Source organism: Phasianus colchicus, chromosome 16, assembly GCF_987193195.1.
Source record: "Phasianus colchicus chromosome 16, bPhaCol1.hap1.1, whole genome shotgun sequence".
Classification (NCBI taxonomy): Eukaryota; Metazoa; Chordata; class Aves; order Galliformes; family Phasianidae; genus Phasianus; species Phasianus colchicus.
The window spans coordinates 1130405-1694137 of record NC_143451.1 but is presented as its reverse complement, the minus strand read 5'-3'; the positions used below and the strand labels follow the sequence as shown (position 1 = coordinate 1694137).

The following is a 563733-nucleotide window of genomic DNA, read 5'->3' as shown; positions in this document are numbered from 1 at the left end:
CCTGAAACTTTCTGCATTTGGATATCATTCTTTAAAGTCACAATGTTTGTGAAACAGAACTAGTATCTGTAAACTAGCTTTTAATTTTCTTCTTATTAAGTTTCTTCATTTTCCATCAGTATGATGAAAAGGGCTTTTTATTCCTCCTGCTGCAATATAAAACTCAGAGGAGACCAGAAACCAGACAAATGCAGCCCTCTGTGGCCAGGACTGTCAGAAACATCAGATGATGTTCTCCAAACTCCCTCTGAACACCAACCAGATTTGCAGCCTGATCCTGAACTTTAACAAAATAAAATTCCTCTGTACCAAGGAGCACTTGGGAAAGTCACCAAATGGCCAAGGGGAGGGGAGGGGAGGAAAGAAAGAGGCCATTTTCTCACAGCTGTATTTCATAGGTAGCTTTTCAAATCATAATTTGAAAAACAACCACACTGGTCTGGCTGTGTCTCATATGCCTGAGAGTGACTTTCAGAAGATGTCATCTCGTTGCAGAGAGCCGCCTGCAAGCAGTGCTCCTGGGCACAGGAATGGTGTTCCTCTATATGTCACCCTGAAATAATGCAACAGCTCAGCCCACAGCACAGCAGAACCACCAGTACACACAGAGACAGTGCTCCCAGCAGGGGAGCTCCCAGGCACCACAGGGTGGGAGCTGAGCTGCAGGTAGGAGAGCTGGGTCCCCCGAGCACCTCCCGCAACAATTTTCCACAGAGCCCCTTGGTGCTGGACCAGCATGGGGACCACACGTTTCCCACTCCCTCTGCTGAGTGCTGGGCAGATACTTAAAGAGGAAAGGCATCATGCTCTTCACTTCTGCTGTTTCATTATGGCAAACCAGTATCAGGACCTGCCACATTCAGGCGGAGCAGAGGATGGACCATGACACATACCTGGGTTGCAGGACAAGAACTCTTGGGCCACTGCTTGTGAGTTGGGACTGTTGTCCCTGTGAAGAGATCCTATCAAAGGAACGCCTCTGGTCTACAACTGTGTCTGAGAATGTGACAGCAATGACATCCTGCATCAAAAAAAAGGTGGGTGGAAGGACTTGTCCAGAGTTTTGAATCAGATACACTAAAGTTCTCCCTTGTGGTGTGCTCCATTGGAAAGAAAAAAAAAAAAAAAAAAAAAAAAGACAACCAAAAAAACCCCTCTGGACTCTCAAACACACAGGTTTTATTAAACAAAAAAAAAAAAAAAAAAAAAAAACCCTCTGGATTCTCAAACACACAGGCTTATCTCCACCCTTCCCCCCCCCAAAATAAATAAATAAATAAATAAATAAATAAAACAACCCACCCACTAATTAATCAAGAAATGGACCTTTTCAAGCAAACTCAAAGTCAAACTACCAGTGACTGAATGCACAGCCCTTTGCAGAACCTATTTCAAGACTTGGCTGCCAGTCAGGGATGTTCTGAGCTGCAGCCAGTTGTGCCTTTCCATGTAGCACCCTGGGCAGCCCTGAGCCCAGCTGCCTCCTCCCCACTCCTCCTGGCAGTTTCTTGATCTCTGTGCCCAAGCTGTTCCTGCTGCTGGGCTGTGCTCCCTGTTTGCTCCCTGCCTGTCTCTCATATCTTCCCTCTGAATGGAGAGCACACTTGATCCAGTTTCTGCCTTAAAGAATATAAACAGATGTAGAGAGAGAAAAAACAGAAAAATAAAGGATACTGTTCATCACAAAGGGCATCTCTTTCACTGCACTGCAGTCCAGTCTTACTTGTGGCATGAGATGGGGGTGACTTCTAACACAGGGGCACAGCTATTTGCCCAGCAGGTGCAGCACCTCCTCCCAAGCTGCGCAGCCCAGCTTGTGTGGCTGGCTCCTCACCAGCGCGGAACAGAGCTCCTAAGGCCATCTCCAAAGGGACTGTTCTGTACCACACAGATGCTGCTGTAACAGAGCTCCTCTCATCTTTCCCAACAACCTCAGCCAAAAATGCTTTGCCTCTACCACACCAAGTCCCAGCCACAGCTGTGTGCAGAAATCAGCTCCAAGAGGTGAGCAGAAGTTTCTCATCATGATGCAAAAATGTGAGACCGTGGGAGGGAGCCCTGCTACCTGCAGACCTGAGTTTTTGAAGGGAGGGACAGGAGCATGACCTGCCCTTCTCACTGTCATGGCCAGAAAAATTGGAGTTCAGATAAACTTCAGGTGATGAAATCTATAACACAACAGAAGGAGTTTCTATCTGACCTTCAGCTCTCCTTGTTGAGATACATCATTGTGTTTTCACAGCTTGAGCAGTCTCAGTTTACTGGATTTGAGACATGTAATGTTTTTGCCCAAACTCCATTTCCTTCCCTCCAAAGCAGTAAGATCTGCTGATGACTCAGCCTTCAATAAAACACACAGCAAGGACCATTAAAATGATGCGCAATGCAGGGATAGAACTCCTAGAATATATTTTGGGGCTCCAGTCCTCATTGCCCTTTATTTACCCTCGAAACCAACATGAAATTGGGTGCAAAGTAAATCTACCAGAAAACTGAGCGCTTCTAAAGGAAACTTGTCTCCAGCAATGGGGGAATATCTGCATGTGATGAGCTGTGATGGATGGGGTGAGGAGGCTGCAGGGAATGCACCCCGCAGCCCAACAGACACTGCTCCCAAATCACCTCCTGCCCAAACACAGATATCACCAGCTTCAAGGAAATCAGTTCCTGAGAAGCGTGGGTGGATCACAGAGAAGGAAGCCGGGGGGATTTCTTTAGCTTTGCATTCAGAAATTTCAAAAAGAGAGCATTTCAGGCAAAGGCTGATATTCTCAATGAAATGGAAAGGCTGTGGCTCTTCCCTGCCAGTGTTAGGGAGCTGCCTCCAGGGTCTGCTCAGCTGCGATCCAGAGGTTTCCTGCATCTTGATGCTGAATGAATGGCTTTCAAGAGTTTTACACTTTTATAGCAGAGCATGAGCAGTGGGGTGGAGAAGTAACCAAGAGGGAAGTAAATAGCATTCTCCTTCCTGTAGCATTATCTTTTCCCCCTCCAGCAGAGGGGGAAACTGAGACTCAGCATCCTCTATTAATCCACCAGATCAAAGCCTCTCCTGAAATGCATTTAAAATCAGATTCTAAATTGCTCAAAATGACCATTTTCACTGAATTCAGTGAAGTTTCAGACGTTAACCTCTGTATTTATTTATTTTTAACCTGCTGCTTTTGTAAGAGACACACCCAGGCACCCCAAGACATCTGACGACTGAAGGCTGTTCGTGCCCAAGCACAGGAATGAAGTGAAGGGAAATAATGCTCTCATTTCACAAAAATGGGCTGTAACAAGAAATACATACGTGGCCTGTCTGAGCTTATGCAGTACCAGGGGTTTTCTCCAGACATGGTCAACGAGAAACTTCAAAGAAATTTCCTTTTTTAAAGCTGTGCACTAAAAAGCATATGACAAAAAAGATCCAGAAAAAAAGAATCTCCTCTTTAAAATTTCAGTGCAACACAAAGCAGTGAGCTTGAGGGTTGGCTTAGATGTGCTTTCAGGCAGCAACACACCTGTGTCACACCAAGTGAGCTGAGGATAGTTGCCATGAAATGTATTTGTGGCACAAGCTTCCCTTTCCTGGCAGTAACCCCGTGGAATACCAGCGATACATCTCGATTATACAAAAGAAAAAACACCAATTTTAGAAAGCAATACAGAGGGATGCTCTGTTGCGATACATAGTAGAGAAGCAGTTTTGCAGTTCAGCACCTGTTGTCCAGCTTGGCAACTCATTTCTGTGCCTTCAGCAGAAAAAAATCCCAGCTGCAGAGCACTGCTGGGGCAGTACATGAACCTGCTCCCTGGGCTGGGCAGGAGCAGAACCACATCCCAGTCCCATTCCTAGCCATGAGGTCAGACTCTCCTTTATACAGGCTGAGGTTCGGCCCAAAGATTGGCAGAACAGGAGCTCCCAGTGCCAAGAGAGATGAGAGGGCTAGGGATGGGCTAAAAGAGCTTTCCAGAGCAATTATTCCCCTTCCCTACAGAGCCACAGAGTCACTCTGCTGTAAAGGCTCTTTATGATTCCCATCCAGCTCTGGCAATACGATCTGATCCTTTCCTAATATTGTGCTGCTTCCATGGACTAACAAAAATCCACAGACAGAACAGCTGTGTGGCTTTGGGTTTTTTGTCTTCGTCTTGATTATGGGACATGGCTTATTTTCTAACCATTGGTTACTCTCATTATATTTCCTGGGATTCGAGACACACTCCATTCTGACAAGTTCTCACAGACTCATAGAACCACAGTTTCCTTTGCAACAAAACTCCAGGAAATCTGGATGTTTCATAAGAGAGGAAGACTTATCAGTTTTCAGTCTAGCTCCATTCACAGAATTACTGCTGGACCATCTCAGCGTGTAATTTCTAAAGGCAGAGCTGCATCCTTCTCTTGTCAGACTGTCACAGAGCTGCTTAGAGCTGCTGCTGGGCAATGGGGGACAGACTTAGAAACAGAAGAGCCTGGGCAGCTCAGAGAGGGACTGCTGTTCCCCCTTCTGTCAGGATGTAAATGTTATCTATGTGTGCTTATACGTACAGACAGTCCACAACAGGGGGCAATATTTCTCACGTAGCACACCAATAAGAAGGAAGGCCAGCAGAGCTCCTGAGTGCAGGTTCCTGATCTCTCCAGAAAAGATATGACAAAGGAAGACGTTTTTGGTGCTGTGGATGAGGCATTTAAGAAGATTCTTAGCTGCATTTGTTTAAAAAAGAAAAAAGAAAAAGAAAAACCCAATATCATCATTACATCTCGGGATAGGTGCAAGCTGAGCATATATAAATAAAAGCACTTAGAAATGCAGCCCATTTGAAACATAAGCATATTCAAGCTGACACAGTCACACCAGCTGATACCTTTAACATTTCAAGGAGAGCAGAGAACCTGAATGCACATTTTAGGTGACTGCAACATTTTCTTTGCAGCAGCCATAGACAAAGCTCGTGTTTGGAGCACAAACTCCTCTGCATACATTCATGTATTTACAAGACAGCCACTGGTGATGGCCAAGACAACCTTTGTGCTGAAAGCTAAGAAAACATTTCCTTAGCCCACAAAGACACCACACACATTAAATGGCTGCACCTTGCTTATCATCCAAAGGAATAAAGCAGTTGTTTGACTAGCTCGACCAGAACCATGGTGAGTGATATAAGAGAAAAACAAGAGCCTGTTCTCTACTCCACGACCATTTTGTTTTATTCCTTTATGTGCAGCAGCACAGACACCTCCCTGCAGCCACCACGCTGTCTGCACCATGGCAGTGCACTGAGGCCCCATGGACACAGCGCTGCTCCATGCACAGCAATCTGGCCCTCCTGCACTCAGATGATCTCAGAAAAGAGCTCTAAGCTGCTGAGCAGAAATGCTCAGTGTTAGCAAGGATCTCCAGCAAACGCAGTTTCAAGGCAATAAATTCTCAAGCCGGAAACAAAAAGCCATAAACCCTTTGTCTGATCAGATCTAATTTAACAGAACTGGTGCTTTGCCGGAGCAAAAGTCAAGAATAGACTTTTAAAAGTTGAGTGGTTTGACCAGCATGAGAAGTGTCTGTTCTGCTGGAGCCTCATCGTGTACTGCACACAGATGCATCTGAAAGTCTATGGCAGCTTTTCCTTGTGAAATGAGGACTTGAAGGTGTACAAACCCAACCCATGTGCCCAGTAAGACAGAACATCTTGATCTGAATGTGTATCAGTCAAATGCTGCCAACTGCACGAGATCTTAGTTTGTGCTTCTCTGCAGCATTTATTCATTACTCATGTGATATATAAGTGTGTTGAGAAAACAAGTTGACTGTATTGTAAATCTTGCCTGCATAGTTGCTCTCTTGTCCTGGCTGTAAGTGAGCACTCACCACCTCCCCTTACAGCACACCTTAAGACAGGCAATGATGTGTGCAGTGCTAAAAATGTGCTCCTACCTTCAAAACTGGTATAATTTGGCTGTGTACTTTGGTGTGGTCACCAACATCATGGCCTTTTGCCACCTCTACCCATCCTGAGAGCACTTTTCTTTTGTGCCATGAATGTAAATTCTACCAGATTACTTTTCTCCCTAACGTTTTGGAAATTCTTCCTACCCCATGTGTCCACGTCCTTCCCATCATCCTCCTCTTGCTTCGTGGTGATTTCAAGATTCTTTCCTTCTTTCCCCTTTTCCTCTTCTCCTCTCCACCCACATTTGGCACTCAGCCCCACCAAGCAGTCCTGTGCACCGTGAGGAGCAACGTGTGACACTCGCAGCAGTCGTAGAGAAACTGTCTCACAGCAGCCACACAAATCTCACCATCTCCTTGATGCTGCCAACCAATGAGAGCTCCAGGATTTGTATCCTGCCCTGAGAAAAAGCAGGCCAAGTATTAGGCAAACTAATCACACTGCAGGGATTTGTGTAATGACAAACACCTCTCTGCCCATGGGTCACAAACGGTGTGAAACAGTCACACAGCACCAGCTGGGGCAAATCCATCCAGCATCTCCTTCTCTTCAGCCATGTAGATTACCAGGGCATTCCACACCCAGAAGAGGCCCCACAGCAGCTCATCTGGTGATGGAACCACTTGGAGTCTCCTTTGGTGCTGCTGGAAAGGTGCTGTGTCCAGCTGAGCCACGTGCAGGAGGACCAGTGCACAGCACAGCCCTGTGTCTATCAGAGCCTCAATGTGCTCCTGCTGTGCAAACGTCAGCAACACGGGCTTACTGATCACTGTCATCTCCTGTTCCTACTGCTGATCTCTTAGTGAAATACTGTGTTTAAACTGCACTTACACAAGCACAGGTCTGTGCTGGTAGCAGCCACAGAAGCACTCTATTGAGGTTCTGCATAACCTGCAAGACAACAGTGTTGGAGAAATGCTGTTTGACAGCTTCTTCTCACTCCTGCAGAAAGCACAGCACCTTCCTGGCTGTCTGATGGTGAAGGAGAGAACAGAGGGCAGAAATTGCCTTTACGTCACTGAGACACAGCAGTAGTTCTGAAATGAGGGCGGCAAGCTGTGGTTTGGCCTTTGTTGGTGGTGAGTGGCCATCCACACAGGGCTGGAATGTGCTTTCTCTGCTGTCAAGTGCTGCTGAAAGCACTGCTGCAGCAGAGGGAATCTGGACATGCAGCATCGCACAGGCTCTCTTTGTACATCCTGTCATAAGCTGGAAGACAAATACGGAAAACAAGTTAAAAATTAGGAAATTTTTGTTGTGCAGGAGTTGGGAAAGCACATCAGTGCAGGAGCTCTGCCCAGCACCTACCCCAGCTCCCAGGGCAGGGGGTGCTGAGGGCGCTGCTGAGTGGGTGCCCGACTGGCAGAGGGGCTTTTCCCCTTCATAAAAGCACATCTTCAGAGCACATCTTCCAAGTTATCTTCCAGAAGGAAGTAAAGCACAGGGAGCTGTAGTTTAGTCGAGCTGCAACACAAAGTCCTCTTACAAGTTCCTTGAGAATTCCGTGTTCTGTTCTTTGCATTTTCAGGGCAGCCAATATAACAAAATGTTTCCCCAGGACAGGAATCGGGCTCACTTGCTAACGCTCCGCCGGTGACAGCTTGGGGTACCACGCTCCCTGCTCTGCCCGCAGAAGGCGGACGGGGGAGGCCGCTTTCTCCAGGCGCCAGCAGCGCTGGGAGAGGAGCACGGAAAGGAACAATGACAACATTTGCATTTGCGGAAAAACTGCGCTCATTGCTCCATTGTGAGCGGGCCGAAGCCTCCATCACATGAGTCCTTGTGATCCATCATCCTCCGGCGGCCCACCTCTCCGTGCCGGGCCGTCCCCGCGTCTCACCGACGGAAGCGGGGCGAGGGGTGCTGCCTCAGGGACGGCCAGCGCCTCGACTCCAGAATCGGAACTTGGGGGAGGAGGAGGAGAAGCGTGGAACTGTTCCGCTGCTGCTTTCCTGTCCCACCGCGGGGCTGCCGGACCGCCGGGCCCTCTCCCGGGCTCTGTGCAGGAGCGAACGCAGCACGGAGCGCTCCGGCCGTTCCTCTGCCGAACGCGGAGCTCCGCCCGAGAGCCGGGCGCGGGTGCTCGAGGCGGACCCGGGGAACGTCCCCGGCCTAGCGCGGATCTCAGAACCGCGCCGAAGCCCCGCGGCCGCCGGAGGTTTTCCACCCGCACCGCTCGGAGCACGCGGGGCCGCCGCACGCCCGTGCCCCGCACTCACATCACCGCACGGCAGCGCAGAGTCGCGGCCGCGGTACGGTGCCCGTGGAGGTGTATACGTGCCGCGCTGCACACCGAGCTCCGTACGCGGCTGTGTCTGTGTGCGTGCGTGTGTGTGTGTAGGCGCACGACGGCCGTCTGCATAACCTCCGCTGGACGCAGCTCAGCTGGGACACCCCTGCGCCGTGCGGCCGCGCCGGGGCGGGGCGGTGGGAGGGGGCGGGCGGTCGGAGCGCGGCGGGACGGGCAGCGCAGCGCAGCGCGGCGCAGCACAGAGTCGCGCAGAGCACCGCGCACAGCACCGCTCCATGAGCCGCCGCCGGCGCGGGGGGGGAGCCGGCGCTGCGCTCTCTGACCGCCGCGCCGGGATGTGAGTGGCGGCGGCTGAGACACGGCTGCGGCACCGGCGGTGAGTGGGAGAGCGAGCGGGCCGGCGGGAGGGGGCTGCCCCGGTCCCAGGCAGGTGCGCGGGAGGTGGGAGACACGGAGCTGCGGCCCCGCTCCGCCCCGCCCTGCCCTGTGCTGGCGGAACAAGAGCGGACAGCGGCTGGGGCCGGGAGTCAAGGAAGGGGATTAGAGGGGATATAGGGCGAGGGGGGAGGAGGGGTCTGGGAAAGGAAGACGACGAGGGGAGTTCGGAGACGGGGGAAAGAAGAGCGGGGAGAACGGGGGAAGGAGAGGAAGGGAGAGAAAGCTGAGAGAGAAACGAGCGGAGGGACAAAAGAGCGGGGCCGGAGCGGGATGTACAGGACGGCGGGAGGAGGTGCCGCGGGGCAGGGCGGGGGGGCTGCAGGGCTGTCCGCGTGGGAGGGAGCGGAGCTCCGTGCGGGGCGGTGGGCCCCGGGGGGGGACCCTCGCGCTGACACCACCGCCTCGGTCGGGTCCGGAGGCGCGGGGGGGGGGCGGAGGGGCGGCCCGGGGCGGAGCGGTGCCGCTCGGGGCGGCCGCGCCGCGGCTGTATCTCAATGCGGAGCCCTCGGTGTACTCCCGCCCCCCTCAGCCGAGCGGCGATGGGATTTAGTACTTATGTGAACCCTTTGTTTACGCCCGAGCTAATGGTTATCCCGCGGTAACGGGATTTCCTCCACCGGAGCTGCGCGCCGGGGTTGGTTACGGGCGGAGCGCTGAGCGCTTCTCAGCGGCGGAGCGCAGTGCGGAGGTGCTGAGGTGTTCTCGTCGTGAAGAAACCCGTCCGTGTGAGGCTGTGACGTGAAGAGAAACAGTTGTTTGAGAACGAGCGGAGCAAAGGGAAGCATTGATCGCTTGCAATCGATCGCGCTCAGCAGCGCAGCGCGTCGGGGCTGACAGCCGCGGGCAGTGCGAGCACCGCGGGCGGCGGAGTCCGAGCGAGCGGAGCAGCGCCGGCTGAGGGCGTGTTACGGAGTACGTCTCGTTCTGTGCGTTTCGGAGCGGGCCGTGCTCTGTGCAGCCGCGAGCGGTGCGTGCGTTCCTCTGACACGGGGCGCGTCTCAATCAGTGCTGTAGTTTTGCATCCGCGGAGCAATAGCAGCGTTAATTGTTATTCCAGAAATGAATCTCCCGGCAGTCTCGTCCGGGCTGGGCTGCTGCCGCTCCGCTGTCTGCTTCCGAGTCCACTCCTCACCTGGGCAGAAGGTGCTGGCAGAGACCCCGCATTGTGATCGGGGGGTAGCAGGGGCTGGGGGCTCCTCCTGAGCTCGGTTACAGATTGATTTCCTCTTCGGTGGTTGGATGCATCCTCTTGCATTGCTTTGTTAACTTTAGGTCTGTAAAAAGAGGATCGGGTAACACAGCAAACCATAAATACCGTCACCTTGCATCTCTGCACTGTTATAATGTTATTCTTTACACACAAATATTCACTAGCAGCATACAGCATAGTTTTGACTGGATGGGAGATGTTTGCAGTCTGTAGCCAGAAGGCATTAGCAATGGAAAGCCTCACTGATTTTTAAACATGACAACTTCAGGAGGAGAGCGGTGAGGTTTTCTGTTCCTGCTGAGCTGCCCACAGCCGTGCTTTGTGCCGTGCACGGCCCCGTCCGTGTCACTCGTGTCATGGTTTGTGCACTGCCCCTACACCGCAGCATGGGGGCTGTGCCGGCTGCAGAGCGCAGTGCCCGCTGTGCTGGGAGCCGATCCGGGACCTCTGGCTGTGGCCCGGCTCTGCAGCTGTCCTGGTGTTTGTTTGCTGGTTGTTTCTGAAATGTCTGAGGCTTCTCGATTCATGTCATGTGCTTGTGGTTGCTCTCAGACTCAGGTATGTTTGCTTAACTGGTTGTAATGAAATATAATTTTGGAGGGGGATCTGAGGTAAAAAAGAGACTCGAGGTGATTCCTGCTGTGCCAGCAGTTCCCCCCTGTGCTGCAGGGAGCGTCACACCTCTGGGCACCACGCTGCGATGTCCCTGTCGTGCTCTGCTCCCACTGCAGCTTCGGTGGTGGCAGAGCGATGTGTCAGCGCACTGCCAGGCTGTGCAGCTCTGCTGAGAGCTGATCTGGACATAAAGAGGAAGGAACACCGTTGTGCAGCCATCGATGTGTGCAGCTGCTGAGATGAGGAGCCGGTTTTGCTATGAAGCCTCAAGGCACACAGGCACACCACCCACAGCACAGGCTGGAGGAAGCCTCTGTTTTAATAACAAACCCACACTGATATCCTTTGCTTTTTCAAAACAGCTTTTCTGGCAAAAAGGCTCTCTAGTTTTCCCTCATGTTTACACCGTCTGTGGCTTCAGCTGAAGCTGTGATACTCCTGTGCCAGACTTTTACGTCGTGCTGCACTGTTCTCCCCTGCCCACACAGCGCTGTGGGTGTGCTGCCAGTTCCAGTGCTGGAAGAATTCTGGCTGACATCCCCGTGGAGCTGCTGACGGTGTTGGTTCTGACCCAGTCAGTCCACAGTACACTGCTGTGAGTGTGGCTGTACTGATGGCAGTGGGGAGAGGTTCCTCCTATGGAGCTCTGCTTGCAGGCTTTGGTGGAAAAAGGCTCTGCAGGTCAGCACGGGTTGCTGACATGTGATGGGAATGTGATTCCACACCAGGAATACTATCAGCTGTCCCAGTGAGCTTTTGTTTGATGCTGCAGCCCTGTCAGTGCCTTCTGAGAGAACTATTGCTCATTTCCATCAGTTCTCCTGGAAGTAATTTCACAAATCAAAGTAACTTAGGAAAAGTTCTCTTGAGTTGAACATCTCTGCCTTTCTGAGGATGTCTTTCGTCTGAATTCTAAATATATTTTGACGCAGATTCATTCCCCTTTTCCGGAAGAGACTATTCCTTCTTGTAGGGGGAAATACTTAACATCACTAATCCTCCTTTCCCAAACACTTCCACATAGGAAGAGGAAAGAAGTGATGGGCTGACAATATGACTGCTTACCCATGCAGCACCATCACCATGGAAACAGACTGTCCTAGAATAGCTCCATCACATGAGGGTTACATGACATGAATAAAGTAACCAGAAAACTGGAAAATGTCTTAGAACTGGCAATACTTGCTCTTAATTCATTACCCCCCAGGTCTTTGGAGAGCAGTGGATAAACAAAGCCAGTATTAAAATCAATGTAGTGCATGTATGTCATCACATGCATGTGAGAGGGTAGTGGAAAACAAATGTGATTCTCATTTAAAGGGCTTTTTGTTGCTTCCAGTTCGGGATACATTATTTTAGAAGGAGTTTTGAATAATTTTCCATGTGAGCTCCTGCTTCTTGAAATTGGTACCAGTGGTTTTCAGCAGTGCCCTCATGGATCCCCTTGGATTTCCTCTGTGCATCAGCAGGCACTGACGGTTCTGCACTTCTCAGGAGATTCTGGATGTTCTAACAAGTGAATGCAGCAGTTGAAAGAAGAACTGCCTGTGCACAGAAGGGATTGCAAAATTACCTTTGGAATGTTTCCTTCTAGTTAATTATGAACACAGAGGGCAAAGATTTATTGAGCATGACCATTTTCAGTAGAAAAATGAATCTATTTCACTGATGATTGATTTTCTCTTGGTAAAGTCAGTGCTTTTTAATGTGTTGTGACAGTCATTGGGAAACACAGATCAGACACAAAGAAGTAAGTTTTCTACCGATTCACCATAAAGAAAACTAAAGCTAGATAGCAAAAAAATTGTTATTCACCATCGGCATGTCGTCCCATCATTAGAACGTGTTAGCCCTCCCAGCAGTGCGAGGACCCTTTCACTCCTGTGGGCAGGCAGCTCAGTCATTACTTTCTTCTCATTTGTCCAGCCCACATCATGTTATGTGTCATGAATCCCACTGCAGAGATGAAGTTTTGTAGTAAGCTCTTTTTTCTGTTGTGTGGATGAAGAGCATGAAGCCTTTATGCATTTATATTAGCCTGTCAAGCCCGCAATCTTGGTGCCTCTGATAGGAAACAGAATTTCTGTCATTTGTCTCAAGACAGAGACCTACAATGGATTCATAACTCAGTGAAAGGAGAATGAATGAATGTGTTTAAAGGTTGAGGTCCTCAGGATTTAACTTCAGTCATTAAAGGAGTAAAACACGCAGGAGATTACACGCATCATTCTCATCTGTAATAGTCTCTGTGCTGTTTCATGCAGTGCATGAATGGTGAATGGTTTTTGCATTGGTTAGGACTGATCATGTCCAATATAACAACGTTGCACCATTAATGAGAGTTGAAAATGGTTTAAAGTGAACTTTTTAATGTTTCCCTTAGACGCGCTTCTGATTTATAAAATGTCATTAGGCAGTCACTTAGGACTTGGTGTAATTTGCTTCTCTACTTTTTGCTCTGTGTCATAAGGATGCTGTGTGAGTAACATTAGTGCCTGCTTACGTGGTGCTTTTCTCCCACACGCAGAGGCCTTTCTCTGAGCATGTTAAGCTGGGCACACAGCTCACATCACTGAGTGTAACCCACCTGAAACCCACGGCACCACGCAAGCAAAAGTCAACAGAAAGGTTTCCTATCTGGTACGTGTTGTGTTTACTGTCTGTGGGGCAGACTGTTCATTTAAAGGGTACATTTTAACAATGCCTTGCTTTGCTTGGTAAAAGCAAATGCTGTTACATACATCTTTTAAAACCACCTAATCCGTGTTCTTCCTGAAAGTAATAATTTGGCCTGATTTGTTGGAATCTGTCCAGCCCAATGGTCCCGATGGCAAGTGGGGTTGCTGTGGTCCTGGAGAGTTTACAGTTGTTCACTCTGTAGCCTGGGGAGAGCGATGCTCTGGTTCTTGTTGTTTGTTTCATTTGAATGGCTAAAGCCATTTGCTGAGAAGCACAAAGAGTCATTCATTTTTGATTAGTTGATTGATGACACTGCATGTGTGCACCATTGTTGCAGAGCATGGGGGGTTTCTCTAGCCAACCATTCCCATTTGCAATTGCAACCCAATACCTGGGCTTTGAAGGGAATGAATATTATAACTGCCTATTGACTGAGGAGGAAAAGAACATTTTCCTTTAGAAAAAAATAAAGTTTTTGCTCTCTCTACATTCTGATAAAAAGGGGCAAGCCTGTGAAATGGTCTGATTCTGCCAGTCCAGTGCAATTCACACATTCTTGAATCTGAACAATAAAATACTGTAGATAATATATTACTTCACAACATGATAAATAATTTCTGCTGGCTGTGTTTTAGGATATTTGCAAGGACAGTGCTTGGGAATGTTTTTGATCAGTGCAAACTCAGAAATGAATCAGTTTGCTGTCTGTGTTCAGCAGGCAAGTTTCTTTGAGGGGGGGAGCAAAGGGGCATAGGGGTATGCTAATCCAGATGAAAATCCCACGCAGAAAAAAAAAGTAAATGTGAGCTACTGAAACAGGCTGTACTTCCAATTGCTGTCAAGTCCTTCAGAGTGACCTGTGGCTAAACACCCAAATGTTTATTGTCTCAGACAGAAAAATGAAAACCTACCCAGCCATTGGTTTCTTCGTCCTCTTCGTCATCAGCTATGGCTCTTCTGAAAACTCCAGCACGCCGAGAGGGTGCGGACTGGATCTCCTGCCCCAGTATGTGTACCTCTGTGACCTGGATGCCATCTGGGGAATAGTTGTGGAGGCGGTTGCGGGAGCAGGTGTGCTGACAACGTTACTGCTGATGCTGATTTTGCTGGTGAGGCTGCCCTTCATCAAGGAAAAAGAGAAGAAGAGCCCCCTGGGGATGCACTTCCTCTTTCTGTTTGGGACACTCGGACTATTTGGACTGACATTTGCTTTCATCATTCAGGAAGATGAAATGGTGTGCTCTACCCGAAGATTTCTGTGGGGAGTTATCTTTGCTTTGTGCTTCTCGTGCTTGCTAGCTCAGGCTTGGAGACTTCGCAGACTAGTTCGGCATGGGAAGAGTCCATCTGGCTGGCATCTGGCTGGTGTGGCCATCTGCCTGATGCTTGTTCAGGTCATCATTGCAACGGAGTGGTTAATACTGACAGTTGTCAGAGATAACAAGATGTCTTGCAGCTACGAACCAATGGATTTTGCTATGGCTTTGATTTATGTTATGTTCCTGATGGTATTTGCCATGGGGTTTTCTCTTTTCACTCTCTGTGGAAAGTTTAAGAAGTGGAAGAAAAATGGAGTATGCCTGATTATAACGCTGTTTTTTTCCATTCTGATTTGGGTAGCCTGGATGACTATGTACCTCTTTGGTAATGCTGAACTAAAGAAAAGAGACCAATGGAGTGATCCCACTCTTGCTATTGCACTGGTGTCCAGTGGTTGGGTGTTTGTTATTTTTCATGCTATCCCAGAGGTCCACTGTACCATCCTTCCATCACAGCAGGAGAACACTCCCAATTATTTTGACACTTCACAGCCAAGGATGCGTGAAACTGCTTTTGAGGAAGATATACAGCTTCCTCGGAGCTACATGGAAAACAAAGCCTTTTCTATGGATGAACATAATGCAGGTAAGAATTTACTATTCAGAACTTTATTTCTGTAGTAGCAAGGAAAGTATCTGTGTGAGACATTTTTCAGGTGTCGAAAACAAGGCTTACTACAAAACCCATAGTTTACACCTTACATACAGCTTACTTTCAATGTATTAATTAGGAAGTCACTTTAGTGGGAGAAAAACATGAAAAAATGTAATACAGAAAACAGATGTTTGGTTAAAATGTTGGAATTTTTTTTTTTTTTTTGCATTTGATTTTTTTTTCCTCAATTTCAAATGTAACCAGACAACACCAAAAGCAGAAGAAAAACACAGTGGAAAAAATAACTTCTATTTTAAAACAGTACAACATTTTTTGTCTTTCTTAGTTAATAACATTTTATATGAAATATGCTCCTAAAAAAAAAAAAAAAAAAAACAAGAAGAAATAAATTGAGTTCTCCATGCTACAAAGGCTCGGTCTCTTCAGCAATAGAATAATTACTATTAATCATACTACCATTAAAGTAGGACTCAGTGTCCTCTGTGACACTGGAAAAAAAGATGCAAGGTGGCATATAGACATGTTCAAAGAGAGTCTTTGTTCTGAAGACTTTAACATGCTAACAGAATATGCACAGACAGGTTTCACAGTAATGGCTGCTTTCCTTGTCACAACCATTGGGTGACACAGAACAGTGTGTGATGACACGTAAAGAAGATTTGCCATGAAAATGTTGGAGCGAGTACCGAAAAAGCCAGCAAACTGGTCGCTCAGGAGATCCAAAGCATTGCTGAAAGTTAAACACATATCAGAAAATATCCAGGGCTGCTTATCTGAGCAGTGATGGAAATCACCTGATGGTGTTGAGGAGGGTAGGCTGTGTTCTGCTGATGCCTCACAGCTGGAGAAAGGATTTGGATACTACTCAAACTGCTTTAGTATCCAAGCCAATAGTTGCCACACTGCTATGGCAGTCCACAAAAAAAGGCTTTGGTTATATTGTCTGGGTACTTTACCTCTTTATTTATGTCCACCTATCTTTATTTTCTTTGGGTCTTGATGTTTCCTCCGGATGTAGAACAGGCATGAAGGAAAAGAGCACTCGTGTGACAGCGCTGGGTCAGGAAGGTGTTGTCCCTCCACATGTTTTAGCAGCAACTTCAGAGGTCTCCGCGTTGGATGGAAGCTTTGAACAGAAAGGAGTTAAGGTCTTGTGAGGACACAACAAGGCAGTGGTAAAACAAAACATGGATAAAAGAGTAGCTGTTCATTACCAGCGTTCCAAAGGAACTTCACTGTAGACTATAAATGCACTTCTAATTTATTTTACTGCTCTCCATCCCCCATTAAATTAATGTCATAGTAATGTAAGTGCAGTGACTACAGTGGAGTTGTTTCTGACTAAGACAGATTTAAAGAAAAGAATCAGATCTTTCACCCTCCGTTATTTTCATTCATGCCTACACTTAAAAAAGAACTGGAAGCTCCATTTAGATCTGATTGGTCAGTGATCAGGTTTTGTAGTGACATGGGTAGACGTCTGACAGCTATAAAATCAGTATAGTATCTATTACAGTGTAACTGTTCTGTTCTAATCTGAATATAAAACAATTCCTTATCTGATTCCCTTGTTAATATTTATCATAATAATGAATGCCATTCCTCTCCTCACGGCGTGTGGAGGAAAAGATTGGATTTTAATAAATCAAAGGAGATTCATTATTCCTTTGCAGTGGTTCTCTACGTTGCGTACAGAACTATGACAACAGGGTTTGGAGACATAACTTACAGTAGAGCATTAAATAGAAGTAAAAATACTCAAGTCACATATTATGTTATTCATTTAATTAAACTCAACTGAAGAATGTGTAATTAAGAGTTCAGAAATTAAAGGAAGAGTACTTTCTTCAATTATGCATAATAACAGTGTTTCAGATTATAAGATCTACTAGCTGGAAAGTTTTGGAAGAGACGTGATTTATGGTTGGACTTAAAGGTCTTTTCTGACCTAGATGATTCTAGAGTTCTGTAACCAGAAATCAGCTCTATGTTCCCAGAATTTGTTTAAGCTTTACTGAGAAAACATGCTTGGTTGAATGTATTTTCCATTAATTCACACTGTATAAAGCAATTTTCTTTTTTTTTTTTTTTCCTTTTTCAAAAGATTTTATCATTTTCAGAATCAGAATAACCTTTACATTACAGGTTCAAATAAGCATGTATTCTCATAGTTTTTCTCATAGCCATGTAGCCCCAAGTCATACTTACCAACAAGATTTGTTCTGTTCCAGGAATACCATTAAGTATTAGTAAGGCAAAATGGTTATACATTCAGTTACTTAACCGTCATTTAAACAACATACTAATTTTAACATTCATATAATAGACATGTCAAAGTGCTTAGAAGACTAACTCTCATTCCTGTGTCTTGTAAAAATATTAGTAAAGTACTTAGAATCCCTGAAAAAGGGCAACTTGAGTGAGCTCCCAGAGAACTGGAAGTGCAGTGCACAGTAATGGGGCAGCTTCAGCAAAGCAAATACGGTTTGCTTTCTGCATGAAAAACCTGGGCGTGAAATGTAGAGTTCTGCAGCTGTCATGAAACACAAGCCTAAGAAGCTCTGCTGCTCACTGAATTTCATTTAACTGTTAGTACTAAAGTCATCCTATGAGCCACCTACAAACAAGCTAACAATTAAAAACACATAGGAGACTGTGACCTGGCATTTGTTCAAACCTCCTTGGCATTTTTTTTTAACCTATTCATCCTCTACATGACTAGATGCATTTAATAGTACCAGGAAAAGTACAAGAGAAATAGTAAAACCATTAGAAAAAAAAAATCCCCAAATGAGTATTCTGCCCACACACTTTGTCTCTGATTCTCACATTAGCAGAATTTTAGACTTCTGGCAATAATAGGGAAGGAAAATTCAGCAATCCGGCTTTGAAGGTACTGTCTCAGGATAGGGCTGAAATTACCATGCAAATTATATACTAGAATGTGTAAATATTTTACTGATAGCATGCATTACAAGGAGATCTTTTTTCTTCATGTAATACTAAATACTAGAGCAATCATTTGTGTCTAAGGCACAGAAAGAAGCTAAACTGCAAAGAAGGAATTCTACTGACCCTGAGATGATTAAATATAAAATAAAGATACAGAACTGTGGGAGAACAGCAGATGAAAGCCTCTATTCTAGTGTTCTGGGGAAAAAAAAAAAAAAAAAGATGTATGTAATTCTGTATATATAAGAATTTTAAATATAGAGTAAGTGAGGATCTGTATATATGTGAAGTCATTAGCTAAGCACTTGCAGGGCTAGATTTTTAAATACGTGTGCTAAGTCAGTACAGTTCATCATCTCTGCGTACTACTCGCAGACAGAAGAGAGCAGTGAACACAGGACTGTGCATAGCAGCAGGCTCCATTTAAATCCTGATGCACACACTGCAAAGATATTAAATCCTGACTTCCTTAAGGTTTATGCTGAAATTCCTCTAAACTTAGTTCCTCTGTTTTCAGCGGGAGAGCATAGAATTGTAATTTGAATTAAATCTAAGTGGAATTCTTGCCCCAGGTGCCCAATCCAGCACCTATTTGCCAGCTGACAGATGGGCACTGCCCTCTGGAACCGCTCACGCAGTGCGTATAAATGAGCTCTGTTCCCCGGCCACATCTGAATTCAGAGAAGCCATTCTTTACCCTTGAAGTAAAAAAAAAAGGAGTACGTGTGTGCCAATATCCAGCCTGGTTTAGACAGAAAGCAGCACATCTCTAACTCTGCATCTCTTTCAGAATATACATCCCGAATCCAAACTTGTGCTAAAAGACATGGAGAAGCTGATGTAGTTCTGCATTCGGAAGGACAGTCAGTGCCTTCTCTTTTGCTTCAGTCAGTGGCCACGTTTAAGCTATTCGAAAGCAGTATTTACTTCATATTTCTAGTTTCTCAGGGTAAATATAATCTGAAACATCTGGAAAGTCCTTACGTGCTAGTCATGCTGAAGTAATGCTCAGGGGGACTGCGAGCATGCTTGCTGGCTCAAGCAGTGCTTTGGATCTCTGTCCTCCCAGTTTGATTGAAAGCAAAGTGTAATAGCATTTCACTTAACCCCACTGTATCCAGACTGATGCGAAGAGCACAAGGCAAAAAACATTGTTCAAGATGCATCACAGGTGCACTGACTGAGGATATTTAACTCCTGGTGAAATGAAACTAAGCAAATTTCAAGAATTTTTCCTCCGTTGCATCGCAAGCAGTTATGTTTGTGTAAAACATTATTTTTTCTGAGATCCATCCCCATCTCTGTAAGAAAAACTGTTGTTCAGAGTCAATACAGAAACTGATACGGCAGCATAAAAGTTAAAACCAGTGGCACAGTTCCCAGTGACTGCACTGGAAGCACAATATTTTATGACTTCAAAGGAGATGCACAGCATTACTCGTGTTCCTAAGAGCAGTCTCTCTTTTTAAACGCAGCGCTAAGGACGGCAGGATTTCGCAACGGCAGTTTGGGAAGCCGACCTAGTGCTCCTTTTAGAAGCAATGTTTATCAGCCAACTGAGATGGCAGTTGTGCTAAATGGTGGGACTGTAAGTATCAAAATGTGATGACGTATCGATATATGCAATTGCTACTAATTGAAAAGCCTTCTGCATTTAGCTTGTTCAGAGCAGGGGGAAAGCTATAAATGCAAATTTGGGCAGCAAGTGTGCATGTAATGCTTCCCTCCCCCTCTACAAAAGATGTCATTTGAAAGTATTTTGCATTTCGTTAATTGTCCCTTCACATTTTGCATTGTAGCTTGGGAGGGCTGAGTCCTTTGGTAACTCTACCTATTCATTGACCCCTCTGAATTACATTTGTTAACTATTAAGTGACATAATTTCTAACCTAATCTTTTTTCAAGACAATCACATAAATGTTTGCAAGCCAGTACTTTGCTTTAAATAAGAATCGTAGCAGACAGTGATAGGCTCTCACCTAGTTTCCATATTCTTGCAAATGTACATAATTCTTTGTAAGATACAGACGTAAAGATCTCTGAGAAATAAGAGCAGTGTAGAATATTTTAATGATAACAACTCTGATCTTTCTCTCTGAGACAATAGTTTGGCATGCCATTATTCCATAGACTTGTCTTAGTGAGCTGATGCCAAACAGGCCTCCTAAATATTTCCAGCATTACATGTAATTTGCACTTAAGAAGTGGCATATGGTAGGCATAATGTTGAAAAAGAATTTTCATCCCCATATTTTTTCATGCTATCTATGTGCTTGTAAAAATCTATCCATGAACACTCTACACATGAGTTGGGTTTTTTTTTTTTTAATTTTGAATCATGAGCTGATTCCATAACTCAGCTTCTACATTTAAAGCCAAATAATGCAATCTTAATGCAGGTCTCTTTGTTTGTTTGTAAGAAAATACCATTTTGTTTGGATTTAGTGAACAAGGCAGACTAGATACAAGGATTCTGTCATGTGGGTAATACAGTGGGAACACATCAACTTGAATAAAAACGGGCTTGTGCTTTGCTGTCAGTCATGAATAGCATCCTTTTGATGCTTGGTTTCATCCATGCCTGTGTTTTCTGATACCAGAATATGCAGCTCAGGGAAAAGCAGTTCAAGGATGATGAGAAACTAAAGGATTTGTTTGGTCTTGTTTTGAGGTGGATACAAAACTTACTGGAGAGCACTGGAGAGTAATATGAGAAAGAAACGTGTGTATAGTCATGGTTTTTACAGAGAGGTAAACATGCCATGTGGGTTGAACATGAGTTTCATTGTAGTGCTTTGCTCTGGAAATACTGTACATGTAGCATGGTAACACTGATTGCTGAACAGACCAGACCTCCCAGTTATGGGTTTATTATCCTTATTTGCAGATACCAACAGCTCCGCCAAGTTACACTGGACGACACCTCTGGTGAAAGGCTGTAGGCAGTAGAGAATAAGAATCCTTGTTGCAGATTTATTCCCTGGCAGTGTGTCTTTGAGGGAGGAATTGATACCAGTACCAGAACAAAGCAACAGAACATCCAGGAGCTTGCGAAATCCCACAGAGGATTTTGTGTAAATGTGAACACCGCGGAATGGATAAACTAACTGCAAAAAGAAAATTATAAGTCTGAAGCTAAATCTGAATTAAAATAGAGGTAGGCACACTTCAAAATGGAAGAGGGGGATATTGTATTCTGAAATGTAAGATATTCCCTTGTCTGTAACCAGTAACCAGTGTGCAAGGCAAGCCTAATTCTTTTTGTTGGATGCCAGCTGCTTGCAAACTACTCTCCTCTCACCTAAAATTAATTCACGTTGCCACAAGAGATTGCCACCACAGTGTGAAGACGTGCAGGATTTCTTTCCATCTTGCTCCTTTTCCTTTCATTTCAAATGTCATGAAAAGTATATTGTTTGCCTCATGATCCAGCTGTACTGGAACATCATGCGTTACCGCTCTGTGCCAACGCCGTTACCATCACGCTGTAGGTTGACACTCTTCTCTTTAAAAAGCTCATGTATAAGAAGCAGTTCTGGAGAGATGCAGGGTCTGTATGTGCTTTACGTGAGCGCAGGAGCTTCTTGAGGCAGAGGAGCGCAGGTCCAGCATAGGCAGCTCTTCTGCAGCCTGGAATTGGATTCCCTCCTGTTCCTCAACCTGGGTGTGAGCAGAGTTGTGCGTTCTCACTTCTCCTACAGAAGAAGCCATTAAAGGAATCTGTGGAGGGATATGCTTTGCAAAGACTTAGCTGGCGAGAGAACGTGACTCGTGTTTGCCACGAGTGCGCTGTGATAGCAGACAAAGGGTGATGTCCATCGGTGCTGGTGGGCCGAGGTCTGTCCATAATGGTGGGCTGGAGTCTGTCTGTGTTGGTAGGCCAAGGTCGGCACCCAGGGGGTCAGTGGCAGCTGCAGAGCACCGACTGCCTGTCGGAGGAACGCGGTGCGTGTAGGGCTGAGGCTGCTGCTTCCAATCCCTGTTTGTATGGGTAGTCTCATTGACTGCAGTTGTTTGTGCATTTAACTGTGGTTGTGCATTTTAGTGCCTAGCTGTTAGAATCTCCCTTCTGGAGGTGGTTTGTTGTTGTTTTTGTTTTTTTAAGGTGGTTTCTTCCTTAGTTCTCCCCCTCTGCCTCCGCTTTTTCAAGTTAAAATATGGCAGACTTTCTCAAAGCTTTTTATCTTTGTTTTCTCCGGGTTATTTAAAAGGTTCACATTGCCCATTGTTTGTGCCATGATTTTCATTATGTTTAAGCAGTCATTCCTTTATTTAACATTTAATACATATCGGACATTGAAAACATCACCGTATCCTCACCATTTGGCCAACGTTAATCTTAGCTTTCCTGAATTCTAAAAGCAAATTGTTTTTACTTGAGGGCATAGGAAACATTTAACAAATAAACTTTGCATATGATATAATAAAAAAACTATATTTTCAAACTAAAAAAATAGAATATACAAATAACCGAACAGCTTAGTAGCTTCACAGAAAGAAGTTACTTGCTGTCTACTGCAGAAGAAAGACAAGTATTCTATTTTTCGAGAGTCTTCCTGATTCTGCACTTACCTCCATTTCTGCTGAACTAGGAACCTAGTCCTGCAGACTGTACTCCCACAAGTAGTCCCTTTGATACCAGTAAGTCTACATACAGGTACAGAAGCTGCAAGACTAGTCCCTAAGTGTTGCACAGATATACATGTGCGTGTGTGTGTATATATATATATGAAGGAATATATGTTGCCATTCTTGCCATGATCATCTTATAAGGTTTTACTTCACAGCTCTTCTCTTCCAGAAGCAATGTTTTTCTGTCATGCATGAGTAAAGGAACGTGTTAGCTCCATGTTGGATATTCCCCCCCTGCCTTTCCCTCCTCAAGGCAAAGGAAGCATGTGCTTGTTTAGGGATTGCTTATTTATTTTGTAAGTAACTAGATGGCCTAAGTAACCAAGTAGGGTAGGGGTGGATATTGCATGCTATCCAGTGACTTAGAAATACATTTGCTTTGTTAAAAGCAGAGCTTTAATTAAATAAGATAGCATTCATAATATTTACCCTGAAAATGCATCACTTTGAACAATATAAAACCTGTTTTCATCACTTGCTTGCTGAGTTTTGCTTTAAAAATCAAATTTAAAAAATCACAAAACTCTACTGTAAAAACATATAAGATGACCATGGCATAAGTGGTAGGACAGTTTTCTTTTAAAAAGTTTATCATGCTACAACCGAGATTTAGGAACTACAATACAACTGTTACAGACCTTGGACAAAACTTTACAACATGTAGTTCTCTTAATAAATGTTTTTTTCTAGATGTGACTGAATTGATAAATAGACTTCCCAATCCTGTTCCTAATGAAGCTGATTAGAATTTAAGACCTTATGTAAGGATAGGGCCAGATCCTAAAGGCTGCTACTGGCATGACTACTGTAGCTGGTTAGTCACTTGGGCTCTTCACGGGATTACTAAGTGGCAGGATTGGTCTGAATTTGTGGTGGTGAGGGTGTGGCAATAGATTAGGAAGGTCTTTATTTTCCAACTTTGTACAATTAGTAATAAGCAACTTTTTTTTTGTAAGTTTGTGATGTTAAATGCCCAAATAAAAATGTGATCGAAGAAAGGCACCTTTATGTTAGCTTATACTTCTGTTACAGTCAACAATTTGTTTACTTTTGCCTTTTATGAGTTATCTAGAATGTAGAGCATCTGTGAACAACATAATAAATAAGTGTAAGCACAAGCCTTTCGCAGTTCAGTTAATTAGGATTTTATAGTATAAAAGCTACTGCGTTGTCCCTTGATGGCTATGTTATCATGGTGTACAGAAAAGTGAAACTGTAAAACATCTGAAAAAATTGTTACCAGAACAAGATTTTTAATAACTGGCTTCTGCAAGAAAAGAGTTCAGAGCCATAATTTTACAGGTCCTGTCCTGCTTTCAAAGGAGCTGAAGGCATCTGACACTGACCAGAAAATATGTAGCACCTTCAAAACAGCACTCTCAGTACACACACTTGTTTCTATAAACATGGTACATGAAATATAGAACTAGTTGTATCTGTTTTTAGTATAAACACGGGCATCTTGGTTGGCTTTGGAGCTTGATGCCTTGGGCCTCACCAAAGGCAGTGCAAAAGGGAGCATTGTAGCTTTTATAATAAAACGATTGGACTATTCTACCAACTTACAGGATTACAAAGCCGGTGCTTTTTATTAATTGATGAGAGCTAAAGCTCATTTTTGATAGATAATATATATTTATTAAATGTATTAATGTGTGTTTTATAACATACCCTTTTTTCCGCTGATTGTTGCATACACTGGTATCTTATTAAGTACATCTTTAAAGGATTTTCAAGACAATCAATGCGTACCATGATGTCTGTACATACGTATACAAAACTACAAAGGTTGTAAAGCATGGGCAAATGTTTTATTTTCAAAATGCTGTTCTTAACGAGAATAAAGGCTTTACTATTTACTTACAATGCTTGTGTTAACTTGGTGTTAAAACCCACATTGAATTTTTCTGCAGAAGCAAACTTCTGGTGCTACAGACAGCTTTATCCTGCAGTGACACTGTGGGTGCGATTCTGCAATGTGAGCTAAGTTGAACTGAAGGAAGCTGGCTCCTCTACTTTTGGTCACATTCCCACACTTGCTCCTGGCTCTGGCACCCACCAAAACCCTTTGTGAGCCACTCAAGGAGCTGTGCAGACAAACTATTAACACTACCACTGATTTTTATTCTTCCAGTTGGCTCAGCAGTTTCCTGAGCTGGCTCAATTGCTAATGCCTGTGAAAAGGAGGGGACAGGACCACACAGCTGCTGTCCGACTAGTTTTCTCTCCAGGTCTTCCTGATCTGGTGAAAAGCATCAGCATCCAAAAGAAGAAAAAAAATGCGGGGTGGGTACTGGTATAACACTGAATCAGAATCATAGAATTGCTCACATTGGAAAAGACCTTCAATATCATCAAGTCCAACCACAACCTAACCACATACCCTATCTCTAGCAACCCTCCATTAAGTCATGTCCCTGAGCACAAAGCTGGTGTAAGTCACGGAAGAAATTGATGTTGGATCACAACAGAGCTAGGTGGTATCCACATTTACCATTATTACCCTCCAGTCAGCTAGACCATTGTTACATGGAAAAAGCAGCACAACTGCTAATATCTTCTCTAACTGTGACATTACAAAGGCCTAAATGGGACTACGCTTGGCCAACCTGAATTTAAGAAACCATGGGGTCGCAAGGGAACCCAATCCGATTTTTATTTGCTTGCTTATTTTGTAAGTAGACATATGTGAGATCACTGAAAATGCTATCACTGTGATCTGAATTTTACACTTTCTCAGCACATATGCTGAGTGATAACAAAAGGTCCTCTGACTTTTCCCCTGCAGAAATGCAGAGCAACCCTAGCTTCCCTTGCCTTCACAGTGTTTCTGAAAATGAGACCATTATGAACAGAGCATGAATTTGCAAAAAGTGTCGCAGCCCTGCAGAAGTCGAAACTACTCGTTTATGCTAACTGAAGATGCAATTTATTTTATCCATAGTTTTTTGCCTATCAGAAGAGTTTTTTATGTAACCATTCAGGAACAGAAATGTGGACACAAACATTTTAGCTAAATTTGCAAATCCCATCTGCTTGAACAAAACTGTGGTCACTTGCATTGGGACAGAATTTCACCTTGGCTCCTGATGTAACGTCTCTTTGATTTATAACACCTCACGTGTCAAAGGAAAACTGTCATGCTAGCCTTTCTAAATCAGTACTACACAAGTTAGTTCATGAGCTCCGTGTTTTGTGAGCTTGGTGAAAAAACCATAATTGAAATGCTGAATCATTTTGTGTATGTTCTGAGGCTTTCAGTTTGCTTCCCACTTTAATAAAACATTAAATACTCAGCTTTCCAAAACATACACATAAATCAGAATGTAGACATCCATGCTTCCACGGCAGATGCTCTTCTACTCAACACAAAAAAATCCCCCATCCAGGCAAAAAGGTGTAATTTTTTTCCGTGTATGGCATTTTTTGTTCTAACAAAGCTTCAGCACTCAGGTACTTGCACACAGTTCTCAGTGCTGTCTGTGGGAATGGGGCATGTGTAGCTGAGGGCAGAGCGTGTCAGTAAGAAGTCACTGGGTTGTTAAGAATGAAAGCAGCTCTTTGAGTTTCTTGCTTTGAAGAATTTTCAATTAAAAGTCAGTGATGAGTCATACAATTCACCTAGTGCATAAATATATTCTTGTCATTAAGAACAACAAGCAAGGTCAGTAATGAATAGTTTTTCTATGTCTCAGTGGAAAGAAGAATGTTATCCATGTGATTGCAAAGGGTCTGCCAAATGGGAAAAATGAGTCAAACAAAGAGCACAGGGTTGCTTGCTGGAGTAAACAGTTCTAAATGAACAAAAGCTCTACATAAAAGTGAAATGTCCCAACTCCTAATGAAAGCTGTTTTCAAAGCTCTGTATTCGTTCAGAATGCTGTAATACAGATTAACATAATGTTTGCCTTCTCTTGCTAAAAGAGTTTGGTTTCTCAGTATACTGTGATTCCAGCTGTCATATTGTATTCTTAATATTTTAATATTTTACAGATATTTTAGATTACAAATTTTAAATTATAAAGATAAAAATCTATTTACTTACAAGATGGATCGTCTATACTGAATGCTTTTCACATCAAGCACATTTGTTGAGAAGATTCATAAATAGTTACGTTGAAGCCAAAGAAAGACATACAAGCCAAAAAAATCCTGACTTTCACATACAGTTTCAGGACTGCTTAGTTACCTTTCTGAGGTATGAAGCTGTAAACCAGCAAACAAAAACTTTGGTACATTTCCAGAATATTGGGCTGCAGCACTCCAGTGGGCTCATTTAAGGTGCTCAAAGTGCTGCCAACATGGAAGATCTTTGCTAGTAGAAAACATAAAGGAAAAGTGATATATGATGATGAAGAAGCACAGTCAATGCCTAGGAAACCCCAGATATGACCACGGTGGCCAGATATCTGATTATTTCATATTTCTTGATGTAATGAGGCTGTCCTTTATAAATATTTCATAAAAAATGCAAAAAGTTCCAAAAGCCCAGGGCTCACACACGCTGTCCAACATTAGGACAAGCCTGTCTTTTAGGTAGCCTCTAGGTTTTAGTAAAGAGCTTCCGTGTCTTATCATAACCTGTGTTACTTAAGCATAACAATTTTGAATCACATCATGCTAACCAGGAAGCACAGGTTGTCACCATGAATCTGGATTTCAGAGAGTTATTTAAATAGCTTTTGACATATACTTGCTTCCTATGCTGACAGAAAAGTAAGATGTCCTTAGGATTCAGATAGGCTGGAAGGATGGGGAACAAAGTCTGCCTGCCTAAGTCTTTTCACTAGAAATTTCCATTGGAAATATTCTTCAGGCTGTGACACCGCAAACTAAACTAACTTGCTTTAGTATTTTTAAAGGCCTAAGGAAGATGATTCGTTGGGAGGTTAGCATAGCTCCCACGGAGTTTATAACTATTTACATGAGCTGATAATCCAACGCATTTTTTCAGGCAACACCTATCTAAAAGCAGTGAGTAGTGTACATGCTGATATGAAGAACAAGCTTACCACCATTGCTACTTATATGCTGAATTTTAACCTCTGAAGTCTTATGAGTCCTGCCATTCTTTCAACAGGAGCAAGAGAAAGACCCATTTCCATTTTCAGTGGCCTTAAAAATGTTAAAGCTGAACAGCACTGTTCCCATTTTATCCCTCTCCCTCCTTATGCTAACAGATTACCACCGTTGCACAAATGCAGTTCTGCTGCAGCGGAGGCCCATCCCTTTTAGAGAGATTTCCTACATGCTGGGGAAAGGCATATGGACATGACTGGGCAGAACGAGCTGCCTGAGGATGCCAGGTACGCTGGGGTGATTGCAACAACACACTGCTGCCAGTCTGGGCAGTGCCAAGAGAACCATTTTGACAGGAGGTTGGACTGAGCTCTCAGAAAAAGGACAAACCCCTTAACTCCCAAGTTGTTCATGTAACAGAGTGCGTAAAAAAATTCTACAGGAAATGCCTAATCATGAATTATACATTCATAGGAAGTGTAATGTGAGATCTAAATAGAAGTGAAACATAAGGTATTATCACAGTATTTTATTTTGTTCTAAAACATCAGCGTCTGCTTCAAGAGCTAAGGCACAGAGCAGCTGAGGCCCTTAGGCATTATGGCCATGTAAGTTTATAAAAAACAAAAACCTGAACAAGGAAAAGGAGAGAACTTTTCAGGTGCTTTTCTGCAATCACTTTTCAGGATGTGGAATGAACAGTCCACATGTCCATTCTGTAACACAGATAATCACCCCCACATCTTATAGTGGTATTTAGAACAGTCTCATAGATTGTTTAAGATTTACTGGTAGTGCTCATTATTTAAAACTGACAAATAGCGTAGGGATCTCACCTATTTCTGATATATGGTTTCTATCTGTAAAGGACATGTGTTTTCTACTGCCAGAGTAGATAAGGTTGTTATCACCAGTGCACTCACATTACTGATTTTAACAATTCCTATTTCAAACTGCATGTCCTAAATCATAGGATGCTACAACAGTTAACACTAGTGGAGACTGCAGTTAATTTCTTCGCAAGTGAGGTGAGGGTCTCTGAGCAGAGCTGTTAACTGGGCCATATTTTTGACTTGCAGCTCCCACTACAATAATTTGTTTGTCTGCCACATCCTTGGAAATGCAGCTTGTTCTACATAGTTTATGGTACAGATGTTGCAGTGTAGAAGGCACAGGTGATGGCTAAAAGAAGCACAGAGTTTGAATGCATTTACAGTTTCAGTCAACTCCTGGGAGTGGAATATTCAATAATCTGCAGAACTCCAACTATACATTAAAGGATTGCCTGCCTAGGACTTTGTCCTTTTCACATATACATTAAGTACAAACATCCTTACCATCTATTTTAGATAACAGGCAATTTTCCCTCATCTTAATGCACAAATAAACCAGAATTCTGTAAAATCTGCTTGTTTCAACTAGCAGTGAACAGCCTATGGCATACTTTATGCACATACGACTGTAAAATACAACTGGTTTGTGACAGAAGCTTATGAAAGGTTTATACATCCAGACTCTTTGTTTAAATCATAAGAACGATGAGAATTACATTTAGTAATTTAAATGGTTGAAAACAGTAATGAAAAAAGACTCAAACAATTAGAAGATGAAAATCCATTAAAGAAAATATATTGGAATAACTTATTAGCAAGGGCTTAGAGTAAAAAATATATATATAGAAAGCAGTTTCACCCTCGCCTCCCAGCGAAATGCCAAAGAAGCCTGAACATGAAACTGGAGCTGCCAGCAATCTTTCTGAAATAAGACCTGAGTTTCAAAGAGACAGCTCTTTATGAAAAATGTGTGTAATTTTAGCCTCTTACTATTGGAAGTCAACATGCAGGCAACTGTTAGTGAAATCTTTCACTTCAGGAAATGTTCAGTCACTCGTAATAGGGAAGTAAAGAAAAGACATTAAAAAAAACAACAACAACAAACAACAATAACAAAAAGAAGCAAAACAAAACTGAAACATTGTGCCCACAGACATGCCCACTTCCCATGAATCTGAAATGCAACTCCCAGATCACTCATGTAACGATGCTTTTGTAAAAGGGACATAAAACAGAGACAGGACAAACCCAATTCTCCAAAGCACCCACAGAGGCTGTGAATCACTTACTGTTGCCACAAGGACATTAGCTGTAGCCCCACACACTGCAGCTGAGGGCAGGTGGTGTCTGGCAGCCCCTGCTTTGGGCCCAGGGCTTCGTTGGCGCTCAGGGCCTCCCTGAAGTGCCAGCCATACATGGCCACACTGGCTGCATTCAATGCCTGGAGAACAAACTACTTCAGGGAATTTGTTTATCCACTTACGTTCAGACTAGGGAAGCATGAGATCCCCAGCTAGCAATAGGCAGCAATGGATATGAGAAAAAGGACTGGAAGATCTCTAGTAGTATTTATGTAATGCACCACACTTCCTAATATTTTGACCAAAGTTGAAGCATTCATTTCAAAATGTCCCGATGACATTTTTACAATTCAAGGTTTACAAAGAGGAAAGCACTGACTGACATCTATTAAACTGCATGAACAGCTGAGATGACCACCTGAGTCTGGGAGAGCACAAAGCATGCAGAACTCCTGTGCTGGGGACTGCATTGCATTGCCTACACCTGCCCAGCCATCAAGCAGGGAGAGGCAGCCACAGAAATACACCCAGTCAAGGAGGAAGATCCTGGACTGAGAAAAAAGTCCAGAAAGAAGGCAACCAGCACATCTTCAGCAAGAGCTGATCATTGCAGCTCTTCCAGGTCTCTTCCAGATAAGTAGCTGAGATGCAAAAAACAGACAGAAGTTGGCTGGAACCGGGTCCCCCAGAAAGCATGTGGGGAATTACGGGCAGAAGGCACTTCGGGCAGAGCTGGCAGCTTCATCAGCACTGCACTGACAACCCCCCTTATATCTGACATGTTTACTGATTGGAAAACAGGTAAGTTCTGTAAAGCCATCGAATGTAAACATTCACATAAACTAAAAGAAACAACAAGGTACAAACAAACAAACAAAAAACCAAGAGACAGTTATGTTGAAAAAGATGTCCAATACCTAAGGGAAGTTAGGGACAAGTAACTTGTGTGTTCTGCAGTTTGTCCTTCACTAATCTGTAAGTGAAGTAGTCCATTTTAAGACTGCACTAATGGCTCATAGTCTTTCTTTTCCTGCCTCCCTGTTTTATTCTTCTCAACTAAATTAGTCTCAAGTCTACTTTTGCTGCAGAAATATTTGGAGGTTTTACTTCTTATTTGCTAGCAGCCTTTTCTTTGGGGTTTTAACACATCTCATAGTTAGCACAGAGGTATAAATTTGTTTTCATATGCCTGAATTAAAAAAACAACAGAGTTTTCAATACAAATGTTCTCGTTTTTTCTCTATTATCTTGTAAAGGTTAAAAGAAAAAATATTGCAAAGCCCATGAAGAATTTCTCTCCTCCTTAAAAACAGAAAAACAAACAAAATGTATTTCTATAATCACAGAACAATCAGCAAATAGCAACTATCTTCTTTTCCACTACCAATCATTATTAAAAATTGCTCAGTGATGGGTAAAAGTACAACTTTGGTGCTGGAAGATTTGTTTGGCCTTTGTTGGCTGGTAACTGCTGCATCTGTGTAAGCACAATTCAGAAGATTGCATAGTTTGTAGCTTATCTAAATTGCCATCTTTATTTTTTTTTTCTCAAGCACTCCCAGTGCAGTTTCAGAAATTAAAGTGACTGTCATCTTTGTAACTTTTCAAAGATGCCTGAGTTCAGGGTGTGGACCAAAAAGGCAGAATCTACATCATGAGCCTTATGACTTTTATCACTACATTCTCAGCTGTTCGTGCCAAGATTAAACTTTCAGAAACATCTCAAGCATCTCGAATTAGACTTGGTGAAAAACACCACATACTCAGCCACAGGCACTGCTTTGTTCTTGGATCTCCTTCCACTTTTAAAAAAGAAATTTCAATGTCTTTTGCGCCACTGATAACTTATAGATCTACTTTAAAACAGAAAGCAACTACACGCCTGGTTCCACTGAAAATCATTCTGAATATAGCACTTTTGTTTGGGAAAGAAACAATGGAATGCCTGTAAATACAGTGATATTTATTTTTTTTTAGGAGTAAAATTGTTTTAATTGCATAGTGACAGCAAGAAACCTTTCAATTCTTATATCACAGTTGGAACCAAAATCATCAGAAGACAAACCTGCAACATTTCAAATATTAACAAATATTTTCATATACCTTAAAAGTGTGGAACCATGGAATATGGGGAAGTCTCTGCTTACAAGAACTTCATAATGAGATCAATTAAAGAATTAGAGGTATAATTAAAGGAAGGCTGATTAAATCACACAAAAAATAAATAAATGAAAAAATTGGTATGTACCATGCTTAAACATGACTACACTTCAACCTCCCTTGATCAAAGTGAAAAAAAGTAAGGAAGAAGTAACCCGAGAGGTAGAAACAATGAATTTCTTACATTTTACTGAGCTGAATTTTCAAAAGCAAACTACAGAGGTGCTGTTTTTAAGAGATCCATTATCTACTCAGACTTTGTCTTCTGCTAATCCAACATTACTACTTATGGTGCATTTAGATACACATACTTTTAAAGCCTAGTGTAATACGCGCCACTCGGGAGCAAAAAGTTTACTCCTTCTGGTATTTTGTTTGGGAAACTGCTCACTCTGCAAACATGCATGCAATTGTACCTTCATTTACAGACTCATTAGTAAGTATCTGTTGGAGTCCATGACTATATTCACATGCTTGTTTATGTAATGAGTTTCAAAAAGTTTCATCAGGCAGAACTTTTCTTTATGGGCACTGAATTTAATGTTTTTCCCTTCCTCCATTCTGTTTCGTTGTAATATCGTTATTTATTGTGATACAATTGTGATACAGCCATCCTTCTCAAGAATGCAGACAAGACTTCCCCCTCTAGCTTAACTTGGTAAACCTACTCAGTTTTCAAATCCTTCTTCATAATTCAGATGGAGACATATCACAGCTGCAGGACTGACCACATTTCCTTATTTCTTGACAGTATGCATCTGTTCGTGCTTTAGCACAACACATGCTCCTAAAATAAGCAGCCTATCCTCTCCTTTATCTATCTGCAGCCTCACTCATGTTTTCAAGGATTTTTCAGTGAAATAACACCTATGTTCTCAGTTCATCCAGCATGTTGCTGGTCCCATCCACCCAAGGCAAAAGATTCTTTCTTTTAAAGAACTATTCTTAAAAGCTCCCACCACAGGTGAGTAATAACATCTACTGCCAAAGGAGAAATATAGCTTGAAAATCAAATGGCGTGTAAAGGAATATTCCATCCTGTGTCTTGAAATCAACCCTCTCCATCTGAAGATCACTTTATTTCTCAGTCTGGTTTAATTATGTTTTCCACACGCAGTGTTCATTCACTGTAACTTGCAAAGCTAAGGCTATGGTGGCCTCTAAGAACAGGTAGCTAACAGTCACCAAGAAAAAAAAAAAAAGAGAAGCCTCAAGCTCATTTGCTATTCATTCATAACTTCCAGAGGTTGTTTTTTATTAGTAGTGCAAGGGCTGCTCTGAAAGTAATGCCTCCTATTTCATCACACTGGTCCATGATGTCAGAGGCAAATGGTGGTGGGATGGCAGCAGAGGCTGAACCTTCCCATCAATACTCCATTAAAATTTGTTGTTGTGTGACAGATGGCAGCAGAGGGGCACTCTGACAGAGCTGTGTCGGACATGGAAGTGCAGATGAAGCAAAAGGGTGTCACTGAATTCCTCCATGCGGAAAAAATGGCACTCACTGACATTCACTGATGCTTGCTGAATATTTATGGAGACCAAACAGTGGGTGGGTGAGGCACAGTGAGGTGTGGGTGCTGCATTTATGCAGTGGTGACAGCAACAGTGGTTCACCTCCATTGGTGCAGATCTGGATGAGCCCAGCATGCAGCTCTTGTTCACTGCTGGTGAAAATGCACAGCTAGTGGTGGTGACTGCATTCAAAAATGGTGTTTTGTAGCCAAGAATGTGCTCTTTTTATCTGTTGCCATTTCCAAGGAAATAAGTAGGAGGCATTACTTTTGGAGTGACCTACGTATTCTATGTTGAAGGTAGTAATTTTTAAAATTTCTGTAAATATTCTAGAACCAATTTATCCCATCAACTATGCTAAACCAGTGGATCTATACAGGGAAGAATTCTAATTCTCTCTACAAGTCTGAGGCTGTGCACCACTAAACTGAGTCCTGAGTGTTACGCATTTCATTTCTACTTTTTCAGTCTGTAAGTAGAAACTGATAAAAGTAATTTACACTTGATATATAGATCATTTTATGGAATGCAGTTTTACAGCAATGGAGCAGTGTAGCAAACAATGCTATGTCCTTAGATAAGGCTGAAAGAAATATAACTTTTTTTTTGCACTCAAAAAGAAATTTATCAGTCATATGCATTAAAAGAGATTTGCAGGACACTATTTGTTTCCCCAACTTTTTTTCTTCAGTACTTTTCATGCAAAGTTTTCACATGCTATATCCCAGAATACTTTTTAAAACTGGTAATACATAGTACATAAGATACAATGAAAGGAGAGTGAAAATTTGCAAAGTGAGAAAAAAAGAAATACTTTTAAATGTGTTTTGAAGCAGGGAGAGAGTCAGTGGTTTACATGAAGTTACTTTATACCCTGGCCCAGCACACCAAGCAGACATACCAGTTAGGGTATGGTTTCACATGACCCTGTAGGCACAGCACAGATTAGCTGATCTAAAAAGTGAGCTGCCATCTCAAGTGGGAGGCTTTGCTCCCCTCCTTACTGGGACACCAGTTCCCTTGTACTGGATATAAGGGCTGCGTCATACCGGGCTTATCCAGCAGAAAACAAACGTGGAGGGCCACAGCACAGAACTTGGGCAGATCGGCCAGCTGGAGCAGCTCACTACAAAACCCTCAGCACAAGAGCCAAGGAAAGGAGAGGTCGGTAGAAAGCTCAGCCAAGGAAGCACAAGGACTACCATTTGATGGGCAAGATGTTGGGCACCTCAGCTGCCCAGTGCAGATCACAATTTGGCCCCTACTTAAAAACAAACAAACAGAAATACTCAAAAACTGTTTTGTTCTGCCTATGTTCTTCTAAAAATTAAGACTTGACAATTTGTTTCAATTATGATGGATGTGTTTACACACATTCTGAAAAGAGGAAAGTTAGTTAAGAATGCCTTTGAACTTGTTAATTACAATACAGCCACATTTCTAACTTCCCTTTGGCATCCTTTTTCAGCATCACACTGCTTTCAGCACCAATATAATAAACATTTACCCAAAACATACCCATGAAATAAGGTATAGGTAGCATTGTGCTGCGAGCTGCACCACAGCAGAATGTGACTGCTAGCTTGCATTTTGGCTGATATTTTCACAGAGAGGTATGCTGATCCTTCTAGTAGTGTCAATAGAATCGCATTACTGCTTGAGTCAGCATTTTCTAAAAGCTATCTGGCAGCTCACCATTCATCCCCTACAGTTACATTCAACACTATTTACAGCGTCTAATAAACAGGGTTCGAGTCATCTACAAATTTAAGAGAGATTTCATTGTTATTCTTGACGTAGCTAACTCTGTAACACAATGATCTATCAGTTTTAAAATGTTTTTCTTTCGATCTTAATGGTTTATTTGTGACATCTGAGCTTTCAGTAATAACAAACGCTTTGTCCTGCTTGATGCAAGGAGCTCAGTGGTTTAATTAGAGGGGAGATTTCACAGTAACTCAGTTAAAACAAATGCGTAGAAAGATGAGCTTAAGAAGCAGTTGTGTTACGCTATTAATTACTGCATAAGCGCTCATATTCCCCTTCAGTGCAGAGTCAGTTGGGTGAGACCGCAACATGGACAAAGGCAGTGGAAACCAACTTTGTTGACTTTATAGTAAAATGAGGTTTAAGAACATTAATAAACAGCAGAGTAGTAATAGCAGAAATACGAGCAGCTGGAGCACTAACATAATTAATTATGGCATCACAGCTGAGATTGATAATGAAAACCCTTGGACAGTAACTTCTTACAGTGGTACAGCTGTTTCCAAACAGCCATCTGTCTGTGCCCCAAGGCTATTTTATGTAATGGATACTCTTATATTAATTTAGTAGGGCTCAGTCAAATAATTACAGAAACAAGTTGATAATATTGAAAGCTAATGTGATATAAGCAATATAAACTTGCTCTGGTTGAAGAAAAAAATTGAAAAGGAACAATTTTACAGCATACTTTGAAGTGATGGAACAGCTTTGTCCTACCATCCTAAAATAATTAATTTGATAACAGGAAATCTCTATGAGGATTATTAAAAGGAAGTTGTTTTTTCATTGGGAAGCAACTGGTAAAGAAGGCAAAAGAACTCTTACATGATCCTCCAAAACAATGTAAGCGTAGTTTACAGAAAAATTTCTTCAGAGATGGGAGTTTCCGGTATGAATTTAACAGCTGAATGGCACAGTCGTTCCCTCCCCCCCCCTTCCCCGGTCCTGATTTTTCTTGCTCACATCATTTTCAGAATGGTTTCATTTTGTTGGAAGCATACTTCAAATTTCAACTTCTAAAACTTTCTATGCATGAAGACTGTAAGCTGTAATCATACAGACATCTGATATCATTTACACCCTTTCTCAAAGCATTGTGTTGGAAATACACTGTGGAAAGGCGTTTTCCGAGTTTGTTTCCCAAAACTAAGTGAGAGACTTATTTAACTGTAAATCTGACTGGTACCACAGACAAAGGAACATTTGAAAAAGTCACTGATGTAAATGCAAATAAACTGAAAGGAGAGAATCAAAGTACGAATTCAAACTGGAATTATTTAAAATGAATGAGTGAGCCTGCTAGATCAACCTCTATCATCACCTTTAGTAATGCAATTTCTGAACAATTAGCACAGACAGAATTAGACATGGATTACAGAGAAGAAAATGTGGCTTTTACTTTTTATATCCACTGTTTTCTGATCTTCAGAACATTTATTTATGCTTAATTTTTTGTTATTGTTGTTTTTTTGTAACCTAAACTTTTAGTGGACCACAGTAAAGGGGCCATACAATCCCACAAAGACTTGAAGAAAAACTTGATCACTGCAAAAACTGACTTTACACATAGTCAGATCTGCTAGAAGACAAGAAAATACTCAATGTTCTAAACATTTCATAGTGAACTGAGGTTTTGAACAGAAAGTGCTGTGTATAGCACATGCAGATACAGAAAAGTGTGCCAGCTTGTAACACCTTACGTTATCATAGGCTGCTCTGAAAGTAATGCCTTCTACTTATTTCCATGGAAAAAAATAACAAGAGCAAAATAACACTATCTGATAGAGCAATGTCATGGTTTTGTGATTTTTGGTTTTCGGTATTCCACATCATAACATCATGTGGGGCACTGGGAGTTTAACTGTTAATGCTCAAGCTCTGGGTACCTGCCTGGAAGAGAAGAAGAACTACGTTCCCCAGGGGACTTTGCGGTCACAGACAGTCTCGAGATACAACTCCTGGCGAGGTCACCTGATGCGCTCTGGACTGCGCATCTCACCTCAGCGTTGTGGTGAGGCCTATCCACCTTTTGGACATTCTCTCTCTCATTATATTTGATTTATTAGCTTCAATTTTAATTATAGTGTATTATAGTGTGTTATCTTGCATTCCAATACTATATTTAGTAAATTAGTTTGTTTCTACTCAGATCATTGGCGCTGTTTTTAATTATTTTGGGGTCCCCTGTTCCCTTTTTTCCGGAGGCGTGGATCTGCAGATCCCTCCGCCCCACTGGTCACGGAACTGGGCCGAACCAGCCCGTAAACCATTGACGAGCAAATTCTTGGCTACAAAATAAATTTTTTTCAATGCTCTAGCTGTGCATTTTCAACAGCAAAGAACAAGAGCTGCATGCAATTCATAACATTCTGCACCAGCAGAAGTGCCCCACTGTCACTGTCATCACTGCTGAAATGCAGCACCTACCCCTCCTCTGTGCCAGCACTCACTGTTTGTCCCCATAAACATTCACAAGTGTTAATGAATGTCAATGGGTGCCATTTTTTCCACATGGAGAAATTCATTGGCACACCTTTGCTTCATCTGCACTTCCACATCAGATGCTGTTCTGCTGGAGTGCCCCTCTACTGCCATCTGTCACAGAGCAACAAAATGTAATGGAGGGTTGGTAGGAAGGCTCAGCCTCTACTGCCATTCCACTAACATCTGCCTCTGACACTGTGGGCCAGTGTAATGAAATAGGAGGCCTTACTTTCAGAGCAGTCCTCGTATATTGCTATAATAGCAAGGCACCTGAGGAGGCTGTGATACATCAAGGTTTTGAAAACAATGTCTTTTGAAAAAATGATTATTTATGACAACTTTGATTTTAACTTTCCATTTTTTCTTTTTGCATGTTTTCTTGCATGCACATTCTCTTGGCTAACAATTTAAAAAATGCTCCTGGTGAGGCTTCTGCCAGCTGACATAATGCCTTCCCAGCTGAAACACAATGTGATTTCATTGCAGTCCTTGCTGCTTGTGTGGGTATGAGGCACCACTTTTGGGGCTGCCAGTCAGTACTGTCTCTGTTAGGTATGGGCCTGCCTTTCCATGTACCTTAATACCCGCTCAAAGGAATCTGATCCTACTTCATTGGCAGCAGCACTGGTATCAATGCAGGCCAGTCATTCCCATGCTAAGAACTATGAACGCTGGAAGCTAATGTTGGATGGATATCATCCTCTGTGCACAGAACACCAACTTGTTCTGCAATCAGAATTGGATGAGTAGGTTTCTCCACTGCACACTTTCCAGTGGATGGAGTTTTCAGTACACATGCTCCAAATCATTCAATATCACAACAAAAGCAGACTTCAACAGACACATTTTATTAAGCAGCATTACGTAGCTGAAACTAGCCTCCAGCTCATGTTTTCCCTGGAGATCATGAAGAACAGCTGCCTGGCAGAAAAAGTACCACCAAGAGGGAACTGCTCTCCTTGCTCTTGCAAGTTTGCAAACCACAGAACTATCTGTCCTGTAGCCACCACCACTGTCCCCATCTGTCATTACAGGGAGAGCAGCAGGACTGGAGAGAGACCTCCCTCTGTGTGAGGCTCTGTGGAGTGCAGGTGAGCCAGGAGGTTACCCAGCCCCTGGGTGATAGCTGCAGGACCGGAATGTAACTGCACAGCTGTTATGTGAGAGTGGTTTCAAATATTGCTCCACACAACAGAGGAGAAACTGTGTTACAAAAGCACTGTGTATTAAGATATTTACTGGAAAGATTTGTGCTATAACTACTCAACCTTCTGTCCATTAGAAATATAGTCCAATTATCCAGTTTTGATAGAATTCCTCTTTCACCTTTAGGCAAAAACACTCTATAGAAGATTTCAAACAGAGGGAAATGTCTGGGACTTTTGTGCCAGCCTTTTACTCTGATCTACTTGGGACTGGACAGATAGACTGGATGCACAACCAAATTGAAAGAATAATTGTAGTGCATTAGGCTAATGACCTAACTGCTCTTAATCCCATCGGCATTTACAGAGCATGAACTATTTAATGATTAACTACTTAATAAAGAAGTTTTGTCATATCATTTATTAAAAAGCAAGATGATTTTGGAATGAGCAATAGCCACAAAAGAGTTGATGACTAAAGTCACTGAAGAATTGCAAGGCTCTCTTCATGAACAATAAGCGCTGGTAGCTACAGCTGTAACATTAATGAGTACTCTTTATGTACAGACATTCTTACTGTAGTTTCTAAAACAAAGCCTGCTGTGAGAATGTCAAGCACTCAACTCCAGAATACCCTACCTCATGTCTGCTCAAGAATACACTAACTCACCTAAGTAAGAAGAGTTAGGTTGCATACAAAATAATGAGAGAAACACCACTTCGAATGAAGCCACAGCACAATAAATTCAGTGTCTCAGTTTACACTCTGAACATCTAGAAATTGGACACATGGCTTAAGAAGGTTAACTAATAAAGCACGGGCAAGGCATATAGATACAGCTAAGTGAAACAGCTCCAAACAGTGACTATAAATACTCAGTGCTTGAGTGAAAAGCTCCCTAGTTCATTTGAGAGCACTGAGACCAGTAGTGTCCTAAAACAATGAAGCTGCCTAATCCAATTTGTGCATCAGCAATTTTAAATCACTTGAAACCTAGAGCTGGAGATTTTTCTGGATAGTTGGTATCTAACTGACCAGCACTCACTATTTTAAAAACTTTCACAGAAACCTGATTCTAAACTCCCTTAACCCTGAAGGGATTCAAAGATAAACCTCCTTTCCCAGCAAAGTTTCATGAAAACCAGGCTCAGAATGAGGGCACTGATGGATGCCTTCTTGCACACCAAGCTTCAGAAATCTAACATAATTTGCCCCCCAGCCATTAGCTCCTGCTGATCACCTGCAGTTTAGCATTTCCTCAGCTGTGAACAGGAACCAGCTATGATAAGAACACCATCTCACGTTCTGCTCCATTTAACTAAGCTATGGGCTGCTGGGAAGGGATTGTCCTCCTCTGTCCCCAGTTCTCTTTCTGTTTTGGTAGATACAGCAATCATGTGGCAACATTACAGAAAAATAACCTGCCCCATAGATAACCTCTGCTGATCCAAACCCATGGTGCAGTTACACAGTCACTGAAATTGTTTCCAGAGATGGACCGTGACGAGACCTTTTGGCAACCATTAGTTTGATCCAACTGTGTGTAACTACATCCTGAATACTTTACATAGTTGTGGGCAAAGACTGGCAGCAGGGTCATCAGAACAATCACAATAGTGATTGATAAAGAAGATGTTTCCCTCTCATCAGCTGATGAGCAGTATAGCTGAATGAACTCCTATCACCTCTGTCTATTGACAGGCAGTTCACATCCCTATGTGGAAATCATCTGAGTCCAGGCAACAGAGGCTGATAAAGAGCTATTGAATCCTCCTGTGTTAGTAGACAAATAGCAGGCAGAGAGTGATCACAATCATACCAATGTGCCTGAATAACGAAAGAATAATTTTGTCCCTGTCAGAAAGGCCTGGTTCAAAATCAGACAAAAAAGGTTCTTAAAGCAACATGGCCTCATTTTCTTTGGCAATTATGAAGGCTGCTCTGAAAATAATGCCTCCTACTTCATTATGTTGACCCACAACATCAGGGGCAGATGTTGCAGGGATAGCAGTAGAGGTTGAACCTTCCCACCAATACCCCATTACATTTTGTTGCCCCGTGACAGATGGCAGCAGAAGGGCACTCTGGCAAAATGGTATCTGACATGGAAGTGTGTATGAAGGAAAGGTGTGCCACTGAATTCCTCCATGTGGAAAAATAGCACATTCGCTGATGCTTATGAATGTTGATGGAGATGCAGCAATGAGTGTTGGCACAGCGAAGGGTGCACAAATTCTGCAGTTCAGAAAAAATGTACTACAACCTGTCTGGTAAAAATCAGCATTTCAGTGTTCTGCAGCTGGTAGAAGTCTGATACTAGGAAATACTGTGCCACCACATTATCATAATTCTGTAAAGTTACTGATCTTTGGCCCTGTATTGTACTTTTCATTGCCACTTTCAGCTATACTAGTAACTAATAGTGATTGTGAAGAAACAGCCAGGAACTTACACCAGGCACTGCCTTTTCTTGTCACTCATGATTAGCGTTCCACTGTGTGTCTTATTTCTTAACGCAACTTAAAGTATAAAAATTAAATATTTAATGTAAAAAAAAATCATTACAATAAGCAATTTAATTCACCTACCTTTGGCTTCCTGCCTAGCCCAGAATTCTTCTACTCTTTGAAAAATGATTTTTTCATCTCTCAACTGCTTTTGCCACTGACGCAGCTCTTGTACTTCCTTGTCACAACGGACCTGGAAAAGGAAAACAGAAAATGCAACTAACATTATACATTCATGTTACCCAAGGTCACAAGCCTTTGTTTTTTATGCTGGGCTGTGGCTGTGCAAATATGTGGCATCCATCCTTTTTGCAAAGCTTGATATAAAGCATGATCCCAGAGGTTTACAGCATTCAAGTTACACAGAACTAAAACCCACACAATTGACAACAACACCCTCCCCCTCTCCCCCCCGAAAACATAAATATGCCAATTAAGGGATCATTTTGATTACCGGGGACTCCTGAGAATGTGACTGCAGTGAGATGCCAATTCTTCAAGTTAATTAAAATTTAAAGCATTATACTGTAGGGTATTAGTGCCTTTAGAAAACCACAATGCTATGAAACCAACCCATTGATCAACACAATAGAATAGAAGAGGCACATGAAGGGTCATACAGCAGGAAATTTATTCCAGCAAACTGATTCACACCTGCTACCAGCTGCAATCCTAGCCACACCATTTTCACAAATAGAAGAGGCATTAATCTCTTATTTAAAGTAATTGGAATGCATTACATGATGTCTATTCTTTGGCAATCACTCCTATGAAAAGCCTAATTCTACTTCCATGAGAATGACAACAGTCACAGGCTTTATCTCCATTTAAGTTGAATTCCTCCATTATTGCTTTTGTACTGGTATAGATCCTACTAACATAAGAAATAATTCAGCTTACGCCACTCCTGAATTTGCTCTAATCCACACTTGATTAAATAGCAGTATGTTGCCTATCATCCACCTGGGCACTCACACAATTACGACCTCCAGCACTAGAGCAAAAATCCAGAATAGATGCCGTCACTCTGACAATAGCAGGTAGTGGTCACTGTAGTATTTGCTCATTGATAAGTGATTATTCTCTTAGAGTCATGTTCAGGTAATAATAGCATTATTTTAAATGGAGTTTTTTTCTAAATGATACAGATACAAAATGCCATTCGCTTTAGGACTTAATGTCCTAGTTATTCAGGCTGAAATTAAACAGCATTGGAGAAACAAGCAGCCATATGCACGGCTTCTCCTGGATATGCTTTACTTTCAGGAAGCTGACCGCTTAGCTGTCCAGAGAATTTATGTTTACTTTATTCTTGGATGATACGGTAATGAGCCTGCTCTGTGATTTAAACTCTGTTACTCTACTACATTACATTCCAGTTTTCACATGCTTTTCTGAGATGTACAGAAAGCAAAACAGCTTTCCACTTGTTTATATATATATATATAAATATTATATATATATAATTTTTTTTCTTTTTAGCAGAAGTATTCTTCCCACACAGAATTTCTCCTCTCTGGTGCAACAAAAAATGCAACAGACAGCAGCTGCACTCAAGCAGCAGTTTTCAGTCCACAATGGAGAAGAGAAATTGGCATATTTCAGAGCACTGACAGAGCAGAAATACAATGCAAGGTACAGGGGGGAGAAAACTTCTTAGGCCTCTTAAAATATCCCACTGTACTACTACAGTTCTGTATTATCTCCTATAAAGAATATACAAAGTTCTTACAAGGTGAATATAAATTTTTTTAAAAACAAACACAAAACGAAACATTAATTTATTATTACTAGTGACTTCTTTCCACAGAAATATATTTTAAAAATTCTATCTTATCTTCTATGAAATCCTTGACATACTATTTCAAAAAATAAAATATAATCCCAAACAGAGGATAGTAAGCTTTTATAGAATCCCTAATTCTCTATTTCAATGAGTCAATTTATTTACACAGAAAAGGGTTAAGGGAATGTTTATGGAACATAAAAAACAACAGCAGAAAAGAGACAGGAAGACACAGAAATGAGTACCCCTACTTCTAAATATGAAACTGTTGGGGAAAAAAAATCCAACAAAGTGTCCTTTTATAAGTTCAGGCATTTAGAACCTGTATTTTGGTCCACAACAATACCACAGTGCTCTCTGTATACTGAAAATGAAGATAATGACTCTAAGCTGTTAAAAGATAGGAGGTAAGCACAGTAGATTCTGTACACTCTCAACAAAATAGCAAGTACGGTGAAATACGCAGCAAAATACAGGGGTCTGAGATAAAGAAAGGCATTGTCAGACAGAGTTAGATACTTCAAGGTCATGTGAAATCCAAGCAGGAACTCCCAGGACAAAGAGATTTTTTAGAAATGGGAAAGAAAAAGGAGCTTAAATATGTCATCTTCAGTAAAACAGGTGGTAGGAACTGAACAGAATGCTATCCTCATGTTGTAAATATTCTTTAGGAACTCTAATTCAGCATATTTATGATAATTTCACAGAATGTAGCCTTTCTGTAATCAGAGTGCAATTCTATGCTTAAATAGCCACCACTCAGCAGCCAAAACTCCAGGTAAGTAATCAGTGGTTCAAGTATTGTTCAACTGATGTCTTTCCTGTAGATCAGCAGCCCAACTATGAAATGAAAACAAGCATAACATTTCTCTTTAAAAACTCAAATCACACGGACAGAATCTACACTTGCTGTAAAGAACAGCGAATATTCAGGTGACCTTCTAGATCTGAGCCTTCACCAGTAGCCACACTTTACTGGAAAGGAACAAACTATGGCAGCAAAAGCACAAGAACACTCTGTAAGATACAGAGATAAACCTGCTTCCATGCTGAATTAACTTTTGCTTGACCAATATGTTTACATAACACAGCTTAAGCTATAGTTTAAGCTTTATAATACTTCAGGATTTACAAAGACAAATACACAGTGTTCAATGCTAGGTAAGAATGTGTCAGAACAGTGGAAGGATGTTTTCGCTGGAAACATTAGAGGAAATTCTATTAATGAAGAAATCTGTCAGTCTAGATTATACAAATTATAAAGAATAAAAAGACCCCACAAGATAAGTAGCACTAAGCACATATTCTGCAGTAGAGGGGTGAAATTTACCTTCTTGAAATGGAGAAGTGCCTGGAAAATTGATACCTACCAGTCAAGGGTTTTGATCAGACACTGGAATACTGCCTTGGCCCATGACAGATAAATAGAATGTCAATAAAAGAGAATCTGATAAGTATAGATAAAGATATTTGATGAAATAGCTGTCAAAAGCTTTATTCCAGCTGCTTGCCTCAAGACGACCTCTCAAGATGACATCTTCTTTCTCGACCTCCTCAGAGAACCAAGCCAGACTGCTTTTGTGTCTCATTTATATGTCTCATATTTAAGCAACAGATGAGATTATCATTACTCCTTTGAAGTATACTGATTACTGAATATTCCTTTATTTGGTCCTGGAATGAAAAGACTTTTTATGACAGGAGTGGGAAACTGAAGGTTTGAATTACAGTTTCTTTAGAGCAAGCCTTTATATCTGTAAACCAATCACAAGATCTCCAGAGAAACAATGGAGGTGATGGCAACAAATGCCTCTTTGCTCAAAAACCCTGAACCTCCCTGCAAGGCAAGCTCTGCACCCAGAAATAACCTTCCCTTTCCCACTAGGCTGCACTTACAACAACTAACATCACTTCCTGTGGTTTTCTTCTGCGAAGGTCCTAATCTAACATTCCACTATCTTGTCAGTTGTTTTCCTGACTTTTAACCACAAAACTGTTATAAAAGCAACTGGATTGTTGTTTGCATTTCAGTGTGTGGCCTGGTGCTTTTGTATTTAACACTGCTTTGTAGTACAGAATTTGTCTTGATTGAATTTGAAACAAATGTCTTCGTATGAAAGACTATAGCAAAGGCTTTGTGAAGAGGAATCATTAAGTATTATTACCAAAACAAGGATTATTTTGAAATCTGCTCTAGATAAGGATGAATGTAGTGTTCCAAGTTATCTTTTTATTACCAGAAAGCGCTATATCTACATGATTTTTTCCTTCATATAGAAAAATCCTTATTGACTGTCAACTTGTTTTTGCTGATTCCTGTGCACATGCAGACAGCCAGATGTGCAGAAATAAGTGAAATATATGAGAAGATGAGATGCTTAGCCAGCTATGCAATTAATAAAGTCTACTGTCCAGATTAACATGGCTAATGAAGCATCTCAAACACAGTGAGTTCATACAGGATATCAGAGAAAATAACCAGCTCTGGTTTCTCATATTTTATATGAGATATTTATAAATAATAATAATAATATAAACTTAGAAAGTTCATATCAGGGTTATTTATATTAAAGCAAATTATCCGAATTCTCTAATTTTTCAGAATCTATCACTACTGCATTGAATTCTCATTTAAACTTAGTGTTTTCTTAACTTATAAGCTCAAAGATAACATACAACCCTGCAGAGTAACTTGCTACTAATTATTTTGATTTTATATTCTCACTTTAAGTTTTAATTTTTAAAAGCCCAAGTTTTTTCATCTCTAATAAGCTAAAGTATATAACTGTTAATTTTATGGTCTGAATTATTTACATAGAACCATATCATAGAACACTTGATTTTCACTGTCTCTTACTTTTTAATGCTACAGTTCCTCTCCCATTTCTAGGAATCAGTTTCAAATGATAAATGCTATGCTGAAAATTTTAAAATTAACAAAATGAGAAGGGATTGTGCCCTTCAGAACCTCTGGTAGAAGCACAAGGTATCTGAGCAACCATGCAGGGCTCAGCTAACTATTATTGGATGTATGCCTTTGTAATACTCCACTGCAAGGATGCCTGCAGTGATATTGTCAGTGCTAATTAATGTTAGAGTCAACGCCATCTCTGTTTAGAAAAACAAAAATAAAGAAAAACAAACAAACACAAAGTGTCAAAAATCAGTCAAGAAGATCATCTCAGGATATTTCACCATTTTGGTCTGCATCGCACTTTATGGTAGGAAATCTTAAATATTCATGATTGTTAAAATAGGACAGCAAAAATTAACAGAGATCGTTTTATTCTGATTGTGATTTGGAGAACACCAGATGAATAGACAGATCACAATGAGACTATCGCTATAGCAGAAGCTATTTACGATGTTGTTATGATAAAGGTACTTTTGTCACATGGATTCCAAGTCCATTTCTTCTAAAATCATGAAGGTTTTAGATCCTTAGAAAGAAAGGCCTGCCAGAACCTCTTAACGATTTTCAAAATAATTTATATTTTATCCTAGGCTTAGCACTACTGTTACACTCCAAAATAACAGCAATAACCAATTTTCTTCATAAGGTACTCAAGGGCCTTGCTTTTCCCCCTTACACTGGAGATTGCATTAACACTGTTTTACTAGTAAGGTTTGCAACATGTGAAGAACAGCCCCCATTCCTCTCTGGTCTCATTCCTTGTCTCAGTGTTACCATCTTTGTTTCTATACACTTCTATTTCCGAACAGACCTCACTGATCCTCCTCGTGCACCTCTACGCTCACTCACATATAACTCTAAATGACACAAAATAATATTTTAGCAACTAGTCAAAGACCAACGGAAAAAAGAAAATTGTTCAGTATTTTGAAATTTGAATCACTGTGGATTTCATGAGAAAAACAGCAAGATTACATCAGCGTAAATGCCTGTGAAAAGATTGTAGTCACTAGGCATAAGGCAGAGCAACATCCAAAGCCAATGAACCATGAGGGTCTCAACAGCTATTTATAGAATCCTCTACTTAAAATTTATGTAAGGATTTTCCCTAAGGCCTTCACAGTCCTACAGATTCAACATCAAGCAAAGTAATTATAGATTATTCTTACCCGATAACCTCTCCAGAATGCCTGAATTATTATGCTTGCTTCTTCTTCTGATAGAAAGAAAGACAGAGGCAATGGTTGCCTGGGACTAAATTTAAAAAAAAAAAAAAAAAAAAAAAAAATTGTAAAAGACTGGCCTTCAAAAGCACATTACTTTATTCTTTAGCAATATGTTTTATAAAAAAGGTTGCTCAGGAGCCTGAAACATGCAATTTCTTATTGCTCTAAGATAACAGCTGCAATTATTTCTCCTTTAAAATATAATCTATGTATGCTACAATGACTTCTTCCTTAAAATAATGCATGCAAAGCACAATGATCTTTCTTACTCTTCCTATGTGAATTCTGAATTGCTACCATTACAGTTGGGTTTGGGCTTGTGGTGGGATGCGAGCAGGAGATGGTGGAGACATCATTTGTAAAGCAAAGGAGGTTTTAGCATGCATGTAACAGCAAACAAATTTATGACAAATGTTTATAACCTAATTATTAAAATTGTACAACTTCAATATATTTCAGTAACTACAGCTACATTATGATTTCACTTAAGTGGAAGGTACTGAAAATGAAAAAAATGATAATTATTTCATGTATTGCATTTCTGATGGCTGAGAAATACTCTAAGCAATAACTACATTTCAGACATCACTAAAAAACCCTCAAATCATGATATTAAGTCTTGCTTTGCAAAAGTCATTTTTTATGAAAGTTGATTTATGTATCACACACATTGATTTAAAAAATATCAATCTGGATGGAGAAGACAACATTAATTTATATGGCTTTCTTTTGTACTAAATGTAATAGAGTCTCTACAGGCTTCAGTGTTGCAACTCATGAAAATACCATTAGTTAGGAATGGACTTGGCAGTGTTAGAATGGCACTAAGAGCCACTGTCCCTGCATGGGACACAGCATGGCTTTGACTCAGAGGACCACAACATAAGTAGTTTGGATGAAGCAATCATTTGGATTTAAGTACAAATTGTGTTTTTGTCTGTATCAGGTTTAAACTCTGCTTTAACAATACTAGAAACAGTGTACTACAAAGACTGTAAGTAACCAATCTATCCAGTCCTACACTTACTGGCTAGAACACCACTTCTGCCATTTCTTTTGGAAACATATTTTTAAATACATTAAATACATTAGTTCAGGATAGAAGGTCTGACAGCTTACAATTTCCTTCCATTTAATTTCATTTCTTTTAGTCTCTGCCGTGGTAAGCTTCCTGTGCTCTCCGAGGCCTTTCTCTTAGGGTTTATCTTCACTGAAGGAATATTTCCACGTAGAGCACAACCTCGTGCTGCACTGACTGCGCCATTAGGGCTGGCACACGCAGCTGCACTGCTCTCATCATCTCATTACTTGGCTCTTGGTCACATTTATTTCCATGGGAAAGAAAACCTCAGACTATTTGGAAGAATGGAAATAAGGCAAAAATGAAGAGAATTCTCTCCACTAAGTGAAACAGTGCTAGCTCTATGAGCATTAATTAGCATTTCTGCTGCTCAAGGGAAACTGCATGTGCAGGAGAAGCAAAGCTTCCTGAGTTAACTGCTTCTCATAATTAAACTCAAAAACACAAAGTTGGACTCTTCTGCTTTGGCTGACAGGCTCTCATTCACTGTTCTATTTTTGATCTTTTTGGAAACCAAATCTTACAGTACAAAATGCACAGAAAGACCTGCATTACAGAGACCCATTTCACAGCAGTCATATCAAAGACACTGAAGTTTCTTAAGAACAAGTACATCTCCAAGGAACAGACTGAGATTCTCTCTGGCCTGCAAGGCCAACTACAGCATTCCATTGCTTTCATTTATAAATTACAAAAATGTCTCATTTATAATCCAACACTATAGTTAAGAAACCAATATAAATTCAAGCAAGAAGTACGGGACTTCATTTTCAGTGTGACAGCCAGTGGCAAATATCAATCACTTCAGAAATATCAATCACTTTAGCAGGGCAGCTTCAGAGAACAAAAGTCGTGCCAGGTCCACTTTTGTCTAAGCGAATATACACAGTTGACTTCGGGTCAAATAAAAATAGAGTCTGTACAGAGGTAATCACCCATCAGCACCGAGCTGGGAAAAGAGGGAATATGTCAAATGTGGCAGAAGACAGGTGTATGACTCCAAGAAGATTAAAACCGACAGCAAAATGCACAGTAGCTATCTTCTGCTTATTTAGTCTTTGATTACAATTTAAATATCTATTTTGATATATATAAGTGATATACTGCATAAAGGCGTACCTGTAAAAGAGTATCAATAAAACGACTATCCAAAGTACTAGATGTTATCAAACATGAATAAAGAAGACACTGACCAAAGGACAGTTACACTTCAGGAAACACATTTCTTGCTTTGTGCACAGTCGAGCTTTACAGATCCTGACCATGTGAGATACTTTTTAATTACACCACATCACACAGGTGGAATTTAGCTCCCAGAAGGTCTAAAACAGACTTCATTAAACAGATGCATGAGGTACTGGGAGAGGTTCTCACTGATGCTGTGTGTCTTGTTTCCTCCTGGAGAGAAGCTGGGCTTCCCAGCAAGCTCTCAGAAAGGGCAGGGAAGAACCTCCATCGACAGCAAAACAGCCAAGCTGACATGGAGGCTCACAGTCCCACCAAAAGGCTCTGCAAACAGACAGTACTGTTATGCAGTTCATGTCTGGAAGCCCCAGCTGTTGTTAAGCTCCTATCTGTCCTACAGATAGATCCAATTCCTTCCTTGAAAAGTAAACGTAAGAAAGGAATTAAGGGAGGGGAATTTTCACTATGCATAATTTAGGATTTGGTAATTGTGCCCATGCAGGATGGAGTGCAGGTAAATGCAGTAGCCAGGGGTTTTTCTCTCTTTAGAAAGCTGTTCTCTTGTAATGAAGTAACCTCCCAAAGAGGCACCAGGTCCCTCTTCTGGAGGCTTGCAAGTTTCAAGATAACAGCCACTACACACCAAACAGCCTGAGCCACTCCACCTTCCATCCAACTGTGGTGGCTATTGTTCTTGAGTATTGGTATCATGTATGTACACAGGCAATGACAGAGTCCACGGCAGAATTCCTAATCTAAAGGACAAAATAACAGAAAAAGAATTGGAAGAAATACATAAGACACCAAAGTAAATGAATGTGGTGATTTCCTTAACTTCTAAAAAAGGATTCTGATCAAACCTTAGGTCGGGGAAGTACTCAAAAAAATCAGATGCTGGCCATCTTTTATATTTCCAGTACTTCTTATTCCCACCCAGAGAATGTAGAAATATTACAGCAGTACCTGCCTTCATAGTATGCTTCTTCCATTCCAAAGGTATTGTTTCATCTCAAAAATAAATAAATAAATAAATAAATAAATAAATAAATAACCAGAAGCTCTTTTTACAGATACTGTTAATATATTAAGATTATTTACACTAAACAAAACAGAACCAAAAACCCCCACCAAAACAACAAAGAACAAGAAGAAAATTGCAGATAAAAAAGGGACACCAAGGTACCAATTTATCTGAGCTGGTATTTAAAACTAATTAGGTACGTTAATCACATGTTACACTGTCACTGCATGAGCCTCACAAGTTTGCAGGGGAAGATTCCCACAGACAATTGACAAAAATACTCCTGTAACACTTCCACAGGGCAGGCTGGGTATGAATGGAGACCTCCCTGTGAAGCATTATCAGTAACAATGCGTCATGATAAAACACGAAAACATGCAGTAATCTAAATACACTGTAATAAGAGAAAAGCACTGGAACAAAAAAATCCTTACAGTATATAAGAAAGCATTTTTGTGCATTATATAGAGGGTACATTTTTGAAGAACTGCGAATGTGGGCAATGGCAAATTTAACCTCCTGAAGTAAGGATGTGCAAATGAGCTGATATTTTGAAGAGTGACTCTTGCTGAATGTCTGACCTCCTATTACCTTCTGTAACTAATGGCTCCTGGATACTATCAGTAGCTAAATTAAGAATAAATGAGTGAATGAGTGAATGAGTGAATGAATGAATGAATGAATGAATGAATGAATGAATGAATGAATTTAGACCCCTAATGCCCACCTCCATTCTCTGAATCTTACACAGATTCATCAGATCACACTTTGGTATTCTGAATAATCTCAAGTATAGGCTATAGGTCATGAACAAGGCAAACATTTCACTTTTAAATCACCTGCTCCATTTCTGCCTCTCAATTTTAACAAACACTAACAAGTAGTAAATTTTTGTCCTGATTAATTGGTTTTGATGATATACAATGATGAACAGATCTAATGTAAAGCACATGAATGTAGGCTAGATATGCAACCCTCTCTCCACCTCCATATCCAGAGCGCTGGGAAACCCAACAGTTTAGAGCTGCAGCTTCTTTCACTTTCAAAGCTTTTAGGAAAAAATACCTTCTACATACAATTTAATTTGGGTTGTTGCTTCTTCCTACGCAAAGGCCTCAGAATGGGGACAATACTGTGCATGTATTACCTATAATTGAAGTAGAAAAATATTGCAGAATATGAAAAAGGAACAGCAGCAAAAATAGTCTCCAGCGACTGCTCTAGTAGCACCATTATGAAGATGCCACAAACCACCAGTATGTTCTCGATTTTTCATTGCCACTTGGACAATCTTTACATAAATTAAGGCAAGTTATGACACTGCATCAGGATTTGTAGCCCTGAAACCTCAACCTCATAAAGCACCATTACACAACATAAATATTTAATACATAAAGTTTGTGAAGTTCTGACAGTGCAATTTTCCAATACACAATCATCTTTTAAGTCAAAATTTTATCCTTCATTAACTTGAATTCTGCCACATTACTGAAATGTCAGTTCTTTACTTGGATCCACGCAGAATAAAATCCTTACAGACATATTTGTTTGACTTCCCTGTTAATATAATTAAAGGTGCTGCTCATCACATCAAAAAGTGTAAGGTTCAAATTATTAAGGAAAATTAAAGAGAAAACATAATGCAAATTAAATGTATACCAAATAGGGCTAATTTGGAGACAGACAAGTGAAATAAAACAGTCTGCAGAAAGCAAAGCCTGTAGAAAACGGGCACATTAAGGAAAGAAAGAAATCAGTCACCCATGCAAAATTACCCCTACTGGCCATCTGAGAACTGACAATGAAGTCAACTGTAAAGGCAGCTGAGACCAGCAGGCTTTTCTAATTAGAGTACTGGGGTGGGTAAAGGGGAAAAAAAATGCAAAATCAATGTGTATATAAGTACAAACAGATATCTGGCAGAAAGCCACTACTTCAGATTTAGTAATCGTTTGTAGATATACATATGATGTGTCCACTTCATTAAAGCAATGATAAATGATTTGCTCTATAGATGCACATTTGTTTTCATACACACAGACATTAAATGAGGAAATGTATCCTTCAGAACTGAACATCCAGTAAACACCTCTATACAGAAAATTAGGAAATGCAGATAAAACAACCCTTGTGAACAAATGTTTATAAAAGACATCTTCAGATCCTGAATTCCCTGTAATGTACGTATGCAAAGATTAATTCTCAACAGCCAGAAAAATATACAGTTATTCCTAACCATGCACCATTATCTTTCAGTAAGTGTAAGGGTTGAAGTAAACTTGAAAAATAGTGTCATGTTATTAAATTCAGTTAACATCAGACTTCTATAATACCAAATTATATTGTGCAATGGAATGTTTTGGTTTTTTTTAATTATTATTGTTTTCTATCTATTTCTTTCATTAATAGGCTTAAGACATTCCCATGGCATTCCCATAGTGCTCAGAATAAAGATGCAGCCTATCTATGCTAGAAAAGCAAAGTTTAAGTGGGAGTAAGGCATAAACACAGATCAAGCTCTTGACTTGCCCATGATTCAGTGCATACAGTTTGGTTACATGTGGTTGAACATCTGGAAAATACTGACAAAAGACAACAGTGTTGCTTACTAGCACATTTAAAGAAGGAGCGCAAAAAACCTAGGCTTTAATTACATTAATTTCGTTTGAATATACCAGTGGTGTTGAAAGTAGGATAGGGATATATTCCAGTAAGTTTCCAAAACCTTTTGTTAGTTGCCTGTTAAAATGCCAGTCTTCTGTCCTCTTAATGGTACAGCTATCCTTCAAGGCAACATAAATGTCTTGCGATCTCCTGGGAGTGAAACGTAGATTAACAGTCAGTGTGGAGGCTGCTCCTTCTATTGCTTATGAAATCTACTTCAATAATCAAGGATGCCCAAGGGATATAATATGTAGGTGGCTCCAAAGTAATCTCCTATTTATTCCTTGCAAACTACAACAGATATGAACAGCACAATAACGCCATTTAATAGGGCAAATTCTCAGCTACAAAATATTATTTTTCAACACAGACACCACCACTAGCTGCGCAGTTTCACCAGTGATGAACAAGAGCCTTCCTAGGTGGGAAGGTTCAACCTACTGCCATAGCACCAACAACTGCCTCTGACATCATGGGCCAAACTAATGAAGTAGGAGGCATTAGTTTTGGAGCAGCCTTCACATGTTGTCAGTGCTACTAATACTATACTGAGCACAGTGTAGACAAGGGCTTTTATGTACTGATATCATAGAAATTGCTGTAAATACTAAAGCTGGAAACAAACCTGAAGTAATTTTACAAGTTTACAACAACCAACTTTTGAGGCAACAATGTTTGAATTTAAAATTCTGGAAGCTGACTTCAGGTCTCCTAAAGGGAAATTCAGCTGCAAGACTCACTTAGAAACACACTGTATGGGAAGTGAGGCTCATAAGACCATGACTTTGACTATTCTTAAAAAAAAAAAAGCTGCAAAGAAGAATTGGAGGCACTGGAGAAGAGCCAAAAAAGTCATAGTGAAGTACAGAATATATTAGAAAAAAATGATAACAATTACAGATAAAAACAGAAATGACAATAAAATACAGAGATTCAATCACATTTTAAATGTTGTGTCCAGCAAGATATAATAATAAATTATTTATAACCTATCCAGAAGGGCATAATAATGAATTCTTATTTAATATTTTAATCTTTCATTTCAAAATAGTAATGCTTACTTCATAAGCAATATTTGTTAAGAAATCTGTAATTGCAAGGTGTGTTCACATAGAATTGCTTTTCAATAAATTATTTGTAAGGCCTGATTGCTCAGAGGACTGAAGACCAAGTGTGCATAAATTGAAAAAGGACTTTGACACGTCAGTGTCCTTGTGGAGCTGTCACTGTTATTTAGGAGCACAAGTCCTAGCAGAAGCTATGAGTCATTCAGGCTGTGATTCCACAGTGTATTCTCTTGTTGGCAAAGCTGACTTAAGCAGTTCCTGCCACCACCTCTACATCTTACCGGCTCATTTGCTCTCTTCACCTTGGCCTGAGCCCTTCATTTTAATCTTTCATTTGTGCCAATGCAAAGTGAACCAGTTTGGAGAAATGGAGAAACATTTTAAAGAGCTATACAAAATCCTCATATTTGGCAGAGATATTTTTAACTTGAATGAGGTTCCTGGTCAGAATACCAAGCATCCTATCAAACAAGGTGCTATCATGTTGACTAGAAGCAGGTTGGGATGAAAAACAGGAGAGGGCAAGGAACAGTGTAGATTAGCTTTACTTTTAGGAGAAATGTTTGTAAAACTGTGAACTTTATTTTATGTACAGATATCCATCTCAACCATTCAGTGGTATCAAAATTGCCTTACTGTCCAAAGGATCTTAGTATGCTAAAGAAATTAGTATGACAACCTCAATGCATTTCATAATAAGCTTTCCAACCCCAAAATCACTGCCTCAGTTAGGAATTTGTTGGCAAGACCACCTAGTGATCTAGAGAATGAAAATGTTAGAAGCGTTCCACCAGGCTCAAACAACAGCAACTAGGCAGTATGAAACAGTAATAGGTACCTGAAGCTAACACAGTTGAGATGAAATGGGTCACCTCCCAACGTCTCTCTTAGTGCAGAAGCTTCCTATGCAGCTTTAATAACATGACTGTCCTTAAGATAGCCAGAGTTAACTGTCTGTGCCTCACTCACCAACTTGCTTCCCAAGACCAGAATATACCAAGGAGCTTTCCTCTTGCTGGGTCAGTGACTCAAGGTTCTAAGTCTCTCCAAAGGATTCTGTTTCATATGACAGGAGTTCAAGAAAGCTCAACTGCCACTTACATAGCATAAAGACTCAAACATGTTTACAATGACATTCATCTCTAAGTTTTCACCATTGACCAATCTAGTCTCCAATTAAATATTTAACAGAAAGCTTTCTCCCAGATCTGACCTCCCCCAATTCTCTCACCCTGGGCTGTACTTTTTTTCTTTTTTCATACCATGGCTACACTGTAGAGCAAACTGCAATCTCAAGAGCAGTAACAAATGGTTCAAAACTGCTAGATAGGTGGGTTCTGAGGGAATAATGAGGAACCTGGGGTTGAGACTGCTGAAACAAGTGCTCATTACTCAAATGCAAAGTCATACATAAGGGCATGAATGCATACTAATGCCAAAGATTATTACAAATGTTTTTAAAACAGCTGCTTACAGTTAGAGGAAAAACTTCTAGACCGTATTTCCTCAAAGATTTCCACTGTAGGAAGCAGCATTAAAGACACTGTTTTGTTCCTGATTACAGTGATACTCATAATAGTACCAGGTTATTTGAACGTCCTGCTCTGTTTAACAATTAATGTTTAAGAAATCTAAACCAACTAAACTGTGAACAACCCTAATGCAAAAAAATATTGTAAACAATGCATTACCGAGTTAGAAAGAATCATATAGTTCTTTACTGCACAAAGTAGAGGGCATTTAGAATGGAAAAAATATAATGCACTGAAACCATATTACATTTTTGTAAGAACTGGAGGAAAAGAATAAAAAGAGAAGAGGTTTCTCTGAGTACTGCAATAACTTACTGGTCCTTTAGCCAGTCGTGAACAAAAGGGATGGAAAAGAACTCTGTAAATGACTCATCTTTCCTCCTTGGATTGTGGCTGATTAAAACAAACAAACAAAAAAAACAACAACAAAAAAAAAGAGAGAGAAAAAGAAAGCAATTAATATTAATTTAAAGTGCAGCTATTCCATTTGGAAATTAATGTCTTTGAGCTACTGGACATATATTAACAGTAAAAGCCATGATTAACTTACTTGTATAACCACTCCGTTAGGAAATCACAGGCAATAAATTTGGTCCTTCTTCTCTAAAGATAGAAGATAGTTTCAAATTATTTATCATCTTTGGATAAGTCACATGTTTTTACTAGTGGAGAGGAACAGATGCTAAACTTACTGTTTTTATTAAATACAATATATGGGATGTTACTCTGGCTCCTTAAATATTGCTACTGCCAACAGTCAGTCGCTCAGCCAAAATTTTAGACCTTTTGTGAAATGCCAAAATGTCAAGTTATAATGTCAAGCCAAGTCAAAAAATGAGTTAGAAAATTTTACATACATTATCTTGATACTCACTGTAGTATAGCTGAAAGAAATGTCTCTGAAGGGTAATCTTCTTTAGTGGCAATCTCATTGCAAAGAAATTAACAGAACTCATACATGAAAATATGTTGTAAACCTATTGCCATTTTGTTCAAAGCTCTATTGTCATACTTAAATTACTTCATTGCTTCCAAGGATTTGAAAGAACATTGATGGAACATTATTTCCTCTTGCATAGAAGAAACTTGAAGGTATTGGGCATACGTAAGACACACACATGACAGCGCATTGCATGGCTGCTCACATAAAATCTCCTGTTGGGTAGTCCAGATGCAGCCTTTAACTGCAGACTCAGTTGAACAGGACCTGTTCAAATGGACTGCACTACATACTACAAAATATCTTTTTTGATCGTAATACCAAGCAAGAATTTTGATCAGTTTAGAATTAAGGCCTGTCTTTTCCTAGAGGTTCCCTCTCTGCATTCCATCCTTGCAAATAAAGTGTACAAATGACTACAGGTGCTTATTCTTCTTTTCAGAAACCAGGTATGGTTCCATGACATGGAAAATATAATCTAGACTGTTGCTCAGAATTAACTAGTCTGTTCAGGATCCCTCTTACACAAGATGTGTAACAGACATACACAGCCAGAGAGTGAAGGATAAAAGATATTTAGCCACTGCCGAAGAGAGACAATCAGTACTTTATTAAACTAGCAGCCTTTTGGAAGAAAGAAGGCCTATTCCCATGCAGAAGGTAACACTTACCATGTCAGATGGGAGATTAAAACTGAAATCATTACTCTTCAAGAAAGCAATTCATACTGGTCAAACATTTTAGTGAAAACTGTTAGATGTCATGAAAAAGGTTGGAGCCTTGAATAACTGTAAGAAATGATGGAAGTACCACCACTTGCTAAGAAAAGCAGAATAACTATTCAATTGAAGATCTAATGCGTGAAAGATTTCTTTATTCTATACTACCTTCATCATCTGTGTTTCTTCCCATACTGCATGATACGATGCAAAAAAAAAAAAAAAAGAAAAAGACAGGGGCATGTGAACAGCAAGGCAGAAAAGAAGCGGTGTCATTCTCTCAAGGTTTGGGATCTAGCATTGTTCCATCAATGTTCTTTCAAATCCTTGGAAGCAATGAAGAAATTTAAGTATGACAATAGAGCTTTGAACAAAATGGCAACACAGAGGATCACTTTGTGTCACAGCCACATGTGAAGTGGATGAGGAAGGTTCTTTGAGGTCCTGACTGCACAGTGAAGGATGCAGGGTGGTCATGTAACCAGGGAATGACAACACTGAAGTTCACAGGTAGACAGCACAGCATCCCTAGACAACACCCCCATAAAGCACCTACTTTTCTAAGTAAATCTTACCATAGGTAGACATACAGTTAGTCTTCCACAGAAAAGAAAGAAAACTGCTTTAAAGATAAGTGGGAGAACAGAATGAGGAGATTGCAGAACATCTTTCAGTCCTGAACTTCACATCTCTTTTCAGGTTTCTCAACAGAAGTTTTGGGGTTCATGGATAACTCCATTACAATGCTTGGCTGTGTAGAACATATATGTCTCTCCAAGGAATTTTCTCACTTGGACAATGCCAAAAACTGCTGCTAGAAGCCAAACACCTAAGTTTTGAGACGCCAACACCCTTTATTAGGGAGACTTAGCAGCTTATTTTACACAATGACTTTTACTTGAACAGAATGTGAAAACAGTATTTGATTGTCCTTATGTAGATATTCCCAAGCCTAGTACAAAACTGGATCATTATTCAGTGAATTGTTTCTGAAGCCAAATTCCATACTTTGTCAAGAAAATGAAATTTAATCTAGCATTAGTAATTTAATCTGTTTTAAGTTCCTTTGCAATGGAAAGAAAAACGATCAGAATAATGTTGTCAAAACAGTTATCAGTGAATCAAATTCATCTTAGCCTATCCTTGTCAGATTCAAAGCTTATCAGAGAAGAATTCAGTCTAAGTCCTTTCTTTTCACTTTTTTTTTCTCTTTTTTTTTTCATTTTTTTTCTGCCACAAAACAGCTCACTCTGCTAGTCAATTAAATCTTTAGTTGCACAGCAGTCAACATTTACAGAAGGGAAAGAATGACATAAATTGACCTGTCTTTGACACATTCCTCCTATGCCACATGAATCAAGATAAACACAGGAAATATCTGCACAATGAGCATTGTTAACCTGCAAAGTCTTTATTAACTATTTATGATCATAGAATTCATATTCCTTTCTTCAGTGTGCTTGGTAATAATCATGCAAAAATATCGGTGATGGGGAGATTCCAGAGTTATCAGATGATCTTCTTCTATTCGCTTTCCCTGATTTAACATACTTTAAAATATAATATATTCCACACAGTCTGCTACAGCAATTTCTTTCTGCAATTGCCAACAAGAAAGAAAAATCACAGTTATGAAAATAAAAATGTTCAAACCTTGTTCAGTCTTAATTCTGAAAAATGAATGCATTACTCAAGTTTCATGAAAGAAAAGATTTAATAAAATACCTTTCCCCAGAGAAATTTGAAAGCAGACAGGATAAAGTGCAGGACAAATGACAGTAGGAAAAAAAAAATCAGCAAGGGAATGCACTGGACAATCTAATAGGTCTCTTTCATCTCTCATTTAAAAATGAAGCTCCTGCAGACTGCTCCCAGTTCATTTGAAGCCTGCAGACATATCTGGCAGCTTTTCTAGGGTTTTGCTTTTCAGATTTCTCATGTGCACTCACTATATAATGCAAAGAAGCCTATTACAAATCAAATGTTTAAGTTGTTCTATCACTTTCCAAATAAGATCTTGCAGACTGCTTTCTTACACAGATGACTACTGTCCTATTCCGCACTTCCCTTCTGATTCTATAATTCTTCCCTTCCAGACAGGTGTCTTTTCTGATCTCTTCCTTGAGTTCCTCTGTTGTTCCTGTAACCCAAACTCCCTTATGCCATTTTCTTCAATCCCTTTAACATATGAAGACCTTTAGTCCTCTCATCAACAATCCACTCTTTGCTCTCCCCCACCATTCCCTCTCTTCCCCCAGGCTCACACAGCAGTGCCTGCCATCATTTCAACTTTTCCTCTCTTTTTTGCACTGCTTCTTCCATTTATCTTCCTCTGGTTTATTCTATTGGAGCTGCCCTTTGTAAAGGGGTTTTAATGACTCATGTCTAGCCAGAATTCAAATCCCATATTCTGTTCTCATCCTTTACAATTTCAGTTACCTTAATCACAATTAATCATGTTGCTCTCCTGTTCTCTCATGAATTCCATGACTCTTTTTACTCTTTGTTCTCTTCCTATTTTTGAAGCTACTTCCGCTGTGTTTATCACAGGAACCTTTCTCCCTGCTCTCAGCTTCCTCTGGGCTTTCTAAGGGTTGTTTTTTTTATCCTAAAGATCTGTACCAGCCATTGCACTAGCCACTTTAATACAAGATGTGGCATGCTTTTTTCCTTCAAATTCATACAGAACAACATATTTCTCACAAAACAACAGTCCAATTAGAAATTACATATTTGAGTCAGAAAAGAGAACAATGTTCCAAGTATAAACACCTGGTTAGTAATGGAAAAGAACACAAATATTCGTTTATATGGCAAGGATTGAGAGCTATTGTTTTACTAGTTATTGTTCAAAAGAAGAAGGAAATGATGCCACAGTGGAAAATGATCATCTGGCATAAGCTTGCTTTCCTAAATTTCCTTCCTCAACATCAGGACTTCTTCCTATAACCACAAAAAACACTGTGCTAATTTTTATGATGTTTCTAGATATTAGAAAATAATTGCTTAAACTTGGCATTTGACTTTTTTTAAAGTTTTCTATAAAGCAACATACAGAAGCATACAAAAATCTATTCTGAGGACAGATACATTCCAAAATATATACCACAGAACCTCTGCAAAATATCTCAGATTAAAAAAGGAAGAGTAATTTTAGATTTGAGCTGAGTTTAAAACTAAAGTATTTCTAAGAATACTTTTGTATTAAGTGCTGCTCTATTGCCTTCCAAAATATGTAATACCTATTTAGGACTGTATTTTAAGGCAGCTTCAAAACATGCTTTTTTTGTTAGACAATATCTACTTCCTTTAAACAAAATCTGAATCAATAGAAATTTCATTAAAGTGTAATGAATAATATATATGTTCAATTCGTTCTTGGTCAGATAATGTAAAGATGATGGCAGGAATAATGTATAGAGATATCAAGCCACAATGACACGTCCACTGACCACTTTCTTATTTCACCTGTATTAATCAAAAATTATAAATGCCCACAAACATATCTATAAACCCAATCATCTCACAGACAGACATAAGTCTTTTAGACAAAGCAAAAAATGGAAACAACTCACTGTTATTAAAGGTACAAATTTGGATATGAAATACAAGTTTGGAGTGTCCAGTCAAGCATAGTAGGTGAATTTTTGGTAAGTGAATTAGTGAATTTTGGGCTCTGCTAAGCACATCTAGGGCAATGGCAAACACTACATATGTAATTTTTACAAGTTGTTCCATGATGGCTGTTATCACATCTACACGTACCTATCACAGGAAGTCAATGTCAGTAGTTGGAGTGCAGGTATGTCAAGACCTCAGATGATTAACCCACTAGTATCTCAAAATCATTCTCACTTAGCTTTCATTTTAATTTAGAATTAAATTAAGAGGAGGTAAGTCTTAGCATGAAAACTGTTGATGACAGGCAAAAAGTAGGGAAGAAATTAAAAAATTACTCCCACAGCTGGAGAAAACAGCAGAAACGATGCAAACCCAACAACCCTGAGTTCCTAATCTATTGCTGGGGGTCAGGGAGTTAGGTTGATACAGCAAGCTTTCTTTTGCACTGGTTCTAATGTATTCTTAAGTATCCCCTATGTACAGTGTGGACTGCCTCTCTAGGTAGATTTACACACAGACAGAAGACATACATAAATATACAAAGAAGACAAATATTTTTAAAGGTACATTTTTCATAAGCTCATCAATGCTAAATACCCTGCTTTCCACTTAAATGGAATTAATTTATACAGAATTTTTAAAATCTAAAATAGAAATTATACCTATCTTAGGATGTCAGACCAGCAAAAATAACTGAGTAATAAAATGAACTGTATTAAGTAAAGTCTCTGAAATGAGTGATGCACAGTAATCCGAAAGGAAGTTTGTTTCTTTGAAATACAACACAACTTTGGCTAGATGCAACTGAATATTTAAGGAGAATTGGGTGTGAATAGACATTGGCATAATGATGAAGTGTGTGTGGTATGCAATCTATTCTGGATTACCAGACAAAAAACCATTCCAAGCAAACTAGATCCAAAACAACTCACAATATATTATTTCATACTACTGTCATTGATTTTCATGTAAACAAGCACAACATAAAGAAACAAAACCAGTGAAATAAAAGGCCGTAACTTCCTGACAGTGATCTGAACTGCAAACTAAGAACTAACCTCAAAGCACTTTTCCTTCTTTGCTTGATGCAGAAGTTCAATCATTCCGGGTAAGAGTACTGGAAATATGTAGTACTCTAAATATTCTTGAGGAGAACCTGCACAAAACAGTACAGCTTTCACTTGTAGACAAGCACTTAAATTTCAAAAACAGTAGATAACATAAGTGAAGTAGAAGCTGTTTAATCAATAGCACTGCAGCTTGAATCACATACATCTCTAAACTTTGATACAGCCATAGGTCTGTCTCCCATTTCTTCATACAAGATTACATAAACTTGAGTAAATTTCAAATCAAAGGTGCATCAACACTGCACAATGCATGTGCCTCAAAGATGTCAGACTAGAGTAAAACTCAGACACCAGAAGCAGTTCAGCACGAGGAAATGAGGAGCAATGTGGACTGATTAACTCTGACAGGAAGAACAGCAAATGTGCCTGCACTGCACTCAGGGCTCTTACAGCCAGATCTCTTGGTGTCTGCATTCATGCTCTTAACAATCTGCTGTAATAGAGTTGGTAATAAAACTGACTTTCTAGGCAGAGGGGAAAAAAAGGTTGTATTTTAGTGGTGCTGTGATTTCTCTCCTAACTACTTCCTACACAGATCTGTCTGAATCTGAACATTAATCCATACACCTTGAAAGGCTTGTCTGGATTGGCATCTCTTGTTTATGTTTCCACTGACAGTACATTGAGCTCTACTTGCCCTATTTCCTGTGTGCTCATGCTCTGAATTCTACGCAAAAGAAGGCAGCTACTGTCAGTGTTACAAAAAACAAAAAACAAAACAACAAAACACCACCACAAAAAACAACCCAGTGTTTCCATTGTCTTCGTTCTAAATAAAGCCTAATGGCTGTACACTTCCCAAGACATTCACACTTTCTCCTTCTCAGCTTTTCCCCATATCCCCATCTCCTTTGACAAGACCTTTCACCACCAACTTATAAACTAGTTAAGGTGAAGGAGCCTTCTGTCTCCATTAATGGGGACACCATACATATAGAAACTCAAGCTCACTGGGCCTGTGGGAACAAGGAGCACGACCCCATATGTAGCTGTAAGAGCCCTACTCTTGCAATGGTGAACAAACCAGAAGCTGTCAAGATCTCAGAGAAGCAGGGATGTCTTATTGACTGAAGTGCTGCCCTCAATTTAAAGCCAGACTACCTGCTATGCAGGTATGTATTCTGGTGTTAGTGTGTTTCATAGAATCGTGGAATCACCAAGGTTGAAAAAGACCTAAAAGATCATCCAGTCCAACTGTTCACCTATTACCAATAGCTCCCACTAAACCATGTCCCTCAACACAACATCCAGTCTTTCCTTGAACACCCCCAGGGTCGGTGACTCTACCACCTGCCTGGGCAGCCCATTCCAGTGCCTGACCACCCTTTCTGAAAAGTAATACTTCCTAATGTCCAGCTTGAATCTCCCCTGCCGTAGCTTGAAACCATTCCCTCTGGTCCTATCACTAATGACACGAGAGAAGAGGCTTGAGAGCTATTTCCACTCCAATTTGTAATCACTTGAGTAAAACAATATTTTGAAAGCAGTTTTAATTATCTGCCTAGTCTGTAGATCCTAATTTTGCATTATTAATTTAGAAACAGAAATACTAGTCCTTTCTGTTCTAACTGGTCAAATAATTCAGAAGATAGTAGAATACCATAACAGCTAGACACTACTAATAATTCCCAATGCATGTATATTCAAGCTCCCTTCACCTGACGAAGAAGCCAAGCTGGCTCCTGCACACAGACCAAGGCAAGGGTAAGTTCCACTTAAGAAAAGGTGGTGTAAGTGTTACCACTTCAGCTGTTAGGTGCCTTTTTTTTTTTTTTTTTTTTTTTTTTTTTTTTTTTTTTTTTTTTTTTTTTAATGCTTTTGAACTGTTAGCACTTTAACTAACCTCATCCCCTTCTATGACCAGGTGACCTAGCTGGTAGATGAGGGAAAAGCTGTCGTTGTAGTCTACTTGAACTTCAGCAAAGCTTTGGCACTGTCTCCCACAGTATTCTCCTGCAGAAGGTACAGCCCGTGGCTTGGCAGGTACGATCTTTGCTGGGTAAAAAACTAGCAGAAGGACTCAGCCCAAAGAATGCAGGTGGATGGAGTTACATCCAGCTGGCAATGGGTCACGAGTGGTGTTCCCAGGGGTTGGTATTCAGGCCTCTCCTGTTTAATATCATTATTGATGATCTGGATGACGGCACTGAGTTTATCCTCATTAAGTTTGCAGATGACACCAATCTGGGGGAAGTTTGATCTGCCTGAGAGTATGAAGGCTCTACAGAGGGATCTAGACAGGCTGCATCAATGGGCTAAGGCCAAGCATATGAGAATCAACAAGATCAAGCACAGTGTCCTGAAAAACAGTCACAACAACCCTATGCAATGTGTGGGGCACAGTGGCTGGAAATCTGTGCAGCAGAAAAGGATCTGAGGGTGCTGGTCAACAGCCAGCTGAACATGAGACAGCAGTGTGCCCACGTGGCTGAGGTTAGCAGCATCCTGGCTTGTATCAGACATAGCGTTGCCAGCAGGACTGGGATCATCCCTCTGTACTCAGCACTGGTAATGCCGCACCTCAAATGCTGTGTTCAGCTCTGAGCCCCTCACTACAAGAAAGACATCAAGGCTCTGGAGTGCATCCAAAGAAGGGCAATGGAGCTGTGAGGTGTCTGGAGCACAACTGGGATTGTTCAGCTGGGAGAAGAGAAGTTTCAGGGGAGACCTTATTGCTCTCTACAACTCCCTGAAAGGAGGTTGTGGTGAGGTGGAAGTTGGACTCTTCCCTCAGTAACAGTGATAGGACAAGAGGGAATGGCCTCAAGTTTCACTGGAGCAGGTTCAGGTTCAATTAGGAAACATTTCTTCTCTAAAAGAGTGGCCAGGCACCGGCACAGGCTGCCTGGAGAGGTGGTGGAGTTACCATCCTTGGAGGGGTTCAAGAACTGTGGAGATGTGGTACTCACAAACACAGTTTAGTGGGCAATATTGGTGGTAGGTAGATGGTGGGATTTGATGGTCTCAGACGTCTTTTCCAATTTTAATGATTCTGTGATGAACTGCAGCCAGTGACAAACTCCTGCCAAACTAAAGAAAAATATTCACAGGAGGGTACAAGGTAATATAACCCTACTTACATGTTTTTGGATCAGGTGCTTCTGGAAGGAGGGCTGCCTCAGGTATGGGAAGCAACTGTTGGACAACTGCATCAGCTGCAGGGGATGGGTAAAACTGTTCTGTACATAATGGCTGCAACATTTCTGCTTCCAAACTCACCTGTTTAAGATAAATGGAACCTATATAAATATCCCAATCAAACTGAAAGAAATGTAGAAACTAATTCAGCAGGTACACTGCTGTAAGGTCAGTCAGTTAAAAAAAAATTAAATTCTGATTTTCTAAAACAAATATTAAATTAGCTCCATATTTTCTGCACACTTAAAAAAAAAAAACAATTTCACTTTAAATTTTTTGCAGTTCCCACTGAATGAAAACATTCAAAGCTTGGAGACAGCATGTGATTGTTTTTAAAAGAAGGTGGTAAGATATCATAATTCTAAAAATATTTTAGCCATTCTAAAAAACAGTAATTTTTTGAAAATTAAAATTGGCACTGTTTTCTGAATAAGTATTCTTCCACTCAGAAGCTTACATATTCTGTCTTGCTCAGAAGTTCTGAAAGAAACAAAGCACAAGTAGATAAGTTCAGAACAGGTGCAAATGCCAATCTGAATTTTCTTCATATAGGAACAATTCCAGTTACCACAAAAAAAAAAAGCAGTCCACAATTATGTATTTAGAAGTACAAGAACTGTTACAGTGAGACAGGAGAGTACCTTCAGCAGATTGTGAACTACATCTGTTAGAGAAATCCAGATACCTTCCATTACATATGCAAGAATGCACTGCCACCATATTTGGTATGAAAACATGCTGTGAAAAAGACGTCATCTCAACAGTTTCCCTTTGAAATTCAGCTGGATTTATGAGTTGCCAAAGAGCAAGCAGTGGGCCCAGGCCATCACACATACAATATCCTGCAAGTCAGTGACTGCAGTATCATATGCAATGACTGCAGTGATATTTGCAAGATACATAAAATGATACTTCAGGAAATTTTAAGAAGTACACATCAACATAAAAAGGCACACTATTACATTCTGGCATTAAGTGCTCAGATATGTCAATATATAACACCTAGACTCATGAATGTTCTAAGCAGAGTACACAATTCAAATTCAATAATGTCCTGTGATGAAGCTAGTTTTACTTAAGGAAACATGATATATTATGTAAAGGCCTAAACTTACCACATGTCAGACAATTTGAACCAGAAGGCCTTGAAGAAAGTAACCTAAATACAGCATACTAAGAAGATGCCTAGTTTAAATGAAAGTTAACTCTGTGATTATTAAAATAATTAATTTTGCTGCTTATAGAACTGCTGGGGAAAAAGAGTTAAAAGGGTTTGTTCTTGTGTACTGCTTCTGTCTGCCAAACTAGTTTTCCTAGACTGAATTTACTTGGTCAAAACTAGACGCTGGGCAGCTGTGATCGAGTTTAATTCCTCTGACTTCAATTGTCACATCTAAGTGAACTACCACATATGTGAAACTGAGCCGTAACTCCTTGGCAGTGCTTGCTCCCTCTGTTTCACACATCAGTGCTGGGTCTGCCTGCACCAGCAGCAGCAGGAGATCCCTGCCCACTTCTGCCTCCCCCCTGCAAAGCTGACAGCTGAAGGCAGCAGGCCATGCACACAAAACACAGCTGCCATCTAATTTTAGGACAGCACTCCCCAAGTTGCTTTCGACAAAAGCCGTGATTTGGAAGATTGCATTTGTTGATTCACAAAAGTTGTTTACAAAATGTAGTTCTGTTTACATTTTATGAATGAGTCTACTCTGCGGGTACCTCATTTTCCTATTCTGTTACTTAAAACATGATGCCTTATGAAGATTTTGTACTTGACTATACTCACAGATTTCTGTGCTGATTCAGGGATGTCTGGAAATGGATGCTGTTCTGCTTCATACTCTTAGAGTAAACAGAAGTACAACAATTACATGAAAGATTTTAAAGCCACTTTTATTCTAACCAAGCATTACTTTCTGAAAGTCTGTACTCCAGTTTGAAACAACAAAGTCAGTATACAACAACTATTAGTTTAATACAGGACCTGATGTGCAACATTTTGAAGTTTCTTGTCCTGATTTTAAGTCAAGTTCAAGGTTTTCAGCTATAAAATAACCCCTCATTGGAAAAAAGATTTTTGACCAAAAAATAATAATCTAAAATATTTTAATGCAGATGCTCACACGTTATCAATCATTGGCTTCACCAGTATACAGCAAGGCTTTTCAACTTCCCCTGTATTCCCCTATAAGCAGTCAAGTCCCCAGGACAATGCTAAGAGCTATCTTTTCCACTTCCAAAAACACCAATGCAGGAGAAATACATGACCCACTGAAATTAAAGCAATTCAAGGTAAGAAAAATAACCAAGAACGGCAATGAATCCGATAAGGACACCAAACCCTCCTGGGTCACATAACACAAAGGGCCCTGACAGACAGCACTCAAGGTCAGTGCTCCTCAGTTATGGGATCACAGAACCATAGCATGGCCTGGGTTGCAAAGGAGCACAATGCTCACCCAGTCCCAACCCCCTGCTGTGTGCAGGATCACCAACCAGCAGCCCAGGCTGCCCAGAGCCACATCCAGCCTGGCCTTGAATGCCTGCAGGGATGGGGCATCCACAGCCTCCTTGGGTAACCTGTTCCAGTGCCTCACCACCCTCTGAGTGAAAAACTTCCTCCTAATATCCAACCTAAACCTCCCCTGTCTCAGTTTAAACCACGATCTACCACATCTTTTCTCTGCTATGGGCTGCACTGATCACTGCTCTGTTATGGGCTGCGCCACACCGCCCATCTGCTACGGATGCACCGCATCGCCCCGTGCACTGCAGTGCCTCAGCCGTCACGTTGCACCAAACAACTTCTTTCCACATTAGAAACTGCCGTTTGTACACGAATATATACATATAACACATAATACCTTAAGGCATTACAGAGCAGTACACCAAAAACACCGCGGTGCGGGACACGGCTCCCAGCGCTGGTGAACGAGCCGCCACCCCCCAGAGCCCAGCGCCGCACCGAGCGCCGAACGGCGCCGAGCTCCCAGGGCCCCGCCCACCGCCGTGCCGCACGCAGCGCGGGGCGCCCCGCGGCGGCTCACCGCCCCACAGCCGCGCCGCGACCGCCGCCCCGCGCCCACACCGCGCTTCCCGCCCCGCGTGCGGCAGCACGGCAGAATCACACCGACGGCCGACAGGAACGCTCGTGCCCCCACCCTGCGGCAGCGGGGCCGCGGGAAGGCCGCTTCTCCCGCGGCGCCGGGGGGGCCCACCTGCGCACAGCCGTTCCCACAGGCCCGGCCGCGGCCCGCCCGCCGCCATATCGCGCCGCGTCGCCACGGCAACCGGGGCCCGGGGCGGGGCGGCGGTCGCGGGGCCGTTCTGCTTCCGGGGCGGCGCGCTGTGCTGCACGTGGGCCGCGGCAGGTAAGGGGCGGCCGCCGCTGCGTGTGGGTTCGTGCGTACGGCCCGTTCGCGCTGCCCGTGAGGGAAGCGGAGAGCTCGGGCTGAATCCCGCTCCTATCGTCCCGCCCGGCGCGGGGCCTCATCCGTACCTCCGGCAGGAGGCGAGGTTTCCGGCGGCCCCGCGGAGGGTGGCTGCGCGGCCAGAAAGACCAGGGGTGGGGGAAGCGCCTTTCCTTCTGCGGGGCCTTACGGGAGCGCCCTGTGTGCATTCGTTGTCGGTTAAAAGATGAGAACCGAAGCAGGCACGAGGGTTTCCTTAGCAAAAGGGTGCCCTGCGGGCCGCTGCTGTCACCCCCTCGTAGGACCCAGAGGGGCGGCGGGGCCGTTCCGTACCGGGACTGACGTGCCTTGTAAGGATCCTGGGGTGTTACGTGGAAGATGAGGGGATACAAAGCTGGGGTGCCTAAGTGTGGCCTCTTATTTACGTGGAAATCTGCCTAAACTGTACTGTGTATACGTTATATCCAGAATCCAAAGCGGGGCTGCTAAGATGATCAGAAGGTCGGAGCACCTCTCCTGAAGAAAGGTTGAGGGAACTGGGCTTGTTTAGCTCGGAGAAGGGAAGGCTCTGGGAAGACCCCATCATGGCCTTCCAGTACTTGAAGGGAGCATATAAACAGGATGGGGAACATCTGTTTACATGGAAGGATGGTGATAGGACCAGGGGGAATGGTTTAAACTGAGACAGGGGAGGTTTAGGTTGGATATTAGGAGGAAGTTTTTCACACAGAGGGTGGTGAGGCACTGGAACAGGTTACCCAAGGAGGCTGTGGATGCCCCATCCCTGCAGGCATTCAAAGCCAGGCTGGATGTGGCTCTGGGCAGCCTGGGCTGCTGGTTGGTGACCTGCACACAGCAGGGGGTTGGACCTGGATGAGCATTGTGCTCCTTTGCAACCCAGGCCGTTCTGTGATTCTGTATATGTCTTGCTAGGAAGGAGTTTTGAAGGATAGATGTTTTTGTGACAGTAAGAGCTCTTAAGCTGCTAAAAAGAAAGAATAAGGCAACTTCTTCACTGCTCCAGTAACTGCACTTCAGTGCAGTGTATGCTTCTGGTTCCTCCATCTCTGAAAATCTGTGGTCTCTGATGCTGTTTTTCCCAGTTTTGCAATCGGAGATGTGGACAGGTTTCAGAGGAAGGGAACACCAGATAGGCCAGAATTTGCAATGTTGTCTTGAAGCTGCACAGTAAAATCTTTATTTCCTTTTTTAAAGTTTATTTATTTTCATTTTTTTTAGAATGACAGTCAATAAAAAGCGAAAACAGGTTCATGAAGAAACTGCACAGAAAAAGAAAAAAGTGAGAAGCAGTGGGAGCCAGACTGTCATTAAAACTGAGAAAAGAATTCAGGCTGTTACTGAAGTAGAGGATGATGACTGGTTTGAGACAAAAACAAAGGTAAGGAAGAAGGAAAATGTCAAAGAAGATGAATGTTCAGACCAATTAAATCTGAAGAAGAAGAAAAAAAAGAAGAGGAAGGTTCGCTTTGAATTACCAAAAGAAGCATGTTCAGAAGACTTTTTGTATGTACAAGGTCATCAGGATTTAGAACAAGAATCAGAGGTAAAATGTTCTAAAGGTAAAGTGTTCAAAAAGAAGAGAAAAAAAGACCGATATCATGCCTCTTTATCACTGGAGAGTGAACAAAATAGTGACATGGGGCTTTCAAATCATTATTCAGATGATATGCAGGAAAATAAATTTGCATTTGCAAAAAGCGGAAGAAATAACACTTTGAATTTGAAATTGGATGGTGAAGTAGCTAAGAAAAAAAAGAAGAAAGACACCTTTTCTTTAGCATTAGGAGACATCCAGGACAGTGAATATAAACAGTCTCAAAAAGATTGCAGAGAAACAAATGTGCATCCTTCAGAAGGAAGATCTATTACTGGTGACAGACATGGAACAGATACTATCCATAACGATGGGAAGGGTTGTATGAGAAGAAAGAAGAGGAAGAAAAAGAAATCTGACTCCTTTTTGCCACTAGCAGGTAATCAGAACATCTCTACAGTTTGTTATAGTTCCATTGCATTAAGTGGCTTTGGAGAAAGTCACAGGAAAGAAATTAGATTGACAGATAAGGAGGAAAAGGACGCTACTGAGAACCCAGAAAGTGTCAGAGAGATGAAGAAGAAGAAGAAGAAAAAAAGCAAAGATGTTTCCTCCTTAAAGTGTAAAGATCATCAGTGCTACAGACAGAGAGTTCTTGATGAGCATCTCCCTACATTGCAAGAAGTTGAGTCTGAGGAGGAAGAGCTGTCTGGGAGAAAAATCTCAAAGAAAAGCAAGAATAATAATGAAGCAACCAAGAAGAAAAAGAAAAGGAAGATTAAAAAAGATAAGGAAACAACTTTTGAAAAAGACCGTGCACCTAAAAGCCAAAAAATAACACCCCTAGAAAGCAACAAAAACAACAAAGAGAGAAAAATGAAGCCAGCTGAATGTGTCACAAGGGACACTGCAGGTGATAGGATGTTATGCAATTCTAATCATATGCTCTGTGACAAAAAAAGGAAAACAGTACCAGAGGATTCTGCTGAAGAGTCAAGATCAAATGCAAGTATCAAAAAGAAAAGGATGAAAATAGAAGATGGGGGAGATAAGATGTTGGTAAGTTGTTAAGAAGGTGCCCTCCTGCTTTGGAGCTGAAGGCTTCTTAAGCCATCCTACCCTGTTTTGTAGTCTCTTCTGCATGTTCAGACCGTTAAGTTGCACTTACTTAAGTCAGTAAGGGGACTCCTCTGGGTTTTAAGAAACAGACACAAAATCAGAGCGTCCATTGATTTTTAGCATGTTGTGTTTGTGAAATGCAGGAAAGTATGTTTTTTAATGCCTGATTCCGTAGTCATTTAGTGTTTCAACTGTGAAAATATAAAATGCCTAAATTACCTAGCAGCAAGTATGGGAGCAGAAAGAATGCTAGTGTGTATAGTTACCTATGTTCTTCTTTCACTTGTTCCTATCAAAGTCATAACTATGATACAACACAGCATTTTAATACTATGTCATTTAATTAGTTCAGGTAGATAACATTCTGACTCAATTTTTTTTTTTCCCCAAGATGGAAAACTGCTGGAACTGTGTAGTGCTAGAAAATGGGAGATTTTTTATCCAGTCATTGCATAAATTGTGATAGAAAATCAGGGAACAACCCAGTCAAAAACTGGAACCCAAATTCCTAATATGAGGTGGGTGGAAAGGTATACAAAATGAAAAACAAGATTCGAGAGCACCACACATCTTTGGAAGATGTGTAACTTTTAACTTGAGGTAAATGGAACTGCTAAAGGAAATCTCATTCAAGAGTCAGAGTACTGCCATTTCTGTGGTGAGGCAAACGTGGAGAGAACCTGATGAAATAACAGGGGAAACAGATCTGCTAAGTGTATGTAAAAGAGAAAAGATTTCTCTTACGGGGATTTCTTCAAAACTTTTGAAGAATAAGACTATTGCAATGTTTTCTCCTTTTGACCTTTCAAAGGGTATAGTCTCTTTGAGACTGTTGGACATTATTTAGATTCCTGCAGCTGCTCGTGCAAGTGGAGGCAAGGTGAGCCTTATGATGATAAGTAAACTTGTATATTAGTGGTAACTGGATATGGAAAACATAGCAAACCCTTTGTGATCTACTAAGGAGAGCGGGGTAGGGTGATGCACGTTTTGGTTCTCTTCCCTGTATTCAGCTCTGTACAGCAGTAAAAAGGCATTTCAGAGAAGTTTTCAGGATTTAGAACTCTGGGTAATTGGGACATCTAGTTACTGCTAGGCTCAAAGACTGCTGGAATAAATGGCCAATCATGTCAGCCTCGCATTTAATTGTGTCTCAGTCTTTAACCATTTTCTGGGCTGTACTGCATCACATGCTGCTGCATGCCTTGAAGAATCCTCTGTTAGGTTTCTGCAGCAAAGAGAGTAGTGATTGTTGTGGAATCATACCTGCTTAATATCAAAGATTTGTGTTTTCCCATTGGATGCTGTTACAGCCAACTAAAGCTGCACAGGGAAGGCTGAGATAATCCAGAGGGAGAAAGAGGATGGTTATTACTGAATGTGTCTGTTGATATAAAACATGCACAACTAACTCCAGCATTGCTATATGCTGACATAGAGGCATTTCTGGGGAAAGTCAGCATGAGTTGATTATGCTCCCAGTGAACTCTTGTGCTGCTGGCACTTCTCAGGCCACTGTATGCTGAACCTCTATCTTTGTGATGCAGGCTGTTTTCAGTTCCTTTGTTAAAATACAAAAATAGAGCAGACAGTTCCTGAAAGTATTTTGCCAATAAATATTCCTTCTTGTTGTTCCCTCCTTTGGAAGATGTCCATCAGAGTACCAGCAGCTTGTACAAGCACCATGGGCTGCAAGTCTCTGTATGCGGGGGAGAGGAACTTGCCAGTGATGGGCATCCCCAGCTCAGCCTTCTGCCACGTGGATGAATGCCTGCACTGGTGTTTGTGGGGTCTGGGATCTTATGTTCTGTGTTTTTCTTGACATTAGAAGGAGATAACGCTGCAAGTGAACAAATTCTGGTCTATGTAGTGGCAGGCATTGTGCTTAGGTGGTCATTCTTGCTTGCAGAGACATCACCACCACACATATGGGATTTTCCTCCTTGTAAGAAAGCACTCAGCTACAGAGCGGAAGTGCTACCACAGCACCTTGTGTGGCTTGTGCTTAAGAGACGTCATAACTATTAAGGAGCCCAAGGAGAGTCAGATAACAAATAGAGCAGATGCACATCCAGTGTCAGAGGACTTGATGTACCTCTTTGAAGTTGTCTCTGTGTGTGAATGCGCTCCCCTTCCTGCAGCGTGGGGGACATGAGGCCAGCATACCCCTGGACGGGTTTGTTACTGCCTTTCAGTGACCTTCAGCAGCTCAAAAACATGCTGCACATTGGCCCAGATGGAGGTGGACTGCTCCTCCCTGCCTGTCTGCCTCTGATCCTCCCAGCTAAAAGAGAACCCAGTGCAGCTGTTTGCAAAGTCCTGTCACAGCAGCTTTCCTGCTTGTTTTAAGAGATCTGAATAGACAGTACCAGGCCATCTAGAACAAAGTTGTTTTTTTGGCTTTTTTTTTTCTTTTTTCAGTTAAGAGAATAAGCTCCTCTTATTGCTGACAGCATTCTCATTTTTGATAGTCAGTGTAGTTGTGTGTGAAAGCAGCGCACAAAAGCTAGCTTTGGAAAATTAAGTAAATCATTTGTGGCTTTAGATAATACTGTAAACCTTCAAAAATTAACAGCTGCTTCTGCTTGCAGAAGTATGTTACAGATCTTTTCTGTGTCTTAATGTTCTGTGGCTATTTCATGCTTGGATTACTGTTAGCTGTATCAATAGATCTTCCCCCTGGCCATATTTTCCAGGTGGTCTAAAGCTTATGGCTTAGATTTACCACTGTCCTGGACTTAAAACTTAACCCTATTACAGTGGGCGCCCCAAAATCTTAGCACACATTTGGGAAAGAAAGCCTGGGGGCAGTGATCTAGAAACTGCAGTCAGTGGGAGCAGGCGTTGCTGAAGGGCTGCACTTTGTGGGCTGCTTGTTGGCCCCTGCCGGCCTGCCGGTCCCTTCCTGCCACAGCTGCTCTGTCAGCGTGAGTTCCCTGTTCCTCACTCTCACATGTGGAACTAATGTGCCGATGCTGCCATGATAGGGGCAGCTTATGTATGCATCATGCCTCTCCTCTTTCCAGACTGGAAGCTTTTTGGGGACTGTCATTGCTTCTGGATTTGTACAAGACCTGGCACAAAGCAGATGGCTCTTGAGTTTTTTTTGTTTGGTTGGTTTTTGTTTTGGTGCTGGTAGTGAGGTCAGCATGCTTCAGGGCTGCCATGTACGTTCAGATTGGCCATTATGTTACCACTGGTTTAACTTCTTAATTTTATTTTTAACTGTACTATTTTTGCCTTTTATTTCAATTACAAATTTCAACTTCTACAATAGCTTTTGATTTGAAGTGCTCCTGCCTGCAAATATTAGTGTATGTATGTGCTATTGATACTGGCAGGTCCATTTTAATGTGTGAATCAAAAAGTCCCTTATCTTTATTGCTATATATGTGCATATTTATTAAAAGTACTTGTTTAAATTTCTGTTTGTAAGGTTTTTTTGGAGCGGAGGGAGAAAATCCCTCCAAAGAAAGGTAGAGGAATTTCCAGCTTTGATCTGACTGTTTCTTTTGATCCTCAATAGTACTGCTCATTGCTTAGTGATTTCTCTGCTTACTCCTGTGTAAATTAATTAAGAAGAATGGATTATAATATTCATATGAGTTTTTCCCTGTTTTACAGGAAGATGTGGATGATGTGACTGTTGTGCAGGAAAAAAAAGGAAACTGTGATGAAATTAATATAGACAAGGTATGCTTTATCTCAGTTAAGCACGATTTAAAGCAAGTAAGCTTTAAGGTAGTAGGGTGTACATAGGATTTGTAACAAAAAGAATGCCTTCTGCTGGTCTATGCCAATCTTTTCTTAAGTAGACCTTTGCTTATGATTTACTTTTGCTCTCATGGGTAAAGTAAAAATATACAGCTTCACTCAATATCAGAAGCTTCTAAGTAGCCTATTCAGTTAAATAAAGGCTCTTTTGCCTCTCATTGCTGCTGGCAGTTTCAGCATAGCTCTTACCTGCAGTTAGAAGTTTAAACATATATGATACTACAGAATGTTCAATGAAATTAGCACTAGAAAATGCAGAGCTCTTAAGTGGAGTGTGTAAGAAGATCACATGCAACTTTCTTAATTATCCTTGCAAAATACTGAAGACGAATAATCTTCTTAATCTTCCCTCATCTTCTTACTGTGAATTAAATTAAGTGTTGTTTAACACAGAGGACAGTGGCTTGTGTTGCTTTTCTCTGTATGCTAGGCGAGGCGGCAGGCTCTGCAAGAAGAGATTGATAGAGAATCTGGAAAAACTAACATTTTCAGTCCCAAAGAGAACATGGTACGTATGAATTCAGACTTTGATCTGATGGAAATACTATGTCCCGGAGCCACTTCCTGGGGAAAAAGAAAAGCACTGAAAACAGCATTTTTTTTCTGTTCATGGCTCATGTTTTTGGCTTGGCACAACCATTCTCCTTCTGATTGTAAATTGAAAGTCATGCTATGGAACGAATTATAATACTGAGAGAATCTGGGAGCTGACCAGTGAATTCTTAACGTCATTTGGAATTGCTTAGAGGTCTGATTCCCATCATGAGTACTGAAAAGCAGTGTTTTCCTTAGTTTCTCTGGAGATTTTGCTACAAAGAATTGTTACAAAGCCATTTTCTACTTACTGTGAAATATAAGTGATCCTAGGCCATGGTCATAGATGTCATTGAATTTTATCTGAATTGCTATCTAGAAGAATTTGCAGACATTCCGAAATGGAGATGCATGTGAAAAGGTGAGAGGGATGGTAACTGACAGTACAAGTCTGCAGTATCTACAGCCAATAGCCTCCTAACTTATACATCATTTTTCCACCTCTTTGAAAGACTGTTCTTTATTTTTTTGCTTTTGCATCCTACTCAGCCTGCCTTCTGGCAGGTTTACCTCTCAGATAACTAGTGCAGCAGTGTTCAGCAGGAATAATAAGAGTCAGAAAGAGAGGAAACTTTGCTAAAAATGTGGGATTCTTTAGTTGTTTGCAGAAGTGTTGCTCAGGACTAGAAAGGCCATTAATGCCTTTCTAGGATCTTAACAAATCCCAGAAATAAATCATGTAAATTTTATGGAGTAGGAGCAAGACTGCAGTGCGTCCTGAACTGCACCTGATAGTCTCCGAAGGGAAAATGACTTCTTTGGCAGGGGATCCCAGTTCTTTGGTGTTCATCTGTCATTGTTTATTAATACATAAAAGAATAAAAGCTATGAAAAGTAATTGATGGGCTTCAAAAGGAGAGAGCTAGAAATACTGCAGCAAAAGCTGTGTCCAGTGCTTGCCAGCAGTTCACTTAAAAAAAAAAAAAAAAAAAAAAAAACAGGTTTGACAAGCCATAATTATTTCTGCATCAGTGCAGATATCCGTCTCCTGTTCCAAAGGGAAGACTTATTTTTTATATGTCTGCATTTGTGTCACAGAGCAGGGCTTATACAGCAGCTTATCCTTGTTTTTAAAAAAAGTATTATGGATAACTTTCTTCTAATATCAGTATTCTGGCCTGTGATACTGGAGGATACTCCAGCTCTGCATTTTTATAACACCGGCTACAGCTTGCCTTCAATACTGCATAGCATGCTGTGTGTCATGTTGGCTGTCTGGTGAAGAACGACTGTTTCATGTAAGTTACAACTGTTTAGTTGGAAGGATTTCAGACTCACATAAACATACTGCTAAATTCACATTTTTTTCCTGGGATGAAACCAGATCAGTTTAATCATGTTTAACTAATGATCAAACATTCTTCCATTTAATATCACTCCAATTATAAAGAAAAATATGGGAGTAGCAGTTCTGACAGAAGTAGTTAGAAATGACCACATAGCTTCTACTGTTGCTCAAGAGTCAAAAAAGATCCTTAGGTAACGAAGTATGTTCATAACTAAGCCAAAAGGTCATGAACTTCTTAAATCATACCCTCTGTCTTGGGTTATTTGCAAACACAAATGGTTGAATTTTGATTCTACTTGGATGTTATCTACAGTCTCAGAAAGGAACCAATATCAAAAACAAAAAAAACTTGGAGTAATTTGTTCAAAGAATACAGTGAATGACAGAGTTATGGGGTGGCAAAATGCAAGGGAGGTTCTAAGGGCATTACATTTAGTCCTGTTGGTTAAGTGTATGCCCTAGAATTTTTGTACCCTTGCAGTCAAGTTGGTAAGTAGTGGGATGAGAATGCCCTTGGTACTGAAATTACATGAGCCAGATGGAATACTGTCTCTAACACTAATACAACAAAATATTTGGGAAACAAAAGCTACCTAATCAAGGCAGTAGAAAAATTAAAAATTGCTGTAAGAGCTAACAGAGTGAGAGAATTGTCTTAGAGTAAGAGAAATATCTGTGCAGGGTCTGGTGCTCTGACTAGAGAGCAGGAAAGTCAAGATTTGTGAATACAGATGAAAAGAAGAATCTGAAAGTGCATTAAATGCTGTCTCCAGGCTAAGTGAATTCCTCTGCTAATGATGCTGCACTTGCATTGTGTTATGGCAGTCTAATTACACACTGCAAGAGGTGCTGCATGTGAATGACTGCTTCCAGCAGCCTGCCCTGTCAGGTGGCGGTGGCTGGTGATACACAGCTGGAAGTTGTCAGTCGTGTTGGTATTTTAGTGTTCATCTCATTGTGTGTGTTTCACAGGATACAAAGATTGGCCAGTGGAGTACAGCTGCTTTTCAAAGTTCTGAGCGAGGAATGAAATTTCTTCGACTGATGGGTGGTTTCAAAAAGGGCTCTGCACCTATGGAAGATCTCTCAGTGACTACAAGCAAATCGAACATGGCTCTGAACAGAGAAGGGGAGGAGAAGTTACAGCAGGCTCTGAAGATGGAATTCGATAAAGCAATGGACTTGAAGCAACACAGAAGAATTGGTCTTGGATTTCAACCTGCTGCCAACAAGAAAGTGTACATAGACAAATACGCATCTAGATCTGTAAAATTTGAAGATTAAAACTGAAGTAATAGAATGAAAACAGGGAAATTTATTTTTGCTTTCCACTTATTTTTACATGAAATAAAATATGAATTGTTCAATAAATTGTACTTATGAGGCATTTTTAGTACAAGTTATCAGCTTCTAGTTTACATGCGGTTGTGTCCTCACTTGGACACAAATGGAGCTACGAACAGTAGGTTCTCAAACCTTTCCAGCATTTTCCACAGTCAAGAGAAAGTTTCCCTTAAAGATTGAAGAGATGTGGACAGTGTCTGCAAGAAGGTAAAAAATTGGTAATTTTTTAAAAAATAGATCTTTATTTTTAGCTGCATCTTTGTGATTCAAAAGGATTTTAATATTCTGTAAAGTCTTCATGTTTTTACACTCAATAAGCAGTACAAACTGATGGCGTTTTACTTGGAAGAAATATTACTGGGTTGCCTACAAATGATGAGGAGAGACTTAACGATGAAAGTGGTTTCTTGACTATTGGCATCCTCATAATAAAGGTTCTCTTGAATGTCCTGTTTCAGCTCTAGCAGTTTGATTTCAAGAAGCAGCTGTTACCTGTAAATGAAGGTAAATACTTTTAGGAAACCTATTCACAATTATAAAAAGGAAGGTGATTTTAATATTGCATTTATGGGTTTATTATAAATGAAATTTTTAATCTTCAGACTTTCACGCAAACTGCACTTTCATTTTCTGAATACAAACTATTAAGAGTTATTGTTTATGTTGTGTTCAGAATTGAAAGGTCCAGAGCAGTGTCCTGTGGGAAGTTACAAAAAGACAGTTGAAGAAATGTCCCATATTCCATCACTGTCTGCTTGTTGTGGGATACGGTGTTCTGTAAATTTTCATGTCATCCTGATTCTTGAGCATGACAAGATGAGCATCTCTTGTGTCTGGGACTGCTGTAGCAATGGTGGCCTCCTTGCAAGGAACCCACCATGCTCAACACACGTTACTGTCTCTGCTTACATCTCATTGTTTTTGTTTTACCTATCCTTTCTGATAAGATGGTGCAAACTAATCTAAATTTTTTGTTCTTTTAAGGCAACCTTTCTTTGCACAGTAGCCTTTTCTATTGGACTGCTGTGCCTGAAAGCAGCTGACTCCTGGCAGAAAATACTCCTGCAGAACAGTTTGGTTTCGGTGTATTTCGGGCAAGTCCTAAGGGGAAATGAAAAATCATGCAGAGACTGCAGCAGAAGCCATACCTGGGGAAGGAGATACTGAACCACTTTCCTACAGGGCCTGGACTTGGCTTTGAGAGACCACTGCATTTAAAGACTGGCTTCAGTGCCTTGCTGGGCTGCTGCTGTGGCTTTGCTTCAAGTAGCACAGGTTCAGAATCAGAAAACATTCTGATTAAAGACAGATGCTGAATTCAGGCCTTCAACTACTTGACAAAAAATGCATTAAAATAATGGAATAGGTGGGAAATTGTTAACTGATGGCTTCCTTTAAGAAGGGAAGGACAGAACAGCATGTACAGATGCTGCAGAGCCATTACTGGTTATGTAGTGACTAGCCTTGCATTGCCACTGATGAAGAGGCTGAAGGGGATAATAGTTCTACACTTACATTTGGATGTGGATAGTTTCCCCCTCTAGATGTATATGATGTATAACACTTGCTGAACTGTAGCTCTGTGCAGGGCTTGACACCTTGCCCTTGCTAATGTTGTGTCGCAGTTGGAAAAACAAGACAGACATCTGGGACAAAAACTTCATTCAAGCAGTCAAATTTGCTCTAGCCTGTGTATTTACTATATACAGAAGCCAGAAAGGTGTATAGTAAGCGGGATGCTTAAACTATTTTTCCTCTAACATGGAAGTAAGCCAAAAGCAGGTTATTAGAGCAGTGGGGCGAGCTTCAAGGCTGGATGTTTAAGGTTTGCTCCTGGAACTAATTAGAGCTTTCTGGATATCACTGAGCTGTTCTTGCTCTAATAAAAGCATCGGTAAAACACTTGAAAACCTCTCTCATGGCAGTCTTACATCAATAAATAAAATGAAGTTATACTGTGCACAAAAGATGACAGGCAAAAATGGGTTTTTCTGTGGGGAAAAGTAATGGTCGGTTGTGCTGTTACTAAGCCTGCTGTAAGTTTCCATTTTACAGAATCTGGAACAGCTCCACGCTGGGTTTTGGTTTTGTAGCAGTACATTTACCTCTGCAGGACAATTTCTGCCATACCGCAGCTGCTCTCTGTGACCTACTTGGCTGGTTAAACAGCTCAGTTCAATCCCACTTACCCAGTTTCCAAGTCTAACAGAAAGAATCATCCATGTGCTGCTGAGAGTTGTTTAGTGCAGTTGCAGCAAAAAGGGAAACTAAATCATAGAATGACATAACATACGTGCAGTACTGCCATCTTACTGTATGCATAGGCTATACAGAATTATCTAAAGAAAGTATAATTAAATTGGGTACCGAAGGTTGGAAATGAATGGTTCTAGCAAAACCAATTACATGTTTAGCTGCTATTAAACACTAGACAGTCATTTGCTCACTTCCCCCAACTCCCAGTTGAATGGGGGAGAGAATCACAAGAAAAAAAAAAAAAACAACCCACAAAGTAGAATTTGAGGGTTGAAATAAAACTATTTATCAAAAAAGGAAAACAAGTTACACATATATATATAATACATATATATGGACAAAAGAAGCAATGCACAAAGCAGTAGCTCACCACCCGCTGACCGATGCCCAGCCAGTCCCCAAGCAGCAGCTACCCACCCTGACCAACTCCCTGTTTTCAAGCTTCTTCTGCATGATGCCATGTGGTACAGAATATCCCTTTGGCCAGTCAAGGGCAGCTGTCCTGGTTCTGTTCCCTCCCAGCTCCTTGTGCCCCTCCGGCCCCCTCGGAGCAAGAGAAGCCAAGAAACTGAGACATCCTTGGCTCTGTACAGCAATGCTCAGCACACAACCATCCGTGTGTTAACAACAGTCTCTCCTAAAGCGAAAACACAGCCTCATACCAGACAGTGTGAAGGAAAAATTAGCTCTATCCCTGCTGAAACTAGGACATCTGCCTTAACAAAGAGAACATTTCTGTGCAAATACATCTTAATATATGACTTCAGTCATTAAAATACCACTCACAGAAGTACCAATAGATGATGCAAGGTCACATCGTGGTTGCTTAGCACAGGACAGAAATGGACAGAATGAAATCTGCTAGGTATAAGAGTTAAATATACAGCATGACTAGGTAATAAACTTGTATACACAAAGGAACTCCTCCAGAACAAACAGGTGAGCTGCACACTGCTTTATTCAGTGATATAGCATACTAGAGAACATGGAATGCTGTGCATACATTTCCATTTTCCTCTGCAGACAGCATTTAATAATACAAAACACTACTGAACTGAAGTGATATTATAAACACAGCTGAGAAAATGTACATTAGAAATTAGAACAGTAACACTTGGTCCATTTTTCTCTTACTGGAAATGACCAAACGTTGGCAGCATTCCAAAGCAGAAGAACAATTTAGTGGGATTACTACTCTGAAATACTGCTTTCTACACAGGAGAAACGCTGCTCTACAGGCAGGATGAAGTCTGGGGGCTGTGAATTGATCTGTGTAGAGTATCAGATTTTATTCCTTTGTCACTAAAAATGACAACAAATTTTATTTGGAAAGGCTGAAATAACTTTTACTGAATCTAACCTGGATTTAAAATACAGTGGCAGAACTGGAAACAAAAAATTCAGATTAAATTATTGCACTCAGAACAGTTTTACCTGTACCCAAGTAAATCTGTCACACTAAGTAAAATTCAAACACAGTGAACTCCAGTCAAAGACCAGAAGAATCAGCAATTTGTGGCCTTGGCTACATGCTCACTTTTACATAAGAGGCGTTCATCAGGTTCTGGACTGCAGAGGAAGGCGAAGGGCCAAGTCTGTGAAGTGACTCATGTCAGGTTGCTTGCTTCGCCTCTTGATGTATTCTAGAGTTTTTACCTGGGTGCAAAAAGAAAGGCATTTTGAGATGTTTAGTCTTTGTCTTTTCTCATTCCAGAGGCCATAGTTTTGCTAAAGGAAGGCATTTTAACAGATGCACCTCTGATTTCCCCTACGTTCTATTAGATACACAACCACTTGCTTCTCTGACTCCAGAACTGGTGACCACAGACATTTTTCTTAAGCAATGCTCTCAAGTACTCACATTCCAATGTGTCAACAATTCCTCCGCTACATAAAATTGCTGTTCTTCTTTAAAAGCTTACATTTTCTATACTGAAAAGTGCAGAACCCCACATTTCCAGATCCTTTAATGTGTGAAATACTTTTAAAAATGTGAGAGACAGAGCAGATTGGTACAAATAAGTGAAGCTGCTTATTTATTAAGAAGCATTTTAAAAAATAAGGGTTTTTTTTGGTTTTTTTTTTTTTTTCAACTTAGTTCAAAGCTCAGATAAAACAAGACAGACGCTTGTAAGGAGATCAGGTTCATCTAGGTCAAGAAAGGGGGATGCTCTGAAAGTACTGCCTCCTATTTCATTGGATTGGCCCACAATGTCAGTTGGTGGGATGGCAGTAGAGGTTGAACCTTCCCACCAATATCCCATTACCTTTTGTAGTCTTACAGAACAGTGTCTGACATGCAAGTGCAAATGAAGCATAGGGGTGGAACTGAATTCCTCTATGTGAATAAAATGGCACCCACTGACATTCAACAGTGTTTGCTGAAAGTCTGTGGAGACCAAACAGAGGATGTTGATACAGTGAGGGATGGGTGCTTTGTTTCAGCATTGGCAACAGCAGCATGAAAGACAGTCATGTTCTGGACAGCCATGCACAGCTCTCGCACCACAAAATGAAGAGACTCTGGATCAGCTCATCAACACAAATCAGTTGGTCACAACCGGAGTACAACTGTGTACAGAGCTGTGTACAAACCTGATTTCTATGACAAGGTGACCCACTTAATGGATGAAGGGAAGGCTGTCAAAGTGGTCTACCTGGACTTCAGTAAAGCCTTTGACACTGTCCCCCACAGCATCCTCGTGGTGAAGCTGGCTGGGCACCTCAACACAGAAAGGACATTGAGGTACTCAAGCAGGTCCAAAGAAGGGCAACAAGGCTTGTGAAAGGCTTGGAGAATATGGCCTATGAGGAGAGACTGAAGGAACTGGGGCTGCTTAGTCTGTGGAAGAGGAGGCTGAGGGGAGACCTTACTGCTCTCTTCCAATACCTGAAAGGTGACAACAACGAGAGCAGGATTGATCTCTTCTCACTGGTGACAGGACAAGGTGAAATGGTCTTAAGTTGCACCAGGGTAAGTTTAGGTTGGACATCAAGAAAAACTTCTTTACAGAAAGGGTTGTTAATCACTGGAACAGGCTCCCCCAGGGAGGTGGTTGAGTCACCATCCCTGGATGTGTTGAAAAATCGTTTGGATATTGTGCTCAGGGACATGATTTAGGGGTGGGTTGTTAGGGTGGTATGGTTACATTGTGGTTGGACTCGATCTTTAAGGTCTTTTCCAACCTAAGAACCTATGATTCTGTAAGAGGTGAATACTGGCCTCAGTGCATTGGAAACAACGGTATAAGTGTTAAAATCTCGCAGTCTGCACCAGGTGGTTCCCACAAATGCTCATTAAGTAACAGAAAGAACACCATATGCAATTTTGTCAGGATCTATTGAACTAATACATGGTGAAGGTGAGAGTTTCCTGGATTGAATCATTACTGGTGATGAGATTTGTGTCACCACTATATGCCAGAGTCAAAGGGCAGTCCATGGAGTGGTAACATGTGAATTCCCCATCAAGGAAAAAGTCCATGACAAAACCCTAAGCAAGATGAGTGATGTGCACTGTCTTCTGGGATGGAAAAGGGGTGGGATTTCCTGAAACCTGCGCAAACCCTCAGCTCTGACCACTGCACTGTGATGCTGACTGAACTGAAAGCTCAACCCTTCTACAGTCAGGCCAGAGCAGAAGTTGCTGGACCTGCTGCTCACCAATGCGGAGGAAATAATTAATGGTGTTAAGGTTGGAGGCAGCCTGGGTTGCAGTGAACACGCTCTGGTCAAGTTTGTGATCTCGAGAAATGTGGGCCTGGTGAAGAGTGGCATCAGGACCCTGAACTTTGGGAGAGCAAACTTTAAGCTGTTCAATGGACTGTTGGCCGAGATCCCCTGGGATGCTTTCTTTAAGAACAAAAATGCTGAGGAGAGCTGGTTACTCTTCAAGGACGCCTTCCTGAGAGCGCAAGAACTCTCTGTCCCACTGAACAAGAAAGCAGGCAGAGGAGGCAGGAAGCCGGCGTGGCTCAGCAAGGACCTGCTGAGGGAGCTGAGGGCGAAGAAAGGTGCGTACAAACTCTGGAAACAAGGACGTACCACCTGGGAAGAACACAGGGATGTTGTCCGGATTTGCAGATGTGGGATCAGGAAAGCCAAGGCGCAGGTGGAACTGAACTTGGCGAGGGACGTGAAAAACAACAGGAAGACTTTCTATAGGTACATTAGCCAGAAGAGACAGGCCAAAGCGAGTGTAGCTCCTTTGGTAAACGTAAAAGGAGAACTGTTTTCAACGGACGGAGAGAAGGCCGAGGTACTGAATGAGTTCTTTGCCTCGGTCTTCACTGGCGGCCAGGACTCCAGTACTCCTTCCGTCCCTGAGCCCTGCATCCCTACACCTCTGGGTGGGGACTGGGGTGGTAAATCCCCCCCCGCTGTGAGGACAGAGCAGGTCCGAGACCGCCTCATGAGACTGAATGTGTACAAGTCTATGGGGCCGGATGGCGTGCATCCCAGGGTTCTGAAGGAGTTGGCTGAGGTGGTTGCCGAGCCGCTCTCCATCATATTTGAGAAGTTGTGGCTGTCAGGTGAGGTCCTGGATGACTGGAGGAAGGGTCACGTCACTCCCATTTACAAGAAAGGGAGCAAGGAGGACCCTGGGAACTACAGGTCGGTGAGTCTCACCTCTGTGCCTGGGAAGATCATGGAACAGATCATCCTGGATGACATGCTTGATCACATGAGGAAAAGGCGTGTGATCCGTGACAGCCAGCATGGCTTCACCAGAGGAAGGTCATGCTTGACCAATCTGGTGGCCTTTTATGATGGAGTGACGGCATCGGTGGACAAGGGAAAGGCGACCGATGTCATTTACCTGGACTTGAGCAAAGCCTTTGACATGGTCCCCCACCACATCCTTCTCTCCAAAATGGAGGGATGTGGATTTGATGGGTGGACCACTCGATGGATAAGAAACTGGTTGAAAGGCTGCAGACAGAGGGTGGTCATCAATGGCTCCATGTCCAGGTGGAGGCCGGTAACGTGCGGCGTCCCCCAGGGGTCTGTCTTGGGACCGGTGCTCTTTAACATCTTTATCAATGACATCGATGGCGGAATTGAGTGCACCCTCAGCAAGTTTGTTGACGACACCAAGCTGAGTGGTGTGGTTGACACGGTGGAAGGACGGGATGCCATTCAGAGGGACCTCGAGAGGCTAGAAAGGTGGGCCCACGTGAACCTGATGAGGTTCAACACGGCAAAGTGCAGAGTTTTGCACTTGGGCCGGAGGAATCCCAGGCATCCCTACAGACTGGAAGGAGAGGTCCTTGAGAGCAGCCCCGTGGAGAAGGACCTGGGGGTCCTGATAGATGAAAAACTGAACATGAGCCAGCAGTGTGCCCTTGCGGCTCGGAAGGCAAATGGGATCCTGGGCTCCATCAAGAGAGGTGGCCAGCAGGGACAGAGAGGTGATTGTTCCCCTCTACTCTGCTCTTGTGAGGCCCCATCTGGAATACTGCATCCAGGTCTGGAGCCCCCAGTACAAGAAAGACAGGGAGCTGTTGGAGAGGGTCCAGAGGAGCCACAAAGATGATCAGGGGACTGGAGCACCTCCCCTACGAGGACAGGCTGAAAGAGCTGGGCTTGTTCAGCCTGGAGAAAAGAAGGCTGCAGGGTGACCTCACTGCAGCCTTTCAGTACCTAAAGGGAGCCTACAAACAGGAGGGAAATCAACTCTTGGAAAGGGTGAGTGACAGTAGGACAAGGGGAAATGGTTTTAAGCTGAGGGAAGGGAGATTTAGGTTGGACGTCAGGGGGAAATTCTTTACAGAGAGAGTGGTGAGGTACTGGAACAGGCTGCCCAGAGAGGTTGTGGATGCCCTGTCCCTGGAGGTGTTCAAGGCCAGATTGGATGGGGCCCTGGGCAGCCTGGTCTAGCATTAGGTGGGATGGTTGGTGGCCCTGCATGTGGCAGGGAGGTTGGAGATTCATGATCCTTGAGGTCCCTTCCAACCCTGGCAATTCTGTGATTCTGAGAAGACAGCCCTTCTCTTGCCACAGGGTAATGCCACGTTCCACACTGGTTTGAAGACCGTGCAGCACATTGCTAACCTTGGCAGAACTCTCCAATTAGATCCCACCATATAGTCTGTATTCAGGACCTTCCAACTTCCATCTGTTCAGGCAGCTGAAAGGTGGACTGTGTGGGCAATATTTTCCTAGCAACAACACTGTCATAACAGCAGTGAAACACTGGGTCACCTCTGCTGGTGCAGATTTCATCAGTGATGAAAATGTATTGCTAACAGTGGTGACTATTTAAAAAAAAAAAATAGTTTTTTGTGGCTGGGAATTGGCTCTATCAAACAGCATTATTGTGCTTTTTCTATCTGTTGTTGTTTCCATGGAAATAAAATAGGAGGTGTTACTTTCAGATCAATCTACATAGTATTGCCTTTTCCCAAAAAAGGAGCTAAAGAACATCAAAACAGATTTCTCTGCAGTGTGTACTCCTTACCATTGTCTTGGTGTCAGCAAAGCCATGTTTCTGAGCAAGATTCCAGAGATTTACTGAAAGCTGATTTAGTTTGTTGTTTCGTAGATCACCATGAGCTAAAATAGTGTTGAAGAAATAGAGTGCCAACTGGCTTTGTCGCTTCAGAGTCTATAATGAGAAAAGAATTTCTGTGTTATCATACAGATAATTGTTTTGAAATATACAGCAATAACTACAGATGCAGGAACATGGGCACAGTTTCCACATCCCATTCCAAATAAAACAAAAAATGATAATTATGAATCAACCCACACATGGAGCACCGTGTCCAGTTCTGAGCTCCCTGTTCAAAAAGGCAGATCTTCTAGAAAGAGTCCAGAGGAGGGCAACAAAGATGATAAAGGGGCCTGGAGCATCTCCCGCAGAGGGAAAGGCTGAGAGACCTGATCCTGTTTAGCCTAGAGAGAAGACTGAGAGGGGATCTGATCAATGTTTATAAATATCTAGGGTGTAGGAGGCAATTAGGCAAGGCCAGGGTCTTTCCAGTGGTGCATTATGGTAGAGTAAGGAGCAGCAGTGTGTAGTGATAGAGTAAGGAGCAATGGCCAAAAACTGGAACACAGGAAGTTTCACACAAATATGTGGATGAACTTTACAGTGAGTGTGACTTCCATTTTTTTTTTACCTGCTTTTCTTCTAGTGAAACACACTTGTACCATGTTTGTAGTTAATTTTCTTAAAATTTTTAAGAGGGAGCTCGAGGAGAACCACTGCTTTGCTGTAACCTACCACGAGGAACACCACTGCCTTCCACACTCTGCAGGGGAGCTCTCCAGCACTGACACTTCTGCACTGCAGACAGATCGTTGTTGGATGCATCTTACACATAGCACCTCTTTATACTGCTTTGCTGCTGCTGTCCTTTGGTTTTGGCTGAAGAAAGACCACTGACAAAACCAAAGCTGCATCTTATGCATAACAGCAAGGCAGTAACTAGCACTATCAACTCAGCATCTTGCTTACTGAACTGGATACTCACTTTAGCCCTCTCAGTTCAATATATGTTAGGGGTAGCTAACATACTGCATTCAGATGCAAACCTACAGAGGGAATGAGGCAAAAATCGGGATAAGTGGAGTGATCAGTGCAAGTTGTGCTCTCCTGACACCACCACTGCAGCCACACAGCCTCTGCCCTTTCCCTAAGCGACTAAAAGTAAATTAATTTCACTTCTCACTGCCAGCAGAAGCGAGGTCAGATGCTATTAAACAAGGAAACAGAACACACTGCCATCAGTCCCCCAGATATTTCTGTAAAAGCAGAAAGCCATGCCATTAAAGAATTGGCAGACTAGAAAAGAGGACACAGCATGCTCCAAATGAGAAATGTAGGACTGGTTACTACTGTGTATCAGCCACGCAGCAGTAAATGCAGAGAAAATCTGATGCATTGCACACACATGGAATGCCCAGAGATGCTACAGGGCCCAGGAAATGTTCTGTAAACACTAAACTGATTACATGGAGCTATCAGGAAGACAGCTCTTTCTTCCTCTAACAGTTACCTACTTCAGAACCTTTCATCCCAGCAGCTCCAAAATTGGTTTATTAGCTGAAACTGCAGCCATTATTTGAAAGTGTTGAACCATACTCCCTACCAGGCAGAGGAACACAATCAATCTAGCCCAGGAACATTAACACAAAGAACAGAAATGCCAGTGAACAGAAAAGTAGTTGTCAATGCTTAAATGTTACTATAGTATTTCTCTTGCAGGATTACCATCCTTCAGGGAAAAAGATACTGCCTGTTAGTCAGTGTTACATACAGCCTTCCTCCTGTCACATCACCATCTATGCTGTACTGGCAAAACAGGGTGTTCAACTACATGTTTGTTTTCCCCACTGACTATCTAATGCTTGTGCATCTTCCACTGAACACCTCCCACCTTCGAGGAGGTCTCTGGAGGCACTCTCATAAGCAGCAGCCCAGAAATTGTTGGGCAGAAAACAGATGCAGCAGCACTCAGAACTGGATATAAGTAGCAAGGCTTTCCAGGCAGTAAGAATGCCAGCAGACAATCCATTCTTTAAAGCAGGGATGACATTTTGACTAACTGGAAACATAAGTACTTAAAAAAAATGACCTTGAAACAGTAAAAAGCTGGAAGTAGGAGACATGCTAACTCCCATCATGCTGGGATAGGCACAGTCATCTCAGACAGCATTTTGGCACCCAGTTCCCAGTTACACAGTGCAACAGGGAGAGAGGGGCAGGCACAAGTGTGCAGTAAATCCATGTCTAAAAACTAACCAGCAGGGTCAGACAAGGGTCCTGGTGACAGCAGGCGTGTTTGTGCAACATGGCACCGCTCTGCCGCCCAGGGGAGTGATGCATGGCAGCATGCTGCCAACCTGCTGGCAGCTGTGGCTGTGCTGCATGCCGACCTGCAATGCGCGTGCAGAGGCTGCACACACAGAGGAGCCATCAGCTGCTTGGCAGCTGCAGAGCCACAGGACTGACAATCCCCACACCAAGAACCGCCTTCAGGAGCTGCATTTTCCATAACCTGTGGAATAATGCTGATCACCACAAAATGAAAAAAGAAAACACAACAAATCATCACTCAATGATGTGACCTCAGGCTCCCCAAAGTGCAGAGCAATGTCCAAGTTTCATGCAGCTTAGCAGCAGAAAATGCAACATTTCTCAAAACAGACCACGTAATTGTTTTCGTGACCTTGTGGCTAGTGGTTCACTCACTCACTCCCGCCTTAAAGACTTTCTCCAGACACCTATGGCATAAGGATACCTCCAGCTTTCTGAGAAAAGTTGTGGCTCACTTCGGCCCACTGCCACCTGTGCAGGCTGCCCAGCACAGCTCCGTCCCACACAAAGCCCAGGCACCCACAGTGCTCAGCATGGCCACAGCGCTGCCTCAGGGCACTGTATGTGTCAGCCCAGCCATGTCTCTGTGCTGACAGGGCACTTCTTTGCATTACCTGCATGAGCAAGCCAGAAATTAATTCCAGCATCTCTGTGATGCTGTAGGTTGCAGCCCTATTATCCAAATTCAGATGTGCCTGCACAGAGCCATGCCAGGCACCTCTCTTCTCCTTTAAAAGGTCTCAAGAGAACCCTTTGTGAGCTTTTAACATATGTAGTTTACAGGGAAAGATCAGGAGCTGTGCCTGGCAAGCCAGGTTCTCAGCTCCCTCATTAGACTGCTATCCTAAAGTGAAATAAGTGAAGCACCTAGCACAAGCAGCATCTTGTGATGACAAAATGGAGGAGCTATTCAGGAAAAGAGAGCAGCAGCACCCAAGCTGCAGCTAGGAGCTCTCACAGGACACAAGAGGACAGACACCCTGTTTCATCACTTTTCCAGCACGCTGGAAAGCATTTGGTTTTGGACGCAGTCTTTCAGAAAAAGTCCCTGAGCAACCAGTGGAGGATGCACACAGAGCACAGGTGGCAGCTGCTCAGGGAGCAGTGAGCACCTTTGAGTCAGGGCAGAACGTTTCAACATTCTCCTCTCAGCTCCATACAGTCACTAGGGCATGTTCATCTCTGTTTCAAATTCATTAAGTTAATCCAGCAAAGATGTGCTCCACGTGGAGCCTGTGCTCACAGAAAGCTGGGCCATTCTTACCAAAGCTACGCTCAGCAATCCTGATGGTTTCTACAGGCATGCAGAGGCAATGTTTCCAATCAAACTATTTCTAACCTTTAAACTCCACCAGCAAGCCAGACACAATGCTGTAATAAAAGTGTTGACTTGGAAGTGCAGGCTCTCCAGCACCAAGACCAGCAAGTGGAACTGATGTGCTCCAGGTTCATCCATCATTCCTGTTAAGTCATCAACAACAAAGCTGCAAACTTGTCAAAACAGCACCTCCACCACCACAACATCCTCTGGACAGTGGGTAAACTCCCTTGTCTCCTTCTTCCAAAAAGAGGACTGAAATGTTTAACCACTCTTAGAAAATCTTGGCCAAGGACACAGAATCCTTCAGGAACACCAAGAACTTTTCAATCTAAAACACATCCACGCACACAGACACCCTGCTCAGCTCTACTTGTTGTTTGTTCTGTACTGAAGTGTTAACAAGGTTCATATTATAGATGAACAAATTGGCTGTGCTGAAAGAAGCCTCGAGAGGGTACCCAGAAATTGCTTTCTCCTGATGCATTACTATAAAAATTCCAGTGTCTCTCACACGGCATGTCCTAACACAGCACTGACACAGCAAAAACCATCTGCTTATGATGTTTTGCTTCAAAAGCAGTGTTTGAATGAAACATGCCCCATCTGGACACTGAGCAGCCAGATTATCTCCATTTTTAAGAAACCCGGAGCTCAAAATTAATCCTCCACCCACATGACACCGACAGAGGACTCACTGACACGTGCTCTTATGACCAGAAGCAGCTCAAACTTCACTGAACTGTCCCGAAGTGAGAACTGTACTTCAGCACTGTAACACAGATGAAGGATTCTTTAATAATGCAGAAGGACCATGCTGAGTTAACAGAAGCAGCGTTGCTCCCTTCCAAACCACCATTTTGGTGAAAGCCTTTTATTGTGAGAAACTACTATTTTCCTATGTAGCTTTTAAAGGGAATGAACCAATTAAAACTTAGTATCAGAGGTCTGTTTGTTTAAATGTGCGGCCAAACCGATGAATAATAAAAGGTCACTGACACCAAGGCAATGAAAACGCCACAGAGATCTCATTCTAGGTCCTATGTCAGTACCAACAGAGGTCTCTGACAATACTGTCACCTTTATTTCCTCAGCAACAACAGCTTCCTCTGAAAAACACAATGTTTTTTTGTCAAAATCTCTCAAGGACTTTTATATGACAAAGCAAATTAGATGCTCTGTAAGTAAGGATGGACACAGGAATAAATCCAAGACCACAGTGACAAAGGCAGGGCAGGAATTACAGCCATGCTGCTTAGCTTTAAATCCAGTTTTCTACACAACAGATACATCAGAGAAATAATAACCTCTCAAATTAAGCTTGAAAGATGAAAAAAGCCTTTCAGAAACTACATACCAAGCCATACAAACATCCTCACCCACATACTCCATACTGGATTCCGACATAGGAAAATCCTCATACACGACCCACTGCCCAGAAAACTATTAAAATCTGCCAAAGTCTGCTTAGACACCACTAAGCAAAGTGTCTTTTTCTTTCCTGTAGCAGCTCTAAAAAAGAATTGCCATTCACAGTGGTCATGAATACAATGACGTAAAAACATTTCCAAAGGATTTATTCATCTTACATCTCTATGGTTGCTTAACAAGGGTAAACAATATAGCAAAAGCAGTGAAAAGGCTATTCTTGTAGCAGAGGTCTCCAAACTGGCACGTCGTGCATTACATATTCTGTAAACACCACAAGCTACTTGGAAACATGGTATTTTAAAAGTTCCATCAGATGATTATCTCCTGCCTTCCCAGCTCAGTCTACAAGCCCACAAGACTGCAATCAATATTCAAAAGCTCAGGAGGAGGAACGTGGAAGCTGCTGAGGGGCTCAACCTCAGAAAGAGTTCAGTTACCAGAATAGTGATTTCACCAATCCTGAAAAACATGGGTCACCTGCCCTCCACACACAAACTGTTATGCTGTGTTTCATCTCCCAGACGTTACAAGTCCAATCAAGAAATCCAATGAAATGCAAAGAGTTTTCTTTACCTTATATTGAACAAATAAAACAAATATTTAGAGGTTAGAGACAAAACATGTTTCCCCTCTCCCTGCACCTCTCTTTCTGTGGCCTGGGATCCAAAACTTGTACAAATTTAAGGAGATTTCCACTGCACTTACTATTAAGTATGAATTCCCATTTTGCTTATCACAGAATGGGACATTTCAGGAAACTGTAACTTAGCTGGCAAGAAAATATGGTTTATTTACAGAGAGAGAAAGGTGACAGCCAGGAGGATACAAGAAAGATGGACAAGGAGCAGATTTTTTACCACAAAGGAGTGAGCGTGGCACAATCTCCAGCATGCTAAGGACAATGATTGCATCATGAAGCTCAGCTCATTACAAAGACCTTTTCTTTATAAAGGTAAAAATATACGTTACACCACGTGGAGTGTCATGTTTCCATAACCCAGACTACATCAACATTCAGATTAGATAATTCAAAACTCTTAACCTTCATTAGGTCTTTCTACCACAAGTCTGCATACATGATCAATTAACTTATTTAAAGAATAAAACTAAGTAAAACAAGAAAACTGATTCCCTCTCATTGTAAAGCTCACAGAACTTCCTAGAAGATCAAATCTGTCCAAGAAGGCAGTCCATTTACTCAATTCCAAAGTAATTTTGCATTTGCATTAAATCCAGATAAAGTATGGACATACCTCTTCCTTTCCAAGGGTTTTGAGATGATCCAGAATCTGTGCTATTACTGTTTCACACAGTTTACTGATTTCAGCGAGGAACTTGGAGTCTCCACCATACAGGGTATCATTGGAATCCACTGCAGAGATGAAGTGAAGATTAGGCCTATTTCAAGAGTTATTAGTTTGTTTGCTACTGAAAAACACAGCAATTTATAGAAGACCAGATCTAGAAGTTATAAAATGACTTTCCTTCATTAAGCAAATGAAATAATCTTGTTAAATTGGTTGCCTACTACATCCTCTTCATTCTAAGAATCCAACTCTTGAAAAGAATCTCCTAGACTAAAACCACTCCCATATTCCTGGATGCAGCCAGGTCCAAAAATACCTGCTAGATTCAAACACTAGGGAAGAAAATAGTATCAGTGTTCACATTTTCCTTGTTAGAAAAGCTTGGTCATCATTTTCAATGGCAGCGGGACTTGGCCAAAGTTTGTATTTCACTTGGTGCAAAGATTTTCAATGGAAAAATGCATTTTAAAAATAAATTATGTTTTTTTCCAAAGTAAAATCTTATTTGCTGGAAAGAAATCCAGAAAGCACATTTTTAATTTCTGAGACTTTGTTGTTTCTTTTGAAGTTTCCAGACCTTAAACAACTGATACTTTTAATTTTGGCCTCATTTATTTATACTGCTCAAAGACAAAGGTTATAAGAAATTTGTAAACTTAACTATACTCTGCATAAGCAGAGATCACATAAGCAAAAGTTTATCCTTTGTTCTCATGTAAACTTCATTTTAAGAAATTAAGATGTACCTGCCTAGAAAAGAACCATTATCCAACTGCATGGAGAAATCACTAATTCATACTCCAAGTCTCTCTCTGTTGAAATATAATTAAATATCTTATATTGGGTTTACACAGTTATTTTGGACATATAAAAATATAATGAAAGCAAAAGCAGGTAAACCACATTTCCATGAGAAATCTGAACAGGAAGTTTACTGCAGAGCAGTTATTCAACTGAGACCCGTTTCTATACTGCTGACTACAAGAGAGATTCTTGTCGGGTTGGTAACTCTGACAGACTGCTGCAGAATGGATCCCAGCCTGCCTCTGCCTGAAAGCCCTGTGCAACTAAAAGAATTCTGAACTATTGTGGTCTTTCAGTGACTAATCTTGCTTGTATTCTTTGAAAGAATTGATTGTCACCATATCTCAATTTGGGGACTTCTCTATGAAAACCTTCAACACTAGAGCCATCAAAATATCATGCTACTACAGAAAGACTACAGACACTTAATAAAAAAAGATATCAGCTATTCTGAAAAATTTTTTATAAGCTATCACAATTGCCAAAGCTGGAAACTTGCCTTCAAAGCAGCAAATGTATTATTTAAATAATGAAAACCAGGCTTTATATTCTTAGAATTGGTGTTAATGAGTGTGAATGAAACATCAGTGATAAGTATAAATCAGGTTGATACTTCAGACACAAAAAAACCCATAAATGTAAAATTCTAATATCAGACTCATGTCTATTGACTAGATATCTGCTGGGCGGTCACCTCCTGTGATCATTTTAATCCACAATATGTGGACCTGGATAGGAAAATTGGGTAACACTGATCTTCATTAACTAGGTATAGCAATACTGCAAATTTCACGATGGAACAGACAAACATATTACCTTTATCTACATGGTAGATATATGTTTCTTGAGTCATTGCAGACAACAGATGTAAAACATTAGTGTAAATCCTGATTTTGTCATCGCTGTTATCCTCCCAGGTATAATCCTGGATCACATTTAGTAATCCTCGCACAAGAAACAACACTCCTTGTTCTGGATGGTCCTATAGAAAAGAAAATAATCAGCCAAAAAAATGCCCAAACCCCCAAACCAAACCCCCAACCAATCCCAAAACAGAATGAAGATTATTATGAGTCATTTGGTGGTTTAAAGTCACAGTGTTAACTCTATGTAAGGAAAAACCACAATACAAACAAAACTGGCAACTCCTCCCGAGTGTGCTTTCAGAAAATCCTTTTAAAAATCTCTTCCTCATTTTGGGAACTCATAGTCCAATTGCGAGGAGCTGGACTCAACGATCCTTATGGGTCTCTTCCAACTTGAGTTATTCTGTGATTGTGTTCTAGTTTCATTCTAAAATGCTCATTTTCCTGTAATAATAAACATTATCTAGGCAGCCTCCACACAGATACACTCTGAAAGGCTTTGTTTTATACTCATGGGGGAGTGATGCAGAATTGTCAGCTTCTTAACACCCAGGGCCCTAAAATCACCTACCGGGTACAATTTTTTTAATTTAAATAATGTCAATAAGAAACAAATTACTCATATAATTATGAGTTTTATAAGAACATTTACACTGGGAAGTCAAAGTCACAATCAAGAAATTTTTAATAGGAAATTACAAAGACGTGTTCTACATAAGCCATGATTTTTTTGCAAGCATTTTTAATACTGCACCCAGCTTATTTCACTTTGCAGCTGGTGCAATGACACCAACATTTGTATGACAAGTTTCAGACATCTTGGAACCCTTCCTTCTAATTGTCTGCACTTTAAAGCAAATAGAAAAAGAAATGATGGAAGCTAGTTACTGAATCCTATAATGTCATTGCAAGTTCTTCCTTACTGGATCTGAGAGGTTGGATTTTCCTCCTCTAATCACCTGAGCCATTTTTCTGAGGAGCATACGGTTCTGACACAGCTTTCCTCAGCATCTTCTGTAATCAGTGGAGTACAACCACAGTGGCAATGAGCCTTTCCCCTCTAATAGGTTAGCACCTCCATGAAATGCACGGTTGAGGAGACCCCCCTTGCCATTGGAAAAAGGAGAATATGCTGTTCTATATACAAGGACTGAACCAGTGTCACTATGCTGATTCACCATGCACTTGGTCAGGAAAAAGGAGAACAAAAGAGGAAAGAACTAGAATCAGCAGATAGAAAAATGAATATATACAAGAACACAATGAAAGTTCACATTAAACCAAACATACACTACACACACACACACACAAAAAGCAACTTACTGGAACAACCAATAACGTGGAAAAGAAGTTACAGAGGAATTCCAAGAGGAAGGCATCAGAAGGTCGCATCTTTCCATCTACACTGATCATTTTTGGCACTTCAGGAACAAGGCTCACTGCAGCTTTGAAAAAAGCATCAGCTACAAAACAAAAACAGAGGCTCTGTATTATCAGTCCAACCGATAAGGCAGCCAAGTCTGTGATCTGATGGTTGCTTGGGGTTTGTTGCAAACAGACTATAAACGGTGATTGCATGCTTATCTGCAACAAAACTCAAGACTCAGAAGGCAAAAATCTGTGTTAATTCTGACGATGCTGTTTTTTAAAACAATACTACACTGCTGGAGACATCTGAAATTATCACTCTTCAGGGCATCGCTGTTTCAAATGCAAGCACAGTAAAAAAATACAAATAACGTAAAAAAAAACCTCACACAATTCAAAATTAAGGTAAAGAAGGTTAAGGTAAAGAAGGGCTTATGACATAAGTACAGGGAACCAGAAAGCTAAGGGGATGGCATGCATTAGATCACGCTAACTCACACACTAATCCATCTACAAAAGGCTGTTAAAATTCTAAGGAAATACAGCCAACTTCATCTGAGTATTTACTCACCATCGTTAAAATATGAACACAGTATTTGAATTATTGCTATTTACAGGCAGCTATTAAGAGATTTTTCATAGTGCTTGGCTATGTCTCTAACCCTACAAAAAACAACACTGGAATGCCTACTCAGCTTATGATTAAGTTAATATTCACAAATTAAAAACACATGTAGGTGCTCTTCTAGGCTATGAGTTCATTGCAGAAAAAATTCTGACAGCAATATTCTTTTGCACCTTCTTGGCTACATTTCAAAATATCCAAAAGCATCCAAGTTCCATTCAAGTTGTTCAGCCATATAATTTAAAGAATACTTCAAAGTTAATACTATATTCATCTTTTATTTTACAAGAACACAGACTGAGGCCATGAAATCAAAGTTTAGCAAAGAGGGTTCCTGGCAAAAGACAAGGGGTGTTAGGTGGGAACAGAGATAACCACTGACAAGCATGCACAGTCATTTCCAGGAGTGCAGCTCACACTGGAAAATCCATTTGAGCACGAGACTCCAAGCAAATTTGCTAAATATAGTACTATCTGATATCTATTTAAGCTCTTGAGGAATACCAGTGAAACATTTGCTTTGGAAAAACTAATTCTTCTGACTCTTATTTCTTTTCAGTATATGAGTGCTTGAGTGCTTCTGAAGTTGTCAGTACTTGGAACACAGACTCCTTCAGTCAAACCTCATATTTCCTGTTATCTTGCACATTTAATTTGAGGTGAAGGAATGTTTTCTGCTTATTTCAAACAACATATTAGTTTACATAGCCAACCCAGAGGAAGGTAAGTGATCTTCCTCTGAGCTTTACTAAAGGAAGAAAAGTAACAGCAGACGTTCATGCTAGCACAAGTAAATGAGTTGGTATCACTTTCACAGTTGTCTGTACAGGGGAAAAAAAAAAAAGTCGTGCCCCACATCACTGTATAATCAAAACAAGCTAACAGACAAATGAAGAGCCGTGTCAGAAAACAGTCTGCATACCAAAGTACACATGTCTGTGCAGAGTGCACTCTTGCCTTCTGAAGTTCATTCATAAGAGAACACGACACAGTGCAGCATGGTAAACAAAAAAAGTGACAGAACAAAGAAGCAGTTGCTTTTTCTATCAATGAGAAGGATGTTTTACTTAGGTACATCCAGAAGTGCTGGCAAACGAGAAGATCATCACTGAGTACACCTCATCTTTTCTAATTACTAAATGGTTCTTACTCAGGAACTAAAGCACATTCATCCCTTGTAAGAAGCAAAAATAAAGTGAATTCACATCAGTGCAAAGCTTTTATAAAAGATTTTGCAGAAAAGTAACTCTCCTGCAAACATTACCACACCATTCTTTTGTAGAGAGGTGCCACAGTGTGCAGCACATGCTCCAAGTTTGGAGTAGAAGTTCACTTCCAAGGCTGTCACAGAAGTACTGGCTATTTTATTACCAAGTATGAAACAACCATTGGTATTTAATTCTGAATTTCACTGATTATGATTTTATGCAAGAGTGCTTTCTCTACATCTTTTAAAGGTCCATTTATAAAGCTACTACTCTAGACATATTTCAAGTTAAAACCATGCACCAACTTTTCCTGGTATCCAAAAGGTGTAAGGAGCCATAATTACCTAAAAGCTATAAAGATGTTTTGTTCTTGATTAAAAAGAAAACAGGAAGAAGATGAAGTCCTCCTCTGATGAAGCATGCTGTTTCCTCAACTGCCAAAAGCACAACACTGCTTCTAAAGTGAACCACTGGAGTTGGTTATGTGGAGAGCAGCCTGCTCATCACAACGAATTATCCTGGTAAAAGTCTTCCCAAGCTGCTGTTAATCTTGTGCACTGCACATAACAAACATCATGCTTTGCCAAATTTATCCTTTCACAGCAGCTCCTTCTCTCGGATTGTCCGTAACTCCACACATCTTTCCCTTGAGCATACATGCTGACCTTCAGGCCAGGAAAACTAACAGTCTCACCCAAGTCCAAAACATCCAATAATATTCTGCTACAGAAAAATTTTTTAAAAAGTGAAATTACTGTTCAGTGTTTTGTTATGTTCACGGTGGCACCTACGCACATATTTAATTATCTTCTGTGTTCTTGTATTTCCATATATTTCCATGTACCAATCTTTACAGGCAAAAATTTAACTTACATTATATTTGCTGCATGAGTAGCAAGACAATTCATTAAACAATACTAATTAAAGATTTCAGGCAGGGAAAAAAAAATAGGGAGAAACAAAACTAGTAGAGATGGGAAAACAATTAAGCTCCTGAAGCATTCCTTTAAGGAGCAGAAGGGAATAGGTCTGAGATGCCTACACAAACTATTTTTAGTCACAGATACAGAAACAGACAGCCAACTCCATCCAAAGGTCAAAACCAGGGACCATGTGCAGCCTTTTGCATTCCACATCACCGTCACATCCTACACCATCATTAAGCCCATCCCAGTATTTTCAAAGGTTTTGCTTCCACATCTGACAGACGTTGGGAATTTAATGAAGCCTTGTACTCTAGTGCAAAAACTAACAGCAAGTAGGTGCAGTATTTAACTGTTGCTGGCTTTAAGTAAATTAGTGCATTGCTGTTTTAATAACTAAGGTCTGCAAACATTTAGAACTCTTTTCTCTTTACAACAGCAGTGAGGTCACAGTGAGAAATCTGCCACATCGTGGAAGTGTGTTTTGCCCCTGAGCTATTGATTTCCTGAACATTCGCAGTCCTAAAGCTCTCTAAACATCACTCTCTACAAACTACAAAGATTTTGAAATAACAAAGACAAAATAAGAAAACAAACATACTGTGGTTTGGTGAACTGCAATGTATTACATTGTCATATTATTAATTAACCACACAAAAATGTAATTACATGGCTAGCACGTTGCTACTGCAAGGCCTTGACACTTCTAGACAAAGGCACATTGAGGTCTAAGTAGAAGGCAAAATACAAACAGAGATCATACATTATGACAAAGAATGATGGACGAAAGATTTTTTTTTTATCCCTAAGCTGTACTTAGTAAACACACAAAAGCACATTAAAAAAATCATAACTAGGGATATAGAGGGGCAGGCTGAAATTTTAAGTAATCTTTGAAGACAAAGGAAAAATACTATCAGCAACCTTTAAAGAGAAGCCCATTAGTTAAAGATCAAACCAAACAAAGCAACATGACTCAAGAGTCACTATAAACTTTGCAGAGAGAAGTAATTCTTCAAATCTCTTTAGTTTTCCAAAAAAAAAAACCTGCCAATCTCCATTCAGTGATCCAACCAATACAAATCCTTAGATTTTTTACATAGTTTTTAACAATATATTTCATATAAAAGGCTCAAAAATAAACAAACAAAAAGCCAACCTAAGCTAACAAAAGCTAAGAAGCAAAGTCCTCCTGAGGATGCAAAACCTATACAAGTATGGAATGGATGGGGAAAAGAGGATGAATAAGACAAGTTCTCATAGAGAAGTCAAACGACCACCGCGTTCCTTAAGGCTTTGCAGAAAGAAGTGTCCCTCCAATGAGCAGGGCTGAACAGTGAAGAGGTGACAATGTTACAGAGTGCTCTGGAGCATGGCTACAAGGAGCTGCAGGTGGAGCTCATGATTCTGAGCAATAAAACAGCAGACAAAATCTAGTATTAGTAAAGCCTGTAGGGAAAGAAACAGGAGAACAGCACTTGCTGTAGCTACAGGAAGATAAGCTCTAAATAAGCTATTTACACTCATGTAAAATTCTGGAGTCATTATGGTTGCTTTCCTGAAAAACACACTCTAAACAGCTGCCAAGAAGGCAAGTAATCCTTAGGCCATTAATGGAAAAACTGAAGTGTCATTGTGTCATTTATGTATGATGTCCTTCTCTACCCAGAACATAACCCTGACCTCCTGATTCCTTCTCTTTATCCTTTCAGATTAAAAAGGTGCTGAGATATGAGTTTATTTCCTCATCAAACAGACCATACTGACACAGATTCTTTAGGAACTTATCAACTCTAACAGATAGAAGAAAAAGCCTGAAGATGACTGAAATTTTCACAATACCACAGCAGGTAAGCTGCATACACATTTCAAGGCAACACAAAATGTTGAGAGTTTTTGTTAATAATTATAAAATACTATTGAGAAAACACGATGAAGCATAATTAGAACATGATTAAAAATTACTTAATAAATATTGCATGCTACACTTTTCCAAAGCATGGCTGAAGCCTAGCAGAATCAGAGAACATTCTCTGAAGTAGAACAAGAATTCATTTTGCAATCTGTCTGTTAAATCTAAAAACTAGAGCAATGGATATTTAGAGTATGTTAAGCACTGTATGCTTCAGAATTAAAATCTGCATTTGCTAAGCCCATTGACCGGCACCAGTTGATTGTGAGAACAGACTCTCCACGTTCGATAAATTTCTGTTTGACAACATTAAGTTTGAAATAAGCCATGAAGAATCAATTTAATTACGTTACTCACTCAGCATATTACTTGTGAAGTGTGGTAAGGGTTTCACAGCCTTTGAAATAAAAGCACTGCTCAAAAAACATTACCAGCAAGCTGCATCATCCATATCCACCTGCTGAATGCTGTGACCAACAGCTGAAATCAAGCTGTCTTCTCTTTGACAGGCAAAAGCAGCAATTCCACAGGGAGGAAATACATGCAATTAAAATAATACCCATGTCTCAAAACCCAGAAGAGTGACACAATGAAGCATGCAGTTAATCTCAATTTAGTCAAGCACTCTCTATGACAGAAAGCATGACTGATGAGAATTCATAATGCCAGGTTGGCAGCCCCTCCAAAGCACTGGTGTGTGACTTAGTTAAAGGAAAAAAGCACAGGGGGCCCTTAATCGGTTCTCCAGAGATACAAGCAACAAATCTAGGACAAAAATCATTGAAAATGGTCTATTAATTTTATTTAAAACACTCTTTGGGAGCTGCACACAAAGGAGATGGTATTCATATTTAATACATTATGAACAGCACACCTGGACAGACATCCACCTGACTGAAGACTCACTGTACTAGACAGACCTCAAAATGAAGTTCAGTACAATCTAAGAACATACCAGAAAGCTAATTCTGTTTCCTTGCTCCTGCTATACAGTTCTTTCACACATTTGTTCTAGGTTATCAGTGCAGGAAGAGCAGGCATACAAGAAGCAGAACCACTTGGAAGGCTCAGTGAAGAGATGCCGATTTATTTTTTCCTCTTTGAAGGTGAAGAAGATCAGAAATTCCATGGGGGAAAAAACAACAAAAATCTTTTGCCAATGCTGATTTAAGGAGCTGCCACAGAATCTGTATCTTCTGTAACAATATTTCTGCCTATGGGCCATATGAAAGTAACTGAATTGAAGCCCATGTTGTCACCAGGATTCTGTAACATTTTCATATGCACTTAATGTACAGAAATATTACATACTAGGGCTGTATTAAGAAAAATTCCTTGCATTTCTGCAGTTAAGAATTTTTTTTTTTTAAGTAAAAAAATAGTAATAAAAAAAATAGTAATTTCTTTCCAGCTGTAATGTCAACCTAAGACTGTGCCTTCCTCCCTTTAGTTGTGATATTAGAGAACTGGAGAACTGATCCAAAATGAAAATAAGGCTATTTTTCTCCGCCAGATTAGTTTTTAATTTCAATCCTTTCCCCACATTCCCCGAAGAACACATTAAGTTTAAAAAACCAATCTCTATGTACTTTTTGAGCCTCTCTCTCCAAACCGTGCAATGATTTTCCCATTTTAGATTCTTTCCTGTCCTCTGCCAAAGCTCTGAATACTAACAGCTGCTTACTAGCTCCATTTGTTTTTATTATTAGCCTTTACACACACTTACAAATTCACATTTCTGTTCCAATTATGCCATATTAAAGAAAATGTATTGCAAGAAAAATGACAATTACAATTCTAGTACTTAAGTACTTAGGTTGAGTTCAATCAAGCACCAGTGACCTGGACAACAACATGGCATCCCAGCAGGCAACTCGGTGACCCACGAGAGGGAAATGGAAGAATCAGACACCAGCACTGGGAGTGCTACTATGGCCCCTCTGTACCAAGAATGAGGCACACAGACCCCTGCAGTTGGAACCAGGTCAGCTGTGGCTCTCCAATTGTTGGTAATTGATCAGTGTGAGCCTCAGTATAGCCAGTGTTGTTTACTGTTATGACTTGCACATCCTCTCTATTAAAAAGACCAGTCTTTTTTAATTCCCCTTATCTAGCTCTGCTTATCTAGCAGGCAATTTTACTCTTCTTTTTTGGCGTTAGATATATTGACAGTTTAGAGAAATCATCCTATTACCAACAGAAATTCCAATTACCAACCCTACCCTAACCCTATCAAATCCAATTTAATAACATATTTAAGTGAAAACTCAACCCACTAGAAGAGCTAAACTCACTGTAAGGTTTTTAAAGTTAAATAGAAATCCAAGAATACAAACTGCAAAACGCAACAGCTGGAACCTTGAAAGGAAAACTACATGCACAAACACATGTCCCTCTACTACATGAGCCATCAGATCAGGTGCTGTACCTTTCAGTTTTGTATTTAAGATTATGAACAGGAGGGAAATCAAGTTTTCAGACGGCTAGATAGTGATAGGACAAGGGGGAATGGTTTTAAACTAAATGAGGGGAGATTTAGTTTGGATGTCAGGAGAAGTTTTTCAGTGAGAGTGGTGCAGTGCTGGCACCGCTGCCCAGAGAGGCTGAGGATGCCCCGTCCCTGGAGGTGCCAGGCTGGATGGGCGCTGTGTGACCTGATCTAGTCCTGGCCTTGTGGTTGGCAGCGCTGCCTGCAGCTCAGGGGTGAAATCTGATGATCCTTGAGGTCCCTTCCAACCCAAGCCATTCTGTAATTCTGTGATTTCACATCCTGGTCTAATACTATCATTAGCTGCACACTCTTAAGTCTTCATGCTGCGCTGATTTTAATAGATAGGTGCATATTTGGAATCAGTTAACTGACTGGATTTGAATTTGTTTTTATGAATTAATCATTACTCCTTACACATATGAAACACATTCAGTTGAGACAGACTAAACTGCATTAAAAGCAACTTTCAAGAATGCTTTATCTGACTACAACAGAGCAGAATACGCAAAGACAGATCACAGAAGTGTCCACAGACTGGTGCCACTGTTGCCTGTTTAACAAATGCTAAATTACTCATGCAAATGAGATGTCTCTGAATAAAAATTATGCTCAAAAGAACTTTGCTGAGGAAGAAAACAAGAGCTTAATTGTAAAACCTTGCTAAATGAATCGAGTTACTGAACCACCACCAATTCTGCTCATGGGTCTAAAATTCAGAAGAGTTAATAACGTATGAACTTTAGAGATTGACTTCATAATACTTTGCACACACCTGCTGCCTTAAAGATTTCAGAACAGAGATGCTTGTTCATTGTTTAGTGAGAGCACTGTGTTCTCACTCTCACAGCTGTGCACATTTATCACCTCTTCACATTGAAAAGGAAGGACAGCTGCTGGTGGCCATGAGCCTGTCAGACAAGACTTGGATCCCAAAAATAGTGGAAAAAGCAGTTTAGAAATTGAAGAATTATTAAATCACAGAGCTGGTCTCAGCAGCAGCAGAGCAGAGTCCTCGAGGACTTTATATGACAGAAAAACTGTTCTGGGTTTGTTTCCAGCAAGAGATGCACTGCAACACAGCGATGACAACAAAAATTGGTGCAAATGATAGGGTAAGCTGCTCCATTAAACTAAGCTCTACAGAAAGAAGAAAAAGTCTATTTTTGGTTAACTCAGTTATGTACAAAGAAACTGCAAAAATAGTATTTTCACAACAACCAATTTTGCAGATCTTTTATTTGCACAGCATTCTTGAACATAACAGGCAGCTTTGCCCTAAATCCCTCTCCTTTGTTCCATGGGCAGTATCACATTCAAAACAAAGAAATACAACCATCATCCTGTACTAAAAAGTCCTAATCAGCATCCTAAGTCAGCTTTTTGTGCAGCTGGAATTTACTGGTAAATGCAGAGCTTGGAGAACATCAAACTGAAAGGAAATCCAAGTAAGTGAATGAAAAGATAGATTTCCCTTTCATTCCTCCAGCATGGCAGAAGTCAGGCTGGGTAATGAATCCCAGCTCTGTCTCCCTGTAAACAAGAATTTATTCCCTACAGCAGTATTAAAAGGCTATCACAGATGTTTCTACTGCAGAACCCATATCCAATTCTGATTCATCTCCTTACTTGAAAACCTATCCTTTCCAATATTCTGCAATCATCTGACTGCTGGCAAGTTAAACTTACTTGGAATTGTTCTCCCCTTACTTCCTGTAGATAAAGCCTTTCCAAAGGTCTAACCTATGACTTCTGTGGCAGAGTGCACACACAAAAAAAACCCAGCTACAATTTCAATTTTACTGTGGCAAACAAAAACCTTTTGTAACTCAAAGCAACCACAGCTCAGTCACCCAGTTGGTCTATGCTGCTTTTCTTCAAAAGAATGCATGATTGACCTTTGCTTCAATAGCCAAAAATATTCCCTAGAGGCTGACCAGCATGATCTTATCCCGCTCACTGTAGTACAGTAAGGCAGGGTGAGTAAAGCTCACTGCCAGGTGAGCCATCACACATAGGCTATAACTGGGACAACCTGCTACTGAATGCCAACAGTAAAATGCAAACTCTAAATGCCAAAATTGCACTTAGGGAAAAATCTCCTGTAGCTTCTAGAAAATATACATATTTTTATTTTCACGCACACAGTTCTACTTGAATTTTAAATATTCATTGAGGGAGCCCTAACAACAAAACATGGTAGCAGTAAGAAAAGAATGAATCAAGTACAGAATGCACAAGCACAATATGGCTGTAATTGTTATAGATTAAAACCATCAGACAAAAACATTTATATTGGTCTCAGAAGAAAGTGGAGATTAACCAAAGAATTAACAGACAAAAGAAAGGATGTTGCCAACTAATCCCATTTACTACTTTCACTTTTATACTGAAAATATGTATATGAAATGCATTTACCATTTGAGAGTTGACATTCAGAGTTAGTATGAGAACTGCAAAATAAAGTAGAATGACAGCATTTCAAAAAGGAAAGATACTGCAGACAGTTAGAGGTAGGAGACTTTCAGAAGAGGTAACTGTCTTCATTTGTGGCATGAATGTGAACAAGATCACAGTTAAATGGTGACATAGATGTACTGCTCACATATACTTGCTGGTGTGGTTACAAGTTTTTTTTTCTACAAATCACCTTTTGTCAGTACTTCAAATTACTTAAGACTGAACTAACAGGATGAAAAACTGTACTCAGGCTCCATTTCAATTACTAATTCAGATTTAAGAAAATATGTTTAATTTTTTACATTATCCAAATAGTGTCACATACTCTTAGGTAAGCAAAGCACAAGAGATAAACAAGTTCCTGAAGTCACTGGCTTAAGTTTTAAATCTTTTCCAGCTCTTTTCTAGACTTTGTCAGCCTCTATGCTGTTAACTGCAAAAGAAGAAAGTAGTTAATCTGTTATGTTAAAGCATATTTGTGATTGGAGTACTCGGACAGTCATGCAGAAAAACATTCCGTAGTTTTCCTAATTTCAGAGTTATTTCATTTAGGACCAGCCCACCTCATATCCACAGGTATGTAGATAGAATCAGTTGTCTTAGTTATTTACCACACAGGATTAATGACGGAACTAAAAACTTGCTTCAGTATGATATGCTTCCATTGTTACAGTGTGTAAAACAGACTGTTAATTACATCTGCTATATACCTGTACGACTTCTAATCTCAATGAAGTTATTATTCAAAGCTAGAAATACTAGAAACACTTCTGAAATAGGAGAACTTGTAAGTAAACAAACTCCTCCCTTACCTTGTGAAAGGCACTGATTTGCCAGAGCAACCTGTCCAGAGTGCAGATACAAATTAAGACGTGTAAAGATACTGCTCAGAGATGGAATTGTGATGAAGCAGAAGGCAACACAAGCCTAAAGCAAAGTAAAAAAAAAAAAAAAAAAAACACTGAAGAAAATTCTTAACTCAGAGTTACAGCAATCATTTCTGATTTCATATGTGATTAGGAATGTAAATCTGTCAATAGGTTTAAGGAAAGATTTTGAATAAGAATTAGGTATTATGTGAAGTCCAAAATCAGCAACTTTGAATCTCTCATTATTATTTCAACAATTATAACAATATTTATTACTAATTCTTATAATTACCAATATCTACATTCAAACTGTGACTCTAACTCAAATAGCTCTTTTCAAGTAATCAGGTTTTGGTCTTGAGCTACAAGCTGATTTTTTTCATTAGCATGTTGTGCTTTTATTAGATGTAAGGTGCTCAGGGGCAAGCCATGTATCAAACTGCTTATAGCAATGATACTGTGCACGACTGGGAGGAATGAGGTCTAGCATAGCATGCTAGCATAGCATTTAGACCAACTGGAGCAGCCCAGATGTCTAGATGGAATGAGTGATATCCAGCCATACACAAGCTGCCACCTTAGCTACTTCTCTGTCCAGGACCCCAAGTGCAGGTCCAATAATGAAAACTCATTCATTAGTAACAACATTCTCCTTCACAGCACATAAAGAAGCAGCTGATCTTTGTTGCTATGTTTCAGGTAGAAGACTGAAACGCAAAGAACCTGAAGAGTTTGTGAGTATTTAAAAACTCTTCGACAACCCTTGTCGAGACTTGGAAACACTAAAGGCAAAGGGAGCTCTTTATTTGAAATTCAAGCACTGTCTTCACAGACTCATAGAATGATTTGGGTTGGAAGAGACCTTTAAGGATCATCTAGCTCCAATGTTCTTCTGAAGCAGAGATCAGGTTACTCAAAGTTCCTCCCAAACTGAATGTGGAGACTTCCAAGGGTGGAGCATCCACAGCTTCTCTGGACATGGTGAGACATGCCAGTGCCTCACCATTCACAGTAGAGATTTTCTTTCTTACCTCTAATCTAAATTTACCCTCTTTTACTTTAAAACCATTACCCATTGGTAAAAAGTCTCTCTCCATCTTTCTTATAAGGCCCCTTTAAACACTGAAAGGCTCTATGAGATGGAAATTTGAACTTATTATTTTTCCTGTCTCCCATTCGCTGTGACTGAGTTATTAAATTAAATACTTCATTTCAAATACAATATGAAAAGCCAAATTTTCTAGAATGAACATGAGCACTTCATCTGGGGATAGAGACAGTGTCATCCTTTCTTGACACAAAGCTGTCAGTTGTTGCTTTGGATCTGTATTTTCTTAAATAGCAGCATTTGGTTTTAGAGATTAAGGATCAATGGCACCAAGAGATAATGAGATTACAAACAGAATAAAAAAAATAATGCACTGCTTTTGCAAAAACTGTAAACTTTGATGGCAGCAGATAATACTACCTGCTTAGAAAGCAGGCTCAAAACATATTAGACTTTTACCTACCCTGACAAACGCAGCAGTCTTTCTGGAATGATTTCCTCTCATCACCTTTCTTGTCTCCATCGCCAGTTGGTTCACAGACTACACACGCACACACAGACACGCACACACAGACACGCACACACAGACACGCACACACAGACACGCACACACAGACACGCACACACAGACACGCACACACAGACACGCACACACAGACACGCACACACAGACACGCACACACAGACACGCACACACAGACACGCACACACAGACACGCACACACAAAAAGCAAAACATTAAGAAACATACAGCTTTCTTAGGTCATTTGCAAATAACAAACTACATGCTTTACTGCATGCTGTTAGAGAAGAGAAACTCTCGAAAAGAAACCAGATATGTTGTGCCTTCACCGTATTATTTAGTTTTTACTCTCTGCCCACTGAGAGAATTCTAATGGCTGTTCGTTTAAGTAAATATGATTCTGAAGGTCTGTCAATGTAGGGCTTTCAATTAATTCAAGTTAATGGAAACTATTCCTTGTTTCCCAGCTAAAGCAGTGGCATCACCTCTTTTCTAAGCTAGAAATCACATACAAAGTAGGATTTAAAAGGAGATATGATGTACTATATCACACAGAGGATTCGGTTGCAGCAAATGCTAATCTGTCATGTCACTGTATACAGAAAAGCAATTAAACTTCCCAATTACAGCAGGATTCTGTCCATGTCTGCAGATCAGACTCAGTCTAACCACTGCTATGTAGAGGATTATAGAAGAGAGAACCCAAATTCCAAATACATAGAAGTACCATTTATGGTACTCTGGCCTTGAAATCTCTCCCAACGTAACTATGTTGCCACGATATCTATCGTGCATCAGGACTTCAGAGTCAAGCAAGAATTTCAGAAAGTTTGGGGTGATAAAAATGAAAGATCAGATCAAAGTCTACTTTTAAAACACCTGATGCAAGGTCTTTATCATTTTGATACTGACCAGTAATCTGGGTAGGGAATGGGAAAACTGCAAGTATATCCGCATCTATTAATATAATGTAGATAAACTATAGCTTACATGAATTAGCTGGACTAAAACAGGCTCCAGATTGCAAAACATAGACCGAGCTTCAACATAGAAACTCAGTTGCTGCTCAAAGTCACGACCGAATGAAACCTAGAAAGGACACACACAAAAAAAAACATTTTACTGTTGTACAAACATTTAACTGCTTTCCAGTAATTAAACTTCAGAAAAACTTGAATGTTTTGCTCATTTTTGTTGTTGTTCGTAAATATGCCACTATTTTCCAAACCAAATATTTATTCAAGAAAACAAAGTTTCCTAGATTTGTGAGAAGTGCTTTCAAAACTAGCAGCACACCTGATACTACGGAACTGGGAGACACAGGCTTGGTTAAAAAAAACAAACAAAACAAATTCAGAAATACATCTGTACTCAGGTTCCTAATTCCCATTTACACAGTGGGCCTTCAAGAAAAGTTATTTTTCTAACTAGGTATAGCAGGAACAAAGTAATGTGGTAAAAGCCTGTAGACTTGTATGCTGGCAGGAAATAAGTCAAAAACAATTCCTATTTAGAATGCTCTATTTCTGACCCTCCAGATTTTAAAACCAAGCATTGTCGGCTGGAGTGTCTGAGCTGTCAATCAAAAGCACAGCGAGAGAAAGTCTCCAGGCAGTCTATATTTACGGATACAACTATTCTTTTTTTTTTTTCCTGAGAGTCATGGCTGCATTATATCTTATTTCTCAAGTCACACGTAAAATAAGTTTTTAGAGAACTGAAGGAAAATTACATTTATTTCACACAATGAAAGATCAAAGGAACCACACCAGAAAACAAAGGATTGCTTCTAATGTTACAGACCCAACTGCCTTGCTTGTGTTTATGCAACTGCTCACTCTGTCCTACCCTTAAAAAAACTAAATATCTTAATGTTCAGTTTAAAAATTGGGACTAATAATTTGCTACTCTGGGACTTTTTTTTTTTTTTTTACCTCTCCCAACCAGAGCTAGGAAGACACATCAAGTATTCTTCCGTGAGTAAAATCTTCCTTAGGGAAATTATATGTAGGTTGCTGCAAAAGTACTGCTTCCTATTTACTCCAATACAAACTACAGCAGATACAAAGAACACAATAACACCATTTGATAGAGCAAATTCTCATCTACAAAACACTCTTTTTCCAACACAGTCACCACCACCAGCTCTGCATTTTCACCAGCAGTGAACAAGAGCTGCATGCCAGCTGCAGCCACAAACCTGCACTAGCAGAGGTGAACTGTTGTCACCACTATGAAATGCACTGCTTGTTGTTCCAGCACCCACTGTTTGGTCTCCGTCAATGTTCACAAGCGTCCACGAATGTCAGTGGGTGCCATTTTTACTGCATGGAGGAATTCAGTGACACATCTTTGCTCCATATGCACTCTCACGTCAGACTGTCCCTCTGCTGCTGTCTGTTACACAGCAATCAAATGTAATGGGGTGTAAGCAGGAAGGTTCAACCTCTGCTGCCATCCCACCAACATTTGCCTCTGACATTTTGGGCCAACATGATGAAACAGGAGCCAATAGTTTTGAAGCAGCCCTTGTATATTATTCTGCCTGAAAACCTTAATAAAAATACTTTAAACATCACATTATACAGCTAATATTAAAGCTGAAAAGTAAGTAACAACCTGGAGATACAGTCATAGAATTAAAATAAAGAATAACAAACAGGGACAAAGCCTGCCAGCTATGACTACGTGAAAGAAAAGCCAAGCACTGAAGACACCTGTGTAGAGAATACCAAGAGAAGAGCTTACAAACACCTCTGTAAAAAAAACAAACAGATGAAAAAAACCAACATCACAAACACAGGGGATGAGATCCAAATTAAATCTATTTGCTAAAAGGGAGAGAGGGTCTAAAAATTAATTTAATGACAACAACTGGAGTTTTTGTGAGGCTACTAATGATAGAATTTGTCTTATTCCTAATAATAAAATGATCCCATTTAGGGATGGGAAGGGGAATTTTATTTGCATAGATGTGATTTCTGTGATCGTCTCTTTAAAGCTGCAGTATAAAAGGCTAATTACTACTAAACTTATAAATACTCAACAGGCAGAAAACAGCAGAAAAATATGATTAAATACACATGTACAGTTTAACCATACCACACCATGCCAGCTTCAACACTGTGTTATATTTCTTTCAACACCTGCATACTCAATAAAATACACTGGTTGAGGTTTTCAGCAGCCTTAAGCAAGTCATGTACCATCTCTAATTCTGCTACATCAGCACCTGTTTCTCATGAAAATCCCAGCTATAAGGTACAACCCATCAGTTGCACACAAGTGCCGCTCACCATTTTTATGAATCCATTTATCAAAGCTGCTAACAATCTTTTCTCATCTTCAAGCGTCAGAGCACTGTAACAGAAGATTTACATGGTAAATTCTTGAATATTGCTAAACAACTTCTTTATCTGTAGGAGTTCAAATGACACATACTAACTTTATGTCTACATAAAATATTTACTGCATGCTAAGACCACTAACCTAATAATTTCAGTTATAAAACAAAGGAAATAATTTCAATATGAATGTCAAGAAGTCAACCATGCACTGAATTCCAAATTTTATAGAAATATAAAAATTGCTAAGAGTCTCTTTAGATTTTACAGAACCTTAGATTTAGTACGAAGACAAGAAAGCTCAGTGTTCTCAACTGGAGCAAGTAAGAAAATGGCTTAAGTCTTGTGTAACAACCTGAGAACTTAAAAGGGAATTGATTATAGAGAAGTAAACCCATTTTTTAGAAGAAAAATCATCCTATTTATGGGGGAAAAGCTTTTCAAATACATTATTATATACCATTCAGTGTGTATTTATTTAAAAGACAACATTACCTTCTTGTCTTTTTTTGAAAAATCCTGCTACACTATTTAAAAATTGTCATTAACATCTTGTTACTAAAATATCAGAAAGGCAGCACTGTAAGAACTAGACTGATACGTAAAATTTTATTTTCAAGATTGTCATTGATATCAATTCTATTTCAAATAAGATTTGAAATAAATTCACATATCTGAAAATCCAGCAAGTCAAATCTAACTTGCACTGAAAACAGATAAACAAACTGTTAAGTAACAATTAACTACTACAATTTAATCCCTGTATTATGTACTCAGCTCCAACTTTGACCTTTATTTATCAATTACCATTTCCCAATAGCTCAGACACCAGATGGGAAGAGGACAGTAGTTTTATTATACAAATTCTGTAAAAGCAGAAAGAAAACCTCAGCATGATTATCTTATTAGGGTTTTGCCAATCAAAAGAGACAACTCTGAGAGGATCACAAGAGTTGTAATGGGATCACCAGGTCAATTATAGGTTTCCAGTTCAATACCAAATCAAACTGCTACCAGTCTGAAGGCTGTCATCCTCCAACAACTGTTACTGTTGGAGGTGAACCCTACAAGTGGCCTGGGACTTTTCTGAACCAGGATGTGGAAAAAAAAAGTCAGAGGTTACTTCAAAATAGTTAGAAATATGATGCTTTGCTGATATTCCTAGGGATCTTCCAGGAGTCCTTTCAAAGATTTCACAGCCCTTGGTTATGACTGAAAGTGGCCAAAATAAAAGGATAAATTGAGGATGGCAATCTGTGTTTTAATGGCCACATATTCATTTAAAGCTCATAAATAGTTTATTATTCACTATAACTCAAAGCTGACATTGGTTTAATTGCCAAAAATATATTTAATCGTATTTTAAGTGCCTTCCTTAGACAAATCTACAAAATTGTTGCTGCTTTCCTTTTAAAATTTTCTTTCTCTCACTATAGAGAAAAAAAGCACGAATTAAAGAACAGTATGTGCTACCACTTCATTGTACGGCTTTTCCCTCACCACTAACTGGATTCATGTCTTAATCCATCATGAAACACTCTCAGATGAGCAAGATTGTACACCAAGCAGTCAAACTTCGTGTAAGCAGTTATTAGTAGGAGTAAAGTTAATCTTACTTCACAGAGTCATGCATCGTCTTGCAGATATGCAGAAGAGCATTGAGTATAACAGGGTCCTTCGTAGATTCCTGCTGATGCCTATAAAATGTTTTAGAAAAAGCAGTGAAAAATCCTGCATTGTCAAAATGCAAAACAGTGAATAGAGCAACATATTTAATGAGTAATCCCTACCACCAGGGCTGTAAGACAATAAGAATATACAAGAGTTACAAAATAGTATAAAAAAAACCAAAAAACAACAAAACACTACTTTGAATGTGCTAAGATGCCCTTCTATGAAAAAATAGAAACTCGTTCCAGTTTCTCTTAGTGGATTCGGATTATCATCATTTAGCATCTGCTTGCAATTCTGTAATCTAAAGCAAAAAGGTGATCAAGAAGGTGGTGTTTCCAAGAACCTATTAATTGAAAAGAACCATGTGACTTCTATAATATCTGAGCATGAAACCTCATCTCACAAATGCATTTTCAACTGGGAAAATATCTTTTTCTTTAATATATGATGAGCTTGTAACAAGGAACTCTCTTTTCCTCTTTTATACCAAAGTAACAGTTCTGTATGATGATATCAGATGGAATTAAAAAACCTTTCATAAACTAATTAAAGCAACATAAGTTGAAAGAACGCTCATGGAACAAGTCATCTGTTGATCAATAGTAAGTAGCATCAATGTGATTACTTCAATTTCAGCTTTCATTGTGAACAGTTAAGCAGTAAATCAATAGATTAACAAAACTGACAATTCCCCTCCCCCCTCGCCCCACCAGCCTGGATTTATCTTCACAAGATAAGAGGACTAAACAGTGACTCAGTCCATCTTCCCTAACAATCCCACAGAACATTGCCCAGATTCTCCAGAGTGAATTTGATCTGAATATTCTTTACTTACTTAATAAAAGATTCCATAATGCACTTGCAAACCTCCACTCTCACACTTTCCTTCTGGAACATATCCAGAAATGGCAAGAATTTCTCCTGAAAGTACAAATACACGAACAACTAAAATTAGGTATTTTGACAAACACATTATAAAAGAAATATTTTGGGTAAGTTTTATTATCAGGGTTGTTGGTTTTCTTTTCCCCAAAAAATAATTTTCATCTTTTTTTTTTTTTTTTGAGAACAGTATTTTAGTTTGGAAGACTACCAATGAAAGAAGGAAACAGATGGCTGAAATGTATTACCATTACCAATTGTAGAGATTCAGAATAAAATACAAAACATAGAACAGTCTGAATCAAATGTAGCAAATTATTAAAAAGCAATCATACAATTGAAACAGCTTAAAATCACAGCAAATTGAGACATCTATGGGAACAATTGTTAGGGCATAAAAGAACTAAAAAAGGCCACATGCCCACTTTTCATTGTGGATATGTCCAGGGCAACTTACCCAGGTCTAAGACATTCAAATTTTCTTCAAAGACAAGGGCTTAGGTTGTTCAGATGCTGAGATACTTTTTTTCTGCAGCATCTCAATAATACAGTGAGGGTAAATTTGTCAGATGTACCTGAGCATTCTATGAACAAGACTTGACTTCAAAGCCATAGAGTCAGTCTTGAATTTTACTCTGAAGAGCTGGTTTCACTAATTTGACATCTGCTGCCTTTCCTTTTTCCACCTCTTACCCAGACTCTGACTTCTCTAATTTTCTTTGTGATTTGATCCCAAACTTAAATTCTATGATAGAACATGTTAAAGGATAACACAGGAACAGCTAACTCTCAGCAATTACACCCAAAGATACAAATAAATGATATTTTCTTTTTCACTGATTGTCTCCTATAGTGTAACAACAAAATTTACAGAATTTAAGTGAGTAAGCAAGAAAAAGTACAGGAAAGTGAAATTAGAATAATGACTATTTAAGTAGTAAGCAGTAGACAACTCCCAAGATGTTTTTGCACTTATTTACTTGATAAAAAGTCTTCTCAGAATGTGAATTTCCAAACAATCTAAACATGCAACTTGGCTAAACCGTCTCGTGTAAATTGTGGAACACAGTTCCTCCTAAAAAAGATAGGAAACATGGTATTACTTACCACTGAAAAAAGCAGAGAGAAATCACTGATGTAGGTAATAACTTTCTGAATAATTGACTGCAACTTTAAAAAAAAAAAAAGGAAAAAGATTGTAATGTAAGTTAAGAGTATTCACAACAGAGAGCATTCTCTGGTCATTCAGAGGAAACTGGGTTGGAAGCCTCTTCGATGTTCATTCATGCTATTTCTTTTCCCCTAAGCAGGATCAAATACTGCAGTGCTATTCCTAACAGATGTTTTAGATGTTTTTCCAACATGCTCTTCAGAACTCACATGAAAGGAGGATAATCAGCCTACCCAGGCTTTATTTATTTGTTCATTACTTTCTATACTTAGGCAGATTTTTGATTTATAATCTCCTGCTCACTAGACTAAAACAAAAAGTACATGTTAGATCTTCTCTTGTATGCACTTTTTCTACTATTACTTGGAAGTAATCACAAAACCCTTCTAGACCCACTCCAACTAATTTGTTTCTCACCTGACATACAGTCTCAAGAACTGGACATTAAAACCCACTGAAGCTCTTGTGATTTTAACTAGACATAGATTTATTATTATTTATGTTAACTTCTGTTTACACAATGTTCCATGCCTCACTAGAATACCACCGTTGACTCAGGAGTTAATTATTCCTACTTCTAAATACATTAATCTCTATTTTAGCTTTATTTTCTGGACTGAAAGATAGACCAAACCACAGCATTACATTGTTCCAAAAGGATTCCAAAATAACAACCAGCCTTTAAAAATTATTTTGTTGCAGGAGATATCAATGTTTAAGAATCAGTTCAATCTAAGAAAATGCACAGATTTTGCAGATTCGTAAAATTAAGTTCTATACCTGTGGGTAAGCATCTTCAAATGCTCGATCAGGAGTCATATGCTTGATAACATCGGCCAAAACTGTATTAACTTCTCGCTTCTGTATAGTGAATAAAAGAGGTTACATAAGAAAGTAATGAAACCAGAATAGAAATCAAATGACTGAAAACCGGTTGGATAATTTATTTCCATTTGCCAAAGCATCAGCCCTCTACACAGCTCTAGCTAAGCAAAGAACTTTAGCCTATATTCCAGTAAATCCTCATTTAAATCAGCGCAATAAAAAGTAAGAAATATCACACAGGGTTTTGGGGAAGGGGTGGTGGAGGCCTCCTTGTGCCGTGCCGTATCTTTTGTCCCTATTCATCTTTCATGAAAGGAAATACATTTTTTCATACACTAAAGAATTTTAAATATTAAACACACATGGCTTTTCTATTTTTAATATTCAGCAGCTGATACAGGCACTGTACGAGAAGACCTTCAAAGGAAATAAATTAGCACGTACCGTAAAGTGTCTGCATGTATACTCCACCCACACTTCAGCACAGTTGATGTAATCCTACAAATACATGTGTCCAATGATTACCAGTATTTACAGGAGGTTAAGAGAAACATACATGAAAAAATTACGCTCAAAATAATAACTGCAGAGGTGTGACTCATACAGACCTAAAGATCTGGAGATAATGACTTCAAAACTGCACAACTTATGTAGGCAAGAAGAGGTCAGAGGGATTATATAAAGATACTATCAGGTATTGAACTCTTGGCAACAGCAGGCATCTAGAAAAAGTAAACCATGCTATGCAAAATATACAGCCTGCTGAACAACAGCTGCAATTTTGCCCTAAACAAAGGATCAATATGGAACTGAACTGTCAATAACTCACCTGTGGGTTCTTCAGCTTCGTTATAACCTTCCAGGCTTCATTTAATATTTGAAGGTGATCATTTTCAGGAGGATCAGCCAATGCCAGGTTTAACCCCAAGGAGCGAAAGAGAAGATGCTAAAAAGTAATGAGAAATTTAAATTAAAAGTAGAAGACCTCTCTGTCCAACGCTCTTCTAGAACATGTAGAAAGATTGTTTAGATCTCCTTTTATTTCAGTAATGTGCAACTTACGTAGGCAACTAGTATAAACAGAGCATGGATAGAACGCAAAAGAAAAGATGCAAGTAGAGCATAAATAACTCAGCCAGACAGCAAAAAAGAAGCGTTATATCACATCCAAATGTTACCTTCGGGAATCCAGATTCATCACACTCTTTAATCATGCCAATGAAGTCCATAGACCTTGCAGCAATAAACTCTGCTCTGAAGGCTGACATTATTGAATTTAATAGCAGAGCACTACAATGAACATAAGATAAATCAATACAGTTCAACAGCAACTAGAAGTTCTTGTTATATTAATATAAACTGACAACTAAAACCAATCCAGCATCTTTTGTAAATTTTGAAAAAGCTAGGGGTGAGCAAAAAAAGCCTTAGAAATTTAACTTTTATTCTTTAGGACTAATTGCACATTAGCAAAAGAAGAAAATATTAAGTTATCAGACAAGGACAAAGTAGCCTGTAGAATACTTGGTCCACATAGTTCTTTTTGAAACCATCATTTGACCAAAAACTTACCAGGAAAAAAATATCAAGTAAATAGTATTTGGAAACACACTTCTTTTTAATTACAGAAGTATTCTTTGGAAAGGCAAAGCTCTATCCAAGTTTTTTCCTCACTGAATTAAAAAGATATATATATGAATATAAGAAAGTCAGATTTCTAGTAGCTGCACTGTTAGGATTAAAAAACAATAACAGAACACCTAGTTATTATAATACTATTGCCAATGACATGCTTAGACACTTATAATCAACTGCTTTGTTCCAAGTTTGTATTACTACTGAGACAAAATTGCTGTGGGGGAGTCAACTCATTACTTTAAAATCTACTTTATTGATATTATTATGCAAATATAAGAAACAAAAATCTAGTATTGCTCAAAAGGGAAACTCAGCCACAAGTTAGCACCAAAGCTGCTGCACTATCCAAGCAATACTGTGTCCTCACCACTCCAAAGTAGGCAGTCTGAATACAAGACAATTTACCTTGATAGAGTGCTTAAAATAGCCCAGCATCCCCTGTTCCTGACTGAGCATTAGTGGTCCCACTGCAATTTAACTGGAATTTGCATTTTTTCATTAGACAAGTACTTCCAGTTCACCAGATACATGCTTTGCAATGCAGAGAAGCAGGCTGACATTTTTCACTTAGATGGCTGCAACATGATGATGAAACATACTGATATTACTGAAAGATTTATAAACTGGTGTGACTTGCTTTGTGACACTGTGACAGCCATGAGAAGACAAAGCTATGTGACTCCACTTAAAAAGAAATTTATCACTGTTTTTAGACAATCTAAATTGGATAATTCAATTTCAAAATAAATAAAAAGAAACAAAGATGAGGTACCTAACCCATCTTTACAATGGGATGCTAAAAAGCATTTTAAAAATAAGTTCCACAACACTCGCATAAAATAATACAGAAGAGCATGTGAATTATTTCACCTCTATTAAACAATCTTGAGATCATTTTTTAAAAATCACATTCTTCCCCTATTCCTTAGCTCAGTCACAGTATGCTAATGCAGGAAGTTTCTCATCTTTAAGTGATTAACATATTTTCGTTCTTCAGCCAGAATGAATTGCAGAATTAGATGGCATAAGGCACATCAAAAGCCAAAGTAACTGAAAACTTTCACAGAACTCGGCAGTAAAATGAACTGAGATTAACTCATGAGCAGGCTAAATCACATTCACAAAGCTCAGAAAGAAAGCACATCCAAAACTTTCAGACCACCTTCCTGAATTATTCACTTAACACAATTAGTCTGCACAAGGCGACATTTGGAATACTAATTTTAGTTTTGGAAAAAAAAAAAAAAAGCAGTCACCTAGATATTCTTCCAAAGACACTGGCTGCTTTACAACTTCCCTTGGAAAACACATGTATAGGCTAACGCCTAGGGGAGGGCACAGGTAAGGAAGGGAAGAAAAGCAGAGGAAAAATGAAGCACAACTAGGGATCAGACAAGGCTGATGCTTCTTAAACTTTGCCTTAGGGGACACAATGCAGCAACCAGATTAATCAGTTAAACTTTTGCTTTACAGCTAATATAAAACCTGGCAGAATTCATCTCTGGAAAATAGATGTTAACAATTACAATCAGTCATGCAATGCATCCAAATAGTGCTTTCAAAATGGAGAGGGAGAATTTCATTACAGGCACTTGGGGTACTCATTACAGACTCATGCCTTTTGAACTGCACAATACTTACTTGTTTCCCAATTTTTTGCACCTCTCCATCGTCTCAGTAAGCAGAATCTGTAAGAATTACTCACTAAAATTAGTAAGATTCTGTAAATAAATTCAACTTTAATTACTGTACTAAAACCTACTAAGAACTGCTTTAATTACCTCCCCAACAAATTCCAATAATCCCATCTTATCCTGCATTTACAGCACAAGAAAACAGCAATGTAGTGTAACATAAAAAAACACAATGGGTATGGTGACATTTGAATCAAAAACACTATTTCATGGAAGTCAAACTCAGGCTCTTTATACTGGCTTGTACATTCATGTACAAATTGACATTTTAAAAATTTTAGTTTAAAAAAAAAAAGAAAAGAATGGTAAGGTATTTAAATATTCAATGCCATTGGATTACATACATTTTTTCCCCCTCAGCTGCATAACTTTTGTATCTTCAGAAAGCAACTACTTCAAAATATCACTCACAACAATGCTATGTGACGCCTGGGGCAGCGTGGCTGGAAAACTGTGTGACAGAAAAGGATCTGAGCATGCTGGTCAGCAGCTGGCTGAACATGAGCCAACAGCACGCCCAAGTCACCAACAGAAAACAGAAATAGGACAGGGAAGAGATCGTTCCCCTGCAGTTGGCCCTGTTGAGGCTACATCTCAAGTACTGTGTTCAGTTTTGGGTTCACTACAAGACATTGACCTGGACAGGCTGGAGAGCTGGGCAGAGAGAACCTCCTAAAGTTCAAAAAGAGTAAGCGTGGAGTTCTACATTCTACACCTGTGAAAGGAAAACCAAGTGGAGTCAAGAGGATGGGGTTAGCCTCATTTCAGTGGTGTCCAGTGCCAATACAAGGGGTAAAGGGCACAAACTGCAACATGGGAAGTTCCATAGGAACATGAGAAAAAAATTCTTTACTTGGACAATGACAGCAGTAGAATAGGCTGCCCTGAGAGGCTGTGAAATGTGTTTCTCAGAGGATATTCAAAACCCACCTGAAGATTTGCCTTAGTAACCTACTCTAGGGAACCTACCTCAGCAGGAGGTTGGACTACATGATCTCCAGAAGTTCCTTCTAACCTCTGCAATTCTACAATTCTGACTGAGGCACTGAAGCTTGTCCAAACAAGGGCAACAAAGCTGGCAATGGGTCTGGAGCACAAGTCTTATGAAGAACAGCTGAGGGAACTAGGATCATTCAGTTTGAAGAAGGCTCAGGGGAGACCTTATCACTGTTCACAGCTACCTGAAAGGAAGCTGCAGTGAGGTGGGGGTCAGCCTCTTCTCCCAGGTAACAGCGATAGAACAAGATGTAATGGGCATCCCCTGGTGCAACTTGAGGCCAAGTAGGATATTAGGAAACATTTCTTCTCTAAAAGATTGGTCAAGTACTGGAAAAAGCTGCCCAGGGAAGTGGTGGAGTGACCATCCCTAGAAGCACTCAAGAAACATGCAGATGCTGCACTTAGGGACATAGTTTACTGGGCACAGCAATGATGGGCTGACAGTTGGACTAGACAATCTTACAGGCCTTTTCCTGTGACTTTCACTGTCCTGAATGTACCTCTTTTTAAAAAGATTCATTAGCAGTGCTTTCAAATGTCCGTATTTGCTTTAGGTTTGTTTTTTGAAAATCCTTCCATGTGATGTCTCTTAGCATGATTTGTACTAGATGAGAGCAGAACTTAATCAGCAATTACACATACAGCCATTTAACACAAAGAACACAGAAAAGGGGAGCTGCTTTCAATGCTTTTTGTAATTCTAAGAAATTCTGTATTAACATTCCAAAAGCAAGATCTCAGACCTGATCACTGTATTAGACAATAAAAAATTGAGCAGCCAAGCTGAAGTTGCTGTTGATATTTTAGCTTTATCATTTATAATTCAATGTGCTTTGCCATAGATTTTTTCAATTTAAGAGAAAGCATTTATGTTGCCAAAGCTTCAGTTTCATATTTAGCACTTATACTTTTGTATTGAGCACCCTTCTCCAGGAATTTTAAACAAGAAAATACATGGTGTTACTACATGAGATGCTTTCAGCACTCTTAAGATTTACAAAGCACTGCTTTACTCTCAGCACTATACAGTTAAACAGTGGGGAAAAAACATAGGTGTAGGTCTATTTTCAGCAAATTAACTTTTCATTTCAACATCTCCATTGGTACAGAGCATTACCACACTTACCTCAGGAGCATGGTATGCAATACACTGTAAAATCCAGTCTATAGCAGGAGAGTAGAGAGTTAAATACAAAGGAATTTCTACACATTGTACTACCAATTGATTCTGAACTGTATCCCCATGAATCTGTTGAAATAGAACACAAAAATGCACCGCAGTGAAGAAGTACTTAACTGAAACAATGACAAACTTCGTCCGTTAACTAGAAACTGAGAAACAAGAGCATACAATTGGATACACAGAAGAGTTTCCTAACAAGGATTTAGACTGGATAATAGGAAGAACTTCTTCACCAAGGGTGGTCAAGCATTGGAACAGGCTGCCCTAGAAAGTCCCCTATCCTCTGAGGTATTTAAGGGAGTGAATGTGAGCACAGTACTATGGGACGTGGTTTAGTGATAGGACTACATCTGGGTACAGGAACATTCCTAAGTCTAGATTTAAGAACTTGAAATGTTCTCAAAAACTATTTATATAGTTCTTAGGCAAACTACAATATACTTATGTGATTTGGCAAATAAAAAAAAATATTATTTACTCACTTGTTTAAATGTTAGAAGAAAGTCAAAGAAATTTTTGTTGAGGCTTTCTTTGAGCTGTGGTGCTACTTCCATTCCAACCTGTAGTAAAAGAAAAGGACTTCATTTGTATCTATCACCTATGCTCCTCATTCAACTGTAAAACAAAAAAAAATGTATTTTCCAGAGGAATATACCTAGTTGCACCCATCAAAACTTGCTAATATAATTGTGCTCACTGACAATTACTCAAGGCAGCTACACTGAGTTCAAACATGGTTCTCAAACATCAGATCCACAGGACTATAAATGGTAAGGAAATCAATGTCTATCCCAGTACCTGCAGTACAGCAGCCTGTATTTGTAGGCAGAAAGGCTACAGCAAAAATCATTTTTAAAAGCCAGCCAAAAGTTTAGAAATTGCTTAAAAAACATGCACAATGATTTCTGAGGATGGAATGAAGCAAGGATCCCAGATGAAAATATTAATAAAGATAGATACAGGAATAACACTGATAAATAGTAGAAAGTTACTGTTACACAAGTCCTGTGTAGCGAGGCTGGAACTTGCAAAGGGAACTAAGCTATTTACACCAATTTTCAATACAAATAAAAATTGCAAAAAAAAAAAAAAAGGAAACAACATAAGAGAATTTTTTTTTTTTATTTGTTTGAAGGAAAAGACAGGCTGCTGACCATATCAGATAAAAATAACAGTTAATTTCCACCCCCACCCCCAATTAGTGGCAGAGCTAGCTGTATTAAGTCTCTGACACAGAAGTGCTATGTGGTAGCCTACCCTGCAAAGGTATGCTCTTGCATAGACTGCAACCAGTGGATCTCCAATTCCTCTAATCACAGATGTTAATCGTGGGAGACACTCTGAAATCCCCCTGTTAGATTTTTCAGGAATGAAAATGAGATTTAAAGTTAAAAAAAATCTTTAAAGTTAAAGAATTATACCACCTACTGGTAGCCTTGTAGACTGACAAACAAGCATGACTTACATGTTCACCTTTGGTAGGAGTTCCTATTAATACATTATTTCAGAAGAAAATTTAACATTAGTAACATATACTCTGTATTTGAACTGCAGCATTTGCCATTAGGAGCAGTCCAAAAATCCAGGTTTGTGTACTTGGATTGTAGAAACACAAGTGCAAGCAAAAACCTTCTCTGCTTTGGAGAAACAGCAGAGCTCTAGCAGTACTGTAATTCAGTGTGGACAAAAAGCAACTCAAGTACTGCCAGAACTCCTTGAATATCTCATTTTCCCACAGGTTCTTTTTGACTGAGCTGTACAAGTGCCGGGAGATGAGGCCCATCAATTCCAGCACAAGAAGTGCCTTATAGTGGTAATGAAGCTGTCCCTGCAGTAGCAATTTGGCTAATCATTCTCATTTTAAAATTTAACTGAGAAGGACAATTACATGTGAAAGAACATTTTCAGCTCAGCAATTGACACTGTTTGGCAACATATGAAACTTAAGCCAAGACTATTGTTGCTCCCAAGTTGTTTTTCCAGCTCTGTCTCTATTAAGCTAACATCAGTATTTTCCTTTCAGTTTTCCTTCTTTTTTGCCTCTTTCGTAGTACCAACAATCTTTCTTCTCCATCATGTAAAGTCACTGTTCTGTGGTGAGATTTTTTTTATTTGTAAACTCTTGGATGTCATAATTATAGATATATTCCAAACTCACAAGCATTGCTGCATTCCAATTTGTACCACAGTCCACCTTGCATTTATTCCATGGCATTCTCACCACAAACATCAAAAACTCAGCACTGCTTCTTCAAAGACTTATTAACACCCTATCCACTGCTAATGATGGAATGTGCACACTTAACCCCATAAAGTAGCTTGTAAGCTCAACCATTCCCTTTCTTCCCACACTTAGCATATACTCTTACGTTTTAGATAGGAATTTATTGCACTTCAGTATTGCTGCTTCCACGTAACTAGAAAGAAGCCAAGTTAAGGAACAAAACTAATGTATAAGCCATTTAAAAATAAACTTCAACATTATATACCAAACACGCTTCAAGATGTTTTGCAATTAACTTCACTATGCTTTATTATTCTTTACAATTTGTCTGTAAGATTTTCATTTATCCTCAAGCTCTTCTCTATAACTGCCATGCTATTCACAGCCAATAATTCAGCTTTCAGTTGAGTATCAGGTATGACTTAAATTTTAAGATGTGCAGCTCAAAACAAAGAAAACAGCCAGTATAAACACAGATTACTGTGGGTTTTATTGCAGTAAATATGTTCATGTTTGGAAAAGTCTGCCGAAAAACCTGCAGATGTGTTCTGACAGCCTCATTTGACAAGGATACAATCTAGGAATGAGTTCTCTGATTGAAGCAATCTTGAAAAACCAGTTTAAGCAAGTCTCTTTAGCAGTATCATTAACAGTCTCTGGAGAAAAATTATCTGGGGAAAAGAAACAACAACCCAGAAATAGTTACATTCTTCCTGGAAGCAAGTTGCTTTTCATTCCAGATTTAAAATTGTATTCTTTCAACAAGAAGTTAAGCACAGCATAATAAACTATTATGTTTGATTCTCCACTATTTCTTACAGTAGTAAGAACTGAGTAGGTGTGCAGCTAGAAAAGGCAACTAGAGCTTCCAACTTGTGTTACATAACATTTCAATCCAAGCTGAAGTCAAGCACTCAAAACTAATCTTAGCTCCAGTGTTTGAGAAAATCTAACCCCTGCCTCCCCAATAACCATTATTTCTTATTCTGCTTTTATATAAAGCATGCATACACATATAGATGGTAAATTATGTTCTAGCATTCAAATTCTTGACTTTTAAAGTCTAATTTTTTAAAATTTTTAAAAATGATCTTGGAAGGAGGAGCAGGAAATATCAGACACAGACACAACACTTGTTCTTGCACGCTAAACATCCAACACTGCAGTGCAGTCTTTGCACGAGCTCTGGGGCTACACATATATCAGCTGCCAGCAGGAAAAAGCTGCCACCCTGACGTGGAACAGATGGGTTACAGGGATAGTGCACTGGTCAGCTGGGCACACAATTGCATGCCTCTTCTTTCTCTAAGTTACTTGAATCAGAAGACAAAACAGGCTTCTGGGATCCCCCAGATCCCAGATGGTTGGGAAGGACAAGTCCACAGAGAATAAGGTTAAACAAGCAGCTTCTGCAGCAAATATCTGCTTATGAACTCCTTGTGAAACATTTTTAGAACACCAGTGCTGTCTTATCCATGCCCTCAGAAAGAGGGAAGATCTTGTTCCACATGAAAGTGCCCCACTTCCTAGGCTAGAGAAGCCACAGGATAGATGCAGGTTATACTGCAGTATAGCAAGCAGTTCTTCCTGAGCTAAGATCAAAGGAGCTCTTGATCAATGTGGAGGCTAGAGAGGCTGGGCCGGAAACCCCCTGGGGTTCACAAAGGCATGCATGGCAAGTAGGAAGATGTTCCTTCTCCCCATGCTTTTAGAGCTGCTCCAGGAGCTCCCACCTGCGGTTCTCCCAGCATCACTGCAGCACGAGCTCACCCCTCCAGAAGAAGGTTATTGTGCTCAGGGATTGAGCTGTGATACAGGAACTGTCTGCTTTTACTAATGTTTATAAGGACAGTTTCTCACTTCTGCAACAAGCAGAAATATTTTAAGTACTTTATGCAAGTTCATTAAGTATCAGCTGTTTTCAGGCTGCTGGCTCAAACCTTATGGATCTAACTCCAACCCAGTATTACCACTGCAGTGCCCACTACATAAGAAAAATGTTTTATATGTCATGTACAGATACTAAATACACTGTATCATAATTGCTAAATATACACTTTTACACTCAGGTTGGAACTTCAACTAAAAAAAATGAGAAGGGCCAGATTTCAGAAGACCACACTGGTTTAGTAAAGCAAACACCCACCTGCTCCTTCTTCCAAAATTCTTCCTTAATGAAAGCAGAACTATTAACAAAAACATCTATTTACTGAAAACTAAGCCTCTCAGTTTTGTCTGTTAAATTTATAAAATTAAACTATTAGAAAGCAGTACTTTAAGATGACGGCACATGCTATTAGCTTTTTTCTGTTTTTTTTTTTTTATTATTATTTTTTATTTTTTTAAGCTTTTTTCTATTAGAAAAAAAAAAAATCTTCCCTCATGTAATTTGGCAATTCATATTTTACTCTCCCTGTGCTTAGAAATGATCCTTTGTGAACTCAAGTCTCTGGAAGACCCAGTTTACATTTAACAAGACCAAAACCACAGGCACATTTTATTACACTTCAGATGTGTTCTTCACAGCTAAAAGGTGAACTTGCAAAAACACTGTGAATGGTTGAAGTTACAAGCAATGGATGCTTTACTTTATTTAGAACTAAAATTTACTAGATCCAAAGCAGAACTGGTTTTGTAAGAGATAAAGGCAGGGGTCCTGGTTAACTTTTCTCAAATCGGTTTAGATATGATTTATTCCACAGAACATTCAGAAGAAAAACAAAACAAAGCTACCTGATAAAGAGACACGATTGTCCATGCACATTGACAGAATCCTTTCATACACTAGTTTACCTGGTTAAAACAAGCAAACAAAAAAACCCCAATAAACATTTTTAACAAACTGTAGCACACAAAGTGTTAACGTACGCTGAAATCACCCATAAGAAACCTTATAGAATGCTAACATAATGCTGCCCTCTAGTGAGACTGAAGCAACAGTAGTCAGCATTTAGCATTTTGCACACTGTAAAACATTTATGTGTCTCCATAAAGTGCAGAAGATGCATCCAGGTCAGGTCTCTCCCAGGCCAGAAAGGACAGCTAGTGTGCTGCCTTTGATGGGTCAGGATATTATGTTATCTTCAGCAACTTCACTGAAAGCAGGAAAGAGCAAAGAGGAAGCAAGACCTGACAAAACAATTGCTCTATATAGTAGCATATCCTGGCAGATATCAGTGCCCTTGAACTTCAACCGCTACAAGACTCTTCCATAACACAGTAGAAAAACAATAGAATAACATTAAGTAGATGACAGTTTCATATGAAGGGTCATTTAAAAATAAGAAAACTAAAATAACTCAGTAACATTTAGATCACTTCATGGTCCCTGCTCAGCTAAAGAAGAATTATCAGACTTCAAGTACAAAAAATGAAATATTTAGACTCAGGAAGCTGCCAGAAATGAGATATTTTCTTAATAACTACAGCATTTTAAATGCTGAAATTCAGAGATCATGGGTTTTCCCCAAGGTTTTGTTGTGGACATTCACTATCACATAAAACACAGAACTACTCCAAAATAAAATATTTTTATATTAAAGTCTTCACTGATACGAGTTTTTGAACAACTATAAAATACATTTATATCAGTGGTTTCAAATGTGTATGTTGGAAAAATATTTACTGTTGAAAGAGAATCATTACAGCGCTTTTAGGGTAATTTACTTTTAAACAAAACAAAACAAACAAACCACCACCACCCAACACAAAACCACTGTACTTACCGAAAGTATCAAGTATATCTGTAATTAAGACAAATTTACTTGGATAAAACTGGATTACTGTTGTGTCTGAAAGAAGCTTTGAACACTAGAAAGGGAAAAGAAAAATAGATGACAATTCAAATTCATGCTTTTGTTCCACTCAGATTGGAACAAATCAATACCTACAGATGCAAGGAACCAACAATAACAGTTTCCCAGCAAAAAGAAGAAACTTTAAAATAACCAACCACGGTACTCTATTTTTCAGATTATTCTTCACTTTCAACAGTGTTAGTCACAGAGCTGTTTTTCCTTTACACAGGGTAATCCATAATGCAGAACTTCAGCTGACTCTGCAGACCTGTGCATTTATTCAGACAAGTTCTATTCCAGAAGCAGCATAAAAAGACTCCTTTCTAAAAAGGGATGTTTTCTAATTTCTCAACCTCAACTTAAGCCCCACACATGAAACACAAAACCTGATAATAAACTAAGCAAAAATGTTAAAAATTTAGCAAATGAGCTTTTAAACAAATCTTTGCAGTTCACATGACCAGTTCAAACCTTTTGGAAACAGACCAACTGGTTCATATCAGTCAAAAGCTTTGGCAGAGGTCTATTCAGAATGAATCAGCTTCCACCTGAAGAGGCATATGACTGTGGGACAGTCCCACCTCATCCCAGCATCAGCCAGATGTGGCCTCTGCTCTCTGTGTAAGACTGAGCAGCACAGGAGTCTCTGTGACCTCCATCCCTTCAGCAGTCTCAGTGGAATAAGTAAAAAAACTGCAAGTTTTTTTATATTCCAGAAATTCACATAGCAGTCTGACATCCCACGATCATAACATTCAAACAAGCTTTGATGAAGGGTGTGCTTTGTCTCTTTAATATCAGGAAAGAACAACCGCGCACCAGAAGGACAGGCAAGTGTGCATTCACATCTCACACCCAAAGCAGAAAGGGCCCTACTGCACGGGCAGCAGGGCACCTCCAGAGAAAGGCAATTCAGTTGCTGTTCAGTACCTCCAAATACCAAACGCTTACCACTGCCACTAGAGCCCACACTCACAATCAACTTATTTCAGGTTACTCTGAGTAAGTAGCTTAGCTTATCTTGTCTAAGGCACTTGAGGAATTCACATGCAGCTACGGGGCTATAAATTCAGGTCCTGCCTTAATAACCAGAACTCTTCCTGCACTCAAGCTCCTTAAAGCTCTCACAGAGAACGAAGGCCGTGTTCACCCCCCATCTAAATAAAAGAACATATAAATTAGTTTTGAAATCAAGATAATCGTAACATTCAAATTAAATCATTTTTTCCTACCCAGTATCCACTTCTGAAAACAGTAACAAAAAAGGTCAAACTTGCTCATTCTGTGGTAAGAACGAGCGCGTTATACTAATAGTTATAGGCTATATATATTTATATAATCACAGCCTGATGTCAAGGAAGCTACTTAGTTCATTAAGAGGATACAAGACTTAAAGTTATGCTCTTTACTAGGAAGAATCAGCAAAACAGTTAGATTTCTACCCCATCCTGTTTCCTAAACATAGAATTACTTTGTTTTTTTAGACTCCTTTATGATAGGATTTTGATGTTCACATTAATTAACCCAATACCCATCTCATTCTTACCAGTCTTTCCATTAATTATGTGCATCTGCTGTACAAAATTCCAACACAAAGTGAATAATATACAGACACCACCAAGATAAGCATACTCAATTTTGATATTACTTTCCTAAAATGAAGGACTGAACCCCATCTTAGAAACCACCTTACCTGAAAAACATTAGCGACACCATTTGTAAAAGAATACTAAAAATATTAATGCACAAATTATTAATATATGCCTTGGAGTCCTTTTTTCCCCCTCCTCCAAAGACTCCATGCTGCCTTCCAATAAAAACATTCGCACACTTCACAAAGCTGTGACTTCTCCAGAATAATTTGCTGATCTCGTATTATTACAATAGAACGAGTCACTTTAAGTCATGCATCATTTTCTGATCTCCCCTAATCTGTTTTTCATTTCCTTTATTGTCTTTACCACAATTTAAGCTAAAGTTACTGCTGTTTTCACGAGAGTATCCAGCATGAAAAATAACATCCTGACTTAACATAAATCCACCTGATGACTATTAGCATTACATCACTTTTGCAGCTTTTAAGAAGATGTCATTATCTCCTCTGATGCACTCTGCCTGTGGCTTTTTTTTTTTTTTTTTTTAAGGCCATGCCAAACAAGAGAACATTTAATTATCTCATTCCCCTCTGAGCCCCTCTAAAAAGCTCATCACCTCAAATGAACCACACAGAAAGATGGCAGACAAGTTAAAAAGAAATGACATTTTTAACAACTGAACAATAGTTTGCAATGGTCCTAAATCAGGTCATTCTATTCCCTTAGTAAGTTTGGATGGAGAAAAACACTGATGCTTCAAAAAGCTATTACTGCACTGGGAGAGGGAGGAAGAAAATAAGAAAGAAAAATTCCATGCCTTAGGAAAGTATTAATGACACATTATTTACTCTTATCTTTTACCAGATACATTTTCACATCCTTTTTTTGTCCACTCTTTTTAATGGAAATCCCATCCCACATACCTTAATCAAAATCCTCAAACACATCACTTTATGCCCTTAAGATTTATGTCCACAGAGATTAAGAGCTAATAATAAGCAAACAGGTGGCAAGCTGCAATTACTACTTCTGAATAATTTCTTACACATACAAATACAGTACTAAGGTAACTCCATCCCAGCATGATTGTATTAATGATATCCTATCCTTTATCTTTCCCTAGCTGTTACATGTTTAGCCCTTAAGACCTAAGCTATCAGATCCATGCCTGGTATGAGAAGGACTGATAAGACAACATAAACATGATGAGATCAGCATCTTAGAGTGTTATTGCAGTAAAATGATTGAAGAAAAAAAGTATTAAACCAGTACAGTACAAGAGTACGTGGGTTAGTTTTTCCTATGCTTTCATTCCAAAAAACCTGAGAAAAGGCAGATTTCAGGTATGCCAAGTTGCTGAAGCATACATTCCATTTATGTTCCATTTATACTAGCAAACTGAGCACAAATGTTTATTCTCTTCCTACCTCTGGGAATAACCGTTAACATAACTTATGGCAACATGAACCATCTTACAGGTAGAGACAGAGAAGTAAACCTCCATCTTTCCAGCCAGCTCTAATTTTAACACTGGAATACCTGTCATCTTGAGAAATGTTAGGATTGCAAGATAAAGTTCCACAGCTACAAGACCTTAAGGTATAGCTACACTGCATAGCGTGAAGCACAATCAAATACCATCCAGTAATTCAGAAAACTCAAGGTTCTCTTTCAGAATATTATGAAACTGACTGCTTTAATTTATTCAGGAGTAACAGAAGAAAGTTTGAATTTAACCACCCCTTTACCAGGCAGCATAAACAAACTTGTCTTGACAGTAATCCTGTTTGGTTTGACACTCTGAACAAAGTAATTGCCATTCTAAAAGCTTTCTCTGAACAATCTATTTTCCAGAACACTGGAACCAAAATTCCAGTAAGCAGACTGTGGTCTCTTCCATCTTGTACAGTATTAGAACAACATGAAACAGTTTCCCTTAGTTAATATATAGTCTGAAACACACTAACAGTTTTGAAAAAGAGAAATAGCAGCAGTTGGTTCAGTACTATTTGAGACAAACTGTAAATACTCAAATTTTTGACAGAAGATATCAAGAAATGCACGCTCCTTTCATAAGTGGTTTTGAAATGAAAACCTAAAAGTCATCCTACTTTTTTTTTTTTTTTTTTACCCTGCAGTCATTCATTGCCATACTACATCAGGCCATAAAAACGTGTGTGAACTTGTGTACAAACAAATGCATGTGTACTGGAAGCTTCTTTAGAAGTAGGTATACCACTTCTGACTGATCATCAAGCAGCATCTAAAGATTATAGAATTCACGTAAGAGTTTCCTCCTTGTAGTATTTCAATAAACCCCAGAGATTTCACTATAACAAGTTATTTTAAACTGTTGTCAGAAATCATAAAATTCCAAAAGAAATGAGTTTCAGTGAGGAATATAATAAAGTAATAGAAAACTAACAGAAACTCTATTTTTCTCTTGAAAGAAATCAGACAAGTCACACCACCAAACCCACCAGAACTGTACAGAAGAAAACCACTTAAAACTGACCTGAATGACTATTTTCAGAGCTTTTACTTTCTGATCAGAGGACCAAGCATCCTTCAAAGACTGGTTGAGTTCTTCAATTCGATTCATATAATCCTGCTGAGTCAAGTTCAACAACTCTTTCTGTGACCCCTGACAAGAAAACACAAGACTTAGTGAGAGAGAGAGAGAGAAGGGGAAAAGCAGAGTCAGATCACTGAGGGGAGAAAGAAAAAAATCACTTATTCTCCCTTAACTTTGCACCATCTATACCTCAGGCATTTACACGAGGATGCATCACATGGTTTTCAAGACCCATGCTGGTACTCAAACATAGTCTGCAAGATCAGAAATCAGACTATTTCAGCAGTACACTATTATATATATAATTGCTATCTTAACACTATACAGATTCGTACTAGGACCTATGTAGCAGCAGCATAAGAGACAAACGAAACATGTTTTGCCAGTAAGGTCCTAAGAAGTTTCTTGACAGCAAGAAAGTTGTATTGTAGCAATTATAAAAAAAGCAAAACCAAAGAAAAATAAGCCTAAATCTCAAGTACTTGACAGTCTTCTTTTAAACTTTACAATCTTACTTTTTCAACTACAGAGCAAACATCAAGACAGAGATCATCATCAAACTTACAGACCTTATAAAAAGCTTGCATATCAGAAATGAGCTAGTAACGCACTGGAAGGCAAAATAATTATTTAAGTTTTAGGAAACGGGTGGTTATAAATGCATTCAGAAGACCAGAAGTAGTTTCTGGAACAGTTGTTAGTAGAAATGGCAGTGACATTAAAACTGCTTTTAGAATTAATTCTGACCAATATACCAAGCTGCACTACAAAACAGATTTCATAATCTAAATGTCTAGGAACAATCATCAGTAAAAAAGAACAATTATAGATGAAGAGGAAAAAAACATAATTAATGCAGCTACAGTTTCACACAATGGTACACATTACTTTCTGATAAGGGATACTGTATTTTTCTACTCAAAGAATCCATTGTGTGACCATCAGAATTGTGCTTGCTAAGGCAAATGGCAAACTGAAGCTTGTTAGGAGGCTTCAAAACAACATTATCCAAAGCCACAGTAGAAGTAACCTAGAGATTCAGGTTTTAGGAAACTAATGTTTCATCCATACTCAGTAAAATACTGCACTTTGAGAATAATTTGAATATTCATTGTTTCAGTAAAGCATGCAAACATAACTTTAATTACAGTCAGGTAAACAGCACACAGCCTCTGCAATGGGAGTAGACCAAATTATCTGACATCATGGCTGTAAAGCTCCATGAACTCTAAAGCAATTGCAAGCCATAAGCAGTATTAAGGTGAAGAAACACTGATAGATTAAATTAATTTCTGGATCACAAACTCTGTAATGATATAAGAATATGATCTGTCCTCAATCTTCTAAAGACTGAAGTTACTGGAGTAGTCCCATGAAAATTAGATTTATCTAAAAACAGGTTATGCTTATGGTTATGCTCACCTGCAGAATTACGATAATCTTATTTAAAAAAAAAAAATCTATGAAGTCTTAATTACAAGCTTATTTCACTTTTAGAATGATGTAATTGAACCAGAAACTTTCCCACCTCTTCCAGATCATCCAGTTCTTCTAACCTCGTCCTCACTTTTTCAGAAACCGCTGAGCCACTAGTTGTAGCTTTTCCTATAAAAGATGATATGTTTGAGCTTAACACTTAAACACTTGGACTTCAAAAGGGAAACAAATCTGAAGGAGCCTGACAAACTCAGACAACTTCAGTGACAGAACACAGGTGGTTTCATCCATTTGGTAGTTATTACTGAAAGCAAACATTTGATCCAACCTCTGTTTTGAATATACAACTTTTGTTGGTAAGGACAGAACCATAGGATAATTTATGTTAGAAAATTTATGTTAGAAAAATCAACTTCACTCCTGATTTTGAAGTTATAGCAGGTTATAACAGACTATCCAACCAATTTAACAATATTTAAGATGGAGATTTCACGCCCTCTTTGGACACGTTGCTCCAGTTTGACCATTCTCAATCCAAAGTATTTCATTTTTTTGCAGAAGCTTAAATGCTGCATGCGTACTCATGCATAAGAATCCTGATTTAATATGCAATCAGCAATGACTACTTAGCCCAGATTTGCTTCAGAAGAAAACATGATAAAAAATTTAAGATTTGGTTCCTTTTTCAACACTTAGCTGAAATTATTTCCCTTTCATGTAAAGAGAGTAACTGAATAAACTCCTATGGGATTTGTTTGCTTTCCCTTCCAGCAAGTAGAAGAGTTGATAAACAATATCTCAAAACATTATTATTAATTTTAAATACAAGAAAGTTTTAAGCTACAACGAGGGGTAGTGAATTACATTTTTTTCCATAACACATAATCATGTGTGAGATGTAGATTGTGTTTTTGCAGTAGAAGTTTCCAGTATTTTCTGTATGCACTGTAGGCCTTTACTGAACTTCTAACCCTCTTGTAAAACAGTTGTTTTTCTTCCACTAAGAAAGTTGCTGAACAGAGTAAAAAGTTAAGACTGAGGGTGTTCTGACTTGGGTAGAATTGAGATAGGCACAAGATAAAGGTAAATATGCAGGGTGGGGAGAGCCTAGCACAGGATAGAATGAATGTGCTCACACCTGAAATTCACTGCCCTCCTATCTCCATAGGAAAGTACAAAACATACCAAAAAACAACAGATTGGTAACAGACCTTATATGGAAATGTATCATAGCAACAGCGCTGGGGAGATTGCAAACTGCGACGCTCAACCAATGAGCAAGTGCCAGGAGAGCATTACCTGCGTTGGATTTAGGGCACAGAATGGAATGGATTTCGCTGACCGGTGCACAATTCCTCCCTTGCCAATAGGGGGCGTAGGCACGTTATTGCAATAACGAATAAAAACTTTGCTATCTCTAAGATCTTTACCTAACCTAAAATTTTAGACTCTGAGTGTTTCTCACACATGAATTCATTAGCTTACAGGAATAAGAGACAAGGTGGATGTTTTGTCTTCAGAAATTATTTTAAGTAAAAATCCAGCTGAAGTCTTACTGACAGAAAAACAGCATACAACCAAGCATATGTTAGGGCAAGATTACATTTCAACTATTCTTGATCACAAGTCCATCACTCGCACCCTACTTCAAGGAAAACTGTTAGATACAAAGAAACTGTTTACCTTTTTCAGATCCCATGTACAGATTCTGTGAAGAAGCAGAAAACACAAATTTTCAGAGAACACATACTCACCAGCATTCCAAGAATGCACAAGATAATACAATGCTAATGAAGACTCTAACAAGTTAGAAGTGGACCTGAAGCTACAAGTTATTTCTATTATTAGAAAACAATAAAATGATGGCTCAACAGACTTTTGGTCTCAGTTCCTAAACAATCAGAAGTGACAGAAAGGTGTACCACAGCTCACAACATTAAAACATGCAATATTTACTCAGGAAATTGTTACAAAACAGTGGCATCTACAATCCATTATAGGATAATAATAAACAGATAAATAATAAACAAAATTGGAGGAGCTTCCACTTACAATAGAGAGCTTCTCAGTTGTTGTGTATTTAGCAAGGATTTCACCGCGTTTGTTTGACCATTGTTCAAAGTCACTTCCTAGTGCTGAACTGTCATCTTTATCCCGTTTCTTTCGTACACCATCCTATGAAGACAGCATGAGAGCATATGTTAAATACATTTTAATAAATCTGAAAAAAAAAAAAGAAGGCTGATAAAGGTCAATTTAATGCTTCAAGTGCTTACTGATCTTTCCACAGTTACAATATTAAAAATATATGTCAACACCAACCACAAATGGAAATACTTCATTCTATTAGTATAGTATATTCTCTAAGCTTAACATTAAGCTTCTAATTGGTGAGACAAATATTTTATTCATGGCTGGCTTTGTTGTTTGGTTCTCTTTATTTAGTTAGGTGTCCTACAGTATTACCATAGAAGCAGGAGTAGTCAAAGGATCTGCAGCTGCTGCAAATAGTGACAAGGGATCGGTACCATCCAACACACTGCTCAATGGGTCCATCATAGAACTAGAAGAAGAAGAAGAGGTAGAAGAAGTACTTCCTTTTCGGCTCATTTTCTTGGTCTTGGATTCGGTAACCTGGAAAAGTTCAAAACCTGTTAAAAAAAAAAAAGTCTTCCCCCATCTTCTTTAATGAAGCACTTTAGACTACATTAACTAAAATAGTGCAAAGAAAGCAAGGTTTCATCTACCACAAAGTCTTTAGCAACTACTGCATGTAAGTAGAAGCACACTTCTGAATCCAGAGGCATTTCCACTACATCTTTTCTTTCAATTCTGAGTCTACAAAACTCTAAGAACACTCATTCTAAATTTATTTCTAGTACCTCTATTTTATTTCTTTCCTCTCTTTCAACTTCTCCCTTGCTATTTCCTGTCTATTGGTTTTGAATGGGACAGGGTTAATTTTTTGCCTGATAGCTGCTGATAGCTGTAATGTGTTTTGGATTTAGGATGAGAAAAATGTTGATAACACACCAATGTTTAAGATGGTGCAGAGCCAGGCTTATACTGAGTCAAGGATTTGCCAGCTTCATGCACTGCCCTGACAGCAAGGAGTTAGGGTGCACAAGAAGCTGGAAGAGGACAGAACCAGGGCAGCTGACCCAAAATGGCCAGAGGGACGTCCCAGACTATGTGGTATCAGGCTGAACAACAAAAACTGAGCATACTGCTATCATCTCATTGAAACTGGATTTCTCTTTTTGTATACCCATACTTTAAAAAACTTTTCATACATTTAAGTTTAAATGTTTTAAAGCATACAACTGACTGGAAGGTAAACCAAAACAAATCTTATGTCAAGCCATGATACAGGTTATCTGTGATGCAATTATTTGATTTTCAACTTATTCATTATTCAGCACTTAATGGAATCAAGAAAACCCATGAGTCGAAATGCTCTATCTATCAGGAAAAGATCATTTTTGAAGTCAGTAATACCAGCAAATTTCTGTAAAGGATGAACAGATTAAACCTTGACACCTCTAAAACAACAGGTCACAAACACAGAAGGCCACTTCAGTAGCACCGCCACCAATTCCAAAGCCTTTTAATTTTAAGAGAAGGAACACAATCAGTTTTATTACACGTTCATTTTCCGAACACAGAAAAAGAAACTCACTGTAATGGGTTTTAGTGGATGGTAGTCACCAAAATCCAAGGGCACAGATTCTAGTTTGCAGACGTCAGATTCTGAAACATAATTTCTTGATCTTGCATGCCTAAAAAGCAAGATTAAAAAGTAAGTATGTACGCATATAAATAATCACTTATGAACAGAGAAGTATATATTTATATAGATGCATTTACATTTACAAAAAGAAATATCTAGTGGAAAAGAAGTCAGAATGTATACTAAAAATTTTCTTTTTTACGTAAACTGAAAACATTTTACTTGCAAGCATTCAGTTGCATTCTGCAGTTGGGTTCTCTTTTCAATGAGTGCAGAAAGAACAGTTTAACAGAGCAAAAGTAATGAGACAGGCAGATGGAGATAATTAAACACATTTCTTAAACTGAGTGAAGGGAAATGGTAGGTGTGAAAACACAAGGGAAGAAATCTAAGTGATCATGCTCAGATATAATGATGGACTACACAGATTAACTTGCATTGCTACAAAGTCCTTCCCTGGGAAATCTGTCTCCATCTGTTCATTGTACTCATAAGAAAAATTGAAAAAGCAGAATGATGAGGGGAAAAAAAAAATACAAGTACTTATATACTTATGTGGCAGATAAGCTTTATATCTCCTATGAAAATAAAGTATGCCATCAAGTGGGAAAAAAACATAACAATATCAATATTTTGATCTGAATTTAAGAAAGTGTCGTGAAAACTATGGTCTCTTCTAATAAAGAAAACAACTTGACTCCTGAAAATAACATAAATAAAAGTATTTGAGTAAAACCACGTTGCCACTAGGAACTAACAATACACACCATTTTATCAACCACAGCTTAAGGACACTGCTCTTTTGTAAAACAGAACCTCCACCCTACATTTTTAATTGCTGAAACAGAAATATATACATAAGCATGCTTTTAAAGTGTGTTTGACAAAGTAGGAAGGCAGAAAAGGGAGAACGCCATATTTCTATTGCTCTGTCACAGCTCTGCCAGTATTTCCATACCTCTTCCTTATATATTTGTCCCAATCAGTGGTAGAGAAGTAAACTGCTCACAGCTCACACATGGCATACCATTCCCAGAGAGTACCAATTGTATTCTCATAGTCACGTAAGGTATCAGTGGACAAGCACACATGGCAATGAAGAAAAGCTGTTTGCCCTACAATAGCCCTATACAAAGTACATTTAAAATATTATAAAGTGCTTAGCACAACTCGCACCATAACCAGCACAGGGATCAGAGGAGCCTGCTTTGAGCTTTCCAATCTCAGTGAACAGCTTCACAGCAAACTTCCACAAGAAAAGAAAAAGAAAAAACACCATGAGCCACACCAAGCTAGGTTTCATTTCTGGTGCACTCAACAAGATGCACCTCAGGCTCCAGGCAGATTCCCCAGCAGCTCTGAGCCTTTTTCCACACACAAGGATCACTGCATGTGGCATCAGTCTTGAGCACCAGCCAGACTGCCAGCCCCCCTCCTGTCCAGTAAGAACCTCTCCCTTCCCCCCCAGCACTGACATTCTCTAGGCACACAGCCCATCACAGGCTCGGGTTTACAGCCATACTTAATCTGTTTGGTTTCTACAGGGTCACCAACTACACAGGATCCAACCCCAGCAAATAGTAGCAGTGCTGACAGTCACTTGATGCCTTACAGACATGCTTTTTCTTACCTATGGCAAAACAAGTTTTAAGTTACCTGCAGCACAAAGTATTTTATATATACACACACACACAAGGGAACACCTAATCAGCCCACTAATTACCACTAGCTCCTGCATTTTCCTCAATTCGACACTGTCCTCAGCTGATGGCTTAATTACTACTGTAACTTGGCTGCAGCAGGTCTTTCAAAACAAAACAACAGCTCGCTGGGAAAGCAGAACAGTTTTGGAGGAGAAAAAAATAACTACAAACACCTTCCCTCACTACCAGAGAGAGCTCACGTGTCCCAGCCCGGCCACAGGCCCGCCCTGCTGGGGGCCAACAGTGACGCCCCCGGGCGCTGCTGTACCTCACCCGCTCCTTCCGAGAGAGCGGCACCAGCCACAGCGCCATCATCAAATCAAGCAAAAAGCGAACCATCCTCATCTAATTTCCTTGCTAACTTCGGGAAAATAAAAACCCACAAAGCCGCAGACGACGGCGGCAGGGACGCCCCGCCGGATTTTCTCTTCCTGAGGGCGAGGCGGACGCCGCTCCCCACCGCCCATCCGCGTAAAGGGAGCGTCTTCCGCATCAGCACTGCAGCCCCTGAGCTGCGGGCACACTGACGCTGAAGACCGACCCTCACGACTCAGTGGAGACCCAGGATCCGAGACGCGGCCGCAACCCCGCCCTCCCCCAACACCCCTCGAGGGGACGGCGGTCCCGGAGCCTCACCACGGGAAGGCCGCCATCTTGCCCCAGTCACGTGCCGCCTGTTGTCACGTGCCGGCTGTCACGTGTCGCCGCCAGGCCGCCACTTCCGCCGCTACTTCCGCACCGCGTGGGGCTCGGCGCTTCCGGGGTATCGCGGCGGGGCACTGATACGGGGGTGCGGCCGTGGGGCGTGGTTCCCGGCCCGCAGTGTGCATTGATACAGGCTGCTTTAGTGATACCGACCGGTAGATTAATTTCAGGACCGATACGTTATGTTTGCAAAGGAAATCAGTGAATGCTAGTTCTAAAACTTGCCGGTTATGTTTTTCTTAATGTGCAAACAGCCTTGTGTTTCTCAACTGTCCTGCTTCGCAGAAGCCCTGGGGAGTCACGATAGACCTTTATCTTTGCATCCACACAAGGATTTTTTTCCTGGATTTCACATGGTTTATAGTGCACCAAGACAGAAAGTTGCTCATTATGGCATAACAAGCAATGGAAATTTGCCAAAAGGGAGAAAAACAGCTCAAGGTTGGAGGAAAAGTTGCTATGATGAAGCTGAAGGAGAAATAAAGCAGAGGAAACAGGGCATACAATTGCTTTGGATGCAGTCTCTGCATGTCCAGAAGGATACGAGCTTATACTGAGCTCTTGGAAAAGAGTGAATATGCATGGCAATAGATACATATCTATGTCTTAACTTTAAGTGTAGAATCTGAACTGCGAGAGCACGTCCTTGATTTATCAAGTTGCCTGGTACATATCGTGAGGAAATAAGGAATGTTGGTTTTCTAACACCACGTTGAAGGTAGAGAGTTTTCTTCCCCTATTTTGTATGACAACATCACGAGGTTGTTCATCTTGGAGGAGCAGTTAGTTCTTTTTAGAGACAGCTTGTTCGTTGTGCAGCGTGTTCAAGCAAAAAACAAGGTGGGTAAAAATGGAAGTTCAAAAATAAATGTACTCTTACAATGATGGTGGCATGCAAAATAAAGTCAGATAATATTAAGGATGTATAAATAATTACGAGCAAAAGCAAATCTGGCACTTTACAAGAGAAAGGCCTCATGAAGCAAAACAAGGATAAGAACTAGGTTGGATGGTCGCGGCCAGAGCTGTCAGTGGCTCTGTGTCCAAGTGAAGGCTGGTCACAAGTAGTGTCTGCCATGGGTCCCTCTTGGGTCCGGTGCTCTTCAACATCTTAATTGTTGACTGTGGCCAAGTTACTTGGTGGGGTAGAACCACTGCAATGATGGTTTGGGGTGGGGGATGGCGGCAGGGCTGCAGGACAGACTGGGCTGTGCCACTGGTTGGACATGGCTGGATGAAGTGAACCCCAGAGGCTCCTCCTTACATCCACCAGTCTGTGATTCTGTCATTCTGGGACTGAATATGTCCAAAGGTCCATCCACGAGTCAGAGGCCTGCCCTGGCCCATCAGTTGTTGTGAAATCCTACAGGGCTGGGCAGAGACAGAGGAGCTGCAGTGCCTCCATCTGCTATAGACCATCAGTGCTGTGCTTGGGCTGAGGGAGCCCAAAGCAATTCACAGCATTGCATTGATGTATAGCTTCTTAAAAGTTTGTTCTTCTGTTCCCCATTTCATACTTCTGCTATATCAGCAGAGTATCAACTGTGTCACTTTCATCGTGTTTTCCTTTCTTTCAATCCCTATTTTCTGCTTGCAGGAGGCCCGCCATTGCAACTGTGAATAAAATCTGCTTTATCAGAGATACCATCCTGATAAATTGTTTGGATATTTCCAACACTCTGTAGCAGAGAAAAGAGAAAAGAGGATTTGTGTGCTGTGCTGTTTCTGCAGGATCAGGAGCTACACAGTGCTGCAGGAGACCTGAGCTTTCAAAACAGGTGTATATTTTCTACATTATCCAATTACTAGAATCTTGTAGCTTTAATTAGGAAGGCAAATCTGAAGCAACCAATAGTAGCCACAATCACTTTGTCTTAAGTGGTTTTCTGTGCCAAACTATTTTACCCTTGTCTTTGGTGACACTGCTATCAATGCAAAGTAGTTGCTGTACTCCTGCTTTTCAGCAGCTGCAAAGAGACCAAGGGCCCAGTTCTATAGGCAGCGCTGCACAGACTCACTCTTGGCCTGCAGCCCACTGGCTGCAGTCTGACTGAGGTGAGACCGTGTGCGTCTGTATGCACTGCATTCTGCATTCAGATGTCGTAGTCCTGCTGTCATGGCTCTTGAAATGAAAGACTTGGAAATGTAATGATAGAGCCTGGGCTACATCCTCAACCAAGACGTGCTCTTTTGTCCTGTGTATACACACACTGCTGCTCTCCTGCGGGCTGTCATGGTTTTATGGTTTTTGTTATAGGTATTCCACACCATAACATCATGTAGTGCACTGGGATTTAAAGAGTTAACGCTCCAGTTCCATGGATTGCCGATAGTTCCAGGTACCTGTCTCAGAAGAGAAACTACAGAATGAACTACAGCACCCAGAAGACTTTGCTGTTCCATTTCCATGCTCCAGTGGGGGCGAAAGATAAGATTGACTGGGATTCATGAGATGGACTCTCTTTTTTGCCTTCCCTGTCTCTTTTTCTGCTTGTTTCTGCAGTGTGTGCTTCCCAGCCATCCCGCCTACAGCATTACAGTAAGGCCTTTGCTTTTTGGATGATCTCATTTATTTGACTTCTTAGCTTCAATTCCAATTATAGTGTATTGAATTGTGTTATCTTGCATACTTATCTTGCTATCATATTAGTTTTTTCTCCCAAAGCTCGTTGCCTCTGTTTTGTATTTAGGCCCACCTCCCTGCCTTTTTCCCTTCCTATCTTCTGCCTTTCCAGAGGTGTGGGTCCATGGGTCCCACAGCCCCATTAATCACAGAACTAGGCCAAACCGGGCCAGAACTATGGCATAAGCACAGTTTAGAGACCCTCCGCCTCATTTTCTTCCATGGGATTCCTGATGGATTTCTCAGAAACTGTGGGAAATAAAAAAAATGGAGAGAAGTGAGGTGACCGGTTCTCTAGACAGGAAGGGAAATCCCTATCATCTTTCCCAAGTTGTGCCTTCTCCATGGTGGTGACCTAGCAGGGTTCCAGGTGACGGGCCAGTGTCACAATGCGATGCACTGCATCACAAGGATATCATCCTTGGGGCAGCGCCGGCTCTTCCGTACAGGGCCTGGGTGCTGCTGGAGCACTGCTCAGGGACTCTGTCCTTCTGTGGCCAGGAGTCAGGTCAGGGGCAGCAAGGCTGCACTGAACGACCCTCGCTAACACGTGGAGGAGCAGGGATACCTCACAGAGAGTTGTTGGTTGAGGAGCCAGGGAGACCATCCTTTGTTCTGAGCTGAGGGCCATCAGCAAGCAACATGGAGGGCTGCTGGACTATGACCATCAGCTCAGAGCTGGTCTCCACATTCCCAGTGCTCCTGCAACTCTCTGCCAAAGGTAAGGCTTTCAGGAATGCCTTCCCAAAGTATCACACAGGGCTGGAAGCTGTAAAAAGCCATGTTGCAGGGCTGCCCTGGGTTCTCTCGCTGAAGGGGCAAATGAGGTGCAGACTCATTCACTGGTGCAGAACAAAAGGCATTTATTCTTGGTACTTACCACCTTTTATACCCGCAGGACACAACAGTTTTCCTGTGCAACCAAGTCTGGTTACATGTAAGGATAATGCGCCTTGTAGGCTTATATGTCTGGCTCAAGTTACTGTTGAGCTTTACCACTCATTAGCAATACAACAACCTTCTTTATCCCACAAAACTGCAGCTCCTGCTGGATGTGGCTGGGGAACCAGGTCCCAATAGAAGAGCTGCCCAGAGGCCCTGTGTTCCTTTAGACATGGCTCAAACCCCCGTGATAGGGTAGTCCAAGGCCAGGTTCCCCTGGGAGCTGGTGTTTCTTGAGGATGTGGCTCAGGGACAGTCCCATGTCCCATTGGCTTCCCATGTTCCCATTTCCCCTTGAGGCTCTGAGCAAGGGCTGAAATCAGGGCAAAGTCCAGCTCCATAGCCATGGTGGTGCTTTTCTGAGGTGTTTGCATATGCCTGCCCCTGTCATTCTCTGAGTGGGGAGCTGGCCTGTGAAGTGAAGAGGCTGGCCTGACACATCTTTTCCTTCCTTTACAGAGGTTGTGGTGATCTGGAATGCTGTGTCTTCTTATATCCTGGAACAGCTGAAGCTGGGCAAGGTGAGCTGGTGTCCTAGTGCCCCTTGTCCTGGAGGTGTTCAGTACTGCTGAGAGTAGTGGCCCCACAGAGCAATCCCTCCCAGGGTACCATGACAGCACAGCGAGCCCAGCCCAGGTGCCCAGAGCAGCTTCTTGGCCAGTTGGGAGAGAAACCCAAATCCAGAGCTGCTCTCTGAGCAGATGTTCAGCACAGCCCAGGGCTTTGCTCTGCCTTCTGATCAGAATGGGGAGAGGTAATGGAGAAATGGGGGATTTTTCCAGGTCTGTGCCAAGGATAATCCTTGGGAATCAGTCCCAGGCTTAACCTCAGTGCCATAAATCCCCAGGCTTTTCTCTAGCCAAGGGATGATGGCAAATACTGTGTGGAGGTGATTGTAAAACAGAGATCACAGCTCTTTTCCAGAGCTTTCCAGAGAGCCCCATCTTGCCCCACTGCCCCTCAGGAGTGGAAAGGGCAGAGAGTAGTGTCCCCATGCTCCGACATTCATCACTTTTGCTGCCTCTACAGTACACGCTCGTCAGCCTTTCAGTCTCTTCCCTGTGCAGGGAGTCCTGGTTGCGGGACTAGGGGCCTTTGCTGTGGTCCAAGAGCGGTTCCACCATGAAGAAGGTACTGTTACAGTTCGAAGACCTGTCTTTCACCTGGACATCGATGCACAGTGGCTGCAGCACTTCCAGTCTCCCACTGAGATCATCCCTGGTGAGACGGCGGCAGCCACCTTCCCCTTATGGCCCCACATCTGGCAGGGTGTGTTCTCCCTGCTCCTGGGAAAAGGCTGGGAGAAGCAGAACTGACTGCCAAGGTCATGGTACAGCTTGAGTTCCTCCAAAAGAACCTGTGCCCCAAGAGCTGTTTCTTTAAAGGACCTTTTCTATGGGATTTGGTTATGAATGTTGCATGGAAATGTTGCTTGCTGTGGCAGTGAGGATGTTCCTTTTCCTTACAGACGATGTCAGGATGGAGCCACTGAACTACTGGCGGCTATCGCAAGCCACCAGCATCCCGCTGTGTGTGGTGCAGAGCTGTGTGAAAGAGACCATCCTCTTATACTGTCTCCTCCTGAGCACCAAAGTGCACGTCCCATTCGCCTTCAAGGGCATCGGCATCCTGACATGTGAAGATAACCTCCTTTGCATGAGGTTCTATCACAGCTGTGTTACGATGCTGGAGGGGACTGCAAGCATGCTTGCATTGATTCTCAGTGTAAGTTGAGGGGGTTTTGAGGGCTGCCTTCATGTGTCTGGGAATCCTATGGAAGAGTGTGCCATAAAGTCACTGCCGCCGGCCTGGATGTGGCAGGCCACTCACATGCCTTTCCCCATGCTCACCCCCACTGCTTTCTATAATAGCAAAGAGGTGTCCTGGATCCTTGCCCCTGCAGAAAGCCTGTCAGAAAGTGTTCTTGCACAGACTCAGTATTTTGCTGTGCAGCTCCTTCAGAGCAGAACAAAGATCTGATGTTCATGGAAGAGGCTTTGGTGGAGGGTTTTGAAGAGACGCTTTCTTTTGGCATAGGAGACAGTTTTTCTTCCTGTCAATGAGGCTTGTGAGAAAACTGCCTTGGAAAGCCTCCAGCAGGTCTTTGTTCCTTTGCAGAGAATTTGGCCAGAACATCCCATGGACCTCAGCCGAGAGACCACCACTTACGGGATCCAGATGTTTCCAAGGTGAGTGCATTTCATCTGCAGCTCTTAGCTGACCGGGTGGGAGGCTTCCTTTCCACCTCCTCCTTTGGAACGTGCGCTGTTGGGTCTCCATGCTCAGCATCCGACTGGGAAGAAGTCCTGGAAAGAGTGGCTCCTGGTTCACTAATGCTGCCTTCTGGCTGCATGTGTCTCCACCTAGAGTGACAGGGAATCATGGTTGTTTCTCATGCCCAACCTGTTCTAATTTCCATCACAGAGAACTGACTGCACATGGAGAGGAATTTGGGCTCCGTGTGCTGCTTTGGCATAGAGAGAAGGAGAAGGGGTGCCATGCTCTGCATAACACGTAGATAGTTACTGCTGACAAGTTGCACAGGGCAGGAGGTCATCCATCTTCAAGGCTGTATCACTCTTTGTTTCTAGGTTTCAGCTGACTATGAAAAAGAGCAGAGCAGAGGCCACCTCCAGCACGAGAGTTGCAGGAGAGCGCAGGATCAGCAGAGGTGAGGGAATGGATCCCTGCTGTACAGTGGTGGGCTCCGCCTGGTGCTGGGTGACAGGAGCCAGCTTCAAATACGTGCCTGCGGGGCTGCTCTGAAGAGCTCTCTCCTTTCCTAGGTGCAGTGGCCTCTGCTGGCAGGCTGTTGCAGAGAAGGGAGACGTTTCCCCCCTCCATGCTGCCAAGCTGGGAGCCAGGCACATGGCAGAAAGAGACAGCAAAGAAGCCTTCTGCCAGGTGAGGCCCCTGGGGGAAAAGAGGGAGGAGAGGCATACGCTCCAGTAGGAGTTGCCTCCCCTTAGGGCTAGTGGGACTCAGAAAGGCTGCCGACACACGTGTGTGCCCTGGGGAGGCCATTCTCTCAAGGGATGGCAAGCACCCAGCGTGCTTACCCGAGGCAGACACTCCAGCTTCCTTTTCTACCTGGGTCCCGAATCGCCAGGGGAGCTGAATGTAGATCCCTATGGATTGCATTAGCTCAGGAGTTGCTCCACGTTGCAACGGAGCGCATCTTTCTGGCTGTGGGAACACAGGGTGAGACCAAGCTGCCCTGGGCTCCCGCAGACTCTTGGTGTCTGTTTGCAGCGTGCTGCCGCTGTGTCCAGGCAGCTCCCTCTGGAAGAAGACGTCGGGCCGCTGGGAAGCAGCTCCTCCAGCCCAGCCCAGCACAGCACTCCCTGCAATGGAAGGCTCTAAGAGAGTGCTGCAGGTACCATCTCTGCCTTGCTGTAGGAACTGTGCTGCTTGAGACTGTACAAAGCACTGTGTGCACAGTGATCTCGAGCAGCGCCCTTGGTGTATCTTCTGTTTTGCATTTCTGTCAGCTCCTTCAGCTTATTTCCAGGAAGCAGAGGGTGGCTGCACACCTTCTCAGTCTTTTCTTGCCTCCTGGCCTGCCACAGCACACTGATTTTTGACCAGGTGCTGCATGACAGGAGCACGGCATTCTGGATCCCTGACAGCAGAGGCCTTGGGTCTCCACAGGCTGCTCTGCTGTGTTTGCCACAAGTTGTGGATCCTGGCCTGACTTCTGGGCCCCTGGTCTTTCTGGGCCAAAGCAGTGCCAACTGGCCAGCAGAGGCGAGGGGCAGGAGTGCAGAGTTGAAGGAAGGCCCCTGGGCCTGAGGCGGATCTTGTGTGCTACTGTGTCTCTATGGCCTTGCAGGAACTCTGGGAAGTGTCTGCGCCGTGGGACAAAGTGGAGCACTTGTGGCCTATGTACCATAAGGAGGTACTGCAAACACAGGCAGAAAGGACAGCATGGGACAGCTGGAGCACAGGGAAGGACCAGCAGCCACCCCAGGTACTGACAGGAATCAACACCACTGACAACAGGGCTAAGTCTCCTGCTTGCCAGGACCTGCTGCAGGGCCGCTGCCAGAGGGGCTCCGGGAAACAGCCTCCGCGCTCCCAGGGCCGGCTTTGCTGACACTGTCTCCTCCTTGGCAGTGGTTCAACGAGGCACGCGCTTGGGCTCCACGTCCTCCAGCACAGCCCAAGCGACAGCAGGCAAGGCGTAGGTGGAGGAAGGCTGAGGGCCCAATACCATCAAATGAAATGGGAACAGCTTCCAAGCTGGTACTCCAGGCCGGGTAAGTGTGCGCGGGCTCTTTTCACCACCTGAGGCACATGGGCAACTGTGACCCTGCAGCTCGGGGGCAGCCATGGCCCAGGCCAGAAACTGTTTGTGGGGTGAAAGGGTGGGGACACGCAGCAGCACATGGGTGTGGGGCGGGGTGATGGGAGAGGCAGAGGAGGTTCAGCAGAGCCTGAGGGATGACTTTCTCCTCCTGTTGCAGCCTTCTTTCCCCAAGAGCAGCTCAAGTGCTGAGAAGGCTGGAGCCGCACCTACATCAGCAGGAGGCTTTTGCCAGCATGGCAGAAAGGAACAGGCAAAAGCAAGCACAGAAGCGGCAGCACCCCTGGTAAGCTCCATGAGAAGCAGATCCTGACAGCCCCGCCTGAGCCCAGCCTGCAGTACTTCTTTATGCTCAGTTTGTAAGACTGCTTACACTGTTCTTTTCCCCTCTTTAGCTGTCAGTGCTGGTACCGTTTCAGAGGGAAAGATGCTGAGAACAATGGTGGCAGCGGTGGAGCTCCCGGCAAGGGGGCTGGGAAGCTGTCCAGCTTTCCACCTCTGTAAAGCAAACAAAGGTGACATAGGCGCCATATAACAAGATATCAAGGGGAGAGGAACCAAGTCACCCCTCCCAGCAACATCCTGGAAAAAAGCGTGAGCTGAAGAACACAGCCTGCTCCAGTTCAAACTCTGGCGCGGGGGAGAGAAGGAAGAGGGCGAGGAAAAACAGCACAGACTCAGACTGCAAACACATTCCTGGAAGCACCGCTGAGTTGGGGAGAGAGGAAGGAGTGGATGTAGGCTCCCCCCACTCCAGGCACTCACGTGCTCACGTTCTGGTTCAGGCTGTGACCTAGGAATTCCACTGTACACCTCCGAATGGAAAATAAAATCTATTGGTGTTTCTCTCAGACAGGCTGCTGGTATCATGTCAATTGCCATCAACAAATGTGAAGAAGCTGGAGCTCTGCTATGAGAGAGGAATTTGGGCTGCAAGGAGAGCTCTTTCCAAGGCCCAGTATGCCTGTGCTCTCTAAGCATGGCTTCCCATGATGACAACCATCTCTGCCGTTTGTGCATGTTTCCGCGCAGAAGTCTGTATCTCCCCTTGCATCCCCACATCTCCCTCCCAGCAGCAGGAGCTCTGTAGCAGAGCTGCAGAGGAGCTCCATGAGGACAAGGAGCAGGTAGGGGCATAGGAAATATGAGGGCATCTGAAAGGCCTCTCTTTAACCCAGAGGGCTCGAGGGTATTCATGCCTGCAGCCAGGGACTGTAATGCCAGGAGTTCTGCAAAGGTGTGGGTATGCTTGTGACTGTAGCCAGGGAGTATCATACTGCCTGCTACATTGATGTCTGGGAGGAGAGAACTTACCTTCTTCCTCTGAAACAGAGGAAATCCTGCCAGTTGTACTAACAAAAAGCCAAATACAAGTCCATGGGGCCAGAAGGATTGCACCCTGAAGTGCTGAGAGAGTTGGCAGATCTGGTTGCCAAGCCACTTGCCATCATTCTTTGGCAGTCCTGGCTAACTGGGAATGTCCTGGTTTGGAGACTGGTAAATGCCCATCTTCAAAAAGGGACGGAAAGATGATCCTGGTATCTATAGACCTATCGATCTCACTTTGGTGCCAGAGAAGGTGAGTTAGGGAATGAAGGGTAAACATGGGCCAGCAGTAAAGGAAGCCAAGACAAAAGAGTGTAGCAATCAGGATGAGATAATAAGCTGAAGAATACAAGATGTAAGGGGCCCATTGTTTGGTTTTGCTAACTCAAATGGAATTTGCACATAGCATCACTTAATTTAACCTTTTGCTAACTCAAGAGGAAATTTATTGCTTAGTTTAGGAATTTATTGCTTAGTTTAACCTTTTGCTAGCCCAAACGCATTCTCAAAAGGGAGCCTTCTCAAGCCAGCAGAAAGGGGCTCCTAAGAAAGCAATAGAAAGGGAAGGTAAGCAGAATAAGAAATTGCTGAGGCATGCAGGGCAGGAGAAGAGCTCAAAACTGGAACAAAGGTCGGGAGGACATGGTGAGGAAGACATCTGACTTCATCCCTGAACGACCACCAGATGGGGAGGAAGACGTCAAGCCTTCATCCAATGGAAGCTACTGCACAAGGACTGGGGAGGGGGACAGTATGTAAATGAATTCCTGGAAAAGTAATGAATATGTCAATGGGTCTTGGGTAATACTGCTGAATATGTATGGCTTGGCTTATAAAAGTATCGAGATCCCACTCTCTAGTGTGCAAGCTAGGAGTAGCAATTCCCCTTGCACCCAGCGTGTGGCGCAGTGCTGAAATAAAGCCGTACCTGCTCTTGTAACCTTACATGGGCTAGAGAGTTGATTCCGCAAATCAAAGGTCATGGAACAGATAATCTTGAGACCCATCATGGATCAATTAAAGGTCAACCAGGAGATCAGAACCAGTCAGCATGGGTTTATGAGTGGCAGATCCTGTTTGACAAACCTGATTTCATTCTATGACAAGGTGACCCACTTAATGGATGAAGGGAAGGCTGTCAAAGTGGTCTACCTGGACTTCAGTAAAGCCTTTGACACTGTACCCCACAGCATCCTCGTGGTGAAGCTGGCTGCCCACAGTTTTGATGGGCATACATTCTGCTGCGTGAAACACTGGCTGGATTGCCAGGCCCAAAGAGTTGTGGTCAGTGGAATTAAATCCAGTTGGCGGCCAGTCATGGCCAGTGGTGTCCCCCAGGGCTCAGCACTGGAGCTGCTTCTATTCAAGATCTTGATTAATGATCTTGATAAGGGGATTGAATACACCCTCAGTAAGTTTTTGGATAGCACCAAGTTGGGAGGGAGTGTTGATCTGGGGGAGGGGAGAAAGGCAATAGAGGGACCTGGCCAGACTGGATGGGTGGGCCAAGGCAAACTGTGAGTTTCAATGGGGCCAAGTGTCAGGTCCTGCATTCTGATCACAACAACCCCAGGCAACCCTATGTGCTTGGAGAGGAATGGCTGGAAAGCTGACTGATGGAAAGGGACTTTGGTGTACTGATGGACAGTTAGTTGAATATGAGCCAGCAGTGCACCCAGGTGGCCAAGAAGGCCAATGGCATCCTGCCTTGTATCAGGAATGGTGTGGTGAGCAGGACTAGGAAAGTCATCCTGCCCCTGTACTCAGAACTGGTCAGGCCTCACCTTGAGTACTGTGTTCAGTTTTGGGCACCTCAAAGGACATGGAGGTCCTTTGGGACCTGCTGGAGCAGGTCCAAAGAAGGGCAACAAGACTGTGAAGGGCTTGGAGAATATGCCCTATGAGGAGAGACTGAAGGAACTGGGGCTGTTTGGTCTGGGGTAAAGGAGGCTGAGGGAGACCTTACTGCTCTCTTCCAGTACCTGAAAGGCAACAACAGCAAGAGTAGGGTTGGTCTATTCTCACTGGTGACAGGACAAGGGGAAATGGCCTCGAGTTGTGCCAGGGTAAGTTTAGGTTGGATGTCAGGAAAAAGTTTACAGAAAGGGTGGTTAAGCACTGGAACAGGCTCCCCAAGGAGGTGTTTGAGTCACTATCTCTGAATGTGTTTAAAAACTGTTTGGATGTGGTGCTCAGAGACATGATTTAGTGGTGGGTTGTTAGAGTTAGGATAGTATGGTTAGGTTGTGGTTGGACTTGATAATCTTTAAGGTCTTTTCCAACCTGAGCAGTTCTGTGATTCTATGATTCTATTTTGAAATTCCTTCACTGAAACAGAAAGCATGGCCACACATTCTTTGCTCTTCAGAGCTGTGTTTATCCAGGGTATCAAAATGCACACAATTATTTGCCATAAGTTGAGTCAGCACAGCTCAGCGCTGATGTCCCCAGGCCTTGCTCTCAGTTGAGGCATCATTAATAGCGCTGATGTTTTGCCTTTTGCTGAGTGAAGGGTGTGCATCCGGGGCTGCTCTCTGTAGAATAGCCACAGCCTTTACATTGCGGGGAGGGAGTTGGCCGCAATGTGAGCTGTGCTAGGCCAGCACCGAGAAGAAGAGCACCGAGACATCTTGGAAACAACAGGATGGCTACACCAGATAACACACGAATCAACAAACGTCAACTGATAAGATTGTGAACCTGGAGTACCCAGCCAATGGGGAAACAGGGCAGGAGGATGGATAAAGGGAAAAACAGGGTATAAAGACTGTCATCTTGTGTCCATAGTGTGGGAATCAAATGTTGTTTCTGCATTAGAATTGGATAATATTTTATTTCATGAACTCTGTTGTCATAGTTCCTTTTGGGAGTCCTTCTACTTAACTTGGGGAAGAACTCTGATAGTTTACATCGCTTATCTTCTAGACAAACCCTCCCAGGAATGCACGCTCTGTATATAGGTGTATATATGTATATTTTGTCACACACATTGCAAGAAGATCCTGCACGAGATCAAACCAGAGAACAAAGCATGGTATGCCGAGGAAGCCCTGAAGAGACATCTGAAAGCCTGGCATCATCCCCCCTCCCCCCCCCCCGGTGCTCTTTGTTTAACGAAGACTTCGGAGACAATCACCATATCAATACAAGAAGAGCACCGAGACATCTTGGAAACAACAGGATGGCTACACCAGATAACACACGAATCAACAAACGTCAACTGATAAGATTGTGAACCTGGAGTACCCAGCCAATGGGGAAACAGGGCAGGGGGATGGATAAAGGGAAAAACAGGGTATAAAGATTGTCATCTTGTGTCCATAGGTGCGCTCCTGCTTGCGGGACGCCCGCCATTGCAATCGCGAATAAAATCTGCTTTTATCAGAGATACCGTCCTGGCAAAAATTATTTGGATGTTTCCAACAATTTGGGGGCTCGTCCGGGATTATTATCGCCTCTTTGGAGGTCTCCCTACTGCCCTGGACAGGATAGGTCACCCCGCTGATTTCAGCGGTCCTGTCTGGGTGGTGAGGTGACTCCTTGGGACGGCCGATAAGAAACCGAGACTGTTACATACAGGACGGGCTCTGTGAGAGCCAAGGGGCAGGTAGGCACGGGTATTGACCCCTGGGGACCCGGTAACTTCGTGCAGGGACCAAGGTAAGGGAGTTTGATTCTTACCTTGGGGGTCGGTGGAGACTCGAGTGAGTGTGTGTGACTGAGACGCACTTTTAGTGCGAAGCGAGTTCTGAGTCCCGATTTGCGGTTCTGTTGTCCCGCGAGGGGCACGGCCAGAGACGGACGAAGCGGCTGTGTTGGTAAAAGGAAGAGTCTCGGGAGGGAGCTGTTGGTGTGCGGTACCCTGGACACTTGACGAAGTGCCAGCAGTACACCCCTATTAATCCGAGAATCGGAGCGAGGTGCTCCGGAGGGATTGGCCCTAAATCCTAGAATCGGAGTGTGGTAACCTGTGGGCTGGGTAGTTCACAGTAGCATTCCGGAGGGATGGGGAATAGGAGCTCCCAAGGACAGGGGAAAAAGGTTTCCAAAGTCGTGCCTAAAGATAGCCCCTTGGGAAAAATGTTTCAGAATTGGAAAATGATCCCAAGACCAGGAACATGGATAAGAAAAAAAAAAAAAGTTAAATATTGTATACAAACATGGCCTAGAGAGCCAATACAGGGAAAATCAATATTCTGGCCAGAATATGGATCTGACGAAGATTTGGTGTGTCAGATTCTGAATTCATATGTAAAGAATAAAACCCCCTTTTCAAAGGAGGAATCAGACTACGCTGCTTGCTGGATTCAAGAAGCCAGTCTGTTACTAGTAAGGAAAGGTCCGGACCAGGGAGGGGAGGAACTAGAAAAGAGAACTAATCAATGGGATCCTTTAAAGAATCTACCTCCCCCATATAACCCCAATGTAGCACCAGGGGCAATAGTTGTAGGCTCAGAAGGAGAAAATGGGGAAGCAAATGGGGTTACTCTACAGGAAGGAAGGCATGCTGGGCTCAGGAAAGAATTAGAACAATGTAAAAGAGAGACTGAAAATTTCCCCTTCCCTAAAACTAACCATACTAATGCCCTCATGTATCCTTTACGGGAGGTTCCACTGGGACAAGGGGAAATAGGCTATGTAAATTCCCCACTCACTAGCAGAGAAGTAAGGAATTTTTAAGAAGGAAAAGAAATTCTTAACTGAGGATCTTATAGGAGTAGCAGAGCAATTAGATCAATTTCTGGAGCCAAATTTCTACTCATGGATGGAAATGATGTCTATTATTGGGTATGTTGTTTACTGGAAAGGAAAGAGGTATGATTGGGTGGGCACCTATGCAAGTGTGGAAAATGAATACAGAGGGCAGGTTGGGCCCTGGAAGGAGGCGGAGAGAGGAAGGATCCTGAGGATAAATTGTACTTATTATTGTCATTGTCTTTGTGATTGTTAAATGTTTATGTTGTGAAAGTGTTGTGTTGTGCTGTGCTATGCTGTGCTGTGCTATGCTATGTCATATACGAGGCTGTTGTGGAACAAAGGGTGTCTAAAGTGATACTGGGAAGACCCCCTGGGTTGTATTTTTGCTCACTGGAGAAACACTGCTGGTGAGCCAGGGGGAATATTGAATAAGAAATCAGGAACATAAATGGAGTAATGGGACCAATTTTATAAGTGAGTGCCCTAATCACAAGACCAAGTGCTGGGTGTTTGTGGAAGTTGAAGAACTGTATTGTTTGGTTTGTGGATTTGGAAGGCAGTGGGAGAAACTGTCTTGATGATATATGGAAGTGCAATTGTTAATGGTGCAATTGGTAATGGTATATGGATGTGCAATTGAGGGTGTACAAATAGTGGAATTGTGGAAAAGCAAACAAACAAACAAACAAAAAAAACAACGGCAAAAAGGTTAAGGAAAAACAGTGAGTTTGAGATATTAGAGTTTGGGTCGTTGAGAACACATCCCCCGCACTACTCCCCCCCACCGCGGCTTGTAAGAACACCTCGGAGTGAGAGAGAGAGCTGGGGGCCGGAGCCTCCCGCTGTAACTGCAGGGTGTGTGACTTGTGAATGGGGATGGGACGGGACATTGAATGTGAGAATAGCCGTCATCTGCAGAGATCTCGGGAAACCCGATATCCCAGCGTAAGCACTGTAAGCCTGGGGAGGGGACGATGTGAAACAGAAATTACTAACATTATATTTCAGTAATGATGAAAGTATGAAAAGTGGAAAGGGTTTGGAAAACACAGGCTGAGGAAGGCAAAGTTGAGCAAGGTGTAACAGGGATGTCCTTACCTAGAAGAAGAGGTAAGGGGGAGCCTGGAAGGGCTCGGGGAGAGTTCCACCCCCACTGGACCGAAAGCAGCTGGGGAAGCAGGGTAAAGGGTTTATTTTCTGATACGGGTGCCTCTTACTCTGTGCTACATCAAGAATTATTACCCGTAGATGATTTTTGTAATAGTTGTAGGAACTCTGGCAAGAGAAGTTTACTTTTTGGGGACCAATTAAATACAAGTTAGGAGAACAAGTAGGAATATATAAACTCTTGTACATGCCAGGTTCTCCAAAACCGTTACTCGGGCATGATGTATTAGAACAGTTGAATGTAGAGATTAAATTCAGTAGAGAAAATTGGAGCTAAGTGTCAAGCAAGACCAATTGACGGAAAATTTTAAGTCTGGCTTTAACACAAACTGGGAAAAGCAATGTTGTACCCCCAGAAGTTAGATAAATCCTAAATCAGGTATACACAGGATTGCAGGCATTGGGAATGCCTGGCAGAGCCAAAAATGCAGCCCTATAAAAGTTAAGTTAAAGACGGGAGCCAGCCCAACCAGGGTAAAGCAGTGCTCTTTAAGGATACAAGACTGTAGGAGGATAAAAGAAATAATAAATAACTTTTTGAATTTTGGATTATTAATTGGATAGAAACCTAAATAGAACACCCTGATCTTGCAAATGAAAAATTGGATGGCAAGAACTATAGTTTGGTACAAGATTTGAGGGCAATTGTTAGAAATGTTGAATATATACAGCCCATGGTGTATATCTTTATTAACCAAGTTAAGGAATAAGTAGGTGGGGTTTACCGTTCTGGATTTGAAGTACACCTTTTTTTTTTTTCTGCCTGGTTTTGCCAAAGAAAGTCTAAAATTATTTGCCTTTGAATAGGAAAACTCCAATAAGGGAAGAAGAAAAAAATAATAATAATAATTAAAACAAAATAATAGTAAATAAATAAGGGGAAAAAAAAAAAAAAAAAAAAACTCAGCTAACCCGGACAGTGTTACACAGGGTTGTGAGAACAGCCCAGTGATTTTTGAGAACTGGTCAACTTGTGAGCCTGAGATTTGGGTTCCTCCATCTCACAGTGGAACTTTACTGCAGTATATGGATACTACAGTAACCAAGGAGGACTGTGTACAGTGGACTGTGAGTTTGCTGAATTTCTTGATTTAAATGGCTATCAAGTTTCTCAACAGAAAGCACAACTGATCAAAGAGAAGGAAGCAGTTTGCTGAACACCCAGAACACCAACGCAGAGCTACCTCCAAGCCAGCAGTGTGCACTGCATGGAGGCTGTTTGTGCCAGTTGGTCGGACCTACAGGAGGAACCACTGGACGGCGATGGGGATTCCTGGATTCACTGACGGAAGCAGCTTTGTGAGACAAGGAAACTGTAAGGCAGGATATGCCATAACTGCTACTGACAAGGTAAATGAAGCCAAACCATTACCTGTGGGGACTTCTGCTCAGAAGGCTGAAAGAACTGCCTTGACAAGAACCTTAAATATATGGACAGATGCTAAATATGCTTTTGGGGTGGTACCCACTCATGGTACCATCTGGAAAGAGCGAGGTTTTCTTACACACATGGAAAACAAATTCAGCATGATGTAAATCTACCAAAGAGCAGCATGGCTGTTATACATTGTAAAGGACATCAGAAGAGTGACACTGTACAGGAAACTGGGAATATGATGGTGGATCAGGTGGCAAAACAGGCAGCTGAAGGAAAAGAAATTGGTGAGCTGGCTTTAATTCCAGACGGTAAACTTAAAATATCTGAACCTTAATCAGAACCTATAAGATATTGTAGGGAGGATAGGAATTTGGTGATTTAGAAGGGAAGAGAGCAAGCTGACAGGTGGGTGCATACCCAGATGGACACATTGTTGTGCCCTTTATTACTTTACAGAAATTTGTTCTAAGAGAACATAATAAAACATATGGGGGTACAGACATCAGAAAGTAACTGTACAATCCTAGTACCAGGAACAGGGTACAAGTGGGGCTTGTTGGGAGAGGGAATCTTTTAGGACAACAATTGCAAATTGATTTTTTTCAGAACTGCCTGGAAAAAGGAGGGTTTTGGTATATGCTAGTTCTAACAAATACCCTTTTCAGGGTGGCCAGAAGCATTCCCTTGCAGGACCAATCAAGCCAAAGAAATAACCACGGTATTGCTGCAGGAGATTATACCAAGGTTTGGGTGTCCTGCAACAATACCCTTCAACCAGGGAACTCACTTTATTGCAGAGATTGTCCAACAGATCAGTAAGCATTGGGAATAAATTGGCAATTGCACATATCACACAGACCACAGGCGAGTGGTCAAGTGAAAAAGATGAACTATCTAATTAAATCACAGGTTGTAAAACTGGGCCAGGAAGCTGGACTGTCCTAGCCAAAGTTGTTGCCTTTGGCTCTCCTTAGGAGCAGAATGAAACCTAGAGCCAAAGTGGGGTTAAGTCTTTCAAAATATTGTACAAAAGGCCTTATGTTGTACAAACAGGACCTCTACCCAGGTAGGGATGAAATACTGAGCATGTGGTAAGTTTACAAGAACAGCTTCAGGAAATAGAGAAACTGGTTCTAGGAACTAGAGGCCAAGGCCTTGACGGCTTGATACATAATATTTTAACAAGAGATTATATGTATATAGCAGATGTCTTTCACATTCGCCCCTGGAATCAAGGTGGATAAGTCTGTTCCAGGTGCTGCTAACATCCCGCACAGCAGTAAAAATTAAAGAACAAGCATTGTGTATACATCATACTAGAGTTAAGAAGGTCCGTCAAATACAATGGGAACTGAAGTCAGCTGGACCCTTAAAATTGTGAATCCAAAGACAGTAATATGGGCTCTTATAATTGTTAGAAATGTTAATTTGATTAAGTGCAGCATTTGATATAAATGCTTTTATATCTCTTGTGAAAAACATCATTGCAAAGTATACTTATATCAGTAATTGTTTGGTATGATTTGCGGAATCAAACTCTCTAACCCACGTAAGGTTATAAGAGCAGGTACGTCTTTATTTCAGCGCTGCGCCACACGCCGGGTGCAAGGGGGATCGCTCCTCCTAGCTTGCACACCGGAAAGTGAGATCCCGTTACATTTATAAGTCAATCCATACATATTCAGGAGTGTTACCCAAGACTCACTAACATATTCATCACCTTTCCGGGAGTTCATTTACATACTGTCCCCCTCCCCAGTGCATGCGCAGCAGCATCCATTGGATGAAGGCCCGACGTCTTCCTCCCCCTCTGGTGGTCGTTCCGGGATGAAGTCAGACGTCTTCCTCACCATGTCCTTCCGACCTTTGTCCCAGTTTTGGGCTCTTCTCCTGTCCTGCATACCTCAGCAATCTCTAATTCTGCCTATCCTTGCCTCCCCCTCACGTTCTCAGGGCCCTTTTCTGCTGACTAGAGACGGCTGTCTGTTGGGAGCGTATTTTGGGCTAGCAAAGGTTAAGCCATAAGTTCCCCTTGAGATAACAAGAGGTTAAACTAAGAAACGAATTCCCTAAGCTGAGCAATAAATTCCTCCTGAGTTAGCAAGAAGGGTTAAATTACGTGATGCTAATTTCTTTGAGTTAGTAAAGCCAAGCGATGTTACAGACCCCCCTTTCAACTTTCCCACTTTACTGTCTCAATTCCCCCCTTTTTCTTGAACCTAGCAAATTCTTTTGCTAAATTGCTCCATTTGGTAAAAGGGAAGTTTTGAAATAACTCCCACTTTCCACTTTCTGCCTTAGCTTGTGCTTTTTCCATTCCTCATAACTATCCCCAGAAGTTTTACATATCCATCACGCACATCTCATCGCAACACACATAAAAATGAGCAAGATGATTATAATAATACAAGCCACAAAGAGTTGCTTTAGCCATGTAAAGTTAGGTAACCAGCTGGTAAGTTTTTCCCACAATTCTGTGAATCCTAATGAGGTGTCATCCATCGTTACCTGATGAAGTAATTTAGTGTGCTCCCATATTGCCTGTAGATCAGTTTCTATCCTTCGAGTATAAGCACAACAACTCTGATTAATTATCACACAAACCCCTCCCTCTTTGGCTGTTAGGAGATCCAATGCCATTCTATTTTGTTCCAATCAATTTGGAGGCAGTGCTTTTTGTGCCTGCCCATCCCCACATAACCACCAGTATCCATAAGGTCATGGATTAGACGTACCCTCTTGGTGGGTAAAAGATGTTCCCATTCCCACAATCCCAACTACATCCTATACCTGTTAAATTTTACCACCCGACTTTCATACTAATTTCGCTATCATTTTCCTTATCCACGAAGACAGATTTAGAGGAATTAATAATCAACAGATCAAACTTGGGGCCCTTTTGTAATTTATCCTCTATTCCATACTTACATTCCTTGTGTTCCACCCAATTTGGAATTGTCCAATTTAGTGCTACTACCCCATAGACTTGCACCCCCCTGCTCTGGGGAGGGCCGTACATATCCAACAATTTGTTAGGTTAAAATTTTGGGCCACTGCCCGAGTAGCTATTACCTTCCCAGGCTAAAGCAAATCTTATAAGGTTAATTACAATGCATAGTTTATACATTTTTCTTAATTGTTAGTCGGAGGGGTCCTTTCTCCTCGCAGTCCACTGTGGTCGGACCGTCTTCTTCAGGCGCTTCCTCGGGCATGCCATGCCTTGTTCTCTGGTTTGATCTTGTGCAGGATCTTCTTGTAACGTGTATGACAAAATATACATATATACACCTATGTACAGAGCCCACATACCAAACAATTACTGCAATGATGTTTTCCACAAGAGATATATAAGCATTTACATCAAATGCTGCACTTAATCAAATTAACATTTCTAACAATTATAAGAGCCCATATTACTGTCTTTGGATTCACAATTTTAAGGGTCCAGCTGGCTTCAGTTCCCATTGTACTTGAGGGATCAAGCTGTCAAGGCCTTGGGCTCTAGTTCCTAGAACCAGTTTCTCTATTTCCTGAAGCTTTTCTTGTAGATTACTCAGTATTTCACTCCCTACCTGGGTAGAGATAAGGCCTTTTGTACAGTATTTTGAAGGACTTAACCCCTCTTTGGCTCTAGGTTTCCTAAGGAGAGCCAAAGGCAACAACTGTGGCCAGGATAGTCCAGCTTCCTGGGCCAGTTTTACAACCTGTGATTTAATTCCAATGTATTCCCAATGCTTACTGACCTATTGGACCATCTCTGCAATAAAGTGAGTTCCCTGGTTGAAGGGTATTGCTGCAGGACATCCAAACCTTGGTATAATCTCCTGCAGCAATACCTTGGTTATTTCTTTGGCTTTATTGGTCCTGCAAGGGAATGCTTCTGGCCACCCTGAAAAGGGTATTTGTTAGAACTAGCATATACTGAAACCCTCCTTTTTCCTGACAGTTCTGAAAAAATCAATTTACAATTGTTGTTCTAAAAGATTCCCTTTCCCAACAAGCCCCACTTGTACCCTGTTCCTGGTACTAGGATTGTACAGTTACTTTCTGATGTCTGTACCCCCATATGTTTTATTATGTTCCCTTAGAACCAATTTCTATAAAATAATAAAGGGCACAATAATGTGTCCATCTGGGTATGCACCCACCTGTCAGTTTGCTCTCTTCCCTTTTAAATCAATAAATTCCTATCCTGTCTATAATACCTTATAGGTTCTGATTAAGGTTCAGATATTTTAAGTTTACCGTCTGGAATTAAAGCCAGTTCACCAATTTCTTTTCCTTCAGCTGCCTGTTTTGCCACCTGATCCACCATCATACTCCCGGTTGCCTGTACAGTGTCACTCTTCTGATGTCCTTTACAATGTATAACAGCCACGCCGCTCTTTGGGAGATTTTCATCATACTGAATTTGTTTTCCATGTGTGTGTAAGAAAACCTCGCTCTTTCCAGATGGTACCATGAGTGGATACCACCCCAAAAACATATTTAGTTCTTGTCAAGGCAGTTATTTCAGCCTTCTGAGCAGAAGTAATGGTTTTGCTTCAATTACCTTGTCAGTAGCAGTTACTGCATGTCCTGCTTACAGTTTCACAAAGCTGCTTCCGTCCTCAGCGTCGTCCAGCGGTTCCTCCTGTAGGTCTGACCAACTGGCACAAACAGTCTCCATGCAGTGCACACTGCTGGCTTGGAGGTAGCTCTGCATTGGTGTTCTGGGTGTTCAGCAAACTGCTTCCTTCTCTTTGATCAGTTCTGCTTTCTGTTGAGAAACTTGATAGCCATTTAAGTCAAGAAATTCAGCAAACTCAGTCCACTGTACACAGTCCTCCTTTGTTACTGCAGTATCCACATACTGTAGACTTTCTTTGGCAAAACCAGGCAGAAAAAGGTGTACTTCAAATCCAGAACGGTAAACCCCACCTACTTATTCCTTAACTTGGTTCAACATTTCTATTAATTGCCCTCAAATCTTGTACCAAACTATAACTCTTGCCATCCAATTTTTCATTTGCAAGGTCAGGGTGTTCTATTTGGATTTCTATCCAATTAATAATCCAAAATTCATAAAGTTATCTATTATTTCTTTTATCCTCCTACAGTCTTGTATCCTCAAAGGGCACTGCTTTACCCTGGTTGGGCTGGCTCCCGTCTTTAACTTAACTTTTATTGGGCTGCATTTTGGCTCTGCCAGGCATTTCTGATGCCTGCAATCCTGTGTATACCTGATTTAGGATTTACCTAACTTCTATGGGTACAACATTGCTTTTCCCAGTTTGTGTTAAAGCCAAACTTAAAATTTTCCATTAATTGGTCTTGCTTGATACTTAGCTCCAATTTTCTCTACTGAATTTAATCTCTTTACCTCTTTATTCTGCTTCCCTAGCTGTAATTTAACCAGTGGATCTGCTAGGGTAAACTTCCCAAATTCCCATCCTTCATTTTTACAACCAGAGGCGGTTCCCTCTTTCTCAGTAATTCACACATTACTTTCATTGCAGTGGGGCAGAGCCCTCCCCGGGCTCTTCCAGCCCCCCCACCCCCCTATCTCTGAGTGGATCCCTGGGTCCTACGCCCTACTCTAGTGCTGCGACAGTAACAGCTGCTGTTACTCCCAATTTCCTTACTATCTCTGTTTCTCAATCAGTTTTTGTTTGTTTGTTTTTCCTTCATATCTCTCATCTCTACATCCCTGTCACACCCTGCTCATCCTTGCCTTCCTCAGCCTGTGTCCTTCCCAAACTTTTCACTTTCCAAACTCGCATCATTACATAAACTACTAACATCATATTTCAGTTTTACCTCCTCCTCTCCAGAGGCTTCCAGTGCTAACACTGGGATTTCGGGTTTCCCAGACCTCTACAGAGGCTATTCTCACTTCCCCCTTCACAAGTACAGCAGTCTCCGTCCCGGCTCTCTCTCTCACACCAAGTACTGCTCGCGGGGGAACGGTGCAGGGGTTGCTCTCACGCCAGCAAGGATTAACTCACTTTCTCTGTAACCCTTTTTCCTTTGTTCCACTCTTAGTACCCTCATTTACACTTGCAGTTACACTCAATTCTATACCATTAACAATTACACTTTCTTATATCATCAAAACAGTTTGTCTCATTCCCTTTGAAATGCACAAATCTAACCATATAGTTCTTCAGTTTCCATAAATACCCTTAATACCATATAACTTTCCCTTAACAATCTGTGTCATTTGGTTATAAACACCTCACCACAGAAACAGCACTGATTGACCCACCTCCCTCACACATCTCCTTGCAAACGGAACACAATATTACATAAATGAGTTGATATTCATTCCCCATTCATACACTAGAGGATCTTGTGGTGCCCGAGTTCAACATCCCATTTAGGGGCCACTTTTCCCATCATCCAATTTATACATTAACCATCATTGATTACAATATTTTATCAGAGTTTTCTTACTTAGAGTGCCCCCAGGTCCCCCTGCAGTATCTCGCCATTGTGCCAGAATACATCCGAGGGGTGTTCTTTTAGGTATTTCCTTTCTCTGTGACCCTCCCATCATGTTGTCTCACTGGTTTGTTATTGCCCTAAGGTTTCCACAAGTAACTCTCAATACTCTAAAATTTCCCCACGCCAGTCCGTGATGCTCGGTCCACCACTCACGGTGGCACTCTGGACACAAATGACGCCACCAACCCCGATATATTTCTTCACACACTAGACAACATATAATATAAATGGGGCAACACTCGTTTTCAGGGTGGAATGCACACCTTTCCTCAGGCCCCTCTTCCCAATTTATAAAGTATAAATTCCCATCACCATCACAATCCATAAACAGAAAACCCGTACGGACGGACAAACAACAGAAAAAGACAACTTTCGCTTCGTCCGTCTCCGGCCGTTTCCCTCGCGGGAGCACGGAACCGCGGATCGGGGACTCCGCTCTCGCTCCGTAGCTTAGCTACGTCTCAATCACACCACACTCATCCCGACACTTAGGTTTGCTAGCTCAGGTACCACCTTAGTTCATATGTTTAAAGGATATCCCAAAATATCAATGACAGTTATTCAAATACACAGTACTGGACATTTACAGCAGATGACAACAACTGCGCAGATTACTATTCCTACCACCGCGGCTACAATAATGTAGGTTATCATCTGACAGGTATCAGCACTATACCTCGCTAACCCCGGGTGGGACTCTAACCCACAATCTCTAGAATTAGCGTGAGTTCCAGATTGTTATGAACTCGTGATTACTAATGCCCAATCATTAGTCTAGCTTCCAAGTGCTAGCCAGAGGTGGGACTCGAACCCACAATCCCTGGAATCAGATATAGTGCTTTACGATACCTGCCCCTCTGGTAATTACCTTCCCGTCCCGTACCTCTGGACTAGTCCATCCTCAGGGTAAAACCCTCCCGCGTGGGGCGTCCCCGCACGTCTTACGGAGTCCCCTGCTCCTGCGTACGCCTTACGGAGCCTTCCCTTTAAACATACCTGGTCCGCTGCCAGATGGTCCTTGTCTATCCCCGCAGTGATCAGATGAGAAGGGGGAGTCCTTCCAAGAATTCTCAGGGCGCGCCAAAGGCGTCCCCCTCCTCAACTGGTCCTGCAGCCGAACAGAGATTGTCCCATCTGGGGTGCCAAATTGATTTGCGGAATCAAACTCTCTAACCCACGTAAGGTTATAAGAGCAGGTACGTCTTTATTTCAGCGCTGCGCCACACGCCGGGTGCAAGGGGGATCGCTCCTCCTAGCTTGCACACCGGAAAGTGAGATCCCGTTACATTTATAAGTCAATCCATACATATTCAGGAGTGTTACCCAAGACTCACTAACATATTCATCACCTTTCCGGGAGTTCATTTACATACTGTCCCCCTCCCCAGTGCATGCGCAGCAGCATCCATTGGATGAAGGCCCGACGTCTTCCTCCCCCTCTGGTGGTCGTTCCGGGATGAAGTCAGACGTCTTCCTCACCATGTCCTTCCGACCTTTGTCCCAGTTTTGGGCTCTTCTCCCGTCCTGCATACCTCAGCAATCTCTAATTCTGCCTATCCTTGCCTCCCCCTCACGTTCTCAGGGCCCTTTTCTGCTGACTAGAGACGGCTGTCTGTTGGGAGCGTATTTTGGGCTAGCAAAGGTTAAGCCATAAGTTCCCCTTGAGATAACAAGAGGTTAAACTAAGAAACGAATTCCCTAAGCTGAGCAATAAATTCCTCCTGAGTTAGCAAGAAGGGTTAAATTACGTGATGCTAATTTCTTTGAGTTAGTAAAGCCAAGCGATGTTACAGACCCCCCTTTCATCTTTCCCACTTTACTGTCTCAGGTATGTGGGCAAGCTAAGGATTTAAACTTTTCACTTTTTGTTGTCCTGATGATTTTAAGGCGAGAAATCAAATTGTTGCAGGGTTTGAGTCACTGTCCTGATGGGTGATGATCAACAAGAATGTAGATTGGATTAACTACATTTGTTATAACTAGTGGAGATTTACAAATTATACAAAAGAGTGCAATAAAGGGAATTGCAGAACAGTTAGATGCCATAAGTAGGATGGCCTGGAAAAATAGGATCTCCTAAGATAAAGAAAGTGGAGAAGAGGGAGATGTCTATAAAAGTGAAACTTAAAAAAAAAAAAAAAATTTTGCAGAAATCAACAGTGTATGAAAAAAAAAAAGGGGGGGAATTGTGGGAATCAAATGTTGTTTCTGCATTAGAATTGGATAATATTTTATTTCATGAACTCTGTTGTCATAGTTCCTTTTGGGAGTCCTTCTACTTAACTTGGGGAAGAACTCTGATAGTTTACATCGCTTATCTTCTAGACAAACCCTCCCAGGAATGCACGCTCTGTATATAGGTGTATATATGTATATTTTGTCACACACATTGCAAGAAGATCCTGCACGAGATCAAACCAGAGAACAAAGCATGGTATGCCGAGGAAGCCCTGAAGAGACATCTGAAGGCCTGGCATCATCCCCCCCCCGGTGCTCTTTGTTTAACGAAGACTTCGGAGACAATCACCATATCAATACAAGAAGAGCACCGAGACATCTTGGAAACAACAGGATGGCTACACCAGATAACACACGAATCAACAAACGTCAACTGATAAGATTGTGAACCTGGAGTACCCAGCCAATGGGGAAACAGGGCAGGGGGATGGATAAAGGGAAAAACAGGGTATAAAGATTGTCATCTTGTGTCCATAGGTGCGCTCCTGCTTGCGGGACGCCCGCCATTGCAATCGCGAATAAAATCTGCTTTTATCAGAGATACCGTCCTGGCAAAAATTATTTGGATGTTTCCAACACTAACCCAGAAGGGTAACCCTTCACTCTTAAGCCTAACCAAAATGGGTAACCCATAACCCTTACCCAAAAGGTTAACTCTTAACCTTTAGCCCTATCTACAAAGTTTAACCCTTTACCCTAACTCAGAAGTGTGTCCCTTGTCTCTTAACACTAACTCAAAAGAATTACCCTTAACCTCACGCTAATTGCTAATGCTTAACTCTATTGCAAAACAATAACCCTTATTCTTCACAAAAATTTGCAACCCTTACTGCTAACCCATGCATGTGACCCTTAACCCTATCCAAAAAGGCTTACTCTTTTCCCTAACTCAAAAGGGTAACCCTTAATCCTAGCCCAAACCCAAATAGGCTAACTCTTAATGCTAGCAGGAACTTGAGCCCTTAGCAATTACCCTCAAGGGTAACCCCTAACCCTCATCCAAGAGTGTAACTATTATCCTGAGTAAGGAAAGGACAAGATAAGGATTAACTCTTGTTTAGGAATGTAGGTAAGCAGGATGTGTGGTCAGATAAGAAAAGGGCATCTGGAAACTCTGTTGACACAAGGAATGGGTCAGGATCGGATTACTTCTGTCAGAGACAATGGGTCTTCTCCCACGCAAAGGAGACCCCCACTGCTCATGGCCGGACCATATGTTGATACGTCAGGAATGTAATGAATACGCACGTGAATTCCACTGATTGTGTATTCATTCGGCCTATATCTGTACAAGCTTCTTCCTTACGGTGTGCAAGTTTGGAGGAGCTATCCCCCTTGCACCCAGCTTGGTGCCAAATGCTGAATAAAACATACCTGCTTTATAACCTAACTCTGGGTTATAGAGTTTGATTCCACGAGTCAATCCCTTTACCCTAACCAGAATAGAAAATCAATAACCTTTAACCCAAACCAAATGTGGTAACTCTCAACCCTAAACCCTAACCCAAAAGGGTAAACCTTAACCCTTAACATCAACCAAAAAGGGTTACCCTTAACACTAACCTGGAAGGGTAACCCCTAGCCATAACCCAGAAGGGTTATGCCTTCTTAAGCCTTATCCAAAAGGGCAATCTTTAACAGTAACCAGAATGGGTAAGCCAAAACACAGCCTCATACCAGACTGTATGGTATGTGTCTGTGAAGAAACAAACCAACTCTGTTCCTGTGGCCAGTATCTAACACAGTTCTCTTTATGCCTGCTCCATAGCAGGAAAACACACGTTCAGCTTCTGAGCATCAATTTGCAATGTTCAGACACAGAAGGACAAGGAGCAGTGAAGCAGGCAGTGACCAGCCAATTTCTTGTGGCCCAGGCCACACTGATCATGAAGGCACAGGGTGCCCAGCACAGACAGAGTTCTACCTGAGGCTGCAAAACAGGTGCATGATTCCCATGGACGTCACTCCTGGGTGCCATCTCCTTGTGGAAAAGCTTGTAGGCTTGGCACTCTGGCAGCAAATGCTTTTAGGTAAGGTCTTCTGTATGGATGGAATTGTGCAGGAAGAGAGGTTTTTCTGAAACAAAAAGGCCTTTATACAGTGATCTCTGGTTACTGCTCATGCTGTTTGCTGTGAAAAAGCATGGATGTGTGTCAAGAACCAGTATCAGCCCATCACTACCAGTGATAGTAAACCTACTGTCATTTGTACCCTTTGTTATTCCAAATAACTTTTGTGCAATAACAAAGGATGGAGCTCACCCGCAAGGCCAGGAGGCATCATGTTTCCTTTGAGACATCTCTTGTTCCTTAAAAAATGGGAAGCTCTCTTTAGAAGGAAAACAAAGAATAGACATCTGCTCCCCAAGCTCCCTGGGAATGTGTGTTCTCCCTCCCAGCCTCTTAAGGTGGCCATCACGAAGAGGGAATTGGTGTTCCAGGAGTGTCTACTGTGCTAAAAGCATCCAGACAAACTCAGGGCTAAAGAGGAATCCAAGGCCAAGCACCAGACCTGGGCCAAGTAAAGGCAGCCAATCTTTGTGATGTGTTGCTCTTGTTTCATAGTCGCCTTTGTATTTTCCTTGGATGGCTGCAGTGGTACTTGCTACTTTGGTCAATGGTGTCATTAATGGAATACAAACTGTCACGATTCCTGCTGTTCTTCCTGTTCCTGACTTGTTACAGGCATCGCAGCTCACCATGAGCCATCCGCACACGAGCACCTGGACAGCAGGCAGAAGGGAGCTCCAGACCACATGGAACAGACACACATGGGAGTTTGTCCAGCAGACACATCACGAGGGTTTCCAAGAAGGGCTGAGGTCTGCGCTGGGAGCAGAACAACCCCATTCACCTGGCCAGGTTGCGCCCTGGGCAACAGAGCAGCTTCCACGTGAGCCATGGAATCTCCTCGTTCTGGAAAAGGGGCAGAACCTGTAGAGATTCCAGACATGAGATGAGAAGATGGGGCTAGGAACATAATGCAGTATCCCTCTGCGGAGAAGTTGAGGGAGCCATAACTCTGGTATCTGTCAAAGGAGAGGCACAAAAAGAACCCCTAAAAACCCAAATATCTATCTACCTATAAGTACTACATCCATAAGACGTGGAAAGGAGCCTTGTCAAAGACCCTGGCAGTGCTGAGAGATAAGAGCAAATGCCAACAGTGAGCCAGTGTGTAAGGTGAGACTCCATAGCAACTGCCTCGGGGCAGGCTGTTGCCTGCTCTCCGGAAGGCATCAACAATTACCCTGTGCAGTTTCTCGGTACCGTTGCATTTGCTGCAGCCTCACGGCACAGCTTCATTGTACCGCCAGCCTCTGCTGCCATGTTGGTTCTCCTGGATGTGCTCAGTGCTGGAAGGCCCTTCCTTCCAAGTGCTGGAGGCCTCCTTCCCTGCCTCCCTGTGTGCCCTCATTCAGGGCATAGCTCTGAAGAGGAGCTCAAGGACGCCTCTTCACGTACCAAGCCTCCCCAGCATTCCCTGCTCTGCTGGGAGCTTGGGTGACCGTCCAGTTAGACAAGCAAGCTGAGGCTGGGCCCAAGGAGGCCCTCCCTGGCGTGCGGCTCTCCGACTGCTTCCCTTGCACCAAGTGCTGGCCCCAGCCCTATGCTAGAACCCAATGGCAATGGTCACAGCAGCAGCTTTAGAATAGGATGTTTTTATTGGTGTCAAAGTTGGAATTTTCAATGAACCTGAGCCCTCAGCACCGGTAACAGGGGCACTGGATGGCTCAGGAGAATCCTAAGGGCTGCAGGAATCTAGAGAAGAGATGTCATCACTGGAAGAGCTGTTGGAACATGTGGGCTGAAGGGAGGGGTCTGTTCTGATTCTGCTGCACAGCTGGGCAAATTCTGCTTCAAAAGCCCAGGAGAATGGGGTGGAGGAGTAATTTCTTAGGTCGAGTGCATCCTCCTTTCCAGCCTCCCCCAGCTCCGCTCCGCCTTTGCCTCCGCTCTGATCGCTCTCCCAGTCGGTGTCAGGATGAGCTTGTCCTGCAGCTGCCCGTTCTCTCTTGCGTGCCCTGTGGGAATGAGTTTCAGAAAGCACTGCTCACTGATAGGAAGCGAGGGGATGCTTGAAAGGCCTTGCAACATAAATCCTGGCAGTGTACTGCCAGCAGCTGATCTGGCCATCAGGATCCTGTCACCACAAACACTTCGTAGCCAAATGCAGCGATACAGTGCCTTGGGGAAAAGTCAACTCACCGATATTTTTTCCACATCCACAGCATAGGAACACAGGCCAGCGTCAGCACGGACAGCAGCACGGCTGGGACCAAAGCAATCACTGGGATGTGGTATTTTTGCAGCTCCTTGCCAACAGCAGCCTTCGTCATTTTCCCAGCATCCACCCCTGGAAGAACCCAGACAGTGCCGCAGGTTACTGTCATCTGCAATGCAGATGATCTCCCAGTGCGCTCCATGGAACCGAGAGATTTCCTTTTTCATCAGCGGGTACCTCCGTCTCTGGTGTATAAGCACCAGAGGACAAGAAGAGTTGCTTCCACTTCCCGTTGGGTAGGGAGAGGCTGCACCGGCACTGCCCATCCATTCCTCTGGGCTGAGGGCCGGGGCTCTGCCCTGGGGGCTGGGCTTTGTCCGTGGGGAGCGCTGCAGAGCAGAAACCCTCACACTTTCCCCAGCACGCATGTCCTGAGCTCTCCCCCAGGACATCCCCCAGGCTGAAGGTCGGCCTCCAGCCAGCACAAGGCACAGCTGGACCCAGCCCAGTGGAGAAACACTCCTGCAGGCTCCTTCCACGCAGGGCTCATCGCCCTCGGGCTCCTTTGTAGCATGTGCTCTGCAGTAACACGCTCAGGTTTGGCTGCTGGCCTGGTGTGCAAGGGCAGGCAGGAAGAGCCTGGTGGCACACAGTGATTCCGGTTGGTGACACCGGATGACCACGGGACTGAAATTACCTGGCAAACCAGCTGCTTCTTCTGCCTGAGGTTTTCGGTCAGAGACTGGCTGTGTGTCACTGCTGCCCTTCTGCAGCGGCTCCTTCTGCACAGTCTCCTGGTCAGTCGCTTTAGTCCCGCCACGCTCAGCCTTCCCTATTTTCATCACGGGTTTCCTTAGGACAGGGGATGACCACCAGGTGTAATGCCCTCTTCTAGATGTATCCTTTCCTCTTTTTGGACCTGAACAGAACGCATGAAGTTACATCTCCTGTGCCGAGGACACGGCAAGGCCCTCCCTGGGGGCACTTCTGCAGCCCAGGACCCATGAAAAGTTTCCCTACGCAACGGCATCACTGTGGAGCACAGTGCAGCATACCAGGGGATGGTGCAAGGGAAGGGCAGACACGCGCAGGACTCCGCTCTCACACCTGCCGAGAGACCTGGCCGACATTTGGCCTGTGGGCTGGCAGCTCTCAAAGGAACTAAAAAGCCATGGCATACCCGTGTGATCTGCCAGAGTTTCGGTCCTGGGACTCGGAGGGGAAGCTGGATGACCTTCACTTCCAGTCACACCTGCAAGCAAGCACAGGACAGAGCGACTCTACTTAGACGTTCTGCCCGTCAGAATGACAGAGCATGCAGCTAAAACAGGAGATGCCTTCATGACGCTGTTCTCTCCCTTCCACACAGGAGCAGCCTGGAAACAGATCCTGGGTGCCCACGTGGGGAACCACGATTGTACAAATCTAACACTGTGTGGAGCTACCCAGAGGCACATCCTCCTGGAGCTCACGCCAGCTCTAAACTCAACTGCACCATGGCTGCCAGCTCTGCAGAAGGCACTGGGAGCAGCTGAGGGCTGAAGTGGCCGGCAAAGACAGCTTTGCAAGGCACGGCACTTCACGTACATCACTCAGCCTGACCCACAACCTCCCTTCCCTTATGCAAAGGAACTATGAAGTCACAATTAATATACGCACCAGGGAATGCCTTATCCAGATCCTTCTCTATTTCCTGGAGGGCAGAGGAATGTTGTTCTGTTCTCAATTCCTCCTTCCATTTCTCAGGACCTGAACAGAAAGTTCTAAGATAAATTTCAGGCAAACCAAGTTCTGATCTGAGTGCTCTTTTTGGTGAAGTCAGTGAAGGCAGACTATCCACCTCTGGGATGCCAGTGGGACGCCAGTCGAGGATCTGGCAATGCCCTCTGTGGAGGCACGTCTACAACCAAAGAACCACGGGAACATTCCTTCATACACTGCAATGGACACAACTGCATAATGGCATCACTGAGGGACAGGTGGGAAGGGCAGGGGACTACTCCACAACCCTCTTCTCTCTCTTCAAGGCAGGAGCACCTTGAAAACAGTTGCTGGGTGCCTGCAGTGGCGCCGTGCTATTAAAAGATAACCATGTGTGGAACTGCACAGGGAAAGGGATGGAGATGGAAAGGGGAAGACCTAAAGTCCCTTTCCTTCCAGTGACTGAACTGTGGGATTGCCCTGAGTCTCTTGGAACAGATTAAGCTGAGACTTCGACAAGCCACTGCCTACGGACACAGCTGTCATCAAGGGCAGATGAGAAACGTTCCCATTGCACGTGGCCACCTCTCTCTTCCTTAGTAACCTACAGTGACTACAAGGGGCACTACAAGGTAGTGACACGCGAGCCAGATGCAGGACAAAAGGTCCCAAGTTGCAGAGGGGCCAGGTGACCTGCTGGCTGGCATTCAGCAGCTTTCAAAATGCTTTCTCCAGGCCATGGGCAAGAGCCCTCAGAGGCCTCACGGAACAATATTCAGCCCCCCTTGAGGCTTTCTTACGGGGAGACCTCTGAGTCAGAGAGACAAAGGCAGCACCGGGAGCACGCAGCACCCAAGAATCAGTGGACACCATGCATTTCAACCAGCATTTTCACGCTGGCCAGTGAAGAGTGATAGCTTGCTGAGCTATCTCCACCAAGTATGAACAGATATCAAGGAAATGAAGACAGGGGACTTGCCTCTGGAGTCCACCCCAGGCTCAGGGACCAGATTCCACTCTGCCATTAGATCTTGAGGGCCTGCAGGGACAAGTGAGATCAGACACAAGTGAGCAGAGCAGAGCTTCCTCTGCATGTCGGGCCCTTCTTTTTCCTCAGTGAGCTGCAGGGTGGGGTGGCGGGTCAGGGAACGACATGGCCCAGATAAGAAGGTCTGGCTTCTCTCAGCTGAAGAGAGGCAGTGGTAGCCTTCCCACTGAAATGTGGCAGCTCTCCCAGTAAGAAAATACTCATGACTGATCTGTGCAAGACCTCCAAGCTACAAGCAGGTTAGGAAGACCTTGAGAGGACCTGAAATAAAATTGTATGCTAGTGGGGCACAGATTTTTCTGCCTTCACGAAAACAGGCACTCAGAACCTACTTCTGGGTTGATCCCGAGGCACAAAATCTCCATTCAGACTACCAGCAGAATAGGTCGGTTCACCACCAACGTCAGCATCTAGAATCAAGAAGAAGTGATTAGAGAAGTTCCCATTGCTGGGGATGTTGTGGTCTTCTTCTCCCTTAGAAACTGGAGCTGGGTCAGGTAGTGGGGCGGGAGAAAGACTCAGGTCACGATTTCACGGTTGCAGAGCGGCCGGGAGGACCTCTTGGCTGCCACCTGGCAGCTTGCCTAATGCGCTCTCCATGCCACGTGCAACAACCCTTACGGACCGCATGGAAGAAGCAGCAGCCCCTCGGGACTTGCTTACTGGGATGCCTCTGGTGTACACAAAGGAAGGTCACGCCGAAGCACCGGAGGAAAACACACCTGTGTCTTCCTCTGGGCTGTGGCTCGGGGCTCTGTGTTGGGAACTGGGATTCGTCTATGGGGAGCACCACGAGGCTGGAGCAGAAATGCTCAGGCTTTTCCCAGCACACATCTTCAGAGCCCTCCCCCAGGACATCACCCAGGATGAAGGCTGTGCTCCAGCCAGCAAGCGGCAGAGCCATGGCCCGGCACGGCTGGAGCCAGCCCTGGGGAACAGCGCTGCCACGGGCTCTTGCTTGGCTCCTGCGGTGCTGCCCGTCACCCTCTGCGTAACGTCCACCATGGAAGGTAGCCCCAGGGAGGGGTGGTGTAGGGCCGTGGCGACGGCCCAACTTCAGTTTTGGCCCCGTCTCTGCCCACTCACCTGCTGCCTGTGCTCGAAGCGGAGCAGCACAAACCTCGCAGGAACGCAGGGCCATCAGTAGGAGGAGCACGACAAGGCGGGCAGGGGCCGTGGCCCCCCACACTCGTGCCATGCTGCCACCACCACCGCTGCAGCCACAGCAAGTGATGCAGGTGGGGCAGGCACGGAGCTATGCCTGTGTCATGGGACAGCATCACAGCTGGGCCTTGTGACATCACAGCTCTGCGCATTGTGACCTCACGGCCCCGTGAAGCCGGGTGGAGGCTCCCCGCCCCTCTCCTGATGCGCTGCACCAGGGCTGCTGGGGCCGGTGCTTACATCATAGAAACACGGAATCATGGAACGGCTGGGGTAGGAAGGGACGTCAAAGAGCTTTTACCTCCAACCCCGCTGCCGTGGGCAGGGATACCACCCGCTGAGTCAGCCTGCCCAGAGCTCCCTCTAGCCTGGCCTTGAACGCGTCCAGGGACAGGGCACCCACAACTTTGCTTGGCAAACTTTTATAGTGCCTCGACAACCCCGAGAGGGAATGCTTTCCAGCTCGGAGTGCCCATGACACCTCGGGCCACCGAGGACGAGATGTGATATTGAAACGTGGTCTGGATCCAGGACGCTATTGCACAGGTTACCCACGCATGTGAAACATGCTGCAGTTCAGCAAACCAAGCGGATAAAGCCTCTCTGGTACAAAGGATGAATGCTGAAATACAAACACAGGGAGGCAGACCCTCCCACAAACCTGCCAAGTCTAGTGTCATGTGCTTCCATTTTTGTCAATAGATCTGCAGTTTCACCTATTTTCTTTCAGTTTTCCAGTACCTTGCCTAAGGACATCCCCTTGCCTACACCAGGCGTTTTTCCCATTGTTAGTGTGCTTCCATACCTGAACTTAGTAGTGGCAATGTAAGACTCGCCGGTTTGCACCTCCCGTCCGCAAAGTCCCAGTGAGCTCACCCACTGCTGGCAGCCGGACGTCTGGTGGCGAGAGGGTCTGACGGCCATCACCTACGGGGTCCCACCTGGGTCTCTGGAAACTGCGGCAGCAGCTGCCCTCCTGCCACCTTGCGTAGGAGGAATCACGCTGCTGCCACCTCCAACATAGTCTGGTTCAAGCCCCGACTTCTGCTTTCCGTAGATCAGATTGACTGTCCTTCATCCTCATTTATTTGCAGGTCTTGAGATTTACAGCTCAAGCTGAGCGTCTCCTCGGAGGAACCTCGTTACTTTCAATCCCGTAGTTTTTACGTGTTGCCATGACCCCGTCCGCACACATTTCCAACTCTAATTGTCCTTTCTGACCAATCTAATTTTCTGGGCCCGGCTTCTCTCCCTCCTTCGTTCATCCATTCATCCAGTTCTAGGCGGTGCTTCTTGGGCGGCATCTAGCAATGAGGGGAAAGCTACATTTCTGCACAGCCTAATGCCTCATTTACTTTAGTCAGTAGTGCTACATCTCTTCCTTCAGTATCTGCGCAGGATTGCCCTGTCCCAGGTGCAGAATCCCGTGGTTGCTTGCTGTTTATCTTGCTCCACAGCTTCTGCTCTGAGCAGTTTTTCTTGTATTCCCACAGTTCCTCTTGTTAAATTTCCTATGTTTGGTGATTGCCCTCTAGTTTGACCAGATCTCTGTGCAAGGCCTCTACTCTTGGGGCTGCGTGAGCCACGCAGGTTGTGACCGTTGCTGCTGCACGTGCTGTTCCCGGCAGCCTGAGGGAAGCCCTGACAATGTGTGATCTCCTGAAGGAAAATCCCGGAGCTGACAGCTCATGCCAGCTCCCAGAAGAGTGACCACCCTCTCTCTCAGTGAAGAACCTTTTCCTAAGATCCATTCTGAATTTCCCCCATTGATGCTTCATGCAGTTCCCTCAGGTCCCATCGCTGGTCACCAGAGAGAAGCGATCAGTGTCTTCTTCCCTATTTCCCTTTGTGAGGAAGCTGTAGACCACCCTGAGATTAGCTCTTGATATCACAGAATCACAGAATTGCAGGGCTTGGAAGGGACCTCAAGAGATCATTGAGTCCAACCCCCCTGCTAAAGCAGGTTCCCTACAGTAGGTCGCACAGGTAGGCATCCAGGCACATCTTGGATATCTCCATAGAAGGAGACTCCAGAACCTGTCTGGGCAACCTGTTCCAGTTCTCTGTCACCCTTACCGTAAAAAGTTCTTCCACACGCTTGTATGGAACTTCCTATGTTCAAGTTTTGGGCCTCCGCTCCTCGTCCTACTGCGACACACCACCGAGAAGAGCCTGGCCTCATCCACTTGCCTCCCAGCTCCCTTTAGGTATTAATCAACATGAAGCAGACGTCCCCTCCCCAGCCTTCTTTTGCCCAGGCTGAACAGACCCAGCTTGGTCAGCCTTTCCTCATCAGGGATGTGCTCCAGGTCCTTCATCATCTTTGTGGCCCTCTGCCAGACTCCTTCTAGGAGATCCCTGCCTTTTTTGATCTGGGGAGCCCAGAACTGGACACGGTATTCTAGATGTGGCCTCAGCTGTGCAGAGCAGAGCAGAGCAGAGCAGAGGGAGCGGATCACCTCCCTTGGCCTGCTGGTCACGCTCTTTTTGATGTGCCCCAGGATACCATTGGCCTTCTTGGCCCAAGGGCACGCTGCTGGCTCAGGGCCAGCCTGCTGTCCACCAGAACCCCCAGGTCCTTCTCTGCAGATATCCTGTTCTCTAAGCAGAACAAACCAAGTGACCTCACACGTATTGCCCTCTAGACTTCCACCATCTTTGATGCCCTCCTCTGGGCACTCCCTCCCCCAACTTTTCAGTCTTTGCTATATTGTGGCACCCAAAACTGCACACGGGAGTTGAGCTGAGGCCGCCCAGCACAGGGCAGAGCAAGATAATTTCTTCTCTTGATCAGCCAGCAGTGCCGTGCCTTTTGCCCAACAGGATGCAGTCGGCCTGTATTACCGCCTGCTTGACCAGGGCGTGCAGTTGACCCACGTTCAACCTGTCACCAACCAGAAGCCCCAGGTCCCTTTCCACAGAGCTCTTCCGCAGCCCCTCTTCCCCCAGTCCGTACATATAGCCGGCGTTGTCCTGCCCCAGCTGCAGAATCCTTCCCGGCTCCGGCCTTCCTGTGAGCACGGGGAAGGCACAGGAGGCGGCTGCTGCAGGTGCCGCAGGCCGCAACCCTGCGTCTGCTCAGCTGTGGGGAGCCGACCCCAAAGTGCGCTCTCTCAGGCAGTCTCTCAGCACTCCAGCTGCACTCACTGCCCTCACTGTCCAGCTGGACAGCACTGCTGTCGCCTGCTCTCCGGAAGGCATCAACAATTACCCTGTGCAGTTTCTCTGTACAGTTGCATTTGCTGCAGCCTCACGGTACAGCTTCATTGTACCGCCAGCCTCTGCTGCCATGTTGGTTCTCCTGGATGTGCTCAGTGCTGGAAGGCCCTTCCTTCCATGTGCTGGAGGCCTCCTTCCCTGCCTCCCTGTGTGCCCTCATTCAGGGCATAGCTCTGAAGAGGAGCTCAAGGACGCCTCTTCACGTACCAAGCCTCCCCAGCATTCCCTGCTCTGCTGGGAGCTTGGGTGACCGTCCAGTTAGACAAGCAAGCTGAGGCTGGGCCCAAGCTTGGGTCCCTGGCGTGCGGCTCTCCGACTGCTTCCCTTGCACCAAGTGCTGGCCCCAGCCCTATGCTAGAACCCAATGGCAATGGTCACAGCAGCAGCTTTAGAATAGGATGTTTTTATTGGTGTCAAAGTTGGAATTTTCAATGAACCTGAGCCCTCAGCACCGGTAACAGGGGCACTGGATGGCTCAGGAGAATCCTAAGGGCTGCAGGAATCTAGAGAAGAGATGTCATCACTGGAAGAGCTGTTGGAACATGTGGGCTGAAGGGAGGGGTCGGTTCTGATTCTGCTGCACAGCTGGGCAAATTCTGCCTCAAAGGCCCAGGAGAATGGGGTGGAGGAGTAATTTCTTAGGTCGAGTGCATCCTCCTTTCCAGCCTCCCCCAGCTCCGCTCCGCCTTTGCCTCCGCTCTGATCGCTCTCCCAGTCGGTGTCAGGATGAGCTTGTCCTGCAGCTGCCCGTTCTCTCTTGCGTGCCCTGTGGGAATGAGTTTCAGAAAGCACTGCTCACTGAGAGGAAGTGAGGGGACGCTTGAAAGGCCTTGCAACATAAATCCTGGCAGTGTACTGCCAGCAGCTGATCTGGCCATCAGGATCCTGTCACCACAAACACTTCGTAGCCAAATGCAGCGATACAGTGCCTTGGGGAAAAGTCAACTCACCGATATTTTTTCCACATCCACAGCATAGGAACACAGGCCAGCGTCAGCACGGTCAGCAGCACGGCTGGGACCAAAGCAATCACTGGGATGTGGTATTTTTGCAGCTCCTTGCCAACAGCAGCCTTCGTCATTTTCCCAGCATCCACCCCTGGAAGAACCCAGACAGTGCCGCAGGTTACTGTCATCTGCAATGCAGATGATCTCCCAGTGCGCTCCATGGAACCGAGAGATTTCCTTTTTCATCAGCGGGTACCTCCGTCTCTGGTGTATAAGCACCAGAGGACAAGAAGGGTTGCTTCCACTTCCCGTTGGGTAGGGAGAGGCTGCACCGGCACTGCCCATCCATTCCTCTGGGCTGAGGGCCGGGGCTCTGCCCTGGGGGCTGGGCTTTGTCCGTGGGGAGCGCTGCAGAGCAGAAACCCTCACACTTTCCCCAGCACGCATGTCCTGAGCTCTCCCCCAGGACATCCCCCAGGCTGAAGGTCGGCCTCCAGCCAGCACAAGGCACAGCTGGACCCAGCCCAGTGGAGAAACACTCCTGCAGGCTCCTTCCACGCAGGGCTCATCGCCCTCGGGCTCCTTTGTAGCATGTGCTCTGCAGTAACACGCTCAGGTTTGGCTGCTGGCCTGGTGTGCAAGGGCAGGCAGGAAGAGCCTGGTGGCACACAGTGATTCCGGTTGGTGACACCGGATGACCACGGGACTGAAATTACCTGGCAAACCAGCTGCTTCTTCTGCCTGAGGTTTTCGGTCAGAGACTGGCTGTGTGTCACTGCTGCCCTTCTGCAGCGGCTCCTTCTGCACAGTCTCCTGGTCAGTCGCTTTAGTCCCGCCACGCTCAGCCTTCCCTATTTTCATCACGGGTTTCCTTAGGACAGGGGATGACCACCAGGTGTAATGCCCTCTTCTAGATGTATCCTTTCCTCTTTTTGGACCTGAACAGAACGCATGAAGTTACATCTCCTGTGCCGAGGACACGGCAAGGCCCTCCCTGGGGGCACTTCTGCAGCCCAGGACCCATGAAAAGTTTCCCTACGCAACGGCATCACTGTGGAGCACAGTGCAGCATACCAGGGGATGGTGCAAGGGAAGGGCAGACACGCGCAGGACTCCGCTCTCACACCTGCCGAGAGACCTGGCCGACATTTGGCCTGTGGGCTGGCAGCTCTCAAAGGAACTAAAAAGCCATGGCATACCCGTGTGATCTGCCAGAGTTTCGGTCCTGGGACTCGGAGGGGAAGCTGGATGACCTTCACTTCCAGTCACACCTGCAAGCAAGCACAGGACAGAGCGACTCTACTTAGACGTTCTGCCCGTCAGAATGACAGAGCATGCAGCTAAAACAGGAGATGCCTTCATGACGCTGTTCTCTCCCTTCCACACAGGAGCAGCCTGGAAACAGATCCTGGGTGCCCACGTGGGGAACCACGATTGTACAAATCTAACACTGTGTGGAGCTACCCAGAGGCACATCCTCCTGGAGCTCACGCCAGCTCTAAACTCAACTGCACCATGGCTGCCAGCTCTGCAGAAGGCACTGGGAGCAGCTGAGGGCTGAAGTGGCCGGCAAAGACAGCTTTGCAAGGCACGGCACTTCACGTACATCACTCAGCCTGACCCACAACCTCCCTTCCCTTATGCAAAGGAACTATGAAGTCACAATTAATATACGCACCAGGGAATGCCTTATCCAGATCCTTCTCTATTTCCTGGAGGGCAGAGGAATGTTGTTCTGTTCTCAATTCCTCCTTCCATTTCTCAGGACCTGAACAGAAAGTTCTAAGATAAATTTCAGGCAAACCAAGTTCTGATCTGAGTGCTCTTTTTGGTGAAGTCAGTGAAGGCAGACTATCCACCTCTGGGATGCCAGTGGGACGCCAGTCGAGGATCTGGCAATGCCCTCTGTGGAGGCACGTCTACAACCAAAGAACCACGGGAACATTCCTTCATACACTGCAATGGACACAACTGCATAATGGCATCACTGAGGGACAGGTGGGAAGGGCAGGGGACTACTCCACAACCCTCTCCTCTCTCTTCAAGGCAGGAGCACCTTGAAAACAGTTGCTGGGTGCCTGCAGTGGCGCCGTGCTATTAAAAGATAACCATGTGTGGAACTGCACAGGGAAAGGGATGGAGATGGAAAGGGGAAGACCTAAAGTCCCTTTCCTTCCAGTGACTGAACTGTGGGATTGCCCTGAGTCTCTTGGAACAGATTAAGCTGAGACTTCGACAAGCCACTGCCTACGGACACAGCTGTCATCAAGGGCAGATGAGAAACGTTCCCATTGCACGTGGCCACCTCTCTCTTCCTTAGTAACCTACAGTGACTACAAGGGGCACTACAAGGTAGTGACACGCGAGCCAGATGCAGGACAAAAGGTCCCAAGTTGCAGAGGGGCCAGGTGACCTGCTGGCTGGCATTCAGCAGCTTTCAAAATGCTTTCTCCAGGCCATGGGCAAGAGCCCTCAGAGGCCTCACGGAACAATATTCAGCCCCCCTTGAGGCTTTCTTACGGGGAGACCTCTGAGTCAGAGAGACAAAGGCAGCACCGGGAGCACGCAGCACCCAAGAATCAGTGGACACCATGCATTTCAACCAGCATTTTCACGCTGGCCAGTGAAGAGTGATAGCTTGCTGAGCTATCTCCACCAAGTATGAACAGATATCAAGGAAATGAAGACAGGGGACTTGCCTCTGGAGTCCACCCCAGGCTCAGGGACCAGATTCCACTCTGCCATTAGATCTTGAGGGCCTGCAGGGACAAGTGAGATCAGACACAAGTGAGCAGAGCAGAGCTTCCTCTGCATGTCGGGCCCTTCTTTTTCCTCAGTGAGCTGCAGGGTGGGGTGGCGGGTCAGGGAACGACATGGCCCAGATAAGAAGGTCTGGCTTCTCTCAGCTGAAGAGAGGCAGTGGTAGCCTTCCCACTGAAATGTGGCAGCTCTCCCAGTAAGAAAATACTCATGACTGATCTGTGCAAGACCTCCAAGCTACAAGCAGGTTAGGAAGACCTTGAGAGGACCTGAAATAAAATTGTATGCTAGTGGGGCACAGATTTTTCTGCCTTCACGAAAACAGGCACTCAGAACCTACTTCTGGGTTGATCCCGAGGCACAAAATCTCCATTCAGACTACCAGCAGAATAGGTCGGTTCACCACCAACGTCAGCATCTAGAATCAAGAAGAAGTGATTAGAGAAGTTCCCATTGCTGGGGATGTTGTGGTCTTCTTCTCCCTTAGAAACTGGAGCTGGGTCAGGTAGTGGGGCGGGAGAAAGACTCAGGTCACGATTTCACGGTTGCAGAGCGGCCGGGAGGACCTCTTGGCTGCCACCTGGCAGCTTGCCTAATGCGCTCTCCATGCCACGTGCAACAACCCTTACGGACCGCATGGAAGAAGCAGCAGCCCCTCGGGACTTGCTTACTGGGATGCCTCTGGTGTACACAAAGGAAGGTCACGCCGAAGCACCGGAGGAAAACACACCTGTGTCTTCCTCTGGGCTGTGGCTCGGGGCTCTGTGTTGGGAACTGGGATTCGTCTATGGGGAGCACCACGAGGCTGGAGCAGAAATGCTCAGGCTTTTCCCAGCACACATCTTCAGAGCCCTCCCCCAGGACATCACCCAGGATGAAGGCTGTGCTCCAGCCAGCAAGCGGCAGAGCCATGGCCCGGCACGGCTGGAGCCAGCCCTGGGGAACAGCGCTGCCACGGGCTCTTGCTTGGCTCCTGCGGTGCTGCCCGTCACCCTCTGCGTAACGTCCACCATGGAAGGTAGCCCCAGGGAGGGGTGGTGTAGGGCCGTGGCGACGGCCCAACTTCAGTTTTGGCCCCGTCTCTGCCCACTCACCTGCTGCCTGTGCTCGAAGCGGAGCAGCACAAACCTCGCAGGAACGCAGGGCCATCAGTAGGAGGAGCACGACAAGGCGGGCAGGGGCCGTGGCCCCCCACACTCGTGCCATGCTGCCACCACCACCGCTGCAGCCACAGCAAGTGATGCAGGTGGGGCAGGCACGGAGCTATGCCTGTGTCATGGGACAGCATCACAGCTGGGCCTTGTGACATCACAGCTCTGCGCATTGTGACCTCACGGCCCCGTGAAGCCGGGTGGAGGCTCCCCGCCCCTCTCCTGATGCGCTGCACCAGGGCTGCTGGGGCCGGTGCTTACATCATAGAAACACGGAATCATGGAACGGCTGGGGTAGGAAGGGACGTCAAAGAGCTTTTACCTCCAACCCCGCTGCCGTGGGCAGGGATACCACCCGCTGAGTCAGCCTGCCCAGAGCTCCCTCTAGCCTGGCCTTGAACGCGTCCAGGGACAGGGCACCCACAACTTTGCTTGGCAAACTTTTATAGTGCCTCGACAACCCCGAGAGGGAATGCTTTCCAGCTCGGAGTGCCCATGACACCTCGGGCCACCGAGGACGAGATGTGATATTGAAACGTGGTCTGGATCCAGGACGCTATTGCACAGGTTACCCACGCATGTGAAACATGCTGCAGTTCAGCAAACCAAGCGGATAAAGCCTCTCTGGTACAAAGGATGAATGCTGAAATACAAACACAGGGAGGCAGACCCTCCCACAAACCTGCCAAGTCTAGTGTCATGTGCTTCCATTTTTGTCAATAGATCTGCAGTTTCACCTATTTTCTTTCAGTTTTCCAGTACCTTGCCTAAGGACATCCCCTTGCCTACACCAGGCGTTTTTCCCATTGTTAGTGTGCTTCCATACCTGAACTTAGTAGTGGCAATGTAAGACTCGCCGGTTTGCACCTCCCGTCCGCAAAGTCCCAGTGAGCTCACCCACTGCTGGCAGCCGGACGTCTGGTGGCGAGAGGGTCTGACGGCCATCACCTACGGGGTCCCACCTGGGTCTCTGGAAACTGCGGCAGCAGCTGCCCTCCTGCCACCTTGCGTAGGAGGAATCACGCTGCTGCCACCTCCAACGTAGTCTGGTTCAAGCCCCGACTTCTGCTTTCCGTAGATCAGATTGACTGTCCTTCATCCTCATTTATTTGCAGGTCTTGAGATTTACAGCTCAAGCTGAGCGTCTCCTCGGAGGAACCTCGTTACTTTCAATCCCGTAGTTTTTACGTGTTGCCATGACCCCGTCCGCACACATTTCCAACTCTAATTGTCCTTTCTGACCAATCTAATTTTCTGGGCCCGGCTTCTCTCCCTCCTTCGTTCATCCATTCATCCAGTTCTAGGTGGTGCTTCTTGGGCGGCATCTAGCAATGAGGGGAAAGCTACATTTCTGCACAGCCTAATGCCTCATTTACTTTAGTCAGTAGTGCTACATCTCTTCCTTCAGTATCTGCGCAGGATTGCCCTGTCCCAGGTGCAGAATCCCGTGGTTGCTTGCTGTTTATCTTGCTCCACAGCTTCTGCTCTGAGCAGTTTTTCTTGTATTCCCACAGTTCCTCTTGTTAAATTTCCTATGTTTGGTGATTGCCCTCTAGTTTGACCAGATCTCTGTGCAAGGCCTCTACTCTTGGGGCTGCGTGAGCCACGCAGGTTGTGACCGTTGCTGCTGCACGTGCTGTTCCCGGCAGCCTGAGGGAAGCCCTGACAATGTGTGATCTCCTGAAGGAAAATCCCGGAGCTGACAGCTCATGCCAGCTCCCAGAAGAGTGACCACCCTCTCTCTCAGTGAAGAACCTTTTCCTAAGATCCATTCTGAATTTCCCCCATTGATGCTTCATGCAGTTCCCTCAGGTCCCATCGCTGGTCACCAGAGAGAAGCGATCAGTGTCTTCTTCCCTATTTCCCTTTGTGAGGAAGCTGTAGACCACCCTGAGATTAGCTCTTGATATCACAGAATCACAGAATTGCAGGGCTTGGAAGGGACCTCAAGAGATCATTGAGTCCAACCCCCCTGCTAAAGCAGGTTCCCTACAGTAGGTCGCACAGGTAGGCATCCAGGCACATCTTGGATATCTCCATAGAAGGAGACTCCAGAACCTGTCTGGGCAACCTGTTCCAGTTCTCTGTCACCCTTACCGTAAAAAGTTCTTCCACACGCTTGTATGGAACTTCCTATGTTCAAGTTTTGGGCCTCCGCTCCTCGTCCTACTGCGACACACCACCGAGAAGAGCCTGGCCTCATCCACTTGCCTCCCAGCTCCCTTTAGGTATTAATCAACATGAAGCAGACGTCCCCTCCCCAGCCTTCTTTTGCCCAGGCTGAACAGACCCAGCTTGGTCAGCCTTTCCTCATCAGGGATGTGCTCCAGGTCCTTCATCATCTTTGTGGCCCTCTGCCAGACTCCTTCTAGGAGATCCCTGCCTTTTTTGATCTGGGGAGCCCAGAACTGGACACGGTATTCTAGATGTGGCCTCAGCTGTGCAGAGCAGAGCAGAGCAGAGCAGAGGGAGCGGATCACCTCCCTTGGCCTGCTGGTCACGCTCTTTTTGATGTGCCCCAGGATACCATTGGCCTTCTTGGCCCAAGGGCACGCTGCTGGCTCAGGGCCAGCCTGCTGTCCACCAGAACCCCCAGGTCCTTCTCTGCAGATATCCTGTTCTCTAAGCAGAACAAACCAAGTGACCTCACACGTATTGCCCTCTAGACTTCCACCATCTTTGATGCCCTCCTCTGGGCACTCCCTCCCCCAACTTTTCAGTCTTTGCTATATTGTGGCACCCAAAACTGCACACGGGAGTTGAGCTGAGGCCGCCCAGCACAGGGCAGAGCAAGATAATTTCTTCTCTTGATCAGCCAGCAGTGCCGTGCCTTTTGCCCAACAGGATGCAGTCGGCCTGTATTACCGCCTGCTTGACCAGGGCGTGCAGTTGACCCACGTTCAACCTGTCACCAACCAGAAGCCCCAGGTCCCTTTCCACAGAGCTCTTCCGATGCCCCTCTTCCCCCAGTCCGTACATATAGCCGGCGTTGTCCTGCCCCAGCTGCAGAATCCTTCCCGGCTCCGGCCTTCCTGTGAGCACGGGGAAGGCACAGGAGGCGGCTGCTGCAGGTGCCGCAGGCCGCAACCCTGCGTCTGCTCAGCTGTGGGGAGCCGACCCCAAAGTGCGCTCTCTCAGGCAGTCTCTCAGCACTCCAGCTGCACTCACTGCCCTCACTGTCCAGCTGGACAGCACTGCTGTCGCCTGCTCTCCGGAAGGCATCAACAATTACCCTGTGCAGTTGCTCGGTACCGTTGCATTTGCTGCAGCCTCACGGTACAGCTTCATTGTACCGCCAGCCTCTGCTGCCATGTTGGTTCTCCTGGATGTGCTCAGTGCTGGAAGGCCCTTCCTTCCATGTGCTGGAGGCCTCCTTCCCTGCCTCCCTGTGTGCCCTCATTCAGGGCATAGCTCTGAAGAGGAGCTCAAGGACGCCTCTTCACGTACCAAGCCTCCCCAGCATTCCCTGCTCTGCTGGGAGCTTGGGTGACCGTCCAGTTAGACAAGCAAGCTGAGGCTGGGCCCAAGCTTGGGTCCCTGGCGTGCGGCTCTCCGACTGCTTCCCTTGCACCAAGTGCTGGCCCCAGCCCTATGCTAGAACCCAATGGCAATGGTCACAGCAGCAGCTTTAGAATAGGATGTTTTTATTGGTGTCAAAGTTGGAATTTTCAATGAACCTGAGCCCTCAGCACCGGTAACAGGGGCACTGGATGGCTCAGGAGAATCCTAAGGGCTGCAGGAATCTAGAGAAGAGATGTCATCACTGGAAGAGCTGTTGGAACATGTGGGCTGAAGGGAGGGGTCTGTTCTGATTCTGCTGCACAGCTGGGCAAATTCTGCTTCAAAAGCCCAGGAGAATGGGGTGGAGGAGTAATTTCTTAGGTCGAGTGCATCCTCCTTTCCAGCCTCCCCCAGCTCCGCTCCGCCTTTGCCTCCGCTCTGATCGCTCTCCCAGTCGGTGTCAGGATGAGCTTGTCCTGCAGCTGCCCGTTCTCTCTTGCGTGCCCTGTGGGAATGAGTTTCAGAAAGCACTGCTCACTGATAGGAAGCGAGGGGATGCTTGAAAGGCCTTGCAACATAAATCCTGGCAGTGTACTGCCAGCAGCTGATCTGGCCATCAGGATCCTGTCACCACAAACACTTCGTAGCCAAATGCAGCGATACAGTGCCTTGGGGAAAAGTCAACTCACCGATATTTTTTCCACATCCACAGCATAGGAACACAGGCCAGCGTCAGCACGGACAGCAGCACGGCTGGGACCAAAGCAATCACTGGGATGTGGTATTTTTGCAGCTCCTTGCCAACAGCAGCCTTCGTCATTTTCCCAGCATCCACCCCTGGAAGAACCCAGACAGTGCCGCAGGTTACTGTCATCTGCAATGCAGATGATCTCCCAGTGCGCTCCATGGAACCGAGAGATTTCCTTTTTCATCAGCGGGTACCTCCGTCTCTGGTGTATAAGCACCAGAGGACAAGAAGGGTTGCTTCCACTTCCCGTTGGGTAGGGAGAGGCTGCACCGGCACTGCCCATCCATTCCTCTGGGCTGAGGGCCGGGGCTCTGCCCTGGGGGCTGGGCTTTGTCCGTGGGGAGCGCTGCAGAGCAGAAACCCTCACACTTTCCCCAGCACGCATGTCCTGAGCTCTCCCCCAGGACATCCCCCAGGCTGAAGGTCGGCCTCCAGCCAGCACAAGGCACAGCTGGACCCAGCCCAGTGGAGAAACACTCCTGCAGGCTCCTTCCACGCAGGGCTCATCGCCCTCGGGCTCCTTTGTAGCATGTGCTCTGCAGTAACACGCTCAGGTTTGGCTGCTGGCCTGGTGTGCAAGGGCAGGCAGGAAGAGCCTGGTGGCACACAGTGATTCCGGTTGGTGACACTGGATGACCACGGGACTGAAATTACCTGGCAAACCAGCTGCTTCTTCTACCTGAGGTTTTCGGTCAGAGACTGGCTGTGTGTCACTGCTGCCCTTCTGCAGCGGCTCCTTCTGCACAGTCTCCTGGTCAGTCGCTTTAGTCCTGCCATGCTCAGCCTTCCCTATTTTCATCACGGGTTTTCATCACATTTCCAACTCTAATTTTCCTTTCTGACCAATCTAATTTTCTGGGCCTGGCTTCTCTCCCTCCTTCGTTCATCCATTCATCCAGTTCTAGGTGGTGCTTCTTGGGCGGCATCTAGCAATGAGGGGAAAGCTACATTTCTGCACAGCCTAATGCCTCATTTACTTTAGTCAGAAGTGCTGCATCTCTTTCTTCAGTATATTTTAATAATACGTTGCAACACAGCCCGTCTTTCTAGCTGTGGGATGAGAGGGTGAGAGCGAGCTGCCCTGGGCTCCCACAGTCTCCTCTTGATGTCTGTTTGCAGCGTGCTGCCGCTCTGTCCAGGCAGCTCCTGCATTACGGAGACAGCGGATCCCTGCGAAGCAGCTCATGCAGCCCAGCGCAGCCCAGTCCGGCACTCCCTGCAACGGAAGGCTCTGAGAGAGCGCTGCAGGTAGCGATCCCGGCTGTGCCGCGCTGCAGAGAGCGCGGACAGGATCTGCGCAAATCCTGCGTGCGGATCGATACCTGCAGAGCCTTCGGGGAGCCTTTCTTTTCCCATTTCTGCCGGCTCCCTCAGCACCCCGACAGGGACCGAGGCCGATCCCGATCGCAGCTCTGTCTCTGCGGTCCCGCAGATATTCCGGAACGCGTGGCGCTACGGGACGAATCGGACTGTTCGGGGTCCGCCTTCCAGAAGGAAACGGGGCGGGCAGGGCTGCGCGGAAAGCCTGGAGGGCAGCGAGGACTCGCATCCGCCTCAGGTACCGGCAGGGACCGACCGACACCGAGGAGAACGGCCGGGGCGCGAGGTCGGCAGAGCTCACGGGGTGGGAGAACGACGGGCGCCAAGCGGCAGGGCAGCGACCGGGAGGAAAGGCTGGCAACAGCCCCCGAGGGAGAAGAGCGGCGGGCAACCGTGGGCTGGCAAGGCTGCGTCCTGATTACCGGACCTGCTGCGGGGCCGTTGCCAGAGGGGCTCCAGGAAACAGCCCCCGCGCTCCCGGCCGACTTTGCTGACGCTGTCTCCTCCTTGGCAGCGGTTCGACGAGACACGCACTTGGGTTCCACGTCTTCCAGCGCAGCCCAAGCGACAGCGGGTGGAGAGGAGGTGGAGGAAGACCGACGGTTTTCTGTCGGCAGAGGTGACGGGAGCAGCGGCCAAGCCAGTTCTCCGGGCCGAGTAAGTGTGCGTGGGCTCCGCCCGCAGACTCCGCAGCTCGGCTACGGCCGCAGCCCGGGCCGAGGGGACGCGCGGCACCAGGGGTTGGGGGAAAGAGGCGGAGAGGGCCTCGGCGGAGCCGCGGGGATCGATCCCTTTCTCCTCCCGTCGCAGCCCCTCTTCCCCGCGAGCAGTTCAGGTTTTGAGAAGACCGGTGCCGCCCTTAAGCCGGCAGAAGGCTTTCGCCGGCGCTGCCGCCAGAAACGGGTGGGGAGTAAGAGCAGGAGCGGCGGCCACCCCCGGAAGCTCCGCGGGCAGCGGATCTTCACTGTTATCAATTGAATAATGGACAAAACGTCAAGAAGCCAATAATTGAATTTATTGATTATAACGAGCAAAGAACAAAGAGGCAATGCAGCTCTGGGCGACAGAGGACTCTACGTTCCACCAACTGCCGCAAGGTTTGGATCGGCACGCGGTCCTTTTGTGTCCTATTGTGGTGTACTCTGCACATGATCCCGTTGTTACTAGGGGGTCTTATTCTGCCTCCTGGCGGCCGCGCGGACCGAAGCAAGCAGTTTTCCTCTGTATCCCCCCCCCCGACGCCTTCTGGTGATTTCCATCCATGGCACGTCACTCGCACTGGCGAATCCCATTGGCCGCTGTGCACTCGCTAACCCCCAATCATACCCGTGCAAGTTCCCTGCCTGCGCGAGGAAACATGAAAGCAAACAAGCCACTCGGCAGGGAAGTGGGGGAACAAACACAAGGGGAGGGAGCAAAGATCGACCATGTTGCTTTGCCCATCAGCCCTGGACAAACATTCCTCCTCTTTGACACTCACGGCCCGAGTCTCGCCCGCAGCGCTCGGCCGTCGCGGTCCGTATGCTGCTCCCGTCGCGCGGTGGTGCTGCCCGGCGGGGAAGGTGCTGGGAACGGCGGCGGCGGAGCTGTCGGCAAGGGAGCCGAGAAGCAGCCCGACAGCGGAAAGCCTCTGAATGGGGAGTGAAGAGCCGTGGCGCCGCTCCCGAGCAGAATGCTGGTGTCGTGTCATTCGTCATCTGTAACCGTGAGGAAGCCGGAGCTCTGAGAGGAATCGGGGCTGCAACGAGAGCATTTCCCAAGTCCCGGGGTGCCTGCGCTGTCCCGAGTGCGGTTCCTGCGATGATCTCTGCCTCTGGGTGCAGTCACACAGCTACCTCCAGCAACAGGAGCTCCATGGGAACGGGAGGGCACCTGGAAGGCCTCACCTTTCCTCAAATGGCCCGGGAGTGCATGTGTCTGCAGCAGGGACCTTAGGTGGGCATGTTTGTAATTGAAGCCAGGGAGTTTTGTACCACATCTTACACTGACAACCCCAAGATTAGTGTTCTTCCTCTGAAAAAGGAAATTACATTGGTTTTACTGACAGCATCAAGACCACATTAAATTTCACTGGAACAGCTGTACTGTGAAAAAACATTTTCCTTGATACAGGGGCATGGCTGGAGGGGAGGGGGAGTTCCAAAGTGTGTGGGGGGGGGGCATGCAGGGACAGTACCCACAGTGGGAGGCAGATGGCTCAAACTGGGTGGGCACAGCTGCATTGGGGGACGCAGATGGCCTTCACTGGGAGGAAACTGAATATAGGGGGACTGGATTACTCAAATTGGAGGGCACAGCTGAAATCGGGGTGTAGGTGGTCTAAAACTGGAAAGCAGAGCTTGATATGGCGGGGGAGGGGGGTAGATGACCAAAACTGGGGGGCAGATGGGGCTCAACACTCAAGCTGGATTCAACACTCAAGTTGGAGGGGATCCACAGGGATCACAGAATGGCAGGGGCTGGAAGGAAGCTCTGGAGATCCCTGCAAGAGAAGGTTCCCTACAACAGGTCGCACAGCTAAGCATCCAGCAGGGCTGGGAATATCTGCACAGAAGGAGATTCCCCCACCTCTCTGGGCAACTTGTTTCTGTGCTCTGTCACTCTGACAGGAAAGTTATTCCTCATGTTTGTACGGAACTTCCTATGTTCCAGTTTTCCCTGTTGCCCCTTGTTCTATTGCTGCACACCAGTGAAGAGAGCCTGCCCCCCTCCCCCAGCAGTGCAGCACTGTGAGGCTCTGGGAGCCCTGCCACAAGTGCAGGAGTTAATGTGATTTACTGTGAATTTAGGAATCAGTAAGAGTGTTAAGAACAAATAATTAAAAAAATCCCAATCCCCCTTTTTAAATGGGGAGAGGCTAGAAAAAGAAATATTAGACTCCATTCATGACATTTAATTTAGCAGCAAACCAAAAAGCCCAAACATAATGGTTATGCCAGAGAAATGACTAATATTATTCGGAAAATAAGGACACTACAGAACCTAAAAAAATAAGTTGGAGCTATTCCACCAGCCACCAAATTCTTACGTAGATTAAATAGGATGGAGACCTATGCTATTCTAAATCAAAAATCTATATATGAAGCCTGCTTGCATTACTTTTTTTCTCATCTTGAAAAGATTGAATTTGGCCAGTAACTGTGGGAACGTAAGGAAAAACTGTTCAGAGCAGCAGCTCTGGAGTCGGGGGGCTGCACAGAGCAGCAGCTGCAGAGCAAGATAAGCGGCATGAGAACCAAGGACACCTTCAGAAGAAGAAAGAACATCTCACGGCTCTGATTGGCTAAGCACCTGTGTGAACGGTTGAGGAGTGTTTTGCAGAATGCTCTGTTAACATGTATAAATAAAGTAGTGCTTAACAATAAAGCAGACAAATGCCACTTCAAGGGTATTAGAGGAATTTCCAATCATGAGCTTCGCTTTTGCAATATGTATGAGCTAATTATTTCATGTATAAATAGCCACGATATACTTAATAAAGTTGAGACCTGTTGATCATGATAGCATGAGACTTGTCTCCCGTGGTCTTTCCTCCGACAAATGGTGACCCCGACGTCCGGACATCACGCTAAGAGAGAGGGACTACGTTGGGTTCAGGTCCCGCAGCTCGACGGACGGCGACAGAGAAAAAAATTTTGTGGAACTCCGCGCCCCGAGCGACCACAGCGGTGGGACTCAGCCGATACGTGCTGCCGAAGCTTGGAGGTCTGCAACGGTACCGACGTGAGTATGGACAGGCAAGCAGCATATGAATTATTTACCGTCTTCTTGAGGAAGCGGCAGTTTAAGGGAACAGATTTAGATAAGGATCTCCCTGTATTGTTAAGCCATGCAGTTTCTGATGGGTTTTTTACGAACCCCCATTCAGTACACACTTTGGAAGAGTGGAGACGTTATGGGGATAAATTGTGGGAATTAGTTTTAGATGAGGATAAGCCAGCAAAAAAGATGACTAAGTTATGGAAAGCGGTTCATAATGAGTTGTTGATGTCCCAGGCCGAGAAGAGGGCGGCACAGGGTGCTCAAGCGGCGCAGCAGCAAAACCTTGATCATGGGCTCAGCCATTACACCCCCCCTCCTCCTTCCTCTACGGTGCTAACTATACCGCCACCCGTATCTAAGCCCTCAGCGCCCCCATGCGAGTCCCCGGACACTAGCAGCTCTGCATCTGCCGCAGGGGAGGAACCTCGGCGTATCCCCCCTCAAGTCTCTGTGCAGGCGCCACGGAACTCCGAACTTGTGCCAGGGGCCGAGTCAGATCTGGCAGAGGCTATAGTTCGGGGAAGGCGGGAGATGTGGTCCATGTTAGCCAAACAGGGAACGGAGGAGGGCGATGCCGACCTCTTACAGGCGGCAACGGAGCAGCTGGCGTTCCCGGTGGTATATACGCCCTCACCACAAGGGGGGATGAACGCTACAATCCATAATTTGGATTGGAAAATGCTCTCTCAGTTGCGCGCCACAGTAGGGTCTTATGGGGTGACTAGTGAGCCAGTTAAACAAATGCTAGACTACATCTTTAGTGCAAATACTCTCCTGCCTGCAGATATTAAGGCAGTAGCTAGGCTAATATATACCCCCATCAGCTGCTCTTGTTTAACGCCCACTGGCAGCATGAGGCTACAATATCCACCACAGTGCAAAGGGGTCCTGGGGATCCGCTAGCAGGGGTCACAGTTGATCACCTGTTGGGTCTTGGTCAATGGGTACGGGCGGAGGCACAGGCACTTGCTAGCCCTGATATTTGTCGGGAAAGTATGGATACAGCCAGGAGAGCCATGAATAAGATAAAAGCCCCTGGAGGTACACCTATGTATATGGGCATAAAACAAGGACGGGATGAGCCGTTAGGTGACTTTGTGGACAAGATTATGGAGGCCATAAAAAGGGCTAATGTGCCCGAGCACATGCAGGGAGCTCTGCTTAGACAATGTGTATTGCAGAATGGTAATTCTTCAACCCGATCCCTTGTTAACACTATGCCTGGGAATTGGACGCTTCCAGACCTGTTAGAGAAGGCTGCTTCTATCCCGACGGGATCGCAAGCCCTGTTAGTCAATGCTTTGCAGTCATTAGGGGAAGGGCTGAGAGAGCAGGCAAGGGTTTTTCAGAGTCAGTCACAATCAGCACACTCACACGTGTTAGCAGCCCTTGCGCCCCTCCAAGCGGCAGCCACGGCAGTCCCTCGCTCCTCCGACAGTTCCCGCCTGAAGTGCTTTCGCTGTGGAAGTACGGGACACGTTCGTCGTGAGTGCCGAGCGACTGGGATTTGGTGTGGCAAGTGTCAGTCCAACACGCATAACGCCACAGCCTGCCGTCGGAAGTCGGGAAACGGGAGGAGCAGCGCGAGCAGCGGCCGCGCCCGGACACAAATGGCCGCTGCAGCATCGACAACCCCCACCAACAGCAGCTCCAACCAGCCACCAGAGGGAGCCTTGGTTTGGACCTGGCAGCCTCAGTAGATGTTACTATCCTGCCAAGCCAGCCTCATCGAGTGCCCACTGGGGTATTTGGTCCTGTCGTCATCCAGGGCCGAGAAACAGGAGGACTTTCGTTAGGAAGATCATCTGCAAGCATGATGGGGTTATTCGTATTACCTGGGGTGATTGATGCTGATTTCCAAGGAGAAATCGTGATAATGGTATATACTCTATACCCTCCGATAAAGATACAGAAAGGTCAACGATTGGCTCAACTCGTCCCGCTACCACAGTTATCAAAAGGACTAACGCCGGTGAGCTGTCTGCCAAGGGACCAAGGAAGCTTCGGTTCCACTGGAGGACTGACCCTACTCACCATCGATCTTGCATCCCGTCCCAGAAAGTTGTGTAAAATATCCTACAAGGATCATAACGTTACTTTGATGGGACTGCTAGACACAGGTGCGGATACATCGATCATTACTCCCGGAGAGTGGCCGTCTAACTGGCCACTTCAGTCTTCAACGACTACTGTAACTGGGGTCGGGGGAATGACATTGGCTAACCGAACCCCCACCCTTACAGTAGAAATAGATGGCAGAAGAGCCACAGCAGTGTTCTCTAATGCACCGCTCCCGCCCACGGTTCCCTGTCTGATTGGCAAGGACATATTGGCCCAGCTCGGCCTTGTTCTTACTAACAAGCACCCTTTAGTGTGACGGCCATTGCTTGGACTTTCCCGCTACCTCTTACATGGACCACCGAGAATCCGGTTGTGGTGACTTTAATTGGATGAGTCTATACCGTGCCAGTCCAGGCAAATCAGGCGCCAATTATTCATACCCAATAACTGTTAATGCCAGCCATCCTGTATACCAAAACGCAACGGCATGGTGTAATCACACAAACCCAAAGGGATCTCTATCATCCAACACTCCTATCTCACTGCCTCATGGGATATTTCTTATTTGTGGGAACAGGGCTTGGTCCGGAATTCCCTTCCCAATTTGAAAAGAAAAAGGGGGTATGGTTGTGCATACTCCCATTGCAGCTCACGGAACCCACAAAAAGAACGGTGTCAGGATGTGAAACTGAAACCAGGCTTGAAACGACCATGAACTCATAGTGATTGGGATTATGTGCTTCTTATTATTTTGGTTTTGCTTTGTAACTTGTTGTATTGCAAATAACAGAGTAGTAACCGTTGTTTCCAATCATGAGCTTCGCTTTTGCAATATGTATGAGCTAATTATTTCATGTATAAATAGCCACAATATACTTAATAAAGTTGAGACCTGTTGATCATGATAGCATGAGACTTGTCTCCCGTGGTCTTTTCTCTGACAAGTAACTGCCAAAGATTATTAATGAGAAAATCAAACAAAATGAAGCAAGCAACAAAGAGAGGGAACAGATTTAGTTTTGAGAAGCTATCTATAAAACCTATCCCCACTAATTTTACTTGTGACAAAACTGTCCTATTACAGCTGTAAGCACCAACCTAGGATTGTGCGTGTGTCACACCAATAGGCAGTGAATGGGTGATAATCACACATTTTACAACTCCCACCTGTGCAGTTTGTTTAACACAAACAAGGCAGATGCAAGCACAGCTTCTTCCACTGCCTGACACTTTTCAGAACAGTGATGTGCCCTAGGAGTGATGACCAGGTGAAGGAGCAGGCTGTTAATTCTCCAGTACTGCACACTTTAACCCATAGGAGGCTTATGAACAAGGAGTCACAGTAGCAGATAACAACATGCCCAGAAACAGCTACAGACCTTGCATGCACCCTACCTACTTTAATCTTGGTAACTTCTCAATTTAGGAGTTAACACATTAAGAATCAATGCTCAGCAAGGGCTGAAAAAAAAAAAAAAAAAAAAAAACACGAACCAAACAAGCCAAAAAAAACCCCAACAACACACATGCACACCTTTAAGACTGCAGCAGAGACAGCATCTGTGTGTCAGACACAGGCTTGGCAGGTGGGTGGGAGTTATTCAGCAGCTTCTTGCATTTTGGAGTGACAGACAGAAGGAAAAAAACAGCCCTACAACACAACTATCCATGAGTCCTCGGCCTCTGTAATAACAAGTGGGCTGTCTCCAGCCACATTGACCAACATCAGCCCCCACCAAACGTGCCAGCTGGCCACTGTGCCTGAACTCCAGCAGGTTCTCCCCAGATGACGTCAGCATTGTCAGTTTTCATCCATATGCAAAAAGCTTTAAGTTTCAAAAGAAACACTGATGGAGGTAAGAAAGCATATCTTTAATAACCAAGTGATAAGGAAGACTGGACAAGAGAAAAAGCCCTCTTAAATTTCCACTTCTGTAACAGTTTTGAGAGAAGAGGAAAATGGAAACACTATTGAGAGACCCGAACAAATCATTCCTGTTAAATCAGGGAAGGAACAAGCAGTGTTCTTCAGGACAGGCTTTTCCCATGAGCAACCCACAAGCATCTGCATTACAAATGGAACACTGACGCTAGGCAGTTGTGCAGGAAGAGTGCTCCAGCCCCCCTCAGAAAGCAGGCTGTATCTACACTCTTTGGCCTGGTTTGCTTTAAAGTCACGGTGATATCAAGAACTGCCACAACAAACTGACAACAGAAAATCCACTGACATTCATTTTCAATACGGAACAAAATGAATGTTGTGAATGTTTTGGTAGAAAAAGCCAAGCTCATATCCCCTTATCCAATATGGCACAGCAGAGAGCTCCTCATAAGAAATTTCCAAGCAGTTTTTAAATCCAAATTTTGAGATCTAAGAAAAAATAAAAACAAAGATCTCACAACTTTGCTCCCAAGGATGATGCTTTTGAAAAGACCCCAACGAAAACCTATTTGCAATAAATTATTGGGAAGGATTCTGTTAAGTGGCTGCATGCAGCATTTGCTGCAAGCTGATAACTGCTGCATACACAGCTGATGTACACACACTTTTCCTGAAATCATCTGCAACGCCTGCACTGTACCTCTGTTCTAGAGCAGTCCTGTCTATTACACTGAATCCTCTCTTAGAATTCAAGTACTTTGATCATAGCAATTGTCCCAATGCTCTTTCAAGACTTATCATATTCTTTCAGAGATACACACAGGAAAAAAACATAATCAGGATTTTGAGCTCACGTTGTTGTTCATGTAGAAATATAGATTTGAGTTCTGCAGCCCCAAGTTGTCAGATCACTTCCCTAAAAACCCTCTCCAGACAACTGTCTTGTTCAGGTCTGTCACTTCTGATGACGCCTCCTGACAGAGCTCATCCTGCGCTGCCTTCTGATTTCTGTAGCCATCAGATAGGACAGAAGGTTCAGTGTACGGCAGGCTGGCAGCCTTTATAGATGCATGCATGTAAGCACACTTTGGTGCTAGCTAAAGACTGAACAAAGCTGCTGAAGGATGGCAGCAAACGTCACCAGAGGTGTAGCACTTGGAAATCCACAGCAGCATCAGCTCCACCTGCAGCAAGCATTGCAATTCTTCCGTGTGGATTTTAAAAGCAAGATTCCAAAACAAAACCCACTTTTCCTTAAAACATCCTTTCCAAATTCTCAGGCAGTATTTTTAATAGGCTTCTATTGTGTCCATTTTCCCTTCCTACCACATTTTCTACACTGTTTGCATATAATGCCCGTGGAGTTCAGCTTCCATCGCACCATCACTCTTGTTCTTGTATTACTTGCTTCAAGTTCTTTTCCATGGTTTCTGGTTTTACGGCTGTTGAGTTCTGTTCTTCAGACATATTTGATGGGTTTTGTTGCATGTCTTCTTTGTTGCTCTTCACCACCTCCTGTAGATTGTATTTTCTGAATAGAACATAGTCTCTCACCACACTCAAGCAACAAACATTCTTTATTATTTCCACCACAACTGTATGCTGTGGATTATTGAGATCAACCTTGTTTTCTGGATTAAGACTGCCCACAATTCCTGTAAAACAAAATATAATTTTAAAAAAGTTGGGTAAACAGTTTCAAAGCATCAGCCTACTCTCCTGAAGGGGATACAGGTCAGAGAAGATAACATCCCTCTACTTGTGACCAATCATTAGTTACTGCAATTGTGTAAACCAGCAGAACAGACTAGGATTCTTAAGAAATACTACCAGGAGGACTGCAGTAACTAAGAGTTATCCCATTTAACTAGCAAGAAACAAGACGCAAAGTATGCAACTTGCTGCAGAGCTGTTTTGCAAGTCCCACATTAAATGCAAATAGCAGTGTGTATATTTCAGTATTGCATTCAGAGAAAACAACTTGACATAGTCATTTCAAAGCACGTATAACTGACAGGCCAAACTGAATTCACTACCGCATGCTGTTCTGCTTTGTCATCTCTTGAGACATCAACATTGATGTCAAGCTCTTTTCAGAGCCTTAGGGACATTTTTGTAACTCAATGTACAGGTGTTAAGCAACAAATATGCCTCCTTGTTTACAGCACTTTTCTTCAAATAGCCTAGCCTATGTTATGAATGCAGCTGTGTGCTGCTTGCATACTTGGATTCAGCTCTGTATGTGATCTATACGTACCTGCCAGCTCCTTAATTACTTCTTCTCTATTCATATGACTGTTATTACGAGCTTTGTAAACGATCTGGAAAGTACTCCTATTGGGGGCTTTAAACCAAGGCTCAAAAAACGTTTCTGTGTATTTTTTCATATCTTCCAGAAAAGCCTTGCAAGTTCCAGAAATGGGCAGCATGCGCAGAATGACTCTGGTTTTCTTCTTTTTAGTGGTATGAATGTCCTTTAATATGTGGTGCACCAGGTTCTCAGGTTCTACAAGGAAACAGCTAGGTGTGAGAATCAACTTGGAGGCATCTTCTCCCTTGTTCCCCCCCAAAAGTATAAGCTGGGGGATAGAATTATTACAGACAGAAGAGACCTCTAAGATCATCTCACCCAACAGTCCACCTACCACCAAAATTTACCCACCAACCATATCCCTCATTGCCACATCTCCCCTGTTCTTGAACGCCTGCAGGGATGGCGACTCAACCACATTGCTGGGCAGCCCATTCCAGTGCCTGACTACTCCTTTGGAGAAGAAGTTGTTCCTAAACCTCGACCTGAATGTTCCCTGTTGTCCCATTGCTGTTAGCTGGGCGCAGAGGTCGACCCCCCACCCCCACAACCTCCTTTCAGGAGTTGTAGAGCGCAGTAACGTCTCCTCTTCTTGAGGATCTGCTTGAGACTGAGCCATCCCATTCCCTCAGCTGCTCCCTATGAGACTAGTGCTCCAGACCCCTCACTGGTCCCACTGCCCTTTTCTGAATGCCAGGGCCTCGACGTCTTTCTCGCAGCGAGGAGCCCAACACCGAACGCAGCTCTCGAGGCGCGGCCTCCCCAGGGCTGACAGCAGAGGAACGGTCACCTCCCCGTCCCACTGGCTGCGCTACTGCCGATGCGGCCCAGGACGCCGCCGGCCTTCCTGGCTGCCCGGGCCGCTCTAGGAGAAGCCCAGGCTCTCCGCGGCGCGTGAGCACGGCGCGGCACGGCGCACCCACCGATGCCGCGGGTGCGGATGAAGACGACGTTGTTGGCGCCGCTCTCCACCGACTGGAAACGCCGCAGCTGCCGCTCGGTGCAGGCGCGGATCTGTCCGACCTCCTTCCTCAGCGCCGCCTCCGCGTCGTCCTCCTCCTCGTCCTCCTCCCGCTCGCTCCCCGACAGCCGCTCCGCGGGCTCCGAGAGCTGCGGGCACACGGTTCGCCCCGCGCGGTGAGCGCCGAGCGGAGCTGCCGGGCGGCACGGCGGGCCCGGCCCGAGCCCCGCTCAGCGCCAGCGGCGCGGAGACCGCGTGGCCGCCCTCCCCCCGGCCCCGCCCCGGGACGCACGCACCTGCTCGGGGCCGTACAGCAGGTCCCCGTACTCGCCCAGCAGGCTGTAGGCCTCCCCCACGCACTTGCGCTCGTTCATGTTGCAGGTGATGAGGATGCCGCGCATGCCGGCCTCCAGCTGCCGCCCGCCGCCGCGGGGCCGCTTGGCGCGAGCCGCGAAATGCCCCTTCAGCCGCCGCTTCCGCGCTGCCGCCTCCGGCGCGGCCATGGAGAGCCCCGCCGCCGCGCGTCGCGATGGCGTCACGCGGCCCGCCCCCCGCGATGGCGTCACACGGCCCGCGCCCCCCGGCGGCCAATGCGGCGGCGCTGCGCTCCGCTCGGCGCGGCTTCTGCGTGCGCTCCCTGCGGCTCCTTGCGCTGGCTGCGCGGCGCTCGCTTTCATCGCCACAGCCCGCTTTGTCTGCTCGGTGGCGGCTCGGTGGACGCCTCCGCGATTTGCTTGGTGCGTGCGAGGACTTTTCATTGTTTGATGCTACTTGAGCAAAGTTGAGAGCAAAGACGAAGAGATGCTCGTCGTTGCCGGGCGGTCTGTGGGAGCTACCGGCTTAGCAAAAGCAAGAAGGAAGGCAACAAGAGGTGCCATTTGTGTCTTACTAATGGTTCCTTACTCGTGTCTTACTTGGTTCCCGGAAAGCCTTCAGGGCTCACTTAACCCTACAGCAATTGCCATATATTAGTGGCATTATTGGCCACAAATCGTGGCCCAGAATCTCAGCACATTGGGTCGAAACGGCCCTCGCAGCCCCACCCCGCCCCCAGCTCCGGCTGCCCTGGCCGTGGCTCTGGGCCCCCAGGGATGGGCACCCGCAGCTCCGGGCAGCGGTGCCAGCGCCTCACCGCCCTCTGAGGGAAGGGTTTCTTTCTAACGTCTCACCTAAATTTCCCCTCTTTTAGTTTCAATCCATTTCAGTCCAGCAAAGTTTTGTTGCTGTTAAGCGGGTATTCTTTTTTAGCCGCACCAGGAAGCACTGGGGAGAATTTCGCCATAAGAGCTTTTAAGATGACATGTTTACGAGTTCCTTATGTTTTCACAGATAGTACATAATTCCGTCACGAGATAATTAGCAGATACGCGTCTATCTCAAGTACTGACTTAGGAAGGTTTCAGTCCTCTGCTCCACGATCTCTGCTGCCGCCCAGTGTCCCTTCAGCTCCATGACAGCCCAGTCCGCAGCCGGTTGCTTCATCCAATGTTCTTTCTCGCTCGCCTTCTAGATGAACTCTCTTCATTTACGCATGTTCAGTAGGAGAACGCCTATTACAAGCAATTTACACGTACCAAAATCGTAACGTTTGCCTACTTAACCGTTATTGTCTGCACATCTGTTAGTTCTGGGATAGAGGTAAGCTCAGCATCCTGTCTTTCAGTGATCTACTGGGAAATAGGAAGATAAGGAGGATAGGGGGAGTTTCTTGACACACCTGTTGCATTCTAAGCTTCCCCCAGAATGGAGCAATTTGGCCTTGTGTGAAGGCCCTCTCTTTGATGCTTGATAAGCCTGCATGTGCCTTTTCATTATTGTGTTTCTTTTGCTGAAGATCCCTGGCTAAAGCAGAATAGCCTTACAAAATGCTTTCTAGTCTATAACATTATGTCCGTAACTATTCACATCTAAAAACTATTACAGTTTTGTGAGCAAGAATTAATGGTTAGCATCTCCTTTGAGTCTGCTTGTCACCGACAGACGTGAGCTGCACCCCGGGGGGTAACATGGCAAACATGCAGATCCTGCCTGCAGAAAAGCGGCAGAGTCACCTTTTCTGATCAGCATGTGGAGCTGCTTGGCTTCAAAGATATGGATGGCTGCTAGCAATCTCTCTTCTGGCCTTGGACCTGCAGGTTGAGGGTGGAGATGCAGCAGGAGGAACTCTGACAGCCAAACCCTTAGAAATAAATCTTGGTGCCCCAATTTAAGGTTAGCATGTCCCCAGCTCCCTGGCAAATACGACCCTTTCATCGTGGGCTGATGGCAAAAAGAGCATAATAATGCCATGGCCATGTGGCAGAGCACTTACAGAATGCTGTGCCAGCTGTAGCACCCCAGGAGTCGACAGACACAGCTGCACTGCTGTGGTTATGGTCTGTTGTTCCTTGTGCTGCCCGAGACAGAATGTAACAAGCTGGAGTTGTCTGCAGCAAGCAAGGTCCTAAGGCTCTGCTTTTCTGGGGCAGGGGTGGGAGCAGGGAACTGGAAGGAACAGGAGAGATTTTCACCTTCACCTCACTTTCTGCTTCCACTCTGAACTCTGCAGAAACCTGTCAGCTCTTCTCTCCAGATGGGACCTGGCTGCCCCTTGTGTGAGTCCAAAGTACGCAGAACAGACACAGCAGGCAGTCACTGGGCTCAGCAGCAGTGCTAGAAGAGCTGTGCAACCGAAGCCTTGGATTTGTGCTAGCAGCCAAAGTTGGGGCGCATTTTAGCAGTTGGAGGGCTGAGAGACTGAGAGGTGAGGTAACAGCCTCTGCACGAGCTGGCTGGCTCCCCAGCCAGCCTTGCTGCTGCTGGACAGGACACTTTCTGGTACTGGAACAAGACTGGTGTGCCTCTTTCTGTCTGTATTCCCTGTTCTCCTTGCCTCTCCACACCTTTCATCTCACTGGGTTTTTCTCCTGTGTCTTTCATAAACAGATTGAATGTTACACATCAGAAATTGTCCCTTTGCTTCACTGAATCACTGAAATCATGTGGGTTTACAGCTGGATGATTATTAATTTAGCAAGGAGCTATCAGTGTTTATATTATTTTGTAAATAAATGTCAACAATGCATGAAAATGATGATTGTTGAGTTTTCTGCCCTCCTGCTAAGCCGACTGTAGAGAAACACAGCTCTGCATTTTGAATCTCAGGGCCTTTTAAACTTTCCCCATCTCAGACAGAGGTGGATTTGGCTGACTGCACAACAAAGCAGTGTTTAAAACAGCAGTACTAAAACATTTTCAGGGCTTTCCTATATGCATTTTACTCTTGGGAAGCAGCATAACCCTAGTGCTGATAGGGTAAACTGCAGATGCCTTTGAAGCTAGTAACGCTGCAATCAGCCAGTAACTCACGCAGGATTGTTGGTTTTCTATGCACCATTTTAGTCCACACTGCTACTAAAGTGTTCTCAGTCAGTAGCAGTCCTTTCATTCCCAGCAGCCACAGTTCAGGTGCTTTCAGTGTCTCTGCTACGTAACAGCAGTGCAGTCTAGTAGGTGGGTAGGAGCTGTGGGGAGGGAAAGGCTGTGACTCATGGGCATAGTGCCCTGCTGGCCGGCCTGAGCGCGGCAAGTGGGGTGCACGGTGGGGATCTCAGCTGTGTGATGGTCTGTGGAGGGCAGGGACCCACAGCAGCAGAACCAGAGCTGTCCTCACCCGGTATTCCAGATACCAGTTATTGTTATTCCAGCGCATTCCACTGCTTTTAGTAAATGCCATTTTGAAACTATATGGCTAACACCAGGTTTGTATCTGCAGCATTTCTTGGAGGCTGCTTGAGCTGCTGCTGCCATGCGGTGTCTACTGAAGGCCCTGAGCGTCGTGTCCCTGCATGCTTCCCTGAGAAGATCTCGCCAGCTTTGCAGCCAGAGCTCCCCAGCTCAAGCCTCATTTAGTTACGAACTCATGAAACAGCAGTACAGACCAGAGGTGCCAGAGTACTTCAACTTTGCAAGCGATGTGCTGGACAGATGGACCGAAGTAGAAAAGGTAACAGCTACTTGTCTGCACTGCTTCTGAAGAGCTGAGAGCTGCCAGACACATCCATCCAGCATGCCGCTGCGGTTGTGCTCTGGTTGTAGTATCGTGACCATCTCGTGTAGTTTGAACCTCTCAGGCCACATACTGCCCTGTTTGTGAGCCCAAGTGATTTGTTCTTTTAATCAGTAACACTGGTGACACTGACCCTGAGTAAATCTGTGCCTTAAAGGACGAGACCAACTGGAGCACTCTGAGCCTTGTGCCGGTTCCCCTTCCAGCTGTGACATGCATCCCACCCGTGTGTGCAAGGCAAAGCACTCAGTCCCCACACATCTGACTGCTTGCCGGCAAAATGAGTAACACGGTGTACTGCTGATCCTCCCCGTTCTTTTCCAGTCGTGAAATCTTTGCATCAGCAGCTGTCAATCCACAAAACCAAAACATTCTGAGTGCCCAAACAGGCACAAGTTCTAAGCAAGGATGGGGAATAAAAAAATAAAAAACCAAAAGAAGTGAAGTGTAGGTATATCACCTATCTTACTATATTGTTCTAGTCTCTGTGGATGTGGTCCACAGGTTCTTCATGATGAGGGGCTGAATACGGTGGTGTCCACCTGGCAGCAGGAACAGAGCAGAGGCATCTCCTGCCCGACACAAGGCAAGCATTTGCTCCATTTGCAGGCAGAATGGATTTTGGCAGGCTGCGAACAAAGAAAGGAATGAACACCTGAAGAGTTTTGCCCTCTGAAGTACACAGCTAAACTCTTCTCCCTGGAAATGAACCTTAGTGTTATTCTGCCACCAAACAGATAACAAGATACCATATTCTTGCTGCTCCCATGAGGTTTTCTTTGCTCAGGAAGTGACTTACACAATGTCACTGCTAAGGGCATCAGTCTCCTTAAGAGCACATTGTGTACATACATTTCACTTTTCACACATCTGTCAGTTATGAGAGGTTTTGATTAGAGATCACACTGTGCTTTTGAACCTCAGATCTAATTTTCAGAAGTAACAAATAGGCCCAATTCAAGAATAAGTTGGAAATGAGCTTGGAGAGTTTGTGAAACTGAGGCACAGCTCAGCTGCACCTGTGTCCATTGGCAGCTTTGTTTGTGGCCAGGAACAGAAGGCTGGACAGCCTCTGCAGAGGGAAACAGCATGAGCTCAGGAAAGGAATGCAAATTTAATTTCTAACATGATATTCGTAGGCAGCTTTTCCTGAAGGTGAACTCATTTGGAGCCAGTGGCAAATTTCAGCTTCATCCCCAGATTCCTCCAGCACTGAATTAGTGCCAAACGTTTTGTTTCCTCAGACTTAATTAAGGTAAAGGTGGTACATTCCTTAAGCAAAGCGTTTGCACTGTACCCTGTCATTCTCTAGGAGGGAAAAAAGCCTAAAACCCCCGCATTGTGGTGGGTAGATGGTGATGGAGAAGAGGTGAAGTGGAGCTTTGAGGAGCTGGGAGTGCTGTCCAGGAAAGCAGCCAATGTACTCTCTGGTGCCTGCAGTCTGCAATGTGGGGACAGAGTTCTTCTGCTTCTGCCAAGGATCCCAGAGTGGTGGCTGCTGAATGTGGCTTGCATGAGAACAGGTTGGTGAGAGCATACAAATGGCATATGGGGATGGAAATCATGACTTAAACCAATCCTTGCTACTTAATGCACGCAGAACTAGAAATATGCTGTTGAGGATGAACTAGTAAAACAGGAACACACTTCATGCCAAATGTGGCATTTCTGGGTAGTTCTGCACGTGCCCTAGGTGTTAAGGAAACACTATGAGCCCACTCTCCTTTGACATTCTCCTTTCTCCAGCACTTGTGGTGCATCCCAAATGCACCTTCTTGCAGCCTTGCAATGAAGCTGGCTCACATTTAGCCAGGTATTTCACATGGCCCCTGAGAGATCTGTTACCTGCTCGGTTTGCCAATGTTTTCAACCCAGAATGTCATAGTGCCCCACAAACACTAGGGGGGTACAGTAAAGAAATTAAGTCCAGAAGGATGGCACGGTCCTTGGGAGATGTCTTCAGACAGAAAGTTCTTCCCTTGATTTCTTTTAGTGTCTCATGTCCAGCCAGGTACCTCCTAACTTGTGCCCATCCTCACACAGAACTCAATCCACCAAGGAAGTCAGTATGTTTACAAATGTAGGGCCAAATTCTGCTTTCAGTACAGCATTTTCCCACTCAAAACCAGCAAGTAAGCTGAAGTCTTAGTAGAACAAGAATTATTAAGCAACATATAGGCTATTTTTTCCATTCCACTTGGTCCTGTTTAGGAACTGTCCTGATTCCTGGCACACAGCAGCTGACAGCAAAGGATGTTCTCTATCGCCTACAGAAATCCAAGGCAAAGGGCATAATCACTGATGACTCTATGGCATCAACTGTAGAGTCAGTGGAGGCTGACTGCCAGTCTCTGAAGTTCAAGTTGCTGGTGTCAGAGGGCCACCGAGAGGGATGGCTGAGCTTCAAGGATCTCCTGAAGTGAGTAACCACCACTGTGACAGTGTCTCAGCAAAGATAAGAGTGTTTCTGTTTGCTTTGGATGGGAAATGCTGCAGGTGCCAGTGTGTTCTCATCCTTCTGGGCCTGCGCAGTGGAAAAATATAAATGGTTTTGGCACTTCTGATTGCTGCAGAGGTTATTCTGAACATCTTCAGGAACGTGTAAGTCACACAAATCATTTAATTCCTCACTTTGTTCATTTTAAAGAAATGCTCCATCTGATCACCAGTGCGCAACCACAAAGTCTGAACACCCCATGGCCATCTATTTTACTAGTGGGACGACGGGAGCTCCAAAAATGACGGAACATTCCCACTGCAGCTATGGCGTTGGCCTCACAGTGAGTGGAAGGTATGCCCACTGCTTTGTCAGACAGACTGGTCGTGTGGCAGAAGGAAGAGAAATGCAAGGTTTAACAAGAAGCGTTTGTTTTGCTGCTCTAAAAACAACCCTTCTGTGAGACCCAACCAAGGTTGGTTTGGTTGTTTTCCCCAGGAAACAAGGCACATTTTGAGTCCAGCTGTCCTAGAGTGCATGGAATGTAGCAGTCAAATAGACATATTAACTTCTTTTTAACATTTTCTTTAACTTTTGATAACTCTTTTGCGGCGTGTCCAACAAGTTAACAGTTAGCAGATTGTCCACCAAATGAACATCAGCATAAGTTTATAAAGTCCGTATCCAAAATGGGAGAATGTGGGTCTAACAGGCTTCTGGGTTCATGTGTACCTGGGTTCAACAGAGTTCCCAGAGGAATGAAATGCTGATAATTCAGAATCTCTAAATTTATAAAGCAATATTGTTTATAAAATTGATAGGGCAGTGCACTTCACCCTAACTGGGAGAGAATAACAAACCATATGCAGTGAACCAAAACCATCCTTGTCGCTAACAGTGAGTTCAAGCAATCTCATATTCATGCACCACCACGTCCTGAGGTGAGTTCTGCTGCTCTGTCACTACAACTTCCCCTAGAAACGTGCAGCATTGGTCCATCCTGCACCCTGCCATTGCCAGGACCTGGTCATGCTCAGTCATTCGGGTCTATTTAAATGCTACTTAGCCAGGACAAACAGTGCTGGATTCGCTTTGCTGACACATCTCATGATGTTTTACTACTTGCTTTATTTCTGCTAAGTATGGATTGTGGGCTGTGCTTCCTTCTGCTATCAGGTACTGGCTGAACCTGACCTCTTCAGATATATACTGGAATACCTCAGACACGGGCTGGGCCAAGGCAGCATGGAGCATTTTTTCAGCATGGAGTCAAGGGGCATGTGTATTTGTACATAAGATGCCACAGTTCAGCCCGCCTGCTGTCTTTGAGGTACGTGGGGGAGCACATAACAGCTGTTTGCTGTTAGTCCTAGAAGTGAAACACAAAGATTGGGCTGGGATCTGCAGAGCTAATCTAAAGAGTTATTAAAATGAGTGACTTTAATTGACAAGTGAGAATGCTGGTTGCCTGCACCAATGCTGGTTGCCTGCACCATGTAACTCAGTGGTAAGGGGTGAGGAGGCAGCAAGGCTGAATTCCTTTAACAAATACCATCAACATGGTATTGTCTTCCATTCTCCACACACAGCTTCTTACCCTTTGTAAAAGAGTACTGCCTCTTCACCCCTTCTGATGGTAGGAGCTGTTAGGTAACGCCGGGCTGTGTTGGAGAACGCTTTCAATTTTAGTCGTGTAGGACATCTAAAAATGAAGGTTTAAGATCTCACTTTTTTTCTCCTTAAACTGCAATTACAAAGCAACTCCACTAGGAGGACTTCAGACCTTCCCGGAGTGCAAAGCTCTAGTGTCATGAATCCATTGTAAGATGATGCAGATTCTGTTTTGAAGAAAAAAAACCTAAATAAATGTAACTGCTGTGCTAACTGCTTTTAGGACACTAATATTTTGTTTGTTTCATAAGTCTGATGCAGGCAGATATAATTACATCTACATTATAATGTAGATGAGACCTCACAGGCTTCAATATATTGACAACATCAGTTTTTACTATTCTGAACTCCTTAGAGCCTGTCAAGATATCCCATAACTGTCTTCTGCTCAGCCCCAACTGCCTACCGAATGCTCGTGCAGCACCGGCCGCCCAGGTAAGCCGAGGCAGTGTCCCCAGCAGTGTCTTCCATCAAGGCAGTGTGCCAAGTGCTCCATTCTCTGATTTTATTCCACATTCACAGAGGTAGAGCAGGAACTCAGACTGTGTGTTTCTCAACATCTTAAGTCTCACTTATTGTGAATAAAGTCAGAACAAATACTTGAGGTACCACCTTAGACTTTGTAAGTAACAGTGGAAAGTAGCTTAGCTCAGGCAGTAACAAGATAATCATGGTATCGTACTGAACACTCAGAAATACTTTTACTGTCACATTCTCCTTCCCTCTGTTCCTCTCCTATGTCTCACCAGTAGTGTACTCCCCATGAAGTGTGTGTTGGTACGCTCAGTGACGCATATGAAAGACATCTCGGCCTCACTGGGTTCTCACTGGCAGGGTTGAACTTCATTATTCCTCCTTGGTCCAGGCTCCAGTTCAGACTCTAGGGCTAGAAACATCGCATTATTAGATTTTCCAAATAATACAGAAGTAAAACAAAAAGCTTTTTTTTCTTTCTTTTTTCTGCTATTTTCAGACTTGTTGTTGTTCAGCTCTGCACAGTTCAAATGGAACGGCAATTTGTATAGAAAGGTCCCCCACAATGCAGGAATACTGCAGCAAATGGGACATAGCAGACATAACTGCCAGTCATTTGCTTTCTCTTTCCCAGCTGCACATTCAACAGCCTGCAGCACTGCGCGAGCGCCGGGGAGCCGATCAACCCCGAGGTGATGGCCGAGTGGAAAGCATGGACGGGGCTGGATATCCATGAAGGCTACGGGCAGACAGAAACTGTATGTTGAGCTTGACAGGTGAAAAGCATACGCTTTGCAGGTACAGCAATAAATTCTACTCGGTTTGCCAAGAAAAAGTCAATAAAAAGATTGTACAAAAGGTTGTACTAGGTTTACATACTCCTCCTCACTTCACCACATTCCAGCGACACAAACTCATCACCACTATTACAACTGTTGTGACTTTTAGGGAGAAATCAATTCCAATATGCAACAATGAAAACACAGTTTTTTCAACTCATAGGACAAGCGTAATGGCTCCCCAAAAAATCCAAGGCCTGCTCTTCATGTGAGATGCACTCTTCACGACCTCCTTCCAAATTCTGCTTTGAACTGTATCTTTGGAATGCTCACACTGTTTGCAGCTCTGGGCAAGATTTCCAGAGAGTCATTTATTTCACTGGATGTATGATTATAGTGAAGGGATCATTATTTCCTACAGAGGTTCGCTATGTTAGCTGAATCTCTAAACCTAAGCTAAAGACTGAATATACACGTCACTGTTTGACTGAGAAAAATATTACAGGTGCTGGTCTGTGGAAATTTTAAAGGAATGGAAATTAAACCTGGTTCTATGGGAAAGCCATCTCCAGGGTATGATGTCAAGGTATGGCACCTCATGTAGCACTGCCATCTCTCAGATCATCATTTGCCATCAAAGAGGTTTGAGAGCTTTAGCATGGCACTGCGCTATGCAACATCATTCCACAAGGAATGGAAGTGTGAAACAAGTAGGTTACTGCCCCAAACGCAGTGTGCAAGTGAACAGTCACACCTCCCCCTTGCACCAGCCTCAGTGGGATGACATAGATGACAGCCCACTATTGGATGGGAAGGCAATGATGAAGTCATTTTTACTTTGTTTACTGAGTAAACAAAGAGAGCAAACATTTCCTTGGGGATGACAGAACTGATGAAGTAGATACTAGCAATATTTGCAATATTGTTTGAGATTTTTAGTACCTTTCTAAGCTTTTTAGCAGCTTCCTCTGTTTTGATGTTCATTACTTAACCTCTTTGGGGTCTTACTAACTTCATTACATGTTTTCATAGTACTTGGAATTGCTCAGATAAAAAAACTGTGCGAGGTACAGTGGATTTGCAGTAAGCTGATGCTGTAATTTCAGGGTCAGACTTACCTCCAGTGCTCCAAATAATTTTCCAATAGATATTTCAATGGAATATTTTAAATGAGTATCCAGATTCTATAATATTAACATAATGCTTTTCAGTTTGGCTCAGAGATAATAAAGCTGTGTTTTGCTTATTTTTAGATTATAGATGAAAACGGTAATATTCTGCCTCCTGGAAAAGAAGGAGAGATTGCCATCAAAGTAAAACCTACAAGACCACTTTTCCTCTTTACTTGCTATACTGTAAGAACACTTCTCCAGCTAAAGCAGATGCCATGTTAAGCCTCTGCCAAGGAATTCGTGCCTCGTTTCATTTACATAAACTGTTTAGATGTCTGAAAATCCCTGGGAAGGAAAGAATTTCCATTTCTTTTCATGCAGCTGCTTAGTCTACTTTCACAAATTGTTAGCTGGTCAATTATAGTGCCTCGCCTAACAAGCTGAATCCACTTTCTTTTGATTATTTCCTTAATAAAAAGGGAAATCTCTAACAGCTTCCTCCCCAAGTCCCCAGATACCCTTTGGTCAGAGGGCTAGGAACCCCATCTGAGAAGTGGGGGATACTGTTCAAGTCTCTTCAGTGCAGAACTGGGCTCCATCTAGTGTTTGAGCATAGCATTTTTTGTTTCCATTTTGGTTCAAATGTTCAGTCCCAGAATCCAAAAAACAAATGCATAGTGCTCTCAGTTCTTACAACATAATACATTTTATGGATGCTATCAGCCTATTATCATGGAATCATTAAGGTTGGAAGAGACCACTGAGGCCACCTAGTCCAGACATCAACTTGTCTTGCTTTATGGGCTGATAACAGTGAATTAATAATCTGTTGTCGTTTATTACAATTGGTTATTATTAATGTCCCACTGAATATTCCTGTTGAACACGAATCTACTAGAATGCAATTTATTTTATTTTTCAAGTAGCTTTTATGCAAAACACAATTTAATATTTCCTAGGATGATCCAGAGAAAACAAAGGCAACAGTCCGTGGGGATTTCTATGTTACTGGAGACAGGGGGCTCATGGATGAAGATGGATATTTCTGGTTTGTTGGAAGAGCTGATGATGTCATTAATTCTGCTGGGTAATTCAACACTGATTAACAATACCTCTGCCAGCACAAATAATAGAGCTGACTCAGATAAGATGTGTTTATGTGTTTCGAGTACAAATAAAGAACCTTTACCTCCATTTTAAAGATACCGCATCGGACCGTTCGAAGTAGAAAGTGCTCTAATAGAGCATCCTGCAGTGGTGGAATCGGCAGTTGTCAGCAGTCCAGACCCCATCAGGGGAGAGGTAAACAAGCAAAGCACATGTTAGGTAAAAAGGAGCTTTATGCATACCGCGGCTGAGGAAGACCAACTTCCAATGGAAATCTTTGAACTAAATAAAATCAAATTGGCATTTCTACTCTATCAGATATGGCTAAACCAGAAAAACAGACCACGACAATTACCCCACATCCAACATAACCAGAGCACAATTTGAAGCTTTTCTTCTGCATTCCAGTATTTCCCCTTTTGACTATCTCCATATTCCAGACAAACACATAACACTGCCATAGCTGTTTGCATCCCTTGTATTTGTTATTCTGCAGTTTGTACACAAATGTTTGGTACATGTAAGTTTAACCAGTCTTTCAAATCTGACTGTTGTGTGATGTTTCATCATTACTTCACCCTCCGTTCCCTTATTGTATTCAAGGTAGTGAAAGCCTTTGTTGTTTTAACGCCCAGCTACATCTCACATGATCCAGAAAAAATGATGAAAGAGCTACAAGACCACGTTAAGAAAGCTACTGCTCCATACAAGTATCCTCGGAAAGTAAGTCATCAGTTACCCAAATACTATAAGTAATTGTCATGACTATAAGAAAGCATGTATCACAGAATTGCCAGGGTTGGAAGGGACCTCAAGGATCATGAATCAACTATTATGTCACTTGTAGGTTATGTCCCCAAGGGGAAGTCACATTTGAAATAAGTTATTTTGTGTTGTAATTTCCTCCCTTTCCCATTAGATGGAGTTTGTTCGAGAGCTGCCAAAAACCATCAGTGGAAAGATCCGAAGAAATGAACTACGCCAGAAGGAGTGGAGGAGATATTAGAATGCTTTGGGTTTTGGATTGTGTTATGTTTTAACATAGCATGTGGGTTCTGGTGGCTTTTTGCTTTGTTTGAACAAAATAAGATAATGCTGATTTACACAGTGATGTGAAGACACATAATGTCTCTCTTAGTTGACATTTTCACTAAGTCTCACCTGACCCCCAGCACTCAGCTGCCCTGGTGCCACATGGAGAGCACGAAAACAGGCAGGCTGATACGAACGACACAAAAGTTGTCTTATCAAGAGGACAGTAGATGATGTGTTAAATAAACTTAATGAACCATCACTAGCATTTTATCTTTATTATTATTTAAATGAGAAAAATCACAAGAGTTTACTACAACACTTGCTTCAAGAATCACTTCCGAGCAGCATGATAACTTACAAATACATACTTAAAAGTTACAGTTAAAAATCTCTACAAGTACATATAGGAAAAATAGTATAAAAGCAAAATATACATCATTAAAATGTTTGAGGACTCAATTAGCAAAGAATTTAAGACACGTGATGATGAAGTAGGAGTTTAAGATGTCTAACAACAGCTGCTCACACCTTAACTGCAGCACAATGATTTGTTCTGTCTCACTCCAGTCATGTTAACGTGGGCATGTCTGTATGCTTAAACAATTGCAATTTTCATCCGCATTAGCCAACCAGCATTATCTTCATCCTCTGCTGAGAACACGTATCTGACATCATTGGGCTGCCCCAGTTTCATTATCTAACTGAGCTTCAGATTCAAACCACCAAATTAAGAAGCTTCAAGTTCTCATAGATGGTCTGAGGAACAAAGATTTGTTGGAATAATTTCCTGAAGTGTTGGGGCACGTTCCAAGAGAGGTCAAAGCATCTACATTCATGGCGATATCACGAGATTTCTCTTTTAGAAATGCGTTTTCCCACTTGAAGTATCCACAACTTCGCTTACTACCTTCACGCCTGTCAACAGGACAAGAGAAAAAAGCCTTGCCATGATTTGGACCTGCATTTGACACATAGAGCCTTTTAGCCCTTCGACCACAGTTACACAGAGGAGGGGTTAGTTTTTCATTTTTCACAGCTGTTACAGACTGATTCAGATTGACTGCGGAGCTCAGAATGGTGCGAGATGCTTTGGACAAATTCAAATTTCTCAGAGGCAAGGCATGATCTGAAGACGCAGTTTTCTCTTGATAGACAGCAAAAGGCTGTTTTTTTGCTGGTGGGAGTGCTGTTGGACTAGTTGGCTTTCTTTTGGGAACCTCAGAAGGAATAGAATAATTTCTCATTAATACTGATTGAGATGAAATAGCATTTACTTTTGCAGATGGCATCTTAAAAGCAGAAAGATTTGAAGTCTGCCTTTGTACTGTTCCTACATTATAGATTGTAGTATCAGGACTTTTGTAAATGATAGATCTGGGGTGTTCAATGGGTACCAGAGTTTTCCCCAAACTTTGATCACCTGAACTGATTGCAGCCGATTGCTTTGGAATTGTTTCTTCTTCAGACACAGTTAAGAAGTCTGTACTTGAGTCCTCCTTAGATTGAACGCAGTCTGAATTTGGTTCAGATTGAGATTTAGGTATTAGAGCTACATCTTCCCAGTCAGTCAGCAGAGACAAACAATCAGAATGAGTGCCTGTATCCTCACTGGAGGTATTAACTGAGGAGATGGTGGTGGAGATGAGTTCTAGTCCTGACCCACACACTGGAGAGCTGTACCTTGCTGTGTTCATGAGATGCCCACTGTTCAATCCTTGCTGAATGCCTGGTGATAAATTACTGTGAGATTGCTGTGCACATCCAAGAAGAGGAAATCTCTCAGCAGATACTGTGGAAGAGCTTTGGACTTCCTCATGGCAACCAGATCGTGAGCTGCTGCCAGATACAACACGCATGTCTGCAGAGCAATCACTGCAAGTGGCCTGTTCTGCAGATTGTACATGAGAATTTACCATAATTCCAGCAGTACCGTTGTGGTTTCTCTCTGCCAGAGAGCTTGCTTTGCAAGGTCTATTTCCGGATGTTTCAAGGCTGCTGCTACTTCCTGGCAGAGTCTTGTCAGCAGAGTTGGTATTCAGCGTTCTGGAAATTAAGTTCTTCCTAGGACAGGACTAGGGAGTCCATTAACAAAAAGAGATTTTGGAAAGTAAATACCCAGAAGCTTTAGGAATCACTGCACAAAACTAACAAGTGTGTCAGCCTAAGGGTGTTCAGTTCATACTCAAGATTCACCCTTCACCTGTATTTCAGGCTACAAGACTAGTAGAGAAAAGATATGAAATAGTAACCAACCTTATCCAAAGATTTAGTAATCTTCAGCACACACCCATCACAAATCAGCCTCCAAGCAAGGCAAGCAGTATTCCGAGAATCATCCAACCCTTCAAAAGTATGGTTATATATTAACATCTTCCTTTTAATCTATTACTGCTGACAGTTCTTAGTAGAGGACAAGTAAAATTTATGTACACTAGGAAAAGTAACATTTACACACACTTAAGAACTCATATAGCTGAATATATATCCACAACTGTTAAAATCCTTCCTGTTTTGTATTAACCATGTCAAAAATTAAAAAAATAAATATTATGTTTGTATTCTTTCATGCTCATAAGCTACTTATGAGCTATCAGGTAAGATCAAGTTTCCTTTCATGTCTGAGCAACTCAGAACTTGATCTTGTGGAACACACACACACAGAAGAGCTCTGGGAGGGAATTCTAAAATTAAGCGTGAGAATAGAAATGACAAACTCTGACCTTTCAAGCACTTCTACTTGGATGGTTTGTTTGACCAGAACATTGTATATCAGAGAGAGGGGTTCATCATATCACACTTACCAGAATGTTCCCGTCCTACAAAAGCCAGTCCCAAATCCTGCAAAGCACGACTCAGCCCTTTAGGTTTTCTGTTGTAGAAGGCCTAAGGAGAAACATGCATTTGGTTAAGATGCAGCAGTTCACAGTGGAGTGAAAAACACTTCCAAAATATCACCTAATGAATAACAAATCTCCCACTGCCATTGTGCAAGTCAGACATCTCCATGTTACCACTGTGATAAATGAATATAAAAAAGCATGTGCATTACCTATAGCAGACTAGAATAGAAAGAACAATGATTCCTTCCTCTTCCAATCTTAAACTAATCCACTCTACCTTCGCTCAGCAATCATCCAGTTGCACTTCATGCCTTACATCAATAAAGGCCTTAACAGAAAGAACAGCCTTGAAGAATACAATTATAATATATCTTGAGATGCTTAAACTGTTGTATATATATATTTTTTAACACTTATGCCTTTGCAATATGCATATGCCAAGTATATTAAATAAGGAAAGGTATGACTCCCTGGTTCTCCCCTTGATCACGTTATTTGACTTTAAAGATCTAAATCTGCTGCCTGAGCTCCAGCACTGGAGACAGGCAAACTCCTGGATTGCTCCTTTGAATATTTCCTTGGCTGCACAGGACTCCTGTTTGTGTGTAGACTATGGAAAACCAACCAAGAAAAAACTCACCACCATAAAAACAATCTTTCATTTCTTTAGTAGACATCCATTTTCAGTGTTACTAGCACTGCTCTGATCAGTACTAGTACTGTTCTGGTCAGAATGCAGTTCCCACACTAGGTCCTGATGTAGCTGCTGAGCAGACAAGGACCACTATTTTCTAGGTAGCAATGGAAGGCAGTAAGAGCAGTGTAGGAAAAACAGGGAAGTCCAGGCAGCAAGCAGAGCAACAGATGTCAGGCAAAGAATGGCTCAAAAATTCTCCAATGGTTATCAGTAATTTGTCTAACAACATGTGGCTTTCCTAGCATTATGATTTCTATTAAAATTCACAGTCGTAGGGCATGCAGTTTGTTATTTGTGCAATAACACAGAATGAAAACAGTTGGTAACTAATCACTGGAACACGGTGCTGCCTGGTAGGTGTGATACAGTCAGCTTCTGAAGTTATAACACACACCCATGTTCCAGCTTACTGCTTTTCTCACCCTGTACGTTGCTTTGAGATCAATCCAGGAATTGAAGATGTCAGGTTTCCGTAACTGTTTCCTCTTACATTCGTAGTGCAAGCACACGCCCAGGTCCCAGTCTGCACAGGAAAGACAAGAGCAAGCAAAGAATTAACATTTCTTTAATCCTAACGTCTGCCAATTGGGCATTATTCTCACCTGAACGAGCCAGAGGTTACCAAACAAGCAAACAAACTGACAGCTGGGCAAGAAGGCGCACAGCCACCTACAAATCAGCGGCAGCCCTGCGATGGGGCAGTGAGCACTGCTGCCTTACAGCCATCGGTGCAGGGCAGTCCCACAACGGGCACAGATAACAGTCCCACCAAGGGCTCCTCTTTAATGTGCGCCGCTTTGTGCAACAAGCAAAAGGGAACGTTGCCTACCTGTCCAGGTAACAAAAGCACACAGCTGTGTCTCAGGAATGGCATTACTTGGGATTTCTGAGACAATCAGAAATTTCTTCTCCTTCTGTATCTCCTGAAGCCACTTCAAGAATTGTGACAAGCAGATGTGCAGAGGGACTCCTTCGTCAACTTGTTTCTTTGGGCAGCAGACAGAGAAATACCCGCGTCAGTACGCACTGCAAGCGGCTGGAGGCCCGGCTGCCTTCGGCCCTTTCAAGGAGCACCGAACGGTGTAAAGTCACAGCGGGATACCTGCGTGACGCCGGTCAGCGCCGTGCAGAACTCGGAGAGCACGGGCTGCTCCTGCGGCTGCACGAAGGTGTGGAACTCGGCCTCGATCCGCCCCGTGGCGGCGTTCAGCAGCACGGCCGGGAACTCAACTGGGACGGAGCACAGCGAGCGGCGGGAGGGCGGGGGGAAAACACCGCGCCCGAGTCAAGTGCGGCACGCGGGCAGCCCGCAAACGCACCGACAGACATCGCACCCCACGCACAAACGCACCCCGCACCCAGCCGGGCGCTCCCGGCGCAGCGCTCACTGATCTCGGGGCGGCGCTGCCGCGCGTCCCGCCAGCAGGTGGACTCGAAGTCGAGGACGAGCAGGAAGCCGAATCCGGATCGCCGCTCCGTCGCCCCGCCGCTCCGGCCGCTCCGCGCCATCCCCAGCAACCTGCGGGACGGGGCAGCCTCAGCGCCGGCCGAGAGGACACCGCCCCGCCCCGGAGGAACGCGGCCCGCCCCGGCCCCGGCGGGACGTGCCGCGGCCCGCACCTGGCCAGCCGCTTCGTCGCCATCTCCGCGCTTCAAACCGCCCGCGGTTCCGCCCCGCTCCCCGCTCCCCGCCCGCGGCTGCGCGCTCCCCGCGCTCTCCGCGCAGGCGCCGTCGGCTCGGCTCGGCTCCTCGGCGCGGCCATGGCGGGGCGGATCGGCCGCGTGAACGGCTGCAAGCGGACCGCGGGAGGGGACGCGGAGGGGCTGCCGGCGGGCGGCAAGAAGAGCAGGGCGGCGAAGGTGAGCCGTGACGGAGCGCGGCCCGCAGCCTGCGGCACGGCGCGGCTCCTGGCGTCAGCGGCCCCGGGACGGGCGGGGCTCCGCGTGCGGGGTGCCGGCATCGGAGAGCGCCGGCTGGTGGGTCGGAGGGGCCTCGCAGCCCCCGGCGCGCCCTGCCGCCTTCCGGCTGCCCCCAGCTCCGGCTGCCCCGGCCGTGGCTCTGAGCCCCAGGGATGGGCGCCCACGGCTCCGGGCAGCGGTGCCAGCGCCTCACCGCCCTCTGAGGGAAGGGTTTCCCCCACAGCTCACCCACACCCGCCTCTTTTAGCTTAGACTCTTTTCTCCTTGTCCTCTCCCTGTCTGCTGGTGTAAAAGGTCGGTCTGCCTCCTGTTCATCAGCTCCCTTTAAGTCCTGGAAGGCAATGAGGTCTCCCTGCAGCCTTCTCCTGTCCATGCTGCACAGCCCCGGCTCCTCAGCACGTCTCCATAGCAGAGGTGCTCCAACCTCCGAGCATCTTCATTGCCTCCCCTGCCCCGCTCCAACAGCTCCCACCCTTCCCGTGCTGGGCCCCAGGCCTGGACGCAGCACTGCAGCTGGGGGCTCCGAGGGCAGAGCAGAGGGGGACAATCCCCTCCCTGCCCGCTGCCCCCCTCTGCTGACGCAGCGCGGGATGCAGTCGGCCTTCGGGGCTGCGAGCGCACACTGCTGCCTCACGTCCAGCTCTTGGTCCACCAGAACGCCCACGTCCCTCTCCGCAGGGCTGCTCTCTGTGAGCTCTTCTCCCAGCCTGCACACAGCTGGCATTGCCCCGACCCAAGTACAACACCCCGCACTGGGCCTTGCTCAACCTCAGCAGGTTCTCGTGTGCCGCTTCTCCAGCCCGCCCAGGTCCCTCTGGGTGCTCTGTCCAACACAGAGATAAGGATGTGGTGCAGGACCATGTTGAAGGCCTTGCACGACTCCAGGCAATCATCAGTTGTTCTTCCTTTGTCCACCAGTCCACCACTTACCGCATTACGGAAGGCCACCACATGGGTCAGGCATGATCTGCCCTTGGTGATGTCCTTTTGTTATGTAGTAAAATACTATCCTGGAAGATCCTTACAGGTTAAGTCAGTTCCACGACCAAGCAGTCACTGGAGTTCTCCTAGTAGTGTATATGCTTGCCAATCAGCTTGGGAGAGCTGGTGAATTTGGGATCATGGCTTAAAGAACTGCTGTGCTAATTTGTATGGTTTTGCCCTGTCTCTGACCCTCTCTACCTGCAGCTCCTTTGGATGCTGTGAAACACTTCTTGCAGCAGGGTCAGTAAATGCTCCAACAGAGGATGCAGTTACACAAAGCACATGGGTTCTGGCAGAGCCTGTGTGAGACAGCTGCATGCAGCTCATATAAATGGAGACATCTGCATGTGGTGGTCTTTGCAGGACATCTCTGAAGTATCTGGGTTACTGAGATGCTGATGCTAATGTTGAAATGTGGGCTCAAAAGGGACTTTAATGAATGGAAGAGTTATTTTACATGCTGTTGCTTGTGCCCAAACACTACACTGTTTTACTGTATAATTCAGCTCCTGCTCCACAAACGTGTGTGGTCACACAAAACCTTTCTTCACAGGCGTTTTCCTTCTTACAGGAGAAGTCATCTCGCTTGTCTGCAGCCTTGCTTGGTGAGGACTGTGAGATCAGCCCGGAGCAGCTGTACGAGCTGCTACAGTACGCGGCCCTGGGGAAACACCACAATGCAGCCCAGCCCAGGTACAGCACCTCTGTGCTCGGGAGGCAGCCCTGTGCTGTGCCTCTGAAGGCACGCAGGCAGTGTGTGCTCTGGAACTCTTGCAAGGCCACACTGACAGCCTGCATTACATAGATGCGGTTCTTGTTAGGCTTGGTTGCAGACCAGAATTCCAGAATTCTGACAGTAATTGTGACATTCCATACTTTTGTTTCATGCAATCACAGAAACAAAATTTGTGGAGCAGCAGCTTCACACGCCAAGAAATGTGGTGTTAAACTGGTAGCACTATACTTTTTTGTGCCAGCTGTATTTGAAGTGTTTTCTCTGGAGTGTTTTGGGAAAGCCTATTTAGTCACTTTGCCCTTTTTCATCTTCTCAGTAACTCTTCTGTTTCCTGCTGAAAGACTGAGGGGGTATATAGCCTTGGTTGGCTCAAGTATGGTGACATGCAGCGTGTCTTGCAGCAAAGCTACATGCAAAAAACACTTCAGGTTTTCAGTACTGAATAGAAAATGGTTTTGTGAATTTTTCATTTTGATGAAGTAATCTTAGTTTGATTGACCAGATTGCATCATTACAGCGGGAGGTACTGGTTTGTGTTTATATTCTGGTGCATATAAATGAAGTATGGTAAGACCTGAACCAACACCTGAGACAGGAGTGGAGTTCAGTTACAACTCATTCTTTCTCTGTCTCTTGTGCTGTGTCCAGAAATGTGTGGCTGGCTGAGACAAGCAACACGAGCCTCTTCTCATTAAAGTCACTTGACGCTTTGCCATTGATGGACTTAAAAGCTGGTCTGGCTCCAAGTTTGTTTCTAAGAGTGCATGATGATTGTGTTGCTTTGAGTTTTATTTATTCAGTTATTTATTTGTTTTATTGCAGCTGGTGCCATATTTATCACCAGAGCCATCTGGCTGGGGTTGTGGTTATTGTTCTGCATGAAATGAGTCAGCTCCATTTCTACAAATTCTATTTACAGTTCAAACACCTCCGAAAAGTGTTCCGGCATGTAAGTCCCTGCACTGTTGTTGTCTACTAAAATTCTTCCAGTGCTGAAGCCTTGTCCCAGTGACTGCTTGCCACAAAGAGATTGTGGCCTTGCCAGCAGGAAATGGCCACCTTCGATTGCTCACCAAGCAAATGAGAGCATCTCTGTAGGCTCTGACAGCTCAAGCTGAGGCCACGGCTGCAGTGTGAGAAACAGATTTTCAAGACTTAGATCTCTGCAGCCTTACCAGGTGAAATGTCTGTGCTGTGTTTCAGTCCTCAATGCTTCTGACTCCTTCAGGCTGCCTGGGAGATTAAAAATACCTCTGCTGAATATTTGAAATATTCTCTTGGATGTGAGTGAGGAGATCTTAATAGAGTCATGCTGTTCCCTTCCCACTGATTGAAAAATCTGTGTGTGCTCTATGTCAAGTTTCTCCCATTTATTTCAAGATTATTAAGAGTCATTTTAATTTTCTGAGCTGCAAGCAAGTCTAGGAAGGAGAAAAGGGAAGGAGGGAATGAAGGAGGGAGGGAAGGAAGGAAGGGGGAAGGAAAGAGGGAGGGAAGGAAAGAAGGGGGAAGGAAAGAGGGAGGGAAGGAAGGAAAGAAAGGAGGAGTGAGGGAAGGAAGGAGTGCTTTGGTTCACACTTCTAGCATAGTTTCCCAAACTGCAGCAAATGCAAAATCATGGAAAGTATGGAACTGCTTTAGGTCCTTATCAGTGTAGGACTGGGATTTGTGTTCTTAACCACATCAATGAAGGCAAAGCTTTCTCCTTGTAATGTACAATTCTATATTGTTTGTCATTAGAACAGATTTTTTTAAATTTTCCTCAGAAAACACCAAATATACTTCCTTTCTATACTTCCTTCTCTAAATTGGAGTGGACTGGCGATAAAGAGACATCTTATATACTTGACATTTCTGCTGTGTTTCCAAGTTTCTAACACATCTCTTTTCAGAGATTCACATTACCATCCCCTTCAGCTAACTTCCTAGCCAGTCTGTGTGGCGAAGGAGTGAGCCTGAATCCTCAAGGCACTGCACAAGGTACCTCACTTGGCTTTGCGTTCTCTCTTTCGGTCACAGCGATTCATTTTCAGGAGTAATTTAATATCTTTGCACCCTGTGCAATCCTAGCATGCTGCTAAAGTAATCTTGTTTACAAAAGAAAAAGTTAATGGTTTATGCCAAGAGACTAGTTACAGTGACTACTTAAGGATCTCTCTTGGGTTCATTATAACAAGTAAATGCAAAAAGCAGATTTTCTTTTGACAAGTTTAATACAAAATTCTGATGCTTCTTTACCCCTTTTGTGATTATTTTATTGTAAAATATATCTGTAATTTTTTAGTTATACTGAGCTGCAAATGAAGGAAAAGAACAGGTGTGTTGATACTGATACCCTGTTTTTACATTCTTTATAGAGTTAATTGCAATCCAACAGGCATGTACAAAATCTGCAAGACTACCATGAGAACTTCACTGACATTGTTAGAAGTGTAACACAAAGAATCTTGAATTCAAGTCCTAAGTGGGAGAATGAGCAGCTGTTACTTGCACTGTAATGAGAGCCCTGTAGCACCTTGTCTGTAAGCCTGATGCACTGTCACAGAGCTGAGACGTCAGGTATAGTTTTCTTTAAGTGCAGTCTGCAGAGGATCACCTACAAAATAGTTAAAGTTTATACAGTTGTGGATCGTGATGTCAGTTCAGTGCTTGCTTCTAGAGCCGCACTTACAGCACATTTTCTGTGAATAATACTTTGGGGAAAGAAATTTGTAGAGAAAGGAGAAAGAAAAGAGAGCTGCTTTTTATGGCTTACATGAGATAACAAATGACTGTACTGTCATGCTTTAGAGGAAGGTGTCCTCTCTGTTCTGCAGAGAGGAATGTGAGATAGCTTTGTAGTACAGTTGGCTCACAAGCTGCTAGCAGTGTCAGTAACTGTGCTGGGAGTGGATTTAAGTGTCCTGATAAACTTGTATGCCAGCGTGTATTAAGTGTCCTGATATATGTACAGTTTGTTCCATGCGTTTTCTTTTGAAATGGCGTAGCCTTTGAATGTGCCTATTTGTGCAGACTGCAAATAAGGAGTGCTATCTGATCCTGACAGATGACTGTACATTCCAGGCTTGATTTCCACTGGCATTGAATGTATTCCTAAAAGCTCAGGCTTGCAATGTGATCCCATCATCCGGAAATACGGCAAAGAAAAACGAGGCCTCACGAGCTATACTCTAACTTCAGAAGAGCTGAAAAAGAATGATTATCCTATGAGAGGTTGGTTTTCTGAGGTTTTGGTTAGTATGATTTTTTTTTTAATTTTGAAAATGAATGAGATGTTTGGTGATATAAGTTGCACGATAACTATTAGAAGAAAGAGGTCCGTGTCTTACTTACACGTATCTTTTCATTTTAGATTCCCCTGGATGTAAGGGTTATATGTACACAGAGTGTGATCTTCAGAGGACAGACAGCAGCCCCCTCTTCGGTCTGGATTGTGAAATGGTAACAGTAAATGCGTGATCCTACAAAGCATAGTCAAGCAGCCAACCTCTTATTGGCTGTTCCAAAACAAACCAAGCACCCTGTGCATTTATTAAACCACTTCTGACGTATCTGCTTCCAGTCCATTCTTTGATGGTACCAATGCTACTGCAGCCATGGGAAGGACTCAGTGGTTCTGGAGACATCAGCAAAGTTATCTTTGTCCTGAGCAGTGCAGTAGAGAGCTTAGTTCTGTGCTGGCTTTTACGGTAGCATCTGGATCTGCTAGGCTTATTGACAATGCTGTAGTCATTCCTGAGGTTTTTGTTTACAGTTCCTTCCCTTGGCCCTCCCCAGGGCTTGGGAGTGCAAAGATGTCTCTGTGCCACATCTTTTCTGTAGCCATCACAGTTCTGCGGCAGCATCTTTGAGTGACTAATGATGCGGTCTGGGGTCTGCTTTTAAATTACATTATCTCCTTAAGTGAAGACACTGTCAGTGGCAGCTCTGCACTGCTGAGTACAAACTGATTCTGTGAATTCAGCACTTCCCTGTAGAGTGTTGTTTGTGTTTGTATTAAGCTTGGCTGTATGTTTGATGTGTTTAGGGCAGGCATTTACCACATGAAATGAAGCATGGTATGGTATGAAAGCTGCAAGTGGTAGATCTCTGAGTAAAGTGACTTGTAGTGATGCTGCCTGTAGCCAAAGCTAAGGAATCCAAATGGCAGCATTGAGCTGATCCAGTGCCTGCCTCTGCTTTGTCCTAACAGTGCCTGACTGCAAGAGGGAATGAAGTCACTCGTGTCTCTTTGGTGGATGCAGAGGGGCAGTGCCTTCTGGATGAGCTAGTCAAACCAGAAAGTGTGATAGTGAACTACTGCACCAGGTGACTTCCATTAAAGTTTCTTATCTCATCATCTTTTAAGACCTGCAGCCCTTTCAGATCAAGCCTTCTACACAGAACCTGTCAGAACTCTTTGGTGTGCATGCTCTCACTGTTGTGTCTTGCATTTCACTCAGTGTTAAGAATACAGTTTGTGCTACATGGTTAGAAAAACCAGCGTTGTGTATACGCTGCTACATAGCGTCTGCTTGTCTAGCTAGGGATTGTCATTCTGCAGTGCTGTAGGAAAAGTTCTTTAATAAGTAAATGATCACAGTACAGGCTACTTTTCAGGGCTGGATATTAAAAAGGACACAGGGTGAGTAAGGTACAGGATTTGTAAATCAGCTTTCTGTGCTCCATAGCTAAGTTTGCATATCTGTAGAAAGAGAATAGCATAGGTCATCAGCTTGCTCTCAGCTCTAGGGCTGGGCTCGTTATGACAGCAGCAGGCCAAACTCAAACCATGTCTTCTCCAAGTCTTGGCTTGGATTTACCCAGGAGGTGAGCTGCCTGTTCCCTCAGGTTATTTGAAGCACCTCCTTCCATAACAGCCTCACAGAATTTTGTTACCTGTGTTATCTGATGCTGAGAACTGCATTGCTTAATAAGTCATGCTTGAGAGAGGACAAACATTTGAAACAGATTTGGTGGCACAGCAGCTTATATCTGTGCAGTGCATCCTCTTGTGGATTCCTCTTGGAATATGCCTGCAGAGAAAGCAGTAAATAGCATTCTGTCATAAGTTATGCTGGATTCATATTTTGCATGCCCTGCTTGTAATGTTCTCCAGTAAATGCTGTTGCTAATGCATTGGTTCTACTTCATCTCATTTTTGTTTTGAAGATACTCAGGAGTCACAAGGAAAATGCTTCTTCCAGTGAAAACAAGATTGCCAGACATACAAACCAGACTGAAAAAGATACTTCCCCATGATGCGGTGTTGGTGGGTCATTCTCTAAATGCTGATCTTCGGGCTTTGCAAGTGAGTGTTTATTCCAACTCTGTGATACTCATTTCAGACGTAAAAGGTCCAAAGAGTTCTTTTTATTAGTGGACACTTGTTAATTGCTTTTCATTATGGGTAGCCATATGTTTGTAAGCACTTGAAAGAGAGAGACTCCTCTTACATATATAAAACTTGCAATCTGCTCTTCTGAACCCAAAAGGAAGGGAGGAATCTGAGTAGACAGGGATATGTGTGCAAAAGAAGCATTACTGCTGCATTTGGGTGTTTCTGACATCTCTGTCATGGGAAGAACTAAAGTCCTTCCTATATTTAATTAAACCAATGTAAAATCCTGAGTCATAATTCATCTTTGTAATCCAATTTTGATCTTCCCAGCAGAATGTTAGAAAAGAGATTTGGGCCTGTTTCATTATTACCACGTGTTTTGTTGTTATGGACCAATTATTTATCAGTGAGAAACTGGCAACTGAAATGGGAAGGCACAGATAACAGTGGAGTTATTGCCCAATTCTCTGACTGCTGTTCTTAAATTAAACTGTGATATTTCCTTTCTTCCAGATGATCCATCCCAGTGTTATTGATACTTCATTACTTTTTGCCAGAAATGAAGGCCGAAGATTTAAGCTAAAATTTCTAGCCAAAGCTGTTTTGGGGTAAGATTATGGCAGCATTGTCATGGGAAGTATTAGAACTGTTGTGGGCCATAGGGTCCTGCTTTTCCACCAGTAGCAACAGAATACTTTTTTCCACTAAAACTCAAAGGAACAAGCAAATGAACATAGTAATGAAGAATTTACTGTTTCCTTGAAACATTGAGCAGCACAACAAATTGGCCTGGTTTTGAGCAAAGATGCTTGGCACAACCAACTTCTTGTTTGTATGTGAACCACAAAACCAGCTTTACTGCAGCTGTACAATGTATGAAATTGTAGAGCAGCAGATGCGCTCTGGCTCACACAAATGAGATTTGTTGCAGCTATCAAGAAAGAAATGCTAATTTAGGTAAGTATGATGTACTGACTTAATCATATCCCTTCCTATGCCAGCTATCATAGCATGTCTTAGCAGTGCAGTGCTCAGAACTCAGCTCCAAACTTCCCAGATCTGGAGGTTGCCTCTCTGCCTGTGTGCAAATTGTGAGTTCAGTCATTGATCAAGGGAGAAAATGAAGAATGATCATAGAATTATTATGCTGCACTGCTTCTTTCAAACCTTGTGAACAGTGTTTTGCTCAACATTCCAAAAAGGTTTTTTGCAGTAACTTTGGGGAATATTTAGCAAAAATGGTGCTGCACAGAATTGGAATTGTTTTTAGAGAGGAAAGCTATTTTGCTGAAAAGGATCCTTTTCTAAAGAAAAAACAAGATGTTAGTAAGTATGGAAAAGTAGGTAACCTGCCTAATTTTGATGCCCTAGGAAGGAGATCCAGTGCGAACAGAGGCTTGGTCATGATCCTGCAGAAGATGCTAGAGCTGCATTGGAATTGGCTCAATTCTTTATTAAGAAGGGACCAGCGAAGGTATCTATGTCTCATGTCCTGAATGGCAGAACATGCAAATTGTTGTGCTTATGATGAATAAACACTCTTGCCCATTCTTTTACTGAGGAAATGAAGCTGTGATATAAGCCTTGGTTGTGGTAGCTTACTTCCAGCCTGTATCTTGGTATCTCAGTAACTTGGAACATCACCAGTGTCTCAGTACTCAGACACTGCAGTGAGTCAGCATTGCTGCTGACCTCTTACAGGGGCATTGGGAAGAGAAAGATTCTGACGCTCACAGCCTGTGTGATAGCCTCTCTTTTTCTCAGTGAAACAAGTGAAATAAGTGAGGGACCTTCTATGTTTTGGCAGCAATTCAAGATGGTTTTATGAGTCTTAAATCTTCTTCTTGCATTGCTGGTTTCTGAGAACACTTTTTGGATGTGCTTGCTGGATGGTGCTCAAATACTGTTTGCTTGAAAATGACAACAGAAAATAATAAGGCAAAAAATGAATGCCTGTGTTTCTCCACTGCTGTGGAATGTGGCCAGGTGACTCACAGAGCAAGCACATGGTTGGTGGTTAGTTACAATGAACAGAGATGAAAGCCAACTGCTCATCTTCTTTCCACAAGGTAGCAGAACTAAACTTGGAAATGCTGCTGGCAGCTGAAAGGCAGACTGAAGTCTCACCAAACAAATCTGTGATGCAGCCACAGCAATGTGGGGTCCAGAGGCAGCTGAATGATCCTCCACGCTTATCCAAACCATGGTAACAAGATTCTCAGAGATGCATATTTTTCCTTTGATTGAATCCTCAGTGAAATCAAAGACTTGCCCTGTTTTTGGAAGGCTTCCAGTATCTTCAGAGGGAGACACTGATTTGTAGAGTAGCACTAAAATATTTTTGGAAGGTACATCTTAAATTTCATGGAGCATTTTCAGGGCTTCTTTCTGAGGACGAAAACATTCTTTACAATACCTTTAACGAACTGTATCATTTTTCAATGGCGGGCACTTCTTGAAAGCTTTTAACTCACCACATTGACAACTACTGTAATATGCAGATTTTTTTTTTTTCTCTCTCTGCTAGTTTTCTGGCCTGCTTGCAGGGGATGGGCCAGGAGCCCCTCCTTTTGGGCAGACAGGAACTGGACTCTTCTGGCCTTTGTCAGAGTGACCTCAGCACTTCCAACAAACAGGTGAATGGACACAGAGTGGGTTGGGCTGAGCAAGCGTCCAAGCTGTTAAAAGTTCTTCTTGTCCTGAGGCAGTAGGTGGGTCATGTTTTAAAAAGCTGACTGACAGTACTTTCAGCAATGGTGTTAATACCAGGTTAGCTGAATCCATTTTAACATTCAAAAATAAGCTTTGATCCTCTGTCACCATCTCATGACTCACTAGAGAATAATTTCTGCTGGAGGTCTTTCTTAGACAATGATGAGAATTAGAGCTGGGAATTAAGTTCAGGAGCTCTGTTTCTGGTTTGCTGCAATACAATTACCTCTTTGAACTTTATACTCTTTTTCCTTCCAGATTCTTCAGAGAGCCTTGGAAGACATTCCCCTCTCCACATTCAGTATAATTCAGTTCAGTTTGGATCCAGAGTATGTTGCATCTCACTGTCTTGCTGGATATTGCGAAAAGGTAGTCATTTTTTTTGAGTGAGAACAGTCTTCTCTGCTGAGCTTGGGAAGACCCATGATGTATCTGGTGGCACCTGGTAGTTAGTTTCATTGCTTTGTGAAGTTCCTTCTCTAATCCATGTTCTTACAGGTGAGAAACAAGCTGACTGACATGCTGACAATTTACGCAGGTCCTTTTGAAGAAGACTTTTGCCTGAAGTCTGTGAAAAAAGAATTTGGAAGGTGTGGGCCAATTCAGTCTCTCACGGTGGTGACTGAAACGTACAGGGTGAGGAGCTCTGGCAGCATTCAGTTTGCTGACAGACAGTGAAGTCAAGTCATCTCTTGGAAAGATATAGATTAGAACCACTTAAATACGAGTTATTCCAGTGTTTCTGGGGGGTGAGGTGTGAGGGGGGCAGTTCTTAGCACATGTGAAAGCTGCTCCACACTGTGACAGGAATGAACACAGCTGATATGGTGTAACATTGCTGTCCACGCTACAGGGCTTTAACCGTGTGTTGATGCTGAGATGATTTTTGTCCCTCTCAATAGAGCTGATATGCCAAGGTCTGTAATGGCAGAAGAAGGTTGTTTTTAATAGCTGAGCTAATTGAAGGTTGTTTTTAATAGTTGCGGTATCCAGAGTGTTACCTGTATCACCTTTATGTGCCATTTAAAACTGAAAAGAACCCCGAGACCTGAATTGTAAAGGGAGGGCTAATATCTGCTATTCATAAACCTGAAGTATCCTGTCCTTTTGTTTCAAGCCATATGTTTGTATCCAGTACAACGTGCTGGAAGCTGCCCAGCTTGCTGTGGAAAGCCTAAATGGAGCTGAGGTAGCAGGATCGTGCATTAAGGTAAGCAAAGTAAATAGCAAAAGCCTAAATTACATTTAGTGCAGGAATATGGCCCAAGATGATTCTTTTAATATCTACATAGTGCATAGAGTGTGGGTGGATCTCGGCTGGCTGTGCTGCCACCAGCTCCCAAGACAACTTATGTTTTGGTCTCCTATCCTTTCTGTTGGACAGCAGAAGGAGGTTAGGGAGCACCCTGACCTGGCAACTCCATCTTTAAAATGAAGAGCTGAGTTGCTGGGTGTTGAAATGCCGAATAAGCAGAATGGGTTCTTATTCATCTAGTGTTCTTGCGTTGCAAACATGATCTTTTCCTTTTTCATGATTAATTAAGCTAGCCTTCATTTGTTACATTTTTCAAGGAAAGGAAAATAGCTAACAAAGTTTTGATAATGAGACAAAATCATTTAAAACAGCAGCTTCAACAGAGTTGCCTTGGCTGATGTGTTGCATTTGTTTCTATTGGACTTGCTTCAGGTTCAGAGACCCATCACTGCGGCAACACTGGACTGTGATGTTCTGATAAAGGAACTGGAACTGGATATAGAAAACGAAGGTGTGATTTATGTGGCGGGAATAAAGAAATCATTAACAGAGACAGATTTGCAAGAAGAATTCAGCCCGTTGAAAGACCTGGAAACTCTTTTCCTGCCGAAGGATCTCCAGAGTGGAAAGCACAGCACCTGCTGTTTCCTCAGTAAGTAGCTTTGCAGTGCAGCCTGCTTATTTCCTTCATGCAAGCTTGTTCAGCAGCCCTTGGAAATATGATGGAAACTCACACGTGCTCCAAGTGCCACTATTTAAAATAGTCCAATGAAAGCATGCCTGGATACTCTGCAGCTTCACACCTACTAGTGATCATTTCTAAGAAGTCAGGAGAACAAGTGGATGAGTGTTGTTGTATTTATCTGACATTTCAGTAGTCTGACACTTGCCTGAAGCAAGATAGGATCTGTTCACTGCAGTGATTTCAGTTTCTCATCTTCCTCCTGCTCCACCTTTAGCCTTGCCCTGCAGGTGCCAAAGAGCAGGGAACAAAACCCGTTAAATCACAATCCCTTTCTCTTTGTTTTTCAGAATTCCAGAAATCGCAAAGTGCGGCAGATGCCCTGGAAGCTATAAATGGCTGGGCTGTGAGGGGCAGCACGCTCAGAAGTAGGCACGCTCTTGCTTCAGGTCACCTCTGGAGATGGATTTGGCAAATGAATAACAGCAGTGAAAAGCAAGGAGAAAACAGTTTAAGTGAGAAGATGGCACCACTGTCTGACTCTGTGAGTTTAAAGCTATGCTGGCTTGTTACTGTTTGCTAGTAAGAAGGTGAATAATATTGAACCACGTACTGCCCTGAGAACCAGGATGCCATATGTCCATGCACAGGGCAATGAGTGATGTTACATAGCAGCTGGAACCTACCACCTGAGAGCTAAGTAAGCAGTGCACAGGTGTAGGAAATGGTACAGAAGTCAGAGAGAGAAGTGGATTGTTGTGTAGTGTTGCAGGCAAGAACACTACTGACTGCTTGTAGGTCTGCTTGTAGCTGTTCCTTTTGCTGGAGGAAGGTGTAGTGCCATCTGAGTAGAGCATGCAGCTCTTCCTGCAGCTGAGCCAGTGCACTTCCAACTGCCAGCTGTAACAATCACTGTTGTCCTCACCTGCTCAGTGCCTGATGCTGCCTCAGCTAAGCCTCCTCATAAAACATTTTTAAATGTGATCATTATATATCTGCAGAAGAATGGGGTATTGTAATACTTGTATTCTGTTGTGCAGGAGCAGGATGTAAAGAAAAAGGTGAAGAAGTTAGACCACCATATAAAAAAGCTTTATAGAAGTCTGCAGGATAACACCTTGTGCATTGTTCTCTTTCCTGGAATGAACAGGTAACCTACTGCCTCATGCTTTTATCTTCATTAAAAAGGAAACAAAAGTCTGACAAAAGGCCTGAAGAAGCTGTTGTATTGTCTGACTTTCATATAAGGCCAATAAAACTGATCAGTAAGTTCTTCCCATAAGCCATGCTCCAGATAAGCAGGGCTGAAATCCAGACTTAATTAATTGCACAGGTATTTTGGTTGGATGAAATCCCTATTGGACATTCTGTCACTGTTTTGAAGCTGATACAGTTTTGCAATTGTCTTGACAGCAAAGCTGTGTGTCAATCAGGCAGAGGTTCCACAGCAGCCAGATTTTTGGTTGTTGGGTTTTTGGGTGTTTGATTGTTTTCCAACCACCTAACAAACCACTACAGCCCAGGCACAATCTAACAGTTATCTCATAGTAGCCAGACCAGAAAATGTAAACCTTTCCCCGACAGGGCCATAGTGACTGACTGTATCTCTGCTCGGTCACACATCTGCCTCTGCTTTTCTGCAGTTCCCTTTAACAAAAGCAGTACTGGTCTGTGGAGACAGGAGCTGCACTGACAGAGAAGCAGGGGGACAGGGCAGCACTTCTCTCCCCTTGGGCAGCCAGCCCTGGCCACTCTTACCTACAGAGCTTCCTGAGGAGTAGCAGCGTGATGCTGTGTGGACCACTGTCCCTGGAAGGGTGAAGCATCCTGAGCCAAGAGTCTGTGCTCAGTGCCCATGACAGACCATTTCAGTATGCACACATGCTGCTCTTGGCATGATTTGCTGCAATTGTCCAGTTTCTAGTAGCAGCTTAACAAGTTAGTTGCAAAATACATAGTTTTTAAGAGAAGATCATTTAGCTGGTTGCCCATCACATCAACAAATAATTGCATGCAAAGTGAGACAGCAGCAATTTCTACCTCATTAGAGTGGTGCTGATTGCACGTATGAATTCTCACACAAGCTTGTTATCAAATCCTGCCTTCATGTAACAGCCATGTTTAGGACTGTTGGGAAGAAGGGAGTGCCATCCCAAGCCTGGGAGAGTTTTCTTGCCAAGTGAGGTTCCCAAATTACTGTTTCCCAGGGGACTGATAAACTTCTTGTTCAAAAAGAATGACAAAAATTGTTGGGCGGAAAATAATACATGCAGTTTTCCAGTCTGCTTAACTGGGGGGTTTCAGGCTTCTCCCTGCTAGAGCAGCTAGTTTGCATGCATCAAGGCTGCCATGAGCAGAAATAACATCTCTTGTTTATGTTGCAGCATTCACGGATCACAGTCTGGCCTTGGTCTGATGGGAATAAAAGATGAGGGAGGGAGCAGTGCTTGTTAAGCTGCCAAATTTTTAATCAAAGTCTTTTGTAAAGATATTCATAGTTACTTTAAATATTGATGTCTTTGTAAAGAGCCCTTGCTGTAGGAACAATGGGCTTTCACGCTGTATCTTTTATAAATTCTAAAAATAAAAGCTATTCAAAACATCTTAAAAGCACAAAGCCTTTTCCGTTAATACTTCTGGCTGTGGCATTTTTCCCTGGCACTGAATTAGGCAAACACTTTGGAAGAGCTGAGGGCAGCGCAGGGGAAGTTTTCTGTAAAACCCCATCGCTGTGATGGAGTTCAGTGAGTTGTTTCAGCGTGGGGCAGTGATGTACTGCAGGGCTCCTTCACTGCAGCCGTACCTGCAGCAACCACGCTCTCTGCTCCATGGAACGTGCTGTGCCAGCTCCCAAAACAGTTACGGCCTCATTTCTGGAAAAGCCCTGTACTTCATGGAAAGGAGGAATTAGTGATTCATACCTCTTGGACAATCTCTTTTCTCCCACACCCCTTAGGAAACTAAAAATTGCAACTTGGCTGCAGTGGGAAGGGCAAGGGCTGTTTGTTTGGGCCATCTCAGCACACAGCTTTAGAAACTTAACTCGCCGTGTTTTTGGTGGGGAGCTGTAAGTGCAGAGTTGCTGCAGGAGCCAGCCCTGACCAGCAATAGTGTGAGATGAGGTACAGCCTGATGGTGTCAGCTCTGAGCTCTGCACACCTGGAACCGAAGGCTGCTTTACCACCCCTTATCAACAGACTGAACTACAACAATGCCCAAAAAAAGCTTTGGGCATTAGGGGCAAAAAAAGAAACAGGGGAAATGCTTGTTACCAAGTTTAAAAGTGAGACCAAGGGTTTCTTATTATGAATTGAAATATGCTGAGATAACGTTGAAATAGTTAGTCCTGAAAATGATGAAATGCAGTCGATAGAACATCACCCCCTCCTACTTCCCTGCCCAGATCCCCATGCCCACCTCCCAGGCTGAGCTGATAGAGCAGGAACTGCTGCAGGGAGCAGCAAAGAGCAATGGCAGGGAAAGGGCACTGCAGCTCAGGCCATGGCAGTGGCAGGCAGTGTGCACAATGGTGCTCGCTTCAGGTTTTTTCATACCTACAATTTAAAGCCTCTAAAATTCCTCAAATGAAATCACTTATTAAGCAAGATGAATGCAGCCATTTATTTCTTTTATTTTAGAAAGGTACTGTATCCACGCCCAGTGAGCTCGGCGGCCCTTTTCAAACTGGGATAACCATGCTGAGCCCCTTGTCATTGCAGCTACAAAAATGGACGGCAGTCTGATCCTCCATGCAGTGCTGCTGGAGGGAATGGCGACTGCCACGGCCGCACTCATCCCTCCACACAGCCCCTCTTCTGTAAGACTGCTCACATCCAGCACCTCGTACAAACCTTGTGCACTGCAAATCTGAGCAAATAAACCAGGCCATTTTAATTCCAATGCACTTAAGAACAGGGTAGGCGCCTCCCTGCACAGGGTTAGTAAGCAGCCAGGATTTCTGCTTGGGAAACTATGGATAACAAATAAAAGTAGCAAGAGTCCTAGTTATAGTCATGAAAAAATAATTAATTTTTCCCCTTTTAATTGAAAATGTAAAAAGGACTTCAGGTTTAAATAAAACATTTTGTACAAAGCTTCACAAAAAAGTGAACACCAAAGTGTCATTGTATAAACACGACAAATGACTCATTTGTTCATAACGCACAGAACAACGTGCAAGTGCCCTCTCCCAGGGACTGGGTTTCTCTGGCCGTCCCCTCCCTCAGACCTTACTGGAGTAAGGAGACCCAGAAGCTCTGAACATTTACAAAGCTACAGTACTCAGGATACAGAGTGACTACAGGCAATACTTTTTTGGTGGTGATGGGGTTTCAGGGCTTTTTTTTCCTGTTTTTTCTTAGTGGGTGTGTCAATGCTTCAATATACAGAAGTAAACAATCTCACAGGTGAATGAATGGCAACTTGGATTAGAAAAAGCACCAAAATATTTAATATACATCTGGCACAAACTCCACAAGATGTCAGTAATGGACAAACTGATGCTTTGCTTATAAGTAAAGAGAAACCTTAATGCTTTTCTTCCAAAAGGGACCGAACATTGCACTCAGTGTTGCTATCAAGTAACAACAACCTTCTCATCACAACCTGTGCACCGTGCCTCAGATTGCACACTGTGTGGGACGCTGTTTCCATTCTGTTCCAGATGATAGCGGTGAGCAAACAACACAAGAGAAGTATTTGTAAAACAACAAAGCAGATGAGACTCAGTATAGATGCATCACCTCAAACTTTTCCCACTTTTTCTCCAGGTCACAGTTTCACACTTGGCCACATTCCTCGAAAAGACATCCAGCATGAAACAGAATTTACTGCAGCCTTTTCAAGCATTACAACTCCACAGCACTCGTGACAGTGCCAGCTGGAGGAGGAAGCGTGGTTCTGCTCCACGACAATACATTCATCATTTCCTGTGGCGAGAAAATTGGATCAGGCGTGGTGTCTGCTGCTAAGTCCAAAAAGCAAGGATTACTCCAGATACAGAGAATGGTAGATTTGATCCCAAGTACCCTTGAGGGCCTGGTAGCTAGCTGTGTTCACATACAGTTCAGTGGAAGCTGCACAAAGGTGTGCTGCTTTCACTGTTTCCTTACAATTTTTCACTTCTCTGGGAGCGTACACTACCAAAACACATTCCTTCCATACAGGGCGATGTGGCCACACCAGGGCTGAGCTCCACAACAAGCATCTGTGCTGCAAGCTGCAGTTCTCCAGGCTGGCTCTGTCAGTGCTTCCTCCCCCTCCACGCAGCTGCAGCAATGCGGGCTCACTTTGTGCCCCAGGTCAGCTGGGATGGAGCCCAAAAGTGCCGGGTGAGAACCCCATGCTGCAGTCACATCCATCTCTCTTGGAACTCCAGCTAATGGACAACTCGCAGCATGAAGCCTTCCCACCACTCCCGGTGGCCCATTTCCTTTCTGAGGGACCACTTAAACTTACTGATAAGAAAGAATGCGTATTTTTAAGATAACTAAGCTTGACTTAAGAGCCACTCCCGTGGCACAGGCACAGCTCCGTCGGCAACATCCAAGCATGCTGCCCCAGCTGCAGCCAACCCACAGCCCAAGGAGAATCTGCAAGTAAGAAGCAAGAGCATTGCAGACAAATGTGTTTATTCTGCATGTAAAATGCATGTCATCTAGAAAGAGATTTTATCTTCAGGATGCAATTATGCAAAGGTAGAAGCTTTCTAAGAACAGAAAAGAAGGAGAACCTCCCAGCGTCTCCAGCATGCGTGAGCACTCTCAGCTCTGCTTTAAGCGCAAGGCGTTCATCCTGAGCAGACACCGAGTGCAGGGAGGAAGCAGCAGCTGTGCAGCCCTCACACTTTTGCAGCCTTCACTTTTTGTTGCCACAACTCAAGATGGAACAAAGCACAGAATATGTAAGAAATACACTCATAGCACTGCATCAGGTGGGTTCCTGATGCTTTTCAAGAGCAAATGAAAGAGCCAGATGGTTCCTTCTTGGGGAGCAGCTGCTCCATCTCCCATTATTGTGGCCTGATCTGGAAAGAGAAGGTGTGATGCTGAAAGGCCCTGAGCCAGATGGGAGCAGCTCCACTCACTGCTGCGCTCCAGAACTCACTCCCTGCAGGACTCACACATCCCTTACCAGCTTGGTTTTGCTCCCTTCCAAAGGGCTGACTGCATGCAGACTAAAAGCAGGATACCAAAAATATGGTAAATAGGTAACACTTAACATGGGTCAATTAAAAAGTGTACATTACTTATCCAGGCATCATAGCCTGGGAGAGGATGGTCAACTTGAACTACTCAAGTCCAACAAGAGGTAGAGATACCTATGTACTTCATGGTGAAGGAGTTACGGCCTTCTATCTTACAATCTCATGTATTTCACTTCAACTGAGGATATAAACTAAAGATACAATCTTTGATAATCCAGAGAAAAAAATTTAACACCAGTGTCTCTACACACAACAGAAATAAGCACACTTATCTTTTACTACTTGTTTGAAAAAAAACAAAAGCCTTCAAAATTTGTGTTTTGCTGTATATTGAAACACTGAAGAATTTTCAGTTTCAGGCTAAGCATCTTCTTTTTCAAAATGAAAGGGAAAGTTCACGTGCACACATTTCAAGCAGAGGGAGCTCAAAGAATCAGGCGCAGGACTGATCAAAGATTCCTGCCACAAGGGCCACGTTGCAGAACACAGGGCTGCAAGACCCGGACCTTCACAATGCCTGTTCTCTTACAGCGAATAGGAATGGCGCAGCCTCAGCCAGCACGCTGTGTCAGACCCGAGGCAGCCAGTAACCACACGGTGTTTAACTCTACTTGTTTGTTTGGGGTTATTTTTTGGAAACAAGGCTTAGAACCATAAGGAAGATGCTCATGTCAGCAGTCGGTGCACAGAAGCAGCAGGTGAGACACGACCTGTGCTCTGTGGGGCCTTGGGGCTCTGATGGCCACAGCAGCAGTTGGGACAAACCCATAGCCCACAGCAGCCCGTGGCCCAGCAGATCCCATACCACCTGCCACATTCATCTCTTTTCCCTCGGGTTCTCTCCATACCATTGCACAGTACTACAGAGCTCTAATTCTCCACACAGAATAGCACCAGCAGCAAATAAACACACCGTTCCACATTCAGTTTCCATTAAATTACTCATCAAGTTTGATGGCCAACTCTGGGTGGAATCTTTCAAATCTGCACTTGAATCAACCCATCGATAGTCTTCAACCCAAAATCACACGCCCAGGAGGAACTGGCATCACTGAGCCAAGCTGTCAAGGCACTGCAGTAACACTGCACAGTGCCCAGTGCACAAATTGCACTTCTTTGTGTCTAAGTGAAGGCAATAAAATGCCACAGAGTGTGGATATCAGATCATGTTCCCAGTAAATTCCTACAATGATCTGTATAGTTATCTATAGTTATCCCAAGTTGCAGCAGACTCACTTCACGCATCAAGATTTCTAATGCATACTCTAAGAAAAAAAACTAAATAGACCCAATGGTTTTGAGCACTTTTTCTGCATCACTGCTCGATCCAGTCCCGTGGCCATTAAAGACAGATTATATGGAGAGTGAAAGCATTGCACCTCTTCCACAACTATTCACAGTTTAACCACTAGGCAAGCACATTTTCAGAGGCTCCAATATTGCTGCAGACTTTGCAGAAGTGCATCTGAAGCAGCACTCCAGTGGCACAGAAGGGCAGGGCTGCTGGGGGTAGGAGCACCAAGCACCAGCACTGCTACGGAAGAGCTGACCCATAACCACAGCTTCAGGAGTTTAAAGCAGGCACAGGTCTGGCTTGCATCCTGTAACTGCCCTGTAAGCACCAAGCCCAGACTGAAACCAACAGCACTCTGCCAGGCCCACCTGTGGGCAGTTCTCCTTGTGCGCTCAAAGCACAGGACAGAATTCACTGACAGCTGCATGCCCTGCCTCCCAGAGAAAATATTGTTCCTTTCTGTATACTCAACACCTGTCAAAAGAAAGAAGCCGTGTTGTGTCTGATGCACTGAAATGGCTAAGCCTTGATGTGCTACAAATTTATTTCCTTACTGCAATCCATGTTCCACACCACCAGATAAATGTGTTCCACAGAGCTCTCTAATCCCCCCCTTTTGGAGTTGCTGCAGTTCATTGTGCAGACAGGCAGCAGTCACTGCTCCAACTCTGTGTGCAGAGTTGCACCCTGCACTGGGTGAACACAGCTTTCATGCACCAAACACTTTAGAACTACCTTTAGGAACAAATGAACCGATGAACAGAGCACCGAGTAGCTGAAAGAATGTCCCAAACTTCATATAGCCTTCATTTACTATCAGCTCAGGCCTCCATCTGGAGCTTTTGCCAGTGAAGCAGCCTCTGCTGGAGAGCTCTTTTCTCTTGCTTAAAGAAGAGCACCAGCAGAAATCTCATTGATTCCACACTAACAGCACAAATGCCTACTTTGCTCACCAAACCAAAATACGGTTTTGCTGCCAAAATGTGCTAGTGCTGTTAGGGCAGCATGGAGGATAAGAGCAGCAGGGCACCCTTGGGGCAGACTTGCCTGTAACACGCTGAGCTGGGGCCCCTCCTGCTCAGGGACAGGCTTAGCTAGGCCTCCATTTGTTCCCAACTGCTTCACTCTCCCAAGAAGAGCTTGCCAAAGCAGCACAGACCAAACCCTCCTGTTATTAGGAGGAAGAGATGCCATCAGCTATTTTGGGCTTGTTTTTAAGCATTTTTAGACAGCCATAGATTGTAACTAATGTACGAGCTCTGCACAGCCTGCATGGCAGCTTGGGGCATCAGCAGAGCCCAGCACAGAGGTCAGGCAAACACTCCGCTAGCTCAGCAGCAGACATGCACTGCACACCACCCCAGACCCAACAACAAGCTCACCACTGGAAGTTTGGCTTCCCTTAGCTTTATACACTGTCACAAAACCCATGAGATGCTAGAGATGACCCGTCCAGCTTTGAGGGCTTTTGTTGCTTTCAATTTTTCACTGAAGCCATTTTATGATCCTGAAGTACAGCTCTGAAAATAAAAGATGTGTGATGTACGTGTATTGGCTTCATGAGCTTGACACTGGGCTTCATGGGAAGCCTTGGCAATTATCCCTTTTTACCAAAATGTGTAAAAAAGTTGACGTATTACAATTAAAAAAGGTAACATCAATAACCAAAAAAAGCTTCAACCAGTGTTAATAAAATTCCCTTTAAGTCACAACAATTTCAACAGGCAAATAGTCCCAATACAGGCATTGTAAAATAATAAATTTACTCCTATCCAAATATTATCAAATCAGTCTAAAAATGACTCGTCTACACTGTTGTCATTAAGAACACATTACGAATTCACTTTGTCATCAGATGCCGATATTGTTGCTCCAGAAAGTGTGGAGTATTAACTGCAATTTAGCAATTAAGCATAGCTTTAAAAAAAATTGGTTCCTCACATAGAAGTACTGTGCTTGCCAGACAAGTAAGATAATGCTTCAGGTATAAATCAAACAAATTAAAGCAGAATTATACCGCAGTTTTCCTTGAAGACTTAGGTTTTGTGTTGCTTCTGTCAATGTTTAAGAAACTTAAGAAGCAGAACCTTTGGTTCTTTTAGTCAAGTAAAAATATTCTCCTGTATCCACAAAAAATAAACTTCCAAAGAAAATGGAAGTCCACCAAGAAGTCCACTTTCAATAAAACTGAGGTAGCACTGCTCTTTTATTACGTGTTGTGTCAGAGATTTCTATATAAATCCTCATCTACCACTCAGTTGACTGACAGGTACAGTAACTTTATAAAAACAGTCCCAACATTTAGTTTGAAACTGAAAACAAAAAGGAATGATTTGGACTCGGTCACGAGGAGTTAACTTCAAGTGGTAATAAGCCGTATTACAAAAAGCTGTTGCTTATGTTGTTGGATTTGTTGTTGTTTTTTAAGAGCCTTATTAGGAGGGGATTAATGCATTTCAAGTTAACACTGCTATATTCTTGGTATAAAACCTTAAAATTATTATAGCCTAAATTTTCAACAATGTAAACAGCACTACACACAGTACAGACCTGCCCTGACAGACATAGTATGAAAAACTTTATCTGGCACTGTATAATTTAGCAATGTTAATTTAACCTAACTAAAAAGATCTACATTGTGCAAGAAATATCAGACTTACTTATACTAATCTGAAGTCTTAACAAAAATGCTTAACTTGTAGCCAGGGTCAAATATTTCAGGGTAAGAGTAAAAGGAATAACCGAAGTTAAGAAAGTGCCTAAAACATGATACAGCATTTTAGAGCCCTTTCGAATACAAGGCAGAAAAAGGTGTAAAGTAGAAAAAAAATCTGGAGCCTTGGTAACCTCCAGAAACATCCAGAGTTTACATCTCATGAAGGGCAACGGGTTGCTTTCATCACTGCCGCTTAAATGCTGTTAAGTCTGTTCTTCTGTACACAGACCCTCTGTGTCCGAAGATGTAATACATTTGGTTTCCTCCTCCTTTTTCCTCCGCTCCATTTCCCACTCCACAAAGGTATCGAAGAGACTCGGCCAGGCCTCGTCTTCACTGTAGTTGCTAAGGTCTGGTCCGATCACCTGAGTAAAATTTAGAAACATGTTCCATGTGTCCCGGGAGATTCCCTTGATTCCTGAGGGGTTCTCAACTAGGAAGTGCAACCACTGGTCCAAAATGGGGGGTTTGTTTTGGGTGAAGACTAATTTCCAAAGGGCAATGGCTATTTCCCGATGCAGCGACCTCTGTCCCTCCTCAGAATCCAGGCCGAACTGAAAGGTGAAGCGGTAGAGATCCTTGAATTTATCTTCCTGCTTGGCTTCGTGTAAGAGACTGGGGAACCGTGCACAAATGCCATCGATGCTGTCTGCGTTTATTGCTTTACAGCCTTCAAAAAACTCCTTCCTATTAAGCGAGAAAAGAAAAATTAGTATGAACACTTCTCATGCACCGAGCACTTCCCTCAGTAGGTCAGAGGGAGTGATCTCAGCAGCAGGTGGATGCCCCGAGCTCTGGCTAAGATGTTGCCCCAGGTCCCTCCTGGCTGGGGAACCCACCCACAGCACACATGCCAGCCCAGCTGGGACACTGCAAGACCTGAAGAGCTCTGCAGTATGGCCTTCCCAATATGTGGTACTTCCACAGCCCGAGCCTTTCTCCAACACGGAGCAAACCACATCAGCCACAGCAGAAGTGCTGAACACACTGGAAAATACCACAGCTGCTCCTCAACACCACATACAGAGCAGCTTCATACTGCCTGTGCCTGAGGGCCCGTGCTCTGGACAAGCTGCTCTCAAGGAGGAGTCACTTATAGGCCTTCCTTCAATTTGTGGCCGCTCTTCCAGACTGAAAGGCAGAGTGGTGCCAGCTGCGATGGTCAGCGAGGGCACGAGCAGCAGAGTGCCCCACACCACATGGCACAGGCTACAGTGCAACATACAGACACTGCTCAAAGCAGGGCTCCAGGCAGCACACCAACGACTTGTCACGAGGACAGCGATTTGTTTTATGATCAGGAGCAAGTGTTGCAGTATAGCAACCAGCTGGTATCAACCACAAACACAGACTGTCATGTGGGATTGGGTGGAGGGAAGACAGAAGAGCACAGAGCTCAGGAGATCAGAAGACTGCCTTGCCTTCTTTGGCCAAAGCCACCTGTCTGTGCCGCTATCATGGAACACGCTGCTGAGCAGAGGTAATCTCTCACCACCGGAACTGCATCTCTCCCAGAAAATCAAATCGTTATTGAAATGATTGCGCAGAATCAGAGTTCAGTCCAGTGAAACTGGTTGTGCAGAATCAGACACCGACAACTCCTTTCCCATACTACACAGCCCTGCTCCTTCAGCCCCTGGAAAATCTACGTTTGCATTCAGCACGCTCCCACACCCACAAGGCCGCTATCACTGTTCAGTGCACAGCAGAAGCTTGGCTGAAGGCTCAGAACACCAAAATAATTTTAAATGTTATTAGCTGAGTAAAAATAGTTAAAATTACTCAAATCAATCTCAACTGACCATAAACTCCAATAAAAGCTCTTTGCTTGCTCTTACCTGGACACTGGTAGAGAACTCAGTGTGTGTGCGCGGAGGATGTTTTGGTTTGGGGATTTTTGGTGGTGGGACTGGGTGGGTTTCTGGTGAGTTTCAGCCATTCTGTCATTTCCTGCAGCACTGGAAATGCTACGGGCTCACTAACTGAAGCCTTGTCAGGACAGGCAGAGCCTGCAACACCAGTCACTACAGAAGCACCTCTCTAAGCTTTAACAAGACTAGTCTTGGAGAAAGACATGGGTAACATCAGTCGGGCACGAACAGTTCTTAGCAACGAGCCTGCTTTACAATCTTTCACAGAACAATAACAATGACAGAGTTGGCAGCAATTACTAAGGACTCTCACATTATTTTAAAGCAAAAGTTATTTGTTTTGTCAAATCTTAACCTTAAGGCAGTGCTGATACAGAAAAACTGGTTTTGCTAGTCAAGAACCAACTGATGTCTACAGAATGTCTCCATGTTGTTCATCATTAGTAGCGTGATGTCCAGAAACATTTTCAGTTCCGAGACCTACTGTGAGGGAGCAAAAGGAGAGGACAATGCAAAGCTTACCTTCTGCAGCCACAGGAATGAACTGCACCGAAGCACAACTGTTAGAAAAAATACCTACATGTAGTTAATGAGGCTGTCTCTCTGATACACATGATAGGATACAGCTTAACATGAAAATAATTAAAATTCTGCAGGAACTAACCTTGTAAATTTGCACATAGTAGCAGCCTGGAATTTCCAAGCCAGAACTAGCACTTTAAATTCAGTGGGATCAACACAGAGGTCATTGCAAAATCGTTCCATTCCTTCCTCCAGTATGGCATCTTCCCGTTCATCCTTGTATCTCCTAAATAACTCTCCAATCCTTTGAAGGGACGATTCTTCCGAGCTGGAGACGGAGTCTTTCTTTGTATCCCCAGAAAACGCTGAAGGTGGACCGGACTCCAGAGCAGCATCCGCTTTCTTTGTCCCGTTCACAAGTACATCTCCCGAGGACTTCCCACACGCCGAAGCGTGCTCATCTTTGTGGACAGTACTCCTCTTGCCATGTGACTTGCTGCCCGCTTCCCTTTCCCCGTTTTTGCTGCCGAGGGTAGATGAAGGATTCTTGCACTTGGTGACGCACTGGCCCATGGTGCAGGGAGCCTGGCTTCATTCAGAGCAGCCTCCTCGCCGTGCCACAGCCCCGCGGCCGCCCCTCACCACATGGCACCATGCCGCTGGCGGCCGTCTGCCAACCTGGAAAACAGTTTCAGAGTGAAAGAGCTGCTTCTCCACAAAGAACATTGCAAGCATTACACGTGGGATAACATTCACCGGAAGGAGACAGGCTTCGGGATACTTCCGTTTCGCCTGCTGAAAAGGAATAGTGTGCAGAAAGTCAGTGTGTGCTGGAAACTTTGGGCAATTCCAGGCTACTTCACCTCACTCAGTTGCTGCTGTATATTAACAGGTCCTAATAAAGGAAATTCCTAAAATTCTTATGGCAACATAGGTTACAAAGAGGTTGATTCATGCGCAGACTTCATCATGACAGACTACTCTAACCCAGAAATATTTTAAAGGAAATGTTTTTGTTTTTGTTTTTTAAAAAGTACGCCCACATTTTAATTACAGAGCACAAAACAGTGAAACAGAGCACTGGGTGGGGGATAAGGGAGGGACAGCAACAAGGTAACCTGACCCAGACCAGGGACATGCACACGCAGAAGTAGAGTAATCCCAGTTCAGTTGGTAAAATAAAAGTTAAAACGCCAAAACAATTTCCTTATACTTCATTTTCATAAACCCAATGCTAAAGCGTTGCGTATTTGGAAGAGACTTTTCACCCCCAGAGAAGGGATCTTAAATGATGCCATTAAAAGCAATCAGACTGCCTGGCACTGCCCTGCCAGCTGACTGTTTCTTAGAGCATCACCAGAAAGCAGTTGCTCACCATAATCCTCCTTCTGTGTTGGAGCCTCAGACACAAATGGGGTTTGCTTCATAGCTTTGATTCCAGCTTCCAACTTGCAGAACAAGTATGAAAAGAGATAAGAAGTCTCTTTTCACATGAAGAAAGCAAACAGATATCATGCCATCCTCCAGTGCTCTTTCTCAGGTAGAGCTCTACAGCAAGGGAACCTCCTGTTCTAAGCTGGGAGCCACACCAGAGCAGCAGCACACACTGCAGTTGTGAACACACGTCCTGCCCCGCCACTGTGCCTGCGTGGGGCAAACAGTGTGGCTGCAGCTCTGTGGGCAGGCAGCACTTGGGAGTCCATCCTCACTGCCAAAACAACCTTTAACAATTCTTCAATTCATCACTTACAGTTGGTGTTATTTGTTATTATTATTATTACAGCAACAGGAGGAACAAACTCCTAAAATTGCTTTGAAGATGAACTCCATAACATGATTTTATATGCAAGGGAAATGCAATCTAACATATTCAAGAATAATTTCTTCTTCAGTTGTATCTCAAATGATTCACTAAGATACGCATCTCCACATAAATCATCTGTAGGAATTTTGTGGGTCCTCAGCAGCTCACAGCTATGAATTGCAGAGCTGCCACAAACCCGAGGAATGCTGCCTTCTCCAGTCTGCACCAGTCCTTTTCCCAGGATATTACCAGGCAGTGTAATTTGCTGCTCCACAGCAGAACTCCACATGAACTCCCGGATATCAGCCTTCCTTCTGTTCTTTAAATTCATCAGAATTCAAATGCCAAGTCCAATTCTTACTCTCTTTAATAGAGGATGGAGGAAGGGTTTGGTTGCAGAGTAAGGAGCTGCACTGATCTCCATGCTCAGTGAGTATAAGGAAAGCGTTCCCAGATCGGTGACCAGAGCTACTCATTCAACTGGAGAGCAAAGCAAATGTCACACCTAGGTCATGTCAATAACAGAGAAGGAAGAAAAGGATGCATGGGAATATTTCTCCTAGTTGGAATGGAAACTTCAAGTGTCCTGTGTAACTGACCCAAAGGTTACGCTGAGCTGGCAGCAAAGCACCAGTTCCCAAAAGAATCAGTACTTAATAGCAAAATTACTGTAACGTGGTTATACAACTTAACAGTGAGACAAAAGAGACAACGCTGATCACCAGTTTTGCTATTCTAGTAAAACACCAAAACTCAGGAATAACAATTGGACACACTGGGTGCTACAGGATATGGTACTCCCAGAGCAGTCTGATTACTCAGACAAGTACTGAGTAACAACCTACAGTAAATATGAATCACCAAGATGCCCATCTTCCACACAACAGGAACTGCCTAGCAAGGCATCTCTATCTCTTTCTAGAGGAGAGAAAGCAGCTGGAAATGCAGGAAGACTGCAGCCAGTTAAAGGAAAGCCACCTTCTAAGAACAAAGGATGTGTAGACCCATATTACCCAGAACATAACACAGGAAGACTACATCAGATAGGAAGGACCATGTTAATGGTTTGGTTTGTTTTTCTTTTTTCAAATCCTATAAAGCAGTTCATTTTTATCTCATGTTTTCAAGTGACCAGATCCCACATAAACCAAGAGTTGTAGGAAGTAAACAACAGAGTGATTGGGTAATAACTCTGGCACACAGATCACCACGCTCAATTGAAAGCACCTGAACTGTAGTGAGGAAGTGAATAGAACATGCAAAGGAGGTATCTAAGACACCCACTATTTTCCTCTAATGACTAACACTGCAGCAATAGAAATTATTGGTTACATCCAGAGAATAATAAAATACAGCCATGTGTTACTCTGTTTAATAAAGTGTTGCATCACGAGGTATTTACAGTAAGTTTTAAAAAGGAGGAAATATCATGACATAGGAAAAGAATAAAAGTTTAAGAAGTCCTCGTAAACAAGCTTAAGACACCACAGACCAAAAGGTACACAGCTCCCCCAGGAGCTTCCCCCTTCCCCAAAAGCAGTTCTTTAGCTAAGGCAAAAACAATGGCTCCAACTTCACCAAGCCTCATCCCAGCCTCAGCTTCTTGCAAACAGAGGCCACCAGCACAGTACGGAATTTCACTGTGCATTATTAATCCTTTGTGGGCAGGGAGGCATGACTTCTAAAATAGCAGATCACGGGGAACAGCATCACGGGTGCCCCCTCATTTTCCAGTTCTGAACAGGCACACAATGCTCTCCACAGGGGAGGCACGAGAGGATCATTGCAAGCGCTGAACCAGAAGCAATTGCTGTTCCAACAGCTGACACTGCAGCCATGACCTTGTAAGCAGACTTCTACTTACATCGTTCTGGCTATGCAGGCAGTCATTCCATTTCACAGCCGCCTGCAGGCCCTCTGGGATCCACATGGAACACTATAAAAAAAAAGAGCCACAACAAAACTTTACACTTTGAAGAGACAATGAAAACCATAAAATGCACTAAACTGTGCAGTAGCACTTAATCTTCTGTAGTCCAAACTCATTTGTTAAAAGAGACTTTTTATAAAACTGGTTCACTTTTTCACTTACTGAGTAGTATTAACACCACTAACTATGCATTATTATAGAAAGCACAGACCAGGTACTGAATACAATGGACAAATTCAAATATTTGTTAAAAGTAAACACAGACTTCTGGCTAATTTAATGCTTTCAACAGGGGAGAGTTAATTCCTCATCTCACGTCCTCAGGGCAAAACTAACATGCTGTTGTCATGGCTGTCAAGCAAGGTCCCCAGAGACTGGAAAAAGGGAACCATCACTCTCATTTTTAAGCAAGGGAGGAAGGAGGACCTGGGGAACTACAGGCTGGTGAGCATCACCTCTGTGCCTGGGAAGACCGTGGAGCAGATCCCCCTGGGAGAGATGCTAAGGCACATAAGGGTTGAGCGGGGCATGTGAGACAGCCAGCATGGCTTCACCGAGAGAGGATCGTGCCCGACCCATCTGCTGGCCTTCTGTGGTGGAGCGATGGCAGCAGCGGCCAAAGGAAGGGCGCCTGGCGTCGTCTGCCTGGATTCACGCGGGGCCTTCGAGGTGGTCCCGCACCACATCCTTGTGTGTGTGTTGGACAGAGATGATCTGAAGGGCGCTGCTCAGCGGATGAGGAACTGGTCGGCGCTCACAGCCAGAGCGCTGTGCTCAGCAGCTCTGTGTGCGGGTGGAGGCTGACAAGCAGCGTCCCCCAGGGGGCCCTCTTGGCACCGGTGCTCTTCAACCAACGCCGCGGAGGATGGCATCGAGCGCACCTCAGCAGTTTGCTGATGGCACAACAGCAGGGAGGGACGGCACCCAGAGGGACCTGGGCGGGCTGGAGAAGCGGCACACGAGAACCTGCTGAGGTTGAGCAAGGCCCAGTGCGGGGTGTTGTACTTGGGTCGGGGCAATGCCAGCTGTGTGCAGGCTGGGAGAAGAGCTCACAGAGAGCAGCCCTGCGGAGAGGGACGTGGAGGTTGGAACTGGGTGATCTTTGAGGCCCCTTCCAGCTTAAGTCATTCCATGCTACCACTATCAATGCATGTTAGCTGAGCCAATGTTTAATCTGTGAATACCAGACAGTTGCTCCCTAGTAAAGCATAATCTGGGTCTAGAAATTAATTCTTTTTTTCCTTCTCTAGCACATTCTTTTCCATGTTTGTTTTTCCATGTTTGTTTTCCCATGTTCAGTCAAGTTGACTCAGCCTCATTTCTTTTCAATTCCCACCTCTACCAGTATAACTAAGAAGCTCTTTTGAGATAAGGACAGACAAAGGCACATCTGCTTTGTATAGCAAGTGCTGCACCTGCAGCTCCTTGTCAACACCTCTGTTCAGACCTGATCTAGAAAAAAACAAACAAGAAGGCTGTGGCAGCTCCTTTGCTTAACCATGCAAACACTAAAATATCTCATTGTCACTGTTAGGGTAATTAAGGAGCAGGCAGGAGATCAAAAGCTGCTTTCCTGCACGGTTACTTTTTACATGAGACCTGGTTGTAAGGAATCTAGTTGGAAAATTAGCTTGTTCCATTGTTTTCTCAGTAGAAAGTAGAGGATGGATGTAGAAAGATAATCATAAAACACGTTCTTACTGCATATGCCATTCTCCAGATAAAGTGAGTTTTCCTCAAACAGAAGTCCCTTACACAGATGGTGCTGAGCAAACAAGAAAACAACCTACATTAGATCAGGGCTATTCTAAAAAATCTAAGTCCAGGGAAGCAGGCATCCGAAACACTTTGAGAAGGCCAGGAACTGTCAGGCACTACTTCTGACTGTCATACACACCCACAGAGCAAAATGCATCTTCACCGAAACATTTTTAGACAATTTCTGAAGCTGATATCCCAAAAAGCCTGCTCCCTACAGACACGCATCCTCTGCCTCCAAAGCTCACCTTACATACCATAGGTCCAGCCCTCCCAAAAGGTTCTTCAGACTGTGTTGTCAACATGTCAGCCTGCACAGACCCCCATTCCTCTGCCACCACTCCTCCTAGTGCAGTGCAGGCACCAATCTAGGGTTCTATTGGACCACAGCTTCCCAGAATTCCACAAAATTCAACAGCTCCCACCTCTCTGTTCATTTCTTTTGCCTGCCCCCGCAGCTAAGTAATTGTTCTTATATTCACTTGGGGAGCAAAGGGGAGGCAGAACAGGGAAACCTGCAGCCTTGCTCCCCAAGGAGCTTGTGGAAATAGTGGAGAGGCAATATCTTGCACTCTCCATTCAAAAAAAAAAAAAAAAGCATTGGCATGGCAACTTCATGCAACAAACAAACTGCTCCCCAAACAGATCAGGACTGCTTCAGAAGCCTACGATCCACCAAACCTCAGTTTCTAGCGGACTACAGCACACACTGGAAGCCAGCATGCATTCCAAGTTGAAAGCAAGACCCCAGCTCTCTGGGGCAAGGCTTTTAACTCAGACTTTGGGGCACACTGAAGAGGCACAGCTGGACACCACAATGCAAAGCACCTCCCTGGTGATGCCAGGAGCTTCAAACTGCAGCTGCTCTGAGCAGACTCCAATGCTCATTAGCGATCCCAGATGGCAGTCCCTGGGGAAAATAAGGGAGCAAGAGGAGCGCATCTCAGGATTGCTGGGACCCTGATTTACTCCCCTGTTTTTTGCATCTGTGTCTGGCTGCCCACTGTGACTTGGGTTCTCTGGAACACTGCAGACATGCTGTAGGTTCTTGCCAGCTCAGAGCACAGCTCGCACAATCCTAAACAAGTGCCATGCTAGCAGGGGGCTGCAGCACAGCTCCACATCTCTACTGCAGGTATGCATTCATGCAAAATTACTTCTTCATTACTTAGATGCAGTGTAAAAGCAAGAAAGCTCTGCTGTAATTGGTTAACAGTGAATTGCAAGTTTGTCGGGCTTCCTGCTTGAACATTTTTCAGTGAACATGAGTCAGCTCATGACCAATGAAATGAAGAATGGGAACTCTGTTGACCTGTTTCACGTCAGGATAACAAAACATTCTGGTTAGCCTTACTTTTTGGAATCAAACTGCAAACTGCAAGGAACCCAAGCAACCAGGACACAGTTTGTCTCAACAAAATGCATCTGCCTCAGAGTAGAAGCAAGGCATGCAGGTGGGCAGTGCAGGACCAGATAGGTTGACTGACACCTGGCAGCAGGTCAAGGGCAGCCAAGGGCCAGCTCTGAGTGCCAGGAACCGGAGGGGTCACAGTGCCTCAGAGGGCTGTGGTTGACGCACCAGGGGGCTGGGATGCCATCCAGAGAGAACCAGACAGGCTGAGCAGCAGGCCCATGTGAACCTCATGAGATTCAACAAAGCTAAGTGCAGGGTCTGCACCTAGGTCAAGGCAACATCCACTACCAACACAAGCTGGGGGATGACAGGATGGAGCATAGCCCTGTTGAAAAGGACCTGGGTGTACTGATGGATGGCAGCAGGAAATGAACCAGCAGCGTGCCCTCACAGACCAGAAAGCCAACCGTATCCTGGGCTGCATCCAAAGCAGCATGATCAGCAGGTCAAGGGAGGTGCTCCTGCCCCTCTGCTTTGCACCGTGAGGTGTCACCTGGAACACTGCATTCAGATAAGGAGAGTTCTCAGTACAGGAGAGACATGGAGCTGTTGAAGAAGTCCAGAGGAGGCCCACAAAAGTGCTCCACGGAATGAAACACCTCAACTACGGGGACAGGCTGAAACAGTTGGAGCTGTGCAGATGGAGAAGAGAAGGCTCTGAGGAGATCTGAGAGCGGCCTTCAGTGCCTAAAGGGGAGCAACAGGAGAAAAGGGACAGACTCTTCAGCAGGGTCTGTGGTGACAGAGCAAGGGGAAATGGCTTCGAACTTAAACAGGGAGGTTTAGGTTGGACACCAAGAAGTCTTTTACAGTGAAGGTGGTGAGGCCCTGGCACAGACTGCCCAGAGATGTGGTGGATGCTTCATTGCTGGAGACATCCAAGGCCAGGTTGGGTGGGCTCTGAGCACCTGATGGAGATGTGCGTGTCCCTGTTCATTGCAGGCAGGTGGATCGGATGGCCTTTAAAGGTCCCTTCCAACTCAAAGGATTCTATGATATCACACAGCCACAGAATGTCCTGAGCTGGAGGGCATCACAGGATCACTGAGCCCAGGCCCCAGCCCCACACAGCACCACTCAAGTGCTATGGCTGAAAGTGGCATCCCATGATCTCCAGCACCCAGGGGGGGTGCCCACCCCCCCGGGGCAAAGCCTTTCCCTGAGCGCCCTGACTTCTGCTCACAAAAAGCACATTGTTTAAACAGCTTTTTCAGCACACACGCATCATGCCTGAATCCCTCCCTCTATTTTGCATTCTCTAACCACACAATACCTTACATACTCATTGTTTTGCATTGTTTTTTTACACTCAGCCCCATCAAGAAGCTTTAAATCTTTTCCCAATATGTGCTTCATCCTAATTTATTAGGTGGCTAGAAAGATTTGTTAGGATGATTGTATTTTCACAGGACAAACCCAAGTCTGGTTAGCTAACTAATGTGCCTTCTGGTGGTTCTGTAATATAAATAAGTTAATGAACTAATTGACAGAGCAGAAGTGCTTGCTTTGAGAAGTTTGTTTAAGCTACGAGTGAAACAACAGAGGGGAAATACGACAGTCAGAGGATGCAGCCATTCTAGATGACACCATCAATTTCAGTAAAGCTGAACCCAGAACCAGGCTGGATTCCAAGCCATTTTTTATCCAGTACACACTTCAACACTCAGACCCTGGGTGTGTTTGAATCCACCAGTTTCATGAAACAAAGACTCAGTCACCATGCAGCTCATCTCCATCTCGTTACAGCTGTCAGCCTTTCCCCTCTCCGCTTCACATGCAAGATGTATAATCAATTCCTTCATCACTTTTCCAGGGTTCACTGTAACTTTTGCACAGCATGACAGATCTCCAGCACTTCAGTATATGCTATTCACAATAAAAGCAGTGCATGCCAGGGGCAGAGCTACTCTATGCTGAGACACAACCGCTTCGCACCACTTCAGCAAGCATGCCGATCAGAGAACCTGCAGAAACCATGATTCTCAGATGTCTGACACAGACACACTGGGCTCTGAGCATCTGACAACTGCTGTGCTGCAAACACGTACCTTAATTTGTCTCAGGCATCACCATAAACTACAGAAATCTGCAACTATCCCACAGCCAAACCAGAGTGACTCAGAAAAACAACCTCAGTCTACAGACTGAGCCAGGTGTGTGTGGATTTTGCTGTGCTCTGAGTTCGACTGGTAGATTTCACCCAGAAGCAATGGAGGTACTTCCATTGCTTCTGTACAGCAGAACAGGATTAAAGTGGATTGTCAGTGATTTCTGTACTAATTAGTTATGCTTAAAACTGATGTAACAAGTGCATAACTCCATATTTCTCACTGCTCCCAGCAATTCAGAAAGCTACGCTAATCCTGCAAAACCAGAAAGCCCTCATAGCAGCTCTGGTTAGTGGTGTACCACCTCCAGCACAGCACAGATCAGCCAACAGCACCACGCAGGTGCCCAACAGCACCCAGCAGCCTGGGGCAGGAGCCAGACTGCCTCCTGACATCACCTGTGGTATCAGATGATCACAAGAGGCTCTGCCACCCATCTCGGTGAAGTCTGCCAGCCGACCGAATCACTCGCTTCATGAAGGTGTGCAGGAACTGCAGGAGTAGCCGGCCATGTAAATACGGGAATAAACACCAAGTTATGTACAAGGCATTGTACAAAGCGGAAAGGCTTAAAAGCAAACAGAAACTTGAAAGTATTTTAAGAGCATGTACTTGGATTTTTAAGACTCTGACTGCCATTTTTAAAGCAGAAGATACACAAAGTCACCTGCAGAGACCTCAGCTCTCTCTAACAAGTTCCCCATCACAGCTCACAGCACCAGTTCTTTACGCAGTGTGCAGATGCTAACTGCAGCAAGAGCATCTAAGCAAACCCTCTGAGCCCTCTGACTTACCAGTTATAACACAGAGCATCAGCTCCCCTTTGCCAGCCTGGTGGCAGCTTCAACCAACATGCTTTGTACATGAATTTTCACCTATCCTTGATTTCACTCACTCGCTGTTTATTTCAGAAACCTGGTAAGGTGTGTGGGTGTCTGTCCTTGTATCTCACAATAAATAGAGTCCCTAACTCCAGGTACAGGCAGCCATGCTGGAAGCAGTATGCGTTGTGTATCAGATCCTTAGCATTTCTGGACCACCCATTTGAGTGCTAATGCAGAGTATTTGAGGATCTCCATATAGATCCATTTATAATGAAAATATTGAATAGCCAGCGTGTGACCAAGTTCTGGGACATCTAGATTTACAGGCCTGTTACTAAGCTACATGCCCCCCATATCCATTTGGTGCTAGGATGATTTGTCTCCCTCTTATTTTTCCAAACAAAAGGCAAACACTGACAGCAGTGGGTGTTTCAAAACTGCAAAAAGGAGAACTCGTATTACACTAAGAAAAAATTCAGAGTAAGAACTGACAATTTGCCACAGTCTGCTACTACGTGGATGCAGAAATAAGGGCGGTATTTTTCAGGAGAACAAAAATCCTTTGAGTTTATTTTTTTGTGTTTTTGTTTTTTTTAAGAACGCAGTTACTAAAAAGGAGAAGTGAGACAACAAATAACTATGACTGTCACACTGTCTTCAGCAGCCTGGCTTTCTGGGAATAAAGAACTGCAACAGAAGGTCAGTATTAGCAGTCTCACATTTTGCTAAGTAAGTTTTGTTTTTCACAAAGCAGATGTCCCAGACAGAACCGCATTTCTAACTTTCCTTCCAAGACACCAGAACATCACCACAGCTCACTCTCTTTAGCACTCCTGTCTTTGTTTGCCTACAGTATCCCAGCTTCTACAGAAGAGCTCTTTAATGCATACAACTAAGCAGCTCCCGACCCACCGACCTCCTGCTTCCACTTCAATACACATCAGTTTGCAGGAGCACTGTCCTCCAGGACAGATAAAATGCAGACCTACCGACTCCAAAAGGGTTAGTTCTCAAGATAACTGCTAGGCAAGCAGCCGTGATTGACCTTCCCCCCAGTATTTCTTCTGGTTACAACAGAGAGCAGAACACAGAACCGTCACAGCCAAGCTCCTGGTGACATCTGGATGTCATCAGAAAAGGTGAAGATGAGGTGGAAGCAAACAACACGAGCACATCTCCAAGCTTGGGGTCTTCCTCTCGCTCTCAGGAAGGCTACAGCCCAGGTCAACAATTACCTGACTCAAACTGCAGTTAACAAGTGATGTAGGAGAGGCTGGGTGTCTCAAACAACAGGTCTGAGACATCCCATGGTATCATAACAATAACAATACTGACACAGGCAGTCCACCAGAGTCATATAGGGTTTATAGAGGGTAAATTGCAGGTGGCATATCACCAGAAAGCAACATTTGCTAATGCAAGTTGCCACAAAATTACCATCGTTTCCAGTCTAGTTACTATGTCATTACTACTGACAAAGTTAGAGTCAGGGATACAATCATTCCATCACCAAGGCAGATAACCTGCAAACACTAGAGCCAATTAACCTAGTATTTCTAGAAGGAGGGAGGGGGAAGAGAAAAGGAATTATGAGATGTCCAGTAACGAGAAGACAAAGCCTACCAAAAAGAAGCAGGTAAGGAAAGGAAGACAGTGAGATAACCAGTGAGACAAGACACAGACCCCAGGGAGAAAGAGCTGGAGTGGAGGAGCCCAGCCAGGGGATAAGGGTCTGCTCTTATCTCACGCCTAGCAAGTCCCTGGAGCATTACAGATTGAGCTTCCAGTCTCCCAAAATACTGGCTAGAAATCTTCAGCTCCTCTTTTATTTTTAAGGATGAGCACAATAGAAAGTAATATTTTTCTACCACATACCTTTAACAGTTCCTTCTTACTCCAACAAGCTTTCCTGTTACCTTCATTTCTACAGACCAGTGTGCCTGATGGGACAAAGACACTGGTCCTGCATCTTACAACTTTTCAGCCAAAGCCCCAAACATTTTTGCAGTGCCCCAAGGCTCTACATCAGCATGGGGCAGTTCTGAGCAATACTGGGGTACACACCACAGACTCACAGGCATACATCCAAACACATCATTTTCTGGTATGAGTAAATGTAAGTTTACAAGGTCTGAAGGTTTAGAATAGTCATGGCCATCCCCTGTTCTTCCACTGCTATTTCTCCCTACTTTACTTTGCCCTGCCCCAGTACACATCCACACAATATATAGGATTTTCTCCCCGATCTTTAAGTAGAAGCAAAGAAATCAGTGTGATGGAGCCTCACCCTCATCCACATGCAAATCCATCACAACAAACCCCTCGTCTTAGAAGTCAGTCAAACGGTCTGGTGGCTTCTCTTCCTCAGTACATACCTCTTTAACTAATTTTAACTAATGATTTCAAAAGAGCTGTTCTGGGTTTTGCCTCAAAAATCAGCCTTTCAATTCATCTGATCATCCTCTCCTATAGTGTTATCCATGCAAATTAAAAGATGTAATTATGAACAAATCTCCAAGATCAATTAGAACAAGTGAAGCAAAATTGTCTATGAATATGGCAATGGGCAACTCCAAAACAAAGTAAGAGAGCAGGCAGGGAAGGCACCTAACTCAGCAGACAATGGATCATACCACAGGTTATCAGTCTCAAGAGGAAAGCAGTTTCAAAGCATCACAATGAGCTGCATACTCTTCCATTAATAGTTTTGCCAAATTACTTAAGGATTATACTAATTTGTGCCTGCATAGAACTTGAATTTAGAAAACGATTAGAATTTCAGAAATCCTTTCAAGAGAAGATGCTTGCAGCAAATTTTTAATGCCAGTTCTGCTAACATGAACTAATTCCACACAGATCACAAGTTCTCCTTTTCCTGCTGATATGCAGAAAGTCTTTGCTTCAGGCTGTGCGTCGCCTTTCATGTAAAGGGCTGTAAGGCCTTCCCACAAACCATTAGCACGTGTGCAGGGGAGGCGAAAGATTTAAGACAAACCCTGGAATTGACAAGAAGGCAAAACCAGACCTCTCCACTCTTGCACAGAATCGTTTCTCCTTCAGAGGAGCTCCTCAGAGCAGGAAAACACACACCAGAGTTCAGATACACTCAAGGAACAGCAGCCCTCGAACATTCCCTCTTTCCATTGCTAGCCCAACAAAAACACTAAGATCTCAGTTACACTTCAACTGTTTAACAAAGAGGCTCCTGGGCCAACAATCAGAGTGTGCTTACAAGAGATGCCTTTTGACTAATGGCTCCCCCAAGAAGGAAAGAACACACAAGGTCTGCTGCCCAACACAGAGGCCTGACAGACATTTCAGGTACCACTGGCCAGTTTTGTGCTTTGGGTCTACAGCTCAGCCCTTCTTCTGAGTGCTTCAGCTGCCTTCCCTTCTAATTATACTACGGATGGTATAATTTAAAGAAAACTTACAGCTGTGAATTAATGCTGTGTGTGAATACTCGGGCTCCAGTCAATGAAACATTTTGAAGGGCGGCACATCGGCAGCATTAACTATTTAAAAGATCAGAAACAAACGGCTCTTTCCAGCACTGGCAGGAACGGTTCGAGCTCCCCAGCAGCGCTGCCCCACAGCGCGGACCGCCCAGCCGCAGGCCCGGGAGCCGCCGGGGCAGCGCTGCAGGCTCGGCCCGGTGAGGAGCTCAGAGCGGCACCGAAGGCCGAACGGAAAGAAGAACCGCTCTGCAAAGGCGGTGCGTCCGGACAGCACAGAACCGCCCGCCTTCCAGGCCAAGCGCCGCACGCCTCCCTGGCGCCCCGCTTTACCCCCGCGACCGCCGCCGCTCGCCTCCAGCGCTGGGCCCGGACCGCGGGAACCTCCCGAGCGAGGCGGCCGCGCTGCCCGGCCGGGGGCCGCTACCGAGGGCGGCTCGGACGGAACGCGGCAGCCCCCGCCGGCGGCTCGGCCCCGCCCGGCCCCGCTCGAGCCCGCGGCTTCAACCGAGGCTCCGAGGCTCCCCACGGACCGCCCTGCGCGGCAGCTCCGGGCGAGGCTGCGGCTCCCAGCCGGGCCCGGCGGCGAACACCGCCCGCGGAACCGAGAGACGCCTCGCCGTCAGGGGGCGGCGGCGACGGCCGAGGGGCCGCCGAGGGGCAGAGCGCGGGTCCCGCCCCGCCCCGTCCTGTCCCCGCGGGGCAGAGCCGCGCCGCGGGTCACTCACCGCCGCGATCCCGGCCAGCCTGCGGAGCTCCGCATCACTTCCGGGGGCGAGCGGTCAGCTGGCGCCGTGACGTCACACGGCGCGCCCGGCGCCGCGCGCACGGTGAGGGCTGGGGCGCCGCCGACCGCGTCCGGCGCGGCGGGAGAGGACAGGAGAGGGAAGCCGAGCCGCGGCGCGAGGGCAGAGAGCGCGGCCTGGAGGAGCTTCTGCCAGAAGGTAAAGCGGGCGCTGAGGGCGGGCGAGCCGGCGCAGGGGTGAGGCAGAGGGAAGGAGTGGCGGGAGGGCGGGGGCGGGGGCTGGGTCCGCCCAGTGCGGGGCAAGGCCGTCCCGGCCGCCAGGGGGCAGAGCGGCGCCCGCGCCTGCAGCGCCCCCACGCGGTCCGGCGGCTCGGGTAGGGCGGGGCCCGGCACCTTGTGGCGGCTGCGGCGCCGGCGGTGCTCGGAGCCCGGCTGGGGAGGCTCGGGGCCTCTCGGTCCGGCTGGGGCGGGGCGGAGCGGGGCTGAGCTGGGCTGGGCGGTCTCCCCGCTTCCTCCCGGCCCGCGGCGCTCCGCCGTCCCCCTGTGTCGGCGCTGGCGGTGCCGGATGCCGGGCCCCGCCGCGCCCCGCCCCTCGCCGCGCGCTCCCCGCAGCACGACGCGCCGCGTTCCTCCGGAGCGGCCGAGGAGCCGCAGCAGCGCGGACCGCGGCCGGGAATCAGCTGCCGCACCGCGGTGCTGCGCCGCGCGGGAGGCGCTCCGAGCGGAGCCCCGGGCCGCCCGCTGTGCGCACGGCGCTGCTCGGCCCCGAGCGGGGCGATGGAGGAGCGCGTCCGTGAGCCGCGGATGGGCTTTGCGGCTCCGCCTCCGGGTGTTTGTGAGCATCGTGCGGGGTGAGCGAGGCCCGCGGGGAGCCGAGCTGTGCACTCTCTGCTGCGTGTGTTGCACTGCGTTAAAACCTCTTCCCTTTGTGACTAACAGAGCTAAATGTGAGAAGGCATTTCTAAGTCTCTGAAATGATGAGCTGCACGATGCTAGGGGCGAGCTCACCGTGCCGCAGAGTTCACCTGAATTCTGCTGGCTTTGTAACAGCTAATTAAGGGATATTTAAAGAAGCTTTTTTCCTGTTTCCTTTCCCCACTGCCTCTCCACAGCTGTGGTCAGCATTGGTATTCCTTCTGAGGCTGGCAGAGCGCGCTCTGCCCCTCATGCAAACCAGGTAATGTCTCAACAGCCTCAGTCAGAGGGAATGAAAGCTGTCATCAAAAAGGATGAGTTAAGGGTTTCCACTTTTGTTTATTCAAATAAAGAGAATGTCATAGAATCCTCATTTTATGCAATTTCACTTGTTTGAAGTTGCCCTCACTCTTACTACTTAATTCCATTCTCGTTGTGTTCTGTTTCCTTTTTCTCACCAAAAGGCAACACCAGCAGGCAGCCCCTTTCTCAGAGGGAGCTGAAAGGACAGCCAGGTGCAGGCAGTGCTCCCAGTGCAGCTGATGGGCAGCACAGGCACAGAGACTTCAGCTGTGTGTTATTTGGTGTTTCAAACCACTTCAGCCTGCCAGCAGCAAGGTACTGGCGTTACAAATTATACAGTCACTTGAAAGCCTCCTTGCTTTCTTTCTGGTGTCAGATGACATGTCAAATAATCAGATGATGAGAAATACTTGGAATCAAATTGGTCTTCAGTGGAATTTTATTGAAATGTGCAGGTTTGTATTGCTTGTGGAAATGAGGATGTAGTGTGGAACACTGTGATCTTCCAGCTTAGTTCATTTTTCACCATGTGACACCGGAATATTTTAGCTGTGATGGAAGTTTTACTATTATTTGGTTTTGTCTGAATCTATAAAAGAAAAAGGTGTGAATGTTCCACTAAGAGCGAAAAGCAGTGGAAATCAAACACAGTTTTTTGCCAGGTACAGACTGCAGGCACGTTGCTGTCACAGATCACCACGTCTCTGATTTAAGTAAGAGAGAACAAGAATTACTTTTATGGAAGGTGAATTCTGGAATTCAGTGTTGCTGGAAGGCAGCTCAGTGTGCAGCAGTCACAGAGCCTGGGCCCTCCTCTCCCTGACCCACCACAGTGTGCCAGAGAAACGTGCCTGAAGGGCAAGTATGGATTGCTGACCTCTTGTTGCTGTGGGTAGGTGTGAAACGAGCGTTATTGCTGTGTTAGCAGCAGGAGATGAGTTGCTTAGCTGAGTGCTATCATTTGGCTATGCACAGGTTTTTGCATCTCTTAAAATAAATGTTAGCTGAGGGGTGCATTTAAAAATATGAGATATAGATTCTTGAGCAGGCTGAAGGTGATCATATTTTATACCATAATGTTCATGCATTATGCTTTTGAATTATGTCACTTCATTCCACAGTCAGCCCAGCAATGTAGCAGAGCAACCTTGCCAGTAGTGACCTAGGTGTCAGGCAGAGGTGTACTGCCGCCAGGTAAAACATTTCACACCTGAGAAGTTCAAACTTTCCTTATTAGGAGATTCCATGCAGCATTCTGTTCCCTGCCTTCTCCTTTGGGCAGGTATGCTTTCAGCATCATCATTAAGCATCTGTGTTCCTAATGCACCCCTTAGTTAGCTTAGCTAGATCTTAGTAAAGATCTGTTGTTTTGAAATATCCATTTTTTCCCCTATGAGATTTCACCCTTTGTTCCCTAAAGCCCTCCTTGCGCTTGCTGCTTGCAGATTTGATGTTTAAAGTGCGTAGCTAATGACTGACTTGTAAGGATGACATGAAAAAGACATACAGTACGTAGTACGGCGGAGGAGCCGTGCAGTAGGAAAGGGCTGCCCACACTGTGAATTCACTGCTCGCCAACAAGTGTCCATGCCGCTTGGCCCCCATCCTGCCTCTGACACTGCACTGCTGGTGTCACCTCACAGTGCAGCTGACAGATTCCCTTCCTTGTTTTTGTATGCACTTTTATTTAAACTATGCAAACTTGCAAATAGCAAAAGAAGATAGGTGTTTTACTGGTTATTCAGGCCATTGAGCTTTTGCACTGACCATCCAAAAAGCAAAGGCATGTGTTTGTTTCTTGAAATAGAAGCTTGCTTTTACCTTTTGGTAGAGTCTAAAGGACTACTTGTTTTAGTGAACACAACAAAAAAAATTGCACTTCCATCGTGCAGTAACTCCTGATAAGCTCAAGGCACCTTTGCAGCTTTGGGAACAATGGGACACTTGGAGCGCTTGACCTGCCTGTTGATAATGGGTTTGCAGGTAGATGAAAAGAAGGACGCAGCCCCACTGGTCAGGGCTGTGCCTCAGCATCCAGCAGTCACTTCCTGGGGGGGCTTGCTGACTCACCAGCCCTGAAGCAGCCTGCACCCTGCCCCCCTGCTTGTCACACCGCAGACCCACCTTCAACCTCTCCTTGTTTGCTCTGTTGCAGTAAACACCTGAGATTTGCTCAGCAAATGATATAGCTCTGTACACCATGACAAAAGCACCTGTGGGTAACATCTCTGGGCTGCATTTCACAGTGGCACCAGTGGTGATCACCGTGAGATGCACATTAGTGGGAAAGTGCTGTAACATCCACTTTGCGTTCCAGAGCTGTGAAATATAATTATGATGTAATTGCCAAGGATGTAAGCAGCGTGATGAGTAATTAAGAGGACATGAAATCCTTCCTTACCCTCCTTTCTGTCCCACTCAGAGTCATTCTGCACACCCACAAAACTAATACAAGTAGTGTCACCTGCAGAATTGCACTAATACGTGACTTTCTTCCTTACGCTTCTGTCAGTGTTTGTTACAGTGTTTGTAACAAAAAAAATGGATCCCTTCTTCACATTTTAGGTTGAAAGTAATTTTGCTCTCTCTGTGGAATCACTCCCTGATGCATTCTGAGATCAGAGTCTGACCCGTGCTTTGAATTTTGTCCTGTCTGCTCTTGGCCCTGGAGGAGGAGGCACGGAGCTCCTCACACCATCAGGGATCTGTGCAGGAGCTGTGGAAATCATTAACTAAAGGCAGCTGTGGGAGGAGGTGGTTGCTTAGGGCATGTGGAAGTCTGCTTGCCATGTTTATCACCCTGCATGTGCAGGAAGGAGAGCAGTGCTGCAGCAGGGGCTGTGCGGCCCTGTGTCCCTTCCAGCACCAAGACATTGCAGAACAGAGATGTATATTCCAGGGGGAGAAGAGGAAGCAGACAGTGGCAGAAAAGAATGCTGCTCCTAAACTTCCAGACAAAATCTTAACAAACAGATTCTTTGTGATTCTTTTTAAGATCCAGAAGTATAAATTGTGATTACAGCTCTGAGATACAGGTCCTGAGCTATGGCTGCAGGAACTTGATGTAATTGGAATATCTATTCAAAATTTAGTTTCCCCTGAAATTATTCCTCTTATTTTTCTTTATGGATTATGTGAAAACCTAAATGGAAGCTCTCCAGAGCACACTCCCATTTATTAGCACTGGGGAGCTGCAAGTGTGAGCAGCTCCCAGAGAACACCTGGGAACTGAAGCAGAGGGTGAGGCTGTGGTGTGGGACTCAGGCTGTGGGGCAGCCCTGTAACTGAGCTGCTGCTGTTTGGAAAAGAACACAGCAGGAAGCAATGATTTCTAAGATACAAATGCATGTGTGGTTTTGTGTATGATTGATTTTATTTCTTTCCCCGAATTGGAGCTGTAGAGTGAATAAAGTGAAGCATTTGTTCCGAAGTGATTGATGAGCTGGGGCTGCCTGTCTGTTCTATTTTAGGTTCTTGCTCCCTGGAAATAACCTACATATTTACTAGAAATAATTTCTGCTGGCTAAGAGAAATCATTTTGTATGTGGAGGAAAATATATGGTTAGGTAAATATTTTAAAATATGGAAATACAAATGTTCTCTTAATAATCAGACAAAGAATTTCATGTCTGTATTTAAGATCCTCAGCAGAGTTTATGAAACAAGGAGCTTTCAGGTGATGGTGATGCTTATAGCAGAACAGGCTGGGAGTGAAGTATTGGGAAGTTTTAGCCAAAAGCACGGAGCACCGAATTGTGTCTTTGGGTCAGCAGCTGTGTCTCTACATTTGGTAATGGCAGGTGCCGTGGTGGGATCATCTCTCAGAGCTGCACGGCCTCATCCTGAACACTCTTTGCTTTCCCCAGTAACAGGAATTACCACAGACTACAGGGAGGTGAAACATCCAAGCTGCCCAACCTCTTGCAGTAATGTGGGGGCATGTGTTAGGAATCAGATTCTGCAGTACACCAAGGTGATAGAAGGCCTTCTCTTCCCAGAGGACAGCGGTCACCCTGCTCCTAACTGCTGTGGTCTGATGTCAGGGTACATCCAACAACTGGAGCTCCAGGTTGGCAAGTAGGTCTCGAGATAGCCCAGTCAGTACTGTGCTCAGCATTCACTCCTCATTGCACTCACGCACTTACTGTGCAGCGCTGCTGCATTGTCCTTCAGGGACAGTAAAATACCTTTGACAATCCCTAAAGTCATCATTTTGGTGAATCCAATGCAGGTGCAGGATCTGTCTTTGGGGAAGGAGCAGTGCTGCAGCTCCTGCAGTGGGTTTGTCTTGGGGATGTTCATGGTCTGGGCTGGAGTAGTGGCACTGCTTACACGACAAAATACTCATTTACACAGAACGAGAATGGGATTTCATTCTTCATTTCTGACACAGATTCTTGGCACACCTGGAGTGTGTGTTCAGTAGGTAGCCAGCTCTCCAAAAACTGGGGCTTCTGGGACTTTCCTAAACTCATTGTCGGTCTGCCTCCTGCGGTGCTCAGATAACATTGCTTTCATCACCTCTTCATCACATCAGACTCTGGCTGAATCATTGCTACGCGCTGCAGTAGCACAGTGAATGAGCTGCTTTGCATCTGGCACCGATGCTGGCGTTCAGCAGTGCTGTAGTGCTGTCTTCATGTGCTTGACTCACAGATCTGAAGGCACTGGCACAGACAGGGTCAGTGTTGTTACAACACAACAGGGACACCTCAGAGTTTCGGTGACTCGCCCAATGCCTGTTGCAAAATAGCAGTGAAAGAAAACGTGGCCGTTCCTGAGCCGGTGTTTGATTCAGCAAAGCGCTGCAGCGAGCGCTTAACTTCAAGCAGGAGCTCAGGCTGCCTGCACTGGGGCAGATGTAAGTCTCAGTGCCAATATTTTGCTGGACTGGGTCTTCAGGTTTCAACAGCTAATTTATTTTTACAGCTATTTCAGTTCTTTCTTTGGGTGGTGGAAATACTCTTAAGCCAATTGAATTGTGTAGAAAAACAGAACACGTGGTGGTTTTTGACATACACTGGGGCTTTTGTGGTGTTGGTTTGTTTCAGATGACAGCAGTCACACGACAGGAAGTGCTGGGCCTTTACCGCAGGGTATTTCGGATAGCCAAGAAATGGCAGTCGGCATCGGGACAGGCAGAAGAAACTGCTGCAGAGAGGGAGTACATTATAAAAGAAGCCAAAACATTGTTCCGAAAAAACAAAGAAGTGAGTGTCATTGCAGATTTCAATTTCTGGCTCCTTTCGTTGTGCTATGCACGCTCCTTGTGGCTGGATGCCAAGGTGTGGATATAAGAAATGGTTTCCCAAATTTCCTTCACCATAAATGCTGGTACAAACACATTCCAAGGTGCATTTGAGTTACAGTTTATTATTTCAGGGGTGAAATTTAGTAAGAAAACTCAAACCCTCTGAGATCTCCATTAACTCTTGAGGAAGGCCAAGCACGTCACCCGATGAGCACTGCCTGTGCTGCATGCTGTGCTGTTTGGTAAGTTGATCCAACCACTGCCAATAAGGACTCAGCCATCTCCAAAGGAAACAGAGCCCCCAGAAATGAAGAATTATGGTTGAAGGATGAGTGTTCAACAAGAAATGGACAGAAGAGTACTTTTTTGCCAAGGCAGCTAATATGGCACTGCTTGATTTGCAAGGAAATTGTCTGATTTGAAAGACTACTGTTTGAAAAGTCATTACGTGCAAACACATGCTGCAAATTCAGTGCATGCCAAGGAATGTTTTGTAAAGACAAAAAGCAGAACTGAAAAAAATGTCTTCTCAACATTTTTTTTCTAAAGTTACACCTTAGATGGACTCTAATATAAAAGCTTGTTATGCAGTAGCAAATCTGATAGCAAAAACATCACACCCACTGACTGGTGAGTTTATTGAGCAATGGGTGGAAAGTGTGGCAGATGCAATTTGTCCTGATTAAAATCCAGTTTTCTAACATTGGTTTGTCTCACCAGACTTTAGCCAGGTGAAGTGAAGAAACAGGAACATCTATCAAAAGAAATTTGGAGGGTAGAGCTGCTAATTTCAAATTCTAAGCTTTAGCGATAGATGAAGGTGCTGATGCTACAGCTATGGTTCAACTTGTTGTTTTCATTTGAGGCACTGATAACAAATACAATGTCACTGAAGAAATGGCTGCTTTGGTGTCACTAAAAGACACAACTCAATCTCTTGATTTGTATGAAGCTGTACATACTTCATCGAAGTGATTTTCTTTAACCTTTGTCAACATATCTGGTACAGCTACTGATGAAACCTGGCAATGTTTGGTAAAAAAAAAAAAAAAAAAGGAAAAAGAGGGACTTAGAAAATTGATAACTTATAGCAGGACTCTGAAAGCTGTGCCTTCTATTGGAGCTAGCTCTGATTGTTGGTGGGATGGCAGCAGAGGTTGAACCTTCCCACCAATACTCTATTGCTTTTTATTGCTGTGTGACAGATCTGACAGAATGGGGTAGTCTGACAGAATGGTGTCTGACATGGAAGTGTGGATGAAGGACAGTGGTTTCACTGAACTCCTCCACCTGGAAAAATGGTACCCACTGACATTTATCAATGCTTGTGAACAGTGATAGAGATTTTTCTTTACCAAATAGTGTTACTTTGTTCTTTGTAGCTGTTTTGTTTCCTTGAAAATAATTAGGAGGTCACAGTGCCCTCTGCTGCCATCTGTCACATGGTAACAAAATGAAATAGGAGGCATTACTTCTGGAGCAGGCATTGTAGTGCAATTCAGGACTAAATTCAGCTGATGTAAAAATTACAGTTAAGTGCAGATGAACACCATGTTTCTGACTTCAGTGTGAGTTTCAGGAACAGAATGGCACTCATGTGTCACCCTTCTCTTTCCCTTTCTGCCTTGTAGCATGATGAAAGCTTGAGTGTGGCTTTTCATGGAGGTAGTGGTAGTTTATGCATGTATTGTCTTTTTTACAGAGAAAACACCAAATTTGAATAAAGCCCTCTTGTACTCTCACAGTCCTGATAGCCTCTGGATACTGCTACTGAGTGCCACTGAGCTCAGAAGTACAGATGTGAAAAACTCTATCATCGTATCCTTGGAACTGCAAAGAGGAAAGGAAGGAAAAAAGAAGGCTTGAGTTTTGAAATGCTGATTTTTGTATTTGTACAAAATATTTATTTTTAACTCTCTGTTAACTTAGGTGACGGATCCGAAGCTGATTAAGCAGTACACAGAAGAATGTGAGGCAAGAATAGAAATTGGACTTCACTATAACATCCCCTACCCAAGACCTGTGAGTATGTCTGTTCACCACAGGTGCACTTCATTAGCTTCCACCTGACACTCAACTCATAAACCCATACTACTGTCATCAAGCCACACATCCCACCTGTGTTCAGGTGCTCTGCTAAATCAGAGCCAGGTAAGCCAGGTGCATGCAGACACTCTCTCTCACCTTGCTGTAAGTCAGCTCGTTTCCTCTCTAGGAGTTGTTGTTGTGGAGAGGAGTTCTGGGGACTGTCACTGTGTGAGCAGCTTCACTGCTCAATGGATTGCAGAGAAAGATGGTAACAGAACTATATCCATTTGTTCATCTTTTCACGTAACCAAGAGACTAGAACAGAATAAAACTATTTAATTACATGATATGTGTCATAGACCTAATCACTTTCATGGCCTGTGCTGCTTGTAATATTCTCTTTGGCATAGATCAGGTCTTAGAAAACACCTTCCTGCCTTGCTGCTTCTTCTCACCTGTCCCTAGAGAAAAACCTGCCTAAGATTAGTGAAGATGCAGCAATGTCATCTGTTGCACCAGGCAATATAATTTCCTCAGTGTCCAGCTATTCCTGTCCACCTTACTACACACTGCCTCCCACGCTGCCCTACTAAAGGCACTGCCTTTGTTCTGCTGCTGATTAGTTTACATGTTCACATCAAGAGTTTACTTACCAAGGTGGTTGTGGTCCAAATTAATTTGCATCTTATTGGATGCTTGCCTAAAGTATCTTCACTTTTAGCATGTCTTGCACATACAGCTTGCTCTTTTTCTCCACTGTGCAGAATAACAGTGAGTATCTGGCAAGCTGTGATCCTAGAAAGGAGCATCAGAACATATGCTTTGCATCCACTTCAAACCCTTAAGGGATAGTCCTGTATCAGTGCTCTGATACAAACTAAGCCATCAGTACCTTTATTACTATTTGCACTTAAAGCACTGTCTTAAAGGGTGAAGCTCCAGCAGCAATAGCATATACTGCTGACAGTGACCTTTCTTCCATCACTTGGGGGCGTACAGCTGTGTGACTCCCATTGTATAAGGACTCTCAGGCAGAGGAGAAGCTGTTACCTGTTGCCCCTTCAGTTTCTGGAACCAATGACACTGTCTGTGCATTTTTGTATGGCATATATGATGATGACAGTAAGAAGGCAGTCTTTCAAGACACAGATGTGGCTTGCTGACTAGGTATGAGGAAAGCATACTGCTTTCAGACTTCTGCTCAGGAACTTAACAGGTTTTCTGTGTCTTGCTGTTCTGGAATACTGCTTGCAGACATATTTCAGCAATGTTATTGTCACAATCTAATTTCAAATTGCAAACCAGAATTAACAAAACCTCAAATATATAGGATTTTCTTAAACCCAATGTTTAAGGACAGAGTCATACCATTGAATACTCCTCAGAAAGTTCTTTGCCAGAAATCTAATAACCTGACTTCAGACAAAGTCAGGTTTCCAAAGAGTGAAGGAATTATTGAAAATTCAATGAAATGTCTGTGTATATGCTTTTTTTTTCTTTCTTTCTTTCTTTTTTTTGTTTTCTTTCTTTTTTTGTAACATCTCCTTCTGCACCTGACTGGTAGGATTTTCTTTTCCAGATCCATCTGCCTCCCATGGGTCTTACCCAGAAACAAGGCCGTACATTTCGACACCAGGAAAAGTTGAGGAAGATTTCTAAGCCAATATACCTGAAATCCCATGATGAAATTTCATAACCCATCATTTCAGCTGTGATGTGTTGGGATTGTAGTGCAGGTGGTTTGTGTGTACAGCTGTGAATGAAGCTGTTCTAGTCACTTGCTCCCACATCACCTGAGGCCTCACCAGAAAGCCATGGATATGATGCACACGATGGCCAGAGCTGGGCTGGTATTTGCTACAGTTCAGCCACTGACTGATCAATAAAAGTGGCACTTGGCAAGGAGTGAGGTGTGATACTTCAACATCAGGACAAATTACAACAGTTTATCAAATCCTCTTAATCCATAGCAGGATTATTCTGTTGTTTGAGGATTATATATGCTCAGTTATGATTCAGGGCAAGGGTCAGCAAAAAGAAATGTGCTGGTTTCATAGTACCTTTATGGTGCAGTGTATTTTCTAAAGAGACAGTAGCAAAGGGATGACAGGGATGAAAGGGATTTCTTTTTTTGCAGACTGCTCAGCAATAGCCAGAGCCTTTGTGTCAGCTCCTTTCCCCCACCCTTTGGAGAGGAGGTGGATGTGAAATTCCATGTTTGGAATTCTGATACGGAACAAAAAGCAAAACACTCTGTGTTGCGTTGCTCTTGTTCTCATGTAAGAACTGACTGCTTCCCCTCAGGGTATTGCCACTGGTGAAGCTTAAGCTAGTTGTGGAATCTCTGCATTTTCATATGGTGAGCCTGCCAACAAAACTAGCATCTCAGCCTTCTCAGCAGATACTGCAGCATTAGATTTTAACCTAACGCTGTGGACAGAATCACATCATTAAAATAAAAGAAACTTTTCAGTTTCCTAAATTCAGAGAATATTTCTGTTTCTCAGGTGTCCTACGAATGGAAGTGAGATGACAGCTCTTTTCCCCTGGCCCCAATTACTTTTGCTCTGTTTGAGCTCTCTGCTTCCCAGATCTCTGTAGGCAAGTTGGCAAAGCCTTCCCTGCTTCAGGCTGGGAGTAGTGATGAGGCCAAGTAGCCAACAAGAGCCATGCTGTGCTGGGAGACATCCTGAGCACAGCCCACAGCTGCTTGAAGGACAAGAGGCATGAGCTACGGCTTCTCCAACCAGAAGTTAGTGGTGGCATAAAAGCACATTTGAACAATGCAGTGTGTATTATTTTCTATTAATGTGGGCAGAACTCAATGAAATCTCATTTTCTCAGCTCTCCAACTGTTCCTGAACTCTCCAAATCCTAACAGAAAGAGGGACAAAGAGATATTCTTGTCTGTCTTAAAAATAGGTTTAAACTGATGACGTATGAAACAGAACGACACGTTGCCCCAGGAATGTACTTAGAAGAATGAAAAATTATCATTTCAGGCAGTTGAGAAAGTGCAAGGGAACAAGGAGGAGAGCTGGTCAGTGTGACAGGCACTGCCCAGCCCAACTTCTGGCTGCCGTTAATGGCTCCAGCCCACAAAGGTATGTGTTCCCAGGTTGTTACTTCCTGGGAATGCCTCATGGAAGAAGAACCCTGCACTGAACATGTAGAACTGTTGTTCTGCCTGTCCATGTGGACTCTGCCAATTCCTACTGCCAGGAAAACACAAAACTCAACTCCCTTCGTCTAGGAAGAGGGAGATGATGGAAGTCAGAGACAGTAAGAAATAATATGATTATACACTGCTTCATCCTTCAGACTGTTCTCCTGTCCTTAGTTCTGATATACCAGTGTAGGGAGATATTAGCTGAGCAAACCAAAATCACAGAATTGTAGAATCACCAAGGCTAGAAATGGTGGGGAGAGAAGGATTTTGAATGGAAACTTAGGCACGTTCTTTGTCATGAAATTATGGCTTGAATTTTTTTAATTTCAACAATTTGTATGGCTAACAAAAATCCTGCTGCTGTGACTCACCAGGCAAATAAATGGTTGTGTAAACGAGTGCTCTGATTTTACTGCCTGTGTTATAGTCACAACTCTTTCCTGAGTGAGCATCCATCCCAAAAGTTGCAGACTTACATCAAATGGAAGTCACAGTATGAGTTTAGTTCTGAGGGGAAGGAGAACCAGCCTCAAAAGTGCTGCACTGGGGAGGTCAGAGGAGGCAGATTTCTCAGACAGCACTTGTATTAAATTCCAAGGGCCTTGCAAATTCTGTGAAGTGTTCCTACACATTAATTTTAATTGCAGGAAGATGCTGTCCTAAAATGCCTCCTAGTTCCCGAGAGTCTGTGATGCACTGGATTCCTGCACTTCTTCAACTCTCCTTTACTCTCCTTCCAGTAAATTCTGCCTGTTCCCTGTGCATCACTCTACTCGGAGGGTCTGAAAGCAGTTTAGAATAACAACCCTCAGGTTCACTTGATATTATTTCTGAAGGAAAGCTGAGCCAGCTGTCTGGCAACTGCAGCTGAGCAGGTTGGCAGTGCAGGTGTGGTTTGTGGATACGGCATCTGGCCTTGAATATCTGAATGCCTTCTTTTTGGAAATCCTCACTCCACCAACAGAAAGGTTACAGTTAGCCAAGGACTTTGGAGACCAAACTGTGCACTAATGTTAGCAACGAGCACATCAGTGCATCTCAGACATGGCACCCACTTATCTGGTGTGCCCAAGCTGCATTGCCAGGGGTGAAAAAACTCTCCTTACTTCGTGGCAGTGATGTGATCTATTCCAAGGGAAGTGTCACAGCAGTGAGAAGGAATAAGTCATCTGATGTATCCTAGTGATGCATGTTTGCTCCTGTAACACAGTTAGGTCCTGTTTATGGCCCCACTGCCATCGGTTACTGGCAGAACCGATGCCAGTAACATTCATCTTTTATCCACAGACAGAATGTCACTTATCTGAACGTACCTGTATGTTCAGTTTCAGAAATACAAATTACAGGAGGGACCTTCAAGATCAGCACCTGTCACTAATATTTCTATCCAAATATTCTAGCTTACAGGAGCTTGTCAGAAGAATCTGGGGCCTTTTTGCCTTCTCATTGTATCATTTTCTCTTTTCATAACCCAACAAGTATAGAATCAGAGGCAGTACTTTCTACTTCTGAAACATCTTTTTGTACAGAAAAGGTGTAAGAAAAAAGTTTGGTCTCCTGAGAAAACATTCTGGCACTGCCTGTTGTGCAGCATCCCACGCTGAACTGCCCTCTGCTGTTTTTGAGGAAGGAATGCTTTTGTTCTGTAAATGCCTGTATAAAGTATTCCCCTATCTGCCTTGAGTTATTAGTAAGGCTGAGAATTTAGATTTTCAGAAATTATAGATATTTTTCTCTTCTGTTTTGTAATAAGAGTTTCAAATTGAGAAATACTAAGCCTATAGATCCAGATATTCTGCTACTGCCATTACATGGAATTTCAGCTGTCCACCTTCTTTCCCATTTTCATAATGGAATTAAAGTCAGTCCAACTAATGGTGGGTTTTTTTGTCTGTTTTTTTTAAATGCATCTCGGGCAAGAAAGATTGTGAACTCCAATGTCTAACATGTTTATCAGGTTTATCTTTCTTCAGGAAGGTCAAGAGAAAGTTGGAAAATTCATTGAGTAATGGACAAGAAGCTGGACATGAGCCAGCAGTGTGCGCTTGCAGCCCAGAAGGCAAGCTGTGTTCTGGGCTGCATTAAAAGAGGAGTGGCCAGCAGGAAGAGGGAAGTGATTGTCCCCCTCTACTCAGCTCTCGTGAGGCCCCATCTGCAGTGCTGCATCTGGGCTGGGGCCCCCAGTACAGGAACAGCTGTTTATGAAGGTGGATGGTGATAGGACAAGGGGGAATGGTTTTACACTGAGACAGGGGAGGTTTAGGTTGGATATTAGGAGGAAGTTTTTCAGCCAGAGGGTGGTGAGGCACTGGAACAGGTTGCCCAAGGAGGCTGTGGATGCCCCATCCCTGCAGGCATTCAAGGCCAGGCTGGATGTGGCTCTGGGCAGCCTGGGCTGCTGGTTGGCGACCTGCACACAGCAGGGGGTTCGAACTAGTTTGAAAGTCTTTAAGGTCTTTTTCAAACCATGCCATTCTGTGATTCCATAATGGCAAGAATTGCAGAAGAATCTCTAGCAGTAAATTCCACTGCTTCTCCTCTGCAGTAAAGGCAGCCCACTACATTGCATACTTCTTCCAGATGTCAGTAATCATTCAGTAAAGCAACTCAGCTGCTCCTGACCCTCACAAAGGGGAACATAGCAAACTTGCTCCTCTAAAGAATACCCTTTTTTCTAAATGTTTGGTTTATCTCTATGGAACTTCATTTACATCTTTAAATATGTTCCCAGCCTGGAGAAACTCAGTCCTCCAGTTCTAAGTTCTTTTTTTCAGTGTTAGGAGCACAAAGTGAGTCACTGAGCCACTGAAGCTCAAGTCTAGATGGAGAGCAGAGCTCCTTCCCAGAGCAGTGGCAGTTCTGCTGCTCAGGGATGGGTCCAACTGGCAGCCAGTTGAGTGCTGAGCAGTTGGGCTGTGCCCAGAACCAACACATCTGTCACAGGATCATTAAGGTTGGAAAAGACCCCTGAGATCATCTAGTCCAACCATCACCTACCACCAATACAGCCCACTAAACCATGTCCTTAAGTACCACATCTACACATTTCTTGAACACCACTAGGGATGCTGACCACTTCCCTGGGCAGCCTGTTCCAATGCCTAAACACTCCTTCTGAGAAGAAATTCTTCCTAATATCCAGCCATTTAATAATGGCGTTTTTAAGTATGGCTGATACTTGACTCAGCTTTCCAAGAGCAAAGAAAATCAATGGGTGTAGGTAGGGAAGGTGACTATGTGCCTCTTGCCACCAGCCAGCTGCTGGACTGAAAATTTTCCCCATTTACTCACGTGCATAAAATTCAGTCATACTTGAGCAGATAAAATTCTGGAAGAACTAAGGCCGGAAACCATCAGTCTCTGATGACCAACTTTGCCATTGAGGCTACAAGACCTGCCTACAGTTACCCCTGAATCAGACCTAATGTAAAGCAGCTTGATACCATTACAGCAAAGCTATGCTCTCCAAGCACACCATGCACTAGCTGGTTAAACTTGGCTTTGCCTGTAGAGTAGAATTACAATGGGGACTTTGGTTGTAGAGGTTAACACCCGCTAACATCCCTAATTGGCAGAAATGTGTGAATAGCTGCAATGCTGTAGAGAAGCAGCTGGAAAGTAGAATATCATACAAACATCCATTATTCTAAAAATGATGGGGTTCTGAGCAGGGTTGTCACGGCTGCTACTTTTGTTGCATGCACCACACCCTATGTCAGACCTCCAGGTAACCCACTGCTGTTGTTACATCTTTCTTTGCCATGTAACATCCTTTCCTAATGACAGTTTCAAATGTACCCATGTTCAATGGACTACTGCTTCATACTGCACATACTGCACATGCAGCACAGCTGCATTGTGCTCTCCTTTTCCAGCCATTCTGCTTTAAGCCAGCTTTACCACAAGAAAAGATGCTTCAAGGAGACATCTACAGTTTCACCAGAGGAGGAAAAAGAAAAATGCAGCACAAAGAAGCTAGTCTAACAGTGAGAGAAATATCAAGAAATAGAAATGGTAAATCCCTTAGGGTGGATTTAAAAAAGCACAACTCAAGTTCATCTCCAAGCACTGCATTTTGTAATGAAATTACACTCCATATTCTTCCCTCGGGGAAAACCTGCTCCAACTAATCAGACCTTTGTTTTTTAAAGTTCAAAACAAAGGCAAGAAGGGCTATGCAGCATTCATGCTCCATTTAACTCTTTACAAGCAAATGATTGTAAATGATGAACCACAAAAAGCTGCTGTATGTCAATGCTGAAATAGTTCAAGATACTGAATGTTCTGCTTGATGCTTACAACTTAGAGCATCTTCACTCTGTCTTTTAAATCAGCCTTCTAAAGCTCCCCAGCACAAATCAAAAGGCTCTTCTACCCTTCTTCAACCCTCCAAAGCCTTAACAATGCCATCATTTCAGATGATGTCCCTCATGTTCATATCCCTCTGTCCCCTCTGATGTCACACTGGCCTCATTAGTATCTGTTGTTCATCTGATAATTGCAGTCAGATGCAGCTGTTCAAAAGCACGTACTGTATTTCAGCTAATGTTAATCATATTAAAAGTAGAAACCACCCCCATTAATTTCATGAAATCTAAGAAGACTGTGGTTTTAGAAGACCAGTTTTAATTAATCTTACCTTAATTACAGATCTTCTGAAACCTCGTTCTCATGAAAGGTTCTCCCTGCGGTAGCTGTGCAGGCACTGACATACAGCCAGTTCTGTTTGAGGGGCCGAAGGCAGGGATGCTGTTGGTCTTTGTAGTATTTCCCAATCTTAATGGCTCTGTGATTCCATGAAAAGAAGATATTAGTGGATGCAGTGGTTTGTTAGTTGTTTTTTTTTTGGTTTTGTTTTTTGTTCTTATGTTTGCTTTGACCTCTGTTGTTCCCTTGAATTGCACATATCAAAATTCTAAGAATCCATCTTTAGTACAAAGATGATTATTAGTCTTACATGAGGCACAATGGACTGTGGGAGAAAGGAAACAGCTCCACTGATCAGGAACCTGGGGTAAGTATGTCATCAATACAAAAACTTAAAAGTTACTGCATGATGAGACAAGTGTGCTGCTCCAGGAAATGGCAGCTCCTTCTGCGTGTGCTTTCCAGAATTCTTCCATGGAAATTCTAATGCACATAGCTAGGCCCAATAGTAGCAGCAAGGTGAGGGAATGGCCTCAAGTTGATCCAGGGAGTTCAGGATGGGTATCAGGAAGCATTTCTCCTCTGGTCAGGAGCTGGAATGTGCTCTGCCCAGGGGGCTGGGGAGCCACTGCCCCCAGAGGGGTTCAAGAACTGCACAGATGTGGTACTGGGGGCCATGGTGTGAAATAGTGTGGTAGTGGATGGTTGGACTGGATGATCTCAGAGAGATTTTCCAACCTCAGTGATTCAGCGATTCTACGACTTTTACTCATTTTTGTGCGGGAGGTGAGAATGGCCAAAGAAATGTAGGGAATTTGGGGCTGTATGAAAGCCAGCAGGAAATAGCGGTATTTAAAAATAAACAAAATAACAAATTAAGATAAAAAAAAAACGAACAGCCACTGGGGATAAAACACATGTTTTCATTACAAATGAGGAGTGCTCTGGCTTGTCTCAGTCATCCAGCTGGCACAGCGCTGCCACGCCGCGATTTATCCAGTGCTTCTGGGGCTGCCCTGAAGGGAGCTCGACAGAGAGAACGTAGTTGGTTGAGTGGCCAGTAGTGGATAAGACGCCTCTTCTTGCGCTTGTCTTGTACACTGGGCAGGAATAGATGTTCATATGAAGAAATCTGGAACTTTCTCCGGGCTTCAGCCATATTATGGGCAAGGGATCATATAGGATTTTTGGAAGCGATTCTCCAATCATCGAGGATTCTCGATCCCATCGTGCACCTTCCAAAAAAAGGCCTTTCACATAAGCCCCATCTTCTGGTATTTTCTCCATTGTGTCCTCCTGTTTCATCACCTGGAATGAAGAAACCATTGGCTTTGTTTTGCTTTTATTTGGAGTATATTAATATTATTATTTCTTTTGAGTATGTTAAATCCTGTGATAGGATTTCTTTTGAAAACTTCATTCCCTGCTGCCCCAGAACATCTTTCAAGCTGCTCAAGAAAAGCAAAATTTCTCCACATGTTCTTACCTCAAATTCAAATCCAATGTGGTCAATGGGGATGGTGTATTTTCTGGCATAGTTTTGTAAAACACCCGTCAAAAAAGACTGAGTGAAGTAGAATCCTGACAGCCAAAAGACAGTGGGTGGCCCACTGCTGACCCAATCCTGAATATAGAGAAAAAAACAAAACAGAAGGAAAAAAATACACTTTGTGGCTTTGCTGTGGAAATTCAGCAGGAAGAGACGTCTTCTCAGCTGCAAACACCACACCCTGAATATTGCCAAGGACCCTTTGAATACTGCCACTCATTATATAGTCTTTTTTTTTCCTTTTTTTTTTTTTTTTTCTTTTTAAATCAATATTCTTTCTGCCTTCAATATTCCTTATTTTACAATCTTTTAAACTGACTTCCTAACACGAAAAAAGGTCAGATTTTCTTACGTTACGTTATCTTCCTGTCGCTGTAAGGACAGTGTATCACTACAGACAACACATAAAAGCCCAACAAAGGAAACACCTCCTGCACAAAGATGCCAGTGTCTGTTTTGGAAGTCAGGAAGGCAGCAGGAGAAACAGTGCAAGGACAGGAGATACACACACTGCTCCAAGCCATCTGGAGGCAAAAAGATTGAAGGAGTATATATGGTACTTCAGTGCAGCAAACACAAAATTCTGCTGCTTCATACAGATCTTCCACTCTTCCATTTAGCTTTCTCCTCCAGTGACCTCTATAGAATTTTGCTACATCTCACTATCTCAGCTATTTAAAGTATAGCTGAACATGTAAGTAATTTAAACTGTGTGCTAAGAATGTGAGGAAAATAATGGAAGACAGAGTAAGGAATCAAATAGTTTATTCAGAAAGCATGTGGAAGTGGTGCCACTGCTTACTGAACTTGAAAGGGATTTACAGTCACACACGCAACACGCAGCAGTGCCTGCTATGCCCCGTGGGATTGGTTGTAACAGTTCTTACTCCTGGTCAGTGCCCTTTGAGCAGACAGTCATTAAGGCATCAGTGCAAAACAAAACACATTTTCTGGAAGAAGGAAAATGAAAACTATTAACTGCACTGGAGTGGCACAAAGGAGGTACTCCTGGAGTCACCCTGCGAGCAGTGCTATCAATGCAGGGCACAGCAGTTCCCAACCCGGAGCCTCTCGGGTTCTGCTGAGTGAGGACAGCAGCAGACGTTTCACCTGCTCACCTTCCACCAGCCCATCCTTAACCTGTTGGCCTCAGCTCAGCGTACCTGGAAGAAGCCCAGCCGACAGAGCAGATCGAACACGTAGCTCCCCAGGGGCTTCAGGGACGGATAGGATTTGACAGCCCACATTGATGGCACTTTCCCCATTAGCATGCTGTTGAAAACATCTTCAAGTTCAGACGACATCAACACTTGGCCCTTGATGGCTTTGCCAATATTAACAAGGCTGCTGCGAACCACCTGAGTAAGCCTTCAGATAAAACAGAAATCATCACCTCATCATTTACTTACTTTTTTCTGGCTATAGACCTTCAGCTTGAGTAAAGGGCTGAACAAAGCTGGGGAATGTCTTGTCAGAAAGTCTTTATCCCACATATAGTAATCAAAACTTATTTATCTTGGGAAAAGCAAACACATGTACAGAAATGAAAGGCAGTAAAAATCCTGTGCTAGGAGGGGGAAAGAAGTGAGAAGAGCTTCAAGGCTCTGACAGCAGCTATTGCAGTGTGCTGGGAACAGAGGAGCCAGGGCATGACTTAAAAAGAAAGAAGCAGGCAGCGCCATCTCAGCACAACAAATTCAACTCTGATTTAAGTTATTGCTACAAGAACACGGGCACTATTTTTATGTTTAGGCAGTTAGCTGCAACTTTCACAGGTTTTTTTTAATAATGTTGAGACAAAGCATCACCTGCTTTGTCTTAAGAATCATCTTAAGAAGCATGTATTGTAAGAAGCTTTTAACTGCTTAAAGTTTGCCAGCTGCCAGCAGTGTCCCAAAGGAGCACTGCTCAATGTCAGCAGTGCTGCACAGCACACAGAGCCATACCTGTTGAATCGAATCAGCTCCTGCCTCAGGACCGTATTCATGGACTCTTCATAAAGTACCGGGTACATCTTCATCACCTCCTCAACATCAAAGTCACTTGGTAATTTGGATAGGATGTCCTGTGCCAAATCTTCAACAATTTTCTGAAATCACAAATCGGCAGTAAATGAGAACTTCTATTCATTACATTCCTCGAAACGCTACGGATTTTACATTTTTGCTGTATAACTACATAGGTAATGCATTCATGATCTTACTTTCTCGCCCACCAGCCTGTCTGTCTCTGCATGTGCCTGCAGCTCCTTTTCTCACTGATTTTAAATGTACTGACAACTGAAATTTAATTTGCAAAAAGGCTTTAGGCAACTGTGAGGCAGCAGAGCAGATGGGCACAGTCCTCCGACTGCCGGACTGAAGGAGAAGCAAAGGTATGCAGGAAGAAACGAGTGGCAGACAACAGGAGCAGCCCAGCCACAGAGCAGCTTTCCCTCCAGCACATGACACATCAGAATGCAATCACTGTGCACGTTCACAAGAAATGAGGCTCCACTGGTTTCATTTCCTCACAAATCCACACGTGTATAAAATACAGAATATCCCATCTGAGGGGTGTGAAAGGCCGTCTACCCGCAGCAAAGGGGCACAGACTGAACTGGAGCCACCTGAGCTGCCAGGACAAAGGGATGAAAGCAGTGCCCAGCACCTTCACCACCAGGTCCTCTGGAAGGGCTGCCAACAGCAAGGTTTGGGTTCCAGCGGTTTTGCTGCACCAAACCAACCCCTTTGTTTGTTCCACTGAAGTCACACACAGTTTTAATCTTGGGACTGAGGAACTGAAGCAGTCAGGGGGAACAGAAAATCATACCTCAGAAACCGAACATTAACTGAGCAATAACATAGGAGTGAAAGTGCCATTAAAGCACAGACTTCACTGGGAAGAAGACCTTTCACCCCCAGTTACTGCACTGCATGCCTGGTGACCGATAGGCTTGGTGCTTCTGGCTCTCCAGAGGCTGCCCCTTAGTGAGAATAGCCTGAACAGTCACACAACCACTGCTGGACGAAGCCAGGCCAGTGCAAGAACTTCCACTGCTGAAAAAGGCAGACTGCAATCAATGTCCTGCTGTAAAATTGCCTCAGGATGGATGCGACTGGAAGTTCTTCACCAGCTGTGCTTGCAAACTGGGCTCTACCTGCAATTCATGACTGAAATGCAGCACTTCACTGTTGTTTTAAAACGTGACAGATGACAGAAACTTTCCCACTCAAACCATATATTCTACTCAACCAGGTGCTGCTGTGTGGTGTCAGCACCCCTCAGTACACCCATTTCAATCCGGGTTCTTCCAGTCCACATCTGCTTCTCTACACAGCCACCCCCTGTTCCCTGCACACTACGTAACACTCCTGTGAGGGAGGTGTGGGGTTACTTTGAGGTGTGGGGCACGTGAAGCACCAGCACCTTTCCAGGCTGCAAGCTGATCGTTCCCCTCTGTTACCTGCGGGGACCTGCCACCTCCTCCTGCCACTCTAGGCAAAGTCAGGAGCACTCCGCTGAAAAGCTGGTTTGTCTCCTGGGTATCCTTGGTAATGTCTGCATTCTCATGCAGCCCAAACACCTCCGGGTGCGTCACACTTGGTAAGGTCCTTAGGTATTCAATGTAAGACTGTAAAAGAAACATTCAAATAACAGAATTCAGGCAGTGAGAAATGATCAGTACATCCAACTTGGTTAGAACTTTCCCACGTAGAAACACAAATTTAAGCCCCCAACTAAATCATTCAGGAATTGACTCATCCAGTCCACACAGCAGTTTTGAATGGTTCAGAGACTCACTGAGTCCTTCTACCCTCACAGAAGTAGCAAAAGAAAGAAAGGCAACAAAAAGCAAATGCAAAGAGTGCTTAGAACTGCAGGCTAAACAACTATGTTCCAATCCCATCTACTGGTGAACTCTGAGACGTCAGCAGAAGGGAAAAAGAGGCCAGACGTGGAATACATGCCTGCCTTCCTACCATCTCACTGTGATCTCTGCTATCAAGGCATAAGTGGTCCAAGAGGGTACCAAATCACCCAGTACAATCCTGAAGCCTTACTCCTGTCACCTTTTCAGAAGTGTGCTGGAAATCTGCACAGTAGTTGCTCTACACAACAACTTGATCAGAACACTCAGAATACATCACTCCACCTCCCCCGCCACGTGTTAGATATTAAGTACCAAATTCATATTTCATAGATGCAGCCTGGCATGGCTTTACAACCTCATGTTTTTATTTCCTTTATATTTATTCACTGTATTCAGTGTAATGAAGTGCAGCGTAGATGGGCTTTTCCCCAACAATTAAAGAGAGAATTTACATGTGCTGTCTCCTCACCTCATATGGACCATGCGGTGGGATATAGTAGTGACCTCCAGGTGCAAGCATGTACTTGTCCTGTTCTATATCCTTGGTGTAGACTATAGACAGAAGGGACAGGAGAAGCCGCCTATCTTTATCATCTGTTACTCTTCCACCATAGTTACACTCCCCTGGGAAAGGACAAAGAAAACCAGAATGAAAACATTAAATTTAATGAGCAAATAAAAATTGTTTTACATTAATGTACACCACTAGTAAGTTGAAATCCTGAGGCTCCAGGTCCCCAGAAGTTTTTAGGTACCACTGAATCAACAGAATTATAGTAACTAAAAACTTTGGATTCAATGGAATTATGCACTTTAACATCTTTGGGACTACAGACCCAAACTGTGCATCTCAGTGGCAACAGTTATACGGAATACTGAGTTGGTTTGAGAAAGTGCTGCTTATTATTACTGCAGTCAACAATGACATGTTTCAAGTGACATTTGTTTTGCTTTAAGAATTTTTAGTACTGTCAAGATCTGAGCAGTGCTGTATAGCTGATCCTTGTCTTGTTCCTTTCATGCAAACTCAGAGCTGATTCTGCACCAGTATGGTAGAAAGGGGATCATCAATATAAAGAATGGGTGGGAGAGACCCTCAGTAATAAAGAAACAATGAGGGGAGGTTTGCACTGATATAAAGTAGAGGAAACAGCTGAAAGTTACTACTTTAATGATGACTACCCACTTTATTTTTCATACAGCCAGTTGCAACAATTGCAATTGCAAACACCAGGAATTCTCTTCATAAGGCTGACAAAGGAGGTATCAACAACCTTTTAGAGAAAGCCAGCTGTCACAGCAACAAAATTATTTACCCAGGTCAATGCCCACTGCTTTAAACTGAGAGGACGACCACAGGGTACTACAGCCGGTAGGGTACTACAGCCAACCACTGATCTTTGTGTGTCAGGGTCTGACACACAACCAGCCGCAGTGAAGCGCAGCCCTTCACTGCTCGATCTGACACATGGAGCGAAGACCAGGAGGTCTGCTGGACCAGGAGCAACTCTGCAGCCACACATAAGCCAAGACAGCCATGAAGTCTGAAGGTCTGAGATCCACCTTGCCGTTATGGGGAAGGCCGAGAAAGTAAACCTGAATGGAAGCTGCTGCACTTATCAAGCACTCATCAGTTCATCACCGCTACGTACTTTCAGCTGGCACAAAGTGGGAGGGCACAAGGCCTGTACCTGTTAGATATGTCAGAGCTTCAAAAGGGACTTCTTCATATTCATTCAGAAACATGTGAATCTGCTGCATACTGATCCTGAGGTCAGACTCATTGAACTCGTATGGAATATTCCAACCTGTCCAATACAGGAAAGATACATGGGGTGAATGAATGCTGCCCTGTGCTGAAAGCCACGCTTAGGAAACAATGGAACTGGTGTAACATTGCTATCATAGAGCTGAAGATCACAACTTCCACACAGTAGCAAGGTGAAGCCCTAGCATTCACTTGAACAGTAAACAGTCTGGTGAGAAATACCATTCTGTAACAGTACTGCATCCCAGGCTCTTTGCACAAGTAAAGCATCAGCACAGACACCTGGCACTGCTCATTCCTGAAGCATTGTGTTTTACCCAAAGTAGAACAGAGATCCGTTTGCTGCCTTCAACTAATCTTCTGCTATCTGGAGACAGTGAGAACGTGAGTTTAAATTAACTGACTGATGTTTTTAGAAAATCTGCATCTATCCATACAGTAGTCAGAGCATTACAATAAAAATAAAAGCAACAAAAATCCAACAACAGGAGTATGCTCTAGATAAAGGAATCCTCTGGGAAAACCCAGGCCTAGCACACACCAATAAATGGGTTAATTTCTGTAGCCATCCTTCTTCCCCCAGCCCAGAATGCAGTTGGCCTTCCAGGCTCACGTCCAGCTCTTCGTCCACCACGTCTGCACACAGCTGGCATTGCCCCGACCCAAGTACAACACCCCGCACTGGGCCTTGCTCAACCTCAGCAGGTTCTCGTGTGCCGCTTCTCCAGCCCGCCCAGGTCCCTCTGGGTGCCGTCCCTCCCTGCTGTTGTGCCATCAGCAAACTGCTGAGGTGCGCTCGATGCCATCCTCCGCGGCGTTGGTTGAAGAGCACCGGTGCCAAGAGGGCCCCCTGGGGGACGCTGCTTGTCAGCCTCCACCCGCACACAGAGCTGCTGAGCACAGCGCTCTGGCTGTGAGCGCCGACCAGTTCCTCATCCGCTGAGCAGCGCCCTTCAGATCATCTCTGTCCAACACACACACAAGGATGTGGTGCGGGACCACCTCGAAGGCCCCGCGTGAATCCAGGCAGACGACGCCAGGCGCCCTTCCTTTGGCCGCTGCTGCCATCGCTCCACCACAGAAGGCCAGCAGATGGGTCGGGCACGATCCTCTCTCGGTGAAGCCATGCTGGCTGTCTCACATGCCCCGCTCAACCCTTATGTGCCTTAGCATCTCTCCCAGGGGGATCTGCTCCACGGTCTTCCCAGGCACAGAGGTGATGCTCACCAGCCTGTAGTTCCCCAGGTCCTCCTTCCTCCCTTGCTTAAAAATGAGAGTGATGGTTCCCTTTTTCCAGTCTCTGGGGACCTTGCTTGACAGCCATAACTTTTCAAATATGAAGTTTGCCCTGGCAACCACATCAGCCAGTGAGGACTAAATTCATTTTGGCAACTTTGCGTTAATGCAAATAGCTGCTTACTAGGGACAGTGGCTTTCAGGGAAAATATAACATTTCACTGCAGTCACTGTTACCATAAAGGCAGATTCAATCAAAATGGAAGGCTGAGAGCTTCACTAATGGAGAGTGTAAGATACATATATATATAGTTATAAAGATAAAATATGTAATTTTCTATGTTTCTGCATTTTATGGAAAATGTCAGAATTCAGTATATTTCTAAATACATAAAGATTTCATCATTGCATTATGAACACAGCTACTGACTTTCTGTTTTACACCAAGCAAACATACGCACTGGCTTTGCTAAAAACGTACACACATGAATGGAAGCACTGCTGATAAGCGCACTGATAAATACATGATAAGTAAATTACTGCAGTTACTGAACAGTGGAGCAATAAACTAATCCAGTGGGCTATAATGTAATGCAAATACTGTATGATTTATTGACATGATGGATACTTTCTAACCCTCCCCAGGGTAACATTTACAGGAGCTTCAAGAGTGACTTTGCTTGAAAAGAATCACTGGTAACAGCTTATGAACCTCATTATGTTCAGTACAGATTGCACCCCTGCAATACTGCTGACAGCAATACTGCTTTTCAATAATAAATAATGCATTTCAAAACTACTAACCTTTGTGAAACAGTGTGCAAAATAATCTGAACCTTACCCAATGGGCCAAAGTTTCTCCTTTCCTGCACAACAGCATGAAAAAAGCAAAGACCAAACAACAGTTTTTGCCACATTTCTGGCTTCTGGCAACTGCTAAAGAATGTGGTGTCAGAGATGGGGTCGTTGAGGTACGATCGGAGGAGGTTTGCTCTGACCCCTTTTGGAGGTTCATTTGTCATTTTGATGCCATTCTGGAGAATACTAACAGGAAATTCTGCTGATGGATAACTGGTTAACCACAGTCTGCAAAAAAAATCAGAATGCTCATTATTCAAAAGTCATCAATACTGACAACTCCCCAGTGTTGATTTTCAGCAAACTAAGGGGTTTACTACTTGCTTAGCTATAATGCTAAACATCTACATCTCCATAAATGCAGCATAAAGTAGAGTATATCAAACAAGTAGAAAAGATGACATCCCAGTTAGGTATCTTTACTTTCTCACTGCACATCAAACAATATGGATGTTGCAAGTAGCTGTTCACACAGAACAAACTTCATTCCTTTTTGCTGGTGCCTTCAGCAATCAAGAAATACTGATATAAAAAGAACAAAATATTAAAACCCTTACCGGAACTTCTCATTGGTGCTCTCAGGCACAATCTCTTCCTCGCAGATTTTCTCCAAAGCAGGCATCCAGCTGGTTGCAAGATGGCAGTTCTGCAACACCACCCAGCTCCCGACAGCGACTGCCTGGCAGATCGCGCTGGCTGCTATTGGGCCCTGACCTTGCCCAAGCGAAACAGTCTGGATGTTTGCACCTCCCATGCCAACGTCGTCAGCAAATTTTAGCAAACCTACGATGGCAAGTTGTGCAAATGCAAAGACAGACAAAGTCTGTTAGAAACTAGAGCCCCATTATACTTACTGTTTTTATAATGGAACAAGTATTAAAGGAGCAAAGGCCAACAGATATTCTACTCAGCTGAAAAAAAGAAAAAAAGAAAAGAAAAGCACCCACAGCAACCCACAGGTAGCACCAACACTGCATCATCCCTGTTTCTCTCAGGAATGGGCTGAAATTCAGATGTACAACAAAGTAACACTACAAAAATAACTGGCAGCCAGGCCAAATGCCCAGCCTCCTCTTCAGCCCCCAGTGCTCAGCTCCAGCCTGCGCTGCTCCCTGCTCCTTTATGGGTGCAGCCTGACATGGGGCTGAGCTGTGAACTGAACCTTTAGCTATGGGCTGTAAATATCTCTTACTTTGCTGTTCAAGCCAGTACCTCCTGGAAATCCTTACAGTGCAGCTGGCATTACAATGCTTTGGGCAGAAAACCACGTTTAAAAAGAAATAAGGTGGTTATGTCTTAAAGGCCATTTAACAGATGTTTTTAATGTGGTCATATATACCATTTACTCAGTAACAGAGTGAGGGACTTTCAGAAGGGGACAACTCCCAAATTCACGTGTGTAAGCATGAATAATGAACTGGTGTGGATGTTAAGAAATCCTGGACTCCTGAACTGCTGCTCACAGACCCAGATGTGTATCACCATTTCCTTCACCCCACTCCAGCAATTTTACTATTGTTTTTATATATACAGCTAGATGTAAGCATCTTCTGTTCTGTCACTGCTGTGTTACGCCTTACCGACATTTAAAGGTCAGGCGGAGAGGCCTATGCTACTAACAGTTCAGTCACACTCTGTCATTTAATTAGACCAAAAAAAATGTTTTCAGTATCACTCTCACCTGCCATGGGGTCAGCACCTGGTGATAACACAAAAATCAAAGGGGCACAACAACTGGAATCACTGTAGCTTTGTCCAAGATCAAAAGTAGGTGGTTCGATAAACGTCCTTCCCATGTTTTCTACGATGAACTCCTGCACTGCCGGAACTATTTTGTCAGGTCTCAAGCACCTGAGAATCACCATTCGATCCAACCCCGTCAGTGTGCTCCACGCATCTGGGAAATTTTCTTCGTGGGGCGTTGCAGAGTCATAGACTCGTTTCCACTTTGAAAAATTCTCTCTTACATGTTCCATCAGGCCCTGAAGGCTCCTCAGACAAGACGCGCGCACGAGCTCTGCCCAGGATCTGTCAGAGAGCCAATCTGGAGCTGGGTTGGGATGAGGGTTGTCAAGAGCAACTCCTCCTGTCAGTAGGAAACGCCAAACCTCGTCATCTATTTGGCCTCTCCCCTTCATTATGCCCACTGTCAGGAGCAGAGAGAATAACAGCTTATCCTTCTCAAACAGCGAGCGACAGACGTTGTTATAGATGCTTGTTGTGAAATGCTCTATTATATTTTTAATCCTCTCTTCCAGATCTTCGCTCTTTTTGCTTTTAGCAATGGACTGAACATACAAGTTAATGAACCAAGTCAGTGAATACTGGTACATGGGTTCAATGTTTGCTAGATCAGAGATGCAGAAGAAGACAACAGCTGAATGAACAGCAACGGGCTGATACCCCACTCGAGTAGAATCTATCTGCATTTCAGTTGCTGAGGCAATTTCTTGCTTTTCAGAGATTTCTTCAGATAACTCTTTGGACGAAGACAAAATGTTTACTGCTGTTTCATCTTCTAAGATGTTTCCTTCTGACTTGGAAAGGACTTCCAGGATTTTGTCTTCTATTTCTTTTAATTGTTTCTTGTTAGCCGCACTTTCTATAATCAGTTTGTTTTTCTTTTCTTCTAGTTCAGGCTTTTCCTCCGCAGCTACAATCCCAAGAAGCTGGTCCTGAAGACCCAACGGTGTAATCATGAAGTTGAGCAGACAAACTTTAACAGCCACTTCAGGAAGATAATGAGGATTTCTTAAGCGGGTTGTTATGTAAAACCTGAAATCTCTCGAATATTCAATTATATTTTCCCCTAATTTCATGTATTCTACTCCTTGTTGTTTGAATGTCAGCTTTAGTAAGATGGGTTCTATGAAAGCATCTAATTCTTCTCCAATATTTTCCAGCAGGACAGGTGTTCCAAGCTGAATAGCATTTTCTAATGTCCTGACATAATGTGCATCAGATAATTTGATAACTGACAGCTTGTTGGCTTTCTCCATATTCTTCACCCACCTGTTAGCTTGCCTTTGAGGATCTATCATTAAAGCCCATCTCCTTGAGTTAGAAACAATTATGCCATTGTCAATGGAAAAAGAATCAATTGGCAAACCAGCAATCTGCCACGCACGGATTCTGACTGGATCCCCCAGCGTGTTACTTAAGGTAAAGTCACTGGAGCACGGTATGTTCTTCTCATTGCACAGAACCTGCCATTGCTTTTGACACTGTAAACGGTAGTCTACAGTAAAGGCTCCCAGATAAGCCACAGTTCCCGAAGATAACAACACATCTCCTGTAAGATCTACGTACCGGATTCTCAGTAACCGTGCAGCTTCTGTCCACCTATCTTTCTCTCCTCCAAGACCACTTATGAGGTGTTCGGCCCTCACCAGCTTTTGTGAGCAGAGATCAATATTATTTTCTAACTCTCTCTTCCGGTCATTCATGCTTTCCAAATCATCATTCAAAGCTTGGAGGCGATCAACAACCTTCTTAAGTTCCGCTTGCTTTGTTTTTAGCTTCTGCATCTGAGCATCCAGTAACTCTTCTGCAGTTCTCAAACGTTCACGTTTCGGGGCAACCACTTTTGCAACGCGGTCATAGACCTCCATGGCTCGCACCCACTTACACAGGCCTTCGCAGGCTGACGAGACATTTTTGATGACAGCTGGCTGAAAATCTGGGTGATCAATAAACCTCTCTCTAATTCTCTTCATTACAGTTGGAGGAATATTATCCTTGTCGTATGACTTCAAGCTCTCCAGGAATTTCAGATCTCCAAGAATTTTTCTAGAGGGCCCCCAGTAGTCTTCTATCATTTTACCTGCATTGCACATAACATGAAAATCAGGCCTCACTCACACATGTTCTAACTGAAAAAAAAATACTTGGAACTTATCAGAAAGAACTATTACCATGGCTTTGCAGTCAAATTTTGCTATACAAGCACTGTCAACTATTTTGTGAAATTTTCTCCTGAAGAAATTCAGACCGGAACTTCAGTATCACTAACACTCACTGAATTTATTAATTACATATTAATTCTACCTCAACAAGGGAAACAAATTTATTTATTATTATGCAGTCTTTCTTACCATAGTTTATTAGACAAATCAATACAAAGGCGCTACATCCTAATGTAGACGAGGCAATTTTGGATGAAAAACAAATTTACAGAAGTCTTATTTCTGTTATTAAGAGCTGAAATGCGGGGACATGAAGTAAAAGTCTTTCTTATCCTACCTTGTAAATCCTGTGCAGTCTCACAATAGTAACACAAGAAAGGGCTTGTTAGAATGGTAACCTATGGTAGGGGGACAGCCAGGGTTCTGTCTCCCAGTATATCTGGTGCTGTTTTGCAGCAGGGATTACAGGGGAGCCCCTCAAGGTGACGTTAACCACAAGACTGGGTCAAAGCAAGTTGAAACTGTGACTTTGTGCCCCCTGGGACCACACCTACAAAGCTTATGCAGCAGCCAAGCAAGTGCAATACGCTGTAAGAGCAAAGTAATCTCCTAGCTATCGAGAGCAGCCCTGCTCCAGCAGGGCAATACACAGCACCCAACCACTCCTGGGCAGGGATAGCAAACACTTCATTACCACTGCCATTCGGATCAGGCTTCCTCTCTGGTTTAGTCCCCTTCATGACACAGATACTCTCCATGACAAGCTTGACAGGACCAGGTGGATTCTGCATGGACTTCACAAGAGAAATATCTGAAGGATTCAGGGTATCAAGAGCTGCAAGTGCTGCCTCCAGAGCTGGCATGGCCTCCGCGAGGTCTCCTTCGCATTCATCCTGTCAAGACATTGGGAGATGCCTGTAGTTTCACAGAACACTGCCTGGAAGTATCTAATAAGAAGTCTCCACAACATCGTGCTTCTTGGAGAGGAAACTACTTTGGTCTGCACAGTTTGAAGAGGAAAGGTTTGTAGAGAAGTTAGGAAATTCCATACATCAACCCAGAGCTGAGAATGCCAGCCAAGCTTTCAAGTTCAAAATCTCTCTGGTCTGACGAAGAGAATTAAAACAGGTTAGATACAATTGCTCTTAATTTAAGAGTGCTGATCAGGTAAAAAGTATATACCGAGTAGCTTAAATTCTTTATCACATACCCAGATCTCAGTAATTACCTATCAATGGCCTTTCCAACTAGCTCCAAAAATATCCTGAGGAATCCTGCATCTTCCCACTGTAAATTCTGTGCTACAGACAACTGGCTGCATCAGCATCTCTTAGGTTATGCCTGGCAGGGCTCCACACAGCTCTGTAATGCATCAGCTCACCTAAACACAAGCAAGCCATCTCTGGGCCTGGACCCTGTCTAACCTCAGTACTCCAACTGCTGAAAAGCAGAATATATTACTACAGAAATAAAAGCTATGAATCTTTTGGGATGGGAACCAATAAAGGAAGATTTGCAGGTACTGTGAAACAGCCACACACCAAACAGCCAAAATGTACCTTCTTGATATCAGGAACATCTCATTCACCTCATTAACACATCAGACTACAAACTTACTTGAAAGATGCTGAAAACCCATCACTCTCCAGGCTGAAGCCCCATTCAGTACCTTAATAGCTTTTGCAGCAGCTGCTGCTTCATTAGCCTCCTTTTCATCTGCGGACACAATCTCCTTCTTTGCATCTACTTCAGCTGTTTCCTTTTCAATCTGGATCATCATTTTCTCTGTTTCTGCAGAAGTTCGAATCAGTTCGGGCTGAAGAGCAGTCAGTTCTTTCTGCATCTCTGCAACCTGATGAACAGGAAATCAAAAGGAAATCCTTGTAAACATTTGCACACACTTCTCACTCTTGATGTCTTAGGGAGAAAGATGAGAAGACATTAAAGCAGAGAAAAAGGGACATCAGACTTTGAATAATTATTAAAATAGTTCTCTGACCTATTTTTAGTAAGAGCTGTTTTATTGAAAGGAACTGAATTTTTAAAAAGAGTATTTGTAATTATCCATGATTTATGATCCACTTAATTTCAATCATGAGAAATAAACTGATCAATTGTATTTTTTTCTTCACTGTCAGTTTTAGTTTATGGAACCCCAAATAATCTTGTATTGCACAGGTGGAAAAACTGAATCCAAAAGAAACTGTGACTGTAACACAGAGACAGCAAGAGCTCTGCACTAGATGTTCTTTGTCAGGACAGTGCTTGGAGGCTGCGCTACTTTGCATTGGGAAGCTCAATCCCTGGATTAGATGCATGAAAGGGGGGCTGTTTACATGGACCCCAATCAATCTCCCACTGGGAATCCATTGGGGAATCAATGTTTGTTAAGGATTTACAATGTTCTTCAACTTCATACTGTTTTACAAAGGGTAACAGAAACTAAGGAATGATTTTCATATATAAGGTTTTGAGAAAATAAGTGTATCTGTTACTTTTTTCCCTTTAACACTCAGTGAGTACCATCAGCTTCGTGTAGCTTTCTATTAAGTGCTATTATCTGAAGTTAAAATGACTAATCTCACTTTTCTGGATGGCTTTCTATTCACAGTATCCTGAATGCAGTGAAGAAGGAATTTAATAAACTTTATTTTTGTAAGTTTGATTCCACTTATAAGCCCTTCTATTACAGTATGCATATGCCATACGTTCAGTGTTTTCACTGAGACTTACTTGTGAAGATGCAAAGTCAAGTTTTTCAAGCCCTGTAAGATAACGATTTCTCATTGTGTCAACTTCTTGCCTTTTGCTAATCAGCAGAGTTTTAAAGGTAAGAATCAGCTCTAGGTACGATGTTGGTGTTACGTAGTTGTGCCTTCGCAGTGTACTGTAATAGCTGATGGAGAGCTCTCTCACACTTTCTTGGAAATATTTGCACATTGACACAACCCTAGAGAAAAATTTTTTGTGTTACTGTGTAAATATCATCTCTCTTTACATCAATTAATAATGAGAAAATTATTTTAAGGCTATGAAATCTTATCAGTGTTAATGAAGGCAGAATTATTTTTCCCTACTACATGAAATATTTTTCAAATTTTCAAATGCTCTTTCAAATATACATATATCCAGATGCCTTTGACTCGCACTGTAATCAAAGAGGTGATTCAGCCTGGCCCAATTATACAGACAGTGTCCTGGTCACGTAGGTCTGATAAGGGGGAGGTAAATATTTGCATCATGTTTCTTGACAAATAAACTCTTACTCTTTTCTAATGTCATCTTCAAGTTCAACATCCTCTAAAAACTTGTTAGCAACCATTTCCAAAGCATCTGCAGGCCAGGTTTGGAACCAGTCAATGGTGCAACAGTTTATCAGCGACGGGAACATCCGTAATCGATTCCGAAAGGCATCGCCAATAGGGCTCATTGCTAGAAAAATACGAAAACACAACAAGAACACCACAATTATTACCTAACTTATTCTGCAGCTAGGATGCAGAAAAAGCATTCTAGGAAATAATGCACTATATACAGACCTAACACAATATGTAAATTTTTCTTCATCCTTTCAATAAAGAAATTGTACATAGCAAGCGGAGTAGCTTCAATTTTCTCACTCCCCATCCTTGATGCAGTTTGCATTTTCTCAACAATTTCAGCCTTCTCATCAGCAGCAAAGATATTAGGCACATCACCAGTATTTAAAAGCATGTCGATGTCTTCTATAAATGCTTCATCCTTTATTTGATTATCACAGAACAAAAAGGAAACGTTCTTGTTACCAACACCAGCCTTCAGCATGACTCGTTTAATATCTTCTTTCCATTCACTGACTCCGTAGGACTTTGTAATTTCAATTTGAAAGAGTTCGAATGCACTCATGTGGGTGGCTAGCTTGGTAGCACTTTGTCGACCACTTCCACCAATGCCCACCAACAAAAGATGTCCATTATCCTGTTTCAGTACCCTGCATATCCTTGAGATATGCTCGATAGCAAACTTGAACATGACTAAGGACATTGGTGCTCTGCTGGTATTGTTGTATTCCTCTAGGTAGGATTCCATCACAGCTGTCAGTTGCTTCAAGTCTGTGATTTCATCGTACACTTTTACGTTACTGTCTGGCTTCAGGTAGTCTCCAAAGAAAAGGCTGCGAATATGATCATCAGTGACCTTGCCAGTGGGTGAAAGATGACTCAGTACCTACAAGAATCAATACAATATTCAGGCTACTGGAGAATTACCTTCATTAAAGCAATAATTATTCTTATCCATATAATAATAATACTGTGAGAAGCACCATTTTCCATCTATTTTAGTTATCATCTTTTTTTAGTAAAAAAAAGAAATGAAGACGAAAGGAAAAAAGAGTGGAAGAGGGTGGAGGGGTGAAACAGAAAAACCTCCTGAACGGAGTAATACTCTGTAAGCAGGCATGCAAGTTTCTGCCACGCACATGTCACATGGTGATTGTGCTGTGAAAAGCAGGAAGAGTTGCCAAAAGATTTCTCAGAAAAGTACCCACTACTCCCAGCGACTCATTCCAGTGCATGTTAAGCAGGAGCATAAGTGAACAGTGAAAGACAGTTATCCCATGCAGTCCTCTGTACCAAGCAGAATTGTTTTGGAGTTCTGGATCATGCAGATATGAAGTATTAGTTTCCATAGGAATACACATAATACATAATACAAACAGAAGAAAACCCAGACCTTATGAATGCAGTGGTATGGATCATTCAAAACATATCCAGTACTAATGCAATCTCAGTGTCTAAGTGTTTCTGAAACACCTGGGTCTAGCATGCGGTTGAAAAATACCTTATCAAGGTTCTGCTTGAAGCTATCTGATGTTGTCTTTTTTACCATCTGAAAGAATATTTCCCTGTCCTCCTCATCAACTAAGCGATCATAAAAAACTCGGTACACCTCGTGAATCCAAAGGCGGATCAGTTTGTCTTCACTCTGAAAAGGTACATACAAGAATACAGGTAAATATTGCTCAGGCAGGACAAGTTAGAGATGTCCATCTGGACCTTGCTATATTTTGTACTAAGCTCAGTGGGAATCCTTCAGTTTCAAGCCATTTGGCACATGGCTCAGCAACTGCTCACTTGACAAGCTTCCTTAACCAGCAACCTGTGACCCTTCTGTCAGTGCATTTTTCTCAGCTCTATCAAATCTGCCCACTCCTGTACATAAAGAACAAATCTTTCTAAGACATGGCCTCTAGCCCTACCTCTGCCCAAACTCTGTCACTGGCCAAGACGTCCCCTGAATAGCTGGTGTCATCTCGTTCTATTCTTGCACCAAACACATTACCCCAGTAGAAATGCAACTTCCAATATTCCTAGAAATTCCCAAGCAATATTGGTGAAAATGGAAGAAAAAGCAAATGGATGAAAATCCTCCATATCTGTCATTATACTTTTGTAGTATTTGGCCCAAATTCTGGGCCAACCTATTGTCTTGTTCACTGGCAAGCTCATTAACCTGAAAAGAAACACCAAGTCTTTTCACATGCTTGTTTCTGTGGGAGATTTTGTTTAAAAGCACAACAGGTGGGATGGCCTGAAGATTGGCCTTGGACCCCTGGGCCACACATGGGAAGATTATCAGCAAAAATAACAGCTGTTTCCCTCCATCAGAGACAGAAAATACACAGCAAGGCACTTAGCTGCTATCTCAATTGTAAATGCAAATCAACTGAAATCATAGTGCATGTACTTTGAGATGTTCCCTTCTTAATATTATAATTTACTCTTCCCATCGTTCTTTCCTGCAGCAACAAAATGGAACTACTTACTTGCAGATGAGTGTGTGGACAGAGCAGCACTCCTTTAACAACCCGGGAAAAATCTCGGAGATTGAAGACATAATGGGATTTTGAAGGAGTTGGGAGGAAATTCTCAACTGCCATTTTGTAAATCACCATTGTTGCTTGGACCATTATCTTACCAAGCCTGAAGAAGGAAAAGAGAGACAATATAAGATCCAGAGATAAGCTGCAGGAGAAAACGTGACAGGTGATACAGGAAATGCATCAAATTACCTTAGAAAGATGGACTCAAAGCCTTTGCTGAAATGCCAGTCAGAAACTGCAGTAAAAATCTTGGTGAGAATGTCATCATCAAAAGAACAGATAGACACAACGTTCAAGTGCCGTGTGAAGCGCCCTGCAACACAAGGAAGAACACACAGGGGGATGTAGGGACGTCCAAGTGCTTCTCTGCCTCCCCTTAGCATCTGGCTAGGATCGGCTCACACAGATTTGCATCTGGCTGCAGCTCCACTATTTTCTTTCTGCCTAATTTCTGCCCCAGCAGTGACACCAAAGGAGCATAAACTGGTTCGTGTTTTATGTCAATATTCCTCTTTAAATTGACTGCTTTTAATAAGGAAACCACAAATCTCCATTGCAATACGGCCACTATCACCCAAATTTCAATTACAGGAGCTCTGACATCCATGTTATGGCACAGTAAAACTTTACGAAAGCAATGACCTTCTTCTCAGATTTCACATAAAAGTATGCAGAATATACACTACTAAACAGTAAAAAAATCAGCAGTGTCAGAATAGTCATTTTAATAAAGCCTCCTCAGAGTGTATACCTGTACTAGAATCTTTACATGGAGGCTATGCGAATATAACGATGTAGCTGTAGCTGTAGTAAGGCTTTCCATTAGAAAATACAACCCTCCTCACAGTGATTTGGCAGGCACCACAGATTTCTGAGCAACATGCCTTTCAGTAAATTCAAGCAGCCTATCTCAGCAGCAGGAAATGGGATTTCAGGTGAGAATTGTTAGTGTAGCCAGAGAGACCTTTCAGGAGGATATGTTGTCATCTTCGCTTTCCAATGAGTGAAAAGTAAAAAAAAAAAAAAGTGTCAATTTCTCAAAGTTTCCTGCCATTTCATCATCTACTTCCCAATATTGATTGAGTTCATCCTGGAAACGTTACAGTTTTTACCTTGTGCATACGTACTTCCTCTTGGAGCAATCCAAGCGACAGACAGACACAGAATCTGCCGTCAGCAAAATGAAACCTGCCTTAACTTCAATTAGATGACTCTCCATCGCGATATATTTTCTCCTCGTACGCACAGACTTTGTACCACCCTTGGCAGATTTCCTACCTGTAATATCATTCCTGCCTCCCCCAGGAGGACCCATAGCTGACAGAAGCAGCACGTCTATGATATTAATCTTGGATGCATCTTTCTGGTCATACCAGTGACCGTGATCAACCCACTGCCTGAGAAGCTCGATGGGCGGCTGTGCGCCATACGCCTCCTTGGCCGGCATGTTTAGGTCATCTGTGGAAAGCAGAGGAAGTAAGGAAAAAGCTCTCAGTGTTTAGGAATCTCTTCTATGAAGCTAAGAATAAAAAACAACAGAAACAGTGGCAGAAAAAGGTTCTACGTTGTTATTTTGGTATTTCGTAAAACCAGAATCAAATGACATTGTACTTTGTAGGCATTACACTGATGGTTTAATTTAGCATGGTTGGTGATTTTATATTGCATCACACTCCAAACACATTTAAAATGAGCCAAACTGTTCTGAAGAGGAGCACTGCTCCAACAGCTAGAAACCCTTCAGCAGGGGGCAGGGCTAACCTTCCCTTGGACACCCGAAAAAAACACGGAGCACTGAGGCAAAACAAATGCCTTGTCTCAGTGAATTACTTCCTTGGCCTAAAGCCAGAATTCAAATGACATAAAAACATGAGAAACTTGTCTTACCTACAAATATCACAGCCCTTTTCCCTGGAGGAGGCCCAAATAATCCTTTTCTTCTTCTGTCCAGCTTGGACATGATAATGTCCTGGGTTTGGTTAGCCGAGGTTCTTGCAGAGAAGTTGATGAAAACTGGGATATACGTCGGCTTGGGAAGTTGTAGTAGAAAATTGTTTGTTATAGCTGATTTTCCAGTGCCAGTGGGACCCACAAAAAGCAAAGGGATATTATGTTCCACATATGTTTTCAGAAAAAACACCTGCCTGGCAGTTTCCATTGTTGGAATGATTAGCTCTGAGACCTGTTACATAGGAAGGTAAAACATGAAGATCAAACACCTAATACTACACCAATGCAAATACTTTCATGCAGCTACAAGAAGGCTGTAGCACAAATGTATGTTGCTGAAATTCTCCTCTCTGAGAACCCAGGTTACAATGAGATTCTGCTAGACAGTGCAGATGGCACTGTTTGTTCTGCAGAGATTATTTAGTAAACAGCCCAAACAGCACTTACCTGTTACATGGCTCATAGACACTACATGAAGCCTGAAAAGAGAACTGCATGGCTCAGCACAGCTTAATTCTGTCCCCTACTGTGCAAACAGGAAGGGACAGTGCTGTCAGAATTTCTCTCTAATAAAAGCAGAACAAACATCAATTATCTTGAAATTACACCTGCAGAACTGTACAGTGTACTTTAATAAAGATCAGTGCTGTGCCACACTTCCTACAGTTTGCAAATGCCATCAGGATGTGTTGCCACTACGTGGAACTGCAGGGGATCCCCGGCCCTTGGCTGCCCACCAATTTTGTATTCCAAACAAGCACCAACCTGTTTGCTGGGTTAGTGCATACTGAGCAGTGACACCAGTAATACCAGAACTAACACACAGGGCCTACAGTGATTAAATGCTGCAGTTCAAACATCAAACATAATAGGAGTTCACAGAGGTAACCGATTTACACCTCTAAATCTTTTAACCAAATAATTATTTTCTACAGTGAAGGTGTCAGTGTGAACCTTAGCTCCTGGGGAGATAACTTGCTCATCCTGCGAGATGTAATCCGTCCACAGATTCCACTGCCCACTTCCACGCTTGTAAAAATAGAAGTCATAAACAGACCCTGTTAATTAAAAAAACACAGAACATGGGGAAACCCACTGATTAGAATAAACTTCTACCACGTTAGTGTGAGAAGCCCAACATGGAGAGACAACAAAGGCCTTTTTATCTCAGGAGAGCCCTTCCTCCCCCCTCTGCTGCTCAGCACACAGCTATTCCAGGTCAGATTCAGCTGCAGGGCTGAGTCCATGAGGTGTAGGAGCAGGAGGGCACGCAGCACACAGCACAGCAGGGCTGCCACTGCAGCACCCAAAGCTCTGCTCAGGCGCCGAGCTGAATTACAGCTTTATCAACATCCAGGCAAGTACAGTACTAAGTACCTTTTTCTGGGAAGATATTGTTTCTGGTGATCTTCACATTCTTAGGGCGTTGGTTTCCATCATCCGTCCCCAGTAACAAGTTACGATAGAACAAATCAAACTTCTTTCTGCTGTCTGCATCGATGGTCCCAGCAATCGTCCAAACCAGAGCAAAAAGGAAGAGCCCCTGCAGCCACAAGGTGATCTGCTGACTCGACATGCTTTCCTTCCCCTCCTCCTCAGGTTGCCTTATTTCATCTACAACACACATTTTGAATTCTAGATAAATGGTAAGAACAACATTAACCCCAACTCAAAGCCTATTTTTGCAGAAAGTATTCTGAGACAAACTCATGGCATTCACATAGTGAAAACTTTGCCTGTGTAAAGTGCTACAAATAATTAGAGACAGAGATGAATGAGAAGCTTTTACAGAGGGTCCTTTTTTTTCTTTTTTTTTTCCTCCAGATGCCAGCAGACAGCAAACAAAGCATGTGAAATATGCTCATAAGGCAGCTCTGTAATGACACCAACGCCCCAGTGTGAAAGCTCTGTATGCCAACCAAAGCACTGTGCAATTAATACTGATCTGTGAGAAAGGACTTGTGTCGTAGGATCTGAAGCAGCAAGGAAATTCCTTGCATCTGATAACCTCCATCCATCCTGTCACGGAACAAAAGGAAAAAAAAAAAAAGGAATAAAAGGATTGAGATTTAGTATACTTACCAAGCAGGCAAGTATAGAGTTTCATCAAGCTGTAAGTCAGATGAATAGAGGATGTTTGTACTATGGCTTTGCAATGATGGTGAATAAAATCTAAACAGGGCTCAACTAGCCACATGAACATGCTGTTGACCTGCCAGGAAAAAGGAAAATGGCTTTTAACAATGCAGCAGTCATCACACTTCCCACTGTCTCCAATTCTCTGCCAGTAAAACATAAAACAACCGAAATTGTCCAAGCTGGCAGAAGGAAGATCAGGAAATGACCACTGTGAGGCAGCAGATGTGATCACAAAGTCTCACTGTCATTACCTGATGGTGAAAACAAGCTGCTTCTGCCACACGGAACTTTTCACCCTAAATTTTGTTCCCCAGTTACAAATCCCACCATCAGAGCAATAGCTCAGCCTAGGAAGGCTGCTGCTTTGCTTAGGCAACAAAAAAATTATTCCAATATGAAAAAAGAAAAGGGCCTCAACCTCCCTTGACTGGCCTCTGCTAAGGACCTAGCAGAGATACGGTGCCACAGCAGGAGTTCCAAAAGCACAGACTGGTACCTATGGGAGTGCTGGGGCACGCAGGCAGGGCGATGGGATCTGCTCTGTGATCTCAAGAGGGAAAAAGGAGAGGAGGAATCGTGACCTAGGGCTCTTCTCAGGGCCTTTTATTCAAGGAGATGCACGAAAGGGCCAACCTATCTGCTGACTCAGAAAGAACTACTCTGTTTTGAACTAAGTAGACTGTGTCAATAAAGAGCTTCCACAGGCTTTGCACTTCTTTTGAATATGGTCCTAATTTCCTGCAAAAGCTCAAAACAATTCTTGTTAGATGAAGAAATCAAGACTTTCTTCAGCTCTAACCCAATTCATTGAAACACAGAATTACAGAATGGCTTAGGTTGGAAGAGACCCTCAAGATCACCCAGTTCCAACCCCATGCCATGGGCAGGGCTGCACACCCAACCCAGCCCTGAGCTCCATGGATGGGCACCCACAACCTCCCTGTGCAGCTGTTCCAGGGCCTTACTGCCCTCTGTGTGAAGAATTTCCTTCTCACATCTGATTTAACTCTCCCTTCTTTTAGTTTAAGACTGTTCCCCCCATCCTATCACTATCAGACAGTGATAGTGAACTGATTTTTTTTTTTTGACTCTTTCACTACATTTTGATGACCAATAAACTGGAGTCTGAATTTTGATGAAAACTGATTCCCACGAACACCTACATTCATTTGCAACCATAATGAAGATAAAATACACAATCTGCATTCATGTTTGTGCAAGAAATCCAACACACGAAGGACAATTTACCAACTGTGCCTAAGGTGACTAGGCCACAGAAGATCAAGCTATCAATATCTTAATTATTTCTCACGTATTTCTCAAGCTGAACTCTATAAATGTCTCAGAAAAAAGAAGGATGAGTTCAAAACATTTCTAATCTTTCATTTTTTCCTACATTGTATTTCTATTACTCATGGCATCTCCCCTTCTCATGCCCTGACATTTGACACTGATAACTATAAAACAATTTACAACAGCCTCTAAGAAACCTGGGACACTCAGAATAGTGACAGTACTTCACCAGGTTTGATTCTTCATGCCTGCTTTCAAGATGGCAAACTGAGCATCGCCTTAGAGTCAATCTGCTAACTGGGACCTCTGCCAGTAAGCAATGCTCTCACCAGCTCCCGGTGCTCTTCCTGCAGGTTTGGGGGCAGTGTATGCATGTAGGAATCCTTCAGTGGCTTCCAACCCAGCTGTTGTGGGTCCATATAGATCATACCACACCTGGGAAGAATGAACAGTTATGGCAGAGGAAGAGAAGCGGGAGGTGGGACGCTCCATGTTACAGGGCTTTCATATTACCTGCTGACAGTTGCTGGAGACGCTTCCTCTAAGTCTGCTGCCTCAAAGATTAAGCTCATTTTTGAATTCATCTGAATTATTTCACCACTCATTAGGCACAGCTAGAAGGAAAACAGAGAGGAAATATGACCTACTCCTGTCAGTGTTAGTCTACCAGCCAAAGCAATGCCTGACATACATCACCACATCTACTTGCTGTCACTTCTCATTCACTCATTTGTGTTCTTGTACACTTGCTACCTTTTGACCTCACCTCAATTTTTCCACGTGTTACTGTAATGGTATGCAGAAACAATACTGTATCTTTAAATAACTCTGTAAGGAAAAGCAGTTATGATCTGCTTTTCTTTAGTTAATTTATTCACCAAATTTTTTACACAAATTCAGTTTTCTGTTCCAGAATTGAATTTACTCATTTCAGTTTCCTAAAACATTCCATAAATAAACCTCAGTTTCAATTCAATAATAACCTCAGTTAGTAACCTCACTTTAATGAAGTTGGAGCAAGATAAGCCTTCTAAGGAAGAATTAACAGCTTGCAATTTTCTACCGAACCAAACCATGGAACTCAAGGAAAAAGCAATGCTTATAAGAACCCCAGCCTTTCCTAATGCTTGCAGCATACCACAGTTATACTCTTTGACCACCACGGAAGCAATGCTGCTCCTACTGCTACAGTGAGGTATGTATTCAAGTGTGAGACAGCTGGCTAAAACCAGGCTACCTTTTTATTGTCATCCAGCACGGTGTTCATGTTCTCTATCCAAACTGCGTCCACTGGGCCATCAAATACAATCCACTTTCTATCATCTGTAGTAGAAGATGCCTGTGCCCTGAAGGTGTGTGCAAGAACCCCATCTGTCCACTCATGGCTTATAGGATCAAAGCTGCCGTACAGTTGTCCCATGGAAATCGCTTTAGGATTAATAACTTTGTATTCAACAGCAAATTCATCCATTGATTTTGCTGTGTAGGAAGACAAACAGAGGAGCTTGATGGTTTGTTTTATTCAACATCCGAGTAAGAACATTTTGAAGGTTCCTACTTCAGCTGCACAAGGCAAGAAAGAAAAGAGACATCTGAAGTTAGGCAGTAGTGAATAATAATTTCCTTTACTTGTACAAGAAAAGTGCAAAGCGCTTTTTGCAAAAGCACATTAAAAAAGAACAAATAGAGCATAAGAGGTTTTGCACGTTTAAGGGGACTACTTACAATCTCCCATCACAGCTTGCTTTGCATGTTTTGCAAGGGTACTAAGAACGAATTCAATGCTTCAAAAATGCAAAGAAGTATAAATACATTACTGTGTTTTATTACTCCAGTAAATACAGTCTAAACTACTTCCAGAAAATACGGAAGACAAAATAGTTCAATGAACAGCAACTTCCTTGGTTGAGAAAACAGAATGTAGGATGACTACCAACCTCAGTGTGTCTCTGCAAAGAGAAATACCATCAGCCGTAGAATTAATTTCATTTAACGGTAAGTCTGGACAAAGTTACCTGCACACAGATCCCCAAGGGCTCCAGCCAGCACTCGGTACGCACACGTCTTCCCACCCAGGGGATCTCCAACAATCATGAAGCCGTGGCGCACCAGCATCATCTCGTATATCTGCAGCAGTGACACAACACCCAGCCTTAGCATCACACAAAGTGCAGTGTGTATGAAACCAACCCTGCACTCAGGAAGAACAGCAGCCAAACACTGCACTCCATTAAGGCACTGACCCACATCAGAGCATCATCCTATGATTATGACAATTCACAGGGGTGTAATTCAAGCAGTCCTTCCCCAGATTTGTCCTTCTTGCTAAGCATCCTCCCTCAGCTGTCACAGTCACTGCACAGACTGTGGAGCACTCACCAAGCACTGCTCATCATGGCCCAATGCATAAAGCCTTCAATGAAATGAATGGCCATCAGTGAAAAAAACACACAGCAGCTGGAACTGCTGCTCTGAGGATCTGCCAAAGCAGCAGTCCCTCAAGGCCGCCTTTGAACTGTAAGGGTGGTGACCTCTTCAGTGCCCTCAGCAGATCTGCCAGACCTCACATCAAAGCCTTCTGCCTGAGCGCCTTCAAACAGAACCCTACAGGAGCCCTAAGCAGGTTTTGCTCAGCCTCAGGTTAAGGCTGATATCTTAAATCCCTTACCATTTAATTCTGCCCCTGCTTAAATGAAAGATAAAGCATGGTTTGCAAAGCAGTGTAAGCCAATTAACGTCCCCTAATGAACCAGCCCCAGGCCTGGCAGTTCTGCTCCCAATAGCACCAGGCTGTGCTGCTCACACAGAAACAAGCTAAGCTTTCTTTGCAAGGCCACCAACACCGCAGTGTGCAGGGGACAGCAGGAACACAAAGCTGGAGGTAAAGCTAAGCCACGATGGGACACACCAGCCCCTCCCAAGGAGACTGGGCAGAACTGGGACCACAGCCTGCCTGCCAGTCCAGAGTTCTGTTTGCTGGGCAGCACTGTACTGGCCATTAACAGCTTCAGCTTAATGTTTTATCCTGAATCATCAGGCTCAAGCTCCAACTATTTAGCTCCTTCACAAACTGTCTGAATTCAAACTGTAAGCAAAACTGACAATTATTACATGGTTTTTCCTCAGTAAATACATGCTGTTTGTAACACTAAATTAACTGATCACAGAGGCTATTATCTATTGAGTCAGAGAAGGGGTGAAGAATATTTCTCAATCATTTGCTTTGTCATCTCCCCAAGAAATAAGTGTGAGAAGAACCTGAATAATTTTCCCAATGAACCACGGAACTGGCTGAAGATCCATTTTCCTGATATTTGCAGTCACTGCCTGGGCAAAGAGCTCGTAGTCAGGTGAGGGAAGAACCACTCCTGGGAACAGGTCAGATATGATACTCTGTTGAGGAGAGACAGAATAAAACATCATCTGAACCACAGATTACAAAAAGGGAAAACTCCCAGAGCACCATAACCTGAAAGGAAAACAACACCTGCACAGGTAGCTGGAGCTGAAGAGGAAATGTGTTCATAACCTAACGCTCAGCACTAACTGCAGCCATCAGTGTGTTCTGCGGGCACGAGAGGAGGGAGCCCTGCAATTCTACACACACTGATGCTGTAAAAGCAAGGTTAACCTTCTGCAAAGGTGTCTCAAACTGTGCTACAGGAAAGTGAAAGCTGTTGAACATGCTCAGTTATTAAACAGAAGCTCTGCGTTCTGAGGTGTTAGAGATAACTGTGCTCACACCTCAGCTTCTGGGTCTTTCAATTTATTGTCTGACCCATAGCTTTGCACAGTCTTTGTTTTGTATGAAAGCAGCACAGAGCAACAACTTCTTTGTTTTCATCTGACTTCAAATTTCTAATGGATTGATTTATTTGTCCACACCTTTTCTGCAGCACAAAGCTAGAATGCAAACTGCAAAAACAATGTTTCTGCTAATAAATCGGTGACTTCAGCAGTTATCTTATAAACACTTTACAGCACATCTTCAGAGCTACCACAGAGTGTTTTTCAAGACAGTACTCATGGAACCACAGAGCACATCCAGATCTGTGGACTGCAACAGCCGTACGCCAACACGGCAGCACCTGGAGCAGCTGATCCTCATAGGGAAACACCTTTCCTGCAGGTTCTTATCACAGAACTCAGGACAGCCGTGTGACAGCTTACCTGAAACAAGGGCACATCCTGTGCCAGGAATTTGGCGAGGTTCACATCCATCAAAGCGCGCAGCAGCAGCACGCTCTCATTCTCAGCTGGGTACTTGAGCTTTAAGTTTCCTGCTGCCGTCAGCACAGATTTAACAGCACGCATGCCATAATCGTAGTGGTGCTGAGATGAGAGCTGCTCTGAGCACAGGCGGTACGTGGCCACGATCTTCTGGGCAAGACTGTGGGAATTAAAATAGCACGAGGAGAAGGAAAACATCTCACCATGCCAAGAAAACAATTTAAGCATCAAAATCACTGCAGCAACTGTGAATATGCAGACCCACCAACCAAGTAATACTTATAAGATACCTCGGAATCAAAACCGCACACTGTGATGTGCCAGAGAATGTGTGTGCCACTCAGCAGTTCCACTTAAATTACATTTTGCAAGTGGTTCTGTGCAGAGATATGTATCTGTCAATATGAGGTGGTAAATGAGGACTGGCAATAATGCAGGGGGTCAAACAGTACTTTCTGGAGCAACCAAACAAGATGGCTTTTCCAGAACATTATGCTTTAAAGGTACATATATGCACGTGTGCCTTACAGAGGAATGAGGTCTATTAGACTCAATCAAGGTGGAAAATTCAGCACGCCTTACCTTCGAGAGTCCAAAAATCCCATGGAATAAAGTGAAATTTCTCCAATCAAAGAATAATCCGGTACCATCATGGCAACTGTTCGAAACAATGCCTACAAGAAAGGAATATTTAAGCTCACACTGCGGAATTTGGTAATAAGCTGTGCTTGTTCTGTAAGAATAGTATCTCTGAGATTTGTGAACTTGTAATAGTCATGTTATTCTTTCATTCCTTTAGGAATCATCTGAAATAAATGAGATCACATTAGAACCATTACCAGAACTGCGATCTTACCAAGAGGTCTGTGCTCAGCGCTGTAAGAACAAGTATTTAGAGTCATAATTCTAAAGAACTATTAACAGACCAAAACAGAAGGCATTATTCATCTCACTTCTGTAACAGACACACTAGCACATGGCTTGGTTAATGTCTTGTACGAAGTCATGTGAAGAACACATGCCAAGTCTGGGAAAAGAACCCTATTGGTCTTGGTAGTTTCTCAAGAAGTTGTTAAAATGAAATCAAATCGGGGTTTGGAACTCCAAGCCATTTTACACCACGAGAATTTCCATTTAGTGAAAGCACAGCTAAAGCTGCAAACTTATCAGGCTGACTGCGCTGAGACCTTTGTCTGTGCATTTTGTACAGCCCTGTGTTTACACATTCAGTGAACAGCACAGCAGAACAAGTTAGATCATTGTATTGCTTGGTTGCTGTCTAGCTTTTCTTATCAAAATAGATGAGAATCTGCAAATTCTGTTTAATTTCTACAAGAAATCAGGATCCTAGGGTTACCTTCAGATTATCAGGCAGCTCAGCCCGGCCAGCATAGCCAGGATTCATCGTGATGAACACAGCACAGGTGGGATTGAGAGAGATCTCAGTGCCTTCAAAGATGAACGTTTTGACTTTACGGACAATAGCTTGCTGTATGCTAAGTATTTGTTGGGCGACCACAGACAATACTTCAACCTAATAAGGCAGAGCAGATTGGAAAACATCAGAAGCACAAAGGTTTATACATTTTGATGGCTATCTCCTGCAATCCTCCAGGTGAGAACCACTCAATGTAAGGCCCAAACTGACAACCGAGCCTAAATTTTAGCTGTCTTTTAAAGCAATGCTCGGAAATGTCATACTCCCATTCTCTATTTAACCAACATACAGATACCACAAGGCTTCTGAAAGCCTCCTCCCAAAGAAAATACAACCTGCCTGAACATGGACAGTTACATCGGGTGGCCAGGAGGTTCCTCGGGATGCCCCCAGAAGCACTGGCCTTCTGCCTCACACTACAAAGAAATCAGCATCTTCAGAAAGACTGACTCGTTCAGTGCCCCACATGGAGGGAAATGCAAGGAATGGGTAAAGCAGCCCAGGGTAATCCTCAGTGCCTCCCGTTCCGGTTACAGAACACTGAGAAATGAGAATGCTAACGCTGGAGTTCATTAAAATACAAGTTACAGCAGACAAATAGAGAAATTCAGCTGTTAAAGACACCAAAACATAAAGAAATACAGATCTTTGTGGAATTCCTAGGCCTACTAGTATTGACCCAAATCCAACTCCATCAAAGCATCAGTAAAGCTCTCCGTATTGCGAATCTGAGTTAACAAATTACCTCAATCCGATTGAATTCATCAAAGCAGGACCAAGCCCCAGACTGTGCCAGACCTTTGAAGAACTTGCCCATCGCCTTGTAATCAAGACCATCTGAGCAATTGAAGACCACGCACTGCAAGAGAACACAGAGACAACATCTCTCAGGATTAACACCAAATCCATTACAAAATTCCTAGCGTCTAAAAACCAGGAAAGGATTATTATTACCAATTTTGGATGACTGAACGATGATGTCATATAGACAAGATACAAAATGCAATGCTCTTACCAACTACTACTTTGAATAAAGTTTGAACTGGCAGAGAACAAACAATATTTGATTAAGAACAGCATTGCAAGAAATACCTACACACCCATACAAAAACCAAACCAAACCAACTACATTTTAATACCTGTTTAGCTAGTGCTTTTGCCAGATCTTTAGTTGTTTCTGTTTTGCCAGTCCCAGCAGGTCCTTCTGGAGCTCCACCAAGATTTAATTTCAAGGCACCCATTAATGTCCTATGTAAAGAGCACAGCCATTAGAAACAGTAATTATTAATAGTAAATTGTCTTTGAAGAATGGGACCAGTATCTTCCTACACAGGTTCCTTTGGCAGTGATTTATGTGTACTTTGCAGCTTGACCTAGCAACCTGCTAACATCCCACAGCTGGTTCCCCGAAGTGGAAGCTTACAGTCACCCTCCTGACCTGCAAGGAATGTTGAGGATTTTTATAATGTGCACCCACTCCGTACATCCTCAATGAACAATCGAATGTGCAGAACCACAGGGAAAGTGGCAGAGTTTGCAGAAGGACATGGAGCTCCCCATGACAATAACTTTAAGCTGGCTTTATAAACAAAGTCAGTCGTTAGAGAAGGCTGAAAATGCATGAAGGTTGTTTCCCTAAATAAGGAAATGACCACGCTCTCCAGGTGATATTCGTAATAAAACTGACATCCCTGCTAACAGGGGAGTGATCTCTTTCTTTTACAAGCCATTCAAAAACTCAGCCACCAAAAGCAGTCGCTAAGTCTGGATGAGGCTGCTTGCTCACTGTTTGCACTAACACTACTGGAGACAACCTCTGTTTGCAGGCAGTGCAGCAGTCTCACTGTCTTTCCACTACCCCTGTGCATGGCAGAACAGCAAGTGGTTGCTGGCCTAGGCAATAATGTCAGCATTTAGCTGCAGCTTGTGTGCAGCAGCGAGCTCACAGCGGCTCTGTGCCCAAATAACATTTTCACAACCTCTCTCTGTATTTGCCTGGAGACAGCTATCAAGAAGTATCTTTAAATCTCAAAATCAAAAACTACCTGCTGAGATGACCCATGTCTCCAGGGTACACTGGAAATGAAGACCCAAATGCCCTTGGAGGATGAAGTGTTTCCATTTCAGCCTCTTGCGAGCAAGCAGTGGAAGAGTCCCCCACCTTCCTGCAGTCAGGCACCAGTGACTCTATAGCTGCTCTTCACATGACAGGTGGACACACCTCACATGTACGCCTTACTTTACAGAAATAAACTCACCAGTGTTACCATACAGTTCTTTACATTTCCACTACTATCACCTTCCAGCTTTTTTCAGAGGCACTTTCCTGTGTACAACAGATCAGCACTCTACTATACAGGAATCCAAGTGCTGCAAATACCTTAACATATTTGGATAAAGAAGATGGGTAAGATCTGCCTCCAAAACCTACATGGAACTCTTAGATGCTAAGGCTCCTACAATTATTAACTATAACAAACGAAATTAAATGCAGATTGCAAATCACTAAAACAAGATGCTATTCATACACAACACAGCTTACCTGTAACACCGGTCCGTTAGCGGGGTTATAACCAGACGTGAAGAATTGCCCAGATATTCATACCCATATTTGGCTTCTGTTGTAATCATTCTCACTATCACATCCTCCCCTTCCCAGTAGTATCTCAGCTGAGAAATCCACTGGAAGTCATTCAGATCTGTGATTTTGTCTTCAACCAATTTTTCAACCACATCACGAGCTGCAGAGTCAGGGACAGATTGTTTTTAAAAATCACTTCTACTATCTTTGCTTACTTAAAACAGTGTAGAAGTAAAATAATATTTCCTTACATACACATAAGAGTAAATCAACATTTAGAGCAGCAGGACAAATTTCACGTTGGAAAGAAATCTCCAGCTTCTGCACAGGGAATCAGCTCCACCTGATCCAGGTCCCAGTGCCAGTCCTAAGCAGATGCAGAGCTGTGCAGGGCCGAGCAATCTCCATCACTGTGCAGTCACTTTGTAAAGGCTGCTTGAAGTCAGTGCCTGAGAAGCCTACTTGGGACTGTATTTTCTCATTTTCCTATTTTCCCTGATACTGCAGAAAAAACCACCAAAATCCAATCTCATGGCCAAATTCCACACTGATAAATAGACCACAAAAGAGCCAGGAAGTGACAGAACGCTGTTTACATCAGAATTTAGTCTAAAGAGCAAGATGCAAGATCTCAACAGTTACACAGCTGCATGTTTGAACTCTGTATGATGGTTAAACATTCAAGTCCAAGGCCTACTTTTCTTCCTTCTTCACTGATACATTGCAGCAACCCAAAAACCAAGATTACTGTTGTTACGTATTGAGGCAAAGAGAATTTCAGCAAAGACTGGAAGGATGCGTGAACAAAAACTTTACAAATCACTGCATCATGCAGAGACATAACAAGTGAAATCATTATTGTAATGCCTGCCCTAAGAAAGTATAAAAAATGTTTTAGAAAGAGAGAATAACCTTTTTTTTAGTATGACTGAGCAGAACCATTTTGCTCATTTCAAGCAGTGAAAATGCTGGAAGAGCGGCCTGCTGCTCCCAGCAAGAGTGCGAGCAGCTCCCCTCAGCCCTGCTGCCCTAAGAAAAACAGAGGGCCATTGGGAAAGTGCTGAGACCGCTCACAGAGGCTGCTCGAGGTTCTTGTGCCTCTATCAATAGCCGGACTCCATGCACCAGTCCAGCCGCTGCACCTGATTTTCGTCTCCTGGGAAGTAACCAATGAAAATGACCACCACTAACCCTGCAGGTCGTCTCCTGGCACGGCCAGTTCGGTGGAGGAAGAATTGGAGCTGCCACTTTCCACGGCTCACCAAAGCACAGCAGCGCTGCCCCGTATGGAACAAGATGTGCTTACCGTGCACATCGATGACAGTAAGAGCTCCCAGAGTCAGCCGGGCTCCGCTGGACAGTTTTCCTCTCACCAAGTCAACAATGTCTCCAATCTGCTGATTGCTCTCCTCCAAGAAATCCTGTCACAGAAGCAGAGCGCAGGCATGAAGGCAGTGGCACAGGGCTTCCTGAGCTTCCTGAGCTCCCGTGGGTGCAAGACAGAGCTCCTTTCAGAGCGCAGCGACGGAACGCCCAACAGCACTCAAACTTTTAAATACTCTTTCCTACTCCTACTCTCTAGAGTTCTATTGCACTATGAGCATTTTAGAAAGCCTTATGGCCTGATGTAAGCAGGAGTGTTTTTCCCCCAATAGAAATGCCAGATTTCTGTCACAGGAGATGTGCAGACTCACTGCCAGGTAGATCTGGATTATATTCCTTCCGGAAATTTGTAGTTAGCTGTAAATGAATAATACCAATCCAAATCTAAGGTTCTCCTAACTTTACTAGGAACATTTCAACTTATTTTCTCCTGAGTTTGCGTTCATGATGTAGGCAATGGGACTGAGTGCAACCTCAGCAAGCCTTCCAGATGAGCCAACCCAGAGAGAGCAACTCGTCCTACAGCTGTGCTGCCATCCAGACCCCAGCAGGCCAGAGAAACAGGCAGCCAGCAACCCTGCGACTGAGGATATGGAATAGGATCCTCAGGTAGTGTTAAACACCACAGACAAGTCAAACAGAAGATGTGCAGCAAGGATACAGAAACAAAGTACTAGCTTTAAAATGCAGTACTTGGTATAAAGTTTTCATGGTTAAAAAGAAGTCCAATCTACTGACAGAACAAATCCCCCAATTAATTCTCACACACTGTTAGGATCAGACAAACAATTTCAGCAGAAATTATTTTCATTACTTGATCATGCATTTCATCAGCCCCAACTGAGCGTTATTTGAACATCGTGTGGTGACAGCAGCACCACAAACACACCAGGAGAAATAACAAGACTGCACAGAAGAACAAATCTGCTTCACCTTTATGGTAAGAGAATCTAGCAGTAGGCAAACAACTGTGACACACTGCAAGACAAGATTGTTGCCTGCAGGTTCCCCTGCAGCTTTGCAGGTACAGATGGGAGGTAGGAATAAAAGAGAGTGCTTAACAAGTCTATGACTGTTTGTGTTGTACTTTTATTTATACCAGCATAATCTTATAGAACAGTAACATCACTTCCTGCAGCAAAGCCACTGAAGATACACAGAGTCAATGAGAACAAGGGAACAGAAAATAAAGCAGGATAATACTGCAGGAATAAGCTATAGCATGTTGCTGACTGATTGTCTTCTTGGTTAGACAGGGGTTTTCTTAATAAGCACTAAACTCTGATTAAGGCAACAGCAGAAGAAAATCTTACTTGTAAGGTTCCTTTCCTTATGGCCTCAGATACTGCTTCTGTCCAGTAAATGGATGAAACACAAATCACCACCTGCCCAGGCCACTGCAGTACCCAAGCTTTTCGAGGAACCTTGAACACAAAGATCCATTTCAAAGTCACATAAACACATTGGATCACAGCACTGTAATAAGTATTTTTCCCAGTTTCTTTTGTCTCACACTGAAAATGAATGAGAGCTGGCATGGAAAACTTTGTCACTTTTTCCTCAAGAATGTTAGAACTAAAACTTCACACACAGTACTGAACAAGGAGAGCTAAATTCCCCTTATCTTCAAACAGGCCGCCCTGCCTAAGAAAAATGGGAACAACCTGTTCACATACAGTTGCTTGTGAAACTTATTTTGCACTTGAATTCGGGACCAATTACCTTGACGTATGCTCCTATGCCATCTTGAAGAACTTGTCTCACACTGGCCAGCATCATTTCCTCAACTTGCAAAAGCCATTTTTCTACCATGCCCTTCAAGTAGGAAAAGCATCGAGTCAATAAGCATTCTCTGATTATGTTGTTCTTAAAGTGCATCAAATACATCAAATTCTAATAGACTTTTCTCTCATTTAGGAGGACAAAGTAGCTAGAAATTTTCCAGATTCCGACAGGCACTTCTGCAGCTAACACTGCCTTTAGGCAGGCAAATCAACTACTGCAGAGAATCCAGCTGAATCAACACACAGGGCTTCCCATAAAAGAAAACTGGAGATGCCAGCTGGCACAGTCAGATAAGCTTGGTCATTTTATCCCAGGATATTTTATTCCTGGAAGATTCAGGGAGTAAAAGGTGGTACGTGGACCTCACAACATTCCCCACCTCTCATCTCTGTTTGGTTACCATTCAGTAATTCACCTTCATATCTTCAGGTTGAGAACAGAAAAAGGAGGGAATGAGAATCCAAGAATCACTGAGGTTGGAAAAGACCCCTGAGATCATGCAGCCCAACTGCCAGACACTTCTCAGCACTTCCAAATTTGAAGACTACAACAAACAGTGGAATTACGATTAACTGATTTCACCTTCAGCAGTCTTGGAAGTGCCTCACATTCAGAGCACAGCATTCTAATTTAGAGTACGGATTGCCTTGTGAATTACCTCTGGTTTTAGCAACAGCTGAGATGAAGCAAGTTACCCCTCTGGCCCCCCGTTCCTGCCATTTCTATCCTGCTGCTTTCCTGCCTTTTATTGCCAGGCTTAATGCACGTGCAATGAGGTGACAGAACAGTGCTCAGACAGCAGGGTCCCTTCCAGCCCAACCATTCCATAGCGCAGGACAAAGACAGAGGGCAGTCTCTGGCTTGACCACCCAGCCGCCCCCCGGCCGAGGGCTGCACCTCCTCGGCGGCACTCCTCTGTGCCCTCATTCCTGTGTTTCAGCCATGCTTCTGTCGGCACGCCTATCCGTTCACGTATTTACACAGATGTACGCACAGCACGTTTGTGTCACACCTCTGAGCAGTGCGTGTCGGCGCAGAGCAGCGCCCGAGGAATCTGCCAAGCTGTCACACCTCACTCATGTCTGCAGGAATTCCCTTTTTGTTTTCCATCCCTAAACGCCTTTCATGATCTCATCCTAAATGTTTTAAATTTCATTCCCCAAAAACATAGCCTGTAAGCAAAGCATACATTTGATATCACAGTAAGAAAAAAAAAATTACTTTTGCATTTGTAGGATAGATTTTATCTATAAAGGGAACGACTTCCTTCTCCGAACTGATCATGCCTAGAATCTCCAAATTTTCAGTGAACTCCAGCTGAGCAATTCCCTCAAAACACTTCTTTAAGTGTGGCTGCACTCGGAGGGGATCCTTTGTTTCAGAGAGTATTTCCAGCAGTTCATCATTAGACAGGAAAAAGAATCTGCCAGAAAAATACAACTGATGAATATGAACATTCCAAGCACGGAAACTGTCATTAAACATATACTGCCTGCACAATAAACTGTTTTTACTGTTGCTTATAATGTCAACATAACAGAGGAGAAATCATTATTTCAGACCCTTTCTTTCAAGTTACTGTTAACATTACATAACTTATAACAGTTGCTTCAGTCAGAATTTCAGCACAACCTTCTTTTCATGCAGTGGAGGAAGAAGATGGTTTCTCAAACCCACATACAACTCTGGGAAGAGCAGATGTACCAGTGCAGCCAACGAAGACCTGCTAAAACACAGAATCCTGCTCCTCACAATCATTTATCAGCCCTATGAACTACACCTCTCTGCACAGCCAAAGAAGGTAAGGCAGAGACAGAACCCCAAAACAGCCAGGGCAAAGTAGCAGCTTGCCTCAAAAATGCCCCGTGAGTGGTGAAGTGCTTCTAATCACGGATGGAAGCAATGCCAGGGCAGACTTCTTCCCCACCTCTGCCTGTCCTTGGCACTGCAAACTTAGCTCAAACAGAGAAAAACTCATGAAAATCTGGAAAGAACAACACAGTTTCAACTTCTGTTTCATGGCACTGTCCCACATGAGCTTACGAGATGAGACTTAACAGCTCAGCAGAAACTGTTAGAAAGAGTTTACAGATTTTTAGGCCTGATTAATTAATTAATTTACCTTGGGAAAAACAATCTCTTCTTTTCCAAGTAAATATTCAATCCCTTCTGAATGTCTTCTAAGAGAGTGTTTGCTTCCTGCAGTCTGTCTAACATCCTGGGTTGGTCAGTTGCCACAAGTACCCGGGAGTCCTTCACCTGTATAGGAACAAATACAGTACGAATTGCCGAAAGGTTACTAAATGTTTGCACATGAAAATTTAAAATTGAAATGTCCCTGCAGCCCTCCATCACCCCCACAGCATCCAGCCTCTAGAGAAATCTTAAAGCCCTTTTACTACTACACCAGATTTCAGACCTTCTTGTGACTTAAACACAAACAGCTAGCCCTAAGAACCAGCAGGTCCATCTTCTCAGCAGCAATAGCGATGTCGCTGGATACACATAACAGTGCATGCTTTAAATGCATTAGCACTCACCACTTGTGCCATGATGTCCTTCCAGTATGCATCCACAATACCAAACTTTCTGCCCTCTTCTGGCATTTGAGCTATAATATCTTCTGAACTAAAAATTGGTTCCAAATACAACCACGTTGCCTGACATTTCAACCAGCTATCTATGATGTTTTGCATTAAAGTCAGCTTTGCTTCCCAAGCCTGCATTGAAAACATTTAATATGTAAGATTAATGAGCAGCCACTTGAACACGTAGATTGATTAGAAGAGTGACAGTAGAAGACCTCAGGTTACCAAAGTAATGCAGCACTGCATTCCTGTGTTTTTTTATTTGGAAAAATACTCTGGAAGAGTTTCCTCTGACAGACCTACTGGAAAGAACCCTACTGAAAAAAGCCTAAACGTCCCAAGAGTGATACTGCACCATTCATGCGTGCCTTAATCCCACACACAGTTTACTTGATGAAAGACTTCTCACTGAACAGCAGTTCAGAAGTGCATTCTGCACCTGTTTCTCTTTAAATGAATTGATTAGGTCATGAAGCAGTTCTCCAACTCAGACCCGAAGGAATATGGGACTACGGCTCACGCTTCCAGCTTTCTTCAAGGTGATTCTCCTCACAGGAGTGATTTGGCTGACGGGGATCTGCAGCTAGCAATCAAGTGAGAGCACACTGTGTGTGAATGAAGCACACACACCTGCAAAATAAATATGCAGGCCAAAGGGGCGAGAAGCTTTTCAAGTATTTGTACAAGGCTTCACAGTTCACAACTTTTGTACTGGCAGAGGTTTGTGGAGAAGCCTGCAGTGGCTTACAAGGCGTTCAACAGCAAAAACCCACAGACTTTTCTTTCTGAGCCTTTGTACTCCAGCTGGGAACTGATTTGGGATCAAGTCTGCAGCAAGCATCCAAAAGCTGTGCCAGGCCAGCTACAAGAGCAAAGCATCAGCATTATTTTTTAAAAACTATATGAATATTCCTTCTAAACAACAGCACACTTCTGCACTACCATTTCTACAGCGAATGGTGGGGAGAACTGCTGGGACCAGCAGCTACATTTGCTTTAGCTGTAAAGCGAGCTTTGCACACCTTTGTCTGGATACCATCAGTTCAAAGCTCTTGGAGAAAAATATGAAAGTGTGATCCCTTGAAACGGTTCGAACTATCAAACTATACAAAACACAAGAAAGCATTACAGAAACCACATCATGAGAGACACACCAGCTCAACCAAGCCAGCTTTTTCTTACCCGGCATTCGGCTTCCATTGGTTTGATGAAGGGAGAGCCACACATCGTCTGAGTCTTAACAATGTGATCATCCAGTAAAAGCTGGATGTCATCCACTGCTGACAGGATGCTGTTGTTCTGCAAATACATCACATTTTAAGGTAAGCCGCAGTTGCTCCTTTTCACTGCTTCTCAACCTCATGCTCACTCAACTTCCTGCCACCCCGTCCTCTGATGGCTGCAGGCAGGAAAGCAGCAAGGCACTGAGCAAGCCCAAAACACATCTGCAGGTACAGTCTCTCTACTGTGCATCACTATTTCAAAGGTCAAGGGATACACTAGTGTTGCAAGGGAATTTAGCCAGAGATGCTAGTGGTTATAACCACCTTTTCACAGAATCACAGAATGATTTGGGTTGGAAGTGGCCTTCAAGACCATCTCATCCCAACCCCCTGCTGTAGCAGGGACACCTCCCATAGCCCAGGTTGCTCACAGCCCCATCCAGCCTGGCCTCGAGGCTTCCAGGCAGGGGGCATCCACAGCCTCGCTGCGCAACCTGTGCCAGTGTCTCACCACCCTCACAGTAAAGAATTTCTTCCTGATATCTAGGCTAAAGCTACCCTCTTCCAGTTTAAAACCATTTCCACTTGTCCTGTTGCTGCATGTTCTTATAAGAAGTCCATCCCCAGCTTTACTGGAGGCCCTTCAGGTCCTCAAAGGGCTGTAAGGTCCCCCTGGAGCCTTCGCTTTTCCACAGTTCGTGATTTCCTCTGTCTTCTGGGCAAGTGAGACATTTCACCATTGTTCACCTTTCTTTACAACACTGCAGAAGCTCTCAGTCTCACCTATTTCTATGGACGAATATGTTGAGATCACAAATGTTCCCAGACACGAAGGTCTAAACAGAAGAATATGCAGTAATGGATACATTTGCCCAGGCCCTGGGTGTGATACTGCTTTCCACCGTGCCACCATGAAACAACAGTGGCTTCCTCTGATATTGAAAATGAAAATAATTATTTTCAACAATGCACATGTAGAGTTCACATTTACTCACAGTATCTCTGTATTTCACGAGACTGAACTGCATGCTGATCCACTCTGATTTCATTTTCTCTATTGATTTCTCTAAAGAATACTCCTTACTTGCAGCTGCTCCGATGGGTTCCAGCCTAAGTTGAAATGAAACAGAACTTTGAAATGTTTTTGCAGCCGAAGAGCTGCTAACTTTTACATGGATTTCTCACACAGATTCTCATCTCAGGGAATATTTATGTGCTTCCAAGCTCACCAGGTAGAGAAATTAGTATTAATTTAGATACAAATATAGACAGAAAATTCTGAATGCAGAAATTATGTGCTTTGGGAATATGACCATTTTTTGTTGCCTTGGTTCCACAAAGACACCTGACAGCTCCATCAGGCTTTGTTAAAATACAGCTGTGAAAACATGGAAGTTCTAAACATGCAAAAAGATTAAATTTGTTATCCAGCATATGAAACAGTGATTGTAAAAAGAAAAAAAAAAAAAAAAAGAGCAGAGTAAGATTCTTACTGATCAATGTATTTTGAGAGTCCCAGTTCCAGCATGTTTAGAAGGGTAGTGCTCTCATTGGGTCTGATTTCACATCCCGCAATTTCACTAATCTGAAAAAGAAGCAAGAAGTAAGACCTATTGCCAGGAGGTGCACCTGTAACAGATTTATCGAACAGCAAGAAATAAATGCTGAACAGCGCTCACGTAACCGACCCATTCCCTTTTCTGCCAAAAATTACTTCAGAAGAGCTCAGATCCGTACCACTGGAAATTCCAGAAGCTGAGCTACAAAGCACCAGAGCACAGCATGTTCCTATGGAGGCACACAGGATTCCCCAGCAGGAGCAGCAGCACAGCCCAGTTAGGGCACAGCCTGATGTACCTGCTCCCAGTGCCTCTCCTTCATCCCGCGATTGCAGGCAAGGGACAGGAGAGGAAGATGCTGCTTAAACTTGTCGAGTTTGTACTTTGTGCTTTCTGCTAAACGCCTCGGCCCGGCCAGGTCTGGAAAACTCTTGCTGAGCTTGTACATCGTTCTCCACATGTTGCCAATTTCTTCAGTAATTTCTTCAGCGTTCAATTTCTGGAGAAATCCTGAATGCAGCAACATAGAGAACAGAGTGAGCAATGCAGGGTGGATTGATCTTCCCTCTGGAAACCACGCAGGGTTTGGTTGTTTAATATCACTGCAAAGTCCATGCCTAGTTTTGTTTTGGTGCTGGATTCCAACGCTCCTCTCTTCAGAACTGCCATCTCACCAGGCAACCCTTCACCCCCTGCCTAACTACCTGAAAACATCGCATCCGTAGTGCCTCACCGTGCATCCACGCCTCAGACTTGGTATGAAAATCATACGCTGTCATCCAGAGCTGCTCAATGGGCTGCTTCTTTGTGAATATAATCTGCAGTAAAGGAAAGTAGCTCTTCTCCCGCTCAAGTAACTCCTCTTCTTTATTTATTGCCTTTAATTCAAATAATAATAATAATAACAATTAAAAATCTTATTTCTATTAAAAAAAAAAAAAGAAGAACTAGCTAATAGTTAATTTTCGTTATAATTTTTTACAGCCAAAGTCAGACACGTCCGCAGACTGACGCCCAGGGCCTTTAGGCAGATGCGCTCTTGTAAACTCCCTTAGTTAACTGTTGGTACCTTTTAGTACTGAAATAACTGTCTGATGGATAACACCAAGTGTGCAGTACTGCTGTGTCTCACAAGCACCCCGACACACTTAAGTCACACAGGAATTGTCTTCACTTGGAATTACCTGCTTTGAGCTTCTATCACAGAAACGTTTGGGAACTCCAACCAAACAAATCACTAATTGCTGAATCTATTGATAATAACATACTGCCTTTGTCCAAACTTGCCTGCAGTATAAATGAACATGCAAAGATTTAGAGAAAACCACTGCCTTCTTCACTTTACAGGTAGGGAAGGGGAGCACAACACTGCCTGAATTCAGATCGAATCCAAAGTCTGTTGTGCACCAGCAGACCTCTTCTAATACATGTAGTCATTCAACCTGAGCTGGAGGCAGAGAAACATTGAGATCAATCAAGATTTGCTCAGTGGCACTCACACTGTGTGGGTGCATCCCTCACTATGAACACGTAGTAACAGACTGCACCAGCACAGTAATTTATAACAAACTGCACCAGCACAACAATTTGCTCTCCTACAGCACAGCAGTGCTGCTCACTCACACAGCTGGTTGCCCTGGTGCCCCTCAAGTCAGCTTACAACAGTTGGTACACAGGGATCGGAGCAATTTATCTAAATCTCACATTAAGTATTAATATTGATATTAAATATTAATGCCCATTGGCACTTCTAGAAATGATACAAGGAGCTGGAAAACATTTGGTTTTAATTAGAGAATAAGCAGAGAGACTTATACACAATTCCAATAGCACAACTCAGGGAAAATGGCACCTGCCCCCCCTGCCACCTCTGTCTGAAGAACTGCTTCTCATGGACAGCAGCTGCTGCTGACCGCTTGCAAATACAGTTATCCCATTTAAAGAACTTTAATAAATATTTCTCCTCCTCAAAACACATTTTTCAACTCAGCAGTCATGCTGTGGGGGTAAGAAGACAACAGCCACGTGTTCCCAAATTTGGGAATCATTAAGCCAGCTTGACAGTGTGTACCCAGAGCCCTGAAAGGCGTTTGTTCACCCAGTAACACTGAAACCCACCTCATAGCTGACACAGAAATACTAACCTCCAGTTCAGCCACTGCTTCATCTAGGTTCTTATTTAGCTCCTTCAGTTTCTCAGCGTTGCTCCTCATCTCCTCCACGGTGATGACTTCTTGCTTCTTGTAGCTTTCTATTTCTCTATTATAGCCTTCCAGAGTTTCATCAAACTGCGAACACCTGAGGTAAAGACAGCTGAGGTGACGTGGTGCTCTGTTCTGCTCCTTTTTAGGCTTCAGCTGCTTTACGAATTACAACAAACACTGTCAAATGAAATGTGATCCCAGAACCACTATAAAGTACAGATCCGACCAAAACCCACACATCAGTTGCATCAATACTGCACACTTCAATTCCAAGTTCATTTTCAAACCTCCCAACCGACCCAGCTCACCTACATGTACTGCTCGTACTGCCGAAGGGAGATAAAGGAGCAATGCAAACAGAAAGGCACAATGTGAAAAAGCCATCTGTAACACTGAGCCAATTGGTACAAGGCAGAGTGACAGATGTAACAGGACTCGACCACTACAGCAATATCCTGCACTTCTCCTTTCAGACCTCTTACAATATGTTCTCATTCACCCTGACTGACATTTTCTCAGAAATTTCCATCATATTTTCAAGCAGGCTTCTCTCTCATTTTCTCAGCTGCCCTCCAAGTTGTATTTATTTGTAATTCTCTCTCTTTTACTGATAACGAGGTGTCCTTTTCCCTTAGAGATATCCAGTGAAACAGAACGTCTTCACAAGGTACCTTTCCAGCAAAAGCAGCTCTGCATGCTCCCTCCTGCTGCTCAGCTCATCTCCACAGTTTTCAAACATCACTTCGATCTGACTGGGCCAATGGAGAACTGTGCTATTCAGTTGTGTGTCATAACCTAAAAGGAGAAAATTATACGCATAGACGTCTTGAAGAATCTGCCTTTTAAGCTGTGACCTAATAGACTGGGAAGTAGAAGCAAAAGAAGACAAGATTGCATTCAGGAATAAGTGAGTTAGGAACAAATCTCCTACGCATTATTTCGAGCTGCTGGCTGAATTATCTTTGCTGTATAATGAACTTTTTGCTAAAACAAGTTAGACTGATAGCAAAACTCTAAAACCAAATGAAGAAGGCAAACTTCTAGACATGAACCAGACAGAGAAACCACTAAGAAGAACTTGCCAGAATACATATTCTGTTAAATGATATTCAAGTCCAACTACGTACAGTGGCAGATTATCCCAAACTAAACATGTAGATTACACCCCCACAAGGTGGATAAAACGATGTTTACATCATTCTCATTCCAGAACATGTAAATGCTGACTGATTCACAAGAGCTATAGCATCATAACTACGGCAGGTTGACATTTCCATCTTCACATTTCTGTTTGTTTAGCACCCTCCATTCATTCACAGTAGCACTGCAGGACTCAGGAAGCTTGCAGTGAGCCGTCCTTCATCTTCATTCTAGAAGCTGCACCATTCATGCACGCAGAGCCCAGGATCTACCTATGAATGTTTTTATACGGAAACAAACCAGAAAGGTCAGCGTAGTCCATGAGGAACTGCAGTCTGCGGGCGGCTTCACAGACGTCCCGCCTCAGTTTGGAAGCAGTGACTCGACTGGATTTCTTTAAGAAGGCATCCAATTCCACCAGCTCTGCTGTGTTCAGAGGCAGCTTGCTCATTCTGTTGGCAATTAAATTATATTCACCACAAATCCTACAAGAAGAAAAACAACAAACAGGCTTATGACTGCACCTGTAAGTGAAGAGAGATGCAAGATGCTGTTCGTGAAGCTCGTCCTTTAACCATCAGTTATTCAGATGAATACACACAACAGAGATACATTTATTAAGGATATTACATTTTACCCCGCAAAATCAGTTTTCCTGTGTTTACAGGAACTGGTACAGAATAAAGCGATCATTAAACTGGGTCCAACTTAACAACAGCAGCACATTAACAGTTTATTTCCCACAGGTTTAGAATTTACTTTTCAAGACCTGACTTGTGGCAGAAATAAATGTTTGAATGTAGTAAGCAAGAGCTCACATAATCACTCCACAAAAATAAAATCAGGTGCATGGCACGAAACAAAGATAAAGATTATTAAAAATCAATTAAAAAAAACCTCTTTTTACGTTGGAATGGAAAACAGGGACAAATCTTGCTGTTTTCCCCCTTTGTTAGAGCCATAAATGTCCTCGTCCCAGATTCCTGCTCAGTACTGAGATCAGTTCCATAAAGCAGCCCCTCCCAAACAAGCTCATGCTGAGATGCCCCCCAGTCAGTGCAGACAGAGGCCCCATGAAGAACAGCTGGTCTCCACCAGAAGATGCTTTCTGGGTAAGTGAGGTGAACCTTTCCTTTAAAGCAGAAACAAAACAGCTACTGTCTGTCTCTATTCACTGTGGAAGAATTCTTTCCCTGATGGTAATTTTTTTTTTTTTTTGAAGTTCAGAGATCCAGGGTTATCCCATAAAATAAAGTCAAATTATATCCTCATTTTAATTTTTAAAAAATGTACTATTGTTAAATTTGCCACAAGTATGTAATCAGAACCACTGCTTCCCTAGGGAAAAAAAAAGTCAGATAGAAGAGAAGCTGATCTACAGACCGTGTTCTGCACTCTGCTTCAGCTGGGTGCCAGCAGGGAAAGCATTCTGCTCCTTTTACACACTCACTTTGGGGCCCTTCCCTGCGCACGCCTGGTGGTGGTAGAAGAGGCAGCAGACGAACGCAATGTGTCAGACACAGATGCACAGCAGCAGCGCACACAGAGAGCAACAATCACACAAATTAACAACACGTACCTTTTATTTAGCTCCCTGTTTTCCATCACCTCAAATTCAATCAATGCATCCCTAAGATTCTGAGTCCGAACGCAGAGCTCCTCGTTCAGCTGTGCAGCATCCAGGCAGAACATGGCCAGAGGGACAGTGACACGCATGGAAGCAATCTCTCTTTTCAGTTCTGTGAAGCTGTCAATCTTCTACAAATGGAAAATAATAGATTCGATGTTTGTCCTTCAAGCTTGTAGACGAAAGATGCTAAACAACAGCTAACTAATTCCCAACTAGGAGACAGGGCTGAAATCTTCACACAGGAGAATGTCGCATTAAGGAACACCAGAAGATGCCTCGGGAAGCATTCAGGCAGAGGTTAACTCACAAATGCAGCAAAGAAAGTGGGCAGGACGAAGGACAAGACAGCCAACAGACCAGCGAGACCCAGATTCACCAGGTGCTCCGGACAGCCTTCGCCTGGCGTCCAGCAAAACCGAGAGAAGAAGGGCAGAGAGAAATATCCTTCAGCACAGCAGCCCTATGGAGTAAAGGAGATGGAATCCCAGGTGTTCCCAAGGGGAAAACAAACCATCTGAACTGAAACTCTTCGGAACAGCAATGTTCGATGGCTGCTCCAGAAGTAATGCCTCCTGTTTTATTGTGATGGCCATCGCTGACAAAGGCAGATGTTGGTGAGATGGCAGCAGAGGTTGAACCTTCCCACCAACGCTCCATTACTTTTTATTGCTGTGTGACAGACCTGACAGGACGGGGCACTCCAACAGAATAGTGTCTGATGTGGAAGTGCAGATGAAGCAAAGGGGTGTCACTGAATTCCTCCATGAACAAAAAATGGCACTCACTGATGTTCATCAACAATTATGAATGTTTATGGAGACCCAGCAGTGGGTGTTGGCACAGTGAGAGGTGGGTGCTGCATCTCAGCAGTGGTGACAGTGACACTGGGGCACCTCTGTGCAGATCTTCACAAGCACAGTACACAGCTCTTGTTCATCACTGGAGAAAATGCACAGCTAATGGTGGTGACTGCTGAAAAGCAGTGTTTTCTAGCTGAGAACTTGCTCTATAAAATAGCGTTACTGTGATCTTTGTATCTGTTGTAGTCTCCATGGGAATAAAGAGGAGGCACTACTTTTGGAGTGACCTACAGGTGTGCTGTGCCGTATGAACGCACAGCGGTTGTCAGTTACGTCTTACCTCTCTTAAAGCTTCTAAGGATGGACCTCCATTCAAGAAATCTGTAACATCTTGCTGTGCACTGTTGTTCAAAAGATGGCTGTATTTCCCGTACATGTTTAAGTACCTTAAACACAGAAGATGACAAAAACAAACACAAGCTTCAATGTGAAGATTTGTTATAGCAAGAAATAAATTGGCTCAAACTGTTTAATGTTTGAGTCAAATAGATCAGTGTTTTTGGGATGTGAGAATGTGATGGGCAGAAGAGTCAACAGACAAGACTTACCTCTGTGGACCAAGCACGTTGCTCTCAAAGATCTCTTCAAGTTTGTTTATATACTCTGCAAACAACGGCTCATCTGGTTTGACTGTACTGAGAGTGAGGTCATCTCTTTTTAGTTGTGGAAAGAGAATTCTCTCTACCTAAAGGGAATCATTGCAAGTGATGTGAGAGCATTTACAATATCTTCTATAATACAAAATGCAGTTCCTTGTTTGTGCCTCTCACTTGTACAGTGCCTACGACAGTTTCCTGCCTCATACATAACTTTTTATACCACGTGTTTCTTAATTCATGTAGCATTTTATACGGCGCTGCAATCTGTGCAGTACCTTTGGAAGTCCCTCCGCGCTTTGCAGGATCTCCCTGAAGCACAGACTGATGAAATCCCAACATCCTTCCAAAGGTGGCTCAAAGACGATCTTGGGTTCTTCCACACTGAGTTTGACTATCAGTATTTGAGGCAAAAAGAACTGCATTTCTTGGTAGGGTTCTGCAAAATCACTCCCATCCTTGGGGAAAAGAATGAAAATTGAACATGCCAAATAAATCAATTATAACTGTAATCATTTAAATGTTACCCATGTCCCCACTCTTAACTACAGAGCACTGATGGGATTTTCTTCACCAGCTTTTAATCAGAACACAGCTGCACACAAGATGTTTAGATGCCAACTCCTAAAGGAATCTGTAAGACACGGAATTAGGAAGCTGGAGCTAAGCCTAATTGCCTCAGTCTTTACTACGTAACAGAAGCACAATTGCACGCAGAACTGAAACCCAAAGCAAAGCAAAAATCATTATCAGAAATAAAACCAGCATCAAATACAAGATTCTGTAGGGTTTTTTTGCTTGCTTTTATCGCCTTGGTGGTTAATAAGAACTGCCCTACCCCCAAATTGCTTTCACAGTAATGAAATGCTAACCACATCTGGTAATGTGGAAGCTGTGAGAATTTCAAGCCACCCAACAAGCAGCACAGCAGCAGCTGGACACAAGGCGAGCCTGGCACGGCCCATTGTGTCTGACCTGAGCCTGCCGTGCAGCATTTCAGCTGCCATACTCATTATGGCTCCTGCTGCCTTATCACAGCAGATGTTCTGTGTGACCTGATATTTCATAAACTCACTTCCACTACGAGACAACTCTATGGCAGCCAAAAGAATCACGGGATCTCTTGCAGTCTGATGTTCATTTTCATAATTAAACGCATTGCTTGAAATAATACAGGGCACTCATCTGGTACAGGGACACCATATGCAAAGGATTACATACAACTGCACACTTCTGATGTAAAAGAGGGTTATTTGTGTGCTTTTATAAGAACAGTTTGGCCATGTAAGGTCAAGGCTAATAAAACTGAAAAATGCCATTAAAAAATAACACATCCTCTCATGATGGAGTCGAAAACTCTTTCAGTTAACTATAACCCGAGGCCTGCAAAATCATTGTCTGAGTCAGTAGTTCTTCACCCTTGAAAACAATCCACTGAGTAGGAATGGTGATCCGAAGGGCTCAGCCCTATTCCAGTAAGGCTAAAGCTACCTGGAGCATTTCAGCCTTCAAAGAGAAATACGTTTTGTGCCTGCATGAATTACCACCCCCACATACCCTGGAAACACAGGTACACCTCACGGCACACACCTCGTGCATCATAAAAAACCGGAGCAGGTCCTCCAAGGAGCTAACGACCGCCTGGCGGAGCTGCAACGACATGAGAGCTGCCACCGAGCTGAAGTAGCTCTCGATTTGCTGGGGTGAATCACTGTCACTTCCAGGAGCAAAATGAAGCCACTTCCTTTTCTCATCACGTAAAATGGATGCACAAGTTGGGATCCACCTAAAAGAAAACAAGGCAGACAAAGCTTTTAAAAGCTTCTCAGGCTTCCCTTGCTCCTTGTAATGAAATCTAAGCTGGAAATGACCCAAAGAATGAGCACGATCCAAAAGGTGAGCAAAGAATTGGTAGCGAGCTGTCAGACTAAACTGCATCTGCCACCACCTGGAGAAATATCATCTTTTAAGGTAAAGACACTTGTTAGCACGAGTCCCTAAGATCAGTTCAAATGAATATGAAATAGATGAAACACTGGTGACAAATTATCAGCATTAAATGGGAGCCTTGAGATCCTGATGACAGAACGAAGTCGCCCACCAGCTCCAGTCTGTAAATGATTGATTTCCATACTGGAAAGGCCACATTTCTGGTCACACCTCTGCGGACGGGGGGCAGATGTAGCCTCCCTTCCTTCCAGTTCCCAGCCTACCTAGTCAGTTTATTCCCATTTGCTCTGCTGTGAGCACCCTCATGGTTCCAATTGCTCTTTCAGCATCCAGATGCTTTTCTCTATCATTCATTTTCCCCTTTGGTTCAGGTGCCTGTCTCTGGGACCACTGCCATCTCAGCCACCCTTTGAAACAGATAGGGCTTAATGAGGATTCTCACTGAGCTGAAGCTGGAGACAGCTTTTAAAAGGAAACACATCTAACCATGAGTTCTTTTCTTTGTTTTTTTTTGTAAACAGCATGAGTTAACTGATATCAGCAGGTTCACACCAAAGCAAAACGACCCAGGTTAATGTTGGATTGGGCAAACATTCACATCTCTGGGGAAATACTTATAATCCAAAGGCTTCCAAGTTCATTCCAAATGTATTGAAATAAATAAGAAAGTCAATTTACCTTTACAATTATACACTGTAAAACGGGTGCAAAGCTGAAAAATAAACCCAGCCCTCAAAATACACTGTCCAACAACATTCCGCATTTCTAACACTCTGAAATATTAATTGGTTGGGCCACTCACTTTCTCACAGAGAACAGTGAATGGGCCCATGGTTTTGCGTGGCTCCACTTAACGACCAGAGAACAGACAGTCCGAAAACTTCCTGAGGCCATCAGTGCCACCTGCCTTACACCAAGGTTACTCCTCTGCTTCCACATTTCTTTCCTGCCTCAGAGATGTCTCAGCATGCAGGGACTTACAGCTGAGTGTACCTGCCAACAAAGGCAGTTTTCTACTGACAGCAGTGTGGCCCTGGATCAGAATGGGAATGGCTGCTTACTGCTGCAGTCAGTGAGAATCTTCCACTTCATTTTACCTGGTGAGGACCTGTAACACACACCTAACTAAGGATCTTCGTCTTGCAAATGAAATCCATAGGAGTGGAAACTGAAATGTAATCGTGTTCTCTTAACTAAACCAGAACCCTAACACTTCTATACACAAGTAAATTTACTGCTACTTCATGCCAGGGAATAAAACTGAAACGTGCAGTTCTTGCCACAGTCAGACCCAAGACACCCATCTCCCACTGTCACGACGGGTGGCACGGACCTGTTCAGGAGAACGTGGTGAGCATCCACGCAGTGCCTGCGAACGGCACCCACGAAGCCGGCAGGCAGCAGCGGCAGCTCCCCTCCGCGGAGCTCCGCAGGGCGGACAAACCGCAGGCAGCTGTACCTATGGAGAGCACACAGCAGGCGCTTCAAGGCCCTCGTTCAAACGAGCGAAAACCCACAATGATGTACAGTCAGGTCTTGAACTTACAAACACAAATAACGCCTCTTGGCTCATGCAAGTCACATCACTGCCAACTTGTCCAGCAAGTGCACTCTAGCAGTTTTTGCTTGGTCGTTTGCTCAACTGTCCTTTGCAGTTAGCAAATGTAAAGAGCTTCACAAATCTCATTTGGCATTTTGCAGATTTCAAATTACGTCAATTTTTGATAAAATGGTCAGAATATTTCTTGTATTTTTGCTGGATTTATTAGTGAATCCAGATGGTCAGACACCTAGAACGACACCTCCTGCTTCTGCCCCACATTAATAGTAAAAAGCACCTACCTGGGTACCCTCTAGGAGAAAAAAAACCAACTACATTTCATCGATGTTTAAATGGTAAAAGGTTACTAGCAAGCAGGGTTACTAACCACCATATTTAACTCCCTATGAAAACACGCCTCAGTTTCCCAAAGTCCCCAGAGCAACTTCCAACTGAAACAAAGTCAACTTTAGCAGAGGCGAAAGCTTTTCTTTTGTTAATAACAATGTGAATTCTACATTCCTATTTCACTGAGCATCGAGCCTTATCCCAAAGTGAACGTGGGATAACACCATTTAACAACGGGGATGACCTTTCCATAGCACTGAGTCCGCATTCCTCACTCACATTCAGAGTCTGCAGGAAACAACCATTCCGTGGCTGAGATTCCTGCAGGCTCTGAAAATAAAACGAACTTTAGAAAACAGAGAACAGATTCTGTCATTCTCCCTCCGCTTCCCCTGCTCGGAGCTCTGCAGCATCAGTCAGCAGATGCACTCTAATGAAGCCACACAATCTGAACATAGGTTGAAATTGCAATTTCTTACTCAGAAAGCCAAAGCTGATGTAAAGCGTGCATCAGTGGATTCACAACAAACAGATTGCTTTCATTCCAGCTTTTTGCTTCTGTATAAGAGCTGTGCCATGGGACGGGCGCCCGGATGACTCTCAGGGGAAAAGGGCGCGGGGTTCCTCCGATCTGCAGCCTCTCCCTCTCAGCTGGATCCATCAGGATGTAATCAACTAGAGTAAATCAGATATATATTGCGGTGAGATTGCATGCATGGTCAGAGCTGCGTGTGAAAACGCAGTCCCTCCGTAGTTCATAAAGCATGGAATTCTTCATTTTAAATTTGCCCTGCCATACCGTTCCTTGTAAGTTTTTTCAGTGAAATACAGCACAATAATCAAGTTACCAACATACATATAAAGTTATTTTGGAAAAATAAAACAGGCTCTGGTCCTGGCTCTAAAATCAGGAGGTGTAGAAACAGCTTTTCATCTTGCCTTCCCACGCCAGCTACTGGGTGCTTCAGTTCCTTCCTGGTCACAAAGTGAGGGTGGAAATATCTCCCTGCCAAGCAGGATTTTTAGAAAGCTTCTTAAGTATTTGTGAATGCAGAAATTATTGCATGAAGCCCTACTGCATCTAGGAGGAGCGTGGCACTCAAAGGGCTGAGGCGTGCTCCCTCCCAGAGGACTGAGCTCCGTGCTGCCGGCCCCAGGAGCGCCTGCAAGACCTGAGAGTCGCACACCGAGCTCTCCCACACACGGGAACCACAAACACTGAGACTGAGCCAACAAAAAAGCAAATTAAAGGTTACTTGGATACTGGAGAGCATAGAAAGCAGAGCGAAAGCCAGGCAGCCTCTCCTTTCCATGCTGTTGTGAAAAGGAGACTACAAATACTTGATGACCAGCAGATTTTTAAAAATTTGAAGTGGGAAAGCTGAATGCTGCCAAACGCGGCATCTGTGTTTGAAGAGGAAACGGATGGCTTTATATTCACTGTAACACAAGTGGAAATAAATGCCATGCCTTACAACATGGCTTCTGCAGACGTCAGAAAGCAACTGCAGCTGCACACAGTGCTGCACGCCAAGGGCTGCTGTCAGCTGAGGGAGCAGGCACTGCTCAGTTCCCAGGCACAAGTTCTGAGAAAACACATCTCATTCCTAAAACAGATCGCTGATTTCCTAAAAACTAAAACTGATTCTTACTTACTGCCATTTTATAGAAAATAAACCCTTGTTATAGGCATGACTCACACTACACAAGATAGATTGGGAAGCAACCCTTTATCACCAAGACATCCATCAGGGACTTGTTCTCTTTGTTCCACTCACACTGGTGAGCACTGTGTGACCACTGATCCACCCAAGTCTGCCTTCCCTTAGCTTGTGCCCCGTGAAGGAGGACAGGCACAGATTTCCCATTTTCTGCATTGGCATCACCTCCTTTTGCAGCTGCCCTGCACTGGGAATGAACAGCTCTGCCCCTCCCGCCCCTCTACATGCACTTCCCAAAAGCACACTGAATATCTCCGGAGTCATTGCTGCTATATTGTGTTTGTATCAAGGTCCCTAATAAGCTCCAACACTGCTGGCATGTGGTATGGAAAGCAAATGGATAAATGTGCACAACAAGAGTGCCTACAGTCTGATTTACGAAACCACCTCCTTGGCAGAGGTTGAACACACAGGTGTTTGTTCAATATGAAATTGTAGGAAGAATGCTGACATTCTGCCATCCACCTACTGCAGTTCTGCTGACCCTGACAGAACCCTCCACCAGTGCTAAGAACAGAAAGCAGATTTGCTTTCCAAGTGCAACAACTTACATACGCTAAATCACTATGAGATTACAGGTCTTACCAATGGCTTTCATGAGGCTGATACAATAGTCTTCCTTAATCTCTTCTTTTAAACTCACAAGCGAATTCTCCAGATAAGGGTTAGCAAGAATACGAGTTGGAATTTGCTTTAAAATTACATTCATCACTTCCTCATCCTGAGGGGCCAACACGTCCTCCTGCACTGCGCTGTGCACGTAGTGCCAATACCGCTGCAAGGCAACAGGTAAAACGTTACACCGGCGTGGGTGTCCGGCAGACAATGGATTACCACAGAATCACAGAATGGCCTGGGTTGCAAAGGAGCACAATGCTCATCCAGTCCCAACCCCCTGCTATGTGCAGTCACCAACCAGCAGCCCAGGCTGCCCAGAGCCACATCCAGCCTGGCCTTGAATGCCTGCAGGGATGGGGCATCCACAGCCTCCTTGGGCAACCTGTTCCAGTGCCTCACCACCCTCTGGCTGAAAAACTTCCTCCTAATATCCAACCTAAACCTCCTCTGTCTCAGTTTAAACCGTTTCCCCTCATCCTATCACCACCCACCCATGTTAACGGTCGTACCCCCCCTTTTTATACGCTCCCTTCAAATACTGGAAGGCTACAGGGAGCTCTCCCCTCACTGCTATGATTACTATGATTACTTTGAAATCATTTGGGCTTTTCTATTACCTGAAAACCTTTTCTGCAATCAAAAGGTAACTGAATATCATGAGCTGTAGCTGTGCCTATCTCCCAATTCTCTTTAAATGTCTGACATTTTGATCACACTTACATCTCTTTTGATGTAAGCATGTATTAATTGAGCGCAGCACACTGAACTACTGACCTCTGAAGTAGAAGCCACCAATGTGCAAGGTTATGAATTTGGGAAGACAGTTTTATTTGCAACATCATTATATAGAAAGCAAGCTGAGAAACAAGTACGAAGGGAAGCAAAATTTAACAGCAGTTTGCTAAATGTTGTTATTTGCATCTCCTAAGCCTCAGGCACTGTGTCCTCTTCTCAGCTCCATTTAAGCAAAGAGTTTACAGATGTAATGCTGACGATGCACTGCTGCTACTGCTTTCTGAATGGAAATGAACAGTAAATACCTCCATATCATTTCCTGAAGGTGACTTTTCTCGCCTATTCATCTCCTCCTCCTGTGAGTGCATGACAACAAACTGCTCTTCTGGAGTCAGTGGCTGATCTTCTGTGCAATGTGTAGCATCCAATTCTGGCCTACGAGCAGCTGCACGCAGGGAAACGACATCCAAGCTGTGTGACAGCGGGGTACTTCTGAAACAAAACACAGCTCTGGTGAACAAGGAAGCCTCAGTGGATACTGTGTTATCTGTGGACTGTGAATCAACGTGGACAGACTATGCCCCACTGCTCTAAGCACAAATACGGCCCATGATAAAGTACTTTGATTATTCATAAGAGAAACTCCGCAAAACTGTTGAAAATAGCAATTTACTTTAACAGAGAAAACCAGCTGCCACTTTAACATCACGTAAACTTCCCAGCTATGCAGTGCTGCTGAGATGGGCAACATCTTGCAAGCAATTCTACCAGAGGCAGATCTCCTCACAGTAAGAGCTATTATGCCCGAGCTCTCACCTATTGTCAGGTGGTTCTCTTTCCAAAATCTTAACAATCTCAGCCAAAGTTCAAATTGTCTCATTCGCAAATATAGGTGGGTGCCTCTCTTTATTTCCATGGAAATGAGAAGAGGTACAAAGAGCACAATAACACCATTTGGTAGAGCAAATTCACAGCCACAAAACACTGTTTTTCAATGCAGCCACCACCACCAGCTCTGCATCTTCACCACAAGAGCTTCATGTCACGCTCCTACAGACCTGCAGGAGCAGGGGTGAACCACAGCTGCTGCCACCACTGCTGAAATGTAGCACCGACCCCTCACTGTGCCAACAGCCACTGCTGAGCCTCCATAAACATTCACAGGCATTGATGAATGTCAGTGGGTGCCATTAAGACAATAAAATGTAACAGAGTATTGATGGGAAGGTTCAACCCCTGCTGCCATCCCACCAACATCTGCCTCTGACAGGGCAGAGCAGTGTCATGAAATAGGAGGCACTACTTTCGGAGCAGCCCTGTGTGCTGCACTGCAGCCCTCACTGCCAGGATGACACCATGCTCTCCATTGGGTTCTGCCTGCACTGCCCAGGATGAGCAGCACTCAGCCTGCTGCTGCAGACCTGACTTCCTGCACGTTACCAAGCTCTTAGTTGAACAGAATTTAAATCCGCACTTTGCCATTTTTATGGCCATTTTCATGGCACAGATCCCCACATTACCTTAACGCGGCCACAGCAATGCCAGACAGGACTATTTCTCCCCTTGTTTTTCAGAGGAACACAAACAACAACAACAACAAAAAGGTAAAAAGAAATACTCATTAGAGATGAATGCTCAATTTGACACAAATCCAGGAGCACTACAGAGCATTTAAAGGCTCACAGCACAGCACACATCTCTGTATCTCCACCACCTAAATTTGGGGTTCTCAAGTCAATAACTGTGAAAGGAGGGCACTGTCAGCACGCCTGTGACTTGAATGTACTCTGCCACTAAGAAGTGAATGGTGCTGGCTTAGAACACGGTAGAATGTCAGTACTGATGCACATACCTTTTTGTAGAGACTTAACATCTCACGCTCGGGAGCACATCACATCCTCCGAGTCAAAAGAAAATCAAAACAACCCAAATAAGAAGAATAGCTGTGATTCTGTGTGCCGTTACACCACTGCAGAACATTACCTATCAGAACCACATGGACTTCTTGGAGCAGTTTCGAGCCTCTTCCTGGAAGGTGCCACTTCTTTTAGAGCTTTAAGCAGCAGTTAAGAAAATGACATACGTACATCTTTTTCAAACACTGACGCAAATCAGAGCTAACACGTGGCACAGAACCTCGCTGAGCTGCGGGGCTCAGCCCTGCAACGTCAGTGCCGTCCCAACCCTCTGCACAGACCATCTTTTCTGCCCTGCTGCACTCTTTTGAATTTTAAAGCAGTTCAATAAGACATATTGTTCCACCAAATACACTGAATGTAAGAGAATGGGAGAAGTACAAATTCTTACAGGTGTACAGACAGACGGGACTTTAAACCATAAATCACAAATCACAAATTCTCTCCAGTACTGTAACCCTGCCCCACTCCTGTACCACAGAAGCACAGAGTAGAAGAACTAGGTGTATAATTAAGAAACTGTAAAGACGCCTAATGAAACAAAATAATCACTTCTCACACGATGCACAGGGAAATAAGTGGATATTGAATCTATTACACACCATCTACCCCAGGGAAAATAAACAGTTCTTACAACTTTGGAGAAGCAAAGCACCACGCAGGACAGCGCGTTACAAAGGTTGTGTAGGAAACAGGGCTTTATGGAGGTGTCACTGCTCAGACGGGGGGCATCTCACTGCATAATAATGAACGAAACCTGAGCTCTTAGTTCTTCAATTAACAGACTAAGTAGTTGAGTTAATTTGTTACTTGCAATGAGTGAGATAACGTCTGAGCAATGTTTGCACTGAATACTTTATGTATATCTCTGTATAGATACATATATAGGTAAACTTAAACAATGGAAGCAATTCTTAATATCCTTATTTGCATTACATCACAATATTTTTTGAATCAGCAGCATGAATGATTTCATACTGCAGGATTTGTATGTGTGCACAGGTTGCTAACACACAGCTGCAAGGTTCAGACGTGAGAAGTGAATGAAGCAAGGTTGCTGGGAGCAGATGCTCAGAGGATGAGTGATGCCCATTCCCCGTGAACATGAGCACAGCAGAAGTGCACGTCTGTACACACTGAGCCTGTTTCTGTGCTGTGCTGCTGGCACCCACTTTTACTTCTGACAAAAATCAGAGCTGAGTTGTATCACCTTCACTTTCTGCGCTGCACACCATTTCCTCCAAATAACTGCACGTGTCTGTTTGGAAGGACGGACCTCACAAACTGACCACAAACCGGACTTACCTTTACTGAATTTATGCGTGCTTTTGGAAACTCGTCTCTCCTGACCTGAAGGTAACACACTTGTAAGCACTTATCAGGGGTCACTTTGCCAGACAATGCGAGGACAGACAACAAACACGAGAAACAAGGCGAAGCCTATGAACAGCTTGAAAAACGGATACACGGTGCGACTGCCTCCTGCCCTGCTGGGCCCGGCGATGTCCTCGCCATCGAAGAGGACTTCAACACATGGAGACTTTTCAGCTTCAAGTCCCGTGCAGTAGGAGTGTAGTTATTAGCTATGGAGTCACTGGGGCTTCGGTGGTAACGCTGTTCTTTGAATGGAGCTGCCAAAGTCCATGATGCTTCTTGCATCAAACGAGGATAGCATCTGCTCTTAAGGACAAGCTGAAATGGGAGGGGTAAGAAAAGCCATAGTTACACACAGCACAGTGATTTTACTCCTTCTCAGTGCTAGAACAGGGTAACAGACCAATTAGCACTGCAGGAAATACACAAGTCTGACTCAGAGAAATCTGAAGACTAATTTATTTTAGATCCCATACACAGAAAGAAGTAATTTCACACAACTCTTTAGTGGGAGCAATCATGCCCTGCCCCCCAAAAAACAAACAAACAAAAGCATCAGGATCTAGCTAGCACCCTCTCCTCCCCCACATCTCCTCCTCCTTACATTTGCTTACACTGAGGAAATTTCCATTTCTCCAGCCTTTGTTAACTACCTGTCTACACTCAGTGCTTGCAATAGCGGAATAATAACACAAATCAACAAATTCTATTCTCATCTTTCTCCCCCACATCAATACAGCATTTGTAGTAGATTTCTTCCATCTGCTCACTCCACGTTCCCTCACAAGTTAATTGCTATCAGTGGATTGGCTCTTCATCATTGTTTAGGTTAGAATTTGAACGAGAGTCAGAGGCATAAGGGATGTGGGACTGAAATTATGTTTTTGTAGTGAAGATACACACTCAGAGGGTACATAAGACAGAACGGTGAATGCACACCTCTGTCAGTGAAGATCTGTATGACTGCAGCATGCAGCTCTTGCTCACTGCTGGTGAAAATGCACGGTATTGGTGGTGACTGTGCTGAAGAGCAGTGTCTTGCAGCTGAGAATTCGCTCTATCAGATGGTGTAATTGTTCTCCTATCTATTGTCTCTTCCATGGAAATAAAGGAAGCATTTTTTCCAGAGCAATCTACACAGTCCACATCATGGTTCCTAAACTCATTCTTCTAACCTCATTTTTAGCTTCTGTTTCCATATTACATTTGCTTTAATGCTTTCTTACTTAGTTGGAACACACAGCCATCCCTCTACAGCCCATTTTTATCTCTTCACAACACAGCATTTCCATAATCAGTTTCACGTTTCTCAAAAAACCTTCTAAATACACTGATGACATCTCTCCTTTGGTTCCTTTGTTTCTCTTGCCTTGTGTTTAAAAGCTGCAATTTAGCTTATTTTAGCATTTTGTGCCCTCTGAGAGGACCAGCATAAAACAGCTGGTTTCCACTTCACCTACAGATGCAGCTTGCAAATAGATCAATATTTTCCAGTCTATGATGAGGTTTAATGACAACAGCTAAGGCCGTTTGTCAATCTGGAATATCTGATAATGCAAGACTATCACTCCTGCCTCGCGCTTTGGTTCTCACTGAGGACACTGACCCTGCCAGCAGAGACAGAGGCAGTCACACCACTGCAACCACATTCCTTACATCAGCTTTTGTGAACTCACACGATCTGTCCAGCTCCATTTCTTCCACTGCACACATAAGACATGTGAATAGGTCCCTGAAGTACAATTTGGAGGGATGATTTGATACAAAAATTAAAACTAATTCACAGATGTGGAGATGTTCCAGGAAAGTCCCCAGCTATCTTTAGGAACTGAATTCAAGATGATTTCTGAATTCTCAGCTCCTCTCCCAGTGAGGTCTGCTTTCAAACTGTGTTCTTTCTTCCCCACTACACAGAACTGCTGGATGCAAAATTCTGCCATGGTGATCCTGAAGGCAACTGCTTGGACAAAGCATCCACCAGGAGAAAATCTGCCCTCTGGAGAGGAGAAAAAGTCACCTGGCGAAAGTGTATTGCTTATGGGACACAAATGTCAGTGGCCAAACCAGCTTCTGCGTCTTGTATAAACCTCGACACGTCCCTATATGTCTAATTGATTTCTGGGTGGCAATAAAAAAAGGTTATGCAACATTTCATTCAATTATTTTACCTTTTGTAAAAAAATTAGAATATATTTTGCAGTTAAAATTCTCAAGTTTCAACTGAAGTGCAAAATGACAAATTTTACAGCAGAAATTACTCCAATTTCTTCACAAACAATATCTCACTGTTAAGGGACACCATTGGACACAAATGAGGCAGATGAGGAACTGCAGGGCTGCTCGTGGCAGGAGATGCCCACCCTCTCTTCTCCTCCCACTAAATGTGGCACACAGGATTTATTTGTACCAGCCTATTCAGACCAACGCTGCACCTGCCAAGCTCTCAGCTGTTTCTGTTCCCTCATTTGGATTCAGGTTTTTTGTGCACTGCTATGAAGTACTGATGTAGCCAAATAACGTAAACAAATCACAATCTGTCTGGAAGGAAAACAGTTTTAATCCAAAAATTCTGCCACGAATAATAATGAACCATACATGTAAAGAACCGATTTTAACTGGCTTAATAACCAAATAATAGAAGGTGTAACAACGTCCTCTAAACAAGAGCAGCGCTAATAAAACACCCAACCATCCGCTCAGTACTTAAAATTAGCAATTTATTTACTTCTCCCTGCCCTTAACTCACGATGTGCCCACAGCCTGGCGACACACAGAGCCCCAAATCATTTTAGCACCCCCGACAGAAGAACACACCTCGTGCCACTCCGAAGGCGCAGCTGCAGCAGAAGCGGGGATGGGGGGCAGCTGTGGTGAGCGCCCCACGCGGCTCCTGTCGGACACGGAGTCCTTCTGCGGCTGCAGAGAAATGACAGAGACCTTCTGACAGTACTCAGGAATTACGCTGCTTTGAGAACGAGTTATTCAAAATGACACATTGCCTTCCAGGCACACACAATGTTCTCTAACAAGATTTCCTCAACGTTATTCAGCCCCACGTTGTTGCCAGGTATTTCTGAACAGCATTTTTCCTTTGTATAAGCAGACACCCCCAGTCCTTCTGATCTTCCCAAACTGTATTTGCTCAGGAGATCCACAAGAAACAAATTCCCAAATACACAGTGAGATTACCAGAAAAAGAAGGTGAAAGCATGTGGCATCAGAACACCAGTGCATTAAATTGCCATAAAACACCCAGTCATCACCCTGCACAATTATGTACAAAAGGATTACACATTATTTACACATAACTTCAAAGACATGATAGAACAAGGGGCAGTTTTCGTACAGGCCTGGGAATCCCGGCTGCCCAAACCTGGCATTCAAGCAGACAAAACTGTGCCCTCCTCCACATCATTTTGCGAAAGGACTGATCTGCCCAACCCCCTACTGCCCACAGTGTGCCCCCACGCAGACACCCAGAATCAAGATGTTACCACTGCCAGGTGCCTCTCCCTAAAGGCAGCATGGCTTTTTCTTGATTACTGGCAAAAGTATTGGGCCTTTGGGTGAGAATGAGCCGAGCAGTCTGCTGGGAGAGCTGTTCATTCATGAAGATGCAAGGGCTCATAAGAAAACCACTGTTCATCCTAACACAGCCCTTGGGTTACTTTTATTATATTACATATATTAGAGAGGTTACTGTCCAAAGAACACGGAACAAGTGCCTTCAAACGGAGTCCTTCTCAGTGACGTGCCATCAGCCACACGTAACAGCCAATCTGAAAACCACACGAGTGTCCGTAGCCCCTGCAGAAAGAACTCACCCTCTGTGCTGGCTTCATGCTGCTTCGTCTTTCATCTCTACTTTGGTTCCTGAGAATTTTTTGGTCCTCCTCCTGCTCAGATCAGCACATGCACTGAAAACAAACAAACAAAAACGAGAGGACCCTTTGGGAACAAAGGACGCCAAAGCAATCAGCCTCCTCGCCCAACAACGCGCTCCACACCCCTCTCCTCCCAGACCACGCGCTGCCTTTTCCTTCTTGTCCTCCCCAAGCACTTTTCACCTCAAGCTTTCTAACTCTCTCCAGCCATCTGTCAGGCCAGATTTTCACACCAACCCCCGCCCCCACCTCCCCCAAACCCAGGCTCCTCCCCGCCGCTCCATCTTTGCCACCAGTGCCTCCAGGCCCCTAACGGTGGTTAACAGCAGACGTTTCCACACATTAAATACCACGAGAAGCAAACACGTGTCAAAGCAAAGGGTAAAAGAGAAAGGTGTATGGCAGCAGGCCTCATGCCTCCACTGAGCGCGTGAGCCCCTCGTCGCCTGCCCTGTGCTCAGCAGACCCATTCCAGCTCAGGGATTTCTGGCACTCTGCTTTCCAGTGCTCACCTTCACCGCTGCAGCCCCAGCACAGCCGGTGCCGGGAGCCGGGCTGTCCTCCTCCTCCCTTCTCTGCAGAGCTGCACAGCCAGCCCTGCTGTGTTGTGCCAAGCTGTAGCTATGGAGACTCAGTTCTGGAATCAATGAGCAAATGCACGGGTCTGCCTCGCCTCTGAAAGCTACAAAAAGCCCCAGTGCATCCCAGGTACTCCAGCAATTGTATGAAAACTATCTAATTTTTAATCATTCAGAGCCAAACTCCCCAGAGATTCAAAGCCAACGAGACACTTGCATTCCCACACCAGTCTGTGTGGATTTGTCTTCCATCCACAACCGTCAGCACGTCCCAAGAAAAAGCATCCTTCCAGTTTCAGCAGACAGAGCTGTTGCAGCCCAGCATGAAATGCAGAGCGGTTTCCTTTCGCCAGCCCTTGGTGAGGCATCGCACACGTTCTGCCCGACCGAGCAACCCTTCCATCCTGACCACAACTCCTCACCAACACTTTCAGGTGCCATTCATCCCATTTCCTGTAAACCACGAGAACAGCAGGCGCCCTTCATACAGCGGCACTGCTTTCCTTGGATGTGATGTTTGCTCAAGGTGGGAGACAGTGCTTTGTGGCCACACATGGAAGCTCCCCCCATGAGCTGCTCCATGAGCACAAGCCAGCAGGGAGGGCACAGAACCAGCACTGCTAATGCTGGAGAAGGAGGCAGTGCAACTGCTCTGGGTCACAGCTGTACAAATTCCATGGTGCTGTTCTGCGAATTCAAGGTAATGCTGGCAAGAAGACAAGCTCAATTAAGCAACAGTTATGGTGATGGTTGTTCCTTTGTGCACAACTCCAGTGTCCCCATGAGCCATTAAAGCCCATGGCAGCATTATCACTGGATGACATGCTGCCATGTTACAATGTTACAGCTAGCTATGTTCACTTAACATATACATACATACAAATTCAGAATCACAGAATCCTTCGAGTTGGAAGGGACCTTTAAAGGCCATCCGATCCACCTGCCTGCAATGAACAGGGACACGCACAGCTCCATCAGGTGCTCAGAGCCCACCCAGCCTGGCCTTGGCTGACTCCAGCAATGAAGCACCCACCACATCTCTGGGCAGTCTGTGCCAGGGCCTCACCACCTTCACTGTAAAAGACTTCTTCCTGGTGTCCAACCTCTTTAGGCTTGAAGTTGCCTACTGTCGATGGAGGCCTGGTGTTGTACCAGCAGCGCACAGATGAGCTCACAGTAACATAAATCTCTGCTTTACTGCTTTGTATCTGCAGAGCTCAGTGAACTCAGCACCGCTCACACACTGCCTGCGGGCAGCCTGGCGTGCTAAAAGGAAACAAAGTGCTTCGAAAACCCTGTGTGAAAATTAAATGCGCAGTGCGCTTTGCTGCCATTACAAAATAACGCTGACACATTTCGTACTCGGCTTTCCAACGTTCCCACGGTGGCACCAAGCAAAATCAGTCACGGAAGCAGAAACGCCAAGGCACATTTTGCCGACCTCTGGCTGGCACAGCGCAGGGTGGCGCGGCTCCGAGCCCGGCAACAACACCGGCATCGGCACCGATACCGGCACGGATACCGGCACCGATACCGGCACGGATACCGGCACCGATACCGGCACCGATACCGGCACCGATACCGGCTGCAGGCCCGGCCGTGGCGGCTCAGGACAGCACGCGGTGCCGGGCAGCACTCCCCGCCGTGCCGGCTGCGTCCCAGCACGCTGAGCAGCCGCCCGCACCGCGGAACCGCCGCCCCCCGCGGGCTGGGCCCGGGCTCGGAGCCGCGTCTGGGCGGTCCCGGCGCTGCCCCTGCGGGAGGAGCCGCGCGGCTGCGGCCCGGGCGTTTTCCGTCCTTAATTTCAGCCGTAAAAAAATAAAAATAAGCAGGAGCCGACGGGACGGGACTCGCCGCGTGGCTCGCAGAGCCGCACGAAGCCCGGAAGCGCCCTCCGAGGCGGCGGGGACGGGAGGGGGGGCCGGGCAAAGCGGGAGGGCGCAGAAAACGACAGAAGCGCCAGACACGCGCGGAGCGCCCGGCCCGAGGGGCGGAGGCAGCAGCCGGAGGGCGGCGCCGCGCTCCAACGGCGAGCGCTACGCGAGCCGCGGCCCGGCGGGAGGTGAGCGGGGGGCGGCGGAACCGCGGCCGGGCGGTGAGGTCGGGCCGTGCGGTCCGGTCGTGGGGTCCGGTCCCAGGGCCGGGGCGCAGAGCCGCCCTTCCCGCTGCCCCCGTGCCGCCCCACGGCGGGGCCTGGCGGGCGGCGGCCCGAGCGAGGCGGCAGGTTGCTGGGGTCCCGCCGTGGGTTTTTGGGCCGTGGGTTTTTGGGCCGTGGGCTTTTGGCCGTGGGCTTTTGGCCGTGGGTTTTTGGGCCGTGGGTTTTTGGGCCGTGGGCTTTTGGCCGTGGGCTTTTGGCCGTGGGTTTTTGGGCCGTGGGTTTTTGGGCCGTGGGTTTTTGGCCGTGGTTGCGCTGCGCTGCGCGGAATGGGAGGAGGCGGCGCACCGGGCAGCCGAGTTCGGCGTTCGGTACGGTCCGTGTCAGGGGATGCGGATGTAAGGGAAGCGTAGATAAAATCGTACCTTAATTAATTAATATAAAATTAAAAAAAAAAAAAACGTTGACGCCGTGGTTACGTATTTAGAACTCAGAGAAGCAAAGCGTGACATTGGGTGTCCCTTGGCTGATGGCAGCCGCGGCACAGATGGCGTTTTGGGGCGGAGGGGCGGCTGTGAGCCGCTGCTGTCCGGCTGCGCTGCGCTCGGTCCGCGTTTGGAGGCGCGGGCGCGTTGTGTGCTGTGCAGGGAGAGCCGGCTTACAGAGAACCAGGAGTTGGAAGGGACCTTTAAAGGCCATCCGATCCACCTGCCTGCAATGAACAGGGACACGCACAGCTCCATCAGGTGCTCAGAGCCCATCCAACCTGGCCTTGGCTGTCTCCAGCAATGAAGCACCCACCACATCTCTGGGCAGTCTGTGCCAGGACCTCACCACCTTCACTGTAAAAGACTTCTTGGTGTCCAACCTAAACCTCCCTGTTTAAGTTCGAAGCCGTTTCCCCTTGCTCTGTCCCCACAGAGACCCTGCTGAAGAGTCTGTTCCCTCTCTCCTGTTGCTCCCATTTAGGCATGAAGGCTGCTTTCAGATCTGCTCAGAGCCTTCTCTTCTCCATCTGCACAGCCCCAGCTGCTCTCATGGGTCGGGGGCTGTCGGCACAATGCAGAAATGCCCTCACCAGCCCCGATGTGGTGTTAGGATGCAGGCATTCTTAATTTATGATGCCTGCCTTAACCACACACCACTGAACAGAAGCCCTTCAGCTGAGACACGTCACTGGTGTTACCTATGCAAAAGGTTTCCTGGGTACAAACATATTCAGTTCTCCCCCCAAAACCATTCCCATAGAGTCCCTCCTCCTTGCATGTGCTCATTGGTTTTGGGTGGGGGTCTCAAGACCCTCAGATACAAAGTAAGCAGCCTTCCTCTTCATGACCCCACATTGCCCTCTTCTTGTTTGTTTTTTTTTTTGGAGTTGCAATTTAGAGTGCTGTACTGGAGAGGACCCCCATGCTGACCTGGACAATAATGATGTGTGGGACTTGTTAAGCAGGGAAAGGATGTTCTGCTTGCTGTCAGACCCAGAGTGTTCTGCTGACTGTTAGCTGGTTTTGTGCAAGCAGGCATTGTTCAATTAGGGGTATCAGGGCAGTAAGGAAGAAGGTGGGGCACTTGGATACTTATTTCTGCCCTTGGGAGTTCCAGAAGAGCTTTTGGGGCCTGTGTGCTAGGTTTCCTTTGTAAACCTAACATTATAAGCTAGAAATGACGTTAACAAACAAAGTCTACAGTCTCTGTTTTGGCAAAAGCTTTTCCTTTGTTTTCAGAAAACAGCTGCACGACTCTGCCACTGCCTGGCCTTGGCTCAGGGGAGGTCGGTGGCTCTGAGGGCTGGCGGCGGCACTTGGGGCACAGCATGTCTAAAGAGCTGCAGGAGCTGCAGAAGCAATGGCACTTCATCGTGCAGTCCATCCACAGCAACTCAAACGTAGGTCTGCATGAGAATTGGGAGGACTGTCTGTGACTTCCGAAGCCAGGATCTTTACAGGTCTTGAGAAACGGTGCCCACATTTATCTCAGTGATGCTTTTTTTCCTTTACTCAGAAACTTGGGGCTCTCTTTCTTGAGCTCAGGAGTGCAGGGGAAGGGCAGCCCTCCCATATCTTCAGCAGTCAAGATGAAAGGACCGCTGTCCTGCATTTCTGTCTTACCAGTGTAGCCATTTCAGGCAGAAGAGTGGCGTTTTGGTGACATGCTTGTGCTGCTCTACAAATAAACTACATACGTATTTGCATAGGGAGAAATAAATGTCTCTCCTACACAAAAATTACAGTGTATAACTGCTTTAACAGGAGGAATTTGTTTTCCACCTGAACGACTGCAGACTTACAAAAGCTGTTCCCCTGTTTGTCACTGAAGAGCTGTGACCTTGGCAGTTGTGATGAGATGAAAGCTGAAGCACTGTCCTTCCCTCCACAGGTCGTTGCGTTTATGAACTCCCGCCTTGGCCTGTACTTGGATGACCACCCTTTTGTTGCCTTATCGCTCCTGATGTTCATTGCAGTGTCTACTATTCCTGTGGCATTTTTCCTCATCTTTGTTGTTACAACAGTCGTAATGGCCTGTGTTGGTGTGATAGTCATGGAAGGTATTGTATGCTTGTATCTACGTACTCCCTTTTCAGACACGAAACCTTTTCCTTACTCTTTTCTTCTTTTTGGAGTCCTCCCAGTTGAAGCGTTTGAAGATTTCTGCGTGTAGTCCTCAGAACAGTCATCTGATTAACTGCAGTCTGTATGAGAGGAAATCCTAATTGCCTTTCTAATCTGAACCCCTGATCGCAGCAAAACCAGTTATCTTGGCCATGCACAGCTTTCGTTTCTGGTCTTTTATGGAAGACATTGTTACTCTGCCCTCCAGTGCTGTCCTGCAAGCGGCAGGCTCTTGGCTGTTCTCCCATCAGCTGTTGATTCCATTTTCCCAAATGCTTTTACTTTGGGGTTGTGGTCGAACATCTGCTTTTCTAACTTAGTTATATATAAATGTGTTTAAATGATAATCTCTATTTTGTTTTATTAGGAGTTGTGATATCCATCGGGGGCATCGCCCTCCTCTGTGTGCTCTGTGGCCTGGGCGCGCTTTCACTGGGAGTTTCTGGAGTGCTGAGTGTTTGTTACATCGTTCTTTCAGCTCTGGTCAACTACTGGTGTGCCTCAAGGTAACAGCCCGTGCTTTGATCTGCATCCTGACTGCAAATTGCACCTGCACTGCTGCATTGCTTACTTCCTTTATTTTAGCAGTGAACCACTTCTGGTTCGTTTAATGGGTGGTTTTTGGGTGCTGGGGCATCTTTGGCTGCTTTGGTGCTTCAACATTAAACACATCATCATCAGTTTGGATTTTGGTGAGAGTTACCATCATAGAATCCTTTGAGTTGGAAGGGACCTTTAAAGGCCATCTGATCCACCTGCCTGCAATGAACAGGGACACGCACAGCTCCGTCAGGTGCTCAGAGCCCACCCAGCCTGGCCTTGGCTGACTCCAGCAATGAAGCACCCACCACATCTCTGGGCAGTCTGTGCCAGGGCCTCACCGCCTTCACTGTAAAAGACTTCTTCCTGATGTCCAGCCTAAACCTCCTCCCTTTGAGCTTGAAAAACGTGCATATGCTAACACTGTAACATCAAAATCTATCTTAGAATTAATACTGATTTAAACATCCTCAAAGCATGCTTCCAAGCGTGCCTAGAGGATGCAGCAGCGTTCTTTCTGCACAATACAGTAGCCAGCTATCTCAGCTTACCTGCATTTGTAGAGGAATGGACAGAAATGTAGCTTTGGAATAGGACACAAGTTGATGAAGGGAGGAGCGTGGGTGGCTTCGGTAGGAGCGAGTCGTTTTTCTGGCTGCTGCACGTGAGCTGGATTGCAGGGCACGTCTGCACGTGCTCCTGGAGCCCAGGGCTCGGAGGCCCGCTTGGGAAGCTTTGTTTTAGCCGTGCTCTGCTGGGCTCAGGGCGGCCCTGGCAGGTTGTGCTGGAGGGCCACCTGCTGCCTGCCAGCGATTAGCAGCGAGGGAGGCTGATGGTCACTCGTGAGCACGGGGAGGACCGCGGAGAGAAAGCGCAGCCGATCCCTCTGAGACTTTCTTAGCTTGGTCCTTCATCACAGCAGCCCTTCTGCACAGTTCTCAGGGACTCACAGATTTTCCTGTGAGAATATCATACTTCGGGAAGAGAAGACTGTGGTGCAAAGCCCAGCGTATCTGCACTCCTCAGGGCTTCGCAGTCCTGCAAGGCGTGCTGCCAGGCCCATCGCTTTGCCCACCAGGTCCAGGAAGGATTTCTCTCTCCTGTAGAATGCACTGATGTACTGGTAGCCCGCATGCAAATCACGGTTTGATGCTGAAGAGGACTGGCAGATCGCTCCTTTTGTGCTCTGTGCCTGCTCAGAGGGCTGTGGCAGACAGAGCAGCAGCGGATGTTCAGAAGTCTCAGGCTTACATCTCAAGCTGCTCAGCTGCTCTGGCAGAAAGTTAGACAGCAGCCTTAGGGGAGAGCAGGCATAAAGCTGTTCTTTTCTCCTGTGCAGGAGCCAGGCGAGGAAGCAGGATGTTAATGGAAGCTCTCCACAAAAGAGTCTGTCTGTCATGGACTTCTCTGACAACAAACGAAAGAACAAATAAGTGGTTCTGCCCATCTCCTTCATACACTCCGCTGTGCAGGTCTGTCCTTTGCAATGTGTTCGTTTACTTGTTGAGCATCCAACCTCAGTGCACTTCATTTGGGGGCTGAAAGAGCATCGTGTGTTGTCACTGTGGTGGAGCACCCACCGAGCAGCACACTGTGACACTGCATGAACAAGGGAATGTTCTGCAGAGTTTGGTAGAGGGATGCAGCAGTAACAGCAGAGTTGGTGGCAGTCGGGTGATAGAAAGGGTAGGCAGTGTTTGCCTTTGTTACTGGAGTTCTGGATGTACTATTTTTTGCAATTTGTATGCAGCAGTTTGGCTGTTTTATACGTAAGTGTTAGAGCCCAGAACATCAGAAATGCTTTTGAAGGGTGAAAAAGTAATTTCTAAGTGCTTACAGCCCATGTTAAGACACTGTGAGCATACCACACTAATGCTGCGCGTAGTGAGAAGAAAGCAGGTGTCATCACGCCTTAGTTGTGCTATAAGCTTTTACACACCTGTACAGCTGAAGGGATGTTTTCCTGCACTCACTGCCACCTCACAGCAGCTGTATGCAGTCCACCCTTCTGTTCTGTCCTGCTCCGGGTGCTTAAATGGCCTGTTTTGCTTCTCAGTTGTAACCTTTCACTTTGTTTATAACTTTTTCCATTTTTGAAAGTGCTGTCATATTTCTAAGCATTATCTAACTGTATGAGTTTAATAAAGTGCTGTTTGTTTAACCAGGTTGTCTCATTATTCTTATTTATTCTCAACTAAGGAGCTTCCCTCACAGCTTCCTTAAGGGTTTTCCTTTCACGCAGGAGCACACTTGTTCAATAAAATATTTATTGTGGATCTTTCAAAACTTTATCCCACACAGGATGTTCCATGAAGTTCCTGCTGGTAAGAGGAAGACAAAAACAAAACTGAGGTGTGCGTTCCCAAATTTCTCTGTAAGAAAAGATAGGGCTGTGGTACTGTTCACATAACGTAGGGGTGGAGAACTCTGTCTAGAAGATGGAACAAAGACACCTTTGAGTACACATGCAGAGTTCTTTGCTATCATTACTGGAAGGTAACATCTGCAGCAGCCAAACCCCAGCCCCCAGCAGTGGGGCTGCTCTGCAGCATCCCTTGGCCCAGGCTGCTGTGCCACCAGGGCTGGCTGTCCCAGTGCAGAACCCAGCACCACTTGTCACACTCCCTGCGTTGGTGGTTGCCTGGCTCTGCAAGGCCTCTCTGTCCTCCATGGAGCCAACAGCTCCTCTCCACTTGGCAGCAGGCTCACTGAAAGCGCCTCAGTGCTCCATCAAAGACGTGGATGAAAGTGTTCAACAGAACCAGCCCTAAAATGGAGCCCTGTAGACCCACAGTAGTGCCTTGCCCCCTGAGCTGTCCCCACGTACCGGAACCCCAGGGGCCTGACCCCTTGTGTTACATTCTGGGCTGTGTGCTGGGCAGCTCATCCAGAAGGATACAGGCTGGAAAGCTTTACTGAGATCCCAGATCCCAGCAGCTGGCTTCCCTTCATCAACAGGATAGGTGACCTTACCATGAAAGGAAGATTCATTTAAAGACTATCTCCCCACAGAACCCATGTAGGCTGCAGCCAATGACAGCACTGTCCTTCAGGTGTTCTTCAGAACCTGCCGAGGTAATTTTCTCCATCCTTTTTCCAAACACTGAGGTGAGTCCAACAGGCCTGCAGCTACTGAGGCTTTCCTCTGGCTGGCAGTCAGCTGGCACCTCTCCAGATCCCCAGTGACAGACAACTCAGAGATCTGGGCCTGCCTTTGGCCAGCTCTGAGCACCCTAGGATGGACCCCATGGACTTACACACATCCACATGGAGCAGCAAATCCCACACGAGCTCTGGGTTGGCTGGGAGTTTATTATTGCTGCAGTCATAATCCTCCCTCAGCAGCGATGCTACAGCTTGCCAGCAGCCAGTTTCCACACACTGCCAGATGCAGTTTGTAACTTTTAGGATTATGGGAGTCCGACGCTTATCTGCCTTAACTCAGCGCCCTTGTGATGGTGTGTTCCCCCCACCCACAGCTTCCCCTTTAGGCCCTTCTCAGCACCACTGACACAGCCATGCTAAACACTGAGTCAGCCTTCCTGCCCCAGGAACAGCAAGCAGCCCAGGAGCCTCTTGAGCTCCAATTCTCATAACAAGACCATACATGACCTCCCCCATTTCCTCCTAAATATTGAGTGCCTATAGGCACAGGTGGGTTATGTGGAGCAGTTAGTGGAGCGGGCCTCAGAAATCCATTACCGCCTGTGTCTGCCTTCTGTCGGAAGCCAGAATACCTACCAGGCACACCCTCAGCAGGAGCTAACTCAGTGCCTGTATGCGGGCTCCTCCTGTGAGCTCTCCTGCACCACAGCAGGCTGCACCCAAGCATCTCTGCAGCCCCCTGGCTGGGGCACCTCCCAGGCACTGCCAGGTCCTTGGGACCATCCACTGATGGAGGTCAGGGTAAAAGGAACCCTGCTCAAGCCAGCCTTAATTATCATCCATTGAGGAATGTAACACTGTGAGCACCTGCCCTGAACTCCTTTAGGAATTACAGTCAGCTCATCAGTAATGCTTATCGTGAAGTGGTGGCAGTGGGAGCTGAGCCCCATTCCTCCCCTTCTGCCCCCCAGCTGTGGCAGCATCAGAGGTGCCCGCTGACCCCATCCCACACAGTACTGCTCCACCCCTTACAAGAAGCTGAAACCAGCAATGGATAATTCTGTGGTGACATTAAAAAACAAGCTTAGCTTATAGAAAAGCTTCACTACTTCTTGCCCAACAAAGCTCTGCACACCTTTTCTATCCAGCTGCCCATACAAGCACTTCTGGGCTCTGCTCGCAGGGCAGGAGGACGTGCATCACAGCATTCCTTCAGATGCTGGAACATAGGATATTCTGGAGTGGCTTGTAGCACTGAGCAGTGCTTTTGCTCTGCTATCTGGTCTATCATTGGATTAAAAGCAAATACAAACCACTCAGTTTTAAGATGAATCTCATTAACCCAAAGCCATTGGGACCATCACCATTTGGTTTAGTGGGGAAAGGCAATTGCTAGAGCTGACATTCTCCACCTGTGACTTCCAGAGGCAGGAGTTTATTCTCAAATTAGAGCATTGGTATCAAAAGTGAAAGCAATGATACTGTACAAAAGCACTACTCTCAGCCTGACCTTGCTCACACAGCAGGCTCAGGAAGTGCTGTAGCACATTCAGTTAGTTCTGCCTCTGCCAGCTTCCAGAAGGGTGGGCAGCAGCTGCTGCATATAGGGCACGAGCAGCCACACAGAGACACAGCCCAGCGAAGGCAGCACCTTCAGATGAGGCACCAAACAGAGGCAGCACTTGCGCTCTCCCTTCTTTGCTTGCAGGAGAAAGAGCACTTTGACCTGATGGCCTGCCCGCAAGCCACACTTAACCTGGATTAAAACTGGATCTACCTCCAGTTTCATTTGCTTCTATTTGAGGAGCATTTTCTCAGAGAGAGGAAGAGCTTCCCACTCATTCTCTGAAGCCTTATTTGAGGGCAAGGTGGTATAATAATCCAAGCAGCACCCTAAGGGACAGCAGGTACCTCCTGCAGTCTTAGCACTGAGGTGTGCAATGCATTAGCAGAACTATTGAGGAGCTAACAGCATCCACTGCCACAAGCTTCCTTCTAAAAATGCTCTTTAAACAGGGAAGGAGGGAAGAGGGGGTGCAGTTTCTCTTCCAGATGAGAACACCACTGCATTTCCACTCACGTATTGCTTCTCCTGTCACATACGTGCCTTCTTCGTCTCGCTGGCATCCTTCTCCCCTCAGCCCACCTCTTTCAAAGGGACTCTTCGCAGCCCCACCACCCTGCGCCGCTGGGTTTCAGTTCCCGGCTCACACTGGCCGTGCATTTCCACACCTCGCCCTTCGGAAGGCGCTGCTCGGCCGAGCAGCACCGGTTCAGCATCGCACTGCTGAGCTCCGCAGCTCTGAAGCCGACGGAGCGACCGCGCTACAGAGCAGCACGGGGAGCCCTGAACGCCGCAGTGCTCGGAGCTGACCTCGAAGCAGCAGCTCAGCCCTTCTCCGAAGGAAGGGCAGGAGCAGCTGAAGAGGGGCTGCTTTCACACGGCTGTTTTCTAGCAGTCGTGGCTTTCCTGACGCAAGGAAACAGTCATAGCCTCCACTGAGTCTCAGGTGGCCCTGAAGCTTTGTGGGGCTTCTCTTCTGTTTTCAGCTTGGTTCCTCTGCTCGGAGACCTGGGCAGGACAGCCTCCATTCACGAAGGCACCTGTGTTTACCTCCAAGGAAGTACACGACCAACTCCAGAGCTACGTCTCTTACCTGAAAAGCCACATTTTTAATCCAAGTTTGTTAACAAGTGCATTAGTGTACCACATTTACCATCATGGCTCTTCTTTTCAGGCATTTAAGAAGAGCCTGAAGTAGCAGCATTGTGGCTGCCATACAGAGGACACCAGCAGCAGCCACAGTCACCGCAGCCCACGTTGCCCGGCTCAGCAGAGCATCCCCTGCAAAGGGAGCAGAAAAGCACCACGCTGAGGGGCTGCCCCCCCCCCACAGCCGGGCAGCGCACAGCAGCACCACTGCTCACCTCGTGCTGCCGCCCATCTGTGGGGCACCAGGAGCACAGGGCCCTGCAGGCTCACCGTGGAGCTGGCGCCCGGCATCCCGCTGCCTGCAACAACAACGTGTGGGAGAGAGCAGTGAGCAGCGCAGTGCTGTGTGCTGCACCGCCACAGCACAGAGCCCACGGGGCTTTACCTCGCTTGCTTCTGGGCAGCCTGGGGCACCTCACTGAGCACAGAGGGGAGTCTGGCTGGAAGCGGTTACAGAGGAGGACGCTGCAGTGGAAGTACACCTGGACACAGAACGCATGTGGCCGCTCACTTACAGGAAACAGGCAGTCCTGCTGAGCAGAGTAAGCATTAAGTAGTACTCACTAGGCTAGGGAGGGCTTTGTCACCAGACACGAAAGCAAAAGCCTTCACTTCCAGCCTTTGGCGATAGTTGGGATAGCTGACACCACGGCCCACAGGATGGAACGCAGTCCTGTAGCTGTCCTGGTCATATTCACACCTGCAGGGGGGGAAGCAGCAGCCTGCTGATGGTAGGGCAGAGGCCGAAGAGCCATAGAATGGCTGGGGTTGGATGGGACCTCTAAGACCATCTATTTCCAACACCCCCCCACTATGGGGAGGACACCTCCCTATAGTCCAGGCTGCTCCGCTTCCAGCTGCAGCTACAATTCAAAACAGAGTTGCCATCCTGCAAATTCCAGGACACCTCCACAGGTGACACCAGGCAGCAGCACCTGGCAGTGTCTCCCAACGCAGGGCCTGTTGCCCCATGCCTCTGATTGGGAATGCAGAGCAAAGGGGTGAGGGGAGAAGCAGCCAAACCCTGCAGCCAGCAGGGCAGCGTGCCCCAGCAGGGCACTCACCCATCAACAACAATATTCCACTGTGGAAGCGAGCTTGGATCTTCTGATGCTGTTGCCCAACAGTCATCCAGCTGGAGATGGAGATTGGGGTCATTGCGGTTCAGGACCTGCACTTCCATGAAGATGGGCTGCTGTAGGTACCTCACTATGGGGTACTGGTCGTCACGGTACGGCTGCCTGTACGAGTCCTCTGCAAGAGCCAAAGCCTGAGTAGGTAAGTAACTGCACAGCAGCAGTCCTGAAGAAACCCAAGCACTCTGAAGCCAGAGGCACTCAGCTCCAAAATTAATTCCTCCATCTCAAGTAGCACAGCAAGAGGAAGAGAAGCCCAACACCCAGACTTGCACACTCTCCCTCTCATCTCAAGCATGAATTACTGCCCAGTTATCTGAGCCTGAGGATGGCTTACCTGGGTAGCTTAGGAGAATTAAAGAGAGGGGGCCGTGGTTCATGGAAGCAGCCAGGGCAGGAGGGTTATCAACCCTTACAGAGACGGAGGCATCACCATTGCTGAAGGAGCACAGCACTGTTAACCTGGGCAGGGAACAAGAAGTAAGGCTCACATCTGTACAAGGGATCCCCACAGCCAAGTCTCAGCCAAAGGGACTTCCTGACACACCTGAACTCACTGTCCCTTGAGATCCTGTGCAGCACACGGTCAGACTGCAGCGCCCTCACCTCATTCTCATACATTATCTTCTCTCCTTCAAGCTGAGAAGTGACAGCAGCATCGGTGAGGGCACTCCCCCATGTGATGCCCTCCCTGCCAGCTGTGGGAGTACTCACCCAGTACCTGGTCCCACACCCGCTCAGTGGGACGTGAAACCAGGCCCTGTCATTCAAGGGGGACCTGGAGGTGGGTTTGCACATGGGATCTCTGAGCCTGAGTGTATCCAGGGCTAGTGGAGGTGTCGTACTGCCAGCAAGGACTTCAAAATCCATGTACCCATCCTGGGTGCATACAGCAGCTGGAACAGAGGTACAGGAGTCACACCCAAATAGCCACAGCTCAGTCTGCCAAACAGCTGCTGTGTTTTGGCCACAGAAACTTCCCGGGAAGGAGCAGGCCAAGAATGAGCAGGGTTGGGGTTTGCCAGCTGAGCAGCAGGTTGGACCGAGTCCATCCCAAGGCATAACTCACCTATCGAGCTGTGCTGGTCACAGGGGCACTCCGGGTGCATCACCATTGCCACAGTCTCCCCATGGAAATGAAAAGTCAGTTTCAAGGAGGACAAGTAGGACTGAAGTTCAGGGCAGCTCTCCCCACGTAGCTGGAAGACAAGTTACTCTCCTGGAGCATAACGCAAGAGTTACCCTTGACACATACAGCGGAGCAATTCAGTCTGCCCTGCAGCCAGAGTGTGAAGAGCAGAAGACCTGCATTGCTCCAGGCATCTCTGACAGCAGCCCACCTCGTAGCAGTGTAACCTCCAGCTGCTCCCACAAGGACAGTTCATGAAACCCGAGTTACTTTTGAGAGTGATGCTTATCTGCTACCCAGTGAGCTGACATTTATCTTGGCCACAGCCACCCTACATCAGCCACAGCACACATGGCTGACCCAGCACCCATCCAGAACTGCTGTGCTTTGTAACAAGCAGAGCCCAAAGCACTGTGACCACCCCCCCCCCCCCATAACCTCAACTCACTGCAGACTTCAGGACTCCCCTGCTGACAAGCAGCTTGACCCCTCCTGTTGTGTTGAGTGTAATGCCTTTGTCCTGGAGCTGGTCCATTGGGATGGTCTCATCCTCTACAGCCACAGCCATAAGGGTCCCTGGGAAGGCTGGGATGGCAACAGTCATGTGTGTTGTGTTACAAAGCACCGGACCTGTAACAGCATCCTTGTTGAAGCAGAACATCGGTTTCCTCGGGGCAGGAGCAGGCAGCTCCCTCCACACGTTACCTGGAGCACAAAGCATTCTCGACTCCACGGTCAGTCTGCGTTGAGGAGGGCCATACGTGAGCTTCAGTGCCGCGGTGTGGAGCACCTCGTGGTTGTGCTGCAGGGCAGGATGCAGAGCAAGGCACTCAGTGCAGAAGGCAGCACAGGCGCAGCTCTGCAGAGCACACGATGCCCACCTGAGGCCGCTGGTCTTCAGGAAGGGAGCGGAGCTTTGCACACTCGCTCTTTAGGAAAACACCCACTCACTGCTCTGCTCACAGGACAGGCAGAGCCCCAGCAGAACTGTGCTGCTGGAGGTGCGCCCTGAGCAGGGCCGGACAACTCAAGGCCGGTCTGCAAACCAACAGCCTGCTCACACCATTAAGCACAGCTCCAGATGAACTCGGCCCTAGCCACAGCCCACAGACACCTCCATCAGGAGGAAGGCATCCAGCCCATGGAAAACCTGCATCATCCCCTCAGCATGAGCTCCACGCTCCTACCTTGTAGGAGACAACTCCAGTGGCAGTGAAGGCTGCCTGGAATACCAGGTGGTGTCCGTCAGCCAGAAAGCTGTAGCCGTGCTGCATGGCTTCCCCGAGGCTCAGCTGGTGCACCCTGATTCCATCATCAATCATCAGCGTCCCGGTCAGTGCAGCCACCTGACCCTGCAGAGCAGGAGGGGTCCCCTAGAAGGGTGCTGCTGTGGACACAACCCCACAGTAGCAGCAAGGCACTTTGGCCCACCACAGCACAGGCTGTGCATTCAATCCATCTGCACCGAGGTCCCACATTAGGCTTCCCAACAAGAGGTAGCTACTGCAGCCTGACAGCAACAGGCTGCCTCTGGGTCCAAAACCGGCACCTTCTGTCAGCAGGAAGACACCTACCAGCTGCTCGTCACTGTCGCCCTGTCCTGGGAAAGTAACCTGAGGAAAGAGAGCACGAGAGTTACCACAGATGGAGCTGTAACCACTGTCTGCTTCTAAGAGAAGTCTCTGCTGCACGTCCCCAAAGCCGGAGTTGCACCAGCAGCCTCCCCTCCCCCCCCAGCAGCGCCGCGCCAGGCACGGTGCTGGCAGCGGTGTTTGCAGAGCGGCTCTCAGAGAGCAGAGCGCCGCGCCAAGGAGGACCTGCAGCCAACAGAGCTCCCACAGCCACCGCCCCGCGGGTCCCCGGCCTGCCCCAAGGCCCCGGCGGGACCGCAGCGCTGCCCTCGCTTACCGCCATGGAATCCTTCGTGCAGTCCGTCGCACCAACGAAGAGAGGAGCGATGCTTTCATCCCCGCGGGCGGCGCTGCACCGAGCCCTGTAGGTGCCGTTCCTCTCCTCTCCCGCGGTGTCGTTCAGCAGCAGGAGCAGCCTCAGCTGGTACCGCCCGTGCTGCGGGGAGACGGGCTTTAATCAGGAGGGACATCAAATCAGGGAGGAACAGCGGCGGTCAGCACAGCACAGAAGCCCTTCACTGTTGGCTCCTTCATCAGCAGCACAAGTGGCTGTGCTGGTACATCAACTGGTATTTTAGGAGCTCCGGGGTAGAGATGGGCTCTCTAGGTCAGCAGACCAGGCAGAGGGGCACAAAGCAGTGACGGAATCAGGAGCAGAGCCTCAGAGAGCACCTGGCAGCAGTGCTGGCTGCTCCTGGAGCAAGTACAGGAGTACTGCCAGTCCTCAGAGCAACTGCTCCCAGTAAGGCCTCTGGGCCTCTCCGCACTCTGCTTTAACAGCTCTCCGTAACTCAAATTATGTGCTCATGCATGCATGCATGTATCTGCCAGGTGCTGGCACCCTTCCAGCTCCCACAAGGGATCATTTAAAGTGGCTCTCCACTCCATCACAGGAGAGTACAGTATTCCTAGCAGCATCTGAAGGTGTTTAACGTGCAGCTGGAAGAGGAAGCACTCAGGGAACAGTGCCCCAGCAGAAGGGACCCTTCACAGTAGAAGTCAGTAGAAATTAGAGGTAGAAACCCTACTAAGCCCAGCCTTGAGCAGCAGAAAAACCCCAAACACTCCATGGCATTATGCTCCCAGAACAGAAGTGTGCTTTACCTCCAGGCTAGTGCAGTTCACCAGCAGGGCACTGAGCAGCAGTTTCTCATAATCCACAGTGTGCTCACAGGACATCATCTCCTGCCCACTCTCATCTATGGAGAAGGGAATAGCCAGCCCTTACAGGCAGCAGCTGACTTCAAGCCATGGAGGGAACAACTGAGCCAGGCCAGCAGCAATACCTACCCACTACATGCACATGCCATGTGTAATTGCCAAGCTCTCTGGGAAGTTCCAGCTCCAGCCTGTCCTGCAGGCAGGTCATGCTCTCTGCAGAGAGAAGGCTCGGTCAGATCCCAGCCCCAGCATCCCTTCCACACCAGCAGCAGAGGAGGCAGCTCTAAGCAAACACAGAGCCCCTCAAACCAGCAGCAACACAGGGAGATCCCAGTCATTCATTCTTACCTGAGAGATCCCATTCCCCTAAGGTGACAGGGGCCAAGAACAGCAAAAACCCAAACAAAAGGAGCAGCAGCAGCCTGCAAGCAAAGCAGAACCTCATCAAAGAGCAGCAAGGAAAGGGCCCAGGGCCCAGCTCCTCCTGGCCCCCACCTCACCTCATCCTCAAAGCACCAGAGTACTGCTGCCCCACAAGCAGCCCCATCTCTCCCAGCCACCACAAGCCTGCTGGGTGCTGCCCAGGTGGGTTTATATGGGCACACACCAGGTGCAGCCTTTCTGGTGGGCACCACCTCACCTGCCCCTCGTTTCAGGGCTGTCCTGGGAAGGAGGAGGGCTTCTGAGGGATGGTTGGGTGGTGCAGTCTTTGCTGTGGGATTGTTGGATTTGATTTTAAGGCATTTTTTCTTGCGTTTCTTGAGTTTATTCCCTTTCTTCCTTTGCCAGATGGCGCAGACTTTTTGACAGCTGTTTTTTAAAAATGAGATTTCTGTGCTGCTTTGATTTCCTGGTGATTTAAAACAAATGTACTGGGGGATCTGGATGCACCTGAGGGTGTCCAGTTCTCCTTCTGGGCAAACCTGCAACGCTGAGGGCAGATCTCGTGCTTAGCAGAGAACCCTTGGGGCATTTAAGTTAGAAGAGAATGTCCCTATCAATCTGGGACCAAAAGAGCTCCGGGGCTCTGCCTGGCTCTGTTCTTCAGAGCTGTGAGGCCCAGGGTGGAGGAACCGCAGAGCTGCATTCTGTCCCAGCTGCCTCAGTGCTCTGCAAATCAGGCAGGCTTGGAAAAAGAAACAACGGAGACTCATATTATTGAAAGCAACTGAATTCTGGAGATGTGAGAAAGCAAGAAGGCGGATCGTAGGGGTGGAAAGAAATGTTACGGGTGGCCATTAAGGATTGGGATATTTGTGCAGGGAATAACGGCTGTTGTGTCGATTACTGTGTGTGAACGCCAGACGTTGGCTCATCTCGCCGGTTTTGCTGCCCGCAGCGCGCTCTGCTTGCTGTGGGCTGAGGGCAGGGCTGGAGCTGCGGCACGGAGCTGCACACAGCGGGACCGCACAGCAGCTGTGCTGCCGGGCACCGCCCGCCGCTTCGCTTTTGTGTGCGGATTCCTGCATGGCCGCTCCTCCGATGAGCAGCTCTGCTCCAGCCGCCCGCTGGTACCCACAGCGATGCTGAACGGCCGCTTCGCGTCCTGGAACATAAAACCGGCTCCTCGGCTCTCTCTTGTTTTTCCGCTCCACAATCCTGCAAGCTCCCCTCTTCGGTTTCTCTGTTTGTTTGTTTGTTTTTCTTTCGTTTCTTTGATTTTCGGACTTCAGGAAAACAAAAGGCATCGCCCGGTGCCATCCAGCACAGCACAGCGGGCGCCGCGCCCGGCTGCGCAGAGCGCACGCATCTGAGCTCGGCCCCGCAGCGCCCGGCAGCGGGTCGGACGCCCGCAGCATTTCGTCCCCGCGGGAGCCCGGCCGGCTGCGAGGAGGGAAGGAGTGAGGCTTTGTGGTTGTTTCAATGCGCTGCCATCCGCGCTGCCGTCACCCCGCGTGCCCAATCTCCGCGCTCTCTGAGCCCGATGGTTCCAGCCCCCCCTGCTGCAGGGATGCCTTTGCTGCCCTCAGTCCTGACCGTGCCGCGTTTGTTGCTCTCCAATTTGCAGCGAGCAAATGTCGGCCCGGAGAACGCATCGTGCAGAGCAGGCGCAGCAGCACCGCTGCTTTTCTCCCAGGTGAGGAGGCAGATGGGGCCCTGAGCTGTCTGAGCAACCAGCGCGCTGCTGCTGAGGCTGACGGGTGTGAGTGGTGGTGCTGCTCTTGGGATTGTCCTGGGAGGAAACAGTGATAACCAGAGACGCAGCAAAATCCAAAGACAAGATGGGAGCTGCTGGCTCGGTAACCCTTAGCTCACAGCAGCATGCACCATTAGTGCAGCGTTTCTCCTCAACCTCGTAGCCCATTTCCCTCACAAGAGGAATAGTTATAAACTCTTTTCAAACCCCAATAGAAAAGCTTCATTCGAAGTGCCCAGGACTTGAAAAAGCTCTGCTTTGAGCATTGCTCTCAAAAGAAATGTCTGCATTCAGGCTGGGAAACTTCACTTGCTGCTGAATCATGTATCACATTTTAAGTTGAGGTCTTCAGATGGGACAGGAATTAGCAAATAGGAGTTTGGGAATAGATGGAGATTTTGTTTGGTCTTTCCTCCTTTTTTCCTTGTTTTTGGGTGCCCATTTTGGTGACATTAAGGATGAAAAAGCTTGTGAGGTCCCAGAGCTTCTCTGCAGCTGAAGGGGGTTTTTCTTTGCCCCCAATTAAAACTTGGAACAGCAGCGTCCCACTTAGCACCGTATGAAAACTTCTTTCTGAAGGAAACCTTTTGAGATGTTAGAGAATAACCATCACTCTGAGATCAACATTTTGCATGCTGAACTAATTAACAGAATGGTCATGAAGGTGTGGGAACGAGCGTATTTCTGCAGCAGGAACCCATTCCCAGAAGAAACCCCAAAGGCGGCTGTTGTGCCCGCCTCGCTCCATGGGCTGCAGTCAGGACGTCTGGGGAGGCAGCCCAGCATCCCCACTGGGGTCGGTGTGATCCCATGGGTGTGGGGCAGTTGAGGCAGCACAGGATGCAGCTCAGCAGGGCGTCACACTGAGCTGACAGCAGCAGGAGAGCAGGGAGCTCATGGTGCTCAGTGAGCTCGTGTTGTCTCTCAGCATTCTTAGATTTCTTCTCAGCTGCTGACCTGCTGAGTGTGTTTCAGTAATTATTGTGGACATAAGAAAACAGGATTGGGAATCATAGAATCATGGAGTTGCATAACAGTTTGGGTTGGAAGGGACCTTTAAGACCATCTCATCCCAACCCCCTGCTGTAGCAGGGACACCTCCCATAGCCCAGGTTGCTCCCAGCCCCATCCAGCCTGGCCTCGAGTGCTTCCAGGCAGGGGGCATCCACAGCCTCCCAGGGCAACCTGTGCCAGTGTCTCACCACACTCACAGTAAAGGATTTCTTCCTGATATCTAGGCTAAAGCTACCCTCTTCCAGTTTAAAACCATTTCCCCTTGTCCTGTCACTACATGCCCTTATAAAAAGTCTCTCCCCAACTTTTCTGTGGGCCCCTTCAGGTCCTGGAAGGGCTATAAGTTCTCTCTGGAGCCCTCTGTTTTCCAGGATAAAGAGCCCCAGCTCTCAGCCTGTCCTCATAGTGGAGGTGCTCCATCCTCTGATCATCTTCATGGCCTGCAAGATCAGCCAGTCCAATTGTCCCCTTACCAGCAATATTGCCCACTGCCCACATTCCTCACTGCCACATCATCTCTGTGGATCTTGGAGCCCTCCAGGGATGGTGACTTCCCTCACCCCCCAGACTGGCTGTTCCAATACATCACTGCTCTTTTGGAGATGTTTTTCCTAGCACCCAACCCTGTGCTCTAGTTCCACAAGCTTTCCCTCACAGGAGTAACCCATTGCTCCATTGTCATCAGTGGAAATAATGTCTAAACTGATAGGCTAAACTTGACAGGCTGAAGGAGCTGGGTTTGTTCAGCCTGGAGAAAAGAAGGCTGCGGGGTGAGTTCATTGCAGCCTTCCAGGACCTAAAGGGAGCCTACAAACAGGAGGGGAGACAGCTCTTTGAAAGGGTAGATAACTGCAGGACAAGGGGAAATGGTTTGAAGTTGACGCAGGGAAGATTGAGGTTGGATGGCAGGGGGAAGTTCTTTACAGAGAGAGTGGTGAGGTGCTGGAACAGCTGCCCAGAGAGGCTGTGGATGCCCCGTCCATCCCTGGAGGTGTTCAAGGCCAGGCTGGATGGGGCCCTGGGCAACCTGGGCTGGTATTAAATGTGGAGGTTGGTGGCCCTGGATGTGGCAGGGGGTTGGAGATCCATGATCCTTGATGTCCCTTCCAACCCTGGCCATTCTGTGATTCTGTGGTAAACTGAGAACTGTGCCTGTGAGGACGAGGCCCGGCAAAACGTCCCACGGGGCACCAGCAGTGCGTGCAGCCCACGGGGTCGGGAGCAGCGCGGGGTCAGGAGCAGCACGCTGCTGCTGCTGGAGCTCCTGTGCTGCCTGGAGGAAATCAGCCGCGTCGCTCCATCTGCACCCGAAAACGTTCCGCACCAGCAGCTGAGACACCAAAAAGATGAAGGACCCCCTGCATTTCGGCAGCACACACCAAGAAGGAAGCGGTGCCGCGGGGTAGCGGTGGGGCCGCTGCTCGGGAAGGAAAGCAGGAAACCGCCCGCAGCGCGCGAGGCAGGACTTCGCCCCTCTCGGCCGCCCTCCCCCTGGGGCGATGCCGCAGCTCCGGCCGTGGGCGGGCGGTCCGGCAGGCGGGCTGCTGACAGCTGAAGATGTCGAGCAGGTATCACCGGGCGGCGGCCGACGGCAACCTGGAGCTGCTGAAAGAAGCCACTCGGAAAGACCTCAACGCTTCCGATGAGGACGGGATGACGCCGACGCTGCTGGCCGCGTACCACGGGCGCCTGGAGGCTCTGGAGATCATTTGCCGCAGAGGGTGAGTGGAGCAGCCTCCCTCTCTCGGGGCTGCGGCTCCGACCCCAATTAGTGCTCATTTCCACCGCCGCAGCGACGCCCCGAGAGCTGCCGGAGCTCGGCCGTCCCTTCGGGGCACCCAGCTCTGCAAACAGCCGTGCGTGGCTTGGCCGAGCGGCCCCTTGCTCCCCAGTGGAAATCCTTTTGTTGCGGTGGGAGGGCACCATCCTGCAGCATCACTGAGTGGGGTTGTGTCCCCATGGTTGCAGCGCTCCCTCCAGGGCTGATGTTTTATGCTGTGATTCTCTCGCAAGGTTTAGGAGGGGGCAAACAGGGTAAAGAAAATGTTCATTCTGGAGTGAGATGGAGGTTAAGTTGTCCCCTGGATTGTGTTTTCAATCTGAATGGTGTAAAGGAGATTGGGGGGAACGTTTGATTAACTACTTGGATGCATTTAGTTCTCCTTGCCTAGAAACAGGTGTGAAAACATCAGGCCCAGATGGGATTGCCACTGATCCGCTGTACGGCTGAGCTCAGGTGTGGCTGCAGCTGCACAATAAAAAGGGCCTTTGGACTCTATTGCTGTGGCTGCGCCTCCAGGGAAAGCAAAAATTAACTTGTGCGATGAAGGAGGCTGCAAGGAGGTACTGAGAGACCATAGAGCACCTGGGAGGGAATGACCACCCAGGGAACAAATAACTAAGCAGCCTCAAGATGTGAGTTCAGAATACCCCTTCTGCCATGGTAACAGCTAAACTTCCACGTGCACTCGAAGCCGCAGCAGAGGGCAAAAGCCCAGAAGGGCCACATGTGTTACTCCATGCACTCCTGCTCCCTTGGCACGGGGCAGCTCTGGGTCTGCCCGTCCCAGCACTCCGTTCTGCTCCATCCTGATGCACTCAGCAGGCGCTGCCAGCAGCTCAGCGGGTGTTCCCTGGGGGGAAGCTGAGTTCTGGGAGATGCTCGGCCCACCCACCATCACATGAACGAGGCTGCGAGGCCAGCGGGGTGCGGGGGGAGGAGAGACCCCAGGCAGGGCTGTGTGGCCCTGCGAGGCTGAGGGTGACACAGCTCTGCTGCTGGCGTGGGGTTGAGCAGTTTGCCGTGCTCCGCTGCAGCCGCCGGCTCCAGGAAATGGACACGGAAGCAGAAATGCATACATGTGGTTCCCATATGTCTGAGTGGAAAACCACTGCACCCAGCCGCACCCCAACGTGTGCTGCAGTGCCTGCCGTCACAGCCCGCCCAGCCCCCACACAGCCCTCTGATCCCTTGGGGTACTCAGAGCACAGGTCAGTGCCAGGAGGAGCCCTGTGCTGGGACGGAGCGGACTTCCGAGCTGTGGAAATGCCCAGCAGAGCCTGGCGGCTGTGCCTGAGCTGGGGCTGCTTCCAGGCTGCGCTGCTGGCCTGCAGGCTGGGCCATGGGCACTACGGGTCTGACCTGAACCGGAGCCCTGCCTGTCCTGCCAAATAGGAATGACGCTGAGAAACTCAATGGGTGATCATAGTGAGGTTCAGCAAACAAAGTGTGCGGTGCTGTACTTGGGCACCGGCACTCCCAGGTGTGTGCAGACTGGGAGAACTCCATAAAAGCAGCCCTGCAGAGAAGGATGTGGGGTCCCAGTAGATGAAAAATTGAACACAAGCTAGCAGTGTGTGCTGTAGGAAAGCCAACAGCATCCCAGGCTGCATCAGCAGAGGGGGGCAGCGGGCAGGGAGGGGATTGTCCCCCTCTGCTCTGCCCTCGGAGCCCCCAGCTGCAGTGCTGCGTCCAGGCCTGGGGCCCAGCACGGGAAGGGTGGGAGCTGTTGGAGCGGGGCAGGGGAGGCAATGAACAGGAGAAGAATCAACTTTTTAGGCAGCTAGATAGTGACAAGACAAGAGGGAATAGTTTAAAACTAAACTTGCAATCCCAAGCACAGATACAGGTTGGGCAGAGAATGGCTTGAGAGCAGCCCTGGGGAAGATTTGGAGTGTTGGTGGATGAAAGGTTCAACATGAGCCAGCAACGTGTGGTTGCAGCCCAGAAGGCTGCATCACGAGAAGTGTGACCAGCAGGGAGAGGGAGGTGGTTCTGTCCCTCTGCTCTGCTCTCATGAGATCCCACCTGAAGCTCTGCGTCCAGTTCTGGAGCCCCCAACACAAGGAGGACGTGGAGCTGTTGGAGGCCATGAAGACGAGCAGAGGATGGAGCACCTCCACTACGAGGACAGGCTGAGAGCTGGGGCTGTGCAGCCTGGAAAAGAAAAAGTTCTGGGGAGACATTATAGTCCTTCTGGGACCTGAAGGGGCCCACAGAAAAGCTGGGGAGAGACTTTTTATAAGGGCATGTAGCGACAGGATGAGGGGAAATGGTTTTAAGCTGGAAGAGGGTAGCTTTAGCCTAGATATCAGGAAGAAATTCTTTACTGTGAGGGTGGTGAGACACTGGCACAGGTTGCCCAGCGAGGCTGTGGATGCCCCCTGCCTGGAAGCACTCGAGGCCAGGCTGGATGGGGCTGGGAGCAACCTGGGCTATGGGAGGTGTCCCTGCTACAGCAGGGGGTTGGGATGAGATGGTCTTGAAGGCCACTTCCAACCCAAACCGTTTTGATTCTAAATGAGGGGAGATTTAGTTTGGATGTCAGGAGAAGTTTTTCAGTGAGAGTGGTGCAGTGCTGGCACCGCTGCCCAGAGAGGCTGAGGATGCCCCGTCCCTGGAGGTGCCAGGCTGGATGGGCGCTGTGTGACCTGATCTAGTCCTGGCCTTGTGGTTGGCAGCGCTGCCTGCAGCTCAGGGGTGGAATCTGATGATCCTGATGAACCCAAGCCACTCTGTGATTCTGAGATTCCATGAGCAGAGCCGGGCCCATCCCAGCCTGCAGGCAGCGTCTGTGTGCAGTCAGTACAAAAGGGAAGCAGTCATTTTCACTGGCTTCAAATTTTGTTGAAAATAATATGGTTTTTATTTTGTGTCTTTTGTTTTCCAATTTCCCAATGAACTTCTACATTCCAAACCTCACGAGCAAAGGAACCATATGGAGAAAACAAAAGAACCGAATAAAACCGAAATCTGTCTGAGCCCAACCCAACACCAGTGGATCCAAGGAGCTGCGCTTTGCTCCTCATTTACCCACCGCTGCTCCGCCGCCACTGCGCGGGCACATGAAGTGCACTTTGCTGCGGCTGGTGAAGGATCCTCCTTGTCCTGTCCTGATTTGTGACATGCCAGGAGGCAGAAAAAACCTTCGCAATACTCTGCCTGGAAGGTCAGGGAGCAGCCCTGCCCTCTGTTCCATGAGTGCGGCAGAAGCCGGCTGTGCCACATTCCTTGCTGGCCCCGTGCTGCTGATTGCGGCCACCTGGCAGTGCCCAGCTGGGGTGGGCAGGAAGCGGGCAGGGCTGTGCCAACAGCCCCTCAGCCCCTGCTGTGGGAAGGACACCCTGCTGCTCCACAGGGGCCGCAGGCGCAGCCGATCTCGTGGGTGGGCGCTGCTCAGGTGCTCACCTGGAGCTCGGGGTGCAGCACGGCTCCCCAGGACGGAGCGAGGCCGACCTGCTGCCATTGGGCCGTGCTCCTACAGCACGGTCGAGGTAACCTCGGGTGCTGGTTCTGCTTCGCTGCTTCACTGTGGTGCCATCCTCCTTGTGCCACTCACTCTGTACCGTTTTCCCCCTCAGAGGCGATCCGGACAAATGTGACATCTGGGGGAACACTCCGCTCCACCACGCCGCGTGCAATGGCCACATCCACTGCGTCTCCTTTCTGGTCGGCTTCGGTGCCAACATATTCGCTCTGGACAACGAGCTCCGCACGGCGCTGGACGTGGCTGCCAGCAGAGATCGCCACGAGTGTGTCAGGCTGCTGGACCAGGCCGCCACGGAGCAGAACGTGGCCAACCCCAGGAAGGTCTCCAAACAGAAGGCCCAGGCCCAGAGGAACGTGGAGAAACAGATCAAGGAGTGCGAGAGGCGGCAGGAGAAGCACCAGCACGAAATGAACAGGAGCTACATGAAGGAGAAGGTTGGCTCGGTGACCTCCTCCAGAGGGACTCACTCCAGGGTGAAGCTGCCGACTCTCTTCACATCGAATACAGCAGCTCCCTTCTCCAAAAACCTGAAGGATACCTTCAAACTGAAGGCAAAAAGGATGGCCGGCAGCACGAGAAGCCAGGAGCCACAAAGCAACGGCCAGGCAGACGGCGGGGACAGGGGAAGCGTGATGCACTTGTTCGACGAGAGGGAGGAGGACGACTTACCCGACGATAATGGCCAGCTCTCCATTTTCACACGGCCAGGTCTCGGCAAGATCGTGTTTGGAAGGAATTTGGCTGCAGATATAGACCCCGGAACTGTGTCCTCCCAGAAAGAAGGTATCAGCTTTAAAATGTCCAGCGAGCTCTTCCAGAATGAAGGTGCTGAGAGCAGCACGGAGGGCAGTGCTGGAAGCGGTGCGGATGTCCCCTGGCAGGAGGAGGAGCTGCTCTGGGACGAGGAGGAAGCAGAGAGCATGCCCCTGGAGGTGTTTCTGGCCTCACAGATGCTGGACGAGTTTCTACCCATCTTCATGAGGGAAAAAATGGATTTAGATGCCCTGATGCTGTGTTCTGACGAAGACCTACAGAGCATTCAGGTGGAGCTGGGGCCGAGAAAGAAAGTCCTGAGTGCTGTGAGTAAAAGGAAACGGGCATTCCAGGATCCCGGAAAGACTGTGGATACCTGCTTGTAAAACAGCATCCCCGCTGCTGAGATCTGCTGATCTGCACGCTGAGATCTTTTCCTGCTTCAAAACAGCATGCAACTCTTCTCAGACCACTGCTAATGCAAAGGGCAAAGGGTTCATGGCAGTGCAAGGAGCTCACGGAATGCAAAGAGCTGGTGGTAATGCAGAGAGGTGCAGTCAGACCAGGGCTCCTCACTGGGTTGGTGGCTGTGGTGCACAGGGTGCCCTGTGGATTTCGGCACTGCATTCTGGATTCTGCCAGAACAAGATCGCGACAGTAAGAGCCAAGAGCTGAAATTCAGGGCTCGTTCTCCCTGCTTACATGGGTGGGGGTCTCTGGGTGTGATGAACGCACTGCCCGGCTTAACGAACCGCCCCGATCTTCTGCAAAACACCACCGAGTGCTCCCAGAGCTCCAGGCTTCCAGCTTTATCTCTGTCCCTGTGTTAGACTGCTGCAAACTGCTCTTCTCAGTGCTGCTGCTCTGCTAGAATAAAATCTGCTCCTCGGCTCCAGCTGGGGCTCACTGCCTCTGCTCGTGTCTGAATCCAGGTAAATAGGAGTATCTCACACCAGCTCCGTGCTGCCGCTCACATCTCTCTGCTGCTGTTGCTGAGGAGAGCCTGAAGGCCCCACTGAGATCCAAGGGGGTGAGCGGCCCCTCCTCTTGCCTCGCTGTGTGCCAGCACACACAGTGTGCGAAGTGGCACCGGGAGGAAATCCCTCTGAGGACACGAGGCCGAGGGTTTCTTTTCCACACGTTTATTGGTTCTGTGTCCCCGCAGGGCACGGCTGGCACGCGGACCGAGGAGCAGAGCCGTGCAGCCGGTGCTGCTGCCGCTCACTGCCACCTCAGCCCAGCACTGCAGATGCACACACATCCAGCTCACAGGAGCAGGCGGGCAGGCGATGAGCAGGGCTGGTTTCCCACTGGTTCCATAGCCATAGACTGGTCCCACAGCTGGAGAGGCACGGTGCCTTTCCTTCAGAGTGCATGGCATTTGTGGAAACAAATTGCAGTTAATCATCTATTTGTCATGCTCCATTCTTTCCACATTTTTGTTTTCTCTGATTTGCTCACCATTGCTTTCCTTGGCTGGACTTTGTGCTGCATTTCTTCCCTTTCCTGGCACTTGGTATGCTGTATTTCCCCGTGCCAAGCAGTGCCGTCTGACCTGCACTGTGCAGCATCAGCTGCCAGCTGTGAGCACAGGGATAGGCTGAGATCGGTGTTGGTTTGGTTCTGGCTGAGTCTCACCAATATTTAACGAAGCAAGAAGCAAACGATGAACCATATATGTGTGAAACTACATAAGTGGATTTGAAGGGCCAAATCCAGTCCTTGTCAGCCACATCGCTGGTGGAGAGGCGCAGGGCACGGTGCCTGAGGAAACCAACAACCCCATCCCCCACCATGGCACCCAGTGAAATCCCACTGCCATTTCTTCTGCAATTCCATTTGGGTATCCCTCAGAGCTGACCCTCCCTGTCCACCCAGCCCAGTGCTCATTGGCACCGGTGCTCTTCAACCAACGCCGCGGAGGATGGCATCGAGCGCACCTCAGCAGTTTGCTGATGGCACAACAGCAGGGAGGGACGGCACCCAGAGGGACCTGGGCGGGCTGGAGAAGCGGCACATGAGAACCTGCTGAGGTTGAGCAAGGCCCAGTGCGGGGTGTTGTACTTGGGTCGGGGCAATGCCAGCTGTGTGCAGGCTGGGAGAAGAGCTCACAGAGAGCAGCCCTGCGGAGAGGGACGTGGGCGTTCTGGTGGACCAAGAGCTGGACGTGAGGCAGCAGTGTGCGCTCGCAGCCCCGAAGGCCGACTGCATCCCGCGCTGCGTCAGCAGAGGGGGGCAGCAGGCAGGGAGGGGATTGTCCCCCTCTGCTCTGCCCTCGGAGCCCCCAGCTGCAGTGCTGCGTCCAGGCCTGGGGCCCAGCACGGGAAGGGTGGGAGCTGTTGGAGCGGGGCAGGGGAGGCAATGAAGATGCTCGGAGGTTGGAGCACCTCTGCTATGGAGACGTGCTGAGGAGCCGGGGCTGTGCAGCATGGACAGGAGAAGGCTGCAGGGAGACCTCATTGCCTTCCAGGACTTAAAGGGAGCTGATGAACAGGAGGCAGACCGACCTTTTACACCAGCAGACAGGGAGAGGACAAGGAGAAAAGAGTCTAAGCTAAAAGAGGCGGGTGTGGGTGAGCTGTGGGGGAAACTCTTCCCTCAGAGGGCGGTGAGGCGCTGGCACCGCTGCCCGGAGCCGTGGGCGCCCATCCCTGGGGCTCAGAGCCACGGCCGGGGCAGCCGGAGCTGGGGGCAGCCGGAAGGTGGCAGGGTGGGGCTGGGAGATCTTCAAGGCCCCTTCCAACAGAAGTCATTCTATGATTCCGTGATCTCCACTAACTCCGTGCAGATGGCAGATAGCACATGAAGCCCCCAGGAGCCCCTCATCCTGCTGGAGATGCAGCTGGAGGAACCCCCCAGAGGCACACAGGACAGTGCCTTGCAGGCAGCTCAGAGCGGCCCAGGACATCCACCTGCACTTTGCCATTTCCTAATGGGGGGAAAGGAAGAGAGAGCCTTTTCTGGCAGGTTGTCCTGGAAATGGAGCTCTGGGATAAAACAGCAATGTGGAACAACTGGAGAAAAACAGTAAGATTCACATTCTATTCCTTTTCCCCTACTTGTGTTTTTCTGTTTCTCCATAGCTATTTTTTTTTTTTTTTTTATAATTTGGAACTATTTAATTAGGCAATTGCAGATGCAACTCCTCAGTAACATCTGCACAGTGCATTTGAGCAGGAGACACGATGTGCTTTATGTACAGTCCTACAATTCCACCCAAATGCAAACTGCAGAGCCGTGAGGTCTCACAGGAGCAGAACTGAGAGCACCACGATGTCATTTCCTTACAGAGCGCTGGCTGCGCAGGGATGGACGCCCGAGGAGAGAAAGCACGGCGCAGCACTGAGATCCCAGCAAGCAGCTCCGCGTTCCCCCTTCCCACTCAGTGGCCCCATCTACCAGAACGGCATTCGCTGCAGCACCAGAGTGCTTTCCTCCTGATCTAAAAGAGCAAAGGGCAAAGCCCGCCCGGCTGACCAGAACGGAGTAACGGACAACAAAACACAAGTCGAACAGGAGCTATTTATTTTAACATAGATGAGAGTTGCAACAACTCTTGACTCTTAATTGGTAAGAGGAGGAAGCAGAGCAGCGCGCCCTGTTCTTGGCTCTCCGAAGACCTGGAGAAGACACCCAAGTGCTCCCACTGTGCCGAGCAGCCCGGCTCCCCCGGGGCAGCGGGAAGCCCAGTGGTTTCAGGTCCGGCTCACAGCGGCTCCCACCGCTGACAGACGCCGTGAGCGCCGCTCCGCGCCGCCTGCTGCTCTGAGATGCCGTCCGTAGCAGAGAACCGGCGGGATGAACTGTGCGCCGTCGCGGGCAGCGCGCTGCACCCAGCCCGCAGCGCCGCCCGCACGGAGCCGCGGCTCCCACGGATGCCCCGCGGTGCCCACGGCCGTCACAGCCCGGACACACTTCTCAGCACTTCGCAAATGACACAAAGAAAAAAGCACTCTAAAAACACAGGGGTGACGCTGCCACCATCACCACACAGAGCTGGGGGGAGAAATCTGTCCTCATTTCCGCTGACAGCAGCAAAAGCAGCCGAGTCCCACCTTTACCCACACAAACACATCCCCCCTCCCCCTCAGCCCACCGCGCTGAACCGCGCGATGCACACCGCTGCTCCCCGCCTTCCCGCTGCCCTGAACTCACGGTTCTGAACGCCACGTGCAGCGCTGACACCGTCCTCACTCACCCCTTCCACACGTACCTATTTGCCAACGAGGTGCCCATGTGCAAAGCTCACAGCCTCCTCCCCCTCCGCCCTGAGTCTTCCGACCCCCACCCGCTCCTCCCCGAGCGCAGGCAGGCAAACCGGCCCACGGGAAGTGCAGACCGACCCAGGGGAAATGAAGCTTGCAGACACTGCAGTGTGACACAGGGGCTGCACGCACACCAAGGCTGCTCCCAGCCACTGCCCAGCCCGCTGTGCAGCCATCACGTAACCACACAGAATGGGAACCCCTCCTTCTGCAGAGCATTCCCAGCTCTGCTGCAAGGGAGGACCACAGACATTCCTGCCCCAGCACGGACCCGCTGGGATAAGAACTTTTACCAACACACAGCACAGCCAGGTGGAACCCATTTTCCTGAGCACTCCAAGTCCTACCAGCCAAAATCAGCCAGTGCTGTTCCAGCCACCAAGATGCTTTGAGAACAGCTTGCATACACCATAGGTGACTAAGGAAATCTCCCAACTAACAAAAGGAAACACTAAATCAAAGCACATTTTCAGCACTGACATTTTGGGTGAGTCCCTCCAACACGAAAAAGGCAAAAGCACAGGCAGGAAAGCAGCAAAAGAGGGATTCAGTACAGTTTCAGCCTGCCTGAGCCAGGTTTCCTATGACAAAGCCTACCTTTTTCCCTAGCAGGGAAGGCACGGCTTTGTATGCAGGTCCTGCTGGGGAATGTGCTCCTAAATGAAAACCAGTGAGGTGTGGGGCAGGAAATGGGGCACTGCTGGGGGCTGATCCCAGCGGAACGGAGCGGCTCTGCTCCCCGTAGGGCTGAGGAGCTGCTCACAGCCAGCACTGCACTGAGACCATCACAGCTCCACATGTGGAACTCCAGTCTCCAAACTGCCTGCTACCCCAGTGGGAACGAGCCTGCTAAAGCATGAGATCGTGCCCTGGACTGCCACACCATAAATAACGAGGGAGGACATAGCAAAGCGTGCGAGAACACCCTGTTAGTGTAAGTGCTGTCATCCACCCACACACTGTATGAGACATTTGCTAGCAGTGCTGCAGGTACCTAACAGCTACAGAAAACAGCAGCAAGTCCCATGAAGTGTTAGTTTTCGTTCTTGAAAGCTGCATTCAGGTGGGATTGCTGCCCATCTTGTTAACCAGAAATGCAAGGGAACCAAGTGCAAGTGATCTGCTGATACTTCATGGCCTTGCTGGCACTGCAGAGCTCTCTTCATTTTCCAGCTGACCATGCATCATACACAAACTTTGCAGCTACAGTATCTTCAACTGCCATCCCTGAAACAGAATGGGATTTGGCTCAGAAGGGAACAGGTGGACAGCAGCCAGTGGCAGCCCCATCTGCATTCTGAGCTACTGCCACCACTCCCTCTTGTCCATCCTATAGGAAGCCGACGTAAGTCTGAACCCAACAGCAATGCTCCTCTAGTGAGACCCTCCAGCTGCAGCACACGGCACACAGCTGCCCTTCCCCCAGGGCTGCAGATCACTCCGCGCTCCCCCATCACCCGCAGCAGCCGGAGGTCAGACAGCAGCATGCTCAGCCACAGCTGCCTCCATATGCTCTGCTCTCACACTGGATAATGGATAGCACACTTTTCCCACTGCTATTTTGCTTTCTTATCACCTTTCACTAGGCAGCCCTGCTGGACAAATTGCAAGGGAGAGCACAGCTCCCACAGCCACTCAGCAGCAGCTCAGCAGCCTTCCCATGTGCAGCCCTACCAAGAGACAGGGGCCCCTGGCTGGGCTGTGCGCAGCTGGAGCTGCCCTTACCCAGGGACTTGAAGACCGTGGTTTTCTCAGGCAGCGCCGGTTTTGTACCCTTCAGCACCTCCCCCAGCTCAGCAAAAATCTCTGCCTGCAAAACAGACGTGTTTACACCAATGTAATATCCACGTGCACATTAAAACATGCGCTTCCTAAGTGATCATCAATGCAACTCTTTCCTTTTTGCTCTGAAACTTTCCTATGGGGAAAGAAATCAGTGCCCACTGCTGGAGGACACAGAGAGGGTGGAAACTGCAGAGCAGACAGAAGGACAGACCACCACCACGGGCAGCTGTCAGACCACGCTCATGAACCAGGCTGTTCCTAGCGGGCATCTTGTCATCCACCCCGCAGAACCAATGGCGCTCCACCCCCACACCCCCGTGTGTCAGACATCAGAAGGGGAACCGCTCCCGTTCCGCACAACGGCTCAGGCAGAGCAGCGCTGAGTGCAGCTGTGCCTCCCGGCGCCCTGCAGAACAATAATGGCTCATTGCTCCTCATCCTGAGCTCTGAGTCGCATCACTCCCACTGAGATCTTACAGGAGCAAGGGGACAGATTTAATTCAAAGATTTGAAATATTCATATTAATTAACAAAGAGTGCAAGAAATGCACACCTTCCAGAACAGCACTTGGTTACTGTCCACCAAGGGCAGCGATGAAGGCCGTGTAACCACAGGCACAGAAGGTACACGGCTACATCACAGGCATCTCAAATCAGTTCCCCATCTGACAGCCACACACCGTGCAGCCCCAGCACAGCACCCAGCCCGCAGTGCTCCCGTCCCAAGCACCGCTCATCTCCAACACTGCTCCGCAGCACCAGGGCACCCAGACTCACCCCGGACAGAATGACATCGCCTGACTCCGTCAGCGCTGCCTCTCTGGAATCCACAACCAGAACAGAGCTCTTCATCAGCGCATCGTCCAGCTCCCTCCAGTCCGGCCTGCTTGCTCCGACCGCTGAGACAACACAACCCATCAGCTGAGAGAAACACTGGGAGCAAATTCAAACGCGCATTGTCCACAGACTCACAAAGTGGCCATGGACGGAGGTGGGAACGTGGCATAGCACAGAGGCACAGCACCCCGTCACCAAAGCACTCCCGTTCTTCATAAGCAGAACCAGACCAGCTTGAGTCAGAACAGCTTGTTTTCCTGGGCTTTTGTTTTCTTAAGCAGAGCTAACAATCTCCTCCAAAATATGCTCCTAACAAATGTCTTTGCACAGAGAGCTGAGGCACACGTGGATCACCTCCTCTGCCCACCGCCTCTCACAGCCCCCTCCTCTCATCACCTCAGCACCAAAGCACCCCACGTTTGTCACCCTTTCACGTGACCCAGATGTGTCTATGCCGCGTGCCTACAAAGGAGAAGCCTCGAATCACCGCGCAGGTATCCCAAGCAGAGCTCACTGCCGGGACCCGCGTGCAGCAGAGCTCAGTGTTACCAACAGCTGTAAGCACGACAAGGCACACAGGTTACAGGTACTGATCCACAACAAGAAACAAATCCACGGGCTTAACCTCCGAGTACAGAAGGATTGCTACGAGCTTCTGGGCTTATTAAACAGTTATCGCAGTTAAGCGCTTCTGAAGAGAGCTGTCTGTGGAGTAACAAGCGGTGCGGGGTGGAGGGGTTCGAGAGGAGGAAAGAGGGTAAGAGGAGTCTGTGTCTGCGTCGCCCCGATGACCGAGGGCCGCGATTGCCTTCGGTGCAGTGGGGCAAAGCCGGGAGGCTCCGGGCTGCCGCAGCCCCGTGGGAACGGCCCGACGCCGCGCTCCGACAATCCGCCCTTTGTCTCAGCACCGCCGGCGGCTCGCCCGGCCGCAATTCGCGGCGTCGGTCCGCCCGCAGCCCGAACAGCGCCGGGAGCGCCGCCACGGAGCCGCCGAACCGCCGCGGGGGGTCCGACCCAAAGGCTCCGGGCACCCGGTACCGCCCGACGTCGGCCGTCGGCTCCAGGGAAAACCGACCCGAACGGCGCGGGGAAGGACGGACGGCCGCGCCAGGAGCCGCTCCGCACGCCGTGCCGTCGGTGCAGCGGCCGGCAGGAAGGCAGGGCGAGCGCCGCGGAACCGACACCGCACGCGATCGCACCCCACAGCGAAGCCGCCGCAGGCGAGCAGCGCGCCGCGTACCGTTGATGTGGGCTCCCGGCTTCACCCAGTCTCCGAACAGAATGGGCGTCGTCGCCATGGTGACCGTTACGATCACATCGGCCCCCAGCACCGCCTCCCGGGCCGTGCCGCAGACCCGCACCGCGCCGCCCACGGAGCTCGCCAGCCTCACCGCGCGCTGCTCGCTGCGATTCCACAGCCGGACCTGCGGGGAAACGCACGGATCAGCCCGGGGCCCTGCCTGCCGAAGGGCCAACCGCTCCGCTCCCTGTAGGCGAGATTGGGGTTGGGTTCTTTTTACCGTCGTGTGACACGGAGGCAGTTTCTCTTTGGGCAGCCGGGAAGTCAGCCCTCGTACAGCCGCACTCACCAGCACCGAGGAGCGAGCCCCGGGTGCCCCTTACCTCCGTAAATGGGAACAGCTCCGTGAAGATCTCGTAGTGGCTGCGTGCTTGGACACCAGCTCCCAAGATGCACAGCACTTCTGCAGATCTCGGCATTAGCAGCTAGACAGCACCAGAGCAAGCAGACGGTTAGAAAACAGATCAGCTGGTGCGACAAACGGATCGCAAGTACCGCAAAAGCAAGCAGTCCTCGTAGACCCATAAAGGAAAAGAACCACGGCTTCGTGCAAAGCTGCTCTCTCTCTCTCACACACACACCCCACCCGCTGGTGCCAGCAGATTTGAGGTACAGCAGTACGGACCAACGCAGCTCCCACGGCACACGGCAGTATTAGCAAAACACATCGCATCCACGTGACAAACGAAGCACAGAACCATGATGCCGGGGTTCTGCACCGGCTGAGAACTGGGCAGCCCCTGACAGAGCTCCTTCTGCAGCTGTAAAGCCACAGATCACAGCGCAAGCAGGGCTGGGTGCTGCAAGAGGCAATCCTGGCTGGCCCCACGCTCCCCCAAGAGGGGCGATTCCCCACCCCAGCCTGGATCTCCACTGCAATGGCTCCAGCTCCTTCCCATCCCCCACAGCACACCAACACCTGTGTGCTTTCAGCATCCTCCCACCCCTTTTCTGATGGGCTGAGAAAGCAAAGGGAGTAATAACACGGTGGTAGAACAGGAGCTGCTGAGACGCAGGCTGCTCCTTCCTAACTGGTAGCAGCTGAGCTCCCTGCCCCAGCAGGGCACCAACTCCACCTCTCCCCTTCTCAGCTGCCGATGAGAATTAAGGACCTCAGTAACTTGGCAGCTTTCGCTCCCATCACATCTGATTGACAGCAGTCCACGGATTTAAGTGCTAGGCAGCAACAGAAGCATAGTCACTGTAAGGACACAATTTTGGGGGGGATCTTTTTTCCTACTTTGCCTGAACTTGTCCCATGTGCACGGCAGCAGGTCCATTTAGTTTAACCTATGAGGAAAAACACTGCTTCCCAGATACTGTATTGCTGTGCATTTGTACCCTGTAACCTCTATAAAAGACCTAGCCACAGCAGGGATGATGGAACTGCTGATGTAGGAAACATTGGACAGTAAGAACAGGAATGCCTGAGGAATACATCGCCAGGTTCAGCTCTGTGGTCGCTTTGGGTTTTCTGGTTCAGTTCCCGCCTGTGATTCAGCAGCACTTGGCAGGAGAGCAGCGCGGGCTGCAGCACGGCCCCACGCTACCTTTGTCTCTTGTTTGTGCTTTCACTACAGCCACTCACTTCTGCATGAAAAGCTTTTGAGCTGTGCAGACACTCACTGCTTATTCTGCTGGAAGAAAATTGAGGGGAAAAAAAATCTCATTACTGTGTTTTTCAGTAGCAAAAACTCTTTGTAACATTCCTTTCAAAGGCTCTGAAGCACTAATCTCAAAGGTTCCTTGCATAAAAGCATTGGGTCTTTGAAAGCTGAGTGTCAAAGAGGGGACGTGATGACAGCTATGAGCTAAACTCAGACACTGCTGAGAGCTTCCCAGAGCAGTGGATAGCAGTGAGAGTCTCATCATGAAGCCCCTCCAGCAGCTAAAGCTCTTCTGAGCCAGCAGAGGCTGTGGGAAGCAGTCAGAGTGACCCGTGCACCATGGTGGGATGGACGGCAGATGAGCATCACATTCTGCCAGCTCTTCTGCCCTGGGAGCAGGAGAAGCTGCTGAGGATGGGTTCTTCAGCTCAGCTTTCTGCCAGTTCCATTTTGGTGCCACAGACAGTGCCAGGCAGGCATAGAGTGCTGCTAGCAAAGCACTGAGGTCAGCCCCACCTGGGCACAGAAATCAGGAGCGCTCTTCAGCTCCAGATCTCCTTCCTCTCACTCGGCTGAGCTGGAGCTACAGCACTGCAAGCTGCTCTGCCCGCACACAGCAGCACAGCCCGGGTGTGTTTTAGGAGAGTTTGAAAGCAACCACATCTGACAGAGCATAAAGCAACACACAGAGGTCTGCATCACCGCCCTCAATCAGCACGGCTGTCACACGGCCGCCGTCCTCGGGAGCGCCCACGGGAAACAAACCCTTTCCCCACAAACCCGGCGGCACCGCACGGACCACCGCGAGGCTCCGCTCTGACCGGGGCAGCCCGACACCGACCTTCGTAGCTATGGCAGAAACCGCCGCCGTGCGCTTCGCCGTGATGACGGAGCCATCCAGGACCTTCCAAAACAAACAAACAGCAGCAAACTGAGACACACAGCACGCACTGAGCGCCCGACGCCCGCAGCGAGCCGTGAACGAGGCACGGCACGGCACGCACGGCCCCGCGCCGCAGGGAGCGCAAAGCGGGGCAGCGGATAACGCGTCGCCCACCGCTTATCAGCCGCCGTCGCGACAGAATAACGAAAGCCGTCGCGGCTCCCCGAATCCCCGCCGCCCCCCGAGCGGCCCCGCCCGCACCCCGCGGGACGCACCGCTCGCAGGGAGCCGCAGCGGGGGTCGAAGAGCAGAACGGTGGCTCGGTGGGACGGCGCGGCGGAGTCCCCGCGGCGTTCGTAGAACGTCACCAGCTTGGTGGTCAGCGCGTCGTCCGCGGCGCTGTACGCGGGCATCACCCCCAGGAACCTGGCGGAGAGAGCGGCGGAGAGGGCGGCTCGGCGGCGGCGCGGACGGGCGCACCCGCAGTCCCCGACGGCCCCACCGGGCGCTCACGGCCCCGCGCCCGCCCCGGCCCCTCCTCACCCCCCGTGCGGCCGTACGGGCACCACGGCTCGCAGCGGCTGCTCCACCCCGCCCGCCGCGCCCGCCGAGAAGTTGCGCAGCGCGGCCTCCAGCCCCGGCAGCAGCAGGCTGGCACGGGGCAGCAGCCGCTCCACCTCCGCGGAGCCGATGAAGACGGGCGGCGCCGAGCTCATGGCGAACGCGCGAACCGACCCAGCTCCGCACGCAGCGCCGTGCGGCCGTCCCGCAATAAATACCGCCCGGCTGCCCCGCCCACGGCCCCGCCCTTCCCGGAGTAGTAGAGTCCCGGCGCCGCAGTGCTAGAGCGCCGCGCGGCGCGGGGCACGCCGGGAAGGCGGAGTCCTCCCCGTGGATCGGCCATCTTGTCCTCCTCGCACGGTACCGCAAGGCACTATGAGGCGCTTCCCGCTGCCCGTCCGGTGCTTCGCGGTGAGTGGTGCTCGGGGCGGTGGAGGGGAGTGGGGCGGAGCAAAGCGGGGCAGGCAGGCCGGGACCGGAGAGCTCGTCTGGCGGCTGCCGGCGGACGAACCGGGCTGTAGGGCCGGGCCGGGCGGCGGCGCTGAAGGTCGGGCGCGGCGCGGCTGTGGCCGAGCCCCGGTACGGCCTGCTGGGCCTCGGCTGCGCTGCCGCGGCGGGAGCGGCTGCCGGAGCGCCGTGTTTGTGCCGGGCGCCGAACGGCCGCAGAGGAGCAGCGCTGCGACACTGGCTGTGCCCGCGGCGCCGGTGGGGCCGTGTGTGCAGCGCTGAGCCGTGCGCTGCGGCCGGGCAGGCAGGGAGACGGCGGAAGGTGGCGAGAGGATAGAGCGCCTCCGCCGTGAGGCCGGGCTGAGAGCTGCGGCTGTGCGGCACGGGGAGCAGAAAGGGCCGAGGGGCTTACAGCCCTTCCAGGACATGAAGGACCTATAGCAAAGACGGGGAGGGGCTTTTTATAAGACGTACAGTGGCAGGACGAGGGGAAATGGCTTTAAACTGGAAGAGGGTAGCTTTAGCCTAGATATCAGGAAGAAATTCTTTACTGTGAGGGCGGAGAGACACTGGCACAGGTTGCCCAGCGAGGCTGTGGATGCCCCCTGCCTGGAAGCACTCGAGGCCAGGCTGGATGGGGCTGGGAGCAACCTGGGCTATGGGAGGTGTCCCTGCTACAGCAGGGGGTTGGGATGAGATGGTCTTAAAGGCCCCTTCCAACCCAAACCATTCTGTGGTTGCTGCTACTGCCTGCTGCCCAATGGAGGACTCTGGCAGTGTTCCCCCCTCGGCTGGAAAGCACTGCAGATAAGCAGATGTCCTGCCTTGAGGCTGAGCTGCTGTACCAGATATATGTATCATGTATTTTTGATGATCCTTGAGGTCCCTTCCCTCCTAAGCCGTTCTGTGATTCTGCCCCAGAACAGACAGGGATTGCAGGGGCTCATTCAGTTAATTCCTGCATGGAGTTCCTACAGACCACATGGTGCCAGGGGAGGTTGATACTACACGAAGGAAAGCAGGGCACTGTCCCAAGGTGCTGCTTTTTGGACTTCTAGAGGCCTTATTTAAGTCACTGCTTTGAAGTTTCAGCTGTAATGGATAAACAATTGGAGGAATTAAAAGGGAATGCATATTTTTGCTCTGTGATCTTAAGTTGTTTAATGTATTTCAACTTTAAAATAAGCTGCTTTGTTACTGTGTAGGAATTAATTAATGCAGCTGTCACAGAGTTAACTAGATCTATCTATGCCCATGACAGGGGGGCTGTTGGCTCCTGGGCCCCCCAGCCCCAGAAAATGGGAAGGGAAAGGGAAAATGGATAGGGAGGTGGGAGCTGGCCTCAAGGAAGGAAAAAAATCAGCAGCAACGATCTATGGAGGAAAACCTATTTTACTAACTATGATATCAGAATGCAAGATAACACAATATAATACAATGTAATTGAAACTGAGACTAATAAATCAAATAAAATAGGAGAGAGAGAGAGAGAAAGAAAGAGTTCCTGAGACCGAGTCAAACCTGAAAAGCTTGGAAGTGCTCAGAAAGCACCTCCAGCAGCACTGTAGGGCAGTAAGAGACTGCCCCACCTGGAAAGGCCAGAGCCCATGGCTTCGGTGATGTATGGGGATAGGCACCTGGAATGGAGCTTTAACACTTTAACTCCCCGTGCACCACATGATGTTATGATGCGGAATACTGAAAACCGAAAAACACAAAACCAACAGCAGCAAACTCCTTTCCTTCTGCTCTCTCCTCCAGAAGAGGCTGTACTCACTTAAAGTAGCACCTAAAGTTGCAGTGTCAGCGACTGCAGAGCGGGTGAAGCTGTCTCCGGATGCTGAGGATCTGGAGGTCAGTATCAGCATGGATATTTCTTTTCTCTTTCTTTTTTTTTTTTTTTTTTTTAAGTCAAGCAAAGCAGAACTGTGGCATTACGCCCAGTGGCTCAGAAACTGAGCCACTCAGAAAATGTTGCTTTTAATGCAGATCACAAAATTACCAAATGGATTAATTATTGCATCTCTGGAGAACTTTTCTCCGGCCTCGAGGATTGGTGTGTTCATTAAGGCGGGTAGCAGATACGAAACCACTGCTAACCTGGGAACTGCCCATCTGCTTCGACTCGCCTCCCCTCTGGTAGGTGGTTATTCTGTTTCTGCTTTGGTGGTGCCTAGAGTGGTAGAAGATTTAGGACAGCAAAGGGCAGCGGTGTGTAAGAGGTTGTGCCATGCTGCAGACAGCACATTGCTTGCTGGTTGGAGATGTCAGTGCAGGAGAAATGCTGTTGCTTTGTGGTAGTGCTGTTTGTGTAGAGCTGTGCTCTCTCGTGCTGTCTCACTGCATACCTAATGTGTCTGTGTCACACCAGGATGGGGCTCGTGCTGCAGTGAAAGACTTGGATGTCACACATGAACTCAGAGATGTATGAGAGTTGTTTCTGAATGGCTTTTCTCATCAATGCCACCAGGCTTAGTGTGAGCTCTGGGGGCAGGGATATGCCAGCAGATTCAAGAACAAATTGTACACGTTCACTGCCAGCAGTCCTTACACAGCTCCAAAGAAGGGCAGGCAGAAGGTTTGCACTGAAACCCCCAGCACAGCTGCTGTAGGTTCTGCAGGAATAGTGCTGGATGGATTCTGGGTGCTGTACTGTAGCAGTCTCTTCTGGTGCTGCTGCCAGGAGGACGGTGCTGGGCACAGTGCTGTGGCTGCTCCCAGCTTGTAGTATGACAGGACGTGCAGGCTTTCCTTGTCCTGGCAGTGCAAAGTTAATCAAGTTAAAGAATCCTCTGAAACGTTCAGCCAAACCTGGGTCATTTCCATAGAATGGGGCTGGGGGAGCAATGGGGTAATTGAGCTGGGAAATCAGAGAGAAGTATAGAATGGGAGTAAGGATGTGGTAAGTGGGCTCAGCTTCTCTGTATGGGGCAGTGGTTTCTGTAGGAATGGGTAAGCATGGACTGCTTCAGCTTTGCTGGAGCACTGACCCGTATCAGGCAAAGCTGTAATCTTAAGTCTCTTTTTTTTTTTTTTAATTATTATTCCTTTTTTTAATAGACTACAAAAGGAGCGTCCTCTTTCAGGATTACTCGTGGCATTGAAGCTGTTGGGGGCAGCCTAAGGTTTGTAACCTGGCCCGCTGGGAGTAAAGCAGTGTGGCAAAGGGAACTGTGAAAGCATTACGGTGTGTGGCTGTGTGCATGCCTGGAAGGGAGGGTTTGTATGGGAAGCTTCTATGTTCTGTCTGCCTTTCTTGTCTTGAAGGTGAGACTTACTGAGCTCTGTGGATATTGTTTTTGTCTTACTTGGGAAATAGATAACAGCCCTACTGCAATTCTGAGAACAGTTTGGGTGGTAGATAAGTTTCCCAGTTTGGGAGTTCTAAGCCTAGAGAACCCTCCTGGGAGGAATGAGGGGCACCTGCCAGCTGTGCAGTGAGGTTGTGTTATACAGTGTGGTAGGTTACTCTGTATACTGCTCTTTTTGCCAAGGAAAAGAATGTGTTGAGGTGAGTGGAAAAGGCAGACAGTTTTCTGCCCACAAAGAGCAATTTCTAAATTACTTTGTTTGATATTTATACCCATTTTTCAGGTTTTACTCTTCAGTCTTGTTGTTTTACCATGAGTTATCACCATGTCCTGGATTCCTATGGCCCTGAGGCAATCGGTATCTCCTGAGTACTTCCCATACCTCTGCTAGGTGTGTGTTTGTGCTGCAGGGCTGTGTGTCTTAAAATGCTGCTATTCTCCCTCCTTTAAACTGGTACGCCCGTCAGTATCTTGCTGAAAGCTTCCATCAGTGGGGAACACGTGTGGAAGTCGACATGTTTCTGTGCTCTCAGCTGAAGCCCACTTGTGTGCGTTCTGTTGCAGTGTGTACTCAACGAGGGAGAAGATGACGTACTGCGTGGAATGCCTGCGTGACCACGTGTAGGTGTCCCAGTGCGCTGCGGGCAGAAGTCAGGTGGCTCTGTTACCATGGGGTATCGTTCTCCTGGGCGGGGCAGCAGCACCTCTCGTGTCGTGGTAATAAATAAAAACCATCACGTTACTGTTCAGCTCCTGTGTTCGTGTTACTGAGCACCGAACGCTGCGGTGAAGGGGAATCATGGCACCTGCATCAGTGCTGGCTGCTGCCCTGGTCTGGGTGGTGTGCTCCGGTGTCGTTAGGTTGTTTGTGGGTGGGTTGGAGCTGCTTTCAACTGCCAAAGAAATACCTGCTGGTTCTGCTGCACTGAATGCCTTTCTCACTTTTTCTCTCCAGTGACACCGTAATGGAGTACCTCCTTAACGTCACCATGGCTCCAGAGTTCAGGCCATGGGAAGTCACTGATCTTCAGCCCCAGCTGAAAGTTGACAAAGCGGTCGCGTTTCAGAGCCCTCAAGTTGGTAGGTGTATTTCTGATTCACTGTGTTCATGCCATGGATGCGTCTTAAAAATGAAGGACTTGGAAAAACTCTTGCCCTGTCCCCCGACCACTTTATTTTTCAGCCTGCCCTGCTGATAGATACGGTCTTTCTGTTGTTACCTAACTTCTTCATAAGCCCACAAGTTTTTGCAGCCCATATGTGACATATGACTACTGCTTTTTACTGAAGCCACCCACCCTCCCCCCAGAAATGAACACAAACTGGGCTGTGTTATACCATGAGGCCAGAAAGTGTTGAGCATCTGCAAGTTCTCGAGAGCTTTTATAAGGTACAGCTCAACAGGAGTGCACAGACCAGATTTGTTGCTGGATGAAACTTTATTTGTGTGGGGCTGTTGCAGCTCCATGTCTGCAGGTCTTGTGAATGAGCACTACAAGGTGCACCGCAGCGGTGCGTCACCAGCCTAACACTGGCATTTATTGCTAATCCTGATGTTAATTGGAGCATCAGTACTGATAACTTTGTTCTCTTAGGAGTGCTGGAAAACTTGCATGCTGCAGCTTACAAGACTGCTCTGGCAAACCCTTTATACTGCCCAGACTACAGAATTGGAAAAATTACATCCGAGCAGGTAGGATTCTCATGTGATAAATCTCTCCCAGTTTCCTTACCAAGGATAGAGAACGGCAGACAGAGAAAAAGAATGGAGCAGATGTGCAGTCAGTGCTGATCATCTTTATCTCGTCTCCTCAGGGCTTTTGGTCATGAGCACAGAGCTCAGGCTTGCATTTAGAAGGACTGTGGTTGTATGGCTGTTGGTGAGACGTTGGCATACAGAAGCAGTCCATAGCTGTGCAGTGCGTGCAAAGCGCTTCTCCTGGGCAGGGAAGCGTGGCGGGTGGTGGCTTTAAGAAATGTGAGCTCTGAACAGCAGGTGTCACAAACATTTCTGCCTCTCTTGTTCTTTGTACAAAATATCTATAACTCTGCTTTCCTGTTGCAGCTTCACCATTTTGTACAGAACAATTTCACGAGCGCGCGAATGGCCCTTGTGGGAATAGGTACGTATGGTCCGTTTGGGCACTGTGGGTCAGAAAAGGAACTGCTGCAGAAATTGTGTTGTGGTGCATTTAAGGAACTTTTGTAACTGATGGTTTTTCAATAATGTGACATTACTTGGAATAAACTATTGCATTACAGGTGTGAAGCACTCTGACTTGAAGCAAGTCGCAGAGCAGTTTCTAAATATCCGAAGTGGAGCCGGCATTTCCAGCGCAAAGGCTGCCTACCGGGGGGGTGAGTGTAGCTCTGCTCCCAGGAGCTCATCGTAGTGTTGCTATAACACTATTAGTCAGAGTTGCAATGAAAACTGTATGGTTGTGCTGTGTGCTCTGTGTGGGAAATGACCACTCAGAGGTGTCTCTCTAAATAAGCAGAGGATTTTCTTTCTCCCACTGTTTTGGGAAAAAGAAAGCCCGTATGTTCAACAAAGTTTGACCTGCGCAGTCATGTCTATCTTAACACGGAATCTAAACTGGTGTCTATTTTAGCACAGTGTGTTTGGGGAGGTTCTCTGAAGAGCTGTGGAAAGCAGAGAGTTGACTGGAGCTGCTGGTAGGCTGCTTAGGGAAGGGCTGTTGGACTGCGTGAAGCCTTTTCTGAAACGCAAAGCACTGTGTTGCTCTTTCAGAGCAGTGTCTGTATAATACTGCAGTCTGCTCTTTGATTGGGGTGTCAGATCACTTTATAGTCAGATGGAAAAATAGGAAATTTTTACCATTTGAATGGAATAATTCCTTTTTAATTTGAATGGAATAATATCCTTCAGCTTCTACAATAAGGATAAACACTTTTATGATAAACAGGACAAATATTTCACATTTCATATCAATCAGCTCCAGTGCAGGCACATTCTGCAGTGGAGCTGAGGATAGCAGCATGAGAGTCAGGTCTGGAAATTCAGGAGACCTCAGGCTGAGAAGAGAGTGGCCTGGAGCAGCCAGGGGCCCAAAGGGCTTTGAAAGGGCGGCTGACACAGTGTGTGGGGGGGGCTGGGAGCAGAGGCACAACACCTCCCATGTACACATGGACAGTTTCTGGGCTGTGCTGCATCTGTTTGCGGGCTGCATGGCCTCTGTAGAGAGGAGCAGTGCCTGTTGAGGGGATGCTGGGTAGAGACTGAAGGGTCTGATAAAGCCAGAGGATGGCTACTGCTCCTGCTTATTCAGGTTGGGCCAGGGAAGGCTTCAACAGTGAGACTGCAAAATACTGAGGGAGACTTTGAGTGCCTTGTTAGGGGCTCGGGGCTGCAGGGGTCTGTGACTTGGGAAGAGCACTGGGGATCTGTCCAGTCCTGCAGAGATGGGATTAGGAAGGCTGAGACAGATGGAACTGAACTTGGTGAGGGGCATCTCTTCCCACATACAGAAGGGGCTCTGTAGGTGCTTTGGTCAGCAGAGACAGACAAGGGAGAGCACACCCCCTCTGGTAAATGAAAAGGGGGAGCTCACTCTAACAGACACGGAAAAGGCTGAGGTACTTCTTTGTCTCAGCCTTCACTGGCAGCAGGATTCCCGTGTTTCTCACACCCCTGAGCTTCTTGCTGACAAATGGGGGGACAAAATCCCACTGTACGGCAGAACAAGTCTGAGTCTGCCTCATGAAGCTGAATGTGTACAAGTCCATGGGACCGGATGACATCCATTGTGGGGTCCTAAGGGAGCTGGCTGAAGTGGCTGCTGAGCTGCTTCCATCATATTTGAAAAGTTGTGGATGTCAGGTGAAGAGGGAACCATCACTTATTTACAAGAAAGGGAGGAAGGAAGACCTGGGGAACCTGAGCATCACCTCTGTGCCTGGGAAGACCGTGGAGCAGATCCCCCTGGGAGAGATGCTAAGGCACATAAGGGTTGAGCGGGGCATGTGAGACAGCCAGCATGGCTTCACCGAGAGAGGATCGTGCCCGACCCATCTGCTGGCCTTCTGTGGTGGAGCGATGGCAGCAGCGGCCAAAGGAAGGGCGCCTGGCGTCGTCTGCCTGGATTCACGCGGGGCCTTCGAGGTGGTCCCGCACCACATCCTTGTGTGTGTGTTGGACAGAGATGATCTGAAGGGCGCTGCTCAGCGGATGAGGAACTGGTCGGCGCTCACAGCCAGAGCGCTGTGCTCAGCAGCTCTGTGAGCGGGTGGAGGCTGACAAGCAGCGTCCCCCAGGGGGCCCTCTTGGCACCGGTGCTCTTCAACCAACGCCGCGGAGGATGGCATCGAGCGCACCTCAGCAGTTTGCTGATGGCACAACAGCAGGGAGGGACGGCACCCAGAGGGACCTGGGCGGGCTGGAGAAGCGGCACACGAGAACCTGCTGAGGTTGAGCAAGGCCCAGTGCGGGGTGTTGTACTTGGGTCGGGGCAATGCCAGCTGTGTGCAGGCTGGGAGAAGAGCTCACGGAGAGCAGCCCTGCGGAGAGGGACGTGGGCGTTCTGGTGGACCAAGAGCTGGACGTGAGGCAGCAGTGTGCGCTCGCAGCCCCGAAGGCCGACTGCATCCCGCGCTGCGTCAGCAGAGGGGGGCAGCGGGCAGGGAGGGGATTGTCCCCCTCTGCTCTGCCCTCGGAGCCCCCAGCTGCAGTGCTGCGTCCAGGCCTGGGGCCCAGCACGGGAAGGGTGGGAGCTGTTGGAGCGGGGCAGGGGAGGCAATGAAGATGCTCGGAGGTTGGAGCACCTCTGCTATGGAGACGGGCTGAGGAGCCGGGGCTGTGCAGCATGGACAGGAGAAGGCTGCAGGGAGACCTCATTGCGGCCTTCCAGGACTTAAAGGGAGCTGATGAACAGGAGGCAGACCGACCTTTTACACCAGCAGACAGGGAGAGGACAAGGGGGATTGGCTTTAAGGAGCGGAGATGTAGAAATCCACACCTTGATTTCCCTCTGAAGAGCCTCCTGGCTACAAATGTTTTCATTTCTCTGAATGTGTAATAGTTTTTAACTGAACAATGAATTACCTTTTTTTTCCTGTTACTGTATTCTTAGGAGAAATCCGAGAACAGAGTGGCCACAGCCTTGTCCATGCTGCTGTTGTAACAGAAGGAGCTGCTGCTGGAAGTGCAGAAGCAAATGCTTTCAGTGTCCTGCAGCATGTTTTGGGTGCTGGACCACTTATCAAGAGGGGAAGCAATGTTACCAGCAAGCTGTACCAGGGCATTGCCAAAGTAACCACGCAGCCGTTTGATGTAAGTTCCAGGGGTTTCTGCACTCTGAGGTTTTGAGTAACAGCCATGCTGGCCTTTGGGAGCTGCCATTTCCATCTAGAATCATAATTAGTTACGTGGGTTGTTCTGAAAGTAGTGTGTTCTTTTTATTTCAATGGAAATGACAGTAGATACAAAGAGCACAGTAACATCATGTGATAGAGCAAATTCTCAGCTACAAAACACAGTTCTTCAACAGTCACCACCACTAGCTGTGCATTTTCACCGGCAGTGAACAAGAGCTGCATGCTGCACTCATACAGATCTGCACCAGTGGAGGTGAGCTGCTGTTGCTGCCCCACTGCAGAACGCAGCACCCGCACCCCTCACTGTGCCAGCAGCCACTGCTGGGTCTCCATCAGCTTCACAACTGTTCATCAGTCTGGGTGCCATTTTTTCTGCACAGAGGAATTCAGTGACAGCCCTTTGCTACATACACACTTCCACATCAGACATCACTCTGTCAGTGCCCCACTGCAGCCGTCTGTGACAAGCAGCAAAATGCAGTGTTAAATTGGTGGGAAAGTTCAGCCTCTGCCGCCACCGCACCAACGTCTGCCTCTGGGGTGGGCCAACATAATAAAACAGGAGGCACTACTTTCAGTGCAGCCCTTGTAGTTCTTTCCTCAGTGTCATCCTTGCACAGATGTGGCCTGGCATCCTCCAGCCTTTGGACCCTGATAGTAACTGTTTTTCTCTGCTTGATGCTGCGTTGTTGTGATACTTGAAACAGTAGATAATGGTGTTTCTTTTGCAGGCTTCTGCATTTAACGTGAATTACTCAGATTCTGGGCTCTTTGGGTTTTATACCATATCTCAGGCTGCACACGCTGGGGAGGTGAGTGGCTGGCTGGAATGTGGGTGTTGGCAGCCTGTGTCAGAGCAGCACAGTGCAGCGACAGAGCACCAGAAGCAGCTCGCTGGGCTCCTTGTGCCAGCTGGGGTGGGTCAGTGAGGAGTGGCAGTGCCTCATGCAGGTGTGGGCTGTGAGACGCCGTGCTCTGCTGGCTGTGCTGCTCTGTGTCTGTAGGGCTGTGTAGGTCAGCGTGAGATGTGTGGGGTGGAGTGAAATGTTCTCATGGAGGGTGGAGGTGCCGTACAAATTAACAATTTAATTTGTTGTGGTTCAAATCCACACTGCTTTCTTTAGTCTATTTTGGCATTGATTGCGGTAGTTTTAGTTTTGTTGTAAAGCTGCTCAGCTCACAGCATAATAGAACGTGTTGCCATTTAATGTTGGAAGAAGCCCCAAGCGATCTCGTCTTCCTCAGGTCATCAGGGCTGCTATGAACCAGCTGAAGGCAGCTGCTCAGGGCGGTGTCACGGAGGAGGATGTCACAAAGGCAAAGTGAGTGTGGGCTGTGCTGAGAGGATGCATGTGCCCTGCCATGTGCTCTGTGTGCTGCGGTGCGGATGGGGCCCCTCACTCTTTCTGTGGGGAACTGCTCGCTGTCCTGCAGTGAAATGGAAGCACCACCAATGGGCTGCTTTGGTTTCCATTATTTTTCAATGATGACACTTAACCTCTGCCAGCAGTATTTCCTGTAAGGATCTTGTTAAGTAAATGTTAATTCTTGCAGGTAACTGTTTCAGAAACCAGCCAGCAGCAGCAGACACTGCTGTTTCAATCGTACTGTGTAGCACTACAACATAGTATGTTGGAATCCTGGGCTGCAGTGTGTCAATAGTTCACTCTGCAGTCACACTGCAACAATTGCTAAACAATTGCTACAACAGTTGTATTGAGCAACTGTGCTCTGAACCCTCAGAGAACAGCAGTGCTGAGGATCTGCAAATGTGAAGGGCTGGATTAGCAGTACTGCATCCAGCTGCTCCAAGATTGTGTTCCTTTAGGGGTGTTCGGTGTGGGGAAACCTCCAGAGGGCCAGCAGTGCCAGCCCAGCTTGGGGCGCCTGGCTCAGGCTGTGCTGTGTTGTGCTCAGTAGTGCTGCAGGCACTGAGCTGCCATATCTGGGCTGTGCAGAACAGCACTGCTGGGCAGATTGACTCAAGGGGAAGAAGGGAAATGCAGTCAGAGCCTGTTGGTTCTTAACAAAAGGTTGAGACTTAACTGTTCAGCAGGAAAGCTCCCCACTTCCCATCTGTGCTTCTGTCAGTTACGCGAGAATGGCTCTTATCTGTGTCTGGTCTTCATGAGATTCTGTGATCAATTTCACATCTAATTTGTTAACTTGATGATTTTGTCTCATTGTGGAGCAGTTGTATTTGTTATTTCAAGCAGAAGAAAGACACTTCTCAGCTGGGTGGTGGGTGGTCCCAGCGCACAGTGCCTCGTGCTGCCCTCGTGCTGTGACAATTTGCAGTGCCCCTCTGCTCACTGAAAAAAGGGAAGGACTGCAAAACGGGGGTCTTGAGAGCTTCAGGTGCTGGAAGGCTTCGCTGTGCTCGAGGTGGTGCTGTGGCGGGTGTGCTCACCTCTCCCTGTTGTGGGGCAGGAATCAGCTGAAGGCTGCCTATCTGATGTCAGTGGAGACAGCGCAAGGGCTGCTGAACGAGATCGGCTCCGAGGCGCTGCTGTCCGGCACGCACACTGCGCCTGCCGTGGTGGCTCAGAAGATCGACTCTGTAACCTCTGCTGATGTTGTGAATGTGAGTGTGTCCCCCTCCCACGTTCCTTAATGGCTGTGCGAGTTCCTAACGGAGGCACTGCTCATTTGGGTTTCCTTAAACCACGAGAGAGGTGGTTCATAAATACCAGCTGGCTGACTTTTAACATCTTTATTAACAGAAGACAATTAGACAATATATTTACTGACTTGCATAAAATGAGTGTAGATGAGGGTACAAAGTCCCCACGCAGCACTGGCAAACACTCAGTGCCAGTCTCAGTCTGGGCACGTGCTGACACAGCTTGTTGGACTGTCGAGGGCAAAGTGCTTGGTGTGCAGACCAGGACTGCTGCACTTCCTGCAGTAAGTTTGGCACAACCACATTTGCTGTTCTGAGCTCCTGCCTTCATGATACTTGAAGCAAACTCCGTCCAAAAGTCCATCAGGGACAGAAATTCTAAGACAGCAAATGTTTTTCCCAGTCTCCGCTTGCCCATTGCTGCTGTGATGTGAAGCTGTGGCAGAGCCGCAGGATCCCGTGGTGCTGTCACTGTCACTCTCATTCAGTGGTGACCACTTCCAAGGAGCCATGCTTCTCCCATGTCATTGTGCCGTTCTGTTGGAGCAGCAGAAGCTCAGGCAGCACAAGGGAACTCGTTGGCGTGGCGTCCTGCTGTAGTTGTGTTGGGTTCTTTGCTTTCTGATTGCTGTAGTGAATGTTTCCTTACATCGATTTTCTGATGTATTTTCAGGTTGCAAAGAAGTTTGTCAGCGGGAAGAAATCGATGGCAGCCAGTGGAGATCTGGGCAATACTCCCTTCCTCGATGAGCTGTAAAAACAAAGCTGGGATGCGGATTCAGGATGGGCCTGACTTGGTCACCTGTGCTTAGAGAAATTACTAACTTGTTATTTATGAATTCAGTTATTGGAGAAAATGAATCTGGAGTAATTGTGGGCTTGCACTGATCAAATAAAGTGCTGAGTTCATATGTTCTGTGTTGCTTTCCTTTCCCTGAAGCAGTACCTGTAATTCTGGTGTGGCTCTGTATCTCAAAATCAAGCTGCAGGGAGGAAATAAGGTGAGTGAGTTGCTGTAAAAATTGCCTGTTCAAAACAGTTCTTGTGATGCAAGTCATCCTCATCAGCTGGTGTGCTGGGACAAGGCCCTGAGACACAGCTCTCTTTGCACAAATGAAGAAAGGTAACTTCACAAAGAACTACATGATAGCATCTTAGAGCTTGTGCTGGGAAGTTGTGTTCTCACACTTGAGCATAAATCGCCCTCACTGCCAGTCCTGCTGTCATCCTCAGTGCCTTCATTTGTGCTGGAAGGACACAGTGTGGAGCTGCTCAGATGTGCAGCGGTTCCTGTAGCTGCTGAATTTAATTAATGTGCCTAATTGTGGAGTCCAAAGTTTTTTCGACAAGTCAGAATTAGATCACAGAATCACAGAATGGTGTGGGTTGGAAGTGGCCTTCAAGACCATCTCATCCCAACCCCCTGCTGTAGCAGGGACACCTCCCATAGCCCAGGTTGCTCCCAGCCCCATCCAGCCTGGCCTCGAGTGCTTCCAGGCAGGGGGCATCCACAGCCTCGCTGGGCAACCTGTGCCAGTGTCTCACCGCCCTCACAGTAAAGAATTTCTTCCTGATATCTAGGCTAAAGCTACCCTCTTCCAGCTTAAAACCATTTCCCCTCATCCTGTCGCTACATGCCCTTATAAAAAGTCTCTCCCCAGCTTTTCTGTGGGCCCCTTCAGGTCCCAGAAGGACTATAATGTCTCCCCAGAACTTTTTCTTTTCCAGGCTGCACAGCCCCAGCTCTCAGCCTGTCCTCGTAGTGGAGGTGCTCCATCCTCTGCTCGTCTTCATGGCCTCCAACAGCTCCACGTCCTCCTTGTGTTGGGGGCTCCAGAACTGGACGCAGAGCTTCAGGTGGGATCTCATGAGAGCAGAGCAGAGGGACAGAACCACCTCCCTCTCCCTGCTGGTCACACTTCTCGTGATGCAGCCCAGGATCTGTTTGGCCTTCTGGGCTGCAACCACACGTTGCTGGCTCATGTTGAACCTTTCATCCACCAACACTCCAAATCTTCCCCAGGGCTGCTCTCAAGCCATTCTCTGCCCAACCTGTATCTGTGCTTGAGGTTGCCCCAAATCAGATGCAGGACCTTGCACCTACTCTTGAACTTCATGACATTGATACGGGCACACCTCTCAAGTCTGTCCAGATCCCTGTGGATGATGTCCTTTCCCTCAGCTGCACTCAGTTTGGTACCACCTGTAAAACTGTTGAGGGTGCACTCAATCCCGCTGCCCACGCTGCCTACAAAGATGGTGAATCACCCCAGTCCCAGCACTGGTCTTTGAGGGACGCCGCTCAGCACCAGTCTCCACGTGGACATTGAGCAATCGACAGCCATCCAGCCAATGCCATAACCAGCCAGGGCTCCCTCCATCACATCCATTTGTCTCCAATTTGGTGACCATGCAGAACAATGCCAAATGATTTGCAGAGGTCCGAGCAGACGATGTCAGTTGCTCTTCCTTTATGCACTGATGCTGTAACTCTGTCATTAAAAGACCAACAGATTTGTCAGGCATGGGTTGCTCTTGGCAAACCGCATCGGTTACAACCAATCACCTCCCCTTTATTTTCCACGTGCCTCGGTGGGGCTGTCTGCCAGGAGGATCTGCTCCACGATCTTGCTAGGCACAGAGCTGACACCGACTGCAGTTCCCTGGATCGTTCTTTTTCCCTTTCTCAAAGATGGAGATTTTGTTCCCCTTTTCCAATCGCTGGTAACTCCTCCAGGCTGCTGTGACTTTTCAAATATGATGGACAGCAGCTTGGCAGCTTCATTGCCAGTTCTCCCAGAACTCATTGGGTCCCACGCACTTGTTCTTTAGATGGTCTTGAACCTTGTATGGGCACTGCTGAATCACGGCCTGAACCTCTGATTGACCACCTGAGGCGAGCCATGGCTCAGCCCTGGGAGCACAGAAGAAGGCAATTCAGCTGTGCTGCTGGAAGGGATGGAGCCTGGCTGCACCTCTCCTAGAGCCATTGAAGGGCTGACTGCCGGGGGGAAGGATCTCTTCTGGACATCGCTCCTCTTGGCATCTTCTCAATGCTTCTCAGTGAGCCCAGGATGAGGGTAAGCTTTCCATCCATTCTTCTTTGCTGTGATCACCTATTTAGCTTAACTTTCCTGTATATTTCTTAATTATAACACCTGTATATTTATTGATTATACAAACCTAATCTTCACTTACAGCAGCTCTACCTTCTCCCAGTTCTTACCGCTGCTTTCTGCAGCTTGGGCAGTGTGGCACAGAGCCCTTGCCAGTGAAGGCTGAGGCGAAGAAGTCATGGAGCACCTCAGCCACATCCCTCGTGACCAGGGCTCGTTTCCTCCCAGAGAGGGGCCTGCGTCTCCCTGGCCTTCCTTATCGCTGATCCACCTTTATCACAAGAATTTCTTGTTCCCCTTGATTTATCTTGTTTGGGTTTTGGCTTTCCTAGCCCGATCCTTGGCTGCTTTAACAGCTCCTTTGTAGTCCCCCCAGGTCATCTGCTCCTGCTTCTACCCCCATAGACCTTGTATTTGAATGTAAGTCCAGGAGCTCCTTGTTGATCCACGGAAGCCTCCTGGTATCCTTGCCTGCATTCCTCTTCCTGGGGAAGCTCTGCTTCTGGCCTTGGAGGAGATGGGCCTTGAATACCAACCGGCTTCCTTGGGCCCCCCTTCCCTCCCGTGCTTTCTCCCACATCTCCCTGCCAAGCGGTCCCCTGATGAGTTCCGCTTCTGCTCTCCTGAAGCTCAGAGCAGCCCCTCGCTGTGCTCACTCTTTGACACCCCGAGGATTTTGTACTCTGCCGTTCGCGGTCACTGCAGCCCCGGGCTCCCCGTCAGCCCGCAGCCGCCGCTCGGTGAGGACGGAATCCAGCACGGCGCCGTTCTCGTGGGTTCCTGTATTGCCGGGAAGAGGAAGGTATCAGCAGTGCGTTCCGCGACCCCCGCTGGCTGCCGGCACGCTGCTGCGCCGTTCCTCCGGCGGACGGGGTGCCTGAAGTCCCGCACGAGGGCCGCGTTTCGTGAACGTGAAGCTGTTCCCGTGTGTCTATAGAGGGCTCGGCGCTCCTGCCGGCGGGGCAGCTCGCAGCAGACCGCGCTCCGGCCTTTCTTCCCTTTAGCCCTGACCCATTCGCTCTCTGCCAGCTCCCCGTCCATCCCCGGTGGAGCCCCACGGACCGCAGCCGGCCGCCGGTAAGGAGCTGTCGTGCCCCCCGACGCGTTCCTCCCCTCCCGTTCCGCACCGCGGGCCGCAGCCGCCCCACCGCGTCCCGCCGACGCCGCAGCGCTGTGGCTTCGCACGGTGGCGGCTCCTCCCGCGTCCCCGCGGTCGCCGTACGGCGTCGGGCGGAGTTACCGACGGCCCTCTCCCCCTACGGGGGGCGCTCCCGGGTCGCGGTCCGTCCGTGCCCGCCGTCAGCCCCGCAGCGGGACGGGGTGAGAATCCCCCGCCCCGGCGACTCCGGCCGCGCCGGAAGCTGCCGAAGGAGCCCCGTCATCCCCGGCAGAACGGAATCCCCGCGGCCCAACGGCGCCGCTCCCGAACCGCCGGGTTTCGTCTCGGCCTCTCCTCTCCGCAGCGCTCCTGCTGGCACCGCCGGCGCTGCGATCCCTTCGCTGCCGCTCGCGGCTCCTCGCGGTCGGTCGATGCGCGGTGCTGCGTGCCGTGTCGGGCCGAGGTGCGGCGGCGCAGCCGTTGTTCCTCAGTGCCGGGGCGGTTCGCCCGAACGCGGGGCGGACGTCGCGACATCGCGGCGCCGCTCCGTGAGGCTCCCGGACCCCCCAGCTCCCCCACCGCGTCCGCTCCGCACCGCGCGCTCCCCGCACCCGTAATCCACTTTTTCCTACGGGCTCCATCGCGGCCGCTGCACCCACGGCCGTTTTGTGCGTTTCGGTTGGTGCGGGAGCGTCCGCCTCCCCGCGCTCCTCCCATCCTCCCCCCCTCCGCTTCACCGCGGCCACGTTTAGGAAGAAACCCGGATCAGAAAATCCCAGCTCAGGAAATCGGAGATCGCCGCGCTCCGCTCCACAGCCGGTGAGTCTCACCTCTGTGCCTGGGAAGATGATGGAGTGTGGGAATGGAATGTTGTTTCTGCGTTCGATATTAAAAAGAGCAATTGGTTTGAGGAAGTAGAACATCACGCATTTGTATTCCTTAACTTAGCCTTAGAAATAGTTTGAAGAAGTAAAATACTGTATCTGTTAGCAGAATGTTTTGGAAAAATAATTACTGAATTATGTGATTACTTCATTCTTGCAAAACTGTAATAGTTGTTAAATGTTCTAAACAATGCGAGTATAGCGTGCTAAGGATTAGAAAACATATTGTAGAGCTGTTCTGTTAGGATAAGAAACTCTCAGCAAAAGACAGACAGATTTAGCAAACATCAAAGAAGTCAGGGCCTCTACACAAGGCTGAACTGTCTCACTCCGTGAGCAGGTTGGGGTGTGAAGGCAGGCACCAGGATCCTCCCCTGCCTCTCTCCTGAGCTGATCTTTGTAGAAAGGAGGACAAGCAGATATCTGCAAAATAACGATCAGGTGTGGAATAAGTTAATTAACTACAGATTTACGCTTATGCAGCAAAAATTTGTTTGTCCAGTGTTCGCGTGTTTAGTGAAGCGTTGAGAAGATTGTGAACCTGAAGTACTCAGCCGATGAGGAACCAGGGGAGTAAGAGATCAGCGTCGGGGAATAGGGAATAAAAGGTGTAATGCTGTTTTCTGGGTGCTCTCCCGCCATTGCAATTGCGAATAAAATCTGCTTTATCAGAGATACCGTCCTAGAAAATTATTTGGATATTTCCTACAAACAGATCCTCCTGGATGACATGCTTGATCACATGAGGAAAGGGCGTGTGATCCGTGACAGCCAGCACGGCTTCACCAGAGGAAGGTCATGCTTGACCAATCTGGTGGCCTTTTATGATGGAGTGACGGCATCGGTGGACAAGGGAAAGGCGACCGATGTCATTTACCTGGACTTGAGCAAAGCCTTTGACATGGTCCCCCACCACATCCTTCTCTCCAAAATGGAGGGATGTGGATTTGATGGGTGGACCACTCGATGGATAAGAAACTGGTTGAAAGGCCGCAGACAGAGGGTGATCATCAATGGCTCCATGTCCAGGTGGAGGCCGGTAACGAGCGGCGTCCCCCAGGGGTCTGTCTTGGGACCGGTGCTCTTTAACATCTTTATCAATGACATTGATGACGGAATTGAGTGCACCCTCAGCAAGTTTGCTGACGACACCAAGCTGAGTGGTGTGGTTGACACGGTTGAAGGATGGGATGCCATTCAGAGGGACCTCGAGAGGCTGGAAAGGTGGGCCCGGGTGAACCTGATGAGGTTCAACATGGCAAAGTGCAGAGTTTTGCACTTGGGCTGGAGGAATCCCAGGCATCCCTACAGACTGGAAGGAGCGGGCCTTGAGAGCAGCCCTGTGGAGAAGGACCTGGGGGTCTTGATGAATGAAAAACTGAACATGAGCCAGCAGTGTGCCCTTGCGGCTCGGAAGGCAAATGGGATCCTGGGCTCCATCAAGAGAGGTGGCCAGCAGGGACAGAGAGGTGATTGTTCCCCATTATGCCCTTTTCCCTTTATTTTCCCCCACTTCCTCCCCTTTCCCATTCTCCCCCTTTCAGCCCCACTCCGTTTTCCCACTTTCCCATTCCCCACTTCTTTTTGCCTCATTTTCCCGTTTCCCGGCATTCTGCCCCTCCCCCCCCCCCCCCCTTTCCATCGTTTTCTCCTTCCTCTCCCTTCCCCTTTACCCGATTTCCCCTCAGTTCCGACCTCAACCCCCCCCCCCCCCCTCCCCGCTCAGGGATGGTGCGATCCGTTCTGGATGTGGGTGTCTGTGGGGGGAGGTCGGAGGCAGCGCCCGGCGGGGGGTGGGGGTGGACTGTGGGTTCCTGCCAGGGCTCCGCTCCCCTCGCGATGCCGCCGCGGTCCCTTTAAGCGGCGCTCAGCCCCGCGGCCCCCACTTCTCCTCCCTCCCTCCCGAGAAATTGGAGAAGCTGCCGCAGCGCCGGGGGGCCGCCCCACATCCGTAGGAAGCGAAACTGCCCCTCAGCCCGAGCAGCAGCGGTGCAGGGCAGTTCGTGCCCCCGCGGCGCTGCAGACGGGCGCTGAGGACGCGGGAGGAGCCGCGGGGGTTTCAGCACCTCACTCGTGGGCGCTCCCCCCGCAGCCGCCGCGCCCCCCGAAGCGGCGGTCCCCAGGAGACCCGTATCCAACTCGGGACCCCCGGCGGCCCCTGTCCCCCAAACCGCCGGGGCTGCGCGCTCACTGGCGGGGCTGCGGGTTTGGGGTCCCGCCGTGCGCGGCGGTCTCGGGGGTCCCAGAGCCCCCCAGCGCTGCTCCGCCCCGTTCGCTTCGCTCCGCTCCCGTCGGGTCGGCCGCCGCTCCGCTTCCGCCCCTTCGTTACCCAGCATCATTCCTTCGGGGCCATTTCTGCCACTTTTGGACAACTTCTGCCCGCGGGGACATTGGGGACGCGCGGGGAACTGAGGACGTGGGGCAGCGCTGTGGGGCAGCTATGGGGCAGAACTATGGGGCAGTGGAGCAGGACAGCTATGGGGCAGATGCGGGGCAGCACCATGGGGCAGCACCATGGGGCAGAGTTATGGGGCAGACCCATTTGGCTTTTGCCCTTTTTTGGCTCTCTCGGCCCTTCCCCGCCCCCTCTCCCCACTTCCGCCCCCCACGGCCGCGCGTGGGCTGTGGGTGTGGGGCAGCCCCCCCTGCTCCCCGCCATGGGGCCGTGGGTGCTGCTGCTGCTCGGCGCAGGTCTGGGGCCGAACGCGGTGCTTTTGGGGCCGGGGGGGTGGGAGCGGGGGGTGTGGAGGGAGAGACCCCTGCGGGGAGGGGGAGTCTGAAGGGCTGAGGAGGCAGATGGGGGAGAACCCCAAAATGCCCCCGATGCCCAACCCGCGTTTTCCCTCTGACGGCGGCACCCCATACCCACAGACACCCCTGGGCCCCGCCGCCCCCACAGCCCTTCAACCCCACAGAGATATTGGGGTGCTGGGGGACACGTGGGGATGGGGCGCATGGGGACGGGGGGGGAGCGTGGGGATGTGGGGACATGGAAAGGTCCTGGGGGACAGTGGGGAGATGGGGCAGCTGTGGGGCAGCTGTGGAGCAGTGCTATGGGGCAGTGCTGTGGGGCAGCTGTGGGGCAGTGCTGCAGTGCCACAGCCGGGCGTTCACCCGTTTCTTCCCAGTTCTGTTCCCCATTCTGCCCATTTCTGCTTCCGTTCCTCACCCATTCCGCTCCCATTTGACACTTTGCTGCCCATTATTGCTGCCCATTTCTGTCCATTATTGCTGCCCATTTCTGCCCATTATTGCCCATTTCTTGCTGCCTGTTCCCTGATGTTCCACTCCTCCCATTCTCTGCCACTCTGTTTTGGACCATTTCTCTCAATATTATTCCATTTCTTTTCCCACCTTCTGCCCAATCCAATTCCCTCCCATTCTGACAATTCCTGCTCCTTTTTGTCCATTTCTTTTCCTTCTTGCCATTTTTCTCTTTTTTGCCTATTTCTGCCTCCTTCCTCCTCTGTCCATTCTGTCCATCTCTCCCTATTTCTGCACATTTTCCCTTTTTCCCCATTTCCACCCATTCCCTTCAGGTCTTTTCTGCCCGTTCCCCCCATTGCAGTTCCCCCTCCCGTCCATTTCTTTCCATTTCCCCCTTTTCTCCCCATTTCCTTCCATTCCTTTCCCTCTTTACCCATTTCTGCCCCTTTTCCCCTTAGCCCCAACCTGGGACCCCCCAACCCATTGGGGCAGCGGGGCTCTGTGCCCAAGGGGGTCCGGGGATCCCAGAGTCCCCCAGTGCTGCTCTGCCCGCTCTCTCCATCCTGCTCCAGTCCCATCGCTTTGGGCCCGTTTCCCTTTGGGTCCATCCCCATTCCTGCCTATTTCTGACAACTGCTCTCCATTTGGTGCCATTTCTGTTACTTCTGGTCATCTTTGCCCATGGGGACACAGGGGACATGGGGGGAACTGGGGGCGTGGGGACATGAGGTGTAAAACTGGGGATGCTGGGCAGCACCATGGGGCAGCACCATGGGGCAGAGCTATGGGGCGGTTGTGGGGCAGAGTTATGGGGCAGACCCATTTGGCTTTTGCCCTTTTTTGGCTCTCTCGGCCCTTCCCCGCCCCCTCTCCCCACTTCCGCCCCCCACGGCCGCGCGTGGGCTGTGGGTGTGGGGCAGCCCCCCCTGCTCCCTGCCATGGGGCCATGGGTGCTGCTGCTGCTCGGCGCAGGTCTGGGGCCGAACGCGGTGCTTTTGGGGCCGGGGGGGTGGGAGTGGGGGGTGTGGAGGAAGAGACCCCTGCGGGGAGGGGGAGTCTGAAGGGCTGAGGAGGCAGATGGGGGAGAACCCCAAAATGCCCCCGATGCCCAACCCGCGTTTTCCCTCTGACGGCGGCACCCCATACCCACAGACACCCCTGGGCCCCACCGCCCCCACAGCCCTCCAACCCCACAGAGATATTGGGGTGCTGGGGGACACGTGGGGATGGGGCGCATGGGGATGGGGAGGGAGCGTGGGGATGTGGGGAGAAATGGGGGACGGTGTAACAGTGGAAGGATGTAGGGACGTGGGGGGACATTGGAGGTCAGTGGAGATATGGGGGCACAAGGAGCAATATGGGAATGTGGGGGGTAGGGTGACATGCCGGTGATATTGGGATGTGGGGTGATGAGGGGGCATATATTGGGATGGGGAAAACTGGGGGCATGGGGGGCACACTGGGGACACATGGGGGCATTGGGGACATGTGGACATACTGAGGATTTGAGGATGTGGGGACACATAGGGACACGGAGGGGTGGAGGACATGGGGACATATGGGGACAGAGGGACAATGGGGGACATGGGGGTGCCTGTGTGGCTCTGTTGGATCTGTGGGGCTCTATGGGATTCTGTGACCCCTGTGAGTTCTATGGGGCTCTGTGGGATTCTTGGAGACTTAATGGGGCTCTATGGGGTCTGTGCAGGTCTGTGGGGCTCTGTGGGGTCTATAGAGCTCTATGGGGCAATATGGACTCTGCGGAGGCTATGGGCTATATGGGTCCCCATGGGTTTCCCCTGCCCCACAGCTCTGCCCCACAGCTGCAGTTCTGCCCTCGACGTGGACTCTGCTGTGGCCTTTGAGGGTCCTGGTTCCTTCGGCGTCAGCGTGGCACAGAGCGACGATGGGTATGGAGCTGCCTCACAGCTTGTGGGGCCTCCCCATGGATTCCATGGGACACCCCACAGAACACATGGGGTGCCCCATAAAATATTTGGGGTGGCTCATGGAATGTATTGGGTAGCTCATGGGGCAAATAGAAGCCCTCTGTGGTATCTATAGGGCACCCCACAGAAATCCAGGGGCACCCCATGGAACTTAGAGGGTAACTTACAGAAGCTGTGCGGCGCTCTGCATAATCTGTGGGGTGCTCTGGAGAATCTGTGTGGTGCTCCGCTGAATTTTGAGGTGCCCCACAGAGTCTGTGCAGTGCCCCATGGAAGCTATAGGGTGGCCAGTGTGATCTATGGGGCAGCCTACATAATCTATGGGGTACCTATGTGAATCCACGGGGTGCCCACATAACTATGGGCTCCCTACTGGCTCTATGACTGCCCCACAGAATCGATGGGGCACCCTGTGGGCATCTATGGTTACCCTACTGAATCCATCTGGCCCCCCAAGTAATCTGTGCGGTGCCCCATGGAATCTGTGGGACACACCACTGAATCTGTAGGGTGGTCTGTTTAATCTGTGCGGTGCCCCACTGAATTTAGTCGTGCCCCTTGGAACCTATGGAGCACCCCATATGGCCTAGGGGGCTCCCTGCTGACTCCGTGACTGCCCCACATAGTCTGTGGGGACCCAGTGTAATCTATGTGGTGCCCCATAGAATTGAAGGGGTATCTGTGAGTCACCCTATGGGATCTATGGAGCACCCCACTGAGTCCCACGTCCCCCCATCACAGGGTGCTGGTTGGGGCTCCCCTGGACTTGGGGGGCCGAGGCCGTGTCTATCGATGCCGCGTGGGGGAGAAGAGTTGCAGGGATGCAGGCGTTGGCGGTGAGAGATGTGGGACAGCCCCACACATGTGGGGCACATGGGGTGGTGTGTGGCTGCCTCACATGTGTGTCCCATGGGGTGGACTGGGGAAGGGAGGAGGGATGTGAGGCAACCACAATGTGTGGAACTGAATGGGGAGTTTGTGGGGTAGCCTCACATGTGTGGGGCAGCCCCAAATGTGTGAGACCTGTGGGAGCTGTGGGGCAGTACTGTATGTGGACCTTAATGGGATGTTATGGGGCAGCCTTAATGTATGGGTCCAAGTGGGAAGTTGTGGGGTGGCCTCAACGTATGAGTCCTATGGGCAGTTATCAGGCAGATCAGTTATCAGGAGGGGGTCCCAGTGGGAGGTTATGGGGCATGGGGTGTTGTGGTGCCGCCCCACATGTGAGTCCTTTGGCAAGTTTTGGGGCTGCTCCACAAGTGTGGGTGCTATGGTTTCTCTGCCCCACAGACCCCCCGGATATGGGTCCCATGGCACTGGGAATGTCCATGGCTGCCAACGGATCCAAGCTCCTGGTAGGTGCTGTGGAGTGCTGTGGGGCTCTCATGGGTCTATGGTGTCTGTCAGGCTCTATAGGCTTTATATCTCTGTGGGGTGCTATGGGGTCTAGGGGTCTGCTGGACTCTATGGGTTCCATGGGGCTCTGTGGGTCTCTATGGGGTGCTATGGGGCTCTGTGGGTCTCTGTGGAGTACTGTGGGTCACTGTGGAGTCTATGGGGGTCTATAGAGCCCAATGGGTTCTATGGGGCTTTGTGTGTCACTGTGGGTCTGTGTGGGATGCTGCTGGTCTCTATGGGATGCTATGGGTCACTATGGTTCTCTGTGGGGCGCTGTGAATCACTCTGAGGCTCTATGGGATGTTATGGGGGCTCTATGCAGCACTATGGGGCTCTCTGGAGTGCTGTGGGGCTCTGTGGAGTACTGTGGGTCATTGTGGATCTCTACGGGGTGCTATGGGGTGCAGGCCTGTGGCCCGATGGCGCAGCGGATGTGTGGGGAGAACGCGGAGGTTCCGGGGTTCTGCTTCCTCCTCTTCTCGAGACGCTCCCTACCGACCACCCCACGAGGTATGGGGCATGTGGGGGGCAGCAGTGGGGCAGAGGGGCTCTGTGGGGTGGAGAAGACCCAGCGCCATTGTCCATGGGTTCTGTGGGGACAGGATGGGGCACAGAATGTCATTGTCACTGGGATCTGTGAGGCGGACGTGGGGCGGAGAAGACACAGTGCCATTGTTGGTGGGATCTGTGGGGCAGATATAGGATCTATGGGGCAGATATAGGATCTATGGGGCAGATGCGAGGCAGAAAAGATCCAACGCTGTTGTCAGTGGGATCTGGGGGGCAAAGAAGACCCAATGTTGGGTTCAGTGGGATCTATGGGTGGGGATGGGTTGGATGAGACTCACTGAACCGCCTGCTCCATCCCACCGCCTGCCCCACAGCTTGCCCCACATCGGCCTCCGACATCGTGTTCCTGATGGACGGCTCTGGCAGCGTGGCAGGGTTTGACTTCCAGCGGATGAAGATATTCGTCATCGAAATCATCAGACGCTTCCGTGGGACCAACACCCGCGTGCGTGACACACGGTGCTATGGGGCTGCCCCACAGTGGGGCCTTGGCCGATGGCCTGCCTCTGTGGCTGCCCCACACAATCTATGGGGCGCTCCATAGAATCCGCGGGTTACCCAAGTGAATCTCTGGGCACCCCATGGAACGTATCGTATCAGTGCCCCACGCAATCTGTGGGGCTCCCAGACTCAACTGTCAGCTGCCTGACATCACTCATGGGGCGTCCCACGGAATTTGGAGCTGCCCCATGGAATTTATGGGGCACCTCGTGTAATGTGTGGGGCCGTGTGGGGTTCTGTGGGGCTTTCTGGAGTGCTGTGGGGCACTATGAGGCTGTGCGGGTTTCCGTGGGATGCTATGAGACTGCGGGGTTCTGCAGAGCTCTGCGGGGCGTTATTGGATGCTAAGGGGTGCTGCGGGGCTCCGTGTGGTCTGTGGGGTTCTGTGGGGCTACACGGGCTCTATGTTGGGCTGCAGGGTGCTACGGGTTCTGCGGGGTGCTGCGGGGTTCTATGGGGGCTACGGGACTCTACGGGGCTCCGTGGGCGGTGCGGGGCCGTGCGGTGCGACGTGTGCCGCGGCCGCGCCCCGCAGTTCGCAGTGGTGCAGTTCTCCACCGGCGTGCAGCTGCACGTGGGCTTCTCCGACTTCGACCGCCTGTCGGCGCGGGATCTGGAGCGGCAGGTGGAGGAGGTGGAGCAGAGCAACGGCATCACGCAGACCGCCACCGCCATCCGCACCGTGCTGTACGTCCCGCCCCGCCCGCCCCCCCCGCCCCGCGCCGCCCCGGCGCTGACGCTGCTGTGCGCAGGACGCGGGTGTTCGCGGGGAGCCGCGCGGGGGCCAACAAGGTGCTGATCGTGGTGACGGACGGGCAGAAGTACGGCGACGCGCTGCAATACGGCGATGTCATCCCGGAGGCTGAGCGCGCCGGGGTCGTCCGCTACGCCATCGGGGTGAGCCGGGGCCGCGGAGCTCCCCCGGCCCCGCACGTCGCCCCGCGTCCCTCCCGCACCCCAAATTCCTCCGCGTTCCTCCAAATCCTCCCCCAGATCCTTCCTCAAAATGCCCCAAATTCCTCCGCGTTCTCCTCAAAGTCCTTCCCCAAAACACCAAATTCCTGCAAATTCTCCCCAAAATCTTCCCCCCAAAATCAAAATCTTAAATTCATTCCAAAGCCCCAAAATTCCCCTCCCAAAATCCACCCCTCAAAACCCTCAAACCACAAAATCTATCTCCCAAACCCCAAGCCCAATCCCCCAAAACTCCTAAATCCCAAATTCGCCCCCAAACCCTAATTTCCCCACACCTCCCCCATAAAAAAAAAAAACAAAAATCCCAAATCCACCCAATCCCCATCTCCACAACTCCTTCCCCTAATGAATCCCCAAAACCAGACCTGTCCCCCAAACCCCAAATTTCCCACAAATTCTCCCCAGTTCCTACCCGAAGCCTGCCCACAAAGCTCCCACCCTCTCACCCCCTCACCCACACTGCCATGAGCTGCCCCCCATAACTCCACACCCACCCAAAGGCCCCAGTTCTGCTCATTCCCCCCAAACCATCCCCAAACACCAAACACCAAATTCATCACCCAAACCCCACATTCCCCCCAATTCTTCACCAAGCCCTTCCCAAAAATTCACAAGCCCCAAATTCATCCCCCAAAGCCTAAATTCCTCCCCATTGCCCCCAAATCATAGCCCAAATCCCTCCCTCCAGAAAAGCCCAACTCCAATCCCCAAACCCCAAATTTCCCCAAATCCTCCCCAAGAATTGTGGGGCTCTATGGGGGTCTGTGAGTCTCTAAGGGCTCTGTGGGGTGTTACGAGGCTCTATGGGCTCTGTTGGGCACTATGGGATGCTATGGGGTTCTGTGGGATCTAGGGGGCTCTATGGGGTGCCAATAGCCATGGGGGCACCTGAGGGACATCAGGGGGACAGCAAGAGCGTTGGGGACGTGGGGCTTCACACTGAGACATTGGGGACACTGGGAAGCGAGAGGCTGGGGACACGGAAGTGCCGCCAGGAATGTAGGACAGCGAGAAGAGTGGGGACAGAGTGCTGGGACACCAAGAGTGTGGAGTGCACCGCGGTGACACCAGGAGTGCTGGGGACGGCAAGGGACGGCGATGGAGAGCTCTGGGTGCATCAGGGGTTGGGGACATTAAGTGACACCAGGAGTGGTGGGGGACAGGTGAGATTGAGGCTGTGGGGACATGGAGGTGACGCAGAATGTGGGGGGCACCACGAGTGTCATGGCCACCTCACCTTGGGGTGACACCAAGAGCGCGGGGGACAGCGGGGATGATGTCGAGTTCTGGGGATGCCAAGAGGGTTGGCACCCCTCGAACACTGGGGGCACAGGGAGCTTTGAGACACCTAGAACGTGGGGGGCGGCAGGGCAGTGGGATGCCCAGAACTCGGGGACACCGGGTGACACCGAGATGGCAGGGGCACCGCGAGCGATGGGGACGTCCCCGCAGGTGGGCAGCGCCTTCAAGGATGCCAAGGCGGCCGCGGAGCTGCAGACCATCGCCTCGGCCCCCCCCGAGGCACACGTCTTCCGCGTGGACAACTTCGAGGCACTGCAGGGAATCCAGGAGCAGCTGCAGGAGAAGATCTTCGCCATCGAAGGTACGGCCCCATAGGGCGGCCCCACGGAGGTGCCTGGGGCCCACCTCACCCCATGCTGCCCCCAGGGACCCGCCCAGCCTTCGGGAGCTCCTTCCAACTGGAGATGGCCCAGGAGGGCTTCAGCACTCTGCTCACCCCTGTGAGTGTCCCCACTGCCGCCCCACAGCTCCGCGCCCATCCATGCAGACCAAAACCCATCAGAACCCCATAGGCCCCATAGCATCCCATAGAGATCCATAGAGCCCATAGTCCCCCATAGATACCACAGAGCTCTATAGACCCCTCAGATCCCCATAGGCCCTATAGCACCCCATAGAGATCCATAGAGCCCCATAGACCCTCAGAGACCCACCAGAAGCCTCCAAGCCCACCAGAATTCCCCAGGACCTCCTCAACCCACTCCAAACACCCTTTAAATCCATCTGAGACCCCCAGGGCCCCATCCCATCCAGCTCAGCCCCCCGCCCCCCTCCCCGACCTCCCTGCTGCAGGAGGGGGCGGTGCTGGGAGCAGTGGGCGCCTATGACTGGGCCGGAGGGGTCTTCATCTATGGGGCTGATGGGAAGGTCGCCTTCGTCAACGCATCCGAAGCGGACGGGGGTGTGAGCGACGCATACTTGGGTGAGGGCCTGGGGGTCCTGGGCTCCTCAGGGGGGTCTTTGGGTTGGTGGTTATTCCCATAGGGGTCTTGGCATCCTCATGGGAGTCTCTTGGTTGAGGGTGTCCCCATGGGGATGCTGGAGTCCTCACGATGGTCAAGGGGGTGGTGGGCTACCCACGGGGGTCTTGGGGTTGGTGGGTGTCCCCACTTGGGTCATGGAGATAGTGGGGTTCTCAAGGGGGTGATGGGGATGGTGGTGATCCCATGGGGTTAATGGAGTTTTGTGGGGGTCCTGGGGTCTTCACAGCAGTCTTGGGGCCCTTGTGATGGTCCAAGAGATGATGGGATCCCCATGGAGACAGAGTTGTCCCTGTGTGGGTCTTGGGGGTGGTGGTGATCCCACGGGGGTCCCTGAGCTGTGGGTGTCCCCATGCCCCCACGAGGAGCTGTGGGGCCATGGGTCCAACACCCCCCGGCCATGGGTCCAACCCACCACCCACAGGTTACGCCACTGAGTCTCTGTCCCTGGGGGGGCTCCGGGCACTGGTGCTGGGGGCCCCCCGGTATCGCCACGTGGGCCGCCTGCTCCTCTTCGTGCTCCACCGTGGGGGGAAGTGGGAGCTGCGCTCTGACGCCATGGGGCGGCAGGTGATGGTGGGGGGATGGTGGGGGGATGTGTGGGGCACGGCATGGGGTGGGAGGAGCCCCGCGGCTGACACCGTCACCCACAGGTGGGCTCCTACTTTGGGGCAGCGCTCTGCGCTCTGGAGGGGTCAGGGGATGGCGTGGCACTTCTGGTGGGGGTCCCCATGTTCTATGGGGACGGCACTGGTGGACGTGTGGAGGTTTGCACGGTGCTGCCGCAGGTACGGACCCCCAGCACGGCCCCGTGGTGCTCAGCGCGTCCCCATCCCAATAAGTCAACTGCAAACCAACCCCAGTCCAACCCCTATCCCAACTCCATCCCCATTCCATCCCTATCCCCATCCCAACCTCCATCCCATTCCATCCCACCCCTATCCTGACCCCCACTCCCATCCCCATCGCCATCCCATCTCATCCCTATCCCCACCCCCATCCCCATTCCCATCCCAACCTGACCCCGTCCTCTGCCCACGCCCCCCACGTGTTGCTCGCTGTAGGGCCCTGTGCTGCGGTGCCATCAGATGCTGCGGGGTCAGGCCGGACACCCGCTGGGGCGCTTTGGGGCCAGTGTTGCTCGCCTTGGGGACATCGATGGGGACGGACTGCACGATGTGGCCGTGGGTGCTCCCATGGAGGATGATGAGCGCGGTGCCATCTACATCTTCCGTGGGGAGAAGGGCGGTGTCAGTGACCACTACAGCCAGGTGGGACCACCCCACTGAGACCCACTGAACCCCATAGCATTCCGTAGATCCCAAAGATCTATGGAACCCTTCAGAACCCTACAGAGCCCCATAGACCCCACAGACCCCACAGTGCCCAGCTGCCGCATGGAGGGTTGGGTGCTGTGCTCCATCCTGGTTCTGAGGAGGCCCACCCATGTGTGGTTCCATCTCCCACAGCGCATTGCAGGCTCCATATTCCACAGTGCCCCACAGCACTTTGGGCAGGCGCTGAGTGGGGGGCGCGACATGACGGGGGACAGACTGCCGGATGTGGCCGTGGGCGCACAGGGACAGGTCCTGCTGCTCAGGTGGGAGTGACGCGCCGGAGCCCCATCACCAATCCCAAATCAAATACCCCAACCCCAACTCAAATAACCCAACCCCATACCATTCTCATCTCCAACCCCAATCCCAACCAAACACCAGCCCTAACCCAACTTCATCCCCAAACCCATCCCCATCCCCGTCCCATCCCATCCCATCCCATCCCATCCCATCCCATCCCATCCCATCCCATCCCATCCCATCCCATCCCATCCCCATCCCCATCCCCAATCCCAATCGCATTCCCCCCAACCCCCACCCCCATCCCCATCTCCATAACCATTCCCAACCTCAACCCATCCCTATTCCCATCTCCATCTTCATCCCCATCCCCGTGCCCGCCCCCATCCCCACTCCCGTACCCATTCCCACCTCACCCCACCCCACGTTCCCCCCTCCCCCACGCCGCTACCCCACAGGTCCCCGCCGCTGCTGAAGGTTGAGGTGACGGTGACCTTCAGTCCCCCGGAAATCCCAACGTCTGCCCTCGACTGCCACCGGGCAGAGGAGGAGGAGCCGAGCGCCGCTGGAGCTGCGGCGGTGGCCACGGCCGAAGTCTGCTTCGTCGGCACCAAGAAGAGCCGTGACAGCTTAGGTGAGGGCGCAGGGTGCGGGGCCGCCGCCCATCGGCCACCCACGGAACCTCCCCAGCCCCTCCGGGCGCCCTCAGAACCCTTCGAGTCCCACGGCTCCCCCCGGCCCGTCCCAGACGGCGTCGCGACGCACCGAGCCCCGCGGCACCGCCAACCCCCTCCCGCCGCCCCCCAACCCGCCGCGGCTCGCCGCGCCCGCAGCGCCGTCAGCGCCCGCAGCGCCGCGTCCTGCCGCCCGCAGGCTCCCTGGGCGCCGCCCTCCGCTACCGCCTGGACTTGGACCCCGGCCGCGCCGCGCGCGCCGTCTTCTCGCCGGGCGCCGCCGGGAGCAACGGGACCGAGCACGTGGGCGAGGGGCGGCGGTGCCGGACGTTCCCCATCGCTCTGGCGGTGCGTGCGGAGCGGGCGCGGGCCCTGGGAGCGCGGGGCCGCCCCGCGCGGGGCCGCCGCCGCCACGGGCGCTGTGTGTGGTCCCCAGGGCTGCCCGGCGGACACGCTGAGCCCCGTGGGGCTGCGGGTCGCCTTCGAAGCGCGCGGGGACGCGCTGCAGCACGCGCAGGGGCTGCGTGTGGCGCTCAGCCGCGACACACAGTGGGCCGTCACCGCCGCGGTACCGGCATGGCGGGACGGGGGGATGGGGTGGGCGAGGGGGTCGGGAATTGTTGGGAAAACGTTGGGAGGGACGCGTGGAGAAGGTGGGATGGGATGGATGGGATGGGATGGGATGGGATGGGATGGGATGGGATGGGATGGGATGGGATGGGATGGGATGGGATGGGCGTGGGTATGGGATGGGATAGGATGGGATGGGATGGGCGTGGGGATGGGATGGGATGGGATGGGATGGGATGGGATGATGGAGTGGGATGGGATGAATGGGATGAATGGGATGGGATGGGATGGGATGGAGTGGGATGGGATGGAGTGGAATGGGATTGGATGGGGTCGGGTGGGATGGAATGGGATGGAATGGAGTGGGATGGGATGGGATGGGATGGGATGGGATGGATGGGATGGGATGGGATGGGATGGGATGGGAGTGGGGATGGGATGGGATGGGATGGGATGATGGAGTGGGATGGGATGAATGGGATGGGATGGGATGGGATGGGATGGGATGGGATGGGATGGGATGGGATGGGATGGGATGGAGTGGGATGGGATGGAGTGGAATGGGACTGGATGGGGTCGGGTGGGATGGAATGGGATGGAATGGAGTGGAATGGGATGGAATGGAGTGGAATGGAGTGGAATGGGATGGGATGGGATGGGATGGGATGGGATGGGATGGGATGGGATGGGATGGAATGGAATGGGATGATGGAGTGGGATGGGATGAATGGGATGAATGGGATGGGATGGGATGGGATGGGATGGGATGGGATGGGATGGGATGGGATGGGATGGAGTGGGATGGGATGGGATGGAGTGGAATGGGATTGGATGGGGTCAGGTGGGATGGAATGGGACGGAATGGAGTGGAATGGAGTGGGATGGGATGGGATGGGATGGGATGGGATGGGATGGGATGGGATGGAGTGGGACAGGATGGGATGGGATGGGATGGGATGGGATAGATGGGATGGAGTGGAATGGGATGGGATGGGAGTGGGGATGGAATGGGATGGGATGGGATGGGATGGATGGAGTGGGATGGGATGAATGGGATGGGATGGAGTGGAATGGGATTGGATGGGGTCGGGTGGGATGGAATGGGATGGAGTGGGATGGGATGGGATGGGATGGGATGGAATGGAATGGAATGGGATGATGGAGTGGGATGGGATGAATGGGATGAATGGGATGGGATGGGATGGGATGGAGTGGGATGGGATGGAGTGGAATGGGATTGGATGGGGTCAGGTGGGATGGAATGGGATGGAATGGAGTGGAATGGAGTGGAATGGGATGGGATGGGATGGAGTGGGACAGGATGGGATGGGATGGGATGGGATGGGATGGGATGGGATGGGATAGATGGGATGGAGTGGAATGGGATGGGATGGGAGTGGGGATGGAATGGGATGGGATGGGATGGGATGGGATGGGATGGGATGGGATGGGATGGGATGGGATGGGATGGATGGAGTGGGATGGGATGAATGGGATGGGATGGAGTGGAATGGGATTGGATGGGGTCGGGTGGGATGGAATGGGATGGAGTGGGATGGGATGGGATGGGATGGGATGGGATGGGATGGGATGGGATGGGATGGAGTGGGATGGGATGGGATGGAGTGGGATGGGATGGGATGGAGTGGAATGGGATTGGATGGGGTCGGGTGGGATGGAATGGGATGGAATGGAGTGGAATGGGATGGGATGGGATGGATTGGGACGGGATGGGATGGGATGGGGGGTGGGGGTGGGGATGGGATGGGATGGGATGGGATGGGATGGGATGGGATGGGATGGGATGGAATGGGATGGAAGTGTGGCGTGGGATGGAAGTGTGGGGTGGGTGGAGGTGGGGTTGGGTGGGGATGGGTGTGATGGGAAGGAGGGACAGGATGGAGATGGTTGTGGTGGGAATTTGGGGTGCACGGATGGAGGGATGGGATTGGAAGGATGGGATGGGTGTGTGGGGTGGGTGGAGAACGTGGGGTGTGAATTGGTATGGGGAGAGGGATGGGAGGGATGGATGGGGATGGAGGTGATGGGGTTGGATGGAATGGAGATGGTTGGGATGAGTGGAGAAGGGATGGATATTTGGGACGGACATTGGGATGGATGGAGACATAGGATGGATGTAAAGGTTGGGTTGGAAACATGGGATGCGTGGAGAGACAGGATGGAAGTATGGGGGATGGAGGGATGGGATGGAGGGCTGGGGGATGGAGCAGAACAGATGCAGTTGGGGCGTGCACTGGGAGGTTGGGATGGAGGCCCGTGCGCCGGCCCCCAGCTGCCCTTCGAGAAGAACTGTGGTGAGGACAACCAGTGTGTGCCCGACCTCCGCGTGGCCCTCAGCTTCTCAGGGTACGTTCCCCCCATGGCCTCACCTCACGAGAGGCACCCCATGTCCCTGCCCCACACCCACTGCTGCCGCCCTGTAGGCTGGAGGAGCTGGTGGTGGGCATCACTGAGGACGTCACCATCACCGTCACCGTGCACAACGTCGGGGAGGATGCCTATGGGGCCCACGTGGAGCTGCGGCACCCCAAGGCACTCTCCTACCGCAAGGCCACCGCGCTGCAGGTGCCCACGGGGAGCGGGGGAACTGCCGCCCCACAGGGGCTGCCCCACATTCCCCCAGACCCTCCAGATGCTCTCTAGACCCCCAAAATCCCATCCCGGATGTTCTCAAGACCCCACAGATGTCATTATGGCACCCAAAACTTTATCCAGATGCCCTCGAGATCCTCACATCCTCTACAGATGTCCCCAAGACCTCAAATCTCCTCAAGTTCCTATAGAATCCTGCATATCCCCACACCCCAAACCCATTTCAGATGTCCTCAAGAGTACAGACCTCATCTAGCTGACCCCAATCCCATCCAGAGGCCCTCAAAACCCCTGATTTCTCCAGATGCCCTCAAGACCACAGAGAATCCCATGTGTCCCCAGAACACCAAACCCCAATCAGATGACCCCAAACCTCCCTTCCCCCACCCCCAGACCCCACCCCAGGTCCCTCCACACCCCCCACCCACCCACCCACCCCATAGCTGACCCTGTGCTCCACAGCCCCACCGCAGGTCCCTGGCACAGCACTGCAGCTCAGTGTCTCCAGGAGGTGGGCACATCCTCTGCAACATCAGCCACCCCGTGCTGTGGGCTGGCCAGCAGGTGGGCTGCTATGGAGCACTGTGAGGCTCTGTGGGGTGCTGTGGGGCTCTGTGGGGTGCTATGGGCTCTGTGAGGCTCTATGGGGGTCTGTGAGCCTCTAAGGGCTCTGTGGGGTGTTATGAGGCTCTATGGGCTCTGTTGGGCACTATGAGATGCTATGGGGTTCTGTGGGATCTAGGGGGCTCAATGAGATGCTATGGGGTGCTGTGGAGAGCTATGGGTGCTATGGGCTCTATGGCAATTGATGAGGCTCTAAGAGTTCCATGGGGTGCTATGGGGTTCTATGGGGAGCTATGAGAATCCACGGATTCCATGGGGGCACTACGTGCTTTATGGGGCTCTATAGGGCTTTATGGAACTCTGTGGGGTGCTGTGGGCCCTGTGGAGCTCCATGGGACTCCGTGGGGCCCCATGGGGTGCTATGGGGCTGAGCCCCACACCCTGTGCCCCCCCAGCTCGTGTTCGCTGTCACCATGGATGTGCCCCACGAGGCTGAGCTGGGGGACAGAGCAGAGGTGGTGGCGTTGGCCAGCAGGTGGGTGACACCGCAGCGTCACACTGTGACACCGCACGGCCATGGGTGGCACTGCAGTGCTGTGTGGGGCTGTGACATCGTGACATGGTGTGATGTGGTGTGACACTGGGCAACAGTGTGACACGGTGACACCACGTGATGCCGTGTGACATGGTGTGACACTGTGTGAGAATTTGATAGAGGGTGATATGGTGTGATACACCAACACTGTGCTATGTGACACTGTGACATGGGGTGACAGATTGACAGTGGGCAATTTCCTTTGATGTTGTGTGACACTGTGTGACATGGGGTGACACCGTGACACTGACATGAGATGACATGGTTAGTGACACAGTGATGTGCCGTGGTGTGACATGGTGTGAGTGACATGGGTGGCAGTGTGTGACACAGTGGACACAGCGTGACCCTACGTGGGTCACCCTCAGTGACACTGAGTCTGTGTGATGCCGTGTGACACTGCGTGACACTGTGACGCCATGTGACATTGTGTGACACTGTGTGACACCGCGTGACATCGTGTGACATCGTGTGATGCGATGGGATGCTGTGTGACTGACAGCGGGTGGCGCGGGGTGAGATGGTGACACTCTGAGGCTGCCATGGTGACGCAGCCCACGAGTCCCGCTGTCCCCGCAGCGTCCCCCCACCCGTGAGCTCCCCTCAGGCACGTGCTGAGCTCCCGGTGCTGTACAGCATCGTGCTGCTGCTCACCAGGTGGGTCCCCGACGCGCCCCACATCCCCACGGCGCCGCCGCCCCACATCCGCGTCTCCTCGCCCCACGCGGCCGCCCGCCTCCCCTCGTCCCCGTGGGCGTCCCCGTCACCCCGCGTCTCCGCGGCCGTCCCCGCGACCCAACGTGCCGCACCCTACGGACGAGGGCCGCCCCCGTGGGTTCCCCGCTCCCCGCATCTCCGCGGCCGCCCCACGTCCCCACACGTTCCCCCGGCGTCCCCGCGCCCCGCCGTCCCCGCGGCTGTCCCCGCATCCCCGCGGTGCCCGGCCGCACCCGTGACGCGCCGTGTCCCCGCTGTCCCCGCAGCTCTCCGTCGTCCACGCGCTCGGTGCCCGCAGGACAGACGGCGCTGCAGCACCGCTACCGGCTGGAGGCGCAGGGCGCGCGCCGCCCCAACGGCAGCGCCGCCATCCGGGTGCCCAGGGCGCTGCGCGGCGCGGACCTCTGGGAGGAGCTGCGGGTGGAGGGGCCGCAGGTGCGGCGGGGCCGCGGGTGGGGCGGGGCCGGGGCGGGCCGGGGCCGGCGAAAATGGGACGCGAAAGCGAAGGTTGGCCCGAAGGACCCCGGGGACGCGGCGGAGCCCCGCTGACCTCATAGAGCCCCAGAGCCCCGCAGGCCCCATAAAGCCCACCGTCCTGTAGAAGCCTGCAGAGTACCTTGGGCCCCATACGGCCCGTGAGGCCCTACGTAGCCCGTAGAGCCCCGCAGAGCTGCATAGACCCCATAGAGCTCCTTTGACCTCATTCCCCCACGGACCCCACCGTCCCATAGCGTCCCTTTGTCCCCATTTACCCCCGCCTCCCCCAGCACTACAGCTCTGCCCCCCACTCCCCAGGGGTCTCAGACCCCAATCCTCCTGGAGTCAGCAGGTTTGGGATTGCCCTGGGGGTCTGGCTCCTGCTGTGGGGCTGGGTTCTGCTATAGGGCCAGGTCCCGCTGTTGGTCTGGGTCCTCCTATGGGTCTGGGGGCTCGCTGTGGGTCTGGAGATGCACAGGGATCTGTTATGGGGCTGGGAGTTCTTTATGGGTCTGGGTCCCACTGTGGGGCCAGATTCCACCGTGGGTCTGCATTCCTCTGTGGGTCTGGGGATGTCCTATGGGGATGGGGTTCTTCTATGGGGCTGGAGACGCTTATGGGGCTGGGGGCTCGTTGTGGGTTTGGGGATCTTCTATGGGGTTGAGTCCCCATAGGGGCCAGGTTCCGCTACAGGTTTGGAGTCTGCTATGGGTCTGGGGTTCTCCTATGGGGCTGGGGCCCTGCTATGGATTGTTGGGGGGTGGTGACACTTACAGGGATGGGGTTTTTCTATAGGGTTGGGGTTTTACTATAGGGTCTGGTTTCCCCTATAGTTATGGGTCTTGCTATAGGGCTGGATTTCTCTATCTGTCTGGGGTTCCGGTATGGGTTTTGGGGGTACCCTTTGGGGTTGGGGGTCAGCTATGCGTCTAGAGGTTTTCTATGGGGCTGGGCCCCACTGAGGGGATGGGGGCCTGCTATGGGGACATTTATAGGGTTCACTATGGGGCTGGGGCTTCCTTATGGGTCTGACTCCTTCTGTGGGTCTGGGAGCTCCCTTTGGGGCTGGAAGCTGCTGCTGCTGTAGGGCTGACTGTATGGGGGGGTCTGCTATGGTGCTGGGTATTTGCTCCGGGTGTGGGGTTCCCCTATGGGGCTGGGGGTTTCCTGCAGGTGTGGGGCTGGGGTTCTCCTGGGGTCGGGCTCTCCTATAGAAATGGGTTTCTCTGTAGAGATGAAACCAGCTATGGGGGCTGTGTCCCACAGACCACTGACCCCATCGTGCTCCCCATTCCCCCACAGCCATGTGCCTCTGCCTCAAATTCCTCGGGTGTTCAGGACCCCAACCCTCTCCTGCGGCAGAACCCGGTGGTGGTGAGCGCGCACAGCCCCAACCCCTCTGTTGGCCACGCCCCTTTATTGCGCCGGCCCCGCAGCCCCGCCTGCTCCCCTTAACTCCGCCCCTTCCTCAGCTCCGCCCCATTGCCGCATGGCGCCGCCATTCCCCGTAACCCCGCCCTTTTCCCGGCCGCACTCCTCAGCCCTCACCGCCCCGTTTCTGTGCAGCCGCGCCCTTTCTGTCTGCCCGCCCCTCCCCCGTAGCCACGCCCCTTCCCGAGAGCCCCGCCCTATTCGCCCCGCGGCCCCGCCCCGTTCCTTGGCCCCGCCCCCTTGCCGCCACACCCGCTCCCTTTTCCTTTGCCGCCTTTGTGACCCCGCCCCCTTCCCCCGGCCCCGCCCCCGGCCGCTCTGCACCAATAGGATTGCAGCGTGGCCGCCTGCTGGGAGTGGCACTGCCCGTGGGGCGGCGCGCTGCCCCCCGGGGGCGTGGAGTTCAGCGTTGTGGGGCAGCTGCGGCGAGACTGGGTGCAGCAGGTGGGTCCGGGGCTGTATGGTGTGGGTGGGATATGGGGTATTTGGCGTGGGGTTATGCGGTATGTAATATGAGGCTGTGGGGAGATGTGGGGTGGGGTATTGGGGCTGTATGGTGGTGTGGGAAGGGCCACTGGGATCTATGGACTCCCGTTGGGCTACATAAACTATGGGGTTTATGTGGCCCCGGGGGGCAGCTGTGGGGATGGGCAACGTGATGGAGGCGTGTGGGATTGGAGGTGCTGTGGTGCAGCCATGGGGCAGCTGTAGGGCATGAGAATGCAATGGGGCTGGGGAAGTGGGGCTGCCATAGGTCTGGGAATGCTGTGGTGGCTGTGGGCTGAAGAACTTTATGAGGTGAGGTATATATGGGGGGATGCGGGACTGCTTCTGGGCTGGGATGTGCTATGGGGCTGTTATGGGGAAATGTGGCAGCAGCTGTGGGGCTGGCGAGTGCTGTGGGGCTGCAAAAGGACCACTGTGGGGCTGGAGAACACTATCGTGTGGGATGTGCTGCGGGGCCAAGGCTGCTATGGGGCAGGTGTGCTATGGGGCTGCGGGAGAAGTGGGGTGTTGTGGGGTCTGTGGGGAGGTGTGGTGGGAAATGAGGGGGCTGGGCCTGGTCATGGGGGGGAGTGGGCGGGGCCATGAGGAGGTGTGGGCGGGGCCACGGCTGTGGGCGGGGCCGTGGCGCAGTGACCTCCCTCCTTCCCCCCCTCCCCTCCTCTCCCCGCAGCTGCCCCTCCCCCACGTGGAACTGCAGAGCTCCGTTCAGCTGCAGCCCGAGGGGGGGCGCTACCGGAATGTGGGCCGGGACCGCCTGGAGGTGGGCGGGGCTTTGGGAGGGGGGCCCCGATGAGCCTCGTGCAGCGCGTGGAGCCACGCAGAGCCCTATAAAGTCCGTAGAGCCCCACGCACCGTGCTGAGCACGTGAAAGCTCGTGGAACCCGTTGCCCCGCAGAGCCCTATAGACCCCATAGCACCCATAAAACCTACGGAGCCCACAGAGCCCCGTAGACCCCACAGAGCCCATTGGGCGGGCGCACGGAGCCCTATAGAGCCCGTAGCTCCTCACGGACCCCGTAGCAACCCGTAGATCCCCCGAAGCCTCACACGGCCCTGTAGAGCCCGCAGACCCAATGAAGCCCCGTGGCTCCCACCGAGCCCCGCGAGAGCCCCTCGGCGCCCCCTGTCCCGCCCCCCGGCTGACCCCGCCCCGTCCCGCAGGTCCGCACGGAGCTCCGCCCTGCAGCCCCCCCGGTGCCGCTGGGCGCCACGCTGGGCGCGGTGTTGGCGGGGCTGCTGCTGGCGGCCGCGGCGGGAGCGGTGCTGCGGAAGGTGAGGGCGGGGCTGCGCGGGGAGCGGCCTGTGCGGGGTAACGGGGAGGAGGGCGAGGGCGAGGGGCGGGGCTCCCGGGGGCCCCGCCCACAACGCCCGGTGCTGACTCCGCCCCTTCCGCTCCAGGTCGGCTTCTTCCGGCGGCATTACAAAGAGATGCGGGAGGAGGGAGCCGAGGGGGGAGGGGCCGAGGGGGGCGGGGCCGAGGGGGGCGGGGGAGGAGCTCAGAAAGAATGAGGGGGGAGGATAGGGGGTGGTTGTGGGGCTGGAGAACGCTGTGGGGTTGCTATGGAGAGATGTGTGGCTGCTACCTATGGGAATGGTTGTGGGGTTGGTGAATGCCATGGGGCTGCTATGGGGAGATATGGGGCAGCAATGGGGCTGGGTGTGCTGTGGGGAGGATTGGAGCAGATGTGGGGCTGGGGAGCATCGCTGTGTGGGGCTGGGGAGCATCGCTGTGTGGGGCTGGGGCTGCTATGGGGCTTGGGATTGCTTTGGGGCTGAGAGCGTTGTAGAGCCACTGTGGGGAGATATGGGATGGTTGGGGGTCTTGGTGCGGAGTCAGAGCCTGCTGTAGGGCCACCCCATTGCTCTGTCAGCAATAAATGTCACTGCCCCACAGTGCTATGAGGTCAAGGAATTCTGTGGGGCTGGGGGCGGGAAGGGAGGGCAACAGGGGGAGTCCGTATGGGTCAGGGCTCCCTGTGGGTCTGGATGTCCCGTTGTGAGTTCGGCTGTAGGGCCTATGGTCACACCTCGCTATGGGTCACATCCTGCTATAGGTTGCGTTACATGTCTTGCTATAGGGCAGCCCACTCCGTGGGCCTCCTTGTGGGTCACAGCTCCCCTGTGGGTCTGAGTCCCTCTATGGGTCTCACAATGGGTTGGATCCTGCTATGGGTCCCTCTGTGGATCAGAGCCCTTCTAGGGGTCCCACTATGGGTCCCTCTATGGGTCTGGATGTCTCTATAGGTCCCCCCCAGAGGTCTCACTATTGGTCAGGGCTGTGCGATGGATGCTGCTATGGCTCAGACTGTGCTATGGGTTGGATCCCATAGGATCCACATGTGGGACTACTCTGTAGCTTTCCTGTAGGACCCATACATATTCAGCTGCCCCACAACTTCCCTTTGGAACGTATGTGGAGCTCTCCACACTTTCCCATAGGACCCGCACATGTGGGTTGCGTCACGTCCTCCCTTGGGCATCACCTGTGGGGCTGTACCATCTCTGCCCCACAGCTTCCCATTGAGTCTCATACATAGGGGGTTGTCCCACATCTACCCCGCAACTTCCACTGGAACCCACACGTGGGGCAGCCCCGCAACCCCCCATCCATCCCTATGGGACCCTCTCCCCCCACGGGATCATTTCTGTGGTGGGGTCTGTGGGAGCGGTCCCCCTATGGGGTCCTCCCCTGTTCTGGGGTCTTCGGGGGGGGGTCCTCCCGTTTGGGGTTTCTTGGGGGGTCCCTACGGATATTGGGGTCCGGCAGGGGCTGGCGGTCCTCCCCTATTTCGTTTTAATTTGGGGGATGTCCCCGTACATACTGGGGTGCGGGGGGGGGGGTCCGCCTTGGGTTCCTGGGGGGGGAATCTCTCATTGCGGTATTTTTGGGGGAGGCGTCCGTGAGGGTCCGGGGACCCGCCAGTCCGCCCGCCGGCACAGCCCCCCGGTGCGGCCTCACGCTCCGTTGGGGGCGGGGGGGGGGTCACCGAGGGCCCGCTGGGGCGGAGCTGCGGGGCGGAGCTGCGGGCGCACGGCTGCGGTGATAACGGCGGCGGCGCGCAGAGCGGCGCATCTCCGCGCGCGTCCGCACGCAGCGGCGGAGCGCGGCGTCGCCGCGGCGGTTCACGCAGAGCGGGACGGACGGACGCACCGGGAGCGACGCTCGCGGGCCGGGCGAGGAGCGCAGCGCACGTGCGCGGTGCCGAGACGGGGCCGCGGGGGGAGACCGCCCCGCTGCCGGGCTCCTGGAGCGGCCCGCGCCGCGCCGCTCTCCCTCGTGGGCGCCGTTCCGCCGCCCGGCGCCGGAACTCCGGACCGGGCGGAGCCGCACCGCGCGGAACCTCGCGGTCCCACCGCGTACGGGGCGCGTCAGTGGAGGTGCCGGCAGGCGGAGGCCGGCGCAGCGCGGCCGCGTTCCGCCCGGGGCCGTCGCGGTGTTGCCGGGCGCTGCCCCGGACCCCGCGGCGCGGCAGGGCGGCACCGCGCTTCCGGAGCCCCCCGCGGCCGTGAGGGAAAGGGGGAGAACGAAGGGAAATGAGGAAAGCGATGGGAAGAAATGGAAAGCGGGGTAAAATGGTGGAGAAGCGGAGGCAGCGGGCGGGGAACCCAACGGCTGTGCTCGGCAGAGCTGTGCGATCACTGCACCATCCCGGAGCTGCGGGGAGTGCAGCAAAGGAAGAATGCAGAACGCTAGCACGGGTCCGAGTGGAGGGACGCTAAGATTATCAGAGGGCTGGAGCACCTCTCCTACGAAGAAATCACAGAATGGCCAGGATTGGATGGGACCTCAAGGATCACGAATCTCCAGTCCCCCTGCTGCAGCGTGCAGGGCCACCAACCTCCCATTTAATTCCAGCCCGGGCTGCCCAGGGCTCCATCCAACCTGGCCTTGAACACCTCCAGGGATGGACGGGGCATCCACAGCCTCTCTGGGCAGCTGTTCCAGCACCTCACCACTCATAGCAAAGAGCTTCCCCCTGACATCCAACCTCAGTGTTCCCTCCCTCAACTTCAAACCATTTCCCTTGTGCTGCTGGTATCCACTTTTTCAAAAAGTTGATTCCCCTCCTGTTTGTAAGCTCCCTTTAGGACCTTTAGGTCCTGGAAGGCTGCAGTGAGGTCACCCCACAGCCTTCTTTTCTCCAAGCTGAACAAGCCCAGCTCTGTCAGTATGTCTCTGTAGGGCAGGTTCTCCAGCCTTCTGATCATCTTTGTGGCTCCTCTGGACCCTCTCCAACAGCACTCAATAGCAGGGGATTGAAACTGGATGATCATTATGGTCCTTTTCAGCCCAGGCCATTCTATGATCCTATGGTTTACCTTCTGCTTGAATCCACAAAGGCTTGTGGCAAGCACACTTGCTGAAGACCCAACAGACATGGTGGTACAAAACTGCTGGCAGGCCTGGAGGGAAGTTTTAGGCTCATCATCACGTAGGACAACATACCGGTAAAAATGCCTGTGTGTGTCAAAGCTCTGCCTGAGTTATCAGCCCAGAGGCCTGAACAGCAGTGAGAGCGCGTGTGTGCAGCCAGCCAAAGTTCTGCTCACCACGTTGTGCTCTGTGGTAAGGCCTCCCTCTTAGCGCATTAAGGGAAGGCAGTGGATGGAATCTTGCTGGATTTCAGTGATGCCTTGGATGCTGTCGCTCGCGGTGTCCTTCTGGACAGGCTGTCCAGCTGTGAGCTAGATAAGTCGTGGCTGGGTGGCAGAGCTCAGAGAGTCGCAGTGCATGCACTGCGTCCGCCCGGTGCGGTGTTCTCGGCCGGTTCTGATGAACTCTTTAATCAGTGACTTGGATGCAGGCGGGAGCATGTCCTCTGCAAGTTTCCTAATGGTACCTAACTGCTGTAGGCTCCCTGGAAGGCTGAGAGGCCTTGCAGAAGGATCTAGATCATGGCTGTCCAACCTCTTGGCTGGCCTGGGCCACACTGAGCAAACAGGAATTGCCTTGGAACACATATAAAATATATAATAAATTTAACGCATTTAAGTAAGCAACCCTTTTTTAATGTATTTTTTTTAGTAAAGCATAAAAAAGCAGAGAGCAACAGGGCCATAAGGGAACAGGGAATTCAAGAAAGCAAGTTAGAACCTAACTGAAAGACTGATTGTGCTGCAATGTCGATGCCAGCAGAAGATGAAGAAAATTCATAATTGATTAGATTTGTCTGCTTTGGGCTTGAATTATTCATTGCAGAAATGTATCCAGTGTTTTTTTTTTTTTTTTTTTTGCACCCTTATAACCCACTGTGGTTACTTTTTTGGGACTAATCCTTTTGGTATTACCTGCCCAGCCAAACTGAGCACACAAATCTGCTGCAGCTCCTACGGGAACTCGGGAAAGCCCTCCCTTGCTCCATGTCCTGCTTTCAGCTGGGACAAAGTTGATTTCCTTCACAGGGTCTGGTGTGATGCTGTGCTTTGGCTTTAGGAGAAGGAGACTGTTGATAACACTCTCATGTTTTAGTTTTTGCTGAGCAGTGCTGCGGAGAGCCAAGGAGATTTCAGCTTCTCAGCTCCTTGCCCTGTCCTGTCAGCAAGGGGCTGGGGGGCACAAGGAGCTGGGAGGGGCAGAGCCGGGACAGCTATCCTCAAGTGACCAAAGAGGTCTTCCATCGCATATGAGGTCACACGAGAAACTGTAAAATGGAGAGGTGTTGGCCAGGGGCCGGCCACAGCTCAGGGTCTGGCTGCATGTCGGTCGGCGCGTGGCGAGCAGCTGCTTGTGCATCGCTTGTTTGTGTAGGCACACGTGGTTATTGCCATTACTGTTATCTTCCCATCTCAGTAAATAGTTTTTTCTCAGTCCACAAGCTCTACCTCTGCTACAGTTCCCTCCCCCATCCCACTGAGAAGGAGACAGAGAGCGAAGGGCTGTGTGGTGTTCAGCTGCTGCTGGGCTCAGCCACAGCGAGTGACTGTCACTGCATGGTGAGCCTGTGCAGGAAGGAATCGCAGGTCACTGCGGTGTCACAGCTGCATAAGCAAAGTTGCAGACAAGGAAAAAAGGAAAGCGACATGTGGTCAGTTCCAATGAGACTCTGCGGATGGGTGGGATGTAATCTGTCCTCTTCTGCCTTGGACTTTACCAGCAGAGTCTCCCAGGCCCTGCTGCCTTGAGGCAGAGCCATAGAGAACAATCAGCATTGGGTGGTGTATGGTCACTGCTGAATCACGGCCTGAACCTCTGATTGACCACCTGCGGCGAGCCATGGCTCAGCCCTGGGAGCACAGATGAAAGCAATTCAGCTGTGCTGCTGGAAGGGATGGAGCCTGGCTGCACCTCTCCTAGTGCCATTGAAGGGCTGACTGCCGGGGGGGGAAGGATCTCTTCTGGAGATGGCTCCTTTTGGAGTTTTCCAGTGAGCCCAGGAAAAAGGTAAGCTTGTATCTATTCTTTTTGCTGTAGTAGCCTGCTTAGCTAAACTCTCTTGTATATTTCTTAATTATAACACCTGTGTATTCATTGATTATACAGGTGGAGATAAAGCCCTGAGTTCCTCAGTGCTGGATGGTCCCTGAAACTGGAAGTCCCACACCCAAGAGTGCTAAGAGAGCCAGGTGAAGTCATAGGGATGCACATTTGGGTGTGGGTCTGGCTGGGATGGAGTTGTCTGTTGCAACTCAGACGATGCTAGGTTTTAGATTTGTGACCAAAACAATGTTGATAGCACACCAATGCTGTGGCTGTTGCTGAGCCATGCTTGCAGAATGTCAGAACTTCTCTGTTTCTCACTCACCCATCCTGGTGAATAGATAAGGGATGTGCTTGAAGCTGAGAGGGAACATAACCAGGCAGATGACCAGAACTGACTGAAGAGTTGTTGCAGGCCAGGGAGCATCATGCCAAGCAGGAAAACAGGGAGCAGGGCTTGGGACCCAGCCATTTTTCACTCGTGGACTGGGTAGGCTTCTGTCTTCTTGTGGTAGATGGTGAGTAATTGCCTTTGCATCACTAGTTGTTTTGTTTTCCCCTTCTCTTGTATTTCACTTTGGGTGTCTGACAGCCCTGCGACTGGATTTGCACTGCTGCTGACCTGGATTGCAGCAAGGGTTTCAACAGCACTGCCTGCAGAAGTCTTGTGCCCAAGTTCAAGCATTGCCCTATGAATGGGTGGGTAAGTAGGACTGTAAAAATCAGGGTTGGATGGTTGGGCTCAGAGAGATGTGGGCAATGGGTGATTCTCTGTCAGGAACCTCTAACAAGTATGGTACTGCAGAGGTCTGTCCTGTGACCTGCCCCTTTTCACACAATTTTAGTGATTAAAGGATTTGTCTGAGGGCTTTTCACAGACAAGATATTCATTCTGATGATGATACCAAACTGAGGGGAGCAGATTCTACAGTGCAAGCAGAGCTGCCATCCTCACCAACATACGTCTGTGGGGTGAGATAGAAGCTGCTCCATGATATCTAAAGAGGATACATATGAAGTCCTGTGCAGTGACTAGTGCCCTGCATGAGCTAAGGCCTGCCTTGGTCACTGGCAGCTTTTCAGAAAATGCAACGAATAATGCCAGTGTGAGCCCTCATAAAGCAAAACATGAGCCATTATTGAGCCACAATGAGCAACAAAAGCCAACTACACCTTGGGCTGCAGGAGCAGGGGCACAGGCAGCGGTAGCAATTGTTCCCTTCTGCTCAGCAGTTCTTAGATGGCATCCATCATCTTTCCCAAGGATGGGCTTCCTGCAGCCTGTGTGAGACTTTGACTAAGGGATGCCAGTTCATGGGAGGGCCGCCAAGGCCGTCAGTGCTGGAGCACTTTCCCCGTGTGGAGATGCCAGTAAGTATGGACTTGCTCAGCCTGGAAGAGGGAATACTTTTGGATGGAATAAGTGACAGCCTTGCACTGGTTTTGAAGAAGACAGAGTCCAACTCAGCACCATGATGCTGGGGGGCATTCCAAGGGGCAGTGGGCAGAAAGATGTTCAGGACTGCTACAACGAGGAATCTTTGTGATGTGTTGCTCTTGTTTCATAGTCGCCTTTGTATTTTCCTTGGATGGCTGCAGTGGTACTTGCTACGTTGGTCAACGGTGTCATTAATAGAATACAAACTGTCACGATTCCTGCTGTTCTTCCTGTTCCTGACTTGTTACAGGCATCGCAGCTCACCATGAGCCATCCGCACACGAGCACCTGGACAGCAGGCAGAAGGGAGCTCCAGACCACATGGAACGACACACATGGGAGTTTGTCCAGCAGACACATCACGAGGGTTTCCAAGAAGGGCTGAGGTCTGCGCTGGGAGCAGAACAGCCCCATTCAGCTGGCCAGGCTGCGCCCTGGGCAACAGAGCAGCTTCCACGTGAGCCACGGAATCTCCTTGTTCTGGAAAAGGGGCAGAACCTGTAGAGATTCCAGACATGAGATGAGAAGATGGGGCTAGGAACATAATGCAGTATCCCTCTGCGGAGAAGTTGAGGGAGCTGTAACTCTGGTATCTGTCAAAGGGGAGGCACAAAAAGAACCCCTAAAAACCCAAATATCTATCTACCTATAAGTACTACATCCATAAGACGTGGAAAGGAGCCTCGTCAAAGACCCTGGCAGTGCTGAGAGATAAGAGCAAATGCCAACAGTGAGCCAGTGTGTAAGGTGAGACTCCATAGCGACTGCCTCGGGGCAGGCTGTCGCCTGCTCTCCGGCGTTGTCCTGCCCCAGCTGCAGAATCCTTCCCGGCTCCGGCCTTCCTGTGAGCACAGGGAAGGCACAGGAGGCGGCTGCTGCAGGTGCCGCAGGCTGCAACCCTGCGTCTGCTCAGCTGTGGGGAGCCGACCCCAAAGTGCGCTCTCTCAGGCAGTCTCTCAGCACTCCAGCTGCACTCACTGCCCTCACTGTCCAGCTGGACAGCACTGCTGTCGCCTGCTCTCCGGAAGGCATCAACAATTACCCTGTGCAGTTTCTCGGTACCGTTGCATTTGCTGCAGCCTCACGGTACAGCTTCATTGTACCGCCAGCCTCTGCTGCCATGTTGGTTCTCCTGGATGTGCTCAGTGCTGGAAGGCCCTTCCTTCCAAGTGCTGGAGGCCTCCTTCCCTGCCTCCCTGTGTGCCCTCATTCAGGGCATAGCTCTGAAGAGGAGCTCAAGGACGCCTCTTCACGTACCAAGCCTCCCCAGCATTCCCTGCTCTGCTGGGAGCTTGGGTGACCGTCCAGTTAGACAAGCAAGCTGAGGCTGGGCCCAAGGAGGCCCTCCCTGGCGTGCGGCTCTCTGACTGCTTCCCTTGCACCAAGTGCTGGCCCCAGCCCTATGCTAGAACCCAATGGCAATGGTCACAGCAGCAGCTTTGGAATAGGATGTTTTTATTGGTGTCAGAGTTGGAATTTTCAATGAACCTGAGCCCTCAGCACCGGTAACAGGGGCACTGGATGGCTCAGGAGAATCCTAAGGCCTGTTGGTATCAACGAAATTCCGAGATGTTGTCCGTGGGAGAGCTGTTGGAACATGTGGGCTGAAGGGAGGGGTCTGTTCTGATTCTGCTGCACAGGAGGGCAAATTCTGCTTCAAAAGCCCAGGAGAATGGGGTGGAGGAGTAATTTCTTAGGTCGAGTGCATCCTCCTTTCCAGCCTCCCCCAGCTCCGCTCCGCCTTTGCCTCCGCTCTGATCGCTCTCCCAGTCAGTGTCAGGATGTCCTGCAGCTGCCCGTTCTCTCTTGCGTGCCCTGTGGGAATGAGTTTCAGAAAGCACTGCTCACCGATAGGAAGTGAGGGGATGCTTGAAAGGCCTTGCAACATAAATCCTGGCAGTGTACTGCCAGCAGCTGATTTGGCCATCAGGATCCTGTCACCACAAACACTTTGTAGCCAAATGCAGCGATGCAGTGTCTCGGGGAAAAGTCAACTCACCGATATTTTTTCCACATCCACAGCATAGGAATACAGGCCAGCGTCAGCACGGACAGCAGCATGGCTGGGACCAAAGCAATCACTGGGATGTGGTATTTTTGCAGCTCCTTGCCAACAGCAGCCTTCGTGATTTTCCCAGCATCCACCCCTGGAAGAACCCAGACAGTGCCGCAGGTTACTGTCATCTGCAATGCAGATGATCTCCCAGTGCGCTCCATGGAACCGAGAGATTTCCTTTTTCATCAGCGGGTACCTCTGTCTCTGGTGTATAAGCACCAGAGGACAAGAAGGGTTGCTTCCACTTCCCGTTGGGTAGGGAGAGGCTGCACCGGCACTGCCCATCCATTCCTCTGGGCTGAGGGCCGGGGCTCTGCCCTGGGGGCTGGGCTTTGTCCGTGGGGAGCGCTGCAGAGCAGAAACCCTCACACTTTCCCCAGGACGCATGTCCTGAGCTCTCCCCCAGGACATCCCCCAGGCTGAAGGTTGGCCTCCAGCCAGCACAAGGCACAGCTGGACCCAGCCCAGTGGAGAAACACTCCTGCAGGCTCCTTCCACGCAGGGCTCATCGCCCTCGGGCTCCTTTGTAGCATGTGCTCTGCAGTAACACGCTCAGGTTTGGCTGCTGGCCTGGTGTGCAAGGGCAGGCAGGAAGAGCCTGGTGGCACACAGTGATTCCGGTTGGTGACACCGGATGACCACGGGACTGAAATTACCTGGCAAACCAGCTGCTTCTTCTGCCTGAGGTTTTTGGTCAGAGACTGGCTGCGTGTCACTGCTGCCCTTCTGCAGCAGCTCCTTCTGCACAGTCTCCTGGTCAGTCCCTTTAGTCCCACCACGCTCAGCCTTCCCTATTTTCATCACGGGTTTCCTTAGGACACGGGATGACCACCAGGTGTAATGCCCTCTTCTAGATGTATCCTTTCCTCTTTTTGGACCTGAACAGAACGCATGAAGTTACATCTCCTGTGCCGAGGACACGGCAAGGCCCTCCCTGGGGGCACTTCTGCAGCCCAGGACCCATGAAAAGTTTCCCTACGCAACGGCATCACTGTGGAGCACAGTGCAGCATACCAGGGGATGGTGCAAGGGAAGGGCAGACACGCGCAGGACTCCGCTCTCACACCTGCTGAGAGACCTGGCTGACATTTGGCCTGTGGGCTGGCAGCTCTCAAAGGAACTAAAAAGCCATGGCATACCCGTGTGATCTGCCAGAGTTTCGGTCCTGGGACTCGGAGGGGAAGCTGGATGACCTTCACTTCCAGTCACACCTGCAAGCAAGCACAGGACAGAGCGACTCTACTTAGACGTTCTGCCCGTCAGAATGACAGAGCATGCAGCTAAAACAGGAGATGCCTTCATGACGCTGTTCTCTCCCTTCCACACAGGAGCAGCCTGGAAACAGATCCTGGGTGCCCACGTGGGGAACCACAATTGTACAAATCTAACACTGTGTGGAGCTACCCAGAGGAACTGGGTCCCCCTGGAGCTCACGCCAGCTCTAAACTCAACTGCACCATGGCTGCCAGCTCTGCAGAAGGCACTGGGAGCAGCTCAGGGCTGAAGTGGCCGGCAAAGACAGCTTTGCAAGGCATGGCACTTCACGTACATCACTCAGCCTGACCCATAACCTCCCTTCCCTTATGCAAAGCCGCTATGAAGTCACAATTCATTTGGAAAGAAAACTAAAACCAGAATGCTCCTCCCTTTCGGCGACCTATCCATGAGAAGGAACAGAAGGATCCCTCAATGCCAGTGCCCCATCTGTGTGGGCCAGTGAATCCCCCCGGGCCTCGGTTCACAGGAGGGATCCCACTCTAGGCTTCTGTTATGCCTTGTGCCTCATGGGACAAGTCCCTGGGAACTGGGTGCAGTGGGAGTTGTACAACATGCAGCCACAGCCACAGAGTTCTGTGAGTGACCTTTAACTGCGTGACCAGTTGCTTGCGTGTCCTCTGTTTCTTTCCGAGAGATGGGCAGCGCGAGACTGCTGCCTTCCTCATCTGCACAGGCTCTCCATCTGCCTCTTCCGAAAGAAGGCAGGAGCATGGCATTGTAAGTAACTGCTCCTCATCAGGAAGATGGTATCTTCAGGAGGCACTACTTCTGAAGATACAGCAAGAAAATTTTGAAACAAAGTCTGGGCTTTTTGCGGTGCACCTCGTCACCAGTCTGAAAGTGTCATTCATTGAAAAAAAAAAAATGCTACACGCTTTCCAGTTCTGTTGCATGGACAGCAAAACCTGGCCTGCTGGGAGACTGGCACGTTGCAGGTGAGCTTGTTGTTCACAGTGCACGCTGTGCGCTTTTGACAAGCTGCAAGATGATGCTAAATGCCTTCTTTCAGAGGGAATGGGAAAAAACTGCAGCCGGTTCAGACGCAGGAGCAGCACCACAGCAAGGCTCTGATCCATCCCTTCCTGCTGTGCATGCTACAGTTTGCCCACGAATATACATAGAACCTCAGCTTCCCAAGTCTTTTGGTGAACAGATGGAAATATACGCACCAGGGACTGCCTTCTCCAAATCCTCCTTCATTTCCTTCAGGACAGGGGAATATTTTCCTGTCTTCAGTTCCTCATTCCATCTCTCAGGACCTTCACGGAAAGTTTCAAGATAAATTTCAGGCAAACCGATTTCTGATGTGAGTGCTCTTTCTGGTGAAGTCAATGAAGGCAGACTACCCACCTCTGGGATACCAGCGGGATGCCAGTCGAGGATCTGGCAGTGCCCTCTGTGGAGGCACGTCTGCAACCAAAGAACCACGAGAACTTTCCATCATACACTGCAATCTACATATTACAACTGCATAACGGCATCACTGAGGGGCAGGTGGTATCGGGGAATCACGCAATGGCAGGGCACGCAAAGGCACGTCTGGATTCTCATGCCTTCAGACGTGCCTGGCTGACATTAGAGCTTTGAGCTGGCAGCTCTCAAAGGAAGTAAAAAGCCATGACATACCCATGCGATCCGCCAGACCGTCTGCCCTGGAACCCAGCTGGGAAGCTGGATCCCATTCTCCACCACCGTTCACATCTGTAAAGACACACAGGACACAGCAGTTGTTGTCAAACCTGTCCACATACTTCTTCAGATGGGAGTGACAGGGGACTACTTTACAACCCTCTTCTCTCTCTTCAAGGCAGGAGCACCTTGAAAACAATTGCTGGGTGCCTGCAGTGGCGCCGTGCTATTAAAAGATAACCATGTGTGGAACTGCACAGGGAAAGGGATGGGGATGGAAAGGGGAAGACCTATTTCCTTCCAGTGACTGAACTGTGGGATTGCCCTGAGTCTCTTGGAACAGATTGAGCCGAGGCTTCGACAAGACACTGCCTACGGACACAGCTGTCATCAAGGGCAGATGAGAAACGTTCCCATTGCACGTGGCCACCTCTCTCTTCCTTAGTAACCTACAGTGACTACAAGGGGCACTACAAGGTAGTGACACGCGAGCCAGATGCAGGACAAAAGGTCCCAAGTTGCAGAGGGGCCAGGTGACCTGCTGGCTGGCATTCAGCAGCTTTCAAAATGCTTTCTCCAGGCCATGGGCAAGAGCCCTCAGAGGCCTCACGGAACAATATTCAGCCCCCCTTGAGGCTTTCTTACGGGGAGACCTCTGAGTCAGAGAGACAAAGGCAGCACCGGGAGCACGCAGCACCCAAGAATCAGTGGACACCATGCATTTCACCCAGCATTTTCATGCTGACCGGTGAAGAGCTGAAAACTTGCTGAGCTATCTCCACCAAGTATGAACAGATATCAAGGAAATGAAGACAGGGGACTTACCTCTGGACTCCACCCCAGGCTCAGGGACCAGATTCCACTCTGCCATTAGATCTTGAGGGCCTGCAGGGACAAGTGAGATCAGACACAAGTGAGCAGAGCAGAGCTTCCTCTGCATGTCGGGCCCTTCTTTTTCCTCAGTGAGCTGCAGGGTGGGGTGGCGGGTCAGGAAACAACATGGCCCAGATAAGAAGGTCTGGCTTCTCTCAGCTGAAGAGAGGCAGGGGTAACCTTCCCACTGAAATGTGGCAGCTCTCCCAGTAAGAAAATACTCATGACTGATCTGTGCAAGACCTCCAAGCTACAAGCAGGTTAGGAAGACCTTGAGAGGACCTGAAATAAAATTGTATGCTAGTGGGGTGCAGATTTTTCTGCCTTCACGAAAACAGGCACTCAGAACCTACCTCTGGGTTGATCCCAAGGCACAAAACCTGGATTCAGGCCACCAGCAGAATCGGTCGATTCACTACCAACGTCAGCATCTAGAATCAAGAAGAAGTGATTAGAGAAGTTCCCATTGCTGGGGATGTTGTAGTCTTCTCCCTTAGAAACTGGAGCTGGGTCAGGTAGTGGGGCGGGAGAAAGACTCAGGTCACGATTTCACAGAATCACAGAATCACAGAATCGTAGGGGTTGGAAGGGACCTCCAGAGATCATCGAGTCCAACCCCCCTGCCAAAGCAGGATCCCTACACCAGGTCGCACAAGTAGGCGTCCAGGCGGGTCTTGAATATCTCCAGAGAAGGAGACTCCACAACCTCCCTGGGCAGCCTGTTCCAGTGCTTCGTCACCCTCACCGTAAAGAAGTTCTTGCGCACATTGGTGCGGAACTTCCTATGCTCCAGCTTCTGGCCATTTCCCCTTGTCCTGTCTCCGCACACTGCTGAAAAGAGTCTGGCCTCGCCACTTTGCCCCCCACACCTTAGATATTTATAGACCTGGATCAGGTCCCCTCTCAGTCTTCTCAAGGCTAAACAGACCCAGATCACTTAGCCTTTCTTTGTAGGGGAGATGCTCCAGGCCCTTCACCATCTTTGTGGCTCTCCACTGGACTCTTTCCAAGAGATCCCTGTCTTTTTTGTACTGAGGAGCCCAGAACTGGACACAGTACTCCAGATGAGGCCTTACCAGGGCAGAGTAGAGGGGGAGGATCACCTCCCTCGACCTGCTGGCCATGCTCTTTTTAATGCACCCCAGAATGCCATTGGCCATTTTGGCCACAAGTGCACACTGCTGGCTCATGGCCAACCTGTCGTCCACCAGGACACCCAGGTCCCTCTCCGCAGAGCTCCTCTCCAGCAGCTCATCCCCCAACCTGTACCGGTGCATGCAATTATTCCTCCCTAGGTGCAAGACTCTACACTTGCTTATGTTAAACCTCATCTGGTTTCTTACTGCCCAGCTCTCCAGCCTGTCCAGGTCTCGCTGAATGGCAGCACAGCCTTCGGGTGTGTCAGCCAATCCTCCCAACTTCGTATCATCAGCAAACTTGCTGAGGGTGGCCACTATCCCCTCATCAAGGTCGATGAAGATGTTGAACAAGACTGGACCCAGCACCGACCCCTGGGGAACACCGCTGGTTACAGGTCTCCAACCAGACTCTGCACTGCCAACGACAACCCTCTGTGCTCTGCCAGTCAGCCAGTTCTCAACCCACCTCACTGTCCACTCATCTATCCACACTTCCTCAGCTTCGTTATAAGGATGTCGTGGGAGACAGTGTCAAATGCCTTGCTGAAATCAAGGTAGACTACATCCACTGCTCTCCCTCCATCCACCCAGCCAGTGACAACATCACAGAAGGCTACCAGGTTGGTCAAGCACGACCTCCCCCTGGTGAACCCGTGCTGACTACTCCTAATAACCTCCTTTTCTTCCAGTTGTCTGGATTTCACGGTTGCAGAGCGGCCGGGAGGACCTCTTGGCTGCCACCTGGCAGCTTGCCTAATGCGCTCTCCATGCCACGTGCAACAACCCTTACGGACCGCATGGAAGAAGCAGCAGCCCCTCGGGACTTGCTTACTGGGATGCCTCTGGTGTACACAAAGGAAGGTCATGCCGAAGCACCGGAGGAAAACACACCTGTGTCTTCCTCTGGGCTGTGGCTCGGGGCTCTGTGTTGGGAACTGGGATTCGTCTATGGGGAGCACCACGAGGCTGGAGCAGAAATGCTCAGGCTTTTCCCAGCACACATCTTCAGAGCCCTCCCCCAGGACATCACCCAGGATGAAGGCTGTGCTCCAGCCAGCAAGCGGCAGAGCCGTGGCCCGGCACGGCTGGAGCCAGCCCTGGGGAACAACGCTGCCACGGGCTCTTGCTTGGCTCCTGCGGTGCTGCCCGTCACCCTTTGCCTAACGTCCACCATGGAAGGTAGCCCCAGGGAGGGGTGGTGTAGGGCCGTGGCGACGGCCCAACTTCAGTTTTGGCCCCGTCTCTGCCCACTCACCTGCTGCCTGTGCTCGAAGCGGAGCAGCACAAACCTCGCAGGAACGCAGGGCCATCAGTAGGAGGAGCACGACAAGGCGGGCAGGGGCCGTGGCCCCCCACACTCGTGCCATGCTGCCACCACCACCGCTGCAGCCACAGCAAGTGATGCAGGTGGGGCAGGCACGGAGCTATGCCTGTGTCATGGGACAGCATCACAGCTGGGCCTTGTGACATCACAGCTCTGCGCATTGTGACCTCACGGCCCCGTGAAGCCGGGTGGAACCTCGGGTGGAGGCTCCCCACCCCTCTCCTGATGCGCTGCACCAGGGCTGCTGGGGCCGGTGCTTACATCATAGAAACACGGAATCATGGAACGGCTGGGGTAGGAAGGGACGTCAAAGAGCTTTTACCTCCAACCCCGCTGCCGTGGGCAGGGATACCACCCGCTGAGTCAGCCTGCCCAGAGCTCCCTCTAGCCTGGCCTTGAATGCTTCCAGGGACGGGGCTTTGACATTTTCTGCCCGAAATCCCGCTTTTCACTCCTCAATATGACATTTTATCCCAGAAAAAGCTCCTGACAATTCTAAATCTGACATTTTCTAGCAGAAATACCAATTTTGTCCAATACATATGGCATTTTCTCCCAGAAATACTTCTTTACAGGGACAAGTAGGACATTTGCCCAGCTGAAGTGCACATAAACCGGTGTGTGCAACCTGGCAACAAACAGGAGGAACTGGAGCCTCTGTGCAGCAGGAAAACCGTGACGTGAGCACTGTCACTGGAACGTGGTGGGATCGCTCCCATGACTGGAGTGCTGCAATGGAGGGTCAAAAGCTCCTCAGGAGGAATAGACAAGGGAGGAGCGGGGGGGTGCAGAAGCTCCGTGTTAGGGAGTGTTTTGGTGTTGTTGAGCTCAGTACTGGGAGTGATACAGTCAAGTCCTTATGGGTATGGATCGAGGGAAGGCCAAGACTGAAACCTTGGTGGGAGTCTGTAATACACAGATATCCCAGCAGGATAAACAGACAAAGAATTCTATAAGCAGCTGGCAGAAGTCACACAGTTGCTAGCCCTTGTTCTGAAAGGGGACTTCAACTTGCCAGCTAGAAATGGAATATAACAGCGAGGAAAAAGTCTAGGAGGCTCCTGGAATATGCAGGAGATAGCTTCCTGTCATATCTGGTAAGGTGCCTTGCTAAACCTGCTGGTTGTAAACAGAGGTGGGAGTTATGGTTGCTGAAAGCCATCTTAGGCATAGCAACCACTAAATGACAGAATTCTCTATTCTTGTTGAAGTTAGGAAGAGGGACAGCTACCTTCAACTTCAGGAGGGCAGACTGTGGACTTTTAAGGATACTGCTTGGGACAGTCTTTTGGAAGTCAGTCCTGAAAGGATCCAGGAAAGATGGGCATTCCTCAAGAAGGATCTCTTAAAGGTGCAGGAGCAGACCATTTCTGTGTGCTGCAGGATGAGCCATTAGGAAATAAGACTGGTCTGGCAGAAGAGGGAGCTTTCCCCGAGACTCCAGGAAGAAAAAAAAAGGTTCACCACCTTTGGAAGGAGGGGCAGACAGCTCAGGAAGAGCAGAAGGATATTGCTAAGATATGCAGAAAGCAAATTAGATCTTAATCAGGCCACAATAGCAAATGTTAACAAAAGATGCATTAATGTAAGTCCATGGGACCAGGTGGGATTCACCCAAGGGTACTGAGGGAGCTGGCGGAAGCGATTGCCAAGCCAGTTTCCATCGTCTATCAGCAGTCCTGGTTAACCTGGGAGACTCCAGATGAGTAGAGACGTGTGACTGTCACACTTATCTACAAGAAGGGTTGAATGGAGGGTCTTGGAAACTGCAAACATGTCAGCCTGACCTCAGTACTGAGGAAGGTCATGGAGCAGATCATCTTGAGTGAGATCACAAAGCATGCGTGGGACAAACGGGGGATCAGGTCTAGCCAGCATGGGTTCACAAAAAGCAGGTCTTTCTCGGCCTTTCTTCACCTCATTGCCTTTTCTGGCCGGCAACTCACCTACTGGATGAGGAAAAGGTTGTGGATGTAATCTACTTAGACTTTAGCAAAGTTTTTGACTCTGTCTCCCACAGTATTCTCCTGAAGAAGATGGCAGCCCATGACTTGGACAGCTGGACCCTTTACCGAGTTAAAAACTGGCTGGATGACCAGACCCAGAGAGTGATGGTGAATGGAGTTAAGTCCACTTGGCTATTGGTCACCAGTGATGTTCGTCATATTGGGACTGGCCCTATTTCTTATGATTAATGATGACCTGGACAAGGGTATTGAGTGCTCCCTCAGTAAGTTTGCAGATGACACCAAGATGAGAGAGGAAGCGTCAAACTTCCTGGTGGTAGGAAGGCCCTACAGAGGGATCTAGATAGGCAGGATCACTGGGCTAAGGCCAATTGTATGAGCTTCAACAAGTCGAAGTGCTCAGTCCTTCATGTTAGTCACAATAATCCTATGCATTGCTACAGGCTTGGGGCAGAGTAGCTAGAAAGCTGAGCGGCAGAAAAAGATCTGGGGGTATGTATGGGCACTGCTGAATCACGGCCTGAACCTCTGATTGACCACCTGAGGCGAGCCATGGCTCAGCCCTGGGAGCACAGAAGAAGGCAATTCAGCTTTGCTGCTGGAAGGGGTGGAGCCTGGCTGCACCTCTCCTAGTGCCATTGAAGGGCTGACTGCCGGGGGGAAGGATTTCTTTCTGGAGATGGCTCCTTTGGAGTTTTCCAGGGAGCCCAGGACAAGGGTAAGCCCTCTATCTATTATTTTTGGTGTAACAACCTGCTTAGTCAAACTCTTAGTCTCTTGTATATGTCTTAATTATAACACCAGTATATTCACTGATTATACAGGTGACCAAGAAGGCCAATGGCACGCTGGCTTGTATTAAAATAGTGCAGCCAGCAGGACATGGGAGGTGATCATCCCTCTGTATTTGGCACTGATGGAGCTGCACCTTGAGTTCAGTTTTGGAACCCTCACTACGAGAAGGACCTGGAGAGGCCCTGGAGATTGTTCAAAGAAGGGTAATGAAGCTGGTGAGGGGTCTGGAGCACAAGTCTTATGAGGAGTGGTTGAGGGAGATGGGATTGTTTAGTCTCAAGAAGTGGCTCAGAAGAGACCTTGTTGCTCTCTACAACCCTAACAGGAGGTTGTAGTGAGGTAGATATTGCCCTCTTCTCCTGGGTGACTAATGATAGAACGGCCTCAGGTTGTGCAAGGGGAGCTTCAGGTTGGATATTATGAAAAATCTATTCTCAAAAAGAGTGGCAAAGTATTGGAACAGGTCAAGGGAGGTGGTACTGTCCAAGAAATATGTGATGTTGCACTGAGGGACATGGTTTGGCATCATGGTGGTGATGAAGTGGTGGTTGGACTTGATGATCTTCAAAGTCTTTTCCAACAAGTTTGAGACCACCTGATGTGACTGAATGTGTACAAGGCCATGGGGCCTGACGACACACATCCCAGTGTCCTGAAGGAACTGAATGATGTGGTTGCCAATCTACTCTCATTTGAAATGTCATGACTGCCAGGTGAAATTCTTTGCAACAGGAAAAAAAGGAGACATCACTCCTATTTATAAGAAGGGTAGAAAAGATGATCCATTAAACTACAAACTGATGAGTCTCACATCAGTGCCTGGGAAGATCATCTAACAGATCCTCCTGGAAGCTCTCTTAAGGCACGTGCGAGATAACGAAGTGATATGAGATAGCCAGCATGGCTTCAGCAAGAACAAATTGTGCTTCACCAGTCTGGTGGCCTTCTATGATAGACTGAAAGAATCAGAGGACAAAAGAAGAGCAACTGATGTCGTCTACCTTGACTTGTGCAAGGTCTTTGATATGGACTCACACCACATTTGTATTTCTGAACTGGGGAAGATATGGACTTGAAATGTAAACTGTTTGGTGCATAAGGAATTGGTGGAATGGTTGCAGCCAGAGTGTTGTGGTCAGTGGCTCTAATAATATTCAAGAAGGCCTAGTGAGGCTCCATCTGAAGTATGGCACCCAGGTCTGGGGCTCCTAGTACAGAAGGGACATAGAACTATTGAAATGGGTCCTGAGGAGTGCCACAAAGATTATCAGAGGGTTTGAAAATCTCTCTTATGAAGAAAGGATGAGAGAGCTGGGCTTGTTTAGTAAGGAGAAGGCTCAAGGGAGTCACCGTTGCAGCCTTCCAGTACCTCCCAGTTTTGTGTCATCAGGATACTTGCTGAGCTCTGCCTACACCAGATCATTAACAGAGATCAACAGGACTGGACCCAGTATTTGTCCCTGTGATACACTGCCATTGACTGACATACAAATAGATTTTGTGCCATTGGTCACCACGCTCTGGACCTGGCTCTTCAGCCTGTTTTCATTCTCCTTTGTTGCCTGCTCATCCGTTCCTTACTTCAAGAACCAGACTCAGGAGAAATCCAGTGGGATTTAAAGACAATCGCTGTCAGGTCTTGAAGTTAAAGGTGAGGAGTGCTGTGGGTCCCAGATCCAGATCTGAGAACTCCTGAAACCCATGAGAGGGCCCAAGCTTGTGCTATGTGACAGGCAGAGTCTTGCTGTAGCAGGGTGTGAGATGGCCCATCCAGAGATTCTGCAAGCATTGAGCAGGAGTTTATGTATAGTTTTGTCCATGCTGCACAGGATGAGTTGTTCCACACAGCTAAAAGAGTGCAGAACTGAGGTGTGGTGCTGACATTTGTTATTGCCCAGCTGAGCCTGAAGTAAGGCTCCATGCCCAACTCACCTTAGTTTCACTGACCTTTTGGCCATTGTCGCTTGTTGCTTTTCTTGACATGACCATCAGTTGTGTATCATAGCTTTCTCAAGGTGTGGACTTGTCCAAGAGCAGAGTATAGTACCTCCCCTTCAGAAGGAGCTCCAAACCCAGTACTCTCCTGCACAGTCCAAGGAAGCTGCTTCCCATCTCCATCCATGTTCCCTTCCCTCAGCAAGTTTGCTGATGACACCAAGCTGAGTGGTGTGGTGTGGAAGGAAAGGATGCCAGTCGAAGGGACCTCAGCAGGCTAGAAAGGTGGGCCTGGGTGAACCTAAAGAGTTTCAACACAGCAAAGTGCAGAGTTTTGCACTTGGGCTGGAGGAATCCCAGGCATCCATACAGACTGGAAGGAGCGGTCCTTGAGAGCAGCCCTGGGGAGAAGGACCTGAGGGTTCTGATGGATGAAAAGCTTAGCATGAGCCAGCAGAGTGCCCTTGCAGCTTGGAAAGCAAATAGGATCCTGGGCTCCATCAGCAGAGGGGTGGCCAGCAGGGGCAGGGAGGTGATTGTTGAGGAAGGGAAGATTCAGGTTGGCTGTCAGGGGGAAGCTCTTTACTATGAGAGTGGTGAGGTGCTGGAACAGCTGCCCAGAGAGGCTGTGGATGCCCCGTCCATCCCTGGAGGTGTTCAAGGCCAGGCTGAATGGGGCCCTGGGCAGCCTGGGCTGATATTAAATGTGGAGGTTGGTGGCCCTGCATGGGAGGCAGGGAGGTTGGAGATTCGTGATCCTTGAAGTCCCTTCCAACCCTGGCCATTCTGTTATTCTTTGTATCTCTGATTTCTCCCTGCTGTGCAGGGCAGGGTGACTCTTTTTCTCTCACCATATTGCCTAACCTCTTGCTAGTTTTCTTCTCACTTTGCAAGAACCAGAATGAAAAAAAGCAAATCTCTCCTTTCCTTCCTCCTCTCCTCTATCACCTCCATGCTATCAGTGGCACCTCCCTCAAAGGCTCCTCTCACAACTTGTGAGACCAGCAGGCTTTCCCACTGTGCAAAGAGTGCCGCTGTGTTTGTAAGGCCATGCATGCAGCTGCAGGGATTCCTTGCTTTTGGCTTTGTAATGATGGTAATTGGCCTTGGGAGGACAGGTCATAGTATATGAAACCAGTTTTAGATCAATTTCTACTATGTCTTGTAGATATTCCCAGACACCTGACAAAGTCTGCACCTCACAATGTCGTGGTGTCACAAAGAAAAAAAATTCCTCTTCAGAGGTGTTGTGGGTAAGTAGGAGGTTGTCATGGTTTTGTGATTTTTGGTTTTTGGTATTCCACATCATAACATCATGTGGGGCACTGGGAGTTTAACTGTTAATGCTCAAGCTCTGGGTACCTGCCTGGAAGAGAAGAAGAACTACGTTCCCCAGGGGACTTTGCGGTCACAGACAGTCTCGAGATAGCATCAGGTGACCTTGCCAGGAGTGCTCTTCTTCGCCTGCTCTTTGTTGTCGGCTCTCCTCCTGTCTCCCTGCTGCTCAACTGGACTGCACATCTCACCTCAGCTGTGGTGATGCCTACCCACCTTTCGGACATTCTCTCTCTCATTATATTTGATTTATTAGCTTCAATTTTAATTATATTGTATTATAGTGTGTTATCTTGCATTCCAATACTATATTTAGTAAATTAGTTTGTTTCTCCTCAGATCGCTGCCGCTGTTTTAAATTATTTTGGGGTCCCCTGTTCCCTTTTTCCGGAGGTGTGGATTTTGTGAAATCCCTCCGCCCCGCTGGTCACGGAGCCGGGCCGAACCAGCCTGTAAACCGTTGACAGAGGTTTCCAGAAAACATATTTGAGCATTAGAAGGAAAATCTAGTCCTGCCATAGTGGTTTTCATGCAGAGGCACTGGGTGGGCCCTGGGCACTGTCCAGATGTCTGTCTCCCTGTAGAAAGGGGAAATTGACACAAATAGTTGTATTATGAGCACTCTGATGCCTGAAGGACGTCTCACGCTCTTGCATTCCCCCATTTGTCAGAAGTCAGTGGAGGAGCAGACGCCATTCATGACTTCCCTGGAGTGAGTGCCAACACAGATAATCTCTTGTGCCTGGCTGAGCTGTGCCTCAGAGCTGGCAGAGGCCACTGAAAGCAGACTGGCGGAGGACCCACCGAAGAAGACTGAGCAATGCTGGTGTGTGTTACTGCTGGAGGTTTTTAACCTGCAGACTGACTCTGCTCAGGCCCTATTTTCAGTTTCAAGCATGTAACAAAGCAAACATCCACCCTTGCTATTCCGTGCTTAGAGATATGACAGTGACCTACCTCCCTAGCAAGGGTGCAATCCCTCTGCAGAGGAAAAGGGTAGTCAGGCAGTGTGAGGCAATTTGTGCTGCACACAGGAAGAATCATGTGCTGCAGCCCCTACAGCAATCCCACAACATCCCTGCCTTGAGAGAGGCCCTGAGGTGGGGAGCTGATTGTGGCACACACTTTTTACTCTCTTGGGATTGAATGAAAAGCAGGGTGGAGGTGAGGATGACAGTATTTTATGAATTAGGTGAAAAGTCTATGCTGCGTAAAAGTTTTGGATTGATCTGCCAATGAGAGTTACTTATCTATGAAGTTTAATTTCAAACTTCTTTTACAATGTCAAACTTTACTTCAAATTCAGTTACACATGGATTGATTGGTAGTTCCAAGATCTTTTAGACCTTATCCTTATTTCACAGAGTTTGTACAGGTAACTGCCTCCTTGAGAAGTCCTATCACCACAGCAGTCCTCTCGCTTCTTGTGTTGTCACTCCCTCCCCCGGCTTCATGGTGTGCTGTCTTGCACAGAAGTAGGTGGCTCTATCTGTGGCACTAAGGGTGTGCAGCTGCAGGGAAACCTTGTTTTTGGCTTTATCTGCAGAGATGCTGACACGATCTTGGAAGGATGGGGCACAGCCTGTGTTATTCCCAAAAGGATAGGTCCAGCCTAGAAATTGCAACTCCCCTCCTGGAGACAGACGGACACAGTTCCAGGCATAGTAAGGGCTGTCCAGACGTGCTCCTTTTACAGCGCAGGTGAGGAGGAGTGACCAGAAACCATCCCTTCCTTGGGACCTGATGTCACCATTTCTATTTGGGGAAGGATGCCTTAAAAGACATGGAGAAGTTATGGTTTGATTTTATTTATTTATTTATTTTTGTGATAAATTCATGAAATAGTCCCGAAGTTGCAGGGTGCAAAAAAAGAGGTCTTTATGTCCAGGACTTCTCCCTGGGAGCAGTGGTTTGTTCAGACATTCCAGAACCTTTTTCTTTGCACCATCCAAAGAACTGTCATTGCTGAGGAGACCAGCTTCAGAGCAGGTAAGACTGCGCTGGGTAAGGGATCTAAAGCAAAAAAGCCGACGAAAAAGCTCTTTTTAGGACTGTTTTGAAGGCAGCAAAAAGCACGTGGCCGGCGCCGGGGGCTGGCAGCTTGTGGGCAGGCTGCTGAGGCAGTAGGGGCGGAGCTGGCTCTTATCTCTTGCGCCTGACCTTGACTGCTCATTGGGGAATTAAAAGCAGCTCTCACTCCAGGTGAGAACGGGGTGTTACCCTGCTCTGACACAGGGGCGGTGGGCAGAGTGTGAACACAGCCCACACTGCTCATACGTTACCGCAGTAGCAGGTGTGGGAGGTGTGACTTGTGGCAGGACACATCAGTGCTTTGTCCTTGTCTTTGTTCAGGAGATCAGCTCTCCTACTGACAGAGCTCGAGACCGCAGGTTCAAACATGGTCTCTACCAGGCGGCGGGCTTCCCCCAAGAGGACTGTGGCGACCCAGGCAGAGGGCCTGCCAAGAAACGTAGCGGTTCAGGTCTCTGGCTATAGGGAGTGCCTGAACCTGCCGCTGCCAGGGGAGAATGGGAAGGATGCCACTTGTGCAAGGTGCGAGCAGGTGGATGAGCTGCTCAGCCTGGTGGTGGAGCTTAGGGAAGAGGTAGGGAGATTAAGAACCATCAGAGAGTGCGAGCGGGAGACTGACTGGCGGTGTGACTCTCTGCGAGAAAGACGCAGAGATTGCACCCCCAAACGGTAGTGGACCCTCTCCCTTGCCGCAGTCAAACCGAGAGAGCTGACTTGAGGGCAGAGGAGGAATGGCAGCAGGTCCCAGCTCGGCGATGCGGGCAACCCCCATCCCGACCTACCTCGGTTCCCCAGGTGCCTCTATGTAATAGGTTTGAAGCCCTGAAACTGGAGGGTGCAGTGGCTGAGATGAGGTGGGAGAACTGCCTCCAAGCGTTCCCAAGGAGAGGCGTCCAGCTCCACGCTTAAAGACTGCCTCCTCCAGAAAAGAAAGGAGGGTAATGGTCATAGGAGACTCCCTTCTAGGAGGTACTGAAGGCCCAATATGTCGGCCTGCCCCCACCCGCAGGGAGGTGTGTTAACTCCCGGGGGCCACTTTTCCATTTTTCCATTTCCCCAAACTATCTTTGTAAGCAGTTATTGCCCTTTAAATAGGTGAGTGGGAAAGGCCTGATAGTGTGGAGAGTGGTTTTTTCCCCTGGGAGTGAGATGTGATCAAATCCTTCCTCCCCCCCAAAGACAAAAAGCTGTTACCATACCCCAGGGCCACAAGCACCAATGCATGGTGAAAAGAGAAGGCTTTGTAAGGGGCAAGAAGATGGGACACAGATGTTAGAACAGCCACTATAGGTGTGTGGGGTGTGAGCAGGTAGACAATTTGCTCTGCCTTGTGGCAAAGCTACAGAATGAAATACATAGATTATAAAGTGCAATGGGGAGCAAACAGAAGGAGCAGGGAAATCACAATTCACCCATGCACAGACAGGTTATTTCAAAGGAAAAAAACACAAAGCACAAAACAGCCTGCATCCCATCAGAATGAGGAAAAATCTTGTCAGACTGGAGGCAAGAACACAAAGGAAAGGAGTGGCTGGAGGCAAATCTGTGCTCAAAGCTGCAAACAAAAACCCTCCTTGCTTGGTTTACCCTCCCAGGTGCCTCTGTACATCAGGTATGAGGCCCTCGATGGGGAAAGCTCAACTGTGGGTGATAAAAGCCCACTCAATCTATATAAACTAACAAAACCAAACTAGGAAAAGACTTAATTACTTCATTCATTACTGAAACATATCCAGCTCCACCTGGGGGAGGATGTGGTGACATCACCGTGGGGTCAGCAGAGCGGGAAGATGAAGTCGGTGAGGCTTTCTACAAGCAGCTGGATGTAGCGTCACAATCCTGATCTCTCATGGGGGACTTTAATCATCCAGATATCTGTTAGGCGAGCAACATGGCCAGGCACTCGTGGTCCAGACGGTTCCTGCAATGTGCTGAAGGTAATTTTCTGATGCAGGTGATGGAGAAGCTGACAGGGTGATGGGTGCTTCTGGACTTTGTTCCTTCCAACACGGATGGACTTGTTAGGGATGTGAAGGTTGGGGGCAGCTTGGGATGCAGTGACCATAATATGGTGAAATTCAAGATTTTGAGAGGAAGAAGTAAGGTAAAAAGTAGGGTTGCTGCCCTGGACTTTCAGAGAGCCATCTTCAACCTTTTCCGGGACCTACTTGGAGGTATCTCGTGGGCTAGAGTGCTAGAAGGGGGCCATGAGAGCTGGGCAACATTTAAACAGCACTTCTCCCAAGCTCAAGATCGATGCATCCTGAAGAGTAGGAAATGGGGGTAGGGAGGCAGGAGACCTGCATGGGTGAACAAGGAGTTCATGAATAAGATCAAAGGGAAGATGAAGGTCTATGAAATGTGGAAAAGGGCCTGTTCTCTTGGGAGGAGTCTAGGAGTGTTGTCAGGGCCTCAGTGATGCCTGGAAGGCTAAAGCACACCTGGAGTTAAATCTGGCAAAGGAGACAAAGGATAATAAGAAGGATTTTTTAAGTATGTTAACAGTAAAAGGAAGAGTAGGTATAATGCAGGTCCCCTGCTGAACAAGGGGAGAGTTCTGGTAACAGGGGATGCTGAGAAGGCAGAGATGATAAATGCCTTCTTTGCTTTGGTCTTCACTGCCAAGTCTGCCCCTTGGGACTCCTGGACCCTGGAGGGAAGAGAGAAAGAGCTTCCCTCTGGGTGAGGAGGGGATGGTCCAGGAGCGTGTGGGTGGGATCAATGTGCACAAGTCCATGGGCCCTGGTGGGATGCATCCACAGATGCTGAGGGAATTCGCAGAGGTGATTGCCAAACTGCTTTCTATCGTCTTTGACAGGTCTTGGAGAAGAGGAGAGGTGCCAGAAGACTGGAGGATAGGCAGACACTCCAGTCTTCAGAAAGGGAAAGAATGAGGATCCGGGAAACAACAGGGCAGTCTGTCACCTCTGTCTCTGGAAATGTTTTGGAACAGCTTGTTCTGGATGCCATCTCCAAGCAATTGGAAGAGAAGAAAGTTATCAGGGGTAGTCAGGTATGGATTCACCAAGGGGAAATAATGATCGACCAACCTTGTAGCCTTTTACGATGGATCACCGGCTGTACAGATGGGGGAAGCAGTGGATGTCATCTACCTTGACTTCGGCAAGTCTTTTTATGCCATCTCCCACAACATCCTGATAACAAAACTGAGAAAGTGGGGATAAATGAGTGGACAGCGAGGTGGGTTGAGAACTGGCTGGCTGGCAGAGCTCAGAGTGTTGTGATCAGCAACACAGAGTCTGGCTGGAGACTAGCGGCGTTCCCCAGGGGTTGCTGCTGAGTCTGGTCTTGTTCAATATCTTCATCGACAACCTTGATGGGGATAGGTGTCCACTCTCACTAAGTACGAAGCTGGGAGGATTGCCTGACACACCTGAAAGCTGTGCTGCCATTCAGCAAGACCTGGACAGGCTGGAGAGCTGGGCAGCAATAAAGCAGACGAGGTTTAACAAAAGCAAGGACCTGCTGGAGAGGAGCTCTGTGGAGATGGACCTGAGGGTTCTGCTGGATGACAGGTTGTCCATGAGCCAGCAGTGTGCCCTGCTGGCCAAAAAGGCCAATGGGATCCTGGTGTGCATTAAAAGGAGTGTGGACAGCAGGTTGAGGGAGGTGATCCTCCCCTCTGCTGTGGCCTGGTCAGGCCTCACCTGAAGTATTGTATCCAGTTCTGGGAGCCTGAAACAAAACAGGAATCTCCTGAAGAGAGTCCAGAAGATGGACTGGAGCATCTCCCCTATGAGGAAAGGCTGAATGACCTGGGTCTGTTCAGCCTTAAGAAAAAAAGAGTGAGAAGGGATCTTATTAATGTAATGTTTATAAATATGTAATGTTTATAAATATCTTAAGTGTAGGAGACAAAGGGACTTGGCCAACCTCTTTTCAGCAGTGTGTGGGGACAGGACAAGGGGAAATGGCCACACACTGGAGCACAGAAAGTTCCTCATCAATATGAGAAGGAACTTCTTCACAGTGATAGTGATGGAACACTGGGACAGGCTGCCCAAGGAGAAGTCTCCCTCTCTTGGAGGTATTCAAGGCATGTTTGGATGCCTACCTGTGCACCTGCTCTAGGGAGCAGGGGGTTGGACTCGATGATCTCTGTAGGTCCCTTCCAACCCCTACAATTCTGTGATTTCCCCCAACATCAAGGCTACATCACTGAAGAAGAGGCAGGTGGTGGTTGCAGATAATTCCTCCCTGCAGGGAACTGAATGCCCAATATGCTGAGCAGACCCTCAGTGGGATTGGACAAGGAGCAGGGGAGCAGGAAATCTTGGGTGTGCACTGCCAAACACAGTTGGTGCATCTCTGTGCAGTTTTGCCTTTCTGGGTGGAACCCAGAGCTTCCCGATTTGTTTCTGCTCCTCTTGCATTTGTACTGCAGCGTGAGCATAAGGCTCTGCTGCCTTATTCTTCTTCCGGAAGAGCTCTGCAGCCACGGACATCTGATACAGGCACCTCTCACTGCTTCCTAAAGAAATGCAGTTGATGTGACCCTGGTCTGTTTGCACTCCCCACAAGGGATGCGCCGTGTTGAATACACCGGCTGCTTCCAGCCACATCTGGAGGCAGGATACTGATTTTCAATCAATTTTGAGTGAGTTTATGTGGGAGAGACTGAGAGGCAAGGACTCTGACATGTTCCAACAGGACATGGTGCAGACCAGCTGCCCTCTGCCCCGTCCTGCTTGCACCTGTGGCACCAGGAGCAATTGACTTGAAGCAGCATAGTTTTTAAAGAATTTTATTGATGATCAGCATCTGTGTCTTAAACATGTCATTGTACTGACCAGAGCAGATTTAGAGGAAACTTTAGTTGTGTTCTGAATATTTCAGCTACCAGGTAAATGGCTGCAGGGATTGAGGATGTGATGGAAAGCATTTATCTCCACAACGTGTACTTACATCTAGTCCAGAGAGCGTGAGAGTTGGGCCGATGTGGCAAAGCACTGACCGCTGGGGATGATGCATGTTTAAACTCACAGAAGTTGCTGTCGGAGGAATGGTGCTGTGCTGTGCTGTGCTGCTGCCTTTGCTGCCCCCTGAAGAAATACCGTGACCGACACAGCGCCTTCATTTCGCACAGATTCCTGCCGTGTTGCACCCAAAGCACCGCTCTGCTTTGTCAGAAGCAGCGGCAGTTGGGGTTGGTGAGCCTGCAGTGCCACCTTCTGACCACGGCTCTGCTTTGGGGTTGTTCTTGTGAAACTTTGTCTCAGATGATTGTTGTGACTATCTGATCGCCACTACAACAGATAGCAACAGATAACGTTGAACAGATGCACTTTTTTTTTTTTTTTTAATGGACAGTCTTGGATAAAATGTAGTAAAGCATAACAAGATGTTCTGATCCCCAAAGTCACAGTGAGAGAATGATATGAGAAAACGGGGCTCTAGAGGCCATCTATCATCTGTATTTCTCAATCTTAAGATTATCTTATTTCATAGAGAAACCTTCCTCTCACTGCCCTGCCAGTGACGCCAGGATGTTTAGTTGGTCCCAGGGAATGCTTCCCTCAGCAGGCCACAACTCTGACTGTGGCACCTGACTGGAAAGCGACTGCTCCACTGGGTGCACGCGTCTGCTGTCTGCTGCAGGAGCTGTAAAAGCTCAGCCTGAGGATTTACAAAGATGCGCATCCTAGGAGAGAGCCTAGGGCGAGGCGGTCACCCCCACGCCTTGAGACTGCCTCCGACAGGAAAGAAAGAAGGGTGGTCGTGGTGGGTGACTCCTTTCTCAGAGGAACGGAGGGCCCCGTATGCAGACCTGACCCGGTCCGTCGGGAAGTGTGCTGCCTTCCTGGGGCTCGGGTCAGGGACATAACCGGGAAACTCCCTAAGCTGGTCGGGTCATCAGACTGCTTCCATTGCTCGTAGTTCAGGTGGGCAGTGATGAAGTCTCTCAGACAAATCTACAAACTATTAAAAAAGATTTCAGGCACTTAGGGTGTTTAGTTCAAGGAGCGGAAGCTCAAGTGATCTTCTGCTCTGTACCTTCAGGGGGGCAGTAAGGGACACCGAGCGGGACTGAAAAGCACGAGCAATGAATAATTGGCTTGAAGGCTGGTGTCGAGCCAGAAACTTTGGATTCTTTGATCATGGGGCGGTTTACTCGGCCCCTGGCCTGTTGTCTGTCCGTGGAACCCTCCTATCTCTAAGAGGGCAACGAATACTAGCGCAGGAGCTAGTGGGGCTTATGGAAAGAGCTTTAAACTAGCTATGAAGGGGGAAGGGGACAAAACAGGTCTCACAAGAGATGAGCCTAGGAGAACGATGATTAAGATGGGGGGGAGGCAGCCTACTCGACTGAAGTGTATCTGCACCAATGCACACAGCACGAGCAACAAGCAGGAAGAGTTGGAAGCGATTGTGAGTCAGGCGAATTATGACCTTGTTGCTGTTAATGAAACGTGGTGGGACCACTCCATGACTGGAGTGCTGTGATAGATGGTTACAAGCTCTTTAGAAGGGATAGACGAGGAAAGAAGGGTGGTGGTGCGGCCCTTTATATCGAAGACTTTTTGATGTTGAAGAGCTTGGGGTTCATAATGACAGAGTTGAGTGTCTATGGGTGAGGATCAGGGGGAAGGCCTGTAGGGGCGACATCTTGGTGGGGATCTGCTACAGACCGCCTAACCAGGATGAAGAGCTGGATGAAGCTTTCTATGAGCGGCTCGCGGAAGTCACGCGATCGCCAGCACTTGTTCTCATGGGAGACTTCAACTTCCCTGACATATGTTGGAAGTACAATATAGCACAGAGGAAGCAGTCCAGGAGGTTTCCAGACTGCGTGGAAGATAGCTTCCTTATGCAACTGGTAGGAGAGCCTACAAGGGGTGGTGCCCCGCTGGACCTGACCTTCGCTAACAGAGAAGGACTGGTGGGAGAAGTGAAGGCTGGGGACTGTCTTGGGCAGAGAGACCATGGGACTGTACAATTCTCTATGCTTGGAGGTGTCGAAAGAGTGACCAGCAAAACTACTTTCTTGAACTTCCATAGGGCGGACTTCGATCTTTCAGGGCGCTTGTAGCACGGGTCCCTTGGGCGTCGCTTCTGAAGGGCAAAGGGGTCCAGGAAGCCTGGATGCTCCTCAAGACTTATCTTAAAGGTGCAAGAACAGGCTGTCCTGAGTGCTGTAAGGCGAGCCGCAGGGTAGACGGCCGGTGTGGATGAGCCGGGAACTGCTGCTGAGACTCAGGGAGAAAAAGAGAGTCTACGTCCTCTGGAAGAAGGAACAGGCTAGTTGGGGAGATTACAAGGAAGTAGCCAAGGTATGCAGGGAGGAAGTTAGGAAGGCAAAAGCCCAACTTGAACTCAGACTGGCCACTGCAGTAAAAGACAATAAAAAATCCTTTTATATATCAATGGCAAAAGAAGAACCAAGGATAATTCTCATCCTTTACTTGATGCAGCAGGGAATGTGGCCACTGAGGACAAGGAGAAGGCTGAGGTCCTCAATGCCTTTTTTACATCTGTCTTTAATAGCCAGACCAGTTATCCTCTGGGCATTTTATGCCCTGATCTGGAAGTCTGGGACGCTACTCAGAAAACATCCCCAGCGATTCAGGTGGAGACAGTCAGAGAACTCCTCCTCCGTCTGGACTGTCACAAGTCCATGGGACCGGATGGCTGCACCCTCGGGTGCTGAGGGAGCTGGCGGGGTGATTGCTGAGCCGCTCTCGGCCATCTGTCAGTGCTCCTGGTTAACTGGAGAGGTCCCAGAGGATTGGAGGCTTGCTGATGTGACTCCCATCTTCAAGAGGGGCCATAAATGGGATCCGGGGAACTATAGGCCTGTCAGCCTGACCTCAGTACCAGGGAAAGTAATGGAGCAAATCATCTTGGGGGAGATTGCACGGCATGTGCGTGGTGTCCAGGGGATCAGCCCAGCCAGCACGGGTTCATGAAAGGCAGGTCGTGCTTGACCAATCTCATCTCCTTCTAGGACTGGGTGACCAGACTGGTAGATGAGGGAAAGGCTGTTGATGTAGTCTACCTGGACTTCAGAAAAGCCTTTGACACGGTCTCTCACAGGCTTCTTCTGGGGAAACTGGCTGCCCATGGCTGGACAGGTACACACTCCTTTGGGTAAGAAACTGGCTAGAGGGCCGTGCCAACGGGTGGTGGTTAATGGAGCGAAGTCCAGCTGGCGACCTGTTTCAAGTGGTGTCCCCAGGGGTCGGTGCTGGGGCCCATCTTGTTTAATATCTTTATTGATGACCTAGACGAGGGCATTGAGTGTACCCTCAGTAAGTCTGCAGATGACACCAAGTTGGGAGGTGGTGTGGATCTGCCTGAGGGTAGGGAGGCCCTTCAGAGGGACTTAGAGAAGCTGGATCGCTGGGCTGAAGTAAATGGGATGAGGTTCAACAAGGCCAAGTGCCGGGTCCTGCACTTTGGCCACAACCCCATGCAGTGGTACGGGTTGGGGGCGAGTGGCTGGATGATTGTGAAGAGGAAAGGGACCTGGGGGTGTTGGTTGATGCTCGGCTGAACATGAGCCGACAGTGTGCCCAGGTGGCCAAGAGGGCCAGCGCCATCCTGGCCTGCATTAGAAATAGTGTGGCCAGCAGGAGCAGGGAGGTGATCATCCCCTGTACTCAGCTCTGGTGAGGCCGCACCTCGAGTGCTGTGTCCAGTTTTGGGCCCCTCACTACAAAAAAGACATTGAGGCCCTGGAGCGTGTCCAGAGAAGGGCAACGAAACTGGTGAGGGGTCTGGAGCACAAGTCCTATGAGGAGCGGCTGAGGGAGCTGGGATTGTTTAGTCTGGAGAAGAGGAGGCTCAGGGGAGACCTCATTGCACTCTGTAACTTCCTGAAGGGAGGCTGTGATGAGGAGGGGTTTGGCCTCTTCTCCCAGGCAACGAACAGGACCCGGGGAAATGGCACTTGTGTTGTACCAGAGGAGGTTTAGGTTAGACTTAAGGAAGAACTTTTTCTCTCAGAGAGTGGTCAGGCGCTGGAATGGCTGCCCAGGGAGGTGGTGGAGTCGCCATCTCTGGCAGTGTTCAAGAGGCGTCCGGACAAGGAGCTGCGAGATCTGGTTTAGGGCTTGTGGGAGCAGTGGTAAGATGAAGATGGTTGGACTAGATGATCTTATAGGTTGTTTCCAACCTTGTGATTCTGTGATTCTATGATCTTTGTATCTGGGCTTTGAAATATTCCTGAAAGGAAGGGCTTTCTCTTTATCAGTGGTTTTGTAGTATTTAATCATTCTATTTGCCTGGACACCATTCTGTACATTCTGTCCCGTTTCTGAAATCTTGCTTCTCTTTGGGGAAACCCTGTTACAGTCTGTGTAGTTTCAGCTGTGACAAAGATAGTCCTTGTCACAGTATCCATTGTGATGCCCAATTTGGCTTCAGGAGAAAGCAGTGTTGGTAACGTGCTGATGTTGCAGTTGTTGCCTGAGCAGTGCCACACAGAGCCAAGGACATCTCAGCTTCTCAACTTCTCGCCCTGTCCTGCCAGTGAGGGGACACAGGTTGCTGGAGCGATGCCCCCTGATGATCAATAAAGCCCTCAGCAGAGCCACGCTCGGTGTCAGCATCCTTGTCCCCATGCTCAGCTGGGGCTGCTTGTGTCTATCCCTGCCTGGCAGAGCCCACCCCTAAGTGCTGGGAGGGGTTCCCAGCTCCATGCCCTGCACCCCATGCCCTGCACCCATGGACCTCTCCATCCCCTCTGTACCATCTCCTCCAGACCTAAAGGACGGAGCACCCACGCTGCCAGGCAGCCCCAATGCACTCCCCCTGCTCTCTCTCAACTCCTAAACCCTTTTTTCCACCTTCTCCATGGCCATGGTGTCCCTAGATCACTCTCTTTTACCCCCCTCCCTCCCTCCTTATTACAGACAATTGCCCCTCACTGGGGTCTGCTTCAGCCCTCTTCCTTCAGTCCCTGTTCCCCTCAACCATCACCCAAAGTTCAGTCCCCAAATCCCCTCCCTTAGGCACATCAAACCTCCCCTCTGATGACTGATGACACCCTCTGTTGGTTAATGAAGCCCTCTGATGGTCAGTGAAGATCTCTGATGATCGGTGGAGCCCTCTGACAGCCAATGAAGCCTTCTGGTGACCGCTGACACCCACTGAAGAGAGTTAAAAAGCATCACAAAGCAGCAACCTGGAAACTTGTAACTATGAGCAGCAACCAGGATGCTAGAGATTATTTACTACCATCCAAAATAGTAGCAGAGCTCTCCTGCAGACACTCCAAAGCCATACAAAAGGGGAACAGACCCAGGGCTTGGCTGCACATGCCCCAAAGCCATGCTACTGCTAGCTGGATTCCTTGTAGTTCATTATATTTATCCCAATGCCTGTGAATGAAGGCTCAGAATGGGGTCCAGATGTTGATCGAGCAAGGCTGTGCCTTTGTTCATTAAAAGACAGGAGGGCGTGAGAAAGTGCAGAGCAAAGAAAGGACTCTTGGAATGGAGGGACTGGCTCAGAGCTCCTGTCACTGCCCAGTGTGTGTGACTGGCTGCCTTGTTTTAAGTTGTCCTTCACAAGGCTCAGCTTCTCAGCGATGCCAGCATGCTGATCCATGGTTTGCCACCGACATTGCTAATGCCTTCTTTCCCATTCCTTTGGCCGCAGAACGCAGGCCACAGCTTGCTTTCACCTGGAGGAGCTTCGTGTGCACCTGGAACTGTTTGCCCAGGGATGGGAACACAGCCCAACCATTTGCCATGGGTTGATCCAAGCTGCACTGGAAGAGGGCGGTGCTCCCGAACACTTACACTGCATTGATGACACTGTGGTGTGGGCAACACAGCAAAGGAAGTTTTTGAGAAAGGAGAGCAAATAATTCAGATCCTTCTACGTGCTGGTTTTGCTGTTAAGTGAAGCAAAGTGAAGGGAACTGCCCAGGAGATTCAGTTCCTAGGAGTAAAATGGCAAGATGAGTGTTGTCACATCCCTATGGATGTGGTCAACAAAATCACTGCTGTGTCTCTGCCCACTAGTGAGAAAGAGACACAGTCTTTTCTGGACTTAGAGGACTTTTGAGAATGCATGCTCCAAACTACAGCCTCATTGTAAGCCCCCTCCATCAGACGATGAAGAAGAATGATGATTTTACGTGGGGCCCTGAGCAGCAGCAGGCTTTGAGCAGATCAAATAGGAGATGGCCTGTGCCATGGGGCTCGTACGGATGGAACAGGGTGTAAAGAACATCCTCTGCACTGTGCTGGAGAGAAAGGCCCCACCTGGAGTCTGTGGCAAAGAGTCTCAGGAGAGACCCGAGGCTGACCCTGGGATTCTGAGGGGACTTCCTGCTGCCCTCGTAGGCGTTGGTGCTGTGATCTCATTGAGTGCCTTCCCTGGACTCAGGGGTGCTTCCCCTGGATCTGGAGTCACTCCTCTGGACCTTTGTCCTGCTCTTCTCTTATAGGGACTGCTTCCTCTACTTCACCTCCTCCTCTTTCTTCTGTTCTGAGTGGAGATTCCTTTCATGTTCCATCCTCTTACAGGGGCAGCTGACATTGATTCTGATGCCTCCTGTGTTGGTCAGGTCGGTCAGTTCCAATGCTCTCAGCCTCCAGCTCGGTTTGGAGTCTTTCTCATTCGATTATGAGGATATTTAGTTCAGATTCGAGCATGGCTTGATGAGACTGAGTTCTGTTCAGTTCAGAGACTGAATTATGCATGCTGGAAGGCATCTGACTCAGTTCAGAGTACATCCTGTTCAGACTGCAGGACGTCCCAGTCACACTGCATGGTGTCCCTGTCACATTGCAGGGTGTCTGGTTCAGACCAGAGGGTTCTCTCTGAACCTGGAGGCTGTCCTGTTGTAACTGAAGGTTGTCAATTTGGATTGCAGGGAGTCTCTCTGTTTGGAGGGCATCTCTCTCAGCCTGGAGGTCTTTTCTCTCAACCAGGAGACTCTGTCGCTCACCTGGAGATTCTCCCTCCCAGCTCAGAGTCTCTCCTGGAAAGTCTCCTTCTCGGCTGTAGACTCTCTCCCATTTCGTGCTGTCTCCCTCAGACTCCCTTTCAGCTCTCAGACTCTTTCAGGACAGACTTTCTTAATGTCACAAATTCTCCCTCTCAGGGACAGTACTGAATAATGCCCGATGAGCATTAGCCCCAAATCATTTGTGCCTCCTCAGACCTGCCTGGGCCACCACATCCCTGCCTCAAACATCAGTTCAGGCTCTCAGGGTGTTTCAGGTGCTGAGGAGTGAGGTTCCATGGCACCGGAGATGTCCATCTCTATAGAGTCTCTCCCCAGCCTCTGCACACTCTCTGCCACTCAGTGTTCCTTGGTTCAGGGCAAGGCTTCCTCACAACATTGTAAATGCAGATGCTGAGTGAAATAAGTAAAATAGTGAGCAGTACATCCAGGGAGATTTACAACGTGGTCAGATGATCATTCAGAAATGCGTAAAGAATCCAAAGGAGGGACTGGGAGCCTGCTAAAACCCTGAGTTCTGTGATAGCACAGCCCAGAGCAGCGTGAGCGTGGTGCAGACAGCAGGCTGTGCCTCCATCAGCTTCAGTCCATTGGAGCTGCCTACAGCTCCACAGAGCAAGGTGGCAAACTCAAGGCCCAGCACGTTTTGAGCATTCAAAAAGAAAAGCCGATGGCATGCAGTCCCTTGGAAGGCAGCTTTAGAAAAGAAAGTGTTTTTTTCTCTTTGCAGAAGCAAGACAGCAGAGCTCAAAGTTTGCAAACATCCCAAATATCGGCGGTGTGCCTGGGCTTTCAGGGTCAGGTTTCCAGTGAGCTCCTGTGGAAGAGAAACTTCCCCAGCAAAGCTCTCCGAGAGCACGGAGATCCGTTCTGAGAGCCACAGAGCAGCCCTGCCCGCAGCCTCACCAGTGATGTCGGTGTTACGGGCTGCTCGGCCTGGCTCTGTGGCAGCGGGCAGAGGGATCTCACAAATCCGAGCCTCCGGAAAAGGGAAACAGGACCAAAATCATTAAAAACAGCAGCAGCAAGCTGAGGAGAAACAAACTGATTTACTAATTATGGTATCGGAATGCAAGGTAACACACTGTAATACAAGATAATTAGAATTGAAGCTAATAAATCAAACATAATGAGAGTGAATGTAGGGTGGAAGGGCCTCAGCGTACCGCTGAGCTGAGCTGCGCAGTGTGGCTGAGCAGCAGGAGCAGAGCAGGTGAAGAAGGAAACATCGGGCAGCATTGCCAGCGCCTCCAGCTCCTCTCCGACCACAGTGCCCTGCCGGGTGCTGCTGCTGCTCCTCGCCAGACAGGAGCCAGAAACGCAGCATCCACACCCAGCTCCAGTGCACTGTGTGCAGTTATGATCGGAACACCGGTAACCAAAATCATAAATCTGTGACAGTTCATAACGTATGGGATAGCAATGAGACGAGATGAAAAACTATGGGGCAGCGACAACTCGAGACAAGAATCTATGGGGCAGAGACAAGACAAAATGAGACAGGAATCTATGGGGCAGTGACAAGTCGAGACAAGAATCTATGGGGCAGAGATGAGTTGAGAGTCTGTGGGACAGAGATGAGACGAGAATCTATGAGGCAGCAATGAGATGAGATGAGATTCTGTGAGGCAACGGGGAGAAGAGAATATATATGGAGCAGCAAAGACATGAGACAAGACTCCATGAGACAGCATTGAGACGAGAATCTATGGGGCAGCAACAATACGAGAGAAGACAAACATCCATGGGGCAGCAACGAGACGAGAATCTGTGGGGTAGTAACGAGTCGAGACAACAATCAGTGGTGCAGCAGCAAGTCAAGACAGAAATGTATGGAGCAAGGATGAGGTGACACAATAATCTATGGGGCAGAGACAAGACCAGGTGAGATGAGAATCAATGGGGCACTGACAAAACGAGATAAGAATCCATGGGGCCCACAGCCCAGCCCCACTTCTCTGCCCCACACCCCAGCCCCCCATCCATGCCCTGCCTCCCTGCCCCCGATCCCAGCCCCACATCTTTGTGCCCCACATTCCAGCCCAACAACTTTTTGCCCCACATCCCTGCCCAAATCCTAGCCCCACATCTCTACCCCACATTTTTGTGCCCCACATCCCAGCCCCAGATCCCCACCACACATCTTTTTGCTCCACATCTCTTCCCCACATCCCTGCCCCCCATTCAAGCCCCACATATTTTCACCCCACGTCTTTATGCACAACTACTTTCCCCCATATCTTTGTGCCCACATCCCCGCCCCAAATCCCTGTCCCACATCCCAACCTGACATACCAGCCCCAACCCCACATCCCGCATTTTGTGCCCCACTTCTCTGCCCCACATCTTGACCCCACGTTCTAGCCCCACATCTCTGCCCAGCATTTTTGTACCCCATATCCCTGCCACACATCCCAGACCCACATCCCTGCCCTATATCTTTTTGCCCCACATCCCAAAACCACATCCCAGCCTTACACCCCTGTCCCATACGTGCTCAACATCCCAGACCCAAATTCCAGCACCACATCTCTGCCCCACATCCCATTCCCTAAGTTTTCTACGTCCCTGCCCCACACTTGTCCCACATCCCTGCCCCAAATCTTTTTCCCACGCATCTTTTTTGCCCCATATCCCAGCCCAACATCCCAGCCCCACAAGCCTGTCCAAATTCCAGCCCCACATTGCGCAGTGCAGACAGCAGGCTGTGCCTCCATAAGCTTCAGTCCATTGGAGCTGCCTACAGCTCCACAGAGCAAGGTGGCAAACTCAAGGCCCAGCACGTTTTGAGCATTCAAAAAGAAAAGCCAATGGCATGCAGTCCCTTGGAAGGCAGCTTTAGAAAAGAAAGCATTTTGCATTCCACAAAAAAGGCAACTTAGCTGCACTCTGTAAAAATGCTTCAATCCAGGAACTGCTATCAGCTGCACAGCTTTGATATGACAAAGAAAAGTTATTCACCAAAGCAACTTGTCTGCATTCTCTAAACATTAGATGATTATAAAAAAAAAGCTACTTGCTTGCCTTGATGGATTTTCCATTTATTATTTGTAACAATTTAAGAGGCAACGTGCCTAACATTTTCAAGAAGAGATTTGACACAATTGAAAAATTAAGGCTGTGGAAGGGAGAATACATGCATTCTTTAAACGCTTTCAGATTTTTTTCCCACGCAGGCCATTTGGTAGGCAGTATTAAGAACTATACACAAGTCTTTTTACTAAACTACACTGCCTTTATCTTCCAAATAATTACTGCAGCCTAGTTTTCCATCCAGCCTCAGCATTTATCAATTGTGACAATGAGATCACCAAAACACATGGTAGTGTATGCATGTGGAGGAATTAACCTGAAAACACCTATCATTGTCTTAAAATTTTGTAGTTTCTAAATTATAAGGTAGACTAAAAAACGTATTTGTTTTCATGCAATCAATGTTTGAAGGGCTGCTGTTTCAAATAATTTAACCAGGACTATAGAAACAAATCACAAGTCTTTCAAGCCCCAGTATTATCTACTTGTGGCAGTTCTGTAAGTCCTTCAGATTTGTTCACGGGTCTCATTAAAGTTAACTGAATGCAACAGTAGCACTCACTCATGTTCTTTTGGCACCAGCTCCAACATATTTAGCAGTATCGCAGCAATCATCACTTACCTGTCGTGGAAACAAGAAATTACTCTTTGAAAGGGTAGATAACAGCAGGACAAGGGGAAATGGTTTTAAGCTAAAGGAGGGAAGATTTAAGTTGGATGTCAGGGGGAAGTTCTTTACAGAGAGAGTGGTGAGGTGCTGGAACAGGCTGCTCAGAGAGGCTGTGGATGCCCCGTCGCTAGAGGTGTTCAAGGCCAGATTGGATGGGGCCCTGGGCAGCCTGGTCTAGCACTGAATGTGGAGGTTGGTGGCCCTGCATTGGCAGGGGGTTGGAGATTCATGATCCTTGAGGTCCCTTCCAACCCTGGCCATTCTGTGATTCTGTGAAAACCAACTGTGCAGTTGAATAGGAAGGTAGGGTGTAGACAGTAGAATTAAATGAGAAATTGCAGAATGAAATTGTGAGAATATTTTCTTGTAGAGTTTTTGTTTGAAAGTTGTTTTTTTTTTTTGTATAGTTGGTTTTTCTTTAGGACTGGCAAGAAAAACAATTGTCTGCATCAGAGATTAAGGAAAGAAATCTAAATCTTTTGTGATGAACTTTCATGGCAAGTATTGTATTTGCTATAGTAGAAAACTGCATGCTGGGACTTGGATGAAATAATCTTGCTACAATATGTGTGAATAATTAGTGGGTTCTTTTGGTTCAGCTGCCAGAGAAAATAATTGTTTTGAATGGAGTTGAATTTAGGATTTTTTCTTACTCAAAACAAAAGCACAAACCATTTTAATTTTGCCTGATGCATAAGGTTTCAATTCAAGCAAATGTAACCAAAGAGAAATTAAAGGCTTGATTAGCAAGCCCACTCATGGTGGTGGTGTCAGCCCCTTTTTTCTGCTTCTAGCTCTGAGTCTGTGTCATTTAGTGGGATGAAACAGACTGAGGTTCAGATAAACCTTCTCAAGCAGAGAATTAAATCAGTCTCTTGGGTGATTTTCTTCACTATCAGACAGACACATTTGTCTGATAGTTTAGTGCTCAGCCTTTCTCCTGGCTTGAGCTTGCTGTTTGAAACATACCTACACAATGAAAAGTAAAGAAATGAGAATGACTCTTCATCCCAAGGGCTGGGGTTGCACAAACAAGCTCCATTCCCTGTTTATTTGTCATTTGAGGTTGAGGTTGTTGCACCTCAGAAGTGCTCCTTTTTATTTTCAGCCCTAGCATTTATCTTGGAAGTAAGAAGCTTATGTTGTTCCCAGGCAGAGCAGAGAGTTGAGCCTGTAGATCTGGATCCCACTCCTTTGCTTGGAGTTCCTATGGTTGCCCTCAGATGTTTGGAGTACAAGGGAGCTGTGTTTGCACTGAATCCTGTTTTCTTTTTTTTGTGGATTTTTCTCATGGTGTGACTTGGGGCATTCAGATGGCCTCAGATGTTTCTTGCTTTATCCTCCTGACAACTCTAAGATAATATTATTCTTTTCAGTGCTTCTTTTCAAAATGAGAAATTAAGATGTGGAGAACAAGTAATTTCCCTAGGGCCATGTAAGACTACCTGTGAGGCTATTATGAAGTTATTTGAATGTTTGCTGCAGCTGATAGTGCTACCTTGAAGTAAATACCAGGAGATCAGGCTGTGCTGGGTCTCACAGCCCATTTGCTCTCCAGAACTGGTTGAGCTCCTAGCAGAAATATGCCTCCCGAGACCTTTTCCCCAAACAGGAGGTAGAGAGCCTTGTGTCTGAGCCACATGTGAATCATTAGGTTTTCATTCAAACATTGGAGTCTGGAAAAAATGTGAATGGGCCATGGAAACCCGTGGGTCCAGGATTTATCCCTGTGGTACTGACTCTTAAACTCTAGGCACCTGCACTGATCACCACACAATGAAAGCAAACGAGAGGTAGTGTGTTATTGTTGATGCTAGCTCGTGTACTTGCATTAACCCTAATCATAGGCTCACTTAACAGTATAAGTCAGTCACGCTTCTGATTTCCTAAGGAAGCATAAAATATGCTAGAGCTGGGGCGTTTTCTTTGTTTTTGCATGTAATATCTGTCTTCTTCTGTAACGCAATATGGGTATGCTTCTTATTTCAGACTTGTGAATAAAAGCTTTCTTGTAATTTTTGTGGGTTTTTGTTTTGTTTTGTTTTGTTTTTTTTGAAAATGCATCTGCCACTAACCAAATGTGATCCTTTAAAGCTCTGCTTACCATTTGGAAACTCAAAAACAGAAAGCTGCCTGAGAAGACAAATTGATGCATAAACCTGGTGTTCACACTGATTCTTTCCAACCCTAAGCATAATTTACAAGTTTGTTCCTGTTGTAGTGTCTTTCTAATTAGAAATATCCAAAGGATTCAGATAACGTAATTGTAATTATTTACCTATGTAGTGGTGGCATTTGCAACAGTAAGTTTTTTCGGAATCTCACCAAGTATCACAAAATGGGAAAATTATCATTAACTACTACTACTATAGTACTACTATCATTCTAAATATTTAGGGAGCAAGGAAGGAAGTTAATAAGTTAAAGATGTTGGCCCATGTTCAGTCTCTTTGTAATCACTCATTCAAGTCCATTCTTGTGGTATCTCTGCCACCTAGATTTTTTAGAATTAAGTTGGAGTTTCATCACTGTAGCGTTGACAGCAGGATGGATTTCTCTAATGGTAAAATATCAGATGACAAGATGAGTTTCTGTAGTCAAAATTTCAGTGGTGATGCATGCCAGCAACGTTTTGTTGCAACGTTCTTAAAAGAAGAAATCTTTTACAGCGTGCAAGTTCTTTAAGATATGGTGATGCATTGGGGTTTAACCCAGCAGATCACTGAGCGTCACGTGGCTGTTCATTCACTGCCCCCATCTCAGTGAGATGGAGAGGAGAAATGAGGGAAAAAATGAGATAGAGAAAAAGAAAAGCATAATAATTATGGCATGTATATCTACATATACACACAGATATTTGTAATCTAGATTTATAACAACGGATGCGCAAGCAATTGCTCATCTCCTCTTGAGGTCTTGAAACAGTAAACGTTCGGTGCAGAAAGTCTATACCAAATTAACTTGAAAAACTGATGCTTTCCAGCTTCAGGTGAGACAATTATTCATTGATCTTTTGTACATTTCAAGTGTGCAAAAACTCACCTCTGGAAGACTGATATTTGTAGATAAAATTGATATGGCTTACTGGGCTCTGTTAGTGGCTCTTAGATGTAGTGAATTTGATGTTGTTAATGATCTTCTGCATATGGAAGTTCTACTTCTGCTGAATTTACCTGTCATTAACAGCTTGCTGCATTGTGAAATCATTAAATAGCAGCCTTTAACATATTTAACTCTGGTTTCTGAAAAGCTGAACTTCCTAATTGGGACTCATACATGTATGAACCCTTGGTGTCTGGTGCTGACTTGAGAATAAAACTTCAGTTATTACTTACAGGGCCTGCCTTACAGCATAAGATCACATGGCAGTGCCTTCTGCTTTCAGTATTTTACCAGTGCTGTGGTACAACTGGGTCTGGTTAATACCTGTTCAGATACAAGACAGAGTAAGGAAAATGTGTTTATTATTTCAGATCAGCCCTTTTTTACAAGGCATCGATTGGTTACTTGGTGGTGAATGTTGGGTTCTATTGCAGATGTGATGCTATCCATGCAGTAATGGATGGAAATACATTAAAGGAGCAGCATAACAATTTATTTCACAGGGCAAAGGTCAAGAGAGTGCTGATTCCATATTACAAATCTAACAAAACTGAAGTGGCAGAAGCATTCTTTGAAGGCTTAAGCAGATGAGGGATGTTCAGTTTTCTGTTACAAAACCTAAATCAGAGAGCATTGAAATCTGTTGAATTTTGGAATAGTTGAGAGTAAGAATGTGAATTCTGTTTGTAACAGAAAAAAACTTGTTCTCATTCCATCCCTCTACTACTCGCATCTGCTCCACATGTCGAAGTAGGAAAAGAGTCATTTGTTGCTCCGTTAATTGCAAAACTGTATTTGTCAGACACCAATTCTGAATCAGCTCTCATACCTGTTACCGTGCTTTCAATAACAAGACTGCAGTTGGGGTTGGTTTGTGGGGAGGCTAGCTGAATTGAAAGGGAGTGGATTGGGATAGTATAGCTGCTGGACAGAAACACCTATTTTAAAAGATGATCATCCTATGAAGTATGCCAGTTTTCCCACCTTGTGTATGTGACCTGAGGAGCCATGTTAAGATAAGCTTAAGATAATGGCAGGACAAGGGGAAATGGCTTTAAGTTGAGGGAGGGAGGATTTAGGTTGAGTATCAGGGGAAGTTCTTTACAGAGTGAATGGTGAGGTGCTGGAACAGGCTGCCCAGAGAGGCTGTGGACACCCCTCTTCCTGGAGGTGTTCAAGGCCAGTTGGATGAGGTCCTGGGCAGCCTGGTCTAATATTTAATAGGGAGGTTGGTGGCCCTGCATATGGTGGAGGGGTTGGAGCTTCATGATCTTTGAGGGTCCCTTCCAACCCAAGCCATTCTATGATTTTCTGATTCTAAGCTCAAATGCTAGTGTCTTGGGAATCAAAGAGAGTTTCTCTTTGCCATCCCTATTTACAGTTGCTTAACTAGGATCTGTAGTATCAGAAAGAAACCTGGGATATAATTGGAGTAAATGCAATTAAATTCTTCTGTAAAATAGTCAATTTAAAACCCTTTATGTCTTGAGCGATCGTGGAAAGAGTGACATAAAATGATTATTTAACGGATGTATTTGGGATCTCTGCTTGATTACTATAAAAAGATTCCTTCATAAGGCATTGTATGGAGTTGGCTGATATTTGCTGAAATACTCCTGTTGAAACTTTCTGGTGTGGAATATTGCTTCCAGTATTTCATCATACCTTTAAAAACTTACGAAGTTTCAATCTACAAGTTTTGGACTCCTTCATAGTGCTTTTCTGTAGCCATTTGAAGTATTACTTCTGCCTTTCAGTCTTGCACTGAGACTTCATTTGGTGGTCTCATTCTCTACTGATCTAATTTTCTCATTTGTTTCCTTTAATATTATAGTGCTTACCATTGATTGTGTCTGTTAGTACCTCTGAAATTCTATAGAAAGATGGCTATTGCTTTCCTTTTAGCAAGTTGCTGCAGCTACTTCAAGCCGACAAATAAAAGTTTGCTTTCTCCGAAAACCTCAGTAGCCACTGCTTTGCTTTTTTGATACAGATCAAACTAGAAAGTTTATCATTATTGTCTTGAGGATTGTGTACTTGAAAGAGAAGGGCTTGTGGACTTAAAAGCTTCTTTTTGCCACAAGTGTTGTGTTTAATAGAAGATGTTATGGTGGATTGCATGTCTTGCTTTACTGAATTCACTAAGTAGGGAACCGGTTCTCTGGGTGTCTTTGTTCCACTTTGGGATAATGTTGCCTGAAGATCATAACTGTGAAATACACCTCAAGTTCTTCACTGAACTCCAGTTTTATACAGACTTCAGGAGAGAGAACGTAATTGCTAATAGAACAAGTTAAACGTGCTTAAAAAGCTCTCTGTGTGTTTTTTGTTGCTGTTGTTTGTTTGTTTGTGGAAAATACTCTTCCTTTATTTAATTCTGGAATTTTCCCAAGAAATTATTGGAAGTTGTCATATAAGAAGAGTAATAAAGAGCATATTCTAGGAACTTGTTTCACAGATTGTACCAGTTACCCCCAAGAATATGCTGCTCCACTAGCATATGTTTTATAACGTTCATAGAGTAATTTTCAAGATGGTAATGTGGAGTTTACACTTCTGTGAACCTGTTAGCTATATTTTCCAGCTCTTAACTCTCTTGCCAAAGCAGCATTTGTTTCATGCAGATTTTTGCATCAGGCTTCCAACTTCTTCCTCAGGCTAGATGTTGGCCTAGTGCAAGTGGAGCTGAGAACATACAATGATGAGAGAACGGAGTGGTGTTCCCACTGATGTTTAACGACTCGTAGTTGCAGCATTGTGATCAGACTGTATTGTGTTAGTGTGCATGTGAGTCTAGGATTTACAGCCTTCTGCAGCTCTGCATGTAGTCTCTTCAGTTTTTTGTGATGGCTATTGTCTCCGAACATATGGAGATCTACAGATGATAACTGTCCTCTTGCATATGAAGTTAGAGACTCCCTCTACTGTGTAGAACAAATTAAACATCTGCTAGTTAACATGAGAGGTTTTTTTATGTTAAAAAATTCTTTTTATATTTATAAAAAATAGAAACATAATGCACTCCTAAACAAATTCTCAGAAGATAACCATTAAGAAAGATAATGAAAATGCTTGACTGAGATTGCATATGTGTTAATGCTAATATCAGACAATGAAAAAAAAAAATCAAACCTTATGTCCACATCCTGCTCATAATATTTAACATATACAGCTGAGATGATTTATGGAAGACTGTCTCAAACTTGTCTATTAGACATTTTACTGGAAATTTTTTAATGTAGTAAAGGACCAGTGATTACTTGAGAATGACTATTCTTCAGTAAGTCTTGTCTCACAGGAGACTTGTTAACAGGCTTGGAGCTTGTTATTATCTTCAAGAGAACATAGCAAGGAATTAAATAACAAAGCTACAAAGCCCATCGTTTTGAACATCGTTTTGAACAGATTGATGCTTTTGTTTTGTTCATAACTCACGGACTTTGCATGTTCATAAAAGCTGTTACATACTTTGGAAAGTTCAGGCATACCTTCAATCCTCCTCTGTATTCGATTCCTACTGACTTCATAGTAACTGCTGTTCCCAGCAGAGCTCAATGACAGCCGGCGCAGGATCGGGGCTGAATTTGAGGTAGCAGTCACTGGCTGAAAGGAATTCCTGTAATATGCTGCACTCCCCGAAGTACGATATTCAGTGGAATTTTGACGGGCTGGGCTTGACAGATTTACTGAATTAAGTGCAGAATCCATAGAGTCCTCAGAAAAGCAATGCTCTTTGGAAGTGCTGTTTTCTTCTATACGTAACGTTTCTGCTACAGAAAACAAAAGCATCAATCTGTTCTCTTGAAGATAATAACAAGCTTGTAAAAAAGGGCTGATCTGAAATAATAAACACATTTTCCTTACTCTGTCTTGTATCTGAACAGGTATTAACCAGACCCAGTTGTACCACAGCACTGGTAAAATACTGAAAGCAGAAGGCACTGCCATGTGATCTTATGCTGTAAGGCAGGCCCTGTAAGTAATAGACTCTGATTTAAGAACTGTTCAGAAAATCCTGGACTCCCAGTGATATAAAGTATACTCCACCAGGACTATCTTAATAAAGTAGTTCACAAACATACATTCTTGACTATGCTTAAGGAGTTACAAAAGTGATAGAATCTCACTGCAGGTTACTTCAGTTCTTTCTCCCTACCCTAGGTTCACAAACAAGTGAAGAAACAAAAAAATTAGAAACATCTTCACATACCAGTTATCATTTCTGCAAGCCGAGATTACAGCTTTGAGAGTGCGGGAGATATTTCCATCCTCCTGATGGCTGAGCCAAGAGGGAAAAAGGGGAGGGGAACAAAAAACGTCCATCTATGAGGCGAAAGCTCCCGAACGAGAAGCCCCGGGCACAATCCCGCGGCACCAACCCCGGCCCGCAGCGGGGGCCCGGCCACCGCCCTCAGCGGCCCCACCCGCAGCCCCGCGCCCGTTGCTCGGCAGCTGCGAGCCAACCGAGCCTGCCGGGAAGGCGGAGGGGCAGCACCACGGATAGCTCCTATTGGTCGAAGGAGGTGAGGGCGGAGCTCGAGGACGGCCGTCTTCTTCGCTATTGGCGGAGAGAGCCGTCAGTGCGGGGCGGGGGGCGGGGCCTCGCGGCTAGCGGGGTCGCGTTGAACTCCGCGTTAGGGCGGGGGAACGGAGCGAGGGGGCGGCGGCGGTCGAGGGTAAGCGAGCCGCCGGCTGCGAGAGCGGCGCGAGGTAGGGAGCGGCGCGGGGGCCGTCCTCACCTGTCACCGGGCGCTCAGCCCTCCCTCCTCGCGGCCCCCGGGCTCCGGCCGCGGGCGCGGTCCCTCGCGGTAGCGGCCGGGCTGGGGCTGTGCTTTCGTCTAAGGGGACCCTCGTCCGAGGGAGGGCGGCAGGCAGGCAGGCAGGCTGTGCGCGCGGTGCCACCGGCTGTGCGCCGCTGCGCGGACGGATGCCGGCTGCCCTCAGGTAGGTGGGAGGGGGGCGGAGAGGGCAGACCCCGGGAAGGCCGCCTCTGGGCGCGAGGGCTCCCCGCCGCCGTCGCTGCGGCAGGCGGCACCTCGGAGTGGCGCTACGCGAGGGGGGGAGCGGCTGGGGGCTGCGGCTGGGGGCTGCGGCTGGGGGCTGCGGCTGGGGGCTGCGGCTGGGGGCCGCCTCCGTGCGCGGGGCGGGGGGAGTTGCGAGGGCAGAGCCGCGCGATTTCTTATTTGTATAGCCGCGCTTCTTTTCACAGCAACGTGAATAGCTGTAAAACACATAATTCTACCTAAATTAAGTTGTTTAAATTGGAGATAAACAGATGTCTTAGACCTGCTTCTCTTTTTTTGCTGGAAGAAGTGAAGTCAATCACATTCTCTTACAAACAGGGCCTGGGTGACCCTGTAGACAGCAGGGTGACCACAAACCAGCAATGTGGCCTTGTGGTCGAGAAGGCCAATGGTATCCTGGGATGCATTAAAAAGAATGTGGCCAGCAGGTTGAGTGAGGTGAGTGAGCAAAGTATTATTTACTAACCAGCTAACTGCAGGAGAAGACTCTTAACAGAATAGAAATTTATGTTCTTAACATGCTCCTTTTTGAAGAAAATGGTAGAAAAGACAGAAGTGAGGAATAGAGGATACTTAAACCAACCTGGATCCACTAGAAAACTTCAAAGTAGGGACAGTTACAAAAGCTCAGCTATTCCATTGAGGGAGTAAGCACAAAAAGAAAGACTGAAGCCTTTAGCTAGCAGTTTGTCAGAAAACAGTCTTAAATATGCGCAAGGGTGGAAAGAGACTTCCTATTTCCTTAAATGCAAGCAGATTGAAACAGTTTCTTTTGATTTCTGTATCTATGATTTTCATAAGCAGTTACAAGAACGGTGTTCTCAGATTGGATATTATGAGTAAATGCTTGTGTTGCATTTAAGGAAATAATAAACAGCAACTATTTCTCATCCAAGAAAAAGACAAACACGTAAACTGAATGAGCAGCTTATATACATATATCCCCTAGATATCTGTAGCACTCCCATGGTGTTAGCTTATTAACATTACAGGGATTATTAACATTACATTCTATTTTTTTCTCTCCAAAGCATTCATAGTTGCTTTCATGTTTAAACTTGTGTCTTTCTGTAAGGGTTGATCAGGAAATCACTTTAATTTCTGTATTTTTAAGAATCTAGGCGTTCCTAAAATAGTTGGTGGATTACATGAGCAATGTGGGTAGGAAATAAATGTATTATTACCCTGAATTTGAGATAGATCTGTTCAAGGCTTTCTTCTGTACAGTACTGCAGCCTTCACAAAGCCCTGCTCACAGTATGTATAGTTTGATTACTGCTTTTTTTCTTTATGTATTTTGCATAGTACATAACAGTAATGAAGAATAAGATATAAGATAAACATGTACAGTAGAAATAAAGTGCAATGATTCTTCTTGGACAGATGTGCAACTTCTGAGATGTCTGTAGGACAAATTCCAGCTTTTGAAAAGCATAGCACAGCTAACAGTTCTGTAGAGTGTCTATAAACTCCTCTTTCTGGTTTATTTGGATGTGAATTTTCTGTTTGCTTGTTTTGTTTGTTAGTTGATTACATTCTGTTGCCTGTGACATTAAAGCAAAATCTACATATGTAGATTTGGTAGTGTTAGAGGTTTACCACTAAACTGTGGCATGCTAGTTTAATCTGATGATTCACTTCTGAGAATATAAAAACAGAAGTGAACTTTGCTTTCAGATGAATTATTTAAATTTCTTCCGCTCTTCAAAAACAGAATCAGTTTCACTTATGAAATCAACATGGATGTTTATGTTTCTTACAAAAAAACTTTTATTCTTCTAGTTTTGAACCTGATTTAGCATGAAAAATACTAAGCTGAAACTACTATTTTTGTTAACCACGTTTATGTTAATGGCACTTAAGCAATCCAGCCAGGATCAAAGCTCCATTGTAGGAACTGTGCAGATGCATAGCAGTAGACATATCCTGCCCTAAAGAAAAAGCAAAAATAAATAACGTAATGAAATGGAACACAAAGTAATTGGTAAAGTTATAAGAAGCATCATAGGGGGAAAAAAAAAATAGATGGACAAAGAATAAAAAAGAGGTTTGAGACAAAAATAAAAATGTTCTTACTGTCAGATTTCAGAAGTTGTACAAGGAAAAGGAGTAAAAAATTAAATTTATACAACGAGGATGTCCAGAAAATCTAAGAAGTTAATCTTGATTTTACATTGAACAAAAATAGAATGAATAAAAATCCTTAGGTCTCACAAATACGTATGTTATGATCATAAATGCACCATTAAGAGTCTTTCAACATCTTCTTAAGCAATTTATTCATTTTATCTTTAGAGGGTAACAATGTGGAGCAAAAAAGTTTTGCAGTCCTCTGTGATAGAACAAGTGGCAGCAAACCTTTGAGGAGAAAGAGTAAGATGGATGGCCTTAAACAGTTTTTGCTTTTATTAATGGAGCCTGATTTGTTTTCACAGAAATGAGGCAAATAATAAACATACACAGAAAGGAGAGTAGGAGATAGAAGGACAACAAGAAAAAAAAAATGGAGTGTCAAATTTTCTCCCAAATGGACTTGCAAGAGTTGACAGTGACTTACTAGAGCATTAATTTCTTCTTTACAGCTTTATTCAGGTCTAAGACAGAAAAAAAGAACATGCACACGAGTCTTCCAATCCATATTTTCTATGTTATTTAAAGTAATAAGGTTATGTATGGTATTTTATGTTGGTTTCATTTACATTTGCAGGTACTAAAATCTAACAAGTTTCTCAAAACCTGTAACAGAAAAATGCTGAGAAGAATCAAATTTATTGCTCTCTCTCTTCACATACATTGGGCTTATGATCCTCCCACTTCAGTGGCTGCTCTTCCATGTATTACTGAGTGCAATCATGTACAAATATAAGATAAACATTTTCTTTAAAGTATTTATAGTATGTTGCGCTCAAATAAATATTTGAGAAAATAAAGAAATAACCTGACAGCTATTAATCAGAGTTTTATTGCCTTTAATATATGATCCATCCTGATATAGCAATTATTGTTGTTTTAGTAAATGCATTACCTCACTTTTACAGGTTTATTTTCAGCCAGTATATCTATCCTTTTGCTCAACACAACAGAGAACTTTCCAATAGCCAAAAAACATTCTGCCTTTAAATTAAATTAATCTTCTTGGAAATATTACTCTTCCAACTCTCCTGTTCTGTATGTCAGCTACTGCTCAAAGCTGTCTACTGTTCCTCCTGTTAACCATACAGTTATTAAAACTTGGTATATGAATACCTTTTCATCATATTTATCCACAATAAATGAATGAGACTTCTCCCCATAGAATCTTTCTATGAAACTTTCCATCCCTCTGTCTTTCTGCTAAATCTCAAATAATCTGAACTGCAGTTCATTTAGATATTAGACCTCAGGTTCAGATAACATCCTTGAGGTAATAAAATGTTATTGTCTGACAGATCTAAAGTGATATTTTTCCTGTAGAAAATTCCATGGGGCACTTACACTGAAACTGAGAAGTGTTTTTCCTTCTCTTGCTGAGTGAGGGTTTAAATAGGAAATGCATATACACAGAGCAAAATTTGGAAGGTAACATTTCCCATCAGGTCTTTTCAGTATTACAGAGCAAGAAAAAGATTTTTAAGACTTGCATGTGCTGATTAAGGTGATTGAATTTTTTCTACTATTATTTTCCTTTTAGTTTAGCAATAAAGAAATACATTAAAAAAATGCAGTAGGGGAAAGATCTGCCCATGGATTTGTTGTATTTGTGCATATCTAAATAGCAGTACAGGCATCTTGTCATCCCAAGGACACCATGGAGTATTCATATAATATAAAGAGAGATGATGGGGATTTTCTAATAACTAAATTGGAAATCAGAAATGTTACTTTTTTTTTTTTTTTTTTTCCCCAATTTACCAGTTTGCAAGCAATGCCTCCTTTTCCATAAAGACAGCTCTTCAAGAAAGCCCATTTCTAACACTCACAGACCTGTGCAGAACACCGTTTTTCATAGATGACAGACAGTAACTTTACAATAACATCAGCCATTTCTTTCAACACTGTCACAAATACCATTCAACAACAAATAGCATTCAACTAGGCCTCAACTGCCTAATTTCATTGAAGCCTGTATACCTTTCATTCAGTGTTAACATTACTTGAAAAAAAGTGTTTGGACGTTACATTATATTATCCTCAGTTCATCGTGTTGTAGCAGATCTAATCTTTAATGAAAACGAGACATGTAGGAATCCTATTTGAACTTTTCTTTTATCTTCACTCTTATTTCAAAAAGAAAGTTGTTGATTAAACACACCTAGTGACAAACCAACATGTGATTATCATCTATAATAAATGATACTCCTGCTTGCTAGTATAATTGTATTTGCTTTTCTTGTTGCCTTTGCTTGCTTCATCCACACCAGTAGATGTGTTGAGAAAACTGACTGGGAGAAAAGAGGTCATTCCCTGGTCCTGGTTACAAAGACAGCACAGACACAGCCCATGGTGACTGAAAAACAAGGAATAAAGAGGTTCAAGACTGTACTGCAAAAGTGTATTGCAACTGCAGGTTGCTTAAAGAAGTAGAAGCAAAGGGAATGTCCACAGGTTTGAAAAAGTGGCCTGCAACTACACAATATTCATTGTTTCAGAAAGGAGATTTAACGATGCAAAATCTTTGGCAAGAAAACAGTTGTTTTTAGGGATCAAATAGAGAGAGAAATAGTGCTGGGGACCTAGACTCCATTTAGGACATAATACTTGTCTTGTCTCTACACGTGAAAATATTTTAAATTACTAGCTGAGAGATCAGGGGTCCTGAACCATGGTATGTTCATTATTGTTGATTGCATGTACTGTGTCATATCACTTAAAAAATTAAAAACATTAATGGCACTGAAATTTCAAACTGGGTGCACGTACCACTGTGCATAACAACTGACAAGCTATTATCTACGTTGATTAAAACTCTTAGTGCTAGTGTTTTAGCTTCTCCAAAAGCAAGGAATAAACAATTTGAATGTAGGCTTTATCAGTATTTGTACTTGTAATAAAACCAGGAATATTCATAGAATCATAGAATCATAGAATTTTTTTTTGAGTTGGAAGGGACTCTTACAGACCATTGAGTCCAGTTCCCCAGTAATGAACAGGGACACCCACAGAGGTCAGAGACCTCAGAGGCCTGTCCAGCCTGACCATGAATATCTCCCCACTGCCATAATGTTGTCTTGCCCCAGACCTATACAAGACTACAAAGTGAGTCACCAGCTCTGGATTCCTACTTAGGAGGGGTTTGCCATCAAGATAGACAGCAAGTCTCCATGTAACCCTCTCCTCTAGGCATCAGCCCTGGGAAACATGCTGCCAAATATTCTTCAGAAAAGCATCTTAGAGAGGTTTCTGTGAGCAGATGGGGGACATTTGATGAAGCAAACGGATGCTGGGTAAGCAGTAATTCTCACTCAACCACCAGCCTGGGGGCTCCGTTCTTTCTTCATTTCCATTCTTTCTGATGGAAATGTCCTTGAAACTTAACTTTTTCCTACTTTTCCAGTACTTGTTTGATACTTTCTTTTTCTAGTAAGCAAAAATTCTAAGCCCTTGTCCTCCAGTAACTGTCTTTCATTTTCTGATACATTCAAAGATAACCTTTGGAGGCATGCCTTTTTCTGGGAAGCCAAGTTCTAACAGCAGAAAAAAATTTCAAAGGCTGTATGGAGAGCATCAACTACAATGGCAATAATATCACTGACCTTGCTAGAAGGAAGAAATTGGAACCTTCTAATGTGGTAAGAACATAACTTTATCATCATCTAAACTTCTGCTTCTCCTTCTAAGGAAAGTTTGTGAGTGTGTGTGACAGATGTTCTGAAATCATATAATATATAAAACAAAGTTTGTCACATGCCTAAAGATTTCATTATACATACTTTTATGATTTTTTGTTTGTTTGTTTGTTTGTTTGTTTTTAATATCTGGGAACCTGTTTCTGCTGGGATTTAAGTTTCAGCTTTACAGAATTAGCCTTCAGCATCAGATGAATGTTTTTTAAAAGAAAACCAGTAGATCAGTATATACATTTTTGCTTTCATCTTAGTAACCCAAAACTAGAATTTTTTTTTGAGTTGGAAGGGACTCTTACAGACCATTGAGTCCAGTTCCCCAGTAATGAACAGGGACACCCACAGAGGTCAGAGACCTCAGAGGCCTGTCCAGCCTGACCATGAATATCTCCCCACTGCCATAATGTTGTCTTGCCCCAGACCTATACAAGACTACAAAGTGAGTCACCAGCTCTGGATTCCTACTTAGGAGGGGTTTGCCATCAAGATAGACAGCAAGTCTCCATGTAACCCTCTCCTCTAGGCATCAGCCCTGGGAAACATGCTGCCAAATATTCTTCAGAAAAGCATCTTAGAGAGGTTTCTGTGAGCAGATGGGGGACATTTGATGAAGCAAACGGATGCTGGGTAAGCAGTAATTCTCACTCAACAACCAGCCTGGGGGCTCCGTTCTTTCTTCATTTCCATTCTTTCTGATGGAAATGTCCTTGAAACTTAACTTTTTCCTACTTTTCCAGTACTTGTTTGATACTTTCTTTTTCTAGTAAGCAAAAATTCTAAGCCCTTGTCCTCCAGTAACTGTCTTTCATTTTCTGATACATTCAAAGATAACCTTTGGAGGCATGCCTTTTTCTGGGAAGCCAAGTTCTAACAGCAGAAAAAAATTTCAAAGGCTGTATGGAGAGCATCAACTACAATGGCAATAATATCACTGACCTTGCTAGAAGGAAGAAATTGGAACCTTCTAATGTGGTAAGAACATAACTTTATCATCATCTAAACTTCTGCTTCTCCTTCTAAGGAAAGTTTGTGAGTGTGTGTGACAGATGTTCTGAAATCATATAATATATAAAACAAAGTTTGTCACATGCCTAAAGATTTCATTATACATACTTTTATGATTTTTTGTTTGTTTGTTTGTTTGTTTGTTTTTAATATCTGGGAACCTGTTTCTGCTGGGATTTAAGTTTCAGCTTTACAGAATTAGCCTTCAGCATCAGATGAATGTTTTTTAAAAGAAAACCAGTAGATCAGTATATACATTTTTGCTTTCATCTTATAGTAACCCAAAACTAGGATGGACAATATTTATTGTTAAATCAATTGCAGTGTGTCAAGGATCTAAATCCTGTTATCTTCCATCCCCACAGAGCAAGTTGCGTGGGTGTGCAAAATCATTAGAAAGGGAAGGCTCAGAGCCATTTTATGGGAGCTCCGTAAAGCATCAAGATACTAAACTTTGAAACTGTTATTTAGCTTATTAACATTACAGGGATTATTAACATTACATTCTATTTTTTTCTCTCCAAAGCATTCATAGTTGCTTTCATGTTTAAACTTGTGTCTTTCTGTAAGGGTTGATCAGGAAATCACTTTAATTTCTGTATTTTTAAGAATCTAGGCGTTCCTAAAATAGTTGGTGGATTACATGAGCAATGTGGGTAGGAAATAAATGTATTATTACCCTGAATTTGAGATAGATCTGTTCAAGGCTTTCTTCTGTACAGTACTGCAGCCTTCACAAAGCCCTGCTCACAGTATGTATAGTTTGATTACTGCTTTTTTTCTTTATGTATTTTGCATAGTACATAACAGTAATGAAGAATAAGATATAAGATAAACATGTACAGTAGAAATAAAGTGCAATGATTCTTCTTGGACAGATGTGCAACTTCTGAGATGTCTGTAGGACAAATTCCAGCTTTTGAAAAGCATAGCACAGCTAACAGTTCTGTAGAGTGTCTATAAACTCCTCTTTCTGGTTTATTTGGATGTGAATTTTCTGTTTGCTTGTTTTGTTTGTTAGTTGATTACATTCTGTTGACTGTGACATTAAAGCAAAATCTACATATGTAGATTTGGTAGTGTTAGAGGTTTACCACTAAACTGTGGCATGCTAGTTTAATCTGATGATTCACTTCTGAGAATATAAAAACAGAAGTGAACTTTGCTTTCAGATGAATTATTTAAATTTCTTCCGCTCTTCAAAAACAGAATCAGTTTCACTTATGAAATCAACATGGATGTTTATGTTTCTTACAAAAAAACTTTTATTCTTCTAGTTTTGAACCTGATTTAGCATGAAAAATACTAAGCTGAAACTACTATTTTTGTTAACCACGTTTATGTTAATGGCACTTAAGCAATCCAACCAGGATCAAAGCTCCATTGTAGGAACTGTGCAGATGCATAGCAGTAGACATATCCTGCCCTAAAGAAAAAGCAAAAATAAATAACGTAATGAAATGGAACACAAAGTAATTGGTAAAGTTATAAGAAGCATCATAGGGGGAAAAAAAAAATAGATGGACAAAGAATAAAAAAGAGGTTTGAGACAAAAATAAAAATGTTCTTACTGTCAGATTTCAGAAGTTGTACAAGGAAAAGGAGTAAAAAATTAAATTTATACAACGAGGATGTCCAGAAAATCTAAGAAGTTAATCTTGATTTTACATTGAACAAAAATAGAATGAATAAAAATCCTTAGGTCTCACAAATACGTATGTTATGATCATAAATGCACCATTAAGAGTCTTTCAACATCTTCTTAAGCAATTTATTCATTTTATCTTTAGAGGGTAACAATGTGGAGCAAAAAAGTTTTGCAGTCCTCTGTGATAGAACAAGTGGCAGCAAACCTTTGAGGAGAAAGAGTAAGATGGATGGCCTTAAACAGTTTTTGCTTTTATTAATGGAGCCTGATTTGTTTTCACAGAAATGAGGCAAATAATAAACATACACAGAAAGGAGAGTAGGAGATAGAAGGACAACAAGAAAAAAAAAATGGAGTGTCAAATTTTCTCCCAAATGGACTTGCAAGAGTTGACAGTGACTTACTAGAGCATTAATTTCTTCTTTACAGCTTTATTCAGGTCTAAGACAGAAAAAAAGAACATGCACACGAGTCTTCCAATCCATATTTTCTATGTTATTTAAAGTAATAAGGTTATGTATGGTATTTTATGTTGGTTTCATTTACATTTGCAGGTACTAAAATCTAACAAGTTTCTCAAAACCTGTAACAGAAAAATGCTGAGAAGAATCAAATTTATTGCTCTCTCTCTTCACATACATTGGGCTTATGATCCTCCCACTTCAGTGGCTGCTCTTCCATGTATTACTGAGTGCAATCATGTACAAATATAAGATAAACATTTTCTTTAAAGTATTTATAGTATGTTGCGCTCAAATAAATATTTGAGAAAATAAAGAAATAACCTGACAGCTATTAATCAGAGTTTTATTGCCTTTAATATATGATCCATCCTGATATAGCAATTATTGTTGTTTTAGTAAATGCATTACCTCACTTTTACAGGTTTATTTTCAGCCAGTATATCTATCCTTTTGCTCAACACAACAGAGAACTTTCCAATAGCCAAAAAACATTCTGCCTTTAAATTAAATTAATCTTCTTGGAAATATTACTCTTCCAACTCTCCTGTTCTGTATGTCAGCTACTGCTCAAAGCTGTCTACTGTTCCTCCTGTTAACCATACAGTTATTAAAACTTGGTATATGAATACCTTTTCATCATATTTATCCACAATAAATGAATGAGACTTCTCCCCATAGAATCTTTCTATGAAACTTTCCATCCCTCTGTCTTTCTGCTAAATCTCAAATAATCTGAACTGCAGTTCATTTAGATATTAGACCTCAGGTTCAGATAACATCCTTGAGGTAATAAAATGTTATTGTCTGACAGATCTAAAGTGATATTTTTCCTGTAGAAAATTCCATGGGGCACTTACACTGAAACTGAGAAGTGTTTTTCCTTCTCTTGCTGAGTGAGGGTTTAAATAGGAAATGCATATACACAGAGCAAAATTTGGAAGGTAACATTTCCCATCAGGTCTTTTCAGTATTACAGAGCAAGAAAAAGATTTTTAAGACTTGCATGTGCTGATTAAGGTGATTGAATTTTTTCTACTATTATTTTCCTTTTAGTTTAGCAATAAAGAAATACATTAAAAAAATGCAGTAGGGGAAAGATCTGCCCATGGATTTGTTGTATTTGTGCATATCTAAATAGCAGTACAGGCATCTTGTCATCCCAAGGACACCATGGAGTATTCATATAATATAAAGAGAGATGATGGGGATTTTCTAATAACTAAATTGGAAATCAGAAATGTTACTTTTTTTTTTTTTTTTTTTTTCCCCAATTTACCAGTTTGCAAGCAATGCCTCCTTTTCCATAAAGACAGCTCTTCAAGAAAGCCCATTTCTAACACTCACAGACCTGTGCAGAACACCGTTTTTCATAGATGACAGACAGTAACTTTACAATAACATCAGCCATTTCTTTCAACACTGTCACAAATACCATTCAACAACAAATAGCATTCAACTAGGCCTCAACTGCCTAATTTCATTGAAGCCTGTATACCTTTCATTCAGTGTTAACATTACTTGAAAAAAAGTGTTTGGACGTTACATTATATTATCCTCAGTTCATCGTGTTGTAGCAGATCTAATCTTTAATGAAAACGAGACATGTAGGAATCCTATTTGAACTTTTCTTTTATCTTCACTCTTATTTCAAAAAGAAAGTTGTTGATTAAACACACCTAGTGACAAACCAACATGTGATTATCATCTATAATAAATGATACTCCTGCTTGCTAGTATAATTGTATTTGCTTTTCTTGTTGCCTTTGCTTGCTTCATCCACACCAGTAGATGTGTTGAGAAAACTGACTGGGAGAAAAGAGGTCATTCCCTGGTCCTGGTTACAAAGACAGCACAGACACAGCCCATGGTGACTGAAAAACAAGGAATAAAGAGGTTCAAGACTGTACTGCAAAAGTGTATTGCAACTGCAGGTTGCTTAAAGAAGTAGAAGCAAAGGGAATGTCCACAGGTTTGAAAAAGTGGCCTGCAACTACACAATATTCATTGTTTCAGAAAGGAGATTTAACGATGCAAAATCTTTGGCAAGAAAACAGTTGTTTTTAGGGATCAAATAGAGAGAGAAATAGTGCTGGGGACCTAGACTCCATTTAGGACATAATACTTGTCTTGTCTCTACACGTGAAAATATTTTAAATTACTAGCTGAGAGATCAGGGGTCCTGAACCATGGTATGTTCATTATTGTTGATTGCATGTACTGTGTCATATCACTTAAAAAATTAAAAACATTAATGGCACTGAAATTTCAAACTGGGTGCACGTACCACTGTGCATAACAACTGACAAGCTATTATCTACGTTGATTAAAACTCTTAGTGCTAGTGTTTTAGCTTCTCCAAAAGCAAGGAATAAACAATTTGAATGTAGGCTTTATCAGTATTTGTACTTGTAATAAAACCAGGAATATTCATAGAATCATAGAATCATAGAATTTTTTTTTGAGTTGGAAGGGACTCTTACAGACCATTGAGTCCAGTTCCCCAGTAATGAACAGGGACACCCACAGAGGTCAGAGACCTCAGAGGCCTGTCCAGCCTGACCATGAATATCTCCCCACTGCCATAATGTTGTCTTGCCCCAGACCTATACAAGACTACAAAGTGAGTCACCAGCTCTGGATTCCTACTTAGGAGGGGTTTGCCATCAAGATAGACAGCAAGTCTCCATGTAACCCTCTCCTCTAGGCATCAGCCCTGGGAAACATGCTGCCAAATATTCTTCAGAAAAGCATCTTAGAGAGGTTTCTGTGAGCAGATGGGGGACATTTGATGAAGCAAACGGATGCTGGGTAAGCAGTAATTCTCACTCAACAACCAGCCTGGGGGCTCCGTTCTTTCTTCATTTCCATTCTTTCTGATGGAAATGTCCTTGAAACTTAACTTTTTCCTACTTTTCCAGTACTTGTTTGATACTTTCTTTTTCTAGTAAGCAAAAATTCTAAGCCCTTGTCCTCCAGTAACTGTCTTTCATTTTCTGATACATTCAAAGATAACCTTTGGAGGCATGCCTTTTTCTGGGAAGCCAAGTTCTAACAGCAGAAAAAAATTTCAAAGGCTGTATGGAGAGCATCAACTACAATGGCAATAATATCACTGACCTTGCTAGAAGGAAGAAATTGGAACCTTCTAATGTGGTAAGAACATAACTTTATCATCATCTAAACTTCTGCTTCTCCTTCTAAGGAAAGTTTGTGAGTGTGTGTGACAGATGTTCTGAAATCATATAATATATAAAACAAAGTTTGTCACATGCCTAAAGATTTCATTATACATACTTTTATGATTTTTTGTTTGTTTGTTTGTTTGTTTTTAATATCTGGGAACCTGTTTCTGCTGGGATTTAAGTTTCAGCTTTACAGAATTAGCCTTCAGCATCAGATGAATGTTTTTTAAAAGAAAACCAGTAGATCAGTATATACATTTTTGCTTTCATCTTATAGTAACCCAAAACTAGAATTTTTTTTTGAGTTGGAAGGGACTCTTACAGACCATTGAGTCCAGTTCCCCAGTAATGAACAGGGACACCCACAGAGGTCAGAGACCTCAGAGGCCTGTCCAGCCTGACCATGAATATCTCCCCACTGCCATAATGTTGTCTTGCCCCAGACCTATACAAGACTACAAAGTGAGTCACCAGCTCTGGATTCCTACTTAGGAGGGGTTTGCCATCAAGATAGACAGCAAGTCTCCATGTAACCCTCTCCTCTAGGCATCAGCCCTGGGAAACATGCTGCCAAATATTCTTCAGAAAAGCATCTTAGAGAGGTTTCTGTGAGCAGATGGGGGACATTTGATGAAGCAAACGGATGCTGGGTAAGCAGTAATTCTCACTCAACAACCAGCCTGGGGGCTCCGTTCTTTCTTCATTTCCATTCTTTCTGATGGAAATGTCCTTGAAACTTAACTTTTTCCTACTTTTCCAGTACTTGTTTGATACTTTCTTTTTCTAGTAAGCAAAAATTCTAAGCCCTTGTCCTCCAGTAACTGTCTTTCATTTTCTGATACATTCAAAGATAACCTTTGGAGGCATGCCTTTTTCTGGGAAGCCAAGTTCTAACAGCAGAAAAAAATTTCAAAGGCTGTATGGAGAGCATCAACTACAATGGCAATAATATCACTGATCTTGCTAGAAGGAAGAAATTGGAACCTTCTAATGTGGTAAGAACATAACTTTATCATCATCTAAACTTCTGCTTCTCCTTCTAAGGAAAGTTTGTGAGTGTGTGTGACAGATGTTCTGAAATCATATAATATATAAAACAAAGTTTGTCACATGCCTAAAGATTTCATTATACATACTTTTATGATTTTTTTTTTGTTTGTTTGTTTGTTTGTTTTTAATATCTGGGAACCTGTTTCTGCTGGGATTTAAGTTTCAGCTTTACAGAATTAGCCTTCAGCATCAGATGAATGTTTTTTAAAAGAAAACCAGTAGATCAGTATATACATTTTTGCTTTCATCTTATAGTAACCCAAAACTAGAATTTTTTTTTGAGTTGGAAGGGACTCTTACAGACCATTGAGTCCAGTTCCCCAGTAATGAACAGGGACACCCACAGAGGTCAGAGACCTCAGAGGCCTGTCCAGCCTGACCATGAATATCTCCCCACTGCCATAATGTTGTCTTGCCCCAGACCTATACAAGACTACAAAGTGAGTCACCAGCTCTGGATTCCTACTTAGGAGGGGTTTGCCATCAAGATAGACAGCAAGTCTCCATGTAACCCTCTCCTCTAGGCATCAGCCCTGGGAAACATGCTGCCAAATATTCTTCAGAAAAGCATCTTAGAGAGGTTTCTGTGAGCAGATGGGGGACATTTGATGAAGCAAACGGATGCTGGGTAAGCAGTAATTCTCACTCAACAACCAGCCTGGGGGCTCCGTTCTTTCTTCATTTCCATTCTTTCTGATGGAAATGTCCTTGAAACTTAACTTTTTCCTACTTTTCCAGTACTTGTTTGATACTTTCTTTTTCTAGTAAGCAAAAATTCTAAGCCCTTGTCCTCCAGTAACTGTCTTTCATTTTCTGATACATTCAAAGATAACCTTTGGAGGCATGCCTTTTTCTGGGAAGCCAAGTTCTAACAGCAGAAAAAAATTTCAAAGGCTGTATGGAGAGCATCAACTACAATGGCAATAATATCACTGACCTTGCTAGAAGGAAGAAATTGGAACCTTCTAATGTGGTAAGAACATAACTTTATCATCATCTAAACTTCTGCTTCTCCTTCTAAGGAAAGTTTGTGAGTGTGTGTGACAGATGTTCTGAAATCATATAATATATAAAACAAAGTTTGTCACATGCCTAAAGATTTCATTATACATACTTTTATGATTTTTTGTTTGTTTGTTTGTTTGTTTGTTTTTAATATCTGGGAACCTGTTTCTGCTGGGATTTAAGTTTCAGCTTTACAGAATTAGCCTTCAGCATCAGATGAATGTTTTTTAAAAGAAAACCAGTAGATCAGTATATACATTTTTGCTTTCATCTTATAGTAACCCAAAACTAGGATGGACAATATTTATTGTTAAATCAATTGCAGTGTGTCAAGGATCTAAATCCTGTTATCTTCCATCCCCACAGAGCAAGTTGCGTGGGTGTGCAAAATCATTAGAAAGGGAAGGCTCAGAGCCATTTTATGGGAGCTCCGTAAAGCATCAAGATACTAAACTTTGAAACTGTTATTTAGCTTATTAACATTACAGGGATTATTAACATTACATTCTATTTTTTTCTCTCCAAAGCATTCATAGTTGCTTTCATGTTTAAACTTGTGTCTTTCTGTAAGGGTTGATCAGGAAATCACTTTAATTTCTGTATTTTTAAGAATCTAGGCGTTCCTAAAATAGTTGGTGGATTACATGAGCAATGTGGGTAGGAAATAAATGTATTATTACCCTGAATTTGAGATAGATCTGTTCAAGGCTTTCTTCTGTACAGTACTGCAGCCTTCACAAAGCCCTGCTCACAGTATGTATAGTTTGATTACTGCTTTTTTTCTTTATGTATTTTGCATAGTACATAACAGTAATGAAGAATAAGATATAAGATAAACATGTACAGTAGAAATAAAGTGCAATGATTCTTCTTGGACAGATGTGCAACTTCTGAGATGTCTGTAGGACAAATTCCAGCTTTTGAAAAGCATAGCACAGCTAACAGTTCTGTAGAGTGTCTATAAACTCCTCTTTCTGGTTTATTTGGATGTGAATTTTCTGTTTGCTTGTTTTGTTTGTTAGTTGATTACATTCTGTTGACTGTGACATTAAAGCAAAATCTACATATGTAGATTTGGTAGTGTTAGAGGTTTACCACTAAACTGTGGCATGCTAGTTTAATCTGATGATTCACTTCTGAGAATATAAAAACAGAAGTGAACTTTGCTTTCAGATGAATTATTTAAATTTCTTCCGCTCTTCAAAAACAGAATCAGTTTCACTTATGAAATCAACATGGATGTTTATGTTTCTTACAAAAAAACTTTTATTCTTCTAGTTTTGAACCTGATTTAGCATGAAAAATACTAAGCTGAAACTACTATTTTTGTTAACCACGTTTATGTTAATGGCACTTAAGCAATCCAACCAGGATCAAAGCTCCATTGTAGGAACTGTGCAGATGCATAGCAGTAGACATATCCTGCCCTAAAGAAAAAGCAAAAATAAATAACGTAATGAAATGGAACACAAAGTAATTGGTAAAGTTATAAGAAGCATCATAGGGGGAAAAAAAAAATAGATGGACAAAGAATAAAAAAGAGGTTTGAGACAAAAATAAAAATGTTCTTACTGTCAGATTTCAGAAGTTGTACAAGGAAAAGGAGTAAAAAATTAAATTTATACAACGAGGATGTCCAGAAAATCTAAGAAGTTAATCTTGATTTTACATTGAACAAAAATAGAATGAATAAAAATCCTTAGGTCTCACAAATACGTATGTTATGATCATAAATGCACCATTAAGAGTCTTTCAACATCTTCTTAAGCAATTTATTCATTTTATCTTTAGAGGGTAACAATGTGGAGCAAAAAAGTTTTGCAGTCCTCTGTGATAGAACAAGTGGCAGCAAACCTTTGAGGAGAAAGAGTAAGATGGATGGCCTTAAACAGTTTTTGCTTTTATTAATGGAGCCTGATTTGTTTTCACAGAAATGAGGCAAATAATAAACATACACAGAAAGGAGAGTAGGAGATAGAAGGACAACAAGAAAAAAAAAATGGAGTGTCAAATTTTCTCCCAAATGGACTTGCAAGAGTTGACAGTGACTTACTAGAGCATTAATTTCTTCTTTACAGCTTTATTCAGGTCTAAGACAGAAAAAAAGAACATGCACACGAGTCTTCCAATCCATATTTTCTATGTTATTTAAAGTAATAAGGTTATGTATGGTATTTTATGTTGGTTTCATTTACATTTGCAGGTACTAAAATCTAACAAGTTTCTCAAAACCTGTAACAGAAAAATGCTGAGAAGAATCAAATTTATTGCTCTCTCTCTTCACATACATTGGGCTTATGATCCTCCCACTTCAGTGGCTGCTCTTCCATGTATTACTGAGTGCAATCATGTACAAATATAAGATAAACATTTTCTTTAAAGTATTTATAGTATGTTGCGCTCAAATAAATATTTGAGAAAATAAAGAAATAACCTGACAGCTATTAATCAGAGTTTTATTGCCTTTAATATATGATCCATCCTGATATAGCAATTATTGTTGTTTTAGTAAATGCATTACCTCACTTTTACAGGTTTATTTTCAGCCAGTATATCTATCCTTTTGCTCAACACAACAGAGAACTTTCCAATAGCCAAAAAACATTCTGCCTTTAAATTAAATTAATCTTCTTGGAAATATTACTCTTCCAACTCTCCTGTTCTGTATGTCAGCTACTGCTCAAAGCTGTCTACTGTTCCTCCTGTTAACCATACAGTTATTAAAACTTGGTATATGAATACCTTTTCATCATATTTATCCACAATAAATGAATGAGACTTCTCCCCATAGAATCTTTCTATGAAACTTTCCATCCCTCTGTCTTTCTGCTAAATCTCAAATAATCTGAACTGCAGTTCATTTAGATATTAGACCTCAGGTTCAGATAACATCCTTGAGGTAATAAAATGTTATTGTCTGACAGATCTAAAGTGATATTTTTCCTGTAGAAAATTCCATGGGGCACTTACACTGAAACTGAGAAGTGTTTTTCCTTCTCTTGCTGAGTGAGGGTTTAAATAGGAAATGCATATACACAGAGCAAAATTTGGAAGGTAACATTTCCCATCAGGTCTTTTCAGTATTACAGAGCAAGAAAAAGATTTTTAAGACTTGCATGTGCTGATTAAGGTGATTGAATTTTTTCTACTATTATTTTCCTTTTAGTTTAGCAATAAAGAAATACATTAAAAAAATGCAGTAGGGGAAAGATCTGCCCATGGATTTGTTGTATTTGTGCATATCTAAATAGCAGTACAGGCATCTTGTCATCCCAAGGACACCATGGAGTATTCATATAATATAAAGAGAGATGATGGGGATTTTCTAATAACTAAATTGGAAATCAGAAATGTTACTTTTTTTTTTTTTTTTTTTTTCCCCAATTTACCAGTTTGCAAGCAATGCCTCCTTTTCCATAAAGACAGCTCTTCAAGAAAGCCCATTTCTAACACTCACAGACCTGTGCAGAACACCGTTTTTCATAGATGACAGACAGTAACTTTACAATAACATCAGCCATTTCTTTCAACACTGTCACAAATACCATTCAACAACAAATAGCATTCAACTAGGCCTCAACTGCCTAATTTCATTGAAGCCTGTATACCTTTCATTCAGTGTTAACATTACTTGAAAAAAAGTGTTTGGACGTTACATTATATTATCCTCAGTTCATCGTGTTGTAGCAGATCTAATCTTTAATGAAAACGAGACATGTAGGAATCCTATTTGAACTTTTCTTTTATCTTCACTCTTATTTCAAAAAGAAAGTTGTTGATTAAACACACCTAGTGACAAACCAACATGTGATTATCATCTATAATAAATGATACTCCTGCTTGCTAGTATAATTGTATTTGCTTTTCTTGTTGCCTTTGCTTGCTTCATCCACACCAGTAGATGTGTTGAGAAAACTGACTGGGAGAAAAGAGGTCATTCCCTGGTCCTGGTTACAAAGACAGCACAGACACAGCCCATGGTGACTGAAAAACAAGGAATAAAGAGGTTCAAGACTGTACTGCAAAAGTGTATTGCAACTGCAGGTTGCTTAAAGAAGTAGAAGCAAAGGGAATGTCCACAGGTTTGAAAAAGTGGCCTGCAACTACACAATATTCATTGTTTCAGAAAGGAGATTTAACGATGCAAAATCTTTGGCAAGAAAACAGTTGTTTTTAGGGATCAAATAGAGAGAGAAATAGTGCTGGGGACCTAGACTCCATTTAGGACATAATACTTGTCTTGTCTCTACACGTGAAAATATTTTAAATTACTAGCTGAGAGATCAGGGGTCCTGAACCATGGTATGTTCATTATTGTTGATTGCATGTACTGTGTCATATCACTTAAAAAATTAAAAACATTAATGGCACTGAAATTTCAAACTGGGTGCACGTACCACTGTGCATAACAACTGACAAGCTATTATCTACGTTGATTAAAACTCTTAGTGCTAGTGTTTTAGCTTCTCCAAAAGCAAGGAATAAACAATTTGAATGTAGGCTTTATCAGTATTTGTACTTGTAATAAAACCAGGAATATTCATAGAATCATAGAATCATAGAATTTTTTTTTGAGTTGGAAGGGACTCTTACAGACCATTGAGTCCAGTTCCCCAGTAATGAACAGGGACACCCACAGAGGTCAGAGACCTCAGAGGCCTGTCCAGCCTGACCATGAATATCTCCCCACTGCCATAATGTTGTCTTGCCCCAGACCTATACAAGACTACAAAGTGAGTCACCAGCTCTGGATTCCTACTTAGGAGGGGTTTGCCATCAAGATAGACAGCAAGTCTCCATGTAACCCTCTCCTCTAGGCATCAGCCCTGGGAAACATGCTGCCAAATATTCTTCAGAAAAGCATCTTAGAGAGGTTTCTGTGAGCAGATGGGGGACATTTGATGAAGCAAACGGATGCTGGGTAAGCAGTAATTCTCACTCAACAACCAGCCTGGGGGCTCCGTTCTTTCTTCATTTCCATTCTTTCTGATGGAAATGTCCTTGAAACTTAACTTTTTCCTACTTTTCCAGTACTTGTTTGATACTTTCTTTTTCTAGTAAGCAAAAATTCTAAGCCCTTGTCCTCCAGTAACTGTCTTTCATTTTCTGATACATTCAAAGATAACCTTTGGAGGCATGCCTTTTTCTGGGAAGCCAAGTTCTAACAGCAGAAAAAAATTTCAAAGGCTGTATGGAGAGCATCAACTACAATGGCAATAATATCACTGACCTTGCTAGAAGGAAGAAATTGGAACCTTCTAATGTGGTAAGAACATAACTTTATCATCATCTAAACTTCTGCTTCTCCTTCTAAGGAAAGTTTGTGAGTGTGTGTGACAGATGTTCTGAAATCATATAATATATAAAACAAAGTTTGTCACATGCCTAAAGATTTCATTATACATACTTTTATGATTTTTTGTTTGTTTGTTTGTTTGTTTTTAATATCTGGGAACCTGTTTCTGCTGGGATTTAAGTTTCAGCTTTACAGAATTAGCCTTCAGCATCAGATGAATGTTTTTTAAAAGAAAACCAGTAGATCAGTATATACATTTTTGCTTTCATCTTATAGTAACCCAAAACTAGAATTTTTTTTTGAGTTGGAAGGGACTCTTACAGACCATTGAGTCCAGTTCCCCAGTAATGAACAGGGACACCCACAGAGGTCAGAGACCTCAGAGGCCTGTCCAGCCTGACCATGAATATCTCCCCACTGCCATAATGTTGTCTTGCCCCAGACCTATACAAGACTACAAAGTGAGTCACCAGCTCTGGATTCCTACTTAGGAGGGGTTTGCCATCAAGATAGACAGCAAGTCTCCATGTAACCCTCTCCTCTAGGCATCAGCCCTGGGAAACATGCTGCCAAATATTCTTCAGAAAAGCATCTTAGAGAGGTTTCTGTGAGCAGATGGGGGACATTTGATGAAGCAAACGGATGCTGGGTAAGCAGTAATTCTCACTCAACAACCAGCCTGGGGGCTCCGTTCTTTCTTCATTTCCATTCTTTCTGATGGAAATGTCCTTGAAACTTAACTTTTTCCTACTTTTCCAGTACTTGTTTGATACTTTCTTTTTCTAGTAAGCAAAAATTCTAAGCCCTTGTCCTCCAGTAACTGTCTTTCATTTTCTGATACATTCAAAGATAACCTTTGGAGGCATGCCTTTTTCTGGGAAGCCAAGTTCTAACAGCAGAAAAAAATTTCAAAGGCTGTATGGAGAGCATCAACTACAATGGCAATAATATCACTGATCTTGCTAGAAGGAAGAAATTGGAACCTTCTAATGTGGTAAGAACATAACTTTATCATCATCTAAACTTCTGCTTCTCCTTCTAAGGAAAGTTTGTGAGTGTGTGTGACAGATGTTCTGAAATCATATAATATATAAAACAAAGTTTGTCACATGCCTAAAGATTTCATTATACATACTTTTATGATTTTTTTTTTGTTTGTTTGTTTGTTTGTTTTTAATATCTGGGAACCTGTTTCTGCTGGGATTTAAGTTTCAGCTTTACAGAATTAGCCTTCAGCATCAGATGAATGTTTTTTAAAAGAAAACCAGTAGATCAGTATATACATTTTTGCTTTCATCTTATAGTAACCCAAAACTAGAATTTTTTTTTGAGTTGGAAGGGACTCTTACAGACCATTGAGTCCAGTTCCCCAGTAATGAACAGGGACACCCACAGAGGTCAGAGACCTCAGAGGCCTGTCCAGCCTGACCATGAATATCTCCCCACTGCCATAATGTTGTCTTGCCCCAGACCTATACAAGACTACAAAGTGAGTCACCAGCTCTGGATTCCTACTTAGGAGGGGTTTGCCATCAAGATAGACAGCAAGTCTCCATGTAACCCTCTCCTCTAGGCATCAGCCCTGGGAAACATGCTGCCAAATATTCTTCAGAAAAGCATCTTAGAGAGGTTTCTGTGAGCAGATGGGGGACATTTGATGAAGCAAACGGATGCTGGGTAAGCAGTAATTCTCACTCAACAACCAGCCTGGGGGCTCCGTTCTTTCTTCATTTCCATTCTTTCTGATGGAAATGTCCTTGAAACTTAACTTTTTCCTACTTTTCCAGTACTTGTTTGATACTTTCTTTTTCTAGTAAGCAAAAATTCTAAGCCCTTGTCCTCCAGTAACTGTCTTTCATTTTCTGATACATTCAAAGATAACCTTTGGAGGCATGCCTTTTTCTGGGAAGCCAAGTTCTAACAGCAGAAAAAAATTTCAAAGGCTGTATGGAGAGCATCAACTACAATGGCAATAATATCACTGACCTTGCTAGAAGGAAGAAATTGGAACCTTCTAATGTGGTAAGAACATAACTTTATCATCATCTAAACTTCTGCTTCTCCTTCTAAGGAAAGTTTGTGAGTGTGTGTGACAGATGTTCTGAAATCATATAATATATAAAACAAAGTTTGTCACATGCCTAAAGATTTCATTATACATACTTTTATGATTTTTTTTTGTTTGTTTGTTTGTTTGTTTTTAATATCTGGGAACCTGTTTCTGCTGGGATTTAAGTTTCAGCTTTACAGAATTAGCCTTCAGCATCAGATGAATGTTTTTTAAAAGAAAACCAGTAGATCAGTATATACATTTTTGCTTTCATCTTATAGTAACCCAAAACTAGGATGGACAATATTTATTGTTAAATCAATTGCAGTGTGTCAAGGATCTAAATCCTGTTATCTTCCATCCCCACAGAGCAAGTTGCGTGGGTGTGCAAAATCATTAGAAAGGGAAGGCTCAGAGCCATTTTATGGGAGCTCCGTAAAGCATCAAGATACTAAACTTTGAAACTGTTATTTAGCTTATTAACATTACAGGGATTATTAACATTACATTCTATTTTTTTCTCTCCAAAGCATTCATAGTTGCTTTCATGTTTAAACTTGTGTCTTTCTGTAAGGGTTGATCAGGAAATCACTTTAATTTCTGTATTTTTAAGAATCTAGGCGTTCCTAAAATAGTTGGTGGATTACATGAGCAATGTGGGTAGGAAATAAATGTATTATTACCCTGAATTTGAGATAGATCTGTTCAAGGCTTTCTTCTGTACAGTACTGCAGCCTTCACAAAGCCCTGCTCACAGTATGTATAGTTTGATTACTGCTTTTTTTCTTTATGTATTTTGCATAGTACATAACAGTAATGAAGAATAAGATATAAGATAAACATGTACAGTAGAAATAAAGTGCAATGATTCTTCTTGGACAGATGTGCAACTTCTGAGATGTCTGTAGGACAAATTCCAGCTTTTGAAAAGCATAGCACAGCTAACAGTTCTGTAGAGTGTCTATAAACTCCTCTTTCTGGTTTATTTGGATGTGAATTTTCTGTTTGCTTGTTTTGTTTGTTAGTTGATTACATTCTGTTGACTGTGACATTAAAGCAAAATCTACATATGTAGATTTGGTAGTGTTAGAGGTTTACCACTAAACTGTGGCATGCTAGTTTAATCTGATGATTCACTTCTGAGAATATAAAAACAGAAGTGAACTTTGCTTTCAGATGAATTATTTAAATTTCTTCCGCTCTTCAAAAACAGAATCAGTTTCACTTATGAAATCAACATGGATGTTTATGTTTCTTACAAAAAAACTTTTATTCTTCTAGTTTTGAACCTGATTTAGCATGAAAAATACTAAGCTGAAACTACTATTTTTGTTAACCACGTTTATGTTAATGGCACTTAAGCAATCCAGCCAGGATCAAAGCTCCATTGTAGGAACTGTGCAGATGCATAGCAGTAGACATATCCTGCCCTAAAGAAAAAGCAAAAATAAATAACGTAATGAAATGGAACACAAAGTAATTGGTAAAGTTATAAGAAGCATCATAGGGGGAAAAAAAAAATAGATGGACAAAGAATAAAAAAGAGGTTTGAGACAAAAATAAAAATGTTCTTACTGTCAGATTTCAGAAGTTGTACAAGGAAAAGGAGTAAAAAATTAAATTTATACAACGAGGATGTCCAGAAAATCTAAGAAGTTAATCTTGATTTTACATTGAACAAAAATAGAATGAATAAAAATCCTTAGGTCTCACAAATACGTATGTTATGATCATAAATGCACCATTAAGAGTCTTTCAACATCTTCTTAAGCAATTTATTCATTTTATCTTTAGAGGGTAACAATGTGGAGCAAAAAAGTTTTGCAGTCCTCTGTGATAGAACAAGTGGCAGCAAACCTTTGAGGAGAAAGAGTAAGATGGATGGCCTTAAACAGTTTTTGCTTTTATTAATGGAGCCTGATTTGTTTTCACAGAAATGAGGCAAATAATAAACATACACAGAAAGGAGAGTAGGAGATAGAAGGACAACAAGAAAAAAAAAATGGAGTGTCAAATTTTCTCCCAAATGGACTTGCAAGAGTTGACAGTGACTTACTAGAGCATTAATTTCTTCTTTACAGCTTTATTCAGGTCTAAGACAGAAAAAAAGAACATGCACACGAGTCTTCCAATCCATATTTTCTATGTTATTTAAAGTAATAAGGTTATGTATGGTATTTTATGTTGGTTTCATTTACATTTGCAGGTACTAAAATCTAACAAGTTTCTCAAAACCTGTAACAGAAAAATGCTGAGAAGAATCAAATTTATTGCTCTCTCTCTTCACATACATTGGGCTTATGATCCTCCCACTTCAGTGGCTGCTCTTCCATGTATTACTGAGTGCAATCATGTACAAATATAAGATAAACATTTTCTTTAAAGTATTTATAGTATGTTGCGCTCAAATAAATATTTGAGAAAATAAAGAAATAACCTGACAGCTATTAATCAGAGTTTTATTGCCTTTAATATATGATCCATCCTGATATAGCAATTATTGTTGTTTTAGTAAATGCATTACCTCACTTTTACAGGTTTATTTTCAGCCAGTATATCTATCCTTTTGCTCAACACAACAGAGAACTTTCCAATAGCCAAAAAACATTCTGCCTTTAAATTAAATTAATCTTCTTGGAAATATTACTCTTCCAACTCTCCTGTTCTGTATGTCAGCTACTGCTCAAAGCTGTCTACTGTTCCTCCTGTTAACCATACAGTTATTAAAACTTGGTATATGAATACCTTTTCATCATATTTATCCACAATAAATGAATGAGACTTCTCCCCATAGAATCTTTCTATGAAACTTTCCATCCCTCTGTCTTTCTGCTAAATCTCAAATAATCTGAACTGCAGTTCATTTAGATATTAGACCTCAGGTTCAGATAACATCCTTGAGGTAATAAAATGTTATTGTCTGACAGATCTAAAGTGATATTTTTCCTGTAGAAAATTCCATGGGGCACTTACACTGAAACTGAGAAGTGTTTTTCCTTCTCTTGCTGAGTGAGGGTTTAAATAGGAAATGCATATACACAGAGCAAAACTTGGAAGGTAACATTTCCCATCAGGTCTTTTCAGTATTACAGAGCAAGAAAAAGATTTTTAAGACTTGCATGTGCTGATTAAGGTGATTGAATTTTTTCTACTATTATTTTCCTTTTAGTTTAGCAATAAAGAAATACATTAAAAAAATGCAGTAGGGGAAAGATCTGCCCATGGATTTGTTGTATTTGTGCATATCTAAATAGCAGTACAGGCATCTTGTCATCCCAAGGACACCATGGAGTATTCATATAATATAAAGAGAGATGATGGGGATTTTCTAATAACTAAATTGGAAATCAGAAATGTTACTTTTTTTTTTTTTTTTTTTTCCCCAATTTACCAGTTTGCAAGCAATGCCTCCTTTTCCATAAAGACAGCTCTTCAAGAAAGCCCATTTCTAACACTCACAGACCTGTGCAGAACACCGTTTTTCATAGATGACAGACAGTAACTTTACAATAACATCAGCCATTTCTTTCAACACTGTCACAAATACCATTCAACAACAAATAGCATTCAACTAGGCCTCAGCTGCCTAATTTCATTGAAGCCTGTATACCTTTCATTCAGTGTTAACATTACTTGAAAAAAAGTGTTTGGACGTTACATTATATTATCCTCAGTTCATCGTGTTGTAGCAGATCTAATCTTTAATGAAAACGAGACATGTAGGAATCCTATTTGAACTTTTCTTTTATCTTCACTCTTATTTCAAAAAGAAAGTTGTTGATTAAACACACCTAGTGACAAACCAACATGTGATTATCATCTATAATAAATGATACTCCTGCTTGCTAGTATAATTGTATTTGCTTTTCTTGTTGCCTTTGCTTGCTTCATCCACACCAGTAGATGTGTTGAGAAAACTGACTGGGAGAAAAGAGGTCATTCCCTGGTCCTGGTTACAAAGACAGCACAGACACAGCCCATGGTGACTGAAAAACAGGGAATAAAGAGGTTCAAGACTGTACTGCAAAAGTGTATTGCAACTGCAGGTTGCTTAAAGAAGTAGAAGCAAAGGGAATGTCCACAGGTTTGAAAAAGTGGCCTGCAACTACACAATATTCATTGTTTCAGAAAGGAGATTTAACGATGCAAAATCTTTGGCAAGAGAACAGTTGTTTTTAGGGATCAAATAGAGAGAGAAATAGTGCTGGGGACCTAGACTCCATTTAGGACATAATACTTGCATTACACTCCGCAAGAGGACAGTTTCTTTCAGAAATGTGGCATTTTATCACAGATACACCATTTTTATGCCCAGTAGAGCTCCTTTTCTCCCAGAAATAGCACTGCTCTTAGGAAGAGCTCCCATTTTCTAACCAAAATGCTGCTTTACACTCCTCAAGATCACACTTACCCCCATCAAGATGGCAGTGTCACAGAAATACCAGCTTCTGCCCCCAAAATGGGACTTTGGCTCTCCAAAACAAGACATTTTCTCCCAGAAATACCAGGACTCTTAGAAATACCTCACGTTTCATCTCAAGAATACTGCTTTCCACTCCTCAAGATCACACTGACTCCCATCACAATGGCCTTTTCTCCCACATACACCAGCTTTCTCCCAAATACACGACATTTTCTCCCACATACACCCGTTTTCTCCCAAAGATGGGACATATTCTCCCAGAAATGCCAGCTTATTCTTTAAAAAACGGCCTTTTTTTCCCAAAATACCAGCTTTCTCACAAACACCTGTCATTTTCCAACCAAGTCTGCTACTATCTCCCAGAAACAGCCGGTTTCCGAGAAATACCTGACGTTTGCTCTCCCAAATACTACTTGACACTCCTCCAGAGGACATTGTCTCCCCTATTTACCACGTTGTCTCCCCAAGAGACCACTTGGCACACCAAAAAGACCACCGTTGCTCTCCAGTACAAGATCTTCTTTCCCACCGGTTCCCACTTTTCTCCCCCAGCTATGTCATTTCCTCCCAGAAATGCCACTTTTCCCTTGGAAATTTCACCTTCTCTTCCAAAAAGAGGAGATTTGCTCCCAGAAATACCCCTTCTCTTACAACTGCCACACGCTTTCTCCCCAAAAAGCCTCCATGACAATGCCAAATGGGACACTTGCAGCCAAGAAGAGGACACCTTCTCTCAGAAAGACCACTTTTCTCCCCAAGAGAGGAGATTTTCTCCCAATTGGATGACATTTGCTGTAAGAAAGACCCGTTTTCTTCCCTCAAGAGGACATTGTCTTTCCCACTGAGGACATTTTCTCCCAGAAGTGCCGCTACTCTGTGAAACACCTCCATTTCCTCCCAAATCTACTCCATGACACGCCTCAGGATGACACTTACTCTCCGATTTGGGGCATTTTCTCCCAGAAATACCACTTCTCTCCCAAAGGGATGGCCTTTTCCCTCTCTAGCATCTGTTTCCTCACCAATACCTGGCATTTTCTCCCAGAAACACCAGCTTTCTCACAGATACATCACCTTCCCCCCCCCACATCAGACCTCTTCTCCCAGAAATACCAGGACTCTGCTGAATATTTCCCATTTCCTCCGGAACATACAGCATTACACTCCGCAAGAGGACAGTTTCTTTCAGAAATGTGGCATTTTATCACAGATACACCATTTTTATGCCCAGTAGAGCTCCTTTTCTCCCAGAAATAGCACTGCTCTTAGGAAGAGCTCCCATTTTCTAACCAAAATGCTGCTTTACACTCCTCAAGATCACACTTACCCCCATCAAGATGGCAGTGTCACAGAAATACCAGCTTCTGCCCCCAAAATGGGACTTTGGCTCTCCAAAACAAGACATTTTCTCCCAGAAATACCAGGACTCTTAGAAATACCTCACGTTTCATCTCAAGAATACTGCTTTCCACTCCTCAAGATCACACTGACTCCCATCACAATGGCCTTTTCTCCCACATACACCAGCTTTCTCCCGAATACACGACATTTTCTCCCACATACACCCGTTTTCTCCCAAAGATGGGACATATTCTCCCAGAAATGCCAGCTTATTCTTTAAAAAACGGCCTTTTTTTCCCAAAATACCAGCTTTCTCACAAACACCTGTCATTTTCCAACCAAGTCTGCTACTATCTCCCAGAAACAGCCGGTTTCCGAGAAATACCTGACGTTTGCTCTCCCAAATACTACTTGACACTCCTCCAGAGGACATTGTCTCCCCTATTTACCACGTTGTCTCCCCAAGAGACCACTTGGCACACCAAAAAGACCACCGTTGCTCTCCAGTACAAGATCTTCTTTCCCACCGGTTCCCACTTTTCTCCCCCAGCTATGTCATTTCCTCCCAGAAATGCCACTTTTCCCTTGGAAATTTCACCTTCTCTTCCAAAAAGAGGAGATTTGCTCCCAGAAATACCCCTTCTCTTACAACTGCCACACGCTTTCTCCCCAAAAAGCCTCCATGACAATGCCAAATGGGACACTTGCAGCCAAGAAGAGGACACCTTCTCTCAGAAAGACCACTTTTCTCCCCAAGAGAGGAGATTTTCTCCCAATTGGATGACATTTGCTGTAAGAAAGACCCGTTTTCTTCCCTCAAGAGGACATTGTCTTTCCCACTGAGGACATTTTCTCCCAGAAGTGCCGCTACTCTGTGAAACACCTCCATTTCCTCCCAAATCTACTCCATGACACGCCTCAGGATGACACTTACTCCCCGATTTGGGGCATTTTCTCCCAGAAATACCACTTCTCTCCCAAAGGGATGGCCTTTTCCCTCTCTAGCATCTGTTTCCTCACCAATACCTGGCATTTTCTCCCAGAAACACCAGCTTTCTCACAGATACATCACCTTCCCCCCCCCACATCAGACCTCTTCTCCCAGAAATACCAGGACTCTGCTGAATATTTCCCATTTCCTCCGGAACATACAGCATTACACTCCGCAAGAGGACAGTTTCTTTCAGAAATGTGGCATTTTATCACAGATACACCATTTTTATGCCCAGTAGAGCTCCTTTTCTCCCAGAAATAGCACTGCTCTTAGGAAGAGCTCCCATTTTCTAACCAAAATGCTGCTTTACACTCCTCAAGATCACACTTACCCCCATCAAGATGGCAGTGTCACAGAAATACCAGCTTCTGCCCCCAAAATGGGACTTTGGCTCTCCAAAACAAGACATTTTCTCCCAGAAATACCAGGACTCTTAGAAATACCTCACGTTTCATCTCAAGAATACTGCTTTCCACTCCTCAAGATCACACTGACTCCCATCACAATGGCCTTTTCTCCCACATACACCAGCTTTCTCCCGAATACACGACATTTTCTCCCACATACACCCGTTTTCTCCCAAAGATGGGACATATTCTCCCAGAAATGCCAGCTTATTCTTTAAAAAACGGCCTTTTTTCCCCAAAATACCAGCTTTCTCACAAACACCTGTCATTTTCCAACCAAGTCTGCTACTATCTCCCAGAAACAGCCGGTTTCCGAGAAATACCTGACGTTTGCTCTCCCAAATACTACTTGACACTCCTCCAGAGGACATTGTCTCCCCTATTTACCACGTTGTCTCCCCAAGAGACCACTTGGCACACCAAAAAGACCACCGTTGCTCTCCAGTACAAGATCTTCTTTCCCACCGGTTCCCACTTTTCTCCCCCAGCTATGTCATTTCCTCCCAGAAATGCCACTTTTCCCTTGGAAATTTCACCTTCTCTTCCAAAAAGAGGAGATTTGCTCCCAGAAATACCCCTTCTCTTACAACTGCCACACGCTTTCTCCCCAAAAAGCCTCCATGACAATGCCAAATGGGACACTTGCAGCCAAGAAGAGGACACCTTCTCTCAGAAAGACCACTTTTCTCCCCAAGAGAGGAGATTTTCTCCCAATTGGATGACATTTGCTGTAAGAAAGACCCGTTTTCTTCCCTCAAGAGGACATTGTCTTTCCCACTGAGGACATTTTCTCCCAGAAGTGCCGCTACTCTGTGAAACACCTCCATTTCCTCCCAAATCTACTCCATGACACGCCTCAGGATGACACTTACTCCCCGATTTGGGGCATTTTCTCCCAGAAATACCACTTCTCTCCCAAAGGGATGGCCTTTTCCCTCTCTAGCATCTGTTTCCTCACCAATACCTGGCATTTTCTCCCAGAAACACCAGCTTTCTCACAGATACATCACCTTCCCCCCCCCACATCAGACCTCTTCTCCCAGAAATATGGCATTTGATCACAGACATACTCTTTCAAGGTAATACCAGGTTTCATAAAAATACCTCATTATTTCTCCATGAAGTTCGTTAGCAAGATGACACTTTCACCCTAAATAGGAGATTTTCTCTCAGAAATGTATGCTTCCCCCTCACAGAACGGCATCTTCTCCACAAATTAGGACATTATCTCCCCGAAATACCACATTTCTCCAATCCAATGACATTATCTCTACGGAGAGTTTGCAGTTGCTGCCCGTTAAATCGCTTTTCTCCCCGAATACCACTTTCAGACTTCAACAGCGGTCTTGTCGGATGCCGAGAAAGGGCGACTTCAGCCGGATGCTTTTCTCGGACGAGCGGCTTCTTCTGCGCACATCCCAAAGGAGTGGTTCTGACTTCTCCTTGTGTCCATGCATTCTGCACTACGCTTCTCTCTCATTCTTAACCCTTGATTCCTAGGGACATTTCGTTTTTCTCTGTTTTTCCGATGCTACACTTCAGCATTCTGTGACGAACATAGTAGAAGGGAAAAGCCCCTCTAATAAGGCAGCTAGAAGTTCCAGGAGCGACACACGTTGTGCTTTCAGAGAGGACGTTACAGAAAGTCGAAAGATGTGGATTCTTTCCTGCGGAGAAAAAACCCCCTGTTTTCAGGAAATGCAGTATTCTGAAATCGCACGTTCTCGGCATAGCAATTTCGCTATTTCGCTCTCGTGGGTGGACAGCGCCACTCTCTGTTAACCGCTTCGGAGAGTTTGCAGTTGCTGGCCGTTAAATCGCGGTTCTCCCCGAATGCCGCTTTGTGCCTTCAGCAGCGGTCTCGTCTTTCTCGCATGCCGAGAAAGAGCGACTTCAGCCGGATGCTTTTCTCGGACGAGCGGCTTCTTCTGCGCACATCGCAAAGGAGCGGTTCTTGTCTTCTCCTTGTGTCCATGCATTCTGCACTACGCTTCTCTCTCATTCTTATGCCTTTCCGTTGATTCCTAGGGACATTTCGTTTTTCTCTGTTTTTCTATGCTACACTTCAGCATTCTGTGACGAACAGAGTGGAAGGGAAAAGCCCCTCTAATAAGGCAGCTAGAAGTTCCAGGAGAGACACACGTTGTGCTTTAAGAGAGGACGTTACAGAAAGTCGAGAGATGTGGATTCTTTCCTGCGGAGAAAAAACCCCCTGTTTTCAGGAAATGCAGTATTCTGAAATCGCACGTTCTCGGCATAGCAATTTCGCTATTTCGCTCTCGTGGGTGGACGGCGCCACTCTCTGTTAACCGCTTCGGAGAGTTTGCAGTTGCTGGCCGAGAAATCGCGGTTCTCCCCGAATGCCGCTGTGTGCCTTCAGCAGCGGTCTCGTCTCTCTCGCATGCCGAGAAAGAGCGACTTCAGCCGGATACTTTTCTCGGACGAGCGGCTTCTTCTGCGCACATCGCAAAGGAGCGGTTCTTGTCTTCTCCTTGTGTCCATGCATTCTGCACTACGCTTCTCTCTCATTCTTATGCCTTTCCGTTGATTCCTAGGGACATTTCGTTTTTCTCTGTTTTTCCGATGCTACACTTCAGCATTCTGTGACGAACAGAGTGGAAGGGAAAAGCCCCTCTAATAAGGCAGCCAGAAGTTCCAGGAGCGACACACGTTGTGCTTTCAGAGAGGTCGTTACAGAAAGTCGAGAGATGTGGATTCTTTCCTGCGGAGAAAAAAACCCCTGTTTTCAGGAAATGCAGTATTCTGAAATCGCACGTTCTCGGCATAGCAATTTCGCTATTTCGCTCTCGTGGGTGGACGGCGCCACTCTCTGTTAACCGCTTCGGAGAGTTTGCAGTTGCTGGCCGAGAAATCGCGGTTCTCCCCGAATGCCGCTGTGTGCCTTCAGCAGCGGCTCGTCTCTCTCGCATGCCGAGAAAGAGCGACTTCAGCCGGATGCTTTTCTCGGACGAGCGGCTTCTTCTGCGCACATCGCAAAGGAGCGGTTCTTGTCTTCTCCTTGTGTCCATGCATTCTGCACTACGCTTCTCTCTCATTCTTAACTGTTGATTCCTAGGGACATTTCGTTTTTCTCTGTTTTTCCGATGCTACACTTCAGCATTCTGTGACGAACAGAGTGGAAGGGAAAAGCCCCTCTAATAAGGCAGCTAGAAGTTCCAGGAGCGACACACGTTGTGCTTTCAGAGAGGTCGTTACAGAAAGTCGAGAGATGTGGATTCTTTCCTGCGGAGAAAAAACCCCCTGTTTTCAGGAAATGCAGTATTCTGAAATCGCACGTTCTCGGCATAGCAATTTCGCTATTTCGCTCTCGTGGGTGGACGGCGCCACTCTCTGTTAACCGCTTCGGAGAGTTTGCAGTTGCTGGCCGAGAAATCGCGGTTCTCCCCGAATGCCGCTGTGTGCCTTCAGCAGCGGCTCGTCTCTCTCGCATGCCGAGAAAGAGCGACTTCAGCCGGATGCTTTTCTCGGACGAGCGGCTTCTTCTGCGCACATCGCAAAGGAGCGGTTCTTGTCTTCTCCTTGTGTCCATGCATTCTGCACTACGCTTCTCTCTCATTCTTATGCCTTTCCGTTGATTCCTAGGGACATTTCGTTTTTCTCTGTTTTTCCGATGCTACACTTCAGCATTCTGTGACGAACAGAGTGGAAGGGAAAAGCCCCTCTAATAAGGCAGCTAGAAGTTCCAGGAGCGACACACGTTGTGCTTTCAGAGAGGACGTTACAGAAAGTCGAGAGATGTGGATTCTTTCCTGCGGAGAAAAAACCCCCTGTTTTCAGGAAATGCAGTATTCTGAAATCGCACGTTCTCGGCATAGCAATTTCGCTATTTCGCTCTCGTGGGTGGACGGCGCCACTCTCTGTTAACCGCTTCGGAGAGTTTGCAGTTGCTGGCCGAGAAATCGCGGTTCTCCCCGAATGCCGCTGTGTGCCTTCAGCAGCGGCTCGTCTCTCTCGCATGCCGAGAAAGAGCGACTTCAGCCGGATGCTTTTCTCGGACGAGCGGCTTCTTCTGCGCACATCGCAAAGGAGCGGTTCTTGTCTTCTCCTTGTGTCCATGCATTCTGCACTACGCTTCTCTCTCATTCTTAACCGTTGATTCCTAGGGACATTTCGTTTTTCTCTGTTTTTCCGATGCTACACTTCAGCATTCTGTGACGAACAGAGTGGAAGGGAAAAGCCCCTCTAATAAGGCAGCTAGAAGTTCCAGGAGAGACACACGTTGTGCTTTCAGAGAGGACGTTACAGAAAGTCGAGAGATGTGGATTCTTTCCTGCGGAGAAAAAACCCCCTGTTTTCAGGAAATGCAGTATTCTGAAATCGCACGTTCTCGGCATAGCAATTTCGCTATTTCGCTCTCGTGGGTGGACGGCGCCACTCTCTGTTAACCGCTTCGGAGAGTTTGCAGTTGCTGGCCGAGAAATCGCGGTTCTCCCCGAATGCCGCTTTGTGCCTTCAGCAGCGGCTCGTCTCTCTCGCATGCCGAGAAAGAGCGACTTCAGCCGGATGCTTTTCTCGGACGAGCGGCTTCTTCTGCGCACATCGCAAAGGAGCGGTTCTTGTCTTCTCCTTGTGTCCATGCATTCTGCACTACGCTTCTCTCTCATTCTTATGCCTTTCCGTTGATTCCTAGGGACATTTCGTTTTTCTCTGTTTTTCCGATGCTACACTTCAGCATTCTGTGACGAACAGAGTGGAAGGGAAAAGCCCCTCTAATAAGGCAGCTAGAAGTTCCAGGAGAGACACACGTTGTGCTTTCAGAGAGGACGTTACAGAAAGTCGAGAGATGTGGATTCTTTCCTGCGGAGAAAAAACCCCCTGTTTTCAGGAAATGCAGTATTCTGAAATCGCACGTTCTCGGCATAGCAATTTCGCTATTTCGCTCTCGTGGGTGGACGGCGCCACTCTCTGTTAACCGCTTCGGAGAGTTTGCAGTTGCTGGCCGAGAAATCGCGGTTCTCCCCGAATGCCGCTTTGTGCCTTCAGCAGCGGCTCGTCTCTCTCGCATGCCGAGAAAGAGCGACTTCAGCCGGATGCTTTTCTCGGACGAGCGGCTTCTTCTGCGCACATCGCAAAGGAGCGGTTCTTGTCTTCTCCTTGTGTCCATGCATTCTGCACTACGCTTCTCTCTCATTCTTAACCGTTGATTCCTAGGGACATTTCGTTTTTCTCTGTTTTTCCGATGCTACACTTCAGCATTCTGTGACGAACAGAGTGGAAGGGAAAAGCCCCTCTAATAAGGCAGCTAGAAGTTCCAGGAGAGACACACGTTGTGCTTTCAGAGAGGACGTTACAGAAAGTCGAGAGATGTGGATTCTTTCCTGCGGAGAAAAAACCCCCTGTTTTCAGGAAATGCAGTATTCTGAAATCGCACGTTCTCGGCATAGCAATTTCGCTATTTCGCTCTCGTGGGTGGACGGCGCCACTCTCTGTTAACCGCTTCGGAGAGTTTGCAGTTGCTGGCCGAGAAATCGCGGTTCTCCCCGAATGCCGCTGTGTGCCTTCAGCAGCGGCTCGTCTCTCTCGCATGCCGAGAAAGAGCGACTTCAGCCGGATGCTTTTCTCGGACGAGCGGCTTCTTCTGCGCACATCGCAAAGGAGCGGTTCTTGTCTTCTCCTTGTGTCCATGCATTCTGCACTACGCTTCTCTCTCATTCTTATGCCTTTCCGTTGATTCCTAGGGACATTTCGTTTTTCTCTGTTTTTCCGATGCTACACTTCAGCATTCTGTGACGAACAGAGTGGAAGGGAAAAGCCCCTCTAATAAGGCAGCTAGAAGTTCCAGGAGAGACACACGTTGTGCTTTCAGAGAGGACGTTACAGAAAGTCGAGAGATGTGGATTCTTTCCTGCGGAGAAAAAACCCCCTGTTTTCAGGAAATGCAGTATTCTGAAATCGCACGTTCTCGGCATAGCAATTTCGCTATTTCGCTCTCGTGGGTGGACGGCGCCACTCTCTGTTAACCGCTTCGGAGAGTTTGCAGTTGCTGGCCGAGAAATCGCGGTTCTCCCCGAATGCCGCTGTGTGCCTTCAGCAGCGGCTCGTCTCTCTCGCATGCCGAGAAAGAGCGACTTCAGCCGGATGCTTTTCTCGGACGAGCGGCTTCTTCTGCGCACATCGCAAAGGAGCGGTTCTTGTCTTCTCCTTGTGTCCATGCATTCTGCACTACGCTTCTCTCTCATTCTTAACCGTTGATTCCTAGCTACATTTCGTTTTTCTCTGTTTTTCCGATGCTACACTTCAGCATTCTGTGACGAACAGAGTGGAAGGGAAAAGCCCCTCTAATAAGGCAGCCAGAAGTTCCAGGAGCGACACACGTTGTGCTTTCAGAGAGGTCGTTACAGAAAGTCGAGAGATGTGGATTCTTTCCTGCGGAGAAAAAACCCCCTGTTTTCAGGAAATGCAGTATTCTGAAATCGCACGTTCTCGGCATAGCAATTTCGCTATTTCGCTCTCGTGGGTGGACGGCGCCACTCTCTGTTAACCGCTTCGGAGAGTTTGCAGTTGCTGGCCGAGAAATCGCGGTTCTCCCCGAATGCCGCTGTGTGCCTTCAGCAGCGGCTCGTCTCTCTCGCATGCCGAGAAAGAGCGACTTCAGCCGGATGCTTTTCTCGGACGAGCGGCTTCTTCTGCGCACATCGCAAAGGAGCGGTTCTTGTCTTCTCCTTGTGTCCATGCATTCTGCACTACGCTTCTCTCTCATTCTTATGCCTTTCCGTTGATTCCTAGGGACATTTCGTTTTTCTCTGTTTTTCCGATGCTACACTTCAGCATTCTGTGACGAACAGAGTGGAAGGGAAAAGCCCCTCTAATAAGGCAGCTAGAAGTTCCAGGAGAGACACACGTTGTGCTTTCAGAGAGGACGTTACAGAAAGTCGAGAGATGTGGATTCTTTCCTGCGGAGAAAAAACCCCCTGTTTTCAGGAAATGCAGTATTCTGAAATCGCACGTTCTCGGCATAGCAATTTCGCTATTTCGCTCTCGTGGGTGGACAGCGCCACTCTCTGTTAACCGCTTCGGAGAGTTTGCAGTTGCTGGCCGAGAAATCGCGGTTCTCCCCGAATGCCGCTTTGTGCCTTCAGCAGCGGTCTCGTCTTTCTCGCATGCCGAGAAAGAGCGACTTCAGCCGGATGCTTTTCTCGGACGAGCGGCTTCTTCTGCGCACATCGCAAAGGAGCGGTTCTTGTCTTCTCCTTGTGTCCATGCATTCTGCACTACGCTTCTCTCTCATTCTTATGCCTTTCCGTTGATTCCTAGGGACATTTCGTTTTTCTCTGTTTTTCCGATGCTACACTTCAGCATTCTGTGACGAACAGAGTGGAAGGGAAAAGCCTCTCTAATAAGGCAGCTAGAAGTTCCAGGAGCGACACACGTTGTGCTTTCAGAGAGGACGTTACAGAAAGTCGAGAGATGTGGATTCTTTCCTGCGGAGAAAAAACCCCCTGTTTTCAGGAAATGCAGTATTCTGAAATCGCACGTTCTCGGCATAGCAATTTCGCTATTTCGCTCTCGTGGGTGGACGGCGCCACTCTCTGTTAACCGCTTCGGAGAGTTTGCAGTTGCTGGCCGAGAAATCGCGGTTCTCCCCGAATGCCGCTGTGTGCCTTCAGCAGCGGCTCGTCTCTCTCGCATGCCGAGAAAGAGCGACTTCAGCCGGATGCTTTTCTCGGACGAGCGGCTTCTTCTGCGCACATCGCAAAGGAGCGGTTCTTGTCTTCTCCTTGTGTCCATGCATTCTGCACTACGCTTCTCTCTCATTCTTAACCCTTGATTCCTAGGGACATTTCGTTTTTCTCTGTTTTTCCGATGCTACACTTCAGCATTCTGTGACGAACAGAGTGGAAGGGAAAAGCCCCTCTAATAAGGCAGCTAGAAGTTCCAGGAGAGACACACGTTGTGCTTTCAGAGAGGACGTTACAGAAAGTCGAGAGATGTGGATTCTTTCCTGCGGAGAAAAAACCCCCTGTTTTCAGGAAATGCAGTATTCTGAAATCGCTCGTTCTCGGCATAGCAATTTCGCTATTTCGCTCTCGTGGGTGGACGGCGCCACTCTCTGTTAACCGCTTCGGAGAGTTTGCAGTTGCTGGCCGAGAAATCGCGGTTCTCCCCGAATGCCGCTGTGTGCCTTCAGCAGCGGCTCGTCTCTCTCGCATGCCGAGAAAGAGCGACTTCAGCCGGATGCTTTTCTCGGACGAGCGGCTTCTTCTGCGCACATCGCAAAGGAGCGGTTCTTGTCTTCTCCTTGTGTCCATGCATTCTGCACTACGCTTCTCTCTCATTCTTAACCGTTGATTCCTAGGGACATTTCGTTTTTCTCTGTTTTTCCGATGCTACACTTCAGCATTCTGTGACGAACAGAGTGGAAGGGAAAAGCCCCTCTAATAAGGCAGCTAGAAGTTCCAGGAGAGACACACGTTGTGCTTTCAGAGAGGTCGTTACAGAAAGTCGAGAGATGTGGATTCTTTCCTGCGGAGAAAAAACCCCCTGTTTTCAGGAAATGCAGTATTCTGAAATCGCACGTTCTCGGCATAGCAATTTCGCTATTTCGCTCTCGTGGGTGGACGGCGCCACTCTCTGTTAACCGCTTCGGAGAGTTTGCAGTTGCTGGCCGAGAAATCGCGGTTCTCCCCGAATGCCGCTGTGTGCCTTCAGCAGCGGCTCGTCTCTCTCGCATGCCGAGAAAGAGCGACTTCAGCCGGATGCTTTTCTCGGACGAGCGGCTTCTTCTGCGCACATCGCAAAGGAGCGGTTCTTGTCTTCTCCTTGTGTCCATGCATTCTGCACTACGCTTCTCTCTCATTCTTATGCCTTTCCGTTGATTCCTAGGGACATTTCGTTTTTCTCTGTTTTTCCGATGCTACACTTCAGCATTCTGTGACGAACAGAGTGGAAGGGAAAAGCCCCTCTAATAAGGCAGCTAGAAGTTCCAGGAGAGACACACGTTGTGCTTTCAGAGAGGACGTTACAGAAAGTCGAGAGATGTGGATTCTTTCCTGCGGAGAAAAAACCCCCTGTTTTCAGGAAATGCAGTATTCTGAAATCGCACGTTCTCGGCATAGCAATTTCGCTATTTCGCTCTCGTGGGTGGACGGCGCCACTCTCTGTTAACCGCTTCGGAGAGTTTGCAGTTGCTGGCCGAGAAATCGCGGTTCTCCCCGAATGCCGCTGTGTGCCTTCAGCAGCGGCTCGTCTCTCTCGCATGCCGAGAAAGAGCGACTTCAGCCGGATGCTTTTCTCGGACGAGCGGCTTCTTCTGCGCACATCGCAAAGGAGCGGTTCTTGTCTTCTCCTTGTGTCCATGCATTCTGCACTACGCTTCTCTCTCATTCTTATGCCTTTCCGTTGATTCCTAGGGACATTTCGTTTTTCTCTGTTTTTCCGATGCTACACTTCAGCATTCTGTGACGAACAGAGTGGAAGGGAAAAGCCCCTCTAATAAGGCAGCTAGAAGTTCCAGGAGCGACACACGTTGTGCTTTCAGAGAGGACGTTACAGAAAGTCGAGAGATGTGGATTCTTTCCTGCGGAGAAAAAACCCCCTGTTTTCAGGAAATGCAGTATTCTGAAATCGCACGTTCTCGGCATAGCAATTTCGCTATTTCGCTCTCGTGGGTGGACGGCGCCACTCTCTGTTAACCGCTTCGGAGAGTTTGCAGTTGCTGGCCGAGAAATCGCGGTTCTCCCCGAATGCCGCTGTGTGCCTTCAGCAGCGGCTCGTCTCTCTCGCATGCCGAGAAAGAGCGACTTCAGCCGGATGCTTTTCTCGGACGAGCGGCTTCTTCTGCGCACATCGCAAAGGAGCGGTTCTTGTCTTCTCCTTGTGTCCATGCATTCTGCACTACGCTTCTCTCTCATTCTTAACCGTTGATTCCTAGGGACATTTCGTTTTTCTCTGTTTTTCCGATGCTACACTTCAGCATTCTGTGACGAACAGAGTGGAAGGGAAAAGCCCCTCTAATAAGGCAGCTAGAAGTTCCAGGAGAGACACACGTTGTGCTTTCAGAGAGGACGTTACAGAAAGTCGAGAGATGTGGATTCTTTCCTGCGGAGAAAAAACCCCCTGTTTTCAGGAAATGCAGTATTCTGAAATCGCACGTTCTCGGCATAGCAATTTCGCTATTTCGCTCTCGTGGGTGGACGGCGCCACTCTCTGTTAACCGCTTCGGAGAGTTTGCAGTTGCTGGCCGAGAAATCGCGGTTCTCCCCGAATGCCGCTGTGTGCCTTCAGCAGCGGCTCGTCTCTCTCGCATGCCGAGAAAGAGCGACTTCAGCCGGATGCTTTTCTCGGACGAGCGGCTTCTTCTGCGCACATCGCAAAGGAGCGGTTCTTGTCTTCTCCTTGTGTCCATGCATTCTGCACTACGCTTCTCTCTCATTCTTAACCCTTGATTCCTAGGGACATTTCGTTTTTCTCTGTTTTTCCGATGCTACACTTCAGCATTCTGTGACGAACAGAGTGGAAGGGAAAAGCCCCTCTAATAAGGCAGCTAGAAGTTCCAGGAGAGACACACGTTGTGCTTTCAGAGAGGACGTTACAGAAAGTCGAGAGATGTGGATTCTTTCCTGCGGAGAAAAAACCCCCTGTTTTCAGGAAATGCAGTATTCTGAAATCGCACGTTCTCGGCATAGCAATTTCGCTATTTCGCTCTCGTGGGTGGACGGCGCCACTCTCTGTTAACCGCTTCGGAGAGTTTGCAGTTGCTGGCCGAGAAATCGCGGTTCTCCCCGAATGCCGCTGTGTGCCTTCAACAGCGGCTCGTCTCTCTCGCATGCCGAGAAAGAGCGACTTCAGCCGGATGCTTTTCTCGGACGAGCGGCTTCTTCTGCGCACATCGCAAAGGAGCGGTTCTTGTCTTCTCCTTGTGTCCATGCATTCTGCACTACGCTTCTCTCTCATTCTTATGCCTTTCCGTTGATTCCTAGGGACATTTCGTTTTTCTCTGTTTTTCCGATGCTACACTTCAGCATTCTGTGACGAACAGAGTGGAAGGGAAAAGCCCCTCTAATAAGGCAGCTAGAAGTTCCAGGAGAGACACACGTTGTGCTTTCAGAGAGGACGTTACAGAAAGTCGAGAGATGTGGATTCTTTCCTGCGGAGAAAAAACCCCCTGTTTTCAGGAAATGCAGTATTCTGAAATCGCACGTTCTCGGCATAGCAATTTCGCTATTTCGCTCTCGTGGGTGGACGGCGCCACTCTCTGTTAACCGCTTCGGAGAGTTTGCAGTTGCTGGCCGAGAAATCGCGGTTCTCCCCGAATGCCGCTGTGTGCCTTCAGCAGCGGCTCGTCTCTCTCGCATGCCGAGAAAGAGCGACTTCAGCCGGATGCTTTTCTCGGACGAGCGGCTTCTTCTGCGCACATCGCAAAGGAGCGGTTCTTGTCTTCTCCTTGTGTCCATGCATTCTGCACTACGCTTCTCTCTCATTCTTAACCGTTGATTCCTAGGGACATTTCGTTTTTCTCTGTTTTTCCGATGCTACACTTCAGCATTCTGTGACGAACAGAGTGGAAGGGAAAAGCCCCTCTAATAAGGCAGCCAGAAGTTCCAGGAGCGACACACGTTGTGCTTTCAGAGAGGTCGTTACAGAAAGTCGAGAGATGTGGATTCTTTCCTGCGGAGAAAAAACCCCCTGTTTTCAGGAAATGCAGTATTCTGAAATCGCACGTTCTCGGCATAGCAATTTCGCTATTTCGCTCTCGTGGGTGGACGGCGCCACTCTCTGTTAACCGCTTCGGAGAGTTTGCAGTTGCTGGCCGAGAAATCGCGGTTCTCCCCGAATGCCGCTGTGTGCCTTCAGCAGCGGCTCGTCTCTCTCGCATGCCGAGAAAGAGCGACTTCAGCCGGATGCTTTTCTCGGACGAGCGGCTTCTTCTGCGCACATCGCAAAGGAGCGGTTCTTGTCTTCTCCTTGTGTCCATGCATTCTGCACTACGCTTCTCTCTCATTCTTAACCGTTGATTCCTAGGGACATTTCGTTTTTCTCTGTTTTTCCGATGCTACACTTCAGCATTCTGTGACGAACAGAGTGGAAGGGAAAAGCCCCTCTAATAAGGCAGCCAGAAGTTCCAGGAGCGACACACGTTGTGCTTTCAGAGAGGTCGTTACAGAAAGTCGAGAGATGTGGATTCTTTCCTGCGGAGAAAAAAACCCCTGTTTTCAGGAAATGCAGTATTCTGAAATCGCACGTTCTCGGCATAGCAATTTCGCTATTTCGCTCTCGTGGGTGGACGGCGCCACTCTCTGTTAACCGCTTCGGAGAGTTTGCAGTTGCTGGCCGAGAAATCGCGGTTCTCCCCGAATGCCGCTGTGTGCCTTCAGCAGCGGCTCGTCTCTCTCGCATGCCGAGAAAGAGCGACTTCAGCCGGATGCTTTTCTCGGACGAGCGGCTTCTTCTGCGCACATCGCAAAGGAGCGGTTCTTGTCTTCTCCTTGTGTCCATGCATTCTGCACTACGCTTCTCTCTCATTCTTATGCCTTTCCGTTGATTCCTAGGGACATTTCGTTTTTCTCTGTTTTTCCGATGCTACACTTCAGCATTCTGTGACGAACAGAGTGGAAGGGAAAAGCCCCTCTAATAAGGCAGCTAGAAGTTCCAGGAGCGACACACGTTGTGCTTTCAGAGAGGACGTTACAGAAAGTCGAGAGATGTGGATTCTTTCCTGCGGAGAAAAAACCCCCTGTTTTCAGGAAATGCAGTATTCTGAAATCGCACGTTCTCGGCATAGCAATTTCGCTATTTCGCTCTCGTGGGTGGACGGCGCCACTCTCTGTTAACCGCTTCGGAGAGTTTGCAGTTGCTGGCCGAGAAATCGCGGTTCTCCCCGAATGCCGCTGTGTGCCTTCAGCAGCGGCTCGTCTCTCTCGCATGCCGAGAAAGAGCGACTTCAGCCGGATGCTTTTCTCGGACGAGCGGCTTCTTCTGCGCACATCGCAAAGGAGCGGTTCTTGTCTTCTCCTTGTGTCCATGCATTCTGCACTACGCTTCTCTCTCATTCTTAACCGTTGATTCCTAGGGACATTTCGTTTTTCTCTGTTTTTCCGATGCTACACTTCAGCATTCTGTGACGAACAGAGTGGAAGGGAAAAGCCCCTCTAATAAGGCAGCTAGAAGTTCCAGGAGAGACACACGTTGTGCTTTCAGAGAGGACGTTACAGAAAGTCGAGAGATGTGGATTCTTTCCTGCGGAGAAAAAACCCCCTGTTTTCAGGAAATGCAGTATTCTGAAATCGCACGTTCTCGGCATAGCAATTTCGCTATTTCGCTCTCGTGGGTGGACGGCGCCACTCTCTGTTAACCGCTTCGGAGAGTTTGCAGTTGCTGGCCGAGAAATCGCGGTTCTCCCCGAATGCCGCTGTGTGCCTTCAGCAGCGGCTCGTCTCTCTCGCATGCCGAGAAAGAGCGACTTCAGCCGGATGCTTTTCTCGGACGAGCGGCTTCTTCTGCGCACATCGCAAAGGAGCGGTTCTTGTCTTCTCCTTGTGTCCATGCATTCTGCACTACGCTTCTCTCTCATTCTTATGCCTTTCCGTTGATTCCTAGGGACATTTCGTTTTTCTCTGTTTTTCCGATGCTACACTTCAGCATTCTGTGACGAACAGAGTGGAAGGGAAAAGCCCCTCTAATAAGGCAGCTAGAAGTTCCAGGAGAGACACACGTTGTGCTTTCAGAGAGGACGTTACAGAAAGTCGAGAGATGTGGATTCTTTCCTGCGGAGAAAAAACCCCCTGTTTTCAGGAAATGCAGTATTCTGAAATCGCACGTTCTCGGCATAGCAATTTCGCTATTTCGCTCTCGTGGGTGGACGGCGCCACTCTCTGTTAACCGCTTCGGAGAGTTTGCAGTTGCTGGCCGAGAAATCGCGGTTCTCCCCGAATGCCGCTGTGTGCCTTCAGCAGCGGCTCGTCTCTCTCGCATGCCGAGAAAGAGCGACTTCAGCCGGATGCTTTTCTCGGACGAGCGGCTTCTTCTGCGCACATCGCAAAGGAGCGGTTCTTGTCTTCTCCTTGTGTCCATGCATTCTGCACTACGCTTCTCTCTCATTCTTAACCGTTGATTCCTAGGGACATTTCGTTTTTCTCTGTTTTTCCGATGCTACACTTCAGCATTCTGTGACGAACAGAGTGGAAGGGAAAAGCCCCTCTAATAAGGCAGCTAGAAGTTCCAGGAGAGACACACGTTGTGCTTTCAGAGAGGACGTTACAGAAAGTCGAGAGATGTGGATTCTTTCCTGCGGAGAAAAAACCCCCTGTTTTCAGGAAATGCAGTATTCTGAAATCGCACGTTCTCGGCATAGCAATTTCGCTATTTCGCTCTCGTGGGTGGACGGCGCCACTCTCTGTTAACCGCTTCGGAGAGTTTGCAGTTGCTGGCCGAGAAATCGCGGTTCTCCCCGAATGCCGCTGTGTGCCTTCAGCAGCGGCTCGTCTCTCTCGCATGCCGAGAAAGAGCGACTTCAGCCGGATGCTTTTCTCGGACGAGCGGCTTCTTCTGCGCACATCGCAAAGGAGCGGTTCTTGTCTTCTCCTTGTGTCCATGCATTCTGCACTACGCTTCTCTCTCATTCTTATGCCTTTCCGTTGATTCCTAGGGACATTTCGTTTTTCTCTGTTTTTCCGATGCTACACTTCAGCATTCTGTGACGAACAGAGTGGAAGGGAAAAGCCCCTCTAATAAGGCAGCTAGAAGTTCCAGGAGAGACACACGTTGTGCTTTCAGAGAGGACGTTACAGAAAGTCGAGAGATGTGGATTCTTTCCTGCGGAGAAAAAACCCCCTGTTTTCAGGAAATGCAGTATTCTGAAATCGCACGTTCTCGGCATAGCAATTTCGCTATTTCGCTCTCGTGGGTGGACGGCGCCACTCTCTGTTAACCGCTTCGGAGAGTTTGCAGTTGCTGGCCGAGAAATCGCGGTTCTCCCCGAATGCCGCTGTGTGCCTTCAGCAGCGGCTCGTCTCTCTCGCATGCCGAGAAAGAGCGACTTCAGCCGGATGCTTTTCTCGGACGAGCGGCTTCTTCTGCGCACATCGCAAAGGAGCGGTTCTTGTCTTCTCCTTGTGTCCATGCATTCTGCACTACGCTTCTCTCTCATTCTTAACCGTTGATTCCTAGGGACATTTCGTTTTTCTCTGTTTTTCCGATGCTACACTTCAGCATTCTGTGACGAACAGAGTGGAAGGGAAAAGCCCCTCTAATAAGGCAGCCAGAAGTTCCAGGAGCGACACACGTTGTGCTTTCAGAGAGGTCGTTACAGAAAGTCGAGAGATGTGGATTCTTTCCTGCGGAGAAAAAACCCCCTGTTTTCAGGAAATGCAGTATTCTGAAATCGCACGTTCTCGGCATAGCAATTTCGCTATTTCGCTCTCGTGGGTGGACGGCGCCACTCTCTGTTAACCGCTTCGGAGAGTTTGCAGTTGCTGGCCGAGAAATCGCGGTTCTCCCCGAATGCCGCTGTGTGCCTTCAGCAGCGGCTCGTCTCTCTCGCATGCCGAGAAAGAGCGACTTCAGCCGGATGCTTTTCTCGGACGAGCGGCTTCTTCTGCGCACATCGCAAAGGAGCGGTTCTTGTCTTCTCCTTGTGTCCATGCATTCTGCACTACGCTTCTCTCTCATTCTTAACCCTTGATTCCTAGGGACATTTCGTTTTTCTCTGTTTTTCCGATGCTACACTTCAGCATTCTGTGACGAACAGAGTGGAAGGGAAAAGCCCCTCTAATAAGGCAGCTAGAAGTTCCAGGAGCGACACACGTTGTGCTTTCAGAGAGGTCGTTACAGAAAGTCGAGAGATGTGGATTCTTTCCTGCGGAGAAAAAACCCCCTGTTTTCAGGAAATGCAGTATTCTGAAATCGCACGTTCTCGGCATAGCAATTTCGCTATTTCGCTCTCGTGGGTGGACGGCGCCACTCTCTGTTAACCGCTTCGGAGAGTTTGCAGTTGCTGGCCGAGAAATCGCGGTTCTCCCCGAATGCCGCTGTGTGCCTTCAGCAGCGGCTCGTCTCTCTCGCATGCCGAGAAAGAGCGACTTCAGCCGGATGCTTTTCTCGGACGAGCGGCTTCTTCTGCGCACATCGCAAAGGAGCGGTTCTTGTCTTCTCCTTGTGTCCATGCATTCTGCACTACGCTTCTCTCTCATTCTTATGCCTTTCCGTTGATTCCTAGGGACATTTCGTTTTTCTCTGTTTTTCCGATGCTACACTTCAGCATTCTGTGACGAACAGAGTGGAAGGGAAAAGCCCCTCTAATAAGGCAGCTAGAAGTTCCAGGAGAGACACACGTTGTGCTTTCAGAGAGGACGTTACAGAAAGTCGAGAGATGTGGATTCTTTCCTGCGGAGAAAAAACCCCCTGTTTTCAGGAAATGCAGTATTCTGAAATCGCACGTTCTCGGCATAGCAATTTCGCTATTTCGCTCTCGTGGGTGGACGGCGCCACTCTCTGTTAACCGCTTCGGAGAGTTTGCAGTTGCTGGCCGAGAAATCGCGGTTCTCCCCGAATGCCGCTGTGTGCCTTCAGCAGCGGCTCGTCTCTCTCGCATGCCGAGAAAGAGCGACTTCAGCCGGATGCTTTTCTCGGACGAGCGGCTTCTTCTGCGCACATCGCAAAGGAGCGGTTCTTGTCTTCTCCTTGTGTCCATGCATTCTGCACTACGCTTCTCTCTCATTCTTATGCCTTTCCGTTGATTCCTAGGGACATTTCGTTTTTCTCTGTTTTTCCGATGCTACACTTCAGCATTCTGTGACGAACAGAGTGGAAGGGAAAAGCCCCTCTAATAAGGCAGCTAGAAGTTCCAGGAGCGACACACGTTGTGCTTTCAGAGAGGACGTTACAGAAAGTCGAGAGATGTGGATTCTTTCCTGCGGAGAAAAAACCCCCTGTTTTCAGGAAATGCAGTATTCTGAAATCGCACGTTCTCGGCATAGCAATTTCGCTATTTCGCTCTCGTGGGTGGACGGCGCCACTCTCTGTTAACCGCTTCGGAGAGTTTGCAGTTGCTGGCCGAGAAATCGCGGTTCTCCCCGAATGCCGCTGTGTGCCTTCAGCAGCGGCTCGTCTCTCTCGCATGCCGAGAAAGAGCGACTTCAGCCGGATGCTTTTCTCGGACGAGCGGCTTCTTCTGCGCACATCGCAAAGGAGCGGTTCTTGTCTTCTCCTTGTGTCCATGCATTCTGCACTACGCTTCTCTCTCATTCTTAACCGTTGATTCCTAGGGACATTTCGTTTTTCTCTGTTTTTCCGATGCTACACTTCAGCATTCTGTGACGAACAGAGTGGAAGGGAAAAGCCCCTCTAATAAGGCAGCTAGAAGTTCCAGGAGAGACACACGTTGTGCTTTCAGAGAGGACGTTACAGAAAGTCGAGAGATGTGGATTCTTTCCTGCGGAGAAAAAACCCCCTGTTTTCAGGAAATGCAGTATTCTGAAATCGCACGTTCTCGGCATAGCAATTTCGCTATTTCGCTCTCGTGGGTGGACGGCGCCACTCTCTGTTAACCGCTTCGGAGAGTTTGCAGTTGCTGGCCGAGAAATCGCGGTTCTCCCCGAATGCCGCTGTGTGCCTTCAGCAGCGGCTCGTCTCTCTCGCATGCCGAGAAAGAGCGACTTCAGCCGGATGCTTTTCTCGGACGAGCGGCTTCTTCTGCGCACATCGCAAAGGAGCGGTTCTTGTCTTCTCCTTGTGTCCATGCATTCTGCACTACGCTTCTCTCTCATTCTTATGCCTTTCCGTTGATTCCTAGGGACATTTCGTTTTTCTCTGTTTTTCCGATGCTACACTTCAGCATTCTGTGACGAACAGAGTGGAAGGGAAAAGCCCCTCTAATAAGGCAGCTAGAAGTTCCAGGAGCGACACACGTTGTGCTTTCAGAGAGGACGTTACAGAAAGTCGAGAGATGTGGATTCTTTCCTGCGGAGAAAAAACCCCCTGTTTTCAGGAAATGCAGTATTCTGAAATCGCACGTTCTCGGCATAGCAATTTCGCTATTTCGCTCTCGTGGGTGGACGGCGCCACTCTCTGTTAACCGCTTCGGAGAGTTTGCAGTTGCTGGCCGAGAAATCGCGGTTCTCCCCGAATGCCGCTGTGTGCCTTCAGCAGCGGCTCGTCTCTCTCGCATGCCGAGAAAGAGCGACTTCAGCCGGATGCTTTTCTCGGACGAGCGGCTTCTTCTGCGCACATCGCAAAGGAGCGGTTCTTGTCTTCTCCTTGTGTCCATGCATTCTGCACTACGCTTCTCTCTCATTCTTAACCGTTGATTCCTAGGGACATTTCGTTTTTCTCTGTTTTTCCGATGCTACACTTCAGCATTCTGTGACGAACAGAGTGGAAGGGAAAAGCCCCTCTAATAAGGCAGCTAGAAGTTCCAGGAGAGACACACGTTGTGCTTTCAGAGAGGACGTTACAGAAAGTCGAGAGATGTGGATTCTTTCCTGCGGAGAAAAAACCCCCTGTTTTCAGGAAATGCAGTATTCTGAAATCGCACGTTCTCGGCATAGCAATTTCGCTATTTCGCTCTCGTGGGTGGACGGCGCCACTCTCTGTTAACCGCTTCGGAGAGTTTGCAGTTGCTGGCCGAGAAATCGCGGTTCTCCCCGAATGCCGCTGTGTGCCTTCAGCAGCGGCTCGTCTCTCTCGCATGCCGAGAAAGAGCGACTTCAGCCGGATGCTTTTCTCGGACGAGCGGCTTCTTCTGCGCACATCGCAAAGGAGCGGTTCTTGTCTTCTCCTTGTGTCCATGCATTCTGCACTACGCTTCTCTCTCATTCTTAACCCTTGATTCCTAGGGACATTTCGTTTTTCTCTGTTTTTCCGATGCTACACTTCAGCATTCTGTGACGAACAGAGTGGAAGGGAAAAGCCCCTCTAATAAGGCAGCTAGAAGTTCCAGGAGAGACACACGTTGTGCTTTCAGAGAGGACGTTACAGAAAGTCGAGAGATGTGGATTCTTTCCTGCGGAGAAAAAACCCCCTGTTTTCAGGAAATGCAGTATTCTGAAATCGCACGTTCTCGGCATAGCAATTTCGCTATTTCGCTCTCGTGGGTGGACGGCGCCACTCTCTGTTAACCGCTTCGGAGAGTTTGCAGTTGCTGGCCGAGAAATCGCGGTTCTCCCCGAATGCCGCTGTGTGCCTTCAGCAGCGGCTCGTCTCTCTCGCATGCCGAGAAAGAGCGACTTCAGCCGGATGCTTTTCTCGGACGAGCGGCTTCTTCTGCGCACATCGCAAAGGAGCGGTTCTTGTCTTCTCCTTGTGTCCATGCATTCTGCACTACGCTTCTCTCTCATTCTTATGCCTTTCCGTTGATTCCTAGGGACATTTCGTTTTTCTCTGTTTTTCCGATGCTACACTTCAGCATTCTGTGACGAACAGAGTGGAAGGGAAAAGCCCCTCTAATAAGGCAGCTAGAAGTTCCAGGAGAGACACACGTTGTGCTTTCAGAGAGGACGTTACAGAAAGTCGAGAGATGTGGATTCTTTCCTGCGGAGAAAAAACCCCCTGTTTTCAGGAAATGCAGTATTCTGAAATCGCACGTTCTCGGCATAGCAATTTCGCTATTTCGCTCTCGTGGGTGGACGGCGCCACTCTCTGTTAACCGCTTCGGAGAGTTTGCAGTTGCTGGCCGAGAAATCGCGGTTCTCCCCGAATGCCGCTGTGTGCCTTCAGCAGCGGCTCGTCTCTCTCGCATGCCGAGAAAGAGCGACTTCAGCCGGATGCTTTTCTCGGACGAGCGGCTTCTTCTGCGCACATCGCAAAGGAGCGGTTCTTGTCTTCTCCTTGTGTCCATGCATTCTGCACTACGCTTCTCTCTCATTCTTAACCGTTGATTCCTAGGGACATTTCGTTTTTCTCTGTTTTTCCGATGCTACACTTCAGCATTCTGTGACGAACAGAGTGGAAGGGAAAAGCCCCTCTAATAAGGCAGCCAGAAGTTCCAGGAGCGACACACGTTGTGCTTTCAGAGAGGTCGTTACAGAAAGTCGAGAGATGTGGATTCTTTCCTGCGGAGAAAAAACCCCCTGTTTTCAGGAAATGCAGTATTCTGAAATCGCACGTTCTCGGCATAGCAATTTCGCTATTTCGCTCTCGTGGGTGGACGGCGCCACTCTCTGTTAACCGCTTCGGAGAGTTTGCAGTTGCTGGCCGAGAAATCGCGGTTCTCCCCGAATGCCGCTGTGTGCCTTCAGCAGCGGCTCGTCTCTCTCGCATGCCGAGAAAGAGCGACTTCAGCCGGATGCTTTTCTCGGACGAGCGGCTTCTTCTGCGCACATCGCAAAGGAGCGGTTCTTGTCTTCTCCTTGTGTCCATGCATTCTGCACTACGCTTCTCTCTCATTCTTAACCCTTGATTCCTAGGGACATTTCGTTTTTCTCTGTTTTTCCGATGCTACACTTCAGCATTCTGTGACGAACAGAGTGGAAGGGAAAAGCCCCTCTAATAAGGCAGCCAGAAGTTCCAGGAGCGACACACGTTGTGCTTTCAGAGAGGTCGTTACAGAAAGTCGAGAGATGTGGATTCTTTCCTGCGGAGAAAAAAACCCCTGTTTTCAGGAAATGCAGTATTCTGAAATCGCACGTTCTCGGCATAGCAATTTCGCTATTTCGCTCTCGTGGGTGGACGGCGCCACTCTCTGTTAACCGCTTCGGAGAGTTTGCAGTTGCTGGCCGAGAAATCGCGGTTCTCCCCGAATGCCGCTGTGTGCCTTCAGCAGCGGCTCGTCTCTCTCGCATGCCGAGAAAGAGCGACTTCAGCCGGATGCTTTTCTCGGACGAGCGGCTTCTTCTGCGCACATCGCAAAGGAGCGGTTCTTGTCTTCTCCTTGTGTCCATGCATTCTGCACTACGCTTCTCTCTCATTCTTATGCCTTTCCGTTGATTCCTAGGGACATTTCGTTTTTCTCTGTTTTTCCGATGCTACACTTCAGCATTCTGTGACGAACAGAGTGGAAGGGAAAAGCCCCTCTAATAAGGCAGCTAGAAGTTCCAGGAGCGACACACGTTGTGCTTTCAGAGAGGACGTTACAGAAAGTCGAGAGATGTGGATTCTTTCCTGCGGAGAAAAAACCCCCTGTTTTCAGGAAATGCAGTATTCTGAAATCGCACGTTCTCGGCATAGCAATTTCGCTATTTCGCTCTCGTGGGTGGACGGCGCCACTCTCTGTTAACCGCTTCGGAGAGTTTGCAGTTGCTGGCCGAGAAATCGCGGTTCTCCCCGAATGCCGCTGTGTGCCTTCAGCAGCGGCTCGTCTCTCTCGCATGCCGAGAAAGAGCGACTTCAGCCGGATGCTTTTCTCGGACGAGCGGCTTCTTCTGCGCACATCGCAAAGGAGCGGTTCTTGTCTTCTCCTTGTGTCCATGCATTCTGCACTACGCTTCTCTCTCATTCTTAACCGTTGATTCCTAGGGACATTTCGTTTTTCTCTGTTTTTCCGATGCTACACTTCAGCATTCTGTGACGAACAGAGTGGAAGGGAAAAGCCCCTCTAATAAGGCAGCTAGAAGTTCCAGGAGAGACACACGTTGTGCTTTCAGAGAGGACGTTACAGAAAGTCGAGAGATGTGGATTCTTTCCTGCGGAGAAAAAACCCCCTGTTTTCAGGAAATGCAGTATTCTGAAATCGCACGTTCTCGGCATAGCAATTTCGCTATTTCGCTCTCGTGGGTGGACGGCGCCACTCTCTGTTAACCGCTTCGGAGAGTTTGCAGTTGCTGGCCGAGAAATCGCGGTTCTCCCCGAATGCCGCTGTGTGCCTTCAGCAGCGGCTCGTCTCTCTCGCATGCCGAGAAAGAGCGACTTCAGCCGGATGCTTTTCTCGGACGAGCGGCTTCTTCTGCGCACATCGCAAAGGAGCGGTTCTTGTCTTCTCCTTGTGTCCATGCATTCTGCACTACGCTTCTCTCTCATTCTTAACCCTTGATTCCTAGGGACATTTCGTTTTTCTCTGTTTTTCCGATGCTACACTTCAGCATTCTGTGACGAACAGAGTGGAAGGGAAAAGCCCCTCTAATAAGGCAGCTAGAAGTTCCAGGAGAGACACACGTTGTGCTTTCAGAGAGGTCGTTACAGAAAGTCGAGAGATGTGGATTCTTTCCTGCGGAGAAAAAACCCCCTGTTTTCAGGAAATGCAGTATTCTGAAATCGCACGTTCTCGGCATAGCAATTTCGCTATTTCGCTCTCGTGGGTGGACGGCGCCACTCTCTGTTAACCGCTTCGGAGAGTTTGCAGTTGCTGGCCGAGAAATCGCGGTTCTCCCCGAATGCCGCTGTGTGCCTTCAGCAGCGGCTCGTCTCTCTCGCATGCCGAGAAAGAGCGACTTCAGCCGGATGCTTTTCTCGGACGAGCGGCTTCTTCTGCGCACATCGCAAAGGAGCGGTTCTTGTCTTCTCCTTGTGTCCATGCATTCTGCACTACGCTTCTCTCTCATTCTTATGCCTTTCCGTTGATTCCTAGGGACATTTCGTTTTTCTCTGTTTTTCCGATGCTACACTTCAGCATTCTGTGACGAACAGAGTGGAAGGGAAAAGCCCCTCTAATAAGGCAGCTAGAAGTTCCAGGAGAGACACACGTTGTGCTTTCAGAGAGGACGTTACAGAAAGTCGAGAGATGTGGATTCTTTCCTGCGGAGAAAAAACCCCCTGTTTTCAGGAAATGCAGTATTCTGAAATCGCACGTTCTCGGCATAGCAATTTCGCTATTTCGCTCTCGTGGGTGGACGGCGCCACTCTCTGTTAACCGCTTCGGAGAGTTTGCAGTTGCTGGCCGAGAAATCGCGGTTCTCCCCGAATGCCGCTGTGTGCCTTCAGCAGCGGCTCGTCTCTCTCGCATGCCGAGAAAGAGCGACTTCAGCCGGATGCTTTTCTCGGACGAGCGGCTTCTTCTGCGCACATCGCAAAGGAGCGGTTCTTGTCTTCTCCTTGTGTCCATGCATTCTGCACTACGCTTCTCTCTCATTCTTATGCCTTTCCGTTGATTCCTAGGGACATTTCGTTTTTCTCTGTTTTTCCGATGCTACACTTCAGCATTCTGTGACGAACAGAGTGGAAGGGAAAAGCCCCTCTAATAAGGCAGCTAGAAGTTCCAGGAGCGACACACGTTGTGCTTTCAGAGAGGACGTTACAGAAAGTCGAGAGATGTGGATTCTTTCCTGCGGAGAAAAAACCCCCTGTTTTCAGGAAATGCAGTATTCTGAAATCGCACGTTCTCGGCATAGCAATTTCGCTATTTCGCTCTCGTGGGTGGACGGCGCCACTCTCTGTTAACCGCTTCGGAGAGTTTGCAGTTGCTGGCCGAGAAATCGCGGTTCTCCCCGAATGCCGCTGTGTGCCTTCAGCAGCGGCTCGTCTCTCTCGCATGCCGAGAAAGAGCGACTTCAGCCGGATGCTTTTCTCGGACGAGCGGCTTCTTCTGCGCACATCGCAAAGGAGCGGTTCTTGTCTTCTCCTTGTGTCCATGCATTCTGCACTACGCTTCTCTCTCATTCTTAACCGTTGATTCCTAGGGACATTTCGTTTTTCTCTGTTTTTCCGATGCTACACTTCAGCATTCTGTGACGAACAGAGTGGAAGGGAAAAGCCCCTCTAATAAGGCAGCTAGAAGTTCCAGGAGAGACACACGTTGTGCTTTCAGAGAGGACGTTACAGAAAGTCGAGAGATGTGGATTCTTTCCTGCGGAGAAAAAACCCCCTGTTTTCAGGAAATGCAGTATTCTGAAATCGCACGTTCTCGGCATAGCAATTTCGCTATTTCGCTCTCGTGGGTGGACGGCGCCACTCTCTGTTAACCGCTTCGGAGAGTTTGCAGTTGCTGGCCGAGAAATCGCGGTTCTCCCCGAATGCCGCTGTGTGCCTTCAGCAGCGGCTCGTCTCTCTCGCATGCCGAGAAAGAGCGACTTCAGCCGGATGCTTTTCTCGGACGAGCGGCTTCTTCTGCGCACATCGCAAAGGAGCGGTTCTTGTCTTCTCCTTGTGTCCATGCATTCTGCACTACGCTTCTCTCTCATTCTTAACCGTTGATTCCTAGGGACATTTCGTTTTTCTCTGTTTTTCCGATGCTACACTTCAGCATTCTGTGACGAACAGAGTGGAAGGGAAAAGCCCCTCTAATAAGGCAGCTAGAAGTTCCAGGAGAGACACACGTTGTGCTTTCAGAGAGGACGTTACAGAAAGTCGAGAGATGTGGATTCTTTCCTGCGGAGAAAAAACCCCCTGTTTTCAGGAAATGCAGTATTCTGAAATCGCACGTTCTCGGCATAGCAATTTCGCTATTTCGCTCTCGTGGGTGGACGGCGCCACTCTCTGTTAACCGCTTCGGAGAGTTTGCAGTTGCTGGCCGAGAAATCGCGGTTCTCCCCGAATGCCGCTGTGTGCCTTCAGCAGCGGCTCGTCTCTCTCGCATGCCGAGAAAGAGCGACTTCAGCCGGATGCTTTTCTCGGACGAGCGGCTTCTTCTGCGCACATCGCAAAGGAGCGGTTCTTGTCTTCTCCTTGTGTCCATGCATTCTGCACTACGCTTCTCTCTCATTCTTAACCGTTGATTCCTAGCTACATTTCGTTTTTCTCTGTTTTTCCGATGCTACACTTCAGCATTCTGTGACGAACAGAGTGGAAGGGAAAAGCCCCTCTAATAAGGCAGCTAGAAGTTCCAGGAGAGACACACGTTGTGCTTTCAGAGAGGACGTTACAGAAAGTCGAGAGATGTGGATTCTTTCCTGCGGAGAAAAAACCCCCTGTTTTCAGGAAATGCAGTATTCTGAAATCGCACGTTCTCGGCATAGCAATTTCGCTATTTCGCTCTCGTGGGTGGACGGCGCCACTCTCTGTTAACCGCTTCGGAGAGTTTGCAGTTGCTGGCCGAGAAATCGCGGTTCTCCCCGAATGCCGCTGTGTGCCTTCAGCAGCGGCTCGTCTCTCTCGCATGCCGAGAAAGAGCGACTTCAGCCGGATGCTTTTCTCGGACGAGCGGCTTCTTCTGCGCACATCGCAAAGGAGCGGTTCTTGTCTTCTCCTTGTGTCCATGCATTCTGCACTACGCTTCTCTCTCATTCTTATGCCTTTCCGTTGATTCCTAGGGACATTTCGTTTTTCTCTGTTTTTCCGATGCTACACTTCAGCATTCTGTGACGAACAGAGTGGAAGGGAAAAGCCCCTCTAATAAGGCAGCTAGAAGTTCCAGGAGAGACACACGTTGTGCTTTCAGAGAGGACGTTACAGAAAGTCGAGAGATGTGGATTCTTTCCTGCGGAGAAAAAACCCCCTGTTTTCAGGAAATGCAGTATTCTGAAATCGCACGTTCTCGGCATAGCAATTTCGCTATTTCGCTCTCGTGGGTGGACGGCGCCACTCTCTGTTAACCGCTTCGGAGAGTTTGCAGTTGCTGGCCGAGAAATCGCGGTTCTCCCCGAATGCCGCTGTGTGCCTTCAGCAGCGGCTCGTCTCTCTCGCATGCCGAGAAAGAGCGACTTCAGCCGGATGCTTTTCTCGGACGAGCGGCTTCTTCTGCGCACATCGCAAAGGAGCGGTTCTTGTCTTCTCCTTGTGTCCATGCATTCTGCACTACGCTTCTCTCTCATTCTTAACCGTTGATTCCTAGGGACATTTCGTTTTTCTCTGTTTTTCCGATGCTACACTTCAGCATTCTGTGACGAACAGAGTGGAAGGGAAAAGCCCCTCTAATAAGGCAGCTAGAAGTTCCAGGAGAGACACACGTTGTGCTTTCAGAGAGGACGTTACAGAAAGTCGAGAGATGTGGATTCTTTCCTGCGGAGAAAAAACCCCCTGTTTTCAGGAAATGCAGTATTCTGAAATCGCACGTTCTCGGCATAGCAATTTCGCTATTTCGCTCTCGTGGGTGGACGGCGCCACTCTCTGTTAACCGCTTCGGAGAGTTTGCAGTTGCTGGCCGAGAAATCGCGGTTCTCCCCGAATGCCGCTGTGTGCCTTCAGCAGCGGCTCGTCTCTCTCGCATGCCGAGAAAGAGCGACTTCAGCCGGATGCTTTTCTCGGACGAGCGGCTTCTTCTGCGCACATCGCAAAGGAGCGGTTCTTGTCTTCTCCTTGTGTCCATGCATTCTGCACTACGCTTCTCTCTCATTCTTATGCCTTTCCGTTGATTCCTAGGGACATTTCGTTTTTCTCTGTTTTTCCGATGCTACACTTCAGCATTCTGTGACGAACAGAGTGGAAGGGAAAAGCCCCTCTAATAAGGCAGCTAGAAGTTCCAGGAGAGACACACGTTGTGCTTTCAGAGAGGACGTTACAGAAAGTCGAGAGATGTGGATTCTTTCCTGCGGAGAAAAAACCCCCTGTTTTCAGGAAATGCAGTATTCTGAAATCGCACGTTCTCGGCATAGCAATTTCGCTATTTCGCTCTCGTGGGTGGACGGCGCCACTCTCTGTTAACCGCTTCGGAGAGTTTGCAGTTGCTGGCCGAGAAATCGCGGTTCTCCCCGAATGCCGCTGTGTGCCTTCAGCAGCGGCTCGTCTCTCTCGCATGCCGAGAAAGAGCGACTTCAGCCGGATGCTTTTCTCGGACGAGCGGCTTCTTCTGCGCACATCGCAAAGGAGCGGTTCTTGTCTTCTCCTTGTGTCCATGCATTCTGCACTACGCTTCTCTCTCATTCTTAACCGTTGATTCCTAGGGACATTTCGTTTTTCTCTGTTTTTCCGATGCTACACTTCAGCATTCTGTGACGAACAGAGTGGAAGGGAAAAGCCCCTCTAATAAGGCAGCCAGAAGTTCCAGGAGCGACACACGTTGTGCTTTCAGAGAGGTCGTTACAGAAAGTCGAGAGATGTGGATTCTTTCCTGCGGAGAAAAAACCCCCTGTTTTCAGGAAATGCAGTATTCTGAAATCGCACGTTCTCGGCATAGCAATTTCGCTATTTCGCTCTCGTGGGTGGACGGCGCCACTCTCTGTTAACCGCTTCGGAGAGTTTGCAGTTGCTGGCCGAGAAATCGCGGTTCTCCCCGAATGCCGCTGTGTGCCTTCAGCAGCGGCTCGTCTCTCTCGCATGCCGAGAAAGAGCGACTTCAGCCGGATGCTTTTCTCGGACGAGCGGCTTCTTCTGCGCACATCGCAAAGGAGCGGTTCTTGTCTTCTCCTTGTGTCCATGCATTCTGCACTACGCTTCTCTCTCATTCTTAACCCTTGATTCCTAGGGACATTTCGTTTTTCTCTGTTTTTCCGATGCTACACTTCAGCATTCTGTGACGAACAGAGTGGAAGGGAAAAGCCCCTCTAATAAGGCAGCTAGAAGTTCCAGGAGAGACACAGAGACACACGTTGTGCTTTCAGAGAGGACGTTACAGAAAGTCGAGAGATGTGGATTCTTTCCTGCGGAGAAAAAACCCCTTGTTTTCAGGAAATGCAGTATTCTGAAATCGCACGTTCTCGGCATAGCAATTTCGCTATTTCGCTCTCGTGGGTGGACGGCGCCACTCTCTGTTAACCGCTTCGGAGAGTTTGCAGTTGCTGGCCGAGAAATCGCGGTTCTCCCCGAATGCCGCTTTGTGCCTTCAGCAGCGGTCTCGTCTTTCTCGCATGCCGAGAAAGAGCGACTTCAGCCGGATGCTTTTCTCGGACGAGCGGCTTCTTCTGCGCACATCGCAAAGGAGCGGTTCTTGTCTTCTCCTTGTGTCCATGCATTCTGCACTACGCTTCTCTCTCATTCTTATGCCTTTCCGTTGATTCCTAGGGACATTTCGTTTTTTTCTGTTTTTCCGATGCTACACTTCAGCATTCTGTGACGAACAGAGTGGAAGGGAAAAGCCCCTCTAATAAGGTAGCTAGAAGTTCCAGGAGCGACACACGTTGTGCTTTCAGAGAGGACGTTACAGAAAGTCGAGAGATGTGGATTCTTTCCTGCGGAGAAAAAACCCCCTGTTTTCAGGAAATGCAGTATTCTGAAATCGCACGTTCTCGGCATAGCAATTTCGCTATTTCGCTCTCGTGGGTGGACGGCGCCACTCTCTGTTAACCGCTTCGGAGAGTTTGCAGTTGCTGGCCGAGAAATCGCGGTTCTCCCCGAATGCCGCTGTGTGCCTTCAGCAGCGGCTCGTCTCTCTCGCATGCCGAGAAAGAGCGACTTCAGCCGGATGCTTTTCTCGGACGAGCGGCTTCTTCTGCGCACATCGCAAAGGAGCGGTTCTTGTCTTCTCCTTGTGTCCATGCATTCTGCACTACGCTTCTCTCTCATTCTTAACCCTTGATTCCTAGGGACATTTCGTTTTTCTCTGTTTTTCCGATGCTACACTTCAGCATTCTGTGACGAACAGAGTGGAAGGGAAAAGCCCCTCTAATAAGGCAGCTAGAAGTTCCAGGAGCGACACACGTTGTGCTTTCAGAGAGGTCGTTACAGAAAGTCGAGAGATGTGGATTCTTTCCTGCGGAGAAAAAACCCCCTGTTTTCAGGAAATGCAGTATTCTGAAATCGCACGTTCTCGGCATAGCAATTTCGCTATTTCGCTCTCGTGGGTGGACGGCGCCACTCTCTGTTAACCGCTTCGGAGAGTTTGCAGTTGCTGGCCGAGAAATCGCGGTTCTCCCCGAATGCCGCTGTGTGCCTTCAGCAGCGGCTCGTCTCTCTCGCATGCCGAGAAAGAGCGACTTCAGCCGGATGCTTTTCTCGGACGAGCGGCTTCTTCTGCGCACATCGCAAAGGAGCGGTTCTTGTCTTCTCCTTGTGTCCATGCATTCTGCACTACGCTTCTCTCTCATTCTTAACCGTTGATTCCTAGGGACATTTCGTTTTTCTCTGTTTTTCCGATGCTACACTTCAGCATTCTGTGACGAACAGAGTGGAAGGGAAAAGCCCCTCTAATAAGGCAGCTAGAAGTTCCAGGAGAGACACACGTTGTGCTTTCAGAGAGGACGTTACAGAAAGTCGAGAGATGTGGATTCTTTCCTGCGGAGAAAAAACCCCCTGTTTTCAGGAAATGCAGTATTCTGAAATCGCACGTTCTCGGCATAGCAATTTCGCTATTTCGCTCTCGTGGGTGGACGGCGCCACTCTCTGTTAACCGCTTCGGAGAGTTTGCAGTTGCTGGCCGAGAAATCGCGGTTCTCCCCGAATGCCGCTGTGTGCCTTCAGCAGCGGCTCGTCTCTCTCGCATGCCGAGAAAGAGCGACTTCAGCCGGATGCTTTTCTCGGACGAGCGGCTTCTTCTGCGCACATCGCAAAGGAGCGGTTCTTGTCTTCTCCTTGTGTCCATGCATTCTGCACTACGCTTCTCTCTCATTCTTATGCCTTTCCGTTGATTCCTAGGGACATTTCGTTTTTCTCTGTTTTTCCGATGCTACACTTCAGCATTCTGTGACGAACAGAGTGGAAGGGAAAAGCCCCTCTAATAAGGCAGCTAGAAGTTCCAGGAGCGACACACGTTGTGCTTTCAGAGAGGACGTTACAGAAAGTCGAGAGATGTGGATTCTTTCCTGCGGAGAAAAAACCCCCTGTTTTCAGGAAATGCAGTATTCTGAAATCGCACGTTCTCGGCATAGCAATTTCGCTATTTCGCTCTCGTGGGTGGACGGCGCCACTCTCTGTTAACCGCTTCGGAGAGTTTGCAGTTGCTGGCCGAGAAATCGCGGTTCTCCCCGAATGCCGCTGTGTGCCTTCAGCAGCGGCTCGTCTCTCTCGCATGCCGAGAAAGAGCGACTTCAGCCGGATGCTTTTCTCGGACGAGCGGCTTCTTCTGCGCACATCGCAAAGGAGCGGTTCTTGTCTTCTCCTTGTGTCCATGCATTCTGCACTACGCTTCTCTCTCATTCTTAACCCTTGATTCCTAGGGACATTTCGTTTTTCTCTGTTTTTCCGATGCTACACTTCAGCATTCTGTGACGAACAGAGTGGAAGGGAAAAGCCCCTCTAATAAGGCAGCTAGAAGTTCCAGGAGCGACACACGTTGTGCTTTCAGAGAGGTCGTTACAGAAAGTCGAGAGATGTGGATTCTTTCCTGCGGAGAAAAAAACCCCTGTTTTCAGGAAATGCAGTATTCTGAAATCGCACGTTCTCGGCATAGCAATTTCGCTATTTCGCTCTCGTGGGTGGACGGCGCCACTCTCTGTTAACCGCTTCGGAGAGTTTGCAGTTGCTGGCCGAGAAATCGCGGTTCTCCCCGAATGCCGCTGTGTGCCTTCAGCAGCGGCTCGTCTCTCTCGCATGCCGAGAAAGAGCGACTTCAGCCGGATGCTTTTCTCGGACGAGCGGCTTCTTCTGCGCACATCGCAAAGGAGCGGTTCTTGTCTTCTCCTTGTGTCCATGCATTCTGCACTACGCTTCTCTCTCATTCTTATGCCTTTCCGTTGATTCCTAGGGACATTTCGTTTTTCTCTGTTTTTCCGATGCTACACTTCAGCATTCTGTGACGAACAGAGTGGAAGGGAAAAGCCCCTCTAATAAGGCAGCTAGAAGTTCCAGGAGCGACACACGTTGTGCTTTCAGAGAGGACGTTACAGAAAGTCGAGAGATGTGGATTCTTTCCTGCGGAGAAAAAACCCCCTGTTTTCAGGAAATGCAGTATTCTGAAATCGCACGTTCTCGGCATAGCAATTTCGCTATTTCGCTCTCGTGGGTGGACGGCGCCACTCTCTGTTAACCGCTTCGGAGAGTTTGCAGTTGCTGGCCGAGAAATCGCGGTTCTCCCCGAATGCCGCTGTGTGCCTTCAGCAGCGGCTCGTCTCTCTCGCATGCCGAGAAAGAGCGACTTCAGCCGGATGCTTTTCTCGGACGAGCGGCTTCTTCTGCGCACATCGCAAAGGAGCGGTTCTTGTCTTCTCCTTGTGTCCATGCATTCTGCACTACGCTTCTCTCTCATTCTTAACCCTTGATTCCTAGGGACATTTCGTTTTTCTCTGTTTTTCCGATGCTACACTTCAGCATTCTGTGACGAACAGAGTGGAAGGGAAAAGCCCCTCTAATAAGGCAGCTAGAAGTTCCAGGAGAGACACACGTTGTGCTTTCAGAGAGGTCGTTACAGAAAGTCGAGAGATGTGGATTCTTTCCTGCGGAGAAAAAACCCCCTGTTTTCAGGAAATGCAGTATTCTGAAATCGCTCGTTCTCGGCATAGCAATTTCGCTATTTCGCTCTCGTGGGTGGACGGCGCCACTCTCTGTTAACCGCTTCGGAGAGTTTGCAGTTGCTGGCCGAGAAATCGCGGTTCTCCCCGAATGCCGCTGTGTGCCTTCAGCAGCGGCTCGTCTCTCTCGCATGCCGAGAAAGAGCGACTTCAGCCGGATGCTTTTCTCGGACGAGCGGCTTCTTCTGCGCACATCGCAAAGGAGCGGTTCTTGTCTTCTCCTTGTGTCCATGCATTCTGCACTACGCTTCTCTCTCATTCTTAACCGTTGATTCCTAGGGACATTTCGTTTTTCTCTGTTTTTCCGATGCTACACTTCAGCATTCTGTGACGAACAGAGTGGAAGGGAAAAGCCCCTCTAATAAGGCAGCTAGAAGTTCCAGGAGCGACACACGTTGTGCTTTCAGAGAGGACGTTACAGAAAGTCGAGAGATGTGGATTCTTTCCTGCGGAGAAAAAACCCCCTGTTTTCAGGAAATGCAGTATTCTGAAATCGCACGTTCTCGGCATAGCAATTTCGCTATTTCGCTCTCGTGGGTGGACGGCGCCACTCTCAACCGCTTCGGAGAGTTTGCAGTTGCTGGCCGAGAAATCGCGGTTCTCCCCGAATGCCGCTGTGTGCCTTCAGCAGCGGCTCGTCTCTCTCGCATGCCGAGAAAGAGCGACTTCAGCCGGATGCTTTTCTCGGACGAGCGGCTTCTTCTGCGCACATCGCAAAGGAGCGGTTCTTGTCTTCTCCTTGTGTCCATGCATTCTGCACTACGCTTCTCTCTCATTCTTATGCCTTTCCGTTTATTCCTAGGGACATTTCGTTTTTCTCTGTTTTTCTATGCTACACTTCAGCATTCTGTGACGAACAGAGTGGAAGGGAAAAGCCCCTCTAATAAGGCAGCTAGAAGTTCCAGGAGAGACACACGTTGTGCTTTCAGAGAGGACGTTACAGAAAGTCGAGAGATGTGGATTCTTTCCTGCGGAGAAAAAACCCCCTGTTTTCAGGAAATGCAGTATTCTGAAATCGCACGTTCTCGGCATAGCAATTTCGCTATTTCGCTCTCGTGGGTGGACGGCGCCACTCTCTGTTAACCGCTTCGGAGAGTTTGCAGTTGCTGGCCGAGAAATCGCGGTTCTCCCCGAATGCCGCTTTGTGCCTTCAGCAGCGAAAGAACGACTTCAGCCGGATGCTTTTCTCGGACGAGCGGCTTCTTCTTCAGGCAACGCGTGAATAATGCATACTGCATTGCCTGAAAACAGGGGTTTTTTTCTCCGCAGGAACGAATCCACATCTCTCGACTTTCTGTAACGTCCTCTCTGAAAGCACAACGTGTGTCTCTCCTGGAACTTCTAGCTGCCTTATTAGAGGGGCTTTTCCCTTCCACTCTGTTCGTCACAGAATGCTGAAGTGTAGCATAGAAAAACAGAGAAAAACGAAATGTCCCTAGGAATAAACGGAAAGGCATAAGAATGAGAGAGAAGCGTAGTGCAGAATGCATGGACACAAGGAGAAGACAAGAACCGCTCCTTTGCGATGTGCGCAGAAGAAGCCGCTCGTCCGAGAAAAGCATCCGGCTGAAGTCGCTCTTTCTCGGCATGCGAGAGAGACGAGACCGCTATTGAAGTCTGAAAGTGGTATTCGGGGAGAAAAGCGATTTAACGGCCAGCAACTGCAAACTCTCCGAAGCGGTTAACAGAGAGTGGCGCTGTCCACCCACGAGAGCGAAATAGCGAAATTGCTATGCCGAGAACGTGCGATTTCAGAATACTGCATTTCCTGAAAACAGGGGGTTTTTTCTCCGCAGGAAAGAATCCACATCTCTCGACTTTCTGTAACGTCCTCTCTGAAAGCACAACGTGTGTCTCTCCTGGAACTTCTAGCTGCCTTATTAGAGGGGCTTTTCCCTTCTACTATGTTCGTCACAGAATGCTGAAGTGTAGCATCGGAAAAACAGAGAAAAACGAAATGTCCCTAGGAATCAAGGGTTAAGAATGAGAGAGAAGCGTAGTGCAGAATGCATGGACACAAGGAGAAGTCAGAACCACTCCTTTGGGATGTGCGCAGAAGAAGCCGCTCGTCCGAGAAAAGCATCCGGCTGAAGTCGCCCTTTCTCGGCATCCGACAAGACCGCTTTTGAAGTCTGAAAGTGGTATTCGGGGAGAAAAGCGATTTAACGGGCAGCAACTGCAAACTCTCCGTAGAGATAATGTCATTGGATTGGAGAAATGTGGTATTTCGGGGAGATAATGTCCTAATTTAGGGAGAAGATGCCGTTCTGTGAGGGGGAAGCATACATTTCTGAGAGAAAATCTCCTATTTAGGGTGAAAGTGTCATCTTGCTAACGAACTTCATGGAGAAATTATGAGGTATTTTTATGAAACCTGGTATTACCTTGAAAGAGTATGTCTGTGATCAAATGCCATATTTCTGGGAGAAGAGGTCTGATGTGGGGGGGGGAAGGTGATGTATCTGTGAGAAAGCTGGTGTTTCTGGGAGAAAATGCCAGGTATTGGTGAGGAAACAGATGCTAGAGAGGGAAAAGGCCATCCCTTTGGGAGAGAAGTGGTATTTCTGGGAGAAAATGCCCCAAATCGGGGAGTAAGTGTCATCCTGAGGCGTGTCATGGAGTAGATTTGGGAGGAAATGGAGGTGTTTCACAGAGTAGCGGCACTTCTGGGAGAAAATGTCCTCAGTGGGAAAGACAATGTCCTCTTGAGGGAAGAAAACGGGTCTTTCTTACAGCAAATGTCATCCAATTGGGAGAAAATCTCCTCTCTTGGGGAGAAAAGTGGTCTTTCTGAGAGAAGGTGTCCTCTTCTTGGCTGCAAGTGTCCCATTTGGCATTGTCATGGAGGCTTTTTGGGGAGAAAGCGTGTGGCAGTTGTAAGAGAAGGGGTATTTCTGGGAGCAAATCTCCTCTTTTTGGAAGAGAAGGTGAAATTTCCAAGGGAAAAGTGGCATTTCTGGGAGGAAATGACATAGCTGGGGGAGAAAAGTGGGAACCGGTGGGAAAGAAGATCTTGTACTGGAGAGCAACGGTGGTCTTTTTGGTGTGCCAAGTGGTCTCTTGGGGAGACAACGTGGTAAATAGGGGAGACAATGTCCTCTGGAGGAGTGTCAAGTAGTATTTGGGAGAGCAAACGTCAGGTATTTCTCGGAAACCGGCTGTTTCTGGGAGATAGTAGCAGACTTGGTTGGAAAATGACAGGTGTTTGTGAGAAAGCTGGTATTTTGGGGAAAAAAGGCCGTTTTTTAAAGAATAAGCTGGCATTTCTGGGAGAATATGTCCCATCTTTGGGAGAAAACGGGTGTATGTGGGAGAAAATGTCGTGTATTTGGGAGAAAGCTGGTGTATGTGGGAGAAAAGGCCATTGTGATGGGAGTCAGTGTGATCTTGAGGAGTGGAAAGCAGTATTCTTGAGATGAAACGTGAGGTATTTCTAAGAGTCCTGGTATTTCTGGGAGAAAATGTCTTGTTTTGGAGAGCCAAAGTCCCATTTTGGGGGCAGAAGCTGGTATTTCTGTGACACTGCCATCTTGATGGGGGTAAGTGTGATCTTGAGGAGTGTAAAGCAGCATTTTGGTTAGAAAATGGGAGCTCTTCCTAAGAGCAGTGCTATTTCTGGGAGAAAAGGAGCTCTACTGGGCATAAAAATGGTGTATCTGTGATAAAATGCCACGTTTCTGAAAGAAACTGTCCTCTTGCGGAGTGTAATGCTGTATGTTCCGGAGGAAATGGGAAATATTCAGCAGAGTCCTGGTATTTCTGGGAGAAGAGGTCTGATGTGGGGGGGGGAAGGTGATGTATCTGTGAGAAAGCTGGTGTTTCTGGGAGAAAATGCCAGGTATTGGTGAGGAAACAGATGCTAGAGAGGGAAAAGGCCATCCCTTTGGGAGAGAAGTGGTATTTCTGGGAGAAAATGCCCCAAATCGGGGAGTAAGTGTCATCCTGAGGCGTGTCATGGAGTAGATTTGGGAGGAAATGGAGGTGTTTCACAGAGTAGCGGCACTTCTGGGAGAAAATGTCCTCAGTGGGAAAGACAATGTCCTCTTGAGGGAAGAAAACGGGTCTTTCTTACAGCAAATGTCATCCAATGGGGAGAAAATCTCCTCTCTTGGGGAGAAAAGTGGTCTTTCTGAGAGAAGGTGTCCTCTTCTTGGCTGCAAGTGTCCCATTTGGCATTGTCATGGAGGCTTTTTGGGGAGAAAGCGTGTGGCAGTTGTAAGAGAAGGGGTATTTCTGGGAGCAAATCTCCTCTTTTTGGAAGAGAAGGTGAAATTTCCAAGGGAAAAGTGGCATTTCTGGGAGGAAATGACATAGCTGGGGGAGAAAAGTGGGAACCGGTGGGAAAGAAGATCTTGTACTGGAGAGCAACGGTGGTCTTTTTGGTGTGCCAAGTGGTCTCTTGGGGAGACAACGTGGTAAATAGGGGAGACAATGTCCTCTGGAGGAGTGTCAAGTAGTATTTGGGAGAGCAAACGTCAGGTATTTCTCGGAAACCGGCTGTTTCTGGGAGATAGTAGCAGACTTGGTTGGAAAATGACAGGTGTTTGTGAGAAAGCTGGTATTTTGGGGAAAAAAGGCCGTTTTTTAAAGAATAAGCTGGCATTTCTGGGAGAATATGTCCCATCTTTGGGAGAAAACGGGTGTATGTGGGAGAAAATGTCGTGTATTTGGGAGAAAGCTGGTGTATGTGGGAGAAAAGGCCATTGTGATGGGAGTCAGTGTGATCTTGAGGAGTGGAAAGCAGTATTCTTGAGATGAAACGTGAGGTATTTCTAAGAGTCCTGGTATTTCTGGGAGAAAATGTCTTGTTTTGGAGAGCCAAAGTCCCATTTTGGGGGCAGAAGCTGGTATTTCTGTGACACTGCCATCTTGATGGGGGTAAGTGTGATCTTGAGGAGTGTAAAGCAGCATTTTGGTTAGAAAATGGGAGCTCTTCCTAAGAGCAGTGCTATTTCTGGGAGAAAAGGAGCTCTACTGGGCATAAAAATGGTGTATCTGTGATAAAATGCCACATTTCTGAAAGAAACTGTCCTCTTGCGGAGTGTAATGCTGTATGTTCCGGAGGAAATGGGAAATATTCAGCAGAGTCCTGGTATTTCTGGGAGAAGAGGTCTGATGTGGGGGGGGGAAGGTGATGTATCTGTGAGAAAGCTGGTGTTTCTGGGAGAAAATGCCAGGTATTGGTGAGGAAACAGATGCTAGAGAGGGAAAAGGCCATCCCTTTGGGAGAGAAGTGGTATTTCTGGGAGAAAATGCCCCAAATCGGGGAGTAAGTGTCATCCTGAGGCGTGTCATGGAGTAGATTTGGGAGGAAATGGAGGTGTTTCACAGAGTAGCGGCACTTCTGGGAGAAAATGTCCTCAGTGGGAAAGACAATGTCCTCTTGAGGGAAGAAAACAGGTCTTTCTTACAGCAAATGTCATCCAATTGGGAGAAAATCTCCTCTCTTGGGGAGAAAAGTGGTCTTTCTGAGAGAAGGTGTCCTCTTCTTGGCTGCAAGTGTCCCATTTGGCATTGTCATGGAGGCTTTTTGGGGAGAAAGCGTGTGGCAGTTGTAAGAGAAGGGGTATTTCTGGGAGCAAATCTCCTCTTTTTGGAAGAGAAGGTGAAATTTCCAAGGGAAAAGTGGCATTTCTGGGAGGAAATGACATAGCTGGGGGAGAAAAGTGGGAACCGGTGGGAAAGAAGATCTTGTACTGGAGAGCAACGGTGGTCTTTTTGGTGTGCCAAGTGGTCTCTTGGGGAGACAACGTGGTAAATAGGGGAGACAATGTCCTCTGGAGGAGTGTCAAGTAGTATTTGGGAGAGCAAACGTCAGGTATTTCTCGGAAACCGGCTGTTTCTGGGAGATAGTAGCAGACTTGGTTGGAAAATGACAGGTGTTTGTGAGAAAGCTGGTATTTTGGGGAAAAAAGGCCGTTTTTTAAAGAATAAGCTGGCATTTCTGGGAGAATATGTCCCATCTTTGGGAGAAAACGGGTGTATGTGGGAGAAAATGTCGTGTATTTGGGAGAAAGCTGGTGTATGTGGGAGAAAAGGCCATTGTGATGGGAGTCAGTGTGATCTTGAGGAGTGGAAAGCAGTATTCTTGAGATGAAACGTGAGGTATTTCTAAGAGTCCTGGTATTTCTGGGAGAAAATGTCTTGTTTTGGAGAGCCAAAGTCCCATTTTGGGGGCAGAAGCTGGTATTTCTGTGACACTGCCATCTTGATGGGGGTAAGTGTGATCTTGAGGAGTGTAAAGCAGCATTTTGGTTAGAAAATGGGAGCTCTTCCTAAGAGCAGTGCTATTTCTGGGAGAAAAGGAGCTCTACTGGGCATAAAAATGGTGTATCTGTGATAAAATGCCACGTTTCTGAAAGAAACTGTCCTCTTGCGGAGTGTAATGCTGTATGTTCCGGAGGAAATGGGAAATATTCAGCAGAGTCCTGGTATTTCTGGGAGAAGAGGTCTGATGTGGGGGGGGGGAAGGTGATGTATCTGTGAGAAAGCTGGTGTTTCTGGGAGAAAATGCCAGGTATTGGTGAGGAAACAGATGCTAGAGAGGGAAAAGGCCATCCCTTTGGGAGAGAAGTGGTATTTCTGGGAGAAAATGCCCCAAATCGGGGAGTAAGTGTCATCCTGAGGCGTGTCATGGAGTAGATTTGGGAGGAAATGGAGGTGTTTCACAGAGTAGCGGCACTTCTGGGAGAAAATGTCCTCAGTGGGAAAGACAATGTCCTCTTGAGGGAAGAAAACGGGTCTTTCTTACAGCAAATGTCATCCAATGGGGAGAAAATCTCCTCTCTTGGGGAGAAAAGTGGTCTTTCTGAGAGAAGGTGTCCTCTTCTTGGCTGCAAGTGTCCCATTTGGCATTGTCATGGAGGCTTTTTGGGGAGAAAGCGTGTGGCAGTTGTAAGAGAAGGGGTATTTCTGGGAGCAAATCTCCTCTTTTTGGAAGAGAAGGTGAAATTTCCAAGGGAAAAGTGGCATTTCTGGGAGGAAATGACATAGCTGGGGGAGAAAAGTGGGAACCGGTGGGAAAGAAGATCTTGTACTGGAGAGCAACGGTGGTCTTTTTGGTGTGCCAAGTGGTCTCTTGGGGAGACAACGTGGTAAATAGGGGAGACAATGTCCTCTGGAGGAGTGTCAAGTAGTATTTGGGAGAGCAAACGTCAGGTATTTCTCGGAAACCGGCTGTTTCTGGGAGATAGTAGCAGACTTGGTTGGAAAATGACAGGTGTTTGTGAGAAAGCTGGTATTTTGGGGAAAAAAAGGCCGTTTTTTAAAGAATAAGCTGGCATTTCTGGGAGAATATGTCCCATCTTTGGGAGAAAACGGGTGTATGTGGGAGAAAATGTCGTGTATTTGGGAGAAAGCTGGTGTATGTGGGAGAAAAGGCCATTGTGATGGGAGTCAGTGTGATCTTGAGGAGTGGAAAGCAGTATTCTTGAGATGAAACGTGAGGTATTTCTAAGAGTCCTGGTATTTCTGGGAGAAAATGTCTTGTTTTGGAGAGCCAAAGTCCCATTTTGGGGGCAGAAGCTGGTATTTCTGTGACACTGCCATCTTGATGGGGGTAAGTGTGATCTTGAGGAGTGTAAAGCAGCATTTTGGTTAGAAAATGGGAGCTCTTCCTAAGAGCAGTGCTATTTCTGGGAGAAAAGGAGCTCTACTGGGCATAAAAATGGTGTATCTGTGATAAAATGCCACGTTTCTGAAAGAAACTGTCCTCTTGCGGAGTGTAATGCTGTATGTTCCGGAGGAAATGGGAAATATTCAGCAGAGTCCTGGTATTTCTGGGAGAAGAGGTCTGATGTGGGGGGGGGGAAGGTGATGTATCTGTGAGAAAGCTGGTGTTTCTGGGAGAAAATGCCAGGTATTGGTGAGGAAACAGATGCTAGAGAGGGAAAAGGCCATCCCTTTGGGAGAGAAGTGGTATTTCTGGGAGAAAATGCCCCAAATCGGGGAGTAAGTGTCATCCTGAGGCGTGTCATGGAGTAGATTTGGGAGGAAATGGAGGTGTTTCACAGAGTAGCGGCACTTCTGGGAGAAAATGTCCTCAGTGGGAAAGACAATGTCCTCTTGAGGGAAGAAAACGGGTCTTTCTTACAGCAAATGTCATCCAATGGGGAGAAAATCTCCTCTCTTGGGGAGAAAAGTGGTCTTTCTGAGAGAAGGTGTCCTCTTCTTGGCTGCAAGTGTCCCATTTGGCATTGCCATGGAGGCTTTTTGGGGAGAAAGCGTGTGGCAGTTGTAAGAGAAGGGGTATTTCTGGGAGCAAATCTCCTCTTTTTGGAAGAGAAGGTGAAATTTCCAAGGGAAAAGTGGCATTTCTGGGAGGAAATGACATAGCTGGGGGAGAAAAGTGGGAACCGGTGGGAAAGAAGATCTTGTACTGGAGAGCAACGGTGGTCTTTTTGGTGTGCCAAGTGGTCTCTTGGGGAGACAACGTGGTAAATAGGGGAGACAATGTCCTCTGGAGGAGTGTCAAGTAGTATTTGGGAGAGCAAACGTCAGGTATTTCTCGGAAACCGGCTGTTTCTGGGAGATAGTAGCAGACTTGGTTGGAAAATGACAGGTGTTTGTGAGAAAGCTGGTATTTTGGGGAAAAAAGGCCGTTTTTTAAAGAATAAGCTGGCATTTCTGGGAGAATATGTCCCATCTTTGGGAGAAAACGGGTGTATGTGGGAGAAAATGTCGTGTATTTGGGAGAAAGCTGGTGTATGTGGGAGAAAAGGCCATTGTGATGGGAGTCAGTGTGATCTTGAGGAGTGGAAAGCAGTATTCTTGAGATGAAACGTGAGGTATTTCTAAGAGTCCTGGTATTTCTGGGAGAAAATGTCTTGTTTTGGAGAGCCAAAGTCCCATTTTGGGGGCAGAAGCTGGTATTTCTGTGACACTGCCATCTTGATGGGGGTAAGTGTGATCTTGAGGAGTGTAAAGCAGCATTTTGGTTAGAAAATGGGAGCTCTTCCTAAGAGCAGTGCTATTTCTGGGAGAAAAGGAGCTCTACTGGGCATAAAAATGGTGTATCTGTGATAAAATGCCACGTTTCTGAAAGAAACTGTCCTCTTGCGGAGTGTAATGCTGTATGTTCCGGAGGAAATGGGAAATATTCAGCAGAGTCCTGGTATTTCTGGGAGAAGAGGTCTGATGTGGGGGGGGGGAAGGTGATGTATCTGTGAGAAAGCTGGTGTTTCTGGGAGAAAATGCCAGGTATTGGTGAGGAAACAGATGCTAGAGAGGGAAAAGGCCATCCCTTTGGGAGAGAAGTGGTATTTCTGGGAGAAAATGCCCCAAATCGGGGAGTAAGTGTCATCCTGAGGCGTGTCATGGAGTAGATTTGGGAGGAAATGGAGGTGTTTCACAGAGTAGCGGCACTTCTGGGAGAAAATGTCCTCAGTGGGAAAGACAATGTCCTCTTGAGGGAAGAAAACGGGTCTTTCTTACAGCAAATGTCATCCAATGGGGAGAAAATCTCCTCTCTTGGGGAGAAAAGTGGTCTTTCTGAGAGAAGGTGTCCTCTTCTTGGCTGCAAGTGTCCCATTTGGCATTGTCATGGAGGCTTTTTGGGGAGAAAGCGTGTGGCAGTTGTAAGAGAAGGGGTATTTCTGGGAGCAAATCTCCTCTTTTTGGAAGAGAAGGTGAAATTTCCAAGGGAAAAGTGGCATTTCTGGGAGGAAATGACATAGCTGGGGGAGAAAAGTGGGAACCGGTGGGAAAGAAGATCTTGTACTGGAGAGCAACGGTGGTCTTTTTGGTGTGCCAAGTGGTCTCTTGGGGAGACAACGTGGTAAATAGGGGAGACAATGTCCTCTGGAGGAGTGTCAAGTAGTATTTGGGAGAGCAAACGTCAGGTATTTCTCGGAAACCGGCTGTTTCTGGGAGATAGTAGCAGACTTGGTTGGAAAATGACAGGTGTTTGTGAGAAAGCTGGTATTTTGGGGAAAAAAGGCCGTTTTTTAAAGAATAAGCTGGCATTTCTGGGAGAATATGTCCCATCTTTGGGAGAAAACGGGTGTATGTGGGAGAAAATGTCGTGTATTTGGGAGAAAGCTGGTGTATGTGGGAGAAAAGGCCATTGTGATGGGAGTCAGTGTGATCTTGAGGAGTGGAAAGCAGTATTCTTGAGATGAAACGTGAGGTATTTCTAAGAGTCCTGGTATTTCTGGGAGAAAATGTCTTGTTTTGGAGAGCCAAAGTCCCATTTTGGGGGCAGAAGCTGGTATTTCTGTGACACTGCCATCTTGATGGGGGTAAGTGTGATCTTGAGGAGTGTAAAGCAGCATTTTGGTTAGAAAATGGGAGCTCTTCCTAAGAGCAGTGCTATTTCTGGGAGAAAAGGAGCTCTACTGGGCATAAAAATGGTGTATCTGTGATAAAATGCCACGTTTCTGAAAGAAACTGTCCTCTTGCGGAGTGTAATGCTGTATGTTCCGGAGGAAATGGGAAATATTCAGCAGAGTCCTGGTATTTCTGGGAGAAGAGGTCTGATGTGGGGGGGGGGAAGGTGATGTATCTGTGAGAAAGCTGGTGTTTCTGGGAGAAAATGCCAGGTATTGGTGAGGAAACAGATGCTAGAGAGGGAAAAGGCCATCCCTTTGGGAGAGAAGTGGTATTTCTGGGAGAAAATGCCCCAAATCGGGGAGTAAGTGTCATCCTGAGGCGTGTCATGGAGTAGATTTGGGAGGAAATGGAGGTGTTTCACAGAGTAGCGGCACTTCTGGGAGAAAATGTCCTCAGTGGGAAAGACAATGTCCTCTTGAGGGAAGAAAACGGGTCTTTCTTACAGCAAATGTCATCCAATGGGGAGAAAATCTCCTCTCTTGGGGAGAAAAGTGGTCTTTCTGAGAGAAGGTGTCCTCTTCTTGGCTGCAAGTGTCCCATTTGGCATTGTCATGGAGGCTTTTTGGGGAGAAAGCGTGTGGCAGTTGTAAGAGAAGGGGTATTTCTGGGAGCAAATCTCCTCTTTTTGGAAGAGAAGGTGAAATTTCCAAGGGAAAAGTGGCATTTCTGGGAGGAAATGACATAGCTGGGGGAGAAAAGTGGGAACCGGTGGGAAAGAAGATCTTGTACTGGAGAGCAACGGTGGTCTTTTTGGTGTGCCAAGTGGTCTCTTGGGGAGACAACGTGGTAAATAGGGGAGACAATGTCCTCTGGAGGAGTGTCAAGTAGTATTTGGGAGAGCAAACGTCAGGTATTTCTCGGAAACCGGCTGTTTCTGGGAGATAGTAGCAGACTTGGTTGGAAAATGACAGGTGTTTGTGAGAAAGCTGGTATTTTGGGGAAAAAAGGCCGTTTTTTAAAGAATAAGCTGGCATTTCTGGGAGAATATGTCCCATCTTTGGGAGAAAACGGGTGTATGTGGGAGAAAATGTCGTGTATTTGGGAGAAAGCTGGTGTATGTGGGAGAAAAGGCCATTGTGATGGGAGTCAGTGTGATCTTGAGGAGTGGAAAGCAGTATTCTTGAGATGAAACGTGAGGTATTTCTAAGAGTCCTGGTATTTCTGGGAGAAAATGTCTTGTTTTGGAGAGCCAAAGTCCCATTTTGGGGGCAGAAGCTGGTATTTCTGTGACACTGCCATCTTGATGGGGGTAAGTGTGATCTTGAGGAGTGTAAAGCAGCATTTTGGTTAGAAAATGGGAGCTCTTCCTAAGAGCAGTGCTATTTCTGGGAGAAAAGGAGCTCTACTGGGCATAAAAATGGTGTATCTGTGATAAAATGCCACATTTCTGAAAGAAACTGTCCTCTTGCGGAGTGTAATGCTGTATGTTCCGGAGGAAATGGGAAATATTCAGCAGAGTCCTGGTATTTCTGGGAGAAGAGGTCTGATGTGGGGGGGGGAAGGTGATGTATCTGTGAGAAAGCTGGTGTTTCTGGGAGAAAATGCCAGGTATTGGTGAGGAAACAGATGCTAGAGAGGGAAAAGGCCATCCCTTTGGGAGAGAAGTGGTATTTCTGGGAGAAAATGCCCCAAATCGGGGAGTAAGTGTCATCCTGAGGCGTGTCATGGAGTAGATTTGGGAGGAAATGGAGGTGTTTCACAGAGTAGCGGCACTTCTGGGAGAAAATGTCCTCAGTGGGAAAGACAATGTCCTCTTGAGGGAAGAAAACAGGTCTTTCTTACAGCAAATGTCATCCAATTGGGAGAAAATCTCCTCTCTTGGGGAGAAAAGTGGTCTTTCTGAGAGAAGGTGTCCTCTTCTTGGCTGCAAGTGTCCCATTTGGCATTGTCATGGAGGCTTTTTGGGGAGAAAGCGTGTGGCAGTTGTAAGAGAAGGGGTATTTCTGGGAGCAAATCTCCTCTTTTTGGAAGAGAAGGTGAAATTTCCAAGGGAAAAGTGGCATTTCTGGGAGGAAATGACATAGCTGGGGGAGAAAAGTGGGAACCGGTGGGAAAGAAGATCTTGTACTGGAGAGCAACGGTGGTCTTTTTGGTGTGCCAAGTGGTCTCTTGGGGAGACAACGTGGTAAATAGGGGAGACAATGTCCTCTGGAGGAGTGTCAAGTAGTATTTGGGAGAGCAAACGTCAGGTATTTCTCGGAAACCGGCTGTTTCTGGGAGATAGTAGCAGACTTGGTTGGAAAATGACAGGTGTTTGTGAGAAAGCTGGTATTTTGGGGAAAAAAGGCCGTTTTTTAAAGAATAAGCTGGCATTTCTGGGAGAATATGTCCCATCTTTGGGAGAAAACGGGTGTATGTGGGAGAAAATGTCGTGTATTTGGGAGAAAGCTGGTGTATGTGGGAGAAAAGGCCATTGTGATGGGAGTCAGTGTGATCTTGAGGAGTGGAAAGCAGTATTCTTGAGATGAAACGTGAGGTATTTCTAAGAGTCCTGGTATTTCTGGGAGAAAATGTCTTGTTTTGGAGAGCCAAAGTCCCATTTTGGGGGCAGAAGCTGGTATTTCTGTGACACTGCCATCTTGATGGGGGTAAGTGTGATCTTGAGGAGTGTAAAGCAGCATTTTGGTTAGAAAATGGGAGCTCTTCCTAAGAGCAGTGCTATTTCTGGGAGAAAAGGAGCTCTACTGGGCATAAAAATGGTGTATCTGTGATAAAATGCCACGTTTCTGAAAGAAACTGTCCTCTTGCGGAGTGTAATGCTGTATGTTCCGGAGGAAATGGGAAATATTCAGCAGAGTCCTGGTATTTCTGGGAGAAGAGGTCTGATGTGGGGGGGGGAAGGTGATGTATCTGTGAGAAAGCTGGTGTTTCTGGGAGAAAATGCCAGGTATTGGTGAGGAAACAGATGCTAGAGAGGGAAAAGGCCATCCCTTTGGGAGAGAAGTGGTATTTCTGGGAGAAAATGCCCCAAATCGGGGAGTAAGTGTCATCCTGAGGCGTGTCATGGAGTAGATTTGGGAGGAAATGGAGGTGTTTCACAGAGTAGCGGCACTTCTGGGAGAAAATGTCCTCAGTGGGAAAGACAATGTCCTCTTGAGGGAAGAAAACGGGTCTTTCTTACAGCAAATGTCATCCAATGGGGAGAAAATCTCCTCTCTTGGGGAGAAAAGTGGTCTTTCTGAGAGAAGGTGTCCTCTTCTTGGCTGCAAGTGTCCCATTTGGCATTGTCATGGAGGCTTTTTGGGGAGAAAGCGTGTGGCAGTTGTAAGAGAAGGGGTATTTCTGGGAGCAAATCTCCTCTTTTTGGAAGAGAAGGTGAAATTTCCAAGGGAAAAGTGGCATTTCTGGGAGGAAATGACATAGCTGGGGGAGAAAAGTGGGAACCGGTGGGAAAGAAGATCTTGTACTGGAGAGCAACGGTGGTCTTTTTGGTGTGCCAAGTGGTCTCTTGGGGAGACAACGTGGTAAATAGGGGAGACAATGTCCTCTGGAGGAGTGTCAAGTAGTATTTGGGAGAGCAAACGTCAGGTATTTCTCGGAAACCGGCTGTTTCTGGGAGATAGTAGCAGACTTGGTTGGAAAATGACAGGTGTTTGTGAGAAAGCTGGTATTTTGGGGAAAAAAGGCCGTTTTTTAAAGAATAAGCTGGCATTTCTGGGAGAATATGTCCCATCTTTGGGAGAAAACGGGTGTATGTGGGAGAAAATGTCGTGTATTTGGGAGAAAGCTGGTGTATGTGGGAGAAAAGGCCATTGTGATGGGAGTCAGTGTGATCTTGAGGAGTGGAAAGCAGTATTCTTGAGATGAAACGTGAGGTATTTCTAAGAGTCCTGGTATTTCTGGGAGAAAATGTCTTGTTTTGGAGAGCCAAAGTCCCATTTTGGGGGCAGAAGCTGGTATTTCTGTGACACTGCCATCTTGATGGGGGTAAGTGTGATCTTGAGGAGTGTAAAGCAGCATTTTGGTTAGAAAATGGGAGCTCTTCCTAAGAGCAGTGCTATTTCTGGGAGAAAAGGAGCTCTACTGGGCATAAAAATGGTGTATCTGTGATAAAATGCCACATTTCTGAAAGAAACTGTCCTCTTGCGGAGTGTAATGCTGTATGTTCCGGAGGAAATGGGAAATATTCAGCAGAGTCCTGGTATTTCTGGGAGAAGAGGTCTGATGTGGGGGGGGGAAGGTGATGTATCTGTGAGAAAGCTGGTGTTTCTGGGAGAAAATGCCAGGTATTGGTGAGGAAACAGATGCTAGAGAGGGAAAAGGCCATCCCTTTGGGAGAGAAGTGGTATTTCTGGGAGAAAATGCCCCAAATCGGGGAGTAAGTGTCATCCTGAGGCGTGTCATGGAGTAGATTTGGGAGGAAATGGAGGTGTTTCACAGAGTAGCGGCACTTCTGGGAGAAAATGTCCTCAGTGGGAAAGACAATGTCCTCTTGAGGGAAGAAAACAGGTCTTTCTTACAGCAAATGTCATCCAATTGGGAGAAAATCTCCTCTCTTGGGGAGAAAAGTGGTCTTTCTGAGAGAAGGTGTCCTCTTCTTGGCTGCAAGTGTCCCATTTGGCATTGTCATGGAGGCTTTTTGGGGAGAAAGCGTGTGGCAGTTGTAAGAGAAGGGGTATTTCTGGGAGCAAATCTCCTCTTTTTGGAAGAGAAGGTGAAATTTCCAAGGGAAAAGTGGCATTTCTGGGAGGAAATGACATAGCTGGGGGAGAAAAGTGGGAACCGGTGGGAAAGAAGATCTTGTACTGGAGAGCAACGGTGGTCTTTTTGGTGTGCCAAGTGGTCTCTTGGGGAGACAACGTGGTAAATAGGGGAGACAATGTCCTCTGGAGGAGTGTCAAGTAGTATTTGGGAGAGCAAACGTCAGGTATTTCTCGGAAACCGGCTGTTTCTGGGAGATAGTAGCAGACTTGGTTGGAAAATGACAGGTGTTTGTGAGAAAGCTGGTATTTTGGGGAAAAAAGGCCGTTTTTTAAAGAATAAGCTGGCATTTCTGGGAGAATATGTCCCATCTTTGGGAGAAAACGGGTGTATGTGGGAGAAAATGTCGTGTATTTGGGAGAAAGCTGGTGTATGTGGGAGAAAAGGCCATTGTGATGGGAGTCAGTGTGATCTTGAGGAGTGGAAAGCAGTATTCTTGAGATGAAACGTGAGGTATTTCTAAGAGTCCTGGTATTTCTGGGAGAAAATGTCTTGTTTTGGAGAGCCAAAGTCCCATTTTGGGGGCAGAAGCTGGTATTTCTGTGACACTGCCATCTTGATGGGGGTAAGTGTGATCTTGAGGAGTGTAAAGCAGCATTTTGGTTAGAAAATGGGAGCTCTTCCTAAGAGCAGTGCTATTTCTGGGAGAAAAGGAGCTCTACTGGGCATAAAAATGGTGTATCTGTGATAAAATGCCACATTTCTGAAAGAAACTGTCCTCTTGCGGAGTGTAATGCTGTATGTTCCGGAGGAAATGGGAAATATTCAGCAGAGTCCTGGTATTTCTGGGAGAAGAGGTCTGATGTGGGGGGGGGGAAGGTGATGTATCTGTGAGAAAGCTGGTGTTTCTGGGAGAAAATGCCAGGTATTGGTGAGGAAACAGATGCTAGAGAGGGAAAAGGCCATCCCTTTGGGAGAGAAGTGGTATTTCTGGGAGAAAATGCCCCAAATCGGGGAGTAAGTGTCATCCTGAGGCGTGTCATGGAGTAGATTTGGGAGGAAATGGAGGTGTTTCACAGAGTAGCGGCACTTCTGGGAGAAAATGTCCTCAGTGGGAAAGACAATGTCCTCTTGAGGGAAGAAAACAGGTCTTTCTTACAGCAAATGTCATCCAATTGGGAGAAAATCTCCTCTCTTGGGGAGAAAAGTGGTCTTTCTGAGAGAAGGTGTCCTCTTCTTGGCTGCAAGTGTCCCATTTGGCATTGTCATGGAGGCTTTTTGGGGAGAAAGCGTGTGGCAGTTGTAAGAGAAGGGGTATTTCTGGGAGCAAATCTCCTCTTTTTGGAAGAGAAGGTGAAATTTCCAAGGGAAAAGTGGCATTTCTGGGAGGAAATGACATAGCTGGGGGAGAAAAGTGGGAACCGGTGGGAAAGAAGATCTTGTACTGGAGAGCAACGGTGGTCTTTTTGGTGTGCCAAGTGGTCTCTTGGGGAGACAACGTGGTAAATAGGGGAGACAATGTCCTCTGGAGGAGTGTCAAGTAGTATTTGGGAGAGCAAACGTCAGGTATTTCTCGGAAACCGGCTGTTTCTGGGAGATAGTAGCAGACTTGGTTGGAAAATGACAGGTGTTTGTGAGAAAGCTGGTATTTTGGGGAAAAAAGGCCGTTTTTTAAAGAATAAGCTGGCATTTCTGGGAGAATATGTCCCATCTTTGGGAGAAAACGGGTGTATGTGGGAGAAAATGTCGTGTATTTGGGAGAAAGCTGGTGTATGTGGGAGAAAAGGCCATTGTGATGGGAGTCAGTGTGATCTTGAGGAGTGGAAAGCAGTATTCTTGAGATGAAACGTGAGGTATTTCTAAGAGTCCTGGTATTTCTGGGAGAAAATGTCTTGTTTTGGAGAGCCAAAGTCCCATTTTGGGGGCAGAAGCTGGTATTTCTGTGACACTGCCATCTTGATGGGGGTAAGTGTGATCTTGAGGAGTGTAAAGCAGCATTTTGGTTAGAAAATGGGAGCTCTTCCTAAGAGCAGTGCTATTTCTGGGAGAAAAGGAGCTCTACTGGGCATAAAAATGGTGTATCTGTGATAAAATGCCACATTTCTGAAAGAAACTGTCCTCTTGCGGAGTGTAATGCTGTATGTTCCGGAGGAAATGGGAAATATTCAGCAGAGTCCTGGTATTTCTGGGAGAAGAGGTCTGATGTGGGGGGGGGGAAGGTGATGTATCTGTGAGAAAGCTGGTGTTTCTGGGAGAAAATGCCAGGTATTGGTGAGGAAACAGATGCTAGAGAGGGAAAAGGCCATCCCTTTGGGAGAGAAGTGGTATTTCTGGGAGAAAATGCCCCAAATCGGGGAGTAAGTGTCATCCTGAGGCGTGTCATGGAGTAGATTTGGGAGGAAATGGAGGTGTTTCACAGAGTAGCGGCACTTCTGGGAGAAAATGTCCTCAGTGGGAAAGACAATGTCCTCTTGAGGGAAGAAAACAGGTCTTTCTTACAGCAAATGTCATCCAATTGGGAGAAAATCTCCTCTCTTGGGGAGAAAAGTGGTCTTTCTGAGAGAAGGTGTCCTCTTCTTGGCTGCAAGTGTCCCATTTGGCATTGTCATGGAGGCTTTTTGGGGAGAAAGCGTGTGGCAGTTGTAAGAGAAGGGGTATTTCTGGGAGCAAATCTCCTCTTTTTGGAAGAGAAGGTGAAATTTCCAAGGGAAAAGTGGCATTTCTGGGAGGAAATGACATAGCTGGGGGAGAAAAGTGGGAACCGGTGGGAAAGAAGATCTTGTACTGGAGAGCAACGGTGGTCTTTTTGGTGTGCCAAGTGGTCTCTTGGGGAGACAACGTGGTAAATAGGGGAGACAATGTCCTCTGGAGGAGTGTCAAGTAGTATTTGGGAGAGCAAACGTCAGGTATTTCTCGGAAACCGGCTGTTTCTGGGAGATAGTAGCAGACTTGGTTGGAAAATGACAGGTGTTTGTGAGAAAGCTGGTATTTTGGGGAAAAAAGGCCGTTTTTTAAAGAATAAGCTGGCATTTCTGGGAGAATATGTCCCATCTTTGGGAGAAAACGGGTGTATGTGGGAGAAAATGTCGTGTATTTGGGAGAAAGCTGGTGTATGTGGGAGAAAAGGCCATTGTGATGGGAGTCAGTGTGATCTTGAGGAGTGGAAAGCAGTATTCTTGAGATGAAACGTGAGGTATTTCTAAGAGTCCTGGTATTTCTGGGAGAAAATGTCTTGTTTTGGAGAGCCAAAGTCCCATTTTGGGGGCAGAAGCTGGTATTTCTGTGACACTGCCATCTTGATGGGGGTAAGTGTGATCTTGAGGAGTGTAAAGCAGCATTTTGGTTAGAAAATGGGAGCTCTTCCTAAGAGCAGTGCTATTTCTGGGAGAAAAGGAGCTCTACTGGGCATAAAAATGGTGTATCCGTGATAAAATGCCACATTTCTGAAAGAAACTGTCCTCTTGCGGAGTGTAATGCTGTATGTTCCGGAGGAAATGGGAAATATTCAGCAGAGTCCTGGTATTTCTGGGAGAAGAGGTCTGATGTGGGGGGGGGAAGGTGATGTATCTGTGAGAAAGCTGGTGTTTCTGGGAGAAAATGCCAGGTATTGGTGAGGAAACAGATGCTAGAGAGGGAAAAGGCCATCCCTTTGGGAGAGAAGTGGTATTTCTGGGAGAAAATGCCCCAAATCGGGGAGTAAGTGTCATCCTGAGGCGTGTCATGGAGTAGATTTGGGAGGAAATGGAGGTGTTTCACAGAGTAGCGGCACTTCTGGGAGAAAATGTCCTCAGTGGGAAAGACAATGTCCTCTTGAGGGAAGAAAACAGGTCTTTCTTACAGCAAATGTCATCCAATTGGGAGAAAATCTCCTCTCTTGGGGAGAAAAGTGGTCTTTCTGAGAGAAGGTGTCCTCTTCTTGGCTGCAAGTGTCCCATTTGGCATTGTCATGGAGGCTTTTTGGGGAGAAAGCGTGTGGCAGTTGTAAGAGAAGGGGTATTTCTGGGAGCAAATCTCCTCTTTTTGGAAGAGAAGGTGAAATTTCCAAGGGAAAAGTGGCATTTCTGGGAGGAAATGACAGAGCTGGGGGAGAAAAGTGGGAACCGGTGGGAAAGAAGATCTTGTACTGGAGAGCAACGGTGGTCTTTTTGGTGTGCCAAGTGGTCTCTTGGGGAGACAACGTGGTAAATAGGGGAGACAATGTCCTCTGGAGGAGTGTCAAGTAGTATTTGGGAGAGCAAACGTCAGGTATTTCTCGGAAACCGGCTGTTTCTGGGAGATAGTAGCAGACTTGGTTGGAAAATGACAGGTGTTTGTGAGAAAGCTGGTATTTTGGGGAAAAAAGGCCGTTTTTTAAAGAATAAGCTGGCATTTCTGGGAGAATATGTCCCATCTTTGGGAGAAAACGGGTGTATGTGGGAGAAAATGTCGTGTATTTGGGAGAAAGCTGGTGTATGTGGGAGAAAAGGCCATTGTGATGGGAGTCAGTGTGATCTTGAGGAGTGGAAAGCAGTATTCTTGAGATGAAACGTGAGGTATTTCTAAGAGTCCTGGTATTTCTGGGAGAAAATGTCTTGTTTTGGAGAGCCAAAGTCCCATTTTGGGGGCAGAAGCTGGTATTTCTGTGACACTGCCATCTTGATGGGGGTAAGTGTGATCTTGAGGAGTGTAAAGCAGCATTTTGGTTAGAAAATGGGAGCTCTTCCTAAGAGCAGTGCTATTTCTGGGAGAAAAGGAGCTCTACTGGGCATAAAAATGGTGTATCCGTGATAAAATGCCACATTTCTGAAAGAAACTGTCCTCTTGCGGAGTGTAATGCTGTATGTTCCGGAGGAAATGGGAAATATTCAGCAGAGTCCTGGTATTTCTGGGAGAAGAGGTCTGATGTGGGGGGGGGAAGGTGATGTATCTGTGAGAAAGCTGGTGTTTCTGGGAGAAAATGCCAGGTATTGGTGAGGAAACAGATGCTAGAGAGGGAAAAGGCCATCCCTTTGGGAGAGAAGTGGTATTTCTGGGAGAAAATGCCCCAAATCGGGGAGTAAGTGTCATCCTGAGGCGTGTCATGGAGTAGATTTGGGAGGAAATGGAGGTGTTTCACAGAGTAGCGGCACTTCTGGGAGAAAATGTCCTCAGTGGGAAAGACAATGTCCTCTTGAGGGAAGAAAACAGGTCTTTCTTACAGCAAATGTCATCCAATTGGGAGAAAATCTCCTCTCTTGGGGAGAAAAGTGGTCTTTCTGAGAGAAGGTGTCCTCTTCTTGGCTGCAAGTGTCCCATTTGGCATTGTCATGGAGGCTTTTTGGGGAGAAAGCGTGTGGCAGTTGTAAGAGAAGGGGTATTTCTGGGAGCAAATCTCCTCTTTTTGGAAGAGAAGGTGAAATTTCCAAGGGAAAAGTGGCATTTCTGGGAGGAAATGACAGAGCTGGGGGAGAAAAGTGGGAACCGGTGGGAAAGAAGATCTTGTACTGGAGAGCAACGGTGGTCTTTTTGGTGTGCCAAGTGGTCTCTTGGGGAGACAACGTGGTAAATAGGGGAGACAATGTCCTCTGGAGGAGTGTCAAGTAGTATTTGGGAGAGCAAACGTCAGGTATTTCTCGGAAACCGGCTGTTTCTGGGAGATAGTAGCAGACTTGGTTGGAAAATGACAGGTGTTTGTGAGAAAGCTGGTATTTTGGGGAAAAAAGGCCGTTTTTTAAAGAATAAGCTGGCATTTCTGGGAGAATATGTCCCATCTTTGGGAGAAAACGGGTGTATGTGGGAGAAAATGTCGTGTATTTGGGAGAAAGCTGGTGTATGTGGGAGAAAAGGCCATTGTGATGGGAGTCAGTGTGATCTTGAGGAGTGGAAAGCAGTATTCTTGAGATGAAACGTGAGGTATTTCTAAGAGTCCTGGTATTTCTGGGAGAAAATGTCTTGTTTTGGAGAGCCAAAGTCCCATTTTGGGGGCAGAAGCTGGTATTTCTGTGACACTGCCATCTTGATGGGGGTAAGTGTGATCTTGAGGAGTGTAAAGCAGCATTTTGGTTAGAAAATGGGAGCTCTTCCTAAGAGCAGTGCTATTTCTGGGAGAAAAGGAGCTCTACTGGGCATAAAAATGGTGTATCCGTGATAAAATGCCACATTTCTGAAAGAAACTGTCCTCTTGCGGAGTGTAATGCTGTATGTTCCGGAGGAAATGGGAAATATTCAGCAGAGTCCTGGTATTTCTGGGAGAAGAGGTCTGATGTGGGGGGGGGAAGGTGATGTATCTGTGAGAAAGCTGGTGTTTCTGGGAGAAAATGCCAGGTATTGGTGAGGAAACAGATGCTAGAGAGGGAAAAGGCCATCCCTTTGGGAGAGAAGTGGTATTTCTGGGAGAAAATGCCCCAAATCGGGGAGTAAGTGTCATCCTGAGGCGTGTCATGGAGTAGATTTGGGAGGAAATGGAGGTGTTTCACAGAGTAGCGGCACTTCTGGGAGAAAATGTCCTCAGTGGGAAAGACAATGTCCTCTTGAGGGAAGAAAACAGGTCTTTCTTACAGCAAATGTCATCCAATTGGGAGAAAATCTCCTCTCTTGGGGAGAAAAGTGGTCTTTCTGAGAGAAGGTGTCCTCTTCTTGGCTGCAAGTGTCCCATTTGGCATTGTCATGGAGGCTTTTTGGGGAGAAAGCGTGTGGCAGTTGTAAGAGAAGGGGTATTTCTGGGAGCAAATCTCCTCTTTTTGGAAGAGAAGGTGAAATTTCCAAGGGAAAAGTGGCATTTCTGGGAGGAAATGACAGAGCTGGGGGAGAAAAGTGGGAACCGGTGGGAAAGAAGATCTTGTACTGGAGAGCAACGGTGGTCTTTTTGGTGTGCCAAGTGGTCTCTTGGGGAGACAACGTGGTAAATAGGGGAGACAATGTCCTCTGGAGGAGTGTCAAGTAGTATTTGGGAGAGCAAACGTCAGGTATTTCTCGGAAACCGGCTGTTTCTGGGAGATAGTAGCAGACTTGGTTGGAAAATGACAGGTGTTTGTGAGAAAGCTGGTATTTTGGGGAAAAAAGGCCGTTTTTTAAAGAATAAGCTGGCATTTCTGGGAGAATATGTCCCATCTTTGGGAGAAAACGGGTGTATGTGGGAGAAAATGTCGTGTATTTGGGAGAAAGCTGGTGTATGTGGGAGAAAAGGCCATTGTGATGGGAGTCAGTGTGATCTTGAGGAGTGGAAAGCAGTATTCTTGAGATGAAACGTGAGGTATTTCTAAGAGTCCTGGTATTTCTGGGAGAAAATGTCTTGTTTTGGAGAGCCAAAGTCCCATTTTGGGGGCAGAAGCTGGTATTTCTGTGACACTGCCATCTTGATGGGGGTAAGTGTGATCTTGAGGAGTGTAAAGCAGCATTTTGGTTAGAAAATGGGAGCTCTTCCTAAGAGCAGTGCTATTTCTGGGAGAAAAGGAGCTCTACTGGGCATAAAAATGGTGTATCTGTGATAAAATGCCACATTTCTGAAAGAAACTGTCCTCTTGCGGAGTGTAATGCTGTATGTTCCGGAGGAAATGGGAAATATTCAGCAGAGTCCTGGTATTTCTGGGAGAAGAGGTCTGATGTGGGGGGGGGAAGGTGATGTATCTGTGAGAAAGCTGGTGTTTCTGGGAGAAAATGCCAGGTATTGGTGAGGAAACAGATGCTAGAGAGGGAAAAGGCCATCCCTTTGGGAGAGAAGTGGTATTTCTGGGAGAAAATGCCCCAAATCGGGGAGTAAGTGTCATCCTGAGGCGTGTCATGGAGTAGATTTGGGAGGAAATGGAGGTGTTTCACAGAGTAGCGGCACTTCTGGGAGAAAATGTCCTCAGTGGGAAAGACAATGTCCTCTTGAGGGAAGAAAACAGGTCTTTCTTACAGCAAATGTCATCCAATTGGGAGAAAATCTCCTCTCTTGGGGAGAAAAGTGGTCTTTCTGAGAGAAGGTGTCCTCTTCTTGGCTGCAAGTGTCCCATTTGGCATTGTCATGGAGGCTTTTTGGGGAGAAAGCGTGTGGCAGTTGTAAGAGAAGGGGTATTTCTGGGAGCAAATCTCCTCTTTTTGGAAGAGAAGGTGAAATTTCCAAGGGAAAAGTGGCATTTCTGGGAGGAAATGACAGAGCTGGGGGAGAAAAGTGGGAACCGGTGGGAAAGAAGATCTTGTACTGGAGAGCAACGGTGGTCTTTTTGGTGTGCCAAGTGGTCTCTTGGGGAGACAACGTGGTAAATAGGGGAGACAATGTCCTCTGGAGGAGTGTCAAGTAGTATTTGGGAGAGCAAACGTCAGGTATTTCTCGGAAACCGGCTGTTTCTGGGAGATAGTAGCAGACTTGGTTGGAAAATGACAGGTGTTTGTGAGAAAGCTGGTATTTTGGGGAAAAAAGGCCGTTTTTTAAAGAATAAGCTGGCATTTCTGGGAGAATATGTCCCATCTTTGGGAGAAAACGGGTGTATGTGGGAGAAAATGTCGTGTATTTGGGAGAAAGCTGGTGTATGTGGGAGAAAAGGCCATTGTGATGGGAGTCAGTGTGATCTTGAGGAGTGGAAAGCAGTATTCTTGAGATGAAACGTGAGGTATTTCTAAGAGTCCTGGTATTTCTGGGAGAAAATGTCTTGTTTTGGAGAGCCAAAGTCCCATTTTGGGGGCAGAAGCTGGTATTTCTGTGACACTGCCATCTTGATGGGGGTAAGTGTGATCTTGAGGAGTGTAAAGCAGCATTTTGGTTAGAAAATGGGAGCTCTTCCTAAGAGCAGTGCTATTTCTGGGAGAAAAGGAGCTCTACTGGGCATAAAAATGGTGTATCCGTGATAAAATGCCACATTTCTGAAAGAAACTGTCCTCTTGCGGAGTGTAATGCTGTATGTTCCGGAGGAAATGGGAAATATTCAGCAGAGTCCTGGTATTTCTGGGAGAAGAGGTCTGATGTGGGGGGGGGAAGGTGATGTATCTGTGAGAAAGCTGGTGTTTCTGGGAGAAAATGCCAGGTATTGGTGAGGAAACAGATGCTAGAGAGGGAAAAGGCCATCCCTTTGGGAGAGAAGTGGTATTTCTGGGAGAAAATGCCCCAAATCGGGGAGTAAGTGTCATCCTGAGGCGTGTCATGGAGTAGATTTGGGAGGAAATGGAGGTGTTTCACAGAGTAGCGGCACTTCTGGGAGAAAATGTCCTCAGTGGGAAAGACAATGTCCTCTTGAGGGAAGAAAACAGGTCTTTCTTACAGCAAATGTCATCCAATTGGGAGAAAATCTCCTCTCTTGGGGAGAAAAGTGGTCTTTCTGAGAGAAGGTGTCCTCTTCTTGGCTGCAAGTGTCCCATTTGGCATTGTCATGGAGGCTTTTTGGGGAGAAAGCGTGTGGCAGTTGTAAGAGAAGGGGTATTTCTGGGAGCAAATCTCCTCTTTTTGGAAGAGAAGGTGAAATTTCCAAGGGAAAAGTGGCATTTCTGGGAGGAAATGACATAGCTGGGGGAGAAAAGTGGGAACCGGTGGGAAAGAAGATCTTGTACTGGAGAGCAACGGTGGTCTTTTTGGTGTGCCAAGTGGTCTCTTGGGGAGACAACGTGGTAAATAGGGGAGACAATGTCCTCTGGAGGAGTGTCAAGTAGTATTTGGGAGAGCAAACGTCAGGTATTTCTCGGAAACCGGCTGTTTCTGGGAGATAGTAGCAGACTTGGTTGGAAAATGACAGGTGTTTGTGAGAAAGCTGGTATTTTGGGGAAAAAAGGCCGTTTTTTAAAGAATAAGCTGGCATTTCTGGGAGAATATGTCCCATCTTTGGGAGAAAACGGGTGTATGTGGGAGAAAATGTCGTGTATTTGGGAGAAAGCTGGTGTATGTGGGAGAAAAGGCCATTGTGATGGGAGTCAGTGTGATCTTGAGGAGTGGAAAGCAGTATTCTTGAGATGAAACGTGAGGTATTTCTAAGAGTCCTGGTATTTCTGGGAGAAAATGTCTTGTTTTGGAGAGCCAAAGTCCCATTTTGGGGGCAGAAGCTGGTATTTCTGTGACACTGCCATCTTGATGGGGGTAAGTGTGATCTTGAGGAGTGTAAAGCAGCATTTTGGTTAGAAAATGAGAGCTCTTCCTAAGAGCAGTGCTATTTCTGGGAGAAAAGGAGCTCTACTGGGCATAAAAATGGTGTATCTGTGATAAAATGCCACATTTCTGAAAGAAACTGTCCTCTTGCGGAGTGTAATGCTGTATGTTCCGGAGGAAATGGGAAATATTCAGCAGAGTCCTGGTATTTCTGGGAGAAGAGGTCTGATGTGGGGGGGGGAAGGTGATGTATCTGTGAGAAAGCTGGTGTTTCTGGGAGAAAATGCCAGGTATTGGTGAGGAAACAGATGCTAGAGAGGGAAAAGGCCATCCCTTTGGGAGAGAAGTGGTATTTCTGGGAGAAAATGCCCCAAATCGGGGAGTAAGTGTCATCCTGAGGCGTGTCATGGAGTAGATTTGGGAGGAAATGGAGGTGTTTCACAGAGTAGCGGCACTTCTGGGAGAAAATGTCCTCAGTGGGAAAGACAATGTCCTCTTGAGGGAAGAAAACGGGTCTTTCTTACAGCAAATGTCATCCAATTGGGAGAAAATCTCCTCTCTTGGGGAGAAAAGTGGTCTTTCTGAGAGAAGGTGTCCTCTTCTTGGCTGCAAGTGTCCCATTTGGCATTGTCATGGAGGCTTTTTGGGGAGAAAGCGTGTGGCAGTTGTAAGAGAAGGGGTATTTCTGGGAGCAAATCTCCTCTTTTTGGAAGAGAAGGTGAAATTTCCAAGGGAAAAGTGGCATTTCTGGGAGGAAATGACATAGCTGGGGGAGAAAAGTGGGAACCGGTGGGAAAGAAGATCTTGTACTGGAGAGCAACGGTGGTCTTTTTGGTGTGCCAAGTGGTCTCTTGGGGAGACAACGTGGTAAATAGGGGAGACAATGTCCTCTGGAGGAGTGTCAAGTAGTATTTGGGAGAGCAAACGTCAGGTATTTCTCGGAAACCGGCTGTTTCTGGGAGATAGTAGCAGACTTGGTTGGAAAATGACAGGTGTTTGTGAGAAAGCTGGTATTTTGGGGAAAAAAGGCCGTTTTTTAAAGAATAAGCTGGCATTTCTGGGAGAATATGTCCCATCTTTGGGAGAAAACGGGTGTATGTGGGAGAAAATGTCGTGTATTTGGGAGAAAGCTGGTGTATGTGGGAGAAAAGGCCATTGTGATGGGAGTCAGTGTGATCTTGAGGAGTGGAAAGCAGTATTCTTGAGATGAAACGTGAGGTATTTCTAAGAGTCCTGGTATTTCTGGGAGAAAATGTCTTGTTTTGGAGAGCCAAAGTCCCATTTTGGGGGCAGAAGCTGGTATTTCTGTGACACTGCCATCTTGATGGGGGTAAGTGTGATCTTGAGGAGTGTAAAGCAGCATTTTGGTTAGAAAATGAGAGCTCTTCCTAAGAGCAGTGCTATTTCTGGGAGAAAAGGAGCTCTACTGGGCATAAAAATGGTGTATCTGTGATAAAATGCCACATTTCTGAAAGAAACTGTCCTCTTGCGGAGTGTAATGCTGTATGTTCCGGAGGAAATGGGAAATATTCAGCAGAGTGCTGGTATTTCTGGGAGAAGAGGTCTGATGTGGGGGGGGGAAGGTGATGTATCTGTGAGAAAGCTGGTGTTTCTGGGAGAAAATGCCAGGTATTGGTGAGGAAACAGATGCTAGAGAGGGAAAAGGCCATCCCTTTGGGAGAGAAGTGGTATTTCTGGGAGAAAATGCCCCAAATCGGGGAGTAAGTGTCATCCTGAGGCGTGTCATGGAGTAGATTTGGGAGGAAATGGAGGTGTTTCACAGAGTAGCGGCACTTCTGGGAGAAAATGTCCTCAGTGGGAAAGACAATGTCCTCTTGAGGGAAGAAAACGGGTCTTTCTTACAGCAAATGTCATCCAATTGGGAGAAAATCTCCTCTCTTGGGGAGAAAAGTGGTCTTTCTGAGAGAAGGTGTCCTCTTCTTGGCTGCAAGTGTCCCATTTGGCATTGTCATGGAGGCTTTTTGGGGAGAAAGCGTGTGGCAGTTGTAAGAGAAGGGGTATTTCTGGGAGCAAATCTCCTCTTTTTGGAAGAGAAGGTGAAATTTCCAAGGGAAAAGTGGCATTTCTGGGAGGAAATGACATAGCTGGGGGAGAAAAGTGGGAACCGGTGGGAAAGAAGATCTTGTACTGGAGAGCAACGGTGGTCTTTTTGGTGTGCCAAGTGGTCTCTTGGGGAGACAACGTGGTAAATAGGGGAGACAATGTCCTCTGGAGGAGTGTCAAGTAGTATTTGGGAGAGCAAACGTCAGGTATTTCTCGGAAACCGGCTGTTTCTGGGAGATAGTAGCAGACTTGGTTGGAAAATGACAGGTGTTTGTGAGAAAGCTGGTATTTTGGGGAAAAAAGGCCGTTTTTTAAAGAATAAGCTGGCATTTCTGGGAGAATATGTCCCATCTTTGGGAGAAAACGGGTGTATGTGGGAGAAAATGTCGTGTATTTGGGAGAAAGCTGGTGTATGTGGGAGAAAAGGCCATTGTGATGGGAGTCAGTGTGATCTTGAGGAGTGGAAAGCAGTATTCTTGAGATGAAACGTGAGGTATTTCTAAGAGTCCTGGTATTTCTGGGAGAAAATGTCTTGTTTTGGAGAGCCAAAGTCCCATTTTGGGGGCAGAAGCTGGTATTTCTGTGACACTGCCATCTTGATGGGGGTAAGTGTGATCTTGAGGAGTGTAAAGCAGCATTTTGGTTAGAAAATGGGAGCTCTTCCTAAGAGCAGTGCTATTTCTGGGAGAAAAGGAGCTCTACTGGGCATAAAAATGGTGTATCTGTGATAAAATGCCACATTTCTGAAAGAAACTGTCCTCTTGCGGAGTGTAATGCTGTATGTTCCGGAGGAAATGGGAAATATTCAGCAGAGTGCTGGTATTTCTGGGAGAAGAGGTCTGATGTGGGGGGGGGAAGGTGATGTATCTGTGAGAAAGCTGGTGTTTCTGGGAGAAAATGCCAGGTATTGGTGAGGAAACAGATGCTAGAGAGGGAAAAGGCCATCCCTTTGGGAGAGAAGTGGTATTTCTGGGAGAAAATGCCCCAAATCGGGGAGTAAGTGTCATCCTGAGGCGTGTCATGGAGTAGATTTGGGAGGAAATGGAGGTGTTTCACAGAGTAGCGGCACTTCTGGGAGAAAATGTCCTCAGTGGGAAAGACAATGTCCTCTTGAGGGAAGAAAACGGGTCTTTCTTACAGCAAATGTCATCCAATTGGGAGAAAATCTCCTCTCTTGGGGAGAAAAGTGGTCTTTCTGAGAGAAGGTGTCCTCTTCTTGGCTGCAAGTGTCCCATTTGGCATTGTCATGGAGGCTTTTTGGGGAGAAAGCGTGTGGCAGTTGTAAGAGAAGGGGTATTTCTGGGAGCAAATCTCCTCTTTTTGGAAGAGAAGGTGAAATTTCCAAGGGAAAAGTGGCATTTCTGGGAGGAAATGACATAGCTGGGGGAGAAAAGTGGGAACCGGTGGGAAAGAAGATCTTGTACTGGAGAGCAACGGTGGTCTTTTTGGTGTGCCAAGTGGTCTCTTGGGGAGACAACGTGGTAAATAGGGGAGACAATGTCCTCTGGAGGAGTGTCAAGTAGTATTTGGGAGAGCAAACGTCAGGTATTTCTCGGAAACCGGCTGTTTCTGGGAGATAGTAGCAGACTTGGTTGGAAAATGACAGGTGTTTGTGAGAAAGCTGGTATTTTGGGGAAAAAAGGCCGTTTTTTAAAGAATAAGCTGGCATTTCTGGGAGAATATGTCCCATCTTTGGGAGAAAACGGGTGTATGTGGGAGAAAATGTCGTGTATTTGGGAGAAAGCTGGTGTATGTGGGAGAAAAGGCCATTGTGATGGGAGTCAGTGTGATCTTGAGGAGTGGAAAGCAGTATTCTTGAGATGAAACGTGAGGTATTTCTAAGAGTCCTGGTATTTCTGGGAGAAAATGTCTTGTTTTGGAGAGCCAAAGTCCCATTTTGGGGGCAGAAGCTGGTATTTCTGTGACACTGCCATCTTGATGGGGGTAAGTGTGATCTTGAGGAGTGTAAAGCAGCATTTTGGTTAGAAAATGGGAGCTCTTCCTAAGAGCAGTGCTATTTCTGGGAGAAAAGGAGCTCTACTGGGCATAAAAATGGTGTATCTGTGATAAAATGCCACATTTCTGAAAGAAACTGTCCTCTTGCGGAGTGTAATGCTGTATGTTCCGGAGGAAATGGGAAATATTCAGCAGAGTGCTGGTATTTCTGGGAGAAGAGGTCTGATGTGGGGGGGGGAAGGTGATGTATCTGTGAGAAAGCTGGTGTTTCTGGGAGAAAATGCCAGGTATTGGTGAGGAAACAGATGCTAGAGAGGGAAAAGGCCATCCCTTTGGGAGAGAAGTGGTATTTCTGGGAGAAAATGCCCCAAATCGGGGAGTAAGTGTCATCCTGAGGCGTGTCATGGAGTAGATTTGGGAGGAAATGGAGGTGTTTCACAGAGTAGCGGCACTTCTGGGAGAAAATGTCCTCAGTGGGAAAGACAATGTCCTCTTGAGGGAAGAAAACGGGTCTTTCTTACAGCAAATGTCATCCAATGGGGAGAAAATCTCCTCTCTTGGGGAGAAAAGTGGTCTTTCTGAGAGAAGGTGTCCTCTTCTTGGCTGCAAGTGTCCCATTTGGCATTGTCATGGAGGCTTTTTGGGGAGAAAGCGTGTGGCAGTTGTAAGAGAAGGGGTATTTCTGGGAGCAAATCTCCTCTTTTTGGAAGAGAAGGTGAAATTTCCAAGGGAAAAGTGGCATTTCTGGGAGGAAATGACATAGCTGGGGGAGAAAAGTGGGAACCGGTGGGAAAGAAGATCTTGTACTGGAGAGCAACGGTGGTCTTTTTGGTGTGCCAAGTGGTCTCTTGGGGAGACAACGTGGTAAATAGGGGAGACAATGTCCTCTGGAGGAGTGTCAAGTAGTATTTGGGAGAGCAAACGTCAGGTATTTCTCGGAAACCGGCTGTTTCTGGGAGATAGTAGCAGACTTGGTTGGAAAATGACAGGTGTTTGTGAGAAAGCTGGTATTTTGGGGAAAAAAGGCCGTTTTTTAAAGAATAAGCTGGCATTTCTGGGAGAATATGTCCCATCTTTGGGAGAAAACGGGTGTATGTGGGAGAAAATGTCGTGTATTTGGGAGAAAGCTGGTGTATGTGGGAGAAAAGGCCATTGTGATGGGAGTCAGTGTGATCTTGAGGAGTGGAAAGCAGTATTCTTGAGATGAAACGTGAGGTATTTCTAAGAGTCCTGGTATTTCTGGGAGAAAATGTCTTGTTTTGGAGAGCCAAAGTCCCATTTTGGGGGCAGAAGCTGGTATTTCTGTGACACTGCCATCTTGATGGGGGTAAGTGTGATCTTGAGGAGTGTAAAGCAGCATTTTGGTTAGAAAATGGGAGCTCTTCCTAAGAGCAGTGCTATTTCTGGGAGAAAAGGAGCTCTACTGGGCATAAAAATGGTGTATCTGTGATAAAATGCCACATTTCTGAAAGAAACTGTCCTCTTGCGGAGTGTAATGCTGTATGTTCCGGAGGAAATGGGAAATATTCAGCAGAGTCCTGGTATTTCTGGGAGAAGAGGTCTGATGTGGGGGGGGGAAGGTGATGTATCTGTGAGAAAGCTGGTGTTTCTGGGAGAAAATGCCAGGTATTGGTGAGGAAACAGATGCTAGAGAGGGAAAAGGCCATCCCTTTGGGAGAGAAGTGGTATTTCTGGGAGAAAATGCCCCAAATCGGGGAGTAAGTGTCATCCTGAGGCGTGTCATGGAGTAGATTTGGGAGGAAATGGAGGTGTTTCACAGAGTAGCGGCACTTCTGGGAGAAAATGTCCTCAGTGGGAAAGACAATGTCCTCTTGAGGGAAGAAAACGGGTCTTTCTTACAGCAAATGTCATCCAATGGGGAGAAAATCTCCTCTCTTGGGGAGAAAAGTGGTCTTTCTGAGAGAAGGTGTCCTCTTCTTGGCTGCAAGTGTCCCATTTGGCATTGTCATGGAGGCTTTTTGGGGAGAAAGCGTGTGGCAGTTGTAAGAGAAGGGGTATTTCTGGGAGCAAATCTCCTCTTTTTGGAAGAGAAGGTGAAATTTCCAAGGGAAAAGTGGCATTTCTGGGAGGAAATGACATAGCTGGGGGAGAAAAGTGGGAACCGGTGGGAAAGAAGATCTTGTACTGGAGAGCAACGGTGGTCTTTTTGGTGTGCCAAGTGGTCTCTTGGGGAGACAACGTGGTAAATAGGGGAGACAATGTCCTCTGGAGGAGTGTCAAGTAGTATTTGGGAGAGCAAACGTCAGGTATTTCTCGGAAACCGGCTGTTTCTGGGAGATAGTAGCAGACTTGGTTGGAAAATGACAGGTGTTTGTGAGAAAGCTGGTATTTTGGGGAAAAAAGGCCGTTTTTTAAAGAATAAGCTGGCATTTCTGGGAGAATATGTCCCATCTTTGGGAGAAAACGGGTGTATGTGGGAGAAAATGTCGTGTATTTGGGAGAAAGCTGGTGTATGTGGGAGAAAAGGCCATTGTGATGGGAGTCAGTGTGATCTTGAGGAGTGGAAAGCAGTATTCTTGAGATGAAACGTGAGGTATTTCTAAGAGTCCTGGTATTTCTGGGAGAAAATGTCTTGTTTTGGAGAGCCAAAGTCCCATTTTGGGGGCAGAAGCTGGTATTTCTGTGACACTGCCATCTTGATGGGGGTAAGTGTGATCTTGAGGAGTGTAAAGCAGCATTTTGGTTAGAAAATGGGAGCTCTTCCTAAGAGCAGTGCTATTTCTGGGAGAAAAGGAGCTCTACTGGGCATAAAAATGGTGTATCTGTGATAAAATGCCACATTTCTGAAAGAAACTGTCCTCTTGCGGAGTGTAATGCTGTATGTTCCGGAGGAAATGGGAAATATTCAGCAGAGTCCTGGTATTTCTGGGAGAAGAGGTCTGATGTGGGGGGGGGAAGGTGATGTATCTGTGAGAAAGCTGGTGTTTCTGGGAGAAAATGCCAGGTATTGGTGAGGAAACAGATGCTAGAGAGGGAAAAGGCCATCCCTTTGGGAGAGAAGTGGTATTTCTGGGAGAAAATGCCCCAAATCGGGGAGTAAGTGTCATCCTGAGGCGTGTCATGGAGTAGATTTGGGAGGAAATGGAGGTGTTTCACAGAGTAGCGGCACTTCTGGGAGAAAATGTCCTCAGTGGGAAAGACAATGTCCTCTTGAGGGAAGAAAACAGGTCTTTCTTACAGCAAATGTCATCCAATTGGGAGAAAATCTCCTCTCTTGGGGAGAAAAGTGGTCTTTCTGAGAGAAGGTGTCCTCTTCTTGGCTGCAAGTGTCCCATTTGGCATTGTCATGGAGGCTTTTTGGGGAGAAAGCGTGTGGCAGTTGTAAGAGAAGGGGTATTTCTGGGAGCAAATCTCCTCTTTTTGGAAGAGAAGGTGAAATTTCCAAGGGAAAAGTGGCATTTCTGGGAGGAAATGACATAGCTGGGGGAGAAAAGTGGGAACCGGTGGGAAAGAAGATCTTGTACTGGAGAGCAACGGTGGTCTTTTTGGTGTGCCAAGTGGTCTCTTGGGGAGACAACGTGGTAAATAGGGGAGACAATGTCCTCTGGAGGAGTGTCAAGTAGTATTTGGGAGAGCAAACGTCAGGTATTTCTCGGAAACCGGCTGTTTCTGGGAGATAGTAGCAGACTTGGTTGGAAAATGACAGGTGTTTGTGAGAAAGCTGGTATTTTGGGGAAAAAAGGCCGTTTTTTAAAGAATAAGCTGGCATTTCTGGGAGAATATGTCCCATCTTTGGGAGAAAACGGGTGTATGTGGGAGAAAATGTCGTGTATTTGGGAGAAAGCTGGTGTATGTGGGAGAAAAGGCCATTGTGATGGGAGTCAGTGTGATCTTGAGGAGTGGAAAGCAGTATTCTTGAGATGAAACGTGAGGTATTTCTAAGAGTCCTGGTATTTCTGGGAGAAAATGTCTTGTTTTGGAGAGCCAAAGTCCCATTTTGGGGGCAGAAGCTGGTATTTCTGTGACACTGCCATCTTGATGGGGGTAAGTGTGATCTTGAGGAGTGTAAAGCAGCATTTTGGTTAGAAAATGGGAGCTCTTCCTAAGAGCAGTGCTATTTCTGGGAGAAAAGGAGCTCTACTGGGCATAAAAATGGTGTATCTGTGATAAAATGCCACATTTCTGAAAGAAACTGTCCTCTTGCGGAGTGTAATGCTGTATGTTCCGGAGGAAATGGGAAATATTCAGCAGAGTCCTGGTATTTCTGGGAGAAGAGGTCTGATGTGGGGGGGGGAAGGTGATGTATCTGTGAGAAAGCTGGTGTTTCTGGGAGAAAATGCCAGGTATTGGTGAGGAAACAGATGCTAGAGAGGGAAAAGGCCATCCCTTTGGGAGAGAAGTGGTATTTCTGGGAGAAAATGCCCCAAATCGGGGAGTAAGTGTCATCCTGAGGCGTGTCATGGAGTAGATTTGGGAGGAAATGGAGGTGTTTCACAGAGTAGCGGCACTTCTGGGAGAAAATGTCCTCAGTGGGAAAGACAATGTCCTCTTGAGGGAAGAAAACAGGTCTTTCTTACAGCAAATGTCATCCAATTGGGAGAAAATCTCCTCTCTTGGGGAGAAAAGTGGTCTTTCTGAGAGAAGGTGTCCTCTTCTTGGCTGCAAGTGTCCCATTTGGCATTGTCATGGAGGCTTTTTGGGGAGAAAGCGTGTGGCAGTTGTAAGAGAAGGGGTATTTCTGGGAGCAAATCTCCTCTTTTTGGAAGAGAAGGTGAAATTTCCAAGGGAAAAGTGGCATTTCTGGGAGGAAATGACATAGCTGGGGGAGAAAAGTGGGAACCGGTGGGAAAGAAGATCTTGTACTGGAGAGCAACGGTGGTCTTTTTGGTGTGCCAAGTGGTCTCTTGGGGAGACAACGTGGTAAATAGGGGAGACAATGTCCTCTGGAGGAGTGTCAAGTAGTATTTGGGAGAGCAAACGTCAGGTATTTCTCGGAAACCGGCTGTTTCTGGGAGATAGTAGCAGACTTGGTTGGAAAATGACAGGTGTTTGTGAGAAAGCTGGTATTTTGGGAAAAAAAGGCCGTTTTTTAAAGAATAAGCTGGCATTTCTGGGAGAATATGTCCCATCTTTGGGAGAAAACGGGTGTATGTGGGAGAAAATGTCGTGTATTTGGGAGAAAGCTGGTGTATGTGGGAGAAAAGGCCATTGTGATGGGAGTCAGTGTGATCTTGAGGAGTGGAAAGCAGTATTCTTGAGATGAAACGTGAGGTATTTCTAAGAGTCCTGGTATTTCTGGGAGAAAATGTCTTGTTTTGGAGAGCCAAAGTCCCATTTTGGGGGCAGAAGCTGGTATTTCTGTGACACTGCCATCTTGATGGGGGTAAGTGTGATCTTGAGGAGTGTAAAGCAGCATTTTGGTTAGAAAATGGGAGCTCTTCCTAAGAGCAGTGCTATTTCTGGGAGAAAAGGAGCTCTACTGGGCATAAAAATGGTGTATCTGTGATAAAATGCCACATTTCTGAAAGAAACTGTCCTCTTGCGGAGTGTAATGCTGTATGTTCCGGAGGAAATGGGAAATATTCAGCAGAGTCCTGGTATTTCTGGGAGAAGAGGTCTGATGTGGGGGGGGGAAGGTGATGTATCTGTGAGAAAGCTGGTGTTTCTGGGAGAAAATGCCAGGTATTGGTGAGGAAACAGATGCTAGAGAGGGAAAAGGCCATCCCTTTGGGAGAGAAGTGGTATTTCTGGGAGAAAATGCCCCAAATCGGGGAGTAAGTGTCATCCTGAGGCGTGTCATGGAGTAGATTTGGGAGGAAATGGAGGTGTTTCACAGAGTAGCGGCACTTCTGGGAGAAAATGTCCTCAGTGGGAAAGACAATGTCCTCTTGAGGGAAGAAAACGGGTCTTTCTTACAGCAAATGTCATCCAATTGGGAGAAAATCTCCTCTCTTGGGGAGAAAAGTGGTCTTTCTGAGAGAAGGTGTCCTCTTCTTGGCTGCAAGTGTCCCATTTGGCATTGTCATGGAGGCTTTTTGGGGAGAAAGCGTGTGGCAGTTGTAAGAGAAGGGGTATTTCTGGGAGCAAATCTCCTCTTTTTGGAAGAGAAGGTGAAATTTCCAAGGGAAAAGTGGCATTTCTGGGAGGAAATGACATAGCTGGGGGAGAAAAGTGGGAACCGGTGGGAAAGAAGAACTTGTACTGGAGAGCAACGGTGGTCTTTTTGGTGTGCCAAGTGGTCTCTTGGGGAGACAACGTGGTAAATAGGGGAGACAATGTCCTCTGGAGGAGTGTCAAGTAGTATTTGGGAGAGCAAACGTCAGGTATTTCTCGGAAACCGGCTGTTTCTGGGAGATAGTAGCAGACTTGGTTGGAAAATGACAGGTGTTTGTGAGAAAGCTGGTATTTTGGGGAAAAAAGGCCGTTTTTTAAAGAATAAGCTGGCATTTCTGGGAGAATATGTCCCATCTTTGGGAGAAAACGGGTGTATGTGGGAGAAAATGTCGTGTATTTGGGAGAAAGCTGGTGTATGTGGGAGAAAAGGCCATTGTGATGGGAGTCAGTGTGATCTTGAGGAGTGGAAAGCAGTATTCTTGAGATGAAACGTGAGGTATTTCTAAGAGTCCTGGTATTTCTGGGAGAAAATGTCTTGTTTTGGAGAGCCAAAGTCCCATTTTGGGGGCAGAAGCTGGTATTTCTGTGACACTGCCATCTTGATGGGGGTAAGTGTGATCTTGAGGAGTGTAAAGCAGCATTTTGGTTAGAAAATGGGAGCTCTTCCTAAGAGCAGTGCTATTTCTGGGAGAAAAGGAGCTCTACTGGGCATAAAAATAGTGTATCTGTGATAAAATGCCACATTTCTGAAAGAAACTGTCCTCTTGCGGAGTGTAATGCTGTATGTTCCGGAGGAAATGGGAAATATTCAGCAGAGTCCTGGTATTTCTGGGAGAAGAGGTCTGATGTGGGGGGGGGAAGGTGATGTATCTGTGAGAAAGCTGGTGTTTCTGGGAGAAAATGCCAGGTATTGGTGAGGAAACAGATGCTAGAGAGGGAAAAGGCCATCCCTTTGGGAGAGAAGTGGTATTTCTGGGAGAAAATGCCCCAAATCGGGGAGTAAGTGTCATCCTGAGGCGTGTCATGGAGTAGATTTGGGAGGAAATGGAGGTGTTTCACAGAGTAGCGGCACTTCTGGGAGAAAATGTCCTCAGTGGGAAAGACAATGTCCTCTTGAGGGAAGAAAACAGGTCTTTCTTACAGCAAATGTCATCCAATTGGGGGAAAATCTCCTCTCTTGGGGAGAAAAGTGGTCTTTCTGAGAGAAGGTGTCCTCTTCTTGGCTGCAAGTGTCCCATTTGGCATTGTCATGGAGGCTTTTTGGGGAGAAAGCGTGTGGCAGTTGTAAGAGAAGGGGTATTTCTGGGAGCAAATCTCCTCTTTTTGGAAGAGAAGGTGAAATTTCCAAGGGAAAAGTGGCATTTCTGGGAGGAAATGACATAGCTGGGGGAGAAAAGTGGGAACCGGTGGGAAAGAAGATCTTGTACTGGAGAGCAACGGTGGTCTTTTTGGTGTGCCAAGTGGTCTCTTGGGGAGACAACGTGGTAAATAGGGGAGACAATGTCCTCTGGAGGAGTGTCAAGTAGTATTTGGGAGAGCAAACGTCAGGTATTTCTCGGAAACCGGCTGTTTCTGGGAGATAGTAGCAGACTTGGTTGGAAAATGACAGGTGTTTGTGAGAAAGCTGGTATTTTGGGGAAAAAAGGCCGTTTTTTAAAGAATAAGCTGGCATTTCTGGGAGAATATGTCCCATCTTTGGGAGAAAACGGGTGTATGTGGGAGAAAATGTCGTGTATTTGGGAGAAAGCTGGTGTATGTGGGAGAAAAGGCCATTGTGATGGGAGTCAGTGTGATCTTGAGGAGTGGAAAGCAGTATTCTTGAGATGAAACGTGAGGTATTTCTAAGAGTCCTGGTATTTCTGGGAGAAAATGTCTTGTTTTGGAGAGCCAAAGTCCCATTTTGGGGGCAGAAGCTGGTATTTCTGTGACACTGCCATCTTGATGGGGGTAAGTGTGATCTTGAGGAGTGTAAAGCAGCATTTTGGTTAGAAAATGGGAGCTCTTCCTAAGAGCAGTGCTATTTCTGGGAGAAAAGGAGCTCTACTGGGCATAAAAATGGTGTATCTGTGATAAAATGCCACATTTCTGAAAGAAACTGTCCTCTTGCGGAGTGTAATGCTGTATGTTCCGGAGGAAATGGGAAATATTCAGCAGAGTCCTGGTATTTCTGGGAGAAGAGGTCTGATGTGGGGGGGGGAAGGTGATGTATCTGTGAGAAAGCTGGTGTTTCTGGGAGAAAATGCCAGGTATTGGTGAGGAAACAGATGCTAGAGAGGGAAAAGGCCATCCCTTTGGGAGAGAAGTGGTATTTCTGGGAGAAAATGCCCCAAATCGGGGAGTAAGTGTCATCCTGAGGCGTGTCATGGAGTAGATTTGGGAGGAAATGGAGGTGTTTCACAGAGTAGCGGCACTTCTGGGAGAAAATGTCCTCAGTGGGAAAGACAATGTCCTCTTGAGGGAAGAAAACAGGTCTTTCTTACAGCAAATGTCATCCAATTGGGAGAAAATCTCCTCTCTTGGGGAGAAAAGTGGTCTTTCTGAGAGAAGGTGTCCTCTTCTTGGCTGCAAGTGTCCCATTTGGCATTGTCATGGAGGCTTTTTGGGGAGAAAGCGTGTGGCAGTTGTAAGAGAAGGGGTATTTCTGGGAGCAAATCTCCTCTTTTTGGAAGAGAAGGTGAAATTTCCAAGGGAAAAGTGGCATTTCTGGGAGGAAATGACATAGCTGGGGGAGAAAAGTGGGAACCGGTGGGAAAGAAGATCTTGTACTGGAGAGCAACGGTGGTCTTTTTGGTGTGCCAAGTGGTCTCTTGGGGAGACAACGTGGTAAATAGGGGAGACAATGTCCTCTGGAGGAGTGTCAAGTAGTATTTGGGAGAGCAAACGTCAGGTATTTCTCGGAAACCGGCTGTTTCTGGGAGATAGTAGCAGACTTGGTTGGAAAATGACAGGTGTTTGTGAGAAAGCTGGTATTTTGGGGAAAAAAGGCCGTTTTTTAAAGAATAAGCTGGCATTTCTGGGAGAATATGTCCCATCTTTGGGAGAAAACGGGTGTATGTGGGAGAAAATGTCGTGTATTTGGGAGAAAGCTGGTGTATGTGGGAGAAAAGGCCATTGTGATGGGAGTCAGTGTGATCTTGAGGAGTGGAAAGCAGTATTCTTGAGATGAAACGTGAGGTATTTCTAAGAGTCCTGGTATTTCTGGGAGAAAATGTCTTGTTTTGGAGAGCCAAAGTCCCATTTTGGGGGCAGAAGCTGGTATTTCTGTGACACTGCCATCTTGATGGGGGTAAGTGTGATCTTGAGGAGTGTAAAGCAGCATTTTGGTTAGAAAATGGGAGCTCTTCCTAAGAGCAGTGCTATTTCTGGGAGAAAAGGAGCTCTACTGGGCATAAAAATGGTGTATCTGTGATAAAATGCCACGTTTCTGAAAGAAACTGTCCTCTTGCGGAGTGTAATGCTGTATGTTCCGGAGGAAATGGGAAATATTCAGCAGAGTCCTGGTATTTCTGGGAGAAGAGGTCTGATGTGGGGGGGGGAAGGTGATGTATCTGTGAGAAAGCTGGTGTTTCTGGGAGAAAATGCCAGGTATTGGTGAGGAAACAGATGCTAGAGAGGGAAAAGGCCATCCCTTTGGGAGAGAAGTGGTATTTCTGGGAGAAAATGCCCCAAATCGGGGAGTAAGTGTCATCCTGAGGCGTGTCATGGAGTAGATTTGGGAGGAAATGGAGGTGTTTCACAGAGTAGCGGCACTTCTGGGAGAAAATGTCCTCAGTGGGAAAGACAATGTCCTCTTGAGGGAAGAAAACGGGTCTTTCTTACAGCAAATGTCATCCAATTGGGAGAAAATCTCCTCTCTTGGGGAGAAAAGTGGTCTTTCTGAGAGAAGGTGTCCTCTTCTTGGCTGCAAGTGTCCCATTTGGCATTGTCATGGAGGCTTTTTGGGGAGAAAGCGTGTGGCAGTTGTAAGAGAAGGGGTATTTCTGGGAGCAAATCTCCTCTTTTTGGAAGAGAAGGTGAAATTTCCAAGGGAAAAGTGGCATTTCTGGGAGGAAATGACATAGCTGGGGGAGAAAAGTGGGAACCGGTGGGAAAGAAGATCTTGTACTGGAGAGCAACGGTGGTCTTTTTGGTGTGCCAAGTGGTCTCTTGGGGAGACAACGTGGTAAATAGGGGAGACAATGTCCTCTGGAGGAGTGTCAAGTAGTATTTGGGAGAGCAAACGTCAGGTATTTCTCGGAAACCGGCTGTTTCTGGGAGATAGTAGCAGACTTGGTTGGAAAATGACAGGTGTTTGTGAGAAAGCTGGTATTTTGGGGAAAAAAGGCCGTTTTTTAAAGAATAAGCTGGCATTTCTGGGAGAATATGTCCCATCTTTGGGAGAAAACGGGTGTATGTGGGAGAAAATGTCGTGTATTTGGGAGAAAGCTGGTGTATGTGGGAGAAAAGGCCATTGTGATGGGAGTCAGTGTGATCTTGAGGAGTGGAAAGCAGTATTCTTGAGATGAAACGTGAGGTATTTCTAAGAGTCCTGGTATTTCTGGGAGAAAATGTCTTGTTTTGGAGAGCCAAAGTCCCATTTTGGGGGCAGAAGCTGGTATTTCTGTGACACTGCCATCTTGATGGGGGTAAGTGTGATCTTGAGGAGTGTAAAGCAGCATTTTGGTTAGAAAATGGGAGCTCTTCCTAAGAGCAGTGCTATTTCTGGGAGAAAAGGAGCTCTACTGGGCATAAAAATGGTGTATCTGTGATAAAATGCCACATTTCTGAAAGAAACTGTCCTCTTGCGGAGTGTAATGCTGTATGTTCCGGAGGAAATGGGAAATATTCAGCAGAGTCCTGGTATTTCTGGGAGAAGAGGTCTGATGTGGGGGGGGGAAGGTGATGTATCTGTGAGAAAGCTGGTGTTTCTGGGAGAAAATGCCAGGTATTGGTGAGGAAACAGATGCTAGAGAGGGAAAAGGCCATCCCTTTGGGAGAGAAGTGGTATTTCTGGGAGAAAATGCCCCAAATCGGGGAGTAAGTGTCATCCTGAGGCGTGTCATGGAGTAGATTTGGGAGGAAATGGAGGTGTTTCACAGAGTAGCGGCACTTCTGGGAGAAAATGTCCTCAGTGGGAAAGACAATGTCCTCTTGAGGGAAGAAAACAGGTCTTTCTTACAGCAAATGTCATCCAATTGGGAGAAAATCTCCTCTCTTGGGGAGAAAAGTGGTCTTTCTGAGAGAAGGTGTCCTCTTCTTGGCTGCAAGTGTCCCATTTGGCATTGTCATGGAGGCTTTTTGGGGAGAAAGCGTGTGGCAGTTGTAAGAGAAGGGGTATTTCTGGGAGCAAATCTCCTCTTTTTGGAAGAGAAGGTGAAATTTCCAAGGGAAAAGTGGCATTTCTGGGAGGAAATGACATAGCTGGGGGAGAAAAGTGGGAACCGGTGGGAAAGAAGATCTTGTACTGGAGAGCAACGGTGGTCTTTTTGGTGTGCCAAGTGGTCTCTTGGGGAGACAACGTGGTAAATAGGGGAGACAATGTCCTCTGGAGGAGTGTCAAGTAGTATTTGGGAGAGCAAACGTCAGGTATTTCTCGGAAACCGGCTGTTTCTGGGAGATAGTAGCAGACTTGGTTGGAAAATGACAGGTGTTTGTGAGAAAGCTGGTATTTTGGGGAAAAAAGGCCGTTTTTTAAAGAATAAGCTGGCATTTCTGGGAGAATATGTCCCATCTTTGGGAGAAAACGGGTGTATGTGGGAGAAAATGTCGTGTATTTGGGAGAAAGCTGGTGTATGTGGGAGAAAAGGCCATTGTGATGGGAGTCAGTGTGATCTTGAGGAGTGGAAAGCAGTATTCTTGAGATGAAACGTGAGGTATTTCTAAGAGTCCTGGTATTTCTGGGAGAAAATGTCTTGTTTTGGAGAGCCAAAGTCCCATTTTGGGGGCAGAAGCTGGTATTTCTGTGACACTGCCATCTTGATGGGGGTAAGTGTGATCTTGAGGAGTGTAAAGCAGCATTTTGGTTAGAAAATGGGAGCTCTTCCTAAGAGCAGTGCTATTTCTGGGAGAAAAGGAGCTCTACTGGGCATAAAAATGGTGTATCTGTGATAAAATGCCACGTTTCTGAAAGAAACTGTCCTCTTGCGGAGTGTAATGCTGTATGTTCCGGAGGAAATGGGAAATATTCAGCAGAGTCCTGGTATTTCTGGGAGAAGAGGTCTGATGTGGGGGGGGGAAGGTGATGTATCTGTGAGAAAGCTGGTGTTTCTGGGAGAAAATGCCAGGTATTGGTGAGGAAACAGATGCTAGAGAGGGAAAAGGCCATCCCTTTGGGAGAGAAGTGGTATTTCTGGGAGAAAATGCCCCAAATCGGGGAGTAAGTGTCATCCTGAGGCGTGTCATGGAGTAGATTTGGGAGGAAATGGAGGTGTTTCACAGAGTAGCGGCACTTCTGGGAGAAAATGTCCTCAGTGGGAAAGACAATGTCCTCTTGAGGGAAGAAAACGGGTCTTTCTTACAGCAAATGTCATCCAATTGGGAGAAAATCTCCTCTCTTGGGGAGAAAAGTGGTCTTTCTGAGAGAAGGTGTCCTCTTCTTGGCTGCAAGTGTCCCATTTGGCATTGTCATGGAGGCTTTTTGGGGAGAAAGCGTGTGGCAGTTGTAAGAGAAGGGGTATTTCTGGGAGCAAATCTCCTCTTTTTGGAAGAGAAGGTGAAATTTCCAAGGGAAAAGTGGCATTTCTGGGAGGAAATGACATAGCTGGGGGAGAAAAGTGGGAACCGGTGGGAAAGAAGATCTTGTACTGGAGAGCAACGGTGGTCTTTTTGGTGTGCCAAGTGGTCTCTTGGGGAGACAACGTGGTAAATAGGGGAGACAATGTCCTCTGGAGGAGTGTCAAGTAGTATTTGGGAGAGCAAACGTCAGGTATTTCTCGGAAACCGGCTGTTTCTGGGAGATAGTAGCAGACTTGGTTGGAAAATGACAGGTGTTTGTGAGAAAGCTGGTATTTTGGGGAAAAAAGGCCGTTTTTTAAAGAATAAGCTGGCATTTCTGGGAGAATATGTCCCATCTTTGGGAGAAAACGGGTGTATGTGGGAGAAAATGTCGTGTATTTGGGAGAAAGCTGGTGTATGTGGGAGAAAAGGCCATTGTGATGGGAGTCAGTGTGATCTTGAGGAGTGGAAAGCAGTATTCTTGAGATGAAACGTGAGGTATTTCTAAGAGTCCTGGTATTTCTGGGAGAAAATGTCTTGTTTTGGAGAGCCAAAGTCCCATTTTGGGGGCAGAAGCTGGTATTTCTGTGACACTGCCATCTTGATGGGGGTAAGTGTGATCTTGAGGAGTGTAAAGCAGCATTTTGGTTAGAAAATGGGAGCTCTTCCTAAGAGCAGTGCTATTTCTGGGAGAAAAGGAGCTCTACTGGGCATAAAAATGGTGTATCTGTGATAAAATGCCACATTTCTGAAAGAAACTGTCCTCTTGCGGAGTGTAATGCTGTATGTTCCGGAGGAAATGGGAAATATTCAGCAGAGTCCTGGTATTTCTGGGAGAAGAGGTCTGATGTGGGGGGGGGAAGGTGATGTATCTGTGAGAAAGCTGGTGTTTCTGGGAGAAAATGCCAGGTATTGGTGAGGAAACAGATGCTAGAGAGGGAAAAGGCCATCCCTTTGGGAGAGAAGTGGTATTTCTGGGAGAAAATGCCCCAAATCGGGGAGTAAGTGTCATCCTGAGGCGTGTCATGGAGTAGATTTGGGAGGAAATGGAGGTGTTTCACAGAGTAGCGGCACTTCTGGGAGAAAATGTCCTCAGTGGGAAAGACAATGTCCTCTTGAGGGAAGAAAACAGGTCTTTCTTACAGCAAATGTCATCCAATTGGGAGAAAATCTCCTCTCTTGGGGAGAAAAGTGGTCTTTCTGAGAGAAGGTGTCCTCTTCTTGGCTGCAAGTGTCCCATTTGGCATTGTCATGGAGGCTTTTTGGGGAGAAAGCGTGTGGCAGTTGTAAGAGAAGGGGTATTTCTGGGAGCAAATCTCCTCTTTTTGGAAGAGAAGGTGAAATTTCCAAGGGAAAAGTGGCATTTCTGGGAGGAAATGACATAGCTGGGGGAGAAAAGTGGGAACCGGTGGGAAAGAAGATCTTGTACTGGAGAGCAACGGTGGTCTTTTTGGTGTGCCAAGTGGTCTCTTGGGGAGACAACGTGGTAAATAGGGGAGACAATGTCCTCTGGAGGAGTGTCAAGTAGTATTTGGGAGAGCAAACGTCAGGTATTTCTCGGAAACCGGCTGTTTCTGGGAGATAGTAGCAGACTTGGTTGGAAAATGACAGGTGTTTGTGAGAAAGCTGGTATTTTGGGAAAAAAAGGCCGTTTTTTAAAGAATAAGCTGGCATTTCTGGGAGAATATGTCCCATCTTTGGGAGAAAACGGGTGTATGTGGGAGAAAATGTCGTGTATTTGGGAGAAAGCTGGTGTATGTGGGAGAAAAGGCCATTGTGATGGGAGTCAGTGTGATCTTGAGGAGTGGAAAGCAGTATTCTTGAGATGAAACGTGAGGTATTTCTAAGAGTCCTGGTATTTCTGGGAGAAAATGTCTTGTTTTGGAGAGCCAAAGTCCCATTTTGGGGGCAGAAGCTGGTATTTCTGTGACACTGCCATCTTGATGGGGGTAAGTGTGATCTTGAGGAGTGTAAAGCAGCATTTTGGTTAGAAAATGGGAGCTCTTCCTAAGAGCAGTGCTATTTCTGGGAGAAAAGGAGCTCTACTGGGCATAAAAATGGTGTATCTGTGATAAAATGCCACATTTCTGAAAGAAACTGTCCTCTTGCGGAGTGTAATGCTGTATGTTCCGGAGGAAATGGGAAATATTCAGCAGAGTCCTGGTATTTCTGGGAGAAGAGGTCTGATGTGGGGGGGGGAAGGTGATGTATCTGTGAGAAAGCTGGTGTTTCTGGGAGAAAATGCCAGGTATTGGTGAGGAAACAGATGCTAGAGAGGGAAAAGGCCATCCCTTTGGGAGAGAAGTGGTATTTCTGGGAGAAAATGCCCCAAATCGGGGAGTAAGTGTCATCCTGAGGCGTGTCATGGAGTAGATTTGGGAGGAAATGGAGGTGTTTCACAGAGTAGCGGCACTTCTGGGAGAAAATGTCCTCAGTGGGAAAGACAATGTCCTCTTGAGGGAAGAAAACAGGTCTTTCTTACAGCAAATGTCATCCAATTGGGAGAAAATCTCCTCTCTTGGGGAGAAAAGTGGTCTTTCTGAGAGAAGGTGTCCTCTTCTTGGCTGCAAGTGTCCCATTTGGCATTGTCATGGAGGCTTTTTGGGGAGAAAGCGTGTGGCAGTTGTAAGAGAAGGGGTATTTCTGGGAGCAAATCTCCTCTTTTTGGAAGAGAAGGTGAAATTTCCAAGGGAAAAGTGGCATTTCTGGGAGGAAATGACATAGCTGGGGGAGAAAAGTGGGAACCGGTGGGAAAGAAGATCTTGTACTGGAGAGCAACGGTGGTCTTTTTGGTGTGCCAAGTGGTCTCTTGGGGAGACAACGTGGTAAATAGGGGAGACAATGTCCTCTGGAGGAGTGTCAAGTAGTATTTGGGAGAGCAAACGTCAGGTATTTCTCGGAAACCGGCTGTTTCTGGGAGATAGTAGCAGACTTGGTTGGAAAATGACAGGTGTTTGTGAGAAAGCTGGTATTTTGGGGAAAAAAGGCCGTTTTTTAAAGAATAAGCTGGCATTTCTGGGAGAATATGTCCCATCTTTGGGAGAAAACGGGTGTATGTGGGAGAAAATGTCGTGTATTTGGGAGAAAGCTGGTGTATGTGGGAGAAAAGGCCATTGTGATGGGAGTCAGTGTGATCTTGAGGAGTGGAAAGCAGTATTCTTGAGATGAAACGTGAGGTATTTCTAAGAGTCCTGGTATTTCTGGGAGAAAATGTCTTGTTTTGGAGAGCCAAAGTCCCATTTTGGGGACAGAAGCTGGTATTTCTGTGACACTGCCATCTTGATGGGGGTAAGTGTGATCTTGAGGAGTGTAAAGCAGCATTTTGGTTAGAAAATGGGAGCTCTTCCTAAGAGCAGTGCTATTTCTGGGAGAAAAGGAGCTCTACTGGGCATAAAAATGGTGTATCTGTGATAAAATGCCACATTTCTGAAAGAAACTGTCCTCTTGCGGAGTGTAATGCTGTATGTTCCGGAGGAAATGGGAAATATTCAGCAGAGTCCTGGTATTTCTGGGAGAAGAGGTCTGATGTGGGGGGGGGAAGGTGATGTATCTGTGAGAAAGCTGGTGTTTCTGGGAGAAAATGCCAGGTATTGGTGAGGAAACAGATGCTAGAGAGGGAAAAGGCCATCCCTTTGGGAGAGAAGTGGTATTTCTGGGAGAAAATGCCCCAAATCGGGGAGTAAGTGTCATCCTGAGGCGTGTCATGGAGTAGATTTGGGAGGAAATGGAGGTGTTTCACAGAGTAGCGGCACTTCTGGGAGAAAATGTCCTCAGTGGGAAAGACAATGTCCTCTTGAGGGAAGAAAACGGGTCTTTCTTACAGCAAATGTCATCCAATTGGGAGAAAATCTCCTCTCTTGGGGAGAAAAGTGGTCTTTCTGAGAGAAGGTGTCCTCTTCTTGGCTGCAAGTGTCCCATTTGGCATTGTCATGGAGGCTTTTTGGGGAGAAAGCGTGTGGCAGTTGTAAGAGAAGGGGTATTTCTGGGAGCAAATCTCCTCTTTTTGGAAGAGAAGGTGAAATTTCCAAGGGAAAAGTGGCATTTCTGGGAGGAAATGACATAGCTGGGGGAGAAAAGTGGGAACCGGTGGGAAAGAAGAACTTGTACTGGAGAGCAACGGTGGTCTTTTTGGTGTGCCAAGTGGTCTCTTGGGGAGACAACGTGGTAAATAGGGGAGACAATGTCCTCTGGAGGAGTGTCAAGTAGTATTTGGGAGAGCAAACGTCAGGTATTTCTCGGAAACCGGCTGTTTCTGGGAGATAGTAGCAGACTTGGTTGGAAAATGACAGGTGTTTGTGAGAAAGCTGGTATTTTGGGGAAAAAAGGCCGTTTTTTAAAGAATAAGCTGGCATTTCTGGGAGAATATGTCCCATCTTTGGGAGAAAACGGGTGTATGTGGGAGAAAATGTCGTGTATTTGGGAGAAAGCTGGTGTATGTGGGAGAAAAGGCCATTGTGATGGGAGTCAGTGTGATCTTGAGGAGTGGAAAGCAGTATTCTTGAGATGAAACGTGAGGTATTTCTAAGAGTCCTGGTATTTCTGGGAGAAAATGTCTTGTTTTGGAGAGCCAAAGTCCCATTTTGGGGGCAGAAGCTGGTATTTCTGTGACACTGCCATCTTGATGGGGGTAAGTGTGATCTTGAGGAGTGTAAAGCAGCATTTTGGTTAGAAAATGGGAGCTCTTCCTAAGAGCAGTGCTATTTCTGGGAGAAAAGGAGCTCTACTGGGCATAAAAATGGTGTATCTGTGATAAAATGCCACATTTCTGAAAGAAACTGTCCTCTTGCGGAGTGTAATGCTGTATGTTCCGGAGGAAATGGGAAATATTCAGCAGAGTCCTGGTATTTCTGGGAGAAGAGGTCTGATGTGGGGGGGGGAAGGTGATGTATCTGTGAGAAAGCTGGTATTTCTGGGAGAAAATGCCCCAAATCGGGGAGTAAGTGTCATCCTGAGGCGTGTCATGGAGTAGATTTGGGAGGAAATGGAGGTGTTTCACAGAGTAGCGGCACTTCTGGGAGAAAATGTCCTCAGTGGGAAAGACAATGTCCTCTTGAGGGAAGAAAACAGGTCTTTCTTACAGCAAATGTCATCCAATTGGGAGAAAATCTCCTCTCTTGGGGAGAAAATTGGTCTTTCTGAGAGAAGGTGTCCTCTTCTTGGCTGCAAGTGTCCCATTTGGCATTGTCATGGAGGCTTTTTGGGGAGAAAGCGTGTGGCAGTTGTAAGAGAAGGGGTATTTCTGGGAGCAAATCTCCTCTTTTTGGAAGAGAAGGTGAAATTTCCAAGGGAAAAGTGGCATTTCTGGGAGGAAATGACATAGCTGGGGGAGAAAAGTGGGAACCGGTGGGAAAGAAGATCTTGTACTGGAGAGCAACGGTGGTCTTTTTGGTGTGCCAAGTGGTCTCTTGGGGAGACAACGTGGTAAATAGGGGAGACAATGTCCTCTGGAGGAGTGTCAAGTAGTATTTGGGAGAGCAAACGTCAGGTATTTCTCGGAAACCGGCTGTTTCTGGGAGATAGTAGCAGACTTGGTTGGAAAATGACAGGTGTTTGTGAGAAAGCTGGTATTTTGGGGAAAAAAGGCCGTTTTTTAAAGAATAAGCTGGCATTTCTGGGAGAATATGTCCCATCTTTGGGAGAAAACGGGTGTATGTGGGAGAAAATGTCGTGTATTTGGGAGAAAGCTGGTGTATGTGGGAGAAAAGGCCATTGTGATGGGAGTCAGTGTGATCTTGAGGAGTGGAAAGCAGTATTCTTGAGATGAAACGTGAGGTATTTCTAAGAGTCCTGGTATTTCTGGGAGAAAATGTCTTGTTTTGGAGAGCCAAAGTCCCATTTTGGGGGCAGAAGCTGGTATTTCTGTGACACTGCCATCTTGATGGGGGTAAGTGTGATCTTGAGGAGTGTAAAGCAGCATTTTGGTTAGAAAATGGGAGCTCTTCCTAAGAGCAGTGCTATTTCTGGGAGAAAAGGAGCTCTACTGGGCATAAAAATGGTGTATCTGTGATAAAATGCCACATTTCTGAAAGAAACTGTCCTCTTGCGGAGTGTAATGCTGTATGTTCCGGAGGAAATGGGAAATATTCAGCAGAGTCCTGGTATTTCTGGGAGAAGAGGTCTGATGTGGGGGGGGGAAGGTGATGTATCTGTGAGAAAGCTGGTGTTTCTGGGAGAAAATGCCAGGTATTGGTGAGGAAACAGATGCTAGAGAGGGAAAAGGCCATCCCTTTGGGAGAGAAGTGGTATTTCTGGGAGAAAATGCCCCAAATCGGGGAGTAAGTGTCATCCTGAGGCGTGTCATGGAGTAGATTTGGGAGGAAATGGAGGTGTTTCACAGAGTAGCGGCACTTCTGGGAGAAAATGTCCTCAGTGGGAAAGACAATGTCCTCTTGAGGGAAGAAAACGGGTCTTTCTTACAGCAAATGTCATCCAATGGGGAGAAAATCTCCTCTCTTGGGGAGAAAAGTGGTCTTTCTGAGAGAAGGTGTCCTCTTCTTGGCTGCAAGTGTCCCATTTGGCATTGTCATGGAGGCTTTTTGGGGAGAAAGCGTGTGGCAGTTGTAAGAGAAGGGGTATTTCTGGGAGCAAATCTCCTCTTTTTGGAAGAGAAGGTGAAATTTCCAAGGGAAAAGTGGCATTTCTGGGAGGAAATGACATAGCTGGGGGAGAAAAGTGGGAACCGGTGGGAAAGAAGATCTTGTACTGGAGAGCAACGGTGGTCTTTTTGGTGTGCCAAGTGGTCTCTTGGGGAGACAACGTGGTAAATAGGGGAGACAATGTCCTCTGGAGGAGTGTCAAGTAGTATTTGGGAGAGCAAACGTCAGGTATTTCTCGGAAACCGGCTGTTTCTGGGAGATAGTAGCAGACTTGGTTGGAAAATGACAGGTGTTTGTGAGAAAGCTGGTATTTTGGGGAAAAAAGGCCGTTTTTTAAAGAATAAGCTGGCATTTCTGGGAGAATATGTCCCATCTTTGGGAGAAAACGGGTGTATGTGGGAGAAAATGTCGTGTATTTGGGAGAAAGCTGGTGTATGTGGGAGAAAAGGCCATTGTGATGGGAGTCAGTGTGATCTTGAGGAGTGGAAAGCAGTATTCTTGAGATGAAACGTGAGGTATTTCTAAGAGTCCTGGTATTTCTGGGAGAAAATGTCTTGTTTTGGAGAGCCAAAGTCCCATTTTGGGGGCAGAAGCTGGTATTTCTGTGACACTGCCATCTTGATGGGGGTAAGTGTGATCTTGAGGAGTGTAAAGCAGCATTTTGGTTAGAAAATGGGAGCTCTTCCTAAGAGCAGTGCTATTTCTGGGAGAAAAGGAGCTCTACTGGGCATAAAAATGGTGTATCTGTGATAAAATGCCACATTTCTGAAAGAAAC

General features: G+C 46.3%; 23 protein-coding genes and 3 long non-coding RNA genes across 71 annotated transcripts in view; 14 read left to right on the top strand and 12 right to left on the bottom strand.

Annotated features, from left to right (window-relative positions):
- LOC149915704 (uncharacterized) overlaps positions 1–8364 on the bottom strand; it is a 19890-nt gene extending 11526 nt beyond the window's left edge. Inside the window, exon 1 of the long non-coding RNA XR_016471648.1 lies at positions 6084–8364. This is a non-coding gene — a long non-coding RNA (uncharacterized LOC149915704). The remainder of the gene's footprint in view (positions 1–6083) is intronic.
- Positions 8365–8378: 14 nt separating this feature from the next.
- On the top strand, positions 8379–24352 carry GPRC5B (G protein-coupled receptor class C group 5 member B). Of its 7 annotated transcripts, none has more exons than XM_090151510.1 (5): positions 8379–8567; positions 12982–13094; positions 14029–15038; positions 19496–19608; positions 20908–24352. In XM_090151510.1, exons 3-5 carry the CDS (start codon positions 14033–14035, stop codon positions 20950–20952), a joined length of 1164 nt encoding a protein of 387 aa, XP_090007636.1. In that variant the 5' UTR covers positions 8379–8567; positions 12982–13094; positions 14029–14032; the 3' UTR covers positions 20953–24352. The 7 variants fall into 7 exon arrangements, with proteins under 7 accessions (XP_090007636.1, XP_031461340.1, XP_090007637.1 ...); XM_031605480.2 differs by having other exon boundaries at positions 14025–15038; XM_090151509.1 differs by lacking the exon at positions 8379–8567 and adding an exon at positions 8588–8921 and having other exon boundaries at positions 14025–15038.
- Positions 24353–24577: 225 nt separating this feature from the next.
- IQCK (IQ motif containing K) lies at positions 24578–69027 on the bottom strand. Its single transcript, XM_090151773.1, has 10 exons — positions 69009–69027; positions 68627–68896; positions 67195–67250; positions 65351–65489; positions 62199–62296; positions 56411–56463; positions 56176–56253; positions 47254–47338; positions 41466–41577; positions 24578–24894 (listed from the first exon to the last, which is right to left on the bottom strand). Exons 1-10 carry the CDS (start codon positions 69025–69027, stop codon positions 24665–24667), a joined length of 1140 nt encoding a protein of 379 aa, XP_090007899.1. The 3' UTR covers positions 24578–24664.
- On the top strand, positions 68437–78519 carry KNOP1 (lysine rich nucleolar protein 1). Of its 2 annotated transcripts, none has more exons than XM_090151504.1 (5): positions 68437–68779; positions 70058–71432; positions 75117–75185; positions 75697–75774; positions 78121–78519. In XM_090151504.1, the coding sequence occupies exons 2-5, from the start codon at positions 70059–70061 to the stop codon at positions 78430–78432; spliced, it is 1833 nt and encodes a 610-aa protein (XP_090007630.1). In that variant the 5' UTR covers positions 68437–68779; position 70058; the 3' UTR covers positions 78433–78519. The 2 variants fall into 2 exon arrangements, with proteins under 2 accessions (XP_090007630.1, XP_090007631.1); XM_090151505.1 differs by lacking the exon at positions 68437–68779 and adding an exon at positions 68798–69168.
- A 1-nt stretch (position 78520) lies between these two features.
- VPS35L (VPS35 endosomal protein sorting factor like) lies at positions 78521–139917 on the bottom strand. Of its 2 annotated transcripts, XM_031605478.2 has the most exons (32): positions 139830–139917; positions 137440–137539; positions 136227–136394; positions 135813–135935; positions 135444–135468; positions 133852–133928; positions 132264–132392; positions 128082–128166; positions 127090–127149; positions 124931–125027; positions 124502–124549; positions 123390–123483; positions 122615–122692; positions 122076–122198; positions 119898–119944; positions 117797–117908; positions 117448–117564; positions 117063–117116; positions 116574–116654; positions 115730–115792; positions 114576–114661; positions 113683–113763; positions 112019–112082; positions 109713–109811; positions 108663–108740; positions 107095–107209; positions 96622–96761; positions 95249–95414; positions 93575–93693; positions 87209–87355; positions 82286–82404; positions 78521–78984 (listed from the first exon to the last, which is right to left on the bottom strand). In XM_031605478.2, exons 1-31 carry the CDS (start codon positions 139844–139846, stop codon positions 82306–82308), a joined length of 2892 nt encoding a protein of 963 aa, XP_031461338.2. In that variant the 5' UTR covers positions 139847–139917; the 3' UTR covers positions 78521–78984; positions 82286–82305. The 2 variants fall into 2 exon arrangements, with proteins under 2 accessions (XP_031461338.2, XP_031461337.2); XM_031605477.2 differs by lacking the exon at positions 78521–78984 and having other exon boundaries at positions 81689–82404.
- On the top strand, positions 139851–148636 carry LOC116236701 (uncharacterized). 2 transcript variants are annotated; one of them, XM_090151506.1, is made up of 13 exons: positions 139851–140738; positions 141496–141676; positions 142156–142437; positions 143923–143984; positions 144932–145188; positions 145582–145652; positions 146055–146134; positions 146250–146367; positions 146716–146839; positions 147296–147433; positions 147580–147722; positions 147930–148055; positions 148165–148636. In XM_090151506.1, exons 3-13 carry the CDS (start codon positions 142346–142348, stop codon positions 148271–148273), a joined length of 1320 nt encoding a protein of 439 aa, XP_090007632.1. In that variant the 5' UTR covers positions 139851–140738; positions 141496–141676; positions 142156–142345; the 3' UTR covers positions 148274–148636. The 2 variants fall into 2 exon arrangements, with proteins under 2 accessions (XP_090007632.1, XP_031461345.2); XM_031605485.2 differs by lacking the exons at positions 139851–140738; positions 141496–141676; positions 142156–142437 and adding exons at positions 142462–143242; positions 144531–144684.
- A 19749-nt stretch (positions 148637–168385) lies between these two features.
- On the bottom strand, positions 168386–176406 carry LOC149915703 (uncharacterized). Of its 2 annotated transcripts, none has more exons than XM_090151571.1 (8): positions 173122–176406; positions 172368–172445; positions 171967–172026; positions 170946–171035; positions 170467–170538; positions 169984–170205; positions 169271–169418; positions 168386–169086 (listed from the first exon to the last, which is right to left on the bottom strand). In XM_090151571.1, exons 1-8 carry the CDS (start codon positions 173231–173233, stop codon positions 168807–168809), a joined length of 1062 nt encoding a protein of 353 aa, XP_090007697.1. In that variant the 5' UTR covers positions 173234–176406; the 3' UTR covers positions 168386–168806. The 2 variants fall into 2 exon arrangements, with proteins under 2 accessions (XP_090007697.1, XP_090007698.1); XM_090151572.1 differs by having other exon boundaries at positions 174005–176406.
- Positions 176407–176722: 316 nt separating this feature from the next.
- On the bottom strand, positions 176723–184719 carry LOC149915702 (uncharacterized). Of its 2 annotated transcripts, none has more exons than XM_090151270.1 (8): positions 181220–184719; positions 180466–180543; positions 180065–180124; positions 179044–179133; positions 178565–178636; positions 178082–178303; positions 177369–177516; positions 176723–177184 (listed from the first exon to the last, which is right to left on the bottom strand). In XM_090151270.1, exons 1-8 carry the CDS (start codon positions 181329–181331, stop codon positions 176905–176907), a joined length of 1062 nt encoding a protein of 353 aa, XP_090007396.1. In that variant the 5' UTR covers positions 181332–184719; the 3' UTR covers positions 176723–176904. The 2 variants fall into 2 exon arrangements, with proteins under 2 accessions (XP_090007396.1, XP_090007397.1); XM_090151271.1 differs by having other exon boundaries at positions 182103–184719.
- Positions 184720–184820: 101 nt separating this feature from the next.
- Positions 184821–186603, bottom strand: LOC149915701 (uncharacterized). Of its 2 annotated transcripts, none has more exons than XR_016471543.1 (3): positions 185720–186173; positions 185467–185614; positions 184821–185282 (listed from the first exon to the last, which is right to left on the bottom strand). XR_016471543.1 is itself a non-coding variant. In XM_090151272.1 (3 exons), the coding sequence occupies exons 1-3, from the start codon at positions 186322–186324 to the stop codon at positions 185003–185005; spliced, it is 573 nt and encodes a 190-aa protein (XP_090007398.1). In that variant the 5' UTR covers positions 186325–186603; the 3' UTR covers positions 184821–185002. The 2 variants fall into 2 exon arrangements, 1 of the variants encoding a protein (XP_090007398.1); XM_090151272.1 differs by lacking the exon at positions 185720–186173 and adding an exon at positions 186180–186603.
- On the top strand, positions 186458–188924 carry LOC116230339 (uncharacterized). Its single transcript, XM_090151772.1, has 3 exons — positions 186458–186484; positions 186576–187502; positions 187656–188924. Exons 1-3 carry the CDS (start codon positions 186458–186460, stop codon positions 187821–187823), a joined length of 1122 nt encoding a protein of 373 aa, XP_090007898.1. The 3' UTR covers positions 187824–188924.
- A 1410-nt stretch (positions 188925–190334) lies between these two features.
- On the top strand, positions 190335–194046 carry LOC149915700 (uncharacterized). The gene is given in 2 exon segments (XM_090151269.1): positions 190335–191424; positions 191427–194046. Coding segments are annotated over 2 exon segments (1920 nt in total). The 5' UTR covers positions 190335–190385; the 3' UTR covers positions 192308–194046.
- Positions 194047–194521: 475 nt separating this feature from the next.
- On the bottom strand, positions 194522–198356 carry THUMPD1 (THUMP domain 1 NAT10 acetyltransferase adaptor). Its single transcript, XM_031595453.2, has 4 exons — positions 198119–198356; positions 197785–197971; positions 196808–197056; positions 194522–196205 (listed from the first exon to the last, which is right to left on the bottom strand). Exons 1-4 carry the CDS (start codon positions 198323–198325, stop codon positions 195934–195936), a joined length of 915 nt encoding a protein of 304 aa, XP_031451313.1. The 5' UTR covers positions 198326–198356; the 3' UTR covers positions 194522–195933.
- Positions 198357–198427: 71 nt separating this feature from the next.
- LOC116230342 (acyl-coenzyme A synthetase ACSM3, mitochondrial) lies at positions 198428–210757 on the top strand. Of its 5 annotated transcripts, none has more exons than XM_090151524.1 (17): positions 198428–198559; positions 199152–199460; positions 199785–200033; positions 200371–200565; positions 201577–201807; positions 203183–203393; positions 204082–204289; positions 204518–204661; positions 205484–205637; positions 206334–206413; positions 207087–207210; positions 207737–207817; positions 208485–208586; positions 209303–209430; positions 209546–209645; positions 210054–210173; positions 210370–210757. In XM_090151524.1, exons 5-17 carry the CDS (start codon positions 201610–201612, stop codon positions 210454–210456), a joined length of 1737 nt encoding a protein of 578 aa, XP_090007650.1. In that variant the 5' UTR covers positions 198428–198559; positions 199152–199460; positions 199785–200033; positions 200371–200565; positions 201577–201609; the 3' UTR covers positions 210457–210757. The 5 variants fall into 5 exon arrangements, with proteins under 5 accessions (XP_090007650.1, XP_090007649.1, XP_090007648.1 ...); XM_090151523.1 differs by having other exon boundaries at positions 198428–198693; positions 199958–200033; XM_090151522.1 differs by having other exon boundaries at positions 198428–198693.
- ERI2 (ERI1 exoribonuclease family member 2) lies at positions 206428–215760 on the bottom strand. 6 transcript variants are annotated; one of them, XM_090151517.1, is made up of 9 exons: positions 215643–215760; positions 215411–215541; positions 215125–215252; positions 214852–215008; positions 214445–214545; positions 213287–213368; positions 212739–212827; positions 212416–212557; positions 211048–212343 (listed from the first exon to the last, which is right to left on the bottom strand). In XM_090151517.1, exons 1-9 carry the CDS (start codon positions 215663–215665, stop codon positions 211223–211225), a joined length of 1974 nt encoding a protein of 657 aa, XP_090007643.1. In that variant the 5' UTR covers positions 215666–215760; the 3' UTR covers positions 211048–211222. The 6 variants fall into 6 exon arrangements, with proteins under 6 accessions (XP_090007647.1, XP_090007643.1, XP_090007644.1 ...); XM_090151518.1 differs by having other exon boundaries at positions 211048–212211; XM_090151520.1 differs by having other exon boundaries at positions 212082–212211; positions 212399–212557.
- On the top strand, positions 215750–233862 carry REXO5 (RNA exonuclease 5). 5 transcript variants are annotated; one of them, XM_090151514.1, is made up of 20 exons: positions 215750–215882; positions 217498–217619; positions 218485–218611; positions 219555–219642; positions 220726–220875; positions 221015–221103; positions 221855–221970; positions 222814–222952; positions 223496–223590; positions 224354–224456; positions 225052–225188; positions 225510–225618; positions 225953–226063; positions 226193–226330; positions 226812–226904; positions 227382–227601; positions 227982–228175; positions 228672–228781; positions 232180–232303; positions 232401–233862. In XM_090151514.1, the coding sequence occupies exons 1-20, from the start codon at positions 215784–215786 to the stop codon at positions 232599–232601; spliced, it is 2565 nt and encodes an 854-aa protein (XP_090007640.1). In that variant the 5' UTR covers positions 215750–215783; the 3' UTR covers positions 232602–233862. The 5 variants fall into 5 exon arrangements, with proteins under 5 accessions (XP_090007640.1, XP_031451318.2, XP_090007639.1 ...); XM_090151513.1 differs by having other exon boundaries at positions 215760–215882; positions 217480–217619; XM_031595458.2 differs by lacking the exons at positions 232180–232303; positions 232401–233862 and adding an exon at positions 230016–231594.
- A 2949-nt stretch (positions 233863–236811) lies between these two features.
- On the bottom strand, positions 236812–254390 carry DCUN1D3 (defective in cullin neddylation 1 domain containing 3). 5 transcript variants are annotated; one of them, XM_031595460.2, is made up of 4 exons: positions 254261–254389; positions 243908–243979; positions 240382–240917; positions 236812–238533 (listed from the first exon to the last, which is right to left on the bottom strand). In XM_031595460.2, the coding sequence occupies exons 3-4, from the start codon at positions 240810–240812 to the stop codon at positions 238050–238052; spliced, it is 915 nt and encodes a 304-aa protein (XP_031451320.1). In that variant the 5' UTR covers positions 240813–240917; positions 243908–243979; positions 254261–254389; the 3' UTR covers positions 236812–238049. The 5 variants fall into 5 exon arrangements, with proteins under 5 accessions (XP_031451320.1, XP_090007653.1, XP_090007654.1 ...); XM_090151527.1 differs by lacking the exon at positions 254261–254389 and adding an exon at positions 253512–253858; XM_090151528.1 differs by lacking the exon at positions 254261–254389 and adding an exon at positions 249652–253462.
- Positions 254344–264679, top strand: LYRM1 (LYR motif containing 1). 3 transcript variants are annotated; one of them, XM_031595463.2, is made up of 5 exons: positions 254345–254476; positions 259362–259572; positions 260547–260705; positions 262676–262768; positions 264354–264679. In XM_031595463.2, the coding sequence occupies exons 3-5, from the start codon at positions 260547–260549 to the stop codon at positions 264468–264470; spliced, it is 369 nt and encodes a 122-aa protein (XP_031451323.1). In that variant the 5' UTR covers positions 254345–254476; positions 259362–259572; the 3' UTR covers positions 264471–264679. The 3 variants fall into 3 exon arrangements, with proteins under 3 accessions (XP_031451324.1, XP_031451323.1, XP_090007655.1); XM_090151529.1 differs by having other exon boundaries at positions 254351–254476; positions 259362–259564; XM_031595464.2 differs by lacking the exon at positions 259362–259572 and having other exon boundaries at positions 254344–254476.
- Positions 262744–334445, bottom strand: DNAH3 (dynein axonemal heavy chain 3). Of its 7 annotated transcripts, XR_016471650.1 has the most exons (64): positions 332820–334445; positions 332248–332340; positions 331238–331339; positions 328516–328741; positions 327117–327186; positions 325439–325625; positions 324366–324555; positions 322539–322734; positions 321505–321630; positions 319812–320007; positions 318500–318679; positions 318174–318310; positions 317906–318011; positions 316715–316893; positions 315436–315620; positions 314667–314790; positions 313936–314089; positions 312525–312669; positions 312090–312301; positions 311726–311817; positions 311228–311342; positions 310192–310308; positions 308962–309141; positions 308544–308680; positions 307643–307844; positions 306359–306451; positions 305950–306060; positions 304560–304674; positions 303215–303413; positions 301812–301920; positions 301418–301531; positions 300592–300768; positions 299817–299908; positions 299175–299394; positions 298263–298397; positions 297020–297131; positions 296242–296483; positions 295518–295618; positions 295334–295439; positions 293655–293784; positions 292950–293186; positions 292527–292630; positions 291510–291804; positions 290901–291080; positions 289812–289935; positions 289566–289722; positions 288581–288724; positions 287299–287965; positions 287026–287191; positions 286493–286709; positions 285429–285611; positions 284454–284652; positions 281536–283677; positions 280412–280637; positions 279838–280082; positions 277684–277800; positions 276462–276616; positions 275585–275752; positions 274086–274228; positions 273303–273507; positions 272077–272214; positions 270583–271898; positions 263428–263569; positions 262744–263089 (listed from the first exon to the last, which is right to left on the bottom strand). XR_016471650.1 is itself a non-coding variant. In XM_031595467.2 (62 exons), the coding sequence occupies exons 2-62, from the start codon at positions 332263–332265 to the stop codon at positions 271545–271547; spliced, it is 12198 nt and encodes a 4065-aa protein (XP_031451327.2). In that variant the 5' UTR covers positions 332266–332340; positions 332820–334445; the 3' UTR covers positions 268957–271544. The 7 variants fall into 7 exon arrangements, 1 of the variants encoding a protein (XP_031451327.2); XR_016471649.1 differs by having other exon boundaries at positions 262744–263569; XR_016471651.1 differs by lacking the exon at positions 263428–263569.
- Positions 334446–334791: 346 nt separating this feature from the next.
- Positions 334792–340293, top strand: LDAF1 (lipid droplet assembly factor 1). 2 transcript variants are annotated; one of them, XM_031595469.2, is made up of 5 exons: positions 334792–334947; positions 336708–336868; positions 337360–337528; positions 337960–338098; positions 339472–340293. In XM_031595469.2, exons 2-5 carry the CDS (start codon positions 336797–336799, stop codon positions 339563–339565), a joined length of 474 nt encoding a protein of 157 aa, XP_031451329.1. In that variant the 5' UTR covers positions 334792–334947; positions 336708–336796; the 3' UTR covers positions 339566–340293. The 2 variants fall into 2 exon arrangements, with proteins under 2 accessions (XP_031451329.1, XP_090007674.1); XM_090151548.1 differs by lacking the exon at positions 334792–334947 and having other exon boundaries at positions 336716–336872.
- A 3589-nt stretch (positions 340294–343882) lies between these two features.
- ZP2 (zona pellucida glycoprotein 2) lies at positions 343883–349605 on the bottom strand. Its single transcript, XM_031595470.2, has 18 exons — positions 349508–349605; positions 349356–349429; positions 349137–349220; positions 348951–349045; positions 348124–348282; positions 347790–347828; positions 347403–347567; positions 346921–347017; positions 346664–346845; positions 346156–346285; positions 345801–345982; positions 345634–345725; positions 345424–345548; positions 345015–345204; positions 344515–344650; positions 344336–344432; positions 344166–344249; positions 343883–344082 (listed from the first exon to the last, which is right to left on the bottom strand). Exons 1-18 carry the CDS (start codon positions 349552–349554, stop codon positions 343937–343939), a joined length of 2124 nt encoding a protein of 707 aa, XP_031451330.2. The 5' UTR covers positions 349555–349605; the 3' UTR covers positions 343883–343936.
- Positions 349606–353715: 4110 nt separating this feature from the next.
- ANKS4B (ankyrin repeat and sterile alpha motif domain containing 4B) lies at positions 353716–358917 on the top strand. Its single transcript, XM_090151753.1, has 2 exons — positions 353716–353879; positions 357520–358917. The coding sequence occupies exons 1-2, from the start codon at positions 353716–353718 to the stop codon at positions 358565–358567; spliced, it is 1212 nt and encodes a 403-aa protein (XP_090007879.1). The 3' UTR covers positions 358568–358917.
- Positions 358918–362908: 3991 nt separating this feature from the next.
- CRYM (crystallin mu) lies at positions 362909–369632 on the bottom strand. Its single transcript, XM_031595472.2, has 8 exons — positions 369402–369632; positions 369134–369284; positions 368817–368879; positions 366692–366793; positions 366309–366492; positions 365009–365130; positions 364172–364256; positions 362909–363673 (listed from the first exon to the last, which is right to left on the bottom strand). Exons 1-8 carry the CDS (start codon positions 369572–369574, stop codon positions 363609–363611), a joined length of 945 nt encoding a protein of 314 aa, XP_031451332.2. The 5' UTR covers positions 369575–369632; the 3' UTR covers positions 362909–363608.
- A 51-nt stretch (positions 369633–369683) lies between these two features.
- Positions 369684–382045, top strand: UQCRC2 (ubiquinol-cytochrome c reductase core protein 2). Its single transcript, XM_031595471.2, has 14 exons — positions 369684–369830; positions 371628–371720; positions 371856–372005; positions 372927–372991; positions 373742–373798; positions 374133–374257; positions 374773–374870; positions 375243–375300; positions 375440–375535; positions 378268–378467; positions 379243–379323; positions 379757–379833; positions 380942–381095; positions 381808–382045. Exons 1-14 carry the CDS (start codon positions 369795–369797, stop codon positions 381889–381891), a joined length of 1374 nt encoding a protein of 457 aa, XP_031451331.1. The 5' UTR covers positions 369684–369794; the 3' UTR covers positions 381892–382045.
- Positions 382046–386064: 4019 nt separating this feature from the next.
- On the top strand, positions 386065–408733 carry ITGAD (integrin subunit alpha D). Its single transcript, XM_090151531.1, has 30 exons — positions 386065–386168; positions 386949–387702; positions 391251–391350; positions 392131–392225; positions 392680–392744; positions 393195–393297; positions 393672–393802; positions 394394–394545; positions 394611–394755; positions 396286–396436; positions 396502–396575; positions 396928–397057; positions 397540–397685; positions 397769–397903; positions 398180–398386; positions 398585–398715; positions 399151–399326; positions 399566–399714; positions 399803–399934; positions 402230–402303; positions 402381–402522; positions 403012–403113; positions 403569–403648; positions 404288–404365; positions 404692–404860; positions 406205–406276; positions 406664–406777; positions 407511–407600; positions 408002–408112; positions 408239–408733. Exons 2-30 carry the CDS (start codon positions 386964–386966, stop codon positions 408347–408349), a joined length of 4104 nt encoding a protein of 1367 aa, XP_090007657.1. The 5' UTR covers positions 386065–386168; positions 386949–386963; the 3' UTR covers positions 408350–408733.
- A 1525-nt stretch (positions 408734–410258) lies between these two features.
- Positions 410259–416851, top strand: LOC149915699 (uncharacterized). 7 transcript variants are annotated; one of them, XR_016471659.1, is made up of 4 exons: positions 410259–413222; positions 413322–413404; positions 413851–413961; positions 414523–416851. It is a non-coding gene; the product is annotated as an uncharacterized LOC149915699 (long non-coding RNA). The 7 variants fall into 7 exon arrangements; XR_016471660.1 differs by having other exon boundaries at positions 414492–416851; XR_016471657.1 differs by having other exon boundaries at positions 414137–416851.
- Positions 416852–454390: 37539 nt separating this feature from the next.
- Positions 454391–460378, top strand: LOC149915698 (uncharacterized). 2 transcript variants are annotated; one of them, XR_016471644.1, is made up of 3 exons: positions 454391–454514; positions 455147–455266; positions 460148–460378. It is a non-coding gene; the product is annotated as an uncharacterized LOC149915698 (long non-coding RNA). The 2 variants fall into 2 exon arrangements; XR_016471643.1 differs by lacking the exon at positions 460148–460378 and adding an exon at positions 457536–457674 and having other exon boundaries at positions 454392–454514.
- Positions 460379–563733: the final 103355 nt, after the last annotated feature.

Bases quoted from the DNA above. Each gene is read 5' to 3' on its own strand.
- UQCRC2 (XM_031595471.2), top strand. From the start codon at position 369,795: ATGAGGCGCTTCCCGCTGCCCGTCCGGTGCTTCGCG. The intron at 374,871-375,242 runs GTAGGATTCTCA...TTCCTGTTGCAG, and splicing joins GAAAAATTACATCCGAGCAG to CTTCACCATTTTGTACAGAA. The intron at 378,468-379,242 runs GTAAGTTCCAGG...TTTCTTTTGCAG, and splicing joins TAACCACGCAGCCGTTTGAT to GCTTCTGCATTTAACGTGAA.
- DCUN1D3 (XM_031595462.2), bottom strand. From the start codon at position 240,812: ATGGGCCAGTGCGTCACCAAGTGCAAGAATCCTTCATCTACCCTCGGC. The intron at 238,534-240,381 runs GTTAGTTCCTGC...CTCGCTTAATAG, and splicing joins ACTATGTGCAAATTTACAAG to GAAGGAGTTTTTTGAAGGCT.
- ITGAD (XM_090151531.1), top strand. From the start codon at position 386,964: ATGCTTGATCACATGAGGAAAGGGCGTGTGATCCGTGACAGCCAGCAC. The intron at 394,546-394,610 runs GTACGTCCCGCC...TGCTGTGCGCAG, and splicing joins ACCGCCATCCGCACCGTGCT to GACGCGGGTGTTCGCGGGGA. The intron at 404,861-406,204 runs GTGCGGCGGGGC...ATTCCCCCACAG, and splicing joins TGCGGGTGGAGGGGCCGCAG to CCATGTGCCTCTGCCTCAAA.
- LYRM1 (XM_090151529.1), top strand. From the start codon at position 259,532: ATGTCAGGGTACATCCAACAACTGGAGCTCCAG. The intron at 260,706-262,675 runs GTGAGTGTCATT...CTGTTAACTTAG, and splicing joins TGTTCCGAAAAAACAAAGAA to GTGACGGATCCGAAGCTGAT. The intron at 262,769-264,353 runs GTGAGTATGTCT...TTTCTTTTCCAG, and splicing joins ACATCCCCTACCCAAGACCT to ATCCATCTGCCTCCCATGGG.
- LOC149915703 (XM_090151571.1), bottom strand. From the start codon at position 173,233: ATGGCACGAGTGTGGGGGGCCACGGCCCCTGCCCGCCTTGTCGTGCTC. The intron at 172,446-173,121 runs GTGAGTGGGCAG...TCTTGATTCTAG, and splicing joins GCTTCGAGCACAGGCAGCAG to ATGCTGACGTTGGTGGTGAA. The intron at 171,036-171,966 runs GCAAGTCCCCTG...CTTTCTGTTCAG, and splicing joins GCCTGGGGTGGACTCCAGAG to GTCCTGAGAAATGGAAGGAG.
- ANKS4B (XM_090151753.1), top strand. From the start codon at position 353,716: ATGTCGAGCAGGTATCACCGGGCGGCGGCCGACGGCAACCTGGAGCTG. The intron at 353,880-357,519 runs GTGAGTGGAGCA...TTTCCCCCTCAG, and splicing joins GAGATCATTTGCCGCAGAGG to AGGCGATCCGGACAAATGTG.
- ZP2 (XM_031595470.2), bottom strand. From the start codon at position 349,554: ATGGGGCTGCTTGTGGGGCAGCAGTACTCTGGTGCTTTGAGGATGAG. The intron at 347,568-347,789 runs GTAGGTGTCTTC...CCTGCTCTGCAG, and splicing joins GCGACAGTGACGAGCAGCTG to GGTCAGGTGGCTGCACTGAC. The intron at 344,083-344,165 runs GTGAGCAGTGGT...CTCCCTTTGCAG, and splicing joins CAGATGGGCGGCAGCACGAG to GGGATGCTCTGCTGAGCCGG.
- LDAF1 (XM_031595469.2), top strand. From the start codon at position 336,797: ATGTCTAAAGAGCTGCAGGAGCTGCAGAAGCAATGGCACTTCATCGTG. The intron at 336,869-337,359 runs GTAGGTCTGCAT...TTCCCTCCACAG, and splicing joins CCATCCACAGCAACTCAAAC to GTCGTTGCGTTTATGAACTC. The intron at 338,099-339,471 runs GTAACAGCCCGT...TCTCCTGTGCAG, and splicing joins AACTACTGGTGTGCCTCAAG to GAGCCAGGCGAGGAAGCAGG.
- THUMPD1 (XM_031595453.2), bottom strand. From the start codon at position 198,325: ATGGCCGCGCCGGAGGCGGCAGCGCGGAAGCGGCGGCTGAAGGGGCAT. The intron at 197,057-197,784 runs GTGGGTGCGCCG...GTTTCCTTGTAG, and splicing joins CATCCGCACCCGCGGCATCG to AACCTGAGAACCTGGTGCAC. The intron at 196,206-196,807 runs GTACGTATAGAT...TTTGTTTTACAG, and splicing joins AGTAATTAAGGAGCTGGCAG to GAATTGTGGGCAGTCTTAAT.
- LOC149915702 (XM_090151270.1), bottom strand. From the start codon at position 181,331: ATGGCACGAGTGTGGGGGGCCACGGCCCCTGCCCGCCTTGTCGTGCTC. The intron at 180,544-181,219 runs GTGAGTGGGCAG...TCTTGATTCTAG, and splicing joins GCTTCGAGCACAGGCAGCAG to ATGCTGACGTTGGTGGTGAA. The intron at 177,185-177,368 runs GTGAGTTGACTT...TCATTCCCACAG, and splicing joins TGGATGTGGAAAAAATATCG to GGCACGCAAGAGAGAACGGG.
- VPS35L (XM_031605478.2), bottom strand. The intron at 119,945-122,075 runs GTAAGTGTGGTA...TAATTCTTACAG, and splicing joins TTGCATACCATGCTCCTGAG to ATTCTGCTTACTGAGACGAT. The intron at 115,793-116,573 runs GTATAGAACTTA...TTTTTTTTAAAG, and splicing joins TTGAAGATGCTTACCCACAG to TTGCAGTCAATTATTCAGAA.
- IQCK (XM_090151773.1), bottom strand. The intron at 56,464-62,198 runs GTTAGTTCTTAG...TTCTATCTTTAG, and splicing joins AGAAGGAAAAGTGCTTTGAG to AGAAGAAGGACCAAATTTAT. The intron at 41,578-47,253 runs GTAAGAATAATC...TTCCTTTTCCAG, and splicing joins CATTCTGGAGAGGTTATCGG to GTCCGTTGTGACAAGGAAGT.
- KNOP1 (XM_090151504.1), top strand. From the start codon at position 70,059: ATGACAGTCAATAAAAAGCGAAAACAGGTTCATGAAGAAACTGCACAG. The intron at 75,186-75,696 runs GTATGCTTTATC...TCTGTATGCTAG, and splicing joins ATGAAATTAATATAGACAAG to GCGAGGCGGCAGGCTCTGCA. The intron at 75,775-78,120 runs GTACGTATGAAT...TGTGTTTCACAG, and splicing joins TCAGTCCCAAAGAGAACATG to GATACAAAGATTGGCCAGTG.
- LOC116236701 (XM_031605485.2), top strand. From the start codon at position 143,164: ATGGAGGGCTGCTGGACTATGACCATCAGCTCAGAGCTGGTCTCCACA. The intron at 145,189-145,581 runs GTAAGTTGAGGG...GTTCCTTTGCAG, and splicing joins TGCTTGCATTGATTCTCAGT to AGAATTTGGCCAGAACATCC. The intron at 146,368-146,715 runs GTGAGGCCCCTG...GTCTGTTTGCAG, and splicing joins GCAAAGAAGCCTTCTGCCAG to CGTGCTGCCGCTGTGTCCAG.
- LOC116230339 (XM_090151772.1), top strand. From the start codon at position 186,458: ATGAGGGGAAAGCTACATTTCTGCACA. The intron at 186,485-186,575 runs GCCTAATGCCTC...CCGTCTTTCTAG, and splicing joins GAAAGCTACATTTCTGCACA to CTGTGGGATGAGAGGGTGAG. The intron at 187,503-187,655 runs GTAAGTGTGCGT...CTCCCGTCGCAG, and splicing joins AAGCCAGTTCTCCGGGCCGA to CCCCTCTTCCCCGCGAGCAG.
- LOC149915701 (XM_090151272.1), bottom strand. From the start codon at position 186,324: ATGAAAATAGGGAAGGCTGAGCATGGCAGGACTAAAGCGACTGACCAG. The intron at 185,615-186,179 runs GTAATTTCAGTC...GGGTTCTTCCAG, and splicing joins AGAAGCAGCTGGTTTGCCAG to GGGTGGATGCTGGGAAAATG. The intron at 185,283-185,466 runs GTGAGTTGACTT...TCATTCCCACAG, and splicing joins TGGATGTGGAAAAAATATCG to GGCACGCAAGAGAGAACGGG.
- LOC116230342 (XM_090151524.1), top strand. From the start codon at position 201,610: ATGCGGTGTCTACTGAAGGCCCTGAGCGTCGTGTCCCTGCATGCTTCC. The intron at 209,646-210,053 runs GTAAACAAGCAA...ATTGTATTCAAG, and splicing joins CAGACCCCATCAGGGGAGAG to GTAGTGAAAGCCTTTGTTGT. The intron at 210,174-210,369 runs GTAAGTCATCAG...CTTTCCCATTAG, and splicing joins CATACAAGTATCCTCGGAAA to ATGGAGTTTGTTCGAGAGCT.
- DNAH3 (XM_031595467.2), bottom strand. The intron at 311,343-311,725 runs GTAAGAATCTTA...ATTTCAACTTAG, and splicing joins CTCTCAAAATACATTGATCA to GCTGGAACCCATCGGAGCAG. The intron at 301,921-303,214 runs GTAAGCTGTGTT...CTCTTTACATAG, and splicing joins CTAACGGACCGGTGTTACAG to GACATTAATGGGTGCCTTGA.
- GPRC5B (XM_031605479.2), top strand. From the start codon at position 14,009: ATGTTTATTGTCTCAGACAGAAAAATGAAAACCTACCCAGCCATTGGT. The intron at 15,039-19,495 runs GTAAGAATTTAC...TTTTAAACGCAG, and splicing joins TATGGATGAACATAATGCAG to CGCTAAGGACGGCAGGATTT. The intron at 19,609-20,907 runs GTAAGTATCAAA...CCTTATTTGCAG, and splicing joins TTGTGCTAAATGGTGGGACT to ATACCAACAGCTCCGCCAAG.
- CRYM (XM_031595472.2), bottom strand. From the start codon at position 369,574: ATGAGCTCGGCGCCGCCCGTCTTCATCGGCTCCGCGGAGGTGGAGCGG. The intron at 369,285-369,401 runs GTGAGGAGGGGC...TCTCTCCGCCAG, and splicing joins CCCGTACGGCCGCACGGGGG to GTTCCTGGGGGTGATGCCCG. The intron at 366,493-366,691 runs GTAAGGGGCACC...GTTTCCCCGCAG, and splicing joins AGCTGTTCCCATTTACGGAG to GTCCGGCTGTGGAATCGCAG.
- ERI2 (XM_031595454.2), bottom strand. From the start codon at position 215,665: ATGGCGACGAAGCGGCTGGCCAG. The intron at 215,542-215,642 runs GTGCGGGCCGCG...CCCGTCCCGCAG, and splicing joins GCGACGAAGCGGCTGGCCAG to GTTGCTGGGGATGGCGCGGA. The intron at 212,558-212,738 runs GTTGGTTACTAT...TGGACTCCCTAG, and splicing joins TTACTAAATCTTTGGATAAG to TCCTGTCCTAGGAAGAACTT.
- REXO5 (XM_090151513.1), top strand. From the start codon at position 215,784: ATGGCGGGGCGGATCGGCCGCGTGAACGGCTGCAAGCGGACCGCGGGA. The intron at 220,876-221,014 runs GTTGGTTTTCTG...TTTTCATTTTAG, and splicing joins GAATGATTATCCTATGAGAG to ATTCCCCTGGATGTAAGGGT. The intron at 225,189-225,509 runs GTAACAAGATTC...TCTCTCTGCTAG, and splicing joins CCACGCTTATCCAAACCATG to TTTTCTGGCCTGCTTGCAGG.